This window comes from Cervus elaphus, chromosome 5 (assembly GCF_910594005.1).
Source record: "Cervus elaphus chromosome 5, mCerEla1.1, whole genome shotgun sequence".
Taxonomy (NCBI): Eukaryota; Metazoa; Chordata; class Mammalia; order Artiodactyla; family Cervidae; genus Cervus; species Cervus elaphus.
In genome coordinates, this window is record NC_057819.1 from 16,628,096 (window position 1) to 17,201,493 (window position 573,398).

The window sequence follows — 573,398 nt, forward strand, 5'->3', positions numbered from 1 at the left end:
CTATTTTGCTCCCTTTTATGGCTGAGTACTATTCCATTGTATATATACCACATCTTCTTTATCGATTCCCCTGTTGATGGACATTTAGATTGCTTCCATGTCCTGGCTATTGTAAATAGTGTTGCAATGAACATTGGGGTGCATGGGTCTCTGTGAATTATGGTTTTCTTCAGGTGTATTCCAAGGAGTGGCTTGCTGGGTCATATGGTAGCAGAACTCATGCCTTTTAAAACAACATTTTGCTTTGTATTTCCTCATATTGAGCCCAAACCTTCCCATTCTTTGGGCTCATACAAAACTAGTTGGATTCTTCTTTGCCAAGGCTTTCCCTCAAAGCCATATGAAGACAGCCCTTTGTTCTGCTCAAGGCTGAACGTATTTCTCATTCTATCTTATTTTTCTCATCCCCACCCCATATTCTGAACACAATTCAGTTTATCCTCATCCTTCTGAAAATGTTTGCTGATGGCTTAATGCTGTCTGCAAAGAAGGCAGGAGGACCAAAACTTCCTGTAAAAAGGAAGGTCAGACTCAGTCTTTAGACGATGGCAGGAAAATAATTACTTCCAAGCATCAGCATCTGGAACTATGTGGCTGGGTGTTTTGAATTTTATGGAGAGTCATCTTGTAGCCATGCCTTCTAAAGAGAAGGTGAGGTCATCGTGCGGCTGAGATGATGTCATAATCCTTAGCCGATCAGGGGTTAGAGATAAAAGGAGTCAGATTGATCCAGTGTGAAATAATGCCAAGGATAAAGCATGTAAATCAGAACATGTACAATCAATCTGCAAGCTGGAACCTATCCTATAGGGCTACTGGAAGGATTAAATGAATTAATGTATGTAAAGTGCTCAGTAGAACACCTGGCACTGAGCCTGCAATCAATAAATATTAGTTAGTATTAATATCTGTGTGAAATGAACACGGTACTGCAAAAATGACTAAGTCTTCCTGGGAATGGGGTGTCAGGACATAATACTAGTTGCCATTTAACTAGGCCTCCTCATGTGCTCAGTCTTTACATAATGGTCTATTTTAATCCTTGATACCTGTGGCACAGTTACTTTTCCCATGTGAAAGCGATGGAAGTTAAGCCTCGTCCAAGTCAGGTGTCTTATCCAGGCTCATGTGGCTAAGAGGTTGGATTTTAGAATCAAACAGGTCTGGCTTTGAATTCTAGTTTACACAGTTTCTGTGGGTCCTTAAGCATATCATTCAATCTCTCTGAACCTCAGTTTTCTAGTCTGTAAAACAGGGTAAGGAAATACCTTCCTTAAAGATGTGCTGTGAGGACTGAGTTAATACATATAATAAGAGCGCAACATCTAGCACATTCCAAGCACTTAATTTCATTCACTTCATGGCAACTAGATGGGGAAACAATGGAAACAGTGACAGACTATTTCGGGGGGCTTCAAAATCACTGCAGATGGTTACTGCAGCCATGAAATTAAAAGAGCTTGCTTCTTGGAAGAAAAATTATGACCAACCTAGACAGAATATTAAAAAGCAGAGACATTACTTTGCCAACAAAGGTCCAACAACAAAGCTCATCAAGCAGTCAGGTATGGATGTGAGAGTTGAACTATAAAGAAAGCTGAGCTCAAAGAATTGATGCTTTTGAACTGTGGTGTTGGAGAAGACTCTTAAGAGTCCCTTGGACTGCAAGGAGATCCAACCAGTCCATCCTAAAGGAAATCAGTCCTGAATATTCATTGGAAGGCCTGATGCTGAAACTGAAACTCCAATACTTTGGCCACCTGATGTGAAGAACCGACTCATTGGAAAAGACCCTGATGGTGGGAAAGATTGAAGTCAAGAGGAGAAGGGGACGACAGAGGATGAGATAGTTGGATGGCATCCCAACTCAATGCACTGTGAGTGTAAGCAAGCTCCGGGAGTTGGTGATGGACAGGGAGGCCTGGCGGGCGGCAGTCCATGGGGTCGCAAAGAGTCAGACATGACTGAGCAACTGAATTGAACTGAACGTCATGCACACATAACATATACATGTATACATTTGTGTGTGTGTGTGTGTGTGTATGTGTTGTGTCTATGAGGGATTTGAAGGATGAATAGGAATGGTTGTTAGGTGAATAAAACAGAGAAATCTCATGGTAAAATAATTGAGGGGCTCAAGGCCACATGGATCTACCCAACCCAAGGCACTAGGGAATTGTGGCAGGACAGGGCAGAGTTTGGAAGGAAAGAGACGCTTGTAGTTAGACGAAGAGAAAGGGTCAAGGTCTTCAGGCCTGAAAGGAAAAACCAAAGTTTGGAGAACGTGGCTCCCTGGCTAGCCGCCAGCTGCCAGCCAGGGGCCCAGCGGCCTGGGCGAGCTCGCGACCCCGCCCCTATTGATCCCAGCCAATAGGAAACCCTCCTCGGGGCGCGCCGTTGCCGGGCGACCGCGTGGGCCCGGGGCCTGGCCGTTAGCGGCGGTGGCTTCACCTCCATCTCGGCCGGCGGCTGCAATCCCTAAAATGGATTTCCGGGGGCCCCTCCATGGGCCCCCCTCAGACTTCTTCAGCGAAGTTTTATTTTTTTAGTTTCATATTTTATTTTTGTTTCTAGAAGACAAAGCTGTCCCCTTCCCAAACCGGGGAAAAACTAAAAGTTTGTGACTTTCTTAAAAGTGAGTGCGGGGCTTGCCTGATTTCACCCCTTGGCAGCTTCCTTATCCTGTTGGTAGGAAACCCAGGAAGACTTGCTTTTCCAATTCCTACCCAGTCAGAAACCTGTCTGGAGTCTCATTAGAACCTGTGAGTCAAGGAGAAATTGTTGGAGAGCCCTTGACACCAGTGACTGCTGACGTAGAAGATTCTGGGGGGAAAAAACAAAAACAAAAACCTTCCCTGCTGGACACAGTTTAGCCTGAAGGATTTCCAAGATGACCAAGGTACCAGTCACCAAGAAGACGCAGAGTGCCCCTGCCTCCGGGGCCCTCTTGCCCTTTTTTGCCTCAGCTTTCCTAACACAGGTGAGTCTTTTGTCTCTTTGTGAAAGCAGTCGTGTTTTCAAGACAAAAAATAGGAATTAGCCTCCAGACCAACCAGGGACATCGGGAGAAAGAAGAATCAGGGTGTAATTATATTGTGACACATCCCTGTTGCTATCAGTGGTTGGTTACTCGTGAAGAATGAAAATGCCAGCCAGAACGGGGAGCTGGGCCATCCTATTAGCTAGTAATTCCAAAATGATGGAATAAATCGGCAGTGACACTGTAGAACATCAGGAAAAAATTAGGATGAATTGTAGGTTTGCCATCGCAGAAATTATTTTCAGAGATCCGCTGTGCTCAGGGTACGTACACATCCTCTCTGTTTGTGGAGAGACTACAGAGTGTCAAACTTTGGAGTTTGAAGCCTGACTTGACGTCTCACCAGCTATTGAGATGAGTTGCTTAGCATCTCTGAGGCTTTATTTGCTCCTGTCTATGAAATGAGAACAGGAACATCAAATAGGCAGAAACAGTGTGAGGACTCAGTAAGATATGGAAATTGTTTAGGGTGATGCTAACACTTGATCATGTATGTATGGGACAAGAAATACTGTTGTTGGTTTGAAAGACAAATCAAAAATAAGTATGTGTTTAGTGCTGGGTGTCAAATTGTTTCTGGTTTTTAATGATCAGAACTGGACAGGCCAGTTATGTCTGTGTTAAACATGTCTTTGTTATTGTATCTGCACACCCATGCATAAAAATATGCATGTTTACCCCTACCTTGGCCAAGGTAGGTGAACAGTGGGAGGGGAACAAAGCCTATTACCGGCTCTGTGGTCCACCCACAGTGGTATATCTTGTGGCTCAAGGTGCTGCCCCATGAAGGAAGGCTTTGGGAAAAGTCAAGGCACAGAAGAGAGTTTAAAACTCACCCGCGCTTATGTGGTGATCCAAAGCGTTCCTGAGCTCCTACTTTCTAAGGATTGACACAGCTCTGTGCAGCCTTCATTGCTCAGCCTTCTTATTGAGTGCCCTCTGAAATATGCAGTCTTCACCACTGTCTCCTCTGGTTTCAAAATGCTACACGGAAATGGGTTTTATGCAGAGCAACCCCCTCTGGGAATGAACTTCCCAGCATAGCAATGAGGGAAGGGAAGGAAGTAGATAGATATTTCAGAATCAGCGCTGAGTGTGAACGCATGGCCAGTGGACCCAACTAGCCTGACTTTAACCCCGGATCTGCCTCTTTGCAACCCTGTGACCTTGAGCAAGTTACAGAACTTTTCTGCTCCGGTGTTGCCTGTCTGTAAAATGGGGATATCATAGGACCTCCTCTTGGGATTGCTGTGAGCATGCTCTGATATGTCCAAAGTTGAAGAACAGCATCTGACAGGTCGTTAGCACTTCCTAGATTTTCGTTACATGGTTGTTTCATTCATTTAGTGAACATGTTGCATTTCTCTTGTGTGCTGAATACCTGCTCTTGTAAAATTTAAAACTGTCCTAAAAAATATTCTCAATCTGTAGTGTGTATGTTGGGGCAGGAAGTGAAAGAGATAAGAAACAGTTCATTGTAATGCAATGTGATAAATGGTGTGGCAGGGATGTATCATTGGGTGTAGTGGGAATGCAGAGGACAGGTAATTCAGGCTCGGTGTGTGTGAGAGAAAGAGAGAGAGATTGGAGAGGGAAGGGGTCATGTAACCAAGTTTTCCATCTTGGGTTAGAGGCATTGGGGAAAGTGGAGGAGGACACAGAGGTTGAAAAGAACATCTCTGTCTTGAGAGGAGCATAGATAGGATTCTGGAAGGTCAAGAGCAGGGAAGCAGGCTTCCAGGCATCTGTTGGATAAACAAGACCTCAGGCACAAAGCCACGGAAAGCCTGCTGCCCACACCCCACTGTCTAGGAGATAATGAAGACCCTAGGGTGTCCCTGGCTGACATATGAAGTATCATGCCTTTAGAAATTTCAACTTTTTAGAGCTATTGTAAAGCATTGATTGCTTCCCTGGTGGCTCAGTGGTAAAGAATCACCCTGCCAATATAGGAGACACAGGTTCAATCCCTGGGTCAGGAAGATCCCCTAGAGAAGGAAATGGCAACCCACTCCAGTATTCTTGCCTGGAAAATCCCATGGACAGAGGAGCCTGGCAGGCTATAGTCCATGGGGTTGCAAAGAGTCAGATGTGACCTAGCGACTAGACCACTAAACCACAACAAATGCCAGGCAGCCAGGTGTCCAGTGAGCCGTGATTTGAGGAAGAATCTGGCTTCTCAGGGGAGGAAGGTGAGACCAGCTGGGCTTAATGGGAATGCCACTTCCTGCCGTGTGCTGGTGTAATGGGTGACACCTGGCGGTGACTCCCGAAAGTGTCCTGAAGCCCTCTGGCCATTTTTCTTCTCACGGTATTGGAAGTTGCTTTATCATAACTAATGTTACAATAGGACCTTTCTCTGCACAGCCTCTTCCTGTAGATTTTTCAGCGGAGGGAGGGAGTGTGAATAATGTATGCAAATCCTCTGCTTGAATGTCTTGTTGAGGAAACCTGCTGCTGCTGCTGCTAAGTCACTTCAGTCGTGTCCGACTCTGTGTGACCCCATAGACGGCAGCCCACCAGGTTCCCCCATCCCTGGGACTCTCCAGGCAAGAACACTGGAGTGGGTTGCCATTTCCTTCTCCAATGCGTGAAAGTGAAAAGTGAAAGTGAAGTCGCTCAGTTGTGTCCGACTCAGCGACCCCATGGACCATAGCCCATCGGGCTCCTCCATCCATGGGATTCTCCAGGCAAGAGTACTGGAGTGGGGTGCCACTGCCCTCTCCAGAGGAAGCCTTCTAGCCTGCCCTAAGTCAGGTGCCCTAATCTGTTTCAGGAGTTCCTTGTCCCTTTGTTTCTCAAGGAAGCAAAAGAGAAGTTTAATGGGATTAGCCATGAGGGAGGGAGGGAGCAGAGCATATGTAGATTACCATGGGTCCACATTTTCTTCTTTGGAAGAGACTGAAACAGAGAGGGCACTTCAGACACCCTCTCCATGTTCTGGAATGGAAATGTAGGGAGGGCATTTAGCAAAAACTATATAAAGGCACGGAATCCTTGATAGAAGCTCTGTCTCTGGGTGGCAGAGGGGAAAGAAGCATCCTTAGTTTGGGCAGACCCTGAAACAGGCAGGAGCTAGACTGGGTGCTTCAGTGAATTCTAGCTTTGTGATTAAAAGATCAAATTCTTCAGCAAACGATATGGGTTCAGACCCTAACTCTGACACTCTACTATGTTGTGGGTCCTTGAACAAATCAGTGCCTCTCTGTGCCTCAGTTTCCTCCTCTGTGAAATGGGCACCTTGTATTTGATCTAAGGCGTCTTCCATTTCAAGAGGCATGACCATTTTCTGCATGTGCCAACAAGAAACAAAACTCCACTGACTAAACTATGCCCTACTTTCAATTATAAGAAGTACCCCAGTTTCAGAGATGCTGAAATGAGGAAAGAAAATGCACATCTTAGAATGGAGGAAATCCAGCTAAAAGTGTTCCGGTCTCATAGGGTTTTGTGGGGATTAGATGAATTAATATGGGTAAAGCTCTTAAAACAGGGCCTGGCGCAGAGTAAATACTAGGAAATCTTATCCATTATGACACTGTTGCTTAATCTTTTAATTGACTCTGTGATAGAAGTGTAGTTATTACACCCCCCCCAGCCCCCACCCCCACTTTGCACCTGAATAGTCTGAGGCTTGAAGAGCCCCAGGGTCTAGTTCTCTGCTGAGAGGTAAGTTGGCAGATTCAGGGAGATAGAGGCAAGCTATATACAATCCCATCTAAGAAGAAGACCTTGGCCTGAGCGTCACCGTCCCGCACCCACTACCATCCACTTCAGCGGTAAGGTTGGAGTTGCCCAGGGCAGCTCTCAGAAGTTCAGCCCACCATCCAGTCGGGCTATCTGAAATCAGACAAGCACAGGTTTCCTCCAACAAGAGAAACCTTGACTCCAACATAATACATTTCCACTGCAAACATGAAGCGATTTTCCTCTTTGTTCAGATGAGAGAAATTGTGACGTGAAGTGGTAATGTGGTGAGTCACTGGTCTTTGTTGGAAGTGGGCTTGTCACTAGGTAATTTCTCTAGTCTCTAATCACGGAGACTACGCCCCCTGCCCTGAATCAGTGATTACCCTGAAAAGTAAAATAAATAAGAGATCTGAAGACCACTTGAGATTCAGTTCTAAAAAAATCCCAACCAGCTGCACCTTCATTTTTATCATCACTCATGACTTTTAGGCCAGGAAGATAGCAACAAGTCCTTTTCTCTCCCTAAGGGATTCTTCTGGCTCCATTGTTACTGCATCGACACAGTTGCAGAATTCGAGTAAACAACTCGAATGTTTTCTTTCTGCCCTGAAGCTCTGGACTGGTGACGCTTGCCTCAGTAAATATGGCTGTGTCTAATTGCAGACCCATGTGACAGTCGGCTCCCTCCGTGATAAATCAGGGTGCCGGGAGGGCATGTGTTCATTACCTTCTGACATGGGAAGAACGATAGGCACTTTCTTTATGCTGGACAAAATGAAGTGAGTTCTTGGTCTCATCTGCGAAGAAGCAGCTGCTGAGCATGGAGGGGTGAGGGTGGGGATGGGAGGGGAGCAGTAGAAGAAACACATCAAAGAGTCTAGTTGATATGATGCAAGCTTAGTGACAAGGTAAGTTCTCTGCCTTTGAAATCAGACAAGGTGGGTTCGAATCCGCTCTTTGACCCTCATGTGAGGTTCTGTGAAATGGCCTGAATAATAACAGGGTCTACCATGTAGATCTTTTGAAAGGATTAAATACAATAATGCGTCTGAAGTACTGAGCATGGCACTCGGTACACAGTGAACTCCTTAGCAGGTGATGACACTTGTTATTGTGACTCATGCTCCTTCGTCTTCTCTAACTGGGCACATGTGCCTCCAGCACTATTTTGAAGACAGCCCAGATGTGAAGCCTGAAGGAAGCTGAGAATTAACCGTAAAGTCGCAGACTGGGATCCATCATTAGTGATGCCAAGTCCAAGTTTAAGGGTAGAAGGGAAGAAGCAGGTCTGGGGATATTTTTAAGAACTTGTGTGAGAGTATATTTTTATGGAGATCAAGCCAGTCCTAAAGGAAATCAACCCTGAATATTCACTGAAAGGACTAATGCTAAAGCTTCAATACTTTGTGTGGCCATCTGATGTGAGGAGCCAGCTCACTGGAAAAGACCCTGATGCTGGGAAGGATTGAAGGCAAAGAGAGAAGAGGGCCGCAGAGGGTGAAACGGTTGGATAGCGTCACCGACTAAGTGGACATGAACTTGAGCAAGCTCTGGAAGATAGCAGAGGATGGGAAAGCCTGATATGCTGCAGTCCATGGGGTCACAAAGAGTTGGACACAACTTAGTGACTGAACAGCAATAATATCAGCATAATTTTGTGAAGGATGAGATGCCTTGCAGGAGAGAGTTCATCCTGATGGCAGAAATGCATGACCCAGTTAAAAAATCCTAGTTGTAGGAAAGGGAGTGCCCTTGAGCATGATTTAAATCCCTTGGTTTTAACTTTCAACCCAGTCTCATGATTCATGTTTGAATACTATGGAGAGACAGAAGCAGGTTAAAAAAAAAGAAAACCTTATGTATCAGTTAGGATCATTCTTGGCTGCAAGTAAGAGAAAAACTCAAAAGCAGTGACCTAAACAAATGTGAATTTATTTTTCTTATGTAAGAAGTCTGGAGGTATTTGCCCACTGGCATTGGTTCAAGGAGGAACTTGTTAATGTTAAGACTGACAGGTCCTTTTCCCTCATGGTCATAGAATGGCTGCCTCATCTCCACCCATTACATTCATATTCCAGTAGAAAGAGGATAAAATGAATGGTAAGAACTATTTTTGTCTCTTTAATGAGGCAAACAAAGGCTTTCCAGAAAAATTCCCAGCATGTTTCCTCTTATGTCTCATCTGCTAGGGTACTGTCACCTGTCTTTTATTAACTGCAAGATTGGCTGGGGGTGGGGAAAAAAAAAGAATGGCTGGGAAAGTGTGTATCTATCCTGGGTGTGGAAAAGCAGGAGCAAGAGAGAGGTGAAAGTATTGGAGATGGGGATCAGGTTGACTGATCAGCAATAACTAGCACAAATGACTTCACAAAAAATCAGATATTGGGGGCCCCAAGCAATACAGTAACCTAAAAAAAACAGAGACAGCTCTTAGCCTGTACCACAGCTGTTTAGGGATGTCAAAGGCCTTTGTCCATAGTGGTACTTTAAAAAATAGCACAGAATCCACTGAAGGGCTGAGGGGGTCAGGATAAGGGGGAGGTCACCAAGGGAAACTGATTCTAGGTGTTGAGGATACCTAGTAGTGAAAAAAGACAATCACATGGGACAACCTTCCAGAAATTGAAAAAATACAGGGAGTCAGATGAAAAGAGATCCAAGATAGTGGACTCTCTTTATTCCTTTGACTCCCTTCTGTTTTCATCATTTGGAGAGTGGAGGATGGGGGGGCTTAAAGAATCAATCTCTGGTTAGACAAACCTTTGCACAACCATAGAAAGAGACCTATCCTTGACCCCTTTTCAGCATTCCTGCAGCCTATAAAGACTCAGCCGTCATCTGTTCAGTTCAAAAGGTGCAAAATCCACGTGGGGTTCAGTGGCAAGTAGCACTTACATAAAATCTGACAGAAGCCAATTAAACCTTTCTTGGACTGAACAAATAACATATTTTTCTCAGAGACCTTTCTGACAGTTAAATTCAAAATCATAATCACCAGTAGTGGGATACCTTCTATCATGTGATGGTGGCATTTTCCCTTCTGAAACCCTGTTTTCAAACTCTGCTGAAAAAATTTCTTGCAGGCTCAATTTTGATCAAATGTATTTCTGTCTAAGTTGGAATTTATGCAGTCGGCAGTTGTATTTAATAACTCAAAAGTTAGCTCTGTTTGGAGATCTGCCTGCAAGCGTGGAAGTGCTTTGGGATTTCTGGATTTCACTAAGTGGGAAGATTATACAGTTGGGATTATTTCTGGAATGGGTTCAGTGTTGTCAGGGGCTTCAAGGGGTCCATGGCTGGCTGCAGCTCAGTGGCAGAAAGAATGGAAAGTAATGCCCCATTGTAGCCTGGTACAGGATCAGTGTGACCCTCTGAGATGTCTATTAAATATGTGTGACAGGTGTTTGGGATGCATTAATATGAATCAGTCTTGGGGGCTTCTCTCAGGAAATCCACAGTTCTGTTGGAGAGAAAATGCATAAGTAACCATGAATCAAAATGGCAAATAAGTCAAAAAGAAAGGTGAAATATATATTAGAGTTGGAGATAGAAGCAAGTTCTATCATGGGAAGAAAGGTGCAGTGAAGCCATCTGACCTGCATCTTCATTGTTGGCTAGATGTGGACTTGAGGTGATATAAGACACTGAATCATGGCTGGATTTTCTTATTTTCTGATGCATCAGGGTGAGGTGGAGTTTGTTGCCATTATCCCCCAAGGAACAGGTTCTCTCTTGATGCCCTGTTGGACAAAAGGCTGTTCCACAGAGCTCCGGTAGGTAAATCTTTCCATGCTCTTCTCCACACATGAAGTTACCCAAGTTTCTATCCTGGGGGGTTTTCAAATTAGGGAGGACTTAGCTCCACGAGTTCCCATTAAATCTTTCAATACCTGAAAAGTTCTAATGTTTGACTTCCTTTAAGACTATGAATTTCAGCAGAACAGGGTTTCTCAACCTCGACTCTATTGACACTTGGGGCCGATGTGTTGCCCTGTGCATTGTAGGATGTTGAGCAGCACCCCTGGTCTCTAGCCATTAGATGCCAATTGTGACAACCACAAATGCGTTGATATTACCAAATGTCCTCTGGGGACCAAAGTCATCTTGGGTTGAGAACCATGGCAGCGCAGGACTGCCCCAGTCCTGAGTTCCTTTCCCCAGCTGAATGGTGAAACACCCCCCATTTCAATCAATGATGCCGTTGTGTACCCAGTTGTTCAGACAGAAGCCTGAGCTTCGTCTTTGCTTTCTCCCTCTTCATCGTCTCTTATGTTCAATCAGCTGCCTCAGGGCGGGCACTCTGTGGACACTGCCTCCTTCCCCAAGGCCACTACCTGATCCAGGAAGCCCTCGTCTCCATCTCCAGTCTGGACTATTCCACCAGCCTCCCAGCTGCCCCCTTTACCTTCGATCTGACCTTCCAACCCATCCTCTTTCATTACAAGTGTGATATTGTCATTTCCCTGGTTAAAACAATTAATGGTACTCAAAATGAAGACGATTATCTTTACTAAGGTTTAAAAGGCTCTGCATGATCTGGTCCCCACCGACTTTTCCAGCTCCATCTTTCATTACTTGGTCTACTTGGAAGTCACACTGGGTTTCAAAGGTGCTGTACCTTCCGTCTTCTTCCTCCTTGTAGAACTTTCTCCCCTTCCTCTCCTCCCCACAAAAAACTGTAGTTTTCCACAGCAAGATGTTTCCAGGGTTCTGAACAGTGGTGGAATGGGTGTGGCCCTTGCTGGGAATTAGGAGGTCAGTTTGGAGTATGATCTCTCTTTGCTACATAGCTGTATGACCCTAGGCAAATCACTTCACCTCTGTAGTTTCTTCACATTCATATGCAGAACCAAGAACCCTAACCTCACAGTCTGGGGGTATCCTCCTTGCCATATGACTCCAGAGAGCAAATAATGGCTGCCACTTATTAAACATCTATTATGCCACTGCTGTGTTCTGCATATTTTATTAAAGTTAGCTCCTCAGTCCCATGGGGCAGATGCTATCATTACCCCTATTTGTAGAGATAAGAAAACTGAGGCTTGGAGAAATTTTGTAACTTGCCTAGAGATACCCAGACACGTAGGTGATAGTATTTGAATCCAGGACCAACTAACTAGAGAGATTCTATATTCTTAAGATCAGCCTGGTTGCCTGCAGTAAGAAGGAACAGTGGACAAGTATCTCTCTAAAAGGAGCATCTGTCAGTCGAATTTTTAAAGAATATATTCAGGAAGTCTCCAGCAGAAAAAGGAAAGTGCCAATTTTAGCTGTAGGTGATGTAAACAAGAATGTGACTGTGCCCCGTGACCACAGACAAGGATATTTGCATTTTCTTGAGCTCTTGCTAAAATACGCCAGTGAGCTTTTCTGGAAGAGAAGCACAGCTGGGGACAAGGAGGGGCGAGGGTGGGGGGAACCCCTGTTTGTGGCTTAGATGCATCTTTCTAAATAATGCTCATTTCAATGAAGGTTTATCAGCCATTTCTAATTAGAGTCGCATTTCTAAGAAAGGCATATTTTGATGCTGGGTCAGTACACTGTCAAGACCTGCTAGATAAAACGGCAAGGAAGACAGGCCCAGCTAATGAGGAATGAGGTTCTGGGGTGTGTGTGGCTGAGATGTTGATCACCGTAAGCAGTTTAATTGGTTTGAATAATTTGGATAAATATCTAGTTAAATGGATTTAGTCTAAATCCAAGCTCTGACCTGCTGAATTTTTTATTTTCTACCAAAAGGAAAAAATAACCCCACATCATAATTGCCTGTTAATTTGTCTGGTCCCACCAGTAGACTTGGAGCTCATTGAAGGGAAAGGACCCTGCCTTGCTCACAAGTCTACCCCCAGAGCCTAGCACAGTGCCTGGTGCAGGATTTAACTTCAGTATGAGAATAGTCTGTATTCTCAGGACCAAGGATAGCTCTACATGGCAAGCGAGGCATCACATCCCCCAGGGTAACTGTAAATTTCACTTAGACAAAGGCCATAGGTGTTTTATGCACCGGTACATCCCCAGCACATACCTGGTGCCCCATAAAGAGAGATAACATTCTGACATTTGCTATGTGTATGACTGGGGGCAAGTTGCTCTCTGTGTCTCAGTAACTGTTATCTCACATACAGAAATAATAACAACTCTGGCTTTGTAGGGTTGTTGGGAGGATCAATGAGATAATGCTAAGGAAAGCCCCTGGCAGATAATAGGTGCTCACTGAATGCTCTCTCTTCATATTTCCACTTAGGGATTGAAGCCATTGGCTCCCCAAAATATCAAACATTAAAACATATAAATACTGACATTTCCAGAGATGATGACTCTCGTGCTGATCATTTTTTATACATTCAGGAAATGGCAGCCAAAAGGGTAACATGACTGAAATGTATTGTTTCCAAGGGCCCTTGAAGCAAATGCCCAAGCGGCAATTAGCACATGGTTGTCACCTGTGTTGCTCTTGCTTATTGGCTGATCCCATCCTCTGCTAGTCAAACTGTTTCTCTGGTATTTTTAGACCTTCTTAAAAAGTTCTCTTAAAACTCAGGAAGCAGGCGGATACCAAGGAATCTGAGAACATGAATCTGGCATTCTTGTAGGAAATGAACGTGTTGGTTGTGGAGGAGCATTCTGCAGTTTCATGGGAGCTAGCATGGGCAGCCTGATGATTCTTTAAACCTGACCAGTCTTCTCACCTTTTCCCTCCCTGCCTCAAACCAACAAATAACCCTACTTGTTCCCTTTTTTGTGCAGCTCCAGGGCTTGGGATTTAATTGTCTCAGTAAAAGGATTAATTCTTGAGCTTCCTAGTCTGGCCAGACAAACCCTTGTCAGGGGTGATTGACTTAGCACCTGGGCCACAGATCACTTCAGGGTCTGAGTCCTGCTTCCACTGTTGCTCATCTGCTCTATGACCTTAGGCTACCTGTGTCTCCTCTCTGATGAATTGACCAATCCCATTCACTCCACAACACTGAGAGGTAGGCAATATTTACCGCACTTTGCAGGCGAGGAAACAGAGGCTAAGAGAACTACCCTCCACCTTGCTGCCCTGCCCCAGAAGCACAACCCAGCCTGCTTCTGTCCTCTGGGTTTTCCCCAAGGGTATCAGAGACCAGCTCGCCAGCCCCCACCTGCAGGGGTCACATTTTATGCCCTTGAGCATCACAGCGGCTGGTCTCTCATTTGATTTGAGCTGAAGGATGCAGCCTCCTCCTCCCTTTGGGTTCACGACTCAAAATGTCCCAGCAGCTGCTGTCAAATCACTGCACAAATCTCTTTCCCTCTCCCCTCTCTGTTTTTATATTCTCAGCATGGGGATACAAATGAAGAGTCCCATGTGCTCCTACCGCTACCTCGAAAATGCCTTCCAGGTGGTCTTTCTCACCTTCTTTTGGAGTCTGATGTCTATGGCATCTTGGATCCATACAGGGATCCATACAAGGACAGTCTGTACTGCTGCTGCTGCTAAGTCGCTTCAGTTGTGTCCAACTCTGTGCGACCCCATAGACGGCAGCCCATCAGGCTCCCCTGTCCCTGGGATTCTCCAGGCAAGAACACTGGAGTGGGTTGCATGAAAGTGAAAAGTGAAAGTGAAGTCGCTCAGTCGTGTCAGACTCTTAGCAACCCCATGGACCGCAGCCCACCAGGCTCCTCTGTCCATGCAATTTTCCAGGCAAGAATACTGGAGTGGGGTGCTATTGCCTTCTCTGGTCTGAACTGTCCTACAGCCTATTTTACTTGTTATCCTTCCATTTATTTAGGATTCAGAATGTACCAAGTGATTTATATTTGTAAATTTGTCTTACTTGAGGCTTTATGACAACCCCATGATGAAGGTGTTGTCCCCTCCATTTTATAGCTGAGAAAACTGAGGCTCAGACACAGAAAGGAACTTGTGTGATAGAGAAGCTGAGACTCAAAACCAGGCCAGTCTGGCTCCAAAGTCCCATTTTGTTTTCCCCTCTCTGCATGGGGCCCAGAGCTGCTACTCTTTTATTTGCTGAGATGGAGACTTGGCATCACTTTCAAGCCCCCAAATTTAGGTCTGAACTGTACTCCCCCAGCCCGCATCCTCCCCATTGCAGAAGCCCTTCTGAGCTCATCAGACATTACAGGATCATCCTGGGCGGGAGGAATGTCACGGTGTCCACAGAAGTCTCTTCAAATGCATCCATCTCACAGTTCCTCACAAAACAAAGTGGCCCCTTTTCTTCCTTTTTGTTGTTAGAACCTGGTCCTACTGCAAACCATCTTGAAAGGAAATTAGACCTTGCCTGCCTATGAAGGAATAGAGCCCCTTCAGGCACCTAAAGGACCTGAATTTAGCCCGAGGTAGGGGCCTTAATGAAGTGGGTGGGGAGGTTGGTCAGAGGTCAGACACCCTCTAAGCAACCCCAGCCCTGATTCAGGGAGAGTCAGAACATGTCGCACTCCACAGAGAGCAGTTTTCACTCCACCGCAGGTTTGGAGGCTGTGCGCTGTCCGTCTCCTCTCGCTCCATCCTCCCCCACCCTCCTCCCTCTTCCTCTCCGCTCTCTCCCCACCCGTCTCCCCTTTGCATCGTGAAGCCTAACAGTATTTGCTAGCTCCTCCTGTGCTTCCTTTTAGCTCCTTTAATTATTATAGCAATTTCATCTATTAAAAAAGGAAAAAAACCCAGGACAGCTTGGCCACTTGGACACCGAGGAGAGGGAGCCGTTCAGACCAACTGCCAAGCCATCCAGTCCTGCAGGCTCTTGGTTTCATTAATGTTCTTTCATCTACCCTAGATTGTAATGGGAGGCTGGTCTGTGATTGTGTACTTTAGGTAAATAGATCGTTAGGTAAGATTGATAGCAGAGCAGAGCAGTCCAGGTAATGTTTTAAGCCCAAAGCAAAAGAGCACAAGCGTGTCTCCAGCCGTAAATGACAGGACCACAATTCATGCAGTTTTGGTGAAGGGTGTGTCGGGGGCATTTTCAGCATAAATGGCCACTTTCTGAAGGTTTGTTTTTCCTGCCTTCACAAAGGGAGGCTTGCTTTTTCAGCTAGACACAGAGCCATAAGCCTTCAGGCAAATGAGAGGTTTGTTTTGATAATGAACTTGATATCGAGTTACAACTCATTAATATAGACCACACAATGTTATTGCAGCTAATTTCTTCATTTTACAAAGCCTGGTTCTTAACAAAGCATATTATTGGCCCCAAATGAATTAAAAAAAAAAAAAAGAGTAGATGCCACAAAAGCTCAGCGGGTTCAAGGCAGAAATGGCACAGCTGTGTGCAGAACGTGAATGCACGGCAGCCGCTGCCTCTGACTCTGCCAGGGTCACGAGGCACTCAGACTTGGGCTTTGTATTCAAGGAGAGGTAGACGTCAGAGCCCTGGAACCAAAGCCAAAGCATTCTTCTCTTGTGTTCAGGAGGCAGTATAACCCAGACCAACGCATTTCCCAGAAATTGTGAAGACGGGGACTCGTCACCCAGAATCACAGAGTCTTTGAGAAACCTTGAAGGGCGTTTCAGCAGCTTTCTGCCCACAGCTACAGAACACGATGGTAACATTTTCTGTCGGATGAGCCCTGGTTCTGCTGTTGCCCAGCTGTATGACCTGAGGCACGTCACCACCTTCCATTCTAAGCCTCAGTTTTCTCAAGTGCAAAATGGGAATAAAGATAGTCCCCAGGAGTCTCCCTCTGAGAGAGGTCTGGCCAGACGTAGGTGCCGAACTGAGACGTGGTCTGACCCTCTGCACTCTCTTCCTAGTTGCTGTCAGGCAGTTCTTCCACTCAGGAAGGTTCCTCTGACCTCCCTTGTCTCCTTTCTCCTCAGTTGTGAGGGGTGCCGCAGTCAGAGCCCTCATCACACACCTGCTCACAGGTCTGCACCACCACTAACAGAGAGGGCCACCGACAAGGGACCATCATTAATCTTTGTATTCAGTATATACAACCACTATTTGCAGCACACCTATTATGTGCCAGCCTCACGGAAGGCAGGTGATAAATGTGTGTTGACTGAATTCATACAGCATCTTCTGCAAAGAGAGGACCTGTTGTCTCCTTGTACATCTACTTGCTCTGAACAATACAAATCCTATTTAAAATGTGTTGCTGGAATTCCGTGGCAGTCCAGTGGTTAGGACTCCACGCTTTTACTGCTGAGGGCGTGAGTTTGATCCCTGGTCAGGGAACTAAGATCCTACAAGCCGTGCAACATGGCCAAAATAGCAACAACAACAAAAGTTGCTTTCAGTATTTTTTAAAATTTCCGCTCCTTCTTGCCTTTAGGTTTTCTGTCAATATTCTAGAAGTCTCTTTACTTCTGGGGATATGGTCTCCTTGCCATCTTTGGTGAAATCCTTTTGAATACCTGAGTACACTGAAGCTCTGTGGAGGTCAGGCTTTCGTTAGGGACTGCACCCATTGCTTTCTTATTTGAACTATGCATAGTTATTCATTCTTATTTCATTCATAGTTGCTAATTAATATTCATTTAGTTCATTCATTCCCATTTCCTTCATTTCATTCAATATTTCATTTTCTAGCCTTGCCCACCCTTCTAGCGCCATGTTTCTTTCTAGAGACCTTGGCCATGAGCACATATCACTCTTGCACCAAATCTTTAGAACATTTCTGTTTAAAGTCTAGTGAGGAATGTGACCAGAATTCTCTTCCTTCCCAATACAATGCCAATCTTCAGGTACATACACTGTGGTCACCTTTCCCCAAAGTTTCCTTCAGGGTTTCCTCCTCTGTTGGTTCCTTGTCTGTTTTTCAATGGATTCCTGTATCTGTACAGAGGGTAAATTTTTGGAAATGCAAATGAGAAATACACTTCGGGTTTATAGCAGAGGCCTGAAAACTGGCCTCTCACCACTGAAATACCTTGCATCAGGACAAATTTTGCAATTTCTCACATTTACCTGTGTGTTCTGAAGCCTTTTACACGATAAGATTTTTTTTTCTAAATCATTTTATTCTCACTCAAATGCCTTAAAATATTTTTCTTGAGGTGTACATAGAGAAATGTATATAGATATGTGTACAGTTTGCTGAGTTTTTACGTGGCTGAAAGATCCATTCTTCTTCTTCACCAAAAACAAGATGTAAAGCATTACCAGAATCCCCCAAGCTCCCTCAAGCTCCCCCGTGGTAATCATCTTCCTGACGTCTATCACCATCAGTATGTTTTGCCTGTTTTTCAGTATGTATAAATGCAATCATACAGTCCGTACACTTTGGAGTCTGGCTCCACTTGTCTATTATGAGATTCATTTATGTTTTCATGTGTAATTGTCATTTGCTCATCCTCACTGTTGCTGTATTGTGTTCTTATGTGTGAATATACCGCAGTTTCTTTATCCATTTGCACACTGAAGGACTTTTGGGTTCTGCAGTTTTGGAGGAGAAGGGGATAGAATTATTATGAAAATGCTGTTGTGAATGTTTTCTGTACATGTCTTTTGGGGAACAAATGTTCTTGAATACATACGCGCACACATATATATTCTTGAAGACAGATAAGTAGGTGGGTAGATGTTGTTGTTGATGAATCACTAAGTTGTATCCAACTCTTGTGACCCCATGGGCTACAGCACACTCCTGTGCCCTGCACTGTCTCTCGGAGTTTGCTCAAATTACTGTCCATTGCGTTGGTGATGCTGTCTAACCATCTCATCTTCTGCCTCCTCCTTCTCCTTTTGCCTTCAATTTTTTCAGCATCAAGGTCTTTTCCATGAGTCCGCTCTTCACATCAAGTGGCCAAGGTATTGGAGCTTCAGCATTAGTCCTTCCAATGAATATTCAGGGTTGATTTCCTTTAGAGTTGACTGGTTTGATCTCCTTGCTCCAAGGAGTCTCCAAGGGACTTTCAAGAGTCTTCTCCATCACCACAATTCAACAGCATCAATTCTTAGGCATTCACCCTTCTTTACAGTCCAACTCTCACATCTGTACATGGCTACTGGAAAAACCATAGCTTTAACTACATGGACCTTTGTCAGTAAAGTGATATCTCTGCTTTTTAATATGCTGTCTAGGTTTGTCATAACATTCTTTCCAGGGAGCAAGCATCTTTTAATTTCATGGCTGCAGTCACTGTCTACAGTGATTTTGAAGCCCACGAAAATAAAACCTATCAGTGCTTCCACTTTTTACCCCTTCTATTTGCTGTGAAGTGATGGAACCAGATGCCATGATCTTAGTTTTGTGAATGTTGAGTTTCAAGCTAGCTTCTTCACTGCCCTCTTTCACCTCATCAAAAGGCTCTCGTTCCTCTTCTTGAGGTGGTACTATTAGAGTGATATCATCTGCATATCTGAGGTTGTTGATATTTCTCCCTGGCAATCTTGATTCCAGCTTGTGAGTCTTCCAGCCCAGCATTTCGCATGATATACTCTGCATAGACATTAAATAAGCAGGGTGGTGATATACAGCCTTGTCATACTCCTTTCCCAATTTTGAACCAGTCAGTTGTTCCACGTTCTGCTCTAACTGTTGCTTCTTGACCCACATACAGGTTTGTTTCTCAGGAGACAGGTAAGGTGGTCTGGTATTCCCATCTCTTTGAGAATTTTCCACAGTTTGTCATGATCCACACAGTCAAAAGCTTTAGTGGAGTCAATGAAGCAGAAATAGATCTTTTTCTAGAATTCCCTTGCTTTATTCCATGATCCAGCAAATGTTGACAATTTGATTTCTGGTTCCTCTGCCTTTTACATACTCAGCTGTACATCTGGAATTTCTCGGTTCATATGTCGCTGAGGCCTAGCTTGAAGAATTTTGAACATAACCTTGCTAACATGTGAAATGAGTGCAATCGTATGGTAGTTTGAACATTCTTTGGCATGGCCCTTCTTTGGGATTGGAATGAAAATTGATTTCCAGTCCTGTGGCCATTGCTGAGTTTTCCAAATTTGCTGTAATATTGTGTGCATCACTTTAACAGTGTCATCTTTTAGGAATTGAAATAGCTCAGCTGGAATTCCTCCACTAACTTTATACTTTGTAAGGCCCACTTGACCTCACACTCCAAGATATCTGGCTGTATGTGAATGACCACACCATTGTGGTTATCTGGGTCGTTAAGACCATTTTTGTACAGTTCTGTGTATTCTTGCTACCTTTTAAAAATCTCTTCTGCTTCTGTGAAAAGCCCAACTCTCACATCCATCCTCAGATATGCAGACGACACCACACTTAACGGCAGAAAGCAAAGAACTAAAGAGCCTTTTAATGAAAGTGAAAAAGGAGAGTGAAAAAGTTGGCTTAAAACTCAACATTCAGAAAACTAAGATCATGGTATCGGGTCCCATCAATTCATGGCAAATATATGGGGAAACAATGGAAATAGTGACAGACTTTATTTTGGGGGGCTCCAAAATCACTGCAGATGGTAACTGCAGCCATGAAATTAAAAGACCCTTGCTTCTTGGAAGAAAAGTTATGACCAACCTAGATAGCATGTTAAAAAGCAGAGACATTACTTTGCCAACAAAGATCCGTCTCGTCAAAGCTGTGGTTTTTCCAGTAGTCATGTTTGGGTGTGAGAGTTGGACTATAAAGAAAGCTGAGCACCAAAGAATTGATGCTTTTGAACTGTGGTGTTGGAGAAGACTCTTGAGAGTCCCTTGGCCAGCAAGGAGATCAAACCAGTCAATCTTAAAGGAAATTAACCCTGAATATTCACAAGAAGGACTGATGCTGAAACTGAAACTCCAATACTTTGGCCACCTGATGTGAAGAACTGACTCATTGGAAAAGACTCTGATGCTAGGAAAGATAGAAGGCAGGAGGAGAAGGGGACAACAGAGGATGAGATGGTTGGATGGCATCACCGACTCAATGGACATGTGTTTGAGTAAACTCTGGGAGTTGGTGATGGGCAGGGAGGCCTGGCATACTACAGTCCATGGGGTCGCAAAGAGTCGGACACAACTGAGCAACTGAACTGAACTGAACTCATATCTATGCATGACTACTGGAAAAACCATAGCTTTGACTAGACAGACCTTTGTTGGACCTTTGTTGGCAAAGTAATGTCTCTGTTTTTTAATATGCTGTCTTTTTAATATGCTTCTTTCCTCAGCTATTTGTAAAACCTCCTCAGGTCACCACTATGCCTTCTTGTGTTTCTTTTTCTTTGGAATGGTTTTAGTCACTGCCTCTTGCTCAATATTACCAACCTCTTTCCATAGTTCTTTAGGCACTCCATCTTCTAGATCTAATCCCTTGAATCTATTTATCACCTCCACTGTATAATCATAAGGTCATACCTGATTTATGATTTAGGTCATACCTGAATGGCCTAGTGGTTTTCCCTACTTTCTTCAATTTAAGCCTGAATTTTGCAATAAGGAGCTGATGATGTGAGCCACAGTCAGCTCCAGGTCTTGTTTTTGCTGACTGTATAGAACTTCTCTATCTTTAGCTGCAAAGAACATAATCAGTCTGATTTCAGTATTGACCATCTGGTGATGTCCATGTGCAGAGCTGTCTCTTGTGTTGTTAAGCGAAGGTGTTTGCTATGACCAGTGTGTTCTCTTGGCAAAACTCTGTTAGCCTTTGCCCTGCTCCATTTTGTACTCCTAGACCAACTTGCCTATTTCTCCACGTATCTCTTGACTTTCTACTTTTGCATTCCAGTCTCCTGTGATGAAAAGGGTATCTTTGTGTGTGTGTGTGTGTGTGTGTGTGTGTGTGTGTTAGTCCTAGAAGGTCTTGTAGGTCTTCATAGAACCAATCAACTTCAGATTCTTTGGCATCAGTGGTTGGGACATAGACTTGGATTACTGTGATGTTGAATGATTTGCCTTGGAAACGAATCGAGATCATTCTGTCATTTTTGAGGTTGCACGGAAGTAGTGCATTTTACACTCTTTTTGTTGACTATGAGGGCTACTCCGTTTCTTCTAAGAGATTCTTGCCCACAGTAGTAGATATAATGATTATCTGAATTAAATTTGCCCATTCCCATGCATTTTAGTTCACTGATTCTTAAAATGTTGATGTTCACTCTTGCCACTTCCTGCTTGATCACATGCAGCTTACCTTGATTCATAAACCTAACATTCTGGGTTCCTATGCAATATTGTTCTTTACAGCATTGGACTTTGCTTTCACCACCAGACACATCTACAACTGAGCATCATTTCCACTTTGGCTCAGCTGCTTCATTCTTTCTGTAGCTATGAGTAATTGCCCTCCACTTTTCCCCAGTAGCATATTGGACATTTTACGACCTGGGGGACTCATCTTCCAGTGTCACATCTTTTTTCCTTTTCATACTGTCGATGGGGTTTTCCAGGCAATAATACTGGAGTGGTTTCCCATTTCCTCCTCTGGTGGGCCACATTTTGTCAGGACTCTTCACTAGGCCCATCTGTCTTGGGTGGCCCTATACAACATGGCTCATAGCTTCATTGAATTACCCAAGCCCCTTCACTACAACAAAGCTGTAATCCATAAAGGGGAGGTAGATAGACAGATAGATGCTTATCACAGGTATGATTTGTTAGGAATCTTTCCATTTCTATTGACAGAAACAAACTCATACAAGAGAAAAAGAAAAAGACAAAAAAAGGGATCAGTGGGTCACATTATAGAAGACTCTAGGGCATGTGGCTTTAGTTGTAGCATCCAGGAGCTTAGATAAAGGCATTGGGAATCCACCTGGCTATGTTCATTGTTCCTCTTTACATCTATGGTGGTTCCATCCTAAGGCAAGAAGTCTCCACTGAGTGTAGAGTGGCCATTAGCAGCTCCAGGCTGAAGTTCCTCTGGTTTCATAATAGCAGGGGAAGAAAAGCTTTTCTTTCTCAAATGAACCATCCTGAGTTATCCACTTGGGTATTGCCCACCCCTGGAGCTCAGAGAACCAAAGTCACCCACACCTTAACCACACACACTGAGGAACAGCATTGATCATGTACTTTTTAAAACTTCAGACAACCTAAACTCTTCATCAGCAGCAGTCAAATAATGTCATGTATTGGGTTCGCCAAAAAATTTGTTTGGGTTTTTCCACAAGATGTTACAGAAAGACCTGAATGAACTTTTTGGCCAACCTGATACATGCATCCTATAGAATATTATGTCAGAGAAGGCAATGGCACCCCACTCCAGTACTCTTGCCTGGAAGATCCCATGGACAGAGGAGCCTGGTAGGCTGCAGTCCATGGGGTCGCTGAGTCGGATACAACTGAGCGACTTCACTTTCACTTTTCACTTTCATGCATTGGAGAAGGAAATGGCAACCCACTCCAGTGTTCTTGCCTGGAGAATCCCAGGGACGGGGGAGCCTGGTGGGCTGCTGCCTATGGGGTTGCACAGAGTCGGACACAACTAAAGTGACTTAGTAGCAGCAGCAGTATAGAATATTACATAGCCAGAAAAAGTAAGGTAAATCCACATGTATAGACATAGAAACCTGACTGCTACATATAGTTTGGTGGGGGAAGGGTGAGATGATTGTTTTATGTACAGTACAGAGTGTGATTATGTAATTTATTGTTCACAATAGATACTTATCAGGGTGAAAGGGGATGCTGTAATTATTTACACTGGTACATGTATAAATCAAGATTATCCTGGGCAAACATATATGAAGAATGACTAGAATTATAATTATTTAAATGTCTATATATCTGTGTCTGTCTATCTATCTGCCTATTTATGTATGTTTGTTTTAAGAAAGGCATTGGGGTTGACCCTAGGAAGTGTGAGAAAGAGCAAAAGGGGTCTTTTTTCTTAGTGTTTTTTTTTTTTAGTTGCAGTAGAACTTCATGCACAAACTGTTTTAAATTACAACTCAATTAAGTTTTATATATAGATATAATCTGTATAATCACCCCTTAGTCGATATGGGTGACATGACATCTTGTCATGGAACAATATTCTCTAAAGTTTTTTCCTAATCAATAACTGCCTGACTTTAGCCCAGAAATAACCACTGTTACACCTTTTTTTCATCCCTGGAGAAGGGAAAGGCTACCCACTCCAGTATTCTGGCCTGGAGAATTCCATGGACTCTATAGTCCATGGGGTTGCAAAGAGTCAGACACGACTGAGCAACTTTCACTTCACTTCACTAATTTGCCCTTTCTTGAACTTCATATAGTGAAGTCATTGAGTATGTTCTGTTCTGTGACTTCTTTTGCTCACCATTACACCTGTGTGGGATTTCTGCCTGCAATGCAGGAGACCCCAGTTTGATTCCTGCGTCGGGAAGATCCCCTGGAGAAGGGAAAGGCTACCCTCTCCAGCACTCTGGCCTGGAGAATTCCATGGACTGTATAGACCATGGGGTCACAAAGAGTCGGACACGACCGAGCAACTTTCAGTTCCACACCTGTGCAACTTACCTTATTCTTTTTTATTAGTGTGTAGTATTTCATTGTTTGAATGTATAATTTACCTGTATATAATATAATTTATATAATATAATAATATATTAATATAATATAATATATATTATATATAATATATATATAATATATAATTTACCATGTGTTACCTTTTGATGGACATACAGTGTTTTCAGCTTGGGACTATCATGAATAAAGCTATTTGGACATTCTTTTATATTTTTTGTGTGAATATACATGTACACTAAATTCTCTTAGGAGTTGTGGGGTCATAAAATAGCAGTATAGTTTCATTTTCTCCGAAGCTGCCAGCATTCTACATTGTTGGCCATGGATGGGAGTTCCGGTTACTCCACATCCTCATGAAAACTTAGTCTTTTCAGTTGCAGCCATTCTAGGGGATGCACAGTGATGACTCACTGTGGCTTTAATTTCCAGTTCTCTGATGAACAATACTGTTGAGCATCTTTTCAAATGTTGGTTGGTCATTTGATTTCTTCCTTTGTGAAGTATCTGTTTCAGTTTCCTGTCTTTTTAAAAATTGATTTATTTGCCTTTTTATTACTGATTTGTAAGAACTCTCTATATGTTCTGTATATGAGTCCTTTGTCACATGAGTGTACTCATCCAGGCTCTTCTAGCTCCTTTGCATGGGTGCTCACTCACTCAGTCGTGTCCAGCTCTTTCCACCTCCATGGACTCTAGCCCGCCAGGCTCCTCTGGCCATGGGATTCTCCAGTCAAGAATCCTGGAGTGTGTTGCCATTTCCTGCTCCGGGGGATCTTCCCAACCCAGGGATTGAACACGAGTCTCTTACCTCCTGCACTGGCAGACAGATTCTTTATCACTGCACCACCTGCAAAGCCCCTTTGACTCCTTTAATGATGCTTTTTGATGAGCAGAAGTTCTTTTTTGTTGCTGTTATTTTTCAGTTATTTTTTTTAAGTTGAAGTATAGTTGATTTACAATGTATTAGTTTTTGGTATACAGTAAACTGATTCAGTTTATACACACACACACACACATTTATAAGTTCTTTGTCATTCATTTCCATTATTGTTTGTTGTAGGATATTGAATATAGTTTCCTGTGCTATGCAGTGAGACCTTGTTGTTTATGTCTTTTATAAAAAGTAGTTTGTATCTGCTAATCCCAAATTCCTAATTTTATCCCTCCCTCCTTTCATTTTCACCTTTGGTAACAATAAGTTTGCTTTTCATGTCTGTGAGTCTGTTTCTATCTTGTAAATAAGTTAATTTGTATCATATTTTCAAATGCACATACAGGTGATATCATATGCTATTTGTCTTTCTCTTTCTGACATTTTCCACTTGGTATAATAATCTCTAGTCCATGTTGCTGCACATGGCATTATTTCATTCTTTTTCATACTGAGTAGTATTCCATTCGGGACTTCCCTGGTAGCTCAGCTGGTAAAGAATCTGCCTGCAATGTAGGAAACCTGGGTTCGATCTCTGGGTTGGGAAGATTCCCTGGAGGAGGGCATGGCAACCCACGCCAGTCTTCATGCCTGGAGAATCCCCATGGACAGAGGAGCCTGGTGGGCTACAGTCCATGGGGTTGCAAAAAGTCAGCCATGACTGAGTGACTCAGCACAGCACAGTATTCCATTTTGTGTGTGTGTGTGTGTGTACCACATCTTCTTTTTCCATTCATCTGTTGGTGGACATTTAGGTTGCTTCCATATCTTGGCTGTTGTAAACGGTGCTAGCATAAGTTCTTAAATTTAACAAAATCAAACTTATCAATGCTTTTTATTACTGATTTGTTGCTTTTTTCTATATTTAAGGCCACAAAACAGTTATTAATTTTGATTTAAGCAGTCAATTTTCTACCAGTGTGAATGCATATTTACTCTTCCTGATCTCTTTATTCTTTCTTGTGGGTCCCTATTTCCATCTGGGATCATGTTCCTACAGCCTGGCTGCAGACTTGCTTTAGTGTTTCTGACAGCGCATGACCACTGCTGGCAAACTCCCTCAGCTTCTGTGTGTCTGTAATGTCTGCATTTTGCTGTCATTTTTGAAGGATGTTTTTATTGTATAGGTGGGATTATTTATTGTATAGAACTATGGGTGGGCAGGAGGAGTCTGTTTCTATTTTGTAAACAAGTTTATTAGATGGTTGTTTTTGTTTTTAGCACTTTAAAGATGTCACTCCATGGTCTTACGGCTTTCATAATTTCTAGGAAGGACATTTCTCTCTCTGGAATTCTCACCTAGACTTTTATTTCCATAGCTTTTCAGTGTCTTTGAAATATCATTTTTGTAATTTATCTTTCTAAACCCGATGAAAACAATGAGCTTTCACTAACTGCCACATCCTACTTAGAAGTCTAGCTCCAGCTTGTGGAGAATTCAAGCTAGGAAACTTGCTTCCCTTCTTTCTTTCTTTTTGTTTTGTTTTGTTTTCTTTGCTCATTCATCTTTCCTTCCTTATTTAATTGTTTTTGCTTTTTTTAAATTTAGTTAGTTTTTAATCAACTTTTGGGGTACAACTTACATGCGACAAAATGCAAACATTTTAAGCCTATAGTTGAACAAGATTTGACACATGTACATACCCGCCTAATCAAGACCCCAGTAGACTGAGACTAGTTCAGTCATCTCCCGGAGCTCCCTCCTGGCCCTTTGAATTCAGTGCCTTCCTCCCATCCTCAGCCCCAGGCAACCCCTGGTCTACTTTCTATCACTGTAGATAAGTTTCGCCTGCCTTCAAATTTCCTGTAAATTAAACCATACAGTATATACTCTTCCATCTCTGGTTTCCTTCATTCAGTTTTTCAGACTTCTCCATGTTGTTGGGTATACCAGTAGTTTGTTCCTTTTATCATTGAATTGTTTTCCTTCAGATGAGTATGTCAGAGTTTGTCCATTCATTTGTTGATGGATACTTGGATTGGTTCCAGTTTTTCTTCCTTTTTCAAATCTAAAATGCTATGAGTAATTTGTGGTGTGTTTTATAACTGATGCACAGAGCTCAGTCCCAGACCTGTGTAAGCTTCAGACCAGAGGAGGAGGTGAGTGTTGGACAAGTAATTTCAAGCATAATGAGTATTGCAGAAAGGCAAACACAGGCTGTCCTAGGAGCAAACAGCAAGAACACCTAGTTTACTCCAGGGCTTCAGGAAAAGCTCCCTTGAAAAGCATTCAAGGTAAGAATCTAGGATGACCAGGAGTAAATGAGGAAAGATTGTGGCAGGCCCTGGGGCATAACAGAAAACTCAGTGGAGATGGAAGGCAGGTGAAAAGTAATACATCACTGAACATAAGTGAGAGACACTGTGATGGATATCTTTAAAAATCTTTATTTGTTTCAACTGAGGTGTAATTGACAATACCATATTATACTGATTTGAGGTATACAGTGTAATGGTCCAATGTTCATAGATAGTGTGAAGTGACCAACACAAATAGTCTAGTTAACGTCTGTCACCATACCTAATTACAGAATTTTTTTTCTTGTGATGAAAACTTAAAATCTACTTTCTTAGCAACTTTCAAATATGCAATACTATATTATTAACTATAATTGCTGTGCTGTACATTACACCCCTATGATGTTATTTTATAGCTGGAAGTTTGTACCTTTTGTTTCATTTCACCCACCTCCAGTAACCACTGATCTGTTCTCTGTCTCTGTAAGTTAGGTTTGGGGCTGTTTTTTAGAGTCCACATATTAGTGAGACCATACAATATTTGTCTTTGTCTGATTTATTTCACTTAGCTTAATGCCCTCAGGATCCATCCATGTTGTCACAGATGGCAAGATTTCATTCTTTTTCATGGCTGAATAATATTTCATTGTGTATATCTACCACATTTTCTGTATCCATTCATCCATTAATGGACATCTACACTGTTGTCATATCTTGACTATTGTAAATAATGAACATTTTAAAAATATTTTTCATTTAATATTTCATTTAATGTACTATTTTAAGTGTGAGCATACAATAAGCTCCATTTTTACCAATGAACAGCCTAATATCCAGAAAGATGAGGACTTGTCCTGGGTGACACCAGTCATGGTAAAGCAGGATTTGAACCCCGTTCTGTCTGGCTCCAAAGCTCATGCTTCCCCCCAACCTGAAGTCAACACTGGTTAGACTGATTGCAGTAGAGGTGAAAGAAAAGAGACAGGTTAGAGAAGCATCAGCCTGCCTGTCCTTGGCATGCACTAGACAACAGAATACACACATATCTATTAAATGAATAAGTGTCTAAGAAAAGGAAACACTCTAGCATATGCTTATATTTACTAGTATTTATCTAATTGCTTAAAAAGAAAAATAGAGACAAATGTATCAAATCCTATCCATTCTTCCCTCACAATGTCACATTATACAAATGTAGATTTTGCCTATGTGTGTGGGTGGGTGTGTGTGTTTTGTGGTCAGAGGCAGGCGCTAGAAGAAAGTGGGATCAGAGAAATACCAAGAAGTGTTTACAAACTAAAGGGCAGCGGGATCTATCAGTTAAGCAAAGTGAGATAAATGGAACTGCCAATTAACTTCGTATTCTCAGAAGCAGGGAGCAGAGCACGCGTCTCGAACAATGAAAGCATTGCTGGGAGCTTTCATATTCCGCATTGTCTCCATGTAATTTGTTCCCTTTTACATAGAAATATATGGTATTAACTGGGGGATGTGATTAGAATACAGGCGGAGGCTCACTTTGATGGGAAACACACAGGCAGGCGCCTAACAGCCGCTGGAGATCAGAGACAGTCTCTCTCCAGTAAACTCACAAATTGCAGGGCCCACAGTCTGCCTAATGAGTGAAGAGCACTGGGGCCGAGATTGCAATGTTCCGGAGACCCAAGCCTCCCACTGGGGTCCTGGCCTCACAGTAACAGTAATAGGCTGAGAGGCCCCGCGAGCTCACCTGTTCCTATATGCTGCCTGCACTCAGGTGCTGTCCACAAACTCATCCATTTCATCCTCAAGCAAACATAGGAGGAAGATGATCCAATTGTCCCCACTTTAGAGATAAGAAAACAGAGGGTAAAGAGGCTCAAAGACAGGGTCAACCATGTGGAGCCAGGAGCTCCTTCTTCCTTTTACTGAAGCCCTTGATTTTACCATTTGCTCTATCCTGCATCCACGCCTCATAGGGGACAGGGAGGAGCTGTGGACTGTGGGTTGAGAGCCTCCCTGTGCTGGAAGGCCTGAGAGACCCCACTCCCACATAGACCAAGAGACTGTGCTCTGGAGAGAGCGGGGTGATGATCCCAGAGGAAATCCGAGTAGTCGGAATCTTAACGATCCTAGAATACATGCACCCATTCTCCTAATTTGATGGCTAGGAAAACGGGTCCTGAGCAGGGCCAGTGAGCCTGTGAATGATTCTTCCATCAAACATGGCCTTCAAGGTATACCTGTGGGATCAAGGTGAGCATCCCCGGAAGACCTCTCCGAGGTAATAAGAGAATTAATAGCAAATGTTTGTACTCGCTGTATGCCAGGCACTGTTCCACTTTTACGAAGATGAGCTACTTAGCCTCTGTTTACTCCTAAAGGGTAGGCATGGTTACTGTCTCCCTGTTTTACAGATGAGGAAACTGAGGCACAGAGGGTCTAAGAGGCTTCTTGGAGGTGACTTCCGCCCATGGTCCCACTCTGGAGTATGCCCATCCCTCACTTTTCACACGAGAGCTCTACACCCCTCTAGAAAGAGCCATCAAGTCTCATGCTTCCCCTTGTTCCTCCATGGTCACTCAGAGCTTTCTCTCCCTTCATGATAATCCCCCAAGTTCCCCCAAGTTGTGCACTCGGCTTACAGGAGCTTCACATCGCTCCTCAATAACATGGAACGAGATCTCTGTTTTAGCATTTGTGTGCAGGAGCCAAGGAAACTAGCCTGGGTCTTAACTGTGACCTTCAATAAGCTTATACGATGTGGAGATTGACATGTGAGCTCTACCCAAGAGTCCATCAGCTGAGGAGTGAATAAGAAGGAAGTGGCACATCCACACCATGGAATCCTGTTGTTTAGTCACTAAGTCGTGTCTGACTCTGCAACCCCATGGACTGTAGCCCACCAGGCTCCTCTGTCCATGGGATTTCCCAGGCAAGAATACTGGAGTGGGTTGCCATTTCCTCTTTCAGGGGATCTTCCAAGGATCAAACCCGTTTCTCCTGGATACTTTACCACTGCGTCACCTGGGAAGCCTACAGTGGAATTTTATTTGACCATAAAAAGGAATGAAGGACTGATGCATATGACAATGTGGATGAACCTTCAAAACACGATACTCAGTGAAAGGAGCCAGACACAAAAGGCTACATACTGCAGGATCCATTCATGTGAGATGTTCATTATGGGCAAATCTGTAAAGACAAAAAGCAGATTGGTTAGCGGTTTCCAGGGGCTGAAGAGACTGTAGGATAACGTAGTGATACCTAAGGAGTATCTTTTTGAGCTAGTGAAAATGTTTTAACACTGTGATGTTCACCTATCTGTGAATGTACTAAAAATCATTGACTTGTACACTTTAAATGAGTGAATTGTATAGTATGTGAAATATATCCCATTAAAGCTAAGAAGAAAAAAAAAAGGGAAAAGGGAAGACAGGGAGGAAATTGGAGAGAAGAGGGGAAGGAGGAGAGGGTGTTTTATTACTGTTTTTTTTTTTTTTTGGCTACACTGTGTGATGTGTGGGACCTTAGTTCCCCAACTAGGGGTCAAACCTATGCCCCCTGCAGTGGAAGCCTGGAGTCTTAGCTAGTGGACCACCAGGGAAGTCCCCTAGGAGGGCATTTTAGAGCCTGGATTCCAACTCCAGACCTATCACTTTATAGCCGTGCAGCCTCAAGGTAGTAGCCTCACTTTTCCTGTCCAGTAATAGCTGAAGATGAGAGCAAACACTGTCAAAATGTTGGGCAAGCAGTAATGGCACGGACACCGGATCAGCTGTTAACCCTTCTGTTGCTGGATCATGTGATGGTGCAAGGGGCGTGCAGATGGACTGGGGTGACGAGGGGGCACCAGGCTTTGCCAACCAGTAAAGAATTATGCCTTCAGAGTTCCAAACTCAGAGTGTGCTAACATGAAAGAAACCACCTGAAATTCGATTTGTCATCAGTGGCGACAGAAGCCTTGACTCGCGTGAATTCATCAAGGCGTATGGAGCTTGTTTCCGCCTGCGTTTTCCCGAGCGTGGTTTTCCAGTGCGGAGATTTCCATGTAATTAACATGAGTTCATCAGTGTGCCCAACTTGGGTTTCCATGGAGACTCCCTGCACTTAATTAACGTGGCCAGGGTTGCGTTGCTGTTCCCGGTTCAGGCTAACCTCCACTTGCATACCATTTTATTTTTTAATAATACCCCACGTTTAATCGGTGCTAATTATTGCTCCTCTGCTGGTGTTCACCTGATCACTTGGCAGTTCTTTTTTTCCTTTTTCTTCCTCTGTCTTGCTTTTCCTAATTCATTCCCCTAGAGGATAAAGGGGGTGGGATGGGGATGGGGGTGAGGAATAAAACCTGTTCTCTTTGACAACATAGGTAGAACCCTGGGGGGTGGGGGGTGGGTAAAGTACCAACATCCCACCGCACATCTCGGCTGATGGAACTCGTGGCTGCAGCACTAGGGACATGGGAGATAAAAACCAGGCAGGCAGGTTTGTACAAGGAGATGAAGACTACACAAGCATGACCTTATATGGGGCCTTCCTCGCCTCTGCCAGGGGAGCAGACGCTGAGTCCAGGCCTGAGAAGTCGCCATATTTGGAGAGAAAGAGCTTGCCATGTAGATTTCAAAAAGATATACAGCACACAAAGCTCCCAGGCTTATCTTCCAACAGTCTCCCTTGAAGCCCAGAAAGGGGTGAAAATTGCAAGCAGAGGGCTGACAAATGGCATTCCTCAGGGAGAGGGAGACGCTTTCTAGTTTTATTGGGTTAAAAAACACTTGCATGAAATTGCATTTCTCAAATCTGCAGAGCGGGTGAGCTTCAGAGGGCAGCGGGAGTTTAAAGCCAGATGAATCTCTGAAAGCTAATGTAAGCTCCATGGGAATCAGCCTTACCAGAGAAACAGTGGTGTGTGGTAGTTAAGAACATGGACTCGCCAACTGTGCAACCGCAAGCAAGTTACTTCACCTCTCTGAGCCTCAGTGTCCCCATCCACAAATTGGAGATAATAATTGTATTTACTCAAGGGGCTGTTGTGAGGATAAATGGGTCATGAATTGAAACAGCATCTGGCAAGTGGTAAATCATCAGCGAGCCTTAGTTCCTACTGTTCACTGCCTCCCCGGCACTCCTCCTCAGGGCCTGGCAGAGAGCAGGTGCCAGTGAATGATTGTTGAATGAATGAATGTGATGAAATAGGATGCCAGAGCACTATTGAGGGCAGCAGTAAGTACCTGTGTTACCCAGACCTGTGTCTCTTAACTCATTTCCTAAGAGCAGGGATTTCAAATTTAAATAAATGCCTTCAAGGGCCATTCAGAAAATACAAATGAATAAAGTAGGCTTGGAGATGTGGAAACACACCTCTCTAACACTGGGGGAATCCAGCCAGACCCAGCCTTGAGACCTGGTCAGAATCAGGAGTCACTCGACCTGCCCAGACCTGCGGGGACCTGTAGAAACCTGCCCAGCAATGGGCTCAGTCCCACACCCCATCGATGCATTGAGATGATGGAGAACAAAGTGCAGTCCACCTTTAAAGTTCAGTTTCTCTCCAGCCCGCAGTATCCGTAGTGAATTAAGGGAAGTGTTGTCATTAACTTCTTGGCAAATTTGCCAAATGCCAGGCAGCCGGTGTGCCCTCGCCGCACTCTGCATCTGGGACCAAGGCTTCAGTTGTGAATCGCCCTGCTCGCTTACTGGGGAGTGGATCCAGGGTACCATGTTGGGTTGAGAAAAGAAGTGCGTCACCAAGAAGGACACACCCTGAACCTTGTTCACAAGGCAGCAACCCCAAACACACATAGCCGTGGGATGGGTGAGAGAAGAGTCTTTTCAACACAGCTCTTTAAAACTGTGCCTGAGGGTCTCAAGTTTGTGTGAAGGGGCCACACAGGTGGAGCATTCCGCTCCTCCTTGCTCATCTCAGCAGTGTTTCTGACATCTAGTCTAGGATTCAGAGGCTGAAATGCAGACGCTCAGTAATAACGACGTGGGTATTGGTGGTTGTTTAAACGTGGGGGCATTCGTCAAAAATACTTGCACTCCAGCCATTTGGTTTAAAAGATGTGAGCAGCTTTTTAATCAGCCTGACACCTGGAATCTACATGCCTCAGCCACTGGGCGCTTTGGCTCTCTCTGCATGATTCCATTCCTTGGAACATTCTCATATTTCTTCATTAAGTGACCGACGCTGGGGAAATGATTCCTTCTGTAGGAGAGCAAGATCGTGAGATTGTGTCTACATCAGCAGAATAGATGTTTAAGATAATTAACAAAAAATGCAAGACCCCCAGGTGATGCCTGTGTCCACTGGGGGTAGGGGGTAGTGGGGCTGAAATCCAGGAAATTCCAGGGATTTGTCTCCAGAGCCCAAATCTCAAACATCACTCCTAACTTATTCCCATGGCCTAAAAGCTGTGGAATGAGTGAGTGAATGAGTGAATGAATAAATGAATGACTCAGTGACCTGTGTGTCAGGACAAACAGCTACCTTTACAGTCAGGACTGGGTTAGAACCCCAGGTCTATCACTTAGAGGCTGTTAGGTCTTGGTCAAGATACTTGGTTTTCTGAGCCTCCATATTCTCCCCCATGAGAATCTCAGAAACTCTCCTAAAGCTGCTATGTAGATTTTGTAAAACAAACCCCAGCATTCATCCGTTTCTCTAAGCAGCAGCTGTGCTTTCTAACCCCGAGCTTGTTCATTTCATCAGGAGTAGGCTTTTCTCCAGACCGGAAAAAAAAAAAGTATTGCCTTGGAATTCTATCTTCTCCCTCCTGCACAACCTGGCTGGGTACCTACCCCCACTTTCCCATCTCTGGGGAGACCCCAACATCTTAAGCCTATATCCACTATTAAAAAGCGCTTGTGCCAGTCTCCTGTGACAATCATTCCCCCCAGGGACCCTCCCAGATCTGGCCATCCGAGGTGGGAGATGACAGCAGGACAGGGACCAGGGTGGCGGCCAAGCTTCATGTTTCAGGGTCTGGGTTTTGGAGTTAGGCTAACCTGGGCTCGAAGCTGGCTCCTCCTCTGGTCAGCTGTGCCACTTTGCGTCTCTGAGTTCTCATCTGTCAAGTTGGGGTTTAATGTAAACAGTTCACGAGGCTTGAGGTCTGGAGCTGACGCATAAGGAGTATGGTGACTGAGAACCATCCACCCTCCCTTAGCCTGGCCTCCAGGGTCCTGGCCTTGGTCCTCACTGGCTTCTTGAAAGTGCCGAGTCTCTAAAGTCCACCGGAGAGTCCCCAGTCTCAGAGACATCGTGGTGCTTGGGCAAGCTGCCTTGTCAGGAGACGGGACAGATTTCACACCACGCTCAGGCCATGATGCCTGGAGGCTGCTACAAGCCACCAGTGGTACAAAGGATGAGTTTTATACGTACAGCCACTTTTAATCTTGATAATTATGTGTTAATTTTGATGGTGCGTTAGGAAAACGTTAACAAGCCCTTCAAAGGCACAGTATCATGGATATTATTGCTTAAGAAGAAAAGTAGATTGGGTTTTTTGTTTAATATTAATGTAAAGAAAAGTAATAATAAAAGAAGTGATATGTGGATGCCACAGTAGGTTATGATGATTGTGTGTGAGTGACTCAGTTTCAGAAAACTTGGAATCAGGCAGAGGGGGGCAAATGTCAGGTTTAAGTGGCAGGGCAGGTGGTGGTGTCTTTACAAAGTCCTGAAGTGCAGCCGAGATGGCTGACCTTGACCCAACCCCAGAGCAGCTTTGACTCCCCAGTGTTAAATGGGGTGCTCTGGATAGTCCTCCAGTTCCTTTTTAGTCATGATTGGCCTGGCATATAGCACATACCCGAAAAGCAGTTGTGTTCTTATTGTGGTGCTTAAGAGGAGGTGATTGTGGCCAGCTGACCTAATGGGTTCAGATTCCTGTCAACCCCACCAGCAGCTGTGTGACCCTAAGCAAGTTACTTAACCTCTCTGAGCCTCAGTTCCCTGAACTGTGAATGGAAGTTTTCCTCAGACCAGTCCTGTTTATCAGAGGCAAGTCATTTCCATGAGAAGCTTGCTCCCAAATCACGTACAACATGCCTATTCAGGCTGGACTCTGTGCCTGGCACCATGTCGAGCAATTTCTGCCAGAGTCAAGACAGTGCGGTGGGGCTTAAAACCACACAGCTAAGAGTTTATACCCCAGCTCTGCCGCCAAAAAATCCTGGTAACCTTAGGCAAGGTACTGCCCCCGGGAGTCTTGATTCCCTGATCTGTAAAGTGGAGGGGGTGTCCTTCATTCCTGTGTGGTCTCATTAAGCAAAGCTTGGGTTGGCCCCTTTGCCAGCCATCCAGATGTTTCTAAAATATAGCAGTTCTGACACCGCAGAGACCAAACATGTGGGTGATTATCTGCATTTTTCACATTTCATTTGTCATCTAGACAGGCTTTAAGTACATGGATAATGAACTCAGAATTCCAAATGAACTTCAACCGATTCCTCTCCCATTCTCTGTTTGAGGCGAGAACAGTTTCTTTGAAGGAGATGCGGAGAATTTCATCCTTTTTTTCCTGCTCCCAGCAGAACTCCAGGGCTGGCCCAAGCCTGCATGGTGAGAAACTGACTTGCCAGAGGAAGAAGGCAGATGCTTCAGAGGGAGGTTAAGCTGGCGGTCAGACACACAGGCTCTGGAAATCCAAAAGCCATGTGTTCTAGTCTTGCCTCTGCCACTTAACCACCGCGAGAGTTAAAATCTTAGGGGCCTCCTCAAATGGATAATAATGCTGGTCATTGGATTATTATCCAGCCTGGATAAAGTAAAATAGTAAACATAATGTATTGTGCCAGTCTTCCATGGCAACTGTAAAGACTCTACCCCATGAGGTTTGGTGCTGTTCTTATACCCATTTTACTGATGAGAAACCTGAGACCCAGAGAGGCTGACCAGCTTGCCCAGCTTCAGAGGTAGTGAGTGGTGGAACTAGGAGAGGAAACACTGAGGAAATAATAAACCTGTGGATCGTTACAATTGCAAAGGAAAGGGTGTGAGAAGAAATGCCATGAGGGGATCTGTGGTTTGGGGCAATGCCTCTTAGGAACGGGTCCGTTCTGACAAAAGTTTTTGTCCCGGTGACATGCTGATAAATGTCTAATAGCTCTGCGGGGAAAATAAAACCAACCAAACCATCCAGGTTTGTAGTGTTCGCCGGTTTCTGTGGTGTAAACACTGCTCCCACTGTGGCCAGTTTCAAGCTACTGACGAGGTGTGGCTGAGCACCGAGGAAGGAGACCTTCGCAGTCGGCCCCCACACCGTCACTCTCTCCTCTTTTTTGTCCCTACATGACTTCTGGTCGTCTCTCTTGAAACCACCCTTCAGCTGCCTCTCTGGGCCACTCCACCTGCGCTACTGAACCCTCACAGAAAGTGCTGGTGCAAATGATGTGTATCCGTGGGGCCCCACCTTACCTCCCCAGAGGCAAGCTTCTGATTGTGACCAGACCAGTCAAAGTGATGAGGTGTGGGGTCAGGGAGCGATGTCCTTCCCTGAGCTCAGCGGTCCCTGCACACAGCAAAGACAGTTTTCAGCCAAATGGACAGCAGTGGAGCCATGGAAAGAAGTGGCTCGGATGTTGTTAAAATTTCATGTACTCCTGCTGCACGCAAAATGCAGTGAGGTGGGGGGGAGAGACCCACCAGCCCCCGAGCCAGTTTTCAAAATGAATCAAGTCCACAGCTCCTTCCTGCCACAGCCACCCCCTCCCTCTGAGTTCTTAATGTAAAGTCTGACAAATTTAGAGCCGCCTAATTAACTTGCCTATTGTCTCCTAAAAATACCTCTTCTCCTGGCTTTCCTTTGGCGAAAAGAGCAGAGTGGTAATCAGACAGAAAGGTCACATTATACCAAGAAATGGGACTGTGTTGGACGAGGGCACGCACCCCCCACCCCGCTGCCCGGATGCATGTCTTGGACATGTTTCCTGTCTGCATCTCAATAACCGAGAAAGCAAAGTCGCCTTCAGAGAAACCCACTTGCCGCTGCCCCAGGGAAGCTTAGTGGAGGGACCCCTCTCCTAGCTGAAGGATGGGGTTTTCCCAGCTGCCTTACACAGCAGAGGCTCTTGCTTAGCCACCTTGCTGCCTCCCACCCTGCCCTCCCACGAGCACCTGCAGGGATCCAGTTAACCAGAGTGAAGACACCGGCTCACTCTGGCGGGAGGAACACAGGTGGTCGTTTCCATTGGGGTCCTTTGGGAAGCAGGTACCAAGACAGTTAGAAGGGCGGGGGGATTGTTCCTGGCCATGCCTATGATCATTCAAAAGGAGAGGAAGCAGCATTGAGCAGGGCGAACCTCAGACTGTGATGAGGTCTGACACTGGGGAGAAAGGGGAAGAAGATGGATTGAGGAGGGAACACGTGAGGCTTCCATGCAGCTCTGAGCATCTCGGCCGGCCCCACGCAGAGCTTCGGCGAGCCTGCCCGTGGGAGGAGTCGGGTAGAAATGGCCAGCCCAGGACCCTCCCGTGCTCCGTCCCCATGGGGCTGTCCCGGCAGTGCGTGTCCACAGCGCCGGCGCTTTGCTCTCACATCTCTCAGGGGCTTGTCCCACGTACAAGGCTGAAGTCACCTCAGGATGCTGGCTTTGTCTGGTCCAGCCTCAGGCCTCCCCTCTGTTCCTTTAAGCAGTTTACCCTGTGTTCCCAACAGCGGGCCACATTATAGGCAACCGAGCCCCAGTCGCTAGGAGCGGGGGGTTACATCCCCATTTCGGAATAAGAGGCGGGAGGTGTTCTGTAGCTGCAAGGACCTAGGGCTAGAGAGAGACTTTGCCATGCCCTGGGCTGGAGAGCATTTGCAGGATGGAGGTTCAACCCTCAATGTTCCAACCCAAGTCACAGGAGATGGAGAAGTAGACTAAGAAGGATTTCCCAATTTCCAATTTGACAATTCCAATTTCCAATATGACAATTTCCAATTGTCATAAAGCCTCATCTCTATGGCCCACAAAAATCTGGGAAACTCCAATAGTAACCAGTTCTGTTTCCCTTTATTCTCAGTGTTTGTATACATGAGTAATAGCATAAGCACATTAACCTTTTAAACAGTTATGATACTGTAAATAAGGTTGATGTCATCTTTGACCATCATCCCAAAACAGTTCCTACTGTAGAAGTAACTTGTCAGCTATTTAGAGTGACTCCTGCCATAGCCCTGCCCCCTCCCCCCAACCCTTTCACGCACACCTAGCAATGGGGAAACCGAGTCAAACCCAGGGCAGCTGGTTTCAGTCTTTCCGTTTTACCTCTGTGAGCCCAGGCTCGTAAGTGCTTTGCCAAGGAACACAAAGAAGTACTTACTGCGTACCAGGCTCCGTGCTAAATCCCTCAACTAACCTTTGCAACAGCCCTTCAAGGGGGCCGTGCTATTGGTCCCATTTTACAGACGCAGACCGAGGCTCAAAAAGATTAAGTGGCCATAGAGCTAATGGGTGTGAGATGGGATTTGAACCTAGGTCTGTCTGTGCTCTTGACAAATATGACACCTTCCTCCCAGGAGGGCTTCCCTGATAGCTTAGTTAGTAAAGAATCTTCCTCCAATGCAGGAGACCCCAGTTCAATTCCTGGGTTGGGAAGATCTGCTGGAGAAGGGATAGGCTACCCACTCTAGTATTCTTGGCTTCCCTCATGGCTCAGCTGGTAAAGAATCCACCTGCAATGAAGGAGACCTGGGTTCAATCCCTGGTTTGGGAAGATCCCCTGGAGAAAGGAAAAGCTACCCACTCCGGTATTCTGGCCTGGGGAATTCCATGGACTATACAGTCCATGGGGTCACAAAGGGTTGGCTGTGACTGAGCAGCTTTCACTTCACCCTCCCAGGACTTGGCTGAAATTTGACCTCCCTCCAGCAAGTGGCAAGTGCATTGCTGAAACTGATTTCTTTTGCCAAACTTCTCAAGGCACAAGCCTAGAAAACACCACGGGCAGAGCCCTATGCACAGGTCAAGCTTGACACAGGCTTGTCAAGACAGCAGGCCTGGATGTGCATGGAGATCCAGGCCCACCGATGGAATCCTCCTTCCAAGTACGTGGTGGTCAGCCACTAATTAGTTGGTACATTAATGTTAGTACCAACTGATGTTCAGTTCACAGCCAGCACCTTCTGGGTGGATCTGGGACCAGCGCGCATGGTCATTGGATGACCAGTTTTGTTTAACAGTTCTCTATTCATTCTGGAAATCCCCAGCTCAGCCTGGCTAGGTTATACCAGACAATGGCCAATTCCAGCATTGAAGGGGAAAAGAAAAAAAGAAAAATAGCTCCTGCCAAACCTTTTCTGGGAAGCTAAAAATAGCTGTTGCTGTGATGGCCACAGATCGTGAAACCCATATGCCAACATAATAGCCTTTTGTAAAATCACCCCATGTGGGGCTTCCTCCAAGCCACTCACAATTAAGCTTAAGTGATGATATATAGGACGTCGTTTTTCAGGTGGAGAACACTCAAATGCTTTGTGGCCTGAGTACTCAGAAAGTGTTGGGAAGGCCAGGCTGAACTGAAGAGGAGCCAGGGCTAGCATCTGGAGCTGTTGGCAGTCCCACCACCTTTGCTGAGTGTTGCCGGGGGATCCCCAGGACCCACAGCACTGTTCTGGGCTTCATGGGGGCACAGGAATGAAGAGGAAGCATGGCATAGCATGCCAAAGGTGGGTTAACATCTTGTGTTACAATTCTGTGAAACAGACCCCGACTCCATGGACATTAGTTTGAGCAAACTCCAGGAAATAGTGAAGGACAGGAAGTCTGGCATGCTGTAGTCTGCAGGATCGTAAAGAGTTGGACACAACTGAACAACAACAAATAATCATATAATGCCTGGTGCATAGTGAACCCTCAGTGAAATGTTATTTATACCCAGTTCTTCCTTGAAAGTATCTACGGTGAAATGTGCAAACAGATCAGATGAAGATTTAATCACCACAGCAATGCACAGGAATTCACCTGCATAAAGATGTAGATAGTAATTGACATGTGGGAGATGCTAGACCTTGAAAGGTGATGGCAGGTGTGAACTGACCCAGGGAGGCTACTGAAGGGGGTAATGATCCTCATGCCGTGACTTAAAAGTTGAGCAGGCACGAGTCTGAACACTTTGCTTGGACATGAAGCAAAGCTACAGTTGAGAATATACAGCAGGTAGAATGCAGATGTGAATTAAATATAGATGTGCTGAAAGCAGACAACTTGAAAGTCAAGCCCAACCCTGGTGGTCACTGAGATGTCTGGGGATGCAGGCAGGAGGGTACTTCTGAAGTGGTCATAAATGGAATCTGATCATGGAGTGGAACTGCAGGAAGTCTAGTCCACCCCTCCCACACACACAGGTCCTAGGAGAGGGCCAGGTGTCTCAGAAGCACTTAGATTTCTAAGTACAGGCACACCTCATTTTATTGCTCTTTGCTTTATTGTACTTCACAGGCATTGCAGTTTTTTTACAAAGTGAAGGTTCCTAGCCACCCTGCTTCAAGAAAAGTCTGTTGGCACCATTTTCCAACAACATTTGCTCACTTTGTGTCTCTGTCACATTTTGGCAGTATGTCAAACTTTTTCATCCTTACTGTATTTGTTATGATGATCTGTGATCAGTGACCTTTGGTGTTACTGTTGCAAAAAGATTGCAACTCACTGAAGGTTTAGATGATGGTTAGTGTTTTTTCTTAGCAGTAAAGTAATTTTTAGTTAAGGTATGTACATTGTTTTTTTAAGACATTGCTGTTGCGTACTTGTAGTATAAACACAACTTTCACATGCACTGGGAAACCAAGAAATCATGTGACTTACTTTATTGCAGTGGTCTGGAATGGAACCTGCAATATCTCTGAGGTCTCCTCTATTGGAACTGAATATTTTGGATGTCATTTATTTCATATCCTTAAGAAGACAACCACAGTGGGTGGAAATGGTTGTGTGCTGGCTCCAGCTCATCCAGGCTCCCAGAGCCTATTATCCTCATCTTCTCCCAGAAATCTGCATTCAGTGACATCTTGAAAGTAGCTTGAAATCATCCATGGGGGAAGTATTTACACCATAGGAATGGGCAAAGGCTTCAAGTCAAGGTTTTGTTTTGTTATCTCCCTGGAGAACAGATGTTTAACATTTATCAGCATTACTCAGTGGGAAATTCATATCAAGAAAGGATAATGACATGATGAGCTCATAAAATCTGAGATTTGGGATGGATTTTAGATCTTCTCCTACCCAGCCTCAGATCTGGTGCTGAAACGCTTCTCCTGGAGGTTTCCCTGAGGGTAAGACAGGCGCCAGTAACAGTGAGATGAGTTTTCCATGTTGCAAAGACTACATGAAATGACACAGGGGAAAAGGTCGTCTGTTTTCAATCCTCCTCTGTCCTTTTGTATTATGCAGAAGAGAAAGTCTCCGTTTAGTGCTCAGTTGAGTCTGTAACACCTCTCTAACCCTTGTAACTCTCCCGTTTAACCAGGAGAGGGCAGGCCCCCCCAAACTTAGAGCCTTGCACAGACAACTGTGCAAGCTCTGATTGAATAATGTTATTTTGTTTCATCGTATTTACTTTTATGGTTACTTTCTGTTTGTGATAGGCAGTAGCGACTTTCCACTTACAGGGCTGGTATTAATTTTTCTTTTTACTGTGTTTTTAAATGAGCCCATTTAATTATTCAGTAATTAAGAATGGAGGTGGTGCAGAGAGATGACAAATACCCTGAAGATGGTTTGTGAATGACCGAAGTATGAGGAACCCAGATGTACCCTAGATCAGGCAGATTTTACTTGAATACATCCCGTCAGGGAGGTCACCACTTCACAAGGCATCACTTCTGTTAACTGTCATCAGTGAGATGCCCCATTCAAATAAAACAGGCTTATTTTGTCTTCCTCCCTACCAGCACCATTTTAAAATTAAGTGTGTTTTCTATACTGCTTTCCCATTAGACCAAACCCCATCTACTTCCTCCCTATCCTCAAGATTTCCTGTTTGTACTCTTGCCCTATCTTTAGCTCGACTTTCAATAATTATCATGGACCTTTGAGCCTTGGTGGTGAATTGAGCTGTAATGTCCCTGAAGGTCTAATTCTGCCCTTGATGTGTCAACATTTCTCCTGTTAAAGCTATTTTGCTTATACAGGAGGAACTGAGGTTGCAGGTACCCAGTGAAAGTGGCAGGATGATGGGTTTCTCTGCATATGGTGCCCAGAGTTACATCCTGCAGGTCCCGCTCTGTGCCCTTCAGAAACCAGCTTCTGTGTGTGATGTCCTGACATTCAGACTTGGTGGTAGCTGACATGAGCCGCTGTCGGCCATGGCCCTGCTCGGCACCAGGAACCAGGCACCAGGCACCAGGCTGAGAGCTCTGCGTGCATCCTCTCACCCGCACCTCACAGCAGTCCTGCAAGCATCGGCTATTCCCACCCCGTTCTCCACATAGTTAGCTGCAGCTGAGAGAGGTTAAGTCACTCTCTCAGGGTCACCCAGCCAGTGAGCAACAGAGCCCAGACCTCTGAGCAGATCTGTGAGCCGCACCCTTAGTCGTGACAAGGAGTGCTCCTCTCAAACCCACAGACCTGCAGTGGGAGGTTGAAGCAGGTGACAGGGAAGGCTGTCCACGCTATAACCAGAGAGCCCCTGAGAAAAGGTCTGAGAGACAGTCGGAAGAATGTGCAGCCAGTGAACGCAGAGCAGGCAGGCTGTCCGCAGGCAGCTGGCACCGCCTCATGATCTTCCATCCTTAGCATTAGTCACCAAGTGTGTGTGTGTGAGAGAGACAGACAGAGAGAGGCAGAGACCCTGCTCAACCCTCGTCTAGACAAACTCACACCCCTCGTCCTCCTCAGCAGGCATACAGCCAGTTGGCCGTTACTTTAGCCCAATCCTTTTTCTCTTGCCAATATTCAGTCATTAAGAAATATATCAGTGGACCAGCTCAGTAGCAGTCTGCTGTGTTTGACCACGAGGCAGGGATGTGTATCTTCCAGCCCCCTTTTCAGCATCTACCCATGGAGCAGACGCTGCCCACGGCCCTACTGCGTGCCAGTCGGCACAGTGGTCACCGTGGGTCGGCAGGAAGCAGGACGGCGCCATCTCCGCCCTCTGCGTGCCTCCCATCGAGTGCTCACCACTATGAAGGGTGTGACAGAGGAGGGCGACAAAGGGTGCGCTGACCACTGAGGGGGTAGAGGGAAACGTGTTCTCTGCAAGGGGAATAGAGTCTGTGAAGGCTCTGAGGCCTGAGAAAGGAGGAGGGACTCCAAGAGGTCCAGGAGGGCCTACACGGGAGGACTGGCCCCTCATGTGTATTCAGTAAAGTGTGAATGAGTGAATGAATGAATGAGCAGAGAGGATGAGGGGGAGCACTGGGAGCTGGGCATGGAGAGATGCACTCAGGCGAGCTATGAGGTCTCTGTTACAAAAATTTTAGACTTGACCTTGACAGCAAGGGGAGGCCTTAGAAGCATTCTGAACAACAACAGTATGATCATATTTGTGCTTCTCCAGAAATGCTGGGCCACCGAGCTGTGACTGGCGTACCTCTCACCCTCCAATTCCAAGAGGAAACTTTCTTTCTCCCCTGGGCCATGAGGCAGGTGAAAATGCCCCAGCCCCATGGGAACTGTCTCTCCTCTCCCATGGGCCGTTCCTCTGACCTTCGAGTTCTGCACATGCAGAAACTGCTCCGGGCCAGCCTGTTAGCCATGTTGTCGAAGCTCTTCTTGGAGGCATGGCTCCCGGTGGGGATGGCACTTGACCCTACTCCTAGGTTGGTGAACCAGCTAGCACATTGTGTATGTGCTTTGATTTTGTTTTCTGCAAAAGCAGAGCCTAAGACAAGGACTTGGGTGCAGGGAAATTATTTGGAAGGTGATTCCTGGAGGAAGGAATTGAGGAGTAGGAGGTGAGAAGATGATGACAGACCCATGCAGGGGCCCACCAGTGCAGAGGAAAGGCCAGAGCCTTCATCCACTTGTCTCATCCACCATGGGTTGGGGGTTGTCCCACAGGTGTTAACTCTGAATGTGTTGAATCTAGTCTGAATTTGGTCTGAATCTGCATTGTAGGCTCAGCTGGCTCCTGGAGCTGTGGAGAGAGGACCTGAAGCAGAAATGAGGACAGGCAGGTGCTAGAGGTGGGGCAGTGTCACTGTGCAGGGGACCTGTCCCCACCACAGCAGCTGAAGTTGGAGGAGGGCCCAGAGGATGGAGTAACATTTACTCCAACATTATCCACCAAGTAACATTTACCAGGCGTTTCCCATGTGCAGCTTACATTAACCACGTTCAGACATCCCTTTACTCATTCAGCCCACCCAAAAATACCATGAGGGGAATCTTACGACTCCCATTTGCCAGATGAAGACATGAAGCTTAGAGAAATTATGTAATTATGTAACTTGCTGAAGGCCACGGGTCTGGAGGCAGTTGCACGAATAACAATTTAAATCCAAATCTGCTTTTGCCAGCACAGCATCTCTTTCTGGGAGTTCTGGAGAAGTCATTCTGGCTCCAGCCGCATTCCCTGTTTCTACATACCATGTAGCCCCTCCCTCCACAGCACAGATGATTGGACCAAAGGAAAACATCTGATACAAGTGCACCAATCAGGTTTGGTGGGAATTTGAACTTTAGATACTGATCCAGGTGGCCACAGAGTAAGGAGATGAGAAACTTTGGGGCTGGAAGCACCAGTTTGGCACCGCTATTATGGGCTATATAAAAAGGGAGCAGAGGGAGCCAGGATGCAGAGGAAAAGAATAAAGCAACACACGTGCAGAGAAATAGCACATATGAGGGCCCATGTCTTTTTTGACAAGTTCAAGAGACAGAGCAAGTAGCTGAGCCTTCCCGCTCATTGGATTCCATTCTGCCCGCCCCCACCCCCCACTGGAGTTGGATGAATTTGTTTCTGCTTCTTCCAACCACAGATTCCCCCAATAAAATGCAATCTAAAAATGACAAGAGCTATCAAGAGGGCATGTTTGTGAGATGCGTGAGTATGGTATGGGCAGATGAGAAAATGAGGGGTGTCCATGGGTTTTTGCATCGTATCTTTGTCTGGCCTCTTTAAAGAGACAAAGCAAAGACGGTGTGCAGACAAGCGAGAGAAATTGGAGAAAGGTGTCTGACACGTGGCTGCAGGATGAAGGATGCTTCACTGGGGGTCCAGCATCTGATTCTTACATAAAGGACCGCATCTCGGCCTCCTCTCCAGCTCCTGCTTTACCACTAATAAAAGCAGCTGGTGATGGGTTTCTACATCCAGCAAATCCCACTCTATTTTTCACCCCTCTGTTGGCTTCAGTGTAAGACAGTTCGAGAAGAAATTAATACTCGGAGTCAGTGTCAGTCCCGCCGACAGCAGATCAAGGCTTAAAGACAAATTGCTCATTACAGTTCAGGGAGCCGGAGCTGGGAGGAGACAGCCAAGCCATCCCCTGCCAGCTCCAGGCGGCTCCCACCGGTGACTGACTCCAGCCCAGGACTCACCCTGGCTTCTGCCTGCCTTGTGAGGTTTGTGCAGGGGAGTGCAGGGGGCTGACTCTGGGCAAGCAGCCTGTTAGAACTTCCTTGGGGGCCCCTCATCAGCTCTCTTTGTATCATGTCACCAGCATGACACAAGCCAGAGCTCTAGAGAAGCTGCCTGTCCTGGGCCATCATGGTGGCCCTGGCTGGCAGCAAAGCCAACAGGAAGGCAGAGGGACCTGGGAACAATGAGACATCAAACATAGACACAGTCCCCACTGTCTCCCCTCGCCTCACATGCTCTATCACTCTCCTCTGATTTTATTAATTTATGAAGCTGTAACTGCTCGACATTCAAGGGTATCATGTTTTGTTCACTGAGTCCCACACAAGCCCAGACCCAAAAGGAAAGCTGATACCCAGACAGCGCTGCATGTACTTAACACATCCCCTGGCAAGGGGCTGCATCTGTTCAGAGAGAGGGTGTCTCTGTCTAATTTGCACAAAGGTGCTGCTGCTTGAACATATGAAGGTCCTGGAGACATTATATTTGAGAGCTATTGACTGTCTCCCCAGGTAGAATATAATAAGCTCAATGAGAGGAGGGACTGTGCTGGAAAGAGTCCACTTGCCTCTCCAGGTTCACTGGCCACCACCTCCTCCCTACCTATTATGTGCCCCAGGGTGATGATGCACCATTGGCATCAATGAGCAGCCCTAGTTGGATTCAACCAACAAGAGGCACCATTAGGAGCTCAAAGGGTAGGGGAAGGGACTGGCCAGAGTACTATTCTTGGTCTCCTTCCTGTTCTGCTGACGTGGTGGGTCGTGAATCATTGTATAGCCTCCCTTGGGTTCTGGTCACTGTTCCCTTGCTCTGCCCCTTCTCACATCTCAGAGAGGCTCCCTGCTGCCCCTGCCCTGGTAGGTGTCTTTGCCTCCTGCCCACACCTTTGTAAACAGTCCCTTTATTCACCATTCCTCAAATTCCAATGTGAGTGCACCATCTTTCCTACTGGGAGCCCTGTTAGGATTTGCAACTTTGCTTGGCTTGTTGCTAGGTGTCCCCACTGGTGCCTTGTGCAGAGCAACCATTAATAGTTAATGAATGAATGCTTTTTTTTTCTTTTTTTGGTAGTATATGTGAATTTTATTTCTTTTTTATGGGAATTTGTTTTAACTTTTTATTTTGTATTGGAGTATAGTCAATTAACAATGTTGTGATAGTTTCAGGTGAACATGAATGTATGAATTCTGGACCCCCAAAGTGGGGACAGGCTCTTGGTTTTTCCTGGTGCTTTGTCAAAGGCTCACTGGTATCTTCTTTATTCAGTTATAGCACAGTTGTTGGAAACTGATCACCTGGACTGTCTCTCCCACCTCATCCTTTCCTGCTGAGCAGAACCCCACATCACCCCCACTGCCAACCCTTTATTTCAGAGACAACCGTTAAGACTCTGTCTGAACAGTTTTGCTTTTCTCTCTCACTGGGAATGGAGTGGGGTAGGAAATAAGTGAAACCCTTAGAGAAGCATCCTTTTTGATTTCCAGAAAATCAAATATTTCCTCCACCATTCTTTCCTTTTACACCTGTCAGCCAGACCTCATCTCCTAAGTTAGCACTAGTGGGTGCTACTTAGCCTGAAAAGTGTGGGGCACTCACGGGAGCGACAGCGAGTCAGCCTGGGAGACTTGGTGCAACAGCGGCAGAGGCACGAATCCTCCGGGACCGCCGTTCAGGGGCTGCTGGGCGTGATGACCTGTGGCGGCATTCCAGCCCCGGGGACCATGCAGGATTCTCCCCGCAGCACTGTGTAGGAATGACACTGTCAGATAAGACAGTACCTTCATGGCAGCATGACAGCAACCTTGGGACAAATGATGCCCAACCCAGGAATTGGGGCCGGACCAACATAGGCCACAACGAAAGGCAGTCATGACACAGCCCAGGCCCGCAACTCTGTCATGGCCATCTGAGCATCCCAGGAATCCTCTCCCCTGTGGAAAGTCAAATTCACATGGTGCTAAGTGGCTGCAGGAGAAGGGCTGGTGCAGGGCGACACAGGCTGGATCTTTGTATAGAGAATTCTCCAGAATCATGTGGACAGCAGCCCACCCACTGCCCTTTCTCTCCCTCTCCTCCTCTCTTTCTGTGACACACACACACACACACACACACACACCCCAACACAAATTATGCACACACACACACACACACACACACACCCCAAAACAAATTATGCAGCCCTGGGGCCTTCCCTGGTTGTCCAGTGGTTAAGACTCCATGCTTCCACTGCAGGGACCCTGGGTTCCATCCCTGGTCAGGGAACTAAGATCTCACATATCACACAGCAAGACCAAAAAAAAAAAAAAAATCCTACATACAAATGATGCAGTCCTTCCACCTCCCAAACCCAGTCCCACAGAGCTTTGTTTATACAGGCTAGGGGGAAAGTGGCATTATCCACTGGACAAGCAGCTTCTGATTAAAAACACTGAACTCTGCCCAAGTAATTGTGCTGCATACAAGGGAAACATTTGAGGGCCTGAGGAGAAGTTCCTCTTTGTTCTCAGGAAGACTAAAATCGTGGTTTAAGAAAAAAAAAAAAAGACCTCTGACTGCATGGTCTGAACAAAACTTACATTCGGCCACATTTTTCTATAATGAGCATGTGGGATGTTTTCTGCACGTTATTTTTAATGGCAGAGGTCATAAATAAAATTCACTGATGTTGCCAGAAAAGCATTAAAAAATATAAAAAATAGAAGTCTCCTTTAAGTATCACCTTCTGTCTGTCTCCAGCTGGAGATCAATATTTTTACATATGTGGTGTGACTACCTCCATCCACTTTCTCTGTAGGTCTGACTGTAAATATATATATATATATGAATCTTTACACAGATTTTGTTTTGAGGATTATTTTGCTTGTCATAAATGGGGTTCTCCCATATGTATAGTTTCAGAACTTTTTAAAACTTAAGAATGTATCTTGGAGATCTTTGCATGGTGGATCCAGAGCATAAAGACTAACCTTATTATTTTTATTGGCTTCCTGGAATTCAGTAGTGTTACCAACCCATAATTTATTTCCCTAGGTCCCTGCCAATGCACACTCTGGTTACTCCTAATATGTCATCATGGTACGTGGTGCTAACAATTAAATGCTGGTGCATTGACTATCTGGACATATGAGCCACTATTTCTATATAGAAGAGGCAATCATATCAATTAAGATACTTTGGGCTTCAAGGAAAAGAAGACTCAAATGGCCAAACAACATGGGCTTTATTTTCTGCCAGTGGTACCTGATTACAATTTCTCCACATATTCACCTACTCTAAATTAGATGTTTAAACTTTTGCCAGTATGATGGTCAAAGAGAGTATCTCATCATGGTTTTCCTGCATGTTAATGTTAATGAGAAGTCAGATGAGGGTCAGTTCCAAAGATGGTTAATTCAGGGGTATGAAGCCATCATCGTGGACCCAGGTGCTTTCTCTTCCACCCTTAGTGAGTTGGGAATGCCTCCCTCATAGTCACAGGATGGCTGGAGATGGGCTCGGTGACATGTGCAGCCATATCTTCAGCTCCCTCTGGTCCCACATACACCAGTTACCGGTGAGGGAAATGGAGCCACCATGACTGACCTGGACCATTACGACTTCTCCTCTGGGTCTTGGAAGAAGAAGGGAGAGAAAATGGACTTTATTGATCAATTCCCTGATAGCTCAGTTGGTAAAGAATCCGCCTGCAATGCAGGAGACCCCAGTTCAGTTGCGTGGTCAGGAAGATCCACTGGTGAAGGGATAGGCTACCCACTTACTTCCCTGTGGCTCAGCTGGTAAAGAATCCGCCTGCAATGCAGGAGACCTGGGTTGGGAAGATCCCCTGGAGAAGGGAAAGGCTATCCACTCCAGTATTCTGGCCTGGAGAATTCCATGGACTGTATAGTCCATGGGGTCGCAAAGAGTCGGACATGACTGAGCAGCTTTCACTTTCACGTCCACTCTCCAGAAAACATGTCCCAGCTTGCAGCCTGCCAGTGGTACCTGATTACAATTTCTCCACATATTCACCTACTCTAAATTAGATGTTTAAACTTTTGCCAGTATGATGGTCAAAGAGAGTATCTCATCATGGTTTTCCTGCATTTACCTGATTCCTAATTGATGGTCAGATGTCTGTATACTGTGATCCATTTGTATTTTCTTTTCTAAGGATTACGTTTTTGAATCACTTATTTTCTATGGGATAGTGTGCTGTGTTTTTCTTGATTTGCAGCAGTTCGACATATACATTCTGAACACACACAATCAAGCAATTTTAAAAGGTTGTTAAGAATGAAGAACACTTAGATCATCCATCTCTGTTCTTCCTTGGATTCTCAAGGGTTTCTATAACAGTTCACAAAACAAAGGAAGAAATTCCATTTCAAGGAAAAGGTTATGATGACATGCTTTCCAAACTCTGTGCTTCAGAACAGAAGTGCCTTGACAGATGTTAAAATGTGATTTTTAAACACCACATTAAAAAAAAAAATCCACCTTCAGAGTCTCACAATTCACAGATAGCATAGGGACCAGCTCTGTTTTGACCATGACCGCTTCTGAACTGTGTGACCTGAGGCCCATCACTTCACCTCTCTGAGCCTTGTTTTACTTATGGTCAGAAGGTCTCACATGGCCATTGGGGAGGGTAGCAGGCACATTAGTGTTCTCCATCTCCCCTTGACTCTTCCCAGGCTCACACACATCCCCGACTTCCTACAGCAGCATCTCTTGCTCTCTGTCTTGGGCCTGGGGCAGTTCAAAAGGGGCAGGAAGGTGATGCCCTCCAGAGAAGCCCCTGTCTAGTGGCAGACCAACATCTGTGGATAAGTCCCCAGTTGCACTGCCCTCAGATACAACAACTCCAAGGCCCATTCTGTATCAGGAATTGACAGACAACATCTCTGCAGCTAAATCCAACCCATCACCTGCTATTATGAACACAGTTTTATTGGAAAACAGTGACACCCACTAGTTTACATATGACACATATTGCCTGTGACTACTCTCCTGCATCAGGTCGTGCAGTAGACTGCATACCCTGCAAAACCTAAAGTAGCTACTGTGTGGTCCTTTCCAGACAACTTTGCTGAGTCCTACTCTGTCCTGTCCCCCAGTGGTCCCAGCGGGATGAGCCTGAGTGGACACAGTGGTAACCTGCTTTCTCATTACAGGCTCTCCTCTCCTGGTCTCATCCCTCACTGTGCTTTCTGGGGTCTCCTCCCAAATATGCGACTTGTGCTCATAAAGTGGCAGTGACCTAGGCAGACTTGGAAAACAAGTAGATTAGAATGGAAAAAGGAAGCGTTACAGACAAGAGCGGGTCTGAGATCCAGGGCCAATGCATCTTGGGGGAGTGGAGTCTTCCACCTCTCATCATTTCCATAAACTCTCTCTCTCTCTCTCTCTCTCTCTCTCACACACACACACACACACACAAGCAGGCACACACATACAGTGAGCTTGCTACTTGTTTGGGACAGTGGTGTTGCTCCCATTCGTGTTAGAGCCTGGGGGCTTGCAAACTAAATGGAAAATGTGAATAAAAATGTGAAGATGCTTTTCTCTCCTCTGTACCAAGGAGAACATCCCAATCCCCGCCTGGTAAGTGGCCACATGCACAAATTAGACTCTCCATAGAGAAATGCCTCTGTTTAGTCTGTGACTATACTTTTCATAAGTGTAAGATAAACGGGTCATCAAACACCTCTCCTCGAAGGGAAGGGGGCTCTTGATGTCTCACTGTTACATACACTGTCACAATAATGCCAGTCTCTATTCAAGGGACAAGACTATATTGTCTTAAACACACCCAGCATCCTCCTACCTCCAAGCACCTGCAGAAGCTGCTTCTGCTACTAGAATACTCCCTCACTAAAGACACTTTTATCATTGCTTGGGTCTCAGTTTAAACACCACCTCCCCCAAGGAATCTTCCCTAATTCTCCCTCCAAATGCCCCTCAGTAACACTGTTTGCTGTGCTTACTAGGCTTTTCCATTGTGGTACTTACTTACCATAGTAACTAAACCAATGTTTGTGTAATATCTTCATCTCCTAACAAGACTATAAGCTTCATGGGTATATAAGCTTCTTTTGAGTATCTACCCAGAAGCGGAATTGCAGGATCATGTGGTAATTCTGGATTTAACTTTTTTTTTAGGGAGCCATCATATGTTTTCCACAGCAGCTGTTCCAGTGTGTGTTCTGTCAAGGTACTTTCAGGATTTATAGATATTCTGAGCTATAAACCTGAGTTCCTGGATAGTAACCATCAAATTGTTGGAATGCCACACAACAGATCAGTGCTTCAGGCTTGGAGGAAAGTGCTGGAACTTGGAATCTAGTCTCAGACTGACCTGAGATTGGAATACCAAATCCCAGACCTCATAGCTGTGTGACTTTGGGCAAGTTACTTAACCATTCTGAGCCCTGGTTTCTGCCTCTGTGCCATGACAGCGATAAGAATCCTGACCCGAAAGGCTGTTGTGAGCGTCCTGTTGAAGAGTGAGTGTGAGGCATGTGGTGCGGGCTCCGGCACATAGCACGAGTCAGCACACGAGAGCTGGCATCGTTGTTTCTGTCGTTGCTGTGGTTGATGCCTCTGGAGAAAGCTAAGAGAATGTTGACATGTAGGTGGAAGGGGCTTTTCTGTGTTAGAATAAGTGAAGGTCTGGTGTCTTTTTCTTCCTCCTGAACCCTGGGAAGCTGCTCAGCCTGGGATTGCCATCCCTGGAAGCCTTTGACAGTGAGGTCCCACAACAGTGTGCCGGTGGGTGGCTCAAAACCTGTGTGGTCTCCTACTTCTCCCCACTGCAGGGCACAGCATTGCAAAAGGCAGAGACCAAAGCTCAGGACAGTGCTCTGGAAATACCGAGAAATCTGTGACTTCAGGGACAGCTAACCCAAGCCCTCTTGGTCATCCATGACACAAATGCTCCCAGAGAAACTTGATCAAAACAGGGAATTTATCCTAGAATAGAGATGTCCTGTAGCTCAGTGGCAGAAGGTACAGTGGGGCCTCTTAAGAGTGATCCCAGGACCTAAGTCTCCTCCCAGCCCTTTGAAGGCCTCTCGCCACATCCAGTGTCTGCAGACGAGTATACATGGAGGAAGGTAGCTGCTCCCAGGGACCTCAGTTCTCTGAGAACTACCTTCTGCTGGACTGCATCCAGCTTGCTGTGACATAGTTCCACCATCTTTGTCCAGCTGTGAGCAGGGGTGGACACATGACCCCAGCTGGGCCAATCAGATTCTTCCTTGGGAATTTTGAATCGAGGCTGATTAGTCTTGGCAAAATGGTGATCATAGTGGTTCTACTTACCTTATGGGATGGTGGTAGAACTGGATAGGGAAATCCAGGCCAAGTTCAGCTCAACACAGGGCACATAGCAAGCACTCAGTAAAGTATGACTGATATTATCTTTGTCATCCCTAAAACCAAGCTCTGTAGCACACAACCTGGGACATAATGGTGCTCAGTGAATATTTTTTGGATGAATCAGTCAGTCAACCAGTCAACAAGAGAATGCCACAGACACAGCCACCCATGCTCTTTGATGATGCTCAGTTACAACACATAGACTGCATGTTTGTGCAGAGTTTCTCTCTCCCAGATACTTGACTTTGTCTCCTACAGAAAACCAAGCTGAACACCCCACAAGCCCAGACCTCGTGGTGTGAGATGCAGGTGCTGTGTAAAGGAGTTTTGAGGGTTGCCAGGTGCCAATGATACATTTTATGGGTCATTAAACCTCTAGTTAGACAAACTCAATCACGTGTATTCGTTGAAATGAGATTTGGGCCATTTCAAAGATTAGGCTCATAGTGCAGGAAACATGGTTTATGTTTTCCCTTGACACAGAGGAGGGAGAAATGCGTTCCACAATAGTGTCGCAGATTCCACAGCACATTTCTCACTCTATAGTTCCTGCAGTCATTCTCTCTCCGCCACATGACTCCTTGCTCTGCATGCCCTGCTCCCAAATAGTATTTATTTTATCTGAGTCTCCACCTACACCACGGGCTCAAAAGTGTACATCCTGGAGATTTGTACCTGCATCAAAATCGGGAGAATGTCTATATTTTTAAAACGTAGCTGCAGTAAGAGACTTTGGAAATGTACCTTGAACAAATGCAAACAAACATGGCAAGTCAGTTCACCCTCAGAGAGGCAAGTCATGAGGAAAGTTTTGCAAATGGAATTTTCTCCCGGTGGTTTAGAAAAGAGCCTTCCAAGTGGTGCCTGGGTTCCCACCTGGGCAGATTTCAGAGGGGAGAGAAACGTGAGTCAGGTAGCTCCCTGCTCCTGTGTGGCATTTTCAGCAAAGGGATCCAGCAAGGAAATAATGGCTCATTTCATGGAACTCCCCTCAGAGGTGCAGGCAGGATGACAGAGGGGCAGATGGCCTTTCCGGTCCAGTCAGACTACAATGAAGCCGTCAGACATCAACAAGTACCTTCAGGAAGAGAGTGTTCGCACACCTTCTTTGGTCTCAAAAAACAATGTTTAACAGCCCTGAATGTCTCAAGTTGAAACATTTTTTTAGGCACCAAGATCCTAGAAGGATGACAGACCCTTTATAGGGCCCCAGAAAATATTGTTAAATTAATAATACTCCTTCCAGGAAAAAAAAAAGAGATACCATTCACCAACAGTGCCACATGCCAGGCACTTCATGTACAGTGTCTCATGGCCACAGCCACACTGCAAGGCAGGCCTTCCTCTGAGCTTCTTCACCACGTCAGAGGTGAGGACACAGAGGATAAAAGGCTCATCCAGGCTCACTCCTCCCAGCAGTAGAAGACTGAGGATGTGAAGCCTATGTCAGTCTCTTGCTGATGTCCACACACTCGCCACTTGTCTCCTCCGCTTCTTGTGTCCCCTTTGGCTTCATAAGTGCATCTCCTCTGGTTCAGTCTGTCTGTCATGAAGCAGGGGATGACTCATGATGAGAGGGGTCCATGTTAGCATCCTCCCACCATGTTGTAGTCCATGTAAGGACCACACTCCTTGCTGTTTGCCTGCAGACAATCCCCGCCCCCGATAAAAGCAGAGTTGTACTTTCCAAAGGCACCCAGAATGGGAAGGCTTCTGGCTCTACAGAAAACAGTACTTCTCATGGATGACCACCCATGGTGCACATGGCAACTTGGGCACCTGGCCTCCCCAAGACTGATTGGGAAAAGTTATCATCTTGACCCTTCATGCCCTGGTCATCTTTGCATATATTCTGCCACCTCTCAGCTGTCGCATCTCCTATTCAATGGTATCAGTTCCCTCCATCTTTCATTATCCATACCAAAGAGTCATTAAGTCAATCAACAAACATTTATGAATCCCTTACAAAGCTAAGACCATCTGATCTCAGAGCTCACAACTAGTATAAGCATGGCTGCATCAAACAAAGGGCCTTAGTGTGTGAACTCAGTGTTCGAGGGAGAGAGGCTTGTCCAATATGCTGTGGGAACAAAGAGAAATATAACTAGCTTGGCCAGTGGAAGGAAAATAGAAGAGGGTGTGCTGGGGAAGGCTTCACGGTGGTGGTGATATTTAAATTGGGCCTGGAAGGATGAGCAGGAGTGTTCCAGGTGGGAGAGGAGAGGAAGGGCATCTCCTGCAGGAGACATGACATGTCCCAGGAGTACGCACGTTTCCCAGGTGTTTAGACGGGAGGATGGGGTGTGTGCACCAGCAGATGCAGCCATGAGAGACTCGATGGAGTAACCCCAAAGAATTGGGACTTTGCTTTGAGGCCACTGAGGAGAGTGGTAGAGACGTTTGTTTTATGGAAAAATGGCAAGTCAGTTTCCTAGGGCCACTGTAACAAATTATCACAAACTGGGTGACTTCAAATGATAGAAGTTGGTTCTCTCACAGTTTAGGAATTCAGAAGCTCAAAATCTAGGCCCATTGGGCAGGCTTGGTTCCTTGTAAAGGCTCACTCCTACCAGCTGGTAGGCTCCTTGGTTCCTTGTGAAGGCTCCTCGCTACCAGCTCCTCCTGACCACTGGCAGTCCTCAGCGTCCTCTGGCTTGTAGATGGTTCCCTCCACCCCCACCTCCATCTCCACATGGCCTCCTCTGCTGTCCTCTCCTCTTCTTAGAAGGACACCGGTCATTGGATATAGGGCCCACGCACGTCCAGTATGCATGCATGTGTGTATGTGTGTATGCACACGCGCATGCCAAGTAACTTTAGTCATGTCCAACTCTTTGCAACCCAGTGAACTGTAGCCTGCCAGGCTCCTCTGTCCATGGGATTCTCCAGGCAAGAATATTGTAGTAGGTTGCTTTGCCCTCCTCCAGGGGATCTTCCCTATCCAAGGATCGAACCCACACCTCTCATATCTAACCTGCATTGGCAGGCAGGGTCTTTACCACGAGTGCCGCCTGGGAAGCCCCATCCAGTAAGACTTTATCTTAACTAATTGCGTCTGCAAAGACCCTCTTTCTGAATAAGTTCTTGTTGTGAAGTTTCACATGGGTGTAAATTTTGGGGATGATGCTGTTAAACCCACTGTAGATCATAAAGAGGCAGGACTGTCAGTGGGAGCCTGCAGGACTAGCTGGGAAGCCAGTCCTGCAAAGAGAGCATGGGACCTGGATGTGGCAGCAGCAGAAGGACCCACCGCCACCCAGGGGACTTGCTCACGTGGGTCTGTGGCCAAGGGGAAGGGACACGTAATGACACAGCAAGTCCCGTGGAAGGGACCTTAAAGGCCACATCATCCGCTCTTCCTCTGTTTAAGCTTCCCTGGTGGCTCAGACGGTAAAGCATCTGCCTATAATGCAAGAGACCCAAGTTCAATCCCTGGGTTGGGAAGATCCTCTGGAGAAGGAAATGGCAACCCACTCCAGTACTCTTGCCTGGAAAATCCCATGGACAGAGGAGCCTGTAGGCTACAGTCCATGGGGTCCCAAAGAATTGGGCACGACTGAACGACTTCACTTTTCACTGTCTTCTGTTTGCTGAGAGGCATGGTCACAGATGCCATTACCTGGTGGAACTAGCATCTTAAAGCCAGACAGTTTGTCTCAAGGATCCATCTCTATTCTTAAGGTTGTTTTAATGCACACTTGCTCTTCCTAGTAAGGTCTCATTTAAGACAGGGCCTTGAGCCGAGAAGCTTATTGGCAGAGCTTGTAATCGTCTTAATAGCCAGCATTTACAGAGCACGCGTTAAATGCCAGGTGCTGTGTGAGATGCCTTGAATTCATTAGCTGATTCTCACAACATCTCTAAAAAGAAAAGCCGAATTATGGATGTCCTCCTTTTACATGTGAGGACACTGATTCTCCGAGAGGTTATAACTTGCCCAGGGTCACACAGCGATGAACTGGAATCCAGGGCCATGTGATGCCAAAGGCAGTCTCTAAGCTAATAATAATAATAATTTTAGAGACTTGCCTGGTGGTCCAGTGGTGAAGACTTCGCCTTCCAATGCAGGAGGTGCGGGTTCAATCTGCAGTCAGGGACCTAAGATCATGCATCATGGCCAAAAAGCCAAAACATAACACAGAAGGAATATTGTAACAAATTCAATAAAGACTTAAAAAATGGTCCACATCAAAAAAAAAGTCTTAAAAATGATGATTTTAAAATGCCTCCATTAAAAAGTATTTTTATATATATACATAAAAATCCTATATATATGGGATTGCTGGAATGGGGTATGGAAATTTCAGAATGTAGCCCCAAGTTATCCTACTCCCAGAGAAAGTGTCCATGTCCCTAGCATGGGATAAAGAACCAACCCTGGCCTGGATGACAAACTGGGGTCATCCCCCCAGCCTACAGGGGACTTAAATGAGATGCACACAAGACCCAGAAGGGCATCCGCCTGTCAAGTGAGGGGCCGGGGCTCCAACTTAATTAATGCCCTTCTCCCTGCCAACATTTCTTTTGCCCTCCCATCTGTTCGAAGGAAGCCTTTTCCTCTCTAGGGATTAAGGGACCTTTTCGGTTCCAGCTTATTCAGAATAAAGTTCCTTCGAAGAAGTGCCCAATTTCTTTTTTTCCTTTGAGCCTGACATACAGAGCCAGCTGTTGAATCAGGAAACTCTGCCAAGAGAGCCTGCCGTGCCCAGATCTCATCTGGTATCTGCTTAGGTGGGTTTTTTGCTCCTCCCCACCTTTTTTAAAAAAATTCTTGTAGGGTTTTTCCACTTAATTATTATTATTCTTCAAAGGGAATCTGGAACTTGCAGATCCAGAGATCAAAGCCTCAAGAGAGGCCGTGTTCCTCCCTAAAGACATAAACAAGACTCTAAAGACACAGGACCAAAGACAGGATGGAGGTTGATGCCGTCAGCCTGACCGACCTCAGCGCTCCCTTTTCCCACAGCTTCTGGTGTTCATCTGCCTTCACCCAGGCTGGCTGCCTCTGGGCACCCTGACCCACCAACTGGTCCCCTTTGTGTTGTGGCCAGAGGAGGAGGTTACCTGGTTTGAGGGTGGAATCTGACGATGGAGCAGCTTGGTCTCACCCTAAAACATTCCCCAACACACTAAATCTGGTACATACCTCAAATTATACCACTGGCCAAGCATCCCAGTGGATGGGCCTGCTCCCTGGCCTCAATTTTCAGGGGAAAGTGCTGCTAGGTGCACGCACAGGTTATGCCATTCTACGAGTTGGTTTCCATAGGTCAGAGCAGCCCAAGAATGTTTGGTACCTTGGGGTGGAGGGAAAGGAAGAATTAAAGGGAAGAGTAGCATTTGTATATCAGTAAAGAAAGAAAGAAAAGGAAACCCAAAGTTATTATGTGCCTACTGTATACCGGTCCGTTCCATATGTATTATTTATATTTTCACGACAACCCTAAGGTTGTTCATTATCATCTACATTTTGTAGTTGACTCACCAGTGACCATCCCAGCCGAGTGGTCTAACCCAGTGGTTCTCAGATGTGGGTGTAAGAATGCCCAAGAGTGCCTGATGGGGATTCCTAGGCCCCACCCCACCCCCAGGTCCAGATTCACTTGTATGCGGCCCATGAATTTGCAAGTGTAATACACTCCCAAGTGATGCTAATAGTGTTGGTCCATGGGCCACAGCTTGAGCCTCACAGGTCTAGTCACGGCAATTTTACCTAGCCAGTGATGGGTCTGAATGATGGGCCAGCCTGAGCCCATTTGGGCCAGTGAGACCTGAAAGTAGATTTGCCAGGGGTTTCTGGAAAAGAAGCCTTGACCCTGCTGGCTACCAGCAGTCATTTCACAGGCACATGAGGAGGATGTCTAAGGATGAAGCTGATTCTATGGACAGTTGACTCTATGGGAAGCTCAGTGAAACAACAGAACTTCAAGGCCAGCCCTGGATTCTATTCTGGAATCCCTCTTATGTAAAGTAGGAAATTTCCTTATTGCTTATGCAAGGGAGCATGGAGTTTCCTGTTGCTTTGAGCTCAGAGCATCCTAACAGATATTAGGTCATATTATTGTCATTCTTAGATGAAGAAAGGTAGGTTCGGTCCAAGCCCAAGGTCACTCAGCCAGGGACCCAGGTCTGTGTGATGCCAATTTGTTACTTTCTGTTGTGTACTTCCTTACACTTTCTCTCCAGTACCTGATGTGACTCCACATCTGGCCCAAGTATTTGGGGCCAGACCCACTGAATCTCCCATCACCAAGAGGTTCAGGGCTCCATCCACCCATCTGTCCATCCAGCTTCCCCCCAGTCATCAAGTCAGCCTTCCCTCCACCTAGTGATGATCATGCGCTTGGTGCACATCAAGCTCTGTGCTCAGTACTTGTGATCCTGGGTGACAAGTTTCTTAGCCCTGAAGGAGCGCAAATCCAGAGGGAGAGAGCGCCCCACAATATCTGCATCTGTGCTACATCCCCAAGACTTTGGCGCAGTAGCCAGTCTGCTGAGGCCAGATGCCCGGGCTTGTTGGGTTTCTAACCTGTCAGCAGATCATAAAAACCCAGTCTTCTTTTATTTAACTCAGATTTATTTATACGCCTTTGGAAAGTTGAATTTTTTTTTTGTTCATTTGTTTAATGTCAGTAAAGCAATTCAAGATCTGCAGTAATGGGGATTATATACATATCCAGCCGTCACATTTCTATGTTTATAGAGCATCAAAGAGCACAGCACATTATTAAACTTCTAATTAATGCTCATAATGCTCTGGTGTCATGAGCAAAGGGCGGATAATAACCTTATTTTACCGAGGGGACCAGCGGCCACTGTAATTCATCAACTTGCTCATGGTCCTATGGCAGATCACCTGCATTTTGCACCTTCATTAACAGCACCGCTTATTAATTATAACAGTTACGGGAACAACTAGTATTTACTGAGAAGACCCCATAAACCCGGCCCCGTCCTGAGAACTTGATACACATTAGCACTGAATCTCTGTCGCCACCCTATGAGGTAGGTTCTGTGCATGAGGAACCCAGAGCTCAGGTACCGTATTTGCCAAAGACTCTGTCTGTCACGTTGAGAAGTGACAACTTGTGTATTCTTGTCCTGAGTCTTCTACTGCTTTGCTGTGTGACCTTCGGAAAATTCTCAGCCTTTCTAGATCTTGGGTTGCTCATCTGTTCGTGGAGCAGGGAGAAGGGAGAGTACAGACTTTGGAACTAAACTGCATGTTGGATCCGAACCCCACCTCGGCCCCATGCTTGTCATGCAACTCTGGAAGCACCCTTGACCTCTCTGTAACTCCATTTTCTACATCTGTATAAGGGAGGTGATTAACAGTCCTATCCCACAAATTGTGTCACAAGGGTGAAATGAGTTAACGCACAAAAATGTTTGCAACCGTGCCTGGTACTTAGTAAGCACTTGATAAATGCCAGCCATTTCTTTAAAAATTTATTTTCAATTCGAGGATAGTTGCTTTACCATGCTGTGTTTCTGCCGTACAACAACATAATCGGCCATAAGGAAACACATATCCCCTCCCTCGCACCCCACCCCCAGCCCCACCCCTCGAGGCCGTCACAGGGCACCAAGCTGAGCTCCCTGTGTTACGTGGCAGCTTCCCACAGGCTATCTGCTTGACACATGGTGATGTATGTGTTTCCATGCTTCCCGCTGGGGTTGTCCCTGTCGGCCATTTTAAGTTCATCTGTCATTTTGTGAAAGGATTGTGCTGGGTGGTCTCTCAGCTCTGATACTCCCTGACAATCCTAAAATTAATGACCTCCCATGGGATGTGGTTTGGCCACAGGGTAATAGTATATACAGCTCTCCTTGGGCGTTGTTTGGGGTCATCTAGACAAAATACCTGCCATGTGCTAACAAAAATCATGGTCAAGACCCTTTTCATTGCAAATGACAGGAAAACCCAATTCAAAGTGCCCTGAGAAAATTGCCTCGGGTAAGCAAGAGTCCGCAGGTAAATCTAGCTTCTGCTTATTACACCTGCCTCTCCTTCCTCACTCCTCTGCACCCTCGACCCCACTTCTGTGCTCCACTTGGACTGAACCATCTTCAGTATCGAGTTGTTGGTCACCTCAAGGTTTTTTCATGTGCTGCTACATCTGCCTGGAACACCATTCTCCTCCTTCCCCTTTTAGAGCCTCCTAGTCTTCAAGAGCCGCTTAGACTAAGAAGCCACTTCCGTGCCCTGACTGTCCCTCTGTCCTCAATGAGTCAGACATGCCTGAAGCCCCCAAGCCCACCCTGGCCACAGCCTGCATAGCATGGCATTAGAGATTGCCTAGTTGTATCCCTGCCCCCATGAGACTCTGAAAGGGTGTGTCTGTCCTAGTCCTGGGCTGGCACCCTCAGAGGAGCTCAGTGAGTCTTCTGGATGAAAGAACACCCAGTGTGTCCTACACAGTGGGGATGAGTCATTGATAAGTTCAAAGACCGGAGTGCCAGGAGCAATGCCCAGAGTGTGTAAGGGAGTTAGGAAGCCCTAGACAACTGTCAGGAGACCCCAACGCTGGCAGGAACAGGTAGGTCTGCATGAGGTTAGGCAAATGGGCACCCCTGAATCTCAGCTCTGGCTAGGTTCTCACCCCAGCCCGAACACCACGTCCCAGAAAAACCTGGCAGGTATGCAGCGGGGCCCCTTGGAACAAGGCTCCTCACTGCTTCTCCCCGAAAGGCACATCTGAGGTGGTTTTATTTGTAGGTCCTGTGTCGATCTTGTGAAAACAAAAATAATCTCTCACCCATCTCTGTGGTGTTGGGTTCACTTCCCTCCGTTTGCCCGGCAACCTGCGCCTCCTCTGTGTTGGCCCAGGAAAGTCTGAAAATGAACATTTGACACCATCAAGGGCATCCATGCTGTCGTCTTTTTGGAGAAGCGTTCTTTGTTCAGGCTTTCACATTTGAAAAGCACACGCAGGTTCAGCTTCTGATTTTCTCCACCCCAGGCTGCCAGCCACAGTCTTCGCCCTTCTCGGCTCATCCCCACCCCCGCCCATGTTTGCTAACTCTGAGAAGGAGGATGTTTTGCTTTTTTAAACAAGCCTGAACCCCAATTAGTTTCTCAGTAACTTGATACTCATTGGTGGCGACCATGGTTTCTCATCTAGCGTTGTTATTGATTTGGTCAGAAGTAATTAAGGAGATAATTCTTACTCAATTACATTTCCCTGAATTTCCTGAGGTTGCTAGCTCTGCTCCCTGTCTGTATTTTCTTTTCCAAATTAATTTTGTCTTGACTCCGAAATGAGAACGGATATGACAGGCTTGTTGTGTTGATTTTCATGAGAACAAAGTGGGGCTCTGTATTTTAATTCCAACTAGGGTTCCCACATTCTTTTAAGTTAGATTTTTTTAAATTCTTAATTTTTTTTTAGGCTGTGCTGCGCGGCATGTGGGATCTTAGTTCCCTGGCCAGGGATTGAACCTGTGTCCCTTGAGTTGGGAGCACAGAGTCTTAACCACTGGACCACCAGGGAAGTCCCCTTATGTAATTTTTTTAAGCTAATAAACACAAGTCAAAAAGAAAAAATAGCATGGAACGGCTTTTACCGAAGAGGAACCCGTCTTCCTGGCCCACATCTCTCTCTCGATGCCATTCCCCAGCCAGCCTCGTCTAACACTTGTTTCCAGTGATCTGCACCTCCAAGTGATTTAAGTTTTACCTCTATTTCTTAGTTGATACGTTTAAGGCTGTAATGATTTTCTATGAAAGATGAGGGTCTAATTTCTTTGCACCCCTGTGCACTCACTGCCCACTTCCGAATCCCATCCCCTGGAGGACAGTGCTACTTTTATAGTTCCAGTACTGGTTAATTTTATATCTTTTTAAAGTATGTTATCAGGTCAATGAATCTATTCCACATGATGCTATCATGATAGACACGTGACTTTAGACATCTGTGCAAGCCCATGAACTACACAGCAGGAGCGAATCTTAGTGTAAAGATGGGCTGTGGGTGATGATATATCACTGTAGGTTCATCACTTGTAAGGCATGCACCTCTCTGGTGGGGATGTTGTTAATGATGAAGAATGTGGACGCGTGGGCCTGGTGTGGGGAGGTGATGGTGAGAGGTGGGGGGGTGGTAAGGGAGCTCTCTACACCTTTTGCTCAGTTTTGCTGTAAACTTAAAACTGTTCTTTAAAAAATTACCTTTAAAAGCAGCTGTTACACTTGTAACATAGCTCCATTCACCCTGAAGAATCGAAGAAGAAAAGACCAACTCCTCATTGGGACTTCTCATGTCTTTTACTACTGCTTTTCCATTGTTGAGATTGGTAACACCTACATCCTCTTCAGGACTGATAATTCCCTTTTCCAGGCTTTGTCTGTGAGCTGAGTCTAAAAGTTGAAACTCAACAAATGTTACAGTTGCGTTTTCACCCATTCACCCACTCACTCAACCAAGAAACCTCTCTGTCCTTGTCATGGTGCCAGAGACCAAAGATGCCACGTGATAAGGTCACACACACTCCCTGCACAAACTACAAGGCTGGAATTTAGAGGAGGAGAGAGGAAACATATGATTTACAGTGTAAGCATAATAACCGCTTAAATCAGTGGCTTTTAACTTTATGGTCAAAATACAAATATGAAACCTAACAAAGAGGTAGGCTGAATAGCTAATATCTTAACTAGGAGCCACTTGGCTGTCTTTGTGAGCATAGGCAGAATCTCGGCCCTTCTGCACCCCGCCCCCCCACCCCCACCCCCCGCACTGATCCTCAGGCTGAAGCCACAGCTCTAGAGCGTTCTACACGCTGAGGTCTGAGAGGTGGTGAGGGGCGTCGCAGCTGCAGTTCTGTTTCATGGTTGTAAAGCTCCTTCCCCACCAGGGAACCTGTGCAGCATCGAATGCACTTGTCCAGGACACACTGCTGCGAAGTAGCACCCAGAGGACAGCTGGGGACAAACATCTGCTCATCGTGAGAGGGGCCAGACCCATCCTGACGATGCCTGTGGCCCAGCCCAGGGCACCTGGGGGGATCTCTGGGGCTGTGGAGGGGAATATTCTGACTACCCTTGACACGAGGGTCCCACCCAGGTGGTGCATGTGTGTGGTTGCTTACTGAAGTATGAAATCTGTCTGGAAGGTTACAGAACTTGATAACACTAGTCATCTCCACAGAGGGAAAGGAATGTCTAGAGGACAAGGTGGAAATAATACTTTTTAACTACATACCCTCTTGTATGTTTTAAAATCATTTGAAAATATTACCTATTCAAAAAATTTTAAAAACAGATAAAAAATGAAGTGAAATGAAGTAAAACTCAAGGCTTCATTTTCAGTTCAAAGTGAGGACCCTCATCTCTGAGCTTATTTTGCTGAAGTGGCTTCTCGTGGTTCCTCGGCAGCATTAAAGCTTTAGGCATCTTTCCTCCAACTTGGGGATGTCAAGAGAACCTTCATCAGCATCACACTCTACATTTCGCTTCTCATGGTTCCTTCTGTTTGAGAAACTGTTCCCTCCACTTTCTGTGTTCAGTTCAGTCTGAAACGGGGGTGATAATCTCCCTCCCCACCCCTAAGCTGTGTTTGGTGCCTTCATTTGCCACGTTGTAGTTGAATTGCCTGTGTGATACACGTCTTCCCACTAGACCATGAACTCCTTGAGGGCAGAGATGGTGTCCCATTCTGAGTCGTGTCCCCAGCTGGTTTCTAACCCCGGTAGGTGTTTAAGAAATAGCTGGGCTACTCTTGCCCCTCACCCAGCCTCCTCAATGGGGTTCATGTACCTTGGGATTGAATAGCTCCCAGTGGACAGCACTATAGGACCCATACCATTGCAGCCCTGAAGTCACACACAGCCTCATCCCAAGGGGAGAGGCCCCAACCGAGCTCTTCTGCATCTTGGCTGTTTTCTCTTTCAGCACTGGCTTAGATGCTCTGCTTCTGCTTCTTAAATGGAAGGTGAGCAGATATTAACCAGTGGAAGGCTGGGTTTCCTTAGACCTTCAGGGAGTTTGCCCAGATTTTGCAAAAAATGTTGATGTCATCTTCCAAGTTAAGAAAAAGAACTGAAGCTACATGGGGACTTAATCCCCTCCCCCCACCCAACCCATATGCCCACCTGGCTATTGACAACATGAGGGAGATTTTCTTGGGTCACTACTTGTTTCTTTTCTCCAAGATGAATTGGCAAGGAATTTGTTTCATTTTCTAGAAAGGGATTAAGTTGTGGTGTGATCAGCAATACAGAGAGCCCCACGATCATCTAGATTGGCAGATTCTCACTCCTGTAGCCAAAATCCAGTCTTTGTACCCCTGTACTAAATTGAATCTCAGAGACAGAGTTTATGGTGAAGCAGAAAGGAGGAGCTTTATTGCTTTGCCAGGCAGAGGGGGCCACAGCAGGCTAATGCCCTTAAAACTGTGTGTCCCAACCCGGAGAGCGTAGTGAGGAGTTTTATAGTAATGGTTCGAAGAGGACAGTGTGATTAGTTCGTGGACATTCTTATGATTGTTTGGTGATGAGGCTTCTGGGAGTCAGCATCATCCACCTTTCGGTTCCAACAGGTCTAGGGTCTGCATACTTGGGGGCAGTATGCAGTTAACTTCTTCGGCCTGGAGGGGGTTTCCTTATCTGCGAAACAGCTCAAAGCTATTGTTACATGTATCCCTTGAGGGGGGGCCAGGCCCCTGCCCTAAGGCTGCACTATTGTTTCCTGATTGGTTCTCTCTCTTCTCCCTGATTACCCACTGTTTGAACTGGCCACTGTCACTCAGGGAAGGTCCTGGAGGCAAATGAAACCTATTTCCTGTAATCAAGAAACCAGGGACACAGAAAGACTTTTGTGCCCAGGAGCCCCACAGGGTCTTGCTCGGTTTCACCCCTACCAGCTGGGTGACCTCATACAGGTTATTTAATTAATCTGGTTTCAGTTTCCTCACCCATAACATGGGGCTAATAATAGTTACAGCCCTTAACTTTTGGAGTGGTTGTGAAGACTTCATGTGAAAACATATGTAAAGCGCCTGGTAAAGGAATGGCAGTCACGCATCATGACGCTGATTTTCCTTCCTGGGACCATGGCGGACATTGCTGATCAACCGCAGAACTCCTTTCTGACGAGATCCAACTGCAGGGAGCTACAGGCAGCCACTGCTTCTAATGGGTAGATTGAAGCTAGCATTCACCTTGGAGCCCATTTGCCATCTCTAGCCTAGTATGTTTCCAGACATTTGGGAGGTGCTGAAAATTTAGGCACTGTTATCATTATTAAACAGAAGCACTTTTGGCAAGGTGGCTGTTACATCCTGGGGCCCCTTCCCTGAATCTCCTTCAGGAGGCTGAGTGGCAGACCGTCACATGCATTCCCATTGGCTACTAATGCCCAGCAGCTAGCCTGCTGGCCCCTCCAATTTAGTCTTTCAAAAGAGCTTATGAGATTAATGTATTTAATTTAAATTTTTTATTTTATTTATTTATTTTTTTACGGGGTGGATAGCACATTTGCTGCTAGCAGGCCAGCTCAATCCCAGGGCTGATGGGGGCTCATTGACGGTGGCCTCCAATTTCCATTTCTATCAAGCAAGAGCAGAGAGGCAGAGAAAGATTAGGAGGAACCAGGACTTGATTGCAAGCTATGGCATCTAGCGCCACCTACTGTTATATCCCTGCATTGCTACCATTGCCAACTGTGTTGAAGTTGATAGCCTTACTCTGCCCTTAATGAGTAAATGGGAATATTTTCACAATCTCACTCAAATTACACTTTTTCATTTATAACTTAATTTTGTAGAAATGCCAGATCCTCATGATGTCGTTGCAATGATAGTAACCTTTCCTTGGCGTGTTTGGTTCCAAGGACCTACGTACCGAGTGTGTCTTTTAGTCCCCTCGTGTCTTTTGAATAAAGACCCGGCAGGTGCTTGCCGGGGGAGAGCCCCGGTAACTGGAGGGAGTGACTTGCCTGGGGTCACACAGCTGACGGGCGAGGACTTGGGGCTCTGAATTCACATGCTATTATTCTCCCTCTGTGTCTCTCACTCCTCCACCTCTCTGCTCCCCCCAGGGCCACCTTGGGACCACCTAGCTCAACACCTTGCCAGGCCCCTCAAAGCACAGTTTGCGTTCCCATGGTGCCCGTGCATAATGTGGATCCTGCTGGATGATTTACAAAAGAGAGGAAGGGGAAGGCTGTGTTGCACCGCGTGGAAGGAAAGCCAGTGAAGCAGTTCTTTATACTGGTGCTTTTTTCTGAATGTCAGGTGTGCCCACCGCCGCCCCATGGCTCCCACCTCACCCTCGGTAACACGTCACTCTGCCTTCACTAACTGGAATGCTCATCCCCCCTGTGTGCTGCTCCAGAATCCATCTTCACACTCATCTTCCTCCTCAACGAGACTGGATGTATTAGTCAGAGGTCTTCAGAGAAAGAGAACTAATGGGATACAATTAGATACCTAAATGTATCTATACAGATAAGGATTTGTTGTTGTTGTTCAGTTGCCAAGTCATGTCCGACTCTGAGACCACATGGACTGCAGCACGCCAGGCTTCCCTGTCCCTCATCATGTCCCGCTGTTTGCCCAAGTTCACATCCACTGAAATGGTGATGCTGTCTAGCCATCTCATCCTTTGTTGCCCTCTTCTCCTTCTGTCTTTCTACAGAGATTTATTATAAGGAATTAGTTCATGGACTTGTGGGGGATGATAAGTCCCAAGACCTGCATTTGGCAAACTGAAGACCCAGGAGAGCTGTTGGTGGAGCACCAAAGGCCTAAGAACCGAAAGAGCTGGTGGTGTAAGTTGTAGGTCAAAAACTTCCTGACTCAAGACCCAGGAAGGGCTGACATTTCAGTTTGAGTCCAAAGGCAGAAAAAAACTGATGTCCCAGCTGAAAGGCAGTCAGGCTAAAGGAATTTCCTCTTACTGGGGATGGTCTGCGTTTTATTCTGTGCAGTCCTTCAGATGATTAGATGAGGCTCACCCTCATTAGGGAGGGCAGCCTGCTCTCCTCTGTCTGTCAGGTTAAATCTTCATCCAACAACATCCTCACAGAAAAACCCAGAATAACGTTTGTCCAAGTGTCTGAGCAGTCCATGGCCCCGTCAAGTTGACACACAAAAGGAGCCATCACAGCAGGCGTCTGATCTTGGCTCTGCCAGCTGATGAGCTATGTGAGTGTGAATGATTGCCTCTCTGCCTCCGTTTCTGTCTATATACAGTGGGTGGCACTTTCAGGATCCACCACAGCTTTCACACCAAGACCAGGTCCGTCCAGCAGTCCCCAGTCAGAGAGTCATTTCTGCCCTACGCTTGGCCAGCTTTGCTCTGGAGCTCACGTTGCACGGGCTGAGACTTTAGCAGGTCCCCATCATGGTCTGAGACTCTGTCTGCCCAATCCTGCTCCTCACTCCTTTTCTCTTTCTCACCCTCAATAAGACTCTTGTGCTCCTGTCTCAGTGCCCACTTCCCAGAGGGCCCAGCTGATGTAGATGTTAATATTTTTAAGGAGTTCAGGTCATTTACTCTGCAGAATGATTATACAGGTGACTATAGTTAATAATACTGTATTACGTATTTGAAAGTTGTGAAGGGAGTCCATCTAAAAAGTCCTCATCACACAAAAAAATTTCTGTAACCATGTAAGGTGACATATGTCAACTAGATTTATTGTGGTGGATTTATCTTGTGGTGGATTTTTTGTGGTGTACAATACAAATATCAAATCATTAAGTTGTACACCTGAAACAATGTTCTATGTCAGTGATACCTCAAAAATAACAAATGCTGTCTAAAGGAGGCACCCTGCCTTGAGTGAAGAGAGTCTCTAAAGAATTCAGGAGCTCATTTCGTATTTCAGTTGCAAGGTCTGCATCTGGATGAGGTCACTAGTTCAGGATTATCCATACATTGTAAATGGGTGCCTGCCTTATACCCTTATGGCAAAGAAATTTACTCTCCCCAAAGGCAAGCATCTGTCACCATCATAAAACCACCAGAAGCTTAAATATCCGTGTGCAGGCTGAGTTCCCTGGACTCGTGTACACTCTTCCCATGGACCCTGCCCCCTCTCTGCCTGCTTTGTTCTGGGGACCTTGTCCATAATGAGTCTGCAATTTGCTAGACGTCTTGCCTGTTCCTCAGTGCTCTCTTTTCCACCGTCTCCCCTTCCCCTGCCCCCCCTCACACTTGACGGAGCATCCCCAGCTGTTCCCCTGACGTCTGTACCAACCCAAGTACATTTAGCAGGAATTCATTTCCATCTTAATCTGATTCGAGGAAGTGGATCATATTTTAAGAACTAACGAAGATGGGTTTAGAACATTCTTTCATAAAAGACAAGAAAACAACAGACATTTGAAAGATTGCCTCTCTGGCCTTGACCTTCAACCAATCATTCTGATCTTCTGCCGTATAAAAATTCTTACGACAAAATCTAACAAAAACCCAGTGGGCCAGCTTTGGAGGCAGCATCCATAAATTAATAGCTGTCACTGCTATCCCTTGTCTAGTCCCTGCCATGCAAAATTGGGAGCAGGGTAAAGTAGTGGTTAAGAACACATGCTTTTCAACAACAAACAGCAACAACAAAACCCGATTAAAAACTAGACAGAGGATCTGAGCAGACATTTTTTAAGGAAGATGTATCCCGATGGTCAGCTGATACATGAAAAGACATTTGGCATCTCTATAATCATCAGGGAAATGCAAATCAAAACCACAATGAGATATCACTTCACACCTGTTAGACTGGTTACTATCTAAAATACAAGAATTGGAGAATGTGGAGGAAAAGGAAACCATGTATACTGTTGATGGGACTATAAATTGGTGCAGCCACTCTGGAAAATAGTATGGCGATTCCTCAAAAAATTAAGAATAGAACTGCCATATGAGACCTAAACGTTCCACTTCAATAGCCAAGATATGAAAACAATCTAAGTGGCCATCAATGGGTGAATAAATAAAGAAGATGTGGTGTGTGTGTGTAATACTTCTCAGCCATAAAATGAATGAAATCCAGCCATTTGTCACAACATGGATGGGCCTTAAAGGTACTATGCTAAGTGAAATAAATCAGACAGAGAAAGACAAATACTGTATGATTTCACTCATATGTGGACTCAAAAATCAATAAATGAAACAAAAACAAATATGTAGATACAGAGAGCAGATTAGTGGTTACCGGAAAGGAAGGCGGTTGGGGAGGTGAGTGACACAGGTGATGGAGGTCACCTGTTTGGTGATGGATGGTTTTAGACTGTGGTGGTATCACTTTGTGGTGTATACAGATGTCAAATTATAATGCTGTACGCCTGAAACTTATATGCTAAAAGAGAGAGACAACAACAGAAACCTAAAACAAGACATGTGCTTTGATGTCACTTGAACTGATTTCAGTGCCTGACTTTGCCATTTAATAGTATGTTGTTTTCTCCTTTTGAAGCCTCAATTTGCTCCTCTGTAAAATGGGAAGAATAGTAATGAGGCGAGGACTAAGTGGAATCATGTATTTCAAAGAAGAACGCACTTAGGCTCGTGTATGGCACGTAGGTGAATGATGATGTCATTGGTAGACAGCATTAGGTCCTCTTCACAGAAGAGGTGTGTGACTTGTCCAGTTGCCTGACAGTGAAGTGACAGAATCAGGACCCCAACCTGGGCCTTTTGGACAACAAAGGTCTTTCCATGCATTCCTACCACCTCCACTTGTCAGCTAACAGGTTAAGCCAAATCATTTCCAAATGCTATTGTTCAAAACAATCCCAGCACACGAGTATTAAATGTAAGTGTGTGTGCATGCCCTAAGTCAGTTTAGCCATGTCCAACTCTGCAACCCTATGAACCGTAGCCCGCCAGGCTTCTCTGTCCATGGGATTCTCCAGGCAAGAATACTAGAGTGGGTTTCCATTTCCTCCTCCAGGGTAACTTTCTAACCCAGGGATCAAACCCATGTCTCCTGCATCTCCTGCATTGCAGGCAGATTCTTTACCACTGAGCCACAGGGTAATAAGCCCCTAAATGTGAATGTACCTGCCCCAAAACCATCCCTACCTCAGGCTCCACTATGGGTCTATACAAATGTATCATCTTTCAGCCTGACACATTACAGGATGTCACGTTGTATTTCTCACAGTCCTGCCCTTAAAGACCCATATATAGATGAGAGGTAGGACACATGATGTAGAAGGGGACAGTGCAGAGATTCGCCTTGGTTTTCCAGGCAACAGAGAATGGAGGTACCACCCACACTCTGCAAAGCAGTGGAAGAACTGAAGGATCTTAAGTCCAATGGCACACCCAAGGGAAGCAAAGACAAAATCAAGTCTCCCAGGATAGCTTTTCTGAAAGTCAGCTAGGGACTCTGTGACTACAGAAAGTGAAACAAAGGACATCCAAGGACATGGTGATAGGATTGTACTTGGCTTTTATTTTCTCCAATTATTTGTTTTTTAATCTTTCCCTGGTACCTGTTAGTTCATTTTTTAACCAGATGATAGTCTAAAATGTAGAGTTGTATTACAAACGTGTTACCTCAGTAAGGAGACACCTTAATCAGCGTCTGTAGGGAGGAAATACTTAGCATTAGCTTGTTTTTCAGCAGGAAGGACCTAAAGGGTGTGGTACACAGAACACGGGAGTTTTGACGCAAGCAGAACTGGTCTCCGAGATCTGGAATATACAGTACTTCCTGGGGAAACAAACTGGGAAAGTTGGAGAGTTCTGCATTTTCTCCAAAGGTGGGTTTTGATAATGATCTTGAGAGAGCAAGAATGATCCTGATTTTGGATTTGCATCTTAGCCACAGGAAATTCTGGGGGTGTCAGGCTTAGAATCAAAAGATAAGGGATGTACAAAGTTATCATCTGCAAAGGGCTCCTTGATTAAAGGGAAAACCAGACTTATAGTCCAAAAATAACTGACCAGCACCTGGAGCTAAGGCGTTTGTATGGTAGGGGCTGGGAGGAGTCATTTTCATTTCCTGCTCCCCTGGAAGACTGATCCCTGCAAACTACATTTCCCAGGCACCCTTACCAGCTGGCTCAACTGTAGGTTTGGCCAGTAGGAGGTGGAGCAGGAAAATGGAGGGAGGGAGAAAGAGAGGGAGAGAGAGAAGGAGGAAGTCTACTGTATTTCGCCCCATCTCTCACTCAGCTTCTGGTGGCACCTTCAGCTGAAAATACTCTCTTCCACAAGTGCAGCTTCTGCCAAGTGGCCCAATTCTAGAGCTTCTGAAGTCTACCTTCTCCCTTAGTCCTAGCACCAGAAGTGGTAGAACTTTCATTTTGCTAATCTCTAGCATGACTCATCTTCCCTAATTTGGCTTTTCAGCTCTTCTGACACCTTTGTAACTGCTCCCCTATGTTACAGTCCCTCTCTTGAACTATCTAGCATGATTTCCTGCCTGTACCCCTGCCTGATACTGTGTGTTAAAATATGCTTTAATTTAATTTTTTTTTTTTTTACTAGAGTATAGTTTATTTACATAGGGCTTCCCTGGTGGCTCAGCAGTGAACAGTCTGCAGGGCAGGAGATACAGGAGACACAGGTTTGATCCCTGGGTCAGGAAGATGCCATGCAGGGAGGAACGGCCACTCCAGTATTCTTGCCAGGAAGATCCCATGGACAGAGGAGCCTGGTGGGCTGCAGTGCATGGGGTCTCAGAGTCAGACACGACTTAGAAAATGAACGTGCTGAACACAGTTCATTTACAGTGTTGTGTTAGTTTCTGCTCTACACACACACACACATACACACACACACACACACACACACACACGCACGCGCGCGTGCTATTTTTTTAGCTTCCTCTCCGTAGTGGTCACTACAGAGCATTGAGTAGAGTTCCCTGCACTGCACAATAGGCCCTTATTATCTGATTTATATATAGTGATGTGTATATGTTTATCCCCCCCAATCTTCTAGTTTATACCCCCCCCAGTAACCATAAGTTTGTTTTCTGTTAATACATCTGTAACTCTATTTCTGTTTTATAGATAAGTTCATTTGTGCCCAAAATAGACTTTTAAATTGCATCATTCCAGGCTCTTAGATTACTTGTTTAAAACAACATTAAAAACTTACATTTTGTTTATTTTGATAGTCAGAATTGCATTACAAATAAGAACAACGCTATTATTTTATTATTAGATAGCTGACATAAGTAAACTATTTTAGAATCAGGAAAAAAAATGTAGCCAAAATAAAAATTATTATTTATCTACAATTCAAGCAGTCTAAGATAACATCCCTTTTAACAATATGTTATATTTACTTCCATGGGCTTCACTGGTGGCTCAGATGGTGAAGAGTCCTTCTGCCAACTCAAGAGATCCAGGTTCCATCCCTGGGTCGGAAAATCCCCTGGAGAAAGAAATGGCAACCCACTCCAGTATTCTTACCTGGAGAATTCCCATGGACAGAGGAGCCTGGCAGGCTACAGCCCATGGGGTCACAAAGAGTCAGACATGACTGAGTGACTAATACTTACTACCTGCTTATACCTTGCCATGTATCAATATTTTAAATCATAGTTTGTATCAGTTTATATATTTTTTCAGGAATTTCTATAGATTTTTATGAATGTAAACTTTAAAATTGTGATCTAAGCTCTTAAGTTCTTTGTATTTGTAACATTCATTTTTCCCTTGAAATTATACTCCCTTCCACGTCAGTTGAGTATGCATCTCAGCAACATTAAATAGTAGCACCAAATTCAGATCATCATATACCATTGTCTGGCTCGACCACAATTTATTCGCCCAGTGCCTGTTGCTGGACATTTAAATGTTTTTCACCATTACTCACAGTACTGTGGTAGACATCCTCATGGATAAATCTTTTTTTATCCTTGCTGCATAATTTTCTTGGATAGAAGCAGATTTGCTGGAGCAAAAGCGTATGTAGTTTTAAGACTTGTCATTACCTATGGTGAAATTGCCCTCTAGAAGGGTTGTAGAGATGGCAATTCTTAGATGCTTTGTGAACTCCTCATTGTGCTCACATCAAAGTGTGTTTATAAATATCCTGACAGCCAGCACTCCCTCATTCAATGTCGGTTATTACCAGTGGCTTATTTCACTTGTAATTAAACAATTGTTACAATAAAAATGGTCTCCTAAGAATGTGAGGGTGGGATATTTCAAAAGAACAGCATGTATACTATCTATGGTGAAACAGATCCCCAGCCCAGGTGGGATGCATGAGACAAGTGCTCGGGCCTGGTGCACTGGGAAGACACAGAGGAATCGGGTGGAGAGGGAGGTGGGAGGGGGAATCGGGATGGGGAATACGTGTAAATCTATGGCTGATTCATATCAGTGTATGACAAAACCCACTGAAATGTTGTGAAGTAATTAGCCTCCAACTAATAAAAAATTTAAAAAAAAATGGTCTCCTAAGAATCCTCTGAAATACTGCAATAATTTCAGCACTTGTGGAGCGAATCTTCTCCTGCTAAAGCCTTATGTCAAGCCAAGGACACAGTCTGGCTTTGCGGCTGTGAATTGTTCAGCACCAATCCCAGTCTGTATAAACTCAGTCTTTTACAGTGCTGTGAATTCCTGGTGCACAGGCAACTGTCATTAGGTGAGATTTCAGGGGAAATACTCGAAATTTGGACAGTTATCATAGTTCCTTCATGAAGGGGTGAAACCTGGGATGTTTAGGAGAGTAAAGGGTATACAGCTGACACCAGGAAGCATTTCAGTCATAGATTTTCAAATTATGGCAAGGAAATCTGAATGTGTTCATTTTGTCTTTGTTCATAAATGTGTTCTAATCATAACATCTGTGATGAAAGTTGCTTTGGTTCTGAAAGAAGGAATTAACTGGGTGCTCATAAAAGGGCGGAATTAGAAAAAGTCAACCCTGATTCAAATGTTTGATCTCAAAATAGGGCCAGTCTCATTGCTTTCACTGAAAAATGCACCAGAACAGGGATCATCTGATCTTAATTTTCTAGAGGAGAAAGAGAACTAGTTGAAATAATTATTGATCTGTTGCTGCCCTGACACATCTAAGGGAGGAAGCTGTTTCAGAAATATTGTGGTTGTGAGGGAAAGAAAAGCCAAGTCAAACCGGTTGAAATAATAAAGGAAATGTTCGTGAAAAGTTCAGGTTCTAATGAAGGTTGATCAATTCAGCAAGGTACCATGGAACAGGTTTTTCTTTGACTCTCCTCTCTGCTCTTCCCCACATCTTCTTCAGCTGGAGGGTGGCTCCCTCATGGGCACAAAATGGCTGCCAACACCCCCACAGGTATCTGCTTCTCTGTCCACAGTCTCTGAGGAAATAGAACTTCTCTGCCTGTGGTTCCTTAGACTTAGGAATCATGTTTCTTAGAACCGTGTAACTCATTAGTCCAAACTGGGTCACATGACCATCCCTCCGCCGGCCCACTGAGAGGTGGGCTCTGTGCTGTCCGGCTCCAGCCAGTTAGGACCACCCCTGTTGCTGATACCATGAGTTTTTTCCAAGGCTCAAGTGCTGCATGGGAGAGGGGCAGGAAGTCTTAGCAGGCAAACCCATATCAAGAGGAGAGAAGGGATACCAGGAGTGTGAGAAAAGCCAATGTCCGTGATTTAGAAGTTTTAAGAACTCCTGGAAATTCTTACAGGTCTCCTTGGAAGTCTCCCTCACCACCCACTTCACCATCCCTCAAGATGAAAACTGATAGATTTGCCATCAATTCTCAGCCAAGGGATAGAAACACCCTGGTATATTGGGATAAGCTTGATATATTACCTATAAGTTATTGCTAATGATAGCTAGAAAGATAAACTTTATAAATGACTTCATTGTTTCATGTCTAGCAGAACTTATTCAAGGCTGTCTCAGATACTTTTTTGTATCCTCTATGCTTTATTTGGGCTTCCCAGGTGGTGCCAGTGGTAAAGAATCTTCCTGCCAATGCAGGAGACACGAGAGACATGGGTTCAGTCCCTTTTTACAATATGTTATATTTACTTCCATGGGCTTCCCTGGTGGCTCAGATGGTGAACAGTCATTCTGCCAATGCAAGAGACCCAGGTTCCATCCCTGGGTCAGAAGATCCCCTGGAGAAGGACATGGCTACCCACTCCAGTATTCTTGCCTGGAAAATTGCACAAACAGAGGAGTCTGGCGGGCTGCAGTCCGTGGGGCCGCCAAGAGTCAGACACTGCTGAGCACGCATGCATGCATGCATGCTTTATTTAGCAAACCAGAAGGAGTACCCTGGGGACGTGCAGTAGATTCTCCACCTCTAATCTGAGCTGCGTGGCACAGGACACATACTAGGTAGCCCAGGAAAAAAGTGGTTCAGAATCAGGCAAGCCAGTGACAGCCCCTTCCCTCTACTCCAGACCCCACTCTGCATCTCCTCTACCCCACCGGAAATGTCATTCAATTTTTAAAAAATATTTTACTGGAGTGTAATGTCTTACCATTGTCTTACTTACCATTACTTACTTACACTAGTAATGTCTTCCATGTTGCATTAGTTTCTGCTGTACAGCAAAGTGATTCAGTTACACAGTATACCTGTATCTACTCTTTTCTAGCTTCCTTTTCCATGTAGGTCACAACAGAGTATTGAGTAGAGTTTCCTATACTACACAGTAGGTCCTTATTAGTTATCTATTTTATACATAGCTGTGTGTATATGGCAATCCTAACCTCCAAATCTAACCTCCAATCCTAACCTCCCCCATCCTATGATAACCATAAATTGGTTTGCTAAATCTGTGATGCTGTTTCTGTTTTGTGAATAACTTCATTTGTACCATCTTTTTAGATTCCTCATGTAATCAATAGCGTACAATATCTGTCTTTCTTTGACTTATTCCTCTCAGTATTACAATCTCTGGGTTCATCCACATTCATTCAATTTTGATATGGCTCCATTCCCTTCCTTCTTCATTCCACTCAAAAGGCCCAGAGCAGCAGTCACCATAGCCCGATTTTATTTTTGGAGAAAGTGGGTGATGGTGGCTGCTGAGAAAGCACCGTGCCTCCTCCACGTGTGCACATTACCATGGTTCCTGTTAGTGAGTAGCTGACCCGTCCTCACTGTGCCTTCAGAAACCACTCTCAGTACAGTTCCACCTATCCGCCATGGCCAAATTTCACTTGCCGTTTATTTTTTCTTTAAATCTTTTCTCTTTGTTTATTATATAACTGATTAACATTTACTGCAGAGCAGTGGGAAAATCACATAAGCTAAGAGAACATAATAAAATCTGCCATAATCCCACCCCAGAGAGAATTATCGCATGACAAGGGAGTTTTTTTTCTTTAATATCTTTTGATATGTGTACATCCAAACAGATCATTTTTCCAAAAACAAAGAATCATGCAATACCTATTACTTTGTAATGAATCTTTCTCAGAGAACTCCTCAGAGCATCTCTACATTTTACAGTGTTATACTGTCATTACATTTAATTGCTGCATAGCATTCTGTCCTTACGAGGCACCATGATTGCTGAACCTGTCTTCTATTGTGAACTTGTGATTTCAATGAGTTTGCTGTCACAGGCAGCCTCCTAGCAGTTTTGTGGATGAACCTCTGTGCCCGTGCAAGGATAGTCCCACAGGATGCCTGACAGCAGAAGAATCGTTAGACCCAAGGGCATGCCCACTTTTACAGCATTTAGTATGCACTGATGAGTTGCCCTTCAGAAAAGACAGTACAATGTATTCTCCCACCAGTTTCATCTGAAAGCATCCATTTTCTCATAATTTCTTGGCATTTCCTTTAATTAAAAAAACCTAATATTACAGGAATTAATTTTAAGACAAGATAATCAAGTTAATAGTCTTGTTATTGTTCACCAAATTAGTGGCTGAGAAAAGTGATTTTTATATTAAAATATAGTTAATTGAACTCTCTTCTTTATATTGACCCAGTATCCACCTCTGAGTAATACATTTGTCTTGTGAGGTTTTCCCCAGTGGCTAAGAAAGGCAAATGAATAGCAAAAAGGGAAAGAAAAGCCCATAAACAATTACTTGGATAAATCACTCATAAAATCCTGCTAGGGGAGCAGTGGGAAGGGTACATTTGCATCTTTATATTGACAAAATTCAGCTGTCTAAATCCACTACCTGTGCCACCTACAACAATGATTATCAATATTTAACTTTTTGTTTGAGTATGATGCTTGTAATAGAAGCTTCTGTTTTTCCAAAGCTTGCCATGAGTCAGAAGTTTAGCAACTAATTTGATCATCACAAGGTAGGAAATAACCCCCCATTCTGCTGAAGAAACTAGGACCCAGAGAAGATGAGTAACTTTTCCAAGGTCACACAGGCAGTCACCAGACAGAACGAGGTTCAGAGCTCAGATTCGTCCATCTTCAAAGCTCTTGCTGTTTCCAGCATGCCCGGGGGCCTCTCTTTGGTGGAGACAAGGATGCTGTGACCCCCAAGGGCCCCTCCAACCTGATCAGACGTCTCATGTGAACACATGAGCCTCCTGCAGCCCAGCTCACTGCTAACAGTTGTACTAATGCTTTTCCTCTCATTTCTTGACTTCCCTCAGGTCCCCGAAAAGCCAATGAGAAGCATCAGGTATATGGAGAAGGAAATAATAAACCTCAAGAAAGACCTTAAACGAAGCTGGTGAGTGAGCCCCTCACTGAATGACCTGCAGACAAGCTGATAGGGATGAGCTGATGGGCTACGGGGGGATGCGTGGGGTCTTTGCCCAGTCTCAGTGCCCCTCAGCCTGAGCCATAAGCCAGAGGTTGGCAGGAGGGCAGCCCAGTGAGGACTGGGGACAGACCCATTTCTTGGCTGGACTTTGCAGGGAGTACCTGCATCAGAGTGACACCCCCCCCCCATTCTTGCTTAGGCCAGTTCATTTGCCTTTTCTAAATCCAGCTTGAACATTTGGAAGTTCACAGTTCACATTACTGGTGAAGCCTGGATTGGAGGATTTTGAGCATACTTTGCTAGCATGTGAGATGAGTGCAATTGTGCAGTAGTTTGAACATTCTTTGGCATTGCCTTTCTTTGGGATTAAAATGAAAACTGACCTTTTCCAGTCCTGTGGCCACTGCTGAGTTTTCCAAAGTTGCTGGCATATTGAGTGCAGAACTTTAACAGCATTGTCTTTTATGATTTGAAATAGCTCAACTGGAATTACATCACCTCTACTAGCTTTGTTCGTAGTGATGCTTCCTAAGGCTCACTTGACTTTGCATCCCAGGATGTCTGACTCTAGGTGAGTGATCACACCATCGTGGTTATCTGGGTCATGAAGCTCTTTTTTGTATGGTTCTTCTGTGTATTCTTGTCACCTCTTCTTAATATCTTCTGCTTCTATTAGGTCCATACCATTTCTGTCCTCTATTGTACCCATCTTAGCATGAAATATTCCCTTTGTATCTCTAATTTTCTTGAAGAGATCTCTAGTCTTTCCCATTCTATTGAAAATGTAATTAAAGTTAAATGAGGTCAGATAGGTGGGGCCCTAGTCCAATAGGACTGATGTCCTCATAAGAGGAGGAGAGGATGCCAGGAACATGCACACATAGAGAAAAGGCCAGGTAAGGGCTTAGCTAGTAGATGTCTTCTGAACTGTAGGATATGCACCTTGATCATGGGCTTCTGGCTGCCAGAACTAAGAGAAAATAAACATCTGTTGTTTAGACCTTGTGTTCTGTTCTGACAGCCCCATCAGACTCATGTAATTGTCAGTGTTGCAATTACCCTGCAGAGAATGTCCCAACGCAAGGGGGATGATGGTGCAGTCTCAGAGTTTCAAGCAGAGCCAAGCTCAGAGATGGCCTGTGTACTTGGCCCTCAGAATCAAGGGATGAGATCCACAGGGACCCCTCTGTTAGTTACAGACACATTGCCCTGTACAGTGTGTGAACCCAGGTTAGAGGGCTTTGACTTCCCCTGTGGCTCAGTGGTAAAAAATCTGCCTGCCCTGCAGGAGATATGGGAGATGAGGGTTTAATCCCTGGGTCAGGAAGATCCCCTGGAGGAGGAAATGGCAACCCATTCCAGTATTCTTTCCGGGACAAATCCCATGGGCTGCCATCCAGAGGGTCACAGAGAGTCGGACACATCTGAGTGAATGAGCATAGAAGGCTTTAGAGGTTGATGCTTTGGAAACCCAGGAGCCCCAGGAACCCATGAGAAGTAGAGTTAAGAGGCCAGGAGTTACCTGTGTGGGGACATCCAGGCAGGTGGCAAAGAGAGGGTTGTGCACAGCTGTGGGCGCACCTCCCAGCGGGGATCTGTCCTTTGCTCTGCAGTCATGCCTGGAGGATGTTCCAGGTTTGAGAGGAAATGTTCCAGGCTTCAGAGGAAATGGTACAGCAGGAAAATTGGATCAGAGGTGAGGTTCAAAATACAGGACCATCATGTATGTCATGGGCACTCATCAGTCAGAATAGACACTGGCCATACAGAACCATTATGACCATGTCAGTTCTCACCAGCTGAATGTTAACAGCCTTGAGGTAGATGATTCTCATTCAACATGCAAAGACACACCATAGTCTCTGGAGCCTGGAAATGAGAGTTCCACGGTAATCTATATTGTAGACTAAAGGCTGAACACTGTGCCTTCATCCACAAAAGTTCCAGATACCAGGACTCGACCCAGTCCAAGGAGGGCAACGAGCAGTAGTGAGTCAGCCTGTAACCAGAACTGATTTGCTGAATTTCCAGGAAATCTGCAAACCAGTTATTAGCACAGCTACTGTTAGGAATTAAATTATATAAACTTACATGTTGGGTTGTACGTTTATAAATCATATAAACTTAAATATTGGGTTGGCCACTTTCCCTGGCATGATTCCGTCCTGCGCGGCTGCTTGTTCGAATAGTAGTCGTTTAATTCCGTCCGGCTTCTCTCCCACATAAGTGCGTGCCGCCAACCCATGGAGGATTCAGTGGACATGGACATGAGCCCCTTGAGGCCCCAGAACTATCTTTTCAGTTGTGAACTAAAGGCTGACAGAGATTATCACTTCAAGGTGGATAATGATGAAAATGAGCACCAGTTATCTTTAAGAACGGTCAGTTTAGGGGCTGGAGCAAAGGATGAGTTACACATTGTTGAAGCAGAGGCGATGAATTATGAAGGCAGTCCAATTAAAGTAACACTGGCAACTTTGAAAATGTCTGTACAGCCAACTGTTTCTCTTGGGGGCTTTGGAATTACACCACCTGTGGTCTTACAGTTCAAGTGTGGTTCAGGGCCTGTGCATATCAGTGGACAGCACTTAGTAGCTATGGAGGAAGATGCAGAGTCAGAAGATGAAGAGGAGGAGGATGTGAAACTCTTAAGTATATCTGGAAAGCGTTCTGCCCCTGGAAGTGGTAGCAAGTTTCCCCAGAAAGAAGTAAAGCTTGCTGCTGATGAAGACAACAATGATGATGAAGACAATGATGATGATGATGATTTTGATGAGGAAGTTGAAGAAAAAGCTCCAGTAAAGAAATCTGTATGAGATACTCCAGCCAAAAATGCACAAAAATCGAACCAAGATGGAAAAGACTCAAAACCATCAACACCAAGATCAAAAGGTCAAGAATCCTTCAAAAAACAGGAAAAGACACCTAAAGCACCGAAACGACCTAGCTCTGTAGAAGACATTAAAGCAAAAACGCAAGCAAGTATAGAAAAAGGTGGTTCCCTTCCCAAAGTGGAAGCCAAGTTTATCAGTTATGTGAAGAATTGTTTCCGGATGACTGACCAGGAGGCTATTCAAGATCTCTGGCAGTGGAGGAAGTCTCTTTAAGAAAATAGCTTAGGGAGGAGCCAAGATGGCGGAGGAGTAGGACGGGGAGACCACTTTCTCTCCTACAAATTCATCAAAAGAATAACTGAACGCAGAGCAAACTTCACAAAACAACTTCTGATCGCTAGCTGAGGTCATCAGGCGCCCAGAAAAGCAGCCCATTGTCTTCGAAAGGAGGTAGGACAAAATATAAAAGATAAAAAGTGAGACAAAAGAGCTAAGGACGGAGATCCGTCCCAGGAAGGGAGTCTTAGGCGGCATTGCTTGGGGTAGGGTCCGGGCCTGAGTGCCCTGAGGACAATCGGAGGGAGCTTCTGTGAGTTGCCAACTTGAATTGTGGGAGAGCAAAAGAGAGAGAGAAAATTAACTGGCCCGAACACACTGCCGGCCGTTCGCAGAGCAAAGGGACCAAGAAAGTCCAGAGAAGAGCTCGCAGGCTGCGGACCGGCCCAGCCCCGCCGGAGGCAGGAGGCAGGGGGGAGGGGAAGGTCACGGCAAGACACAGGGCGCAGGCACCCGACTGGCGCGGGCGGGGACTGGGGCTGGGGACGCAGAGGGCAGAAGGCGCACGCACCCGACTGGCGCCAGCGGAAACTGAGACTGGGTCCGCGGAAGGGAGTGGGCTGCGCCACACCTAGGGAGAGTGCGCCCATCAAGCCCCTGGCTGCCTGGACCGCTCTGACGGGGAAGGCACAGAGAGCAGGTGCAGCTTTTTGCTCCGCGCTTTTGTGGAACATCTGAGGGCTGGAACCACGCGCAGCGCGGGGCGCGCTCCATATGGAGCAGCCGGGAGCCTGAGCAGCGCAGACTGAGAAAGCAGCGCCAGCCCTTCCCTGCAGCGCCAGCCCCTCCCCACAGAGCGGCGGAACTAGCTACCTGAATAAGAGTCCGCCTCCGCCCGCCTGTGTCAGGGCGGAAATGAGGCTCTGAAGAGACCGGCAAACAGAAGCCAAATAAACAAAGGGAACCGCTTCAGAAGGGACCGGTGCAACAGATTAAAATCCCTGTAGAAAACACGGACTACACCGGAAGGGGCCTGTAGATATCGAGAAGTGTAAGCTGGATCGAGGAGCTATCTGAAACTGAGCCGAACCCACACTGACCGCAACAGCTCCAGAGAAATTCCTAGATATATTTTTACTTTTTTTTTTTTTTAAGTAAGAAAAAAAAATTTTTTTATTTTTTTTTTAATTTTTTATTTTTTCTCTTTTATTTTCCTTTAAAATTCCCTGTTACTCCCCCATTACTCCTTAACTTTCATTTTCATAGATTTTTATGATTTTTTTAATTAGGGAAAAAAATTTTTTTTCTTTGTTTTTTTTTCTTCTTTTTTTTTCTTTCCTTTTTCTCTTCTATTTTCTATTTTCCTTTTTCTCTTATTTCTTTTAAAGTCCTCTAGTACTCCTCTACTACTCCTTAATTTTCATTTTCAACACACTATAACCTTACAAAAAAAAAGAAGAGAAGCCCTATTTTTAAACCGAAATTCAGTTCCCATTTTTATTCAGGAGTGTGTTGATTATTCTCTCCCAATCTTGACTCTCTGTTTTCTACCTCAGAACACCTCTATTTCCTCCTTTCCCCTTCTCTTCCCAATCCAATTCTGTGAATCTCTGTAGGTGTCTGGGCTACGGAGAACACTCTGGGAACAGACAACTGCGTAGATCTGTCTCTCTCCTCGAGTCCCCCTTTTTCTCCTCCTGCTCATCTCTATCTCCCTCCTCCCTCTCCTCTTCTTCATGTAACTCTGTGAACCTCTCTGGGTGTCCCTAACGGGGGAGAATCTTTTTGCCATTAACCTAGAAGTTTTATTATCAGTGCTGTATAGTTGGAGAAGTCCTGAGACTACAGGAAGAATAAAACTGAAATCCAGAGGCAGGAGACTTAAGCCCAAAACCTGAGAACACCAGAAAACTCCTGACTACATGGAACTTTAAGTAATAAGTGACCGTCCAAAAGCCTCCATACCTACACTGAAACCAACCACCACCCAAGAGCCAATAAGTTCCAGAGCAAGACATACCACGCAAATTCTCCAGCAACGCAGGAACATAGCCCTGAACGTCAACATACAGGCTGCCCAAGGTGACACCTAACACATAGACCCATCTCAAAACTCATTACTGGGCACTCCATTGCTCTCCAAAGAGAGGAAATCAAGTTCCACGCACCAGAACACTGACGCAAGCTTCCCTAACCAGGAAACCTTGACAAGCCAATCGTCTAACCCCACCCACTGGGTAAATCCTCCACAATAAAAAGGAACCACAGATCTCCAGAATACAGAAAGCCCACTCCAGACACAGCAATCTAAACAAGATGAAAAGGCAAAGCAATACCCAACAGGTAAAGGAACATGAAAAATGCCCACCAAGTCAAACAAAAGAGGAGGAGATAAGGAATCTACCTGAAAAAGAATTTAGAATAATGATAATAAAAATGATCCAAAATCTTGAAAACAAGATGGAGTTACAGATAAATAGCCTGGAGACAAAGATTGAAAAGATGCAAGAAATGTTTAATAAAGACCTAGAAGAAATAAAAAAGAGTCAATTAAAAATGAATAATGCAATGAATGAGATCAAAAACACTTTGGAGGGAACCAAGAGTAGAATAACGGAGGCAGAAGATAGGATAAGTGAGGTAGAAGATAAAATGGTGGAAATAAATGAAGCAGAGAGGAAAAAAGAAAAAAGGATCAAAAGAAATGAGGACAACCTCAGGGACCTCTGGGACAATGTGAAACGCCCCAACATTCGAATCATAGGAGTCCCAGAAGAAGAAGACAAAAAGAAAGGCCATGAGAAAATACTCGAGGAGATAATAGCTGAAAACTTCTCTAAAATTGGGAAAGAAATAGCCACCCAAGTCCAAGAAACCCAGAGAGTCCCAAACAGGATAAACCCAAGGTGAACACCCCAAGACACATATTAATCAAATTAACAAAGATCAAACACAAAGAACAAATATTAAAAGCAGCAAGGGAGAAACAACAAATAACACACAAAGGGATTCCCATAAGGATAACAGCTGATCTATCAATAGAAACTCTCCAGGCCAGAAGGGAATGGCAGGACGTACTGAAAGTAATGAAAGAGAATAACCTACAACCTAGATTACTGTACCCAGCAAGGATCTCATTCAGATATGAAGGAGAATTCAAAAGCTTTACAGACAAGCAAAAGCTGAGAGAATTCAGCACCACCAAACCAGCTCTTCAACAAATGCTAAAGGATCTTCTCTAGACAGGAAATGCATAAAGGTTGTATAAACGTGAACCCAAAACAACAAAGTAAATGGCAACGGGACCACACCTATCAATAATTACCTTAAATGTAAATGGGTTGAATGCCCCAACCAAAAGACAAAGATTGGCTGAATGGATACAAAAACAAGACCCCTATATATGCTGTCTACAAGAGACCCACCTCAAAACAAGAGACACATACAGAGTAAAAGTGAAGGGCTGGAAAAAAATATTTCACGCAAACGGAGACCAAAAGAAAGCAGGAGTTGCAATACTCATATCAGATAAAATAGACTTTCAAATAAAGGATGTGAAAAGAGACAAAGAAGGACACTACATAATGATCAAAGGATCAATCCAAGAAGAAGATATAACAATTATAAATATATATGCACCCAATATAGGAGCACCGCAATATGTATGGCAAACACTAACGAGTATGAAAGAGGAAATTAATAGTAACACAACAATAGTGGGAGACTTTAATACCCCACTCACAACTATGGATAGATCAACTAAACAGAAAATTAACAAGGAAACACAAACCTTAAATGATACAATGGACCAGCTAGACCTAATTGATATCTATAGGACATTTCACCTCAAAACAATCAACTTCACCTTTTTCTCAAGTGCACACGGAACCTTCTCCAGAATAGATCACATCCTGGGCCATAAATCTGGTCTTGGAAAATTCAAAAAAATTGAAATCATTCCAGTCATCTTTTCTGACCACAGTGCAGTAAGATTAGATCTCAATTACAGGAAAAAAATTGTTAAAAATTCAAACATATGGAGGCTAAATAACATGCTTCTGAATAATCAACAAATCATAGAAGAAATCAAAATATGCGTAGAAATGAATGAAAATGAAAACACAACAACCCAAAACCTATAGGACACTGTAAAAGCAGTGCTAAGGGGAAGATTCATAGCATTACAGGCTTACATCAAGAAACAAGAAAAAAGCCAAATAAATAACCTAACTCTACACCTAAAGCAATTAGAGAAGGAAGAAATGAAGAACCCCAGGGTTAGCAGAAGGAAAGAAATCTTAAAAATCAGGGCAGAAATAAATGCAATAGAAACTAAAGAGACCATAGCAAAAATCAACAAAGCTAAAAGCTGGTTTTTTGAAAAAATAAACAAAATTGACAAACCATTAGCAAGACTCATTAAGAAACAAAGAGAGAAGAACCAAATTAACAAAATTAGAAATGAAAATGGAGAGATCACAACAGACAACACTGAAATACAAAGGATCATAAGAGACTACTACCAGCAGCTCTATGCCAATAAAATGGACAACTTGGATGAAATGGACAAATTCTTAGAAAAGTATAACTTTCCAAAACTGAACCAGGAAGAAATAGAAGATCTTAACAGACCCATCACAAGCAAGGAAATAGAAACTGTAATCAAAAATCTTCCAGCAAACAAAAGCCCAGGACCAGATGGCTTCACAGCTGAATTCTACCAAAAATTTAGAGAAGAGCTAACACCTATCTTACTCAAACTCTTCCAGAAAATTGCAGGTGAAGGTAAGCTTCCAAACTCATTCTATGAGGCCACCATCACCCTCATTCCAAAACCAGACAAAGATGCCACAAAAAAAGAAAACTACAGGCCAATATCACTGATGAACATAGATGCAAAAATCCTTAACAAAATTCTAGCAAACAGAATCCAACAACATATTAAAAAAATCATACACCATGACCAAGTGGGCTTTATCCCAGGAATGCAAGGATTCTTTAATATCTGCAAATCAATCAATGTAATACACCACATTAACAAATTGAAAGATAAAAACCATATGATTATCTCAATAGATGCAGAGAAAGCCTTTGACAAAATTCAACACTCATTTATGATTGAAACTCTCCAGAAAGCAGGAATAGAAGGAACATACCTCAACATAATAAAAGCTATATATGACAGACCCACAGCAAGCATCACCCTCAATGGTGAAAAATTGAAAGCATTTCCCCTGAAATCAGGAACAAGACAAGGGTGCCCACTCTCACCACTACTATTCAACATAGTGTTGGAAGTTTTGGCCACAGCAATCAGAGCAGAAAAAGAAGTAAAAGGAATCCAGATAGGAAAAGAAGAAGTGAAACTCTTGCTGTTTGCAGATGACATGATCCTCTACATAGAAAACCCTGAAGACTCTTCCAGAAAATTACTAGAGCTAATCAATGAATATAGTAAAGTTGCAGGATATAAAATTAACACACAGAAATCCCTTGCATTCCTATATACTAACAATGAAAAAACAGAACGAGAAATTAAGGAAACAATACCATTCACCATTGCAACAAAAAGAATAAAATACTTAGGAGTATATCTACCTAAAGAAACAAAAGACCTATACATAGAAAACTATAAAACACTGATGAAAGAAATCAAAGAGGACACAAACAGATGGAGAAACATACCATGTTCATGGAGTGGAAGAATCAATATTGTCAAAATGGCTATACTACCCAAAGCAATCTATAGATTCAGTGCAATCCCTATCAAGCTACCAACGGTATTTTTCACAGAACTAGACCAAAGAATTTCACAATTTGTATGGAAATACAAAAAACCTCGAATAGCCAAAGTAATCTTGAGAAAGAAGAATGGAACTGGAGGAATCAACCTGCCTGACTTCAGACTCTACTACAAAGCCACAGTCATCAAGACAGTATGGTACTGGCACAAAGACAGAAATATAGATCAATGGAACAGAATAGAAAGCCCAGAGATAAATACATGAACCTATGGACACCTTATCTTTGACAGAGGAGGCAAGGATATACAATGGAAAAAAGACAACCTCTTTAACAAGTGGTGCTGGGAAAACTGGTCAACCACTTGTAAAAGAATGAAACTAGAACACTTTCTAACACCATACACAAAAATAAACTCAAAATGGATTAAAGATCTAAATGTAAGACCAGAAACTATAAAACTCCTAGAGGAGAACATAGGCAAAACACTCTCTGACATAAATCACAGCAAGATCCTCTATGACCCACCTCCCAGAATATTGGAAATAAAAGCAAAAACTAAACAAATGGGACCTAATGAAACTTAAAAGCTTTTGCACTACAAAGGAAACTATAAGTAAGGTGAAAAGACAGCCCTCAGATTGGGAGAAAATAATAGCAAATGAAGAAACAGACAAAGGACTAATCTCAAAAATATACAAGCAACTCCTGCAGCTCAATTCCAGAAAAATAAATGACCCAATCAAAAAATGGGCCAAAGAACTAAACAGACATTTCTCCAAAGAAGACATACAGATGGCTAACAAACACATGAAAAGATGCTCAACATCACTCATTATCAGAGAAATGCAAATCAAAACCACAATGAGATACCATTACATGCCAGTCAGGATGGCTGCTATCCAAAAGTCTACAAGCAATAAATGCTGGAGAGGGTGTGGAGAAAAGGGAACCCTCTTACACTGTTGGTGGGAATGCAAACTAGTACAGCCGCTATGGAAAACAGTGTGGAGATTTCTTAAAAAACTGGAAATAGAAATGCCATATGACCCAGCAATCCCACTTCTGGGCATACACACTGAGGAAACCAGATCTGAAAGAGACACATGCACCCCAATGTTCATCACAGCACTGTTTATAATAGCCAGGACATGGAAGCAACCTAGATGCCCATCAGCAGATGAATGGATAAGGAAGCTGTGGTACATATACACCATGGAATATTACTCAGCCGTTAAAAAGAATTCATTTGAATCAGTCCTAATGAGATGGATGAAACTGGAGCCCCTTATACAGAGTGAAGTAAGCCAGAAAGATAAAGAATATTACAACATACCAACACATATATATGGAATTTAGAAAGATGGTAATGATAACCCTATATGCAAAACAGAAAAAGAGACACAGAAATACAGAACAGACTTTTGAACTCTGTGGGAGAAGGTGAGGGTGGGATGTTTCAAAAGAACAGCATGTATACTATCTATGGTGAAACAGATCACCAGCCCAGGTGGGATGCATGAGACAAGTGCTCGGGCCTGGTGCACTGGGAAGACCCAGAGGAATCGGGTGGAGAGGGAGGTGGGAGGGGGGATCGGGATGGGGAATACGTGTAAATCTATGGCTGACTCATATCAATGTATGACAAAACCCACTGAAATGTTGTGAAGTAATTAGCCTCCAACTAATAAAAAATAAAAAAAAAATAAATAAATAAATAAAGAAAATAGCTTAAACAGTTTGTTAAAAATTTTCTGTCTTATTTCATTTCTGTAACAGTTGATATCTGGCTGTCCTTTTTATAATGCAGAGTGAGAACTTTCACTACCGTATCTGATAAATGTTGTCCACGTTCCATTGCCAAGAATGTGTTGTCCAAAATGCCTGTTTAGTTTTTAAAGATGGAACTCCACCCTTTGCTTGGTTTTACGTATGTATGGAATGTTTTGATAGGAATAGTAGTAGTGGTGTTCAGACAGATGGAAATGGTGGGGAGACAAAAATATACATGTGAAATAAACTCAGTATTTAAAAAAAAAAAATATTGGGTTGGCCAATAAGTTCATCTGGGTTTGTCCACAAGATATAACAGGAAAACCCCAAATGAACTTTTTTGGCCAATCCAGTACATAATATTAAAACAAACGTGATAAATACTCATAACTCATCACTCCTTAATGATTTCATAGGTTTTTACTGCTGGCTGTGCTCTTGAGATTACCTCTGTTTATAGTATCTGTGTGGTAGACATTACTGTATAATGGGGGTTCCACATTCACTGACTTCATATCAGTAGCTCAGTATCAGCCATAGTGGGAGTACTTGTGCACAGAAATCATCAGAAGCTACAAATCAGGCTCATTGTCCCTCCAGAGAGGTGGCTGTTACACACACACCAGCACCCTCTGTGGACATGCCCCCAGATAACCAAGGTAGAGCTTTCCTCTAAGCCTGTAGAGCAGAGGGGTGAAGGAAAGGTGATAAAGACCGTGGCTTTTCTGCCATCCTTGGTTTGGCAGGCTGCGCTGTCCTTTCTGCCAGACACATCAACCATGGCTAGAATTTAACATCCTCATCAGACAGGCTTTAACATCCTTAGCCAAGTGCTGGACGTGAAGGACAGTGTGGAAAGAGCCAGACAGAAAAGCCACAAAGCAAGAAAACAAGAAACGACAGTAAAACCTTCCCCCTGGACATGCTCCTGGATCCCACTGACACTTAAGGAGCCAGAGGTCCCCCTTCAGAAGCAAACACCTTGTTTTCCAGGGGAAATCACCCTCTAAGAGATGCACACCCCTTGGCCTCATCACACAGTATTAAATGAGGTGAATTATTAGTGGAGAAGATATTGTCTTTTCTACTTACTGTTTTTAATATCCGTTTCACCTCCTGTTAGAATCCAGCCCACCTTGTGCCAAACACCTTCACTGTCTCCTCGATTTTTATTTAATACTTCAGCCCTCTTATAATTCAATTGCACCATCCCTGGTTTCATGGCCAATTTAACATGATGCTAAAAAGAATAAAAATCTAACTGCTTTCCTCCTCGCCTGTTCCACCAGATGTTCAGCGGCACTCAGCAGCCACCATGCGCTCACTTGCCAAATTGCTCTTCCCTCGCGGAAGTTGACACCCAGGGCTTCTGTATGTGCCCAGTTCTAGGTGACTCTTGAAGGCAATGGCACGTCTTCCTCCAAAGCTGCTGACGCTTTTTATTGCACATGTTTTAAGGGAAACAGATATCTCTGCAACTAAAACAACAGACATGTCGAAACTGAAGCTATGATTTACCCACACGAAGTTTAGTCAGGTACCAGCAATTGCAAATAAGCAGTGGCAGCCCACTCTGGTGTTCTTGCCTGGAGAATCCCAGGGACGGGGGAGCCTGGTGGGCTGCCGTCTATGGGATCGCACAGAGTCGGACACGACTGAAGCGACTTAGCAGCAGTAGCAGCAGTGATGAGTTAGGCCTCTCCCCGAGAAGATCCCAGCAGGGTACAAACTATGCAGGTGTTTCCAAGGTCTGAGGCTTTGCTTTCCAGCTGCATTTTGGGAAACAGCCGAAGCAGGGCAATGAGAAATAACAGAGGTGGGATTTGGGCACAGGAAGAAGCTTTTTCTTTTGTATGAAGTTAGACACTTCTTCTTGATACCTCCTTAGTTTTCTGTGGTCGTTCATTTTCTTCAACAAGTATTTATTGAGTACCAGGAATCACCAGGTATACACCAGGCATCATAGTATATACAGGAGACAGGGCAGTGAAATAGACAAAATTCCTGTCCTCAATGAATAACAGACAATGACTTGTATTGAGCAAAAAGACAAACAAGTTAGCAAGTAAATGTACAGGATTGGGGTGGGAACATTGACCATATCCTGTGAGGAGTATAAAAGAAGGTGATGTACAGGCATAACTTGTTTTACCACGCTTCACGGGTACTGCATTTTTTACAAATTGAAAGTTTGTGGCAACACCACAAGTCTGTTATAGGCACATTTTTCCAATAGTGTTTGCTCACTCTGTGTCTCTGTGTCACATTTTGGTAATTCTCTCAATATTTCAGAATTTCCCATTCTTACTATATGTGCGATGGTGATCTGTGATCAGTGATCTGTGATGTGACTGTTGCAAAAACATTAGAATCATTGAAGTTTCAGATGATAGTCTTCTCTAGCAATGAAGTGTTTTTTAATTTAAAGTTATATACATTTTTTTAAGATATAATGCAATTGCATGCTTAGACTACAGTACAGTGTGCATGCTAAGTTGCTTCAGTCATGTCCAACTCTTTGAGATCCTATGGACTGTAGCCCACCAGGCTCCTCTGTCCATGGTGATTCTCCAGGCAAGAATACTGGAGTGGGTAGCCATTTCCTCCTCCGGGGGATCTTCCCAATCCAAGTCTCTTATGTTTCCTGCATTGGCAGGCAGATTCTTTACCAGTACAGTATAAACATAGCTTTTATATACACTGGGAAACCAAAAAAAAAAAAGTGTGAGTTGCTTTATTGCAGTACCCACTTTATTACAATGGCCTGCAACCCAATTCACAATATTCCCGGCGTCTGCCTACATACAGCAGTGGTGCTGATGCGGAACAAGTGCTGCTTTAGTGAGAGGGGTCAGAGGAAGCAGTCTTTTAAAGGGGGCCATGGGCTGACATCTGAACGGTGCCTCCTGAATGGAGTATTTTATGGGACAACAGGTGGATGGGTGCCGAAGCCAGAACAAACCAACAGTATTGGAGAAGCAGAAAGAAAACCAGTGTGACTGGAGCAGATGAGGGAGACGGACACAAACTGGAGCCTACAGGGCCTTCAGCCACACAGGCCATTGGGAAAAGCTTGGGTTTTAGTCTAAGTCCAATGAGAACCCTCAGGAGGGTTCTGAACAAGAGAAGGATATCGTCTGATTTTTAAAAAAAACATTTCATCAGCTGCGTAGAGGTCAGTGGGAAGGCTGTGGTAGGAGATGTCGATGGCTTGGATCAGGCAAATAGCAGTGCTTTGGAGGGAAGTGGGTAAATTTGGGATTTTTTTTTTTTTTCCTGTTTTGGAGGCACAGGACTGGATCCGATGTGGGAAATGAAGAAGGAGGTGCAATCTCTTCCTCCCTCACTGGGATGTAAGATGTGTCCTAACCTAGAATATATCATGTCCACCGTCATGGTCCCTGAGTGTTTACTGATGGGATATTAATTCTGTTGTCCATGCCTGGAATTTAGCAGTTAAAAATAAAGGGGAAGACCTGTGTATTAATTTAGGGGAAGTGAGTGAAGGAGACAGCTTATCTATAAATCTGTGGGATAAATCAGTTGATGAGATGGCAAGTTGATTGCTGTCTCCATCGGGCCAGTCTCTCTCTTCCAGTGCCTTCAAACTGGAGTGTTCACTCCGCCTTTTTTGGGAATGGCCTGTGATTGGGAAGAGAAGGTATTAATGTTGTCCTGCAACATAATCAGTCTGTTCTGCAAATCCCCAGGGTCTAGCTCAGTTCTTAGCATAGAGAAGTCCCTCAATAAATATTTGCTAAAGTTTATATTTGCATCATGTCTTAAAAATCTTCCCTGAGGCAAGCAGGAAAGTTCCTTTTGCTCCATTTCTCAGATGAGAAAACTAAGACTCAGAGAAGCTCAGAGATTTCCTTGCAGTCATTGTGACAGTTAGCTATCACCACATAACAAATCACCTAAAAAAAATCAATGACTTTAAAATAATCACATTTACTAATGACTGTGAGTCTGTAATTCAGCTGGGAGATTCTCTGGTCTCAGCTGGGCTCTCTTGAGCATCGGTCCTCAGCTGAGGGTTGTGTAGGAGGCTTTGCTGATCTTGGCTGGGCTCCCTCCTAGGCTTGGAGGACAGCATCGTAGGTGGGTCTAGGATGACCTTGGCCCTAACAGCACAGTGTCTCATTCTCAAGCGGGTCAGTTGGGTGAGAATAGGATTCTGAGGGAGAATGAAAGTATGTGAGGCCTCTGAAGCTTTAAGATAGGAAACATCACTTTGTAGCCAAAGCAAGTCACATATCCAGCTCAGATTAAAGGTGCGGGAATAAATTCTACTTTTTGATGAGCACAAGGGCAGAGATTTCAGGTCATTTTTTCAGTCAACCACAGTCAGGTAGCCAATTCCGAGCTGGCCTTTGACTCATGAGCTAGTTTCCCCAAAATTAATTTGTACAAATCAGAGTCTCCCTCTTGGGAGTAGAAAGTAGAAACCACATCAAGAGTCAAGCAGGTGACAATGGGGGAAGAAGCTACAAGGTTAGGAGGAAGGGAGGCCAGAGAGGCCATGGAGAACTGAGGGGAGCCAGGCCACGGGGGGCAATGACTGTGTGTGAGCAGGTGCTGCAAAGAGAGGAAGGATGGAGGACCCGAGCGGGAAGTGAGAGGAGAAGACCGCAGCGGAAGAGAAGAGAGTCACGTCAAGACTCAAGCTGAAGACTTTCAGATCCTGCTCCGAGGACCCTGAAACTCTCTTTCTGGAGAAAATCTCCAGTGTCTATCTATAAGTTCCCAATCTTGAATCCCCACAAGATTTTTCAAACCCTTTATCACCCCATGTATACTCTCACATAAACCCCTCTTGAGTGGAACAGCTTGGCAACCAAGGACCCTGATGACTGAAATGGCTTCTTAGTCTATAAAGACAGATAAATCCAGAGGAAATGTGACACTTTTATCATCCCACCCTGTTTCTGGGCTGCCTTATGAGTTAATGGTGTTTAATAAGGGACATTTACTTTGAGTTATGGTTTGTGTCTAAACTGGTAGGTGAACTTCTCTTTCTGAAACAAAAGAGATGAAGCTAATAATTTAACTAATAGTTAAATCTAGATGGGTGGCACATATACTCCCCCACCACCACTTCTTTCTCTTGTGCCCAAGGCAGACATCATTAATAGATCCCAACACTCTTTCCACCTGAGCCCAGACTTGGTCTTGGAAGTCCTCTCAGTCCAGAACTGCAGATAGCCACCACCGTTGATTAGAGTTGTTACACAGAATGTAATTTATTTGTCATCTCTAAATTAGAAGACTCAGAAGGAAATGCTGGTATCTGTAATGACGATTAATCCAAATTGAGGGATGGAGAGTAAGAGACCAGCAGGAGAGCAAACCTTACCCAAATTCCTTCATAAATGAGGCTGATTTAATCAGTGAATTTAAATATGTTGAAAAGCTGTAGTTGACCTCTGACATTCACTGACGGTTCTCAATAGCTTTTATATCCCATCAGTCAACACCCAGGATCTCCATATATACAGCCTGTAGCCCAGAACGTCTTCACTTAGAAATTCAAGCCTGATTCTTCCCACTGCCTTCTCCTCAGACTTGAGACTTGCCTCAAAGCCCTAGAATTGTTCAAGATCATGGATTTATATGCTGGTCGATACCTTGGAATGCAGACAAAGTTAAGGCTTCTGAATTGTACCTTATGAATCATTCAGAGAAGACCTCAGTCCCCCCAACATTACATCATCCCTACACACACACACACATACCCTGCAGCCAGTGGGCGAGCATTAATGAGTCCCCAGCATGTTCCATAAAGGAAAGTACTTGGCCCTGGGTCCTTAGCCCAGAACTGATCAACACAGCCGCACACTGAAGGGTAGGTCACTGCTGCGGGCTGGAGGAACCAGGCTCAAGTTAATTGCATTTTTATCATCTTGAATGTGACCCCGAGGCCCTCCCCATTTCTTCTTTGTTACTGGCATCTTGGTGTGTCTTTGACACCTCTAGTTAACTACAGTTACAGGGCAAGTTTTCTTCTCTGTTTTTCTTGCAACACTCTCCACTGAGGGTGGGTATCTTTCTTTAATTTCTTTCCTTGTGGCTAAGGCTGCCTCAGAGGATCCCACCTTAAAAAAGAACTTACATGTTTTCAGATTTAAGCATCAAAATATCTTGAACCCTTGAACCTTTGTTACATAAAGGTTTGCACAAAAAACTCTGTTTTGTGGAATCCTTTCCCAGATGATAGGCAGTGTTCTCAGGCTGATAGCCAGGCTTGAGGGTGGGGGAAGCAGGGTGGTTCAGACAGTACAGTTGAAAGTGTGCTGACTTTGGAGTCAGCTGTGGATTCAAATCCTGATTCCACCAGTTATTACCTGGGTGGCCATGCATGAATCAGTTCACTTCTGTGGAACTGGTTTCTTTATCTGTGGGATGGGATGTGAGGGTAAGAAGTCTGCTGCACACGGTGGTTGAGATTTGTGGAGGCAGATATGGGTGATGAACGTAGGAACCACTCGAGGAAAGGCGGTCATTGTCGTCTTTGAGCTGCTCTAATGTTATTCTAGGGTTATAACTGCTCTATAGAGTTATTCAAGAACAGTAATGAAGAGTATGAGCTTTGGAGACAAACTTCGTCCTCCCCCTCATCAGCCAAGTGACCTCAGCCGGGTCATTTTACTTCTCTAAACCTCAGTTTTTCACCTGTAGGATGGAATCAGTGCCTTTTTTCAGGGACAGTTTGGTAAGGACCAGGAGACTCACAGTTCCTCCCATCTCTCATGAGCTAGAAGACCTCAGGCTTCTCCCATTTTCTAGACCTCAGTGGTCCTAGACCATGTAAACACATGCTCCCCACCATTGTAGGGGAAGCCTGCATAGTACAGACAATATGTGCTTCTCTCTTGTGGGTTAAAAAAAAAAAACAGATTTAACTCAGTCTTGTGCTGCCCTATCAAACTTTTAGGTAAATAGGTCCTAAAAGGTGAATTTATCCTGTTGATTAAATGTGTGTGTGTGTGTGTCTTTGTGTTCAAAAGAAAGAAAAAGAGATGGTCTGTGATTTAAAATAAAGATCTCACACACTACATTTAACTCCCCCAGAGTTCAAGTCAAAGGTTAGTGAGTGACACTATGTCCTTCACCACTAAAACTGGGTCTTTGGGCCACCAATTGGTACTCATCACCTCCCTCATCACCTTATCTAGAGCCTCCTCACTTTTGCCCAGCACTTTGGCTGGTCTGGGCCATTGCCCTGGTCATTGTGCCTTTCTCAAACCATGGCTGCTGCTCTTGTTCATGGGTGGCCAGAATTGGTCAGGGGAATGCACGAGTGCCCCAGTGACTTTGTTGTTGTTTAATCACTCAATCGTATCCGACTCTTTGTGACCCCATGGATTTTAGCACATCAGGCTCCTCTGTCCTCCACTATATCCCAGAGTTTGCTCAAATTCATGTCCATTGAGTCAGTGATGCCATCCAACCATCTCGTCCTCTGTCATCCCCTTCTTCTCCTGCCCTCAGTCTTTCTCAGCATCAGGGTCTTTTCCAATGAGTCAGCTCTTGGCATCAGGTGGCCAAAGTATTGGAGCTTCAGCTTCAGTATCTGTCTTTCCAGTGAATACTCAAGGTTGATTTCCTTTAGGATTGACTGGTTTGATCGCTTTGCAGTCCAAAGGACCCTCAAGAGTCTTCTCCAGCGTGACAATTTGAAAGCATCAGTTCTTCTGAGCTCAGCCTTCCTTACAGTTTCCACTTTGGTCCAGCCGATTCATTCTTTCCGGAGCTATTTGTAATTGCCCTCTGCTCTTACCCAGTGGCATATTGGACACCTTCTGACCTGAGGGGCTCATCTTCCAGTGTCTTATCTTTTTGCCTTTTCATACTCTCCATGGGGTTCTCCAGGCAAGAATATTAGAGTGGTTTGCCATTTCCTTCTCCAGTGGACCACAGTTTGTCAGAACTCTTCACTATGACCCATCCATCTTGGGTGGCCCTGCGTGCCATGGCTCATAGCTTCATTGAGTTATGCAAGCCCCTTTGCCATGACAAGGCTGTGATCCATGAAGGGGTCTCAGTGGCTACCTGGGGCCAAGTAGGTTAACAGTATACAGCCTTGACATAATCCTTTCCCAATTTGGAATCAGTCTGTTGTTCCATGTCCAGTTCTAACTGTTGCTTCTTGACCTGCATACAGGTTTCTCAGGAGGCAGGTCAGGTGGTCTGGTATTCCCATCTGTTTAAGAATTTTCCACAGTTGGTTGTGATCCACACTGTCAAAGGCTTTAGTGTAGTCAATGAGGCAGAAGAAGATGTTTTTCTAGAATTCTCTTTTTTGATGATCCAACAGGTGTTGGCAATTTGATCTCCAGTTCCTCTGCTTTTTCTAAATCCAGCTTGAACATCTGAAAGTTCTCAGTTCTCTGGGCTTCCCAGGTGGCTCAGTGATAAAGAATTTACCTGCAATGCAGGAGACCTGGGTTTGATCCCTGGGTCAGGAAGATCCCTTGGAGAAGGAAATGGCAATTCACTCCTGTAGAGGAGCCTGGTGGGCCACAGTCCATGGAGTCGCATAAGAGTTGGACACAACTTAGCGACTGAACAATACTGTTCTCCATAGTGGTTGCACCAATTTACATTCCCACCACAGTGGAGGAGGGTTTCCTTTTCAACACACCATCTCCAGCATTTATTATTTATAGACTTTTGGTGATGGCCATTCTGGCCAGTGTGAGACAATATCTCATTCTGGTTTTGATTTGCATTTCTTTAATATTAATAATTAGTGATGTTGAGTGTTTACTTGTGTGCCTGTTAACCATCTGGACGTCTTTTTGGAGACATGTCTGTTTAGGGCTTCTTCCCGTCTTTTTTTTTTTTTCTTTTTTTTTTTTTATTTATTTATTTTTTCAGTGGGTTTTGTCATACATTGACATGAATCAGCAATAGATTTACACGTATTCCCCATCCCGATCCCCCCTCCCACCTCCCTCTCCACCCGATTCCTCTGGGTCTTCCCAGTGCACCAGGCCCGAGCACTTGTCTCATGCATCCCACCTGGGCTGGTGATCTGTTTCACCATAGATAATATACATGCTGTTCTTTCGCAACATCCCACCCTCACCTTCTCCCACAGAGTTCAAAAGTCTGTTCTGTACTTCTGTGTCTCTTTTTCTGTTTTGCATGAAGGGTTGTCGTTACCATCTTTCTAAATTCCATATATATGTGTTAGTATGCTGTAATGTTCTTTATCTTTCTGGCTTACTTCACTCTGTATAATGGGCTCCAGTTTCATCCATCTCATTAGAACTGGTTCAAATTCTTCCCATCTTTGATTGGGTTGTTTGCGTTTAGATGTTGAGTTGTGTAAGCCGTTGGTATATTTTGGAGATTAACCTCTTGTCGGTGGCACTGTCTCCAGGTATTTTCTCCCATTTTGTAAGTTGTCCTTTTGTCAATGGTTTTCTTGGCTGTGCAGAATCTTATAAGTTTGATTGGGTCCCATTTGTTTGTTTTTGCTTTTATTTCTTTTGCCTCGGGAGACTGACCCAAAATCGCATTTTAGAGTCTACTTCTGAGGACCACTCCTGCACCTAACTTCTGTAGGTCAGTTTCCCAGGGACAGACTCTGGGATGGAGATTTGCATGCAGGTTCTTCATTGAGAGGTGCTCTTGGGAGCAACACCTGAAGCAAGTAAGGGCAGCAGGATGGGCAGAGAAGAAGCTGAGCCAAGAAGCAGTCACAGCACAAGCTTCCGATCAGCCCACAGGGAGCTCTGAAGCTGGGAGGGTCGTTCTGAGATATCCCAACTTTTGAGGCAAGAGGACCAGACCTTTGTACTCTTACAGGAACCAGTCCCTGAATGCAGGTTTCCTCCAAGGAGGGGTATATAATTTATGTAAGCAGCTCCTTTTATTTGAGGGCAATTCCTGGGAAAGAACTCAGCTATGAGCCCCTAGCACCTAGAGAAATGGGGGCCTCCATCTAGAAGGAGGATTCTGGGTGGCACACCCCGGCAACTCCTAGAATATGTGTCCAGAAATAAAGCTTGAATAACAAGGAGAGAGAGGTTATGAAAAAACAACCAAACTGACAATGGAATGTTTTATCCTCAGGCACAACCGTCCTAATTTAACATCACACAGAAGGGGTGGTCACTGGAAGTCAGTTTGGGAATTGATCATCTAGTCTAAGGCCTTCTTGTGCCAGATGAGGAACCCACAGGCCAGAAAGAACGGCCTTGTCCAAGGTCACAGAGTGTGTTAATAGCAGGACTGGCACTCACATCTACTCTGGGGCCTTTGTTCCACATCCCACTTTTGCTTAATGTGTATAATTTCACGGTTTTGTTTAGTTATTTGAATAATGGCCATTTCCCACTAGAAATAATGGCCATTTCCCCTGACAACAGGGGCCGTATCTCTTTCTGCTCACTAATTTATTGCCAGTGTCCAGCACAGCGTCTGAAATGTACTTGGTGATTAGAAGTATTTTTGTTGAATGCATGTTTCAGAACTCCTCCATTTTTTGTATTTTTTTTTAAGACATCAAGCTGAGGGGAGATGGGGAGGTGGAAGGTGACTAAGACACACCCCTGAAAAGTTCAGGTGGCCAGGCTGAGCCACGAGGGAACCCAGCTCAGAGTAACAGGCACAGACAGGCTGTCGTGTGAGACTGTGCAGGTTCTGAGCCAGACTGCTTGGGCTCAAATCCCAGTTCTGTGGCTTACAAGCCACGCAGTGATCAGCAGTCTTCCTAGTGTCTCTATTTCCCCAGAGCAGAGATTGCAAAAGTACTGTCTTCCTCTCTGAGGGATCTTGTGAGGACTGAATGAGCTAATACAGGTGACGCACTTAGAGCGGTGCCTGACACACAGTAAGTGCTTGATAAATGGTGGCTGCCTGTGTTCCGTCCTTCCTGCTCCCTGTGTGACTGTCGCTGTTGTGTGACATGACCACAGTCTCATGGATTTCTCCCTGCTCCCAGGCACATGGCCACAGGCAGAGCCCCAACACGATCCAGCCCGTCATACCCCACCCCAGCTCCTGAACCTAAAAGGTCCATGTTGAAGGGACCATAGGAAGAGGGAGACATCAGGACAGATAGTTTATAAGTGGAGGCTGTTAGTGCTGGATTTCCATATTAATTTGAAATCTCTTCCTATTGGGATTGTTCAACAAGCCATTATTCTAATGGATGTAACCACAGGCTGTACAATAAAGCTCTAATCCACCACTTAGCGTAAATGCTGCCTGCATTAAGCCCTGTAATTTTTTTGAACTTTTTATTGAAATATAACATAATACAGGAAAGCACACAAATCATTAAGCCTACAGCTCAATAAAATTTCACAAAGTGAACACACCCATGGAACCCACACCCACATCAAGAAAAGGAGCATTACCGGTCCCCACCCCCACCCCCACCCCCCACCCCCGCAAGAAAACCTTCTCATCCCCCTTGCAGTCACTGCCCTACCCCACAGAAAATCACTCTCCTGGCTGCTTAGACTTACATTAGTGTCTCCTGTCTTGAACACTGTGTAAGTGAAATTATACAGTTGGCACTATTACCGTATATTTTTTTTCCCACTCAACATTGTTTCTGAGATTTATTCACGTTGCCTTACAGAGTCGGGGTTTGCAACCTTTCAGTTTCTAGGCAGTTTCCATCGTGTGGAGGGAGCACAGCGTACCGTTCTGATATTGATGGGCACTCAGGTTGTTTCCGCTCTGACGCTGTTATGAAGAGAGCTGCTACGGACGTTCTTATGCATGTTTTTTGCTGAACATCTGTATGCATTTCTGCTGGGAACATACCTAAGAGTGGACTGGTTGGCTCCCAGAGCTTGCATAGGCTCAGCTGTAGTTGATATTGCTAAGCAGTTTCCCGAGCCCTGTATTTTAAAGAACTTTTAAAAATATACAAACAAGATGATTTATAAAAACTGGAAAATATGGAGAAGTATTAATAGTATAAATGAGTCACAGAACCACACTCAATTACATCACCTAGGAATCATCTCTATTTGTATTTTGGTATGTCAACTTTTATCAATGTTTTTATATATACATGTGTATTTTTTTTTTTACCAAAAATAATAGAACCATTCGGCATATTTGACTTGGTAAACTGATATTTTATTTAGCAATAGATTATGAACATCTTCCATGTCAATAATTGCACATCCACAACTTCATTTTTTAAACTTTTTAGTATGAAAATATTAAAATATCTGTATTTGAATCATATAGATTTGAACAAAAAATATTATAATAAACTTCTATGCATGCATTACTCAGATCAATGATTATCAACTTGCAGTCAGTCTTCTTTCATTTACACACCATCCTCCCCTATTATTTTGAAGCATTTATGATTTTATCTGTAAAAATTTAAGCAACTATCTAGGGAAGGACTCTCTTTAAAACCATAACCTCAGTAATACTATCACATCTAAAACAAATAGCAGTCTCTTTCCTATCAAATATTCACTCAAGTACAACCATCTGGATGGTTGTATAATATTCCACTCTAAGAATGTAGCTAACCATTTCCTGTCATTGGACTTGTTGGTTGTTCTCCTTTGATTTATTCTCCTCTTATATAAACAGTGCTTAGATGGACCTCTTCGGAGTTACATCAGTATGTACTCTAGTTCCTTAAGATAAATGCCTAGGACATGCAGCTTTTAGATTCTTGACTCTTAACTGAAGTCCTCTAGATTCACACTGGGTTTTAGTTGCTGAAAAGTAGCTAGTTCATAAATGCTTGGAACAAATGAGCTTTTCTCATAAGAAATGAGAGCAAAACAACCAAAAAAAAAAAAAATAGAGTGTGAGAGATTGACCATACCTCAGACTTGATTTTTGCCCTTTTCACCTTAGCATTGTCATTGGAAGCAAATGAGCAGTTTATGGAAAGGAAAATTAAAACATAAAGTAGTCATGAAATAACCGCCCACTAAATTTACTGTCCAGCTGAGCGCTAGGCAGACCCAACATGCATCTATGAGACCATTTCTCTTCCTCAGAGTTCTTCACATAAAATTCTTGCCCTACTCAGCACTCCCTTTAATAAGCCCCTTCATAAGTGGTTGTTCTGATGATTTTCACTCAGATGAGCCTGTGCCCAAGACTGTAATCCATTCACCTTTTTCAATGCAAGGGAAAACTTCCATTTGTCCTGAACACACTATCTATAGTTTTTGACCACATCTCTGTCTGGATTTTCTCTGTAATATCAATTGACATTTTGCAGTCATGATTTCACCTGAAAGTAAAATAAAATTATCTTAAAAAGTCAGAAACCTCACAAGTTCGCCAAGCTTATCTCTTGAGCATCTTGCAGCCCACTGTGAGAAAAGTGACACTCTGTCATTTGTCCAACCCACGACCCACAGGAATATAAAGCAATAATAATAATAAAATAAGCGGTTCAAACCCTGTTATTTCAAAATTAGTGCTTGTAAATATATTTTAACAGATTAATTTCCTCAGGGGTCTGTTCCAAAAGTGCATAAGAATAAGAATCACTTTTGAAACCATTTTCCCAGCCACATACCCTGCCTTTGATCTAATGTATTGACAGGCAATAGAATACTGGAGTGGGTTGCCATTTCCTTCTCCAGGGGATCTTCCTCACCCAGGGATCGAACCTGGGCTTCCTGAATTTCAGGCACACTCTTTACTGTCTGAGCCCCCAGGGAAGCCCAGAATATATCATGGCTTTTGGACCCACCTTGAATCCTGGCTCCACCGCTGACAAACTGTTTGAATATGGATAAGCTACCTAATCTTTCTGAATCTCATTGCCCTTATCTGTAAAATGAGAATAATAATAAAACCTGGTTGTGATAGTTAAATGTGTTAAGATGCATGTATCTGGCACTTGGATTGCATGTGTTAAACATACAACTAACACAATCAGTCAGTACTCCTGATGGCTGGTGTTTATACATCATGCTGACTGCTTGACCATGCCACTGGGATTCTGTCCACTCTTGAGCAGAGATTTTCTTGTCACCTGTGTGGGGACCTAGCATTTTCTCATTCCTCTCTGACTGTAAGGAAAGTCAGATGCTGGACAGCATATGGTGAAGAAGCTTAGAGCGCCATAGTCTGTTCTGTGCCTTGAGAGACAAAGAGCTAGGTACTTTCCAGACATTGTTTTTAAGATAAAATTAGTTAGTACAAAGAAAGCATTTAGAATATGAGCAGCTATTTCATAAGCACCATCTCTTTTATAACTTAGCAAAAGTGAAGTCGCTCAGTCGTGTCCGACCCTCTGTGACCACATAGAGCCTACCAGGCTTCTCTGTCCGTGGGATTTTCCAGGCAAGAGTACCGGAGTGGGTTGCCATTTCCTTCTCCAGGGGATCTTCCCAACCCAGGGATCGAACCTAGGTCTCCCACGTTGCAGGCAGACGCTTTACCCTCTGAGCCACCAGAGATGCCCTTTTATAACTTAAAAGAGGTTACAAATTTAAGTCTCTTCTTTTATTTTTAAGTCACTACTTCTTTTATTTTTAAGTCACTACTTCTTTTATTTTTCTAGTTAGCCATATGAGCCATCACATGAATTTTTCTAGTGTCTGCTTCTGGGAGCTTCGCCCCCCGCCCCCCGAACCTTGAATTGTCTAATAAGTAACTTTCTTGGTTACCTTCCAAATCCCAGAGGGGGAGGGAGAAAGTTGATGCTGTGTCCTCTAGCACCATTGCTGCTCACAGCCACAAGGTGTCGCTATCGAGAACAGGTCCTCCATGATCTTACAGACCATACCGGCCGTTCCTCCTGACATCTCAGTGATCCACACCATCGTAGCTCTCAAGTCCCATCGGGTTTGATTAGAAGCCTTCCCCCAGACACTCAGGCTACTTGCCTATGAGAGGTTATCATTAGGGGTTCCCGGATGCCCTTTCCCCACTCGAGGAAAGCTGCCCTGCCCTAGTGTCTAACCATAGAGTTTTTCTGGGCTTTTTCTTATTGAAAAACTTGTAGAGAGAGCACAGTTTTGTGGGGGTTTTTTTCTATTGAGGCACCCAGGTACAGTACTCAAATCATTCTGAGAGACGGATGGTGATATGGAGTGAGACATTTTTCCGAAATCAAACCCCCCAGAGCCAAACCTTGCCATCCCCCCGGGGTTAGATGGATTCCTTATAAACTTACTTGCCTGGGCTTTATCTTCCCCGAATTTTCCATGAAAATGAGAACAAAGTCAGCAAGAATGCTTGCAGAAGCACTTTTCTTCCCTGAACTCCAGAAAAGAAAAAAAAAAAAAATGCAGGACAGTCAAACAGCCTGAGAAGTGCCAAGAATGATGTTTCAGCAAGTTCTCTTAGGTTACATCCGAGGCAGACAGAGTTTGGTGGTCAGGAAATTGCATGTGTTTGATGCTGCTCTGGCAGGCCCATAGACACCATTTACAGAAAACACACGGCCTGGCCCTTCAGCACATGTGTGTGTTTAGCTTTAGGAATTGTTCTGGGTCAGATTAACACCAGACAAGAATTTCTTGGCAGAATGTGGATGCAGAGTTAAAGAAAGAAATTAAAATATCTCTTTGCAAGATAATCTTTAAATCAGAAGAGCTTATTCAGTAACCTGTTGTTGTTCAGTCACTAGGTCATGTCCAACTCTTTGGGACCCCATAAACTGCAGCATGCCAGGTTTCCCTGTCCTTCACTATCTTCCAGAGTTTGCTCAAACTCATGTCCATTGAGTCAGTGATACCATCCAACCATCTCATCCTCTTTCACCCCCTTCTCCTCTTGCCCTTCATCTTTCCCAGCATCAGGGTCTTTTCCAGTGAGTCAGCTCTTCGTGTCAGGTGGCCAGAGTATTGGAGCTTCAGCTTCAGCATCAGTCCTTCCAGTGAATATTCAGGATTGATTTCCTTTAGGATTGACTGGTTTGAATCTCTTAGTAATCCATTAAATAAAACCAGATCCAAACAACTAGTTAAGGGAGGAATCTGAATCTCCAGCCCTGCCCTGAAACAGCCCAAAATGCGCATTGGCTGAAAAGCAACCTTTAGATCCAGTGAACTTTCTCTGAAGGTCTCCTATTACCCATGCGAGGACTGGGGTGGGGAGGGAGCGCTATGTGTTCAGAACAGGGCTGCCCCTTTGCACACTTACAGGGGCTACCGTCCACGGTGTGTGTTTCACCGTGAATGGCACCCCACCACCCCAACTCAGTTCATAGGCTACAATGTTAATAATGGCCCCAAGGTTGTACAATTAAGCAGCCCTTTATTGGTAGTTACACAAAGATAAAAATAAGAACTAAAAGAGCTCTCAGGGCCTGGGGCCTGGAAGCAGGGTGGTGTTAGAGAAGGGGTCACAGGCCAAATTATTGGTATGAGTGCCTATGGTGATTTATAGACTAGATATGAGCCTTTAAAAGTGTGTTTGGACTCATTTACCTTTTCCCTGCAATACCTCTGTGGTTCTGAGTTTACACCCTTTGGAAGTGTTTGATCTAGAAAAGTGAATAAGAAATGACCAGGTAAAAAGGATGCAGGGTTGAGGGAGGGTTCCCTGGCAGAGAAAACAATGTACACAGGATTGCAGTCAGGAAAGGAGCTGGAAAGTTGGGTGACTGTAGACACTGTTTGCTGAGTTTCTGCTCTGTCTCAGGCACTGGGCTAGGGACTGATGTAAGGTCATCTCAGACGGGAGAGGAAGATGAGAGTTTAATCCTGGGGACCAATCAGACAGTTAACCGAGCAGCTTTCAAACCTATGCAGCTCAGCAGACCCTGGGCGAATGGGGGTGGGGCAGCTGGCCATGGTCCTGAGCAGAGATTTTGCATCTCCTGGGATCCTTCTGAATGTCCCATGACAAGGACAAGCTGTGACCGACAAACACCTCCTGTCTAGGAAGCCGTCGACTGAAGCGACTTAGCAGCAGCAGCAGTAGCAGGAAGCCATCAGAAGCTGCTTCTGATGGTGACAGGCAAGACCCAAGTTGTGAATTCAGGAGAGAATCTTTGACCACACACTCCCCACCACCAACTGCTCCACATCTTGTGTGTGTGTGTTTGTTAGTCTCTCAGTCATATCCAACTGTTTGTAACCCCATGGTCTGTAGCCTGCCAAGGTCCTCTCCAGGCAAGAAGACTGGAGTGGGTAGCCATTCCCTTCTCCAGGGTATCTTCCTGACCCAGGGATCGAACCTGGGTCTCCTGCATTGCAGGCAGGCTCTTTACCATCTGAGCCACCAGGGAAGCCCACCTCTGCACCTCAGAGCCCTGCAATTTCCCCTTATACTGAACTCAGTGGAAAAAGCCATTGTGAATTCCTGAGTGGGTTTTGGTCTCTAGCAAGTAATCCCCACCCATCAGTCAAACAGAAGAACATGGATCAGAAGCTCACAGGCCAGTGGTCTTGTGCCTTATTTCATTGTCTGCTTCTAAATTATAAGCCAGGGGTTCTTTGGAGACAATCAGTGCGCTCTAAAAAAAAACCTGCCTCCCTGCTGATGCATATTTTCTGTCCACACTGGCTGGTCCATGAAGAATAATTATTCTATCCCATTTAGTCATTAAGCACAATAGGTAATAATGGGTGCTGCAGGGTGGGGCTTGCATTCTTTAAAAAGCGACAACAACAAAAAATACTCACTTATCTCAGAACCAAAAAACTGACTGCTGAACCACCTCCAAATGCTTTTTTTCCTCAGGTGGGATAAATTTCTGTGTACTGACAGACGGCACAAGAGGGCAGTGGTTAGGAAAACTACAATATATAAAATAAATAAGCTGCAAAGATATATTGTACAGCATAGGGAAATGTAGCCAATATTTTATAATTTCATTTTTTCCCTGTAACTTTTCACTTTTAAATAATCACAGAGGTACAGGAAGGTATAAAGACAGTAGAGGCATTCAGAACCTTCGCCCCGCTCCCTCCAGCAGTTCCATCTTATGTAAATACAGTACAGTGTCGCTCTGTGACCACAGTAAACAAACTGGCAACCAAAATTGCTGAGAAAATGTTTCTACCCAAAAGCTGTCTCTGCGCTGAAGATTCCTGTAAAGATGAAGACTAAGGAGTTGGCTACGACCAAGTGCTTGAACATCTAAACCATGGACCTTAACCATCACCTAGAAAAGGAAACCACAATGTAATGGTGATGAAGAGAGAAATTCTCCAGGCTTCTAATCATAATCTCTGATTTCTATTGCCAAAAACATGGAGAATCTGTTAGTTTCCAATGACTCACATTTTTTTTTTCTTGGGGGAGACTGCATAAGAACCTGAAGCACTGGTTGCATTTACCATTTCAACTGAAATTCAGTATTGTTCGTTTACGATTAGTTCCCCCTGAGAGATATTTACTTAAAAGTTTTACTTTCATTAAGAGCCTTCTTAAAATTGGATGGGTTTCCCAGGTGGTGCTAGTGGTAAAGAACCTGCCTGCCAACGCAAGAGACAAAAGAGACACAGGTTCGATCCCTGGGTCAGGAAGATCCCCTGGAGGAGGGCATGGCAACCCACTCTAGTATTCTTGCCTGGAGAATCCCATAGACAGAGGAGCCTGAAGGGCTACAGTCCATAGGGTCGCAGAGAGTCATACACTGAAGCAACTTAGCAGGCATCTGCATAACAGTTGAATATTCTTTATGATGTAAGAATCACTGCTAAGAAGCTCAATAACATCTTCATTCTTCAGAAATCTTGGGAGGTATAAACTACTACTATATTTATTCTGTAGGAAGAAAACTTAAGCTCAGGGAGTTCAGCGATCTCACTATATTCAGACATTGGTGAGCAGCAGCTTAATGGAGATGGTAACAAGGTAGAGATTCAGCCATCATAATATACTGAAAAAGAACGTTAACTACGTCATTCCAGTAATCTGGATCTATATTTAGCTAGTTTCATAACTTGTCAGCATATTTTAGATTTTGTTATTGTTTATTCACTGAGTCATGTCCGTAGCCTGCCAGGCTCCTCTGTCCATGGGATTCTTGCCCCTGTCCCAGGCAAGAATACTGGGGTGGGTGGCCCTTTCCTTCTCTGTATAGTAATTTTAAATGGGGTATAATCTATAAAACTTTTGAGTCACTGTGTTGACACCTGAGACTAATATAAAATTGTAGATCAACTATACTAAAAAAAAAAATAATGAAAAGACAGTGGCTCCTGGATTCAGACAGACAAGAGTGAAAATCCTGGCTTTGTTACCTTCTCATTGCATGTGACTTTAGGCAGGCAGCTTCAATTCTGTGAACCTCAGTTTCTCCAACTTTGCAACTATAGTACCTGCCTTGCAGGGCTTTTGTAGGGATTAAATGAGATAATACATGTGAGGCCTTGGGGCCCTGCCTAACACTCAGAAAGTGCTCTGTAGGTAATGGCTATCATGAGGATAGTTTTCCAAGTCTAAGTCCTCCCCAGAGTTTTTGTACTCAAGGATAGTTAGCTTCTTCCACACCCCCTCCAAGCTCTAATTTGCTTCTAAATATGTTGGGGTAAATAGACAAAACGAGGGTCAGGGAAGTGAAGGCATTTTGAAGAGCACACTACACCCCTTCACAGGGCCTGCCCACCCATCTTCCCTTCCCTGTGAGGTTCAGGACTCCTGAGAACAGTTGCCTAGAAACCAGATCCGTGGGGGCTCCTGCTCCCTTCCAGAAATCGCCCTAATTGGGATGCATGAAGAACAGTTTGATGACCCTTGGCGGGTTTTTATTCCTCTTCTTCCAGAAGAGTTGCATACATCTCTCATACAAATGCTGACTCACATTAACTGAAGAGTAGCCCTGGGGCAAGGCACCTTTTAACCACGAAGGAGTCAGAGGGATGGTAGCCTTGCTCAGCATCCTCAGACAAAATGGCCTTTAGGTTGCTGTCACTGTGTTTGCATTTCAAGATGTTTATAAGGTCTGAAGTGGATTTGGGGAGAGGATGGTGTGTGAATGTGTGTGTGTGTGTGTGTGTGTGTGTGTGCGTGCGCGCGCACTGTGAGCTCACAAAAGCTTTCAAAGTCCATTAACTTGTGCCATCGACCAGAGCACAATGTGTGCCTACTGTGTAACCTGGTATGAAGGGCTGGACCTGTGTTCCTTTGGGGGGATTCAGCACCTCTTGTAGTCATTGGGCACAGGGTAGGTCAGGGACCACACTGCAAGTTAAAGAAATAACTTTCCTGAGAAGCACATGGATGGATATTTCATTTGATCACTTCTTCCAGAACTCCACTTGCTATATTCTAGTTCCCAGTTGGAAAAAAAAAAACTCAAAGGCATCCATTTATCTCTATCCTGTTTGGATGAATCAGCTTCTGCACAGACGATTCTACACACCTGCTCCATCCAGAGAGAAATGCGAACACCCCACATCAGATAGGGTGGCACCATTGTTACGTGCCCAAAAGGAGGCGTGTGTTTAATTCAGATTTGAGATGCAAGAATTTCAAGTGGTTAGCTATTTAGGCAACAAGCATTTTTCTGAGGACTCCCCATGTGCTGGTTCCAGGGACACAGAAAAGACTTAGAAATTGTCCCTACCTTACAGGCACTCCATCTGGTGGTGGGGGTGGGAGGAGGGTGTATACAACCAGGAATAAGTCAACAGGCCGTTGAGGGCTGCACCCCCCAGAGATGCCCGGGAAAAGCAGGGGCAACTTTGGCACAGGCGGCAAGTCAAAGTCGTTCAGTCACGTCTGACTCTTTGCGACCCCATGAACTATACAGTCCATGGAATTCTCCAGGCCAGAATACTAGAATGGGTAGCCATTCCCTTCTCCAGGGGATCTTCCCAACCCAGAGATGGAAGCCTGGTCTCCTGTATTGCGGGCAAATTCTTTACCAGCTGAGCCACAAGGGAAGCCCAAGAACACTGGAGTGGGTAGCCTATCCCATCTCCAGTGGATCTTCTTGAGCCAGGAATCAAACCGGGGTCTCCTGCATTGTAGGTGGATTCTTTACCAGCTGAGCTGTAGGGAAAGAGGCTCAGAGGGTGAGACAAATCCAGCTCATACAGAGCCCTGGAGGCTGGACTGGGAAACCCAGAGACAATGTGCAACATTGGAAAGCATTGGAGGGGCTGGCAAATGGTCCAAGGTAAGGAGGCCAGTGAAGAGGGAATGACAGGAAAAGATAATGATTTGAGGGCATGGCAGTCAGGATGGAAACCTTTTATTACTTAGCCCCATGGAGGGGGTCCAGCTCTGAAACAAAGCAGGGGAGAGCTAGCCCAGATGGAGGGGAGCTGTGAGAACAGCGGGGGGAGGGGTGCTCTCTTCTCAGGATGTGCATCTTCACATTGAGGAACCTGAGTCTGGTACCTGGTGGAGGACCAGAACATCAGGGGTGTGGGGTCAAGAGGCAGAAATGCTATGGCCGTTACATGGCCAAGACTTTTGGACTCCAAACCCCCAGCTAAACATGTCGTGCCTTTTTCAGTTCCTTGAGTGGTACCTAAGGTGCTTTTTTCAGTTCCTGAGAAAGGTGCAGAGGGTTGAGAAGAGGGAGATTCATAGAGATACAGCTTTTTTTGCATCTTAATTTACTTATCACCAGCTCACCTGTGTGTGTACCCTGCATCCATGAGAAGACTTGATTTTTTTAACTGTGGCCTTGACAATTAGCCATAGTATGGTGGGATAGTGAGGACCAATCCTCCTCTTTATAAGCAGTTTTGAGTATCTAATTTACAACTGTACTTCGTTGTACAAATTGTGCTCTGACTTTTTTTTTAATGCTTTCACATCTACTTCCTCACTTTTCATCTTTCACAGATCAGATAATATTATCTTTAAAAACAGATGAGGAAGACAGGCTCAGGCCTAGATGCTAGTGCAGACTCCACCACACCCCACCTGGGTGACCTCGCATAAGTCAGGGAACCTCTGTACTTCACTTCCTCACTGTGAGGTGGGCTTGAGAATGCAAGTTGCTAATAGCTAGATTAGTAATTGTAAAGCATTTTTCATAGTTACTGGTACATGGTAATTATTCATGTTCTAGTGGTGATGATAGAGGCAATGGTGGTGATGGTTATCCCTAAATTATAGTAATTGAACAGAGTGGTTAATTATTCTGCCTAAATCTCACAGCCAGTTGTCAGTCGAATTAGAACCTGGCTTCCTGAAAGTGTCAAAATGTTAGCCACTCAGTCTTGTCCAACTCTTTGCGACCCCATGGACTATAACCCACCAGGCTCCTCTGTCCATGGGATTCTCCAGGCAAGAATACTGAAGTATGTTGCCATTCCCTTCTCCAAGGGATCTTCCTGACCCAAGGATTGAACACAGGTCTCCAGCATTGTAGGCAGATTCTTTACCATCTGAGCCACTGGCGAAGCATTTCAGCTACACCTGTCAACCTGATTATAATCCACTGTCTTCAGCATCATTTCCCTCTAAAACATCCACGGGGCTGGATGTGGGTTCCTTATACTCTTCTTTCCATCTCTTGCTCCTCCTCGTTTACCTCCTCGTCCTCCTTTCCTGCTTTCTTCATTTTCTGTAGTGAAGGTCTGAGACAGAGATTATGTAAAGAAAGAACCCAGAAGGAAAAAAAAAACACTTGAAGCAATTAGGTCTCTGCATCTCATTTCTTATTCAGTAGAGTGGAGGTTAACTTTGTGGCCCTTTAGCTTAATAAATTTCATCACTTAACATGATAACCTAGCGTTGATCCTACCACTACCACATATGGTAGATTCACAGACCTTTATAAATTACTGCATAATGCAGTTGACCAAATCTCAAAATATTAATAATCGCGGTCTAATTAGACTGTTTTTGCTTCCACTCTTGGAGAAGAGAAACCCCTAAGCTTGACACTTGAACCAAGTGCCACTTTCCAGAAGCCCGTGGGAGCTTGGAGCCAAACCGCCGTCCTGGCTGTGTGCAAAAGCAAAAGAGTTATAACAGCGGTCATTTATAGCTTCACGGAGATAATGATAATGATGGCGATGAAAATGATGGTTGGTACCATTTATTGAGGGGCTTCCCCGGTGGCGCAGCGGTAAAGAATCTGCCTGCAATGCAGGAACCAGAGGAGATGCAGGTTTGATCCCTGAGTGGGGAAGATCCCCTGGAGGAGGGCATGAAAGCCGACTCCTGTGTTCTTGCCTGGAGAATGCCACATACAGAGGAGCCTGGCAGGTACAGTCCAGAGGGTCACAAAGAGTTGGACACGATTGAAGTGACTTAGCACACATGTACTATTCATTGAAGATCTCCTATGTGCCGGGCAATATGCTAAGTGCCTCTCATTTCAGCAGTGTCCTAAGAGGGTATCCATTTATCCCCATGTTAGAGGTGAGCAGAGTGAATCAGACAGAGGAAAAACTGACTCACACAGAGTCACAGACATTGAGTGACAAGGAAGCGATGACCCAATTAAACCCAGAGAGACTTTTGCTAAAAACCGGTGCATTTTCCTCTTGCAACACTTTGAAATCAGGCTACCTGGGTTTAAATTCCAGCTCTACCAGTAACTGATCTCTGGTCAGACTACTGCTTAACCTCTCTGAGCCACGGTTTCCTCGTGAGCAAGATGGAGACAAGAGTACTTCCTTCCTAGGGATGCTGTGTGGGTGCACTGAGGGAACTGCCCACGAGAGCTCAGCCCTCAACCCTCCTTGCGCACTGCCTCCCAGGGCCCCAGGCAGCACCTGCTTCTCCCCAACTGCAGCCGCTCGCTGGGGCCCCCAGCCCTCATTCCTTCCAGCTCAGACCCTCCTGTTACATATTTCCCAGCTGTTCAGACACACTCCGTGGAGACGATCCCAGACCTACCTCTCTTGGCAGTTTCATGCTTCTAAGTTTCTTTGCCTCTTTCCCATGATCCAGAGTAATCCATCCTAATATCACTCTCTAGTCTATGGCCAGTGATTTAGCCAAGATGACAGCATTTTCAATGTGATAATCATGATAGTTTAGTCAAAGAAAGAAAGAGACAGAGAGAGAGAGAGAGAGATTGTTATTTGCAGACTGTATTCAACTGCAGAGCAAACAGAGCCCTAAAATTACCATAACTTAAGTAAGACAAAGTCTTACTTCCATCACATAAAAGAGGTTTTTTGTTTTGGTTTGGTTTATTTTTTATTTTGATTTATTTATTCGTCTGTGCCGGGTCTTAATTGAGGCATGAGGGATCTTCAGCCTTTGTTACAGCAAGCAGGATCTTTCAGTTCTGGCACCTTTCCTTGTGGCATCTGAGCTCTTGGTTCACGTGCTGTGTGGGAGCTAATTCCCTGACCAGGGATAGAACCTGGGCCGCTTGCATTGGGAGGGCAGAGTCTTAGCCACTGGACCCCCAGGGAAGTCCTGAGAGGTTTACCTTGTGGAAGATGCACTGGTCATCCAGGACCCAGAGTCCTTCTGTCTTTTAATCCCCTATCCTTAGTGTTTTCCTCTATCTGCAGGGTTTCCTCATGCTCACACAATGGCTACTGGCACTGCAGCCATTGCAGCTAAGTTCCAGGCAGCAGGAAGGAAGAGAGGAGAAAGGGCCTGAAAGGCAAACACCACCCTGCTGTGTTAACTTCCCTTGTCAGGTTTTCCTAGAAGTTCCTCCCAGTGATCTCCTCTTGTACATCATCGGCTTGTCCTATCTCCAGGAGAGCTGGAAGAGGTAGTTTTATTTGTTGTTGTTTTGTTTTGATGAGTTTTTGTCTAGATATTTGATGTCCAAGATAACTTGATCTGTTTCCAAGGAAGCTCAGGAAACGGATATTGGTACTTCCTGCCTTGGGGGAGAAAGGACAAGAGGAAGGGAAAGAAAATCAGCAAATGCTCACAGCCTACTCTTCATCAGGCACTGTCCTCAAGGAGTCTGCAGTCTAATAGGAAAAGCAGACAAGGAAATAGGCAGTTGAACATATAGCATGACAAGTGCAACAATGAGGAGCACATAGGCATAGGGAGCTGTCAGGGCGCAGAGGAGGCACTTGTCCTGGCCTGGACTTGAAGCAGGGAGGAAGCAGCAGTATTGAATGGTCAACAGCTGACAGTTTCTCCCAGACCTTAGAATCAGCAAGTGAAGAAGGGGAGGAAGTGCTGCAGGAAGGGGCAAAATCATAGAATTCTGAGGGATGGAGAGATACAAATGAATGATTGGGTAAGTGGTCAGAGATAAAACCCAGATCTTTGAGGACCTGATTGCCATAAGGAAGAGTCTGGACTTCATCCTGAGAGCAGTGGGAAGACACTGAAGGGTTTGGAACACTCTGATGGGAATGAATCTGCCTTTCAGAAGAGCCCTGTGACAGCAAGGTGGATAACGGATTGAGGAGGAGAAAGATGAGATAGGAAGCTACTCAGAGGAATAGAGGCAATGAATGATGGCTTCCAGCTGGGGTAGTAGGAAGAGGAAGTCAGTCTAGTGACATTTAGGAAGTAGTTGATATCACTTTGTGATCAATTAATGATGAAGGGGGTGAAGCAGACAAAAGCAGTCACTCCATTTCATAGGTGAAATGAATTGTATTTTGCCACTGTGAGGACTCCTGAATAGCAAGCACACTTATCTGTGTCCAAAGAAAAACTCTAGGCTGCATCTTCTTCCAGCTCAAACAACATCTGCTAGGTGCATGTGCGCTGTTCACCCAGACCTCAGAAATGCCACGTAAATTTCACAAAGGAGCCAGAGAGAACAAAACCCGAAGCAGATAAAGCTACTTCTCTAATTGTGAGTCAGTTCTTCTGTGTCTTTATCACAGCCTCAGTAGCATCTTTCTGCTATCTGATTAAAAGGAACCCTTGAACCGGCTCTCCTTTTTGGGCTGAGTCATTCAGAAAGGAGAGAAATCCATCTGAAACTTCTGATCTCAGAGATGAAATCCTAACTTGGCAAATCTGCCATTGTTAGGCATTAACAATTAGCAAATGACCCAGGGCCAGTAAAGAGATGTTCAGATGTGATTTAATAAGAGCGTGGTTGCAGTAAGCACTCAGAATATGTTTGCAATCAATTTGCTGTATACACAATATGCTACCAGAGCAATCTTTTGTGTATGCAGTTGACCTTTTTTCTGGCAATCTTGTCCAGTAAAGAAGAGTGAAATCCTCCATTGCAAATCACTGGCGCTCAGGAATTGGCTCTAATTTGCATTCTGACAAAGATATTAACTTGAGGGAGGGGGGTGTTGATAATACAACACGTCCTTTTGTGTGAAAGGTAGTTCAAAATCTGTGTTGTGACTACAGTTGACTGAAGTTCAATTACTGTAATAAATGTATTCCAAATTTCATCTCAATTGCATTTGCATTTTAATGAATGATTCTCACCTTCTTGTCAATTTGGCAGCCAGGCTAGATTTATTAAGTTATTGTATAAACAGGGCATTCTAATGCGGGAATTTAAATGCAAAATATTTGCTTGGTCACATTTGAACTGGGGCTGCGTTATTAATTCGCCTGCAGGGGTTGCCTCAAAATTCAAGAATTTAAGGACCATGTTTCAGATCCCTCCATTCCATCATGTTTGCCCTGTCCTCCTCTGAAATCGATCTGTCTGGGTGGGCTGACAAAGCAAGACGTGAGCCAGCCAGATGAAGTGGGCTCTCCAAGCTTTCAGCCTCCACAAGCTGGGAAGAAACTGATTTATTTGCTATTATTTGAAAACAGTAAAATTTGTTAAGTGAAAATTTCCCACGTAGGCAATTCTCTTCTGGGAGAGCAGGACATTCTTGAAATCAGATTGCCAAGAGTGTTTGTTCATCTTAATGTCATTCCGCCTTCCCCGTCGAAGCTCTCCTGGCTTTATAGCCCCATATTTCTTGCAGGCAGAGACAGAAAATGTGAGTGAAAACCAGCTGGATGCAGAGCCATAATACCATTAAAAGTTGTGTTGTGTTTTTTTTTAAGTGCATCTGGACTGTTGATTTTTAACAAAGCGATTTGCAGTGGTTAATCCCATGCCCCCCATAATAGAAAGGTTGAACGTGAGTTTCTGTCCCTGCCTCCTAACTCTCCAGTGCTCCACAGCTTCCTGCCAGGCCCCTGTGAAAAGAACAGAGGCTGTCTGTTTTAGATGACCATCCGTTTCTTCAAGGCCCTGGGGATGGAGGCTGATTCAGGTAATGGGAGACTCAAGAGAGCAGAGTGCCCTCAGAGTGAGAGATGGCTGCCACAGCTATGCTCAAAGAACTTACTGAGATGAATCAGCTGCTAGTGTGGGTCAAAGTTTTATTTCAAACTTGTACCAAGGGAATCAGGCTTCTAATTAAGCCAGTTTGAAGATTTCTTTATGCAAGAGTTTTTTCACTTTTTGGTTTTTTTTTTAATAAAAGGAATAGGACAGCTAAACCAGTGTGCCTAAAACTTCTATGTGTATATGAGTCATCTAGGGCTCCTGTGAAAATGCAGACCCTCATTCAAGAGGTCTGAGGGGGGGACACCCAAGATTCTGCCTTTCTAACAAACTCCTGGGTGTTGCTGATGGTGCTGGTCCAGGGACCACACTTTGAGTAGCAGGAAGCTAGATAGCATCGCTCAAGGGTGGAATGGCTTGGTAAAGATTAACAGTCATGTTACAAGGCTGATGGGCCAGATGTGTGGGTAAATCTAACCACCAGAAAGGACTCTTGACCTCATAGAAAATACCAGAAAATTGCTCAGCTTATCGGATATGCTATCAATAGATACTTCTCTATTAATTACCTTATGCCCCAAGTTCTTTTCCACATCGTCTCTTCTCAGGTCTGAGGCATTATTTTCTCAGTGCCATATTTTGTCATACCTAATAGGCACATTTTTCACATTTTAACATCTCTGTACTGGAAATACAACATATGGTCCTGTCTTGATTGACTTGGCATGGATTTTTCCTTCTTTGTGGTTCATAAAATAATGTCATGTCTTGTAACAAACGATGTATCTGTCAGCTATTTTCACCACAATGCTGGGTAACATGTAATGCTACCCTGAAACTCAGTGATTTTCAGTGAAGTATTTCTTCCTTGCTCATGCATCTGTGGGATAACTGGGATTTGGCTGACTTAGGTTGAGATCAGCTGGTTCAGATATGTTCCATGACTTTTTTTATTCTTCTGGGGTCAACAAAATAGTGGGTTTTGTTCTTGTCATGGACCCAACTGAGCAAGCTTATTTCAAGCTTCTGTCCAAGTCATGCCTGCTAACACCCCATTGGCCAAAGCAGTCACATGGTGAAGCTCAAAATCAGGATGCTGGGTGTACATTCCACCCCTGAATGTAGTGAAGCGGGGAAGTGGGGGCAGAGAGAGTATCCGGTGAATGATGACCTAATCTGCCGCAGGTGGTGACTTGGATTGGCTTGAACATGGCCTAAAGAAGGAACATGTACACCCCCAGTTTCTCTTCTGAGGGCCTAGACGTGAACCCTGTGCAATAAGAACAGCCCAGAGATACATAAACTTGAAGCTTTAAAGCTCCCTACTGAATAGTCTGGTGTTTGCAGCACATGCAGATGGAGAAATTCCAGAATCAGCCCTGGGGCTCCCAGCCCTTGCTTGCTGCTTTCCAGCCACTATGACCCTTGTCGTTCACTTAACCTCTTCCTTCTGTTCTCTTAACTGCAGATCACATCACCCTCTCAGGACTGATCAATGAGTTGACAGTAGTAATCATAGTACCCAATCATTGAGTCCTAAGTACGAGACACTACGCTACGCTCTTTACATCCACTGTCTCATTTAACCTTCCCAGCAGCCCTTGGAGGCAGGAAGGACTTTTTTCCTCATTTGGAGGTGGAGAGACAGTGGTTCAGAGAACTTTTAAATCTGCCTAAGCAGGTAACAGAGACCCTATCCAGAGGCTGCCCCTCCAAGCCTCAGCACCGCATCCGCTGGCTCTCAGGTCAGAAGGTGCTTGAAGGGAAACCCGCCCCTTCAGTCTGACTCAACTGAGACCCAGGAGACTATTCCTATTGTCATACTGCACATTTTTCATTCATCAACTCACACAGACTCCCGTACAGAGAACGTATGTTGCTTAAATGTAAAAACCTTCTCCACTGCATCAGTAAAGAGGAAGTGGCTTTGGGTGGAGGAAACTTTCCATTCTATAACCTGCCTCTTCCTCTGCTTGCCTGATGCAGTTAACTATTTGCCTCCCCATCGCTCCTCTTGCAATGTTAGCCAAGAGAGTTTTACATTGTGGGAGGCAGTGAGCAGGAGGCACCGGGTGAGTGGACTTAAAGGAGGAAACTGCTCTTCCTGCAACTACCTCCCTTCCCGCAAACAGCCTGGTAATCAGCAATAATGATGAAGAAAATAGAGGGAACATGCAAGGGAATTAAACAAGAATTTGATAAAATATTAAGCAGTTTTAAATGGGCTTCCACAGTAGCAGGGGTGCACTTCACAGCACGTGGAATGAACACCCCGCAGTCCTGAAGTTCCCAGAATAGGCTGGTGGGTCTGACCTGAGGGCCCAGACACCCCCCGCCCCCCTCCCCACACACACACACACTGCCCCTGGCCACCTCTGTTCATTTCTCAACCAGTTCTTTCCAGAGGATCTAACAGCTGGGAGTCTGGCTGCCTTGCTTGACAGAAGCTGCAATTCTACCAGAAAACTTGCTAGATTCCTCAAACTGGCCACCACCAACTCCCCTAGTCTCTTCTGTGAGTTCACCAGTAAGACAGGCATTCATCAATTCCCATATCCAGAGGTGTGTCGCAGACTTGGCTTTTCACAATGTCCTCCTTATTTAGATCCTTGAAAGAAATCTCTTCCTCTTCCACCTGGAATGGCTAGGCATTACCCAAACAGCTTTTCAACGTCTCATGGTCATTGGGAATCACATGAGGGATTGTGTTTCCCTCTTTGCATTGGCTTCTAGGATGCTCAGGGCCAAATCTGTGTAATAGCTCGTGTGCCACGAGATTTGATATTTGTCTTACTTGATCTTGTTTTATTTGTCACGTCTCCTGCCCTTCTCACTTTTTAAATTGTCTGCCCCTAATCCTTTTTGGAATAAGGGCATAAACAAGTCAAATAAATTTGTTGCCAAACTCTTAATCTCTACTTTTGTAGAAATAAGGTAACTTAGATATAGAGGTGGAGTCTGTGAATTCTTTGAAGATGTGTCCTTCTTTGAAATGCCAGTGCTTGAACAGAACTTGACACATTGTAACTGCCAAGCGCAGACTCTGTCACAAGATAGGTGTCAGCTCAGGGCTTGGCACATAATACTCAAGCCCCTTTTATTTGCTGTGGCATGGACCATCAGCCTGTCACTTATTATAAAATTTATAAGAATTTTGTTAACCTTCACAGTCAAAGAAAACAGAGTTAGGCTGTTCCACGTGTAGGCTTAAATATTTGATCATACTGTACTTAGTTTGCTAGGGCTACTGTAACAAAGTACTACAAACTGGGTGGGTTAAACAACAGATATGTGTTGTCTCACAGTTCTGGAGGCTAGAAGTGCAAGATCAAGGTACCAGCAGGGTGGGTTTCTTCTGACTCCTGAGAGAGAAACTCTGTTCCATGCCGCTCTCCTAGCTTCTGGTGGCAGGCTGGCCATCTTTGGCATTCCTTGGCCTGCAGAAACATCCAGGCCTTCACTGACCATGAGTTCAGAACGGCACTAGCCCTTCCGCCGTCCCTGTCTCTCACTCCCCCGTGTCCCTGCTTCACGCTCCTCCCAGTGCTTAGCCTGTCACCTACAGTTCACTGCTTGTTTCGTGTCTGTCTCCACCCCCTGGAATAGGAGCTTCGTGAGGACCAGGATGCTGTGAGCTGTTTTATTTGCTGCTGAATCTTAGCACCTAGAGTAGCTCCTGGTACACAGTGGGTATTCAGTACCTCTTTGTTGAATGGTTAATAATGATGCAGCTGTTTAGGCAAACACACACATTTGAAACTGGGTGTGAATTAATGCAATGACGAGTCTGACTTCATTGTTTTAAAATGTATTTCCAATTGAAGGATAATTGCTGTACAATATTGCTTTGGTTTCTCATTCTAAGGAGATTGGCTTGCCTTTTTGGAGGTCTGGGGTCTTCAGCTGTCATTTAGAAGTGGTTCTGTAAAAAAAAAAAAAAAAAGAAGTGGTTCTGTAGGAGTTGTTCCATATTCTGATGAGTTTTTGATGTGTTTGTGGGGAGGCAGGTGATCTCCCCATCTTACTCTCCATCTTCTTCCGTTCTTCTGACTTCATTGTGTGACCATCGACAGCTTTTGAGCTGCCCAACTCCCCTTCCCTCTTCCCCACATCAGGGTGAGCTAATAAGAAACCCAAGGTGCTCCTTGTTTGTTGCTGGAGAGAAGTTCAGTCCCCACACAAACAAAGGACCCCTCACCCCAACCCCACTCCCACAAAACCCTAAGCCACCCCTGCTCTGCCCGGAAAGCCTCACAATGTGAGTTGTGTGATTTTATACCTTTGTGCTATGTGTATGATGACAGTCTTGATCTCTGAACCAAATTCTGAGCAAAGAAGCTCCATGAAGTAACATAATCATGAAATAGTGGTTGCTGTCATGCCAGCCCCAGCTCCCAGATTAGCTCTGCGTTTGCTTTGTGTGCGCAACATCAAGAAAATCCTCTTTTGTGGAATTGAGGGGTTGCACATGGTTACGGTTTTTCTATCAGCTTATCTGGCAATCTCAGGGTGTTCTTTGATGAGTGGATTCAGAAGCTTGAAAGTGAAACAGAGGAGCATTTTTGTTTCAAATACGAATTCCACCTCACATCAACTGCTTGCATCCCTAAACTTAAAAGCCCAAATGGAAAATTCAGGGCCAGTTATGTATAATCTGGCTTCACTGTGTTCCACCAGGTACACAGTCATTTAGTTTTGCATAGTTTTATGCATGAAGAACCTGAGAGATTATTTTGCTGTGACAAGAATGTGGCTGGACAGATGACACCTGATCCTTGCCTTCCAAATTTTTATGAAAATTTCAAATTGTTCCTATGAGATAGATGCTATGATTAACCCCATTTTAGAGATTATCTCAATAGATGCAGAGAAAGCCTTTGACAAAATTCAACACTCATTTATGATTAAAACTCTCCAAAAAGCAGGAATAGAAGGAACATACCTCAACATAATAAAAGCTATATATGACAAACCCACAGCAAGCATCACCCTCAATGGTGAAAAATTGAAAGCATTTCCCCTGAAATCAGGAACAAGACAAGGGTGCCCACTCTCACCACTACTGTTCAACATAGTGTTGGAAGTTTTGGCCACAGCAATCAGAGCAGAAAAAGAAGTAAAAGGAATCCAGATAGGAAAAGAAGAAGTGAAACTCTCACTGTTTGCAGATGACATGATCCTCTATATAGAAAACCCTAAAGACTCTACCAGAAAATTACTAGAACTAATCAATGAATATAGTAAAGTTGCAGGATATAAAATTAACACACAGAAATCCCTTGCATTCCTATATACTAACAATGAAAAAACAGAAAGAGAAATTAAGGAAACAATACCATTCACCATTGCAACAAAAAGAATAAAATACTTAGGAGTATATCTACCTAAAGAAACAAAAGACCTATACATAGAAAACTATAAAACACTGATGAAAGAAATCAAAGAGGACACAAACAGATGGAGAAACATACCGTGTTCATGGATTGGAAGAATCAATATTGTCAAAATGGCTATTCTACCCAAAGCAATCTATAGATTCAATGCAATCCCTATCAAGCTACCAACGGTATTTTTCACAGAACTAGACCAAAGAATTTCACAATTTGTATAGAAATACAAAAAACCTCGAATAGCCAAAGTAATCTTGAAAAAGAAGAATGGAACTGGAGGAATCAACCTGCCTGACTTCAGACTCTACTACAAAGCCACAGTCATCAAAACAGTGTGGTACTGGCACAAAGACAGAAATATAGACCAATGGAACAGAATAGAAAGCCCAGAGATAAATCCACGAACCTATGGACACCTTATCTTTGACAAAGGAGGCAAGGATATACAATGGAAAAAAGACAACCTCTTTAACAAGTGGTGCTGGGAAAACTGGTCAACCACTTGCAAAAGAATGAAACTAGAACACTTTCTAACACCATACACAAAAATAAACTCAAAATGGATTAAAGATCTAAATGTAAGACCAGAAACTATAAAACTCCTAGAGGAGAACATAGGCAAAACACTCTCCGACATAAATCACAGCAAGATCCTCTATGACCCACCTCCCAGAATATTGGAAATAAAAGCAAAACTAAACAAATGGGATCTAATGAAACTTAAAAGCTTTTGCACTACAAAAGAAACTATAAGTAAGGTGAAAAGACAGCCGTCAGATTGGGAGAAAATAATAGCAAATGAAGAAACAGACAAAGGATTAATCTCAAAAATATACAAGCAACTCCTGCAGCTCAATTCCAGAAAAATAAATGACCCAATCAAAAAGTGGGCCAAAGAACTAAACAGACATTTCTCCAAAGAAGACATACAGATGGCTAACAAACACATGAAAAGGTGCTCAACATCACTCATTATTAGAGAAATGCAAATCAAAACCACAATGAGGTACCATTACACACCAGTCAGGATGGCTGCTATCCAAAAGTCTACAAGCAATAAATGCTGGAGAGGGTGTGGAGAAAAGGGAACCCTCTTACACTGTTGGTGGGAATGCAAACTAGTACAGCCACTATGGAAAACAGTGTGGAGATTCCTTAAAAAACTGGAAATAGAACTGCCATATGACCCAGCAATACCACTTCTGGGCATACACACTGAGGAAACCAGATCTGAAAGAGACACATGCACCCCAATGTTCATCGCAGCACTGTTTATAATAGCCAGGACATGGAAGCAACCTAGATGCCCATCAGCAGATGAATGGATAAGGAAGCTGTGGTACATATACACCATGGAATTTTACTCAGCCGTCAAAAAGAATTCATTTGAACCAGTCCTAATGAGATGGATGAAACTGGAGCCCCTTATACAGAGTGAAGTAAGCCAGAAAGATAAAGAACATTACAGCATACTAACACATATATATGGAATTTAGAAAGATGGTAACGATAACCCTATATGCAAAACAGAAAAAGAGACACAGAAATACAGAACAGACTTTTGAACTCTGTGGGAGAAGGTGAGGGTGGGATGTTTCAAAAGAACAGCATGTATACTATCTATGGTGAAACAGATCACCAGCCCAGGTGGGATGCATGAGACAAGTGCTCCGGCCTGATGCACTGGGAAGACCCAGAGGAATCGGGTGGAGAGGGAGGTGGGAGGGGGGATCGGGATGGGGAATAAGTGTAAATCTATGGCTGATTCATATCAATGTATGACAAAACCCACTGAAATGTTGTGAAGTAATTAGCCTCCAACTAATAAAAAAATTAAAAAAAAAAAAAAAAGAATGTGGCACATAGCATAGAAATTCAGAAAAGTTTACAAGCTGAGAAGCAGGGTCTACACTTAGGAAAAGATTGCCAGTGGCCTTCCAGTGACATATGTGTATGGAACTCGAATACCACATGTTGTTGAATGTAAGACAAACCATGACAAACAAAACAAAACAAATAAAAATGCTGCCAATTAAATCGGTCCTCCAGAGTGTGAATTGTTATTCTCATTTCATAGTACCTAGCAGAGTGCCCAGCACATAGCAGTCACTCGGTAAGTATTTGTTGAGTGGTGGGACCCAAACCTGGAGAGGTTAGATAATTTGTTCAAGGTCTTTGGTAGGAGGTGGTCTTTGATAGAATTCAAGCTTAGGGTAAGTAACTCTGTGACTTTGGAATTCTAAAGACAGGAAGTCTCCTGCTACTGGGCCTGAGAGTGTCCTTCAGTTAATTGTTGGTCCCAAGATAGTAAGACATTGCCTTGATAGCCAGCCCATCTTCCTCCCTCTTTCTTTTCTTCAGCACCTTAATTCAGTGGGTGAAGATTGGCCGTGGATACTTCACCATCCTGAAGGAGGAGAGTGCCTTGAAAAAGAAGCAACAACAACTGGAGAAACTAAAAGAGGAAGAAAGAAATAAATTCCAACCAGCCAAAATGCTGTCAGATATCCAGTATGGGGATTTGGTTCTGCCGTAAGTAGACCTCTGTTGCTGCAGCCTAGTGGTCTTGGGAAGGACCATTGAGAAGGAACACTGGCTGGTTGCATTGAGGGGTGGCAGCTGACTCACACTGGAAGCCCCTTCTTAGGATGGTGTCTGATGATTTCTATCAATCTGACTCAACCTACTTCACCAGCCTCACCTTCTGATATTCGGTGATCATCTACTATACCATGTCTATTCTCATATCCAGAGCCAAGAGCCAACCAAGAAATCTTGTAGGTCCCCAGATGTGCTTTTTTCCCTCTTCTTCTTCTAAGTAGGCTTATCCCTACTTCTAGGGATTTTCCTGTCCTGTTCCCTGGGCCTTAAATGCTGTTCCCTACATCCTCTCCCATCTAAAGCCCTACTTATTCATTATCCTTACAAGCTCAGCTTAAATGCCACCCTCTCCTGCAGCTTCTCGGATTTCAGCCCCACCACCTCCAAAACCCATTCTGGACTCTTTTGAGTTCCCATACTGTGTTTGTATGCTACTTTGTTTCATTACAGATTAATATCCCTGTTCTAGACCTTCTCCTGAAACCTGAGATCCTAGTTCAGTGTCCACCCAAAGCAAGTGAACAAAAAAAAAAGTTTGTTGTTGTTTGTTGAATACAGTAGCCTCCCTCTTTTTGTAAAGGTCTCTCCTCTGGTTGGGAGAAGACCATCAACAGATTGGAACATTATGAAATACCCAGTGATGTAACAATAAATCTCAATAATCACAATTTATAATGGGTGTCTGTCTACCATGTGCTTTGTGCACATCTTTCTGTCAAAATTTCAAAATGTTCCTATGAGATAGATGCTCTGATTAGCCCCACTTTAGAGATTAGGAAATGGCAACCCACTCCAGTACTCTTGCCTGGAAAATCCCATGGACAGAGGAGCCTGGTAGGTTACAGTCCATGGGATCGCAAAAAGTCAGACACGACTGAGAGACTTACCTTTCTTTTCACTTTCAGAGATTGGGAATGAGCCTTAGAGATGCTCACATAATTCCCATTATTGAATTATGGAAAGCGTCCCCTAAGTCCCAAACTGAGTGACACCAACATTCATGGATTGTGCCATTCTGCAGAAACAAGCTCTGGGGATACTTCGCCTGGGCAGAGCAAACAAGGCATAAATCAGGGATGGGAAGGAAATGCTACAGCAGGAAGAGAGGAAGTGTTGGGTTGGCCCAAGTTTTCCATAACATGTTATGGGAAAACCTGAATGAACTTTTGACCAACCCAATATATATGGTAGAAATGGCCTGCCACTGCAGCCATTGTCCTGGTAAAGCAATGGGCTCAGCCCTGGCTCCACATTAGAGTCACCTGGGTGCTTCTCAGACCCATTACATCAGACTCTCTGGGGGTGTTACCTGGACATAGCCTTTTTCCAAGCTCCCCTAGAGAATTCCCATGTGGAGCCAACGTTGAGAGTTACTGTGCTAGAGTTGACTTTAGGAACCCAAGTTGCCATGTTGGTGCCTAAGGAGGAAATGGGATCCCCAGCAGATAGTCCCTTTCTTCTGCACCGCTTCCCAGATTCTGTTCTTCACAATCTTTCTGACCCAAAGATCGAGCCCGTATCTCTTATGTCTCCTGCATTGTCACATGGATTCTTTACCCCTCCACTGGAAAGCCCTCTCAACATAAAGAAATATGAATGTGTGCATCTTAAAAGCAGTAGTCCTATCAGTGGAATTGCACAATATGGGACCTTTCTGTGTCTGGCCTCTTTCCCTTATCATAATGTTTTGAGGTTCATCCCAAACAGAAAGCAGACTGGTGGTTACCAGGGGTTGAGGAAGTGGGGCAGATAGAGAGTGACTGCTTAACGGGTGCAGTGTCTCCTTTGGGGCTGATGAAAATATTTTGGCACTAGATTCAGGTGATGGTTGTAAAACCATTGGTTCAAATGCCATTGAATTGCAACCTTTGAAACAGTTAATTTTATGTTATGTAAATTTCAGCTAAAGGGGGAATGAAGGGGGTTCTAGTCTGGGAGGCCCTGGAGTGGGAGTGGGGATCGGGCTGGACACTAGTGGTTGCCAATCCTCTTAAAGCTCAAGGCTCCCTGTGACTGTTGGGAACCCTGAGTGTGGACCCCGAGGGGCTGGTATAGTTCTAGTCACCTTCCCCCTGAAAGTGTGGCCCAGCTTGTTTTAAGGAAGGTCTCTCTCCTCTTTGATTCCTCATTTGTGCAGACTTTGTTTTCCATCCCCCTTGCCCTGTGAAGCTGTCAGAAGGAAAGTTAACCTTTTATAGCTTTACAAACATCCTTAGGACCAAAGCAGCACTCAGGCTGCTTCACCTTTCTAGTGGTCTCCAGTCTTACTCCAGTTTTGGCTAAGAGATTCCCACTTTGTTGTTGGCTCTTTGCCACTTTTTAAAAAAGAATATTTTGTCCAACATTTTTTTGATTATTTATACCCAAAGGGTTGGTCTAAATAAACTAGCCTACCATTTGTGCATTTAAGAGGAGAGAAAATATCTGTGACTTACAGCCCCCACCCACATACCTTCCAGATAGTGACCATCCCAAGGAGAAGCTGCCTTTGGCAAGCAAAGGGTATTCAGGTGAACACACAGATACCAAGGGAGAGCAGAAAGGCTTCCCGGATAGATAGAATGGAGACATTCCGCAGACAGACCAAGGGTGTGAGGAGAAGGGACCCTTCAGAAGAGAGAGGAGCAGAAGGGCAGCCATCACTGGGTAAGAACAGAGATATCTAATGAGGGCTTTTATAAGGCTTTGCCTCAGAGTGTGAGATGTAAGGCCTTCCCTGGTGGCTCAGCAGCCAAGAATCCACCTGCAGTGCAGGAGATTCAGGAGATAATGGGTTCAGTCCCTGGGTCAGGAAGATCCCCTGGAGGAGAGCATGAGAGCTCACTCCAGTATTCTTGCCTGGAGAATCCCATAGACAGAGGAGCCTAGTGGGCTACAGTCCACAGGATCACAAAGAGTGGGACACGACTGAAATGACTAAGCACACATGCATGTGAAATGTAAATCTATTTCTTGGTTTCCCCACAAGACCTTCAGTAAAATATTCATGGCCCCTTAGTGCATTATGGTCTTAGACCTTTATCTTGGCTTCCCAGTGAGTGTAGGGGTGACAAAGGGGGACAATCTCGACCCTGGCCCAGTCTCATTGTACAGCCAGCCATTTATGTATTGAAGACCTACTGTATGCAGGCCTTCTGATGGCACGAAGATGTGAAAAGGGTGTAGGAACAGTCCCTACAACACAACAACACCGTGGGGTACACCCAAAGTTCCCTGAGGTGTGCCTGTGAAAGAATACTCCTCCCATGTGTTTCTCCTTTGCTCTCATGCCATGATCACGCTCAACACTTCTGACACCAGATGTGTGGGGTTTTCCCCCACACCAAGCAAATGTCTGTGACTCCAGTGGGGTGTCCTACCATCCTATTCAGTTCTGATGCTTTCCACGTGGAGTTAGCATCAGAGCCCACAGGTTAAGGGTTCAGTCCCACAAGGTGACCCCCCGACATCAGATGCCAAACATTAGTCCCAGGTTGTCACCTGTACTTCTGATCAGCCAGCTATAAATCAGGGTTCTCATGACCTCCTCTTTGAGTTTCATCATTTTCTAGAGTGGCTCACAGAACTCAGGGAAACACCGACTTACATTTTCCTATTTCAGTTCAGTTCAGTCTCTCAGTTGTATCTGACTCTTTGCGACCCCATGAACTGCAGCATGCCAGGCCCATTTACTATATAATAAAGAGTACAGATGAGCACCCAGATAAAGTACATAGGGTGAGATCTGGGAGGGTCCCAAGCACAGGAACTTCTGTTCCCGTGGAGTTGGAGGGTTTGCCATCCTCCTGTTACTTGGGTGTGGTTACCAACCCAGAAGCTCTCCAAACCCCGTACTTGTGGGATTTTTATGGAGGCTTCATCACATAGGCATGAACTATTGTTAACTCAGTCTCTAGCCCTTCTCCCCTTCCCAGAAAGTTCCCAGCTTCTAGTGGCTCAGTCTTTCTGGTAACCAGTCCCTATCCTAAAGCTATCCAGGAGCCCACTAAGAGTTGCCACATTTGAATAAAAAGACACCCTGGTCACCCAGGAAATCCCAAGAGATTTGGGAACTCTGTGTCATGATCCAGGGTATAACACCAAACATTAGAACAAGAGCTGCTCCTGGTGCTCTTGTATCACTTAGGAAATTCCAAGAGTTTTAGGAGCTCTGTGCCAGGAACTGGGGGCAGAGACTGATATATATATATCTCCATTATTTCGCAGTGTCTAGCCCCTTCAGTTTTGGAGGTAGAAAGGAAATCAGGAAAGAATTCCCCAAAATGTGGCTTTTGAGCAGGACCTTCAGTGCGCAGTGGGAGTTTGTTGGGTGACACAAAAGAGGTGTGGTTATACCCTGCTGTTTCAGTCCACCACAAATCCTGCAGCCAGCATGCTTGCTTAGAAAGGCCAGGGCTGGAGGAGGAAGCTGTGATAGTGTTTATCTTTTGCCAAAAATCAGAAATGTGATTTTCAGAGTGAAAAAAGAAAAGCAAGCAATCCATGGCCTGAGCCACCACCATCCAGCCATTCAGTGGGCCCCAGTGAAGCGTCCTCACAGGACCTTGAAGGGGCACAGGATAGACAAAGCCACTCAATGAATTGAAGGAGTCTCACCCTTTCTGTAAAGGTCCCAAGAGCTCAGAGCAAATCCTGCCCATAGTGTCACCTGAGAGCCCAGTGACACTCTTTGAATCTGGTAGCTCCAGTGACACTAGCCAGCTGGCAGCCTTTCTCTAGAATAAAGAGAAGGAATGAACTTGTGGCTCTTTTCTGGAAGAGCTTTTTTCTCGAATTAACAGGCACACAGACAGGCGCTGGGGAAGGTGGCCTCAGTTAAGGACCCTTCTGTGACCATTTCAATAGTTCAGTTTTAACTTTTGCATATGGTCATTAATCCATGGTTGCAGAACACAATCCTTCCCTCTCCAATCCATGTTTCGTGTGCATGACATGATTTGTTTAAAGTTTAATAAGTTTAAATATGCATGAGATCTTGCCTCTCATAGACATTGGTCTGGTTATGTCTTACCCAGTGGATTTTATAAGCTGTGCAATGCTGGTTATTAAAGTAAAACTGGAGGCTCTTATTGCACATAGCCATCAGATGCAGGTGGGGAGGCAGGTGTTATAAAATAGCACTGGGAGATGATCCATACCAGTACGAAGTAGTGGGTAAGAGCCCAGGACTGAGGTTCAAGTCCCAGCTTTGCACATAACAGCTGTTTAACTTTGGGCAAGTCACTGCGCCACTCTGAGCCTCCTCTCTCTACACCCTTATGGACCTTACCAAGCTCTCAAATTTGTTGTGAGGATTAAATAAAATAATGCTTAACATAGAGCCTGGCATATGAGACATACCTAGTAATTACTAGCTGTTATTACACAGTGAAATGAACTTGATCTCCCTGGGCCTCAATTACCTACAACACTCAGATCTATGGCTAAAAATCTCAATTTCCAGGCAGGCTAGAAAGTATCTCACATCTAAGAGCTATGTTCTATAAATATAATTCCAATCACAGAATTATCAAAAATACAAGTGTTCATTTAGAACTGCTTTTTTAACACAGTATTTGATCCTGTGCATTATAAAAGCAAAAGGGATTAAAAAGAATTATCCCCCCCTCTCCCCATCACCACTCCCCCCCCTGCCCACCAGATCTAAGACCATAAGGTAAGTTCTTTCAGACCAAAGTTTTAAGTCTGACAAACTATGTAGGGAAGAAAGAAAATCAAGCATGTCCCCAAAGATTCCTGCCTGCAAGCAGTCTTTCTCACTGTGTTCAGTGACCTCATTTCTCAGCTGCAAATTCAGCTGAAAAAGGTGAAAAAAACAACGGGTAGAATTTGTCTTATTATTGCAGTTGAGAGGACACATAAAAGAAGAAATTAAGGAATGTAAAAGCTGGGTTAATTTCCACATATTCCAAACTACTGGGGTACTCGGTGGAGCCAGTAAGACTGCAAGCACCAATGTATTGGCTTGTGGTTTCCTCAGCTCTAGGGCTGAATTAGGAGCCTGTGGAAATGGAAATCAGGGGACCTAGATTCTGCTCCTATTTGTTTTTCTGGCATGCCTTGTGACTTGCGAGATCTTAGTTCCCTGCCAAGGGATTGAACCCCTGCCCCCTGCATGTGGAGCATGGAGCCTTAACCACTGGACCATTGGGAAAGTCCCCTTATTCTGGTCCGACTCTTTAGTTAACTCTGTGACCCCAGGATTGTCCTCAAAGTCCCAGGAGGAAGGTAATTTCCTAGTGGGTGCCCCCACTTCACCTCTTCTGCCTCCCTCCATCTCCTTTCCCCATGCTAAGCCAGGGTGATCTTTCCAAATGTAAACTGCTGCCAGTTTAAAATCCTCAACGGCCACCGTTCTTTATAAGATGAGGACTGGAAAAGTCTGAGCCGGGGTTGCGAGGCTCTGGACAGCCTGGCCCTCGGCTTCTCCTCCAGCCACACTTTCCCCCACCTTGCCTCCTCCACAGGGCCTCTCGCCCCACCCTCTGCCTACTTAATTCCCATTCAACCTGCAGCTCTCGGCTCAACATTTACTTTTGTTCCAGTTACTGTTGCTGTGAGCAACCACTCCAAAACCCATTAACTCAAGACAACAAACATCTATTTCACTCACACATCTGCCATTTGAGTGAGGTTCAGGGCGGCAGGATCATCTACAGAACCAGCTGGGGTGGCTCAGAGTGAGTGTCTGTTTCCGAGAGGGCTCATCCATGTGAGTGGCACCTTGGGGCGGCTGTCACTCTGAGCTTGGCCAGGGCTGAGCCCAGCAGCCTTGGTTCTCTGCCCAGGAGGCTCTTCACAGGCTTCCCGCCTCCCTCCACCAGCATGGTGGTGGCTAGGAATTAAGAATGAGCCTTCCAAGACATAGAACAGAAAAGCTGCCAGTTCCTGGAGCCCGAGCCCAGAAATGGGCATCATGCCGCTTCTGACATGTCCTGCCAGCCCAGCCATTCACAGGGCCAAGATTTCAGGGAAATGGGACTATATATTATAAAGCCACCTTCCCACTGAAAGAGACTTGGGGCATATATTTCTAAACTGATACAGCTCCCTTCGGACAGTATTCCCAGACTCAGTTTCAGCCAATTCTGTTTGGGGCTGTCCGAGCACCATTCAGGCTCCCACTGAGTCATCTCACAACTGTGTTTGCATGAAGCCCATCTCCCCCATGAGGCTCTAAGCTCCAGAGGGGAGGGCTGGTTCTGTCTCCTCCATTACTGCACCCACAGCCCCTGGCACAGAGAGGTTTGATAAGTGTAGGTGGACATGAATGAATCAGGGGACCTGTCAATGATTCAGTCAATGTTTAAGTGCTCAGGCTGAGAAACTACAAGGCTCTAAAGGAGCACGCAGGTAGCCTGAATACGCAGGGCAGGCTGGGAGTGAGATGCCAGGGGCTCTTAAGTCTCAAGCAACCCAAGGGGCACCCACCTCCTGCACAGGTGGGCAATGGTCTTGATCTTGGACCCCACCCACCTGTTAGCCAGAGTGGCAAGAACTTTAGTCTTTTAGTCTTTAGTCTCCATCTTTGTGTGACATCTCCCAGTTTTAAAATATAGACAATTGATTCCATTATGCACATAGTAGGCTTATTAAGATGTGGTCTTGGGCAAAAAATATATGCCTTATGACTCAGGCATGCCAAAATTCAGGGGAAAAAATGATTGTTTTCTCTGACTGAAATGACTTGCTCCATAATGGTGTTGGGGAAAAAAAAAAAAAAAACTTAGCTATGTTATTAAAGGTAGCTTAATATTTTTCACTTTTTGAAGCAGTCTTTTTCAGACAAGTGTCTGTCTGGGCTGATTCACTTCTCTGTAAGCATCATGTCCCCTTCCTTCCTGTGATGGTTTTGGCTTCAGAGGAAGCCCCTGTGTTCCCTGTGGGGCAGAGAATGGGCTTTGGAAGAGGTATGCCTGGTCATGGCTGATCTTTGGGGGCACACTTGTGCCCACTTCTGAAGTTCGAGATCCCCACATCTCATGGCCGATTCATCCAGCTGGTGAGTCAGCAGTCTAGAGGGTTGGGAGAAATCCCTTTAAGGAAAAGACCACAACCGAGAACCACTGACTCCAGGCAGCTCCTTCCCTGTGTCCATCCTGCTGTTTTCACTTCTCACCATCCCCACTGATAGGACCCCGGCACAAGCCACCGTGCTCTCTCCAGCTGAAATTATCGCAGCACTTCTGTCTCCTGGCCCTCTTCCCCTGCCATCAGCCATTCTCAAAACAGCAGCCAGAGGGCTCCTTTGTAAGAGGTCACATCATGTCTTGTTTCAGCTCAGAATCCTTTACTGTCATTCACAGAAAAGGCCAGGGTCCTCACACTGGCCTGCAAAGCCCCTGTTCTCTCTGCATCCCTCCCTCTCTCCTCTTTCTGTTGCTCACTCCACTCCAGCCACCGGTGCCTCCTTGCCATCTCTAAAACATACTCCCACCTCAGGACATTTACACCTGTCACTGCCTCTCTCCAGAAGGCTCTGCCCCAGACGGATGAAGGGCTCACTCCCTTCCACTGCAAATTCTTATCAAATGTCACCTTCTCAGTCATGCCTGCCCCAATCATTCCGTTTAAGATTGCAGCCCCTAGCTCTCCCAGCCCTACTGAACTCCCCTCTCTGTTATTCTCCCCATAGCATGTATCACTTACTCGTGGGAGTGAGGGGGTGGGGAATGGGTCAGCAAACTCCAGCCCCTGGGCCCCCAAGCTGGTTTGGTAAATAAAATTTTATTTAAACCCTGCCATTAACTTACTATTTACATCATCAGTGGCTTTTATGCTACTAAGTAGTCAAGATATGGACTGAATGCCCCACAATAGCATAATTGTTTGTCTAGCGGGATAAGAAAACACATCCAACCCCTCATCTAGTATATCAGTGTACCACACAGCTGCCCGACTGGTCTTATGTGTTCTCTCTGCTCGTTCACAAGAATAGATGCTCCATGAGAGAACGGGGTCTTACATGCTGTGATTACTGGCTGCATCTGGGACCTTCACCTTTCCAGCTGAAATTACTGGCTGGTCCATAGTCGGTGCCTAGTGATATTTGCCAAATAACCCCTCGCGAAAGATGTGGGCAATTAAAACCGCTCCTTGTCATTCACTCTGCTCCTGCTTCTGCTTCAGCACATACGGCAGTGAGAAGACGAAGAAGGCAGCGGCTGAAGTCATCCTGCGACCGTTCACCCCCATGCACAGCTGCATCATTTCACCCTCCCTGCCCGAGGCCCGCGTGTAAGTAGGCCCACCTTGGGCTTGTTTGCTTCATGCCTTGTCATTCGCAGCCAAGGTCAAATGACTCAACCAGCTAACAGTCATTGGGAGCTATTCCTTTGTCCTCTTGAAAGGGACAGGGAGCCTGGGGCCAGCAGCACTATGTGGCGTATAAAAATAACAGAAAGCAGACATGGTGGCTTAGAGCTAAATGGCAATCCAGCTGGGACCGAGTCATTCCATTCCTTACCAAGCCATACGCTCTAATGTCAAATAGTTTGCAAAGCCTGATAAAATCTATCTACAGCGCACGCCTGGCGGATTTCTCACCCGAGCCTCTAGGGACACGTTTTCCCCAAGACTCAGGGAGTTATTTCCCAGAGAAGCCCCCACTGCCTTCTGAGCCAACCCCAGGCACAAACTCATCATAGTATGGTGTAACAGGGGCTCAGCAACCCTCCAAGGAATACTCAGGCTTTCCAAAACCTTGAATCTCATTCCCCTCCTATCTATTCCAGAGAATTCTCAGCCCAGCTTTTCCTTTCTCACTAGTTAGCCCTTTTCAACTGGGAGAATTCAGAGACAGAGATTAAGGCAAAACTGCTCAACCTCAGCACTACTGACATTTGAGGACAAATAATTCTTTGTTGAGAAGGACTATCCTGTGTGCTGTAGGATGAAGGATACTGAGCAACATCCATGGCCCCCACCCACCAGATGCCAGTAGCCAACCCCCCCCCCGCCACCCCAGCTCTGACAACCAGAATGTCCCCAGACATTGCCAAATACCCCTGGGGGCACAATCACACACACAGGCACCCCCAGCCCCCTCCTATAAGAACCACAGCTTTAGGTCAATGGGCATGGGGCAGTGGATTCTAGACTTCTCTTTCTGCTCATTTGTCAAATATTTGTTAGGTCCCAAAGGCATGCACAGTAAAATGACACTACTGACTGCTCTGGTGGGCCCTGTTCCACTCAGTCCTCTCAGCAGCACTTTTGTGTAGGTATCTTATTAGCCCGTCCCTGCAGATGAGAGAACAGAAGCTCAGAGAGGTGTAGTAGCCTGCCCAAGGTCACAGAGCTCAGCTTGCCACTGCACTGGGGTGTTAAACCAAGTGTGTCTAACTTCAGAGCCTGATCTCTCACCACCACACACTACACAGAAGTATATCCCAAGGTTTTACCTCTGAGGAGCTCATAATGTATTTGGACTACCAGGTCTCATGTACTTAAAGAGTAAAGTAATAGAAGACTAAAATCCTAGGACAATGTGGCAAGTCATTAATAAGAGCATTTATTTTGTGGGTGGATAATGCCACCATTACCAACACTGTTGACATCATCATCACCGTCATCATCACCAGCACCATTGACCGTATCACCGTCCTCCTCATCACCATCGTTATCACCATCAACACCAACACCATCATCACCACCACCACCTTGTATTTGGACACATTCCTCTCCCTTACTAGTGTTTCCACTTTTCATGAGCCCCACTCCCCACTTTTCTCCTTTCTCCCTTTGATGGATATTATGACTGCTTTCATCACAGAGTTATTTGTTTAGGGACATTCCAACTAGCGCCCTCAATTGGATGTTCTTAAAACATCTCTTTACAAAAGTAAGTTTTGCAGTTTCTCATAATGACCCTTGGAAACACTTACACTTCCATATGTCTCTCCATGGACAAACCTTCTGAACCCAAATGGTGTAAATCAGTGGTTCTTAGGCTTTTACTTGGATCTGAATCATTTGGGGATCAGGACTTGGGTGAGGGGAATGGCAAGGTAAGGAAATGCCTGGAAAAACACATATTTCTAGGTCCCAAAACGCATTTCCTTTTATCTGAGCAAATAGAGGTTTACATCAATTGCAGAAGTCACTGGAGTTTTTTGCTCATCTTCCTTCAGTGCTAGATGGGGAAACTGAAGCCCAGAGAGAAGGCAGAGCCTGCCAAAATTCTCACAACATTCTCACAAAATTCTCCCAACTTTTAACTCAGACTTGGTGTCAGGTTTGTTGATGATGAGGATTGTGGTGGTGATGATCACAGTGGTGGCTGTTATTTGTTATGGCCTCGCAACCTCTTTCCTAGAGGGAAAAGGGACAGGCAATAAATATTTCAGGCTTTGCAGACCAGATGATCTCTCTGGCACCTGCAGACAGATATCTGTGGGGGATTGGTTCCAGGACCTTCCGCACATACCATAATCTGTGATGCTCATGTCTTTTATGAATATAAATGGGAGTAGTATAGTCAGCCCTCTGTATCCACAGATACAGAGGTTCAGCTGTACTTTGTCGCTGCATCATGAACGTTACAGTGAATGGATGATGGGGCCATGTTCCAATAAAGTTTTATTTGCAAACACAGGCACACACTCCTGCAGTAGACTGAAGGCTGACCCTTCTCTTCCTTGGCTATTAAAAGGCTCTGGCTGCATTTGAAGACTGTAACAGTAATATGTTGCTGTATGACAGAGCATCTCAAAGTACAGTAGCGTGAAGCAGCAACCGTTTATTGTTCAAAGTCTGCAGGTCAGCTGGGTGGGTCTGCTTGTCTGGATCAGTTCCGCTGGTCCAGGCTGGGCTTGCATGTGTGTGGGAAGCTGGCGGCAGGCCCATCCAGGGCAGCCTCACACCCAGGTCTGTTGGTTGGTTGGTGGCTGGGGTGACAGGAGGGACCATCACTGTCATCACGCAGCATGCTAGCTGGACTTGTTGCATGGCTCTCAGGAAGGGCTCCAAGGACGGGAGCCTAAGCACTCAAAGCCTCTTAAGGCTGAGGCTCAGAATGGACCCAAGGACCTTTCCTCTGTGTCCTACTGGCCAAACCAGATATCAGCCACGCCCAGAGACAAGGGATGGGGGAAAATAAAGATTCTACCTCCCGATGCGAGAAATGCCAGGTCACACTGTAAAGTACATGGAGGCAGGGAGGCAGGGAGGCAGAATCCAGGCAGTTTTGTCATCATTCTACCACAAAGCACTGGGCAGAGCCTGCTAGGTCAGTTCTCAAATTCCGAGTCTTCACACCAGCCGAGGTGGATTTCAATCCCAATAAGAGTGATCCCAGAACCGGCTGAAAATTCTAAAATGACTACATGGGGATCAGTTCAATGATGCCAAGGAAGACTGGACCTTTATCTTTAAAAAAAAAAAAAGAGAGAGAGAGAAAGAGAGGTGAGATGCTGTCTGCAGGAAAGAGGACATCCCATCCTTTCCTCTCAGAGCTGACTAGACTGTCCTTACAACCCTTCCTAAGCAACTGTGCCTGCAGCCACTGTCCTGGTTTGCCTGACAGTCAGCATGGGGTGCCTTGTATGCATTTTCTGATTTTTCTTAGTAAAAGGACAAAATGTTGTTTTCTTCTCAGGGATGTAGATACCCACTTGTATTCTGGTTGGTATGGCCATTTCAATAGAGTGGGCTGCTTATTCAGGTACACTGACCCCTGGGAGCTCTCCCAGAGTTCTGACCACTAGGATTTTAGAAGCAGGCTTTGTGCACCCTGGTTAGCGTTTCCATCTATTATGCCCCACATTTAAGAAAATAAATGCTTTCTCTTTTAATTTGATAACATTCAAGATATTGTGCTTTGCCCTGACAGACAATCACTATGAAAAAGGAACAATTTCTATCAAGCATGTTTCTGGGGACCCTTTCTTTCTGTCTCTCTGGTTTGCTGCATGTGAGATGAGAGATCATTGGGTTTGAGACACTTTATTTTTTCAGTAAGACCTTATTTTTTTTTTAGAGCAGTTTCAGGTTTAGAGTAAAATTGAGTGGAAAGTGTAGAGATTTCACACTTACCTCCTCCCTCTGCCCAGCCTCTCCATTGTTTCCATCCCCCACCAGAGTGGGCTATTTGCTAGAACTGATGAACCGACAATGACACCTCATAATCACCCACAGCCCCTGGTTTACATTAGGGTTTGCCCTTGGTGGTATACATTCTATGGGTTTAGACAAATGTATAACGACATGTATCCATCCATTCATGTATTATTCAGAGTATTTTCACCGCCCTAAAAATCCTGTGTTTACTCTGCCCATTCTTCCCTCTCCCCATCCCCAGCCCCTGGCAACCACTGATCCTTTTACTTTTCCGTAGTTTTGTGCTTTCCAGAACGTCATGTTGTTGGAGCCACGCAGTATGCAGCCTTTTCAGATTGGCTTCTTTCACTTAGTGATACGCTTTTGAGGTTTCTCCTTGGCTTTTCATGGCTTAATAGCCCATTTCTTTTTAACACTGAATAACAGTCCATTGTCTGGACATACCACAGATAATTTATCCATACGTCTCTAAAGGTTACTTCCAATTTTGAGCAATTATGAACAAAACTGCTGTAAACATTTGTGCACACATTTTTTAAGGCACTTTTTATAAATGGAAAAAAAGGTCCACACCCATTGGATGAAACCCTGTTCTGCTGAAAAGAAAGGGAGGGCTCTGCCCTGTAACAAGAGACATCAACACTGTGTTGATGGCTAGAACACAGATTCAGGAACCAAACTATCTGGGCCCAGGTTCCAGCTTTGCCATTTGCTGCCTTTTTGACCTTGGGTAATTTCCATGACCTCAGTTTCTTCATCTGAAAAATGGGGATACTGATAGTACCTTCCTCAAAGTGTTGTTACAAGAATGACTTTAATTAATGGATGGTAATTAAAAACAGTGTCTGGCACAGAGTAAGTGCTCTGTGGGAAGTGTTTATTATTATTGTCATTTTGCTGGTGTTGCCACTCTCCTCTGTTACCTCTGTGGTTGTACACATAAGAATTGTGCCCAGATTTTCAGCTCCAGAAAATGTCAGATCCAAACCAGTTTATTCCCACCATATCCCATTTAGTAATCAGAAATGTATTGAGCCTACTCTGTGCCTGGCACAGGATTGCCTGTGGTAGACAATACTCTGTAGCTCCATGGCTTGTGGGCTCGGGAGACAAGTAAACAGGTAGTTATGAGACAGCAGGAACACAGTGTGTATGGACAAAGGGACACATTGTAAGGGTAGGGAGGCTTTAGAACCTCCTCAGAGAGAGGAGGCTAGAGAAATCAAGGAAGGCTTCCTGCTGGAGGTGACATCTGAGCTGAGACCCAATCACCGAGAGGCAGAGGAGAAGGAGGAAAGGGAGTGTGTATCAGGAGCACAGAACGGTGCTGAACACCTCATGTCACCTTCACTGGAATGATTCCCACCATTATACAGATGAGAAAACAGAGAGTCAGGAAAATTAAGTACTTTGGCCAAGACCACGTAGCCAGTAGATGGCACAGCGAGGGTTTTAACCCAGTGCAGAGGAGTGTGGCAAGCTTGTGCTACGGAGCAGAACTGCACCAGGCTGCAGATGGCAGCGCGGTGGGGGCAGGGAGACTCCAGCCTGAGAGGGTGGACAGTCTCTCCCATGTGACGGGTGTTGGTTTGCCAAGGCCACCATAACAGCACACCACAGACCAGGTGGCCTAAACATTCCCGCACAGAAATGTATTCTTTCACAGTTCCGGCGGCTGGAAGCTGAAGGTCAAGGTGCCCACGTGTTGGTTTCTTCTGAGTCCTCCCTCCTTGGCCTCAGAGTCTGTCCTCTGTGAGCATGTGCTCTAGTATTCATGTGCCACACCGCCTCTTCTCATGAGGACACCAGTCAGATTGGGTTAGGACCCACCTTAATAGCCTCATTTTAACTTCATCACCTCTTTAAAGGTACAGTCATAGTCTAAGATGCTAGAGGTTAGGACTTCAGCTTGTGAATGGAGGGGGACATTGTTCATTCAGATGGTTTGGGGAGTTTGAAGATTTTAAGCAAGGGAAGGAGCGGGCCAGGTTTGTGCCTATTCCTGTCCCTTGCAGAAGTGAACCGAGACTCACCTGCCCCTTGTCCGCCTGTGATGCAACAAAAAAAGGGATGTCTGCCCAGGGTCAGGCGCATGGCATAGCCACTGCTGCTGTTGGCACCCAGAGCTGCCAGCATGCACTGACCCTGTGGGGATCAAGATGGTATAGGGAGGGAGAGAAAGGGGCAGAGGACTGTGGACTTGCAGTTTCTTTAAAGCAGAAGGGAAACAAAGGAAGGAAGGGGCTTAGCAGAAAAAGAGAGAGCGAGCTGCTGACTCTAGTTTTCCTAACACCTGGTGGACACGTCCACCCCAGAACATGGGGGCTGTGAGTGGGGTGCCTGGAAGCAGCTCCCCTGCATGCTGAGTGACTCTCTGGGATAGCCCTGGGCCAGCTCCACACTTGAGCCCAGGGCTCAGGTTCTACCTCGGGAGCCAGGCCTTCCTGGAAGCTGGAGGGTGGATGCCTGCATGCCCCTCTGAGCACCAGGCCCAGGAACCCTGGGGAGCATCGATCAAGCCAGGAGCAGTTGCAGAGAAGAGCACTTACACAGGTTCTAATGGAGACTCTGGCGCATTAGTGGAAGAGGAGGAACCAGGCAAGGAGGGGGTGGCTAGTTAGGACTCCCCCTCATTTCCAGGAAGAATGCAGGCAGTGAGTTAACCCTGTGCCAGCCTTGCTCAGGGTGGCCACTGCACTGGGCCCAAACCAGCACCTCAAACAGAGCTCAGGTCCACAAAAGAACAGTCTCTGGGATTAAACAGATGTAGGTTCAAACCCTCACCAATCCTAGTGTGACCTCGGGTGGCTCACTTTACTTCCCCAAGTCCCTTGTCTGCAGAAAGGATGGTGTAGAGGCACCCTTTATGGGGCTGTCGGTAGCATTAAATAGGATACTCATCCCGTCTCTGTCAGCAGCACATTGCGTGGCCCAGAGCACGCTGACTGCCCCTCTCTGAGCCTCCGTTTCCTCTTCTCTAATATTCATATGTGATTTATATCCAGCAGGGTTTAGGGAGAATTAAATACCATGTTAGACGGTTAGGTAGCATCACCGACCCAGTCGTCATGAATTTGAGCAAATTCTGGGAGATGGTGAAGGACAGGGAGCCTGGCGTGCTGCAGTCCATGGGGTCGCAAAGAGTCGGACACAACTGAGCAACCGAACAATAACAACAAACCCTGTGGGTCAAGTGTCCTCCTCAGTGTCTCATCATTATAATACAAATTGCCCCCAAGTCACAAAATACAGGTTAAACCTATTTTTAAACAGTGTCTTAGTTACACTTTCAAATAATGTATTCGGTGTGGTTTTCCTCAACATCCAGCTACATCTGGGGCAAAGGATTTATAAATTTAAAGCAGTGAGTCCAGTTGTTAATTGGAGTAGGGGGAAGGGAAGAAGTACAATAAAGACACTAGTTTCCCTGTGTTTCCAGACGTTTCAGACACTGCTAGTATATTTATTGTATTTTTATCGGATGAATAGTTGGATGTCCATTTCCTTCAATCCTCTTGTTTGCCTGAGTCAAGACCTCTGGCTTTAGGACCCCTCCTTTGTTCTTCCCGCTGTGCATGCTGACTCCCAGTAACTGGTGTGGGGTCATCTCATGTCTGATCATAGTTCTGCCGCCTGGCCCAGTGACCTGCACAGGCTCCTCACCTCTGAGCCTCAGATCCCTCACCTGTAAAAACGGACCCAAAACACAGCTCAGGAGCCCATTGCAAAGCTTTACTGCTGTGCACAGGAGATACACACCCAGAGCCCGGCGACAGCCCTCCAGCCAGGAGCCAGCACAAGGCCTGCCTCTGTCGCCCCCGTTGTGAAGAATGTTGCTCTAACAGGATCCCCCTGGGCTCCTGCCCTCTGTCTTCGCAGCGAGCCCATCTTCCGCCAGCTCTGCGTCCTCCACTGGCTCCTGGAGGCCCTGACTATCGACCACAGCCACCACACCATGAAGCCTGTGATCACCTGCTGGAATCCCAAGTAGGTCTCAACCCTTCTACCTGGGCGATCGGCGGGGCAGAAGCTCCTGTGGGTTCCCCCGTCCTTCTCCTGTTTTTGGAGGGGGTAGTAGGTTGCTTTAGGAATTCTATCCTGTTGGGTCCAAACTGCAGCAGTGAGAACCCTCATGTGCATGCTCTCCCAGCATCTCTCCCCAGTTCCACCTGCAGTGACATCACATCGGAAGCTCAAAATCAGTCAGCCAGGGCGAGAGTATTCACACCACAAAAACTGGCTGGCCAGCCATCCCAGCCCAACTCAGCACAGCTAGGTTCTCTCCAGCTCTCTTCCTGGATCCTGTCTCCCCAGCACTGTTCATCATCTGTTTCTCTTCCTTTTTCCCTCCTGTCCCCTCCCCATCTACTCTTCCCACTCTCCATGTTTCCCCCTTTCTCCTAAGGTTTGTTTTCTCTCGCTGTTTTTTTTAGTATGTATTGAAAACTGTTTCTCCACTTGGACCCAAGGGAATATTCTGTGTTCAGGTCCCAAGAGCAGCTGACTTTGCTCAGGCAGAAGCTCCAGCAGCTGTTATCTAAGCCATGAAAAGAGTTAGATGCATCTCCACCAGAGAGCAGGGCTCCTCAGCAGCCTTGAGGCCTCTGTCGTAGGAACTACATGGCACATACAAGGCAGAGCGAGGAACAGGCAGGCGTGTAAGGTGTTGTTTCTCTAAGGAGAGTCAAGTTGTCTGCAAGAACAGAACCAGAAGCGTTCTTGTAAGGATTAAGCAAGATAAAGTATGTGGAACATTCTGCATGATGTCTGAGGACACAGCGAGTGCTCACTAAATGATAGCTATGCCAGATTAAAATCCCGATTTTAAAGAGCGGTTAGGGATGTGACTATCAATACCATTGAGACTTAGGGCAAGGGAAGACATACACCTCTGAGCAGAATTTTACCAATGGCTGAGAGCTATGTTCCCCGGGTGAATGGACAAACATACAAAGAGATGGAGAGGGAGGGGTGGAGAAGCTCCATGAGTTCAAGCCAAATCTGGTTGTGAAGATGGGCAATCCAGGGAATGACCCCACGAGGAAAATAGCAAGTCTTCAGTTCTCCTGACAGATTTTCTGAGTTGCCACTACCAAGCAACAAGTATCTCCTGATACTGAAGTGCTTGAAACATAAACCCTGAGTCCTGACACCCACCATGCATTTTCCAGAAGGAAACATCCATCCTCTGGGACCTGTAGTTCCCAGAGGTTTCGCTTCTGTTAGACGTAATGACGGCTGTAGGTCTAGTCCCTGCCCCCTTACAGATTTTATAGAAAGGAAGTGGGGTGATTCAGTACCTCAGAGTGGACTTTCTACAGGCAGCAAAATTCTACTGACTGGCAGCAGGCGTGCTGCAAACATAATCTTTGTTCATCGCAGGAAGATCCCATATTTGGGTAGATGGGTGGGTGGTTGGGAAAATGGAGAGATGCAGATTTTAGGATGTCCGTCTGAGTTGTGTCTGAGTCTCTGCTTTATTTAGAAAGGAAAAAAAGAAAAAAAGGTCTTCCCGATTTCATCATGTGGCAATAGAAACACATTATCATTTTCTAGTATCTTCATTAATTCTACTTCTAGCAAGAGAGTTTATTTCAGTTGACAAGATGATCAGGTCCAAACAGAGCAGAAACAGAGCCTTCAATAATGAATGCGCTAATTACCCTCCTCTGAGAGATGGAAGCTTCTGTTTAGGCAAAGTAAGACTTGTTTTATACATGAAGGCCCACAGATTTTTATTCAAACCTTTGGGGCCAGCTGCATTTCCAAATTGTGGTGGTGGTTTTTTTTTTTGTTTTTTTGTTTTTTCTTTTTTTGGCATTTTAGAATGGAAATATGGGACAATATACCATATAGAGCATTTTACTCCCAGAGGGAACTAGGACAGCACCCTATCATCAAACATATTTCTGCAGAAAAAAAAATGAATATTTACACTAAAAGGATACTCAAGGTAAACAAAGGTCATCAATAGTCTTCCATCAGTTCAGATCATGTTTTGCTGCCAAGTAATTTATGAGTTTTTGTTTTGTTTGTTTTCAAGACCCTTTGGATTTTGGAATTGAATAAAGGGTTGTGAACTCATATTGGTTTTATTCTTATTAGAGACTCACTTTCCAAGGACTGATTAGAAACGAGTGGACCTTTACAGAGAAGCAGACAAGGCCCGGTGTAAGCAAGCGCTTCAAGCCTTAGTGACACCTCTTCTTAGTCCCGCTCAGTGGGAAAGAACAGGGCAGACCCCAGGTCAAAGAGGGGAGTGAGAAGTTACCAATTTACCTTAAGGCCCAGGGTAGGAGCTGTTCCAGCCGCCCTGAGCCTCCATAGTCAGGTAATCGGTGCTCTGCCCTGGAGCTACGTGGGCAGAACAGTCAGGCTTGTCTTATTGCCTCAGCTGTCCCAGAGACACCATTGGACCCACTCTTTTTTTTCTTCTTCTTCTTTTTTGACTGCATTGTGCAGCTATAGCAGTGAAAGCCTGGAATCCTGACCAGTAGACCACCAAGGAATTCCTGGACCCACTCTTTTTTTTTTTTTAAGATTTATTTACTTATTTTAATTTTGGCCTTAGTGGCTCTTCACTGCTGCATGCAGGCTTTCTCTAGTTGTGGTGAACAGAGGCTACTCTTCATCGCAGTGCATGGGCTTCTCATTGCAGTGACTTCTCTTGTTGCAGAATATAGGCTCTAGGCACATAGGCTACAGTAGTTGCGGCTCAAGGGCTCTAGAGCATGGGCTCAGTAGTTGTGGCTCATGGGCTTAGCTGCTCCATGGCATGTGGGATCTTCCCAGGCCAGGGATCAAACCCATGTTCCTTGCCTTGCAAGGTGAATTCTTAACCACTAGACCACCAGGGGAACCCTGGACCCACTCTTAATTGGAGACTCCAGATGGTTATAATTTTTACTTTCATTAAGAGAGTCCAGACACTCAAGGGCTAGGCTTCTAGGCCCAAAGAACCCACCGCCTCCTTTAGAAAAAGATAGATGCCTTTCTACATATAAAACATTTCAAATATGACACAGGTACCTAATTCTAGCCACTGTGTTATAAGGAAACTAGCTGTCATTTGAGTGCTTTCTATGTCAAGCACTGGTCAGGAGATGTGACCTCATTTGAGCCTAATTCTGACTTAAAAATAAGGAAACTGAAGCAAAGAGAATTAAGTAACTTGCTATAAGTTACACAGCTAGTAAAAGTCAGGATTTGAACCCAGGTAGCCCAGAAAGTGAAGAGGAAATAAAGAGCCTCTTGATGAAGGTGAAAGAAGAGAGTGAAAAAGCTGGCTTAAAACTCAGCATTCAAAAAACTAAGATCATGGCAGCCAGTCCCATCAGTTCATGGCAAATAGATGGGGAAACAATGGAAACCATGACAGACTTTGTTTTCTTGAGCTCCAAAATCACTGCAGATGGTGACTCCAGCCATGAAATTAAAAGGCACTTGCTGCTTGGAAGAAAAGCTATGACCAACCTAGACGGCATATTAAAAAGCAGAGACTTTTTTTTTTTTTTGCCTACTGCCAAGGTCCATCTAGTCAAAGCTATGGTTTTTCCAGCGGTCATGTATGGATGTCTGAGTTGGACCATAAAGAAAGCTGAGTGCTGAAGAATTGATGCTTTTGAACTGTGGTGTTGGAGAAGACTCTTAAGAGTCCCTTGGACTGCAAGAAGATCAAATCAGTCAATCCTAAAGGAAATCAATTCTGAATATACATTAGAAGGACTGATGCTGAAGCTCCAATACTTAGGCCACCTGATGTGAAGAGCTGACTCATTAGGAAAGACCCTGATGCTGGAAAAGATTGAAGGCAGGAGGAGAAGGGGACAACAGAGGATGAGACGGTTAGATGGCATCACTGACTCAATGGACATGAGTTTGAGCAAGCTCCAGGAGGTGGTGAAGGACAGGGAAGCCTGGTGTGCTGCTGTCCATGGGGTCACAAAGAGTTGGACACGACTGAGTGACTAAAGAACAACAACAAACCCCAGATGCAAAGCATCTGCACTTAACCACTAAATGACTGTTTCCTCTGTTTCTAGCTAAAGCCCAATTAATTTAGGAAATAATCCGGTATCAAAAAAATAAAAAAGGATAACTCATTATGAAGTATTATTTGCCAGGATATAAAAAGGGACCATAACTTACTAAGATCATATGACATGTAAATATATAATTTCCTTTAGAAGAAAAAAGCTAGTCTACATTTATTGCTTTGCAACTAAATTTTTGTTGTTTACCTTAATACACGGGGATTATCTCTCAATGTCAAAACTTCTTTTAATAACTGTGGGGTTTATCAACATGCTTAACCAGTTCTCTCAAGATCTTGAGTATTTGCCAGATTGTCACTTAAAAAAAAAAAAATGCAGCATTGTTCTGAACAACACACATAATAGTAATTATTAAACTAAGTCGTTTTCCCCTTGTCATGCATCCCCACCACGCCCACCCTGGAAAGCCTCATTTTCCTCAAACCTACTTTTTTCAGGCACTCCTGGGGATACACCCGTGGGAAAAACAGACATTGTCCCTGCCCTCTGGAGCTTCTATTCCAAGGGAGGTGGTGGGGAGCAGCAGATAATAAACATGTAATAATCAAGATACCTTGAGATAGCAGTGGGCGTCATGAAGAAATTGACAGGGTGATGTGATAGTGACAGGGTAGTGGGGTGACTTTTTTTTTTAGCATCATGTAATTTTATTTTATTTTCCATTTATTTTTATTAGTTGGAGGCTAATTACTTTACAATATTGTAGTGGTTTTTGCCATACATTGACATGAATCAGCCATGGATTTACATGTATTCCCCATCCCGATCCCCCCTCCCACCTCCCTCTCCACCCGATCCCTCTGGGTCTTCCTAGTGCACCAGCCCCGAGCACTTGTCTCATGCATCCAACCTGGGCTGGTGATCTGTTTCATCCTTGATAATATACATGGGGTGACTTTTAAGTTGAGTTGTCAGGGGAAGACTCACACAGAAGGTGATGTCTGAGTGAAGTCTCTGATGTCCCTGCTCTGGTCTAATCTCATCATCCTCCCGCTCCTGTACTCAAGCAGACATCTCTACGGGGGCAGGAGAACATGGCTGGGTGGCCAGAGAGCCTATCACTCCAGAGGTGGGGCAGGCACCCTGGCCAGGGAGAGCCCGGGAACTTTGACCTCCAGCCTCTCCCTGCTACAAAGTCAGCAGGTACCTCCGTCCTCCATCTCAGTCGTGGACTCGTGAACATGTCCTAAACCCACCAGCAGACCCTCTACCCTCAGAAGCAAATGCGTATTCAGAAAGAGTGAGTGAAGCATTTGAGAGAATTACCCAGGTTGCATTGTGGATAGATGTCTTTAAGTAGCAGCTAGAGTTAGAAGAGATGCAACAGTGCTCAACAACCTCTTCCCTTGGTTTCTAGCCAATAGAATCCCCCAGAAAGCTTTAGGAGGGAGAGACTGTGGTCTGAAGATCATAGCAGCTTCTCCCCCATGGATGTGCCTGAGTGCCTCCTACCCACCACCAGCACCTCCTCCATACCACACTGAGATGTCTGTCGAAAAAAGCGCATGTAGTTCATATTCCTAGTTCAGCTGTATTCAGTTCTCCATACAAGGTATCCTGCCAAGCTCTAACAAGCCCATTTCTTTGCATCTTCACTCTAATCATCCTCTGACTCAGCTACTATTTCCCCATTTGACAGATGAAGACACTGAAGCTCAGAGAGGGTCAATATTACAAGAAAATTGCACATCTCAGAAGCAGCAGGACAGGCAGAGGACTCAGACAGCTGGTCCACCAGATTCTTAAACCCACAGTTAACTACCTGGGTATACCCCTTTTCCTGGTTCTGATGCTCAGAGAGACTGGCCTGAGATCACACAGACAATAAATCAGAGCTATCAATTAGGTCAGGTAAATTAAGCTGCCGGGACGATCAACCCCCCCATTTCAGCCACTTAGCACAGTCCAAGCTCACGTCTCGCTCACCCCGTACATGTAACCCACTCGGGACTCCGCTCACCTCCGTCACCTGGGGGCCCAGGCTGATAGGAATCCCATCTCATCATAAGCTTCCCCGTCAGCACAGCAGGAGAGGGAGTCTGACATGAGCTGCTGCTGCTGCTAAGTCGCTTCAGTCGTGTCCGACTCTGTGCGACCCTATAGACGGCAGCCCACCAGGCTCCCCCGTCCTGGGATTCTCCAGGCAAGGACGCTGGAGTGGGTTGCCATTTCCTTCTCCAATGCATGAGAGTGAAAAGTGAAAGTAAAGTCGCTTAGTCGTGTCCAACTCTTCGCGACCCCATGGACTGCAGCCCACCAGGCTCCTCCGTACATGGGATTTTCCAGGCAAGAGTACTGGAGTGGGGTGCCATCTGACTTGAGCACTGGCCCTTAAAGCATCCTCCCTACAAGCCACAGGTCACTGCACTCATTTTTTTTTTTTAACAAAGCAAGTCACAGAGCTACACCCAACTTCAGGGAGCCAGGAAAACCTGGGCCCCCGGTGGTGGAGGGCACTGGCTGTGCCTCCGGGCCTTGGGAAGGGACACCAGCCTGCCTGCCCCCATTGCTTGAGGTGTGTGCAGTCAGCCCACTGTGGACGACAATGCTCAGGTTATTTCCTTTTCTCTTCCTACTGATCCTCCTGTTTGGTTTATTTGCTACTGAAAATGAAACATCAGAGAGACCAATCCTGTCTAACCAGGCCCTTTCTTTATCAATGGCTTTGCAAGAGCGATGCTCAGGGCTTTTGAAGATCCCTGGGAAGCCTGCTGCATTTTTAGGTCATTTAACCTGCTGCCTGAAGTTGCAATAGATTTCTGGTCGTCTTGGAAGTCTGTGTGAACGAAAAACCTCCATCTTCCCAATTGGGTCTGAATATTTAAGATTTTGAAAGCTTGGCCGGTACCAGATTTAATTTTAAAGGGGAAAGAGGGGCTGCTTTTGAACTTCAAGAAGAAGGCTGGAGGCACAGCAGGGGCTGAGTTAGCAAAGGGAAAAGGCAAGAAAAGCCCTGTGGTCTTGAAAGAAAACGCTCCAAAGCGGAAACGCTAAAGCTTCCAGTTGGTGAGCCTTAAACCAGACTTCAAAAGCGCCGCTAGTTTAAATATTGTTTATAGGACTGAAGTATCGCTCCTTTCTCTGGCTGGATTTTGAATATTCCCTGATTTGATTACTCGGGGGAGAGGCAGGCGGCATCAACGTTAAATGAGCTTCACTGTTAATTATTCAGAGGGCTTTTTATTGTGTAATCAAACATAAAGTCTTACAAAAAGCTTGAAGGCACATTCTCACTCCACCCTCCGCAGCCCAACTTTCACCCTGTATACATTCCTCGGGCATCGAGGCTGTGAGCTGGGAGATGCCCAGCAAGGCTCTGCCAACAAAGAGCGCACACATCCCCCTCTCCATTGGGGCTGGTAAAAGCCTTTGATTCTGCTACTCAGGCCCCCATGCCACAAAAACCAGTCAGTAAGTAAGGTTCACCTTGGTCTCCTATCTGAGCATCTCCCCTGACCAGCAGCCCCTGATGAGTATAGATTCCTGTTGGTGCCTCCCTGACAATCAAACTGGTCTGGCTGTCTCATTCTTTCTAGTCCCTCCTCTATGCTGAGTGACAGCCAGCCAAATGATTTGAAGGCTCCCAGACATCTAAAAATCTTTTCTGCAGGGAAAAAGGAGATAAACGGATGGATGGATGAATGGAGAGATCAAGAGATCAGTCAATCAGTTGTTACAAAGGTAGAGGTCGTTACTGAGTCTTCCAGCTTGCTTGTCAGCAGAGGCTCCACCACCCTGTAGCCACAAGTCCAAAATCCAAAAGGCTCTGAAAACTCAGTTTTTTTCCCATAACTCAGTTTGGCAGCAAAATCTGACATGAACCAAACAGATCTGGTGGCAAAACTTGAAGCTATTTGTAGTCTTTATCCCACCTTTATTACACCTAGTGTAAATATTCATATATACTGCTGCAGAAATGTTAACATGTTTAATTAAAAGGTGGTGCTTCAAAGCCCACCACTGGAAGGATTATGTTAATATGTAGTATACATACAGCATATTTCCATTGCAAAATGCCAAAATTCTGAATTTGGCAGCACATCTGGTCCCATGGGTTTCAGACAAAGGGTTCTAGGTAGGTTACTTTCCAGACCTACTGGGGCTTCAGTCTTCTACTCAGAAAGTTACAACCCATGAGGGAAGATCCAGGTTTCCTGGGACCTGAGGTTTATTCAGTTGGGGAGAGGGGCACTTTAAGAAAAAGAATACAAAGTTAAAATGCAAAAATTAGGTACAGGGCCCTGGAGGGACCCACTCAAGGAATGGTCATTAGATCCATTGTAAATATGCGTCTGGGCGAGTGACTGAAGACCCCAAGTTTGTTTTCTCATCTGTAAAATGAGATGATAAATGTCTGCATCACAAGGTGATGTTGAAGTGATTCAGCGAGAATGCCCAGAAACGTCTTACATGTAGGGTTGTATAGAACTTTCACTCAGTAAACTCCAAACCTGTGATTTTCATTGTGCAACTCATCTCACAAGCTTCCCCCAGCACCCCTCCCCATAGCAAGCACACCCAGAAATTCTCTCTGTGTCACTCAGAATTATCCCTGATGTGAGACCCTTAGGCACCAGAGCAGGCAGAGATTCAGAAACAAACATGCTTTTCAGTTCACCCCCAAGAGGAACCACAGACCTGCTCTGGAGTCTGCTAGAGGACCCGAGTCGAAGATGCAGATAGATGCAGAACGTGGACAAATACGCTCCACCTCCCTCAGGCCCTGCCCAGCAGGCTGCGGTCTCTCCTAACCTGGATTCCCACTCACAAGACCCTGGCCATGGAGAACTGCCCCTCCCACTGTTTCCTGACTACAGGAGGGGGAAAAATCACAGCAGAGAAGTGCCACCATCCATCACCGATTTATTGCTTTTCTTAAAAGTACTTGTAATAAACTGAGGCTCTAGAAACGGAAAACTCATTAAGCTGTTTCTCACTCAGGGACCCAGGTGGAAGCAAAAGCACAATAAAAAAAATCAATAAGGACAAGTCCATGGGACAGAGATGGGAGCACTTCGTCACAGCGCCGAAGGTAACCGTTTACTCACCATTCTCCCATCTGGTTACCAACCCCAACTTGGCGGGGAAGCGGTTTCTGCCAGTCTTTTCTCTAATGGGATTTTTTTTTTTTTCTAGTTGGTTCTCTGAGTGAAGGGAAATCAGAACCTCATGCTGTTGGATGGCTTTTGTGAATTTTAATTAAAATGGTTATCTGGGGATTGTAGAAGAAATGTCATTTGGCTAGATACCACTTCACAGAGGAGGGGAGGAGTGGGGGAGTAGCTGCCTATGAAGATGTCACCAGGAGGAAATGGATTCACCTCGCTCTTTAGCTCTATATTTCTAATCAATAACAGTCATTTCTCTTTCTCTCTCTCTTTTAACTCAGAAAACAAGAAATGAGTGATTGAACAGACAGGGCTTTCTACAAACTAGAACGTGGGTCTCTTATTAAGAGAAAATCCAGAGTTCTGTTCTTTTCACTCGAGTATTCCTAACTCCCAAACTCATCCATTTAGCAAACAAGCCCCATAATAATAATAATGGCAGGAGTAGAGCGCTTAAGGCAGTTGAGAGAACACACAATGAGATTTTTGTTGAACCTGTGCCCCAACCCACAGAATGGAAATAATGTTGGTTTCTGCCCATTTCTCAACATTAGCAAAGAACCCCAGGAAACAATACACAGTCTCACTTTGAAAATGTTAAAATGCTGTGCATTATTGTGGTTATATAGTTTTTAGAAGCCACTCTGTAAACAGAATTACAATGGGCCTGGTTCTGTGCTAAAGAAGCTCTTTAGGTGTATTAGCCAGTCCTGTCCTCCTGATAACTCCATAAGACACTATTCTTATTTCCAGGTAGGAGATCATAAAGTTGGGGCTCAGAGAGGTTAAGTAATTTGCATAAGCCATGCAGAGCCAAGAGTTAACTAATCCTGGGTCTGTTTATTAAACCCTGTTTATTAAACACCAAGCTCTTCAAAAGCATGTTCTCTCTGGCATCGTGATTATCATCGCCCCTCAGGAAGTTTCACCGTTTTCTTGCTTTTTCATCAGAGCACTCCTAGATCTGAGAAGTAGAGCCTTTGTTTTTATCATAGAAAGTTGCTATGGAGATACGATGTGCATCTGTATCCAGAGATGCACAGAAAAAGCGGCAGAAGCCACGAACCTTTTTTTTAAAAAAAAATGTCCTTCAGGAATATTTCAACTATAGTTGGAGGAGGGGTGAGCGAATCACTGCACTTGAACTCTGAGTTGAAATCCCTCCTGGGCAAGTTTGTGGGTCACACTCTAGGCTGCAGTGTGCTCTGTCCTGAGGGTGGGGAAGCACTGAATCAGGAGTCAGGAGACCCAGTTTAGCCACTGTGAGCCAGTTCACTGCATGGCATTGGAGAAGTCCTTTCCACTCTCTCGGCCTGTTTCTCCACCTGCAGAATAAGGACTTTGAAAGAGAGGCTCCAGGCAACTTCCACAGCAATCAATATTCTTCTTTAAGTGTAGAGCTCACCAGTGCCAGGGCAGTGATCCTCAAGGACTGGGGAAATTGCCTAAATGAAAAGATGAGGCTGGGTAATGTAGTAGGGAGTGGGGAGGTCTATGGGAAACAAGAATTCTCCTGCACAGCTAAAGGAAACAACCTCTGCCTAACTCTACTCATTTCACCATGTGAAAATGGGATCCAGAGCTTATTTTCAAGAGACCAGTAACCTCAGTACTTCATGTGAAGATATCCCAGTTTGTAGAATTCTGAGCAGTTAAACATGTCTCCCCATGGGCCGCCAGTTTGAAACCCCTGCTTACGAAAGCATAAGGAAACCTTTTCCTTGTTTTGCCAAAAAGCAGCCCCTCCTGGGTAGAGAGACAGCAGCCAATTAACACCACTCTTCGAGTGAAATACCAGACACAGAGAAGAAGCATTTGGGGATTTAAGTCAACTCAGGGAGAGTCAGTTCAATAAAGGGCAAGCAGGATGCCGAATCTGCCTATCACACATCCCCCCACACACATTTTATTCTTCTGCCACTCTCAATTAATCAGAAGTGTCAGCCCTTCACTTTGGATTTCCTGGCTGTGGCTGTTAATTGAATTTTAATTAATGGCAACTTTAGGAGCACAGAATGAAATCCTGTTGCAAGGAAGATGTACACAGAACTCTGTGTGTGGAAATCTCTTCTGTGATCATCCAAGCCCATCCTCTCTGTTGTACAGATGAGGGAGTGGAGGTGGGGGAGTGACCTGCTCCAGGCAAGTCCCCGGGCTGTGGGTCCAATGCTCATTGCAAGACTCCAGGCTGCCCTGGTGACACAATCTGTCCAGTCTTCAAAAATGACATTGATGTAAAAGAGTCTGGTTTCCAGAATCAAGAATTCATGTTGTGCCAGGTGAGACAGGAAGAGCTGACTTCTACAGGCGTTACCCCAGAGCTCTGATATTCTCTCTCCTTAGGGGGGCAGGGAGCAGAGGGGCCCTCGGACGGTCTGGCAAGCTCTTGTCCAGTTGCAATGCTGTGACTAACGGGACACTGCATCAGGCTGCTAATTTATCAAAGGGGGGAGCATGTCAGCTTTGGGCATTTGCTTTTTCTTTATCTCAGTCATTTTGTAACTTCATATACTCCCTTGGAGATCTGGTTAAACCCAGTTTGAACTCCAGGTCCCCAGGCTGTCACATTCTGAAACATTCCATCACTTGTGTGGCATTTCACTGAAGGTTTGTTGGGGGAGGTGGTTTTCACAGGGAGACATCACATCTTAAGACCCACAGCCTTCTCCCATCTCTGTTCCCCGACCTTCTCCTTGCCTGTGTAATGGAGAAATCCCTTCCATATTCCAGAGCAGGGAGGTTCCACCTACACTCAGGGCCCCTGAAGTAGTGATAGCTTACGGTGAACAGTGAAGAAGATTTAGCTTCGGGACCGGGGGCCAGGCTTGATCACTCAAGAGATTTTGTATAGCAGAGTTTTATTAAAGTGTGAAAAGGGACAGAGAAAGCTTCTGACATAGACATCAGAAACAGGACAGAGAGTGCCCCCCTTGCTAGTCTAAGTGAGGAAGTTATATACTTTTTTAATTAGTTATTACACTAAATTAAAAGAATGTCTCAAGGTTGTAAAGATCTTACTAGACCCACTCCCATAATTTATATTTTAAGATAACAGGATTAGCCAAAAGGTTTTCAGCAAGGAGAAACTGTCCTCAAGCAGGATACATTGTTGTTATATAATCCTTAGTACAGAGTTTAAACTGAGTTGTTTGTTGTGTAATCATCAGTTCTGGGCTTAAAGAAAAAAAACATTTTATGTGACTAAGACTAGGAAATGTAGAGGAAAAAGAAAAGATGTTTGTCCTTTCGTCCTCCTTGAGAATTCCAGACCCCTATCTCTGCTTTGAGAGTCCCAGACCCCATTCTCCTCCTCGGGGACCCCAGACTTATCAACCTCCCTAGAAATTGACTCTCTTAGTAGCCAGTCGAAAAATAACTTCTGCTCACACACTGTGGACTCCCTAAGATGAGTCCTGGTGAAAACCATTCTCTCCACCCTGTTAGATGCTTATTATTGTGTGGTCTTCAGGTGTGCCTCTTCTCCTTATCTTCTTCCCTGGGGTATCTCACACTATGAGTTTCAGCCAAAGAAGATCTCAGACTGCCCTCCAAGGGCTTTCATTTCAAGTGTTCTCAAACGAAATTGTTTCTATTTACTTGTAGCCCAGACCTGCATTGAGCTCTTACCCAGAGTAGCTGAGTAAATTGGGACAGATTAGGAAGCCTACGACTTGAATCATGAATTAAATGAGGACATAACCACACAAAGTACATTCTAAAGTGACAACCAGTAATGCGCACGCGCGCGCACACACACACACACACACACACACACACACACACACACACACACACACACACACACACACACACACACACACACACGCATACCGGTAACCTGCCCACTCTGACTCCTTTCAAAAATTCACATTCCTCTCACAGGACTTTCCCTACCTTCCGCCTTTTACCTACTAAGACTTGTCATCTCAGTCTTCCTGCCCACCTCCATCATGGCTCCTCCCCTTCTCCCCAAGAGTGCCACCTCATCAGTCAAATCTGCCTCCCCAACTCCACCTCCCATTTCGTATTCTTCAGAAAACCCCAGCGAATATAAATCTTTATTCTTTGAGGCCCAGGTGTCATCTGGTGAACACAAAGTTGATACCTAGAACTGGGGGAGTGAAAAACAAGATGCAGCTAAAAGAAATTAGACCCATCCTCCCCTTGTTTAAAAAGCAACTCTGATGGTTGTCACAAAAGGAAAGTCAAAAAGTGTTCTGGTTCATGGCAGCATCATTGGATTACATGTTTAGCTTCCTGTGGTGGCTACTGGGCAATCATGGCACTTACTGAATAGAGTAAGTACCATCAAACTTGCTTCTGGTAATACACACGTATAAATGACGTCAGTGTGTGACAGGTTTCCCCAGACCCAAAATATATCTCATGGTGTTTGGAAAGAGTCAAAAAGAATTCACATTCAGAGCCAGAGTTTTGCTTTTTTTCTTCCTTCCCTTCCCTCGCTGCCCACCCCCCCCACCACTTCCTTCATTCTTTCTAAAATCCCCCTTTCTTATTTCTTTTCTTCAGACCAAGAAATTCAAAATTCCTGTAGCACGCCCCACCACCCGCAAACCAAGCCGGCGAGGCTCCACCCTCAGTCTGTCTCGGACAAGTGGAGGGTCATCCCCCCAGAGCAGCATGGTCTCCGTGAACCCGGGCTCGGATGAACCCCCAAGTGTGATCACCCAGGCGACAGGCAGCAAGGACATCGAGGACAATGAATCATCTTCGACCAAGCCTGAAGAAGAGCCTCTCCATATCAGTAAGTCCTGCCTTAGATCTGACCAGTCTGCGCTGACTCTGCCTTGAAGCCAGACATCAAGAGCCCCTCATGCTTCACCTTTACCTCCACTCAGTTAAAGAAGACACACAGGTCCCCTAGCCCTGATCAATTTCCAAAGACCCCTTTGCTTTCCCCCAGTGGAAATCAGAAATAAACTCTAACCTGGGTTACTCTGAACCATTTCTACTTGGGAGACAGCCCATGGTCATCAATTGCTCTTTTTAAAAATTTTAATACTGTATTTTACTTAGCCCAATTTATAAAATATTGTCATTTTAACATGTAATCATATAAAAAATATTGATAAGGTTATTTATGTTTTCATACTATATTTTTGGAATTTAGTACCTGCTTTTTTAAACGGCTTTATTGAGATATAACTTGCATACCATAAAATTCACTTGTTTTAAGTGAATGATTCACTTAAATTCAATGATTCTTTGTAAATTTATAGAGTTGTGTAACCATCACCACCATCTAATTGTAGAACATGTCAATCAACTCCAAAGGAAAGCTCATGTCCATTGACAGCCCTTCTCCTTTCCCACCACAAACTTACTTCCTGTCTCTGGGAAAGTGTCTTTTCTGGATATTTGATACAGGAAGTTCTATCACACTGTGAGCCCCCTTCTAAGACACCTCTGACACTTTCCCAGTGGCCTCCCTCCTCTGAATCTAACCAGTTGCCTACTGCAGCCAGTGGCACTCCCCAAACTCTTTTGGACCCTGCCCTCTTTACTCCTATCTTTTGTCTTAGTTTAGAGATAGAAAGCTAGGGCACATAGGCTAGTTCCTGCCATCCATGTGTTATTTAGCACAGAAGGCTTTGTTTAAAAAAAAAAAAGTAGGAGTGACTTTCTAAGCTTGAGAGTTTCGACATGGAAATCCTGGCTTTAAAAAATGTTACTCTTTGTGGCAACAGAAGCCCAGCAACCTGTATGAGAATATTCAACTGGAGCTGCCCTTCTTAAGGCAGCTCTTCACTGCAAAGTTTTCCCTGACTTTCCTCTCAACTGTTCATATTTTTACTTGCTTGTGTTAAGTTGTTAAGTGCATGCATGCTCAGTGGTATCTGACTCTATACAACCCCAGGCACTGTGCCCGCCAGGCTCCTCTGTCCATGGGATTCTCCAGGCAAGAATACTGGAGTGGGTAGCCATTCTCTTCTTCAAGACACCTTCCCAACCTGGGGATTGAACCCCCAACTCCTGCGTCTTCTGCACTGGCAGGTGGATTCTTTACCACTGAGCCACCTGGGAAGTCCCATTAGGTACTTAATTTTCATTTAATACAATGACATCTCCCTGTTTCAGGTAGGAACTTCTTTTGGCTCGGTATGGAGACCTGAAAAATACTAGTTTAAAAAAGATAAAAATTTATTATCTTTTTCTTTTTTTTTTGCAGGTTAGAGGTAGTCCAAGTTGCTCAGTTGTGTGTGACTCTCTGCAACCCATGGACTATCCAGTCCATGGAATTCTCCAGGCCAGAATGCTGGAGTGGGTAGCCATTCCCTTTTCCAGGGGATCTTCTCAGACCAGGGATTAAACCCAGGTCTCCTCTACTGCAGGCAGATTCGTTACTAGCTGAGCCGCAAGGGAAGCCCAGATTAGAGATAGGATGGTTCCAAAATATCATTAGGGATCCTACTTCCTTCTGTCTTTCTTCTTCACCATGGATCACTTCATGGTCCAAAATGGCTGCTGGAATGCCAGTCATCAGAGTCACATCCTTGGACGGAAGCAGAAGGAAGTAGGTGAAGTAGAAAAGTGCTCACTTCCAATCGAGTTTAAGCAGCCTTCTCAGAAGCTTCATACATTTCTCCTAAAATCTCATGGCTCAGAATTTAGCCACAGGACTTAGTCACAGCATTTAGTCCTTTAGTTGCAAAGGGTGTTGGGAAATTGGGGTAATATATGCTTCCGCCCATGCCCACCCCCTTCCCACACACATACACAGAGTACATATGCATACATATATTTGTGTTACTAAGGAAGAACGGGGAAAGGAGTGTGAGCTCCCTTCAGGCATGGAACAATGTCTTACCTTCAATCTTGGTGCACAGCAATGGCTGGGAGATGCATTCCCGCCAGAGACCAACGTCCAGAGAGAGAGTTCTTCTCCCTCCAGCTCCTCACCTTTCTCTATTCATCCCTTAACCTCGACTGCATTTGTCAGAGCCTTCACAAAAGTAGATTAATTTCCCAGACTTTCATTGCCTTCTAAAACCTCCTCAAATTGATTCTGAATTCATGAATCCTATTCTTAGAGACACACCATCTGACCAAGGTTTAATTTCCAGGGCTGGCTGCATAATGAAGTCTTTGTAGACACAAATCACTGGGGACAGCAGGCCATGGCCTCTGTGTGGACTGGTCTCCTCCCAAGTCAGTGATCAGGGGATTCCAGAGAAACTAAAGCCCGGGCCATTTCTCTTGCCAGTCTTGAAGCTGCTGGTCTTGGAATTGTTAGAGGAAAAACTCACTTAAGTAGTAACTCAAAAAGAAGGGTCCTGTGGCTTCTACTGTTCCCCCAACCCCTTCAACCAACCCCATACAACAAAAGGACTCCCTCTCTTTTCCCCCAAAGAGAGGTTATAGTTGCTCTCAAGTAAGGTTCTTAGGCTGGCTGGGGATGGGCGATGGAGGAGGGAGTTAGAATTTTTTCTTTAGGGGTGTGGCTTGTCATCCAGAACCAGAGGATGCTGTTGTCTCTGAGCACTGGGTAATGGCGTGTCCATAGCCCTGGGGACTAAGAACTAGACAGGTTCCTCCAAGTGTGGGCATCCATCACAGGGCTGTCTTCCTCAGGGAAACTCTATCTCGTGGCGTCTGTACCTTCTGCAAACAAGTCTGTCCTTTCAGGTAGCTTCTGTGGTTAAATGCAGACCTCACAGCCCCAAGGCTTTGTTCCAGTTCATACACATCCAGCCTCAGCTACGGGATGGATGGACCTCGATGTTGGCGGGCACCATTCCTGCCCAGAGGCATTACTGGCTAGCAGGAAAAAAACAAAACAAAACTTCGGTTCCTTAAGTGGCATATGGAGCCATAGAGGGGATTCTTTGGGAGAGCTGCCCAGTGTACCAGGTCCCTGGGGTCATTCTCTGGGATCCACCCACTAGGCTGATTTGTTTAGAAGTAGGGGCTTCCCTGGTGGCTCAGAGGTTAAAGCGTCTGCCTGCAATGCAGGAGTCCAAGGTTCGATCCCTGGGTCGGGAAGATCCCCTGGAGAGGGAAATGGCAACCCACTCCAGTATTCTTGCCTGGAGAATCCCATGGAGGGAGGAGCCTGGTAGGCTACAGTCCACGGGATCGCAAAGAGTCGGACACGACTGAGCAACTTCACTTCACTTTCAGGGGCAGAAATGGGGGGGAAGAGAAGGGAAGAAAGCCAGAGCTCCCTCACTAACAGGCTTCCAGACACACCACAAGGATGCTGGGATGCACAGCAGGAGGGGAGGTGGGCATGACAAGACAAAAATGAAGATCAGATTCAGGTCAAATGGAACCCTGCCCACAGGTTACTAGGAAGGTGAACTGCTTGAGAATGAGGAAGGTGGAGTAGAAAATGGCTAAATGTTGATGATTATCACAGCCTGGATGGCTGAGGGGAGGTTGCTGAGGGGAACACCCTCTTTCTAGCATGCAGTGACTGCGTTCACAAACCAGGCTGGACATGAACGGTCCTGGGAAGCGCTGGCTTCACCCATCCAGGTATGGCTTTTGAGCCTTAACCCTGAGGCAACTCCAGACACCTACTGAAGAAAAGTGTCTACATTGGCATTGTCTTCCTTCATCAATATTCCAAATCTAGCTCAGAGCTTTCCAAACCCTTCCTGTTTTTTTCTCCTTAGTCGTTTACTTATTTATTCTGCAAATATTGACAGTGCCTGGATGACAAGCACAGTGCCAGCTACTTACCCATCTGTATCCGTATAAAGCACTTAGAGCTTCTACTCTCCTACTCACCCTGAAGCATGTAGCCTACTCCAGATATATGTTATTTTCCAGCTTTTAAGAGTGTCCATGTACTAGATTCCTGGAGCTGCCTTAACAAAGCACCGTGTCCTGGGTTAAAGCAGCACTAATTTATTGTTTCACAATTCTGGAGGTTAGACTCCAAGGGGTCAGCAGGGCTTTGTTTCCTCTGAAATCCATGTGGAAGAACCCTTCCCTGCCGTTTTTAGCTTTTAGCAGTTGTTGGCATCCTTGACAGTTTGGTTTGTAGATGCAGCAACAGTCCAGTCTGCCGCTGTCCTCACATGGCCACCTTCTCCACTTACTACAAAGACACCAATCACATTGGATTAAGGGCCCACTCTCCTCCAATGTGGAGCTTCCCAGGTGGTGCTAGTGGTGAAGAACCCGCCTGCCCATGCAGGAGACGTAAGAGACATGGGTTTGATCTCTGGGTCAGGAAGATCCCTTGGAGGAGAGCATGGCAACCCACTCCAGTATTCTTGCCTGAAGAATCCCATGGACACAGGAACCTGGCTAGCTCCAACCCATGGGGTTGCAAAGAGTCGGACTTGACTAAAGAGACAGCACGCACACATGCCACTCCAGTGTATCCTCATCATTACTATACCTGCAGCCACCATATTTCCAAATAAAAACATGAATAACTTATATTCTGAGGTACTGAGGATTAGGACTTGAACATTATCTTTTGAGAGAACTCAAGTCAACGCTCAATAGTCAGACACAGAGAAATATCTCTACATCGTATAAAAAGCAACAATACGAAGTATGGAAATACAAGTCAACTAGTGTGATGACGAGGAGGGGGAGCGATGGTGAGCTGGAGAATGCCCTGAAAGTCTGAAGGCCCCATCAGCACACAACAGTGATGAGCCCCACCTCAGAGTCTTTACAGGGAAGCTGGAGGCCTGGCTGTTTTTATGGGAAAACTGCCAGTTTTAACAAGTTTGGGCATCCCAGTCCAATCCAATCCAGTCAGCCTATGGGGCACCATTTTGGAACCTCAGGCCTATGGGGTAAAAGAAAGTTTTCCCCCACAAGGTGACTTCTTGATTTCTTCTTGGAAGTAGAAGCAGTGCTCTCAGGCTGACAGTAGAATTCCAGGGGGAAGAGGATGTGGCATGAGACAGGAGGGACAAAGAGCAGCCAAGACCCACAAGGCCTCACAGGCCACAGGGAGGAATCTAGATGGCATTCCAAAGGAGATGGCTGGTCACTGGTAGGAGGCAGAGGAGTCATATTCACAACCTGTCAGACTTCTAGACCCTGGTCTTATCCTTCTCCAGCCCCACAGTGCTCCAAAGTTAAGTGAAGTGAAAGTCACTCAGTTGTGTCCGACTCTTTGCAACCCCATGGACTATACAGTCCATGGAATTCTCCAGGCCAGAATACTGGAGTGGGTAGCCTTTCCACTCTCCAGGGGATCTTCCCAACCCAGGGATCGAACACAGATCCCCCCATTGCAGGCAGATTCTTTACCAGCTGAGCCACAATGGAAGCCCAAGAATACTGGAGTGGGTAGCCTATCCCTTCTCCAGTGGATCTTCTTGACCCAGGAATCAAACCAGGGTCTCCTGCATTGCAGGCAGATTCTTTACCAGCTGAGCTATCAGGGGCCAGTGCTCCAAAGCAAAGGTGACATCAGGCTGGGGGCTGGGCCCTGACCTGCTCAGTCCTGTCTCACAGGCACCCTGCAGACAGTGACTTCTTGTGTTCCCATCAGATCTGCAGAAGCTCCTAGAGATGGTTCGGGAAGATGCCCGGAGAGCAATCACCATGGAAAATGAGATGCAAAGACAGGCACCCAGGTATATTTCTTGATACCTAGTCAAATAAAGGATGTCAGCATCAGAGTGATATCGTGCAGGCCAGCAGTGCCCCATGGTTGAGCATTTTCTCTGTGACAAGTGCTGAATCGTGTACTTTGTTCACATATATCACCTCCCTGAGTCCTTCCAACAACCCCACAAGGTAGGTACTGTTGTCTGTATTTTACAAATAAGGAAATGAGGTTCAGAGAGGGTAAGGAACTTGTTTCAGGTCACCCAGCTAACAAATGGCAAGGCAACAACTCAAAGCTGCAACTTTCTTATCCCCAAAACTCTTCCTTTAATGACTCCGCTGCCCTTCTTCCCAGGAACCCAAAGGTTATTCGTTCATTCTCTTAGTGAGTATTTATGAATATGGATGGACCACCCGTACTCATTATTGCAGGAAGGGTTATGAAAGAAATCTCAGACCTGTGAGAGGAAGTCGTAGGAGCATCTAATCTCATCTGGGATGGGGATCAGAGAAGCTCCCTCCAAGGAGGAAACTTCAAGCTGAGATTTTGGATGAAGCATGAAGAAGAGCTAGCTAACCAAAGTTATGAGAGAAGCAGGGAGAGCAGGCAAGGGGAGTGAATATTATAGGCATGCATGTGCAAACATGCTCAGAATGGACCAAAATGCTGCCAGAATGGGATGGGGAGAGATATAAGTCTGCCGGGACCTTGGAAGCCACCTCTAGGATTCTGATTTCTATCCAAGGAGAAAAAAGAATCCCTTTGAAGTTTTGAGCTGACAGGCAACCAATGTAATTGGCTCAGAGAGTCAGGACTTGAACCCGAGGTGTCCTCCTTCGGGCGGAAAGCCCGGGCACTGGACGTCTAAGCCTCTAAAAGCCTCGGAGAGCATGCAGGCTAGAACTGAAGCTCCCTTCCCAAGCGTGGATCCCTCTGAGTAAGGAAATTACTTCCAGAGAATAAATGAGGCACGAGAGAGGTTCATCATTGCCTTCAGCCTACTAGGATGCCGGCTATGACTTATTGGTTATTGTTATTACCATAATTACAGTTCACCAGGCACGCTCACATGCATCACACCCGCCTCTGCTTGTTCATGATGAATTGGCAGCTGCTTCTGCTTCAGCTTGCTTCAGGGCCCCGGAGGGTGGCTCTGAAGGCACGCGGCGACAGTGTTGGCCCTTACGGCCCCAGCCTGTTTGCCTGACTTACCAGCATTAAAGACAGATGACAGTGATGAAGCATCAGCTCCAAGAAGCTCCTTCCTGTGTGAGCACTCACGTCATGAACACTGGCTTTGGAATCAGACTGACTTGGGTTCAAGACCTAGTGCCTTTGAACAAGTCCCTCAGCCTTTCTCTAAACCTCAGTTTTCACATCTGTAGAATGAGATTGTGTATCACCCAAGCATTGGCAGTGGTACCAAGCAGCTCAGGGTTGAGCTGCATTTCCGTGAGTTAATGGCTCTGTGCTGTTGAGCAAGTTGCTTCACCTCTCTGAACCTGATTCCAATTCTGTTAAATGAGGCTCATTAATAACTTATCCCAAAGGGCTGCAATGAGAATTAAATGATAATTTCCTGGTAAAGTGTTTTTATTATTACGGAAATAATGTCTACGTCACCAAGTCACATTAAGCATTTAGTGAGATAATGCATTTAACATATTAGCCTGTGCCTGGCATATTGTAAGCATGTAAAAATTGGTGACAGTGGAGGTGATGGTTACTTTTATTTCATGTGCAGTGTCCTATGGAAACTTTGCAGCACTTTGCTGAGACAGATTGATTAACCAGTACCCTATTCCTTTGTCCCATCTCATAGATGGAGAAGGATGACTCGCTTCAGGCGCTCAAAGACTAAACCACACAAGAACCTGGTTCTCGCAAAACTCCTCACCTGGCCTCTGCATTCACTTTAATGATAAAATAACCATGGTTACAGTGCAAGAACCTGTTGAAGTTTCCCATCTGCTTCCGTTCCTCTAGGAGAAAAGTCTCCCTAATCTGTCACAAAGACAGCAAATATTGGAGTCTTCTCTGCAGAGATGCACAGAGCCAGTTAGGGAAAGCTGCAGGTTTTCTTTTGCCTGCCTCACTTTAAAAATGTAGATTCCTATTTCACTTTAGACACCAAATCTGCTCCCATCAAGACTGACATAGAATTCTGGGCTTTTTAGAAACCCCTGAAAGCCTGCCTTTCCAGCCCCTAGCCTCAAGGGCCAGACTGCCCTCTGGTCCCATGTCTTCATGTGTTCAGGCTGATATAACAAAGAACACCGTAAACAGTGGCTTGTGAACAACATTTATCTCGCACAGTTCTGGAGGCTGGAAAGTCCTGGATCCAGATGCCAGCAGATTCAGTGTCCAGCAGGGACTCTCTTCCTCATAGATAGCTGCCTCCTCACTGTGTCCTCACGTGGTAGAAAGAACAAGCTAGTTCTCCAGGGTCTGTTTTACAAGGGCATCAATTTCAATCATTAGGGCTCCCCCATCATGATCTAATCACCTCCCAAAGGCCACCACCTCCTAACAGCATCCTCTAAAAGGTTAGGATTCAACATATGAATTTGGCGGGTGGATAGGGGGGTAGTAGTAGTAAACCATAAACATTCAGATCATAACATTGTCTAGGAAGATGACCTTTTCTTAAAATCCTCTAGCAGTCTTTCCCAAACATCCCTGAAGATCAGAATCAGCTGGGGCGCTTGAGAAAACTACCGATTTCTGGTCTTCATCCCAGACACACTGAAGCAAAATCCCTAGAGGAAACCATATTTTTTAACAAGTACTTTGAGCAGGCATTGTTTCGTGGTGTGTCAGGAAATTCTAAGGTTTTCAAAGTATGTTCTCTGTGAACCTGAGTCAGAAGACTGCGCGCGCGTGTGTGTGTGTGGTTTTAAACACAGCTTTGGGGTCCCACTCCAGGCCTATGTTTCCAGATCTCTAGGAATGTGACTCAGGAGTCCACACTTGCGTTCTGAGCCACTCCTCCAGGTGACCTATATGCACTCCTATAGAACCTAGGATCCCCGCTGTGGATGAGCACCCTCCGTTCTCCCATGGATGTTCACTGCCTCAGAGCATCATATGTTCAGAACCTTGTTAAGTGACTCATCTTGTTTTGCAGCATCTTGTCAGTGCTCAGACAAAACAAGAGCGATTCTGCCTATAAGGACATGCAGACCACCCACAAATCAAGGTAGGAAGGCCTGGGGCCCTCGCGGGTAAGTCAGGAGGCAACACACAGTTATGGGGGACATTGCAGACACCCTCACCAGACTGTGGGAAGGGGGGCAAGGAGGGGGATCTTCTTCCTTCTTCACTGGAAATAAGTTACTTGACTCCCAGGGCTTGGTGGTGAGTATCCAGCCATTCCTTCCCAGCAATCGTGTGCCATAAAGTTAGTCTTCTCTGGTAGTGGAGGGATGAAGGGGGGATGGTGTGTTTTGGAACTACCCCCTCCCTGTTTACTCAGGTGACTTGTAAATGGGACCGGGGCAGGTCTGCCGCCAATTCATTTGTTCATCTAGAGAATACTTCTCAGTCCCCACTTTGTCCCAGGAGCTGTGCTCAGCTCTTTTGAGATTCAGCAGCAAACAAGACAGATGCAGTCTGCCCTGTGGGTAAAGCCCACTATCTAGTCTGGCGTCATAACTCCTTCTGTGTCTGTGTCAGAGACTCTTTGACCATCCAAGAAAGCTTATGGATGCCTTTCAGCAAAATGCTTCCAAATGTAGACTATAAACTACAGAAGTTTACAAGGAAATCTATAGTAATATTGATTATAATGTTACAACCAGATATGGGATATATAGTCATCTGTGAGCTTTGTCAGCAGTGCCTTATACAACAAGACATAGCAGCAGTTCTGATAACTACTATAATTTTGGATTAGTGTCAAATGTAAATGATTTTTTAAAATATCTCCCATAATTTTAATGTGATGTGTAAAAACCTGTGATTTCCATTTCTGTGAAAGGCTAAAGATGCAACCCGTTGGGTTTTTTTGTTTTGTTTTTTTTCCATCTGCATTCTTGGACTCCTTGAATCCTGCCAATGGTTAAGAGCTGCTTTTCTAATGGGAGAGTCATGCATTTATCAAATAATTCCATAGAGATAGCTATGTCATCATGACCATAGATAGCATTCTGAAGGAGAATTATGGAGGATTAGGTGAATGTTGAGCACCAGGATTCTAACCAAGGCTGAGTCTGACATTTAAGCTAGGACCTGAAGGGAAAAAGAAGAATTAGCTAGCCTATGGCTGGGAACAGTAGGATCTGAAATCTGCATTCATTCTGAGCAGTTTCTCCTGGTGATTCCTGTGCCTTCCCATAGAACCTAGGATCCGTGCTGTGGAGGGAATAGAAGGAATAGCGTTCCAAACAGAGGGAACAGATGTGCACAGGGTTTGAGGCAGGAGGAAGTTTAGAGGCACTGAGCAAAGACCAGTATGGCTGAAATTCAAGGAGGGTCAAGAAAAGGATTGACTGAGACAGGCAGAAGGGTCCTTTGTTGTTTGTTTATTTTTTTAATCACAGCTAATAACACTACTTCCTTCACCTCCTGCCTCCCCCTGAGTCACACTGTCAGCTCTAGAAGAGAGCCATCTATAGGAGGAGGGTCAAAGCCCACTTTCTCCCCCAAAGAATTCATCAGCAGAGGTAGGGGCAGCTGGTTGGAATCCAAATGCAATGCCTTCTGGGTATTATTACCGGGGCTCTACGCCCTAGTAAGATGGGATAAGGGTTTGCTCCATCATCTGCCAGGCCTGAGACCTATGGGTCCAGTCCCATGAGCCTCTGGGTAAAGCAGCAAAGGCTGGGCCCTTTCCTGTGGGGAGGGGTCTGAGAAATGGCTGGCCTCCCTGAAGAAGTCCAACATGTCACAGGGCAGGAAGGGGAGGATTTGCCACACATCACAGGGATAAGAAAAATAGTCTCAGTCTCTGGAATCCCACAGATAAAGCAGTCAGGTCAGGGTCTCAAACGTAAGGAAGGAGCAGAGCAGGGCAGGCTATGAGAGAAGATGCTGGACATGGCGCTGGAGGCCTGGGTCCCTGGGGGAGGACCCAGCAGAAGGTATGGGGGGACGGGGATGAGCAGAGTGCTTCACCCCATCTAGGGACCCCAGCCAGGCAGTCACTGGAGGGAGCAGCCACTTAAGGAAGTCAGTCACCTCCCAACCTAGAAAGGGTCAAATGGCATCAGGAGTTGCCTGATTACAGATGAGGAGACTGACACTCCAGAGCAGAGGCGCTTCTCCACAGCCCAGGAGTGGACAGTGCCAGGGCTGGGCTCTGAACCCAGCTCTGTCTGTCTCCCAAATTGAGTGAAATGGGTGTTCAGCACCAGGGTCCAGTTCAGATAAGAGAATCCTTGAATGAAGAGGCAGCCTGGGGCTGGGACCACCCCAGAGAGCATGACCAGGAGGACTTGCCCCTCCTCAGATCTGCACTCAACCCCAGGAGAGGCACAGACAGAGAGCAGGATGGGAGTGTCCACAGTGAACCTGTCCTCCAGGTGGAGAGGCTGATTTTATACAGAAGCTGGTTCCTGAAAACTTGTCATCCCAACAACATGCAGAGGCAGTAGGCCACCACTGGACTACGAGAGTCAGAGCAGCATTTGCTCTAGGGCATAAGATCAGACAGGATTTGAGCAGCTGGGGAAGAAACACGGAAGACTCTCCAAGCAGAGTGTCCAGTGGGAGCAAAGGTCAAAGTGTGGGGAAAATATGCAGTTCTATCAAATGCCTTGATTAGAACCACCACACTCACCTGAGGCTGGCAGGTGTCATGGGGGCCCTGAAGTCACCCTTTGGGGGCAAATCAGACTCCAGGCAACATGAAACCATTTCTCTGTGTCTCAGTGACAGATCCAGCAGTACAAGTGGAGACAGCCACTCCCAGGTGCTCCAGAAGAAGATTAAAAGGTACGCCAGGTGGGCAATGGAAAGTGCCAGGCAAGAGGGACTGTGGCAGCTGCAGCCTCCATCTTCCCAGGGATGTAGAAATAACCCAGGGCCAACCAGACTCCCTGAAGCCATAGATAAAACTGAAGGACAAAAGACTCCCAAGGCAAGGGGCTTATAGCCAAGATGTGGAGCAACCCATGCAGACAGTGGCAACAGATCTTCCTCCATGCTGGCACTTGTTGTTCAGTCACTCAGTCGTGTCCAACTCTTTGCAACCCCATGGACTGCAGCACGCCAGGCTCCCCTGCTCTTCACTGAATCCCGGAGTTTGCTCAAACTCATGTCCATTGAGTCGATGATACCATCCAACCATCTCGTCCTCTGTCACCCACCTTCTCCCCCTGCCCTCAATCTTTCCCAGCATCAGGGTCTTTTCCAATGTGTCAGCTCTTCATATCAGGCGGCCAAAGTGTTGGAGCTTCAGCTTCAGCATCAGTTCTTGCAAAGAATATTCAGAGTTGATTTCCCTTAGGATTGACTTGTTTTATCCCTTGCTGTTCAAGGGACTCTTAAGAGTCTTCTCCAGCACCACAGTTCAAGAGTGCTGTATTCATTATTGCTTATTCCTCAAAACTAATTTTGTGAGGCAGGGGGACTGTCCCATTCTACAAGGAAACAGTCTGAAACCTGGCCAGATAAAATGTCTCACCAGAGGCCACATAGCTAAAACGTGGTGGTAGGGAGTTTGAACCTGAATCTCCCACCTCCCAGCTCCAGGTTCTATTTTCATCTCACTGTCCTTAGAACTTACTGAGCTAAAGTGACCAGATGTCTCACCATGGGCTCATGTAATAAGGCCTGAGTCACCAGTCCAACATTGTTGGGAAGGTTTGTTATTCCCTACATCCAGGGGGATGCTGAGGGAGATCCCAGGTGAGGACGGAGAACCTGGCTGTGTATTACTGCAAAGCACCTTGGGCCCCAGGAATGCATCTGTCCCTTGGGCTTGGTCCCCTAAGCCCATCTTATCTGTGTCCACAGCCGCGCCAACCGTGACATCATCCAGTGCAAGAGTGGGGTGTGTAACACCATGAGGGCCAAGTTTTACAGTGTGGCCCAGGAGGCTGGCTTCTGTCTACAGGATAAGATGGAGATCCTCATGAAGTAAGAGCGCACATGTGTCCATTCACTCAGAGGACATTCATCTGGCACTTAGCATATAACCACCAGATGCCTGGTGTTGGGACCATAACAGGGAATGAGAAGGACATGTTCCCTGCCCCCAGGGAGCTTATAGTCTCCTGGAAAATCTGGGCAGAGACAAAGCAACTGAACTGATAGATTTATAGGTACAGTTTATAGTCATTGCTCCACAGTAAGGGAAAAGGGTTCTAGGAGAAGGAGGGAAACCATGAGGACCTAATGCAGGCTGGGTAGTCCAGCAAGACCTCTCTCACAAGGTGACGTTAAGGCTGAGCCCTGACAAGTTGGGATTTATCTCAGAGACTTTGTTCACTTGAGCTCAGTTGCTTAGTCATGTTTGATTCTTTGCGGCCCCTTGGACTGTAGCCCACCAGCTTCCTCTGCCTGTGGAATTCTCCAGGCAAGAATATTGGAGTGGAGTGCCATTTCCTTCTGCAGGGGATCTTCCTGACCCAGCTCATGAACCAAACCCTAAAATGCTGGGAGAAAAGGGGTGGAAGGGTAGAGATAAGGCTGGAAGTTGCCATAGGGGTGGAATAATCCAGAGCCTTAGGGGTAAGTCACTCAAAGGACTTTATTCTGAGTAAATGGAAAGCCATAGAAATGCATGAATGATTGAGGACATGGTTATATTTGTAATATAGTCTCTTTGGAGAGAGAAGATACATGCACGAGATGATGAAGGGCATGAGGAGGAGAGGAACCAACGAGTTAAACACCTGCTGTGAGTCAGCACTAAACTCAGCACTATACACACATTATCATTTACTCCTCACCACTGGGATCTAGGAATAATTATTATCCTCCATCTTACCGATGAGAAAACTGTGGAAATACAGTCAAAAGTAGGGGGAGAACGAGGGCTGATTAAAAAGTGACTGGGTTTAGTAAGACATGAGCATTTCAGGACCTTGGAGAGAGCTGTGGCCTCATGCCCAAAGCCCGCTGGTATCTTACAGGGTAGTTGAGAGGGTTAAGAAGGACCTCAAGAAGGAAAAGGTGTTTAACTCAGATCTCTGAGGGCAGCTAGGAAGGTGAAAGAAAAAGAATATCTGATTCATCTTCCTCTTTCTCATACCATCTGTGATGCAGGCGCCAAGAAGAAAGAGGTATCCAGAAGTTCCACTCTTTCAACCTTGTCTCAAATTTCCAAAAGGACATAACCAAAATGAGACACCAAGTCTCCGTGGTAAAAGGCGATGCGGAAGAAATTGCAGACCACTGGTAAAGATCCTGAGAGCCTGATGAGGCAGTGCCTGGAAGGGGTGAAGGGGGTACTGGTGTTACAAAGTTACATTCAATCCCATTATCCTCAAGACAGAGAGGCATCACTCCAAAACTGTCCTCGGCCACCAGGAGGGCCCCGCTCCCAAAACAGGCTATATCCAGAGTATAATCAGGCAAGAAATCCCTCTGTTCCTGAGCCACAGATAATCTACCTAGCTGCACTCTCTATATTTACCTTCTGTTTGCTTCAGCTTGCAAATATAGACTCACTTGCCAACCCCTATAAGAGAAGCAGGAGAGGCAAACCAATCTGAAAATACCTACAGATCCTGGGGTCTGTGGGGGAAGAACTATAGTCCCCAAATAATTTAACTCTTAATGATACAAAGCCAGACAGGCATACCTCAAGAACACTGTGCCCCCAACACAGGGGTGATAATAAATACAGCACAAAATATTGCAAATTGAGTGATTACTGGGTGGCAGACACTCTACTCCTAAGCACTTTTCATGAATTATCTATTTTATTCCACACAAAAATCCTAAAGGGTACATATTACCCCCCACTTTACAAATCAGGAAACTTTAGGATTTAAACCCCTGTCTGACCTGTCTCTACGCTTATCTGCAATATAAAATTGGAGTCTGATTTCCCAAACCTCCATCCTGTCAGGGTGAGTAAATCAAGATCTTAGAGTAAGATAGGAAAGCCTAAAAATGTACCGAGAATCCGTTAAACAATTTTAATAATGCAGAGTGGGAGCTTACAAAGAGATCAGAATAAATATATAAACATACATCACAAATATAAAGCAGTATGAGCAGCCAAAATGTATGATGGATGATCAGGTTTTTCTCAACTTTTTCTACAATCAGGGAAAAAACCCATTTTCCATGAGATAACACCCCTACCTTCACCCACACCTGAACCCCCAGGTTAGAACCTACCTTTTTGCCACTGTCTAAAGGATGCATTCCCAAACTACCTTCACACGCTGTCATAATATTAATTTTTTTTGTTCAGTCACTCAGTCATGTCCAACTCTTTGCAACCCCATGGACTGTAGCATGCCAAGCTTCCCTGTCCTTCACCATCTCCCAGAGTTTGCTCAAACTCATGTCCATTGAGTCCATGATGCCATCCAACCATCTCATCCTCTGTCCCTCCCTTCTCCTCTTGCCTTCAATCTTTCCCAGCATCAGGGTCTTTTCCAGTGAGAAGGCTCTTTGCATCTGGTGGCCAAAGTAGGTTCTTTTTTTTTTTTTTTTTCATTTATTTTTATTAGTTGGAGGCCAACCATTTCACAACATTGCAGTGGGTTTTGTCATACATTGACATGAATCAGCCCAAAGTAGGTTCTTAAAACCCACTGAAACACCAAAATCATGGCCCCTGATTGTTCATTTTCAGGAGCATGGAAAATACACACACACAGAGACACACGTCCTCAGCAGCTGGTGTGTGAGAACCTCTTGCATCCTAGAAGGTATCCCACAAGTGTGTCCATGTCCTCCTTGGCTCGATTAACTCTCGAAGAGTAGCTTCAGAATACTGGTATTTTTCCTTCCTTATAACTTTTCACATTGGCTGCTTGGCAGAAGAATCATCAATGCCTATGTTTAAAGCATGCCTTAATTTTCGTTGTTGTTGTTTATTTTCTAAGACATATCTGACTCTTTGCAACCCCATGGACTGTAACCCACTGGGCTCCTCTGTCCGTGGGATTTCCCAGGCAAGAATACTTGAGTGGGTTGCATTCCCTTCTCCAGGGGATCTTCCCAACCCAGGGATCAAATCTGTGTCTCCTGCATTGCAGGTGGATTCTTTACCACTGAGCCACTGTGCAAATTGTGACTCCGGTTTTTACTATCCCTAAAAACAAAGACTTGCCTGATCTGTGGACACTTTACATTGAGGAGGGAAGAAAGTCCCCCAGATAAAAATTGTTACTATCCTGGAGACATCCCAGGAGTAGTGGAGAGAGAGAGAGAGAGTGGAGATGAGGTCCTTTGGGTGCCCAGACCATCTGCCAGCAGTTTCCTAACTGATCCTCTCCTCTTGGAATCGAAGGTACTTTGACCTGCTGTCCAAACTTCCCGAGGATCTGAAGAATTTCCGCCCTGCGAGGAAGATCCTGGCAAAACTGCAGAAATTTGGGGAAAACCTGGACCTGAGGATCCGACCGCATGTCCTCCTAAAGGTGCTTCAGGAGCTGAGACCCTGGGAACTGTGCTCCCCAGACATCGCAGTGGCCATCGAGGTGACGAGCACTTCCTTTCCCTTCATAACACCCCAGACACACTCATTCTGGCCTGTCAACATCCAGGCACTGTTGAAGTTTTTAAAGTTTTTTAAAAGGCATAAAGGCCTTCATGGAACTCATCATCCAATAGAAAAGGCATTGTCCTGTGACCTTGGTTGTTCAACTCCAGGGGACATTATATTCTGTGTAAATGATGCCCCTGGGAAATTTGGAATCTTTGGAGAAATATAAATGAATGGACATGTGAGTGCAATAACTGACAGTCATAGTGAGCAGCACTCTAAATCTTGCAACTAAAATCGTGCCCTGTGGACCTCACATGGGTGCTTGTTAGAAACGCGGCATCCCAGGCTCTGAACTGTATCTGACCAGCTCAGCATCTGTGTTTCAGTGAGATGCCGGGTGACTGGTACACACAATAAAGTTTGAGGAGCCCTGATTTAAGGTAAATGTAGAAGAGGCTTCTCTTAACGAGAGCCCCCTGAGGAGGATGACTTTTAAGCTGAGATCTGAACAATGAAAAGGCAGCAAGCTGAAGAGAAGGGGAATAAGCAGGTGCCCAGGCCCCGGAGCAGGACACAACTTGAGCTGCTAGAGGGATTCAGCGGCAGTCAGTGGCTCTGGAAGGAAGAGAGCAGGAAGGTGCATGGTTCCCAGGGGACCAGAAAGGTCAGCATGTGCAGGTCTCCAAACATCAAGTTAAGGATTTAGGTCTTTAGCTGAAGGGTGCCGAGGAGCCTCACAAGGGTCTGTAGTAGCAGCCTACCTTCCCCACCCCACCCCCAGAAATTCCTGGTGCCCTATTCCCTTAGGGCATCAAACGTTGTCAGAAGATGGGGGGAGGAGGAAGGGCCCCCCTACTTAGGTATTAACAGATGTCTGTGAAGTCACTTCCTTAATTTCATGTGATGGCAAATGTACATTTTAATGTACATTTTCGGTGTCTCAAGACAAAGAAGTGTTTTCAGTGTCTGAAGGTTTTCAGTGTCCCAAGACAAAGAAGTGATTCAAATGGTGGCTTTTTTGGGCCTCTCAGTGTTTTCATGATGGTCTGGCCTTTCCACAGGCTGACCTGGCTTGTGTATGTGGGCGCACAGTCAGGAGTGGGGGGAGGGAGAAATACCCTGTGCACAAGCTCAAATGTCCAGACTCCACTTCCCACATCTCATGAAGCTCTTTCCTGGGAGAATCTGGCAGGCTAGCCTGAAACTAAGTCTCTAGGGCATCTTTCCAGTTGTCGGGTGTGCATTCCACCTGCCACTTAGAGAAAGATTGAAGGCAGGAGAAGGCGACAACAGAGGACAAGACTGTTGGATGGCATCACCGACTCAATGGACATGAGTTTGAGCAAACTCCAGGAGGTGGTGAAGGACAGGAAAGCCTGAGCTGCAGTCGGTTGCAAACAGTTGGACACGACTCAGTGACAGCTTATGGAAAGGCTGTTTCTGAGTGGGTGAAAGGAGGGGAATATGGATATGGATGCTCCCCTTTCTCTGGGCCGAGTTTTATTAGCCCTACCTCATAAAAGTTAGCATGCTCTTCTCCCAGTAGAACATCACAGAACTTCTGTTAACTTGGATGTGGGGGGTCTCTTAACCTGAAATTCATGTGAAACTCTGTGCTTTGTGTCTTAACCCTTTCCTGGAAGCAAGCCTTTCCTGGAGAAAAGCCTCAAGTGGCTGTTCTCAATTCTCAAGGGAGTCTGTGAACCCAAAAATGTTTATGGACAAATGACTTTTTAAAAAGATATTCAGCAGCAGAAAAGAGAAAAAGATGCAGACAGCTGGGTTTTTCTGCTCTCCCCAGATTTCTTTGGGTCAGTAGTGACAAAAAGGGGCTTAAAATTAGCCTGCTGAACTAGGAAACTGGAAAGAGGCTCTTTTCTTGATTATGAATGCCTGAGGGGTTGGCAGTATCCTGGGGCCACCAGCCTCAATCACGAATCTTCTGGGATCTTCTTGGGGAGGGGAGGGGCACTGAGTCTAGCTTTCAGACCAAATCTGAGGCTGTCGTATGTCTGCCCCCTTAGTTTGTGCGAGAACACATCATCCATATGCCTCAAGAGGATTACATCAGCTGGCTGCAGAACCGAATCAACATCCCCATCCGGTCCCAGAGTGCCCAGACATAGTGGACCTGGGTCAACCAGTGACCCCAGTGGAGGACGGCTGTCTACACCGTGTGCCTGCTCTCATGGAGACTCATTGTGATCTGGTAGGGTCATCTGGAGACCAGATTCTGAAAACATTCTAGGGGGAGCTGCTCCCAGGTGGAAGCCTCCTCCTCCCTCACACACCAGCCTCAGGCTCCTAGCCACTGGTGCTCACTGGTCCAGCCTGACCCTACCTACTCCCTCTCCATGATCCTTCCCTCTAAGCCTTCTCCTCAAATTCTGGATAATAAAATTGAGTTGAATGTTTGCTCTCCGGCTGGGGAAAAGTTGGAGCTGTGGGATCTAGGCGTGGTGTTGAAATCCTGATAGTAACATACAGTTATCACTTACTGATATGCAGCAGGCCCAGTGCTGGGTGATGTTCTTGCCGAATAATCTCACAACTACAGTTAAGTGGGTGCTGATGTTACGCCCATTTCATACCATTAGAGCAAGAGTGCAGTTCTCCACTTTATGTATACTGTCCTAGATAGAGATGAGTGGGTGGGTTAGTGGGTGAATGGATGGAGCACTTCCCAACAAGGCAAGTGATGTGCAAGAAAATTTCATCCTTAAGAGTCCTTGTAATATCTTGTGTTGGGTTTGGTTGTACAAGGAAGCTTAACTTCCAGTCATCTCAAAATTGTGTGGGTTTATTGCCATTTAACCTCTTTTCTCATCTTCGTCTTCTTTTCCCATCTCGGTCTTCTTCCCCCCTACATCTTACTAAGTTACAGGACCTGTAGTCATTTTAACTCTCTCACTGACAGCTAAACTGAATTAACAGTTAAACCACTGGACCTGATTATTGGAATGCTCATATAGGCTGGAGCCCAGCATCTCCGCATGATCCAGAAGGGGTGGAAAGAAGAAAGTCGAACTATTTTTCTCTCTATGCAGCATCTCACCTATTCAGTTATTTACTCTTTTTAGTCAATGAATATTTATCAAGAACTGAATATGCATCAACCAAGTTCTAGGTTCTAAGGGTAGAGCAATGACCAAAGCAAACAAGGTCCCCGATCTCAGATAATTTACCTGGAGACACGGGTCAGCAAAGGATGATGGAGCGAGCAGAGGGACTACATGATACCCACAGCAGTGCTGTTTGTTTAGTGTGATGGCATGACAAGCCACTAGGGCGTAGAGGTGAGACGCGGTCTCTAAGGAGGCCGCTCAGTTAAGAGACTCTAAACTTCTCTCTGTGTGTTCAGTCACTCAGTCGTGTCCGATTCTTTGCAGCCCTGTGGACTGTAGCCTGCCAGGCTCCTCTGTCCTTAGGATTCTCCAGGCAAGAAATACTGGAGTGGGTAGCCATTCCCTTCTCTAGGGAATCTTCCTGACCCAGGGACTGAACCTGGGTCTCCTGCATTGCAGGCAGATTCTTTACCATCTGAGCCACCAGGGAAGCCCCTAAACTTTTCTGTATTAAGTCAGGGTTGGGGTGAGGGGGAGTGGAGAAGAAAGAAGGAGGGCAAAGGCCTAGAGGCAAAAAGAAACTCGATGTCATCTGAGGAACTAAAATAACATATGTGTGTCTGGACTGTAAGGTCAGGTTGGTAGTGAGCACAGGGAAGGAGAGGAGACGGGGGCTGGGGAGGGAGTTTTAGATGCCTCTAGGCCACGCTAATTTTCCCTGGTGGCTCAGACAATAAAGAATCTACCTGCAGTGCAGGAGACCCAGGTTTGATCCCCAGGTTAGGAAGATCCCCTGGGGAAGGGAATGGCAACCCACTCCAGTATTCTTGCCCAGAGAATCTCAAGAACAGAAACAGGCTATACGCCATAGAGTCGCAAAGAGTCAGACACAACTGAGTGACTAACTGTTTTCTTTCTTTCAGGCCATGTTAGAAAGTTTAGGCCAACTTACTGGCCATGAGGAGCCAGGGAAGGATTTTCAGCAGGGGAATAATCATATTTCCATTCAGGAAAAAAAAATAACCACTGTGTGAGTGCAAGGCAGGGAACAGGGTGCTAAGATGAGGCTGCCGTAGCAGTGATTGTAGGGAGCACATGACAGTGGGGCCAGGGAGATCCATTAGAAGGATATTTAAAAGGTGGAATCAGCAGAAGTCGGTTTGGTGTATTACAAGTGGACAGAAGACAAGAACATCGGGAATCATGTCCGATTTTCCAGCTCAGACCACTGGGTGGAAGTTGGTACCTTTAATGTAGCAGAAGGAAAGGAAGAAAAGAACGTTCAGAATGAGAAGGTAAGGAGTTCTATTTTGAGCATACTGAGTGGGAGATGCTTGTGGGGCAGTCAAATGCGGGGATTTAAAACTCAGGAGAGTGGGTGGCAGCGGAGACAGACACAGGTCATCAGCATCCTATGGGTCATGACAGTTAAAGCAGGAAGTGGGAGGAGAGGGCAGAAGAGGAGAAGAGAGAGATGGTCTTGAGGACTGGGCTTGCAAAAAGCTTCAAGCAGCCACTCACAACCTAGCACTGACGGAGGGACCGCTTCCTTCCAGACACTATGCAAAATGCTTGCTATGTGTTATGTCATTTCATCATCATCATCCTGCAAGGTGGGGCTCCCCTGCCTTACAGATGATGAAATGGAGCCCCCAAAAGGTGTTTTGTACCCATGTTCAGCTAACTCTGCATTCCCTCCCTTTTGTTGCTGCCCTCTGACCCTGCCCCCCAGCCCTCATCATATGAGACAAGGAGGTCACTAAAGTTACCTTGCTTTTGGAACCATGCCCCCAGGAGTAGCTCTAGTGATGGAACTTCCTAGCATCCCGTTAACTTACTTTTACTCTATGTTCCACAGTTTGCATCCTACTTGATGGTCACAGCATACCTCTCATGTGAGCACTGTTATAATCCCCATTTCACAAGTAAGGATGCCAGCACTTGAGATCATTTGCCAACAGTCACATAACCGGTAAGCGGCAGAGCCAAGTCTGGAACATGTCTGTCTTTCTATCTTGGGCAGGGGAGATGAGAGACTTACTCCACCCTTCTTCTCATCCTGTTCCCAGCCTATTTCTCAGAGCTGTAGCTCCATCTAGTGGTGTGTATTAGTATTATCCTTCCATCTTGCTCTCCAGGAAAATATTTAAAACCTGCCAAAAAGGAACTGGGCAGGCATTAACAGCTTAGGCAAGGAGTATTTACTCAAAGGAAGATCTTTTATGACTAAAATAGACTAGGGACTGAAAGGAGGCAATACATCACCCCCAACTCCCAAGCTCAAAGAAGAACCTCAGGGAGAAGTATTTTTGCCATGAGCATTTCATCAGAACCATAATTGAGTACCTACTATATGCCAAGCCCGTGTCAGGCGGTCCCCTGTCCCACTGCTCCTCTGACTGAGCCACCTGCATGGTTATCATGAGAGTATTTAAAACCCCATGTGCCCTGGAGAGGCTTTTTCTGTAAAGGAGCAGGAGCAGATACAGCAAATATCTGTTGCATATTCTTTTTATATACATGGCCGTTTAAAAATGTAAAAACCTGAGATTGCAGGTCATATAAAAATAGACCACAGGTCTTATTTGGAGCATGCACCAGAGTAGAACAGAGGGATGGACACGTAAGGTAGTCTGATAAAAGTCAACCCCTGATCTTGTGTTGGAACTGGTGAGAGCAAGGAGCTTTCTGCTGGAATTAATGACAATAAGGATAAAATAAGTCTATAGGTTCCAAGAGCCACCACACAGACACTGCCAACCAGGAGAGGAAAATGAAGTTGAGAAATGCAGTAAGAGAGGTATCAAATCTCGGTTACACTGTGCAGGCACCTGGATCAAGTTGGACCTTTGAACTGGACAAAGCCTGCTTAATAAGACAGATTTGGTTTGGTCTCCTTCACTTGTAACAAAAGGTTTCCTAATTAGAGAAGAGGGATCCGTGTGTAAGTGTGGCTAAATTCCAGACAGCGCTGAGGAAGGGTCCTTCCTCTCACAGGGCTAGTGGCACAGTAGTGGGAGAGACTGTCTTCAGATACATTGTGCAGGTAAAGCAAAGAGAAAAATCGGAGTTAAAGCCACAGCATCAATCAAGAGACAGAGGAAAGACTAGGAACACAGATGTTTTATCACTCAGCTTTGCAAATGTCAATTTTGCTTTAAAAGAGTATAAAATACATGTAAGGTGGGTGTCATTTATCATAGCCAACCCTCCTGTATGTGACAGAACGTACTGGATAGGTGACGTCCCAGCTCCATGGTCTCCAAAGTGGGAGGTGAGGAGGTAAAAGAGGTGGCCCTGCCAAAAAGGATCCATTAGGGAGAAGATGATATTGGAATTTAGAGTTATCTTAACTAAACTAGTAATTTAGATGTGGCTTGACTCTGGAACCTTTGCTCAGTCTATACTGAGAATGGTCCCATGCGTCTGGTATCAGTCAAGCCAGGAAACCCAAGAGGAGAGGAGAGAGTTCCACAATATAAAATGGTTAATCATGGCATCCTTGTCTTCTCACCCTCAGTCTTCCAATAAACTACGATACTTCTTTTTTTTCTATTTTTAATTTTTTTTTAATTGAGATACAGTTAACATATAACATTGTATTGGTTTTAGGTATACAGCATAATGACATGTGTATATATATATATATATATATATATATATATATATATGTAAATTGAGAAAGGATTACCAAGTCTAGATATTATCCATCATCAACTCACACAATTACATTTTTTTTCTCGTGATGAGAATTTCTAAGGTCTACACTCTGAGCCACTTTGTCCAATATGGTAGCCACTACTTGCTTGTAGCTACTGAGCACGTGATATGTGGCAGGCGCAAACTGAGCTGAGCTATAACTGAAAATATACATGGGACTTTGAACCCTTAGTATGAAAAAATGTGGGATATCTCATTAACATTTTTTAACATTGATTGCATGTCAAAATGATAGTATCTGGGGTATATTGGGTTAAATAAAATGTTGTATTAATTTCACTTGCCTTAGCTTTTTAATGTGACCCATAGGAAACTTAAAATTGCATGTGTGGCATGCATTATGATCCTACTGGATTAGAGGGCTTGAGACTGAAGGTGAGAAGACCAATGAGGAGAAATCGGGAGAGGAGGAGGCATCCCCAGGCCGTGGGGTGGGGAGAGAGTATAAAAGGGGAGACACTCAGGCTTCTGTTGCAGGATGTAGCGTAGTGATGGAGTTGCAGTGTTTTACTCTAGAATTAAAAGCTTGGGCTCTGGGACCTGGTGGTCTGGTCCCAGACCTGACTCTGAGACTTACCAGCTCTGTGACCTTGGGAAAGTCACTTAACCTGTCTGTTGTGCACCAGTTTCCTCAACAGTACAGTGTGGGTAACAGTACCCACTTCATAGACTGGCTGGGAGGATTATATGAGGACCTTCACTGAATGTCATCCTTGACTGCACGTTTGAATCACCCAGGGAGTTCTTAAAACTCTTGCTGTCCAGTGATTCTTATGTCATTGGTACAGGGTGTGGCCTGAGCATCAGGACCTTTAGAAATTACCCAGGTGATTCTAGCGCGCAGCAGAGTTTGTGAACCACCAAGTCAGTACACATAGAGGGCTTAAAACCCTGTCTGGGACCAACCATTTTTAGTTGTTTGCCGTTGTTTTACCTTTAATGGCCCGAGTAATTCACAATATATTTATATTATGAGAACAACTGAGAGCCTACTATGTGCCACTAAATGTCCCTGCAGGAGCAGGGCATCTTCCAAGTCAATTCACAGAGCTCACGGCAAACGATTCAACGTGTCCTCCCTGGCGAGTACAGGTGCACCAGTTGGAGACCAAGGTCAGCTCTGGCGGCTCATTCAGCAGTTCCAACTTTCCAGAGCCTCGGTTGGCAGAATAATACAGCCCATTTCCCAAAACACTTAACTCCCAACAACAAGGTTTTAGTGTCTGGCAACATACAAGCAGAATGCAATTAAGCCTTGGAGCTGTGCAGTAGGTGTCTACCAGCTGGAGCCAAATGGAAATGGAATGAGGTGAGGCTCCGTTTGGAGTGTGGGGTAAACCCATCTGTCTCAGGCCCCCATGGTGGGAGCCACTTCCGCCAGAACTGGCTGAAAATGGTGAGAGCCCTTCAGAACTCAGGTTGTCATCAGAGAAGGAGGCGTGGCTGGGTCAAATGAGGACAGAAGGCACTGAAGTCACAACGAATGACCCTTCTCTCATGGACAGAGCTGAAAGAAGAATCAAAACTCTTTTCTGATTCAACAGGCTTGGAAGGAGCACACACATTGTCTGCAGGCACCATGGGTACTGATTTAAATAATAATCATTATTAACAATTATTGGTCACTTATTATATGTCAGGTGCTATCTTGAACACTTTATATGCAACATCTTTAAAATATTCATAACAATTCTATGAAAAAGGGATTATCATCCCTTTTAATGAGAAAACCAAGGCTCAGAGAGTTTGCAGCAAATAGTTTACAAGGGACAGAATTCCAGTTTAGACTAGTTTAGAAATTTGTTGGACTACAATGAAGGGTTGAAACACCAAGCTAAAGGATCAGGATGGACAAAAACACGCCTGGATTTCTGGATGTAGCTGGTGCCAGGGCCCTTTCTATCTGTGTGTCGGCCATATGCTGTCCTGCTACAAGCCTTCCTCTTACACAGATGGCAGTATGGCTTCTGGTCTCCCCCAGGCTCTCCTCCTCTGTTCTGGTTTTTTAAATTCCAGGGGAAAGCTCTAATTGGCCCAGCTTGGTTTAAGTGTCCACCTTGGACCAATCAGCAGTGACCAAGAGAGTGAAATCGCATAGGAACATGGCAGCTCACTCAAGTACATGGGTTGGAGCTGGAGGAAGGAAAAAGGAAAACAATTTCCCCAAAGATGGGTAATATATTTTCCCAGAAGAAAGGCAAAACAGCCTGTCATAGCTGACTGATGAATGATGGAGGTAACAGCAAGGCATAATGGGTTTTCCATATGTGTGCGTGCTCAGTCACGTCTGACTCTTTGCGACCCCATATGGACTGCAGCCCGCCAGGCTCCCCTGTCCATGGGATTCTCCAGGCAATAATACTAGAGTGGGTTGCCATGCCCTTCTCCAGGGGATCTTCCTGACCCAAGGATCAAACCGAAGTCTCCCACATTGCAGGTGGATTCTTTATCATCTGAGTCCCCAGGGAAGCCCATAGCTGACTACCTCCAGAAATGAAAGCCACAAGTCTTTTAAGTATGGAGGAAAGTGACTCCTCCTTAAAGTTACACCACTGTGAAATTCCTCTGAGAGTTTGGGGTTCAGACCACTTATGACATTTCAACTCAGTATAACATTATTTTAACTTTTACCATATATTGGCATATGTACCAGGCTGGTGCACAGTATGGGCTCAATAAATATTTGTTGAATGAATTATGCAAAGCTGAACAGTGCGTCCCTGTGACCAATAGAAAAGGTGGGAAAAACCCAAGTGTCCCTAACAGATAAATAAACAAAATGTGATATATACATACAATGGAATATTATTTAGCCATACATAAGAATATAGTTCTAGCTCATGCTACCACATGGATTATCCACAAAAACATTATAAATCATGTAAGGCATAGTTCCGGCGAGGCAGAAAAGGAAAGACGACCTCAACAGAAGTAGGTTACCTTTATTTAGGCAAGGAGGGGCGACAGTCGGCCTAACGACCAGGCTGAGCGCTGAAAGGGATCAGGGAGGCTTCATACTTATAGGGAGGTTTGTGGAAGCGATAAGGGAAACGTCAATCAGGCAGGATATTTTGAGTATTCTTTTGTTGAGATGACACTTGTAGTTGGGCAGGGGGTGATAAGTCTTCTGGGTGGGTGTAGGGGGTGGTAGGTTTCCGGACAGGGGGTGATAAGTCCCAGATAGATGCAACTGGCCTGGAGCATCAGGATGGAACTAAAGTTATGCTTTGTTTTCTCCGAAGTTAGATGATTCAGCAAGGGGCCTTTGAGACTGTTGTTCTCTTTTCTAGGCCCAAAAGACTCCTTCAAATCAGACACAAAAGGATAAATGTTACATCATTTCACTTATATGAAATATATAAAATAAGCAGTTGGTAGAAGCCCCATATTACAGTCTAATAGGGACTTAAGAAAACAGCCCAAAAGAAATGTATAGAGAATTCCCAAAGCCCAAACAAATTAAACATCACATTGATTTGATTGGAGGGACAATAAGTTAGGAAAGTCATCAAGGAAAGAGGTAGCATTTGAGGTAGGACTTGAAATGGGATTTCAACAGGCAGAAATGTTAGGAAAAACAAAATGTGCACCAAGAAGAACCAACTTTGTGACTAAAAGCACAGAGGTGGGGATGGACAAGCCATCCAGTGTTGTGTGCATGTCTGTGCAGCAAAGTATAACATGGCATAAAATTGGCCACCTTACCCTTTTTAGGCACATAATTCATTCACATTAATCACATTCACACTGCTGTGCAGCCATCACCGCTATGAAAACCTTCTCATCCTCCCAACGGAAACGCTGTACCCATTAAGCAACAGCTCTCCAATCTCTGGAACATGGTCACTTCTAGTCACTTCCGTTTCTATGAATTGCTTATTTTATATATTTCATGTAAGTGAAATGATCTAACATTTATCCTTTTGTGTCTGATTTATATACTTAATTTTTTCGTGGTTAATCCATGTGGTAGCATGAACCTGAACTATATTCTTAAGTATGGCTGAATAATATTCCATGGTGTGTATGTATCACTTTTTGTTTATCTGTTAGGGACACTTGGGCTTTTCCCCACCGTTTTTGTTGTTGTTCAGTTACTAAGTCCCGTCCAACTCTTTGTGATCCGTGGACTGCAGTACGCCAGGCTTCCCTGTCCTTCACTGTCTCCTGGAGTGTGCTCATATTCATGTCCATTGAGTCGGTGATACTATCTAGCCATTTTATCCTCTGTTGCCCTCTTTTCCTGTTGCCGTCAATCTTTCCGAGCATCAGGGTCTTTTCTAATGAGTCGGCTCTTCACATCATGTGGCCAAAGTATTGGAGCTCCACCTTCAGCATCAGTCCTTCTGAAGAATGTTCAGGGTTGATTTCCTTTAGAATTGACTGGTTTGATCTCCTTGCAGTTCAAGCCACTCTCAGGAGTATTCTTCAGCACCACAACTCGAAGGCATCAGTTCTTTGGTACTCAGTCTTCGTTATGGTCCAGCTCTCACATCCATACATGACTACTGGAAAAACCATAGCTTTGACTATACAGACCTTTGTTGGCAAAGTGATGTCTCTGCTTTTTAATATGCTGTCTAGGTTTGTCGTAGCTTTCCTTCCAAGGAGCAAACATCTTTTCATTTCATGGCTGCAGTCACCATCCCCAGTGATTTTGGAGCCCAAGAAAATAAAATCTGTCAGTGCTTCCACTTTTTCCCCATCTATTTGCCATGAAGTGATGGGACCAGATTCCATGATCTTTGTTTTTTGAATGTTAAATTTTAAGCCAGTTTTTTCACTCTCCTCTTTCACCCTCATCAAGAGGCTCTTTAGTTCCTCTTCACTTTTTGCCATTAGAGTGGTGTCATCTGCATATCTGAGCTTGTTGATATTTCTCCTGGGAATCTTGATTCCAGCTTGTGATTCATCCAGCCCAGCATCTCACATGATGTACTCTGCATATAAGTTAAATAAGCAGGATGACAATATGCACCCTTTTCATATGCCTTTTCCAATTTTGAACCAGTCCCTTGTTCCATGTAATGTTCTATCTGTTGCTTCCTGACTTGATTGAGAATACAAGTTTCTCAGGAGACAGGCAAGGTGGTCTGGTATTCCCGTCTCTTTAAGAATTCCAAGTTTGTTGTGATCCACACTGTCAAAGACTTCAGTATAGTCAATGAAGCAGATGTTTTTCTGGAATTCTCTTGTTTTTTCTATGATCCAGTGAATTTTGGCAATTTGATATCTTATTCCTCTGCCTTTTCTAAACGCAGTTTGTACATCTGGAAATTCTCAGCTGATGTACGGTTGAAGCCTAGCTTGGAGAATTTTGAACATTACTTTGCTAGCATGTGAAATGAGTGCAATTGTGTGGTAGTTTGAACATTCTTTGGCATTGTCCTTCTTTGGGATTGGAATGAAAAGTGACTTTTTCCAGTCCTGAGGACACTTCTGAGTTTTCCAAATTTGCTGGCATATTGAGTGCAGTACTGTAACAGCATCAACTTTTAGGATTTGAAATAGCTCAACTGGAATTCCATCATCTCCACTAGTTTTGTTTGTAGTAATGCTTCCTAAGGCCCATTTGACTTCACACTCCAGGATGTCTGACTCTAGGTGAGTGAACACACCATTGTGGTTATCCAGGGCATTACGACCTATTTTGTATAGTTCTTCTGTGTATTCTTGCCACCTCTCCTTAATATCTTCTGCTTCTGTTAGGTCCTTACCATTGCTGTCCTTTATCCTGCCCATCCTTGCCTGAAATGTCCCTTGATATGTCCAGTTTTCTTGAAAAGATCTCTATTTTTTCCCATTGTCTTTCCCATTCTGTTGTTTTCCTCAACTTCTTTGCATTGTTCACTTAAGAAGATCTTCTTATCTCTGCTATTCTTTGGAATTCTGCATTCAGTTGGGCATACCCTTCCCTTTCTTTCTTGCTTTTTGCTTCTCTTCTTTCCTCAGCTATTTGTAAAGCCTCCTCAGACAATCACTTTGCATTCTTGCGTTTCTTTTCTTGGGGATGGTTTTGGTCACTGCTTCCTGTGCAGTGTTAACAAATTTCTATCCGTAGTTCTTAAGGCATTCTGTCTACCAGATCTAATCTCTTGAATCTATTCATCACCTCCACTGTATAACCATAAGGGATTTGATTTAGGTCATACCTTAATGGCCTAGTGTTTTTCCCTACTTTCTTCAATTTGAGCCTGAATTGTGCAGTAAGGAGCTGATGATCTGAGCCATAGTCACCTCCAGGTCTTGTTTTTGCTGACTATTTAGAGCTTCTCCATCTTTGGCTGCAAAGAATATAATCAATCTGATTTTGATATTGATGTCCATGTGTAGAGTTGTTGAATAGTTGTGTTTACTATAACCAGCATGTTCTCTTGACAAAACTCTGTTAAGCCTTTGCCCTGCTTCATTCTGTACTCCAAGGCCAAACTTGCCTGTTACTCCAGGTATCTCTTGATTTCCTAGTTTTGCATTCCAATCCCCTATGATGAAAAGGACATCTTTTGTATGTGTGTGTGTTAGTTCTAGTTCTTGTAGGTCTTCATAGAACCATTCAATTTCAGCTTCTTTGACATCAGTGGTTGGGGCATAGATCTGGATTACTCTGTTGTTGAATGGTTTGCCTTGGAAACCAACTGAGATCATTCTGTCATTATTGAGGTTGTACCCACGTACTGCATTTCAGACTGTTTTGTTGACTTTGAGGGCTACTCCATTTCTTCTAAGGGAGTATTGCCCACAGTAGTTGATATAATGGTCATCTGAATTAAATTCACCCATCCCCATCCATTTTAGTTCATTGATTCCTAAGATGTTCACTCTTTACATCTCCTGTTTGACCATGTCCACTTTACTTTGATTCATGGACCTAACATTCCAAGTTCCTATGTAATATTGTTCTTTACAGCATCAGACTTTACTTTCACCACCAGACACATCCATAACTGAGTATCGTTTCCGCTTTGACCCAACCACTTTATTTTTTCTGGAGCTATTAGTAATTGCCCTCTGCTCTTCCCTATTAGCATATTGTATACCTTCTACCCTGGGGGGGCTCATCTTCCAGTGTCATAGCCTTTTGCCTTTTCATACTGTTCATTGGATTCTCACAGCAAGAATACTGAGTGGTTTGTTGTTCCTTCCTCCAGTGGTCCATGTTTTGTCAGAACTCTCCACTATGACACGTTCATCTTGGGTGGCCCTGCAGGGCATGGCTCATAACTTCAGTTACACAAGCCCATTTGCCATGACAAGGCTGTGATCCATGAAGGGGTTTCCACCTTTTACCTAGTGTGAACAGTGTTACAGTGAACACCAACATACAAGTATCTGTTCATGTTTCTGTTTTAAGTTCTTTTGGGTATGTACCTAAAAGAGGAATTGCTAGGAACCACAGCAATTCTAGTTTAGCTGTCTGAGGAATGGCAAAAATGTTTCCCACAAAGACATTATATTTCCACCAACAATGTTATAAGGGTTCAAGTTTCTCTGCATCCTTATTAATACTTGTTACGTTTCAATACATCACCCCATATATTGAAGTATGTATATATATTTATCCTAGTTAACTGTGATGTGGTACCTCATTGTGGTTTGGTTTGCATTTCCCTAATGCCTAAGAATGTTGTGCACATGCATCTTTTCATGTGTTCAAGCCATCCGGTTTTATTGGTGCACAAACCAAGAGCGATAAAGTTATGGTGTTTAGGCTTTATTGTGTACACAAAGGGAGCCAATGATAGTTTGGAGGCAGAAAAGTGTCATCATCAGCAATATAAAGTCTGCTCAGAAGAGTGTACAATGGAAACAGAGCACCAGTTAGAAGGCTGTTTCAATGGTCCAAGTGAGGGTCAGTGTGAGCCTGAGCCAGGGAGGCGACAGTGATGATGGAAGGAAAAGGACAGACCCCAGAGACACCATCCCTTCAGCACACTGGAAGCAACCCGTGTGCAGTCATAAGGGTCATATAAGTGTGGTACAGCCTGTCTGAATAATTGCCCCACATACATAAAAAAATAAAAGATGCAGATAAATAAGTAATGAAACCAAAAGATGTGTACAATATATCAAGTGAAGAAAAATAAGGTTACAATACAGAATGTACATCATGATCCCATTCTCAGATAGATGATATATAGTTAGCTCAGGAGGGCAGATACTGAGGGGAAAGAGACCCTGAAAAAACACACACATGAAAATGTGATTAGTGGTCATCTAAACTCCCAAGAAGTTACTCTCTGTGCTCTATTTTATTTTCTTCACTGCCCTTAATGCTTTCTGAAAATGCCTTATTCATTTGTTCATCTGTTTTTAAATTCCAGGAAAGAGGAAGTCCTTCATTCTGCCTCTATTCCTAGAATCCAGAAAAAATCATAGGAGAATCTCTATAGATACTGTTTAGTGAAATTGCTCGAGATGAGATCCAACCTTTTTTTTCCTTACTTATTTTTTTAAAATATGCAGTGGTTTTATGACTTTTGCCATAAGAAAAAATGGCAAAGAAGCGAGACATTAAAAGGCACCATTCTCACCACCAGCAATACCCATCACCACCACCCGCTGCCGGCTCCACTGGTTCTTTGATCACCGCTGTGGTCCCCAGAAGGATACAGTCAGAGGCTAACTCCAGACACCAGTAACTGCACAACATCAGAGTGCTTTGCCCAGCCTGTGAACCCACCCAGTGCCTCCCTTGCCTTCCTCCAGCTTCCTGGGTACCTGCTTTGTCCATCTGTGCCCACTTAGCACAGAGGATATTATTAACATCATTACACCCCCACAGACTCAGGAGCCCAGAATAACCTGCCACCACTAGGGCAGGCACTCAGAATATTTCCAGGAAGAGGAAGTCACCAAACTGTACCCACGTCTGTCCTGTCCTCATCCCCTCACCTCCTTTGCCCCCAATCCTGAGGACAATGGAGATCATTATTAAACAGCAGGGCGAGCTGTAGTCAGGGAAGGAACCCAGGCTGTGGGCATGGGAAAGGAAGAACGAAGGCAAGTAGATGACTCGTTCTGTCCTTTTCAAGTCAGGTCCCAGCAAGGTTCCACCTGCCTGGTATTGTTCCAGCCAACAGAAGCAGGCCCAGCTTGGTTCAGAAACAAACGAAAGCTTTAATTCTTTGATCAAAGAATTGTCAATTACCAATTCATTTGCCATTTGCCTCTGAAGGAGTTGAATCCTGTGCTGCTGCAGCTGTTGACCTTCAGCATGCCCTGAGGGAGTTCAGGGTGGAGAATGAGATACTTTATGCTCCAGGAAACTAGTGGAACATATCTTTAGATAGATATTTTCAGGAATTGATCCCAACCCTTGCATCTCCTCATATCTAGAAAAGCAATAAATCTCATGGTGACATCAGCTCCTCGTGACTAGTAGAAAACCTTTTGTAAGACAAGTGCCTGATTGCACCAAACTCCCCCTTCTCCAAAATCATACATGTTGACCTTCTCCCACTGTTAGGAGCAGTTTCTCAGAGCTATATGAGGTGGTGTTTCCTTGGCTGCAATCCTCATTTTGTCCCAAATAGAACTTAACTCACAACTTTCACGTTGTGCATCTTTTTTAGTCCACAGAATGCAGACATGTAAACCCCAGCTCCAGAGGACAGGCACTCAGGACAGGCTCTGGTTGGGAGCCACTTTATAGGGCCCAGGTCGGCAGAAAGGGCGGAGCTCTCACAGGTCAGGCGCACGCGCTGTTCACAGCTCCCCCCGCGCAGTGCCTTGTGGGCAACATCTCTGCAAGTCGCGCGCCATTTTGCACTAGGAGGTCTGGCCTGAAGTGCCTGGAGTAAGGCCTCTGCCGGGCGCCTGCAGCTCCCTCCCTGGAGGAAGTGAAACCAGACCAGGTCCTAAGGAAAAAAGGTTAGACTTATTTCCCTGGAATTGTTCACCGGCTTTGCAGGTGACAAAAGCCTCCGCTTGTCTTTCGTTGTCCTGCTCCTTACTGTCAGGGGGCCCTCAGGGCTTAGAGCATCTTCTGTGGAGATGCAGAGCTCCTCCTGAACGCCCCTAGAATTGTCCTCGCTGCTTTCAGGCCTGTAGGGTGGTCAGTAGGCCTCGGCCCTGACTGTTTATCCCCGGAGCGGCCTCAGTTTGTCTAACTGCTGGGAGACAAAGGACGCCTGACAATTGAGGGTGTGTGGCCCAAAAATTAGCAGGAGCACATGGTCGCAGGTTTTTCCTAAAAGTGAAGATTCTCTCGGTCTTCGGCCTGCAGCCAAGCCTGCTCTGGTGTGGAGGCTTACCGCCGGGGTGGAATCTTCCTGGTCAAGCTTTGGTTGTGTTTTTTGGAGAAGAAGCTTGAAGTCAGAGGTTGGCATAAGTAGTCAACGGGGCTGTGATTCCAGGTTGCCTCACTAGAGGTTTCCCTTGAATGTGTTGCACCCCCAGAGTGACCCCTACAACTTCAGGGCAGATGGGTGGGATGTAAAGTGGGGTCAGTCCACTTGGGGGTGAGCTGGGCCCACGGGCTCCTGGTTTTCCAGGGTTTTAGGTACACCCAGGCCCCACTGCAGGGGAGCACCTGGTAACTACATTCCATGAGAGCTTTTGGAGTTTGTCCCGCCTGGAGGGCACGTTTGAGTTGTTCCATTTCAGGGGGGCTCAGGTGTCCCTTGTCTCAAGCTTGAGGAATGGGTTTACTATCTGTGAGCTCTAACACATTGAACTTTACCTTTCTGTTTGGGGCTAGCTGCTTGTGAGCCGGGCAGTTGGAAGCAGCTGCATCTAATTTTCCCAAGTCTCCTGGCACAGCTCATCTGAGGTTCATTTTCAGGTCTGATTGGCTCCCTCTACTTTCTCGAAAGATTGGAGTCTCCAAGCTGAGTTCAGGGTCCACTTTATGCCCAGGGCACTCATTATTCACTTAGTTACTTGAGACACAAGTGCTGGACCACTATTACTTTCCAGGGATCCTGGAACCCCAGACCAGGGTCGGGGGAGCGAGGTGGATTATTTCTTTTGGTAATGCCTTTAGCTACTTGAGCCGCTGTTTCACTTCTAGCAGGAAACACTTTCCTGTCCCACCCAGAAAATGTGTCTCCCAGCACCAAGAGGTGCCTGAAATTGCCAGGTATTCTGAGCATGACAGTGAAATCTGCCAGTCTTCTCCAGAACATGTTTCTCTGGTCTGAATGGGCCTTATCTGGGGGCCTCCTTACGTGGGGTCTGGTGTTGGGTTGTTTGTGTGCAGATGGAGCTGGTCACAACTCTCCAGACAGATTGTATGTTTCATGCCAGTAGTTACCCTGATCTCAACTAACCAGTTATAAAGGACTTTGCTTCCCTACTGAGTTCCGAGATGAGCCTCCCCAGTGGCTTGACAAGCTGCAGTTGGGGGAAAGAAGTACTGCTCATTTTCATTAACTAGCTACCCAAGGCCTCCCAGACCTCTGCTGAAGCTTCATTCTAGGGCTGTTTCTCATTCTTCCTTTGTATAGATTGGGGGATAATTGGATGGATCTGGACTTTAAGGTATGAAAGGTTAGTTGCCAAGTTACCGGTTCTAGGGCTGCTGTTTTGGCAGTTGCAACCATCTTGTTTTCCTTTATCACCTCCGCACCTGCCCTTGGTGACCCCGATGGTGAATCATTGCCACTTCTTTTGGAGTCTGCATAGCTTCTAAGAGCTTCTGTATGCTGAAGCCACAATTACCTGTTTATTCTCCACAGTAAGTGTATCTCTTTCTTCCCAAAAGCCCTGTGTGCATGTAGAATGGTATATGCATACCAGGAATGTGTGAAAACTTTTAAGATCTTCCCTGTTCCGAGCCCTAAGTATTGGGTTGCAGGCTCTCAGCCTGGCTTTTGGGGTAGAAGTCCCTGGAGATAAGTTTATGCCTCCATGACTTGGGTTTAGGAGGTCACTGTGTATCCCAGCAGCCTTTTTCCTTTTCCCATAAAACCGCTTCTGTCTGTGAACCATTTCCCCTTGACATTCCCCTTCCTGGGTCGCAGTGACAGGAATAGATCATATCTGTGGTTTCTATATAATCATGCTCCAGGGGCCCCATTTCTGTGGTGGGGGGCAGGATTTAGCGTATTTAGATTTTTATGGTAACCGCTGGGTCGTCTGAAAGTATAACCTGAGCTCAAATCGACCTTCTGTAGGAAACCCGTTCTGTTCCCTTAGAACTTGCCAAAGTCTGAACCTGGTGTTGAGTCATACAGTGATTGGTTGATCAAGCGTTAACTGTTCAACTTCCCTTTGAAGGGTTGTAGCAGCTACCATTGCCCAGAAGCAGGCCACCTCTTACAATTTGATCTAATTGTTCGGAGAATTAAGCAAGAGCATCCGGTCCCATTATTTCCTGGCAAATAGAAAGGGAAAAGTGGAAACAGTGACAGAATTTATTTTCTTGGGCTCCAAGATCACTGGGGACAGTGAATGCAGCCATGAAATTAAGACACTTTCTCCTTGGAAGGAAAGTATGACAAACCTAGACAGTGTATTAAAAGGGAGAGACATCACTTTGCCAGCAAAGGTCCAGATAGTCAAAGCTGTGATTTTTCCAGTAGTCATGTACCAATGTGAGAAGGAACCCTAGGTAGCTCACCCTAGTTTGTGGTATTTGATCCTTTTTCTTGGATACTTTCTATCCTTTATTAGCTAAATGGTGTAAAGTGCATATACAACAACTGTATACAAATGTGAAGTTGATTCCAATAGAGATAAGAATCTGTGAACCGTGTCAACAAACTTTTTCTGTAAATGACCAGATGGTACATATGTTAGGTTTTGGGTCCTGTGGTATGTCACAAGTACTCTACTCTGCCATTGTAGTGTGAAAGCAGTCACAGCCAATGCATAAGCAAAACTAGGCATTGTTGAATTCCAGTAAAGCTTTATTTACAGACACCGAAATTTGAATTGCATACAATTTTCACATATCACAGAATACTATTTTTTTAACTAATTTCAGAAATTATTCTTAGCTCACAGGTTATCTAAAAGCAAGTGCCAGGCTGGATTTGGCTTCTGGAATGTAGTGTGACTATCCTGTGTATGTTAGTTGCTCATTCATGCCTGACACTTTGTGACCCCATGGACTGCAGGGTTCCTCTGCCCATGGGACTCACCAGGCAAGAATACTGGAGTGGGTAACCATTTTCTTCTCCAGGGGATCTTCCTGACCCAGGGATCAAACTTGGGTCTTCTGCATTGCAGGTTGACTCTTTACCTTCTCAGTCACCAAGGAAGCCCTTGGCTATTGTAAGTTGTCAGTTAATCTTAAATATAAATAATAATAATTTAAAATAGTAAGTTATTTTAGAGAGAATTAGTTTTGAGAATTTCCTAAGTATCAGGTGCTGTGTTAAATATCTTTCACTATAATAATATTACACTTATATTGGGTTGGCCTAAAAGTTCATTTGGGTTTTTTCCCCCCTGTAAGCTGTAACAGGAAAACCAGAACAAACTTTTTGGCCAACCCAGTAATTAAGCTTTCCAGTGGACTTTCTGAGTGGTAAAGGAGAGAGTGGCATTGTAGCTACTTTTCCAAGAATTGAGCATGTCTGTGGGTGATGTCGGCCTATGAACATCACCCATTATATCTTATCTCTTTTTAGAGAAAGTGTTGAAACAGCTGACCTAATCACCTCCTCTCAAAACTCACCAAATGCCAAATAAGAAGGAATCATAAAGTTCAATCCCTCCACTTTATTAAAGAATATCTTAATCTTAGAGGGACTTACAGAAAAGGCACCTAAACACAGCAGTCATCCTCCATGTCTCCTGGCCCCATTTACCACTGCCTTCCCCTCAATGGTCATCCAGGTTCTGGTCACAAGTTGACAAGTGGGAATCACAGAAAACCAGGTGGCCTTGGGTCAGCAGAGCATCTTGCCCCAACTGGGGAACATCTGGCTAAAAGTGACTCTTTCTGGGTGGGGAGATACAAGTTTAATAGGTATCTAGGCAGGAAATACTGCCCTGTTTATTGATGGAAAACTGTTTGCCAGATTAAGAGCTCTTTGGGGACCTTTGAAGATGTTTGGCAAAACCCAGTCCCGAAATCTGATGTGTGCTGAGAAAAATAATCTGTGGGCCTCTAAACACTGAGCAGCCAAAAGGCTACCTCCCCAGAAGCCTGTTAATGGAGCAGCATGACAAGTTCCACTTCCAAGGAGAATGCATGGGAGGGAGCTACCATGTCTTTAAGAGATGTTCCTTCTCCAAGATTTAGTCAGGCACTCCAGCCTGGCCCTTCAACTTCTTTGGATCAATTTGCACAACTGTAGTTAGTCACTTGTATGTGTTTTATACCCACAAACCTGTTCGCTGTGCTATACTAGCAAAGTGCCAGGTGGTGGTTTAGTTGCTAAGTTGTGTCCAACTCTTGGGACCCCATGGACAGAGGAGCCTGACAGCCTCCAGTCCATGGGATTCTTCAGGCAAGAATACTGGAGTGGGTTGCCATTTCCTTCTCCAGGCAAAGTGCCAGACACATGATAAAAACATTGACCACACAATGAGTTACCACCTCACACCCATTAGGATGACAACTGTCAAAAGAAACAGCAGCTGTTTTGGGATGTTTTTGGTCACATGAGCCAAGAAATCCTCTCAGGCTCATCTTGCACTCCAGGGAGTGTGGGAGTAAGTGAAAAAAGTGGGGTAGAATGTGACTACAAATGGATAACACAAGGAATTTTTTCAGAGTGATAAGATTCGTGGTCATGGTGATTACACAGATCTATGCATATGTTAAAATTCCTAGAGCTGAACCGTCCCCAAAGCCAATTTTTCTGTGTGTTAATTAAAAAAAAAATTATTAACAAAATGTAAGGGGGGAAAAAGAGTGGACAAGAAATACTAACCTGCTTATAATCAGGAAATTCTGGAAAGTAAGGAAATGGAACTAAGAAATTTTTTATTGTAATCTGGTAATTTAAAACCGAGAGGATGGGCTAAAAGGCCATTTAAACCTAGCTAAGTAGAAAATTGATCTAACTAAAAAATTCTAAAGAAATTACCCAGAAAGCCACATGGAGACAGATAAAATATATGAAATAAATATTAAGTGACATAGAAGATAGATAAGAGGGCCAAACAAATACCTAATCAACATTTATGTAAAGGATAGAATAGAAAACATGACATTTGAAGATAGGATGGTTGTGATCTTTCAAAATTAATTTAAAAAATGTGAATCTGGAGATTAAGAAGCCCAGCAAATCCCAACCAGAGCAGATAAAGGTCTTACTTACTATATGTTATACATCATGGTACAATTACAAATAGCAAAACAAAAACCTTAAAAGCAGCCAGGAGGAAAGAAGGTCATTTGTAAAGGAAAGGCAAGTAAACAGACAGCACGTATCTTACCAGTAACAATGAAAGCCAGCTATGAGTGAAATAACAGCTTTAAAATACAAAGCAGAAATAACTGTCAGACTAGTATTGTGCTCTCTGAAAAAGCTGTCTTCCAAGAACGTGGACTACATACAGACATTTTCCAAAAATCAAAAACTGGAATCATTTATTCCCAGTGCTCACTCAGTCGTGTTCAGCCCTTTGTGACCCCGTGGACTACAGCCCACTGAGCTCTTTCCATGAAGTTCTCCAGGCAAGAGTACTGGAGTAGGTTGCCATTTCCTATGCCATTATTCCCAGTAGATCCCACTAATAAAGATCCTGAAAGATATATTCCATAAAGAAGAAAAGTAATCCCATAAGGAAAATCTGAAATGTAAGAAGGTATAATACCAAAGACATTGGTAAATAGTTAAATATATACAAATATTATCTATAAAAATGAACATAATAGTAATACTTGATTTGTGGGGTATAAAAGTGGACTTAAAATATTGTCATGGGAATGTGAGCACTTTCCAAGGCGTTACAAATGAGTATATATATACACACACATATATATATTCCATTGACCCTTGAACAACATGGTTTTGAAGTGTATGGGTTCATTTACAGACAGATTTTTTTCAATCCATACTGCAATACATCACAGTCTGCTGCTTGTTGAATCCACAGACGAACTGCAGATATGGGAGACCCACTCTAAAACTATATGCAAACTTTGACTGCCCCCAGCCCCCACATTTTTCATATATATATATATGTGTGTGTGTGTGTGTGTATAGATAAGTGTGTGTATGAATATAATTCAGCCATAAAAATGGCAGTCCCGCCGCTTGAATTTTTTGACAATATGAATGAAGCTAGATCACATTATGCTATGTGAAATAAGCAAGACAAATTGTGTATAGTCTCACCTATATTTGGAAATCTCAAAGAACCGAACTCACAGAAGTAGAGAGTATGTTGATAATTGCAGGATCTAGGGGTGGGGGAAATGAGATATTGGTCAAAGAATATAGACTTCCAGGCATAAGTTCTGGGGATCTAATGTACAGCATGGTGACAGTAGTTAGGAGTGTTGAACACCTGAAAGTTGCTGAGAAAATAGATCTTAAATGTTCTCACCATAACAAAAAAAAAATGATATTAATAATTCTGTGAGGTGAAGGATGTATTAATAACCTTATTGTGGCAACCACTTCTCAATATATACTTATATTAAATCATCACATGGTACACCTTAAACTGATACAACATAGAATGTCAACAATATCTCAACAGAGCTGGGAGAAAAGCAATAATACAAATTAAAAGTGGTCATCACATTATGAATAGCAAAAAGAGGAAATATTCTTCCAATATTTGAAACTGTTCTCCAATTCAAAAAGTTGCTCATATCATTGACAAAAAGTGAAATTCACACAAGTCTTGATCCTTTCATTTTGGCCTTTCTCATTAACCTAAGCGAAAATGTCAGCTAACATTATTGTCAAAGCTACACTCATTCATCAGTGCAGTCATAGACTAAGAGTACAAGAGTTTGATGAAAATCAACAAAAGGATTCTGTGAGAATTAATTGGGTATTTGGAGTTTACAATAAAGAATACTGTGTTTTTAATTATTTGTAAACTGAATGTTACACATCCTTTATATACTGAAGTTTATAATAAACACGTATAACTTGTATATGTGTAGACAGATAAATGGAGTTTTCCAGAGCAGTCACCACAAAAGCTTTGTGAAGAGAGACATCTAAAAGCGCTAGAAATCAAGATGGAATCTTTAAAAGTATTCAAATAACATATAGGAAGGCAAGAAATGAGAAACAGGGAAGCAAACAGAAACCACATAGTAAATGGAAGACTTATTGTCTTAAATGTTAAATGGTCTGAATATACCAATTAAAAGGCAGAAATTGGCAGCTTGGCAAAGCAACCAACAAAGCAAGATCAAGTATATCCTGCCTTCAAGAAGCTCACTTCAAGTGCAGTGTCATAGGTTAAATTAAAAGGATGAAAAAATATATACTATACAAACATTAATTTTTTAAAGACAGAAATGACTGTAGTATCAGAAAAAGTAGGCCTCAGAGCAAAGAAAATTACTAGAAACAAAGACATTACATAATGAGAAAAGAATTCATTAGGAAGACCTAACAGTTTTAATTATGTACACATCAAACAGTAGAATCTCACGATACATGAGAAGAGAAATAGAAAAAACCACCATTGAAGTTAGGACTTCAACATCCTCCTCTCAGCAATAGAATTACTAAAAGAAAATCAGCAAGGGTACAGAAAATCTGGACCACATGGTCATACAACAGGATTTAATCGACATATTTAAAAGACTCCAACAACAGTAAAATAAGCACATTATTTTCCCAGCACTCATGGAATATTGACCAAGGTAGATTATATTCTGGTCCGTAAGACAAACTCAGCAAAAAATTTAAAATCATAAAAAGGTCAAGGATATAAAAGACAACTGAAGAACTATTCCAGATTGAAGGAGACATGATAACAAAATTCACTGCCTGTTCTAGGTGCAGTCAGGACCCACCTATTGGGACAGGGAGCAGCCTTTGAACAGGATCTGTAGGTGAGATGGTAGTGTTGCATCAAGGTTGATATCCTTACTTGAAGGGTTGTATGGTGATTATGTAGGAGAGTGTTCTTGTTTGGAGAAAATACAGGAGAATTTAGAGGGGATAAAGCAACACATCTGTAGTTTATATTCAGGTGGTTCATAAAAACTAATGATAGTAAGTTTGCGCATGCATACAGACATTATAGAAAGAAAAAGAGAATAATGAATTAATGCAGTGAAATGTTAAGAGGTTGAGAATCTGAGTAAAGGATGTATGGATGTTTTTGCTGTTCCTCTAACTTTCCCATAACTTTGAGATTATTTCAACATAAATTATTTTGAAACAATGAAAGTTAAATATATACATATTAGCAAAAGCTGGAGGAATCCATTCACTAAAAGAAATACAAAGTAGATTCTTTAGACAGAAGACTCATGTAGTTATAGAAATTTCAACAATCCAGTACTTCTGCAAGGAGAAATTAGTAGGCCAACCAGTGGAACAGACCCACGTGTATTTAGATATTTGACTCATGACAGATTATTAACGGTGCTATGTTAATCAGATATTTGCATGGAGAAAGAATATTGACCCCTTCTCACCCCATTCACTGCATATCCCATTTTCACAAAGGATGCTATGAGATTTAGATTCACAGTGAGGAGACAGAAGGCATCCTCCCCACTTCTTTAGCGATCAGAGGTTACCATTGTAGCACTTCAAGCTGTGGGCAGGATTAAGAAATTGCACCTTCGGCATGGAAATCAGGGTTTCAGGGTAGGACCAGCAGCAGTGGGGTACCCCCAAATGGCTGCAGAGCAGAGTACCAGAGCTAATGGGTTTCAGACACAGGAGACTCGACATAGTGACTGAAGCTGGCAGACCTGCCTGCAAGCTTATGTGACACACCGCCAGAGTCTACCACACGGGAATGGAGGATCCCTTGCCATAATCTGGAAGTTCTGGGTATGTGGGTGGAGGCAAGGGCCAGTTGGCTCTTCCTGTTTCAGTGACTCCAGTTGAACTCACAGGAACACAAACCGCTGAGCTCCCCATTGGTCTGGATTAGGTCTTATCTGTTACTACCTCCATGTCCCCGATGCCTGGCATAGGGTAAATGTATTGACTCAGGCTGCTGTAACAAAGTACCATAGACTGAGAGGTTTAAACACAGGAATCTATCCTCTCATAATTCCGGAGGCTGGAGTTCCTTTGTTGGTGGGGTTGGTTTCTTCTGAGGCTTCTCTCCTTGACGTGTAGATGACCATCTTCTTGTGTTTCTACCTGATCTTCCCTCTGTGTGTCTGTGTCCAGATTTCCTCCTTTCATTAGGACACCAGTCATACTGGGCTAGGGCCCGCCCTAATGACATTAATCATGTCTTTGAAGACCCTGTCTCTAAATACCATCCCATTCTGTAGCCCTGGGGGTTAGGACTTTGACATATGAATTTGTTGGGGGCAGGGCACAAAGCAGCCCATAACAGTAGCCATTTGAGACTCTATGATGAGTAAATGAATGAATGAGTGAGTGAATGATAGACGCCTCTGTCTCTTCTGTGAGAGAAGATTTCAAACCCAGATGCCTGAACTGAGAGCATGTGGGCATTTATGACTGTCCTGGACTCCTGCTGTTCAACCAGTGAGACAAAGTAGGGGGTGCAGCCGTCCCCAGTGGGACACCAGGGAGCCAAGCTAACTGCTGATACAATTTACTTGTTAGGGCTACTACCTTGATATCTTCAACTTTGCAGCACTAAACATTGAGGCTAATTTTCTAAGTGCCAAGGAGGCTTCCAGGGGTCAAGTTAAGTCACCTTTTGGAAATTAACCCTTACTAGTCCCCAAATTCTGTAGAAAACATTTAGACACACACAAACACCACCCTAATAAAGACTTTCATTGTCAGGATATGTGGTAGAATAAGCTGACCTATAGCCATTTATTATTTTTTATTTATTTATTTTTTATTGGAGGATAATTTCCATCTTGATACAACCATTATGGCCAGTGTCCTAATTTCAAATACACAATTCAGTTGTCTTCACATATATCCTTGCAGTCATGGGAGCACATGCCCAGATTTTGGTAACTGAGAAAACTATGGGAAGGAGCTGGGATGGTAGAATACTAAACCTGGTCCTACTCACCACCTGTAAATATGCATGCTTTGAAGTTAATCATCTCACTGGTCCCTTCAAGTCTTAAGATTGCTTGTCTCTAGATATGCTGGTTCTTTAATATTAAAAAAAGAAATCGTGGCTTTTATACCCATTTATCACTTCATATTTTACTCATTTATTATTTTGACCAAGATTTATTCATTCAGTATTCTTTCATCTGATCAGTATGTACTGACTGTTTACTATGTGCTAGGAACTGTTCTAGACCTCATGTACAGCAGCAGTGAATGGAAGTTTTTGCTACCATGAAGCTTATGTATTAGTGGGGAAGATAGATGCTAAGTAAATAATAGCAATAATAATTGAAAAAAGGTAATTGAAAACCATGAGGATCAGAGATATAATCCAGCTGAAGGGAACAGAATATGCAAACGCCCTGAGGTAAGAACAAGAGTGAAAGGATATTTGTTCTTGTAAACAAGTAACTTCTCCATTACCGCTTTCATGAGTTTAGACTTAGATCATGGCTTCTCTTAAGCGTCATCCTCTAACTTGAAGCATCCCAATGGTTTTAGGTTATCTTGTGCCACCTCAAGTCCTCTCGATAAAAATAACTTTGTCTTTTTTGAACTCCCAGGACTTAACACTTACCATGTGTCAGGTACCCTGCTAGGCACTTTACTTGCATTTCCTCCTCTAATCCCTATAGCAACCTTGTTAGGGATGGTACGATTTTACAGGCAAGAAAACAGGTTCAGAGAGACGAGATGGCTCATCCGAGCTCACCCAAGAAGGAAGTGGGAGGCAGGGATTTGACTCATTCAGGCATGTGCATGCCACTTTTGGCCACACTCTATTGACTGCAACCATTATCTGCCATCTGACGTACATGACCCTTGACCTAAAACAGTGCCCGAATTCAGGGAGGCTCTCGGGGAGTCCTCAGGCTCTTCTAAGGAACCTTTCAGTTCTGCCAGTTTATTGGTTCCAAATGCCTTTTGGGACCAGAGTCAGGTTGACTTCATCTGCATCTCAAGGGAGGATTTTTTTAAATAGATGTGCTAAGATTTGAACCCCAAGGCTGAAAAATCATTTGCCTCTTTAGGAAATCTCCCTCAGGTAATTCTGGTGAGCAGCCAGGAAGAGGTCAGGTTTATCCAGCCTGACCTTCCTGATGTAAGCAGTCTCTGCCAGATAACTTTCAAAATGTGGAGAATGCATCACATATCATTTTGCTAGTCCTAGTATTGGGGAACCTTCTTTCTTCTTTGCCTGAACTCTGCTCTTCCCAAACTTTGGTCACCTGAAGAAAGTCATCCGGTGTCAACAAATACTATATGGTTGAAAATTCTTGTAGCTGATAATTTCACATCCATTTCCTGGAACCATGAGGCTTTGTCTGGTTTTTGTAAAGGGGGGGGCGGGAAGCACAAGCAGAGCACCTTAGAGTACAAATCATAAAACAAAACTGTTTTATATGTGTGTGTGCCTCGTTATATTCAAAACTCTGTGTGCCTCATTATATTCACTTTGCAAAAAGATTAAAGGCACAGAAAGAGAAAAATGGAAAGAGGAACAGGGGAGGAAGCATCTGATAGAGACAGAAAGAGAAAGAAGAAAGATTAGGTCAAATATGGGCTCTACTGACTGTGGTTCTGAATTTTTAAAACCCACTTTCACTCTTACTCAAAAGAACCATAGAGAAAATTTTCCCTTACCAAGAGCAGTTTGTACCTTCATTGGCCCAAAAGATCCAGGGAAGTTTTAATCCTTAATGCACAAAAATTCCCCAAGAGCCCAAGAAAAGCTTTTTTGCTGGATTGTGATAGAAAACCCCCTCCTTTATGTATAATTGAAGACATTTAGGGCAGCATTATAACCCTTCCTGCTTCTACACAGCCTCCAAACCCTTGCTAAAGTGCAGCTTTCCCAGGAAGCTCTCTTAAGCAATTAAAAATGGTTATTCTACTGCCTAGAAAGAGTCTGAGCTCATCCCAGCCTTTGCAGTTGCAACAACACATTAAGGAGTTATTCACTTCACTTGTACTCATTCTACAAACTTTTCTCAAACTGTGCGTGCTGAACATGTAGGTGAGGCACATTACATTTTTTTTTCAAATATTAAAATGATTATTTTTGATAATAATTTCCTCTTAGTTTCTCCAATTGATTTCTAATTTGCCAAGTGTAGGAGGTAAAATTATGTGTGGTCTCTACCCACCTCAGGAAAAATTTGCTTCTGAAATTTTAATGCTGGAATCTACATCTTCCACATAAGAGACTTAATTTCATTCATAGCAAATGTTGTCCTGAATGGAGTGTTAATTTGCATTTCATCTCTGATAAGCACAATGCTCCAAAAATGGTTAGACAATGGTTAGACTGTGTCGTTCAGAGCAATGTTATTCAATGTGTGATCTACAAACCAGCAGCACCAGAAGGACCTAATATTTTATAGAAATAAAAAAGCAAAAAAAAAAGAAATAAATTAAAAAAAAAAAAAAGAAATAAAAAAGCACTGCTTCAGAGCAGTGATAACCTAGTTGGAGGAATTTTTGCCTCCCAGGAAGCTCTGAAGATATTTCTGGTTGTCACCACTGGAAGTGAGAATGCTATTGGATTCTAGTGGGTAGAAGCCACTAGAATGCTTCTCAACATTCTCTGTGGCACAGGACAGTCCCCACAACTAAAGAATTACCTGACTCAAAATGTCAATAGTGCTGCCCTTGAGAAACTCTTAATTAGGAAAGTAAATTGGAAATAGTGTGGTGGGAGTGAAGACAGTAAAAAGAAAGTCTTTCAAGATGATAAACAATAGAAGTAAAAGAGAAAGAAAAATATTGGCAAGAGAGTCATGGAACTTGGGCTGTGATCCTGGGGACTGCATGCCCATAGGGAAGTCTTTTACCCTCTCTCAGTTTCATTTTACACATTTTATAAATGAAGGGAAAGATTGAACCAAAAGAATGGGATTTTAATCCCTAAGATTCTTTTCAGAATAGATGCATTATAATTTAGGCAGTATTTCTCAGCTTAAGTTATCCAAAGATCTCCTCACTATGTTTGCTGTCTCTGTCATCTTTGCTCTTTAAATTTCTTTAAATTTTTACTTTAATGTATTTTTCTATTTTTAAGATATATTTTTAAAGGCAGTGTTATGTCACTGCCATTAATTTATAGCCACTCCTGCTTGTCTTAACTGGAAGTAGGCATCATTAAAAGAAAACAATTCTGGCAAACTAGAACATCTTTTCACGTTAAGCAGTTGTATTTCTTTTGTGGGTTGTCATATCCTCTGCTCTTATCTATTGGGGTCTGATAAATTTGTATGAGCTTGTTAAAGATATTAAACTGTTTTTTAAAAAAATTAAAAGAAAGCAATGTTATTAAAGTCTAGCTAGACTTAGAGGCTTGAAGCCAGCCCTGGCAGAAGAATAAATGATGTTTAAGAAAAAGAGAGGAAAAGACTACAACCAATGTGACTAACTATAGAGAACATACAAGATAGATAAATTATTAGAGTCAGTAAGAAAGTTCAGCAAGATTATTGTGTAAAATAACAACATACAAATAGCAGTAAAATTTCTACATCCCAAGAGCTACCAGTGAGAAAATGCAGTAGGGAAAAATATATCCTATTCAGATAGCAACAAAAAATGTACTGTGCCTAGAAATAGAAGACCTTTATTTAAAAAATTATAAAATATTGCAAAGATACCCAAAAAGATCCTAGATAAATATAAATTGGGGAAGACTTGGGAATGTTATCATTTTTTGTTCCTGTCCATATATATGTATGTGTTTCAGGAGACATTAAAAGTGATTATGAATTTTCTAAGTCAATTTTGCAAATAAAAATTATGTGGAGGGTTTACCGTATTTCATCACATCATACAAACTCATAGCATTAAAAACCTGAAGTGCTAGTGTAGAAACTGGCTATCAAACAAACCCTTAATCATAAATGATTTGGGGAAACTAGCTCATTATTTGGACCAAAATGAAGGAGGATCCCTACTGACGCTTTTACAAACGTGAGCTCCAAATTCTTTGAGGACCCAAATGTCAGATGTGGAGCCAGAAATCTAGTATAATAAATTGTCAGAGAATATATTTGTAACTTCCAAATGGAAATGAAATTATTAAGTAAAATCCAGAATTTCATGCCCAAAGTGGGAAACTTTTAGTTCTGAGAATATAAAAATTAAGGGCTTCTGTTTTTTTAAAAAAAATAAAAATCACATAGTTAACAGGTAGATGGTAATATGGGATTAAGTCCTGTCTACAAATCCAGTCACACAACTTGATTCTGCAGTGAATGGTATTTACATAACACTTTGGAAACTATCAGTTGATGATTGCAACTTAACTTTGAGACAAAGCCTCAAATAATTAATTTCTCTTTATGATAAAGAACAACATGTGGATGTTATACACATTGATAATGTACATGTATTGGCAGAGAGCAATTAGGAGGTATTTGGGCCCTTATTTCTTTTACAATACATTTTTTAAATTTAACTTTTATTTTCTATTGGAGCAAAGTATTAATTTGCAGCATTGTTAGTTTCAGGTGTACAACTAAGTAATTCAGTTATACATATACATATATTTGTTCTTTCTCAGCTTCTTTTCCACAGGTTATTATAGAATATTGAGTAGAGTTCCCTGTGCTTCACAGTAGGTCCTTGCTGATTTTCTGTTTTATATGTGATAGTGTGTATATGTTAATCCCATATTCCTGATTTATCTCCCTCCTACATTTCTCCTCTGGTAACCATAACTAAGTCTGTGAGTCTGTTTCTATTCTGTAAATAAGTTCATTTGTATCCATTTTTTTAGATTCCACATATAAGTGATATATAATATTTGTCTGACTTACTCCACTTAGTATGATAATCTCTAGATCCATCATGTTTCTACAAATGACATTATTTCATTCTTTTTATGGCTAAGTAGTATCCCATTGTATATAAGTACCACAGCTCTATCTGTTTCAGGCAGACATCTAGATTGCTTCCATGTCTTGGCTATTGTAAATAGAGCTGCAATGAGCATTGGGGTGCATGTATCTTTTGGAATTATGGTTTTCTCTGGATATGTACCCAGGAGTGGGATTGCTGAATCATATAGTAGTTCTGTTTTTCCTTTTTTAAGGAACCTCCATACTGTTCTCCATAGTGGTTATACCAATTTACATTTCCACCAACAGTGTAGGAGGGTTTCCTTTTCTCCATACCCGCTCCAGCATTTATTGTTTGTAGACTTTTTGATGATGGCTATTCTGGTTGGTGTGAGGTAGTACCTCATTGTAGTGTTTTTTGTTCTTTTTGTTCAGGGATTGAACCTGGGCCAGAGCAGTGAAACCACTGGACCACCAAGGAACTCCCTTTCATTGCAGTTTTGATTTGCATTTCTCTGTTAATTAGTGATGTTGACTAATGTGCTTTTTGGCTCTCTGGATGCCTTCTTTGGAGAAATGTCTATTTAGACCTTCTTTCCATTTTTTGATGGGTTGTTTCGGACCTTGCTCTTTAGAAGGGCAGAGGACAGATATGTACCCTCTGATGGGGAAGTTGGTGCTTTAGGGTAAGTGTCTGACTTCATTTCACCCAGTGTCTGGCATCGTGGTACAGAAGCTCAGACGCAAAAAGACAAGAGGGCAAGTAAGAGGCGCTTCAGAGAACCAAAGAACAAAAACATCTAGAAAAGATGAAAAAGCATGAAAAAGCAGCTGCAGGGCAGCAGGGATCCAGCCCACAAGAGTTGCTGTAACTCATGATCCCAAGTTTGGGTACTTTTGCTTTGAAATATTTCAGAAACCACCAGAATGAGTCTGGGAAGAAAAAAGTTGCTTCCATCTTCAAATTTGAAGCTCTTAAAATCAGTTGTGAATAGCTCATTTTTAGGGTTACTGAGATTTGCTCATTCACAAGGCAAGTGAAATACTTTACGGTCAGTCCACTGGAAGCCCTGAAGTAGAGATCGTCACAGTCATTTCCCAAGATACTAGTTGAATTATATCCCTTTGGGGATAGAGTGTCCAGTTCAGTTCCTCCTTTGTCTAAGGCGTGTATGTACGTGTCCCGAAGCACTTTCTCATTTCAGACCTACTCATGCTATTCCTCCTGTATAGTGGGATCATACTTTGCTCCTCACATAGCTTCTGCTTCTCACGTTACAGATCTCTGTTTAAATGTTAACTTCTGAGTGAAGCCTTCCTTGACAATCTACCAAGTAAGTCCTTTGCTATTATCTGTCAGTCCACTCATATATAAAACACCTCTTTTGTGTCAGGCTCTGTTTATTTTCTGGACATATACCTGTGACCAAATAAAGGCCCTGCCATCAAGGAGCATTTTGAAATAGCTTGTTCACTTTTTTTAGAGAGGGGACTCTCTGCCCCTTAGAATAAAATTTCCACGAGGGCATGGACAGTTTTGTTTAGCTCATCATTTTATGCACACCCAGCACAGACAGCAGTACAAGACACCCATTTGACACAATATTTGTGAATGAATCAAGAAATAGGTAACTTCTTCACTTCACTATATTGGCCACCAGTTGGGAACCCTAGACCTGAGGTAAACCAGATCCTCTCTCCCAAGAGTTTGTAATTTGATATATAGACACAGACTAGTTGTTGGGAGCCAGATGAGAAGAAACTAACTCCAGTGGTGAGGTCCCCAGATCTGCCCTAGTTACTGCCTGTCTCAAGGCCTGGTTGTCTAACTCAGCTCATGAACCGCATCTTCCTTTTCCCAAAGTCAATTTTAATCACTCTCGTTATCTAGCAACTCATTAATGTAACTGATAGTGCACAAACACAAAAATTAATCAGCTCACATCAAAATCTGGCTTCAGTAGCTTCCTGTTGTTCCTAGAATAAAATGTATACTCCTTCCCAGTGCTGAAAAGGTCCTCCATGGTCTGGCCCTGCTTACACCTCCTACCCTCACTGGCCTTCTTTGAGTTTCTTGAGTGCCCAGAGTTCTTTTCCACCTCAGGGCCTTTGCATATGCTATTCCCATTGCCTGGATTGTTGTTCCCTCAGCTCTTCAAATGTCTGGCTTCTCCTTAGCTTTCAGCTCTCCCTCAAATGTCACCTCCCCAAGGAGACCTTCTAAGTCAGTTGTGGCCCTAGCACTCCTCAATTGACACATTCACATTAGAACATTAGAGGAAGGACTATTTACAAAGATGTGGGGAACCATAGTACAGTACCCCAGGAGCAAAAGAGGGCTTGGCACCTCTCAAGTCTGAAGGGAAGAAGTCGGGCTACCTGAAATCCAAAGGGAGAGTTCCATGGAGAGGGCTGCCCCCAGAGGACTTGAGACTTTAAATCCAATAATTCATCAGCTCAAGGCAACCAAAGCTCAAGCAGCTAGGGAGCCCTGGAGGAGAGCATCCTAAAATCACTCTCCTCCCTCCTCCTTTTCTCCTGCCAGGATTCCCTGTTGTCCAAACCCATCAGAAACCAGAGGGCAAGGAAGCCTATTGAAAGGAAATAAAAGCTGGCAAACTTTCCCTGTAAGGAGCTAGATGGTAATATTTTCAGCTTTAGAGGCCATACAGTCTGTCACAACTACTCAGTTCTGACATGGTAGCATGAGAAAAGTGATGGCCTATAAATAAATGAATTGGTGTGGTTGTGTTTCAATAAAACTTTATTAAAAAAGTAAGCAGTGAACCATATGTCCTCAGGCTGGATGTAAAACACTCCAGATAATCTACCAGGTCAGAAAATAGGGTGGGAAAATGTGAGGAGGGTCTCTAGGATTCAACAGAATGTATCCAGCATCTCTTATACAGCCACCTCATCGAAAGTATAAAGTACCCCACTCCCCTCAGAGATATAGAGAGGAAGCTAGTGGTTACCAATGGGAAGAGCGGCAAAGTGGAGGTAGGGAATGAAGTACAAAGCACTATCCATAAAATAAATACGCTACAAGGATATATTGTACCAAACAGGAATATAGCCAATATTTATAATAACTCTAAATGGAGTATTATCTGTAAACATTCTGTATCTCTGTTGTACACCTGAAACTAAAATAACATTGATTGTAAATCAACTGTACTTCAATATAATATAGAGGGTAAGAGAGGCAGTGGGAAGGCTCTAGTAAACAAAGAGTCCATGACTTGTCATTGGCTGAGTCCTTGCCAGGAAAGAAGAGGGATCTTTCTTCTTCCTGTTGGGCTCTATTATCTGCACAGGGCTTGAGAGCTACCGCTTCTGGTCTCCCACCTCTGCTGAATTGAAAAGTAAAGGGAAAGTTCTTGTCGCTCAGTCGTGTCTGACTCTTTGCGACTCCATAGACTGTAGCCCACCAGGCTCCTCTGTCCATGGGATTCTCCAGGCAAGAATACTGAAGTGGGTAGAGCCATTCCCTTCTCCAGGGGATTTTCCCAACCCAGGGACCAAACCCAGGGCTCCTGCATTATAGGCAGATGCTTTACCATGAGCCACCAGGGAAGCCCTTATTTTCAGAAACTAATTAAAGTTTCTAATTATTATTTATTACAGCAGGTTCACCCATGAGTTGCAGAGTGTAGTCCAAAACAGTGCATTCTTATATATTATCAGTATATATATGTCATCCAATCAGCAAGGAAAATGATGGGATAGATACAGTTCTTCTCTGGTACAATGGAGGATGAATGGGAAAAGGATTACATTTTAAGTCAGAGAGTTTGTGTTTTATCCCCCTCCATCCTCATGTGGCTTTACAAATTAACAGTCCATAATCTCTCTCCCCCTCATACTCCCTCTCCCACGTTTTGCTCTTTTTTGCCCCCTTGTAAGAAGATCAAAACTGTTGGAAATTTGAAAGGTAAAGGATTTTCTAATCACATTAGCCAAAAAGACACAGTTCTTTTGTAGCAAACTCCTGAGACCACAGCAGTTACTTTATGACTAAAGCCGGGTAGTTGAGACTAATGCAGAATTTGGCAGCAAGCACACTGGACTTCTTACCGTCCCTAAGATCTGGAACCTTTCCCTCGCATTTTCACGGATCAGCAGATCCTCAGTCAACCTCTCTCTCCTTCTTTCTCTCTCTCTCCCCCTCTTATCTCTCCTGTTTCTCCCCTTCTCACCTCCCTCCCTTTCTCTCTCTCTCTTCCTTTTACCTTCCTTCCCTCCTTCTATAATATTATGGAATCCTAGACATAACTAAGTTCATAAAGCTTACATTCAGCACCACCCCCATTGAGTATTGTAGTTCTAGGGATCTATCTAGCATTGAGTTGTTCTTTGAATACATCTCATTTCATCTCATTTGAATCATCTCATTTCTGTAGTCCATTTAATCGGTGATTGTTTCCTTGGGCTAAACTTTAATTTTACCTTTGGTACCTATTTTATACTGTAATTTCTGAACCAGCAAGTCTGAGTTTTCTCTGCCTTTCAAAGACAGGCATCTACCCTATAAGGTCATGAGTCATAAAGAAATGATCACAAGTGCTGGTCACTGGGTACAGAAGATGTCTGTGACAGCATTTTCCATGTTTTGTTTAGTAACAGAAACCCACTAAAAGTAACCTAAATACCTGATTATCAGGGAATGGTTACCTAAGTAGTAATCCATCTAATAGAAAATGATGCAGACTATAAAAAATACCTGCAAAGAATGTTAAGAGTGATATAACATATATGCATGTAGAAGGAGAATTAGAAGGAAATAATCCCTTATTTTCATGGTGGTTAACATTGGATGGTAGGATACAAGTGATATTTCTCTTATTTATGCTTCCATTCATTTCCCAACTTTTCTAGAAAGAATATGTATTACTTTTACATTTGGAAAATAAAACTTTTTTTCTGAATTCAAAAAGGGTGAGTTGCTACATTGGGGTCCAGAAGGCTAGAGTGAGTTTTCTTTCCCTCTTCTAGACTGGCCATTAGGAAATCACTTTCTTCTCTCCTTTTAAAAGAGGGAAGGTATTGCTACATTATTAAGGAATCAGCCAGTAAGGTTAGAGAGCAATAAATTGACCTCTCAAGAGAAAATTAGTGAAGCTCAGGAAATAAGAGCTAGAAACCCCTACCAAGTGGTCTAATGCATCCCTCAAGAATCGAGGCCATATACATTACACTTCCTGGTATGGGCACTTTCTTTTCAATCTAATTGTAAATATTTCAAGTGATTACAGTTTCACTGCTACATTTTAGACCAGTCAACAAGCTATTAATCCATCTTCCCTAACAGCATATTATAACTCTAGCAAACTTCAGAGATGCCCAACTACCTCTCTGACCTGGACAAGCTTGCTGAACAAGTATCCTAGACATGGTTCAAATCCTGGCACCTCCATTCAGCTATAACGCTTTCCACAAGACCCTTTACCCATCTGATCTTAGGTTTCCTCAGCTTTAAGAAAAAGAAACCTCTCCACCTACTTTATAAATGGAGCTGTAGGGATTAAGTGCGATGATGCATCTAGGGAATGCATTGAATGCACACAGTAGGAAATGTTTGGTGATTCCAGTGTTGGACCAGTATTGAGCAGTTGTTTTCCTGACAAAGGAGATGGGCTATTCTGAGTCAACAACCAACAATCTTTTTTTGTGTATTTTCCAGCATGACACAAGTGGGTTGGAGTGGATGGTGCAGTTCATGACCTTGAAGCTACAAAATTCCATGTGGTGCCCAATCCTTGGGCTTTGTTGTTCAGTGGCTAAGTCGTGTCCGACTCTTTTGTGACCCCATGGACTTCAGCAGGGGCTTAGTCACACCTACTAAATTCACCAGCCTCACATCACAAATACAGCTAATACAGCCCCCACTGGAGTTTTTTCATTGTTGATAAGAGCTGTAACTGGAACACTGGCCATGGAGATGGGAAAAGAGGATGGGGTGAAGAGTTGTGTTTGAGATGGCATCAGTAGGGTATGATGAATTGTTCGTGTAGAGGCTGAAGGAAAGAAAAGAATTATGCCTTCAAGTTCCTAATGTGGATGACTGCATGCACAATTTGTTGAGTAAATATCTGTTGAGCACCTACTTAGGGCCAGGAACAAGGCCTAGGAGACACCACGGTGAACCAAATGAAAAAAAAAAAATCTCTGCTCTTGTGAGTTTGCCTTCTACTGGGGGAAACAGACAATAAATAGCAGACAAATAAGATAGTCTCTGGTTGTGATAACTGTGATGAAGGAAATAAACAGGGTAATAGGATGGTGAATAAGACTATGGAAGTCTGCTTTATTTTTTGTTATTGTTGCTATTTGTTATTAATGAAGTATAATTGCTTTATGATGTTGTGTTTCTGCTGTTCAACAAAGTGAAGCAGCTGTATGTATACATATAGCCCCTCCCTCCTGAGCCTGCCTCCCACCCACCCCCATCCCACCCCCTGGGTCATCACAGAGCACTTAACTGAGCTCACTGTGCCGGACGGCAGCTTCCCACTGGCTCTCTGCTCTGCACGTGGTCGTGTGTATGTGTCAGTGCTGCTCTCCCAATCTGTCCCGCACTCCTTCCCACCCTCCCCATGGTCACATGTCCATTCTGTGTGCCTGCGTCTCTGTTCCTGCCTTGTAAATAGGTTCATCTGTACCATTTTCTATATTCCACATATATGCATTGATATATGATATTTGTTTTTCTGACTTACTTCACTCAGTATGACAGATTTAGATCCATCCACATCACTATAGATGATCCAGTCTCATTCATTTTCATGGCTGAGTAATATTCCATTTTATATATGTTCTGCATCTTTTTTATCCATTCATCTGTTTTTGGACATTTAAGTTGTGGAAACATGATATAGATATGATGGTCAGGGAAGGACTCTCTCAGAAGGTAATACATGAAGTGATGGGTCCTGAAAACAAGAAGGAGCCAACAGATACAAGGGAGGAAGGGATGCATTCCTGGAAGAAGGAACAGTTCCAAGACCTTGGGTTAGAAAAAGGCTAGATGTACTCCTTGAGAAGAGGAGGGGGAAAAAGTCCTATGTAACTGGGCATAGAGGAGAAGGTTGACTAGAGAGGAGGTTAGAGAAATGGGCTGGACCCATTAGCCACAGACCAAGCCTTGAGAAGCAGGTTCTTAGGGAGGACACTTTAATCTTTGATATGCTGAATTTGAGGCACCAAAGGGGACCTAAAAAAGAAAGATCCAGGCCTACATCGTGAGAGCTAGAGATGGTATTGGGATTTGAGAAAATGTTCAGTTCCGTCAAAATTACTTGGGATTGTTCTAAAGTTACAGATTTCCCAGGCATTCTAAATATAGTTTTCTGGGGTGCCAGTCTGGGAAGTTCTCATTCAAGTAGATCTTGATCAAGATCTGGAAATCATTTTTCAACACTCATAGGTAATTCTGATCCATTCATTCAAGAACTATTTCTTGCATCCCTAGTATGTGCCAGGACAATTCTAAGTTCTGGAGATACAGCCCTGAACAGATTACAGAGTTTATTAGTCTCAAGAAAGAATAGACAGCAAACAAGTACAGAAATAAATTACAGTAGTGATAAATGTTACCCCCCCCCCAAAAAAAAACTAATAAAATATATAATAATTATGGGGACCTACACTAGATGAATGTAAAGAGAAACTCTCTGTCTCTCTGAGGAAGTGACATTTCAGTTGACAGATAAGAAATAAGGAGGAGCAGCCATGTGACAGTCTCAGGGAAAAGCATTCCAGGCAAAGGTTTGGTTGAGAACTCAGTAGATGAATCTAATTCTCTGGCTTATTCCTACTTGATTAACCATCCAAAATGGGGGAGAAGGCATGGTGGGAAAGATACTGTGGTATTTTCCCTTTTTTTTTAAATCATTTTTAAAAATTGCAGCATCGTTCATTTACAGTGTTGTTTCAGGTGTACACCAAAGTGAATCAGATAGATGCAGACAGTCCTTTTCAGTGTCCGTTATAAGTGAACATGATGCTGAATATAGTTCCCTGTGCTTATGCAGTAGGCTTTTGTTACCTTTATCTGTCTTACATGTAGTAGTTTGTATATGTTAATCCCAAACTCCTGATTTATTTCTCCCCCGACAATGGGATCCCCTGTTATCCCCCTTGGGAACCATATAAGTTTGTTTTCTATGTCTGTGAATCTGTTTCTGTTTCATAAATAAGTTCATTTGTATCTTTTTTTTTTAAGATTCCCCATATAAGTGATGTGTCATCGTCACATGTTCACCCAGAAAGCTATGCTAAGCACATGTTTATTACCAAAATACAGATATGTGCCAAGTGTTGATGAGAAAGCAGTTCCCTCTCTCAGGGAGTTTGCCATCCAGTGAGGGAGGTAGATATTCAGATCAGAGAGGGCTATGCAATGAGTGAGAGCATCCCAGACCATCAATCAGTTCGTGTTCTGAGACTGCAGATGCATATTATTTCCTCACCTCATCTCATTTCTTCATGTGATGGTGTGAGCAACTGCTTTTGAAACTGTGCACACTAAAGTTATTTGCAGTAGGCTTTGTGGTCCTGCCAACTTAGACTAGCTGAATTTTTCATAAATTGTTTACAGCAAGAGATACTGGGTTTGAGATACTGTAGGTTTCTGTGCTAGGTCGCTTCAGTCGTGTTCGACTCTTTGAGACCCCATGAACTGTAGCCCACCAGGCTCCTCTGTCTGTGGGATTCTCCAGGCAAGAATACTGGAGCGGGTTGCCATTTCCTCCTCCAGGGGGTCTTCCCAACCCCAGAGATCGAACCTGTGTCTCCTGCATTGGCAGGTGGGTTCTTTACCACTAGCACCATCTGAAAAGCCCTTTAATAACTATATTTGGGGGAAATATCATCCTAATAATAGGTAAAATTTATTGAACACTTAGAATCTCCTGACTTGACATGCAATCTCATAGTCTTTAACAATATCTGTGATGAGGCAGGGACGCTCATTATTCCACTATTACTATCATTTCTTTTGGATGAAAACATTGGCTGTCAGCAAGGTGAGGGAAGTGTTCTGAGGTCATTCAACTCAGATGTAATGATTGCCCCACTACATCTGGTTTGGAGCCCCAGTTCTGGTCCATACCATCTTTCATGAATTGCTCAGATGCCGATCTATCTCAACTACCCTCACTCCAGTTCCCAAAGTGGACCCCTCTTTCTTCTGTCCATCCCAGGTAACCATCTGGGTTGTCTGCACAAGTTAGATCTACCTGCTTCTCTCTCCTCCAAGGTGAAAAAGTGGAGAGGAGAAGGACTCCTTGACGGCACACTTGGGAGAAAGTAGAGGGTACCGGGACAGGCCCTGCCTGGGCGGTGGCTGCTGCCTGTGGACACACCAGTCTCCAGCGGCCCCCTCGGCGGTGTGTTAGTGCCCCAAACTGAGCGCCTTGCTCCCTGCCCACCTGTTGGGGAAGAGAAATCAGTGAGGCTCAGTGTTCAAACTCTTAAAAGAAGGATCATAGAGCCGGGAAAGCAAATCATTAAAGTCAAGAGGAAGTAGTAAGTCTGCTACCTCCTGGGTAGGGCTGGGTGCCCAACTGGATAGAGTTGGGTCGCCTCCTGTGGTGCTGAATGAATTCAAATTCAACTGCTTTAAAAGAGGAGCTGGTCATCTTCAGCCTGTAGGTCAGTCAGTCTGCCATGTAAAGGGTCTTCCCTTTCCCTTCCCTGTAAGACCCTTAACCTGTAAGTCGCTGTGTCTGCTTGATGGCCCCTGGGTGTGTCCTCAAGGGGTGCCTTTCCCCTGTGTCTCAGGCTGGCTGGCTCCTTCTCTCCTCCCTGCTGCCTCCCCCACGCCCTCGCTCGCTCCCTCCCTCCAGTGCTGGAGGCTCTTGGCCCGGGTCCCTGAGCCCAGGCAGGTGCAAGTGGAGGGCGCAGAAGGGTTGAGATTACGTCTCCCTGGAGTCCCGCACCACTGGCTTTTCAGCGACTCGCCAGGAGCCTGCGGCCAAAGCCCCAGACTGCGCCGACCGTGCGCTCCTGCGCCTCCCGGCACGGCCAACCTCGCCCATGTCTCAGTACGCTCCCAGCTCGGACTTCAAGAGGGCTTTGGACAGCAGTCCTGAGGCCAACACCGACGATGACAAGACCGAGGAGGACGTGCCCAAGCCCCAGAACTACCTGTGGCTTGCCATTGTCGCGTGTTTTTGCCCTGCGTACCCCATCAACATCGTGGCTTTAGTCTTCTCCATCATGGTGAGTAAATTAGAACCTGCAGCAGCCAGGCACAGAAGACCCGAGTGGCAGAACCCCCTCGTGGGGACTCCTCACACTCTCCCCTCTTCACCGCTCCCTTCCTCACTGCCCAGGGCACGGGGCTTTTCTGTCCTCTGCTCACCTTTCTCAGACTCTCCACACTCTTCCTCCAACCATCAGCGCCGCCTTTGTGCTCCCGGTGGTACTCAGAACCCTGACCAAGCCTCACCCGGGCGGCTTTCCACTTCCAGCAGTGCTGTGTATTCTCTCCAACCCGAGCAAGTTCTTCCTTGGACTTCCCGGCTTCCCTCCTGGCCTCCTCCGACATTCTTGGGCGCCCATCCACTTGGGCACTTGGGTGCCTCAAAGCGCACCACTCTTAAAGCAACAGCGCGCCCCATTCTCTGAGCGCGCAGGCTCTGCGCCCTCCTTGCCGCTCCGGGTCTCAAGCGGCAGCACCGTCTCTATTTATTTTAGCACATAGTCTTGTCTTTGCTGCGCCGGGGGTGCCGCCCCGGCCACTCTCTGAGGGTCCCTAAGCGATTCCCAGCGTCTTCTCGACCCCTGGTCCCACACTTCAGCACGCCCTCTCTGGGACACCAGCTCCTTTGCACTTCTTCCTCCGCCAGCCGACCCTTCTTCACCTCTTGGTCCCTCTATTCCAGTGAGCTTGCTCCCTCTCCAGGCATTTCTTTGGCGCCCCCTGTGCCGCTCTCGGCAACAATGTGCGCGCTCTCCCCTCTTTTCCTCTATCCCAGCGCTAGTTGTTCCTCTCACACTTGCTGCACAGGGACCCTATCTGCGCCTCTCTTCAGTTCAGTCGCTCAGTCGCGTCTCTCTGCACCTCTCTTGCCATTCCCCGAAGGCTCCCAGGCGCCCCTTTAGGCCCCGGAATGCACTGGGGACTCCTGCACCTGCAGCTCGCCCTTTGTGCTGACCTCCGCGAACTCTGCGCCTCTCTCTGCAGTAGAAGCTGCTGGTGCTACTTCCTGCCCTCACTTCCACTACCTTCTTCAGCTGCCCAGGTGGGAGCTCTGTGAGAACCCAGGAGGGTGAGGAGCTCTGGTGAGGTCCTAACCTTATAGACTGGGGCAGCTGGCCCAGGACAACCCTTGCAGCGAGCTCCCTCCCCCACCCACCCACCTTGCCAGACCCAGCTCCCCAGCCGCAGATCGGGAGAGTCCCCCGTAAACTCGGTAAAGATTGAGAGCCTCTACCTGCTTCCCCCCTGCAAGTCCAGCCACAGTTGCCCATGGGTGGCACTGTACTGGCTTCCTGGGTGCACACGGAGGCTTCATTTGCACTCACAGCTTGCCCTCTCTCATACCCCATTTGTAGGCTGTCTGCACCAACATTCAAGGGTTCAGCCGCTGAACTTCAGACTACTTGGGTTCAAATCCTAGTTCCATCATGTATTAGCTGTGTGATCTCCGGATATCACTGCATCTCTCTTCACCTCAGCCTCTTGGTCTGTGAAGTGGGGATAATCATAGCCATATTTCTCAGGGTGGTTGTGTTAATGAGATAAAGTGGGAACCTCTTGGAACAGGGCCCAGCATGGTGGTGCTTTTAGATCTTTACTCACATGTCACTTACTGAGAGCCTCTCTGATTACTGTTTTAAAATCAACCTCCCTACCCCCCCCCCCCCCACACACACACACTCGCAAGCTCTATTCTCCTGCAATTTTTTGCTCAGAGTAGTCTCTGTCTGATATATTATTCCATGTATTAATATGCTTATTGTCTGTGTCCCCTCACTAGAATATAAGCTCTATGAGGGCAGGGGTATTTGTTTTTTTGTTGTTGTAACTTCACCTAGAAGAAAATCTGGCTAGTGGTAGTTGCCCAATAAATATTGCAAAGTGAATGAATGAATGATTGTATGAATGGTGTTAATGGGTCACAATGTCTGTTCTCCTGCTACTTTATCCCATGCTGGAACCCTTGAACCACCGTATCAGTTTCCTTAGGACCAACCAGTCAGTTTCCTTTCTTCCTTCCTCTCCTGAGATATCCTGTCTTGGATGGTTTTTTGCAGCCAAGCAGGAAGGGGAGGTGTAGCAGCCACATTCTCTAGGCAGTAGCAGAGAACTGACTGGTATTAGTGCCCACACTCTATCCTGGTTTATTAATGAATCAACAGCCAATTTACTCCTTTTCCAGTGCCAAGTAGAAAACTGCCTGCAGAGGCTCCCCCGCTCCCCCCCATCCCACATTCATCTGAGATGAGCTGGAACTCCAGCTGGTGGTGACAGGTTGAACGCTAATGATGCCACTTGGTGTGTCCTGGGGGATAAGACTTCTATGTGCTTTGAATAGAAACCTTTTTCTGGCCCTCCTATCTCCATTCTCTCCCGCAAGATTTTTTTTTCACTTGATTTACAGCAAGAGACCATCCTATTGTCAGAAAATAGATATTGGAATCAGAAAGTTTACTGACCAAATTTCATACCTTTTTTTTGCTGAAGTATAATTGCTTTATAGTGTTGTGTTAGTTTCTACTGTACAACGAAGTGGATCAGCTTTATGTATACCCTTTTAAAGTGTTGGCTTCTTCATCTAGAAAATGAGAATGTAAAAAGCATTTTAAGAGGTGGCAAAAATGTTGTAAGGATAAAAGAGAATAAAAGTGTGTTAAGCCACCAGCGTTGCACTTGGTACAGGCAATAACTGGCAGACAGATGGATAGATTTGGGGCTTGGATACATCATATGTCGTGTATGAAAACAAACAGAACGTCAAACTAACGTCAAACTAAGCTTCCTACACCCTCCAAATTGTGCTGCCTCTAAGGTACTGGAAGCATTTTCCCTTTGAAACAGTGCAGACCTCAGTTTGACAGGTTTCATAATAAAGACTCTAAAGGATAAAGAGGAAGTGGAAGGGGGCATAGGAGGAGGATGGCTGACCAACTGCCAGGTGTATGCTTTCCCTGGGGAGTCTGGTGATGTTCAGTCCTGGCTATTTTCAAGTCTCAGTCATCTGTAATTTGTGATCAGTCGAGGCACTAAATAGGGGTGCCATTCCCCATGGAGGTGCTTGGAACTATGTGGGAAATATCTGTGTGTATCAGTGATTTGAGGCACTACAGGCATTTGGGGGGGAAGGGCTAAGAATATTAATATCCTACAATGCTGGAGACTGTCCCCACAATGAAGAACTGACCCACCCCAAACATCAGTAGCATTCCAATCAAGAAATACAGGGAGATAATGCAAACTGACATAAATATTGACAAGCCTCAATGTAATTCATTCCCAGAACTGTAAAAAGAGCCAGGAAACTCAAAACAATCAATATCTTTATTTATTAAATCAAGTCTGAGAAGCCTTCTATCAAATCACAAAGTTGAAGTAGGTGCTAGGGAATCATAAAACCTCTTTGAAAAATACACATTTGAGAAGAGTGTTCTTGAAGCTGTTGGCATCTGCAGTCTTTCCACCATCCCAGGCAGAGCTAAGGGAGTCCTGGGGGTTGTGAGGAGTTCACCACTGAAGAGAGTTGGTATAGTATGGCTTGTCGTGTCAGAATATTGGTGGGTCAAACATTGCCAGAAGCAGGGACATGGAAGTCTTTGCTTCCCCAAGTACTAAAAATCTATTTGTTGAAAGTGCATTTAGGGACTTCCCTGGTGGTCCCAGTGGTTTCACCTTCCACTGTAGGGGGTGCAGTTTCCATTTGTGGCCAGGGAGCCTCACAGCCAAAAAAATCAAAACATGAAACAGAAGCAATGTTGTAGCTAATTCAATAAAGACTTTACAAATGGTCCACCTTAAAAAAAAAATGTAAAAAAAAAGTACGCTTAAGCTATACTCAGTTTCAGGGAGACATATCTCATGAATTTCCTGCAGGCTGGATCACTGCTAGCCCGTATTACATATGTAAATTTGAAAATAGCACCCCTCATCCATACAGATGGGGCACACGACTTGGAAAGTGGAGCCCAGAGTGGTTTTCATTCGTTGTACTCCTGCCCATTCCAGGCTATCTGTTTATTCCATATGAAAGATGGAATGTGGAGACTGCCCACATGAATTTTACCCTGGAAAAAGATTGGTTGTTCACTCAACAAATATTTACTGAGCACTATTGCTAAATGCCAGAGTCTTCCACACTTCACTGGGCTTTCCTGGTTTCTCAGAAGGTAAAGCATCTGCCTGCAATGTAGGAGATGTGAGTTCAATCCCTGGGTCAGGACAAAGACCTTGCCTGAAGCTTGTTGGCTTTGTTGGACAGCTTTGTTATTGATACCCATAGATTTTAGATATGCACATGTCCCAGGCTGCCCCTGCCTTGATGGCTACTTTCATAAGTTTTCTCAGTATGTGGCAGAGGGTGGCCACTGACATTTGGAATTTCGGAATATAGATTTTAAACCGCTATTGGGGTCCTTTCAATAGATATTTTCAATAGTCCTAGATTATTAGAGGTACAAGATGTTAATCTGTGTGTTCCTAGAAAAGAAAACACATTTTAAATGTCATTTTAATTTACTGATAAAATTTTATAATGACTTTCTCATAACCTAATATGGGAGATATAGATAAAAACAAGATTGGCCACTAATGAATGGTTGTTGAAGCTGGGTTATGGGAACATGGAGATTTGTATATTGTTCTGTTGCTTTTTAATATGCTTGAAAATTTACATAGTAAAGATGTTTTTGTTGTTGGTTGTTGTTAAAAAGAAAAAAAGAAAGAAAAGTCCCTCCTAGAGTTGTTAAACATCGCCCAGGTAACAAAACAGCAGCTGTTAAATAAGTTGGTGAAACATGCCATGGCTGAGGTGCAGTTTGTCATGAATTTATAAGCAAACTGCATCTGACTTGTAATGAATTTTAATGGTGACTTCGGAGGACACCTTTAAATAGTCCTCAAGAGAAGGCCAGGTAGGAGGACTCACATCCTAGAACAGTGCTTTTCAAAATTTAACCTCTTGAGGAGCTTGTTAAAATGCAGGTTTCACTCCTCTTTCAAAGTTTAGCTGGAAAACTGCCTCCTTTGTGAAGTCCTTGATTACCCTCTTGCCCTCACCCTAGGTTGTGTCCCCTCAACCTACACTTTGAGTAGCTTTCTCTCAGAGTACTTTTCCTTCTTTGCACAGTTTGTGACCGTGAGCCTCTTGAAGCTGCACTGTTGGCTGTAGCACTTAGCACAATGCTGAGCACATGGTTAGTAAGTAACGTATGTCTGATGAATGGATGGATGGATGAATGGCCCCAGAGGCCTAAATGTGTTCCTACCTTTATCTCTGAGGATTGCCCTCTCTTCCCCTCTGTGTTCTGCATTTCTGCCAAAACTTTCTTGAAAAACATCCAGGAAAGTCAGGCTAATGCCAAGGGTTGCTGAGAAGTTAGCCAAGGCTTACTTCTCAAGGATAGTTTCGCTGGCTCATCTGGCACCCACCAACATTCCCACACCACAGGCCAATGGATCCACCTTTGGAAATTGGTTTCTGTTCTCAATTGATTTTCTTCAATTCAAAGCTGCTTTTCCAGAAGTATGATGCTTTCAGTGCAGGAACCTGTATACACCTAGTTTCCATTTTTGCAAGTTCAAGAATTAAACCAGATTTTCTAAAACCATGCTTCTCAAACAACTGGTTCTGCCCAATATTAATGAGTTTATTTTTTTAAAAGGAGTAAGGAATATGGGAGGGGTGGATTGAGAACACAAATACTACGTTAAGCAAAAGTGTACTGTTTCCTTTCCTTGGGAGTCTCCTGAAACCTTGGACCAACCACTGTTTCTTGTGGCTCTTGGTCAGAAAATGTAGCATGGTGCATTTACTAAGCATGTTGCCAAGCATCTTTTGATTCTAAGGCTGATATGCCACAGAACACAAAAATACTGTTCTTAGTGATACATTGGTTCTCCTTTTATTGAGTTGACCCACTGTTGATAGAACAAGAATAGAGTTCCCTCACTAACGTTCGTGTGTGGAGACCCACCTCTCCACCTTTTTCCCAGCAAAATGGGTTTTTTTTTTCCTGATCAGATCATGTCCTTTTATTTTTTTTATTGAGGTATAGTTGATTTATAAAGTTTCAGGTATACAGCAAAGTGATTCAGTTTTATGTATGTGTATATATATGTGTGTGTGTGTCTGTGTGTGTATGTATATATTCTTTTTCAGACTTTTTTCCATTATAGGTTATTACAAGATGTTTAATATAGTTCCTTGTGCAATATAATAGGTCTTTCTTTATCTCATTTATATATAGTTCAGTTCAGTCGCTCAGTTGTTTCCAACTCTTTACAACCCCATGACTGCAGCACGCCAGGCCTCCCTGTCCATCACCAACGCCTGGAGTTTACTCAGACTCATGTCCATCGAGTTGGTGATGCCATCCAACCATCTTATTCTCTGTTGTCCCCTTCTCTTCCTGCTTTCAGTCTTTCCTAGCATCAGGGTCTTTTCCAATGAGTCAGTTCTTCGCATCAAGTAGCCAAAGTATTGGAGTTTCAGCTTCAGTATCAGTCCTTCCAATGAATGTTCAGGTTGATCTCCTTTAGGATTGACTGGTTTGATCTCCTTGCAGTCCAAGGGACTCTCAAGAGTCTTCTGCAACACCACAGTTCAAAAGCATCATTTCTTCGGTGCTCAGCTTTCTTTATAGTCCAACTCTCATATCCATACATGACTACTGGAGACACCATAGCTTTGACTAGAGGGACCTTTGTTGGCAAAGTAGTGTCTCTGCTTTTTAATATGCTGTCTAGGTTGGTCATAGCTTTTCTTGAAAGGAGCAAGCATCTCTTAATTTCATGGCTGCAGTCACCATCTGCAGTGATTTTGGAGCCCCCGAAAATAAAGTCTCTCACTGTTTCCATTGTTTCCCCATCTATTTGCCTTGAAGTGATGGGACCAGATGCCATGATCTTAGTTTTCTGAATGTTGTGTTTTAAGCCAACTTTTTCACTCTCTCTCACTTTCATCAAGAGGCTGTTTCGTTCTTCATTTTCTGCCATAAGGGTAGTGTCATCTGTGTATCTGAGGTTATTGATATTTCTCCCGGCAATCTTGACTCCAGCTTGTACTTCATCCTGCCTGGCATTTCGTGTGATGTACTCTGCATGTAAGTTAAATAAGCAGGGTGACAATATACAGCCTTGATGTACTCCTTTTGCGATTTGGAACCAGCCTGTTGTTCCATGTCCAGTTCTAACTGTTGCTTCTTGACCTGCATACAGGTTTCTCAGGAGGCAGGTCAGGTGGTCTGGTATTCCCATCTCTTTAAGAGTTTTCCACAGTTTGTTGTGATCCACACAGTCAAAGGCTTTGGTGTAGTCCATAAAGCAGAAGTAGATGTTTTTCAGGAACTCTCTTGCCTTTTTGATGATCCAGCAGATGTTGGCAGTTTGATCTCTGGTTCCTCTGCCTTTTCTAAAACTTGAACATCTGGAAGTTCATGGTTCACGTACTGTTGAAGTCTGGCTTGGAGCATTACTTTACTTGCGTGTGAGATGAGTGCAATTGTGTGGTAATTTGAACATCCTTTGCCATTGCCTTTCTTTGGGATTGGAATGAAGACTGATCTTTTCCAGTCCTGTGGGCACTGCTGAGTTTTCCAAATTTTCTGGCATATTGAGTGCAGCACTTTCACAACATCATCATTTAGGATTTGAAATAGCTCAACTGAAATTCTATCACCTCCACTAGCTTTGTAGTGATGCTTCCTAAGGCCCACTTAACTTCGCACTCCAGGATGTCTGGCTCTAGGTGAGTGATCACACCATTGTGTTTATCTGAGTCACGAAGATCTTTTTTGTACAGTTCTTCTGTGTATTATGTTATAGTAGTGTGCATCTGTTAAACCCAGATTCCCAATTTTCCCCTTTCATAGCTATAAGTTTGTTTTCTATGTCTGTGAGTCTCTTTCTATTTTATATATAAGTTCACTTGTATCATTTTTTAAAACTCCTACACATAAGTGATAAATAGTGTTTGTCTTTCTCTGTCTGACTTCAGATACCTAGTGTGATCATCTCTAGGTCCATCCATACTGCTGCAGATGGCATTATTTCGTTCTTTTTATGGCTCAGTAATATTCCATTACATCTGTACATCTCTGTGTGTGTGTATACACACACCACATCTTTACCCATTCATCTGTTGATGGACATTTAGGTTTCTTCCATGCCTTGGCTGTTGTAAGTAGTGCTGCTATGAACATTGAGGTGCATGTATCTTTTTGAATTAGAGTTTTTATCTTTTCCAGATATATGCCCAGGAGTATGATTGCTGGATCATATGTTAGTTCTATTTTTAATTTTTTAAGGAACCTCCGTACTCTTCTCCATAGTGGTTGCACCAGTTTACATTCCCACCAACAGTGTAAGAGGGTTCCCTTTTCTGCACACTGTCCAGCATTTATTATCTGCAGACCTTTTGATGATGGCCATTCTGAGTGGTATGAGATTATACCTCATTGTAGTTTTGATTTACATTTATACAGTAATTAGCAATGTTGAGCAACTTTTCATGTGCCTATTGGCCATTTGTATGTCTCCTTTGAAGAAATATCTATTTAGATCTCATTTTTTGATTTTTTTTTTATATTGTGCTCAACACATATTTGTAATGGATCTCACTAACCAGACTCTGGCTGATGGTCTTGCTCTCTCATTATCTTTTTTCCTACATATGGAATTCAGAAACTTGACTCTCTTGTTTCTTTTATCCCTTATCTCATGCCTTCTATTCCCCAAACTAAAGTACACCCCCTATAGTTACCTCCCTCTTCTGATAATTTCATTTGTTCTTTGTTCTGGATAATTTTGACACTGTGGTATTGCCATTATTATTACATTTGTCCATAAGTATTTACTTCTCAAAGCATTTTCACATGGATACAATTCTACTTGTTTCTCAAAATTCCAGGGAGATACACAAGAAAGCTGTTATTTCCACTTATCCATGAAGAAACAAGGCTTGCAAAGGTGACCCTAGTGGACAGAAGTCAAACATGACGGTCATCACCACCATAAAGTTCACAGTCTGGCCTCTTGAAGCATTAAAATCAGATAGCTAGATTTGCCCTTTGATAGGAACACAGCTTTGATGTCCTGGGAGCTTTTTCTTTGAATAGACTTGCCTCATCCATATAAGAAGCGTTTGTATAATACTCTCAATCAAGCCTGGCAGAATTTCTCTCTAGTTTTATTTTAGTGATAGGCAAAAGGACAATTCTTCACTTGTCCATGAAGATATTTATGAAGAGCAACAGCCCAGAAGCCCAAGAAGATGACAGACCATCTTGAATGGATGAATGGTGATGATGAGGAAACATGCCTTATGATCTGAAAGTCTAGTCTTTGAATCCCCAGCACTACCTTTAGGCAAAGAAACTTAGGAACAAGCAAAACCAAAACAAATTCCAGAGTCCTCTGAAAACTCAAGCATTATTACTAAAAATATTTACTGAGTGCCCGTATCCATCAAACTGTTTTGATGGAACTTACTATCTAGGAGTCTGGGATCTAAGACAGTACTGATCTATGTAAAGTGAATTGTTACACCTGGACATTTAAGTATCTCAGATTATGTTTAGGCATTGATGTTAAGTTTGCACAGGTATGTGAGTGTGTATGTGTGTGTGAGAGAGAAGAGGGAGGGAGGAACAGAGAGAGAGGCTGAAAGGGAGAAAACCTTACTTACTTACCATTGGCCAAATATGTACCAGAGATAAAGGAATAGTGAAGATGAGGCTGGTTTTGAAAGACAGAATAGATGTTTTAAAGAAAAGAAAACACATTCTAAAATTAGGAGTTCAGTATTGGTGACTCAGTAGATCAAAATATGGGCATAGTCACAAATAGCAAATAAAAATGTTAAATACTAGAAATAAACATAGGAAATAAGCAAGAGCTATACAAAGAAAGCTTCACCAAGAGATTAAAATTTTTAAAAATTAAATGGAGAGGAATAACACTATATATTAGATGTTCATCTGAGCATTAGTGATGAAATGAATTATAAAGTGAGTTAATAAACATGAATCATGGTGCCTGGCTCAGAATAATTGCTTAATTAATATTTGTCACTGTTGTGGTTTAAATGTGAAAATTTGAAGATGGAGATAAATAGTGATTCCAACAGAGGAGTGTGACTAAGTAAATTATAATACATTCATTTAAAACATAGAATATTTTATTAGAATCATGTTTGTGAAGAATTTTTATGATACAGGGGAATGTTGAAAGTAAAAGATAAAGTGAGGGGGGCGACTGTAAAGTGGTATACACGATAAGATTGCGCTGTCTTTATCAATTAAAAGTGTTCGCACATCTACATGTATGTGTCTGGCTGTGTCCCTCTGCTGCTCACCTGAAACAACCACAACATTGTTTATCGCTATCTGTTCTCTGTGCTTAGTCGCTCAGTTGTATCCAACTCTTTGCGACCCCATGGACTGTAGCCTGCCAGGCCCTTCTGTCCCTGGAATTTTCCAGGCAAGAATATTGGAATGGGTTGCCATCTCTTCTCCAGGGGATCTTCCCAACCCAAGTCTCCAGCATTGCAGGCAGATTCCTGACCATCTTTTTTTTAATTGGAGGCTAATTACAGTATTGTAGTGGGTTTTGCCATACATTGACATGAATCAGCCGTGGGTGTACATGTGTTCCTGATCCTGAACCCCCCTCCCACATCCCTTCCCCAGATTCTTGACCATCTTGAGCCACCAGGGAAGCCCCAATATTTGCAGGATTCTTGGTAAATCTTGGTAACCTTTGGCTATTATAACTTCAGATTTTACTATAATAAGTTTTTACTTTTTCTATAATAAATGTTTAGACCTTATTTCTAGTCTGAAATAAGTATTTTCCTAAAGATACTGCAAACCTTTAGCAAGGAGGAGGAAGGAGTGATAACAAGAGAATTCTTTTCCACATTGAAAGGTGGTTCTACTTCTAAATCATTTGTTCTTATCAAGCTGAAACTGTCAGCTCTATCGTTCACTTAAGACAAATGTTTTTTTTATTCTGATGTGTTCTAGTCTTGAGAATCTCTAAGGACAGAGAAACCACAGCTTAGCACAGTTCCTGCCCAAAAGAAATGATTGGAAAATATCAGCAGTTTAGTTATTTTGGTTCTGAGTTTTACTGGGTTTTTACCTAAGCAGAAGCTTGCCTGCACTAATATAAGCCTACTTTAAAATATTTTTTTTGAAATCTAGTTGGCATGTAATTTTGTGGAAGTTTGTCGTGCACATCACTCTGGTATGATACATTTCTGTATTGCAATATGATGCCATTGTAGCATTAGTTAACACCTCTATTATGTCACATAATTTTCTTTTCTCATGGTGGGAATAATTAAGATCTGGTCTCTTAGATCTTAGATATTTAGAGTCTGATGTTTATATACAGTATTGTCTATAATCTCTATGCTGTGATTAGGTCCCCAGGACTTACTCTTCTACCAGTTGCAAGTTTGTACACTTAACATCTCTCCTGTTCCCCAGCTCCCAGCCCCTAGTAACCACCACTCTACCCTCTGTTTTTGTGACTTTGCCTTTTTTAGATTCCACATGTAAGTGATATCATAAAGTGTTTGTCTTTTTTTGCTTGACTTATCTCACTTAGCATAATTCCCTCAAGGTCCATCTATATTGTTGCATATGGCAGGATTTCCTTCTTTCTCCAGGCCGAATAGCGTTCCATTGTATGTGTATATGTACCACATCTTCTTTATGCATTCATCAGTTGATGGTCCCTTAGGTTGCTTCCATATGTTGGCTTTTGTGAATAACGCTGCTATGCAGATGAGAGTGCAGATGTCCCTTCAGGATCCTGCTTTCATTCCCTGTGGATGTGTCCCCACAAGTGGAATTGTATCAGGTAGTAGTTCTTTCTCCAAGTATGCTGTGCTGTGTTGTGCTTAATTGCTCAGTCGTGTCCGACTCTTTGCGACCCCATGGACTGTAGCGCACCAGGCCCCTCTGTCCCTGGGAATTCTCCAGGCAAAAGTACTGGAGTGGGTTGCCATGCCCTCCTCCAGGGGATCTTCCCAACCCAGGGGTCGACCCAGGATCTCCTCCATTGTAGGCAAATTCTTTACCAGCTGAACTACCAGGGTGATACAGAATGTTTTAACATTTTTATTTATTTATTTAATAAATAATTTTATTTATTTTTAGCTGTGCTGGATTTTCATTGCTACACGGGCTTTTCTCTAGTTGTGGCAAGCAGAGGCTACTGTCTAGTTGCAGTGTGCAGGCTTCTCATAGTGGTGGCATCTCTTGTGGAGCACAGGCTCTAGGGCGCGTAGGCTTTAGCAGCTCGGTGCGCAGGCCCAGTAGTTGAAGTTTCCTGGCTTTCGAGCATAGGCTCAATAGTTGTGGTATATAGGCTTAGTTGCTCCAAGGCATATGGGGTCTTCCTGGACCAGGGGTAGAGCCTGTGTCTCCTGCATTAGCAGGTGGACTCTTCACCACGGAGCCACCAGGGAAGCCCTCATGTAGTGGTTCTATTTTTAATTTTTTTAAGACCCTCCATACTGGTTTCCATAGCTAAGTCCACCTGTTTGTTCCCTTACCCATGTAGTGAGGGTACCTGATGCTTCTGAGATGAGTCTTTCATGCTTTTGAAGAACATGTGATCCGTAATATTTTTCCACACTGTCTCTTCAGTAAGGATCTACCAAGAGAAGGAAATAGCAGACACCAGAGATGATGGCTCTGTTAGGTAGTTACAATAGGAAACAGGAGTCCAGAATGGCGGTGGCTAAAAGACAAGGAAGGGAAAAGCCCACGAAAATAGAACAAAGGAAGGTCCAAGGACCTGAGTGAGGACCTCAGGTAGAACAAACAGCACTCCTGGCTGGCCCAATTTACATAGGGCAGGCCCAAGGGAAGGAAAAAACATAAAAAGAGGTGCCAAAGGGCCGGGGGTCTCTCAGTTTTCCGCCTGCGCACACTCGCTCGCTCTCTTTGCATCTTTTGGGTCGTCATGCCCTCATGCCTCAAGGATGTATTTTCTTCTTTTTTTCTAAATAAAACTGATCTGTCTGAGAACTATAACATGGACTGTCTGAAAGCTGTGACAGGCCAAGGGCTTTAACGTCCATCGCTTCAAATTTTTGTTGTGATGAGACAGAACCGAGGAGATTACACTCCTCTGACAGCTCCATCCTTTCAGATATCCCATGAGCCCCCAAAAATCTCTTCCATATTTGTGTTTGATTGTGGCAAAGTCTAAGATCCATTATCAAATCAAATGAAAACAGGAGGTAGGAATGTGGCAAATAGATTATCTGCGTGGCCGAAGACAGAGGCAGCCTGGGTCACCAGCCTTCTCTTCTGTTTATGGCTGTTCCTCGCCACCACAGCAGGAAGCCGGATGCATGGCAGTTAGCTCTGAAGTTCATAGAGAAAAGCTGGGAGAAGATGAGGGAGGAGAGCTTTAAGTCAACACAGAGAAACATCACTTGAGTGTGTTTGCTACCCTCAGAGAAGGAGCCATAGGACCTGGGAAATTTTCAGCCATTGCTTCTCAAGGGTAGAACGCAGGGGGCAGGGGTTCTCACAGTTCATTCATTCAACAATTTTTGTACACTTACTATGTGCCAGATACAATGGGGACCAGGTAGATACATGCTAGCTTTATACAGCTGACGTTCTGGACATCTCTGAGCTAATAGGTTCTCAGTGAACACTGTTCTTGTCCTTGAGAATTCTGAACCAGTTAAGAAATAAGACACAGAAAACAGACAAGTTGTATGGAGCATGTCACTTCAAATCCACAGTCAAAGGGGTCTACTCTGCCCCTAAATTGGACAGGATTATCCAGTCTCCATGAGAACCACAGGACAACCACAGCCTTCCCTTGCTTGTCAGATGAGGCGGTCGAGGTCTCAGCTCTCTGGCAACTTAACGTATGATTCGGGGAAGACAGACCATACACAAGTTAGCACATAAACAAAGTCATTTCAGAGTGATAGACACTGAAGAGAATAAACAGGGACGTATGAGAGGAGGATTAGTGGGGGTAGGTGGTGAAGAGAACCTACTTTAGAAAGGGTGATGGGCAAAGGCTAAAAGGGTGATAACTAGCCAGCCATAGAAAGACCTGGACAGAGCCAGAAAGTGCAAAGGCCCTGGGGTGCAATAAGCTTTGTGTGTTCCCGGGATGTATGCTATGACATCTATGTCATCCACTTAAAATGGATTTAACTCCCCGGGGAAGGAACCCCAGAATAGGCCACAAAATAGAAAGGTCAGGCTCTGTTAGCCAGTGGAATGTCAGATGCAAGCTCTTAACAGACCATTACCTTGCTTTGCTCTCAAGCCACCCCGCTCCCAGACTTAGCACCAGTTCCTGGTTTACTCTTCCTTCAGCCCTCATTGCAAACTAGAGCAATTACTCAAAGCTAATTTTGTCCCTGAACTAAGATCTATTTTTGTCTGGATCCCAGTTTTCCTGGGCATAAATGACCTGTGCATTTAAAAGGGGCTTACATTAATGTACAATAGCCCAGGTTTCTCTGGCTTTTTATACCTCCCTGCTAAATCAACTCTCCGCAGAATTCCTGTCTGTATTTTTAGATGTTTTTCACATGCTCACACGAAAGTCTAATCTTCTGTTAACATGTGCAAGCCTGGCTTCTGCTTCCAATGGACTCTAGGATAACTACCAGGCACCCCCATGCTGATTCTCAACCCCACCACCATCTCTTGCCAGATCCCACCAGTTTCTCTAAGCCCCATCATCAATCCACTAGAGCCCTCAATGCACAAAAGCTCTGTCACTAGGTCTTGTTTCTTTAAAAACAATACAGTGTACAACTTAGTGATTTTTAGTATATTCACAACGTTATACAATCATCACCACTATTTAATTCCAATAAATTCTCACCACCCCTAAAAAAAAAATCCCACACCTATTAGCAGTCACTCACCACCCCTTTTCCTCTCAGATCCTGGCAACCACTAACCTGTTTTCTGGGTCTATCAGTTATTGTTGGCAACAGCTAATCTGTTTTCTGGGGCTATCAGTTTCTCTTGGGAAATCTGTATGCAGGTCAGGAAGCAACAGTTAGAACCAGACACAGAACAACAGACTGGTTCCAAATAGGAAAAGGAGTACGTCAAGGCTATATATTGTCACCCTGCTTATTTAACTTATATGCAGAGTACATCATGAGAAACACTGGGCTGGAGGAAGCACAAGCTGGAATCAAGATTGCCATGAGAAATATCAATAACCTCAGATATGCAGATGACACCACCCTCATGGCAGAAAGTGAAGAACTAAAGAGCCTCTTGATGAAAGTGAAAGAGGAGAGTGAAAAAGTTGACTTAAAGCTCACCATTCAGAAAACTAAGATCATGGCATCCACCCTATCACTTCATGGCAAATAGATGGGGAAACAGTGGAAACAATGGCTGACGTTATTTTGGGGGGCTCCAAAATCACTGCAGATGGTGACTGTGGCCATGAAATTAAAAGATGCTTACTCCTTGGCAGGAAAGTTATGACCAACCTAGAAAGCATATTAAAAGGCAGAGACATTACTTTGCCAACAAAGGTTCGTCTAGTCAGGGCTATGGTTTTTCCAGTAGTCATGTATGGATGTGACAGTTGGAATATAAAGAAAGCTGAGCACCGAAGAATTGATGCTTTTGAACTGTGGTGCTGGAGAAGACTCCTGAGAAGCCCTTGGACTGCAAGGAGATCCAACCAGTCCATCCTGAAGGAGATCAGTTCTGTGTTCATTGGAAGGACTGATGCTGAAGCTGAAACTCCATACTTTGGCCACTTGATGTGAAGAACTGACTCATTTGAAAAGACCCTGATGCTGGGAAAGATTGAAGGCGGGAGGAGAAGGGGAAAACAGAGGATGAGATGGTTGATTGGCATCACCGACTCGGTGAACATGAGTTTGGGTAAACTCCAGGAATTGGTGATGGACAGGGAGGCCTGGTGTGCTGCAGTTCATGGGGTCGCAAAGAGTCAGACATGACTGACAACTGAATTGATCAGTTATTGTGGTTATTTCACATAAATGGAATCATACAATATGTGATCTTTCGTGTTTGGCTTTGTCAGGGAATGGAAATTTCCCCCCTCTATCCCTCTTGAGTTCTTGTGGCTGGCCTAATAATAAAATTGACACAAGACAAAATAAAAAGAGACAAATTTTAATTTGTGTGCACAGAGGTCTTTAGAAGAGGACCAAAGAAGTGGCCAAAGCAAGGCAGCTTTTATATCAGACAAACCGTAAATTTGTGAGAATGCAGCAGGACAAAGAAACCGTGGTTTGGGGTGCTCAGTTAGTGAAGAATCTGAACAGGATTTTGGCTTGGGTGGTAAATTTTAAAAGTAGCAGAGTTTGTTTATACAAGCTTCTCAGCCTGAATTCCCTGTATCTGTCAATAAGGGCATCTTTCTACCTCCAGATGGAGAGCCTGCACCTTCCACGTGAGTTTTATTTCCTGCTTACAGGGAGACAGAAAGGGGGGTCAAAGGGTCCCTCTTGCATTGACCATTTCTTTAGTAACTTTAATTCAAAATTAACCATTATGCCATTAAAACATGTTTTAGGCTGGCCTGCCCTGGGCCCCAGCAGCTTCTTTGACTCAGTGCAGTGTTTTCAAGGTTCATTCACACTGTAGCTTATGTCAGCACTTCCTTCTTTTTAATACTGAATATACCACATTTTGGGTTTTATTCACTTTGTTGTTGGACATTTTGGGCTGATTCCGTTTTGGAGGCTGTTGTGAATAATGCTGCTGTGAATATTCACATACACCTTCTATGTGAACATAGGCTTCCTATTTTCTTGGGCATATACCTAAGAGTGGAATTGCTGGGTTGTATAGTAATTCTGTTTAACTTTTTAAGAATCTGCCAGCCTGTTTCTAAAGCCACTGCACCACTTTACTTTCCCACCAGCAGTGTCTGAAGGTTCCAGTTTCTCAGTAATGCTTGCCACTGCCTGTCTTCACCGTTCTGGCCATTCTAGCAGGTATCTTGTTGTGATTTGCATTTCCCTAAAGACTAATGCCTCTTGATGAAAGTGAAAGAGGAGAGTGAAAAAGTTGACTTAAAGCTTAACATTCAGAAAACTAAGATCATGGCATCTGGTCCCATCACCTCATGGGAAATAGATCGGGAGACAGTGGAAACAGTATCAGACTTTATTTGGGGGGGCTCCAAAATCACTGCAGATGGTGACTGCAGCCGTGAAATTAAAAGACGCTCACTTCTTGGAAGGAAAGTTATGAACAACCTAGACAGCACATTAAAAAGCAGAGACATTACTTTGCCAACAAAGGTCCATCTGGTCAAGGCTATGGTTTTTCCAGTGGTCATGTATGGATGTGAGAGTTGGACTGTGAAGAAAGCTGAGCACCGAAAAATTGATGCTTTTGAACTGTGGTGTTGGAGAAGACTGTTGAGAGTCCCTTGGACTGCAAGGAGATCCAACCAGTCCATCCTAAAGGAGATCAGTCCTGAGTGTTCATTGGAAGGACTGATGCTGAAGCTGAAACTCCAATACTTTGGCCACCTCATGCAAAGAGTTGACTCGTTGGAAAAGACTCTGATGCTGGGAGGGATTGGAGGCAGGAGGAGAAGAGGGCGACAGAGGATGAGGTGGCTAGATGGCATCACCGACTCGATGGGCATGAGTTTGAGTAAACTCCAGGAGTTGGTGATGGACAGGGAAGCCTGGCGTGCTGCGATTCATGGAGTCGCAAAGAGTCGGACACGACTGAGCGACTGAACTGACTGAAAGACTAATGAGACTGAGCATCTTTTCTTGTGCTTATTGGCTATTTGTATATCTTATTTGGAGAGCTTTTTATTCACATTCTTTGCCCATTTTAAATTGTCTTTTTCTTGCTGAGTTGTAAGAGTTCTTGGTGTATTCTGCATATGAGTCCCTTATCAGATTTCTAACTTGCAAATCTTTTCTTTGGTGGATAGTCTGGGCCTTGCTTCTTTCACTTGCTTTGTGAAACTTGTTGCAGGGAATTAACTGTGTGTTCCAAAGTTTTTAGGGAAACCCTACCTTTTTTTTTTTTGCTTGTAGCCTCTCTTTCCTTTGGTTTGCCATTTGAACCCTAGGCTGGCAGTAGATTTCAAAGGTAGGCACTGAGTGGGTCCAGGCTCTGCACTCAACTCTGGATTCTAATGTCGGCTCTATTCCTTCAACTAACTTCTCTGGGCCTGGGTTTCCCCACCTCTCCAACAGGAATGTTAATGCAGACCTCTCTACATTGTTCTCAGAATTGCATGAGATGATGCTGGGCCCTTTTATACTCTTCTCAATAAAGCCCCACCAGCAACCTGTGTTGTAGGTACTATCATCCCCATTTTACAGAGGAGGAAAACAGATTCAGATTCATCCCTCCAAAGCTTTATTCTCCTTTGGGTTCATGGCATCCCACTCCAGTATTCTTGCCTGGAGAATTTCATGGACAGAGGAGCCTGGGGGGCTACAGTCCATGGGATCGCAGAGTTGAACACGACTGAGTGACTAACACATACTTAGTTCAGTTCAGTTCAGTCGTGTCCGACTCCCTGCAACCCCATGAACTGCAGCACTCCAGGCCTCCCTGTCCATCACCAGCTCCCAGAGTTTACCCAAACTCATGTCCATTGAGTCGGTGATACCATCCAACCATCTCATCCTCTGTCGTCCCCTTCTCCTCCTGCACTCAATCTTTCCCAGCATCAGGGTCTTTTCCAGTGAGTCAGTTCTTTGCATCAGGTGGCCAAAATATTGGAGTTTCAGCTTCAATATCAGTCCTTCCAGTGAACACCCAGGACTGATCTCCTTTAAGATGGACCTGTTGGATCTCCTGGCAGTCCAAGGGACTCTCAAGAGTCTCCTCCAACACCACAGTTCAAAAGCATCAATTCTTTGGCACTTAGCTTTCGTGATAGTCCAACTCTCACATCCATACATGACCACTGGAAAAATCATAGCCTTGACTAGACAGACCTTTGTTGGCAAAGTAATGTCTCTGCCTTTTAATATGCTGTCTAGGTTGGTCATAACTCTCCTTCCAAGGAGTAAGCATCTTTTACTTATTTACTTACTTACTGCCATATTAAAGATCTGTCTGTCTGTTGTATAACATCTGTAATAAAATCGGGTGGAGCACAGTTCACATACACACATACAAATACTGGGAGGGTGGCCTCCATTTAGGTGAAGAATTGTCAGTGACTCTGACTTATGACGTAAAGGCTAAAGGACTAAAATTCCTTCACAAATGTTGACCTCAAGCTGAAAATTCCTTCTTCTGGTCATTCAGACAGCAAACCTGTGTCTGCCATTCTAGGGCAGAAGCCCACCCTTCAGAACTCTGACACGGAAAGTTAGATGACTCAGTTTACCCTTTGTTCTGCCAGCACCAAAATAACAGGTTGCCTTGGTCAGAAAATTATGCTGGTCGATTGTTTTGTTTTGGTGTCTGTTTTGCTTTGCTGGTGGATTTGTTTGGTTTTTTGACCCCATCAAAGGGAACTAAAGGAGTACTAAGTGTCCTCCTTTAGGCACCTGGAAATGGAGTGGTGAGTAAAGAGAGACATGGTGTCCGCCCTGGTGGAGCTCACAGTTAGAAATACTCAACACGGCCACAAGCAGCAGAGTGAGTAGCCCTGAGCCACACCAAGAGCTGTGTACTAGTAAGAGAAGAATTCATTGTGATGTTGGGAACTGCAATTCAGGTGACACAGATTCAGACAAAACTGGAAGAATGTTCCAGGGAAGAGAAAGACTCAGGGGCTTGTAAAGGGAAAAGCCACAAGGTTGTTAAAGTGGTCTGGAAGGGGTTAGGATTGATTCTGACACAGAAAAGGAAATACCTTTTCCAGGTGGGATGGACTGACATGAATTATTTTAGGGTAAGGGCCTGATAAGTATCCAGAGTTTCTGGAACAGCAGGGAGGTGAAAACAAATGAGCTATTAAATACACTTTGGTAGGGTTCCCATTCCCTTACCCAACTTTTCTCCTTCTTGGTTTTGCCCAGCATTAAGGAAAAAAGACCAGTAAAAATCCAAAGTTCTGCTGTTAAGTCCCCTTCTTCCTTGGTACGGCTCAGAAGGCACATTTCTGTTACTGGGACTGGTAACCAAGTGGGGCCTCAGCTGTCACTGATGCCTCAGTGGGAAGTTGCTCTTCTGGAAAGCTCCTGATGTCTGATAGTGGTCTGTGATCAGAGGGCATAAATCATGTGTGGGGTATGGGACCAGAAGCCCCTGAGTGGCCCCCCATCATTGACGCCCCTTGCCTTCCAAAGGAGAGACTTTGTGGCCTTCTGTGGCCTTCAAGTTCTGGCCCCGACAAGGTTCTCCAGGAGCCCTCCTCCCTGTTCACCTCCCCCACCCTACCCCCCGCCGCCTTTCCTGGCCTCCATCCTCGTCTAGGTCATTTCCTCTGCTGGGAGCCCTCTCCTCTGTCCATCTCATGTGGCCAGTGACTTCTCATTCTTCCTGTCTCAGCTTACATGTCAGCTTCCTCAGGGCAGCCTTCTCAGGTCACCCCATCCTAAGTCTGTCCCCTGACCTAGGCTCTGACTCAGCCCTGGTCTGTTTCCTTCGGGGCTCCAGAAAAGGAAGATCAAAATGGAGTTGATATTGCTAAGAAAGCTCTTGAAAATGAAGCCAGGGGAGCCACTGAGGAAGTGTGACTCCTGCATGTTAGGTCAGGGCCTAGCATAGAATAGGCACTCCATAAATATTAACTATATTTATTTTAGCTATTTAGTTTAATAAAATTAACTACTTTATGTTAACTAATTTATTTTAGCATGATAATTCATATAACTATAGTTAAAGTTATAACTATATATTATTTTATAAATATGTAAATGATAAAATATAAATATATAAATAATAACTATATATTATTATTATTATGTTCATTATTATAACATAATCCCTGGCTTCACCTCCAGCCTTATCTTATACTCCCCTTCCTCTCTCCCCTCGCCCACTTTTCATGCCTACATTTCAGTCACATTGGATTTTCTTTAGTACCTTCAGCAGAAAAATAATTTCCCTCTCACATTTGCTGTTTTCTCTGCTGGGCATCTTCTCCCTTTTTGCAGATCTGGCTCCTTCTCAGGTCTTCAGGTCTTGACACCTGCCCCAACTTGAGGGAGAGCTTCCTCCCACCATCCCATTTTTCTTACCTTAGTAATATTCTGTATTCTTGTTTACTTGCATGTTTTGTTGTTGTTCAGTCACTTAGTCATGCCTGACTCTCTGTGACCCCTGGATTGCAGCATACCAGGGTTCCCTGTCCTTCATTGTCTCCCAGAACTTACTCAAACTCATGTCCATTGAGTTTCTCATCCTCTCATCCTGCTTCTCCTCCTGCCCTCAATCTTCCCAGAATCAGGGTCTTTTCCAATGTGTCAGCTCTTCACATCAGGTAGCCAATGTATTGGAGCTTCAGCATCAGTCCTTCCAATGAATATTCAAGATTGATTTCCTTTAAGATTGACTGGTTTGATCTCCTGGCTGTCCAAGGGACTCTCAAGAGTCTTCTGCAACACCACAGTTCTGAAGCATCAATTCTTTGATGCTCAGCCTTCTTTATGGTCCAACTCTCACATCCATACATGACTCCTAGAAAAACTGTAACTTTGACTATACAGACCTTTGTTGGCAGGATGATTTCTCTGCTTTTTAATATGCTGTGTAGGTTTATCATAGCTTTTCTTCCAAGGAGCAAGTGTCTTTTAACTTTGTGGCTGCAGTCACCATCCACAGTGATTTTGGAGCCCAAGAAAATTCCATGTTTAAGTATTTCATTTTCAGTCTTTACCAAAATGTAAGCTCCATGAGGGCAGGAAATGTGCCTGGCGCATAATTGATGCTTAGTAAATAGTTTTTGAATGAGTGAATGACTGGATGAATGAATGAATGGCTGTCCATCCAGGACAGTGGTTCTCAACTCTTCTCACAGTGACCCAAGAAGCTTTTCAAAAAATACTGATGTTGAAGTCTCATCCCCAGAGATCCTGATTCAGTTGATCTGGGGTGGGGCTTGGGCACAGGAATTTTCATGGGCATTTTGGGAACATAGGTGATTCTAAGATACGGCCACCAGTATAAAGAATGTTAAACATATCCATTTAGAGAGTTTCATCTGAGATCTTCACCTGACAGCCACCCCATAGGTGATGCTGTCTCATCCAATATCATGTGGGATGCAGCAAGAGCTCTGCTCTAAAGACCAGAGGGAATGGACAAAGTACTCTTCATATTTTCCTGGCTCAGGACAGGAGATCAACTTTGTCATTGACATAAAGTGTCACAGAGTCCCAGAACATGGGACCCATTGGTGTTCAATGCCAGTTATTAAAATTTACGGAATTTTTCTGGGTGTCTGCTTCTTGGAAATGTGGCTTCCAGCTATTACCTGTACCTTCTGACAGATGGCCAGGAGGCTTGGCTGCATGGCCTCACAGCATAGTCTTGCTGGTCCCTGCTGCAGCCTTCTTGTGGTTGGGCATAGAGACAATCATCCTCATTTCTGGCTCCCAAACAACTTTCCTGCCAGGGTATTTGCATATCATGTGTCCATCCAGGGAAGGGACGTATAAACAAGCTTGAAATTACCAGATGCAGTGAGCATGACATCACTAGTATTTACTACAGGAGAAAGGAACTTGGCCACTTTTCTGTTCCCAAACGTGACCTTTGCTGGTTCAAGGCAGCTGACCAAGACCTGAAAGCTCTTTTTAGGTTTTGTAATGACTGTTACATTTTGCCAGCATAAGCCCAGCCTCACAGAAAAGGGAAGAACCACTGCTGGGGACTCTTGAGGCCTTATAAAATATTTGAGGACAACCATTTTTTCTACATGCTGACAAATATTCATTTGACTCACAATGGAATGATAAGAGCTGGAAAGAATCTAAAGGTCTTTCTTTTTAACCTACTCTGCATGGTGAACGGAGACTGCAAATTGCTATTTAGCACCTTAAAATAAAGGTACTTGGTTTATGAAATTATGAGGAAGTGTCACAGCCTGGAAGTGAACTCTGGGCAATATCCAAATGCCACAAATCTAAATTAAAAGACAACAGACTTGGACATGAGAAAGGGTGTGACTTACAAAGGGTAACATGAGAGAATTTCTTCTTTTTTAAATTGAAATATAGTTGATTTTAAATGTTATGTTAATTTCTACTGTTCAACACAGTGATTCAGTTACATATATATATATATATATGTACATTCTTTTAAAATATTCTTTTCCATATGGCTTATCATAGGATATTGAATACAGTTCTCTTTGCTATACAGTAGGACCTTGCTGTTTATCCATTTTATATATAAAAGCTTACATCTGCTAACCCCAAACTCCCACCTCATCCCTCCCCCAATGGCCACCCCCTTGGCAACCTGTTCTCTGTTCGTGAGTCTGTTTTTGTTTCATAGAGAGGTTCATTTGTGTCATATTTTAGATTCCACGTATAAGTGATTTACTTTTTGTGACTTACTTCACTTAGTATGATAATCCTGGTTGTACTCTTGTTATTGTGAATGGCATTATTTTGTTTTTTATGGCTGAGGAGTGGTCCATTGGATATAAACGTATGGCATCTTTATCTGTTCCTCTGTTGAGGGACATTTAGGTTGTTTCCATGTCTTGTCTATTGTGACTGGTGCTGCTATGAACATAGGGGTGCATCTATCTTTTTGGAATTATAGTTTTGTCCAGATATATGCCCAGGATTGGGATTGCTGGATGGTATGGCAGTTCCATTTTTAGTTTTCTGAGGAACCTCCATATTGTTTTCCATAGTGGCTTCACCAACTTACATTTCCACCAAAGTGTAGGAGGGTTCCCTTTTCTCTATACCCTTCATGAAAGAATTTCTTTATGGCAATAGTCACTCCAATCTGCAGGCGACAAAATTTCATACAGCTATACACATACCCCAAAACAACAACAACAACAAAGAGTGCATGTGAAAACTGGTAAAATCTGAATAAGGTCTATAACTGAGTTAATAATATCAACCAATGTCAATTTCCTGGTTTTGACCAAGTATTGTGGTTACTTAAGATATCATCATTAGCCAAAGCTTGGTGAAAGGTACAAGGGAACTCCTAGTACTATATTTGTAACTTTTTATGAACCCTAAACTATATCATAATAAAATATATAATTTAGGGGAAAAAGACAATGGGCCAGGAAAAACTGGGAGAGAATTTTGCAACATACATAATACATTATATTATTTTCTGTGCTATTCTTAGAGTGACTGTTGTCATATGTGACTATTGAGTATTTGAAATAGCACCACAGATTTTAATGATAAAAGTTTGGACATGTTGGGTTAAATAAAATATTATTAAAGTTAATTTTACCTCTTTAATGTGGCTACTAGAAAAGATTTTTATTTTTACTGCACTGGGTCTTTGTTGCTGCATGCAGGCTTCCTCCAGTCGTGGAGAGTGGGGGCTACTCTAGTTGCAGTGCCTGGGCTCCTCATTGCAGAGCATGGGCTGTAGGGCACTCAGGCTTCAGCATTTGCAGCCCATGGACCCTGTAGTTGAAGCTCACAGGCTCCAGTACATGGGCTTAGTTGCCTTGCAGCATGTGGAATCTTCCCATACCAGGGATCGAACCCTCATCCCCTGCATTGACAGGTGGATTCTTTACCAGTGGACCACCAAGGATGTCCAGAAAATTTTGAATTAGGTGTGTGGTCCCCATTATGTTTCTATTGCATGGTGCTGACCTGTAATATGTAAAAAGTTTCTGCAAATATATAATTATCAGACAAATTAATAGACAACTAGACAAAAAGTTGTTATAAGTATAAAACTCATTAAGAAGAAATACATTTGGGACTTCCCTGGTGGCTCAGTGGTAAAGAATCCACCTGCCGATGCAGGAGACACAGGTTTGATCCCTGATCTAGGAAGATGTCACATGCCACAGAGCAACTGAGCTTGTGTGCCACAACTATTGAGCCTGTGCTCTAGATCTCAGGAGCTGCAACTCCTGAGCCCACACACTGCAGCTACTGAAACCTGTGTGTCCTAGAGCCCATGCTCCACAAAAAGAGAAGTCATCACAGTGAGAAGCCCATGCACTGCAACGAAGAGTAGCCCTGCTCACCACAACTAGAGAAAAGCCCATGCAACAACAAAGACCCAGCACAGTCAAAATTAAATAAATTCAGTATTAAGTTCAGTTGCTCAGTAGTGTCCAACTCTTTGCAACCCCATGAACCACAGCACCCCAGGCCTCCCTCTCCATCACCAACTCCCTGAATCCACCCAAACCCATGTCCATTGATCGGTGATGCCATCCAACCATTTCATTCTCTGTCGTCCCCTTTTCCTCCTGCCCTCAGTTTTTCCCAGCATCAGGCTCTTTTCCAATGAATCAGCTGTTCACATCAGTTGGCCAAAGTATTGGAGTTTCAGCTTCAACATCAGTCCTTCCAATGAACACCTAGGACTGATCTCCTTTAGGATGGACTGGTTGGATCTCCTTGCAGTCCAAGGGACTCTAAAGAGTCTTCTCCAACACCACAGTTCAAAAGCATCAATTCTTGGGCACTCAGCTTTCTTTATAGTCCAACTCTCACATCCATACATGACCACTGGAAAAACCATAGCCTTGACTAGATGGACCTTTGTTGACAAAATAATGTCTCTGCTTTTTAATATGCTGTCTAGGTTGGTCATAACTTTCCTTCCAAGGAGTAAGCATCTTTTTTTATCTTTTTTTTTTTTTTAGCATCTTTTAATTTCATGACTGCAGTCACCATCCGCAGTGATTTTGAAGCCCAGAAAAATAAAGTCAGCCACTGTTTCCACTGTCCCCCCATCTATTTGCCATGAAGTGATGGGACCGAATGCCATGATCTTACTTTTCTGAATGTGGAGCTTTAGGCCAACTTTTTCACTCTCCTCTTTCACTTTCATCCAGAGGCCCTTTAGTTCTTCTTCACTTTCTGCCATAAGGGTGGTGTCATCTGCATATCTGAGGTTATTGATATTTCTCCTGGCAATCTTGATTCCAGCTTATGCTTCCTCCAGCCCAGCATTTCTCATGATGTACTCTGCATAAAAGTTAAATAAGCAGGGTGACAATATACAGCCTTGATGTACTCCTTTCCCGATTTGGAACCAGCGTGTTGTTCCATGTCCAGTTCTAACTATTGCTTCCTGACCTGCATATAGGTTTCTCAAGAGGCAGGTCAGGTGGTCTGGTATTCCCATCTCTTTCAGAATTTTCCACAGTTTATTGTGATCCACACAGTTGAAGGCTTTGGCATAGTCAATAAAGCAGAAATAGATGTTTTTCTGGAACTCTCTTGCTTTTTCGATGATCCAGTTTATGTTGGCAATTTGATCTCTGGTTCCTCTCCCTTTTCTAAAACCAGCTTGAACATCTGGAAGTTCACAGTTCATGTATTGCTGAAGCCTGGCTTGGAGAATTTTGAGCATTACTTTACTAGCATGTGAGATGAGTGCAATTGTGCAGTAGTTTGAGCATTCTTTGGCATTGCCTTTCTTTGGGACTGGAATGAAAACGGACCTTTTCCAGTCCTGTGGCCACTGCTGAGTTTTCCAAATTTGCTGGCATATTGAATGCATCACTTTCACAGCATCATCTTTCAGGATTTGAAATAGCTCAACTGGAATTCCATCACCTCCACTAGCTTTCCTGGTGTTTGGAAACTTTCTCTATTACGACTCCCTTCCCGGGATGGGTCTCCGTCCCTAGCTCTTTTGTCTCTCTTTTTATCTTTAATATTTTGTCCTACCTCCTTTCGAAGACAGTGGGCTGCTTTTCTGGGCGCCCGATGTCCTCTGCTAGCAATCAGAAGTTGTTTTGTGGAGTTTGCTCAGCGTTCAAATGTTCTTTTGATGAATTTGTAGGGGAGAAAGTGGTCTCCCCATCCTATTCCTCCGCCATCTTAGCTCCTCCCCCCCACCTCCACTAGCTTTGTTCGTAGTGATGCTTTCTAAGGCCCACTTGACTTCACATTCCAGGATGTCTGGCTCTAGGTGAGTGATCACACCATCGTGATTATCTGGGTCATGAAGATCTTTTTTGTACAGTTCTTCCGTGTATTTTTGCCACCTCTTCTTAATATCTCCTGCTTTACATTCCCATTAACAATATTTCTGTGTCCTTTCCTCCACAACCTTGCCAGCACTGTACGTTTGTTAATTCAACAAGTATTTATTGATCTCCAGGCACTGTATTAGTCACTTGGGAAAGTTTTAAATAAACTGATCTGAGAAGGCCTCTCTCAGAAGGTGATGTTTGAGTGGAAATCTGAACATGACTCATCATAATAAAGAAGCGTTACTGTGAGTTTCTTTATCACCTGTTAAAACAGCAAAAATAGATTAATAGCATACAGTGTTGGCAAGGTTGTAGAGGAAAGGACGTAGAAATATTGTTAGTGGGAATGTAAATTTTGTACAGTTTTTCTGCAATGCAGTTTTACTCTATCTCCAAATATAAATATACCCTTTGACTCTGTAATCCCATTCCTAGGAATCCATCCTGAGAAGACACTCAATGTGTACAAAAATATATGAATGAGGGTGTCCGCTGCAGCGTATTATGTAATTGCCACAAACTTTAAATAGCTGAAATGTCTGTTGGTGAGGTGTGACCATTTAAGTGACTAGTACAAAGCCATTAAAAAGAGTGAGACAACTATGCTTGCAACTTTTATGTAAGTTTGAAGTTGTTTGAAAACAGAAAGTTACCCACCAAAAGTGAATCATGACAAACTAAAGTTTTTCCCCAAGAATCAAGGACAGTGCAACATTAGGAAGTTTATCAATGTACTTTAAGTCATGGCTGGAGAAAGAAAACAGCAGTGAAACAGACCCAGAAGCACTCTCGTGGAAAGCCACCCCCACCCTGTAACAAGTGGTAAAAAGCAAGTTACAGAACATGAATAGTATGATACTATTCACATTTTTAACTAAAAGGAAAAGAAAAAAAGAAAAAGCAGAAAACTCTGAGAGAGAGAACCAAACTAGCTGTGTAACTTCAGGCAAATTATTTTAACTTCTCTGACTCAGTTTTCCCATCAGTAAAATGGAAACAAAACATCTGCCTCACAGGGTTGTTATGAGGACTGATGAAATAATCCTTGACAGGTGTCTGTCCCATAGTAAATACTCAGTATATGTTATCTGTTATCATTATGATTTTTGTCAAAGAAAAACTCAGAGGCCAAAACAATTAGAAAAGAAAAAAATTTTACTTGAAAAGAAATACAAGGAAGTCCAGCCTCAAAATGACCAGCCAGCCAAATACAAAGCACAGTAGTTAAAGGAAATGAATACAAAATTTCCAAGATTACCAGGTTTTCCATTCATCTATTTGTGATTTTTTTAAAAAAGGCAAAACAGTATCTTTCTCAAAAGATTGCAGATCCACAAAGGAAGGGACCTGCGTTTAGGTATCCATGTCACAAAAGGCCAAGATGAAAGTGTCTGCAAAGCCTTACGGGAAATACTCAAGGTTTCAGTATTGGAAGGATGCAGGCTAACAGACTAACCTGTTGTTCTTGGTTTGTCTCAGTATACAAATTGCTGTTATTCATGAACTGTGGTGTGTGATGTGCTTAGTCAAATGAAACCAGGAGAAAGTGTCAGTTCTCCTTTCATATTATTCATGGGGGAAAACATCTAGAAGCAAATGTACTACCCTGTTATCTTTGGGAAATGGAATTGAGAGAAGACTTCCTATCTTACTATGTTTCTGTAGCATTCGGATACTTTACATGTTCATGCACTGCATTCAGAATTGATGAAAGAACTGAGACGATCATGTAAATTTAAGTATCAAAGTTATCCCTTGTTTCTTTATAGTTCTTCCATAGCAGATGGAATAGTTTGCTTTTTAAGCCCTTCAGAAAAAGATTTATAAACCATACATTTTCTCTAAAACGCATTCCCCCTGCTTCAATCTGTAGCATCTGCCAACAGACCTATATTAATACGCAATTCCAGTTGGGAGAGAAAAGAACTCCAGCCAATGAACTGAGGAGGGGGGGATTAATTCCTTCCTGCTCTATTGTTGTATGATGACCCTGAAGCCAGAGCCCCTCACCAGTGAAGTCCTTTAAAGTGAAATGTGAGAGTTCTAAAGTACCCCACCTTCATCCCTTCCCCCATATCCTTACATTTACCCAGCAGATTTACCCATGGGAAGCCCCTTCTCCAAGAACCAGAGGAAGAAAGGGATTCATAAGAGGATTCTTGGGAAGAAAAGAGTCTACAACTAATATTGAAAGAGGCTTTTCACCTGTTTTTTCAAGCTAACATGGACTCATTCCTGGGATGACTCAACGTCTCCTTTATGAGTCCCAGAGGGATGGTGAATTGCAAAGAAACGGGTTACATACAAGAGGCCAGACTGCTAACAGGTGATGAAGGTTGAACACGTGCCCCTTAGCCAGGTCACCAGTGTGGCTCTGCTGATCTGCAGCAGATAAGTGACCTGGGGAGCTCCCATCTCCCCTGAGCTCATGGGCAATGCCCAGATGTAGGTGTACCCTTCAACATGGCACACACTGGCTCTTCTTCCCACTTTCATTGTCACTGCTACTGAGAACACGAGACTGGGTTTTCATCCAAATAGCCAGGGGTTGACAATGTTTGGGGAGAGATTGGCAAGGAGTGTCTCATTTTTTTGGTTTTTTCTTTTTTTTTTTCCTGGTTACGGCAGTGCAAGTATATCACCATGACTACTCTCAGAACTGGGTTTTTGAAGGTAGCATGATAGAATAATGATCAATTTAAGAGGGTCTGAATCTATATAATCTTAAACTGATTATGAACTCACAATTTGGGGTTCTAGGATTCTATGCAGTGACTTTAATTGTGAAGCCTCTAAAACAAAGTTTCCCAAACTTAGGTCCCCTGATTCTGTTCTAGCAAGGAATAGAGACTGATCACCTATAATTCTCATAAGTAGCCCAGATGATTCTGTTTCACCCCAAGGACCTCAGCTTTAGAAGAATAAAACAGACAGTGGCAATTCATAGTAAAACTTAATTTATTGAGCATAAATTATGTTCTGAACCAATGCTAACCACTTTGCATGCATTAACTCATTGGCCCCTCCAATATGAAGGAGATGTTATTACTATTGTCCCCAGTTTACAGATGAGGACCCTGAGGCTTAGAAAGCTTGATAGCTTGCTCTAATTCTCACAGCTGATAAGACAGGAAATCTGAACTCATCTCTCTCTGTGTTTTAGAGCCCATGCTCCATGACACATTTTCTTGGGTTAAATCTTAAGATGGTGAACATCTTGACCTTGCACAATGTTAAGGATAGTTGTCTAGACCAAAGGTTTGCGACTTTGAGAAGGCTTTTTAAAAAATACTGTGGCAGCAACCCAAGTATCCATCAATGAATGAGTGGGTAAACAAAATGTGGTCTATCCATAAAATGAAATATTATTCAGCCTCAAAAAGGAAAGAAACTCTGACACATGCTACAACACAGATGAACCTTGAGGACATTATGCTTATTGAGATAAGCCAATCATAGAAGACAACCATTGTATGAGTCAACTCATATAAAATCCCTAGAGCAGTCAAATTCCATAGAGACAGGACACAGAATGGTGATTGCCAGGGGCTGGGGATGGGGAGGGGTGGTGGGAAGAGTGAGGAGTGAGTGTTTAATGAAAACAGTTTCAGTTTGAAATGACTAATAATGGTGATATTTGCACAACGTGAATGTACTTAGTGCCAATGAATTGTACACTCAGCAGTGGCAAATTTTATGTCAGGCACATTTTACCACAATTTCTATTTTGAAAAACTGGTGTCTGGCTTCTACACCAGTTAAATTGGAATCTCTCCAGAATAGGGCCAAGCCTTTGGCATTTGTTTTTAATACTATCCACGTGTTTCTGATGGGCACGCAGGGTTAAGAACTCCAGAATTCAGGATACAAGTTTCTGGAGTTCTCCCTGCCGGCAGTCCCTGGCATCATTTCAAGCTCTCACTCTTCCATTCACACAAGAGGCCCGAAAGCAAGACTAGCCGGGGAGGCAAGTCTCCCAGCCTGTTGCTGACTAAGGTGGCCCAGGTCCAAGAATTGATGGAAGGTTCCGGAAGCAGAAGGCTCTGTGGTTTACTGGGAGTTTCTCTGACTTGTAATTGTCTGTATATGCCTCATTCCCCTTCATAGTTCACGAAGAAGGGTGATTATTACTGAAGTGCTGTGCTTTCAGAGTCAAGAATAGATGTTCCCACAGAAACCTGCAATTCATGGCATGGATCGAATGATTCTGTCCGTAACTTACAAATGCAGATTTCCATTGTTTTTTGGGCTGCAGCACAGCTTTTGGGGGAGAGCTCAACAGTGGGAGTTATGATAAAGAGGGCTTATAAGAGAGAAGGGGGTAGCATCTGACCTTCAGCTCAGCAGCAAGGACTCTCTGAGCATCTCGCCTTTGCCTGGGGCTCTAGGATGCCATCAGTGAACTCATATTCTGGAGGAAAACAGATGTATTCATCACCCATTCAGCCAGTACAGATTTCTTGAGTTCCTACAATGGACCAGACATCTCTCCAAAGGGCACAGAAGATTCTGTGCCTTTGCACAAGGATACCATGTTGAAGCTAGTGATACCCTGGATCATGGGGAGGTCTGGGGAAACTCAGAGGAGAGAGCAGGATGGCTGGGAAATTGGGAAGTGGTAGCTGCTACTCACCAATCAGTACAGAAGTTTTCCAGTATTCTAACAGCTGGGGAAGCTGTATGAATAAGTGCCAGATGAATGACATTTTGGCTTTGACGAAAGGGTGAACAGGTCAGCCAGGGTCCCTGACCTTCTAGCATAAGAAGCAGACAATCTTTTTCTGTCATAGACCAAATAATAATTTTAGGACTTGTAAGTAATATGCTCTCTGTCCCAGCTACTCAGTTCTGTTGTTATAAAAGCAGCTACAGACAGTAGTAAACAAATGATTGTGACTATGTTCCCTACAAACTTTGTTTACAAAAATGGCAGGCTGGATTTGGCCTATGGGCCATAGCTTGCAGAGACCCCTGTTCCAATGGATGAGACAGATGTACCTTTTCATCCTTTCAGCATGCAAATATTTATTTCATACCACTTACATGACAAATATTGCATTGGGCAGTGGTATACTGTGCTGAACAAGATAGATAATGGTCCCTGCTCACATAGCACTTATACTCTAATGGGAGAGGCCAAATCATTCTTTTCAATATGCTATGGTAAATATTAAGATGAAAGTTATCAGGAACTACAGAAGAGGAAGTTAACTCAGACGGGGAGTTCAGGGAAGACTTCCTGGAGGAGGTGGTAACCATGCCACTGGCTCAGATCAGCCTGGGAAGCCATGTCTTTCCTTATGCGTTGTCATCTCCAGCTCTTCCCTTGTGTCCCCCAGGCTCAGAACAGCTATGAGGATGGAGACATCGAAGGATCCAAGCGGCTTGGAAGGAATGCCAAGTGGGTGGCCGTTGCCTCCATCATTATTGGCCTTCTCGTCATTGCTATTTCTTGTACAGTTCACTTCACATGGAAGTAGGTAAGCTTTTTTGGTTTTTTTAATATTTATTTTTATTTGTTTGGCTGTGCCAGGTCTTAGTTGCGGCACATGGAATCCATCTTTGTTGCAGAATGTGGGATCCTTAGTTGCAGCATGCAAGCTCTTAGTTGTGGCATGCAGGATCTTTAGTTGCAGCATGCGAAATCTAGTTGTGACAAGAGGGATCTTTAGTTGTGGCATGTGGAATCTTTAGTTGCAGTGTGTGGGATCTGGTTCCCCGACCAGGGATCAAACTCAGGCTCCCTGTGTTGGGAGTGCAGAGTCTTAGTCACTGGACCTCCAGGGAAGTCCTCTAAGGTGCCTTTTCTTGAAAAGCCCCCTGGAATCTGCTAGGATAGGTTAGATTGTGCTCCAGTAACAAACAGTCTCAAACAAAAGAGTTTTCATTTTTCCTCACTGCTATTCCATAGGCCACGTGGGTTTGTGGAAAGTCTCTCCTCCACACAGTCCCTCAGGGTCCAGACTACACCAACTTGTAGCTGCTCTGTCTGAAACAGGAGTCAACAAACTTCTCCTGTAAAGGGCCAGATGATAAATATTTTAGGCCACTATTAGCATCTCAGTTGCAACTATTTAACTCTGCCATTTTAGCATAGAAGCAGCCATATCCAATCTGTAAATGCGTTAATGTGGCTGTGTGTGATAAAGCTTTATTTATAAAAACAGGGAGCTGGCCCACAGCCCTTTGTTTTCCAGCCTCTGATCTAGAACATGCGGGCTTCTCAGGCTGAGACAGGGAAGAGGAAAAGCCAGAGCATCCCACATGGGTTTTCACTGCCTCAGCCCTGGAGCGGTACTTGTCGCTTACGCTCATAATCGATCAACTAACACCAGTCACACAGTTCCACCTAACTGTGAGAGAGTGGGAGATACATGACAAGAAGTGGAGCTTTACGGTTATCACTTGCTCTGCCTTAGCGTCTAATCTGCTAAATGATTTCCTACATGACACTGCACCCAACTAGCCTAACTGTTCTTAGTTTAAGAGCAGAAGGGTCTCTACCTGTGTCTGGTATTTTCAGCTCTCATCTCACAAAGAGGTGATGTTTCTCTCTGGATCTGAACAAATTTATTCTGATTTCTCCAGCCAGCGGAGGTGGACTCCATCTGCTAGAACCAATGATATTTTCCGTGAGAGTTTTGCCAAAGGGCAAGGTGGTGTGATGGACATCCAGGATCTGGGAATGACAAGCCCAGATTCATCTCTGTCTCACTGTGTAACTCCTGGCCAAACAGATAAGAATTCAGAAATCCTTCCACTCTTCTCTCATAGCAGCACTGTTCCTCCAACACCGTTTCTCTCAAGCTGGGAAGATCAGTCTTTTTGACTGATCTTTTTGACTTGGTTTCAAGAAGGGGCCCATTGAGTGGGTATGGGAGGAAGGGGACACCTTTTAGATCAGCCAAACTCACCTTGGCAACCAAGAGGGTAGTGGATGTCCCAGTGGGTCAACTTCCTATCAGACAAGCCAGATCCATGAGCAATCAGGGGCTGTTGGATGGAGGAGGAGATATCAAAATAGGAAGTGTCATAAAGGAAAAAATTGATGGCTTTGACCAAAAGAGAGGGGAAAAGAACACTAAGATGTCAGAAGAACCTCAAAGTGTCTTGCCTACAAGATGGCAAATTGATGATGTTGGCCTATGAAGAAGACAGTTGAAAGATAGATGAGAACACACCTGACTTTACTCTTTAACGAAAGCATAATGTGCTTGCATGTGTGAGCATGGGGCCAAGGGGTGTAGGGTAACATGTACAGGCTTGGGACCAGACTTCCTGGACACAAGTACCCCCCTTTGCCACTTGTTTACTGTGAGACCTTCAGCCAACTGCTTGCCTCCCTCAACTTCAGTTTCTTCCTCTGTAAACTGGGGTTTATAGTTGTACCCATTTAATAAAACTGTTGTGAAGGTAATTGAGATGATGCCCAGAATGTGTGTAGGTTGGCATCTGTTCCTTATCAGTGCATAAAGAAATACAAACCATTTGTTAATTATTACCATGATTATCAACATGACTGGAGGAAGGACCTCAAAGAGTTTAAGATGCTATTGAACTGAGTTCAGGGCTTTGAATAGATGAGCCAAACCTGAAGGACAGTGTTTCAGGGAAATAAGGCTAAGTCCTGGTGTAACTCCTGGGGACTTGTGAAAATACATACTGCCCAGATCAGTGTTTGAGCTAAGTGGTTATAATAATAATAGCAACTGACGCTGACTTAGAACTCACCATATGCCAGGTACTGTTCCATGCTCTCACATGAATTAAATCTCACTGAGTCCTCACAACAACCCCAGGAAGGTGATATTATCCCTATTTTTTGCAGATGAAGAAATGGAGGCTCGGAGAAATGAGGTGACTTGTCTGATACCTCACAATTAATTAGAAAAGACGGAGGGTAAGCCGAGGATAACCCGGCTCTGGAAAATATTTGTTGTTATTTTTTGCTGTCCTGGCTCTGGAAAATGTTTGTTGTTGTTTTTTTGCTGTCCCTGCAGGCCTTAGCTGAGGCTTGCAGGATCTTTGATCTTTGTTGCAGCATGCAAGATCTTCTTTTAGTTGTGGCATAAGAAATCTAGTTTCCTGACCAGGGATTGAACCCAGGCCCCCTTCATTGGGAGCACAGAGTCTCAGCCACTGGATTGCCAGAGAAGTCCCTGGAAGCTGTTGTTAACCACACCACCTCACAACCTCTAAGCCAGCACATCCTTTCTAGTACACGCACTAACAAAGGCCAGTAGATGGCTCTTACCTTGGTTAACTCTAGAATTATTTCTATAGTGCTGGTGCCTTGAGGTTCCAACCCACCAGAAGAACATGATGAGTTAGGGCCAAGAGTAAGAAAATCAAAGGGCTGCAGGAGTGAGGCAGGGAACATATTATACACGCATGAAGCAGGTTGGTCGGGAACAGTGTGGACTGTGGTGAGAAGAGGAGCACAGTTTAAGGGAGCAGCCACCACTCTGCTCTTGTTGTCACCACTTAGAACACAGACCTCATGGGCCCGTTTTCCAAAAGACATTGGAAAGCCGGGTCTTTATTTAAAGTCTCCTGATTATTTTAGATGTTGACAACCAATTCACACAGTTTAAACACATGATGAGGGCCCCAAACAAAACAAAAACATACAAAAATCACACCGGCAACCTGTAGTTTCTGGTGGACAATTTGGCTTTCAAAGTTCAGTTTGCCTGTTAGGTTCCAGGCAAGAAGTTCCACTGGGGACCCAGAAGTCTTCCTCCATTGAGGAAGTCCTCGTGTGGAGGACATTCTTAATGTTTCTGAATGCAGGTGAAGCAGTGACGTTTGTATACTTGTGGCTGAGGTTTCGTTAGTAGTGGTCATGAGGGGTAGGAGAGGACGTCTCCTCTCCAGTGCTTCTCCCTGATGGGAAGTGTTCACAGTGGTGAGAGCCTGGCCCTCAGCACTCATTTTGCTAGGACTCAAATCCTAGCTCTACTGCCCAAACCACCCTGGCATTTTTTTTTTTAATATTTACTTTAGTCTTACCTATTTATTTGGCTGTACCAAGTCTTAGTCGTGGCACACAGGATCTTCAGTCTTCATTGCTACATGTGGGATATGTAGTTGTGGTGTGCAGGATTTTTTTTTTTTAAGTTGTGGCTAGCAGCATCTTCTAGTTGTGGCCAACGGGATCTTGCATATGAACTCTTAGTTGTGGCACTTCTGTGGTATCAAAAAAAGCAAAAATGTTTTCCAGAGTTAGAATTCCATGGAGAAACTAAAATTTAAAAGCTTTATCATGTGTGTGTGAGCATATGTATAAGAGACAGTAAGAAACTAGACCTCAGTGAATGAAATCAGTTCTGTTTTCCATTAAGACCAAGAACAAGACCTGATTTCTCGGTAATCCTTTGAAATAAAATTTCCCAGCCTGGCTTACTGGAGAAATTGAATCACATTGTGGAATTACTAAAGTAGAGGTTCCCAAACTTTGGGCTGCAGAATACTTACCTGGGGAGTTTTATTATTTATTTATTTTTCTTTTTCTCTAGCCTCATCTTCCATCACTCTCCCGCTTATACATTATTATAGAAGTACACTGGCTCCTCTTTTTTCCCATTTGCTTGAGTGCCCTATATTCTCTCACTCCCCGTGGGGCCTTTGTTGACACCATTTCTTCTGTCAATATTGCTCTTCTCTACACTTCTCTTTTCTAGTTGGCTTGACAGATTTCAGCTTAAGCCACTTCTTAAAGGAAGCCTATTCTGACCTCCCAGAATTGTCAGCACCCCCACCCATTTGAATGATTTGATAGTATCCTATAGCTTTCTAACATGTTTTCTAACTACAATGGAATTAAATTAGAAATCAACAACAGAAAGAAATGTGGGGAAAGGAGACACCTGATTGTATAAGAAAACCAAGAAGAGGTGGTAGGGAATGGTGGTGGTGGTGGTTTAGTCACTAAGTCACATGTTCAACTCTTGTGACCCCATGGACTGTAGCCCACTAGGCTCCTCTGCCCATGGGATTTCTCAGAGAAGAATACTGGAGTGAGTTGCCATTTCCTTCTCCAGGGGATCTTCCCAACTCAGGGATAGAACTTGGATCTCCTGCATTGCAGACAGATTCTTTACATGGTGGTGATGATGGATAGGATGCTTATATCTTATAAATCAAAAGGAAGAGACTAGTTCAAGTAGTAGGGACTTGTCTTGAAAGGTTGTTACTGAACGATGAGACGTGGGATTCTTGGCCTCCGGAGGAGATAAATTCAATCCGGGGCCAGAGACGAGGCTGGATCGCTCAGAGCTTTTGTGTAATAAAGTTTTATTAAAGTATAAAGGAGATAGAGAAAGCTTCTGACATAGGCATCAGAAGGGGGCAAAAGAGTACCCCTACCTGGGGAGTTTTAAAAGAGACATCTGAACCCTACCTCAAAGGATTCCAACTTACTGAGTCAGAAGCGAGGACCAAGAATCTGCATTTTCAAGCTCCCCGCTCCCTCCCAAAGACTCTGCTGCAGGTGATTAGAACACTCTGCCAGACTTCCTTCCTCCCAAATCGAAAAGGAAGAACACATTAATAGCACCAGCCATTAACAGACTGGTCAGTTTTCATTTACATCAGCAAAGTCGTCATCCTAACATGTTATATCAGACTCAAGGCCAAGGACGGGAATCATTTTACCACCCAGAAGGTGTACCCGCAGAGAGACTCTTTTGTAACAATCAAAGCAAGGACCTCCGTGGCAGGGCTGGGAAAATCTGACTTTAGAGAAGGCCTAGCCTAGAGGCACGACCAGAAGCTTTGAGTATGTCAGTTTTCTGTATTTCATTAAAAAAAAAAGTCTGAAATCTCTTACTATCTTTTAAAACTTGTTAAGTCCTGCCTTTAAAAAAAGGGCTTCCCATGTAGCTCAGTGGTAAAGAATCTGCCTGCCAATGCAGGAGACTCAGGTTCAATCCCTAGGTTGGGGCGATCCCCTGGAAGAGGAAATAACAACCCACTCCAGTGTTCCTGTTGGGATAATCCCATAGACAGAGGACCCTGGTGGGCTACAGTCCACGGGGTCACAAAGAGTTGGACAAGACTGAGCACACATGCCTTTATGTGTGTGTATATATGTATATGTGTGTATGTATGTGTGTGTATATATATATTCCTTACCCTTATTAAGAAAACTATAACCAATCTCTTCTCTCTCAAATGACTGAAATCTCTGGTCATGATAGTCTTCACCCAAGCTCATATGAAACTCTCATTCATCCTAATTTTTTTTCCTTCCAGCTTTATCGAGATTTAACTGACATACAGCACTATGTAAGTTTAAGGTGTGCAGCACAATGAGTTGACTTACATACACCATGAAATGATTATCACAGTAAGCTTAGTGAACACCTATCAGCTCATATAGATACAGAAAGAAACAAACTTTTTTCCTTGTGATGAGAATCCTCAGAATTTGTTCTTTTAGACCACTTTCATATATAACACACAGCAGCATTTGTTATATTTATCGCATTATATATTACATCCCTAGTACTTATCTTATAAATAAAGTTTGTACCTTTTGACCCCCACCATCCAGTTATCCCTCCCCTCAGAACCTTCCTCCAGTAACCACAAATATGATCTCTTTTTGTATCACCTATCCTAATTTTACAGAGTATCTCTGTAAGTCATGTGGTGGTTGGAGCAAAGAAAGCTAAGAGTTTGATGACATCAAATCTGTTAGAACTGGGAATTACTGAACTCAAATTTATTCAACAGTTTGAGATAGAATGCTGAGCTGGCAGGAGAGAAGTGCTCTGTTCATATGGAATCAGAAACTTGGAGTCTCTTGGAGTTATCAAATTCCCTGTTCACAGGTTGCTAGGGAAAGTAGAGAAATGAATCACAGAGGTGAAACATTTAAATACTGCAGCCATCTGTTTATTGATCCTGATTTTTCGCATCCTTAGCCAAAAACAACAAGTCTGTAGACTTTTACTTTCTGTTGGCATCTGAGGATTCAAGCAAGATTAGGTTATTCTTGTCATGTTTCACAAAGCACAGGTCTCACCTGTGACAGATCCAGCAGGGATGCTTGTGAAAATGCAGATTCCCAGACCTGCAATCAAAATTCCGAATGGCTCTGAAACATGCATTATCACAGCATTGCTAACCCGCAAAACCTAGTTCTAAGTATTGTCATGTTGTAAAAACTCTGCACTAAAGCTTTGCATCTAATGGTGAACATTCTTTTTTTTTTTTTTTAATTTGACTGTGCCATATCTTAGTTCTGGCATGCAGGATCTTTTCTTCTTTGCAGCAACAGGGCCCTTTAGTTGTGGCATGCAAATTCTTAGTTGCAGCATGTGGGATCTAGTTCCCTGATCAGGAATCAAATCCAGGCCCCCTGCATTGGGAGTATGGAATCTTAACCACTGGACCACCGGGGAAGTCCCTAATGGAGAACAGTCTTATGTATTAATAGGTAGATGTAGGCTGCAATGTAGGACTTTTTCACATTTCTAGGCCAGCTGGGAGAAGCTTCAGTGATTGCTACTTCCCCTGCCCTACCTCCTAGAAAGTTTACACATCTCGCAAGTCTCCTCTTTCTTCTCTCCTTGTGATCATGCTCATGGTCACGTGTCTGATGCTTGGTTGAATTCAGTGGAACTCCTTTAGCACAAAATCAGTTGACCAAACCTGGGTGTGAGGAAGACCAGTGTTGTCTGCCACAAATACAATAAATGACAACCAGTGGAGCTGCTGCTTACTCGGGTGAAGTTATAACATCAGGGCATAAGGTGAGCTTTGAATAATCAAAATTAATCTTGGATATATATATATCAGAGGGTGCCCTATTTGAGAATCACACAGCGTCTCCTGATCAGCCCAATATAGCCAGTGTTCCCTCCAGTGTGGGGACGGATGGTGTTCCTTGGGGCGAACACCAGCTGAGGTGGTTGGCTTTTTAGGGCTCATGTCATATGTTTAAACATTGGAACCACATTCTGAGCTCAACAGGAGTCCTATACCCATTGATACTCATAAGCATCGAGCAGCCTGGTGGCCAATATCTCCATTTCAACAGTTGCTTTTTTTCTCTTTGAAAAATATGAAAGTTTATTTCTGTAAGTTAAATACACATACATTGTACTTCCACTGACTTTACATACCTGGGTGGTCTTGTAGGTACCTAAACAAGCAAGCACACTCCCACCACGTATTAAAAATGCTTGCTTGTCATTCTTAGCAATAAGAGACATCATGTTCCAAAGTTCCATTAAGGAAGAACTTGACTTCTAAGGTTAAGGATCCCATAACTGTCTCCCATTAGCAGGTTCAGAGTTAGCAGATATGAACCCATTCTTTACTGGTAAAGCTTCTACATTATAAGGAGACTGAAAAGAGTTCTTCCTGACCTCAGCATATCCCCACTTTGCATTAGAAGGGAAGTAAGAAGAAACATCATTAGGGATAAGAAGCACGAAGCTGCTCTTACAAAAGCATGAGAGCAAATCTCTCTTATTCTTTGTATTATTGGCTGATGTAAGGCTTCCTTCCTGGCAATTGTTTTGCACAGATGTGTCTTCAGAGAATTTTTATGATTCCATGATGAAAAATGGGAAACATTACCTGTTTGCTGAAGATCAGAAAGCCCTTTCTTTGTTGGTTCAGATAAGTTGAGATACAGATAAGTCAGACCTAAGTCATCAACAGTGGAAGATTTTTGCTTTGAAAAGGATGTAAGATGGTGGGATATTGATGAAGAAGTCAGAATAAACATGAAAAAGATGTTCAAAAAAAAAGAAAAAATTTGAAGGAAGACTGAAGAAGTTTTTTAAAAAGTAAACAAACAAAAAAAAAGATGCTCAATCTCTCCAGTAGCTGGATAACTCAAATTAACAGTGAAATACTAGATGTCCATACATCCACACACACGTGATAATATCAAGGTTGGTGAGAGTGTGGAGACCTGGATACCACATTGTTGGTGGAGCAGTACATTGGGACAGTCTTTCAGAAGGTCATTTTCTAAAATCTGTGTGCCTACTTGCCCAGCAGTCTACTTCTCAGTGTCACAAAAAGGCACCTAAAACAGTAATTCTCCTCCCTACACGTGAAAATCCCCAATGCCCAGGGCCCACCCTGGACCAGTTAAATTAGAATCTCCAGTGATAGGGCAGGGTATCAATAGGTTTTAGGGTCTTCTAGATGTTTCAAATGTGAAGCCCAGGGATGAGAACCAAGGATGTGCAATGATGCTCATGGCAGCTCCACTTGAAAAAGAGGAAACCTTGAACCATCCTAAATGTCCAAGAGCGGGAGAACAGTTAAATACACACTGGTTCATTCATAGGATGAAATACGACACTGCAATTTAAATGTGAAAATACCTCCCTTACTATGGCTTTATAAGGCCCCAAAGGATCTTGTTTCTGCTTCTCCATCCACATCTCCCAGCCCTTACTCCCTCCCTCCTCTGCTTCAACTGCACTGAATTCCTCTTCTTTGAGCAACACAAGCATGCCACCGGGCCTTTGCACTTGCTGGTCCCTCTTCCTGGAATTGTATTCCTCCTTTGGAATTTGCATGGCTTGTTCCCGTCTCTCCTTGAGATGCTCTATCTAACTACAGCTGTGATTTAAATGTAGAGGAAAATGCCTGGAGGGTGCACCCCAAATGTTAACAGTGCTGCTAACCCTTGAGGAGGAGAGTAAGATTCAGAAAGCCTCAGGGGCCATGATTGTGCCTACATCTGTATCAGCTGGATTTTTGCATGTGCAACATGTAAAACATGTTTCCAAGTAATACATTTTTCAAAAAGAAGCCAGTGCTTAGATTCCAAAGTGTGCAGAGCTGCTAGTCCATGTCAGCACTGGGTGAATTAGACTACTAGCCATTGAAGAAGGAAGCCCTTGCTGAAGAGGCTCTCCTCTCTCTCCTCTCTCTCTCTCTCCTCTCTCTCTCTCTCCTCTCTCTCTCTCTCCTCTCTCTCTCTCCCCCGCCCGCCCCGCCATCTGTTGGTCTGTCTCTCTCTCTCACTCACTCTATCTCTTTACACACAGAGCCTGAACAGCCAGCAGTCAGCCACGAGCATGGAGGATGGACCTCATTCACACACACCCCAGAGGAGTTTTTGAGGAATGGATCCTTGACTTCAGACTGAGATCTTTTCCTCCAGGGCTCTCCAGCGGCAGGCCCCTGGCAAATGAACTCAAACCAGAAAGAACAGCAGCAGCAGCAACAAAGTCCGAAATTTAGGAAACCCAGGCAGCAAAGCCAGATCAGCTGAAGCCGTTGATTTTTTTTTTTTCTTAAGAAAATCAAGCCTCACTGTCTCAGTATATCAAAAGCCCTTGTGTCCATGTGTGCATTCCTCTTCTCCAGAGATGAGCCTCAGAAAATCTTCGTTGCTTTTAATAGGGGAAGAAGTCCAGATCTGGGAGGAGAGGGAAGCTTTGGGAAGAGTAAAGGATGCTGGTTTGCAACGTGGAGCACATTTGTAGCATATTTAAAGTCATTGAATAGAGCTGAATTTGTGCCTTGTTTCCTTTCGTTTTCACATGTCATAGCTTCACTTTGGCCTTTGGTAGCTCCTCCTCCATCAGCTCCATTCCGTCATCAAAGGGGGATGAAGGAGCTCTCAGGTCTTTTGCCTTAGTCTCGCCTGACTCCGTCTCCTTGCTTGCATCCCCCGTGGGTCAACTTGACCACAATCTCATTTGTCACCTCAGACAGACTCTGAGAATTTACTTGGTGGTCAGTCCTTAAGTACATGGGCATCCTTCCCATCCCAGTTTTGAGAATATACTGCCTGTGTTTAATGAACTTACTTCAATCTCTCTCTCTCTCTTTAGCAAGTCTCAGGCAAGATCTTTGATTTTCCTGGATGCCACCTGGAAGTGCCACCCACTGTATTTATTTTTCTGTCAAATATAAACCCTGTAGGTGTGACCACTGGTTTAACAATGCCACCATTATTCTGCCTGCCAGAACACGCTAACCCCGTGTGCAAGACATACCACTGGTGGTACACAAAGATAACTTTTAAGTCATTTGCAGCCACAAGATTAAATGTCACTGAATCACAAAGAACATTTGCACTTTTCTTTTTCAATCCTGATTACATTTCAGAGAAAGTCTCTGTTTAGTGCTCATGGGTCCTCAATATCTTTGTGATCCTTTGACTTTTTCCCCTTCTTAATAAAGAGCTGACCTCAGGTTCAAAGTCTTCTGTTTAGACAAAATTTAATTACTTAGTGGGTTTTATTTTCAGTCTGTGTATTTTATTACTTTTCATTTATGAGTCTCCACTTAGGGATATAATTTTCTGTTCAAATGCATTTACTTAAAAAAGGAAGTGGACTCCAAGAAAATATTAAGTGGTTAACACAACAGAGTGATAGGGGGTATATGTTAAAACTAACTTCAAGAACTAGTACTAGAAATCATGAAAATAACCTTCCTAAGCAAAAAAAAAAAAAAAGGCAGCTTATTCTAAGTGAATGAACAAGTGTCTAAATCAAAACACCTGCGTTTCAGTGCCTCCTTTGCCACTATCTATCTATGCAAGCTGATTTTAGGCAAGTTTCTTAGTCTTCTGTGCCTCAGATTTCTTCATCTGGAAAATGGAGATAAGAACACCTGCCTACTTAGCTCAGAGTGGTCAGTGTGAGAATTAATCGCCATGATAGATACGATTGCCCTTGGAGGGAAAATTCTCATTGTTACACAAATACAAAGCATTGTTCTTAGATTATTGTGGATCTCAGGCATTTGGGAAAAACCCTGGACCCTCACAAAAAATAAACACGGGTGGACACCGGATTCCACCTGTCATTTCACCCAGACATCCGTCATGAGCCAGTACTTGTCCCAGGAGGACATGAACCAGGAATACCGATTCTTAGCACACAGAGATCCTAGCATCATTCCAGTAAATGGATCTTGATTTCTGTTCCACACACCTTGTTTTCTGTTTGTTTGTATTCGGCTTCCTGATTTTTTATCCAAATCAAATTAAGTGTTGCTGAGAGGCAGAATAAAAATGGTTTTAAGAAAGCTGGTCTACCATGGTGCATACATTGTGTTTTCTTGCGGTTCCCAACCTTCTTGAGACCTCCCGTAACCATAACAGGCTCATTCATTCCAGCCTCAGGGAAGACCACAGAGAGGCTGAGGGTTGGGCAAAAGAAAGAAGTGAAAGTGAAGTCACTCAGTTGAGTCCGACTCTTTGTGAGTCCATGGACTGTAGCCTACCAGGTTCCTCCGTCCATGGGATTTGCCAAGCAAGAATACTGGAGTGGGGTGCCATTTCCTTCTCTAGATCTTCCTGACCCAGGGATTGAACCCAGGTCTCCCACATTGCAGGCAGTCGCTTTACCATCTGAGCCACCAGGGAAGTCCGAGGGTTGGGCTAGCAAGGTATCAACTCATATCTAGCTTATGGCCTGAAGTGCCCTTCTAGGTGGCATCGAAAGTGTTGGCCCCACTAAAGTCAGAGAGCTCTGGGCTCAAGATGAGGGTCTGATTTTTTTTTCCAGTCCCCCAAGTCCTGACAGAGTTTCAGTGTTGACAGAGTGAGGTGATGGTCTTCTTCTGCAGGACTCAGATCACCCCTGCTTCACTCTAGAAAGCACAGTTAGAAAATGGGTTGGCCAAGAGCCAGGGGACTGTTTCAGCAGACAGTGACCAAAAAAAAAAAAAAAAGTCTATAGCAGAGAGTTTACTTGTTCATATAGTTGAAAATGAAAATTCCAGAGATAACTTCAGGTATGGCTGGGTCTTGGTGTTCAGCATTGTTAAGAATATCTCCCTTATCTACTTCTCAGCTTCCTGAGCACATTTTGGTTTCACAGAGGCACAGCATCTGCCAGCATCTTCAGATTTCTTCCTACCAGCTAAGCAATGTCTATGGAAATAAAGTAACTCTGCCATAATAGTTACAAGGAGAAAAAAAAAGTTTCAATTTGAAGTAATGCATGATTGATCTGGAGCAGGAACCAAACCATTAGGATACCAGCCATTAACACACAGGTGTGGCCCTCCTTTCCAACACAGAGTGACACAGTGTCCAAGGCTGTGTGTTGCCCTCTCTGGCGGGAAATGAGTCACAATTCAGCCAGTGAAACAGAGGGTGAAGTCAACTCCACCCAAACTTTATGGATTGAGAGTGTGAGAAGGGTGGTTTCCCAAAGGAAAACCAAAGTGCTTTTTACCAGAAGAAAGGAGAGACAGATGCTGAACAGGAAAAAAAAAAAAAAAAAACAAACAACCACTGTCTGCTTTAAGCAGGCTGCTTCTTACTATGCCTGTCACAAGCAGGGTAAAAGTCATCTGCTAGCTTTCCAGACAATTTCCCCGTTGTGCTGTCCCTCCCCTCCATTTCCTCATCAGATCTTTATTGACAGAGCACTTGTTCAACCATAGAAACTGTGCTAGACTTTGGAGATTCCAATAGGATAGAGACCCCTGGGAACAGTTATCAGGCTAGTGGGGAACAGGCACATAGAGAAACAGAAGGACATGTGAGAGTGCCAAGGCAGAGGTAAGGAACAGTGTCATGCAGTCCCTTTGCAGAAGGGAGCACTGACTGTCTCCGGGGGCGAAGCCTCAGGGAGGGAATGTCCCTGACCCGATGATCTGTGCTTTGCTAAGGGTGATTTGACTACAGCCTTTGAAGGGGCCCTGTCTTTACCCGCAAGTTACGGGCAGAAGCAGATGCAGACATAAAATTGCTGGCCTCAGCTCCTGAATCTCAAATTATCTCTGGCCCACACTATGACAGCTGCATTCAGCAAAATAGCGTTGTACATGTATCTTGATATGTAACCCTAGATTCAGGCTTCTAAATATAAGGGACTGTCTTGGGTTGCTGATTTTTTTTAAAACATTCTAAGATAGTGTCCACATTCATTGGTTACTGAGTGAGTGAGTGAGTGAGTGAAGTCGCTCAGTCGTGTCCGACTCTTTGTGACCCCATGGACTGTAACCTACCAGGCTCCTCCGTCCATGGAATTTTCCAGGCAAGAGTAACAGAGTGGGTTGCCATTTCCTTCTCCAGGGGATCTTCCTGACCCAGGGATCGAACCCGGGTCTCCTGCATTGCGGGCAGACGCTTTACCATCTGAGCCACCAGGGAAGCCCTCATTGGTTACTACCAATCCTTAAAAAAAATTATTCATGGATGTTGAATGTTTGAGCCTGGAGAGTTACCCTATTAAAAATAGGTCTCTGGATCAAGACACTTTGAATTCCAGTTTGACAAATACAAAGATGCTTGATACCAAGGCATCACCCATCCATCCCTAGAGAAGGCCACAGAAAGAAGGAATTTCCTTTCCAATAGATTGATTGATTGATTGTTTCAACAGATTAATTTATTGAAGGTCAGGAGAGGGAAGTACAGAGTTGACTCAGTGCTTTTGTGTGTGTGTCAGGTAAACCTGCGTTTCATCTTGTGAACCTGTTCTAGACCTTGGATGAGTGGTCGGGTCAGATCTGTGACGGTCCAGTCAAAGCGTATAACCACACGCCGGTTCACCAAGGTGCCCTGCCCTTTAGTTTTCCCGAGCCATCTGCTCCTGGCACCAGCACCAAGTGCAGATTCCACTGGGTGACATGGAATCCCATGTATGGGGACTGCTTGTGCTCTGGAGCGAGGATATTGACAGGAACTCAGGAAAGGCCAAGTCCTGCCTCTGTAAAGGTGACAGAGGGGCAAGGGGCAACTTGACGGCCAGCATGGAAGAGGGCCTAAGGCTGATCCCACCGTTTAGTAGGTAAGGTAGATATTTCTTAAGCCATTACCAAAGCTCATCCAAACAATGACAGTAGTCTTCTTAGAGGTCTTCCTGTGTGTTTCTGATCGATGCTATTACAAAGACTAGAAACTTGGTGACTTGAAAACAATCCACATTTCTTTCTTATTTATTTATTTTTATTTATTTGGCTTCCCTGGTGGCTCAGACATTAAAGAATCTGCCTGTAATGCAGGACACCCAGGTTCGATCCCTGGGTTGGGAAGATGCCCCTGGAGAAGGAAATGGCAACCTACTTCAGTAGTCTTGCCTGGAGAATTCCATGGACAGAAGAGCCTGCTGGGCTCCATAGGGTCGCAAAGAGTCAGACACGACTGAGCAACTAAGCGCACACACACAGTTGGTTCACTGGGTCTTAGTTGTGGTGTGTGGAGTCTTTAGTTGCAGCCTGTGGGCTCTTTTTAAAATTTAATTATTTATTTATTTTTGGCTGCATTGAGTCTTCATTGCTGTGTCCTGGCTGTCTCTAGTTGCGGTGAGCAAGGGCTGCTCTTTGTTGCAGTGCATGGTCTTCTCATTGCAGTGACTTCTCTTGTTGCAGAGCTTGGGCTCTAGGGCACTCAGGCTTCAGTGCTTGTGGTGCACCAGCTTAGTTGCCCCTTGGCAGGTGGGATCCTCCCAGATTAAGGATTAGACCTTAATCTGTCCTGCATTGGCAGGCAGATCCCACCACCAGGGAAGACCTAGCATGTGGGCTTTTAGTTGCAGATCTAGTTTTTGTCAGATCTAGTTCCCTGACCAGGGCTGGAATCCAGGCCCCCTGCATTGGGAGCATGGAGTGTTAACAACTGGACCACCAGGGAAGTCCCAAAGTCCATATTTATTATCTTACTGTTTTGGAGGTTAAACATCTGCAACAGATCTCACTGGGCAAAAATCAAGCTGCTGGCAGGCTTGCATTCCTCCCTACAGGCTCTCAGGGAAAATCCCTTTGCTTGACTTTTCCACCCTCTGGAGGCCACCCTCATTTCTTGCTTCCTGGCCTCCTCGCATCTTCAAAATCAGCAAAGGCCACTAGACTGTTTCGCACATGTCATCTCTCTGGTTCTGACTCCTTTGCCCTCCTCTTCCCCATCTAAGTACCCTTATGATAACATTGGACCCACCCAGATAACCAGGATAATCTCTGTAATTTAAAGGCAGCTGGTTAGCAATCTTAATTCCATCTGCCACTTAAATTCCTTTGTTGTGTTCCTGCATAGCTCAGTCTGTGAAGAGCCTGCCTGCAATACTGGAGACCTGGGTTCAATTCCTGGGTTAGGAAGATCCCCTGGAGAAGGAAATGGCAACCCACTCCAGTATTCTTGCTTGGAGAATCCCATGAACGGAGGAGCCTGGCAGGCTACAGTCCATAGGTTGCAAGAGTTGGACATGACTTAGCATTATCTTTCTTTCTTTTCTGTTGTGTAACCTAATACAAGGGGCTTCCCTGGTAGCTCAGATGGTAAAGCGTCTGCCTGCAATTCGGGAGACCTGGGTTCGATCCCCGGGTTGGGAAGATCCCCTGGAGAAGGAAATGGCAATCCACTCCAGTACTCTTGCCTGGAAAATTCCATGGATGGAGGAGCCTGGTAGGCTACAGTTCAAGGGATTGCAAAGAGTCAGACACGACTGAGCAACTTCACTGACTGAACCTAACACAGGTTCCTGGGATGTCTTTGGGGGTTCTTTATTCTGCCTTCCATACCCTGCTTTCACATTCATCCTCCTCCAGCATCAGCACCTCACTTCAGATCAGAGTGATCTCAAAACCTAAAGGGGACCACGTTCCTCTGCTGAAACCCAACCCATCCACCCAATGGCCTTCCATGCAGTTAAAACCCAAACTTTTACCACGGCCTCCAAAATCAGACCTTTGCTGCCTCTTAGATGTCATCTCCTGTTCGTTCAGTTGCACAGTCATGTCCAACTCTTTGTAACCCCACAGACTGCAGCACACCAGGTTTCCCTGTCCTTCACCATCTCCTGGAGTTTGCTCAAACTCGTGTCCATCGAGTCAGTGATGCCATCCAACCATCTCATCCTCTGTCTTCCCCCTTCTGCTCCTGCCTTCAGTTTTTCCCAGTATCAGGGTCTTTTCCAGTGAGTCAGCTCTTCGCTTCAGATGGCCCAAGTATTGGAGCTTCAACAACAGTCCTTCCAATGAATATTCAAGGTTGATTTCCTTTAGGACTGACTGATTTGATCTCCTTGCAGTCCAAAGGACTCTCAAGAGTCTTCTCCAACGCCGCAGTTCTAAGGGGTTCTCAAGGCAAGAATGCTGAAGTGGTTTACCATTCCCTTCTCCAGTGGACCACATTTTGTCAGAACTCTCAACCATGACCCATCCATCTTGAGTGGCCCTACACAGCATAGCTCATAGTTTCATTGAGTTAGAACAAGGCTGTGATCCATGTCATCGCCTACCACTGCCCATACTTCCCTCTGCTATAGCCACTCACTGGCCCACTGGCTGTTCCCCAAACTTGCCAAGACCATTCCCACTATGGGGCCCTTATATGTGCTGTTTCCTCTGCCCATAACACTGTTTCCCAGATTTTCACAAGACTGGCTCTTCCTCTTCCCCCAGGTCTCAGCTTCTCAGAAAGAGATGAGCTAACCCCTGTCAAAGGCAGCCACCCACTTCTGGTCCCTCATTAGCATATCACTCTTTTAAATTTCCTCCATACCTAGAAAAGGATGTAGCCCACAACAGATAACCTACAAATATTGTTCAGTGAGTAAACCATTCTTCCCAAGTCCCCTTCCTTTATAATGTTCACTCCTTTGCCTCAGGGTCAATTCTTATATTCAAGGAAGCCTCGAATATGCCAATTTTTCAAGAACATTGGGGTCTCCCTTTGCCTGCTCACACAGCCTGCAGTTTTACTTTGAGGTCTTATCACGGTGGTAGATACAATAGTCAATTGTGTAAGGGTCATTTTTTTCAAAAATTGTCTTTCTCAAAGACTATCAGCCCCTAGGAGAGCAGGAACCATGTTAATCTTTTTCACCTCTGCATTCTTGGTGCCTGGCATTTGGAAGGTTTTTCGTAATTATTTGTTGTCTGTAAGAATGAATAAATAAATAATGAATAAGGGAGAAAGGGGGAAAGAGAACAGAACCAAAAGTTACCCCATCATTTTTTACTTTATTATCAGATTTAAATTTGATTTGGGTTGGTTTTTCTTTATTTTATTTATTTATTTGGCTGTATTGGGTCTTAGTTGCAGCACACAGGATCTTTAGTTGCAGCATGTGAACTCTTAGTTGTAGCATATGGTCTAGTTCCCTGACCAGGGATCAAACCCAGACCCCCTGCATCGGGACCATGGAGTCTCAGCCACTGGACCAGGAGGGAAGTCCCCTAAACCTGATTTCAGAAGGAAGATGTGATTCACCAAGGAATTGGTTCAAAGTCCTGTCGTCAAACATTCTCCCTAATTCCTTGATCACTTATTAATGCTGGATTAGAAAACAGAAGTTATGAAAATCCACGTACACCCGGAAGTTACTTCACGAAGTTACGGACCCAAATGAAGCCCGACTTGTGTGGGTGACTTGTGAGGCTTCCTTTGAGTCTGGACTGCCCCCTTGTGGAAGCAATGGACAAGACTGGTTCACCTTTAATGAGTGGCATGTTTCTGTTGCCTTTTATAACCCTATGTGTCTCTGTAATGAGCTTCAGAAACAAGCTGGAGGGAAACTGCACAGCTCCATCAGAAAAGAAGCATCAGGTTCTTGAATAACTGCCTTTCAACCAAACAGAAATGGAGCTGATGCTTTTTAAGGGCTTATTATGCCAGACACTGTTCTAAGCACTCTGTGCCATATATTCATCTCAAGAACCAACTGAGGAAGCCACTATTTATTGTCCACCAACAAGGAAACTGAGGTGTGGGAAGGTTAAGTAACTTGCCTAAGGTCCCATGAGGAGAAAGTGGTAGAGGTAGGATTTGAACTTGCATAGTTGGGGCTTCCCTGGTGCCTCAGACAGTAAAGAATCTGCCTGCCAATGCAGGAGACACAGGTTCGATCCTTGGGTTGGGAAGATCCCCCTGGAGAAGGGAATGACAACCCACTCCAGTATTCTTGCCTGAAGAATCCCATGGAAAGAGGAGCCTGGTAGGCTATAGTCCATGGGGCCACAAAGAGTTGGACACGACTGAGCAATTAACACTTTTCACACTTTTAGTCTGTTTCCAAAGCTCCAGCTCCCAACATGACTACTTGCCACTAGCCACTAGTCCAAAGCACTAAATTACAGTCTGTTGCCTTTGAACAGACTTATTGGCTGATTTCCAGGGTTATTTTCGAGATAACTCACACCAGGACTCAGTTCTGGCCTTAAAGTGCTCAAAAGCAGTGTAGCATCTCTTTTCCTTGGAAACTGCAAAAGTTGTGTGTGTGTGTGTGTGTGTGTGTGTGTATGCATGCACGCTTAGTCATTTCTAACTCTTTGCAATCCCAGAGAAGACAGTAAAACCTCAGTGACTGAGGAAGACAGCATCTGGCTAAATAAGGTTTGTTCTTCAGTCTCTCCATATTCTACAATTCTCAAAATAGCTCTTTTGCCGCCGAAGAAGTTGTTTAACCATTAAAAGAAAAAATGAATAACTATAATAATAATAGTATTATGGCTCACTATCTGCCAAGTCAGATGCCTAGAGCCAGACATCCTGGAGTCCAAAGTCAAGTGGGCCTTAAGAAGCATCTCTTCGAACAAACCTAGTGGAGGTGGTGGACCTCCAGCTGAGCTATTTCAAATCCAAAGAGATGATGCTGTTAAAGTGCTGCACTCAATATGCCAGCAACTTTGGAAAACTCAGCAGTGGCATAGGATTAGAAAAGGTCGGTTTTCATTCCAATCCAAAGAAAGTCAATGCCAGAGAATGTTCGAACTATCACAATTGCACTCATCTCACATGCTAGCAAAGTAATGCTCAAAATTCTCCAGGCAAAGCTTCAACAATCTGTGAACCGAGACCTTCCAGATGTTCAAGCTGGATTTAGAAAAGGCAGAGGAACCAGAGATCAAATTACCAACATCCATTGGATCATAGAAAAAGCAAGAGAGTTCCAGAAAAATATCTACCTCTGCTTTATTGACTGCACCAAAGCCTTTGACTGTGTGGATCACAACAAACTGTGGAAAATTCTTCAAGAGATCGAGTACCAGACCACCTTACCTGCCTCCTTGAAAATCTGTATGCAGGTCAAGAAGCAACAGTTAAAACTGAACATGGAACAATGGACTGGTTCCAAATTGGGAAAGGAGTATGTCAAGGCTGTATACTGTCACCCTGTTTATTTAACTTATATGCAGAGTACATCATGTAAAATGCTGGGCTGGATGAAGCACAAGCTGGAATCAAGATTGTCAGGAGAAATATCAATAACCTCAGATATGCAGATGACACCACCCTTATGGCATAAAGCGAAGAACTAAAGAGCCTCTTGATGAAAGTAAAAGAGGAGAGTGAAAAAGTTGATTTAAAACTCAACATTCAGAAACTAAGATCATGGCATCTGGTCCCATCACTTCATGGCAAGTAGATGGGGTAACAAAACAGTGGCAGACTTTATTTTCTTGGCCTCCACAATCACTGCAGATGGTGACCACAGCCATGAAATTAAAAGATGCTTGCTCCTTGGAAGAAAAGCTATGACCAACCTAGACAGCATATTAAAAAGCAGAAAAAAATAAAAATAAAAAGAGACATTACTTTGCCAACAAAGGTCTGTCTAGTCAAAACTATGGTTTTTCCAGTAGTCATGTATGGATATGAGAGTTGGACTATGAAGAAAGCTAAGCACCGAAGAGTTGATGCTTTTGAACTGTGGTGTTGGAGAAGACTCTTGAGAGTCCCTCCAACTGCAAGAAGATCAAACCAGTCAATCCTAAAGGAAGTCAACCCTGAATATTCACTGGAAGGACTGATGCTAAAGCAGAAGCTCCAGTACTTTGGCCACGTGATGCGAAGGACTGACTTATTTGAGAAGACCCTGATGTTGGGAAAGATTGAAGGTGGGAGGAGAAGGGGACAATGGAGGATGAGATGGTTGGATGGCATCACAGACTCAATGGACATGAGTTTGAGCAAGCTCTGGGAGTTGGTGATGGACAGGGAAACCTGGCATGCTGCCATCCATGGGGTTGCAAAGAGTTCTGACATGACTGAGTGACTGAACTGAACTGATCTGCCAAGTATTCTGCTAAACCCTTAAAATGTACTTTCACTCAGATGCCATTGACAACCCTAAATATAAGTACTAGTATTAATTCATCTTTGCCTTTGTGGGAACTGAGGCTCAGAGAAGTTAAGTAACTTGTTCAAGGTCACACAACTGCAAAGTGTTAGGATTTGAGCCAGCCAGTTTGATTCTGACATGCATATTCTTAATCACATCATTAAACTAACTCCCATAAATCATAAATCGACTCTCATCTTTTAGTTCATAACTAAGAAAAAATAACAAAGCTACTTATTACAGATAACAGAATGAAATGACTTAATTACCTCTTTCCCGTTTTCTCTAATTAGTTGCAAGTTTGACATAAATTTGTGTGGGCTGAACTTTTAGAACAGATTTGTGGTAACTACAACACATTTTTTTTCCTCTTGGATCTTATCAAATATTTAAAAAGCTCTGAGGTCTCACTTTCATGTCTAAAATTTATTTTCTATGTTCAATAATTGATATCCATAGAAGAAAAATCTACTACATTCCTAATGTTTAAAAATAGGGTCTTCCCTAGTGGTCTAAGACTCCATGCTCCCAATGCAGAGGGCCCAGGTTTGATCCCTAATCAGGGAATTAAATCCCACATGCCACAACTAAAGATCCTGACTGCTGCAGTGAAGACTTGAGATCCTGCATGCTGCAATTAAGAATACAGACTTCCCTGGCGGTCCAGTGGTTAAGACTCTGCTTTTCTACTGCAGGGAGCACGACTTTGATTCCTGATTGGGAAACTAAGATCCTGCATGACATGGCCCAGAAAAAAGAATAAGAGCTAAATTGAGTGTATGTTTTAGAATGCTTTTTGGTTGTAAGCAACAGAAAATCCAATTGACTTAAACAGCAAGAGAAGTTACTGGTTTTCATAATGGAGAATTTCAGACAGAGGACAAACGTCAAGGTTAATTTGATTCAGAGTATCAGTGAAGTCAGCAGAGTATGGCTCTGGTTCTCTTTGATTCTCTCAGTTCTTTTCTCTTTTGTGTATAATTCATTGTCCTCAAACTTCCCTTATGAAAGGAGCATCTCGAGCTAAGAAGTTCCTCATCAATGTCCTGAGAGAAGGAAGGCCTCTCTACCCAAACCAGCAGACAAATACCCTGCTCTTCTTTCTCACGGTAACATGTCATAGCGTCATGTGAGAATCCAGGTTAGCATAGTTCTGGCTTACAAGCACATCCCTGAGATAAATGTTTTAGCAAAAGGGGAGGGATTATCTATACGACTTGCCTCTGAAGTTGTTCAATAAATATTAGCTTTTATTAATTTTATTATTTTAATAAAAGATTTTTTTTAACCTAGGTAAAGTATAAGTTGTTGTTGTCATTAAGTCATGTCCAACCTTTTGCACCCCGTGGACCATAGCCTCCCAGGCTCCTCTGTCCGTGGGATTTCTGAGGCAAGAATACTAGAGTGGTTTGCCGTTCCCTTCTCCAGGGGATCTTCCCAACCCAGGGATCAAACCCACATCTCCTGCACTGGCAGATGGATTCTTTACAACTGAGCCACCAGGGAAGCCCCAAAGTATGAGTGACCATTAATGAAAAGTTGGTCTACCTAATTCACAAATCAGCAAATATATAGCAAAACAAGGAAATACCATTTTTACTGATGAGGCTGCGAAAAAAAATTTAATGTGATATTGTTCAGGTTGGGTTTTTTGTTTGTTTTTTAATTTTTGGCTGCGCTGGGTCTTGGTTACTGTGCGGGCTTTTCTCTAGTTGTGGAGAGCAGGGGCTACTCTCTACGTGTGGTGTGCATGCTTCTCATCATGGTGAAAGTGAAGGTCGCTCAATCAGGTCCCACTCTTTGCGACCCCATGGACTATACAGTCCATGGAATTCTCCAGGCTAGAATACTGGAGTGGGTAGTCTTTCCCTTCTCCAGGGGGTCTTCCCAACCCAGGAATGGAGCCCAGGTCTCCCGCATTGCTGGCGGATTCGTTTCCAGCTGAGCCACGGGGCAGCCCCCTCACTGTGGTGGCTTCTCTGTTGCAGAGCGCAGGCTCTCGGACACACAGGCTCAGCGGCTGCCACTCACCAGCTCTGGGATACAGGCTCGGTAGGATGGTGTGCAGGCTTAGTTGTGCCAGAGCATGTGGGATCTTCCTGGCCCAGAGACCAAACCCCCATCTCCTGCATTTGCAGGTGGATTATTTGCCACTGAGCCACCAGGGAGGCCTTGATAATATTCAGTTTTGAGGAGGCTGTGATAAAGTAATCCCAAACATAATTGCTTCAGTCATGTCCAACTCTTTGAGACCCTATGGACTGTAGCCCACCAGGTTCTTCTGTCCATGGGATTCTCCAGGCAAGAATACTGGAATGGGTTGCTATGCCCTCCTCCAGGGGATCTTCCAGACTCAGGGATCAAACCTGTGTCTCCTGAATTGCAGGTGGATTCTTTACCAATGAGCCACTGGGAAAGCTTAAGTTGTATGGGTATATGATAGCAATTTTATTTGTGAAAGTCCAAGATGAAAAACAAAAATGTTAGAACAATTAGATACCCTTGTGCTAAAGAATGAACCTCAACCCATGCCTCATACCATACATATAAGTTGACTGAAAATGGATTAGATCTAGATGTAAAACCTAAAACGATAAAACTTCTGAAGAAAATATAGGAGAATGTGGAGAAATTAGAACTATAGTACATGGTGATAGCAATAGAAACTGGTGCCGGTGCTGCTGCTAAATCACTTCAGTCATGTCCGACCCTGTGCGACCCCACAGACTGCAGCCCATCAGGTTTCCCTGTCCCTGGGATTCTCCAAGCAAGAACACTGGAGTGGATTGCCATTTCCTTCTCCAGTGCATGAAAGTGAGAGTGAAGTCGCTCAGTTGTGTCCGACTCTTAGCGACCCCATGGGCTGCAGCCCACCAGGCTCCTCCGTCCATGGGATTGTCCAGGCCAGAGTACTGGAGTGGGGTGCCAGTGCCTTCTCCAAGAAACTGGCGCAGCCCTTATGAAAGCAGTATGGCAGTTCCTCTGAAATAAATAAATACATAAAAATGGAGCTAACATATGATCCAGCAATCCCACTTCCAGGTATATGCCAAAAAGAATTGAAATCAGGGTCCCAAAAAGATATTTGTAAACCAGTGTTCATTGTAGCATTATTATAATAGCTGAAAGATAGACATAACCCAAGTATCCATCAATGGATGAATAGATAATCAAAATGTAGTATACACCTAATGGAATATTATTCAGCCTCAAAAAGAGAGGAAATTCTGGCACATGCTACAACATGGATGAACCCTGAAGGCATCATGTTTAAGTGAAATAAGCCAGTCACAAAGGATAACTATTGTGATTCCACTCATATGGAGGTACTTAAGTAGTCAAATTCATACAGACAGAAAGTAGAATAGTAGTTGCCAGGGGCTTCAAGAAAGAGGGAACAGGGAGTTCACAGGTACAGAGTTTGTTTTGCAAGACGAAAAGAGTTCTGGAGATGGATGGTTGTGATGATTGCACAACAATGTGAATGTATTTAATGCCACTTAAACAGTTTAATGGAGAAGGGAATGGCAACCCACTCCAGTATTCTTGCCTGGAGAATCCCGTGGACAGAGAAGCCTGATGGGCTACAATCCTTGGGGTCGCAAGAGTTGGATACGACTTAGCGACTAGATCAACATCATCAAAACGGTTTAAATGGTAGGTTTTATTTCTGTATATGTATTAATCATTTTTAATTGTCTACATTTTAGGACATCTTGGGACCAGAGACCAGGGAGAGACTTCCCCTCCCAACTAATTCCTAGTGATGGTAAATGACTTGCCTAGAATATACAAGTGATTTAGGCAAGTTAACTAAATGACTTGCATATTAAACCAACAGTTCAAAAGCCCATATTCTGAACTACTTCCTTTCTCTGGCTTTTATACTCCAGGAGGCAAAATTCCTTTGCCCTGACCATCCCAGGGCCAAGTACAACTAGGGACCAGCCCTATAGCCCAGAGCCCACCAAAATTATTCCAACTGTCCAGTCCTAGACCTGCTCAGCAGCTTACCTTGCCTCACCCATTCCTTCTCTGAGAAATCTCAATAAGGACTTTCTCCACGTGCTTTCCCCTCACTCTCTCTGCCTCTGGCCACCCTCTGGGTTCCCTCTCTTGGCTGTGTGTGGTGTGGCACACCTCCCACCCCTCCTTTTGGGAACTGAGAGTAACAAGCTATCTTTTCCATGGCATTCCTCTCCTGATCTGTTGGCCTCATCAAACATGAATAAAGCCAAGATCCCAGGTACATTTTACAACAGTGTATTTTAGCACAATTTTGAAAAAATTATACTTTTTTAAAGAGCCTTCAGAAAATAAAGATAAAATCAATTATGATATATTTATGCATAGTAGTTTAGCATGGTCATTAAGAGTGTAGACTTGGGAATCAAATTTCCTGCATCTAAATTCTGGCCCCAGAGCTTACTGGCTTTGTGATGTTGGGCAAGTTACTTATCTACTTGTGCCTTAGTTTTCTCATATGTAAAGTAGGGATGATGATAATAGAATGTATCTCTTAGGATTTTGTGAGGATTAAATGGGTTAAAACAAGGATAGTACTTAGGACAGTGCTGGGTATACAGTAAGCACTCTGCAGATGTTAACTATTACTGTTATGGATTCTGCAGCCAAAAGTGAGGGAGCTCGGTATGTGCTGACATGGAAAGATACACTAAGGGGAGAAAGTTCCAAGTGTGTCATTTTTTTTTAATGGAGAGTAATATAAGCAAATACCTTTTCTGGAAAAAAAAAATGCATTTAAAACAAAATAAGCCTCCTAAAAGTAGATAAAAAACCCTCGACCAGTTAATTTTGAGAAGAAAAAAGAAGGGATTTAAGTGAAAGTGTGAGGGGGACTTTTTTTTTTTTTATTCAACACCTCCTGTACTACTTGGAATTTTTATCATGTTCATTCATACTTAAAAATACAGACATGTAATTTTTTTGGAAGACTGGTAACATTTGTCATTGCTCTTTATTGCCACCTAGGAGTTGCTGGAGGTATTGCGTTCATGATCACTGTCATTGGTGTTCTCTTTACTAATTTACTAAGTGATTCACCTTCTTGATTATATCAAGCATTTCATAGCCTCCAACTTTCACATGTTAATGAGTTTGGTAACAGTAAGAAACATGGGCCCAGAGTTATCAGAAGTCAAAGAATAAAACAGAAACAGAAAAGCATCTAGTTTGATCTCCTTCACCGAATGACCATTTCAGCTTTATATTTAAAATTTTGAGTATCCTGACCCATTGGTCCATCTAAGGTGATCTCCTACCCACTGGCCTGTCCATGAGGCCTAAATTTTTATATTGGTCTGGTTACCCATGTCTGATTAAACCACTGGTTCCATGGTTTCCTTGCTCTGTGACCTTAAGCAAGCCACTTGACCTCTCTGAGCTTCAGTTTCTTTATCTATAAAATATAAGTGATAACAGTAGCAGAACCTTCAAAGGACTTTTGGGAGTTATGAGTTGATATAGCAAGCACAATGACAGGCACATAATAGGGTTTGATAGACAATTTTCACTACTAACACCTACAGTGTTCAAATCATGACCTATTTGTCACTTCCTCCAGGAAGCCTTCCTTGAGCTCTTGGCTCAGTCACATCCCTCTCACTAGATCACAGTTGTCCTTCCTAGCATTTGTCACAGACAATGACTGGATGATTATTTGATTAATGTTTCTCTTCCCTACTGGATCGTAAGCTCTGTGAGCATGGAGCCTGGGTCCGGTTTTGTCAATCACTTCATCACCAGCATCTACCCCAGTGACTCGCAGATAATAGTTGTGCCATAAGTGTTACTAATAAATGAATTAATGAAGTTAGAAAGCTGTAGGCCTAGATGTTACCTAGAATGAGTGTCATGATTAGCTTCTGCTATACTGAGCCACCTAAGTTCTGAGAGACAGCAGTAGAGCCTGGGGTGGAGGTGTTATCCTGCAAGATGGTTAAAAAGGATAAACTGTACACCTCTACCATTTGTCCTAGGACCAATCCTAGCTGTTATTTTTCAATTGAGGTGAAAATCACATAACATAAAATTAGCCATTTTAAAGTGTACAATTCAGTGGCATTTAGAACATTTTCAATGTCATGCAGTCTGTCTACACCAAGTTCCAAAATGTTTTCAAAACCCCAAAGGAAAATGCCGTGCATACAAAGGAGTCACTCCCCCGTTCCCTCTACCATCCAGCTCCTGGAAACCGCCAATCTGCCTACTTCTTCTATGGATTTACCTATTCTGGACATTTCCTACCAATGGAATCATACAATATGGAGTCTTTTGTCTCTGACTTCCTGCACTTAGCATGATGTTTTCAACGTTCATCTATCTGTGTTGTGTATATCAGTACTTCATTCCTTTCAGTGGCTGAATAATACTCCATTCCATAGATATACCGTAATGTTTTTATTTATTCATTCCTTGATGGAAACTTGCATTATTTCCACCTTCTGACTATTATGAATGCTATCCAATTTTTTAAAATATTAATTTATTCACTTATTTATTTGGATGTCCTGGGTGTTAGTTGCAGCACGCAGGATCTTTGATCTTCACTGTGGCATGTGAACTCTTTAGTTGCAGCATGTGGGATCTAGTTCCCCAAACAGGGATCAAATCTGGGCCCCTGCATTGGGAGTGTGGAGTCTTAGCCACTGGACCACCAAGGAAGTCCCCAGTTTTGTTTTTCTAAGCATCCATGGTAGCAGTTAAGAACCTACCTGCCAATGCAGGGGACATAAGAGACGTGGGTTCCATCCCTGGGTTGGGAAGATCCCTTGGAGGAGGAAATGGCAACTCTCTCCAGTGTTTTTGCCTGGAGAATCCCACAGACAGAGGAGCTTGGCGGGCTACAGTCCATAGGGTTGCAAAGAGTTGCATGCGACTGAAGCAACTTAGCACACACGCGTGGTATGTCAGTTCATGAAGAGTGAAATATAACATGCCCTGGACCAGAAACCAGGACACAGGGTCCTTAAAATGATGGGCAACCACTAGCTTCTTGTATGACTTGGCAAGCCATTTCACTTCCACAGCTGTAACCTAAGAGGTCAAACTAGGATTTTTGTGTGGGTAGTTTATTTGGAAGGTGATTTCGAGTATTTATTTGGGAGATGATCCTAAGAAGTGATAAAGAAAGGAAGGAAGCCAACAGATTCAGTATATAGTTATGATCAAGTCACTGCTGTCACCATCTAGGATTCAGGTCCATTGGGGGCCTCTGAGACACTGTATGGAATACATCTTAGGTTTGTCCCACTCAAGGAGCAAGGGAACTGGGGTATCTATCTACCAAATCCTTTCTGTCAGTGGCTGAGGGCTGCTTACACACGGTCCACTCTCTGGCCTTCCCTCCTGTAGGCCAGGAATGTTCCAGAGGCTCTCAGACAGAGTCACATGCTCAGTGTAGGAAACTTTGAGCATACACTGGAGGACTCATGTCCATGAAGTATAGTGATCTTCAACTATAGTTAGTGAAAGTGAAAGTCACTCAGTCATGTCTGACTCTTTGCAACCCCATGGACTGTACAATCCATGGAATTCTCCAGGCCAGAATACTGGAGTGGGTAGCCTTTCCTTTCTCCAGGGGATCTTCCCAACCCAGGAATCGAACCTAGGTCTCCCACATTGCAGAGGGATTATCAAACTCTGATCCCCTAGCTCACATTTTAAAGAGACGAGGATATAGATGTCTTTTTATTTTTTTCACCCCTGTTGAATCATTGCCTTAAAACTGCCTTAGTTTGTCAGTCATCCTGTTGGGAGGTGGGAAGGGTGGACTCCTCTCCTCTACTCCTTCACATCTTCTTAAAAGAGCATAGAAATAATTCAGGACCAACTTTATTAAGACAGATGTGTTACCTCAAGCTGGCCACTTGTCCTCTCTAGGCCTCAGTTTACTCTGTAACTGAAGCTTTTTCTTTTTTTTTTAATATGATATTTATTTATTTTTGACTGTGCTGAGTCTTTGTTGCTGTGCGGGCTTTTCTCTAACTGCGAGAAGAGGAGGCTACTCTAGTTGCGGTGCGCAAGCTTGTCACTGCGGTGACTTCTGTTGCAGAGCGTGGGCTCTGGGGCACAGAGGCTTCAGTAGTTGCAGCACATGGGCACAGTAGTTGCGGCTCCAAGGTTCTAGAGCACGTGGGCTCAGTAGCTGTTGCCCACGGGCCCAGCTTCTCTGCTGCATGTGGGATACTCCTGGACCAGGGATCAAACTCTGTCTTCTGCATTGTTAAGTGGATTCTTTATCACTGAGCCACCAGGGAAGTCCTGAAGCTTTTTCTTAAAAAGAAAAAAAAGAAATTCTTTTCATTGAGAGTAAAACAAAGATACAGGAAACCACACAAAAGAAATGTGTGGCTTAGTGAATTATTATAAGGCAAATGCTTTAATAATTTCACCCAGGTCAAGCAGTAGGATTTGCCAGAAGCCCCACAAGTCACAAAATGAGGCTATTTGCCAATCAAGGTCTCTTCCAGGGGAGTGTTGATTCCTGAAATTTAGAAATCTTTTTTTTTATAATGGGCTGACTTCTTAGATTTAGCCAGCCCTCAAAAAATTCTATGATATTGTAAAATGTATATCCATCATCACATGACTCCGATAACATTACTCCCAAATGTAAACTCTTCCATGAAATACCACTGTCCTGGAATAATATCCAGAATGTTCACTGTGACCAGTGAAGTTCAGAAGGATCAAGCTTTTCCTCCTGTTCACCAATACATGCCAAATGAAAGTGAAAGTTGCTCAGTCATGTCTGACTTTTTGCAACTCCATGGACTATACAGTCCACGGAATTCTCCAAGTCAGAATACTGGAGTGGGTGGCCTTTTTCCAGGGGATCTCCCTAACCCAGGGATCAAACTCAGGTCTCCTGCATTGCAGGCAGATTCTTACAAGCTGAGCCACAAGGTTGCCTCTATATTTCTGTAGCATGTAAAGCTCATATCAACCCCCAGGGCCTTTGCACTTGCATTTTTTCCTCTCCTTGAAATGGTCCTCCCAAACTCTTCTCCCATCTGACATTTTCTTGTCATTGAGATCTCAACTGTCACTTCCTCAGGGAGGCCCTCCTTGACCATCTCATTTAAAGTAGTACCCTGTCCTCCCCTCACATTATTCCATTTTGTCTCCTTCATAGTAGCAGTCACTCTGAAATTATCTGGCTTGTTTGCCTGTTTATAAATCTGCCTGCCACCAGGGGCCATTCAGCTTTGCAAAGAGATAAGCATTGTCGGTCCTGTTATTCTTTATCCCAGAACCGAAAACAAAGCCAAGCACATTTTGGTTCTCCATAAATATCTGTGGACTGGATACTGAGCTCCATTTACTTCTCTGCCAATGACTGTCTCTCTTTCACAATGACAGTTGCATCTCAGTGGGGAGAGAATACAGGGATGCCTAGTAAGAAAAGATGGACACATCTGCCAAACATTGTCAGTGTTATTTACATTGCCTAGATGAATTTCAGAAAGCCTAGTGGAAATCCAAGTAGGCCAACTAAAAGCAAGCTTATAATTCTATCCCAACATTTTACGCACATCGTAGTCTGTCTTAGTCAGCTCAGACTGCCACAAAAAAGTATCACAGACTGGGTGGCTGAAACAACAGAAATTTATTTTTCCATAGTTCTGGAGGCTGGAAAGTCCAGGAACAAAGTTCTGTCAGGGTTTGGTTTCTGGTGAGAAGCTCTCTTCTTGGTTTGCATATGGCTACTTTATCCTCACAAAGCCTTTCCTCTGAGTGTGGAGAGGAAGAATGGCCGGGGTGGGGGGCGGGGTGTGAACTGGTATCTTTCCCACTCCTCTTAAGGACACTAATTATATCAGATCAGGGCCCCACCTTTATGGCCTCCCCTAACTTTAGTCACTTCCTAAAGAGCCTCTCCCCCAATACAGTCACAGTGAGGTCATGAATTTGGGGGGAACACAAGCATTCAGTCCATAACAAAAGATGCTTTTCTCCCCTAGGTCTCTTCATCAGCTCTAAACTCCGTACCACCTAGTTGACTGAGTCCAAAACCTCAGACCCCAAATGGCCAATAGTCAAGGGATTGGACTGGAAGTTTCCATAGTTACTAAGTACAGGCCCCTGCCCAGGAGACCTTTGTAAGGTTGTCATCTAGCAGTCATGGCTTGAGCCAGATGTATTTTCCTAGAAGGAATATGAGGGAGGAGAGTGGGGCTCTTATTCTCACAATTGAGGGATTTCAGTCCAGAAATGAGGCAGGGTTCCCTTTTCCAGAGCTAAGCACTGCTCTCTGCTTTTTTCTTTAAATTATATTTATTTCTTAAATAGTTAACATTCACCTGGCACTAAATTCAAAAAGTATAAAATGGAATAAAGTGAAAAGTCTCCCAGAAGCCCAGTTGCCTTCCCTAGAAGCAAATAGTTTCAGTTTCCTATATATTTCCATATATATTCTTCAGATTTCCTGTACTTCTACTGGCAAATGTGTATATTTTTTCCTCCCTCCCCCCTTAAATGTTGCATACTTTGATGCCCTGTTCTGCACCTTACTTGTTTTTCCTTCTTATTGATTGATATACCTTGGATATTGATCCATGTCAACATGTAGCATTTTCTCATTTTTAAGGCTGCATAGCTTGCCATTACATAGATAAGTCATGATTTATTTAACCAGTTTTCTACTGGTGGACACACAGGCTGTGTCCAGTACTTTTCTCTTGCAAATATTCAAATATTGCAATGGATGACTTTGTCCATCATTTTTCAGGTGCACAGGTGTATCTGTAGGATAAATTCCTAGAAGTTCTTATATTGTTTTTATATTAAATGTTCTTATATTGATGTCTGTTTAGATTTATTAAAAGTTTCCACTTCTGTTTTTTAATTAATTATTTATTTATTTAATTTGGGCTGTGCCACATCTTAGTTGCAGCACTCAGGATCTTTAGTTGTGACATGCAAACCCTTACTTGCAGCATGTGGGATCTAGTTCCCTGACCAGGGATTGAACCCAGGCCCCCTGCATTGGAAGCATGGAGTTTTAACCACTGGGCCATCAGGGAAGGCCCTAAAAAATGTTTTTAAATTACAAAAGTAATACATCCTTGCAGTAGAAGTATTTTCAAACAGTAATCTAAAAAGTGAAAATCCATTTCTGTCTGCTCATGTTTCCAATCCAAGTTCTCTCCCAAGAGGGGACCAGTATTAACAGCGTGTTGTAAATCTTCCCAGAACTTTCCATTTGCAAGCATAATGATACTAATAAAAGTGCTAATGTTTACTGGTTGCTTACTAAGAGTCAGGTGCTATGCAGAGCACTTTTCCTGCATGTTCTCAATTAATTCACAAGGCAAACCTGTAAGATAAGGTGTTATTTTTATTCCCCATTTCGCAAAAGAGGAAACCAGATGACAGTTCTTAAGTGGCAAAGCCACATTTCCTTATTCCATCAAATCTAAGATTCCAGGGACTGTAAGACACACCGTTTTAGAGAGATTAAAATGTAAAATAAAATGGGGATCTTGGAATTAATGTTTTATAGCATTAGAAACAATGCTTCAATGAACTTGCTTGCATATAATCTTAACGTGTTTTCCTGTAGAAATTTCCTAGAAGTAAAATTGTGTACCAAAATGAAGGTACATATTTTATTTATTTTTATTATTATTTATTTGATTGCATCAGGTCTTCGTTGTGGCACACAGGATCTTCCTTGTGACTGGCAGGATCTTTTCGTTGTGGCAAACAGACTCTCTAGTTGTGGTGTGCAGGTTCAGTGGTTGTGGCACACGGACACTCTAGTTGTGCACAGGCTCCAAGGTGAGCAAGTTCAATAGTTGCTCCATGGCATGTGGGATCTTAGTTCCCAGACCCAGGGATTGAACCCTAGTCTCCTGCATTGCAAGGCACATTCTTAACTACTGGACCACCAGGGAAGTCCCTTTATTTTTTTTTAGATACTGCCAAATTCCCCATATCTTAGTCATCTGTGTTTCCTATTTACTTCATACAATGTCCGGCACTATGTAGGTACTACATGTTCAATGGGAAAAGTGCATGCTCAGGCCCAGCAAATGCAAAGCACTTTGAGATACTCACATGCAAAAACAATACAACACACACACACACCTACCACCACCACCACCACAAATCCTAACAGTGACTAACAAGCGAGAAGATTAGAATATTTTAGTCCCACATATGTACATTCTTCTTGCTGAAGCACCTGCCATAGTAAAAGACAAACATTAATAAATAAATGCATTTTATGCAGAATGATGTTCAAAGTGATTTTAAAATAGCTTGCAGAATTACCTGTCAAAAGGCTGTGCACTCAATTATTTGAAAACACACTAATAATTCCAAAATTTTACAACTCCCAAGCTACTGGACGTGAAAATTTTCCAGGGAGCTTAACGGTCTGTGATTTTCTCAAACACCTACAAGACTACCTGCATCAGAATCACCTAGAGTGCTTATTGAAATGCAGACCCCACGCCAGAGCTTCCCAATCATAATTTTAGGAGATTAGGGACATGTGAAGATGCATTTTGAACAGGCACTCCACATGATTCTAAGGCACTCAGAGGCATGAGAGCTAGCGCATTAAAGGGCTTTAAGGAGTCTTTTAATTAGATTTACCCTTTAGGACGATCCTTTGGCTGTAAAGTGTAGAATCAACTGGAAGTAAGCAAAGATAACCAAGATAACACTGTCACTCATGCCAGCGCGGGACCGAAGCCCAGATAGCCTGCGCGCTTCTGCGCCCCCTGCCGGCCGTCAGCAGCTTCGTCCAGTGCTGGCCTGAGCGGCCGATTGCGACTGCGCTCTCCGAACCCCGCGGGACTGTTTGGGGAGCTTGCCCGTTCGCAGACCTGGACCGGAAGCGGAAGTGAGGTCGAGTTGGCCTCGCGCGCTTCTCCAGCCTCAGCCAGCCCCGACTCTGTGGGTCGGGTCCCTTTGAGGAAGTGCCGGAAGCGGAAGTTTCTAAGAGGTTGGGGAGTTGTTTGGGGACTGTGGGATTATCTTAGTTGTAGGTGGGTTCGCGTCGCCGGCTGTCTGAGCAGGTGAAGCGCCTTTGTGAGACCTCTTCAATCTTGCCGTCCCGGCTCAGTCAGGATCCCGACCCCGAACCTTAGCCTGCGGGCTCTGGTACCTAGTGATCTGACTCTTCCCTAGGGTCCTGGTGAAGATCCTGGGTGTCCCTTGTCTCTCCCCTGGAGTGAGGCCCCTTCGGCTTCCCAGTGTCCCCGTAGACCCTCGCCATGGGCAACACGAGCAGCGAGCGCGCTGCGCTGGACCGGCAGGGCGGCCACAAGACACCCCGAAGGGACAGCTCGGGGGGCTCCAAGGATGGAGACAGGCCCAAGATCCTGATGGACAGTCCCGAGGACGCCGACCTCTTTCACTCTGAGGAAATCAAGGTAATGGCGAGTGGGACAATCTGATTCCCCTTAACTGTTGTTGAAATCTACTAGATTCCCCCTCCCCCCGCCCTATTCCTTCTAATTAAAAAGTGGAAGAGCCCTCTTAGCTCAGTAACTTATGTCTAATTACTGATATGAGAAAGTCTCCCCCAGGGGGAAGGAATTCACTTCGTTTAACATCATTAAGGAAAAGGCAGCGCTGAGACAGGCTCAAATTCTTGATTAATTAAGATCGTGGCACTAGCAGTAATTGAGCCCCAGTCTCTGCTTTTCTCTTAGGTATAATTAATTTCACAGCTCTCAGGAATCTTCCACCACTTTTAAGTAGGCTGATGGAGCCTTTTGTTGTAGTTTTACAGTTTATTTTCAGTTTTGGAGAACACGTGTAAAGTGAACATAAGAGTTGAATAGCTGACTATGGCTGCCAGAGGTCTTTAGTTATGCAGAAGATTTGTGGTTCACTCTTGAGAGCAGGCACAGAAGAGTAATTTGACTTCTGGAGGTCAGTAAGTGAAACATCAGTCTAAAGGAGTCAGCCAACTGCTACTCAGCTTCTCTCTCCTGTTGTTTATAAATGATTTAATATTTTAAACAGGCCAAAGCAAACATTTTTGCAGGCCAAACTTAGATGTCCTGCTCCTATCTGCTTTAACTCATAATAAACTGAAGATAATTCTCGATTCTTGCTCTAGCTGCTCTCCTGCTAACCACCTCTTGTGGTCTGTTTCTAGGGACAGAGCCCAGTCCAAGAATACTCAGTGATTCTGGCAACTGATATGTATGTGGTATAGCCTAAAGAAATGAACTAAATGCTTAAGGGACAGTCAGTTAAGGAAAGATGACAAATACCCCCTCCTCCCACCAAAGTCCTGTTAGTTTCTAGCTGCCTGTTAATCATCACTGTCCATTAGGCTAATTGTCTGGCAGGTCATTCCGGTTGTGCTCGTGTTTCCTCAGATGTTGGAGTGGGTGACCACGTTATTATCTTATTTCCTCACCTGAAGCTTAGCTTTGAGGCTGACTATGAAGAGTCTGCTTTCCTTGGCCCTCCAGCCTGTCATTTCAACTTCCTTTCTGAGTTTGTTGCATTCCCGAGGGTGTGTGCAAAGTGAACTTTGGAATCCTTTTCCCAGCAGTTTGATATCTCTTCCCCAGGAAATAATTTTGACCCAAAGGTGCCTATTTAAGACTCCATAAGAATCAAACTATCAAACTACTTTCTTTAAGAAGTATCTGTTCTTTTGCCGAATTAAAACTCTTTACAAGAAGTGTTTAACATAACAAGTGATCTGTACAGAGTTATTTTAAATAACTCCCCCTGTCATTTCCATAGAAGTCACTGAAAGATATAGCAGACACATTGGATTAAATGCCTAGATACAAAAAAAAAGTCATGGATTCTTTTTAACTGTACGAGGTCAACGTTTTGACAGTGGTTAGTTATCACACCCTCAGTGGAAAGTGATACCAGTCTCTTATTCTTTAATCTGTAGCAAAGAATGCAATATTTGAAATGAAGGTGCTAGAAGCTTGCTCTAGACCTTTTAAGAGTCTGTCACAGCCTAGAACTCCTACTCTGGCTCCTGACTAGGAAAAACTGTAAGAGATCCAAAACTACCTATCTTTCACTGAGAGTTAATGTGGTTATTTCTCTCATCCCAGAATACCTCCCTTACACAGTGCCGCCCACACAGGAAGTTATCGTTTCATGAGGGTCAGTCTGTGTCTTTTCTCACCTTTTCCTCTGTGGTGCCTGGATGGCACTCAGTGGATAGCTTTTCCCTCCCTCAGCGCCTGGATCTGCCAGTTGTCAAGCTGAAAGCTCTAGAATTGTCCCTGATAAATTTTCATGTATTTTAAATCTTGCTTAATTAAGAGAAGAAAATGACACTTATTAAGCTAGTCTCAAATTCGTTGCTGCCTTCTTCCAAGTGAGTTTTAGCATTTCTCAAGTTTTGATGTAAACCCTTGAATAACAGCAATAACAATAGCTATTAATTATGAAGCACCTACCCTGGATCAGACCCTATGCAGAGCATTTTACATGGACTCTGTCAGCCTTCACAACCTTAAGAATTACTTTTATTCTCTCCATTTTGCAAGTGGGAAAACTGAGGTACAGCTGGTGAGTTAATGGGCTGGAATATAAACCTGGGTAGTAACAGCTGCCTCTTCAGAACGAACTGTCAGTATTAAGGTGACGGTCTCTTACTAATGGCTCCCTGTTCCTGAGTAAACTGCTCTGTTTCTAGGCTCCAGAGAAGGAAGAGTTCCTGGCCTGGCAGCACGATCTGGAAGTGAACGACAAAGCTCCCGCCCAGGCTCGGCCAACTGTTTTTCGATGGACGGGTGGTGGAAAGGAAGTTTACTTGTCTGGGTCCTTTAACAACTGGAGTAAACTTCCCCTCACAAGAAGGTATTCGCCTGGACATGTTCACATATTTGTCTTAACCCAGGGATACTCTGGTTTCCGAATGATCCCTGTGGGTGAACAGAAGAGGATGTTTTTATAAAGTAGATGCTGAATGGAAAAATAGTCATGCTTAATAATTCACAGGGTTAAAATCTCACACCCAAAAAACACACTTAGAAGAAAACATCACTTGGTTATGAGGGTTTCTGTTTCACAGACACCTTTCTGTTTCACACGGAACCAGGCTGGGCCTGATTCTTGACAGGGAACTGCCTGCTTTTCCAGGAGTCCAGATGGTGTAGGAGGGAGCCACTCAGCCCAGTTATAAGTCATGCCCGTCAAGGGAAGAAAACAATCAAATGAGAGAGGTTTTCCTAGAACCTTTTTTTTGTTAGTAGTTGTACAAGTTTCTGTAGGGAACTTTGTACCTCCTGTGAAATTGATCCCCCTGTCCTGCGCTAGGCAAACTGACAAAGGGTAAAACTTGGCAGGCAGCCTGCTGCTTATCTTGTGTTGCTGTCCTCCTTGGCATCCAGACTGCCAGGTGTTACTTTGCACATAGCAGGAGGACAAATGCCTGTTTGTTGAGTTTTTGATGGTAGGAATGTAGATTCCTGTTATTTGGGCAAAGCGAGTTTTCCAGGAAACCTCTTATGTTGCTACTTCGTGGTAGCTTTTCTGTACTGAGATCATTATAATGAATTGTCTGAGTTGGTTAAAAAATGTTTATTTCTTCTGTGGCTGAACTCTTGATTTTACCTGGAAGCTTTGTTTTGTTCCATGGCTGGTTTTGCAAGTCAGCTCAGAGTGCAGCTCACCCTATTGGCACCCTCTGCTTCCTTTTTCTCTTGCAGCCACAATAACTTTGTAGCCATCCTGGATCTGCCGGAAGGAGAGCATCAGTACAAGTTCTTTGTGGATGGTCAGTGGACACACGACCCTTCCGAGGTACTCTTCCTCCCGCCCTTGGTCCTCTGGCTGCCCACACAATTCAAGCTCATGGCCTACCCTCAGAGACAGTTGCCAGGTCCCTCTGTCTTGCTGGTAGAAGTCCCGTGTGTGACTGAGCTAGATAGCAGTACTCATTGTCAGCCTGTTGGCATCCTTGACTTGGATGAGCCGGTCGGCAGGCCAGGAGATGAAGCCTTCCCGCCAGGAATGCTAAATCCTCTAAGGAATACTTTTGGAGACCTTCTGCGTTATGATTTCTACCTGTCTGTCTCTTCCCAGCCAGTCGTCACCAGCCAGCTTGGCACAGTCAACAACATCATTCAAGTGAAGAAAACTGACTTTGAAGTGTTTGATGCTTTAATGGTGGATTCCCAAAAGTGCTCCGACGTTTCTGGTATGAACAGTTATTTTATACCACGTGTGTGCAGGTGGGGGCTGTATCGTTTTGAATTACGCTTGTTTTCCTTGCCTCTCCCTCTTGAGCGGGAGCCACCCAATCAGTGGATGTGAATATCTCCCCAAAGAGCCACAAAACTAATTTCTAACTCTGTGTTTGGCCAACTTGCTGAAATCTTATCTCTGAGGGAGCAGTAAGTCATTTGGGGGTGGGGCGGGGGGGGGGTGGTCATCTCTAGGATTTAGCAGGCCTGCTTGGCCACAGAAAGCAGACACTGGAAATGGAACCAGAGTTTGCTCTTGTGCCAGTGGCAGGCCCATAAGGCCCTAGAGAGTAGCATTGGGTTGGTGAGGGGCCGGCACTGGGGGGCGCCTGTCCACTTGGGGCTCCTAGAGTTTTAGCCTGCCAGGTGATAAATAGACCCCTCAGTGACCTTGGCTGTCACTCGCATATTCCATTCGCACCTTGTCAGAATCCCTTCAGAGGAGGAGGCTCACCACAAAATAGGCCGCACCGCACAGCCTGCTGGGTCAGGGTCCTCGTAAAACGTGCCCTTCTTCCAAGAGTCCTCCAGTCATCAGTCATTCAGTAAGTTGCTTTCCATCCAGACCCACAGGAGGAAACTACTCGGAAACGGCACGTGAAGGCAGGGAGAAGGACGTGTCGGCATGTGCGGTGTCATCCCCAGAGCTCTGCCCCCTCCAGCAGGGCTTTACACAGCTCCAGGACCCCTGTGGGAGGTGGGGCAGAGATCCCCCAGGAGTGTGCCTGACTGTCTAGGAAAACAGGTTCAGTTCAGTTTGAAGGTTGAGTCTTCCCTTACCTGCCTGGGCCCAGAGATTTGCCCCCAGGATCTCTTACTGTTTATCAGCTCAGAACTCTCACCAGCAGGTGGACCACATGGCTGACAAGTCAGGTCATTGAACAGGACTCAGACATCAAAAAATAGCATCCTCCACTATCCATAGCTAAGTGATCTTTGAGAGAAGTCATTTCTTACTCAGATAAGTGGGAATTGGGGGAATGCCCAGATACCTTTACCTGCTGATAAGTGAAATTTTAGGCCACATACCAAAGGTTTTAGTCAAGGTTCTGCAGCAGAGGTCACCTGGGGGGTGGAAAGCTGGTAAACCAGCTTCACACTCTCCATGCTCTTCTCATACTCAGATACTCCCTTACTCAAAATACATATTAATTCCCAATGGCTCAGTTTCCTGCCCTCAGTGCCTTTCTGTTTCCTGCTGTGGTGGGGCTGGGTTGTGTGAAGGGAGTCTGTCCCCTGGAAAGCGACGAGGAAGGAGTTTGCGGAGCCAGGCCATCTCAGCTTTACGTGAACAGCACAAGTCCCAGGTGGCCACGTGCATCCCCAGTGTCCTTTGGATCACAGCTCAGTGCCTGCAAGCTGGCCAGAGATCACTGAGTGAGCGGCTTCTGTTTTCAAAATACCACACTGCTAGAAGCTTAATATATCTGTATAAGTGATATACTCAAGCATGAGTTTGAAAAGAACCTGAGGCTGGTTCATGTCCATGTATGGCAAAAACCACTACAATAAAAAAAAAAAATACTAGCTGGAATGCAAAAAAAAAAAAAAAAAGAACCTGAGAGCGGTAGAAGCAGAGAGCCTTTAGAGGTCAGGTTTTCACCTTCTTGTTTTAGTTTTGAAATGTGCCCTTGCCCCTGTGTCAACAGGTTGCCTGTCTTTGTTTTTATTCTGGCTGGCAGTGCTCCTAACTTGGTCCTAGCCACGTAAGCCTCACTAGAAGCCTTGAGCTTCTTGGAGGTGTTTGCTGGCCCCACCTGCAGCGAGGAGGAAGTGTTACCCTGTGTGGCTGTCGGGTCGGGTCACTGTGACCAGCTTCCTGTGACTCTGACCCAGAACTCCAGTTTCTCAAGTAAATGTCCTGTGGCCATCTCCCCCCAGAGTTGTCCAGTTCCCCGCCGGGACCCTACCATCAGGAGCCCTACGTCTCGAAACCAGAGGAGCGGTTTAAAGCGCCTCCCATCCTCCCACCACATCTCCTCCAAGTCATCCTAAACAAGGACACGGGCATTTCTGTGAGTATTACCCAGACGTTTCCAGACCATCCTCCATGGTTACGTTCCGCCGCTCCTTTCTGGCCACCTCTGGCAAAGCAGCTGGTGAAAATGTTCAGTGTCGCCCATCAGTGTTCATGCCAGGTCCACCTCTGATAGGGAAAGGGCTGCTCACAAAATGCTCCCAGAGCGGACGCCGCCTCCCCGTCCCACGCTGCCTTTTTGAGCTCTTCCTCTTGTGTTCCACCCCCATCTAGCCTGAGCCTCGTTCCTTTTTAATTTCATGACAAAATATGTAACCCCCTCTTCTCAGTAAGCTACGTGATGATGGAATTCTTCCTCTGGCCCTTAAGTTTTAGAATCTTGTTTTAATCACCGAATTGCTTCCAGAAGCGTCATTGCTCCTGGATCAAAATTTGGGGTCTGTGGGTAATGCATATGGCCCCTGGTAATTGATGTTACTGCTGAAAAGAAGCATGCCTTCTCCTGGATCCTGAAGAGCACTTTGTTAAAGTTAAGAGCACCCTAACTTTCCATCCCATTTAACCTGAACTGCCTGGTTTCCCCTCTCTGGACTGAGCAGCGTAGCCATAATTCTTGGGAATCCAGATGTTCTGCTTGGTCCAAGCCGCCACCTAAAACACACACGCCTATTAGGTGAGAAGGTAATCATGCTGCTGTTCTGGGTGCCACACAGAAGAGGGTGCACGTGTGCTAAGGTGCGGGCCTTGGAGGCCTACATGTGCTGGCATCTGCTGCAGCGATCACGGGTATTCCGTGGGGGCTCACTGTCCTTGGGCACCAGGTCCCACCCCACCCCTGTGTGGAGAGCAGTCCCATGCACACATCTGATAGCTGAGTCAGCTTTTGTCAGGTACTTTAGCATTTATAAAACTGGGGAGTGTACGTTGAAAATACTCTGGATTCTGACTTCTCTTTAAAAATAGGAAGATGTGGCAACATTTTGGGTCCAGTATATGAGCTTGTGTGAAGCAACAGCACATCTTCCCCGCCCCCAGTCATCCAGTGCTTTCTTCAGGCTCACCGTCTGAGTCTCAGAGACTTGCAACCCAGTGCTCAGGAGCCTGGAGTGTAGTTTTTATTTTCCAGCTTTCTTTAAAAGCACCTGCAGTGCAGTTTTCTTTCTGCTCCTCCAACAAGAGGGCAGAGCCATGGCCCACGCTCTGGAGACCCAGATGAAGCCTGATCAGAGACGCACACTGGTGTGCCCAGCAGGCACCCCAAGAGCTCCGCTTAGTCTCCCCTCACTCCCCTTTCACTGCCTGACTTAGGAAGAAAGGGGCCTGAGAGCCTACCTCCTTCCCTTTGAAATCCAGTCTCGTGAAACACGGGCGAATCTTCGTGATTTCTAGATCCTAGGTGCACATGTCTGCTTTTGCTCCCCCGCAGTGTGATCCAGCTTTGCTGCCTGAGCCCAACCACGTCATGTTGAACCACCTCTATGCACTCTCTATCAAGGTAAGGACCCGTTTGTTACTATTGTCACTATCTGAGCCGCTGTGTTTCTTGCCCTGAGGGCCCGCTGCCCCCAGTGATGGAATGGCCTGAACTCCTTACCTGGAGGGCAGCTTTTGGGCCCAGGCCCAGGAACTTGTATTTGTGCTGCCCTCTTGATTATTCCCATGTTCCCTAAAATCTGAGCATCCTGACTTAGCCCTGCCTTTGATGATTTCTACCATCTTCCTCAGGATGGAGTGATGGTGCTCAGCGCGACCCACCGGTACAAGAAAAAATACGTCACCACCTTGTTATACAAACCCATATGAAGAGGTGGGAGCCGCCAGGGGCCCAGGCGCAGCGTGCACCTCCAGGCTCCACGTATGCATGCTCTTCGCTAGACGGAACGGACTGTAAATTTCCCATTTCACACTCTTTATAAGGCATTTCATACCCGCCCTACACCTGCCTGAAGGTTTGTTCCAGACACAGCAGCTCCTGAAGCGCCTCGGTCTGTAACAGTGCCCTCAGCACCCAGTGGCTGTGAGCCCCGGGGCTCCTCGAGGCTGAGGGTGGAGTAGGGGGAGCAGAGGTCTGCAGCTCCCACCCTGCAGTGTGAAGGATGGTGCAGGCCTAAATTTAAACCCCATGAATGTGGAGATTTTTCTTAAGCCAAAAATGAACACTAGCTGATGAAAGCTGTGCTAGTGAAAATCTGGGGAGCAGGTCCCGAGGCTGCAGAGAGTCTCTCATCAGTGGTGTGTTGGTGTTGACGCGTCCCTGCCAGGGCCTGGCCGCAGACCCGCCAGCAAGTGGGTGCTGGTCCTGCCTCTCCTGAAATCAAGCAATAGGTCGTCCTCCACTCCCTGCTGCAGGGAGGTGTATTTCTGTAGAAATTAGATCTTGTCTGATTTCCAGATGAAGTTTTACAATTGTTTCTTACGCTTATGTGCATCAAGTGGTTTTTGTTTTTTTTAAACCAGCAGTGGCTGACTATACAGCCTTAGGGCAATTTTTAAATCACCCCAACTAGACTCAATCATGTGACCTGTGCTGAGCAATAATCTGTTCTCAGAACAGACTCAGAAAACCATGGCCGGATTCCTCCTTTAAGCTGGGTGATCCTGCGGACTGACCACTGATAGCCAGAAGGGTGTCTGGCTTTTTCGGCGAACCGTAACGAGGTGGCACCGTCACCCAGAAAATTGTGGAGAGGCACCCTGCCCTACCCTGTGCCACCTTGCTTGGGACCCCTGATGCCTACTCAGCAAAGAGGGCTGCAGCAACTGGTGTTGCTTATTCTGGAAGGAAGTTAGCAGTCGTGGCCGCCTTGTGATTTTGTATCAGGAAGACATCCTTTGGACCAAAGCAAACCTCTCTACACAGCCGGAGATGTGCCTGTGACCGAGGCTCCCGTCCCCGGGTCAGCAGAAGCTGTCGTCCGTCTGTGTCCCTGCTGGGAGACGGAGGAGCCAGCTCCCTGGTGTTCAGGACTCGTGCCCTTCTTTGTCACTGTTTTCAAAGCACTGGACAACTGTCACCCTGATGTACAGGTTCCAATAAAGCTTTGTAAAGATAAAGGACGTGCACTTAAGGGAAGCTCTGATTTCACGCTGTCATCTGGAGGAGACTGGTGCTCTCCCCGAGGTCTATTCAGTGCAGTGCTCTTCAGTCTTTTTCCCACCTTGGCACACATTGAAAATGGTGCCGTCCTTTTGGCATTCTGGGATGAGAAGCCAGGGCAGCTCGGCTCTCTGCAGTGCTGGGGGCCTTTCCCTGACCCACCTGTTCTGCACACAGGTTAGAAGGCTATTAAGAGGCTATAAAATTGAGCCCCTTGGAGCTGCTCGCAGCAGGAGCTGAGGAGAGGCAGTAGTGAAAGTCCCTGGCTTGCCCAAGTTGGCAGCATCCTCAGGTCAGAGGTCTTGCTCATTAGCAAGCACCACGGGGGAGCCTGGGATCGTGACCCTCTGCTTGGAAGACCACAGGATGTTCTGGAGTCGGCTACTCTCACCAGCTAAAAGGGCCTCTGTCCTTCTCCCAAAAAGATGGAAGGTTACAGTGTCTCTTTAATGAGGCTTTTCTTCCCAGCCTCAGGAAACATGGAAGTAAATTTAGGAGATAAGGGAATCCCCGAGGTCACCTGGTCACTTGAGGTGGACAGTAGCTTACAAAACATCCCTACCTGTGTACTTAGCCATCTTACCCTGAATATCCAAGTGATGTGGGAACCCTAGATTTAGGGAATGGAGGGGTTATATAAGTAGACTGAGGAAATAATGCAAAAATCCTCTTTCCAAAACTGGATTTATTTTTTTAATTATTGAAAGTGATAGTTACTCAGTTGTGTCTGACTCTTTGTGACCCCATGGACTGTATATTCCATGGAATTCTCCAGGCCAGAATACTGCAGTGGGTAGCCATTCCCTTCAGGGGATCTTCCCAACCCAGGGATTGAACCCAGGTCTTCTGCATTATGGGCAGATTCTTTACCAGCTGAGCCACAAGAGAAGCCCAAGAATACTGGAGTGGGTAGCCTATCCCTTCTTCAGCAGATCCTCCCGACCCAGGTATCAAACCAGGGTCTCCTGCATTGCACGCGGATTCTTTACCAACTGAGCTATCAGGGAAGCCCCATTTAAGGATTTTATAGGCTTCCCAAGTGGCTCAGCAGTAAAGAATCCTCCTGCCAATATAGGTGACACAAGAGATTTGGGTTCGATCCCTGGGTCGGGAAGATCCCCTGGAATAGGAAAAGGCAACCCACTCCAGTATTCTTCCTGGAGAATCTCATAGAGGAGCCTGGCTAGTTACAGTCCATAGGGTCGCAAAGAGTTGGGCATGACTGAGCACGCATGCACAGTTGCTTTTATAGTGTTGTGTTAATTTTCAGGCATGGTGATTCAGTATTTTTGTGGATTGTGTTTTATTGTATATTATTATAAGACACTGGGTATAGTTCCCTATCCTATGCAGTAAATACCTGTTGCTTATCTATTTTCTGTGCAGTAGTTTGTATCTGTTAATTCTATACCCCTAATTGGTTTGCCCCCTTTCTTTGGTGACCGTAATTTTGTTTTCCGTGTCTGAGTCTGTTTCTGTTGTGTCTATGCGTTCATTTGTATTGATTTTAGATTCCACATAGCCTATAGTACTTGTGTTTCTGACTCATTTCACTAAGCATAAGAATCTCTAGGTCCATCCATGTTGCTGCAAATTACTGTTTCATTTGTTTTTATGTTTTAGTATGTTCCACTGGGGACACACACACACCCCTCGTCTTAAGTCAGTCATCTGTTGGTGGACACTTGGGTTGCTTCCATGTCGTGGCTATTTTAAGTAGTGCTAGTATGAACACAGGTACATGTTCTTTTCTAATTAGTGTTTTCGTCTTTTTCTGGATATATACCCAGGAGTGGAATTGCTGGATCATGTGGTAGCTCTATTTTTTATTTTTTTTTTATGAACCCCCCCATTCTGTTCTCCATACTGGCTGCACCAATTTACATTCCCATCAGCAGTGTTGGAAGGTTCCCATTTCTGCACACCCTCTGGAGCATTTGTTATTTTTACTGATGATGGCCATTCTGACTTGTGCGAGGTGATACCTCGTTATGGTTTGGACTTACATTTCTCTGATAATTAGCAATGTTGAGCATCTTTGCATATGTCATCTTTGGAAAAAAAACATCTATTCAAGTCATCTGCCTGTTTTTTGACTGGGTTGTTTGTTTTTTTGATATATGTTTTATGGGCTGTTTGTATATTTTGGAAATTAACTCATTGGTTATGTCATTTGCAGATATTTTCTCCCATTCTGCCAGCTGTCTTTTTGTTTTGTTGATGGTTTCCTTTGCTGGGCAAAAAGCTTAAGTTTAATTAGGTCCCATTGGTCTATATTTGCTTTTATTTATTTTGCCTTGGGAGACTGACCTAAGGAAATATTGCTATGATTTATGTCAGGATGTTTCCCCTGTGTTCTCTTCTAGTTTTATGGTGTTATGGCTTACATTTGGGTCTTTGAGCCATTTTGAGTTTATTTGTATGGATCACATATCTTCAAAATATAATTGAAAATACATAACTAAGCTTATAGGTATAAAAGGGATATACTGAAGCACCAGAACTGAAGAAACCGTTGCTGTGTTGGTGTGCTGTTGGTGGTGACTGGGGAAGGTGGGTGGCGGGAGGCAGGACCCAGCCACGGGCTTCCAGGCCACCTGGAAAGGAAGCTCACTGCCTGAGATGGACCAGAAAAGCACTGCCTTTTCCGTAAGAAGGGTTAGAGCATCTGGTTGCTACCCTGAGTTAGGGCTCAGAGGGAGCCATCAGCTCCAGGCTGCAGGAGGAAACATCATGTTGAAAAATCTAGCCCACAATCAGCTCTACTCACAAAGTTCAGAAGACGCCAACCTGGAAATCCAATGGAAAAACTAATTCGGAGTCAGTAAACCCAGTAAGACTCCCCTGCAGCCCCAGGGGACCCCCAGAGGAGTTGACTCTTCAGGTTGGGGGAATGGAGGCAAAACTGCAGAACAGTGGGAGATGGGTGTCAGCATTCCCCAGAGCCACTTGTCTAAAACATTCCATTTTCTTTAAAAAGCAACACAAAACGAAGTTCCCCGTGGTCCAGAAGACTGCCCACAGACCTGGATGAAAGTTTGTACACCCAAGAAGCTAAAAGTAATGGAGACTGTTTAATGGAGATGGAACAGGAGACCCTGCTTTATCCAAATCACAGGAGCAAAGCCATATTGAGGTGTCCTATGACCCAGGTAACACTTTCTCTGTTAGGGGTGAGGACTGGTTACATGGTTAAAATTAAAGCGTAACTCCAGTTGCTTTAGAATGAGATACATTTTTCCCACCAGAAATGTATATACAGAGGAAGTTACAGAGCCCAGGGTAAGGTCTTTAAATTCCTAATGTGTAAATGGGTATTTCAAGGTAAACAGAACCAGCCATATGTCAACATACTGAAACCAAAGATCAAAGGATCCAGGCTTGCCTTTTCCTTCCCTCTGGTTCCACTTAAAGGTGTAGATGATAGCTGTAAGACCAGGTCACAGCCTGGCTTCACCTTGGAGTCGGCCATTCCTCCACTGTCCCCTCCCAGAGTGTGGACACTAGACTGAGAATAGGGATGTCGATCCAGTTCACTGCCTGACTAGCTGTGTGACCTTGGGCGATCATATGACCTCTCTCAACCCAGTTTCCTCTCCTGAAAAATGGAAGGAGTTGGACAGACACTAGGTGATCCCTAGGGCTCCTTTCATTTCACACTGGGAGCCACAAAGCCTTTTACAACATAAATGGGTTATGGCCACAAACAGGAAAGAAGTCAGGGGGTCAGAAAAAAAGTACCAGCACCATGAGCTCAATTAGGAAACCTCCAAGATGCCAAGGGCCAAATTGCAAAACCCAGAACATCAAAGTGATTCCATACATGGCTGAGGTCAGAGGCTAAACCATTTTGGAGAAAAGCACAATTTCATTTTGTTTAACTCAATTACTTCTAGATGAGCATGATTTCATTTCTGAGCATGAACTCAGTTCTCCTGAATCATGACCCTCCTCCAGTGTTTACAAACGGTTTGAATGAATTGATGAAGACCCAAGTCTCTGGACCACTCAGCCCTCCATCCAGCTCTACAGCACCTCACTTGATCAGCAGATTAGTGAAGAAAAGAAGCTAGAGCCATCTGCTCTGGAATGCTAGTTATAATTGTCTTCAGGAGGAAATAGGAAGCTCTGAAAATATGTGCAAGTCATCCCAGGTAATGGTGAAAACATCCAGAAGGGCCCTTCTAAGAGTTGTCACCATTGGCTAATCTTCCTTAACCATGGCACTAATTGATATGTTAGGCCTGATCAGTCTTTGTGGAAGGTGGGCATGTGGGCCACCTTGTGCAGTTGTAGGATATTTAGCAGTATCTCTGGCCTCTGCCCACAAGGTCGCCAGAAGTAACCCCAGTTTGCGACAATCAAAAGTCTACAGATCCTGTGAGTCAGAGCCTCGGGGAACCAGTGCCCTGTCTCTGGGATCAGCCGCTGAGCTCAGCTCCCACAGCCACCTCATCTTTTTCTGTCCTGAAGACAGAGGGGGCCCAAGACTGGGTGAGGAAGCCAGCCATCTCTACCTGCTGGGAGTGAATTCACCCATGTCATCTGTGAGACTCAACAGCAAGTGAGAACAAGAGATAGCTCCAGTTGTGTGTACCCCGGATCAACTGTGTATTCCCTTTTTGTGATTCTCTGAAAGCACACGCTGAGTTGTATACAGCAGTAAAGTCATTTCCAGAGTTCTTCCCTCTCACAGTCCCTCCAGGGCCAACAGGAGTTCCATTAATCATTGACAGCCTGGAGAGAAAGTCAAGCCATATGTGCGGTTCCAGATTCCTACTGCTCAGCCCTCCCCCAGCCTCGGAAGATGAAAGCCTTGGCATTTGACTAGGCAAGTGATAAAACATTTTCTCATGTAAACACTGTGCCTAGGGCCACAGTCTCTATGCTTTAGACATCACGAGCAATATTTAAACTGCCAAGAAAGAAATCGGGCCAGAATAGGCTAATCTTCCTCAACCATGGCACTAATTGATATGTTAGGCCTGATCAGTCTTTGTGGAAGGTGGGCATGTGGGCCACCTTGTGCGTTGTAGGATATTTAGCAGCATCTCTGGCCTCTGCCCACAAGGTTGCCAGAAGTAACCCCAGTTGTGACAAAAGTCTACAGATACTGTCATGTGTCCTTGAGGGAAGGGAGCTAAGTCACCCCTAGTTTAGAACTGCTGGAACAGGCTAGTTTGTAAAGCTTAGCCAGTCCCACCCCCGTAGACCTAGCATTATTGCTTTAGACTTAAATCTGCATGAATGTTTGCTAAAGCAAGTCACATTCATGAGGCCCAATTCTAAAGACAAACGCTTGTCTGTCCTGGTAAGTGTATCATTCTCTTTTTCTTTTTTTGGTATCATTCTCTTTTTGGCCTAAGTCTCCAGAGCCTTAAAATTTCATAGAAAATTTGCTTTGCAGGCAGCTTCTTTATTCTCATAAAAATTAAGTTGTAAGAGCAGAAAATATGACGTCCAATTTTGTGTTTAAGCAGGAACCGCAACATGGACAGTTGGGCCTCAGTTCGTGGCGTGGCTGAGTAATTTGTTGGTTGTTTCTTTGAGGTCCTTGCTTAGGGTCCAGAGAACCTTTATGGCACATTTCTTTTGGAACTACACCACATTTACCTTATGTTTCTGAAGTGGTATGTGGCTGCCAAGAATCCTCAGGACAGTGACTAAAATGGCTGTTTGGTATTCAGTGGACTTCTTCTCATTTTATAAGGGAGGATAGGTTCCAACATTTTACTTGTTCATCTTCTGAATTTTCATTCTTAGAAGTGCCAGATTTTTATCCCCAGTGGTAAAACAGAAAGGAGGAATAGAATAGAATTGCAAGTCCAATTCCTGTTGCAGGGCATGTCAGCCACAACCCTGCAAGTCAGAATTTGACTGTGGTCAGATTACCTCATTGGAAAATAAAAGTTGAAGACCAAAAGTAACAGGAACCATGAGAAAAGTACCATTTGCCAAAAGCAATGCTTGTCTAGCTCAACAAATTGTATACCAACAAATTAAAGCATCTTAGAAAAATTTACCTTGCAGACTGTAGAACTTCACAGTTAAAAGAATTTACATTTTAAATTACCTAGATCCGAATTCCTCCCTCCAAGGAAATCCCTGTGACTTTATCGTAATGGATAAGAAGAAATGAAAGGTGACCTGTTGTTGTTGTTTGTTTTTATTAACTGCACTATAGGAGAGCTGGGTAATCCATTCCCCAGTAATCCTTTCAAAGTGGCCTGACTGCCTTAAGGAGCTTTCCAGTTCTGCAGTCCTATACTGTGACCTTAATAGCCAGTTCATGATTCATTGGAAGTAATGCCCAAACACCACCCTTCTGGAAGAGAACTTCGCCTGCGTGTCAATTCCAGGAGTGCGGCCTGCTTTGACCTTGTGTGGCTCTCCACAAACACCACCCCCCAGCCCCTGAAGAAGCATCCTCGAAAGACGGCGCCATGCCATGCTCACAAGCTCAGGCTGATAGCGGCGATGCTTCGGAGTTTTACACACTGTCTTTAAGAAGAGGTCGTGCACTAAAGCCAACATTTTAGATCATTGCTTTATTTGACTATTTATTCAACAGAGTTCATTCCTTTCAAGGTGGATCTTGTGATCTTTTCCTCTTTCTGAATAAAAAAGGTAATGAAGAAAAAGCCTGTACTTTTGGAGACCTAGAATCTTACTTATGCTAATAAGCTTTTGACTGCAGTTTTGTTTTAACGATATTTCCTGCTGGCATCGCGGTGGCCACACGGAGCTCCCCACCCTCCAGTGAAGATGGCTGTCCATACCCACCGCCGTTGAAACCGAAAGTAAGAGTTGAAAAATGCACCTTTTACAATAAAAAAGTAGAAACCAATTCAATTTCCTTTTTTTTTTTTTTTTACGAATATAAAGTTTCTTGTAAATATGTACAGTCTTTGAGCTAGTTCTATAGCAGGAAGCATTTCACAAATGAGACACACGATATACACTTTGAGGGCTAAGAAGCCCATTTCTCATGGAGATCCTAAATGAAATGCCAAGACTGAACACCATTTCCAGTGACCTCTCCAAATACTTGTGGACCAAGAGACAAAAAATCTTCAGCAAACATTCAGTCAGATCTGCCCTGGAAAAGGGAAGGGATGCCATCTGACCCCGAAGACTGAGCGACACACAAAACACGACAGTGTGACACTGGCCGAGGATGCGACGACATGGAGGAAGGGCCGTGGGCATTTCAGACGAGAAAGCACTTCGGTTAAGGGACGAGCAGGAAGGAGCCGGGACTCGGGCCAGGTTGCAATCTGGAAAGTGAGCTGAACCATGGACGGGGGATTGAAACGCGGTCATGTTCACTGGCTGCAGTGGGAACAGGTCTATCTGTCAGCCTACCTAGGATGTGCCTTGGTAGTTCGAGGCGTGGAGAAGCGAGAGGCCTGGTGGGAGATTAAAGGCAGAAATAAGGCCGCTAGTTAGCTTGCCAACAGCGAAGCCTCTGGTTGGTTCTTTAACCAGTTGCCAGGAACCTCACACCGCCAGAGGAGAGAAAGGGGGCACCTAAGGGAGGGTTTCCCCGCCCAGTCGGGGTGGGCGAGTTGAGGGCGGTTTCTTTCTCCAACTTCCTGGTTTTAGTCTAGCCCTAGGGAGAGGCTTGTCTGGGGAGTCACAGTTTTCGTGGGGTAGAACCTGCTGGGTTGTGTGTGAACAGAGTCATCCGCGAGGGAGTCGGCAGGGAGACGTGGAAGTGTGAGGTGTGGTTTGCTGAAATCCTTCTCTGGTCGTAAGGCTTGAGCGTTTGGTTTTCGTTTGTTCAGTGCTACAGACTGCAGCTTGTGGCCGGTGTGTTGGCAAGTCCCAGAGGGTCTCAGTTCGGCGGGAGCTATGGGATGGACCTAGTGCATCGGCAGAGCAATCCAAGGTGGGCAGCCAGGTCGGGGCTGGGGGCAGCGCATGCAGTGAACCGCCATGCAGAGCTCCGGCATCTCTTCCCACCCCAGGGAGGCGGGAACAGCACACCGTCATGGACAGGATGTGAGTGCCCCTGGACCCAGGGCCCTCTTGGGGCTGGGCTCAGAGCAAGTCCAGTACATGCTTTCCTGGCCAAAAAGACATGGAAAGCAGGGATAGCAGGCCAGGGGTGATGCTGAGGGGCAGGGAGGGAAAACTCCTCAAGGTCCCTTGGCCCCAAGTCACTGCCTCCAAGCAAGGCCTGATGACCTCTGTACATTCTCAGCTGGTGGGAGGGCAGGGGGGAAGTCGTCAAGGCCATAAAAGGCAATGAGGACAGTAAACATTTGGCTAAGATGTCGCTCCAGGTGAGACAGGGCCACCTGTGAGGACGGACTGGACGAGGGTGGACTGAGGTGAGCACAGGAGGTTAGCCGACAGCAGGGGCTCGTCTACGTACATTTCAGTAGCAGAGACCTGATGGTGTGACCTCGCTACAAATGACTACAACAGGAAATACGGTGCTATTCAAATCTATTAAGAAGTCTGTTGTCTTAAAAAAAAAAAAAAAAAAAAAAAAGAAACAAAAATAACCAACCCTAAGATCTTAAAGTAGCTATTAATTAGGATTCTAACCACGCTGTAGTTGTAGTTAGCCCCAGGTTGGTTTCCTGTGATGAACTGGTACAGGCTAGAGCTAGGTACAAAAGTTTATGAACGCTCTGAAAGAGTAACAAAGTGCAAAGAGGGCAGCTACAGGGAGGTGCCGGCAGCTCCCAGGAGCCCCAGCCCCCTGCCCCTCCTGGCTGCAGGGAGTCCGTGCTGAGGCGGGCCTGGGTCCAGCTGCGCCAGGGGCTGGCTGAGCAGATGGGCGCTGGGGTCCCCTTCAGCAGAGTTCCATAGTGTTTGGTGTTTTCCTGCAGATCAACATGAGGAGTTGGTTTTTCTGGCTGAGATTTATACTGAAGACTGGTCCCAGACCTGAGAACAAGAGGAGGAGGGGATTTAGCCATCAGAAGCCGGAAATCGCCATGCTCACTTTGTAAACAGGAGGCCCACACTGGGATACTGCAGGAGGACGCAGTCTCTCCTTCCTGTGGTTAACAGTGAGGGAAAGGCAGAGCCTCCCCTCAGAGCTTGGGAAACTCGCTGAGAAGTCCCCAGTGCTGTAGAAGTACTTCTGTGGTTTACACGTACCATTTTATCCAGATATCAGAGGAGGTAAGGCTTCCCTGGTGGCTTAGCTGGTAAAGAATCTGCCTGCAATGCAGGAGACCTGGACTCGATCCCTGGGTTGGGAAGAGTCCCTTGGAGAAGGGAACGGCCACCCACTCCAGCATTCTGTACAGTCCATGGGATGGCAAAGAGTTGGACATGACTAAGCAACTTTCATTTTCAAGGAAAACAGTTAAACAGCATTTCCTCCTCTCTCTAGTGGCTGGGGTGCCAACAGATGGCATTAGGAGAGCGTGGTCCAGAAAGCCAGCACCTGGAACTGGTTGGCCTGCCAAGGCATCCGCAAGCTTTCGCGCCCCGCCCCCACTTGAGGGCCCCTGGTTATCAGCACACCCCTCCAGCGCTTCAGTTGGTAACATGAAAGCTACACAGGTAATAAATGCACATGATTTTAGAATTTCAAAAGGTGCAGAGTTCTTCTAGAAGGCAACCACTGTTACCAGATTTCAATGTAGCCTTGCAGAGAAATTCTTGATGTTTGTATCTTTGTACACATATATATGTTTGAAAAAAAGTAAAGCATGGAACCTTCTGAATGGCTGGCATGTTTTGTGTGTTTAAGAATTTGCTTGTCTGCACAGAAACTGCGAACACTGGTTGCGTTTGGGGAAGGGAATGCTGTATACCCTTGGTGGCTCTTACAGTTTGAGGGCCACACATGATCCATTTGTAGAGGAGGCCCCTTCTCAAGCTATTTTCTTCCTAAACTTCTTACATATCCCACAAAACCCTAATTACAGTTGTGGAGCCTCTTCCCTACGGCCGTGGGGGCTGAGGCGGGTGAGGGGCTGAGAAGGGCACCTCCCTTACCTTGTTGACCTGGGACAGCGGGGTCCTCACGGCCCCCACGGGCAGCCGGCCCCTGCTGCTGTCCTCAAACAGCCGCCCGGGGGAGCGCTCCCTCCGCGTGCTCAGCATCCGGCCGGGGGACTTCTCGCGCTCCAGGGGGCGGCCGGGAGACTTGTCCCTGCGCAGCTCGGTCCGCCCCTCGCGGTAGCGGTGGGGTGTGCTTGGCTCTCGAGGGTGGCTGGGGCCTTCGGGAGGCGCTGGGCTTGAGGCCACGCGCTTGGTGATGTGCTCGTTGTATGTCGGCGGTCCGCGCTTGTTGGGGCTGTGACAACAGGGGAGGGAGGTGAGGAGCTGAGTCACCCCCATGCCCATCTCACCACAGGTTATTAGAAACAGATCCCAGCTGGAGTCCTTCAGGCTTCATGTTTACCTCGAGAGTGAGGACAGAAAGAAGGCAGAGGTAACAGCACAGAAAAATCAAGCTTCCTAGTCTCAGGGCAGGCTTTCTGCTGAGCACCTACCATGTGTCAGGCGCTGTGCTAAGCTCGTCAAATCATCCTAACAGCTCTGTACGCTAGGAACAGATGACCCTCATCGTACAGACAAGAGGATGGAGATGCAGAGAGGCCAGGATTCCAGTACAGGTCAGTTTGACATCATAATTCCCATACGCCACCCCACTGACTTCACAGGAAGTCTTCCTTTAGGGGTTAAGCCTGTACTCATTACTGTCAGTTGCCAAATCTGTCCCACTTTCGGGCCTCTGTTGGTTACCTCTCTGGGTGGCTTTCCAAGAGCCTTTGTGCCAGAGGTGTAGAAATCAAACCTGATCCAATTAGGAGACAGAGCAGGGCCAATGCAAACAGCAGACCAGGCTCAAAAAACATATATATGAGCCATTGAAAGTAGTGGGACCTTTTCTTACAAATGATCTACCCCTCCATCCAGCCCTGGCCTGCCTTGCAGAGAAATTTTCATGTTTCAAATGAAGATTTCACCAGGCATGGCCCTTACCACCCCTCTGAAGAAGCAAGATCCAGAAACACAGAACTGACACACAGCCTTCAAAGTCAGTTCCTTCCCACCCTCGAGCAGAAAAGGTACTGGGGCCCTCGTTATCTGAGCATAATTAGTGCTGGGAAAAGGCAGCCTACTTAAAATGGGAATGCCATTTCACAGAGAATATTACTTGAAGACATATTTTGATTGATTGGGGCTTTATCTTAGAAAAAATAAAAGTAGAAATCAGGAAAATATATTTTATCCTAGATATTTAAAAAATCTAAATTACAATTATAATTACATGCTAAGAATGAACCAAGTATGAATCACTTACTGATTTATTATGCTCTAATTTTCTCAAGAAAATTGTATCCTAACATGCTGGGTGACATCCTCCACCAGTGATGTTGGATTTTGTGCAGTGAAATCGTAAAGTCATTTAAATATTTGACAGTGTCACCAGAGGCCTCTCTTAACCCTTTGATATTTAAATCTTTCCCTTTGGAAGGGATCAAACTTGATTTTCTTTAATTATTGGCCTAACTCTAGGGAACCTCTTCTGTCAATGCCCATTACAGAAAGCAACTGAGCAGCAAAGACACTGACCGGTCCGGGAGAGGAAACTCTCTAGAGCAAGCTTGAGGGCCAAACCCAGACAGACGCCTGTTTTAATAAAGTTTCACTGGAGCATGGCCACGCCCATCTGGTGATGCACTGAGGTTGCTTTCATGGTCTAACAACAAAGTTGAGCAGTTGAGACAGGGACCGTATGGCCTGCAAATCCCAAAATACTATCTAAACAGATTGGTGAACAGAACAGAAATAACTCTAAAGTGGTCAGTCAGTCTATTGTAGTTTCATATTTTCTTCCCTGTGCAGCTCAGACTGTGGCAATTCTAACCACCAGTGCTCAGAAAGCCACACTTTCTTGTGCTGTGTTTGCAGCAGTAAAATTTGGGGTAACTTTTGATTTCAACATCTTGAATTCAAGGTTTCATCTCCAGTCATGTGGCTTTGTGACATGGAAGACAAAAAAATTCAGGAGAATTATATTAAGCCTATTTGTGATGGAAGAAAAATTATAAAATGTGCCCATCATAAAGCAAGTGAGAGGGTGCTCACTGCCCAGAGGAAGAAAAGTGGTTCAAGGAAGGCCATTTGAGAAGTCAGCTGAGATTAATGGGATGAAGAACACACTCATTATTGTAGGCCAAGCTGGCCATCTTCCATCTCCATATCTGTTAATAACCAATGGTCTACCACATCAATTTTATGTTTCTTGCAGAGTTACATTTCTTGCTCTGCTGAAGAGACCAGGGTGGTGTGGCCTGCGGTGAATCAGTCTCCCAGGCTGGCCTTCTACATTCTGGACCTGCCCAAAGCAGTCCAGCAGCAAAAAGATGGTTTTATAAGCCAAGAGACAAAGGCTAGCTGCTGGCTTTCCCGAGAGGCCTGGTGGCAGCAGGCAAGAACAGCAGGAACTGGAACCATTTTTTTTCACCACAGAGTAAGTCACTTCTCACAGACACACCACATCATCTCAAAAGGAAGGTGCCTGACCATCTAACTAGTGAGGCAGTGGAGAAAAAAATTACCTAGTTACAGAACTTGGGTTTTTTCTTGCATGACCTAGAGGCTAAATAAAATCTAGACATTTTCAGGAGGGGACGGACTACAGCCCTTTGAGCAGTCACCCCTGAAGCAGAGGCCAAAAGAGTAAAGAGCAGCTGACTATTTAGCACTTCCAGTTTTCTAGCAAGTTCTGGAATTGAAATCACACAGACAGACATTTCTGACCAACACTTGTATTTTAACAAAAGAGAGACTCTTCATTAGGACATAGCCTCAGAATATTAAGTTGACAACTTTCTTTTCTAAGTATTTTGTAACCTTAGAGGTGTCCACCAAACTGAGTCCCTTGAGGATAAAAACTGTCTTCGTCTGTGTATCCCCAACACCAGGTCCGGCACATGGTAGGGGGCCCACATAACTGTATAGGGTAGTATGTGGGCTTTGTAAACCAGTCCACAAAGTCAAGTCCTCGGTCAATTAGATATTCTTCTAGGTTGAGAAAACTCATCTTCTTTGTGGGCCAACATCTTAAAATTATACGTCTCAAATCCCCACATGGAACTGAATCTGGCTCCTCGCCCTGGGGGTCAAGACAAAGCCAATCCCCCTTCCACCCACTGCTGGTGGGATAACAAAAGAGTACAGCCTCCAGGGAGGAAAACTCAGGGACATCTATCAGAATTCCTTTTCTAGGAATTCAGCCTCCAGGTAGATTCTAAGCATTCTAAGTGAAGATACACCAAGTCCTTTACTACAGCAAGAAACTGGAAACACCCAAACATCCACTGATAAAGGAGCAGTTAAATAAGGTATAGTCATATGAAGGAATGCTATGCAGGCATTAAAAAAAGAGAAATACTTTGTGTACCCACAGGAAGCAGTTTCCAAGATACAGATGAGTGTGCACGGTGTGCTGTCACCTGTATGAAGAAGGGGACGCATGCTTGGGGACCAGCAGGGTAAGAACGCCCAAAGACGGGTTTCTCCCTTAAAAACAAGCACAGTGGTGTCACTATCTGATCTGTCTTGGTCCTCCTGGGAAAAGACGAGAGTTTAAATACTTAGCTTTATTTCATAATAATTTGGGGGGACGGGCCCACAGAGGACCTAAGATTCTTTATTAGTGTCTGAAGAAGAGGTGGCCCCAGCCTTCAAGACAAGGAGAGAAGTGTCTTCCCCAGACTCAATACCAGTAGACTTTCTTGTGTCTCTGAGTCCCCTGTATCCCCAACCATATGTACTTCACTTAGGCAAAAATCCGATAAGGAACTAACAACGTAACTTCCTTTGTGTTGAGAGGTTGTGGGTGTCCAGTTCAGTCTGCTTTCATGGAGGGAACTGACAGCAATCATAACCAGTATGAGCATCCTATCTGTACTGTAGGAAGAAGGGCCAAGAGTCAAATAGGAATCCTCATCCAACCCCGTTGCTTTCCTTTCATTTTCTCTCTCTCCTGCTCTTCCTCTCTTCTCAGGGTTTGTTTTTAATTGACCTGATGCAGGTCTTGCACAACAGAAGTGCCCTATCTCTGGACGGTAAAACAAACAGTGCTGACTGTTTCACATGGCAAGTGTCTGAGGCAGTGAAACTAAGTTGGGAAAAACAAGAGGCTAGCCAGAACATTCAGAAGGACGTCCTCCTGCATGTTCCTAGGGATCTGTAAGGCCACACACACAAGTAAGCCTGTACCCAAACCCAGAAAACACCTAGGAAGGCCTCAGTCTCAGCAGCTGACTCGAGTGCTGAAGGTGTGCCCTAAACCACACACACACACACTCGAGTGCTGAAGGTGTGCCCTAAACCACACACACACACACACACACACACACAGTGCTGAAGGTGTGCCCTAAACCACACACACACACACTCGAGTGCTGAAGGTGTGCCCTAAACCACACACACACACACACACAGAGTGCTGAAGGTGTGCCCTAAACCACACACACACACACACACACACACACACACACACACACACACACACACACACACACACACACACACACACACACACACACACACACACACACACACACACACACACACACACACACACACACACACACACACACACACACACACACACACACACACACCCCCCCCCCCCCCCATTTAAGGAAATCCTCTCTAGTTATTTATCTGCCCACTACCCTAACCAAGCAGAAACTTCAGTGGCCACACATAACAAAGAATGCAGACTATGTAATTAGTCCAGAGAGTCACTCAACAAATAGCAACAGCAGCAACATACCCTGGGAGGGGAAGGGGGATCTGATTTTCAGAGTCATCACGTGGTATTAATTGAAATGTTTGGTTTTCAAGAATAAAGTATAGCCTGTCCTCAAGGCCTCATTTCTTCTGGGAAATCCCTCTTAGCCCCCAAGTCCAAGCTGGGGACCCCCCTCTGAGCTCCCGCAGTGCTTTAAACCACACAAGTATGAGCCCCATTCTCCTTGGCTGTGCTGTTATCACAGGAGTGCTTGTCTTGCCCTCCGGGCCTCCTCAGGGAGGGGCAAGATTCCAACTTACTCACACTTGGTCTCCCTCAGCAAGCCCAGTGAGAGTAGCACACTATTACACTAATGTAATGAATGCATTACAAACACAGCCACGGGAAACGGCCACCAGAGAAAAGGCCAGACATTTCCTTCCACCTTTTCCAAGGAGGCACTAAAAAATTCTCCTATCGCTTATAAAGGACTGTCATTTAAATGCTGTTGTTTTCAAAGAAATAAGTGGCTTGAGCTTGAAGACTGGCAAACTGTCGACCAGTTTAGCAAGATGTCCTGCTTTGCCCCACGTTGATGAGGAACCGGAGAAGGCGCGTTACCTGCGGGAGGTGGACGGGCCGCGGTGGTGGTCAGTGCCGGTCTCCTTCACCAGGTTTCCTTTGCAGCAGATGACCCTTAACTTATCCTGGTATGAGGATGCCAGGTAGATGGCTCCTGAGGAGATGGCAGGGCCCAGGTAGCGTGGGTTGGGGATTTCCAGATATGCACGGGCGGGGGTCCTGTGGGGTTCCAGAGGAGAGTCTGCACAGCTGGTCACCTCCACTGTCAGGACCCGGCCCCGACACCCAGCCGCTGAACTTTTCACAGTTGTTTAGTCGCTAAGTCATGTCCAACTCTGCAACCCCATGGACTATATAGCCCACCAGGCTCCTCTGTCCATCCAGGCAAGAACACTAGAGTGGGTTGCCATGCCCTCCTTCCAGGGGATCTTCCCACCGCAGGGATCAAACCCAGGTCTCCCGCATTGCAGGTGGATTCTTTACCAGCTGAGCCACCAGGGAAGCCCACCAGGATGGAGTGGGTATCCTGTCCCTTCTCCAGGGGGTCTTCCCAACCCAGGGATCAAACCCATGGATGGAGTGGGTATCCTATCCCTTCTCCAGGGGGTCTTCCCAACCCAGGGATCAAACCCACGTTTCCTGCATTGACAGAGAGTTCTTTACTGCTGAGCCACCAAGGAAACCCATTTCTTACCCCAGAGAGGAGCGGGCCTGGATCTCAATTACTTCGAGTGAGTTGAAGTGAGTCACAAACAGATAGGGTTCTCTGTAGGCTGTGTGGCCACCACGGAGGAAAAGCATGGGGCAGGGAAGGGTTAAAAGACAGAAAATCAAAGCCTGGCTGCAGTGCAGCCTTGGACCCAGCAGTCCCACCTCAGTGTATCCTCCACATGCACCCACGTGCCTGCATAACGAGGCATGTTTAAGTTTATCCCCTGCCACTGCTGCTGGGGCAGACGCTGGGAGCCCACTCAGGGAACATCGTGCGGGATCAGTTATATAAATCACGGCGCAACTCTGGGAGCCTGCAGAGCCGTGAGAATGCACGAAGCAGTTCTCTCTACATGCTGACGTGGAAAACACCCAAGGTGCAAAGCTTCAGAATACTGTGTCCGCTGTGCTGCCACACTGGTTTTTTAAAAAGGGAGAGGGATGAGAATAAATTTCTATGTGCCCGTGTCTGCATAAGGCACTGGAAGGATAAGAAATGCAGAACTAAGTTTTTTTTTTTTTTCCCTGAGGGGAGTGGGGATGGAGAAGTTTGGGAGATGAGTAACATGGGTAAGACTTTGATTGTAACCTTTTAGAACCGCTTAATCTGACAGATTGTCCAAAACGTTTAATAGAAAATGACTGGCTTCATAGACAGTCAAGTATTTGTGGTCCTAATACTGTATATTTCTCTATCACAGTGTCAAACTCTAGGATATAATGTGAGCTGGTTTTGGTCTTCAAGGGAAACAGAATATCATTGTTATTCCTTGTGCTGAACTGTTATTTCAGTATTAGTCACACCTCCTACTACTCAGGCCCCCGTGGACTCCCTCCGCCTGAAATCCCAGCTAAGCCGGTAGGATGGGGTAGAAGCAAGAAGGCCTGGGCGCCTCGGCTTTTGCACTCGTAGAGGCAGCCCTGCTGCGAAGGGTGAGACCTCCAGCCGCTGGCCCCTGCTAAGCCCCTGCCCGACAGCCGCTCTAACTGACGGCCACTCTGTGAAGCCACTTTGAACTTTCTGGATGTCCCGGTGCCTCTGTTGACACCACATGAAGCAAAGCTGTCCAGTCAAGCCCCAGAGTCTCAGGCAATAATAAGCAGTTGTTCTAAGTCACTAGATTTTGGAATGTGTTATGGAGCAACAGATAAATGAAATAGCCTTGAAGGGTATTTCAGCCGTAACACTATTTCAGAACATTCACACAGTCATCGTGTATGTGTGTTTACCCTTGACACAGCAGCTCCACTTTTAGAATTTCTGAGCTGGGGATATTACTTAACCAGTGTGCAAATACCGTAAGTTGATCACAGCGTTGTTCACACTTGAGCCTGTTTAGAACTGGTTAAATTGATGGGTGATCAGCTGTGTCGTGAGATGCTATGCAGCCTGGTGACATGATTTAAACAAACTCACAAGGAATGATCTTTCTGTCATGAGAGGCTGGTGGGTTTGGCTTATGCATCACGCCCCAGGAGCTCTGCCCTGGACACTTACATGGGAGATGCTACATGTGGCGCCTGGTGTCTAAGGGAGCCCCCAGTCACAGTGCATAAGCCAAAAGGAATTCCACCAGCAGTTCCTACCAGGGACACCAAGTACTGACCCCCACACCTTGCCTCACCTACCAAAGGCCAGAGGTAAGCGACTCCACTTGAGATCATCTGTGCGGCTGCGTCTTCCGTAAGAATCCACGAACACCCCGAATTCTGGAAGGAGGCAGAGTCCAGGGGTTGAGCATGGCCAAAGACAGGGAGTATCAAAGACACACACTGACAGCAGAGTGAGGAATCCAGCCCGGGGGACCTGGGTCGTGAAAACCCTCAGGAGCTCTGCTGAGCCACATTTCTTGGGGTTTACTAAAGAGGGTTCTAGTGAAAGGGGAGAGACAGGAAGGGGGTGATGGAGGAAGAGTCAGGGAGGAAGGGGAGAAACAGACCCAGAGATTTAGGGAGAGGAAAGGGGGAAAGAGAGGAGTGAGAGACAAAGGACAGAGCGGACCGGTCTGGAAGAAACTATGAATGGACCTGGCTAGAGCCTCGTGGGAGCACCAAGGGCGCTGGTGGAGCAAGACCAATGTCCCCTGTCCTCCAAGAGCAGCACCCCCCCCCCAAGGCCCCTGTCTGGGGCTGTGGGTGCCCTGAGCACCCCCATCAGCCACCGGTGGACTCACCGTGGAAACACAGCAGGAACTCCTCCCGCTGCCCCGCACCGTTCACCTGCATGATGGACACGGGGAAACTGTTGGAAGAGGAGGCAAACACAGCAGGCGCCAAGGAATGGTCATTCTTATCCAGGAATTCTGTAAAGGCAGGCGAGACGCGGGGCCTCAGGACCAAGGAGGAGCCCGACGTGGCGGCAGGGCCAGAAACACACCAGCAGGGGATGCACCCAGGCCCTACCCTCCAGCGTGTACTGCTTCATGTCGATTTCGTAGAATTTATTGGTTCCAATGAGGATACTGTAGTTGGTGAAGTGGATACAGCTGCAGGGCTCCGAGGTCTCGATCTCCTGGGACGGGGGTGCGGGAGGCAGCAGAGAGGAGGATGTGAGCGCTGACTTGGAGCAGCCCCTGCTCTCCAACCAGGCCATGCAGGGTTCGCCACCCAACTTTCCCTGTGGTCTTCACACCAAGCAAGTCCCTTCACATTCCTCATAAGGACCCATGGTCCCTTTGCTACCTTTGGGTTCTTTGCAACCACAGACTAAAAAGGTCAAATTGCAACTGAAAAAGTCAGACACCATTTTAAGGAAAAGGAGTAGCATTCAAAGAGAGCTTAAAAATACAACATTCTAATCAGAAGGAAAAGCCTGGAGAAATACACCATCAGTGGTGGCTGGAGGAAGTGGTTTTAGTTTCCTTCCTTTCCCAAGCTTCTCAGTTTCTATCTTGAATCTGCATTATGTATTTGATTAATATCATCACTGCTGTTCTCATTGTCTGAATTACCTGCTTCCTAATTACTTCCACTTGTTTATGGGCCAATCCTAAGGAAGGGCTGCAAAAAACCTAGTTATGTTTACTCCAAATGGTGGCCAGGAATTATAAATAAACAATGATTTCTGAGACTCTTCCTGAAGCTAACAGTGCAAACTTTAATCAGCATTATCCTCACCATTAAATATTTACTGATCACTGACTAAGTATGAGGAAACTACACAGCAGGGGAAATGTAGTGAGGTGGTAGGAAAGTCAGACTTCAGTTTTGGTCTCAACTCTGTAACCTAGGATCTTGGCCAGCCTCAGTCATCTTACCTGAGAAGTGGGGATGGCATTTTTTCTGCTTCTCACAACTGTTGTGAAAAGTGTGTGAAACAGCCAGTTCAATCTGTTCAGAACACGTGCTCAATTGAAACACTAACAACAGCCCACCCCAGATAAGACAGTTTCTCTAACAGGTGTTGACCCTTATATATTCATCCCTCCTCCTACTTTTTGGACCAACACTAAAAGCACCTGCAATGCATCAGGCTCACAATGGGTGGGACATTCCTGTCTAGGGACATGAGATGGCCTTCTTGGGAAGGAAAGCAAATGCACTGATCCAGCAGATGCCTGTCTGCACCCCAGGCAACATCACAATACACACTGCTCCAAGGAGAACCAGTTCTCAAAACGGGTACCAAAACACAGCCAGCACTGGCTTTTCTAAAGGTTATTATTAGAAACTTCTATGATCTGAGAAGGATTCTGGTAGGGGCCTCCAGGGCTGCTTGCTCCTCAGAGCTTCCTATTTTCTACTGTTTCAGAAGGGGAGTCTCCTCCATCAACCACCTCCCTCTCTCCCTTCACAAAAAGCTGAATTTGCAGGGCTGGCAGGAGAGGCTGCTCACCCCTGGGAGGAGGAAAGGCAGGGAGAAAACTGAAGGCCACTCTGGAGCATCCTCTAGGGAGCAGGGCACCCTTTTGTTCCCTCTCTAAGGAGGTCACCCAGGATGAAGGGGACAGACAGAGGCACCTTCCCACCAGCTCGTCAGGAAAGCAGGGCCAGCGAGGCCCAGGACTTACTTTCCGAATGCAGTACTTGCTGAGGTTTTCATTGTAGCGGAGAATGACAACTTTGCTGGGCATGGCTGCACAGATGCAGAGCCCGCTGTCAATCTGAAAAACAGTTGGGTGGAGGGTGGGAAAAGAAGAGCATCACCAGTGAGTGTACCAGCTCCATGGCAAAGCTGGTTAGGAGCAGGGTCTCTCAAGCTGCCACCATGGACACAAGACCAGGTTGTCCCCCATGGGGAGGGGCCGTGCTGGGCACCGCTGGGTGTTTAGGAACAACCCTGGCTCTGCTCACGTGATGCCAGTGGTACCACTACCAGCTGTGTTGGAAAGAAGCAACAGAAATTTAACCCAGTTTAAGGACAGGGTTTTCAAGGTCAAATTATTACGCAGGGAGCCACAACAACTCCCAGAAGAGTCGTCAGCTGGGGCCCAGAGGACCACTTACCTTGCCAGCAGCAAACAAGTGGCAGCCCTTGACCGCTTCAAAGATGTTGGGCGAGATGTCCGGCTGGGCGGGGAGGTGAGACTGCGCGAGGGACTGCTTCACCTTCTTCACATCCACGAGACACAGGGCCCGCTCCTCTCCTGAGGGGACGGGACAGCAGAGCATAATGGCGGGTCTCATTCTAACCTTGAGTAAAAGCTACTCCAGGCCACACAGATGCATTAATTTCCACAAATCCCCATTAATGCAGTTTAGGTCCAAGTCTTAGATCTAAAAGGAAAACATCTAGCCTCTTGGTCAAGACTGTGGGAGGAAACAAAAATTCCGCAGACAAAAAAATCGGAGAATGTGAACTGAACATTCAAACGTGTTCCCCACCAAAGTCAAGAACATTTGTGCTGGGGACAGTGAGGGGACTTTTATAATATAAAACAGTGGACATGGGAGTTCCGTGGCAGTCCAGTAGTTAGGACTCCGCACTACAACTGCAGAGACAAAGGTTCAATCCCTGGTCAGGGAACTAAGATCCCACATGCCATGTGACAAAAGAAAAGAAAAAAGAAATTACAGTTTTTACTGGGTGCTGTGACACAATTTTATATATATATACAGTTAGAGGAGGCAAGAAAGAGAGCTGAGTGAATCAAGTGCATGGTCCTGGACTGGATCACGAGCCAGGAGAAAAATAAGGGACATTTTTGGAGCCACAGGTAAAAGCCAACTATGAACAGACAGTACATTAGAAAACAAGAGAAGCAACAATCAAATTCCTGGAAATTAAAAAAATGTACTATGTGACACTTTTCTGTATGATGTTACAGTGGCAGATATATTGAATGTATAGGAGTGAACCCGAATGTGAACTGTGGACTTGGGGTGACAGACATATCAGTTCAGGGTCGCTGCACGTCCCACTCGGGTGCCGATGATGGAGGCGGCCGCGCGTGTGTGACGGCAGAAGTATACAGGGATTCTCTCCACCTTCTGCTGTGAACCTAAAACTGCACCCAGGGAAAATGTCAAGATAGAAGTGGGGAAAAAGAAAGGAAAGCAAGCGAGGAGACAAGCCAACCGAGGAAAAGCACCGAGGGGTCAAGGAAAGCTAGTTCCTGACCACATGGACCCAGCTGGCCAAGCCTGAGCTAAGATTTGACTGTGAATGTTTTGAACATGGAGCCAATGCATTATTGTTTTCCTTTAAAAAAAAACTACTACCAATAAAGAGAATAAAGCCTTTCTGCCCTGGGTATGTAAGAGAATGCCCTTGTTCTTAGCTGACTGGCTGAAGAATCTGGAGTCAGAGCTGCAACTGACTGTCATGTGGTTCAGAATAAGTGAGAAAGAGAGAGAGAGAGAGAGTGTGTGTGAGTGTGTGTGTGTGTGTGTGCAAGAGAGAAATAAATATGTGTCAAACTGTTAGTGAGTGCTGTATGCAAAGGAAGGGTCTGAGACCAGGGAGAATGGGCAATGCACACAGCAGGGCGGGCAGGCTGTCAGCGCGCAGGGGCTCGGGCCCCTTCAGAGACCCAGGGGGAAGAGCCACTCCTGCTCCAGCCTGCCCCCGGAGTTTGACAAACATGACATGTGAGTTTCAAATCGTTTCCCTTACAAGTGAAGGCAAAGTGCCATGTCCTTGGCCTCCCACCTGCGATCATGAGGAGCTTCTCCAGGTCCTTGATGATGTAAATCTGGAAGACTGCTCCGATTCCTGGGACGTGGGTGAGGGAGTTCTTCAAGACATTCAGCGCGTACAGCCCTTCCTCGGTGCCCACCAACACCACCTGCCAGGGCGCAAGTCCCCAGGAAGAGCGTGAGCGGGCCATGTCCCCATTACCACCCCTTGACATGGTCCTATAACGCATGCACGGCTATGGCCAGATCCTGGCAGATGTTGCCCAAAAAAAGCATCGTCACCTGGTCGCTGAAGGGCAGCGTGCAGTTCATGTCCAGACGGTCATCACCTTCCAGTTTCAGCAGGGAGTTTCCGAGCAATTTCTTTTCACATGTGAAAGAGAAGAGAGAGAGAAAAGGAGGCCACAGTGAGGCTGAACTGTTCATGACTGGACTGTCCAGAAAGAGTTTAATGCCAAGGAGAAGGGCAAGTTACTCCTGCAGACACTCAAAAGCACACACCTGCTCCTGACTTGCCCCCTACTTTGATCTGAGCTCAAAAGGCGGGACCTGAATGTTATTGGTGTCTCTGGGTGGTGGTTAATTAGCGTCAGGGCCATAACTTGGTTTAGATGCAGAACTAAACAAGCACAGGAGACATAGAAAGATTCTGTCACACAAAACAAGCCAAAGCTGAAGGGTGTCACTGCAAAGAGTTAGTAAGCCACGTGGATGCTCCTGCCCCTCCAGGCGGCGGCACAAGTGCAAAGCCCAGTATCAGCGGCGAACCAACCCGCTCCTGAGTCTCTTTACCTGAGCCCACGCGGACAGTGGCTCGTAGGAGGTACAGTCACGGCCCTATTGTACACACATGGATGGGGCGTTCAGTTAAAGGCTCACGTGGGAGATGGGTCATCAACACAGGGCTTTCTCGTGAGAGGGAGGCTGGTGGCTAAGGACTTCCGACTGCTAACACTTAAAGTGTTTATTAGGAGCTAAGTGTTTAAAAAGAGCTGTTGGGGCTTTGGTGGTGGAAATGCCAGTGCGTGATGAGCACTGTTTGTATCCTGGAATGTTCCAGGAGGAGTGATGCCAATCAAGGCCCACCCACGTCTCTAACATCTTCAGGAGAAGTAGGATTTCAGACCTGCCTTCAGAAGAGCAGATCACGTAAAAGCAATTGAGCAGGTTATGAAAAAGCTTCCTGAGAGAGACATGGCTTTCGGCAGCCCTTTGTGCTGCTTGTAACACAAGCCTTTGAAACACATAAACGCATCCGGGTAAAGAAGAGCGAGCGTTTCCTGGCAGCTGTGCTGCCAGAACTGAGACCTAGTATGCCCTAAAGATCCAGCTAACGGTGCCGACTCCCTCATTCTAGAGGGTTCAGGCGGGGGTACCTGTGAGGCCAGAGCCTGCCTGGAAGCCTGGATCTCTAGGGGCACACAATCCCAGCACCCTTCAGAGGGGGAGGCCGAGGGGACCCCCACCCAGTCAGCCCCCTCTACAAACACACGCTCTGGCCTGCGTGCATACTCACAGCGTCGGCTTCCGCCTTTTCCCTAGACACTCTCCCACCTGCCACAACTGACTCTAAGGCGGTGACCCAGCGCTGCTTGTCGGGAAAGCTGGGAGCCAGCAAGTAGAGGGTCCTCCCGGGCCAGCAGGTGGTGTGGGGGTGAGACTCCATCTTCAGGACATAGGGGACATCTAGGAGATAGGGCAGAGAGCGCAGGGTGGAGTTCGCCCACCCCCACCAGGAGGGAGGGCCAAGCCACCCGAGTCCCAGTTACTTAGCAGAAGCGGAGGCGGGGGCTGGGGGAGCCTCCTTTGCAGGCTGATCCTGCACAGGCCCCCCTCCCACCCGCGCTGAAGGCTGCAGCCCAGCCCACCTCCTCGGGGGGTGGGGAAGGGCCCGCCGCCCCTCACCTGCTTTGGCTGTGTTTGCAAGTTCAGAAGCACCAACGGCGCCATGAATAGACACGTCCCCGTCGGGAAGGCACAGCTCAAATTCTTCCACCGGCCTCTGTCCAGCTTGGTGCAAAGAGGAAGGGCAGAAAGAAAAACAAAAGAACAGGAACAAGAACAAGGGGAGACGAGAGGAAGAGAGAGAGACGAAGTATGCGTGGAAAGAGAGGCGCACGAGAACAGAGAAGGGAGAAGATGTGCGGAGAAGGCAGAGAGGGAAGATAAAAACAAAAGTAAAGTGTGTCAGATGAAGAGCACAGTCAAATTTCGGATGACGATGCAGATTTAGGGGTTAGTTGACTGAGGCGGAAGTTCTCGGAAGGTGTATTAGCAGGTGGAATCTTCAGGGCAGCACCCTGCAGGGTCTTCAGAGGGGAGACCTATAGACGTGAGTATCGTACCAATAACCTTTAACGGAGTCATTTGGGTTTTAATTTTCAAAAATGGAAAATTCGTAGAAGGCTTGCAACGCAGTCCGGAAAACAAGAGCCTTCACGCCAAGACTGGGAGACCTGGGCCAACCGCGTGCAATGAGATTCCCCAACTCATTAATTTACCTTCTCTGGCTTCATTGTCATAAATGAGGACTTTGGAGCCCTCCAGGACGATGTACTTCCTATCCCAGCCTTGCTGTCCTCGCTTGTTATTCCTGGGAAGACAGACGTGGGAAAGAACTGTTTGAACTTGGAAGAATCGGATGGGAGGCAAGAGTGGGGAGGAGAGGAAATCCCAGTAAAGATGCTTCCCTGGAAAACAACAGGAATGACATGCCAGGGTGGGGAGGGAAAGCTTCCTTCTACCCTCTGGCTTGTGGGGCTGGCCCTGAATTCAACTGATGTAAGACACGTGAGCAGGAGAGACGCGCACACACGTTTAATTTTGTTTGTACGTGGGAGTCTCCAACAAGCAAATAAAGCCCCCAAAGCAGATGGGCCCAAGTGCTTATATCCTAAGTCAAACGAAGAACAGTTTACTGTGGAAAAGTAACACGGTCTGTGCGCTTAGGTTTCTCCCTGCCGGCTTTGCCCCTGATCTGAAGATAAGAATGCTTCTTTCATCCTGATGTAGGAAGAACAGCTTTGACATGGGAGTTTTACATCCTACTTTCCAGGAGAAATCGGGGAGGTCAGAGCGTCCCTCTTGCACCCGCCGTTTTCTAAGCGGCTTTAGCTCAAAACAATCCTTTACCCCAAAGTGGCCTTTTCCAGACCGGCACATCCTGCCGCCCTTCATCAGCCACAGCTTCCCCACCCACTGCCAGGCCAAACCTCCCTGCAGCAATACCTGGGCACCTTCATCCACCCTTCCAGGTGCAAGCTGCTGCTGGGTTCCTTGGACTGAAGACCTGGGGAGTTCATCTTGTCACGGCAGAAGGCCTCGGTGAAGTGTGTGGCATATTCGGCTGGCAGGCCACAGGTAGCTGGCAAGCACGTGGAGCACTTGGGATGGCACATGACCTGACATTCTAGGGAAAAGCAGTGAACAACCTGAAAACACACCTGACTGATGCTGGACCATTCCCTGACTCCGCCAGCCAACCCCCAACCCACACCCTGCCTGGCCCTGCCACCCAGGGCCTCCCTAAGCCTTCCCCGGAGCCAGGCCCCGACGGAGACCGCCCAGCTCTCTCAATCCAGTCTTCCTGGCTTCTCCCAGGCTGCCACAGACAGGTGTGCAAAGGACACATCTGCATGTCCTTTGGACACATCTGCACATCTCTCTTGAAGCCAGGACACAGCTTAAAGGCAAGGAGAGACCAGCCTGAGGGAAAGGAGGCTGGAAGTTTACAAAGCCCAAGGCATTTTACACAGGAGATTGGAGACATGGGCTGAAAATACATATAAATTCCCTCCTTGAACATGGGGAAAACAGTGTCCTCCCCCTAAGACTAAACATGTGAAAATGAATGCACTATATGATGGGCTTCCCTGGTAGCTCAGTTGGTAAAGAATCCACCTGCAAAGCAGGAGACCTGGGTTTGATTCCTGGGTTGGGAAGATCCCCTGGAGAAGGGATAGGCTACCCACTCCAGTATTCTTGGGCTTCCCTTATGGTTCAGCTGGTAAAGAAATCACCTGCAATGCAGGAGACCTGGGTTCAATCCCTGGGTTGGGAAGATCCTCCTGGAGAAGGGCAAGGCTACCCACTCCAGTATTCTGGCCTAGAGAATTCCATGGACTGTATAGTCCATGGAGTTGCAAAGAGTCAGACATGACTGAGTGACTATATGATGAGGAATGTTTAAATTAAAAAAAAAAAAAAACACTGTTGGACAGAACTTTAGTGGACATACACAGGTGGCCCACCACAAATGCACAGCGGCTACTCTTACCAAGACACTTGGATGCCTGGCGTCCGAAGTGCACGGTATCCAGACACACGGCACACTTCGTGGCTCGCATGTTCAGTCCCACGTTGAACCGGTGAGGGATGTTGTGGTGCATGCGCTCCTTAAGACGCCGGCTGAATTCTGGAGGGAAATTTTATTTTAAAAAATCAGAGTGCTGCAAAATAATACCATCAAGAAAGTGAAAAGACACCCACAGGATGGGAGAAATATTTGCAAATCATCTCTCTGGCAAGGAGCCTGTAGATAGGATGTAGAAAGAACTCTTATGATGCAATAATAAAAAGACAAAGCAATTAAAAAGTGGGCAAAGAATGTGAACAAATGTCTCTCTGAAGAAGACAAATAAATGGCCAAGATGCACAGGAAAAGATGCTTGACATCATTCTTCATTAGGGAAACGCAGATGAACACCACAGTGAGATGTTAGTTCATGGTCACTGGATTATCTAGACTCAAAAATATGGGAAATGGGTATTGATGAAGATGTGGAGAAATGAAGGTCCTCATACACTGCTGGTGGAAAAGCAAATGGTACAGCCACTGTGGAGTCCAGAATTACCAGATGACCCAGCAATTCTACTCCTAGGTCTATACCCAAGAGAACTAAAAACACATGTAGCCACAAAATTTGTGCACAGACGTTCACGGCAGTTTTATTTATGATAGCCATAAATGGAAACAACCCAAATGACCATCAACGGATTAATACATAAACAAGATGTGATAATCACACCATAGAATGTTATTCTGCCATAAAAAAAGGGAAGAACTGATAAATCCTACAAGATGGATGAATCGGGAAAACATTATGCTCCATGCAAGAAGCCAGACACAGAAAGTTATACAAGGTGCTTCCTTTACGGGAAATGTCCAGGACAGCAAATCCATGGAGACAGAAAGCAGACTGGTGGCTGTCAGAGGTTCCATGAAGGGGGAAATGGCAAGTAACTGCCAATGAGTTTAGGGGGGTTTTTTTTGGTGGTCGAGTGGAGGGACCAAAAATGTTTTAAAAATTCAAATGTGATGATTACACAACCTTGTGAACTTACTTTAAAAAAAAAAATCACTGAATTATACATTTCAAACATGGATTGTATGGTATGTGAATTATATCTCAATAAAGCTGTTAAAAAAAAATAGAGCATCTTAGTGACAGACTGTGAAACTATTTTAACACTAACAGATGTGTCTAGATTTATATGAATCAAATTAAGATCGCCATTATGTGGTTATTAGGAATTAGGTTTTATTTAAAAACGCATTCCCAGTAGGAGATGGTTAATACGATGGCATAGCTGTTTGTGAGCATAAAGAAACATATGCTTCTAAATCAGTTGTTTTTAAATATTTTAGTCATGAAAGGTATGTTTTCCAGATGAGATCATGGAGAGCTTTCCAGAATCCAATTTAAAAATCACCATTGTTGAACATAGTTAAATAATTTTAAAGACTTCATTTTAGCTTCTTGCTTCAGATTATTTCACAGAGAATTTCTGTTCAATACAAGACCAATAATGTGTTATAATATTTTCATAACCAAAGTGTGAGTAAACAAACACGGCAAATGAACTGAAGTAAGTTCCAGATGTACCAACCATGGTTTTGCATTAATTATTAATATAAAACATGAAATCTGCAAGCTTGTAACTGATGAGAATTAAAGTATGTTTATACTATGGTTAAAAAAAAATTACTATTCTGAAATACAGACTTTCTGACTATTAAATACATAGACTGACTGAAGAAGTCCCCCTTCATGCCCAGTTCTTCCATGAATAACATTCTTTTTTAAAAATCCAAGTTTTAAGTCTCAAAGAACTGATTCTTGCATTTAAATTCCAATCAGTTAAAACTAACAAGATTGATTTTTTTCTGTTTAGAAGGCTCCCTTCTCAATAGTGACCTAACTAGGTAAAGGCAACTTTAAATAGAAAAGCTCAGGATCCAAATTTCTAAACCAAACTGAATTCTGCAAACAATATTGTCTTCTTCCTTTAACAGAAAAGTCGTGAGGAATAAATAACATAAATGCACTCTGAACATGCCATGCACACAAAGGAGATATTTGGAGTGTTACAGACTACTCAGGGAGCCGCTCTGTGCAACCTCATGCAAGAACACAGGGGCCAAAATGATTTTCCTCTGTGTTACCAGCACCACTTTGATGACTTTAAGAGTGAAACTCTTTGATTCAAGGTGTTATGTAAACATGGGAAAAAAGATGACATCATTACTAAAGAAGAAAGAAATGACAACAAAATTCATTGAGACTGGCAGCTGAAGTGGGTTGATGGTGATACCCTGATATTAAACCACAGCTACTCTGCTCTCCCTGTGACTTTCCAAACCAATTTCCTTGGCTTTTTTTAAAGTCCATCCCATCTCTAGGTAAACAGAGTACATTTGAAACCACAAAGAAAACTCCTCACACCACGGGTATAAACTGGCACAACCAACCTTCAGAATACACACAACCTTTAACCCAGTGATTCATTTCTCAACAACTTATCTAGAAGTCATAGCACCCATCACTGTGCAGAGTGTTCACTGCAGGGTGCGTATGGAAACAAGCACCTGGAAATAACCTAAGTGCTTGTCAGCTGGGGTCTGGATTCACAGGTGAATTATAAACCCCCACCATGGAATACCACGCAGTCCTCTAAAAAGATGGGGTCAATCCATATGGGTTAATATGAAACCTGCTAAGATGACGTTTTAATTAAAGAAGAAAGATGTTCTGCAGTGTAGAGTACTGTGGGCTGATATTTATGAAAGCAAAGAGGATTATTATTTTCTCATATCCCTTAAATATGATTATATGACACGTAAATAATAGGGACATGCAATTAGTTCATGAGCTATGCCTGGCAGAATACAATGGTTGACTGTGGGTAAGGGAACTGGGGTGGGGAGAAGGCTCACTGCTTATTCTTTAGCCCTCCACATTATGACTTGTCATTTTCACCCTAGGTCTGTATTTCTCAGTTCATTTTTTTAAAAAAATGTCAATGCAGGTCCAGTGGCCCCTTGAGAACGTACCCTCTGGAGTGGAAGACTCCTTCCTGCGGCTGGATGGCGGGGCGAGCAGGCTCAGGGCGCTGGGCTGGTGCTCGGGTGACCGCACAATGGCGGACATGGCGATCTGCTGCCTGGCGGTAGCCGGCGTAGATGGGTGTGGGTGGTCCGCGGCTTTCCGGTGGGCAGCTGGGGAGAGACCAGTCCAGCGCCTTTAGGTTAGTGGGGTCCCCGAGAGGCCCCAACCAAGTGGACTGCCCAGGGGCTGGCTCTCAAAGGCCTGAGACCACAAGGACACTCGGGGTGCCATATGGGCCACGCCGAGGGTGCTGTCACCACCAGGCTGAGCTAGTCTCCGCTCATCTCCTTGAGACGCGCCCTCGGCCTGGCGCACCGCCCTCACTGTCCAGAGCGCCCGTACCTTCCTCCCGGGCGGAGCGGAGCTCGATGCGCGTCTTCTGCAGGGCTTCCTCGAGCTCCGCGCAGCGAGCTTTCTCCTTCTCCAGAGCCACCTTCAGCTCATTGTACTGCAGAGGAACCTGTGTGGGCAAAGCAGGGTCCTCTTTCCGTCGACTAAATAAACCCTAGCAATGGAAACAGAGATATCTCCTAACTCCTGGAAACTGGCACTGGGAACTAACTAAAGGAACTCTGCCTCGGGAAGAGCAGACCATGAGAGCCGGGCGCATACTCACTGCAAGCGGGTTTAGTAAAAATGGCATGTGAAGGGGTGGGGGGACTGAGCCACGGCCCCTCCCAGCTGGCTGGAAAAAAATGGGGCTGCGGAAGTTTTCACCGAGAGGGTTAAAGATGCTTGAATTGCCACCACCTCTTCCTTTAGCAATCCCAAGGAGAGCCATTTCCTGAGACTTTACCCTCAAAAAAAATGGAAGTGGAGGATGGAATCAGGAGAGATGGTTCAGAAATCTTGACTAGAATTTGTCTCATGATGCTTAGTTATATGACACAGAGATGAGTGGTTGCTTTAAAAAAAAAAAAAGGATACTAAAATGATGTCAACACAAGGGGCTTATGCCAAGAAAAAAAATGCAAATGGAATATGTATTGTGTATGGGGGAAAAAAGTAAAACATAGGATAATGAGACTGAAAACAAAATTAACAACCAAAAAACACATGGGAACACCCTGACTACATCAAATGACATAATCAGATAACAGTCCACTGCTAAAATAAAAAAGATTCAACATCCTCAGCACATACAAGCACAGTCACACAGCACACGAGGCCGTCCTCGGCCCACAGCCTCCGCTGCTGTTCTTCCCTCCTGCTGCTCTGTTCTCCGGGAGGAAAGCACCTGCCTCGTAGGACACCCTTCAGCCCATCTCCCGGTAGCCTGTGTTCAGAGGCCTTCCTGTACCATCACCAATGCTATGCTGACATCTGAGTGCCTCGGGAAGTTTCTAGCTCCTTAGAGACCTTCTTGAACTGAGAACACCTGGCCAAAATTACCGTGAAGGCTGCAGTGGTTCAGGGAAGCATGCTTTGGGCTTATTAAAAATCTTCCCATGTGTATCTATCAGCCTGTCCATCTGTGTTTCCTGGTCATTGTTTTAAATTGTTACCATTTTAAAGGGAGGGATGGGGCCAGCAACCCATGCAGGGGCCAGCTATCCAGTCCAACACTTTAGGCAGGTCACAGCAGTACTCTGGGCCCCAGTCTCCTACTGACCCAGTCAGAGGGACTGAGTAGATGATGTCTAGTTTTTCTGGAGTCCCTTGTGCATGACCTGAGGTTCCTTCTCAGGCCCCACACAGATGACCTATGAACACCTCTGGAGTCCCATCCCTGTGACCTAAGAGCCCCTCTCTGTCTAGATCCCATGTGTGTGTGTGCTCAGTCTCTCCAGTCGTGTCTGACTCTGTGTGACCCTGTGGACTGTAGCCTGCCAGGCTCCTCTGTCCATGGGATTCTCCAGGCAAGAATCCTGGAGTGGGTCGCTGTGCCCTCCTCCAGGGGATCTTCCCAATCCAGGGATCAAACCCACTTCTCTGACATCTACCTGCATTGGCAGGTGGGTTCTTAACCACTAGCACCACCTGGGAAGTCCCAGAATGGCACACAAGTGACCTCTAATCTCTAGAGTCCCTTACACACGAGCAGAGAACCCCCTCTGGAATCTGGGATGCCAACCTGAACACTTGGCCTTCCTCTCTGCTGCCTCCTCCTCCCCACCTGCTTGGGGGAAAAAATCTCACTCCTTCACAGAGGAAGGCAGCACAACTTTAAAGGCCATGAACACAGGTAGTGTGTCACAGATTCCAGAGTGACAGCCTCTCTTAAAGAGCCTTTCTGAGGATCTCAAAGCCTCTTTTTTCAACCCAAAACAAAGAAACTGTGCATTTTGTTTCCTCCGATGTTCCTAGGATTATCTACCCCAATGACCTTCACGGAATCATCATGACTAAGCAAAACCGTCCACTCCCTGCTTTACAAACCCTCTGACCCACCTTTTTCTTTTTGGCGGGTTGGTCCATTTTGGCTTGCAGAAAATCGATGAGTTTGGTTTGTTGGGAAATAGTGCCTTCCATTTTCACCTTCTCATGAGAATAGAGAACCTAAGATTTATGAAAACAAAAAGCACCTCAGATGCCGAAAGAAGTATACTTAAATTTTATACTTTAATAAGAAATAAGATCATTACCACACTAACAAATGAAAAATTCAACAAAAGCCACACTGAGCCAATTTTTTTTTTTCACACAAAATATCTTCTTTTATTATTATTGTAAATATTATTAATATCATTCTCTTATTTTTTTCTTGTTTTATCAAATATTTTATTTTTTTCCTTTTTTTTTATTAGTTGGAGGCTAATTACTTTACAATATTGTAGTGGTTTTTGCCATACATTGACATAAGTCAGCCATGGATTTACATGTGTTCCCTATCCCGATCCCCCCTCCTGCCTCCCTCTCCATCCCATCCCTCTGGGTCTTCCCAGTGCACCAGCCCTGAGCACTTGTCTCATGTATCCAACCTGGGCTGGTGATCTGTCTCACCATTGATAGAATACTTGTTTCAATGCTGTTCTCTCTAAACATCCCACCCTCGCCTTCTCCCACAGAGTCTAAAAGTCTCTTCTGTACTTCTGTGTCTTTTTTTGTTTCGCATATAGGGTTATTGTTACCATCTTTCTAAATTCCATATATATGCGTTAGTATACTGTATTGGTGTTTATCTTTCTGACTTACTTCACTCTGTATAATGGGCACACTGAGCCAATTGTTATTTACTTAGTCCTGATCTTACTGCCCACCATCCCCCACCCCCCCCACCCCCCCCGCAACAAAGATAGACTCAAGTACAAAGATACGTGAAAAAGCAAAAATAGCAAATGGTGAGTAGAAGAATCTAGAGGGTGGTCATGATAGAAATTTCCCAGCTTCTCTTAACATTTGAAAAGTTATCGTAATAAAATACTGGTGAAAATACACAACACAAAGAGACTGCTCATCTTGCCAGATGGCTTTGAGCCATCACACTTTGCCTCTGTAGACAGTTTTTCAGTAAGCTCCCAGTGCTGGTTCTCACCTGAATATTTTCCAGCTGATATTCCAGGTCACTCCTTTCTGTCTTCAGCAGATCAGCCCGATCCAGAGCTTCTTGCAGCCCTTGAGTCAGACGGAAAATATGATTCTTCTGCAGGTCCATCTGCTGCTGTAACTTGGCTTGCTGGTGGGGGGAGAGGCCGGAGAGAGAAGCTTCAGACCACACACAATGCAACGCGCTCCCTCACTGTCCCCACTCAGACTCATTTCAGATGTGGCACCAAAATTTCAGCTCATTCCAGGATGACCAATGGTCTGATATTCCACAACGATGCATGAGCAGTTATCTCAACCACTGTTGAGAGAACTCACTTTGTGATTCTCCATGTGGCATACACAAAAGGGAGTCATAGCACCTTTAACTCAAAGGGCACGGCATCAGTGTGAGAGACCAACAAGCGTACCAACAGCCACGGTGGAAGGAGAGGGTGCTCCCATGAGGGGAGGGGGATGATCCCAGGGTCAGTATGAGTGTCAGTAAAACCCATAGAGAACAAAATTCTGTTTAGAATATTGCAAATAGTTCTGTGCGAGAACTCTCTCTCCAATTCTTCTTTTCTACAGTGGAAGTCAACCAGAAAATAGGGCAGGCGATAAAGATACTGGCTTTATGGCTCTCTTACCTAAAATGCTTCTGTTTCTAAAAAGCAGAAGAGAACAGCTATCCTGACAGGATACTGCTTGGTTTCACCCAACCCCTGGCGTCCAGTGTAACCATACTAGCAGTGGCCCAAACACTCCCTTCCCCAGGGGCCTAGACCATCTGCAGACGGAAGGACAGAGAGCGGTAAACAGCTGCTCCCCATCACCATGGGGCTTTCCCAACAGGCAAGGGCAAACCTCAGTGCTCTCTGCCCCAGCAGGATGAGAGCTACAGATGACCTCAGAAATCACAGAAACCTCACCACCATATTTCTCTTCCCTCCACTGACATTTGCGTGTCCATTCCTACTCCTCAATGCCCTTCCTCTTTTTTTTTTTTCATTTATTTTTATTAGTTGGAGGCTAATTACTTTACAATATTGTAGTGGTTTTTGCCATACATTGACATGAATCACCCATGGATTTACATGTGCTCCCCATCCTGAACCCCCCTCCCACCTCCCTCCGAGCACTGGTCTCATGCATCCAACCTGGACTGGCAATCTGTTTCACACTTGATAATATACATGTTTCGATGCTATTCTCTCAGATCATCCCACCCTCACCTTCTCCCATAGAGTCCAAGTCTGTTCTATACATCTGTGTCTCTTTTTCTGTCTTGCATATAGGGTTATCGTTACCATCTTTCTAAATTCCATATATATGCATTAGTATACTGTATTGGTGTTTATCTTTCTGGCTTACTTCACTCTGTATAATGGGCTCCAGTTTCATTCATCTCATTAGAACTGATTCAAATGTATTCTTTTTAATGGCTGAGTAATATTCCATTGTGTATATGTACCACAGCTTTCTTATCCATTCATCTGCTGATGGGCATCTAGGTTGCTTCCATGTCCTGGCTATTAAACAGTGCTGTGATGAACATTGGGGTACATGTGTCTCTTTCATTTCTGGTTTCCTCGGTGTGTGTGCCCAGGAGTGGGATTGCTGAATGCCCTTCCTCTTGAGAGGCAGCTGATTCTGAGGCATCATGGTGTCATGGAAAAGAACCTAGACTTTAGAACATTCCAGACCCTGGTTCAAATCCTGACTTCTTAAAAAAGTATTTATTTGGCTATGCCAGGTCTTAGCTGTGGCAAGTAGGATCCAGTTCTCTGACCAAGGATCAAACTCAAGCCCAGTATTGGGAGCATGGAGTCTTGGCCACTGGACCAACTGGGAAGTCCCCTGACTTTAACTCTTATCAGTCCTATGACCAGGGGTGGCTCACTGCCTCTCAGACCCTCAGTCTCTTCATCTGCAAGTGGGGGTAATAACCCCCTTCTCTGGGTCACACACCAAGCCCAGTGCCCAGCATACAGTAGATGCTTGATGAATTTCAGCGCTGCCTCCTTCATCCTTCTTTCTTCTCTCAATCCAGTCCAGGTGTGCCCCTATCACTTTTCCATCTGCCCTTCCTACCCCAACCTACTCTACCAGCCCCTCTCCATCCATCCTCTGTAAAGCAAGAGGTACTGATACTAACTCAGAATCACCTGCCCTGGGTGCATGACCTAGAATTTCTGAATCAAACCACAGAACACCCTAAAATACAGAGAAAGAAAAGAGAGAAAACAGCTAAGATAATCTCTTCCAGGGAGCTATCCGTCCCCTGTAGCACAAATGATTACTTCTGCAAATTACCCTCTTTAGTTTCCTTCCGCTATTTTAGGACAACACTAATTACTAGGCAGGAAGCAGAGAAACAAGTACTAGGGACAAGAATCTGTTTGGTGACAACCAGGTCCAAAATATTTCTCTAGAATCAACACATCAACTGTCCATTAGCTTTCCAAGAAATAGGCTGCTTATTTACTACAATAGAAAACAAGTAAGAGTGACATTTGTGCTCAATGAAATGTTTTCCAAAACCATTTACCTGCTTCCCAGAGAGCAGTAAATGGAGACTATTCCTGGTTGGTGTTAGACTGAAAGCAGGGCTCCAGCCACGTGATTAGATCTGTCCACCAATTTTATGATGGTGACAGGAAACTGGGAGGAAGCACAGAAGAACTAGACAACAGAACTAGAGTGTGAAACAACCCTGGTAACTGGAAGGATGGACCAAACCAACAAGACAAGGTTTAACAGGATGGTATTTAAAAAAAAAAAAAAAAATTCAAATAAATAAAGATATATTTTAAAAAAACAAAACAAAAACATGTAGAAGGGCTGGTGGTGATCTAACAGATCAATGGGTGTCAGTGGTGTGATAAGCCACCCCAAGAGCCCAGGATGGTGGTGGGGCCAGCCCACTACTCCGTGTTGTTCGAACCCCAAGGACTTCTAGAAACTGTTCGGAAAGATAAACCTACCAGAAAAGGACATCCCAATCATGGTGCAACTTGAAATGTTTCAGTTAGAAAAGAAAAGGTGATATGGAGTCAGGAGAGCTGAAGAGATATCGAATCCACTGTCACAGGGATAATAAAATAAAAAGTAGCTCTCTCACAGAAGTATCACATGGAGTGTATGAGCTAATTCATGGAAAGTACTCAGACATCTGGCACGTGGTATGTGCTAAATTAAACAGGAGTTATTTTTTTAAATAATAAAAAAAAAAGAAAAACGAGTTATTTTTATTATTAATCAAGTAATATGTTCATTAATCAATATCAACTTCCTACTTTGGTTGGAAATATGAGACTACTCTCCGTTTTCAAATGTTTTACTGTAATAGAACCAATGGTTGGAAGTTACAGGCTTTAGTTCAAAACCAGAAAGGACTTTCCAAGAGTTAGAGTTGCCAGAAAAATGAGTTGGGCAATCTTGAGTCACTTTAAGTCTTGAGGCCCAGGTGCCCCAAGGCCCACCTGTGAGGGAGGCTGGGGAAGGGATTCTCTACCCCGGAAGGGGGATTATTTGACAGGATTAGCAAACGGACTTGGAGCTCTGGCATTACTTTCAAGTCGGGACTAGTCATGCCTGTAAACAGCAGTGTCAGAAAAGTTTCGGAGGCCACTTTGGGCCCGAGAGAAAAGATTTGAGAGAAAGCTCTGTCAGTGAAGTCTGCCGGGGAAAGGGTAAAAGAAACAGTGGCGCAAGTGCTAGGAATGTGCACCAAGTGACACACAAGAACACTCTCCGACTCTGAGGCTCTGATTCCGGCCCCGCTCACAAGAGTCTGCACCTGATGGACAGGACGGGCAAGCTGAGCCCTGACCACCTGCCAACACAGGGCCCACCCCAGGCCAGGATGCCAGCCGCATCCTTGGTGGTAAAGATCACTGTGTTTCCTAGTGCTCTCCGCTCTCAATGAGATCTGCCTCCAATCCAGTGCAGCCAGATGTCTGTGTTCAAAAAGCCCTCTGTGAGGTGCAGACGGGGGAACTGGAAATGTTCCCCAGTAGTTTTAGAAGTGAGAACAGGGGACTGAATCAGGATGCCAGCCTTCTATTCCTAGTCTTGCCACTGACTCACCACGTAACCTTGGACCAAAGCAGTGAGTTGTTGGGGCCAACGCTCTTTCCTCGGAAGGAAAAGAGGACAGGCGAGATCACTGATTATTTCTGTGCTTCCTGTTTCCAATGTGTGTCCACAGTGGGGACACTGCCTAGTCATTCCAGATAAAGACCATTCTTTTATCACTCTCTTTTGTCATTCTCTATTTGACAATCAGAGAGATTTAAAAATTTCTATTATAATATTCTGAGAGCCACCTTTGGTGAACTTTCCACCCATGTGTGTGTAATATTGATTTTATTTAAAAACTTTTTTGTTGTGGTAAAATATACATAAAATTTACCATGTTAATCATTTGTGTTATTTTCAGTCACACCATACAGCATGCAGGATCTTAGTTCCCTAACCAGGGATCGAACCCACATCCTCTGCATTGGGGGCATGGAATCTTAACCACTGGACTGCCAGGAAGTCCCCACATCAATCATTTTTAATCCTACAGTTTGGTGGCATTAAGTAGAGTCACATGGTTGTGCATCATCATGGATCCATCTCCAGAACTTTCCCAGCTATATTTTTAAAAGTCATTCTAGAAAACATTTTATGCTCCCCTGCAAAATGTGCACCACATTTTTCAAACTTAATACCATAGTTACAATAGTTCTACCAGCAGAGCCCCTCAGGGGCTACAGGAAGCACACAGTAAAACCTCAATTTACCAGAACAGATAACCTGGTTGATTCAACTGTCAGGCTCATTGTGGCTTAAACAGAACACTCCTGAGTCTAACTTCTCGTGAAGTACCTTTATAAAGTGCATTTGTCCTGACAGGTCAATTCTAATGAACGAAGACAAATTATCAGTGATTCAACCAAACCAAGGCTTTGGTTGGGGGAGTTGTCCTCAATTTAAACAGAGATTTTCAGAATTCTATTCAAAGGTACAGGAAATAACATAAGGATTGGACTGGTTTAGGAGATCAATTTGAGCTTTTTTTTCTGTCTCTCAAAAGCAGGGTGTCATTTTTTTTGCATTGAATTAATTGGATGTTCAAAAGTTTTCATGAGATTGGGCATTCAGCATTACCTGATCAGGTCTCTGTCCCGTGCACGAAGCTAATCAAGCTGCAAACTTAATATACTCTGGATATTAACTCTAAAGAACAATTTAACTCAATATCTATTCGCCCTCATATTTAATAAACTTCCGGTTAGCACATACTCACTATGTGCTTGACACTCCATTAAGCACTATTTGGATCGCTTCTCGGCCTTTTGCCTAAGATCAAGTGCATTAAGCACTATTTGGGAGGACACAATGACAAAGAGGGCCCCAGGGCTTCTTGACATGTTCTTTTAATGTGTTAAACACCTTCCAGAAAATACCCAGTGACCATCTTACTCTTCCTTGAGAATTTCAACCTTGAAATCTGAATTTCTTAATTTGGACCTGCCCAGCTGAGGACAAGTGTTCACTTCTGAGAGTACGCCCAGCTCTATTTACCAGGCATCTTACACCCACCTCTTCCAGAAGCCTTTGTTTGAGCTCTCGTTCCGTCTCCAGCTTCTGTTGTAAACTTCGGGCATTCATTTCAAGCATGGCGTGCTTCTTCTCCAGGTCATTGAGCTGGACATTTGGAAAAATTGGCCGTGTAACCACATTTAGGAACGTTATATGCTAACAACTTTTGCCAATATCCACAAACCTTCACAGCCAAAGAAAAATCAAGTTCTAAGGGTCAGAACATAAACACTGGTTTTTAAAAGTACCACAAACATCCATGTCAGACATAAGCCTTATGTAGGTTATTCTGTTGGGAGAAGATGTTATTTCTAAGGGATGGGTCAAACGTGTAGCTAGCTGTGACTAGCTCTAGAAAGATTACTTCTCTAAAATTTATTTATCTGACATGCTTTGGCTGAATTAAATCATCATATTCCAAATGCTTGCTTACTTGCATGGGATAATATCAGGGACTCTGGGATGAAAAGGGCAGACAAGCTCTCTCAAGGATCTTGTATCAAGTCACAAAGGCAGAGGGTGGCCCTTAAGTAGACATGTACACAAACAGTGACTACTCTGTCAAGTGATGATTTTGATAAGAGGTATGCAGGAGAGAAATTCATCCTGAATGGTCTGTCACTGAGAGAAGATGGGGTCAGAAAGTCTGGAGTCTTAAAGGATGGGTAGGACTTTGCTATAGAATACTTTAGGAACAGTCAGGTAGAAAAAAATGTCCTTCAAGCTAAACACCAAAAATTTCATTTACCTCTAAATAATACATTTACTTTTTTCATGGTTAAATAACATATTTACTTTCCTCATGGTTAAAAAAATTAGTAAGCCAATACCAAGGAACTCAGGAATATTCCTGAGTAGCAAGCTCTAGCTTGAATCTGGTCATTTCTACGAAATTCCGGTAAGAAAATAACCATGGATGCCCATAAAGATTTACATTCATCACAATGTTATTTATGACAGCAAAAAAAAAAAAAAAAAAACTGGAAGAAGTTCAAATTTCTAACACAAGCAGAATGATTAAAATAGGTGTTGCTGTGTAACTGATGTTTCTAGAACTACATGTTCAAAAAATATTCACTAATTCAGGAAAAGCCCCTATTAATGTGATTTCTTTTAAAAAATGATGTAATTCTGTTTATATAAGAACCTAAATTTATCAATATAAATAAATGAATATAAATTCACCAACATAACAGTGGTGACAGATTACCAGCTATTTTTTCTTTACTTTTCTGTGGTTTCTATATCTTCCACAGTGACACCAAATAATCACTTCTATAATCAGGAAATTACAGTTACCCAAAATTCAGAGGTCAGATTATGTGTGTGTGTTTGTGTGTGGGCGCACACGCACACAAAACAGTGTGTATGTGTATATATGAAACAGTCTGTGTATATATATGAAATTTCTCTGACCTTCACTCTTCTCATCTATAACACAGAAGCACCTATTCTAAATCTCTTTTAAGACTATTAAAAATTTTCAAACACCAGTATGTCACTTTGTAAATACAGAGTGCTGTCATGGACAGGACGTGTGTATTTTCAAAGTGGAATATGAGGACCTGCACTGTCCTCAGATCCTGCAGTGTCCTTGGACTCAGAACCCAGAGATGCTGAAGCTTCCTGCCATTGTAGCAATGGAATGAGCAGGAGTCCTAGCCACCCCACACTTCCCAAGTATGTTCAACATTAGATCCATGAAGGCTTTCAGAAATCAAATATCAGAAAAGAGTGCTGTGCACCCAGGTCAAAATCTGGACCTCAGGGGCCCTGATGGGCAGATGTTAGGAAGTCATTGACCAACTCTGATACCCAAGTACCCACCACCCCCACTACTGCCAACCAAGGGTATCCCTCAGGGCAGCACAACAGTGAGACTTGGTTTACGAAACACGCCGACCATGGATCAAGCGCATGTGAATACCTGTTGAAAGAAGGAAGTGTACGTATGTATCTAGAAGGCAGGAGGGACGGGGGCTGACCTTGTCGGAGAGGCTCTCGGCCTTTAGCTTCTGCTCCTTGAGAGCCTGCTGCAAGGCCAGGATCTCGGCCTTGTGCTCCTTCACTGCCAGCTCGACCACCTGGCGCGACTCAGTGATCCGCTGGTCGGCCCTCGCCCTGCGGGGAGACACAGGCACGTTCAGAAACCCCGTCACTGCCACCCTGCAGGGAGGAAGCTGGCCCAGCTTGGACCCGGATAAGCAACCAAACAGGCTGCGGGCTGGAGAGAGCCCAGCCGGATCCCTTGTTCCAAATTACGTGGAGTGAGGATGTGACCCACTTTAGGCCCTGGGTAAAAATACTCTTAGCAGGTAAGGTTCCTGTGAATATAAATGCACTTGGAAGGGCTGAAGGGGACGAGGCATTTTTCCAAATGCAACTGGGCTGAAAATGGCAAGACTGTTACACCCTCCTGCAGAAGCAGGAAGGAATGAGGTCCCACTGAAGGAGCACAGTGCAGAGGACCATGTGGGGCCCCATTCGAGCAAACACTGCCTCTCCTTAAAGCAAGAGCTGAAGTGTTCTGGAAACTGAACCTTGAATCTGCCGGGTATGCCTGTAAATAAGGTGACAGAAGAAAAAAACTTGAAGCACACTAGAAAACATCACTTCCCCTCCCCAACTCAGGTTTTCTGTTTTGCTGCTTCCACACCTGGACTTGCACAGCCTCCTTCACCAGCAGCTCTCCTTCTCGACCCAACAAACCCAGGTCTTACTCAGACTCCTAGGGTAAACTTGCAGGCCCTGTCCTCCACAAAGCCCTTCCCAGTCTTCCTCTCAGAAGTAACCTCTTCTTGTTCTGGACCCAAAGCATAAATGTCCTACTGGCCTGGCACAACCCACTCTCTATTTTAGGTGATAAATAGTTCAACGAGTGGGAGGGGGGATCGGGATGGGGAATACATGTAACTCCATGGCTGATTCATGTCAATGTATGACAAAACCCACTACAATACTGTAAAGTAATTAGCCTCCAACTAATAAAAATAAATGGAAAAAAAAAATAGTTCAACGCATAGTTTATCTCCTGCACTAGACTCTTAGCCTCTAGAAGACAAGAATTAAGAATTATATTTTAGGGACTTCCCTGGTGGTCCAGTGGCTAAGACTTCTCACTCCCAATGCAGGGAGCCAAGGTCAATCCCTGATTAGGGAACTAGATCCCACATGCCAAAACTAACAACAGGCACATCCAAATATATAAATAAATATTTTTTTAAAAATAAGAATTATATTTTACTCATCTCAGATCCCACATAACACCAAAATAGAGGAAGGAGGGAAAAAAATGGGGGGTGGGGGGGGAAAGAGAGCCAAGATCTCTCACAATTGCTCCTGAAAGAAATATATGAAAGATCTCCCTATGTGTGCGCTAAGTTGCTTCAGTGCTGTCCAACTCTTTGAGACCTTACGGACTGTAGCCCACCAGGCTCCTCTGTCCATGGGATTCTCCAGGCAAGAATATTGGAGTGAGCTGCCATGCCCTCCTCCATGGGATCTTCCCCACCCAGGAATGGAACCCAAGTCTCTTAAGTCACCTGCATTGGCAAGTGGGTTCTTTACCACTAGCGCCACCAGAGAACACTTTCACGCATGGTTGTGCATTCTTGATGCTATGGTCAGACTCTGACCCCGAAACGGTCTACAAAGGACTCTAGAAACAGCTAAGCTAGGAGCTGGACCTGCGAGTGGGAGGGAGGGGTGTGTGTGAGAACAGTCAGAACATACAGTGAGGACATGGGAACTCAAGAGTTCAGGGGGAAACAGTAACAGGAAGTCTTAAACCAGCAGCCCTCTCACATTAACAAATACCCTGAAAGGGAAGATGTCCAACAGGAGAATATTTCTACCAGTTTCTCTTGAAACTTATGGGTTCCCTTTGCTTCCAGTCTTTAGCACAAATTATACATCTAAGACAGCCGTTGAGTCTACCATGGTCTACCAAATGTGGGAAATACTGAGACAAGTCTGACAGAATCCAGATAAATGATAAATACTTCCACAAACAGTTAGCTTGCTCAGGGAGTTCAGAGTATTATGGGACAGTAATTTCAGTGAAAGGTGCTATGAGTGAGGCTACGCAGGATGAATAGGATTCTGTTGGGCAGACATGAAGCACAAGGTGGATACCAGCCCACAGGGTACCTCTCTGCAAACTAGGAAAGGCATGTGTTCTTTAAGACCGCGCGCTTCTGCCTGTTGGTAAACTGTCATAATATACTGGTTTTGTTAGAACGAACACTTTCCCACTATGAGCTGGTAGAATGTCATGGTAGATCTTCAAGTCTATTCCCAGCAGCACGCAGTGCAATAACCTGCACACCTGCGGCCCTGGCAGGAGGGAATCCTACGCTGGGAGAACTGGGGAAGTAAAAGAAAGATACTACCTGAACTCAGGATTACTACTGCCTACCAGGAAAGGAAAAAAAATAAAAAATTGTTAACTATTCTTGTAGAGCAGTTGTTCTTAACTGGGGGCAGCTGCCCACCCCCCAGGGGACACCAGGCAATGTCTGGAGACGTTTCTCATGGTCACAACTTGAAGAGGGAGCAGCTACTGGGACTTAGTGGGGCAGGTCCAGAGAAGCTGCTCAGCACCTTACCATGTACAGGACACGCCCCCATCACGAAGGACTGTCCGGCCCCAGCTGTCCATAGTGCCAAAGCTGGTGTAGAGGGTTGATTTGCATCACACATGACAAGGATCAAAACAGTGACGGTCTTGTGACTTCCCTGGAGGTCCAGGGGCTAAGACTCTGTGCTCCCAATGCAGGGGGTCCAGGTTCAATGCCTGGTCAGGAAACTATTAATAGATCCCACATGCCACAATCAAGACCTGGTGCAGCCAAATAAATATTCAAAAAAAAAAAATGCAGAGTGACAGTCTCGCTACACAGTCACAGTGACACAAAATCCGAGGAGAGTTTCTACAAAGGAAGCACTGAGACGTTTTGCCCTGCCGATTCCTAGGGCCCTGTACTACTGGCTGACTGGCCATCATCTCCTGCCACTGGCACCGTCCGTATTTACCTCGAGGATGACTGACCGATCCTGGTTGGGCTGAGTCTCCCAGCTTTAACACTTAAGTCTTATGTCCCAGCACCTGCTCAGTCCTGGTCAAGCGGGGGCACTCGCTGGGAGGTCTCAGGGTGACCCTGCCGCTGCCACCTGCTGCTGGCTCTCTACCCACATGAAGTCCCACCTGCTCTGCTTCTCGGTGTCCAGCATCCTCTGCAACTCTCGAACCCGACACTCAAACTGGGACTTCTCGTCACCAAGGACGCTCCTCCAGGCCTCCCACTGCCGCTCCTTCTCCAGCAGCTCGTCGTTCAGGGCCTCCAGGTCCATGACCTGCTCCTCCAGCATTGTGCAGGTGGTCTTCAGCGCCTCCATCGTCTGCAAATCAGCACCATTGAGTTGTGCCTCACAGCAAATGAGGATTTCCCAGGTAGTACTTTTGTCGGGTCAGTTTCAGAAAAGCATGAGCTTCTAACTACAGTCTGAAAGTCACTATCTTTTTCTCCTACAGGCCAAGGGGATTAGACAAGAACAGATGAAGGGCCATTTCTACCGAGATATTATAGAAAGAACTCAGAGGAGGGCCAGGACTCCCAGCTCTCCCTGCCTAAAGTCCAGGTTCAATCCCTGGGTGAGGAACAAAGATTCCACAAGCCTCACAGCTCGGCCAAAAAAGGTTTTAAAAAAATAAAGTGGCTCACAAAAGCATTCTATTCTATTTTTAATGGCTTTAAAGCAAAATTAAGAACAACTATACATGGAACGTCCCTGATGGTTCAGTGGTTAAGACTGTGATTCCACTGCAAGGGGTACAGGTTTGATCCCTGGTCAGGGAACTAAGATCTTGCAAACCATGTGGGGTGGCCAAAAAAAATGAAACAAAAAAACCCAAACTACACACTTCTAAAAGCTGTTGTTAAAACTCACAAATCTCCAAAGCACTAACATGATTACTTTTACTGACAGGCTCAGTCTGAGAACACTGGGAGAGATGTAACTGGCACTCGCCCCAGAATCTAAAGGGGCTCCAGGTTTACTCCTGGTCCTTACTTGCTTCTGGCTAGTGAGCTGCATCTCCCTCTCGGTGATCTCGCGGCGGAGGTGGTCCACTTCACTTCGCAGCTGCACGATCTCATCGTTGGCACCAGAGGCCTCATCGAGTTGTTTAGACAAGTAGAAGTTTTGGTTGTTGAGCTCGGCGTTGTCCTCTGTCAGCTGGTTTAGCTGCTCCTCCAAGTCTGTGATCACCTAAAAGAGGAAAAAATCCGGTTACACATAGAGCAAGTTGGTTGGAAATGAGAAATTGCTTCTAAAGCCACATATACTCGAACCTACGTGGTAATGACGACCAGTGTGTGCCCGTCCAGCCCCCGAGAGCCAGCCTCCCCAGCTGCCATGACCGCCTCCTTAGCGCCCAAACCCACATATGCTGTGGGAGAACAAGAAATGTCTCGGATACCTTCTGACTCAGGATTCATCAGGAAAACATGGCAAGAGCAAATCAATCAAAAGCGACTGCCATATGGAAGGGGCAGCTTTAAATGAGATCAAGTTCATAATAGAATGTGGAGGATGCAAACTGAGGAAGGAGGAATAGTAGAGAGAGTAGTATCAGAATCAGCTAATTAAGCTGAAATGCCCAAGACATCATCGACAGAACATTATCATGGGAGATGGTCTTAGAAAGCAAAATACAGTTCTTATCAAGGAAGACTGAGTGAAGGACACTTAGAGTTATTTTAATAATATCTCAGGTAATAAATTTAATTTCATGCAACAAAAGAAAAAAAGGAAAACTTAAGGGACGTTCAGAATAATCCCGAAAATATAAGACCGTATGGATGGCATGACTTTAAATGGGTTCTTCTCACACAGCTGGCCATCAGAAAATGGGAAAGCACGCACATGAAATTGTCATTTTACTGAAAGAGATCTAATCTGATTTTGCTAAATTATTTCCCTGCTCAATGGTGGAATGACTTCAATTTCAGCACATTTAGCTGTCCTATTCTCTTTGCTGAAGTTTAGTACCAGTGCTTGCAAAGAGCTTTTACATATAATACTTTCAAAATTTAAGGGCAATTTTCTAATAATAGTTGGAATGAGGCACACAGGCAGTAAATTAAATTTTATATAACAGAAAGGAGTAAATTAAAAGGAAATGCCTCTGGGCCTACAGTTAATTGTTTCCCATTTTCAAACCTAAAGCAGATTTAGTTTCTGAAATGTTGCCACTGTTTTCGTGACTAACTCCCTGTCTTAACCCCTTTTGATTATCAATTAAAAAAAAAAAAAATCTTCCCAGGCATATAGAATTAAAGAATGTCAATTAGGTAGAATTGTTCAGTGTGGTTCAGAAAACACAGCTTTTCATTTTGTTCACTGAGCTGATGAGCTTTTAATGCAGTAAGCGGTCTACTAATTTGTACTTTAATATCGAAAGCCTTGTTAATTCCTACTGTACCGGTTTGAGTAACGCTATCAGCTACAAGAAGGGGAATAAAGGTTATCTGGTCCAATTCTTGGCTAAACCTCCTTCTTTATCAGGATGAGAAAAAAACAGGAAAAAACTGCAAGTCTGTCAGTCCAAGCAGGCATTTGTGCTTCACAAGAATGCTTGTACCACCCTTTGAGTAATATGGTTAAATCTCCCTAAAGCAGAAACAATGAGTAAATGGTGCCTAACAGTTCAACAGGTCTCCTTCCTATACCCAGTAAATCCATTCCTTAAGATGGTTTTTCTCCTAGACTCCAAATGACTTCACTGTGCTTCCTTTTACCTCTGCCCCAAAGGGAAAACAACAAGACTGATGAGGCAAACCGCCCAGAAGTCCCAGATAAGCCATCTTGAGCTTGGTCGTGTTGGTTTCTCCACCTACGATGTGGAGGTAAATACTATATAGACAACCTTCTCTGCTGCTCTGGTTTTAACATTTTGGATTTTTATTGTATGATATTCTCCCTTAACGTATCATGTAAAATACAAGAGACAAAAATGAGTGACCAAGGTGTTAGTGAGGCATCAACGGTGGCCCAGAGGGAGCAAACAGACTACAGAAAATCTACCCATATAAGAATACATATGCTGCCAAAATAATTTGCCATTCAAAGACATATTTAAGCCTTTAGGCACCTATTTGCTTTCTTTGATTTGTTTATTAAAAAAAAGCCATTTATTATATGCCCATTTCTGCCACCTCTTCTCCTCCCCAAATTAGATTATAAAGTGCTAAAGAAAAAATCACTCATATAAATTCAGGGAAGTGCCAAGATTATTACTCTCACTTCAAGTGAAATGGACCCACTGAGTAGGAGGAAGGGGCCTTCTATTTGCTTGTCATCATCCCGTTTTCAAAGGGTCTCCTGTTTCTGATTTCTAGTTACAGTTTGTGGTGGCTAGCTTTGTATTTTGTCATTATCTGTACTGCCTATTTGACAAAAGGAGGATTAAGTGTTTGCAGGAAGCATTCAAGAACTCGTTAGAGTGCGTTAACTGATCAGACGTTGTATGTATTCTTTCTGCCTCGGCCATAATACACTTAACTGCTGGAGTTGCCCACTTAGCTGCTGGTGGTATTAAGGGTTAGACGTTACTTCCACACAGAGATATTGAGCTGATCTGAGACACAGGCAGTAAATTAATGATCTCTATGATTTGGGGAAAAAAATAAAAAAAGGATAATAGGCAATCTGCAATTCTGAACCAGGTTATTTTATATAGGCAAGGAGAATTCTTAGGTCTACTTTGTGGGTATATTCTCTCTACACCAAGGGCAAATGATCTGTGTCCTGTATCAATAAACTGTAAACCGTTCAACCTCAAGGATACAATGCAGGAAAGATAAACTACACAGCTGATTCCATCTCAGTGGTAAAAAAAAGATGAGGGAGATAGCTACACAATGTAGGGGCCAGCAGAGCTTTCTGATATGCTGTTTGTATAGATAAGAGATCTGGGTAAAACTCCCAACAGAAAACAGGAATACAAAAAAATGTATCTACTCTCAATACCCCCCAAAAAAATTTTTTAAGGTCTCTATTTGGGGTTATCTGTTGCTTTTCAAGCAAACCTCGTGGTTCTGCAATATATAGGTTACCTTTCACACCTCTGCTGGGCGACCAGTAGAGAGAATGTTACCTGGTAAACGTCCAAGAACACACCAGGGGTGAAGACACCAGCCAGACAATGAACATCAGGCTGAAAAGACACAGGGCTGACGTCCTATTTTAATGCCTCATTCCTTCTTGAGGGCGGCTATTTGCATATTATTTATTTTTAATCTTATAGCTGACAGATTGATTCATAATTAAAACCATGTCATATGTTTGCCCACCAACTCCTCTCCAAAACAGACTTAGGTAGGGTTTTAGGTGCCAGATTGAATCAAATTCTTTTTTTAAATCTCTTCAAAATATAGAAATGGCCTGAGCCTGAAAAATCTTACTGCTCATGAGCTTTTTAAAAGCTGTTAACTGGGAGCTCCTATCGATCGAGCTATTATAGGAGTTCCCACTGATAATGAAGATGACATTTCCCAGCAGAGATGGTCTTGGACAGCGCCGCCGAGAAAGGAGAATCTGTGTGCTCAAGTGTCTGCAGAGCAGCCTTTGAACTTGTGGAAGGATAACTAAGATCCACTAGTGCTGCCAAGTATTGTTCTAAAGTGGTGGTTTTCAACCTTTTTTTTTTTTTTTTTTAAGGAGCAGAGCTGTTTTCTAAATAAGATTCTGTTCTAAACCCAGTATGAGCAAATAATAATAGTTATCACTGATTAGCACATTCTATGGACCATGCCCTGTACAAATGCTGATGCATCATCTAACTTTTGCAGGAAACTCCATGAGGCAGGTATTATTATCAAGTTTCTGATTCTGTGACTCAGTGTTTCCTAGGTTTTACTGTTCTGGAAATCTGAATGTATATAGGAACTAAACAGCTGTCTCTCTTCCCTCACCCAGTTCCCAAAGAGCAGTAGTTAAATGAACTGTGCATCCTACAATCAATGGTGCACTGGAATTGAGGACATATAATGTCACCCCCATTTTATGGACAAAGAAATGGAGGCTCCAGTGTACAACATCACACAGGTTATTGAGAGGCCAGTTTAGAATCTCAACTGGTCTATCTGACTCCAGAGCACATAGTTTGGACCCCCAAGCCACCCAGCTGGCCTAGCTGAAAGGTGGGTGGAACAGTGGTAGATCCCCAAAGGCTTCAGAAAGCCAAGCAAGGGTAAGTAAACGAGGGATTAGAAGTCATTGTTCCAGGAAAAGCAAATCTGAGGGATAAAGAGAGTATAAAAGTTACCTAAGTTAAGAAAGTAACCAATTTTATCCTATATATTAGCATATCCCATTAAAACTAGATTTTGATTTTAAAAATGGGGTGGGGAAGGGTGGATAACAAAAGTGCACAGGAAACTCTTGAGGGTGATGACTATAGTTGTTATTTTGATTGTTATGCTCGTTTTAAAGATATACACACATCTGAAATCTCATTAGGTTACTGTACTCCAATTATCCCTCAATAAAGCTGTTTTAAAGTAAATAAATAAATGATATTTTTAAAAAGACTAAAAAAGAAGAAAACTCCAGATGAATGGAACAGATTACTGATGTACACATTTAAAATGCATCCAAGATTATTTTAGGAAAAAACAGTAATGCAAAAAAAAAAAAAAACCAATCACAGTGCTAAAACCATCTATATCTTATTCAGTGATCATTTATGAGCATGTATGTATATAAGCAGATAACTCTCATGTAAAAGAAGAAACCAAGACAATTAAGAAACTTTAAAAGTAAAGCAAAAGAGTACAGGAACAGAATGTATCAATTTCTCAAGGAAGGGAGGTGAGAATGGAGGAAATCAACAGATATCCCTAAGGCAGGCTCAGCCCCCATCTGGCCACTGGCATCAGGGAATACAGACCTAAATACCTGTCAGGCACATACCAGAGTTAAGCGGAGGCATGTCCCAAGACCTAGCTCTTCCACTCCTGGGTATATATATATATGCTCATTAGAAACAAACGCTTGTAAGCACCAAAGGACCTGTACAAGAGCGCTTCCTAATAGCTCTGTTCCTACCAGAAACAACTCCAACACCCATCAACAGGAGAACGGATAAACGAACTTCAGATCTAAACATACACTAGAAACATGACACCATAATAAAAAAGAACAAAATCTTGACAGTGCAACATGGATGAACCTCACAGACAATTTAAGTAACAAAAAGGCTAAACCCAAAGACCATATCCTCTAATGGTCCCATTCTTATGAAATTCAAGAACAGGTAAAACTAATGTGTAGTATCAAAGATCAGGCTACTAGTTACCCTTTGGGCAAAGCATGCTGATGGGAAGAGGATAACAGGAGCCTTCCAGGAGCTGAAACATTCTGTATCTTGGTCTTTCTTGTGGTTACACAAGTTGTCTATTCACATACAAATCAACTGAGCTGTACACTTAAGATTAGTTTCACTTCATGCACTTTACTATGCGCATTCCATAGCTAAATGAAGGGAGGCGGGATGCAGGGGGCACATACCATCAAGACTTAATGTCTCATTTATAGTAGGTAAAGAGAAAAGAAGGAGTTTATTACCAGAAAATGAAATATGTATATAGGATGTAGAAGGGTGTTTCTGGAAATTCACAGATGCAAATAATACAAATAGAGACCAGCTCACTGTGAACTAAGGACGGAACAAAGCGATGAAAGGACCAGAGAAGGGAGGCAGATCCATGAACAAAGGACACCATCCCTACCTTCTGAAGGGGGCCTATTTTAGTCCTTCGCTCTGATCAAAAATAGATATTTTACCCTATTACATAACCTATGAATGATGCTTATCTGCTCCTGGAATTGACTTCTCTCAATATAAATAACATCTCCCAAAGAGTCCTAAATTCTGCATTTGCATGTTAGGAAGCCAGATTCTGCCTGTTAGAAAGCTAACACTTCTAGATTCTCCAGGAGAAGAACTTCTTGGTCTTCCCTCTCTGAAGAGGCAGCAGGCTGGAGAAGCCTGACACATCTAACTGCCCCTACCATCTCAGGCCCACCTCAGATAGAAACTTCTAGATTGGAGAAGGAGGGGGAACTCCCTTGGGACTTTTGTTGCAGCTGCTGAGACCCTATTAGTGGTTCTGCAGGGAGAATTATTTTGACCATTCCAACAAGCCTTCTCCAAACATGAAGGATGGTTTAAACTTTTAAAATTGGCAGGAACCCAAGAAACTAAGGTTTTCTGAGGCTTAGAAACTTCCACATCAGTTTGACCACATCAACTGCTTCAAGCTGAAAGTTTATATCAAAAATCAGCCACTGATATTAGAAAGAGACGTTCCCCCTTTCCTTCTCAGTTTTAGTTCCATGTTATTTTCATCATCTTTAGTTAATACTCACAGTACAGCTGTTACGAAGGGCATCAAATTTGCGCTGGATTTCATCTCTATGTGCCTAAAAGGTAAGAAGTTGATTATAAATTTTTCATAGGGTGGAATACAAATTCTACATGCTATGGGTCAAATAAAGAAAATCACAAGCCAAGAACCCTGTTGCAGCTGCCCCACTAACTTTTTTCCCAAAGAATTAGTCAAATCAAGCCCAACATGAGAAGCTACAGAAATACACAATGCCTACTGATAACTATTTAGACCACACATGGGCTTCCCTTGTGTCTCAGCTGGTAAAGAGCTGGGTTTGATCCCTGGGTTGGGAAGATCTCCTGGAGAGGGGAAAGGCTACCCACTCCAGTATTCTGGCTTAGAGAAGTCCATGGACTATATAGTCCATGGGGTTACAAAGGGTCAGACACAACTGAGCGACTTTCACTTCACTTCACTCATACCCTGTACAAATACATATAACAGCTTAAAACTACAGACTAGCAGAACGGAAAAGAACATAGGAGGAAGTTTTATTCTCATTTATTTGTCTTACTCCCCATTCTTAACCTTTCTCTCTTCCCTCCAATTGGCTGCCTGCCCCCTGCCCCAAGCCTTCTCCCAAGAAAGAACACACACACATAAATAAATACAGGACAACAGCTAGGACAAAGTAGGGACTTGCTGTGGAGATTCAGAAATCCTATATAGATCTTGAAGTAAATATACAGGCTTTCACCAAGGTCGGGGTACTCTAAACCAGTAGAATTCATTGATCTGACAAGGATTTTTCGAGTACATACAACATGGCAGACACCGTAGCAAGATACAGCTCATAGGACCTAACCTTCATTCTGGTGTGGGCAGACAGAAAATAAATAAGCACATGATTACATACAGTGGCAAGTGCTATGAAGGAAATAAATGGGTCCTAAGGGGGAAAAAAAATAAGGGGGGGGGGACTTAAATGGAGTAGTCAAGGAGGGCTTCTCTGAAGAGGTGACATTTAAACTGAAATCTGCAGGATGATGAGGGGCCAGCCATGCAAAGAACATAAAAGAGCAGAGGGAAGAGCATCTGTAAAAACCCTAAAGCAAGAAAGGGTTGGGTCCATATGGGAAATAAAAAAGGACAGAGTGGCTAGAACAGTTTTTTATACTTCAAGTTGTGACATGAGAGCAAGGATGTCAAGATGGAGTTTTTTGTCTTGTTTTATCCAATGAAATGGAATAAACAGAATAGATTAAAAAACATCGGCATGCACCTTGGACAGTAAGGGTAAGTACTGTTGTTGGAAACTTGTTTTATTATTATGAACATAATTCATCAAGTGTAAGTTGCTATCAATTGTAAAATTTACCACAGCTTTATGTAACATTAAGAAACAGAAGTATTGCCAATGAAACTATGACATGTTTATGTCCTTATGACTATATATATAGGCTATAAGATACATCCTCATTAGCTACCTTAAAAATTAATGAAATACAGTATATATGTCCTCTTGTAGTAGACTGTAAGATAAAATGTATTCTTCTGTGGGTTGTGCCCAAATGACTTTTGAAAATCACTTGTCTAAGTCACAGCAAAAGAGGGAAAATGTGGCCCAAGTTGATGGTACAGAGGCAGGCCCAGAACCTTGAAGGCCTGGAAAAGAGTTTGGATTTCATTCAAAATGCAATTAACTAAAGGTCAACAGAGGTTTTTAAGATGTGGGATAACACACGGCCTATCGTTTTGTGGATACTGTAGGAAAAACATCAAAATAGGACAAACATAGAAGGAAGTGGAACAACCACTGAGGAGGTTATTGCTGTCATTTAAGGAAGAGAGGGTGGTGGCTTGGAGCAGGATAGTGGCAAAGGATGGAGAGAAATGGATGGAGGTGAGATCTTTTTTGGAAGCAGAGGTAATAAGACCTGCTGATGGACATGGAGGCCAAGGGTACCCTAACAGACTTTTGATTTGGGAGACAAGGTAAATTATGGCACCATTTGCTTAGCTATGAAAGCCCAAAGAAGAATCCAGTTTGAGGCAGAGGAAAAAGTGGTCCTCTTCTTTAAAAAAAAATATTAGCCTCTATCAGAAAATCTAGGCCATCACTCAAAAGTCTACAAATAATAAGTGCTAGAGAGGATATGGAGAAAAGGGAACCCTCCTAAACTGCTGGTGGGAATGTAAACTTGTGCAGCCACTATAGAAAACAGTATGGAAGTTACTTTAAAAATTAAAAATAGAATTACCATATGATCCAGCAATCCTATTCCTGGGCATATATCTGGAGAAAACTCTAACTCAAAAAGATACATGCATACCAATGTTCATATCAGCACTATTTACAAAAACCAAGACATGGAAGCAACCTAAATGTCCATCAACAAAGGAATGAATAAAGAAGATGTAGTACATACATACAATGGGATATTACTCAGCCATAAAAAAGAATGAAATAATGCCATTTGCAGCACCATGGATGAACCTAGAGATTATCTTACTAAGTGAAGGCAGAAAATGACAAATATCATATAATATTACTTATACATGGAATCTAAAATATGGCACAAATGAACTTCTTTACAGAATAGAAACAAACTCACAGGCATAGAAAACAAATTTATAGTTACCAAAGGGGAAGCAGGAGAAAAATTAGGAGTTTTGGATTAGTAGGTACAAACCACTATATATAAAATAAACAAGGTCTTATTGCATAGCACAGGGAACTATAATACCTTGTAATAAACCACAAAGGAAAAGAGTATGAATCACTTTGCTGTTCACCAGAAACTAACACCACATTGTAAATCAACTACATTTCAATTAAAACAAAAAGGTCTATAAGGAAGTCAGAATATTCATCACCTAATTTAGCTGTGATATACTTTATAGTATCTCTATTTAGCCATAAACTAAGATTCCCACATGCTCAGTGGTAAAGAATCAGCCTGCCAATGCAGGAGATGCAAGTTCAAACCCTGGATTGGGAAAATCCCTCAGAGAAGGAAATGGCAACTCACTCCAGTATTCTTGCCTGGGAAATCCCATGGACAGAGAAGACTGGCAGGTTACAGTCCATGGGGTTGCAAAACAGTCAGACATGACTTAGCAACCAAATAACAACAAAAGACTAGATTAGATGCTGCAGAAAAAAAGATTAGTGAACTTTGTAGACAAGGCAAGAGAGACTATCCAAAAAAAAAAACACATAAACGAAAAAAGAAAGACTTAAAAGAAAAATTAATGCAGCATCAATGAGCTGTGAGATAACTCTGATATACATGTACTCAGAATCCCTGAAGGAGTACAGAGGTGAGACCAAAAAAAATATCTGAAGAAATAATGGCCACAAACTTTCCAAAATCAATGAAGAAATAAATCCACGGATGAAAAAGCCTAAATGATCCCTGAGCACAGGAAACATGAAAGGAGTTAAGCTTTCATGAAATGAATAAATGAAAGGAATGGAATAAAAGAAGTAAACATGAAAGGAATAAATCATATCATAATCAAACTGCTTAAAACCAGTAATAAAGAGAAAAAGCTTAAAACCAGAGAAAAAAACAAGTTACTTAATGAGAAACTCAGAGAACAAAGATTTCTCACAGTGAGGTTGGAGAAGTTTGGCAGGAAGGAAGCTAGAAGACAGTGGAACAGCATCTTTACTGAAAGGAAAACAAAAACCTGTCAACCTAGAATTCTATAGCCAGCAAAAATATCTTTCAAAAAATGTCAAAAATGAAGGTGAGGGTTTCCTTGGTGGTTCAGTGGTTAAGAATATTCCTGTCAATGTAAGGGACACAGGTTTGATCTCTGGTCCTGAAGGATCCCACATGCCATGAGGCACTTAAGCTCTTGCACCACAATTACTGAAGCCCATGCACCCGAGACCCCATGCTCCACAACAAACGAAGCCACTGCAGTGAGAAACCCATGCACCGCAACTAGAGAGTAGCCCTCAGCTTGCTGCAACTAGAGAAAGCCCACGGGCAGCAATGAAGACCCAGTGCAGCCAAAAATAAAATAAATAAAAACATATTTTTAAAATGAAGGTGAAATAAAGACCTTTTCAGACATACCAAAGCTAAAGGAATTTGCCACCTGTAAACCTACACTATAAGAAATGTTAAAGGAAATTTAGGCACAAGATGACAACCAGAGTCTTAAATTTACACAAAATAAAAGAGGACTAGAAACACTAGAACAAAAACCAGCAACTGCAGACTTAACACATTTTAAATCAGGAGTTATCACTTAAAATCAACTTCTCAAATAATTATTTTCATCAACTAATTTAAAAGATTATAACCTTTCCCCAAAACTCAGCTTTTTGCCCAGCAACAATACAAGATTTATTAACTTAATAAGGCAAGACTACTATTTATCCAAAGTAGGAACATGGCTATTTGTACTACTTGTGAATTTCATCTGTGGGTATCCTAGAGGAAGAAATATCGTCCTCAAGTTAGTAAACTCTAGAGCAGGAATAAACAACTTTTTTTCTTTTAAGAACCAGATAATAAATACTTCTGGTTTTGAAGGCCATTCAGTCTTTGTCACAACTATTCAACTCTGCTCTCATAGCACAAAAGCACCCACAGACAATATGTACACAAATAGGCATAATTGTGTGTCAATAAAACTTTACTTGCAGAAAACTGGAAGCACACTAAATTTGGCCCACTGGCTGTAGCTTGCCAACTTCCACTCTAAATGACTATTTGCTGTGATATCTCTCAAAGACAGAAACAGGAAGCTAAAGAAAGGTAGAGTTAACTTCTTCAAAGTCTAAGCAGTGATCATTAAAAAAAACCTCTCTGGCCTAGACTGAGGAACAGAAGCCCTGTTCCTGTTCCACTTTTTGACTAATGGCAAAGCTTCCAAATAACACTGCACCATTAAAAACCTGTTTAACTGCTCTACAGTAGTCTGAAATTCTGATCACTAATATTTCTATTATAATTTACCATTATGAGGCCTCTGCATCGTTTTGACACATCAAACAGCAATCTTCTCTGAGGTTATAGTATAGGGAACTACCATCTTTATGACTTTTTGATTTATTATTGACTGAAATATAAACACAAAATGTAGAACCAACACTGTCCTAACTGCTGGAAGTACTGTAACAAACAGCGAACTGATCTGAGTTTAAAAATGCAAGAAACATGTTTTATGTTTCTTTGAAATAAGTTGTAAAATGCATAAAAAAGCAAAAGGTCACACAATAGTATATATGAAGGTAATAAAATACATAAGACAAGCTTTGAATTCTCTCAATAAAATATCCATGTATTAATTAAATATTAGGAGCTATGGGGAATAAGGACTTATACCCTTAAAAACTACTGAGGACCCCAAAGGGCTTTTGTTTATGTGAGTTATACCTATATTTACCACATTAGAAATTAAAACATATCTTTAGTATTTATTTTAAAATAAAAGTACTGACTTTGTACCATTGGTACAAATGTTAACACAATGAAAAATGCCACAATACAGCTTAGTATTATTATGAAAATAATCTGAACTTGAGGACCCCCATGGAGCCACAGACCCCAACTTGAGAACCACTGATCTAGGGGTTGGGTGGCAAGAGGCAGAATGGACAGACTGCAGCCTGGAAATCAGAGAGGTACTTACTTTGGGGAGGGCTTATATCTTCTTTAACTTTAAGGAAAGTTACAAGAGGAATGAAGAAAAGAGAATTATTATGCAGCCTTGAAGAGAGAAAATACCCGCAGAGCTGTGAAAAAGGAAACTCGTGTTTACAGGTCTGACAGTCTTCTGGGATCCACGGTCAGGATCCTACAACACGGGTTTCCACACATCCACCCCGTTCTTTGGGAAGGCAGGTACCAAGCAAGACTGTCACCTTAAGTGACCCAAGCTCACATCTTGCCTTGCCTATCATGCCCATGGCTTACTAATTCAATTCAATGATTGACAGTTATGTAAAAGAGAAAAAGAGCATGCACTGACTAATGGTTTTAAGAAATCAAAGAGGATAATCCTGGGATGCCACCATCACACTCTGTTGGGAGGATCCCTTTCTTGAGTGTCTCTAGCTTTCAACTCTTGATTATTCAGCATAAGTCATGTAACCAAATCAGTAAAAGAACATGAGGACAGAGACATGAAGCATGTTCACTGGGCCATGCTGGTGGACACAGAGCCCATGCTGCTCCTCTGCTCTGCAGACTCATTCAGAGTAACATTCCCATCACATCATATGCCTGCATGCAATGATGTGTGCACACTCAAATTCTCTTCCACAAAGGGATTACATGGAGTCTTACATTTCAAGCCCAGGTGGAAAAATTCTCTCTTCCCCCAATAAGCAATGAAGCATCTTAAAAGCATGGTTTTGTGTATAAATCTGACTCTCCTGTAGGTCTGTAACTTGACTCAATCTTAGCTTTAAATGGCCAGTGAATTTCAATGCAAATACAATTGACAAGGTGGGGAAAAGATAAAAGTGAAAGTTGCTCAGCCATGTCCAGCTTTTTGCGACCCCAGGAACTGTAGCCTGCCAGTCTCCTCTGTCCATGGAATTCTCCAGGCAAGAATACTGGAGTGGGTTGCTATGCCTTCCTCCAAGGGATCTTCCCAACCCAGGAATCAAACAGGGGTCTTCTCCATAGCAGGAAGATTCTTTACTAGCTGAGCTACCAGGGGTGTCTAGGGAAAGGGTGAGTGGGAGAAAAAATAAAATCTAGGACGATGGCTGCCCCACCTGCCAAACTTCATCAACGGAGAGCTTATTCAACTGTGTTCCATCTAACTTGGCCGAGGGACAGAGGCCAAAGTGGGTAACTGCTCCCCTCCCAGGTGAGAAAGTGGCCAGCTCTTAGAACCAAAGCAGTAACAGCCCATATGACTATTCCCTTTTATTGATAAAACAGCCTGCTGTGAAGCACACAAACCACCTAGAAGATCACTTTGAAGCACCTGATTGAATTTGATTGATGCTTAGAATGGGTCTGAACTTGAACCAGAACAATGGGGGGCGGGGGGGTGCTGCATCTGTGATCATTTTCTCTCTCAGAAAATATATACTTCAGGACAAATTCAACAAAGCATTTCAGGCAACAGCCACCTGTGGTCCATAACCAGGTTTATGGGACATAATCAAGAGGAGGGGAGAGAAAAAACCCATAGACTTCAAACTGAACTGAAGTAAACCGATTGGGGGTTTGGATTCCTGCACAATGCATTTACAAATAGCCGCTGGACCAAAGGCACTTTCCTGCCATCACTGTGAACAAGCCCAATTTTCCAAGGGATCTTCATCTGTGAGAACTGTACAGCCCCAGTTTGCAGACTTAGGAAAGTTTTTTTGTTTTTGTTTCTGTTTTATAAAGAAGATGTTCTCAGGCGGTGATCTCATCTGACTAAATTAAGTCGTGACTTGCTGCTGTGCAGGCGTCCTGCAGCCATTAGCCACAGCGCTTTCCAACTGGCAGCAAGGCAGGACTGAAAGACTAATCTCCCCACAGATAAACAATAGCAATGCAAACATACCCTCCTGCTTCCAAACAGGAGGGTAAGACGCACAGCCACCGGATCCTTCCCAGTTCCAACAGAGTAGAGAGATAAACGTGTCCTTCTCCTCTGCTCCTGACTAATAGGATTTGAGGGACTACAGGCCAGTCCCCTGGGGAGAAAAAGCTAAAGACACAGTGCTAAGCACACAGTGGGGGCTCATCAAGTATGGATTAAATGACTGACGTCTCCTCCTTTCAGAGCTAGGGTGGTTCATGGTTGGGGCAGGGGCGGCATATTAATATACAAAGCATTAAATATAAGAGTGGCTAGATTTTAGGTGTCTTGTTTAGCAGCTAAGAAATGCTTTCTGGCTGTCTCTCTTTGCATTCACCCCACTCCAGAAAGCATATAAGCCTTCTTGCCATATATATTCATTTCACTCTTACCTCTTTTTTTTTTCTTCTGTGATTTCCTTTCTCTCAGACTTTTCTTATTCTATCCTGTTATAGTTTTGTATCTTTCCAAACTGTTTCCAATCCATTTTTGAAACAAGGCAGAGTATAAACAGATATTGTAACTAATTTCTTTTTAAAAAAAAAAGCATTGGCGGCATGTGGCATCATTTAATGAGTTTTTTTCATAGAGGGAACAACAGAAACTATAAGGTTGCAACTAATATCTGAACTTGGCTGAAGTCCTGGAAAAGCTAGGATGCTCAAACAACTTCTACAAAGGAGTTACTCTGCATTCCCAAAATCCTGGAAACCCCTGTATCCTGGACCAGTCCATAAGGACCCTGGCACTCTCAGATCATGTTCCCAATTTGGTCCCCAAACCCAACAGTGGGAGATAATGTCTAAGAAGAAAATCACTTAAAAGAAAAAATATATATATATGTATATATATATATTATTTACACACATACACATACATTCTTTTAAACAGGGTAAATCATAAGCAACAAAAGTCTATGATCATCTGCAGAAGTAATCCTACTCTGAAAGATGCTTTAGAGATGCTCACTGACAGAGACGGGGACAGCATCCAAAAATGAATCAGCATGGATAAGATACTCACTTAGGTGTTGAAAAAGGCACTGAACCCAATCAGCTGCATTGTGCCTGGCCCACAGAAGAGGGTATCCTGACCAGCAGGCATGAGTGTGCCCATCCGCTTGGCAAGAACAGTATGTTACCATTAGAAATGTATGCACTTGATTGATACCAGCCATTAAACTCATTCAGCTCTCTATGCCCAGATCCACCAAGCAGCCTTCCAAGAGAAATGGGATTTATGACTAGGTTTTGCTGAAGGGGAAAAGGGTGAACATTAGCCACCCAGAGTATCCTGGTCAACTAGATGGATATATCTCCCTCTGCAAAGCTTGGAAGTTGGCATTTCATATGTAAAATTCTGATCAGTCTTGTTAGCCTAGGTCAGACTCTATGAGAAGGATCAATTGTGGAAAATGGCCAAACAAAGTCACATTTTGAGACCTGCAGAAAGAACTAAGGTCTAAATCCACAGACTACCCACCACCACCAAAGATCTATCTCCTGAGAACCCTCTTCATGTGAGCAAACCAGTCTCTCAGAAAGAGCAGAGAAGCCAGGTCCCTTTTACAGAAACAATTTATCTTTCGTTAGATTCGTTTCCATCCAGAATCTACCAAATGCATAATAAGATTCAAAACAGAATCTAAAGGGCAAGGGAGGAAAAAAAGGAATACAAATGAGGTTAATCAAAACAAAAATAGAAATATGGTAGAAAGACTACTATAATATACAAGCTTTTTTTTTTCTTTAATGACTATTGAAAACTAAATAGAAGACCCAGGTAAACAGACTTTGGTTAAACAGAAATTTAAGATATAGTGATGATGATTTTATAAAGAAGGAAATACAAAAATAAAGGTGGAAACTTTTAAGATCCTTAGGAAAGCTCAGTTGATCTAGTATACCAGTGCCAAAAAAGAAACAGCCTACGTAAGTCAACTTTCTGCCTATTAAGCATTTCTCTGGCTTGTTTTTTCCTCTCTCGGAACTTTTAAAAGTGAGCAACTACCCTCAGCTCCACACACATCCTACCGTAAGTGCCTGGATCTCTTCTTCTGCTTCTGCGGTCGTCTCTTCCAGCTCCGTCTTGGCCTGGCGGAGCTGGCTCTCCAGGGCCGCCCGTGCAGCCTGCAGGGCTGCCAGCTGGGATTCACGCTCCTGCAGGGAGAGCTGCAGCTCTGTGAGCTGGCGCTTGAGCTCCAGTTTCTGCTCTTCATGCTCTAGGCTGACCTGAGACACAGAGAGAGAGACTTGTTGACCTTAACTGAAGAGAAAGCCAAGACACAACCTGCATCTTAAATCTGGTCAGGGAATCAAATTTTCAGCACTCAACTGAAAAGGAAAAAAAAAAATGGAATAAAACCACTCTGATTTCGATAAGTCTCAAAAATCAACAGGAGTGAGAACACGTTAAGAGTATATATAACATATATACAGAGCATCCCTTCCTTTCCTTTATTACAGGGCTTCCTTTCCTTTATTACAGCTTTTAAAAAAATCCACACAGCAAGAATCTCCTATGAAAATTATGATTATCATTAGAAAAATATTTAAAAGTGAACATAAACCAACAGAACTGGACATGGAACAACTGGTTCAAAATTGGGAAAGGAGTACAATAAGGCTATATATTGTCACCCTGCTTATTTAACTTACATGCAGAATACATCATGTGAAATACCAGGCTGGATGATTCACAAGCTGGAATCAAGATTGCCAGGAGAAATATAAACAACCTCAGATATGCAGATAATATCATTCTTAAGGCAGAAAGTGAAGAGGAACTAAAGAGCTTCTTGATGAAGGTGAAAGAGGAGAGTGAAAAAACTGGTTTGAAGCTCAACATTAGAAAATTAAGATCATGGCATATAGTCCCATCACCTCATGACAAATAGAAGGGGAGAAAGTAGAAACAGTGACAGATATTCTTTTTTGGGGCCCCAAAATCACTGTGGACGATGACTGCAGCCAATGAAATTAAGACACTTCCTCCTTGAAAGGAAAACTGTGACAAACATAGACAGCATGTTAAAAAGCAAAAACATCACTTTGCTGACAAAAGTCTGTATAGTCAAAGCTATGGTTTTTCCAGTAGTCATATATGGATGTGAGAGTTGGACCATAAAGAAGGCTGAGCACTGAAAAATTAATGCCTTCAAATTGTGGTGCTGGAGAAGATTTTTGAGAGTTCCTTGGACTGCAAGGAGATCAATTCCAGTCAACCCTAAAGAAAATCAACCTGGAATATTCACTGAAAGGACTGATGTTAAAAAAAAAAAAAAAAAAATGAAAGGACTGATGTTGAAGCTGAAGCTCCAATACTTTGGCCAACTAATGAGAAGAGCCAACTCACTGGAAAAGACCCTGATGTTGGGAAAGACTGAAGGCAAAAGGAGAAGAGAACGACAGAGGAAGAGATGGTTAGATAGCATTACCAATTCAATGGACATGATTTTGAGCAAACTCCAGGAGACAGTGAGGGACAGAGGAGCCTGGCGTGCTGCAGTTAATGGGGTTGCAAAGAGTCAGACACAACTTAGTGACTGAACAACAACAAAAAACATAAATAACATCTTGACAGTAACAAGGACATCCTTACAATGGGATTACAAGTGGAACAACAGACTGCATTCTACTTATTTTAAATATTCTTGTTCTGATTTGTTCTCATCAGGTAACCTGAATTAAGGTCACACTGTGAACAAATCATTCCTCCCTCCATCTACCCATCTATCTACTCAAACTTTCATCTATTCAAGAAATACTTACTTGAATATATATAAAGAAATACAGAGATGAAGCAGTCTCTGCCTTCAAGTTGGGGAGAAAACTAAAAACCAACCATTGCCATACATTGTGATCAAGTGCAATGGTCCAGACATGCAGAAAAGTGGGAACACAGCAGAGGGGAAGAGAAAGTAATTGTGGATCTGTGTACTGAAGAATCCCAGGAGCCAAACAAGCAGATAAGAGGGGAAAGAAAACTCCAAGCAGAGGAAGCAAGACATCAAAGGCATGGAGATGTGGAAGACCCTGGCACATCTGCTGACATAACCAATGTGATAAGCTGTTCTAAGGACCAGACCCTGTGCTGGACATGGGGTCACCAAGCAAATAAGAGATGCCTGCTGCTGTTTGAGAGTTCGCTGTTTAATGAAGACAGCCAAGGGGTACACAGAGAATAAGCTAATCATGAAAGGCCATGGGGATCCAAAGGAGACATTCCATCTAGGTCCAGGGGACTGGAGAAGGCTCCTTGGGAAAGATAACACCCAAGTCTCAGAGGTCATAGGCATGAAGAGGAGAAAGACAAGAGATGTAGCCTAGAGAACCAACAGGATTTTGATGATACAGTCACCATAGGGAACAGTATGGCAGTTCCTTAAAAAACTAAAAACAGAGCTACCATATGACCCCGCATCCCACTCCTCAGCATATATCCAGAGAAAACCATAATTTGAAAAGATACATGCAACCCACTGCAGCACTGTTTACAACAGCCAGGACGTGGAAGCAACCTCAATATCCATCGACAGAGAAATGGACAGAGAAGATGTGGTACATATACACATTGGAATACTAGTCACCCCTAAAAAGGAATGAAATAATGCATCTGCAGCAACATGGAGGGACTTAAGACTGTCATACTGAGTGAAGTCAGACAGAGAAAGACAAATATCATATGATATCACTTACATGTGGAATCTAAAAAAAAAAAGAAAAGGTACAAGTGAACTTATTTACAGAACTGAAAGAGACTCATAGATGTAGAAAACAAACGTATGGTTAACGGGGGGAGTGGGGGGTGGGGTAAGTGGGGAGACTGGGGTTGACATACACACACGGCTACATGTAACCTGAAGGTGCATCAATGTACGTCATCCTTGTGTAACCTGATAAAAGAGCAGCCCTGAGGTTGTCAAACTCCTAAGAAGCGGAGGTGGAATTCTAACCCAGACCCCTGTGGTCCCGACTGCACTCTTCACCACCACCCATGATGGCGTTCATGTATGTATTGATTTGAGCTTGACACCTGGCTGGCTGGGGTCTCTGGTGCTCCAACAAATGCCCTTGGGAGGTCACCTTCACTCTTACCTCCCTCAGCCTGGTCTCCAGCTCCAGCAAACGGTTCTTGTCACTGTGGTCTTGGTGGCTTATTTTTTCCAGCTGCTCCTCCAGCTTCCGGTTCTGGGCCTCCAATTTTCCAGCTTGCGTCTCCAGGTAAAACTTCTGTTGTCTGAGTTCTGAAATCATCTCTTCCTGGGCCTTCCTGGTGGGGGTGGCAGGAGGAGCCAAGCAAAATCACAGTCTCGTTAGAGGTGAGCATGTCCCCCCTTGGAAGGACAGGCAGAAACAGAGAGAGAGGTGTGTCTCAGTTAAGTGGACCACACTTGTTCCCCAGTTAGTGCTGTTCAGACCTGGCCTTGTGTGCATGACTCCAGCAGGGGGACCTGGGGCCCACTTAGTCCCCACTGCTCAGAGTCCCTTGTTGATGAGATTAAGTATGGTCAAGGGATACTATCATTTCACTCTTTTGGTAGACCTTTTTGTTTTTCTAGTCTGTACAGGACAGCAGGAAGGGCCTCCTGAGTACAAGAGCACCCTAATGACTCACTGACAGGGACCCTAGGGAAAAGGGGGTCCTAAGGAAAAAGAACGATACTCCTTCCACTTCTCTGTTAACCACAGGCTGCTCAGAAGCTAGAATGACTCAAAGATCAGACAGCGGCCTACCAAGCAGGTTTAAACTAAGATGGGAATGTTTAAGATGTCTAAAGGGACATATCTAAGCGGGAGGGAAATCCTGGAGATTGTAATTCTTTGGGGGAAAAGATTAAGATCAAAGTGCTCCTGGATCACAGAAGAGTACCTGCTGAATCCCCCAAAACTCACCTCCCAGAGCCCAGCTTCACAACAGAAACTAGATGGCCCAGTCGGGCACACTGGAGATCACCTCCAACTGATTACAGGACGCGAGTCTGGGGAACAAGGATGGCAGCGCTCCAGAAGCCAGCTCTAAATAGCCTCGTTAGAGAGAGCAAAACACTCTGTGATGGGATGGGAATCTGAAGCATTTGAGAAAACCCAGCTCAAAAGAAAGGACAGGGTAGAGAGAGACCACTTCAGAGGAGGCAAAACTTCCTAAGTATACAGAGGTTGGGCCCCAGAATAGGAATCATTAAATCCACTTTGGCTTCACCACACAGAAGAGTGGAGTTTGTGCCCCAGGAGGGAGGACCAGAGTGGAATCAGGCACGCACTTAGAATCAGAACACTTACATGTTCCTCTGGGTAAAAAGACTGCTGTTGGCCGCAAGTTTATTGGCTTCCGACAATTCCACTATCCTCTGTTCCAGGGATCTGATCTTGGAATCCATGGCATTGATCATCTGAAACACACGGTATCTTTTGGAACCTTGCACACAGACGGTGCCACTGGAGGGAGAATGACACAGGCCACATGGGCCAGGGAGGAGGACCGTCTGAAAAGCAGGACCGTCAGACCAGAGATGCAACTAGCCTATACCCTAAGAGGCAGAGAGCTCACAGCCCCAGTGACGGCACTCATTCACTTTATCAACGGAGGCTGCACATCCCCCCAGTAGCTGAGGGACCTGCAGGAAACACCCGCAGGAGGACCTGTTGAGGAACCTGGCATTCCCTGAGTCAACAGGCCTCGTTTAAATCCCTGTGTCGTCCGCATGTGACCCGAGCCTGCAGGAGCCTCTAAACCTTGCATCTGCAAGTTCCTGTTCTTATCACCCACGGGCTTGTCGTTCTCTGAATGACTCCTTCTCACCCAGCCCTTACTGTCCTAGATTCTCTACATCAAAGCTTCCCCAACTTAGTGGATCATAAGAATTGGCCAGGACGGGGCTTGATGGTTAAAAATATCATTTCCCAGGACCCTCCTTTAGAGATTCTGATGTGAAAAATCTCAGTAGGGTCTGAGATAATAAGTAGATTAACAAGCACAACAGGGGAATCTTTTAAGGTGCAGGTTTCTGAAAACATCTGCCTGCAGGGATTAGAAAGGAAATAAGATGCTTGGCGGAGGCCAAGGGCCACCAGGCTTATTATCAGGGGGATGTTTTAAAAGTCACAGTTCTAGTTGATGCAGGTCAGCGTGAGTTCTTAAAGAAGGGTGTGAAAGGCAAAAACTGGCCACAAGCCACCCCCGCCACATTTTTTACCAGAGGAAGGGCTTGCAGACAGAGCTTTCTGTTAGTGACAGACTCCACGAGATAAAACAGACCAAATGGACTCGTCTCCAGCCCATGATTTCTGGCATGGTTCACAAACCCTCCCATGAAAACCAGCTTTGCGATTCCATCTACCTACCGCCTTCTGCTCGCTGAGAATTTTGCCTTTCTCATGGGCCTCCTCTTCGTGTCTTTGCATCAGGTTCTCCAGTGTCTCCTTGTCGGCTAGGTCTTTCTTTATCTGATTGTCCAACACCTGAGGGGAAACAAAAGGAGAAGTTAGTGTCCTGAGCCCAGCGGACTAACAAGAGGTACCGAACAAAAGCAGGAAAGGAGAGGAAAAGCACTGGAGAAGCCACGCTTCCCCAAGCCCAGGGCAGAGATCTATCAGCTGGGATGAGGCGAAGAAGTCAAGTGTGATCATCAAATGGCAAGTAACTGGAGGACCTGAACTAAGAATTTATTTTAAAATTAGCGACCAAAAAGACCAGAGAGGGATAGTCAAAGTGCAGGTGGACACCAGAATGAGGGCGGTGCGGGGGCAGGGGGGGGTGGAATCTCTCTAGAGATCTTATGATTTGCAGCTAGTAGCTAGGGGCAATTTTATAGTAGTCCATGTGCCAGCAGTTTTCAGAACGACGCCTGCTCTTAATTTGTACCGAAATAATCTTGTTATCTTCAGACTGGGAGTGGAGGGATAGAAAGCTGAAGGCTGAGGAAACCTGTGTGACCAAGGAAAGCTGATGTTCAAAAACAACCAGGGACAAGAGGATTCGGCCTACTGATAAAGTAGGTGGGGAGTCAATAGACTGAAGAGACAGCATAAAGTGGGGGGGAAAAGAACTCTTTCTTCCGATCTTTCCTCTGATCCAGCTGGGCGTTAAAAAAAAAAAAAAAAAGTCACTGGAAAGAGAAACTTTTCCCAGGGGAAGAGAAATCATGTGTTCTCAGTGCTGAAAATGCCACTGTAAGCACCTAGTGTTCCCAAGAGGAAAAAATAAAACAGTAATGGTGTCACCATCTACCAGCTTGATCTAATGTTCTGCGAGGGACACACAGAGCACCACCAGTTGCCAAAACAACCCAGCGAAAATGAGAGGAAAAAAGGAAGGCGACATCATGACTTGCCAAGCCTTTGACCCTGTGTTTCTCATCACTGAGCTTCTCTGAATGACACCACATCTGATACTGGGAAGAAAGCCCAAAGAATTGGGGTCACAGATGGGAGCTGAAATCAGCCTTTCCCACACTGTCTATTGTGAAGGGCCCTTCACAGCTCATGGGGACATCGTCCCTAAAAAGAGCCAGTGAGCAGGGAGGGGGTCTGTGTGATAAAGAAAGAAAAGGACAATTTCAAAGAGGGTTTTAAACGAGAACTGACTAATGAAAAAAACAGTGAAAGTTGGTAGAAAAGAATAAGAGGTGGAGGACGGGGTCATGGGAGGAGGGATGAACCTCAAGAGGATAAGCGGCCCATTCTCTTGGACGTCAGGATGCGATTCTAAAATTACGAATAGGGACCGAATCTGGGGTATGATCACAATTATTACCAAAATGGCCTTAGAGGCGATAAAACAGGGCCACAAAGCAGAGCTGACTAAAAAGAAATGGTTTCATAAAGCCAGGAGGGAAGAAAGAAGAAAACAAATCTCTACCTAACATTCTCTAGGATCTATAAAGCCAAGTTCTTGCCACCTAGAAGGTAGCAGAGAACACATAATGCCTACACAAGGAACCTTTTGCTTATGACGTAAAAAGCAATGAAGCCCATTTTCAGAATGACTCTGTTCAAAATAAGACCTCCCCAAGGACTTCCCTGGTGTTCCAGTGTTTAAGACTCCATGCTCCCAATGCAGGGTGCCCAGATTTGATCTCTGGTCAGGGAACTAGATCCCACAGGCCACAACTAAGAGTTTGCATGCCTCAGCTTAAAAGATCCCGAATGCCACAATGAAGACCCTGTGCAGTCAAATAAATAAATAAAAATAAATACTAAATAAATAAGACCTCCATGTTGGCAGCAATGAATACCAACACAAAGAAGTATGAGCCAGAAGGGACAAGCCTTTATCAAGATGGCACACATCCTGGTTTTGATTGGGTTAAACTGGCAGGAGGATGAACAAGATGATGCACGAGAGGGAAGCAAGGAATTTGTTTGAAATCAGAGATTCCACTGTAGACATTTATATCAATTTAAGATAAAACATGGTTTTCTGACAGGAAAGTCAATATACTCACCCAAATTACACAATGAAATTTGCAAAGGTTATTTTCATCATGCAAAGGTGCCAGTGGACAATTGTAAACATTCTCATAATTTTCTGAAAGGTAGTTTATTTCAAAGATAAAAGTCTAGAAGCCAGTAAGAACTAAAACCAAAAATTGGCAGATAAAGTGGAAAATGTTTATGAAAGCAGGCACTCACACTAAAACTAAGGTCCATTCTAGGTTCTTTCCTTGTATTTCTTTCAATGAAAAATAACCAAAAGTAACCCCAGGGGTGAAAGAGAGGATGCCAGAAGAGTGATGGTGAGGATGCTATGTGAGTATGTATACTTGTTGTTCCCCAAAACAGGAATAGCTAACTCTTTGAGGATACCAACCAAACCAGTAATACAATTATCACAAAAATTAAAAGACTCCTTCAATGTCTGACTTGGAAGGGAAAATAACAGTATTTGAGATGTAATGACCAATCAATGTCTGATTCTCAAGAACATAAGACATAATTAAAGGCTTGGTCCAAAATCACAATGAAAATATGGTGTGCTTTTAAAAGCAAATAGGCTGGTGGTCACTTCTGGTCACCGAACTTACTACTAAAAATTGAAATGAAATAATAATGTCAATAAGTAAAATAATTTAATTCACTATTTGATAAAGTGGGCTGGATTACTTAAGCCAGCTCTTCTACAATAAATGATTTAAATGCTAGATAAAATATGAAAAACATTTTCCAAAAGTACCTAAAAACTGGCAAGAGAGTAGAAACTACAGACTAAAATCTAAGTGAAAGCAGAAACCCAGAGAGGTAAGAAGCACAGAAAGCTGTTTTGAACTTGAGGCATTTGCTGAAACAAACTTGAGCTTCATTTTCAATCTCCCCAAAGGGTAAGGAAATAGAGAAGTCAAAGCCCAGGGATGCCCCCAAAGTGGGCACACATTTTCATTCAAGGTCTCAAAGAATCCCCATTACTAATTTTCCAAGGAAAATGAGCAGCTGACCAGGCACACAAAAAGACAGACACCACAAAAAAGAACCAGGACAAACAGCAGCAGAAACAGACCTTCAGAAACTGGAATCATCAGCTGTAGACGGAAAAACAACTATGCTAATGAGTTTAAAGAAGCAGAAGATAAGCTTCAAAAAAAGTTCTTGTCTTAAACAATCTAGTAAACTTGGGAAAGAACCAAACAGACTGACAAGAAACCAATAAATACATTAACTGAAATTTAAAACTCAATGGATGGGTTTAGCAGCAGATTAGACAGGGAAGGATGAGTGCACTGGAAAATCAATTAGAGCTTAACCAGAATGCAGCACCAAAAGACAAGGGATAACCTAACACATGCCCAATCGAATCCCCATAAGGGAAGGAAAGAGAAGAGGAAGAGGAAATATTTGAGACATAATGACCAATAATTTTCAGGAATGTTTTTTAATATAATCCAAAGTCAAGTATATCTCAAGAAGGATAAACAAATAACTCCACATCTGTCTAGATGTAAAGTTTTATCACAGTAAAACTTCAGAAAATTAAAGACAAAACAAAGTTTTAAAAGAAAAAAGAATGACTGCTTTCAAAGAAAGCAACAGACTGACAGTTGACTGTCAACTGCAATAATAAAAGCCAAACACATCAATGGAATGATATTTTCAAAAAGTATCATAAGAAATAACTGCCAACCTAGAAATCTATGCCCTGTCAAAACATCTTTCAAGAACTAGGAAGAAACAGAGACATTTTCAGACACACAAAACATAGAGGCTGGCACCAGCATTACCTCCACTAAAGAAAGTCCTCAAGGATACACTTTATATAAAAGACAAAGATCTAGGTCTAAGATGCAAGAAGGAAATTAAAAGCCAAGAAATGATGAATCTGTCTAAATCTAAATTATCATGGACTGAGTAACAGTGGGTCAAAAAATATTTTAAAGATTTATTTAAAAAATATTTTAAATATTTTAATATATTAAAGATATCTTTAAATAGTTAAAGATACATGATGACCAAATTTTTTGAAATAAACTATTTTTGAACTTCTGATATCCAACCCCCTCCATGGATAAAACCCCCCATCATGGCCTGAGGACAGCGTTTACCCCAGACAGTCCTTTGTTCTAACAAGAAGTGGCTCAAAGCACCTGGGAAGAGAGAGGAGCTACGTGGTGCTCTAGGAGGAAGGGGAGAGAAAACCAGAAGGTGTCTTTACTTTAATTTTTTCTTCATAGTGCTGTTCTTTCTGTTTCAGGTGCACCTCCAGATGCTGGGCTGAGACCTGGGCTTCCCTGTGCTTCTCCTCCAGCTCCTAGACAAAAAAGAGGAGACGGTCAGGTGTGTGAAGCAAGGACAGAGCCAAGGCATGTCAGACATTCAGGGGAAACACGGCTTTGGCACAGGCACCAGAGACAACAGGCATGTGTTTCCTCACAACTAGCCCCTAAGGCTCTTGAGAAGGAAACCACCACTGAGCCTTGGCCCTGGGATTTCCAAGTCCAAGTATTCACACATATACACACACAGCTGGTGGGCTGGGATCAGAAATCAATCAGTGTGACAGGTCAAAGGCAGCTCTTCATCTCTGCTTAGAGAAATGAGAGTAACAAGACAACACAATTTCAAAATTCCATACAGTGCAAAGCCCCTGACCAACTATCTTGAGCCTCAGGCAATTTTTGCTCCAATGACAGCTTTAAATAAGATTGCACAGGAACCCTAGCTAAGAAGGAAAACTAATATGACAATTCAAACACTTTGAGTTTTGAATGATAATTTAACTGACTGGTAATATGGAGAATGTGACTATCTAGAGATGTTCATATGATATCATGTGTTGATGATGTAACACTAATGGGAAGAAGGCAGAACATAAAATTGACTAAAAATGACATAAATATGTGTACACATATATGGAAGATAGGAAGAGAATTTGGAGTAATATAAATAGCTCAAATGTAAAGTCCTCTTTATTCTATTAAGATTTCTGCTTTTAAACAAAATTCATTTGGAAATTATACCAATTCATTTGCAACATATTATAAACTGATCATATAAAAGGCAGAATTCAACTTACTGAAATAGTCTCTAAATGAAACTATCTGCATCTACATTAATTCTTATGAATCTGGACCCATTAGTTAATTACTAATATCAAAAGTCATTACTCCAAGTTCTCATCTCTTCACACTACCTTGAAGATTTGCTTTGAAATGGAAATAATTATGAGAATTTGAAGAATGAGGAAATTATACAGGATATGGCCATAAAATGGAGGAAAAAATACTTTCAGATTCACACACACATGAAATGGTACTGATTAAGCTTTTGAAATCCTGAAGTCTGCAAACACCAACTTTGACTTGGGGGCCAGTAAAGTATTCAATGTTAAAACCAGGTGCACAAGATCTATTGCAATCTAACAGATGTCATCTTGAAAAGTTGAATGTAAATAGGATGTTAAGTAATAAAAACATACTTTAAGGGCTTTAGGTATATTAAAGGATCCCCAGAAACGAGGTCTTTTTATTAAGGCAAAAGACTCTGCTATAATGAGAACCCCAATTATCTATTTTGAAAGTTCTTATCAGAATAGCAAATACTTTAATGCAAATGACATTTGAGATGACCTTCCGAGCATCATCATGATGTCACAGTATTAAGGACCCCTCTTTGCGCCTGTTCCAGATACTTTATTTACAGCCTAAGCACCAGGTTCTTGAACAAAAGATACTTTCTGATAGATGAAGTCATGACCACAAAGGTACTAGGGTAGGTTATAAGACACACTTGGAAAAAGAAATCTGCTACTTTTCCTTTACATTAGAAATCACTTGATAATTGTCTCAGTTTCAGTCCTCCTAAAATGGCACAGGAATGAAAATCAAACTGAAAACAGGCTGAAAACTCAGACATCTGAGATTCACAACATTGAGACCAAATTTCTGATCCATGTATGAATGGGACTTTGCAACATATAATCCAGGAATGCAGAACTCTACACTCCGACGTTTTAATTGCAAATGAATCTTTGGAAAAGCGGACATTCTAAAATCTGACTTCTTGGCATTTTGGCATTTTTTGTTGTTGTTGTCATTTTTTAAAACGTTATCTTTTCTACATGTGTTGGATCAGACTCTTCCGTCCTGTTATGCAAACACTGCTGTTCGCTGCTCTGTTTCCAGTTCCTAGAATAGTGCCTGGCACATAGTAGAAGCTCATTAAATATTTGTTGAATGAATGAATGAACACATCACCATTAAACAGAGAAACACTTTGCAACCACAAGAGACTTAACCACGTCGTTCGCACCAAGCAAGAGGTGGCAGTGGTGGAATCTCGGTGGGAATTCACTTGACTCACGGTAAAATTCACACACTTGACAATCGCCAAGAGAAACTTGGATGACGGAACGAGAGAACAGAGAGTAGACTAACAGTCACATCTGCCTTTGTGTGTAGACGGATCTATGAAGACTGTGTGTCAAAGCAAAACAACTTAACTGATTTCTCTTTTCATCTATTTGTTCAAGAATACCCATATGCTCATGAATACAGACAGAGATGTAAAGATTTGAAACGTTGGGTTTTTATTGGTTTTTGTTTGGTATTTAGTATAGGCCTATAAGTCGGTCATTCTGGAGTTCATATAGTTGCTGGTGACTCATTTCCCAGAAGTGATGCAGAGAGAGAGAGCCAGAGAGAGGGAGGCGGGAAGCACCCTGCTTACCACCTTGCCTTTTTATGGTGGAGAGGAAGGTCGACTATTCCAGAGTCTCTCCCAGGGGCAGGGAAGGAAGGGGCTATGAACAGACTCCCCAAAGTGGCATCAAATTCTTGATTTGGGCACTGAAATTCAAGGAGAGTCCTTTAAAGGTTCACCTGCCTTCCACCCTGGCAGGAGCAAAACTTCCAACACGTTGGCAAGTACCACCCAAGCCTTCCTTGATCAAGTTAATTTGATCAGAGCCAAAAACAGAATCACTGTGATTACAAACCTAAAAAAAAAAAAGATCTGCTACATCTAAGGAAAGTGAAAATAATAATAAGAATAATAACCAACTGTAGCAGAGAAAGTGAGTGGGTGAACATGGATCTATGACAAATACTACTTAGAGAAAAACAATTCTGCGTGACTAACTTCTTTCCTCTACAAAAGCGAGGATCTGAGCGTTAGTCTTAAAGCCCTGAACCCCTACCCCCCCTTTATTTAAATGAGCATTTGCAATATTAACAGCCATACAAAACTCTGCTGATAGGAGCACATAAATCCTCCTGTAGAAATGTATTGGAGATGACAGAGTGTGCACGTTCGTATTTCTAAAGGTCAGCCAGTAGCAAACAGAGAGAAAAAAAAAAACATACTGATGGATCTGTTACCAGTGCTGAAAAGTCCAACCTGTAAGGTTACTCATGCTAGTCTCTGATGTGTCATCCGCTAAGACCACTTCCTCTTAATTCACCTGCTCGGCGACAACCTCCCCTTTGACGGTGGTTGGTTCTTCTTTTGACCCCCTTCCCTCTGTAACCTGTTATCTTTGAACTTGCCAACTTTGGCTCCTGCTCACCAGAATTTTATCAGCCATCTGCTGGATCTGTTGGGACTTTGTCTGGATGTCATCCTTCAGTCTGTTTTCTCTACGCTCCATGGTCTCTAGCCTCTTTACCTTGTTCTCCAGAGAGTGGCGGCGTTCCTGTAGATCGTGAATCAATCAGAGAGTTTTAATGGGGTGACGGCTGCGGGCGCAACGCCTGCGCCGAGGGAGGGGGCCCTCGGGAAGCGGACGCTCGCGGCAGGGAGGAGAGGTCTCAGGCACCCAGAGCCACGGCGAGGAAGACACGGTTCTGGAATCCGAGTAGTACTCGCTTGTGTAGGTTACAAGAGTGCATTCATTCATTCAAATATTTACCAAGCACCTACTATCTGCAAGGTAGCACACTAGGCATCTCGGAAAATGCCCAGAGGAAATCGACAGAATGCCTGCCCTTGGAAGAGGTAAGAGAAAGACAAGTAAACATAAAATGGGTGAAAAGGGGCAGAGCCATGAAGCACACAGGTATGGGGCGCTGCGGGAGGTTGCAGGCAGGAAAGAGGGCTTTGAACTGAGCAGGTGAGGGGAGGAGTCAAGGAGATGTGAGCTGTGCAGGGGGCCGGTGCAGCGGGCTGGAGGGGAGACGGGAGGCCTTTCAAATAAAGACGGGCACAGCAGTAACAGCACAGGGGTGGCCAGCTTAGGCCCCAGGTAGAGCACAGAGGGGCTGCTGCATAAGGTGAGTTTGGAGGGAGCAGGAGAACATGAGAAGGGGAGCATGTGCGGGTCAAATGGCTGACAGTCTCATGTATCTAAGACACAGGGAAGCACTAATGGGTTTGGGATGGTACAAGGGGTGGTGATGAGCCTGGAGCTGGAGGTCCACAAGTCTGACATTTCTGAGCTAGCTGGGAGGAAAGTGAGACTGAAAGCAGAAAGCCGAGAAATGACGACATTTGCTCAGCTAGGAGGAAGAGCACCCGCGCCTGCACTACGAGGAGGCCACAGAAAAGGCCAGCGGGGGGCAGACACTGGGAGGGAGACCATGTGGGTGCATCGACAGGGCTGAAGAATCTGTGGAATGGCAGCGCCCAGGGAGAAGCAGATGATGTCAAGGTTCCAAACCTGGAGTGACCACAAGGATGACGATGGCCCTGACCAGCATGAGGAGACTGAAAAGATGACCCAGCTTGTTGGGGAAGATAGTGAGTTCATTCTAGGTTAGAGGCACTGTCCAGACACCCAGGCAAGATTGTCAGGGGAGCAGTGGGAAATACTGCCTGGATTGTGGGTGAGGGTGGCCCCAGAGAGTCGTGGACAAATAGGTCACCACCAGCACAGTGATAGGGAGAAGCAGAAAGCTCAGGAAAGGGGGATGGTTAAGTCAACTATGGCACAGCTGTTCCACAGAACCGTTCCCAGGCATGGGGGAAGCTGGAGGGGAGTAAGGGGAAACGTCCCTTCTGATTCTAGATTTCTTTAGTTCTGTGCTTTTTTCTTTTTTTAACAATGAGAAGACACTCATGTGTTTCCTGCATAATTATATAATTGGTTTCAACAACAACAACAACAACAAAGAATTGAAGGGAGAGAAGAGGCCCCAAAATACAGATCTGGGAGTTATCGACACACACAGGTCACAGCTGAAGCCTCGAAATTTACTATGTTATTATCACTGCTGGGAGGAAAAGTCAAGGAAAAGCAAGGATACAGAGGGAAGGAAAAGAAGACCTCAGGGACGGCGTCACAGTTCACCTAGATAAACATGAGTCCACCCACACAAGTGAGTGGGTCAGAGGAAAACAAACGGGAAGGAAAGGTTTTTATCAAAACATCTTTCTACTCGCAGCTTCTGTGACAAATGCTTCTCCCCTTTGGGGAAAACGTTCCCAAGCCTCTCGGGTTCAGAGGAATGGGTGGAAAGGAAAAGTGGTTTGAACAAAGGCGAGCGGAGAGAAGGTGGTGCCTGCATTTCGTCCCCACACAGCCAGAGGCCAGGCGCTGCGGGACCCGGGGCTGGAGGTCCCCTGCTCACCTCGGCCTCCACCAGCTTCTTCTTGATGCCCTCGGAGGAGTCCTCGCGGTTGTGCAGCTTCTCCAGCTCACGCTCGGCCCGCTCTTTCGCCTGACGGATGTTCTGTAGCAGCTCGGTAGCCTCTGTGCTGGCTTTCACGGCCTGAAAGGAGAAGAAACGGAGAGGTGGGGGACGGGTGAGATGGCCCAGTTTAGACACAGAAAAATATGAGGATCATCTCCTAAACAGGAAAAAAAAAAAATCGGGTCACACTGAATGGATATTTTTATCCATTCTTTAAAAAACAAACAAACTTTTCATTTTATTCTATATTTCATCTAAGGTGCACTTATATTTTTCAACATCACTACAATTAAAGCTGTTTTGTTTTTTTTTTAATTTCCTGGGGTACAGAAGATAATGGAGTACTGGACAAATTTTAGCATCTTTGATTCAATATTTTGGAATAAATGCAAACAAAAGGTCTTGGATTTATCTGCCCAAGTATTAATGTATTTTCCTCAGAGCATTAATTTTCTCCTTATTTAATCATCTCACTTGCCAACTTCTTTATGGGGAATCTCTACTATTAACTTTTATAACAATACAACATAAAAGCTGTAATTTAAATCTTTAATAATAAGAAATACCTATCAGAGGGCACAACCACCATAGCGTTTGTAGTGACTCAAAATTCATGTTAGGGAAGTCATTTTTTTTTAATTAACCTTTTGAAGTTAATTTTTAATTTTTTATACTGCAGCTCTTCAAGCATCACGATAAAGATCAAACTGTAAACCACCAACCTCACATTCATTCACTTTAAATTATCATTTGAAAAAGTGAAAATGGCAAGGAAACTCTAGAGAGAGGTGCATGCTGGCTAGTGTGGGAGCTGCTTCCCGCAGGTGCCCAGTGAGCACTGGGAATGCGGCTGGTGTGACTAGGAAATCAATTTTAAAGTTTACTAAAGTTTAATTCATTTAAAAACTGGAGCAGTATAAATGTTTTAACATCAATACATGCTGTGATGACATTTTGTATATATTGCATTATGAAAACTGTATCATTCAAAGAGTTTTCACCTTTTTATAATACAGCCACTAGAAAACTTAGAATTAAATCTGTGGCTGACATGTATAGGTTGCTCCCCTCTTCTACAAGGTGGGCAGAGTCCTAGAAGACATGAGTCCTCACACAAACTTCTAGCTGAGAGAGGCTTTCAGAAGTGAGCTCAAGAATAGGCAGGAAGGAGTCAGATGAACGGATACAGAAAAAGTGGATCATCCCGGCTATGGAATACCATGAAGCCTATGAAAAGGAGATCCTGCCACATGCTGCAATGCAGATGACCCTCCCAGACACTGTGCTGAATGAAAAGAGCCAGTCACAAAAAGACAAACACTGTATGAGTCCACCAACAGGAAGTGCCTAAAGCAGTCAGAAGCATACAAGCAAAGTAGATTAGCAGAGGCAAATTATAATATAGAGTGATATATATCATATATATATAGGGTGGATAAACAAGGTCCTACTGAATAGCAGAGGGAACTATATTCAGTATTTTATAATAAGCCATAAAGGAAAAGAATATAAAAAGAATGTGCATATGTGTATAACTGAATCATTCCACTGTGCAGTATAGTGACAAAACATTGTAGATCAACTATATTTCAATAAAATAAACTGACAGGAAGGGAGGGAAGGAAGGAAGGAAGGGCTTGCCAAGGATGGGCATTCACTAAAGGGGTGGTTAGCATCTAACAGATAGTTTAAGTTTTGCGAGACAAAAAAGTTCTCGCGATTTGATGTACAATGGAAATACATCTAACACTAAGGAACTGGACACTCAAAATGATTACAATGGTAAAGTCAATGTTATATGTTTTCAATAACACAACTTTAGAAAGAAGGAGGAGGAAAATCAAAGGGCTCTTTTAAACACATTCACAAACCTTCGTGAAGGCCATATTCATTCTGGCCCTTTCTTTAGCGTTTCCCCTGTTCACCCAAAGGAAGGGCCATTAGCACTCACTGTGTCAGAAGCCATAAACCACACCCACCCTCCTCCCCAACCACTCGAGGACTCCTGGCTTCTCCAGCCTCCCAGTGGACAGGAAGGCTGCCAATGGTCTCTGATGGAAAGCCGTCTGGGTCATGAACAAGATGTGAACCCGGTCCCTTGAAGGAAGAGGAGCCAGCCTCTTGGGATTTGTCATAGTAGAATTTGAACTTTGAATTGACAGTCTCACAGAGCTTGGTGTCTGGTTTGTTTGTTTGTTTAAACAAATACAGTTTGACAGGTCCCAAAAGGAGAAAGTATATTCAGAACTCTGATATTTTCAGGTAATATAGCTCACCACCCCATTTCATCTCCCTCAGTGACGGGTGACTAATTCTCTTTCTTTGATATTTCACCTCTAGGATAAGGCAAGAAAAAGTACTTGGAAATGGGAGGTAAGTTCCCCAAAATATCCCCTTGGGCTTACCTTTTCTAGCTTCTCTTGGAGCTCCTGAATTTTGAGCTGCTGCTCAGCATTGATCTGTAATTAAAATCCCAGGAAATAAAACAAAAGGCACATTGGTATTAAGGTCTTGCTACATTTACTACAGGCCTATTTTCTTGAGGTTTCTGTGGGGGTCTTATTGTTTTCCAGTACCTACTGATGGAGAAGAACAGTAGCCTATGAGAGAAGCCTTTGAATATCTCAGTGTAAACCTCCATGTGGACCGTTACTCTAGAACCAGCGACACACATACAGATGGCAAAAAAGGGAACTGAAATCGCCTGTACTTGAAAACAGTAAATTTTCCCATCTGTTTTACTGAGTATCTGGGTTTGTATGTTACTGTGAGAGGGCATGACAAAAAAAAAAAAAAAAGATGTGTCTTCTCCCCCTTTTAGAACCATAGCTGAAACTAAACCTGGTCATCCAGAGACTGATCATCAAAATAAACCCAGAAGAGAGTTCTTTATTCACTGCAAATATATTCTTAACCAACAAAAGGCCACGGAGAGCAACATTTAAGAGACTGCATGTGTGCATGCTAAGTCACTTCAGTTTTGTCAGACTCTTTGCAACCCCAGGGACTGTGGTCCACCAGGCTCCTCTGTCCATGAGATTCTCCAGGCAGAAATACTGGAGTGGGTTGCCATGCCCTCCTCAGGGGATCTTCCCGACCTAGGGATCCAACCCTTGTCTCTTGTATCTCCTACATTGGCAGGTGGGTTCTTTATCACTAGTGCCACCCGGAAAGCTCATTTAAGAAACCATCTGCCCCAAATCCCAATACCAATAGTGGAAAATACCTTCTCCAGTTTGGCATATTCTCCCACTTCAGGCTTCCCTTGATCTTTAGCCTGTAATTTAAAAGATACAACATATTGGGAACTCTCAAGAACCTAAAAATCTTATAAGACAACACTACAGGCTGTACTTTCTTGGTCTCTGTGGCCAAAACAATTAGGACAATAATAAAAAATTTAGTTACCTTCTCTAATCAACACCAGAACTCTGTATGGCACCCCATGGCTTCTCAAATGTACTCATTAAGCTAGGATCCCCTTTATTATTGCTAAGATCATCCAGGATTCTACCCCCAAAACTCCCTCCCAGAGGGGAGCTAGCTACCTTCATCAGTTTATGCTGACATTCTGTTGCTTTCCGCTTAAACTCTTCAGCAGCCAGCCGAGACTCTCTGAGCTCCGATTCATAGAGGTCACTCCGCCTTCTCGCCGAAACCAGGTCCTCTTCCAACTGATTCATCATCAACCTCATTTCTTCCACTTGAGCCTGGTACTCCTAAAGAGTAGGCAACCAAAGAAAGGTGGACTTTAGAACTCCTGAAAGGGAAGATGGGAAGTGAAGGTGAAAAACCACAGAGAGAAGACACAGTGACGAGATATAAGCAGAAAATGGACCCAGAGAAAAGGTGAAAGATGCGGATGAAGGTGAGGTGTGTGGAGAGTGAGTAGAGAGAAAAGAATATTAAATCTTTAAACTGTTTTCATGTAGATCATGTAGCACTAGTAACACCATTTGGAACACATGTGCTTATATACAGTTAGATCCTTTGAGCAAATAATACCGTACAAGAAGTGCAGAACCTTAAGGCCTTTGTAACACCGGAGAGCAGCAAGGGATGTACTTTAAACAACCATGATAATCTGCTTACGCAAAGCTTCCCCCAAGGGTAATCATTTATATAGATTTGTCCTTTAGAAGTCACATGCACCTAACATAATTAAATATGGTACCTAGTTTTAAAATTAACCTTTCAGATGACACAAGGGGGTAATTGGAAATCTCAATGGAGAGAATCTTGGAAGGTAAAACTCATCATGTCAGTTTCTCACCATTAATTTTTCTGGGGCCCAAACTGCATGAAGAACTTAACAATGCTCTTGAGATGCAAGTCACCCTGAAATTTGGAAGAGTCAGGAAACACTGACTCTGTCAAAGTAACTTGTGAGAAAGACTCCAAGGAAAGAATTACCTTGCTCCCTCGAGCAGAAGCCTTTAAGTAATCCCAACAGCCCAACCTTTCTCAAAGTGAATTTCTAAAATCAGAAAATCTGCATTGAGGTTTTCCAAAACTGATTTACCATGAGAAATAAACAGTGGTTTTGAAAACTTTGGGGCAGAGAACGAAAATATTCTCTATTGGCAAAAGCAAAGACTATACATGTAAGGTTTATGAATGAGCAAAATTTATCCAATCCAAGGTGGTGGGGGTGGAGGATATAAAATGAAAAGAATAAAGAATTGAACTAAGACTGTCTCTGACCTTCACAACATCTAGTAATCATCTCTAAGACCTGTTCTCCCAAGAAATAACTGAAGAGAGATCCACTGAGCAAGGATATGTTTTTAACCAATAAAATGTTTTTCCCCCAGTAACAGTACAGCTTCATCCCACTGTAATAGGCAATTCCCATGTGCACACTAAAGCGAAGATGACATCCTTATGAAAATGGGTAGTTTTCATGTAAACACATCTCTCTGTGTTAGTGGTACGGAGGAAAGCAGAAAAAAAGGGGGGGGGGGGCACAAAACAGAGCACTAAAAGCATACAGTCGTCCCTTGGTATACACAGGGGGTTGGTTCCAGGACCAGATTCGACCTGAGGTTGGTTGATCCATGCATACAGAAATCATGGATACAGAGGGCCAGCTGCATTGTTACTGAGGGTCAATTCTACAAGCCATGGGGCACCAGATTTTCTGCACGAGGCTCACTAAGTGGGTGGTGCTGGGTTACATAACCAAAGGTCTTTATAAACTATTCAACGATTATCTGAATTCACAGAACAGAACACGAGTCAACGATGTGAGATGGCACATCCTCGGCCAGGGCTGTGTGATGACTTATTCTGACTTGCACAGCTCTGGTATTATTAAGCCTTCCTGGACCCCTTCCTCCATTAAAAAAAATTATATATATATAATATAAAGATAAAAACATTATCTATGAAAACACTTTCTTTTACCTAAAAATTCAATTTCTTTTCTCCTGATTTTAAAAAATCCAAAGTACCATCGGAGCTGCACACAAGCTCAACACAAACTGTGGAGGAAGCGGACGGGTGGGAATCAGTCTTGGCCATCTTCTATCCCTAGCTCCCTTGTCTGACTTAAACTTTCAGCAAAAAGGGAATGTGGTCTTTGTGTTTTGTCAAGAGCAAGGACAGAGCACTGTTCCAACACCCCCCACCCCCTGCCCTAAACATCTCTTTGTCCAGAGCTGTCAGCGCCCAAGGGGAGGAAGGCACGAATCAGGCAACACCTCTGTCAGCAATCTGAGCTCCCAGGGCACCCAGCCTGCTACAGACATCAAAAAGGATTCTACTTCACTTATTGAGCCACTGTTATTCTGCCAGCTACTTCAAGGAAATCCTATACATCCAACAGCTGATCAAATCCCTGTTTCAAGAAAAATCTCAGAGATGATGATCAGGTCTGTTTCCAAGGACAGCTGAGAGAGCTGTCCGAATCTCAGCTGGGCTCAGTGCTGGTCATAGTTGAACAGGATCAGAATGAGGAAATGTGGACAACTTTTGAGTCATGCCTCAAGTCACTCTTTGGAATGGAACTTTACAATTTTGGTTGAATAGAATCAATCTGAAGTCTTAAAACTCAAATGCCTTCTATGTTACCCAAATTTCTGATTCTCTTTCCAAGGAGGGGGGTTGGTGGAACCAGCAATTGCTAGTGATGGAGCATGAATCTATCATGTGAGGTATTTAGGTGTTTTCTAAATTCTTTAAATTTTTGGATGTGCCTCATGGCACACAGGATCTTAGTTCCCTGACCAGGGATTGAACCCGTGCCCCTTGCAGTAGAAGTACAGGTTCTAGTCACTGGACCACCAGGAAAGTCCCTAGGTGTTTTTATTTTAAACCAAACCCAAATACTCCATTGGGGTTAGCTAAGTTGTTGATCAGTTGCTAAGTCGTGTCTGACTCTTTGCAACCCCATGGACTGCAGCATGCCAGGCTTCCCTGTCCTTCACTGTCTCTTGGAGTTTGCTCAGATTCAAGTCCACTGAGTCGGTGATGCCATCCAACCATCTCTGTCCTCTGCCACCCCCTTCTCTTTTTTACCTTCAGTCTTTTCCAACATCAGGGTCTTTTCCAATGAGTCAGCTCTTCACAACCGGTGGCCAAAGTACTGAAGCTTCAACTTTAGCATCAGTCCTTCCTATGAATATTCAGTATTGATCTTTTTTTAGGATTGACTGGTTTGATTTCCTTGCAGTCCAAGGGACTCTCTCAACAGTCTTCTCCAGCACCACAATTCAAAAGCATCAATTAATTCCTCAGCACTCAGCCTTCTTTATGATCCAATTCTCACAGCCATACACGACTACTGGAAAAACCACAGCTTTGACTATATGTACCTTTGTCGGCAAAGTGATGTCTCTGCTTTTTAAAGCACTGTCTAGGTTTGTCATAGTTTTCCTTCCAAGAAGCAAGCATCTTTTAATTTCATGGCTGCAGTCACTGTTGCAGTCATTCTGGAGCTCAAGAAAATAAAATCTGTCACTGCTCCCACTTTATCGTCTACTATTGGCCATAAAGTGATGGGACCAGATGCCATGATCTTAGTTTTTATAAATGATGAGTTTCAAGCCAGCTTTTTCACTCTCCTCTTACAACCACATCAAGAGGCTCTTTAGTTCCTCTTCACTTTCTGCCATAAGGGTGGTGTCATCTTCATATCTGAGGTTGTTGATATTTCTCCCGGCAATCTGGAATCCAGCTTGTGATTCATCCAGCCCGGCATTTCACATGATGTACTCTGCATACAAGGTAAAGAAGCAGGGTGATGATATGCGGCCTTATCGTACTCCTTTTCATTTTGATCCAGTCCACTGTTCCATGTCCAGTTCTACTTGTTACTTCTTGACCCACATACAGGTTTCTCAGGAAACAGTAAGGTGGTCTGGTAGTCTCAGCTCTTTAAGAATTTTCCACAGTTTGTTGTGATCCACAAAGATTTTAGCGTAGTCAATGAAGCAGAAGTAGATGTTTTTCTGGAATTCCCTTGCTTTCTCTATGATCTAACAAATGTTGGCCAATTGATCTCTGGTTCCTCTGCCTTTTCTAAACCCAGAATGTACATTTGGAAGTCCTTGGTTCACATACTGCTGAAGTCTAGCTTGAAGGATTTTGAGTACTACCCTTCTAGTATGTGAAATGATTACAATTGTAGGGTAGTTTGAACATTCTTAAATAGCTAAGTAGAAGCAACACTTAAAATAAACAGAGGTATAGAAATTGGCTTTGAGAGGAAGAGAGAAAAATAAATGGCAAATCTGGGAGGAATCAGTGGGCTACAAACCAAATACTAGGCGTTTACTGAAAGTATTATATGTTTCTCCTGGATTGCAAACATTGCACTCTCACCAAGCTTACTGAGGGTCATTTTTTTAGTAAGTCCTCCTTCCGATGAAAAATAAAATCTGAAACGAAGAAGCTTTCTTCCCCCAAAATGGAACACTTAGCAGTCATTAAATCTAAAACTCCACATGGATGCCAACTGTGATATGAATCACAAAGGACATTTCTTTGAACTCAAGCACCAGCATATACCTTTTCAAAATGTCCTGAAAATTCTGTTTCTATTTAATTTCAGGGACACCAGCTGCTCCCTCTGGTGGCCAAGCACAGCTTTCATTTCCCCAGGATACCACCAAAAGCAAATTTCCAAACACATTGAACTAATGGGAGAAAAAGAATCCTACTTCTTGAAACATTTAGGAGGAAAAATGGTGTGGACAAAAGGGCAACAAGTCAACTGTCAAAGTGCACTTTTCCAAGCTGCAGGCACAACCTTCAAGATCTCTAAGTTAGTACTGTTCAGAAACCTGATGACTGGATTGCACCATTTCCTAGGCACGTTTATTTAGAACATTTTTATCAAGCAGGAGGATCTTAACCAATGATTTAAAAAATACTAAAGTGATAATGAGATGATGCAAAAAAAAAAAAAAAAAAACCAAAACAGTAATTCTTTCTTTAAACAACAGTTAATGAATCAAATTATTTGCAAGAGTTTCTTGCATTAGCAACCACCCAGATGGCTAAGTGTGCGCTACCCAGAGACAAAAATGTTCATTTCCATCACTGTTTCCATTAGATTTTCTGAAGTGAATGAGAGTTGCCTGGCAGCTGATAATTCAGCTCTCCAATTGCTCACTGCATTCTCTTCATTAAAGTTTCTATTTACGGTTTCTTCAAAGGACAAAAAAAAAAAATCCATGCTAAAAAGGAAACAATGAAGTAAAATAGAAATGAACCATCTAGAAAGAAAACTGTTTTAGAAAAGGAAAGGGGAAAAAAAAAAGAGAGTAGGCTTTTTAAAGGTCTGGATTTTCTTTTCTGAACACGAAGGGGAGGGCTTTATGTAGTCAAGATTTGCTGTGTTAATTGTGACGCGGCCTTAATGGCTCAAACACCCCTCCTAGGATACATCTTTAGATAAGCAAAACTATGAATTATCCTGGCTTCTCTCAAAAACATAAAGTGCATCTAAAAAGCTATGAAAACATCTTTAAAAACTATTTCAATGGTCTTAAAAGCAGAAGTCGGCACTCTTTTGGTAGAAAGTTAGATGGGAAGCCATTTCAGCTTTGCAGGCCATGTGGTCTCTTGTCACAGCTACTCACCTCTGCCAGTGAAGCATGATCAGCAGCCACAGACAGTACCTAAGCGAATGGGTGTGTCTGTGTTCCAATGAAACTTTATTTGTATAAATGTTGAAATCTGAACCGCACAGCATGAACTATTCTTTTGAATTCCTCCCCCCAACTATTTAAAAATGCAAAAATCATTCTCAGCTTGTGGTCATGGAAAACAGGTTGGTTGGCCAGATTCACCCCCACAGGCTGTAGTCTGCCCACCACCACTGCTTTAAACCTACACCTTTGATTGAAAAAGAGTAGTCATTGTGGGGTCCAGACTTCAAAAGGAGCTAGAACATTTATATAAACCATGTGGAATCTAAAAAAGTTCCATTTGGAATCTGAAAGTTCCAAATGACCTACATACCTCTTTCTCCCCCTCCTCCCCCCATTTCTCTGCCCCTCAAACATGCCTCCCCTGAAATGAGAGGTCTGAGCTGGTGCCCTGCTCCCAGGTAGCAAGTCATACCTGCTCTTTGATTTCTTGGAGCTTCCGGCTCTGCTCTCTGATATCATGGAGGAGCTGCAGTGCTTTGTCGTCCTCTTGGGACACCTCCATCCGTGCTTGCTCCAAACTTCGCTTTAAGCTCTGCGGAAAGCAAAAATTTTTAATAGGGATGCCCCATAGATCCTGCTCTAGTTGAAAGACTCATTAAGGGAGCTGCAGGCTGCTTCGCAGACACCAAGACGGTTTCGGGTGACGGACCCACGACGACAGCTTCCAGTGGGTTGCTGAATTCCAAGTTTCATCCTGCAAAATCCCCTGGTTCAAGAAATCATCATCTCAAACACCTTGAGACCTATGGATCCAGCCTGAAAGTGCAGCCACCTGTCTCCTACCTGGCCTAGCAGATACTTACTTGTATGTTCAGGACTGAAAACTAGTAAGATCCCCTAGCCATGAAACCACCACTGGGGTGGATACAAAATCTCTTCTGGAATATCAGTGATTCGAGGACTATCAAGTATATCACCCTTTTTCAAAGTAGCAATGACTTCATTCTCTGCCCGGGTATCATTTAGGACTCCAAGCAATCTATTTCCACCTCCTGGCTTACGTTTCCTGGACACCTTTCATCCATAAGGTTCCCTTAATGCTTCAGTAGCACTGAAATATATATCTGAAATACAGAGCTGAATAACTTCACCCACCACTGAAAGGCAGCCAAATCTGGAATGGAAACATAGCAGTTATTCTTAATCAGCCACGTTCTATAGATTTCCTCTCCCTTGTGGAAAAAACACTTGAAAAATGTGCGATTCAACTTCTTAAGACTGTACATTAAGAAACACCTGAATGAAAATTTTTAACGAGACAATGGAGAAGACAGTCTACTCTTGTGAAGGAAAGAAAAAAAAGTCACATGGTAAAAAATGACAAGAGGGTCTGGGTTTTAAAGCCTGAGTTTTCTTGTTGATATGCCGGTTCTAGGCGATAGTTGATTTGGGGCAAATTCAAAACATATTGTCTTGCCCTTATTTGGGAACTTGGTTCCTGAGGCTGATCATGTAGGACACAAGGTAGACCACAGAGGTTGGGATGGGAGATGTGAGACCCTCTGCAAGGCCATCTACGCTTGTCTCCAGGCTCCTACCTGGACTCTCTGAGCCTGACCTCCTGTCTCCAGGCCCTCACACCTGGCGCACGCTACTCTGCACATCACAGGTCCTGCTCGTGCGTCCTCCCTCTCTATTCTCTGCCCCTGGCTGTGACGTGCCTCATGATGCTGTCATGAAACAGGATGAGACACACACAACAGGTAGTGCCACCTCCGAGGGAAGGGGGCTTTGGGGGGAAGGCTCACACTGCATTCTGTGATGTAGGTAGCAAGGTCCTGCTCCAGGAGGGATCTCTGAGTCTCAGAGGCCTTCAGCTCCACCTCCTTCTGACTAAGCACAGCCTCCACCTCTGACACTCTCCGATGTAACCGGGTCATTTCCTGCTCCATCTGAAATAGACACAGCAACACGTTAAAAAAGGCCCGTGGGGGGTTCATTAGGAGTAATCACGTCTCAAGCCACCTCCGAAACCACCTGGTGGTCCCGGTTGGCACTAACTCGCCAAAATGTTGGGATGGAAATACCATGGTTTCTTCGCCTGGGAGCACACCGGTCTTCGCAAGGACAGTCACCAATGCTAAGTCACTCCTCTCATGCAAGGCTGGGTTCACACTCGATCACTTCTCTAACCCAGTAAGCGAGGAGGCCACAATCACCATTTTTTTCACCTGTTTGTTTTTTGGGTTGGGTTTGGTTTTTTTTTTTGCAGATGTCAGTTTAATTTTATCCCAAATCCATCTTGATCCCCCCCATCTCCTTGCAAAGATCTAGAGGACAAATCCAGGACAGGGCAAGGAGATATGGACTCGTCTGCACTCTTGGGAGTCCCAGGCAAGAAGTGACTCTTACGAGCTTCCAGAGAACTGCCTCTGGGCAGGAACAGTGAGCGTTAAGAGACGTTGAGCATAATCAACAGTGGCCGCAGTTACATAGGCAGGAGTTTCTAAGGACTAGGAAGAGAGACTTCGCATCACTCAAAGCAGATGGGATGCATCTCGGCCACAGGTGAGGACCCGAGCCACCTGCCGGAAGACGCAGACATCTGGGTGGGTCATGCTGAGGAACGGGCCGCTTTATATCCAGGGCCTCCTCTGGTTAAGATTTAAAGGATTTACGGCAGCGTCAAGGCCCGAATTCATCTCCCTCTGAGCTGCCGGAGGCGCGACTTCGGCGCGGGAAGGATCAGGTGGCTCTGCGCCAGCGGCGGCCCCGGGCAGGTCCCTCGGCATATATTGACGGGAGGATCCTGCAGCAAGGAGGGAGGCCGGCTGTGGAAATAAATACCTTGTGACACTTGTCCTGGGAGTCTTGCAGCTCTTTGCTTTTGATAAGAAGTTTCTTTTCCATGGAGCTAGTCTTGGCAGGGGAGTCCAGACTTGACACAACAGACCTGGATGGAAGAAAACCAATGTCAAGGTGAGGGGTGGGGATGGGCCAAAAATAATAATAAAAACTTTTAAAAATGAAACTACAGCAGAATTTGGGATTAGCAGATGCAAACTATTACGTACAGAATGGAAGAACAGTAAGGTCTTACTGTAAAGCACAAGGAACAGGATATATTCAATATCCTGTGATAAACTATGATGGAAAAGAATATGTGTGTATATATATATATATATATGTATGTATGTATGTATCACTGAGTTACTTTGCTGTACTGCAGAGATTAACACAAACTGTAAATCAACAACACTTCAATAAAATAAATGTTATAAGAAAAGAAACTATAGTAGAGACCAAGACCTGCCAGTATCCTTGGGCATCAAAAGAGCTGGCTCAAGCAGCTTCTAATGACATCATAACCATGAGGCAGAGAGGTAGACAGGACCAAGAACACTGGAAGCAGGAGGATCCAAGTGTAAATTTAGCTGCCACTGACCTGAGGCAATAATTTGGCCTCCCTGAGCCTCCGTTTCCATTTCTAGGAGGTAGAATGATAATAAAAGGCCCTGCCATGACAGGAGAGAATGAATATTAAACACATAGCATTGTGCCTGCACGGCTTCGTTTGCTCTTTCAACCAACGGATATGTGCTGTGCACCTACTCTGTTCCAGAAACCTTTCCAGGCACTGGAACGGCAGCAGTCAAGACAGACACAGTCCTTGCCCTCCTGGAGCTGACACTCATGGAGGGCATGCAGAGTACGTCGGGCAGACACACGAACTAAAAGGTTAACAGATGATGCCAGAGAATGAAACTGGGTGACGTGCTATGACAGAGGAAATGGATCAGGGGCCTGTTTCTCTGAAAACTTGAAAAATGAGAAGGTGCTGGCCTTCCAAAGCTCTGGAAGGAAACAAACTCCAGGGAACAGGGATAAAGGATGCAGAGGTCCTGACACAGGACAGAGTTAACACAGCAAGTGGCCACTGTTGTCAGTTAACTATATTGACCAAACTGTTGTTTATTCCATCCCTAAGCCAGCCAGCTTGATTCTGCTTTATTTTATACAAACAGGTAACACTTATTGGTGCTTCCCTGGTGGCTCAGCAGTAAAGAATCTGCCTGCAATGCAGGAGACCCAGGTTTGATCCCTAGATGAGGAAGATCCCCGTGGAGGAAGTCATGGCAACCCACTCCAGTATTCTTGCCTGGAGAATCCCTTGGACAGAGGAGCCTGGTGGGCTACAGTCTATAGGGTCGCAAGGAGTTGGACATGACTGAAATGACTGAGCATGCACGAACACTTACTATGTTGGGCTAAATAAAGTCCCTCCACCAAGGTGTCCATGTCCTAATCTCTGGAACCTGTGGATCTGTTACCCGATGTGGCAAAGGGGGCTTTGCAGATGTGATGTTAAAAATTTTGATGGCAAGGATATCCTGGATTATCGGATATCCTTGTGGGTATCCTTGTGGGTATATCCTTGTGGATATACATTGTGGGCCCAATGTAACCACAAGGGTCTTTTCAGTATGGAAGCAGAGGGAGACTTCCCTGGTGGTCCAGTGGTTAAGACTCTGCCCTTCTACTGTGGAGGGCACAGCTTCGAACACTGGTTGGGGAACTAAGATGCTGCATACTGCACAGTGAGGCCAAAAAAAAATTTTTTTAAAGATGGAAGCACAGGAAGGGAGGAGATGTGATGACAGAAATAGGGTCAGAGTCAGCAAGAGACTGGAAGATGCTACATCATCAGCTGTGAAGACAGAGGAAGGGGCCACGAGCCAAGGAAACTGGACAGCCTCTAGAAGCTGGGAAAAGCAAGGAAACTGATTCTCTCCTAGAGGATATCCAAACAGTATAGTCTCATAAACCCTGCTTCTAGTCCAGTAAAACCCATCTTGGACTTCTGACCTCCAAAAATATAAGGTAATACATTTGCATTGTTGTGAGCCTCTAAATTTGTGGTCACTTGTTACAGCAGCCATAGGCAGCTCATACACTTACTAAGTGCTGACTCGACGTGCACAGTTCTGTCCTAAAGCGTTTTAACTCTTTAGTTTTAACTCTTTAGTCTCCCTAGCAACTGTATAAGACAATCTATTATCCTCATTTTATAGATGAGGAAACTGAATTTAAGTAACCTGCCACATGAGCAGGGAACCTAAGTAATCTGCCAGCTAATAAACTGTTTCTGTTGGTCCCAAGAGAGAACTGGGGTAGAGACTGAGGACGTACTGAACGTATCTCTCAGCATTTTATCACAAAAATAATGTAGTGTGGCCTCCTGAGAACAGACTAGAACAGACTCTCCACAAGGACACACTTTCCCACACACATACACAGAATTCACACACCCTGCCTCATACCTAAAAGCAGTTAATTTTTGTGGGTGGAGGTGACAGTTCTTATTTGGGGAGGTTTCCCTCAGTGTTCGGCACCCTAGGCACAAACGCTGAGACTGGTGAAGTGCAGGGCCAGAGCAGGAGCCAACAAAGGTTCTCATGCTCTGAGGGATGTGTGGCAGAGGCCACCACTGCTCTGCTGTCCCATCTACGTCGCCTTGGTAACAGGGCTGCAGCAGCTGGTTGTCAATGAGCACTGGCATCTCGCCAGCAGGTCAAAGTTCTGCTCTCCGGTGCACCACGCCCTACTTCCCAAGTAAAAGTGGTCAGCTTCCTGCAGCAACGCAGCAGCGCTCTCTCCCTGCAGCTCCTGGCCGGATGACAAGGGCTGGCATAATGGTGCTGGCTCACTAAACCCCAATGACAGCTCCCAGTACACACTCTGGGGCAGCCAAGGGAGTTGACACCCAGAGTCATGCAGCTCTGTTCAAAATCTGACTTTGTAACTCACTCACCATGTGAGCTCTCTGAACCTCAGTTTCCTCATCTGAATAATGAGAAAAATTCTCAACCTAATTTCAAGAGTTCTCATGAGTCTTAAGTGAGATAACCCATTGGGAGGTCCTTATCACTGTGCCTTACATCTCATGGAGGCTCAATAAATGTCAACTATTCTACTATCATTGTGGTTTTATCATTACTACCCCTGCAATGGCGTGAACTGCACATGCCTCACAGGCCTAAAACCCTTGCTTGAAACAGTGAAACTCAGCAGGCTGAATTTGCCCCATGCTATCATCCACATTAGAACAAATGTTCATTATTCACACAAATGGGCAATGGGAACTGAAATCCAGAAATAAATTTTTTTTTTTTTTAAATCTCACTCTGGGCTAAAAATTTTAACCAAGTTCTACTCCTCTCACTGGCCTATTGTCTATCTAAATCCAGTCAAAACACAAACTTACTTTTTTTTAAAATCTGAGATGAAATGGGTTGCTTGAAGGTATGGCCTTGAGCTGACTTTGCTATTTCTTCCTGATGTTATTCTGGTGGGTGGGCTGGAGAAGACGCAGACTACCAAAGGAGGGAAGGATGACCCACAGACAGGGCCCTTCTTAGTCCTTCGGTCATCAGGAGTCACCCACATGTCACTAAGTCACCTGCACTGACATGAGTCAGGGATGATGAGAGGGGTCACAGCTCTCTAGACCCGAGCACCGAACCAGCACCCTTGGAGAAAAACAATAGCGTGGGTGCACGATGATGGGAGGGAAGGTGGCTCTCAAGACTTGATGACAAGTGGAGGGCAGGCTCCAGAGGACTATGAAGTGCACCCCTGTGGATACAAAGCTCATTGTTATTCACCCAAAAAAAAGTGTTTCTAGGCCACTTGTTAATGGGGCCCAGAATCAGGGAGATGCTTAGGCCCTCCCCCTGCCAGCAACCACGGGAGACGACACGCCGGGGGGAGATGACACGCCAGCCTCTCCCCACCACCCGAGGTCTGACTCCTTCATCCGGCTATTTTGATGCTTGACAAATGTTCACTGTTGAGCCATTCTAAGTACAGCAATTAAGGACTCTTCAGAATAAAGGTGCTAAAAGAAAATTTTTTTTTTTAGAATAAAAATTACATTAAAAAAAAAAAAAAGCTACGGTAAGTCCGCTGTGACTCAACTCAGCTTGTAGCAACAATCCCATAAACAGTCGTGCAATTGGAGGATGACGCTGGGGTGAGGACAGAAGGGGGAAAGGTCACTGCAGCTTTCTACAATGCCCCTGGTCTTCAGCTCAGCTACAAATTAGAATCACCTGAAGAGCTTTTTAAAAATTACTGATGTCGGGACATCCCTGGCGGTCCAATGGCTAAGACTCTGGGCTCCTAAAGCAGGTTCGATCCCTAGTTAAGGAACTAGATCCCACATGCCACAACTAAGACCAAGAACAACCCAATAAATAGATAAAATTATTGATGTCAGGCAGTAAAAACATTTCGTGTGACGCTATAGTGGTGGATACATGTTATTATGTGTGTATGTGCTCAGTCTTGACTGATTCTTTATAACCCCATGGACTGTAGTCCACTAGCCTACTCTGTCCACTGGATTTCCCAGGCAAGAATACTGGAGTGGGTTGCCATTTCCTCCTCCAGGTGATCTTCCCGACCCATAGAACGTACACCACCAAGAGTGAACCCTAAGGTACACAGGGACTCTGGGTGATAATGACATCTCATTGTAGGTTCATTCTGGTGGGGGATGTTGATAATGGGGAGGCTCTGCATATGTGGGGGTAGGGGGTGAATGGGAAACCTCTGTACCTCTTGTTAATATTGCTATGAACCTAAAACTGTTCTTAAAAAAAAAAAAAAAAAGATATCCAGGGCCCAACTAGACCACTTAAATCAGAGACAGAGAGACTGGGAGTGGGGCCCAGGCAACGCCATTTTTATTAAGCTCCCAGGTGAGTCCAATGTACAGACAGGCTTAAGAACCATGGTGCTAATTAGAACAAAGTGTGTGTGATTTAAGGTCCAGGTATTTAAAGCTCACAGCTTGACCACCCCCAGTATTTGGTTCCCGGTGACACTTTGGCCAGGAAATTTATTACTGGTGCATTTTGGTCATTCTTTGAGTAAAAACACAGTTTTGAAATTAATCATGGTGAGCAATGAATTTCAAGAAAATGTACAGATTTCAGACAATGATGAAAGACCACTCCTATCCCCTCATTCTTAATAAGTCAACTAAAATATACCATTTCCATGAATTTCTAAGAAAGAACTATACTAGAGAGAGGTATGGCTTAACTTAACATATTTGCATTCTATTTATTTTTCATGTAGACACTTAAGCCAATTAAATGACAGGTGTTAATGGTAAGTAAGCTCTCAATATGTATTTCTTTCTCTGCTGGTCTAAAATCATCCTGAAAAGTACCATTTCATGAAAGGTGGTAATACTTAAAGAGCTGATGCTACTCTTGCTTTAAGAGAAGGAAAGTACAAAAAGTCCTGTAATTGGCTGTAACTCTAAAGCTATGAGAGATGCAGACAGAATTGCTATAAAGAAATTATATATTTCCGTTGACTATGAAATGGGACACGATCTACCTGCTAACTTAATTGCCAGAATTCTCCTCTGTTCTCAAAATTCTCAAACTTCGACACAGGCATACCTTGTTTTCTTGTGGTTTTTTTTTTTTTTTTTTTTTGCTTGATTAAACTTCACAGTTTAATACTACATACTGAGATTTAATCTCTACATACTGAGATTTTTTACAAAGAGAAAGTCTGTGGCAACCCTATGTTAAGCAAGTTTATTGGCATTTTTCCAAGAGCATTTGCTCACTTTCTGTCTCTGTCACATTTTGGTAACTCTCACAGTTTTCCAACATTTTCACTAAATTATTTTATTTGTTATAGTGATCTATGATCAGCGATCTTTGATGTTACAATTGTAACTCGTTTGGGTCACCACAAATCATACCCATGTAAGACAGTGAACTTAATAAATGTTGTGTGCGTTCTGACTGCTCCCCCTACTGGCCTTTCCCAGTCTTTCTCTCTCTCCTCAGTTCAGTTCAGTTGCTCAGTCGTGTCCGACTCTGTGACCCCATGAATCGCAGCACGCCAGGCCTCCCTGTCCATCACCAACTCCCAGAGTTTACTCAAACTCATGCCCATCGAGTCGGTGATGCCATCCAGCCATCTCATCCTCTGTCGTCCCCTTCTCCTCCTGCCCCCAATCCCTCCCAGCATCAGGGTCTTTTCCAATGAGTCAACTCTTCGCATGAGGTGGCCAAAGTATTGGAGTTTCAGCTTCAGCATCAGTCCTTCCAATGAACACCCAGGACTGATCTCCTTCAGGATGGACTGGATGGATCTCCTTGCAGTCCAAGGAACTCTCAAGGGCCTCCCTATTCCCTGAGTCACAACAATACTAAAATTAGGCCAATGAATAACCCTACAATGGCCTTTAAGTGGTCAAGTGAGAGGAAGCAACACAGCTCTCTCACTTGGAGATGCAGACGTAAAGAACATACTTTTGGACACAGTCGGGGAAGTAGAGGGTGGGATGATTGAGAGAATAGCATTGAAACATATATATTACCATATGTAAAACTGATAGACAGTGGGAATTTGCTATATGACATGGGGATCCCAAAGCCGGTGCTCTGTGACAACCTAGAGGGGTGGGATGGGGACGGAGGTGGGAGGTAGGTTCAAGAGGGAGGGGACATATGTATACCTACAGCAGATTCATGTTGATGTACGGCAAAAACCATCACAATATTGTAAAGCAATTATCCTCCAATTAAAAAAACTTTTTTAAAGCTAGAAATGATTAAGCTCCACGAGAAAGGCATGTTAAAAGCCGAGACTGGCTGAAAGCTAAGCTTCTTGAACACAGTTAGCCAAGTAGTGAATGCAAAGGAAAAGTTTTTGAAGGAAATTAAAAGTGCTCCTTCAATGAACACATGAATGATAAGAAAGCAAAATAGCCTTCTTGCTGATGTGAAGAAAGTTTTAACAGTCCAGATAGATTAAACCAGCCACAGCACTCCCTTAATTAAGTCCAAGCCTAATCCAGAGCAAGGCCCTAACTCTCTTCAATTCTGTGAAGCTAAGAGAGGTGAGGAAGCTGCAGATGAAAAGTCTAAAGCTAAGAGAAGTTGGTTCATGAGGTTTAAGGAAAAAAGTTGTGTCTCCATAACAAAATTACAAGCTGAAGCCACAAAGGCTGATACAGAAGTCACAGCAAATTATCCAGAAGATCTAGCTAAAATAATTAACTTAAAATAATAACCAACAACAGATTTTCAATGTAGACAAGCAGCCTTATATTGAAAGAAAATACCATCTAGGACTTTCATAGCCAGAAAGGAGAAGTCAATGCCTGGCTCCAAAGGATGGGCCAGCTCTCTTGTTAGGGTTTAAAGTAGCTGGTGACTTAAAGTTGAAGCCAATGCTCATTTCTCATTCCAAAAATCCCAGAGCCCTTAAGAATTATGCTGAATTTACTCTTTGCTGATACTATGTATATAATAAATAACTAATTAGAACATACTGTATAGCACAGGGAACTCTACTCAAAGCTCTGCGGTGACCTAAATGGAAAGGAAATCCAAAAAAGAGGGGATATGTGTATACCTAGAGCTGATTCACTCTGCTGTACAGTAGAAAGTAACACAACATTGTAAAGCAGCTATACGCCAATAACAATTTTAAAAATTAAAAAATAAATCTACTCTGCCTGTGCTCTCTAGAACAATAAAGTGGGAATGATAGCACATCTGTTTACACATGATTTTAGATAGTGATTCTGTATCTGTTCCATAGATACCGATGCCTCTGATGGGTCTGGGCAAAGTGAACTGAAAATCTTCTGGAAAGGATTCACCATTCTATTAATAGACGCCATTAAGAACATTTGTGATTCACGGGAAGAAATCAAAATATCAACATGAGCAATCGGTTTCATGAGCTGATTCCAATCCTCATGAATGACGTTGAGAGGTTCAAGACTCCAGTGGAGGAAATAACTGCGGATGTGATGGAAACAGCAAGAGAACTAGAATTAGAAGTAGAGACTGAAGAGGTGTCTGAATTGCTAGAATCTCACAATAAAACTTTAACAGATTAGGAGTAGCTTCTTATGGATGAGCAAAGAAAGTGATTTCTTGAGATGGAATCTACTCCTGGTGAAGATGCTGTGAAGCCTGTTGAAATGACAACACAGGATTTAGAATATTACATAAACTTAGTTGAAAAAGCAGCAGCAGGGTTTCAGAGGATTAACTCCAAGTTTGGAAGAAGTTCTACCATGGGTAAAATGCTATCAAACAGCATTGCATGCTACACAGAAAGCATTTGTGAAAGGAAGAGTCAATCAATGTAGCAAACTTCACTGTCATCTTACTTTAAAAAACTGCCTTCAGCAAATATGACCCTGATCAGTCAAGCCATCAGCATGGAGGCAAGACCCTGCACCAGCAAGAAGGTTATGACCCACTTAAGGTTTACATGATGGTTAGCATTTTTTAGTAATAAAGTATTTTTAAATTAAGGGATGTAGACTGTTTAGACATAATGCTATTGCACACTTAAAAGACTATGGTATACCATAACATAACTTTTTATATGCACCGGGAAACCAAAAATTTGTGTGACTTGTTTTATTGCAATATTCACCTTACTGCAGGTAATACTGCCATATCTCCAAGGTATGCCTGTATTTTCTGACCACCTTATACAAGTGTAAAATAGATAGAAAGGATATATATACACACACACATATCCTTTATATATATATAAGGAAGAATATAAAAGCCCTGTGATCCCATGGGAGTATGTGCAGACCAGTGGTTCTCAACTGGGCAATTTTGCCTCCAACAGGACACATGCTAATGTCTGGAGACTTTTTTGATTTTCATGACTAGGGATGGGAGTGCTATTAACATCGAGTGGGTAGAGGCCAGAGATGCTGCTCAACCATTCTACCACACACATGACAACCCCCCACAAAAAGAATTATCTGGCCCAACATGTCAATAGTGCCAAGTTGCAAAACTCTTCTGTGAAGGCTATCCAGTTAAGAAGTCACAATTCCTGTCCTCAAAGAAGTAGGAGTGTAGGAGAAAGAATTAATGCCACCACTTCTGTCATCAATAATAATGCCCATCTACTGAGCCCTATATCAGGCACTGTGTTTGGTTCTTTAGGGTGACCAAACTGAATCCTCCCAACAATCCTCTAAGGAGGGTATTATTAGTATCCTGTGGCACTGAGGCCAAGGAATAGCTAACCCTGTGGCCTCTAGGTTCTCCTACTAAGCACATTCTGATGATAGGGGTGCAGATGAATGTCAGAAGAGCTGGATGTTGGTTCAAAATTGGGTTCTACAAATCATGGGAATCCCAACTCTGCTACTTGTTGGCTGGATGGCCTTGGACAAACTAAAGAAAACGGCCACAGAGACCCAGAGGAGTGAAGTCAAAGAAGACAGGGAAATGGACCAGGCAAGGGAAGGTAACCTCTACCCATGACTAGCTTCGTGCAATGCTGGGAGGGTGACTCCAGGCCCAAGAAAGCTTAGGTACCCAAGAACATCCATAAGCCAGCTCAGTCCACAGCCACCTCCCAGAAATAGTTCATTTCACGTACAAGAACAACTCTTTCTCCATCATTTGGTGGCTCGGGGGTGGGGGTGGGGTAATTAAACAGGAGACAGTACAGATTTCAGAGGCCCAGGTTGGTTCATGCTCTGGGCTCGATGCTAATAAAAGAACATGCATCCTGCCCACACATTGCTTGCCTACTCCTCCTGGCCACATCTCTGATACACAGCCAGTTATCCCCATGGAGAGAAAAGGCACTTCTGAGCAGAGGGTGCATGCAGCCACCCACCCACACACAGCAGTGCTGTCTCTTCAAGCACAAAGCCAAGTTTGGGTTTTCCTTTTTTTTCCAGCTTCTATTTTCTAGAAAAATTTACTCTGAAATCAACATCTCTTCCCAATATACACATCTGCTTTATAATTATAGAGACCCAAAGAGTACTAATAGAGGTAATGGTGTATGACACAGAGGGAAGGTTGGGCTTGGTCATTATTGCTGCAGCAGAGAGAATATTTTCTTAAGATGTATTTGATGTGACCTAAAAATTGCTTTTACATGTAACCTCAACATTTAAGGAAAATGACAAAATGCAGTTTTCTTGATGTCTATAAATAACTCCCATAACGCAAAAAAAATACATTTTTTCTTAATAAACTATCAAAAGAAAACTTCATATCAAAAAACACAATCTGTACTTCCAACCTAAAAAGAAGTATATGTGTTGAGTTCTCTCTAATCACTGCAGTAATAATTAAGATCATGTTTAAACACCAAGCCATCCATTTATTTCCTTGGGAAGATGACCTCAAGTCTACAAGACTGCCTCCAAATCACAGATCACAAATCACAGATATCCTCAAGATAAACAAGAATGGATAGTGGAGGCTAAAACGAGGGAATCAAAATTAGCTCAGCCACGGGCTCTACCTTCATTGTGGCCAAAGGCACTAAAAATACATGTGAGCGCAAGATGCAATATGGTGCAAAAAATAAAACACTCATCGGCATTCTGTTCCAAAAATGTATTGGCTTTTAAGATTGAGCATTCTGAAATTTATGAACTAACTTTATAAGCTCATTTTAAAATACACACTGGTGTCCATCATGAACACTTAGAAATACAACAGTCCCTGCCTCAACCCAATCCACGGTTTCAGTTACCCATGGTCAACTGTGGCCCAAAAATATTAAGTGGAAAATTCTAGAAATAAACAGTTTATAAACTTTCAACCGAGCACTGAGATGAGCAGTGTGATGCAATCTCCCACCGCCCTGCTCTGTCCTGCCCAGGATGTGATTCATCCCTTTATCCAGTCAATCTACACTATATACTACCCGCTAGCTGACTTGGCTATGGGATCAACTGCCGAAACACCACACTACTTGAGTGCAAGTAAACCTTATTATACTTAGTAATGGCCCCAAAGCCCAAGAGTAGTGATGCAGCAATTCTGATATTCTCTTAGTGTGCCTAATTTATAAAGTAAACTTTATCATAGGTATGTATGTATATACAGGGGGAAAAGTATATAAATAGTGTTCAATACTATATGCTGTTTCAAGCACCTACTGGGGGTCTTGGAATGTATTCCCAGCAGATAAGGGGGAACTGCTACCCCCAAAATACCACTCTCCTAAAAAGCTGCTTCTGAATCTAGCTAGCTTTGGGGCTTACCAAACCCCCTGTGCCAACCCACACACACACCACATACACACACACACACACACACACAGAGCAGTGGTCTCCAGCTGAATTACAGCATACGCTTTGGAATCATTTATTAAAATTTGTGTCATTAATAAAAGCATAGTTACATGATTTCTAATATGGTCCCCATCTCTAAGCCAGGGCCTAGCTCTGCAGGTTAATTTCACTGGCATGCTACCACCTCTTGCCTGGATGGCTGCAGTAATCTAACTCTTCTCCCTGAAGCCAACCCTGCTCATCTTCTTATCCACAAAATAATGATCAGAGGACCCCTCTGCACAATGAGAACCAGACTCTCCATATACCGACTCAAAGTCCTGAAAAGGCTTCCTGCTCATCACAAATACAGCAAGATCCAAAATCAGAGACCCTGCCTGTCTCCTCTCGGACCACATCTCCCACGCATGCTGAAGCTCTGACTGCTCCAGCAAGCTTGCTGTTCACTGGACAGCCACAAGCTTGTCCCGGCCTCGGGGACAAAAGTGCTGGTTCCCAGCCATTCCCCACCCAGGTTCAGATTTCTTCACAGCACTTCCCACCATCTGAAAACTTTCTTATCCATGAACTTACTTATCCTCTCTCTGTCTCCCTGCACAGAATGTTAGCTTTGTGAAGGCAGGGACCTTATCTATCTTGCTCAGCCATGCCACAGGCTTAGAACTATGTATTTGCTCAATGAACAAATAAACAAATGAATGAATGATGTGCCAAGCAATTCTGTGCCCTGGACAGTCTCAGTTTAAAGGTATCAGTGGGACAAAGAAATCCAAAATAAGAAGTGCATCAGATCAACGCTGGCTTGGGAAAGCTCTCTGGTCCTTGCACGGGAGGTGCTCAGCATTGGTTCTGGGACAACAACGTCATGAGGATACATGCTCTGTCCCATCCAGGGGACGCTCTAGCACAGTGCTGGAGTGGGAGTGTGTGACCCCCAGGCTGGACACAGTGCACGTCCGTCTCCCCCAGCACCTAGTTCCAGACCCCAAGGGAAGTATGTCCTATCAGGAGCCTGGGGTGTGTTTTACAAAGGGTACAGGTTTAACTAATACATCACAGGCTCCATTCTGAGTAAAAACTTGGATGGAGATATCAGGACATCTGTCAGGCACCCCCATGGAGCCTGATTGTCTCAATGGGCAGAAACCAGCAAGATGACTTTGTTAAGAGGAGCGAGGAAGAGAAGAGAATCCAAAGCACCCATGGGCCCATCTTCACCCCTAAATAACAGCAGCAAACATGAAATGAACAGTCACTGTGCTCCTGGCACCAACACTATATGCTCTGAGTGACCCCACAACAAACCCAGCACACAGCCAAGAATAACCTCCACTTTCTACAGAAGGAAACTGAAGCTAAGAGGTTAAATACCTTGTTCACACAGCTAGCGGGGGGCGGGCAGAGTCTATATCCACCTGAGCCCAAAGCCTAGACTTGCAACGAGTGTGCAACGGTCCATCCTGCAAAACAAAGAATGCTAGGCTTCCCTGGTGGCTCAATAGTAAAGAATACACCTGCCAACGCAGGTGACACGGGTTCCATCCTTGGTCCAGGAAGATCCCACATGCCTCAGAGCAACTAAGCCTGCGCTCCCCAACAAAAGAAGCAACAGCAATGAGAAGCCTAAGCACTGCAACTACAGAGTAGACCAACTAGAGAAAAGCCCAGGCAGCAACAAAAAACCAGTGCAGCCAAAACAAATAAATAAACAAACAATGCTTATATTAGCTCTAAAGTTAAAGCTGGAAGAGATGGCCATCCTCTGCCACATGCATGGCGAGTGAACTTAAGTAGTAATCCAAGCTTCCTGGTCAGTTTCTTTCTCTGTAAGACTATGGGTTACCGCTGGAATTAAATGAAAATGTTTGTTAATCCCTTAGAAGAATGTCTGGTACAGTGAATTCTCAGTAAAGTCAGCTCTTTCACCTTTATTATTAGGCTAATCCATCGATCCCACATGCTCTATCAGGGCCAGGGTTGTTGGAAGCTGGGCAGTGTAGTGGTACAGCCTATGGGTCTGAGTCTCAGATCTGTAACTACCTACAAAATCTTGCTGAGCCTCGGTGTCCTCCTCTGTAGGATGGGAATAATATAGCCTCCTCACACAGTTACAGTGAGATAGTGAGGACTTAATGAAATACATGTGAAGAGCCATTCAGCACAGTTCTGGGTGCACAACAGTTGACAGCTTCCATGAGCAGCTGTATAAACTGTGCAGAAGAACTGGCATAATCCTTGACCACTTTTAATTCCATTTGACAAATGTTCATTGAAGGCCTGCCAGAGGCAAGGTCCTATTTCATGCAAAGGGTAGAAGACATGGTCCCCATCCTCAATGAGGGCTGAGGAGCTTCGCCAAACATAGGGCACAAGAAGGGGTGAGTGAGAAGGCAGGCTGGGGTCTTGGCACACCAGGCATGAATGCCAAGCTCGGGAGTGGTCATTAATTCTGTGCACATCGTGATGCTACAAGGTCTGAGCTGGAGAATGACATCATCCAACTTGTGCTTCGGGAGAATTCCACCCTCTGGAGAGGGTAGATTAGATCAGGGAAAACCAGAGGCAGATGAATCAGTCAGGAGGCTACTGCAATGGTCCAAGCAAAACTCAATGAGTGGTGGCGGTGAGGACAGAAAAAAGGGCATAGACGCAAAAGGCACAACTTAGAAAACTTGGCGACGGAGGAGATGAGAGGGGATGAAACCCCGTTTAAGATGACTCAGTTTTCTTGCCTAGAAAGGTAGGAAAAAGTGGTAGTTCCTTAAATGAGATGAGGAAAACAAAACTGCTGCCAAGTGGCTTACTGAGTGAGCAAGTGAGTCTGTTGGTGACAGGGATGTTGAGATGCTAGTAGGACATCCTGGTGGTGATGAACAGGGGAGGAAGTCCATGGGCAGGTGAGAGTTACAGACAAAGGACTGAATGAGATCATCCAGAACAGGGGAAAAAGACAATGAAGGTGGAGTTGAGGGGACAATGCAACATCTCAAAGGCCTGAAACAGCCATGGAAGAGTGAGAAGGGCAGTGAAGTGGAAGGAAGGGAAAACCAAGTTCTCATAATGAGAAAGAGAAGAAAGTTTCAGACACATCTGGCAACTAATGGCATCACGTGGGGAGGGGGCAGAAACCACTAAATTCAGTGATTTCCATAAAGTTGGAGAGGTTGGAAAAGAGGCATTGAGCGTAGGCTATTCTTTCAGGAAGCCTGTCAGAGAAAGGAAGGTGAGAGAGGTCAGGAGACGCAAGACAAATAAAACAGAGAGAAGCAAGAGAAATTCACTTAGGAGAAGGGACAGTTGCCAAACTGGCACTGGGACTGGGAACATACAGCACCATTTAGTCAATTACTGTCTTCTTAAGGGATCCGAGGCAACCATGCAAATCAGCATGTGTAGGCCAGCAAAAAAATGCATTCAACACATCTTCTGGAGTCTAATCTTCAGGACTGGGCTGGGATCGTTTGGATTGGATTTCCTAAAGGTATCTTTAAGACAAATGAGAAGGCGGCAGAATGGTCCTGCCAGGCTTGCGAGGCAGGCACGCACAGTCTAAATAGAGAACAGAATAAGGCAAGAACAAGATGTGCTTGACTAAGAGAGAGAAGAAATTAAGCAAGAGGAGAAAACCCAACACAATAACATGGAGGCAAGGGTTAGGCAGCTGGTTGAGGGGACAGAGGAGTGGAAACAGCACGGAGCACTCAATGGCAGTGTCCATGGGGGGAAGCTAGGGCGGGTTCTGTAACCGATTTGGGAGGTACAGATGATGCAAACCTTCACGAACCAGAGCAGATTCTGCTACTGTTCAAACAAATTGAAACACAGGTAAGGCTGTCCGCCATGGGGAGGCAGCAAGCGCAATGACAGAAAGGTCTGGGCTGGAGGTGGGAAGGAATAAAGTTTTTTAGTATTTTAGTAAAAAGTAAGTAGGACAGACTGGAGAGCCCAGGCCGTCTTTGGCTGGTAAATAAGTCTTCCCAAAATGGATAGCAGGAGGCAGTGAAATACAAAACATAGATGTGAATAGGCATGGATCACAGAGTCATCAACAAACTGAGAGCGGTGACCCTAAAAATGATTTGGATCGACTCTCCCACAATGCCTACTGAGCAGCTTGTCTGTGATCCACCTTAAGGGAGAGTGGAGGACAAGGTCGAACCAGTACCTCGTCCTCACCAAGCTTACACTCAAGCAAATAAGAACTCTCAGGGAGAAAGTGTGTGTGCATATGTTCATGTACACACAGACACAAGCCAGGCGAGAGCCTCTAAATGAAGAGGCAGAAGTCATCAACCCCAAGAGCTATGCAGCCTACCTACTTGACAAACTCTCAGAAACGGAGAACAAAACCTAACCTTTCTACAGCCCATCAGCCCTTCTCCCCCCCCGTCCCACCCCCACTGTTCAGTCACCACCCACGACAGGCATCTGCTTCTGACAAGCATGGGAACCTGGGGACCCCTTACCTATGTCCCTATTTCTCATGTATTGCATTTATCTGGCAGCCTAGCACAGTGGCTAAGAGACCCTAGAGCCACCCTGCCTGGGTTCAAGTCTCAGCAGAGCCACTAGGAGCTACATGACCTTCAGTGAGTTGCTCACTCTCTCTCCATGTCTCAGTTTCCTCACCTGTAAAATGGAAATGATGATGGTGCCTTCCTTGGGAGCTGTTGTATAGTTTAAGTGAGTTAGCCTATGCAAAGTGATTGGAGCAGAGCCTGGCACAGAGTCGGTACCCTGCAAGGACGGGTGACTCTTATCTCCCTGACCACCGGAAATTCTCTCCATGTGCCTCCCCACTCCCCCAAATCCACTGTCTTTTAAGAAGCTGAGGCAAATACTCGACCTTCCATTAGTCTGCTTGTAAAGTCAATTCCAACACACCTATTTTCTGAGAGTTTATATTATCTTGTGCTCCAGGAAAACCAGGATGAATAAGCCCCAGCCTTGCCTTTCAGATCACAGCCCATGTGGGGAAACAGACATTCCAACAAAGATCATCACTGGACTTTGGCAAAAACTGGGAATCGGCATTACCCGTTAAGTGGCTTCCACATTAAGACTTTTTGCCTTACCGTCCTAATACTCCTAAAGTACTTCAACATCCAGTGATATTCTCAGTCAAGGTGTTTGCCTTGTGTCCCATGAAGTATTCCATACATATATGCTCTGACTTGTTCAAATGGATGGGAAGGAACCCATTCTGGGGCTGGGCCTTCAAATTCTGGCCCCCACCACTCCACCCCAAAAGCCATCTCTAACCTGCAGGGATGTGGGAGCTGCATATCAACTTGCGATGGATCAGGGTGTTCAAGCATCTCTAGCAGGAAATTCCCAGGGCCTGGGAAGCTGGGTTTCTGGTCTGGCATGACTTTGGACTATGATATTTATTGCTTACTATTTATTATGATATTTATTGTTTCACATATACAGTATACAGAAGGACATCTTTCATATAGAGACTAGTGTAGAAGTAATAAAAATAACTTAAGTGGACATTCAGTATGACTTATCCATGTGCCAGAGACTAGATTAAGTACTTTACCTATTTCATACCATCCTCCCAACAGCCCTAAGAGGCAGGTATCTCACTTTCAGTTGAAGAAAGTGACATGAAAGAGGCCCCAGTAGAGCAAGGAAGAGGCACCCCAAACTGGCTCTCTGAAAATCCAGAAAGGCACTGGTGGAAGCCATTTTTCACCCTTCCACAGTATTTGAATGGCTGGTTCCAAGAATAAATTTTCAGATCCACTCAAAAGGAAAGGAAAAAGCCCTGAATCAAAAGAGAAAGCCCCCATCCTAAAAATAGCCTCTTCAGACACTGTCATCCCACGGATTCCAGTCTCTTCTAGATCCCATTGGTCCTCTAAGATTTCCAACTTCTCTAAAAGCATAAAACCAGCATGTGGAAAAACTAACACAAAATGTAAAATCAACTGGCTTTTTCCTTCTAGAGTTTATACTGAAGGTTTGCAGAAATGCATTGATTCTAGGAAGGAGGAGAGGGACCTAAAAAAAAAAAAAAACATAACCCATGCTGACAGAGGAGGGAGGAGAGCTGAGATCCATTATATTTTTAAACCCTTAACACACTGATTTCTGTTACTATCCCTCCACTGTCAAATCCAAGCAAACAGAGGCTCAGAGGAACACCCAGGCACTCAGAGCTTCGGGGTTTGGTTTGGGTTACTGTTGGTTAAAAAGAAAGATGCACCAGACACACACTCTCCAGCATGAACTTTGCCATCATTCCACCCCAGAGACAACCAGAACTAGTTTGTAGGATCTCTCTCACTCCCTCCAACTCAAGTGCAAGGAACTACCACTACAGCTCAGACTCAGAATGCTGAGATCAAGATTTTCAGTAAACCTCAGGGCTTCCCTGGTGGTCCAGTGGTTAAGAATCCTCCTCGCAATGCAAGAGACACAGGTTCAATTCCTGGTCCGGGAAGATGCCACATGCTGTGGAGCAACTAAGCCTGTGTGCCACAACTACTGAGCCAGCACTCCAGAGTCCACAAGCCACAACTACGCAACCAGAGAAGACACCACAATGAGAAGCCCACACACGACAATGAAGAACAGCCCCCATTCACCTCAACCAGAGAAAGCCCGAGTGCAGCAACAAAGGCCCCACCATAGCCAAAAATAAATGAATAAATCTTAGAGGAAAAAAAAGATTCTTGTTAAACCTAAAATGATGCATTCAATGGCTGGCTTAAAAATAGTTTGGGGTCCCAAAAAAGGATCCTAAAAAGTGATGAGCGATCACAATAATTAAAATCATTCTGACTGTGAGAGTCTCTGTGAAAATTCCTCTTTCATTCAGCTCCACCTCTGAACATTTCATTCAGTTTAGTGGCAAGAGATCTGGGGTCAATTCTTTCCAACACAGTACAGCAGCATCTGCAATTTCCTCAGTGGTGTGAAGAGTGAGTAACAGCATAGGTAATCAATGTGTGTAAACAAAAACCTGTGATGCTGAAACAGGGAGGGGGAGGAGAAGAAAATCTCGGAGAAACCCCAGGTCTCTGGTGGCAATGGTGGCCTCTCCAGAAAATGTCCCCCTCCTACCTCCAAATGAATTTTGTAACGATTATAAGTTATCAAAACTGCAGGGGCTTCTAAGTAATGTCAGCACTGCATCTTTTCTGAATTTCTAATGATGATGATCCAATATATCCAGGGTTACCTGTGCCCAACAGGTGGGGTGAATTTCTAAAATGATGTTGTAGGTTTCACCCATAGTATCCCAGGCTGAATGAATAAGTCCAACAGCAAGACCACATTATAAGATGAAAGGAAATCTTTCTGATTCCATTCCCAAATCACCATGGAAAGGGCACTGATCCATACCACCCACCCACCGACAGGAATACTTCAATTACATCGTCCAGATAAGTAATACACAGTTTTGTTTGCATGGACACTTTAATGAGGATCTTGTTAAGCATCTGTTACGGGCATGGACGGAAGCTCATTTTATGCTCTAGAGATATATTTTGAACTATCAAAGGTGAAACAGCATTATCTTCAAATACAGTGAGCAATATAAACACAATCTGAGAGAAAGGATCATGAGTAAATTAAATCCACAAATATTTATCGAGTGCCTGGGCCTTAATACTGAGATGCCCCTGTCGGAAAGCTCCCTTAACTGAGTCTTCTGTGAGAAGCAAAAAGATGCAATCACAGTCTTCCTGAAAAATAGGCAATTAATCACACACTGCTTCAGATTAACTGCAACGCCTGAGAGCCCCCACATCATTTTGCCTTTGCCCCTGAAATCTCATTCCCTCAAGTCCTTCCCAGTTTTTCAGATCACTGGTTAGCACCCCAAGCAAGCTTTCTTTCTGATCCGCCTAGCCCACTGGTGACCAGAACTAGAACTCTCCACGCACCTCTGTCCAGTCCAACGGGTGACCTTCAGTGCGCTGTGTATGTCAAGGTTAAGCTGCCCACTAACTATGTATCCTTTAACAGCAGGCCTCCAATTCTGCCCCGCTCTTCGATGCCAGTGCAAAACCTCCCAGCCCTGCTGGGCCGTTTCAAACCATCTGATGGCACATTCAACAGCTAGTGAGCTTTCTGCCTCTTCTCCCATGATCCAGATTGCTTCAGGGCTGCAGAGCAAATTAGCCAGCAAGGTACAGCCACCACTACTGAAAACCCTGAGTTTTAATGCAAGCCCCCAGGGAGGGAGGAAAAAAGGGTCACCTCGGTCTCTTTCAACCCAAACAGCTCTTCAAATTCTACTGCAGCCCACAGTACTGCAGCCCTTACGTCTCATCAAGTGCCCAGTTACCCCCCAGATGTCTGAAATCTTTTCAGGAACGTTACTGTCAAAATAGCACCCATGGGGAGACACCATCCAAGAACCCACATGACATCCCTTCAAATCGATATCGGAGCTACAAGCACAACAAATCGGGAATAAATGCTGCCAAGATAAAATCAAATTCTGCTTGTTTTCTAAGTGGGCAGCCACTGATCACCCAACATTACTCCAAGAGCCTCCAAGTGAGGGAGCTGGGGCTTCAGGGCGCATAACACAATCTGGTTCAAGACCTTCCAGGGGAACTCACACCCCTGAACACAAAATGTCATCAGATCATGAGAACGAAGCAAGACATTGAGCTCTGACATCCACAGAAGCTACTGTATTTCTGACAAATATCCAGGAGGCTGGAAGCCAGGGACCCCCGCCCGCTGTCTCCAACTGCCAAGCGCTGGACTAACACATTTTTCATTAGCTTTTTCAAGAATGGAGAAAGAGCAATCGTGTCAAGAGGCTGACAGTGATATTTATACTTCCATTTCCTAGTCTCCTGGTCTGTTTTCTCCCCGGTGAAGCCCAGCTTCTGTGAATCAATGACTCGGCTACATCACACGCCCGCCCGGTGGCTCACGGTAACGGGGCTCCCTCTGGCCACCAGTGCTTTGCTGGCTCAGAGGCTCAGCTGGCAGATCCTGGATCTTGCAGCAGACTTTGAGCCGAGCTGAGCACCATCCCTCCGTCAGGGCTTTCGTACAGCCACTTGCAGCTCAGCTAACCCTTACCTCATGAGAAACAGATTTTAGGATTCTTTCAACCCTGCCAAGATAGCAACCTCCATCTACCCACCTGAGAGACAGAGGGATACACAGATGGATAAACAGACAGCTCAGCTCAGCCCTGTACATTTCTCCCTTCACCGAGGATCTGCACTGCTAGGTATCTCCCACTGCCTCCTCCCCTCTAAAGAAGACCAAAGACTGAAAAACTAACCCAAAGTACCCAATTGACAATTACGATGCTATGAACAGGAAGAGGTACCTTTAAACGCAGGAAAATGAGAATATGAACGGTCTATCCCACCAAAGCCCAACCAGGTAAATTGCTCTTCAAATGCAGGTTGATTAACAGTTTTCCTCCACCACACTCCCCCCACCCTGCCGCCACCACCACCACCTTTGGGCTCTATGCCTTGTATCAATGCAGGTCCCTTAGAAAAGTCAAAATTTCACTTACTCAGATCTACCAAGAATTCCCAGTGCCTTGCTATACGAAAACCCCACAAATGGCAGTTCTTCACCCGAGAAACCTGAGGGGTTCAGCTGGCACGGAGAGGATGAAACCCACGAATTCTTCTCTGGTTCATCAAAATTGGAGGTGTCATCATCAGACTTGAGGGTGGGAACGAAGGGGGGAGGAGCTGGTTAAAGAAAAAACAAGAAGAAGGGGTTGGGGGGGGAGAAAAATTCAGACGGATTCAACACTGTTGCGGAGAAGAAAATCGTCTCACTCCTTCGGCGATCCTGATGGCACTGCAGCGCCTGCTTTCAATCTCGCTCACACACAGGCAGACCCAGCCTCTGCTCCGCTTTACAGCAACAAGAGCTTAACCCCTTCCCTGCCAACATGGCCACCAACCCGCAGACGGGCTGCCTTCCTGCCGGGAGAAACTGAAGGGTGAACTCAAACAGGTCACTTGGTAGAACGGGAAGAAAGCACTTCTTGGGGAACTCGTTGCTGATATTTCCAGAAGGCTGCTACGGAGCATCAGCTGGCTGGTGCTGGCATGCCAGATGAACCTAAACCTATTTATTCCCTCTTCCAGATAGATCTAAATCGTTCACACTTAGTGCTAATCACTGGGATAAGGTAGAGTTTCTACATTTTATGGATTAGCCAGAGTGAGAGGAAGGAGGGGCAGGAGAGGGGGTTTGAGAGGTATGTAACTAGTGTGAGGAGAGCACTGCAGTCTAGCCCATTCATATCCGGATGAGTATACTCGCAGCTCTTATGGACCACTTTTTTTTTTTTTAAGTTCATTATCCCTCCTTCCCAACTCGATCACACCCCATGAATCCACCGCAGTTTAATCAGCATAATGAAATGCCAGCCAAATAAAGTTCTTCCCAGTGATGTACAGCACCCCTGCGTGCTGACAGTGTGGATGGACAGCTGCGTCCTACCTCGTTAAGGCATGACTCCCAGCTAGGAACGTCCTACATCTTCTCCGCTTCCTGCGGACCTACTAAGCTCTCTCAGTCGGGGAGGTGGACACTGGTCCATCAGTCACCAGGAGGCTGCCCATTGTGGTGGGCTCCTGGGGGTACAGCCAGCCAGAAGCGTTACCATGGCTGCAGGCTGAAGCGTCTGTGGTAGGCAGGCTGGGTGAGCAGGCGAGCTGGGCATCACATCCCCCGCAGTGCAGGCTTCATGCTCCCCGCTCTGCCTGCTCTGGCGGTAACCCCACCTGGCTGCCTGCGTGGCAGGGGCCAATGCTGATCTGAGTGACAGAGCAGCATGAGTCACGGCCAGAGCTCTCGAGAGCGCCCCCTAGGACAGTTGTCACAGCCCTTCCCTGGACCAGGCTTCTTTTTTAACTCCTTGTTTTCTAGACAAAGCTCAGTGCCAGATAGGAGCAGCAGTCTGTTTTCCACTTACAGACTCCAAAGAATCTGGCTGTTTCCAAAGTTCCCCAGTGACAACAACAACATCAGAAGCAGCAGGCAGCATCGGGAAGGAGATGGAGTAGTGAAGGGATGTGGAGTGGGGAGGAGATGAAGACAGAATGAGGAGGTCTGGCAGCTCCCAGGAAATGCAAAAAGAACATTCTCAGAGCTTCAGGTGCACTGAGATGTGGTAGGAGACTGAAAACGTAATATGTGCACTTCCAGAAAATTATTTAACACCACCAAGCTCTTAGAGAATTTAAATCTTCCCTGTTAATGTCAGAACCTACTTGCTTAATACTTTAAAAATTAGGTGATGGAAAGAAAAATCATTGAATGCTTCAGCCCCCTCCCATATGTACTTTCCATCAACATGGGCTCAAATCCAATTGGATTTCCATTACCCAATATCTTTTATTGAAGGAGAAAAAAAAAAACAAAAAACACATACAAAACACTTTTTAATGGAAATTATATTTCATGAGGACAAAAAAGTGTCCCATCCCAAAATAAGGAAACTCAGATAAAGACTGAGGAAATATATGGAGAGAGATTTGTAGATGATATTAATATGGAGGCATCATGGTTGGTGGCACATACTTTGACTCAGTCAGTTCAGTTGCTCAGTCGTGTCCGACTCTTTGCGACCCCATGAATCACAGCACGCCAGGCCTCCCTGTCCATCACCAACTCCCGGAGTTTACTCAAACTCATGCCCATCGAGTCAGTGATGCCATCCAGCCATCTCATCCTCTGTCATCCCCTTCTCCTCCTGCCCCCAATCCCTCCCAGCATCAGGGTCTTTTCCAATGAGTCAACTCTTCGCATGAGGTGGCCAAAGTATTGGAGTTTCAGCATACTTTGACTAAGTGGGTTCAAACCCCAGCTCTACCACTTACCAGCACTGTGACCTTGGGAAACAAAGTCCCTTAACCTCTCTGACCCTCAGTTTCAACATAGAGAAAACTCCCTCAAAGGGCTGCTAGGAGGTTTAAGTGAAAGAAATCTATATAAAGTGTTACTGACACAGTTTTTTGTATGTAATAAACACTCCATACAGACTACCTGCTGTTATTATTGCCCACATGACACAGATGTTTGTGACAGACCCCATGGTTACAAGGCTAGTGGGAAACAGCAGAATCTGTGTTGAGTATGCTTCTCTCTGCCCAAGGCACGGACACACTCACACATGTTTGTGTTCATCATTTCATCTCATTCTTAGCAGAAGTTTAATTCCCTTTCTACTATATACTAATTTATCTTTGAGAGACTGAAATAGAATTTCTGAGTGAGGAGTATGATTAATATAGGGGCAGGAGTCACCCTCTGTGAAACAATTACAACTGAGAAATTCTGTACTATGAAATAAGATCCCTCTTTAAACTCCACCAGGCTCAAGGCTAGTCTGTGTAGTTAAGATTAGATCAAGGGCCAGGGAAGCTTCAATATGAGGGAGAAGTCAACATGAAATACCCCCTCTGGTAACAGGTGAGAAATTCACAGGACAGATGAAAAGCCAAGAACGTCAGCCTTTAGACAGGTAGTCAGTTGGCTAAAACGGGAAATGCTGAAAAGAGGGGCTTCTGGGAGCCACATTTGGACAGGGAAAAGTATCATAGCCTCAAGCCAAAGAGAAGTGGGAGAAATGGAAATTCTCAACACACCAGAAAATGATGGATGTTCACCCTTGTCCAGAGCCCTTTAGGGGGAAAGAAACAGCATAGCTATTAAAACCGTAGCCCCAGGGAGGGTGTCTGTATTTACAGTACCCTACATGGTGTGGGAACTGTAAGCCAAGACATTATCACCAGTATTGGTCCATGATCCCTTAGGGTACTGGCAGATTACATGGAGAAATATTTGAAGGGCCACATTCACAACCCAGGACACAACCCAGAAGGCAAGATTCCTCCTCTCTCTCTTTCATTCCCATACATACATACACACACACACACACCACATACTCTCTCAACTAGAAATGAATCCACAATAAAAAAGTAAATATCAGTAACTACACATAACAAGGAAAAAGAAACCACCCAAAATACCATGAAGGAGCATCAGCAGATACAAGAAATGGGAGAATTAACCCCCCAAAAACTGAAGATAAGAGAACAATCTAAAATGGACCATAAAATAAATTTTCATTCATTACCAAGATAAATGAGCAAAAATTCTAAAAAAAGAACAAGATATGCTAAAGAAAAGACAAAGCACATTTTTGAAACTTCTAAAAATGAAAAATATGATTGCTGAATTTAAGGTTTGAAACTCACTGTTAAACAGACACAGCTAAAGAGAAAATTAGTGAACTAGCAGTAGGACCTGAGGAAATCACAAGGAACCATGTTTCATAGGTGTGATCTGTAGACTGACAGCATCATCAGGGAGTTAGTTAGAAATAAAGAATCACAGGGCTTACACCATGACTCATGAATGAACACTTGCATTCTAACAAGATCCCCAAGTGATCTGCAAGAACACGACAGTTGGAAAAGTGCTCATATAGAATGCAATACACAGAGACAAAGAGACAGGAGAAGAAGAACGAGAAGGTTCAATGCACCTCTAATATGAGCATCAGAAAGAACAGAGAACTAGCTCAATATCTGGATGACAGATTTTAAGACACTGTATACACTGAAGACTACCAAGTATATGACCACATCTATATCAGACTTCCCTGGTGGCTCAGTGGTAAAAAATCCACCTGCAAAGCGGGAGACCTGGGTTCGATCCCTGGGTGGGGAAGAGCCCCTGGAGAAGAGAATGGCAACCCACTCCAGTATTCTTGCCTGGGGAATCCACATGGACAGAGGAGCCTGGCAAGCTGCAGTCCACGGAGTCGCAAAGAGTCAGACACATACATATTGCGGGGAGGGGCTAATTCTCCTCTTTCCTATACCTATTGGAAAAAGTCCCTTTTTTTTGATCCTCATACAAAATGATTTTGTTGCTTTAAAAAGGTATTCATTGGTCAGTGAAATCACTGGATTTGTATCTACATTGATGGAAGTATACAATGTACCTAAGAACACAGCACAGTGCCAGGCACTGAGCAGATACACAATAAATACATGTTGAATAGATACATAATTAAACAATTAGAAAATAACTCTTTCAAAGAGAGCACCTGGCATAATACAGGCCGTGAAGAAGCTACTGTATGTTTGAGTTAAATGAAGAGGCTTTAAAAGTAGAGATTGTTCTGTCTGAAAAATATGTTAATGAGTACTTATATTAATATTTCCTGACAGAGCAATCATCAATTCACCCCCACTGCCCATGCTCACTACATTTAATAATGGCCAATAAGAAGTCCTATATTAAGATCTGTTTGTTGGTAAGAGCCACTAAAAAAACAGGATGAAGTTTTCCCTATATATTTTTTAAATAAGTCAGCCTATGCTTGAGGTCACATCAGGGCACATTCTCTTTAGTGGCAGGGGCTACACAAGTACGTTCTGGAGGGCCCCCCTCCCACCGCCACCCAGTTATAAGATGGCAGAACAAGGCTTTCAGAAACAAAGAGCTATTTTAAGAACTGTAGTTAATCTCTCTCCTATAAATCCTCTTTTTAAAAACTTGACATTCATTAGAAGCTGGGGGCGGGGTGTATTACCTTCAAAAACATTCACGAATTAAAAAAAAAAAAAACATGAAAAGGTAAATGGATTCATCCCCTTGACCCTACTTCTTTCTAACATATCCCACTGAGCTCCATTTATCCCATTTAAACTTTTAACTTCCAGCATACCAAAATAAAACATTAATATTAAAAATGCAAAAGATTTTTCTCATTTCGGTTTAGTGTTGATCATCTGCTTTTCCCACTGGACACAAGCTCCATGAGGGGAAAGAAGACACCATTACACACCAACCACCTAGAACAGTTACCTGTCTGTCCCAATTCAAGGTTTCATATCTATATTGTGAAAGTAATGAATGACTAAGAACCTTAGATGTGGGATAATTTCTTAGACCTAATAGGCTATTTCATGCCATATGCCACTACAGGAAACTATAGAATACTCAATTTAGTCATGAAGAATTGGCACATTAAAAACAAAAACCTGAATTTAGTTAGATATAGCTCATGTAACTTCCATGACTTTTACTTATCACTATGGGTTAGACACTGGTGCTAAGTTGTGTGTGGCAAAGTTAGAAGAGGAATAACAGACAACATAAATGTCAGGACAAAGGCACATAAATAAATATCATGTGATGGTATAATGAATCAGAACTGGGCCTGGGACACAGTGGACATTCAATGATAGTAAATCAAAGACATTTTCAACTTCATTCTATCTAGCATGGTGTCACACATCTTAAAAAAAGTATTCAATTGATTAATTAGATGCTACATTTAAATTTAAAAGGAAGACTATCCCCAAATCAGCTGTCTTCTAGTTCGTTAAAATCTGAGGCACCAGTGTGATCGTATTTATCTTCATGATGAAGACAGAACTGCAAGATAAGTGGAGAGGAGGCTATTTGTGTCATTCAGAGGTCAAGATGAGGCTGTGAAAAGTGGACAGTGCGTAAACAGAGTGATGGCCACCATGTATTGCCAAAGTGGGTACAGTGAATTTTGTGTGTTCCTGCAGGAGTGCGTCATGGAGGTGATTATTTCTCTAGAGTTAGTTAAAAGGTGTCTTCACGGGCTGGAGTGGAGATGAGTGCTTCTTTAGAAAAGCCAGGGAACAGTAGCCCAAGAAAGCTGTGGGTAATGAGGCCAGGAAGTAAATACAAGTGAAATCCTGGCTGGACCTTGAAGGGGGGAAAATCCTAGACTGGATTGACAGAAGAGATTATTAGAAAGAGTTTGAGAGTGCTGGGCTGGTGTCAGCACCTGAGACTGATATGATCGTTTTAACAGTGATGGTTGGTAGAGGTCGATGCTAGGAACCTCTAAAGGACAAGTCTACAATAGTTAATATGACAAATTCTACACTAAGGAAGTGATAACAGAAACAGAGGAGACATGGATTAACAGAAGGCATGGCAAAAATGTGACAACCGATGCAAGAGCAGAGATTTTTAAGAATATCAATGAGTGACTCTTACAAAGGGAACAACTCCAAGAGAAAAAGGTTGCAATAGAAAGAAGAGCAAGATTTCCAGTATCAGAAATCGCATAGGAATGAACCAAGAGAATAAATTAGAGGACAGGTAAGAAGAGCTAGCTACTATATACATATAAGTAATTTAGCCCATGAAAACATCTCCTGGAGCCTCAGGCAAGCCCCCTCACTGTCACCCCTCTGAGTAGAAAATGGTCAGATGTAACTTGTCCAGACAGCACAACTGTATACAAAATTCAAAAAGAAGAAAAACTGGATCTAGCTTCCAACAGACTTGAGTAGATAAAGAATTATCTGACATGTTTGGCTCCCCAGTTATAAAGAGACTTTTAGTAATGTTGACTTGGCTGGTGATCAGTTTTTAATATGGCATCTTCAAAGAAAACGAATATGGAAGTTTTAGCATCACTGAAGTATGCTTTAATCTGCTAAGAACAGATACTACATTTGATCCTAGCCAAAAGGCCAAGAAGTGATGAAGTATGCTTTAATTGATCAGTCTCAAGGATGCTAGGGCTGGGCTGCCCGCAGCTAAGCAGGTTTCCTCTCTGGGGGCAGATATAAGATCTCAATGGAGTTGTGCACTCTGTCTGAATCTCGCCTTTCTCAAGGGTCATGCTCCTATAGGCTGCTTACTATCAAGCAGCAACTTACGTTTTCCCACAAGACTACACTTTTAGAGATGCTTTCTCTCAATTCTGGATCACACTTCAACCAGCCTTCTAACACTTCTCCTCTCCCTCCTAGTCTAGGTATAGAGCAACCCTGTGAAACACCTACATAGGATGGAAACACTCAAAGAGAATCTTTTCAGAGTGTAACTAGTCAAGACTATAATTCTCTGGGTGTGGATACATCCAGTTTAGGGCACAGATGGAGGCACCCAGAACATACCTGAACAATAATTCATGGGTTTCCATTTCCTGGAACCTCCATGCTCTAGACCCCAACAACTTTCCCTTCCAGCGCCTTTCCCCTTGAATTACCTAGACCTAATGACACAGCCAATCAGATTCATTCTTTGCTGTCCTCAAGACCTCTGTAGTTACCTTTTTCTCCAACATTTGGGGGGTAGGGGGAGAGTTCTCCAACATTTTTAATGATCTAATCATTTTATTTATTTAGTTTTGGCTGTGCTGGGTCTTCACTGCCGCGTGGGTTTTTCGCTAGCTGTGGCGAGCAGGGGCTACTCTCTGGTTGTGGTGCACGGGCTTCTTATTGTGGTGGCCTCTCTTGTTGCAGAGCACAGGCTCTAGAGTGTGTAGGCTTCAGTAACTGCAGCATGAGGGCCCAGTAGTTGTGGTTCCCAGGCGTTAGTTACTCTATGGCACGTGGGATCTTCCCGGACCAAGGGTCGAACACATGTCTCCTGCATTGGCAGGCAAATTCTTTACCACTGAGCCACCAGAGAAGCCCTATTTTTAAATTTTCATATGTGCAGAAGTGGTACAGAAGTACAACGAACTCCTGCACACCTTCAAAAACGTACAATATTCTCATTTCACTTCATTTCACCTACTCTGGTCCCTATTTTAATTTGCACGTCTGCTGATTATTAAAAGCAAACCCCAGACATCATACGATTTTGAGACAGGCTGAAACCTGGGACCCTTTGCTGCAGTGCTTGCACCCAGACAAAAGTCTCAAGTAATAAAATACAAAGAAATTGTAAAGGACTACAAATAACTGCATGCATGCACAGTTGGAGGAAATTATGGACAAAAAGATACAAAAAGACCCCAAACCCAGCAGCCACTTCTGAAGAGCCAGGAACAAAAGCAGGGTACTGCACATGCAACTTGCACACACCACCACGGAAGAGGTGGGCAAACCACCTAAGCCACTCCGCCAGCCTGAACCCTGGTCACACCCCTTCCCTCACGCTATACAAGGCACCAGCTCACTTCCCATCACCCTCAGGGAGAAAGCAAGGGAACCTGCTACTTGTTATCACTCCCTGCTGCAGGAGCCCCACTAAAGCCTTGCCTGAATTTCTTATCTGGCCTCTTCATCAATTTCTGTTGATTGAGGAGGCGAAAAACACTGGTTGGTAATAATTTCACCTATAATTACAGTAGCAAATATCCCTAACTCAGGGTTTCTCAACTGTGGCACTACTGACATTGAGATTGGCAAATGCTTTGTTGCAGGGGACTGACACGTGATCACAGGGTGTTTAGCAGTGTCTCTGACCTCTACTCACTAGATGCCAATACCACCACAAGTTGTGACAACTGAAAATGCCTCCAGACATTGCTAAATGTTCCCTAGGGGGAGAAGCATGACTCTCTGACAGATGAGGACTTAAAAAAAAAAAAAAAACCATGACCATAATACCTTCATCACACCCAACAAAATTTACATTAACTCCTTAACATTATCTAATACCATGTTTGTGCTCAATTTTTTCCAGCTGTCCCCAAAGTATCTCTTTACATTTGATTTGTTTGAATCAGGGTCCAACCAAGGTTCACACACTGATTTGGTGGGTATGCCTCAATCTATAAACACTGACCTTATTTTTTTCTTTAATGGTATTTATTGGTTTAAGAAACTGAATCACAAGATCCCTGTAGAAATCTCACCATCTGGACTCGGTCGGTTGTACCCTTGTGACATCATTTGACATGTTTCTCTGTGCCCATGTTTCCTAGAGTGTTGAAAAAGTATTACTGCTCAGTTATATCTGACTCTTTGCAACCCCATGGACTGTATCCTGCCAGGCTCCTCTGTCCATGGAATTCTCCAGGCAAGAATACCAGCGTGGGTTGCCATTCCCTTCTCCAGGGAATCGTTCCAACCCAGGATCTAAGCCGAGTTTCCAGCATTGCAGGCAGATTCTTTACTATCTAAGCCACCAGGGAAGCCCCTTCCATTTCCTAGAAACTGGAAGTTAAATCCAGGGCCACATGCACATTCATACTCAATTTCGCTTGGAGAGAATATTTCCCAGGATGTGTTGTCTACTTACTAGCCCATGACATTAAAGGGCACACAATGTCTGCTTATCTTTCTTTGTGTGATGTTAAGAATGATCCATGTGATCCAGTGAGATCAGCCTGGTCCCTCCCCATGACCTTCTCTCTCATCTTTCACTTCATGTCTCAGCAGCCATGGATGATCTTTACCTAGAATCATTAATTCATTAAGAGTTGAAAAATGGTGTTTTTCTAAGTTCATCATTCCTTCTACATTTACTAGCACATCAACAATTTGGTAATTCTGGAATACAGTTCAAACAGGAAGGCAGGATAAACGCTTGGTTCATTCTCTATGTGTGTGTTCAGTTGCTCGGTGGTGTCCAACTCCTTGTGACCTCATGGACTGTACCCTGCCAGGCTCCTCTGTCCACAGGATTTTCCAGGCAAGAATACTGGAGTGGGTTGCCATTTCCTACTCCAAGGAATCTTCCCAACCCAGGGATCAAACCTGAGTCTCTTGCGTCTCCTGCACTGGCAGGCAGATTCCTTCCACTGCGCCACCTGGGAAGCCCATCTTTCCCTACACTTAGCAACATTCAGAGTTGGGGTGAGAGGAGGGGTGTGCCTTAGCAACTGCCAGAAGTGACCAATGAGATTTCTTTTTTCAGTTGCCAGTATGAACTCATGATTGGATGTGTTTCAAGCCACTGTAGTCTTTTTGATACTTATTATTATCCCATTTTAAGCCAGGAGAAGCCCATCTACCAGATATTCTTGCCAAAAAAGTCCGCTACTTTCCAGTTTATGGGCGATGGAAAAACACCACCCACCATCAGCCCTATAGAAGAAGCAAAGAAACAAATGTGTTCCTTTATTTTGGTTTCTGTGTGGCTATCAGTTCTTTGTGTGTATCCTTTGTTAGTCAGAATTTTGAAGGACATCCCCAGGAACCAAAGAGTCAGTCATACTTCTTTTCTGAAGTGAAGACACTGAAAATTATTTCCAAACCCTCAGACATCATGAGCCACCTGGACCTCCTACTCTGTGTCCTTCAGTTCTGATCTCTTTTGACTCCTGCCAACCCCCCTCTTTAGTGCTATCTGAACTTTGCCCTTGGAAAATGAGCGTAAATGCAATTGCTGCACTTCATAGAACTGACTGCAAAGTTGACTGATGAGTAGAGTCCCAGATGTTTAATATAATTTTGAATCTTTGGCCAAAATCATTTCCATGTTTCCTGGAAAATCTTCCAAGCAAGTAAGAAATTAATAAGAGTTCAGTACTCCAATTTACGGGCTCTCTAACAAATCTATTTCCCTTTTCTCATCTTCTCCCAGGAAAGGCATGAATTTGCCTCATTTAGAAATGACTTTCTGAAGTGAGATTCAGCACTGCAGCACTGGCTTACACTAAGAGGCACCATAAGAAGCGATCCCAGGGAAATCCCCAGCGCCACCACATCACAAGGGGTCTCATTTTGGGGAACCCCATATTGAAACTCCTCAGGACTCAGTACCAGAAAACTGAGTCTTCTCTGAACATATTCTGGATTTTTTTTCTCACAGGACTGAGCCTCTTAAAACTGTCCATATTCTCCATTTTAATTTGGCCACTAGGAGGCTAAGGATCCCAAATCCACCCCTGGCTGGCAATTTAACCAGAGCTTATTGGTTTTTACTATTAACCCTGCCTCTATTTCCCTACTTTGATACTCACTTCATCCAGATTTCTCATTTATTTTTATCATTTTAGTATTGCAATCATCTCTAAAGTAAGCCATCTCAATTTATCTTGAAATAAAGTAGAATATTACATACATATTTTTAACATCTCTAGAGGTAGCTTCTAAATTCAAACTAGAGGGGGAAGACCCTATGACCTTAATCCATATGAGTTTAGTTTTTTCTTTTTTGGCCACAAAGAATGGTTTGCAGGATCTTAGTGTCTTGACCAGGGATTAAACACAGGACCCAGCAGTGAAAGTAGAGTCCTAACCACTGGACGATCAGCAAATTCCCTGCACTTAGCTCTTTTTACCCTATTTTCTCCTACGAATAATTTATTCTTAAAAAAAAAAAAATCCCCAAGACATATAAATACTCACCTGTAAGAGCCACTGACCACATGTCTCAATTACTCCTTTTTGAAGTTTTAGCAGGTGTTGCCCATGTACTCTTGTCTAGAAGGCTGAGCTCCTGCCATCACTATACCATCTCCCTGCCATTCTCCTCTCTTCTCCCTCATGCTGATCAGCTAAACACCCCCCAGCTCCCCTTCCTCATTTCCTCCAGCCCCCAAGTGACTGCATGGGTATCTAACAGGGAGACACACTTAAAGGCCAACCAAGGCTAATGGAGAAACACACAGCTACTGTCCTCCACAAATTAGCTGAAAAAAACAAAATCTGGCCAGATACCTGCTTAAAATGATAGAAAACTCCAAACAAGCAAACCTTTAAAACACACACACAAACGGACAAGTTACTGAGATAATGTTATTCTAAAAGCAGAAAACCAAAATAAATAAATGAAATATTCATGTCAAAATCATAAGGGGTGTTCTTTTGAGAAGAGAGAACTGCTCATCAGAAATCAATGTCAGGACAGCTTGAATTCAAAGCATCAACACGGTGGGATTGTACAAAGCCTTCTTCATTTTTTTCAACGATGCAGGAAAACAGCCTAACAATAAAAATTCCTGAATTCTTAGGAGGCGGTACAACAATGCCGTTAAGAGTGCAGACTATATTGGTGTTTGTATTAGCATACAGAATATTCTGGAAAGTTATACAAGAAACTGATAATAATGGTTCACTTTAGAGAGAGGCACTGGGCATGGGGAGGGTAGGTGACTTTTTTTTTTTTAATTGTTTAACCTTCTGCATTGCTTGAATTTTTTTTTTTATCATGGACTTTTTCAAATAAATTTTTAAAAAGTAAAGTGAATCTGGAGTCAGGGAAACCCAAGTTAGGCTCTTGTCACTGCCAACTACTAGTTCCATGACCTTTACCAAGAGGCTTCGTCTCTTCAGGCCTCAGTATTCTCATCTGTACTGTGGGACCAAACATAGCACCGGGCCTCACAGAGATTTTAGGAGGACAATATGCACAGTGTGCCTTGCAGGGCCCCCAGGTACATAGTAGGTGCTCAATAAAGGGTCATAATACACACCTAAAAAGTATTGAAAAAGGAAAAGTCCATCCTTAATAAATATAGTTATGCCCATTATCTTGTAAATAACCTATAATGGAATACAATCTGCAAAAATACTGAATCACTATGTTGTACACCTGAAACCAACACAATATAATGCAAACCAACTACACTTCAATTAAGGAAAAAAAGTAAATATAAGACAACAGTAATGCAGAGAGTGGTGGGGGGATATAGAAGGCATACAAATGCCTTTATTACAACTATCTATTTGCCATCAGCAGGAAGAGATTACGTTAAACCACCATCTTGAAAAATATGAAAGATATAAAGTCCATCTGAAAGAAAAGCTTTAAATTCCTCAAAAGCAGAGCCTAAAATCCTGCGTTTCCAAGCAGTTCCATCCGCCTGGGAAAGTTCTTAGCCAAAAAGCAGCCTCCCCTTACCCTCAGCCCAGAGGACAAAGCAAGGAGGACTCTGCCAAGATGAGCAAGAAACTAAGGCTGACAGATCTCATTTTCTCCTCTCGCAGAGCTTCACAGATGCTACACACAGGAATCTTATTTCTCAGGATCTTATTGAAGTGCAGTTTCTGACTCAGCAGGTCTGGGGTGGAGGGGAGTCTGAGCCTCTGCAACTCTAACAAGCTCCCAGATGATGTTGGCGATGATGATGATGATGCTACTGGTCCGTGGACCACACTCGACACAGCAGGGTCCCCCTGACCCCAGGCTACGGTTCCACTGCCGGTTAGCAATGGCAGTCTTGAATGACTCTATTTACTGTGATGTTCTCTCCCCTGGTAACAATCTGACCAATTCTTCTAAAACAATGGTTCTCTACTGGGACGCTTGTACTGCTCCCCCACCCCCCAACAAGGGACACTGGCAAATGTCTGGAGACATGTTGGGTTATCAAAAGACACAGAGTCCTACTGGAATCTGCGGGTAAACGCCAGGGGTGCTGCTAAACATTCTGCAATTCACGTAACAGTCCCCAAACAAATAATTATCTGCTCCTAAACATGAACAATGCTGAGGTTGAGAAACCACATAACCTCAAATAAACAGAAAACATGAATCAAGTGCTCTCAATTCACCTGGAGACTACAAATCATAATTTTAGAAGTGGGTCATCGATCCAACACGGTCCTTTCCCAGGCTAGATCTGAGGCAAGGGGTGGGGCAGTGGTGGTAATAAATTCACAGAAACAACAGGATGCTCTATGTGGGCAAGGGGTCACCGGGTCACAGTCTACATTTTGTTTAAGACCAAGTACACGTGGTTCAGTAAGCCAGTGGGTGACCTACTAAGCATTAAAAGCATTCTACCCTTTTTTTTTTTGGCCACGCCATGCAGCTTGTAGGGTCTTAGTTCCCCCACTAGGGACTGAACCCAGGTCCTCAGCAGTGAAAGCACAGAGTCCTAACCACTGGACTGCCAGGAAATTCCCAAACTCTACCATTTTGAGGAATGGCAATTTAAACAAGACTACAGCTCTATTTAAGCAAGGGACGTATAATGTAGACTGTAAGCTCACTGAAGGCTGGGCTGTATCGAGATTTATTCATCCACAGAGCTACAGCACCTAACATACAGCACACAGCACTCAAATATCAGGATGAATCCTGTAGATTCAAAACGACTACAAATTCCAAATGTGCTTGAACAGACACAGAGACTACAGAGTGGTACTATTTGTCATCACCATAAACATCATTAATAACAACTATCTATCATAAAGCATGCATGGTATTGCAGAAAGTAGAAAGGGCTCTAGAATCACCTAGACCTCAACCCAAATCCAGACCCTCTCTCTCACTTGCTATATGATCTGGGACAAGTTACCACTGTGTCCATACCTGTAGAATGGGTACAATAATCCTTTTCTTTGAACTGTTTTAAAGTAACATAGTGTAATATATACTTAAATACTTGGTAGTTGGCACAGAACACTTGCTACTTAACCAGTATTTCCTATCAGACTGCAGGACTGGGGTAAAATACCCAGTGAAGTCTCGTGGTGCTGATTTCTATACACAAAAACACGTAAGAATTTCACCCAAGGATAGGAAGTCTTAGAATACTTTTCCTTTAAACCAAAGGCCTTCATCCCTTAGGCTTATGGAGTAATCAAAGGATTGTACACCTGCACATTCTGTGATGGCCATTAGGTGCCAGGTAGTGAATAATGATCAACAACGGAGACCTCTTTGTCAGGGGACTATCTCAGGGCTGATCAGCACTGGACCACCACTGAGTCACTACTGGATAGAAATGAAATGTACTTTCTGTGACAAACGCTAAGAACCTGGAAACTCAAAAGTAATTCTACAAGAACTGTGCCTTTCTGAGAAGAGTAAAATGAAGATGACTCAAAAAAAGAAGCCTGTGTCATAAGCAACAGATAAAAACAAGTTCTCTAGAGCATTAGCTTTAGAGGTTCTAAGAAACGATCCAGAGTCAACACTCTCATTATGCATTTCTCACTGTTGAGACGTGGTGGGTTTGGACGAAAGGTGTAAGTGTGCTGGTTCTGTTTACATCACTATGTCTCTGGGGGAAGATATTAAAAACACGTAAGGAGAAGGGCACACACGACAGTACAACTCTGCCATTGACAGAGCAGGTGCCTGATGTCAGGAAAGGCAAGCATAACCCCAAAGGCAGGAAGGAGGCGGACTGATTGGCTTCCGCATTCCGGAAGCCCAGAAAATCAGGCAGAGGGCACAATCAGACTCCTGCCCAATACCTGAAACATCACTGGAATTGCACAGCCCAGGGCAGCTAGCATCCTTAAGAAGCCCAATCCTGAAACTTGGAAAGTAGCCTTGAAATAAGAAGCAGCAGCTAGAAACTCAACTTTATATCTGATCATGTGCGGCGCGGAATGAAACATCAAGGTAGGAGGTGCACAGTGACCCATGAGTGTGGCAGAGCGCTCTTGACTTGCCAGGAGAACAAATATCCCTGAACTAGGTCAGATTCTTGGTTCGCACATCGTTGCCCACAACAAGTCCAAGAGGTAGGACCTAAATGCTCCAAATGACGAAATGCTCCATCTAACCTCAGGGGTCACAGATAGGGCATGTCCTAGTTTCTCCCAGTAACCACTCCCAATTCTGTCACTCATCCATTTTCCCAGACCCTTCTGAAACTGCATTTATATATCCTGCCCGGACCACCTCTTGAGATAATGAGTTTTAGAAGATTATTACCTGCTGTGTTAAGCATTACTTCCTTTCCTTGGTTATAACAAGAAAAAGAAGAATTGAGGGTGAACTAGCAGAAAGGCTAATGTTTCTTTCATCAAAGGACAATCTCCTGTGTAGAAAGTGGAAATATTCAACAGCCTGGAATCACGAAGCATTTGAGCAGCAATCAGGAACTCAGGAAACCTAACTTCAAGTGCTTTGGTTGACGAGAGTCACTCAATGTGTGTTTATGAAAAATGGGACTGGACAAAGACATAATTTGTGTTAGAACCACCTAGTTAGAAAATAGCTCAAATGTCATGGAGTCCAGCAATGTTTTCAGTCACAAACCCTCAGTTGATTCCAAATACACAGGGATCGAAGGTGGGTGAAAAATAGGAAAATCTGCTAGGAGACACTGCAATTAATACCACAGCTCTCTGCATAGTCAGGGATGCCTGAGAACCACCAGGAAAAGGCCCTATCAATCCTCAGAGGGCATGGAGATCCCACTCACTGGCTGAGTTACATTAAGTGCCTCAGCCAGGATAAAGTGCCATCAGCCACAAGCACTCTAATTGCAATATAGTGCCCTGGACAGATTTCTGGAACAGAAAAAGGGGCATGAGTGAGGAAGCCGGTGAAACTGGAGTAAGTCTAAAGTTTAATTAATTGTATAATCTTATTTTGACAAATGTGACGTTGTTATGTAGGATGCTATCATTAGGGGAAACTGGAAGAAGGGTATGTGGGAACTCTACTATCTTTGCAAATTTTCTATAAATGTGACATTATTCCAAAGTAAAAGGGCTGTTAAAATTACTAGAAGTTCCTTTAAGACAAATGTGTTTTATGACTCTTCAGAACCACTATGCTGGGAGTTAGAAAATAAAAACCATCAAGAGTTTCTGTCAGAATTTTAGAATCGGGATTCAGGGCAAAGGACATCAAAATACATCTCTCTGAAGAAGACATATACCAATAACCAACAGGTGTCTGAAAAGGTGCTCAGTATCACTAATCATCGGGGAAAGGCAAATCAGAACCACAATGAGCTATCATTTCATGCCTGTTAGATTGGCTATCATCATAAAGATAAGAGGTAATCAGCAATGGTGGGCATGTGGAGGAAAGGGACTCCTTGTACACGGTTGGTAGGAAGATAAACTGGTGCAGCCACTATGAAAACAGTATAAAGGATGCTCAAAAAAAATTAAAAATAGAAATTCTTGTGATCCAGGAATCCCTCTTCTGGGTATACAGAAGAAAATAAAATCAGTACCTCAAAGAGCTATCTGTGCTCCCACATTCATGGCAGCATTATCCATAGGAGCCAAAATAATGGGAATAACCTAAGTGTCCATCAATGGACGAATGGATATTTAAATAGGTGTGAAGGAATATTGCTCAGCCTTTAAAAATAAAAAGAAGAAAATCCTGCCATTTTCAACAACATGGATGAACCTGGAAGTCATGATGCAAAGGGAACTATGACAGGCACAAAAAGAAAAAAACTACATGATCTTACTCATATGTGGAAACTAAAAAAGTTGAATACACAGAAGCATGGAGTAGAAAAACGGTCACCAGAAGTGGGGAGTTGGGGGAAATGAGAACATGTACAAAGTTGGAGTAATGTAGGATGAACAAGTCCCAGAGACCTAATGTATTAATATAGTGTGATGCCCATACTTAAGAATACTGTATTGAATACTGAAACTTTGTTAAGAGAGTAGATTTTAGATGTTCTCATGAAAGGAAGGAAGGGACAGAGAGACAGAAGGAAGAAAGGAAAGAAGAGGAAGAGGGAGGCAGGAAAGGAGGAAGGAAACTCTGAGGAGACGAATGTGTTAACTAGCTTGACTGTAGTAACCATTCCACTGTGTCTATGTAAATCAAATTTTTACACTGTATGTCTCACATATATACAATTTTTATTTTTAAAAATATATTTAAGAAAAGAATCAGGATTCAGCTGGGTGAGAATTCTCTCATATGAACTCAGTATGGGAAAGTGAGAAACATGTTAAAGATGAGGAAAAACTAAGCAGATATTTATCAGGATATGGAAACATTACGTACAGTCACAGAAGACACAGTGAGTCTCCTCACGTGAAGAGGAGGCAACAAGTGCAAAGACGGTCAGGTGTACAGTGACCCATCCCAGAATCATCTCATCCCAACGACAACCATTACTTCCCACAAGACAGACCTTGTGATGCCCAGTAGGGGCCACGCTCTCTCCCAACACGTATCCTCTCTGGGCACTGTGTAATTTACAGAATGTTACTTAGCCTCAGAAGCCCAACAAGCCTAAAACCTATAAACAGCTGGAGAAGAAAAGACTAGAACAAAATATGGGAATTCTAACACAACACCAAAACATCAGCAAGGTTTACCAGAATACAAAATAAAGTTACCTGGGTAATTAATCACCATTTGCTGACTTACTTGGGTGGAGACAACTGGCAAAGACAAGAATAAGAAAATGAGCTGCTTATTTAAGAAGTGAAGTTGCTCAGTCGTGTCTGACTCTTTGCAACCCCATGGACTGTAGCCTACCAGGTTCCTCCATCTATGGGATTTTCCAGGCAAGAATACTGGAGTGGGTTGCCATTTCCTTCTCCAGGAGATCTTCCCAACCCAGGGATTGAACCCGGGTCTCCCGCATTGTAGGCAGACGCTTTACCATCTGAGCTACCAGGGAAGCTCTCTATTTAAGAAGACTGGAGATAAAAAAGGTAAGGCAAGAAAAGATTAAGTATTTGGGTGGCAATAAGAACCAACTGTATCAAATCTTTCCAAAAGCAAAAAAGAAAGACTGCACTGAAAATGTACTTCTGATTAAAAGCCCTGAATCATGGAGATTTGGGGGTTGATCCCTAAAAGACTTGAAAAATATAGTAATGTGGCTACCAGAAGAGAAAAAAAAGTTGCCACAAGAGATCTACAGAAAATTCGCAGAGGGTTAGAGAAACCATCGAAATGGCTTTCAACTGGACAATAATGGCTCTTAACCCAACTCCTATATGTCAGCTAAAGGTTCAAGAGGTTACAGTTACAACACAGCTCCAACTAGAAGCCTGGTTTTGACACCTAGAAATGGATTCCATTTCCCTGCCTCCCCTCATCACCAAAAATCAGACACACACTCAACCGGGCCAATGGCTTTCCTACAGGCTCTGATCTGTGCTAATCACTGAGTCAGGTTATAGATCTCATTCAATCAACACATCCAAGCATAAAAAGGTTGAAAAAAAATGACCAATTTGTAAAACATCAAGCATTTTGGACTTGTAGATAATAAATCAGGTCTTTGTTCTTAATGAATTCAGTTTGCAGTAATTGATAACAAAGTGATGTATGAATGAATCCATTCTGCATATGCATTATACGTGCTTGTGAGCAAAGACAAATATTTTAGAGGGAAACAAGCAAACACAGCAAGGCATTTATGGCTTTAGGGCAGGACTGGCCATTAGCAGAGCAATGCTGGCACTCTGCCTAATCTCTGAGTCTTTTTCCTAATCTTGTGAACAAAACAGCTAGGTCCACTCTTCCTCTGGGAAGAAATTCTGCCAAACCAAGTGACAACCTTCAGATTCCATCAATCTGTACCTCTAATGTACTGAGGGATAATACTCTAAAGGCCACATAAACAGAGTTTGATAAATGATCCAGTTCTCTGCAAACAATGTTAAAGTAGAAATATTACTCAAGACAGCTACATCATTACCCTTTTCCATTCCTATAGATAATTAAAACCCTTACTTTTATAATTTATACCAACTTCTGGGAGGCAGAATAATTTCAGATCACTCTTAAGTGTTTCTTAATCCCAACACCAGAACTGAAGGAATACAACTCTACTTACAGTTACGAATGTTACTCCAGTCGATTTTGGAGAAGAAAGGATGACAGCAAAGGCCTTCAAACTTCAGTCTCTCTTTCTGGCCACACAACAAACTCTGGATTAGATCAAGCAATTCACTGCTAACTTTGGGGTCATCTGGAAACTTCAAGAACCGCTATTTCAAAAAAAAATTAAAAATAATAAAATATTCCCTTAGCAAGCCAGCTTCTCGTGTCTCAAAGTTAAAAAAGTAGTTCTCAAATAAATAAAACAAAAAAGTAGTTCTCATATATTCAAGTTTTTTTTTTAAGAAGGAAGTTTTATGTCCTCTTAACTTTGGACCAAAGGCATGTTCCCACAGTAAATGTTCTCTTCACATCAATAGGCCTAGGTCCCTTGCAAGGGTTCAATACCCTTCATGATTTGATCTCTGTACCCTCTTCCGTGTCACCTAGCTACACTCCCCGCCTCGCTCTTTGCCATCCAACAATGATGTGCTATTTAAAGCTGCCCAAACAAATCACTCTGCTTTCTCTGCCCAGAGGCCTACCCCAATCCGAGCCCCTCCTTCCCTGCCTACCTCCCCCTCCCTCTCCCACTCCATCACTCCCTCCTGCGTGCTCCCCCTGTACGCTGCTTGTGCACATACACACTGTATTTTGATTTCCATGTGATAATGGAGAAAGAAGGCCAAGAGGGCCTTTCTCCTTGCCCATCACTGCAAACTTGGTACCTAACAGTGCCGAGTACGAGTTACTCGTTACTGAATGAATGGATGGAAATGAAGGAAACAGGTGAGACTCAAGCATCATCTCAGGGGAAATTTTAACTCAGGAGGAGACAAAAGAATAGCAAAAAATGTATGTATGAATTAAGCATACAAAAAGTATATTTTCTATAGAAAAATATGTACGAAGCATCCCAGGAAGAAATTGGATACACAAAAATCTGTGAAATAAATTCTTTTTCCTTTTTGTTGAAACTAAAACATGGATATTTATCATATCCTTAAGAAACAGGCTAATATAATGACAAATACAGTTTCTAGACGATAGCTTTAATTCTACTTTATGTGTCTCTTAGTATTTCTATCCATGTCTCTGAATTTTAACCATATTTGACAGCTAGTGGCACTAAGAAACTGTAGCATATCAAGAGCAGATATTTCAAAGCTAGACTGCCTGTGCTATTTTGGGCAAGTTATTTACCCACACTGTGCTTTGGTTTCCTCATCTGTAAAATGAAAATAACAACAACAATATCATCTCACACGACTGCCTGAGGATTAGCCAAATTAATGAACTATATTCCACAAATCCTATGACCCCCATTTTACTCACATTTAACATCACTGTAATCAAAGCATTTTATAATCAATAAAATATACTACATTAATTGGCAGCAGTTTTTCCTTTTTAATGATACCTAAAAAGATGGCATAGACTTAACAATTACTGGCACCTGAGAGTCAATATAATACAATTAATAAAGCATTTAGAATTCCTTTTGGCACAGAGTAAGTGCTATATAAAGTATTTGCTGTTGTTATTATCCGGAACTTCTGGTTTACATTATAAATGTTCATTCGCACCATTTTAAAATGACCTTTCTCAATATTACCTCAGAATCCAATAAGGGCTCTTTACCTGGAAATTCATGATGTTATTGAAGGTTTTGGCTGAGGTTCCTTCAGTGAATGGGCATCTTCCATAAACCATCTCATAAGCAATAACTCCCACTGACCACCAGTCACAGTCTAGGCTATAGGCACCTTTTCCATCCCCATTCATCACAGTCAACACTTCAGGGGCCATGTAATCTGGAGTCCCAACCGGGAGTTTGGCATTTACCTGGAAACCCGCAAATAAAATGAACACAGCAAATTTTCAATTATCCTCAAATAGATTGCCAGCAGCCACAATTCAGACATAAGCTGATTTGCCTCTGATTACTATTCTCCCAGGCACTTGAACCTTCTGTCAAGTGGCACAGCATCAGGAAATGCAAATGAGTCACTCACTTAAAAAAAAAAAAAAAAAAAAAAGCACATAATGTAATCCAAAGGCAAAGGGGCCAGGATTGCTGATGATATACACTGTTTGGTTACACAAATGAGAGTTGGGTACATACCTGGAAAGGAAGATATCTTTCCTGATACTTCTTACTGATACAACAGAACTTCTCTTACTGAGGGAAACTGTAAAATGATAACGTCTAAAGATGAATCTAAAAGATCAATCTACCCTTTATTGGAAAACTGGCAGCTTGCTGGCAACACAATATTGTAAACATGTGTTGTATCTCAAGTTTAAATATTTGAAATCAATATTCCTATTCGGCCCACCCACAAGGCAAGACATGATAAATAACTTCCACCAGAGGTCAAATGTTATTAATGAGTTCATTTTCTTCACTCCAACTCCTGCTCCTCTGATTCTCTCCCCACTGTTCAGAAACACAGAGCCCTCCAATCCTTGGTGCTCAAGCACATGACCTTGACAAAGAAATATCAGGGCAATGTAGCTTTGTCTCTTTATAAAGCTAAACACAATCCATTTAAGGAACTGTCCTTATTTCTTAGAATTTGTCCTTCTGACTGATTTAGTGTTTAAACATCCTTTGTTTCCAGAAATGATGCTGATGAAAAGGTATGTTTTCTACCCCTCACTCCCACTCCTTCCTAGGCACCCTAGTAAGCTGGCAACCTTTGGGTCTTCAAAACTGTCTTGAAGCTTTATTGAGCCATGAAATCTGAAGTTGAAAGATCACCTCTCTAACCTTCTTTCCTGTCGAAACAAAGAGGGCCTGATACTGATCGCACACTGGGTTGACCAGCTGCCAAATAACCCTATATCTAAAAAGGATTCTCTCATATCAGTAGTTACAAGGTGCAAAAGAACTCTCCCCCATTAAAGGGTATTAAGTGCCCCTATCTGAGCTAAGAGATTCTATAGGTGTGACCACACATCTTTAAGGCTGGGCTTTATATAAAGAAAATCAATTTGCTTTGCTTTGATTTGAATAGAGATTGAGAGGAAATCCATGTTTAGAGAAGATGTTAGGAGTCTCCTTTACCCAGTGAAGAAGGCCAAGCTCTTCCAGCCTAAAACTTTAATCTTGCCCATTCCCAAAGACCCATTGTTAAAGAAAACAAATTCATTCTTCCTACTCCCTCTCTTTTCACCCCTTCCCTCAGGCCCACCACAGGTTTGTTTCAAACCCTAAACCCAGAGAATAGTGTGATATTGTTGTTCTTGAACCATTCAGCCATTGGGCAACAGCACTTCCATTACAAATACATATTTAGGAAAACTAAAGGGTCACACCACCCAAGAAATTCACAGGCCTGTGCTGACAGACTAAAGTGAGGAGAAAGGAGAAAACATTTGGTCTAAAACAGGACAACTTAACCTTGCGGAACTGAAAGTAGCTTCAGTCAAAAGGCAACTTTGATGTCAGGAAGCCTGAGCCAAGACTTCTGTCTTTTAATGTGTGTGTAACAAACAGAATGATCTCTGTTCGTTTCCAAGGCAAACCATTCAATATCACAGTAATCCAAGACTATCCCCCACCCAGTAACGCTGAAGAAGCTGAACAGTTCTATGAAGACCTACAAGACCTTCTAGAACTAACACCCAAAAGAGATGTCCTTTTCATTACAGGGAACTGGAATGCAAAAGGAGGAGGTCAAGAAACACCTGGAGTAACAGGCAAATTTGGCCTTGGAGTACAGAATGAAGCAGGGCAAAAGCTAACAGAGTTCTGCCAAGAGAACGCACTGGTCATAGCAAACACCCTCTTCCAACAACACAAGAGAAGACTCTACACATGGACATCACCAGATGGTTGACACCGAAATCAGACTGATTTATATATTTTGCAGCAAAAGATGGAGAAGCTCTATACAGTCAGTAAAAACAAGACCGGGAGCTGACTGTGGCTCAGATCATCAACTCCTTATTGCCAAATTCAGACTTAAATTGAAGAAAGTGGAGAAAACCACTAGACCATTCAGGTATGACCTAAATCAAATCCCTTATGACTATACAGTGGAAGTAAGAAACAGATTTAAGGGACTAGATCTGATAGACAGAGTGCCTGATGAACTATGGACGGAGGTTCGTGACATTGTACAGGAGACAAGAATCAAGACCATCCCCAAGAAAAAGAAAGGCAAAAAAGCAAAATGGCTGTCTGAGGAGGCCTTACAAATAGCTGTGAAAAGAAGGGACGTGAAAAGCAAAGGAGAAGGAAAGATATACCCATGTGAATGCAGAGTTCCAAAGAATAGCAAGGAGAGATAAGAAAGCCTTCCTCAGCAATCAATCCAAAGAAATAGAGGAAAACAATAGAATGGGAAAGACTAGAGATCTCTTCAAGAAAATTAGAGATTCCAAGGGAACATTTCATGCAAAGATGGACTCAATAAAGGACAGAAATAGTAGGGACCTAACAGAAGTAGAAAATATTAAGAAGAGGTGGCAAGAATACACAGAAGAACTGTACAAAAAAAGATCTTCATGACCCAGATAATCACGATGGTGTGATCACTCACCTAGAGCCAGACATCCTGGAATGTGAATTCAAGTGGGCCTTAGGAAGCATCACTACAAACAAAGCTAGTGGAGGTGATGGAATTCCAGTTGAGCTATTTCAAATCCTAAAAGATGATGCTGTGAAAGTGCTGCACTCAATATGCCAGCAAATTTGGAAAACTCAGCAGTGGCCACAGGACTGGAAAAGGTAGTTTTCATTCCAATCCCAAAGAAAGGCAATGCCAAAGAATGTTCAAACTACCACACAATTGCACTCATCTCACACGCTAGTAAAGTGATGCTCAAAATTCTCCAAGCCAGGCTTCAGCAATACGTGAACCATGAACTTGCAGATGTTCAAGCTGTATTTAGAAAAGGTAGAGGAACCAGAGATCAAATTGCCACCATCCGTTGGATCATCAAAAAAGCAAGAGAGTTCCAGGAAAACATCTACTTCTGCTTTACTGACTATGCCAAAGCCTTTGACTGTGTGGATCACAACAAACTGTGGAAAATTCTTCAAGAGATGGGAATACCAGACCACCTGACCTGCCTCTTGAGAAACCTGTATGCAGGTCAGGAAACAACAGTTAGAACTGGACATGAAACAACAGACTGGTTCCAAATAGGAAAAGGAGTACATCAAGGCTGTATATTTTCACCCTGCTTATTTAACTTATATGCAGAGTACATCATGAGAAACGCTGGGCTGGAGGAAGCACAAGCTGGAATCAAGATTGCCGGGAGAAATATCAATAACCTCAGATATGCAGATGACACCACCCTTATGGCAGAAAGTGAAGAACTAAAGAGCCTCTGGATGAAAGTGAAAGAGGAGAGTGAAAAAGCTGGCTTAAAGCTCAACATTCACAAAACTAAGATCATGGCATCTGGTCCCATCACTTCATGGCAGATAGATGGGGAAACAGTGGAAACAGTGACTGACTTTATTTTTCTGGGCTCCAAAATCACTGCAAATGGTGATTGCAGCCATGAAATTACAAGACGCTTACTCCTTGGAAGGAAAGTTATGACCAACCTAGACAGCATATTAAAAAGCAGAGACATTACTTTGTCAACAAAGGTCTGGGCTATGGTTTTTCCAGTGGTCATGTATGGATGTGAAAGTTGGACTGTAAAGAAAGCAGAGTGCCGAAGAATTGATGCTTTTGATCTGTGGTGTTGGAAAAGACTCTTGAGAGTCCCTTGGACTGCAAGGAGATCCAACCAGTCCATCCTAAAGGAGATCGGTCCTGGGTGTTCATTGGAAGGACTGATGCTGAAGTTGAAACTCCAACACTTTGGCATCTGATGTGAAGAACTGACTCATTTGAAAAGACCCTGATGCTGGGGAAGACTGAAGGTGGGAGGAAAAGGGGATGGACAGAGGATGAGATGGTTGGATGGCATCACCAACTCGATGGACATGAGTTTTAGTAAACTCCGGGAGTTGGTGACGGACAGGGAGGCCTGGCATGCTGTAGTCCATGGGGTCACAAAGAGTCAGATACGACTGAGTGACTGAACTGGAACTGGAAATAACCAATTTTTTTTTAAAGTACTATAAAAAACACATTAAAAAACAAGAGATGGAAACTGTAACATCCTGGTTTGACTAGGTATTGGTAATTCCACTATATCGTTGATTACATGCTTACCCTTTATGCCTAATTATTCTGCAGAACCATTAAAACACAATCTTCAAATATTTATCATTTCTACATATCAGGGTATATTTTATCATCACATTGGATTGTTTGGGAATATTCAGTTCTCCTTGCTGACAGCTCCCAGGGCTCGGTCACTTGTTCACAACCAGAGTTGAAAGAAAGTTGACTATGTCATGTTTATCAGCATGACCCATCAAGAGGTATAAACTGTGAATGCCTCATTTTCAAACAAATGGTTAGAGTTATCAGAGAGCCAGATCACTCTGCAATTGATTTCTGCTCCGTAATAGGTAAGTGATTGTATACATTTTATGTCCAATACTTTTGCAAATTTCCAAAAGTTTAAGAAAAATAATCCCTAGCTTGTTTTCTGTACATCTCCTACTACAGTAATTACCATTAACAAAGACTTTTAATGACAATTACTTGCATTTCCCTGATAGCTCAGTTGGTAAAGAATCCACTTGCAATGCAGGAGACCCTGGGTCGGAAGATCCCCTGGAGAAGGGAAAGGCTACCCACTCCAGTATCCTGGACTGGAGAATTCCAAGGACTGTATAGTCCATGGGGTCAAAAAGAGCTGGACATGACTGAGCAACTTTCACCTTCAAGGACTACTAAGTTTCCATTTGTTACTGACCTCCAAGTACATTAAACCTGTTCAACAGGTAATCTCACAATTCCTGATAGGGATTTTGCAAGATCCTTTCACTCTTCTCTGGTGGGAATTCACACCCAGCCAACCTGGGTGATACTGGACCAATCTGGGACCACGTACTAGGAACCCAGCCTGCCTGCAGTACATCATCTAACAAGATCCGAGTTTTACTGAACTTTGATTTTCTCCGTACTGACAGGGAAGAAAGTATACCAGTTCAGGAGGAGACAATAATCAGATGACTAGGAGACAGAAAAGTCTGTCATATTTTGGAGAGAGAGAGGGGAAAGAAAGGGAGGCAAGGGGAAGGAGGGGGAAGAAAAGAAAAGAGAGGATTAACCCAGCAGATTGTTTTTACAAAACTAGCAGATTCTTTAACAAGCAAAAAGCAGACAGAGAGGAAGGTAAGAAAACCCATCTTCTTCCTCCCAATCCCCTTCTCTGAAAATGCTTATACAGAAAACTGAACCTAACTTTCCTCCTCTAGCTGCCCAGGGCATAGGTACACACCTGCAGAAGCAGGGGAGAAAATATTCTCACTATGTTGTTCTTCTCATGGAAAAGTAATAAAATCTTTTCACTACTCCATAAATCTCAAAAAGGGTTATCTCCTATGGGTTTCCAACTGCTAAATGGTAGTGATTATCACTTAACATGCTATAATGCTCTTTATTTATAATCTCCTTACAATTGTTTTCATGAGAACTGAGACAGGTTGGAACTGTTAGCTATCTGCCATTCTCTGAGGTTCTAATAAGGGGAAGTGGGTGACATCTCTGCTCAGGCAATATGGTCCACCTGTGTTCACTAACAAAAATACCCTCAAGCAACACTCTGACTAAAAAGCTTAAATAAAGACAATGGAAGGTGAGAAACTCAACAGAGCTAAGATTCACAAGTACCCAAAATACAGAGACAATATGTGGCAGTGGCAAGGAAAATGATAAATGGATTTGGGATAACATACAATAATTCCAATGAGTGTGTGTGTGTGTTTGTGTGTATTTAGGAGCAGGGCATGCCATGAGGCATGCGGGATCTTAGTTCCCTGACCAGGGATCAAACTCATAGCCCCCTACGGTGGAAGCACACAGTCCTAACCACTGGACTGCCAGGAAATTTCCAAATTATATTTTATATAGTAAATTTTGAATATAAAAAAAAACTTTTAAAACCTATTTTAGATCTATAAAACATCCTATTTAAAGGAAACATGTATTTTACCCACCACCACTGATCAAAAATACCAAAAAAGTTTTAATTCTATATCCATACTTGACTTGATCTAGATTGCAAATTACTGACTGTTTATAACAAAAAGGACTTTTCACTTAAAACAATGCCAAAAATTCCTCCTCAACTGCTTTACACATTTGAGCTCTAAGAGCACAAAGCTCTGGGGAGAAGATTCTCTAAGAGAAGAAGAGCTACAGCATTCTCAAGTGAGTAGAACTGAGGGCCATTATCTCCTTGACCAAAAAAATCAGGGCTGAACCACTGAGCAGCAAATAAACCTGAGTTATTTGCTCCTGGGCTTCCCTGGTGGCTCAGAGGTTAAAGTGTCCGCCCGCAGTGCGGGAGACCCGGGTTCAACCCCTGGGTCAGGAAGATCCCCTGGAGAAGGAAATGGCAACCCACTCCTGTATTCTTGCCTGGGAAAACCATGGACGGAGGAGCCTGGTGGCCTACAGTCCACGGGGTCACAAAGAGTCGGACATGACTGAGCGATTTCACTTTCACTTCACTTATTTGCTCCTAGGCTCACTGCCTGAAGGGAATGTTGCTACCGTCTGAAGAACTGAAAAAGGCAGTTTGCAGCACTGGAAAACAGAAATCTGAAATGAAAAGCAGTCCCATCTCCACCAAGGGCTCTGAAGAGAGTAACTCCAGATGCAGAGACCTTACGCTTTTTCTTGTTTGTACTGTGTCTTCACTGTGATGCGGGGCCTCTATTTTCTCTAGTTGCGGCACACGGGCTTCTCTTGCTGTGGTGCACCGGCTCAATTGCCCTACAGAATGTGGGATCTTATATCCCCCACCAAGGATGGAACCGCTGTGTCCCCTGCACTGGAAGATGGATTCTTGACCACTGGACCACCAGGGAAATCCCAGGACCTTACTCTTTATTCCCATTTATTTTCCAAGCAATGACTCTGGATCATGATCCAGTTCTCCAAACAGGCTTTCTAATCACAAACACATATTGCCAGCTCTATTAAGCCTTCTGATGCTTCTCCATCAATGGCAGAGGTCCTCCACCAAGGGTGATTCTGTCCCCCAGGGAACACTGGGCAATGTCTGGAGTTACTCTAGGTTGTCACAACTGGAGGGGAGGCTACTTGGCATCTAGAGGGTAGAGACCAGGGATGCAGCTAAACATCCCACAACACAAAGGACAGCCCCCACCACAGAGAATTCTCTAGACTAAAATGCTAGTGGCTCTGACTACCTACCTATGCTTCATTTTATTTCTAGATGCCTGAATTTATTAAGATCACTAATGCAAGACATGGGTTTTTGAATCCCAGATGGTAAAATTTTGTATAATTTAACTTTTTTTCCTGTACTTTAATCTACTAAATCCAATACCTAAGTTTTCATGCCTGTATCCTAATTGTAAATAATTTTTAGTGGCTCAGACAGTAAAGAATCTACCTGCAATGCAGAAGACCCAGGTTCAATCCCTGGGTCAAGAAGATCTGTTAGAGAAGGAAATGGCAACCCACTCTAGTACTCTTGTCTGGAGAATTCCATGGAGAGAGGAGCCTGGTGGGCTACAGTCCACAGGGTCAGAAAGAGTCAGACACAACTGAACAACTAACACTTTCACTTTAAAACATAAAATTCTTTGATACTCTCATTATTAATGTAATGATCAAGTAGAAGAGATTATAAACACCTAATCTGAGGGGAGGACAACCAATGCTGAGGCTGAAAAACCCTGACCTCACACAACATAAACAGCCTGTTTTCCCAAGAGCCTGAACCTGAAAGAAGTTATGTCAAATAGGCCTCAAGTCTATGGAACAGAGAGGTGAAACTCTGGCATGCAAAGAGTTAACACAACCTTGAGCCTTTTCCAAATATAATAATACCCACCTTTCCCCCAAGGAACATGAGAAGGAAAAAGAAAGGCAATTTTATATGTTGCCCTTTATAAGGACTAAACTCTCAGAGCTGGGGGTATTTTGAAGAGCAGGCCCTCCCCTTAATTTCTGCATTTTAACTAGAATCAGTAATATTCTAGAGGAAGAATAAAAGCCCAAGTTCCTGAGGATTTGTACAGGTCACCAAGTAATTCAGTTGGGAAATAAGTCTTAAAATCTAAGTCGATTTTCTCTTAGACTCACCCTTTTTTGCATAGTTGACTTGAAAATTTACATTTTAGCATGTGCCAACTTGATGAAGTTTTTAAAATCTAATTTTCTTTTACTTTGTCATCTTTTTTCTAAAGTATTCTCATTCTTGACCTCAATAGCTACCCTCTTGCCTTGCTATTAGCACATGGGATACAGCTTAATAATAATTAACATGTGGAATACAGCTTACTTTTTACCAAAAGTCCAGGACTTAGAATTGACATTTTGAGCACTTGGTTCTTAATGCTTAATGCTTGGTTCAAATGCTCTAGTGATTAATTTTCATTGCACTGCATATGAAGTAAAGGAATGAGATAAATAAGGTTTCATTTCATCAAAATATTTAAGATGAAAAAGAGAATGTAACAGAAGACAATCAATTAATAAGCAAGGAAAATGAAGGGAAAAACAAAGTAAGTATTTTCCCCTTTTTTTTAACCAAACTACAAGAATGTTCCTTAAAATGTTTTGTACAGTATTAACAAGTATTTTACATAAAAGGGTCCCAGGTCAAGTAAGTCTGGAAAATAGCTCTGTGACCCATCCCCACCCACCCTGCAGAGAAATAATTTCACAGCTGGCAGATAAAGGTTTCAGAGTGTCACTCAACTTTATCCCATATTGTCCAAACTTATGAGGACCTCAGAACACTTTGTAGTATAAGTTCAATTAAGTTATCTTATTCTATTTTGTTACCATCTTATTTGAGTTCATTTTAGCAGCTGATCCAAAATCCACCAGCTTGATGTGTCCAGTTCGGTCAATAAGGATGTTCTCGGGCTTGATGTCTCTGTATGGAAATTAAGGCCATAAATTAGTATTGTCTTCTCCATGCCAATCATCAAGCAACTGCAGACCTAGGATCATGATTCAGCCAAGAATCTTAGTGTCTATGGTTTTGCCATACAGACCTCCCTACTGATGGACATATGTAATAAGCATTTTACAAAATAAATTTAAGCAAAAGAAAGAGAAAGAATAGAGGGAGGGAGGGAGGGGAAGGGAAGCAGAAAAGGAAAGGGAACAAATACATGTTATTAGATGGATTAGTTCTCCTCAATATACACATTTTATATTAGAAAAACTAAGGCCACAAGAAGCTAGGGGGTTTGCTCATGGTCATATGGCTAGTAAATGGAAAAAAAACCAAACTCTATTCAGGATTTTGTGGTTCCTGGTCTAACCAGCATTCCATTCCCACAACATTCTCAGATGCTCATAAAATTTACATTTTAGTGAAGATGTAAAGAAACACTTTCCAATTGAGGATTTGGGAGAACACCTTTGTCTATTACTAACGGGCAAGGTCAGAAGTACAACTATATTGTCTTCTGTTTCTGTGTGGTAGGCTGCTTCCCTGTGCAAATTAAATTTGGTTTTCCTACCATAGCACCCAAAAAATCCATGCAAGAGCTCCTCTTATTAGCCACATTAACAGATCTTACTAGCAAATGTAAGAAGACTACAATTTTAGATCTATTTCATTGTTGAATGGGTAAGCAGAAACGCCTGCCATTTTGCACAATTTGCCTTAAGCCAATTATTGGTGAAGACTGGCTAAAAATTGGATGAAGAATTATTTTGATGCTGAAATCACTCACTCCATTTTAGGAAGTCTTAGGTGATACAGATAAATTCTCAGTAGACTACCAGAGTCTCACTTACCGATGTACATATCCCATCTGATGAACGCTGTGGACAGCCAAAATCAGTTCAGCTAGGTAAAACTGAATCATATTTTCATCTAATTGGTCTTCATATCTATTCAAAAGTGACAGCAAATCCCCTCCAGGCTGATATTCCATGACCTGTACAGAATGCCAAAGTTATTCATTCTTCATACACCCTCCCCCCCAAAAAAAAGGAAATGTTCTCAATTAGATCCTCGAATACTGCCTGACATGTTATAATTACAATGTCTTCACAAAACTATGAAGATGTGTGAGACACGCTGTAAGTCTCATGTAGGATGAGGTCCCTGCCCTAAGGAAATTACAGCCGTTACCCAAGAGAATCAATACAATAAAAGACAACTCCTAAACACAGTGTTTGCAAGGCAAGTTTGAAAAGCTGAATTAAATCCACCCACTCACCCACCCACCCAGGTCGACACCCCAGACAGTCCCTAGGATTGATTAGATGCACAGCATAGATGGAGACTCCTGGAGGGCAACAAACCCTTTTGCATCCTTTCTGCATTCCTCTTGGTACCAGGCAGAATATAGGAGGTAGACAATAAACATGATACAATCTTTTCCTTAAACAGTTTGGAAGGTAATCTGATGGTTTCTGTTAAAAATTTAACTCTCAAACAAGGGCTCTGTGACAAGCTAGAAGAGTGGGATGGGGAGAGGTTGGGGAGGGAGGGGACATGGGCATACATATGGCTGAATCTTGTTGTATGACAGAAAACCACAAAATTCTGTAAAGCAATTATCCAATTTAAGAATTTTTTTTAATTTTTAAATGTAAACATATACCCTTTGAACCAGTAATTCTACTTCTGACCATTTATATCATAGGAATTTGCAATAGTTTGTCAATAAAGAGATTCACTGCAGAATTGTTTGTAATATGTGAAAAAGAAACCCTGGAAATCAAATAGCCATCACTAACAGACTGCTAAAATATGATATATCTAAACAATAGGTTAAGATGCAGGTATAAAAAATGAATGAATGTGACTTCCCTAGAGGTCTAGTGGTTAAGACTTCACGTTCCAGTGCAGGGGGTGCAAGTCTGATCCCTGGTTGGGGAGCTTAGATCCCACATGCCTTGCAGCCGAAAAAACAAAACGATATTGTAGCAAATTCAATAAAGACTTTAAAAATGGTCCACATACCCCCAAAAAGGAAATCTTAAAAAAAAAAAAAAAACAGTGAATGGATTTGATCTAGTCATTCTGCCATGGAAAGCTACCCATGATAAGTGATGCCTTAAAGAGGATACCCTGATGCTGGGAGGGATTGAGGGAAGGAGGAGAAGGGGACGAGAAGATGAGATGTTTGGATGGCATCACCGACTAGATGGACATGAGCCTGAGTAAACTCCAGGAGTTGGTGATGGACAGCGAGGCCTGGCGTGCTGCGATTCATGGGGTCGCAGAGTCAGACACGACTTAGCGACTGAACTGAACTGAAACAGGATACAGTAAAACTTTTTATGATTGAAAAAGTATTTATTACACTTGTTTTTACATATATAGGGAAAAAAAACTGGAAGAATATAAAGTACAGCCTTAGAGAAAATGTTTCATTAGCAAAAAATGTCTTCCACCCAAAGAAACCAAAATTCTTCCACCTCCTGATAACAGATTGACATTCCAGAGGTAACCTGAGGCTTCAAGACTCGTCCCCAGCAGGTTTCAAGTCTCAGCCTAGTGACTCTCTGCCTTTCAGTTTTTTGGGGTTTTTTTTTGCCTTTCAGTTTTGTCCTCTGTAAAATGGGGATAAGACTGTGCCTAGCACCCACAAGATCCTCCACTACCGTTCAAGTCCTTTCCTTGCCCTGAATTCATGGCACCATCCTTTCCACTCTGGCTAAGAGAAACTGGGACCCATTTCGACCATCTCTGCAATCATGCCAACCCTTCCTAAGAGCTTAGGAAGCTGTCCTTTGCTCCTTCTGTCCTTTGCTCTGATTCCCCATTTTATCTATATATCTATATAAATGTGTGGGTGTGTGTGTCTCTCAAGTTGACTCAAACCCTTTCTGGAAAGAGGCAAGTTCTTAAAAACTTTGAAAAAACACTATATTTCTCAAAGGCTTCCCAGGTGGCACTAGTGGTAAAGAACCTGCCTGCCAATTCAGGAGACCTAGGAGATGCGGGTTTGATCCCTGTATCAGGAAGATTCCCCGGAGAAGGGCATGGCAACCTACTCCAGTATTCTTGCCTGGAGAACCCCATGGACAGAGGAACCTGTCAGGTTATAGTCCACATGGTCGCAAAGAATCAGACATGACTGAAGCAACTTAGCACACACGCACACAAATCTCTCAAACCACTGCATTATAGAAGCCAACTACAGGATGTGAATTCTCTCCATCCTCCTCCAAATTCCTGTTTGCTTTCAGTCCAGAATTAGAAGAAGGCTCTAGTCAAGTCAGACATGGAGCAGCTGCATATGTCCCCAGAGGCCTCAGGCTGGTCAGTACAGTCTCTGCCCAACACCAGGTCAACTGACACTGGGGACCTCAGGAAGAGCCAGAAACTTGCATGTCCTCCCCAAGGGCCCCTCATCACCTGGCATCTTACACGTAGCAGATACTCAACCAGATACTGGACAACTTGAAGATGAGATTTCCATTATGAACTAATAAAGACAACAATGCTGAGAATGAGCATCAGCTAAAATGCAGACTTTATTTCCCCCAAATTCTAGGCAGATGTAAAGCTGCTCATCCCAGTCCTTGAAGAGCCCACAGAGGCACCTGGCTGCCTACTGCTCACCCACACATCCCAACCTGGTTCTCCACACGCTCTGGGCATGTGGGGGAATGTTAATTTTTAACGTCTGTTTTAAAAATATGTACTGCCATTAAAAAGGTCTTAAATATCCACACGCAAAAAAAAAAAATATTGCAGATAATAACAGAAGTACTCATGCTTTTAGAACCAAAATGTCTTAAAATAAGAACAATGCGTATTTATGACGACATGGTGCACTTACAAATTTTCTGATCTGGCTCTATTAAAGATGTGAAGAAAATAGAATGGCTTGCTAGTTTAAGACTGGGAAAGTCAAACACAGAGCAGCTGCTGGCCACTAAGATTCTATCTGCGGAACTTCCCTGGTGATCCAGTGGCTAAGACTCCACACTCCCATTGCAAGGGGCCCAGGTATGATCCCTGGTCAGGGAACTAGATCCCACATGCACTAATTAAGAGCTCAAGTGCTGCAACTAAAGATCCTACATGCTGCAACTAAGGTCTGACACAGCCAAATAAATATTTAAAAAAAAAAAATTCTATCTGTAATGACAATGAAAAGTAGTTCAGACAATCAGAACCATCTCTTAGAAAGGCAAAAACAAATATAAGCTTTGCTTCTATTCAGAAAATCCAAATTCCTGAGCTGAAAATCCCTGCCCAAACTAGATTAGTCTTTTCTACTGGTCAAACAACTTTCCATTTCTTGAAAAGGGCTCATTAAGAAAATAGGCAACAAAAATGACAACAGGTACTAGGCAGGAGGCTCTGCAACATGAGGTCAAGAAAGATACACTAAACAACAAAACTCCTTATCAAAGAACCTAATCAAATTTGACCCTCCAAAGATTCTGGACTGCCAGAAAATTACTGAACATCCCAACCATACACCATCAGAAGAACTTAGTTTAGGCACTTACTGGCTAAATTTGGCTACCCACAATGTTACCCCCATCCCCAAACTATCCTATTGAGGTATAGTCACTCATCCTGGGATGAGTGGAGGCCAAGGGAAGACAGCTTGTGTGTGGTGATACGAAACTTCATCAATCTTGCTCTTGAGTCTAAAGAAATGATAAAGAACCAGGACTTGGACACTTTCAGAAAACACTTTTAGACTTTCAAGTCAGTTCAGTCACTCAGTCATGTCTGACTCTTTGTGACCCCATGGACTGCAGCACGCCAGGCCTCTCTGTCCATCGCCAACTCCCGGAGCTTGCTCAAACTCATGTCCATCAAGTCGGTGATGCCATCCAATCATTTCATCCTCTGTTGTCCCCTTCTTGTCCTGCCTTCAATCTTTCCCAGCATCAGGGTCTTTTCCAATCAGTCAGTTCTTCACATCAGGTGGCCAAAGTATTGTATTCAGCATCAGTCCTTCCAATGAATATTCAGGGACTCATTTCCTTTAGGATTGACTGGTTTGATCTCCTTGCAGTCCAAGGGACTCTCGAGAGTCTTCTCCAACACCACAGTTCAAAAGCATCAATTCTTGAGCGCTCAGCTTTCTTTATGGTCCAACTCTGACATCCATACATGACTACTGGAAAAACCATAGCTTTAACTAGATGGACCTTTGTCAGCAAAGTAATGTCTTGCTTTTTAATATGCTGTCTAGGTTTGTCATAGCTTTTCTTGCAAGGAGTGAGTGTGTGGATCACAATAAACTATGGAAAATTCTGAAAGAGATGGGAAAACCAGACCACCTGACCTGCCTCTTGAGAAACCTGTATGCAGGTCAGGAAACAACAGTTAGAACTGGACATGAAACAACAGACTGGTTCCAAATAGGAAAAGGAGTACGTCAAGACTGAATATTGTCACCCTGCTTATCTAACTTATATGCAGAGTACATCATGAGAAACGCTGGGCTGAAGGAAGCACAAGCTGGAATCAAGATTGCCGGGAGAAATATCAATAACCTCAGATATGCAGATGACACCACCCTTATGGCAGAAAGTGAAGAACTAAAGAGCCTCTGGATGAAAGTGAAAGAGGAGAGTGAAAAAGCTGGCTTAAAGCTCAACATTCACAAAACTAAGATCATGGCATCTGGTCCCATCACTTCATGGCAGATAGATGGGGAAACAGTGGAAACAGTGACTGACTTTATTTTTCTGGGCTCCAAAATCACTGCAGATGGTGATTGCAGCCATGAAATTACAAGACGCTTACTCCTTGGAAGGAAAGTTATGACCAACCTAGACAGCATATTAAAAAGCAGAGACATTATTTTGTCAACAAAGGTCCATCTAGTTAAGGCTATGCTTTTTCCAGTGGTCATGTGTGGATGTGAGAGTTGGACTATGAAGAAAGCAGAGTGCCGAAGAACTGATGCTTTTTTTTTTTTTTTTTTAATTAGTTGGAGGCTAATTACTTCACAACATTTCAGTGGGTTTTGTCATACATTGACATGAATCAGCCATAGAGTTACACGTATTCCCCATCCCGATCCCCCCTCCCACCTCCCCCTCCACCCGATTCCTCTGGGTCTTCCCAGTGCACCAGGCCCGAGCACTTGTCTCATGCATCCCACCTGGGCTGGTGATCTGTTTCACCATAGATAATATACATGCTGTTCTTTCGAAACATCCCACCCTCACCTTCTCCCACAGAGTTCAAAAGTCTGTTCTGTACTTCTGTGTCTCTTTTTCTGTTTTGCATATAGGGTTATCGTTACCATCTTTCTAAGTTCCATATATATGTGTTAGTATGCTGTAATGTTCTTTATCTTTCTGGCTTACTTCACTCTGTATAACGGGCTCCAGTTTCATCCATCTCATTAGAACTGATTCAAATGAATTCTTTTTAACAGCTGAGTAATATTCCATGGTGTACATGTACCACAGCTTCCTTATCCATTCATCTGCTGATGGGCATCTAGGTTGCTTCCATGTCCTGGCTATTATAAACAGTGCTGCGATGAACATTGGGGTGCACGTGTCTCTTTCAGATCTGGTTTCCTCAGTGTGTATGCCCAGAAGTGGGATTGCTGGGTCATATGGCAGTTCTATTTCCAGTTTTTTAAGAAATCTCCACACTGGTTTCCATAGTGGCTGTACTAGTTTGCATTTCCACCAACAGTGTAAGAGGGTTCCCTTTTCTCCACACCCTCTCCAGCATTTATTGCTTGTAGACTTTTGGATAGCAGCCATCCTGACTGGCGTGTAATGGTATCTCATTGTGGTTTTTATTTGCATTTCTCTAATAATGAGTGATGTTGAGCACCTTTTCATGTGTTTGTTAGCCATCTGTATGTCTTCTTTGGAGAAATGTCTGTTTAGTTCTTTGGCCCATTTTTTGATTGGGTCATTTATTTTTCTGGAATTGAGCTTCAGGAGTTGCTTGTATATTTTTGAGATTAATCCTTTGTCTGTTGCTTCATTTGCTATTATTTTCTCCCAATCTGAGGGCTGTCTTTTCACCTTACTTATAGTTTCCTTTGTAGTGCAAAAGCTTTTAAGTTTCATTAGGCCCCATTTGTTTAGTTTTGCTTTTATTTCCAATATTCTGGGAGGTGGGTCATAGAGGATCTTGCTGTGATTTATGTCGGAGAGTGTTTTGCCTATGTTCTCCTCTAGGAGTTTTATAGTTTCTGGTCTTACATTTAGATCTTTAATCCATTTTGAGTTTATTTTTGTGTATGGTGTTAGAAAGCGTTCTAGTTTCATTCTTTTACAAGTGGTTGACCAGTTTTCCCAGCACCACTTGTTAAAGAGGTTGTCTTTTTTCCATTGTATATCCTTGCCTCCTTTGTCAAAGATAAGGTGTCCATAGGTTCGTGGATTTATCTCTGGGCTTTCTATTCTGTTCCATTGGTCTATATTTCTGTCTTTGTGCCAGTACCATACTGTCTTGATGACTGTGGCTTTGTAGTAGAGTCTGAAGTCAGGCAGGTTGATTCCTCCAGTTCCATTCTTCTTTCTCAAGATTACTTTGGCTATTCGAGGTTTTTTGTATTTCCATACAAATTGAGAAATTATTTGTTCTAGTTCTGTGAAAAAAACCCATTGGTAGCTTGATAGGGATTGCATTGAATCTATAGATTGCTTTGGGTAGAATAGCCATTTTGACAATATTGATTCTTCCAATCCATGAACACAGTATGTTTCTCCATCTGTTTGTGTCCTCTCTGATTTCTTTCATCAGTGTTTTATAGTTTTCTATGTATAGATCTTTTGTTTCTTTAGGTAGATATACTCCTAAGTATTTTATTCTTTTTGTTGCAATGGTGAATGGTATTGTTTCCTTAATTTCTCTTTCTGTTTTTTCATTGTTAGTATATAGGAATGCAAGGGATTTCTGTGTGTTAATTTTATATCCTGCAACTTTACTATATTCATTGATTAGCTCTAGTAATTTTCTGGAAGAGTCTTTAGGGTTTTCTATGTAGAGGATCATGTCATCTGCAAACAGCGAGAGTTTCACTTCTTCTTTTCCTATCTGGATTCCTTTTACTTCTTTTTCTGCTCTGATTGCTGTGGCCAAAACTTCCAACACTATGTTGAATAGTAGTGGTGAGAGTGGGCACCCTTGTGAATTGATGCTTTTGAACTGTGGTGTTGGAGAAGACTCTCGAGAGTCCGTTGGATTGCAAGGAGATCCAACCAGTCCATCCTAAAGGAGATCAGTCCTGGGTGTTCATTGGAAGGACTGATGAAGCTGAAACTCCAATACTTTGGCCACCTGATGCGAAGAGCTGACTCACTGGAAAAGACCCTGATGCTGGGAAAGATTGAGGGCAGGAGGAGAAGGGGACGACAGAGGATGAGATGGTTGGATGGCATCATTGACTCGATGGACATGGGTTTGGGTGGACTCTGGGAGTTGGTGATGGACAGGGAGGCCTGGCGTGCTGCGGTTCATGGGGTTGTAAAGAGTCAGACACGACTGAGCGACTGAACTGAACTGAACTCAATTTCATGGCTGCAATCACCATCTGGCAAATTCTTTACCAGCTAAGGCACCAGGGAAGCCCAAGAACAGTGGAGTGGGTAGCCTATCCCTTCTCCAGCAGACCTTCCCAACCCAGGAATCAAACAGGGGTCTCCTGCATTGCAGGCGGATTCTTCACCAACTGAGCTACCAGGGAAGCCAAATACCAATACAGTATATTAATGCATATATATGGAATTTAGAAAGATGTGACGATGACCCTATACGCAACAGCAAAAGAGACACAGATGTAAAGAACAGACTTTTGGACTCTGTGGGAGAAGGCAAGAGTTGGATGATTTGAGAGAATAGCATTGAAACATGTATATTACCATATGTGAAATAGATGGCCAGGCCAGGTTCGATGCATGAGACAGGGCGCTCAGGGCCAGTGCACTGGGATGACCTTAAGAAATGGAATGGAGAGGGAGGTGGGGGGGGGGTTTAGGATGGGGGACACATGTACACCCATGGCTGATTCATGAGAATGTATGGCAAAAACCACTACAATACTGTAAAGTAATTAGTCTTCAATTAAAATAAATAAATTAATTTACAAAAAAAAAAAAAAGATACCAAATCAAGAGTATCCAGAAAGGGGAACCCTTCTACACTGTTGGTGGGAACATAAGTTAGTGCAGCTACTATCGAAAACGGTATGGAGGTTCCTCAGAAAACTAAAAATAGAGTTGCCATATGATCCAGCAATCCCATTCCTTGGCATATATCCAGACAAAAGATACATGCACCCCTATGCCCACAGCAGCACTATTCACAACAATCAAGACGTGGAAACAACCTAAATTCCTGTTGAGAGATAACTGGATAAAGAAGATATAGTGTGTGTGTATACACACACACACACACACACAATGGAGTACTACCCACCCATAAAAAAGAATGAAATAATGCCATTTGCAGCAACACACTAGAGATTATCATACTAACTGAAGAAGTAAGTCAGACAAAGATGAATACCATATGATATCACTTATATGTGGAATCTAAACTATGACACAACTAAACCTATCTATGAAACAAATACAGAATCATATTACATAAAGAACAGAATGGTGGTTGACATGCGATGGGGGAAGGGATGGGGTTAGCAGATGTAGGCTGTTATATATAGAATGGATAAGTAACAAGATCCTATTATATAACACAGAGAACTATAGTCAATCCTATGATAAACCATAATGGAAAAGAATATTATAAAAACGTACTCTATATGTATGTATAACTGAATCAGCAGAAATTAACACAACATTGTAAATCAACTACACTTCAATTAAAAAAAAAAAAAAAAGGAGCTCCAAAAGCACCATCAAGTCTCAAACCAAGAGTTTTCAAGTCTTCATACCAGATGACATACTATAAACCAACGACCAAGGTCAGCAGAACAGAACACAATGAATAGGTTAGACCAAAGTTACCACCCAGGTTGTACCAAACAGATCATTCACAGCATCCAGACTTGTCCCCTAAAAGGACTCCATCCCTGACTTTTACTATTCAGAGATGCCCAGAGAGACAGGGATCCTCCCCAGAAAAGTGACTTCTAACCCAAGAAAAAAACTGGCAAGTCCTCTAGGACAGGGCTTCTCAAGCCTGTCCATACACCAGAATACCTAGAGAAACACTTTTTTAAAAAAGGATAAAACACATTCATCCACATAAATATCTGAGTGCCTACTATGTGCCAGGCACTATTCTAGATATTATTAATAGAAAAATAGCAGCAACTAAAACTGACAAAAATCCTTCCCTTCATGGAACTGGAATGCAGGTAGAGTGAAAAAGAACTGGAAAAAAAATTCAGTAATACTAAAGGGTTTATTATAAAGTATGTCTCTTTCTCATCCCAACCATTGAGGGAGCTTGCCAAAAAATGTGGATTCCATGGATCAGTTTCTTCATGGATCAAGCTCCATAGGAGGGGGCCAAGAATCTGCATTTCAAGGAGCTTCTGGGGTGACTGCAACGCAGCCAACCCAGCACTGTATTGAGACCCAACACTGATGAGGCTGCAGGGGCAACATGGGTCACTACTCCAACCAAGTGAGAAGATTCTACAAAAGAGACGCCCTGGTATGAAACCTGGCTTGAATATAGCCTTCATTTCTGCTGCTTACAATTTTCCAGCGGTTACCTGGAGCCATTCCGCATATTAGGACAAGATCACTCAGAGCAAAGGGCTGAAACATGACCAGTCCAGAAACACTGAAGCAACCATCCTGTGTCCTTGCAAAAACAGGAGATCTCCCTGCAGGTCACCTCAACAGTGATCACTAAGGCATGGTCATAGAGGCCAGGGAGCCGGCAGGACACAAAAAAGCCCTACAGTAAAGCAGCCCTGAACAATGTGACAGGCCTGCGGATGGCAGAGAAAGCGCAGCAGCTGACAGACCAGCCTGGCTTGGAGCTATAATGGACTTGCTCTTTTAAGGCAAAGACGTCCTGGCCGACAGAGACAGACCTTTCTGATGGCAGCAGCTGCAGATGCTAATTAAAGGGCAGATCTTACATGTGTTTAGTTTGGAATGAGCGGCAGCTTCTCTGTTGGTGTTTGCATCTCTACCCCAAGTGCTGGGATGGCGATTCCCATCAGTCGTGTTGTATTTGAAACAAAAGACAAATGTGTATGTGTGTGTGCGTGTGTGTTGTGCATGCGCACATGTGCATACACACACATACGCTTCCATGTATGTGTGTACATATGGGGGTAGATTTATAATAGTTCTTTGCATTCTATCCCGATTTGCATATTGGTGTCGTTAGAGGCATACTCTGCTGGCCGCTTCTTAGAATCATGTCCTTGAAATGCCTGCATTACAATCAGCATGACTGAAAGTGCCATGAAAATGTTAAGGTTGCTACTGGCATCGTCACCCGCCTTGCCCAGTGTTCCTGATCTTTGGCTCAGGGGAGAACAGGATGGATACTCTAAGGAGAGAGGCCCCTGGAACAAACCCTAAATTCTTCTTGAAGGGCAAGGTGACCAAGAGAAAAAGAGAGAAGGCCCTTTAATTCAGAAAGTATGAATCCCAGCCTGAGTCATCCTTCTATTCAAAAAATCCTCATTGAGCATCAAATCATCCAGAGTCTTGGCCAGAAGCTGACCCCATACTCAAACTAGATGACTGAGGTCATGAACTGAGGAAAGGGCTATGTGTAGAAGTGTGGGAAAGGTTAAAGGAAATGAACACCAGATGCTGAACACCCCAGGGCGAGCAACAGCAGGGGAGTAGGTACCGTTCGTTGGCCTGAGAGGGCAAGGAAAGGGGTCTCGGATGTGCACACTATGACTAAAGAAGCAGAAGGAAGAAGCAGTAACCAGAAACTAGCTAGGCTGTAGGTCAATGGTTCTCAAAGTGGGGTCTGGGACCCGTGAGAAATATGACTTCTTGGGCCCCACCCCGCAAGACCTACTGGATCAGCAATGCTGAAGACTGGGGCCAGGCAAATCAGGACAACATAACTACAGTCCCCAAAATGGTGAAACTCTAAATGCACTCCTCTGAAATATGCCTCAAAAGACCAAGGCACAGAGCCACTACTTCAAAGGCACTGAGAACTCAAAGAACCCCCTGAGGCAATAACACACTCAGCAATCGAATTGGAGTCAATAAGACGTATTAATATCTCATTTCGCCAATGAGAAAATTGAAGCTGAAAAGGCCAATGACTCCGGAGAGACCAAGCAAGGAACAGAATAAAATAGGAACCTATATTCTAAGTAACAGCTTCCTTCTGATGGGCAGCTGGCTTGTAAAGCGGCAGCACTGGTGAGTTTTGAGACATGCCTAAAACTGGATCATTTTACCCAAGAGATCAAAACAGCACATGTCTCACTGTGGAAACGATCCTAAGCTGCCGAATTTCACTCAAATAAAATAAACAAAAAAGCAGTATTCATTAACCCTCTCCCACCCCCAATGATGGCAGAGGCTGGTGATCAGACAGTCCCTGGGGCCACTGCCTAGAACAGTCCCCCTTCAAATGACTCCTATGTAGGGAGGGAAGTATCCGTGAAATGGTATCCCTGTGGGTTAAAAGCAAGACAAGAAATGTAAAGAACTAAACCCAAGCAGGATATCTGAACACAGTTGTGTTAGAAACAGTTTTGGATGTGACAGTATAAATATAATAAGGAAGACCACGGGAGGTGGAGCTCGGGGGCCTCATGTCTAACCCCATCTGTTAACCTACAAAAGGAGCTGTTTTAACCTCAGGGCCAGACTGTAACTGATCCCCCAAATCCATTCTTCCCTTCTCCCACAGCAGTAAGAGGCCACGCAGTGAGACAGTACAGATGTGTACACGCACGATGAACTTCTGGTCAACAAGACGTGAGAGGAAGTGATGCGTCCCACTTCTGCATCATCCTGTGTAGAAGGAATTTGCTTGCTCTGCCTATCTGCTCTTTTCTCCTCCCAGCCACATGGAACATATATACATGAAATGGTCCAACTTTAAGTATGTCAAAGAGGACAACATCCTAAGGCACAGGAAGCCACAGGAAAGAATCATCATGTACAACAGGCTGCCCACTAGTCTGGACTATATTTAAGGGTTTCTTTGTTACATGACCTTAGCCTATACCTTAACTAATAAATCCCTGTGTGCAACTAGGGGGAAGAAAACTTTGGGAATGAACAGAAGGAAGCTCATGTAAGGTCACAAAAGGGAAAATAGATCCGTGAGTCAGTAATAGGCTCAGAGCATGGGCAGCCTGAAAAGACCTACAGTATGAAAAATAACAGCACAAGTTAGGAAGCTTTACGAATCGCACAAAGAATTTAGATACAACACTACAAGTGATGAGTTGCAGAACAATGTTTTCTTTGTGGAGACTGGCAGCTCCTTCATGGAAGGACATTGGGGAAGGCATCTGTTAAACGGAACAGAACAGATTTCATCATAAACCAGATCAACAAAGTACAGCTTCTGTGGGCCACCTGCCAGAATACGCGACTCGCCTTGTTATATGGAACCAGACGTTAAGACGGACTTTGCTAGGATTTTCTACAGTAAAACCTGGTAAGCCATGCTCACTAGTGTGTAACTATGAATGGGAAATTTTTAACCATCAAAACTCAAAAGGATCCAAGTTCAGTTTCCTTGCACTGCGAATCAAATTTTAAAAAATTTCAGTGGACCAGTCTTCAACTGCATACCTCAGAGAAAAAAACTCATACTATTAATTTAACAGGTTTCCTAAGTGACTTAGGGGTAAAGAATCCACCTGCCAATACAGGAGACACAGGTGTGATCCCTGGGTCAGGAAGAGTCCCCTGGAGAAAGAAATGGCAACCCACTCTAGTATTCTTGCCTAGGATATATCCCATAGATGGAGGAGCCTGGCAGACTACAGTCCCTGGGGTCGAAAAAGAGTCAGACCTGACTTAGGGACTGAGCTGTGTTTAGTTGCTCAGTTGTGTCCGACTCTCTGTGGTCCCATGGACTGTAAGCTATCAGGCTCCTCCATCCATGTAATTTTCCAGGCAAGAATACTGTTGATCAGGGAGCCACTTCCTACTCCAGGGGATCTTCCTGCCCAGGGACTGAACCCAAGTCTCCTGCATCTCCTGCATTGGCAGGTGGATTCTTTACTGCTAGTGCCACCTGGGAGGTGACTAAACAACATTAACATAATACAATTCCCATAATGCTGTAAGTATACTGTCTGTAAATCAAATTTCTATGAAATTAATCATGCATCCAACCAATAAATATTTCTGAAGCAACAACCTGGGGAAGCTCTACTGGAAGCCAGAGAGATATTATCACTCTGATGGAAGCTGAAGCCTGATGGAGGCAACCGCCACCCACTCACCAAGAGCTCAGGCTGCTCTGAGCACACAGCAGAGGGGGGTCCCTCCCACAGGTCCAGGAAGGGTTTCTGGAGGAAGTAACATCTGACTCGAGCCCAGAAGGAGAAATAAGAGTTAACCAGGTAAATAGGGAAAGAGATGTGAGAGTGGAGAAAGTATACGTATTTTTTCAGACCCTTTTTCATTATAGGTTATTACAAGATATTGAATATAATTCCTTATGCTATACAGTAGGTCCTTGATGACTATATATTTTATACATAGTAGTATGTATCTGTTAAATCCAAATTCTCAGTTTATCCCTCCTCTTCCCCTCTCTTGATAACCATAAGTTTATTTTCTATGTCCGTGAGTCTAATTTTGTTTTTTAAATATGTTCATTTGTACCATGTTTTTAGATTCTACTTAGAAGCCGTAGCATACAATATTTGTCTTTCTCTGACTTACGTCACTTAGTACGATAATCTCTAGGTCCATCCATATTGCTGCAAATGACATTATTTCATTCTTTTTCACGGCTGGGTAGTATTCCACTGTATATACATACCACATCTTTGTCCATTGATCTGTTGGTGGACATTTACATTATTTCCATGTCTCAGCTATTGTAAATAGTGCTGCTATGTCACTGATTTTAAATGTATCTTCAATTAAACTCCAATTGCATTATACATTAATATTTAACTGCCAAGGGAGTTGACTGCAATTTGTATGTCTCCCCAAACGTCAAAGGTTTAATGATCTATAGGCACAGGGGAATTTCAGTGCTTTACAAAGCAAATACAGATCTATAGTCCCCTTAACTTACCATAGGCAGAACGTGTCTCCAGATTCAGAAATGTTCAAATTTCAGGAGGGTAAAATGTTGCATGTACTTTATGTAACACCCTCAGCTAGGACCTGGGATAGCACCCTGTAATCACACAGATTCATAATTTGCAGCAAAATGGATGAACAGCTGCACTAAAGGGAATAAATAGGAGTTTGGGTCAAGGTTTGCTACAGAGTTCAAGTCAGGTCTTGCTGCCAAATAAGCCATAAAATAACTTGAGGTTACTCAGAGCACTGGGTATTTCAGAATTGCAGATAAGAGATGGTGGATCTATCATATCTTAAGTCCTATGATAAGCTTGGATTTCTCATATGAAAACTGTATGCTTAGCAAGCATTTTATTTCAAAGTACCAAAGTGCTGGAAAAATAAATGCAGGCAAGGAAATAATTATCAGATTACCAAATACTCAGCAATAATTATACCTAATGGAGCTGCTTAAGAATGGCATAAAAACATTCCTGCAGCCAGGTATTGAGGGCTGAGGCAACCAGAACTTCAGAAAACAGTCACTTTGAGATCAGTCCCATCTTGCAAGATGGCAGGCAGAAAAACTGAGAAGACCATCTTCAGCTAAGAATGTCAATGCTGGTGTCAAGATCCAGAGGGAAGCGCCACAACCTGAAGACCCCCACTGATGGAAGGCTGTCCCAGCAGAGGAATGGCAGATATTCCCAATCCACAAGGTATTCCAGAAAAGCTATATCCAAACAGAATCCACAGCAATTAAATCCACAATTAAGGAAAAAATGGGAAGGTTCTCACTACTGTGACAGAGCCAATTAGTAAGGACAAAAAGGGTGAAACCAAAGAGTTTAAAATTCTCAAAATGCCCAAATGTTACCCTCTTAAAGATGTGCTATATAAAAAAAAAAAAAAAAAAAAGATGTGCTATAAAAACTGTTGAGCGGTGGGGAAAGAAAAAAAAACAACTATAATCAACGTGAAGAAAACTACGAGTGTTACTCCCAGATCCTCTCTGATCGTCCTCACCGACCATCCCAGAGACAAGCAGAAGGTGGCTTCCCTCAAGTACCTGCGCAGGGACTTGCCATTTGGGGCTGAACCACTAGTCCTCACTCACCTGAGTTCCTTCACCTAGAACACGCAGAATCTGTCATCACCTCTACCAAAACTTACCATAATAGTGTGAAAGTTCCGAAGTATCTCAACAGTGATTACTTTTTAACAGTGATTACTATTAAGAAGTTGCATGAGACTGGAAATCAAAAAGGCTGAGCTCCAAGAGAAGCCACCACAGTGAGAAGCAGGCACACTGCAGCTAGAAAGCAGCCCCCGCTCACCACAAATGGAGAAAAGCCTGCGCAGCAATGAAGACCCAGCACAGTCAAAAAATTAAATAAATAAAATTTAAAAAAAAAAAAAAGGTTGAGCTCTTCGACTCAGAGGAAGAGAATGGTAAGTTTTTGGAGCAGTGCAAGACAGACCAGAAAATTGTGGAGTCTCAACTTTCGCCAAAAATCAGAGCCCTTCCCAGCTCTGGGACAGCCCGTGTGGCCTCAGAAATAAACCTTATACTCCTGAGTTGATGTTCTGTATGATTTGCAGAGCTCTAGTTAAAAATATCCAAAACAACGATAAAGAACAAAGAACCTACTGTGTCAAAGGAATTGCCTTTCTAAAAGATAATGAGTAAATCTGTTAATACATCCAAATACAAGGGGCTCCACAAGACACGCATAGCACAGGACAAATACTACCATGTGCTACAGACGTCCTAGGACACAACCAGTGAGCCTAGGTCACTTGTAAAGGTTAGGGCTTCAAGCTCCAGGTTTCAAGGAAGGGAAGCTTCCACGACAATATTCAAGAAAAGGAAGTTTCAGGACATAGAGACCAGAGGCATGGTGATGGCTCTGAAGGATCGCACGGTGAGCACAAGGCCAGTCTCCCAGCATATCCATGTGAGAATACCCTTGCTCAGAAGGCAGGGTGGGACCAGAAGGAGCCTCCCCACCGGTACTGATTCCCAATTAAGATGAAACCAAGGCAAATAAACTGTTTATTCCAGATCAGAAATAAAGGTAGTGAGTTTTCCTAGTGTTAGTCGCTCAGTGGTATCTGACTCTCGCAACCCCATGGACTGTAGCCTGCCAAGCTCCTCTGTCTATAGGATTCTCCAGGCAAAAATACTGGAGTGGGTTGCCATTCCCTTCTCCAGGGGATCTTCCTGACTCAGGGATCAAACCCGGGTCTCCTGCACCACAGGCAGATTCTTTACCATCTGGGCCACCAGGGAGGTCCCCCCAAAATGCCCAGTGAAGATTCAAAACAAATAGGCATCCGTCTCTTACCCTCTTCTCTGACGTGAGCTCTATAAAAGTTTATCTCCATTCAACGTAACAGGACAGTCTTGTTTTAAGAGCTGAATCAGGAACAAAAATTGCTTCTAAGATACCTTTAACTTTAGGAATCTAAATCCCTAAGAACCTAAACAAGGCCCCAAAATGAATTTTAGCATTCTGCAAGTTATACTACATGCATGTCAGTGAAAACCATGGTGCTGCTCAAAAGAACAATGCAGATCTGCATGTACTGACATGAAAAGATGTCAGGGAGAAATTACTGAAAGGCAAAAAGCAAGTTGAAGAGCAGAGTAGACAGTAACACACCATTTTTGTGAAACAAACTATATACATGTGTGATAGGCACAGGCACAGAAATATTCTTTCCACAACTCACAGTGAAGAGCCAGAACGAATGTACATAACCCTTAACATGTGTTTCCCAGGGGAGAGCGATTAGAGAGAAAGGTCGAGCATGTTCTCTTTTATTTCATACATTTCCACAGTGTTTGCATTTTCTTATAATAACCATGCTTTATCTCAATTTTTAAAATTTAAAGTAAGATTTTGTTAAAGGTACTATCAGACTATTGCCAATAAATGACTTCTCTTTATTGTCCTTTGAGCCATAGCTACAATATCCAGCAATAAATGGGGCTGTTTCTAAATGGATTAGGTCTTCATCTTTAGGACAAGAACAAGAAGACACCTGAAAGGTGTCTCCTGAGCATGAGAATGAATGAAAAGTGTCATGGGCCACATGGCCAAGAACCACATTCAATTACATAGCCGTGGTATCTGATTATTGCAACACTAGGCTAATTCTACAGAGATGGATGGAAAGACTCACCAAATAAAGGTTATTTTTGTCCTGAAAGGCGTACTGCAACTGGGGGATCCAAGGACTTGTACTCCGAGATAATATGTTCTGTTCTTCCTCGAAATATGAGACCTAGGAGGAACAGAAACTATTAAGACAATTATGAAGAACTAAGTGTGATGGGGGAAATGCTCTTTATTCTCCCTTTAAGCTTAAACTGATACCCAGTTTTGTTTCTTTTTTAAAAAGCCATCACATAGCCCAACATTCCACAAATCTCATTCTTATGCCTACTTTGCTCAATTTTTGCCAGACCCATATAATATTGTCCAGTTATTTACTTAATGTCTTTCTTCAAGGTCGACCCACTTCTTTTAAATTTAAATCTTCCTCTTCACCTTCCCTTACTGAGCAATTCAGTCCTAAAACCATTAGATGGAGAATAACCAGATAAACATCCATGACAGGTGATGAGGAAAGCCACGGTGGCGCAGAACAGGGTGACAGGTCCGAGCAGGGTGAGGAGTGAAGCAACCACATGTGGAGTGGACCAATGTGGGCATCAAAGGCTCACGTGTGAGCAGGAAGTCAGCCTAGGTCTAGATGACCTGGAGCATCTGAGCCCGTCAAGGTAGACTGGATGGATGGACACAGCTGCATAAAATAAGTAAAAAATACTGAAGGTAATATCAGAGGAGTTACAAACATGGAAAGGGTGAAAATCAGAACAAACCTTGTGAAGCTAGACAGGACTTGGAGATGTTGGTGTAAATACATGGTTTTCAACATACACAGGTAGATACAGAAATAAACACAGATGGTAATGTTCGTGTGTATGAGGTAGGTATACTGCATACATGAACATATATTTCCTGGCCTTGTCCATTGAATGGAGTCTGGCAGCAATGACATCCTGATAGCAAAGAGAACACCTCGTGCCCAGACCTTGGCCTCTAAATACTGTTTTCCACTTAAAAAAATAAAAAAATAAAGGGTTCCCAGAGAAATGACTGACTGTGGGGCTGGGGCAGGTAAAGTGAGTTTAAGAGCCCAAACATCTTGTTGTATCAGAAAGTAACACAGAATTCAAAGATAGAGAATATGTCAAAAGGATATACAAAAGCCAACCTAAAGAGATTCTCATTGGCCAACTTGGGAACAATTTGAGTATAAAAACATATACTGACAGGAATGGATTGTAACTCATTGACAGGCAAACACAAGTTCAAACAGATATAAATAAACGGATGGATTCAAAGTTTTATCAGAAACAGGTATTTCCACAGTTTGAAAGTACCTCCTTCCGAAATACCTATGCAATTACAAAGAGGAAAGGAGTAACTCCGCAGTGGAGAAGGGTGGCAGATACCAACGTGACATCCTCAGGAATGGGACAAATCACAACTGAGACTCCCCTGTTGGGATGCAATGAGAGGAACAGAGCATTCTGTCTGTGATAGTCCTGTGTGGCTCAGGTAATGAACAGGTGGGTGGCTTTAATTAGCTCCTGGGTATGTGAGATTTTTTTAATCCCCCAGAATACACCTCACATGGGGTGACTCGAGTCATTGACCCAGAGGAGCACAGCTGGGCAAGGCTCCCCATCCCTCACCTGCAGTGTGGGATGTGCTGGGCGAGGCTCCCCATCCCTCACCTGCAGTGCAGGATGTGCTGGGTGAGGGTCCCTATCCCCCACCTGCAGTGTGGGATGTGCTGGATTTGTTTCCTTTTCTATGCACCATTGCCCATATGAAATAGAAGGAGCACAAGGCTACATCTAAGGCCTCTTCCAAGGACCTAGGACACACCAGACCCAACAGGTGCTTAGTAGGTGTGGCCTGATGACAGGTGGTTCTTAGGTGCTGGGAGGCTCAGTGAGCATCTTCCACACCTCTCTTCCAAATGATCTGCCACGTCCTGTCATGTATCCTTTCTATGAAGTTGCCCACATTTCATTCCTGAACAAAGGCCGCAGCATTCTCGGATTCTGACAAGCAGCTTCCTGCCCTCTGCTGTGTCTCTGACCAGAAGTCACACAGTCACTGAAGTGCTGAAACCCTGATCCCAACCTCCTGCTTCCAAAAGCCTACATCAATCCCAACCGTCTCACAAATTAAATTCCAACTCCAAAAAGCAGTTCTTTGGGGAGATGATGAGTTACTGTTTAATGGGTACAGAGCTTCAGTTTAGGATGATGAAAAAGTTCTAAAGGTGGACAGTAGTAATGGTAATGCAACACTGCCAAAATACTTAATGCCACAGAACTGTACACTTAAAAATAGTTAAAGTGGCATATTTTATCACAGCAGCCAGAACAGAGTTCTTAAGGTTTCCCACCAATCACCTCCTCCCAACTCCAATGTCCTTACTTCTCCTCATTTTCCAGTCTATTTGTTCTAAAACTTCTAAACACACACAAACACATACATCTGCATAGCATTCTCGTACTTACACCTCCAGAGCGGCACACATACCACACTTCTACCCAGTACATTCTCGTCACTTCTCCCTGCCCAGAGCCCATGTTCCCTCTCAGCAGTGTGAACCTCCCCTGTCTCTGGCTCACCCACATCTTTCCTCATCCCGTCATTTGTGAATTTGCTAACTGCTCCCTCTTTTGTGATGCTTTAGCTCCTAAGTGCCTGGTTTATGGATCTGCCATTTTTCCTCAACTTCCCAAGGCTGTGCTAAAACCCTGAAACTAACAGCCACAGAGCTTTGATTCCTTTTGCAGACTTCCCACGGAGCTGGGTCCATTATCGGACACATGATGTGCTCTCGAACGTGGGTAACTAATAAATTGCTCTCTGAACACCAAGGCTGATGGCCGTCTCTCTAGAAACACGGCAAATGAATCAATAAAGTCTGGGAGCAGCAGCCTTGTTTAAAAAGAGAGAAAAACACCACAACCAGAAAGATAACTTCTCACCTCCTCTCAGACTGGCAACTCCCTAGCCACAGAACAATTTAATTTCTTCAGAGGCCTGTTTTAAAACCTAATACAAAAAAAAAAAAAAATAATCAAGTACAGATGCCCCCAACACAAATATATAAGATGTGTACAAAAGCAAAGGCCATCTGACTCACCCCATGATACACACATCTCTGAATCCCCAGTGGATGGTCACAAAAGATCATCTCAAATTCATTAGTGAAAAGGCCAAGTTGGTTCTGAATAATATGCAACTATAAAAACATGATCAAGCAACCCAGGGGAGCCTGTCAATCTTCAAAATTAGTCAATATCAGTTCAAGAAAGCAGGCTCAGACCTTCCTGGCTGTGCCACAGTAATTAAAACTAGGGATGCAGAGGAAAACTGGCTCCATCCCAGGTGTCAATTCAGCAGATTCTCATCTCTGCAATGAACCTGCTGATGGAGAAAGGGGAGGCTGGATGTTAAATGCTCGTACCTGCTCCTGGGCCAACAAGGCCTTCTTCTTCATGACTTTCATGGCATAGACATCCCCAGTCGCTTTCTCTCTGACCACCTGTACTTCGGCAAAGTGACCACAGCCTACGACACTTCTCACTTCAAAGTCCTTCACTGAAGGTTGGAGCTCTTGCAACTCGGCTATGATCTCAGAATCTGCAAAAGACGGAAGAGTGACTCCTGGATCCATAACGTCCTTCAAATACTCGTATCTTTATGAAAGCAAGAAGAAAGGAAGAAAGAAGAAAGCGTTGCTGTATCTTCCCTCACTGTCAGGAGACATTTAGTCACTTTCTCCTTGTCGTGAATAATTATAAAATCAGCACAAAAGTGTTTTTTCTATGCTAAGTTAAAATTAAGGGCTCCAGAAATTCCAACGCACAGTTTCCATGGCAGCTATGATCTGAATCCTGTAGATGAAGAAAACAGGGGAAGGAGAACAGAAATCATGCTTTTCCTCCCCCTCTCTGGGGGCTGCAGGGCAGTGAGTGTGGTCAAACGTGTTATTGGTGTCTGGACTGGTTTATAATGGGATATGAGCAATGTGATCCCCATCCTCAGTCGACTTTGGGGTTGACTTCCAGATAATTCCATCCTGATTCCATATGTTCTGCTCAGTTTTACTCCATTAGCCCAGGTCTTATCTCCCTTGCATCATGTCAGTAAATACCCTCCTTGCCATACATAGTATGTAGCAGCACTACCAAGGGAGAAAAAGCCTGAGCCTGAGGAACCAAGCAGAGGCCTGACCTTGGCGCTGCAGCGCTGATGTGTCACACAGCTTGATGGGTTTGCAACTGCCTCTTTTCTTAGCATAGTCTTACTCCTTTTCTGAATGCAATCTCTCAGCCCATGTCTTCCTCGACCCTGAAAGCCTTAACGAAAGCATCAGACCCACAGACGAAGCGCTTTAAACAACAGACATTAATTTCTCAAAGTTCCTGAGGCTGTGAGGGCCAGCAGGCTGAGAGTCTGTTGAGAACCCACTTCCTGGCTGACAGGCAGCCCCTGTATTCCTCATGTGGTAGAAGGAAAAGGAGCCCTCATCTCTCTTCCTCTTCTTCTAGGGACACGAATTCCATCATGGGGCCCACCTTGATGAATTCATCTACATCTAATTATCTCCCAAAGGCTCCACTTTGAGGGGGTCAGAGCCTCAACATATGAATTTGGGAAACCAGAGAAGGAAGCAGGAAAAGTCATTAAAACATTCAGCCCATAACAGTCAGAGATTCTCCATATTTAAAGTACGGACTAAACAGGTAGCAGATATGGAATCTAACATACATTTACTAACAACATTAAATTGGGGCATCACAGGATAGATATATAGTGATTCTAACGATCTAAAGAATAGAATGGAACATAAATATTAGAGAAATGCAAATCAAAACTATAATGAGGTACCATCTCACACTGGTCAGAATGACCATCATTGAAAAGTCGACAAATAACAAATGCTGGGGAGGGTGTACAGAAAAGAAAAGCCTCTTACACTGTTGGTGGGAATGTAAACTGGTATAGCCACTATGAAAAACAGTATAGAGGTTCCTCAAAACACAACAAATAGAGCATAGAGCTAACATACAATACGGCAATTCCACTCCTAGGCATATACCCAGACAAAATTGTAATTTGAAAAGATACATGCACTCCCATGTTCACAGCAACACTATTTACAACAGCCAAGACATGGAAGCAACCTACATGTCCTCTAACAGATGAACAAAGAAGATGAGGTATATACATACGGTGGAATACTACTCAGTCACAAAAAAGGATGAATACCATTTGCAGCAACATGGACGACCTCGAAACTATCATACTAAGCAAAGTAAGTCTGGCTTCCCTGGTGGCTCCAACAGTAAATAATCCACCTGCAATGCAGGAGACCTGGGTTCACTCCCTGGGTTGGGAAGATCCCCTGGAGGAAGGCATGGCAACCCACTCCAGTGTTCTTGCCTGGAGAACCCCATGGGCAGAGGAGCCTGGCAGGCTACAGTCCACAGGGTCACACAGAGTCACATAGAGTCAGACACAACTGAGTGACTAAACAACAGCAACATACACACACAAGCAAAGTAAGTCAGAAATAGAAAAACAAAATATCATATAATATCACTTACATATGGAACCTAAAATACAATCGAACATAGCTATGAAACAGAATCACAGACATAGAGAAAAGACTTGTGGTTGCCAAGGGGATTGGGTGGGGGAAAGGACTGGGAGCTTGGGATTAGCAGATATTAACTGTTATTTATAGGATGAATAAACAACAAGGTCCTACTGTATAGCACAGGGAACTATATTCAATATTCTGTGATAAACCATAATGGGAAAGAATATGAAAAAGAATATATATATATATTATATAACTGTATTGCTGTATAGCAGAAATTAACATAACATTAGTAAATCAACTATACTTCAATAAAATATTTTTTAAAAAAGGAATAGAGCGGAACAGCTGTGACTGACCAAATCCTTCAGTCCCGTCCATTACAGGGAAACTGCATCATATACAGGGTTACACTCCAAAGGAAGACAAGAGTAACATGTCATCAAAATTATCCTGGAGAATCCCTCAGAAAGGTGTCATGGTGAAGACCAAGGGGCTCTTGAAATCCCACAGGTACACTGGAGCCATTTCTGTGGAAGGGCACCAGATACAGCTGGGAGCTACATTCACTCGGCAAGTTGTTCACACAGGGAAAGGAACAGAGTCCAACAAAGGGAAGAGCCATTTCATAACCACAGTCATTTGGCAGCACAATGATGAATTAGCCAATGCAATTTTAATTGTTGTTACCCACTCCCTTCCTTTGTTGCATGGGTGGAGTTGAATTCACTTGGATCAAAGGCACATGTGATGAGCACCACTGCACTAACAACACCTCTTACTTGTTACCCTAAATACGTCTTCTCTTGTTCCCTTGAGGAATCAGGCAAGAGGGGTGAGCAGATTTGTTTCAATTCATCGTGACCATTGTAAAACAAAAAAATAAATCTAGAGTGCCTTTGGGGAGAATTCCATGCAGAAGCTGAACTGAATGCTGCACAATATTCTCCTTTTGCCTTTACATCACTGTGTCAAGCCCTGTCTTTCTTCCCTGTCTTCTTCCAAGTTTCTCTCAGACCTAGTACTTGAGTTTTTGAATTATTAATTTCCCAAATATGCTGGCTTGCAACTTTCTGACTTGAACCTGATTTCATTACTGCCTGCACACAAGGCCAGCCTCTCCTGATTCTTCTGTAAGGCCTTGGGCCCCCGCGTTGCTTACAGCACTGTCCAACTTAATAACTCTGGGTCTGTCTCCAGCAACCGCCAGGCATCTCAATCACCCCAGCAGACAAAACTGCTTGCAGGCAAAACCACGACGCTCTCAGAATTCTGAGAAACCACTCCAAGTCGTAATGTTGTTATTCAAACACTTTGGGATTATCAAGGTGAACAGGCGAGATGCTAAACTCGTGTCTATGACTGTGAAAAATAACCCTGCACAACTTCTCTTCCCACCAACTTCTGTGACTACAAAACCACATCAACCTTCATCCCCACCCACTATGAACACGGTGGGAACTGACATTGAGATAGAGACCCAAAGCATGAAATGAAGATGCAGTCAGAGAACGATCTTCCCAGATACATATATAGATCCAGGGAGCAAAAGCCACCACAGCTGAATGCTGCTTCCTTTTTTGAAACTCAGTATTGCAACACTTCAATCTCTAGGAATGCATCCTTCACAGAAATGTTCAAAAGACACACATATCAAGATACTTATGATGGGCACTGCTTGTTACAGAAAAATCAGAAACAATGTAGAGGTCTACAATTAATAGGAAAGTGGAAATAGCATAAGAGTTCACACACAGAAAAGAATACTAGACACATATTTAAAAGAATTAAGTAGCTCAACCTCCACTGGAGTCTATATTCTTCAAGGACAAGGATTTGCTTCTGTTCTGATCACTACTGTAAACCCAGTACTCAAAACAGCAGCAGGCACATAGCGAGTGCTCCACAAATATTTGTTGAGTAAATATATTGCTAGGTGAGCAAAGCTAGTGGCAAAACATTATCAACATACAACCCATTTTGCATAAAATTAAACCAGAGTAATGTTAGAGCCTCTTGATGAAGGTGAAAGAGGAGAGTGATAAAGCTGGCTTAAAACTCAACATTCAAAAAACTAAGATCATGGCATCCAGTCCCATCACTTCATGGCAAATAAATAGGGGAAAAAATGGAAACAGTGACAAGCTTTATTTTCTTGGGCTCCAAAATCACTGCAGATGGCGACTGCAGCCACGAAATTAAAAGATGCTTGCTCCTTGGAAGAAAATCTATGACAAACATAGACAGTATATTAAAAAACAGAGACATCACTTTGCCAACAAAGGTCCATATAGTCAAAGCTATGGATTTTTCAGTAGTCATGTACGGAAGTGAGTGTTGTATCATAAAGAAGACTGAGCACCAAAGAACTGATACTTTCAAACTGTAGTGCTGGAGAAGACTCTTGAGAGTCCCTTGGACAACAAAAGAGATTAAACCAGTCAATCCAAAAGGAAATCAACCCTAAATATTCATTGGAAGGACTGATGCTGAAGCTCTAATACTTTGGCCACCTGGTACAAAGAATCGACTCAGTAGAAAAGACCCTGATGCCAGGAAAGACTGCACACAGGAGAAGGGGGTGACACAGGATAAGATGGTTGGATGGCATCACCAACTCAAAGGACATGAGGTCTGAGCAAACTCCAGGAGATAGTGAAGGACAAAGAAGCCTGGTGTGCTGCAGTCCATGGGGTCACAAAGAGTTGGACATCACTGAGCAACTGAACAACAAAAAAATGTTAGAACACACATGGTAAACAGTTCATTGTTCAAGCTACTTGATTGGTATGTGGGGGTTTATGACACTTGTCTCTTTACTGTTAAGATATGTTTGAACAATTCCACAATAAATATCTTATAAGGACAAAAGAAAAGTTGCAATACTATGCACTGAACCATTAACAGTGGTTATCTTAGGTAAGATTTTGAGGGATTTTCTTCCATTCTGATCTTTTATATTTAACTTTGTATTTTTTTAAATTTTTATTGAAATATAGTTGATTTACAATGTTGTGTTTTCAGGTATACAGCAAAGTGATCAGCTACATATTTTTTTTTTTAGATTCTTTTCCATTATAGGTTATTACAAGATATTGAATATAGTTCCCTGTGCTATAGGTCCTTGTTGGTTACCTATTTTATGTACAGTAGTGTGTATATGTTAATCCCAACTCCTAAATTATCCCTTCCCCACCTTACACTTTGGTAACTATAGGTTTGTTTTCTATGTCTCTAAGTCTCATTTCTATTTTGTAAATAAGTTTACTTGTATCAGTTGTTAGGATTCCACATATAAGTGATATCACATGATATTTGTCTTTCTCTTAGTATGATAATCTCTGGGTCCATCCATGTTGCTACAAGTAACTTTGTAATACGCTTACAATGGCGGCGGAGGGGGGGAGGGGGCAGGGGTGCGGGGAGGAACTTAAAAGTAGTATTTTGCCCAAAGTACTAAGGTTGTGAACATATAGAAGAGTTTGCTTGCAGTGAATGTAGCTGAAAGAAGGTAAAATTTCAGCCATTGTCAAATCACCGAGAAAAGTCCAACTTTAACAATTATCAACACTTTTTTTGTCTGTATGTTTTAACATCACACTTGTTTATTTTTTACATAAAATATGTGATACACTTTTGCTACTTATTCTGTTCATTGGCAATAGTCAACCAATATTTACTAAACACCTTGTGTGTGTCCATGTATACTTGGTCATATCTGACACTTTGCGATCTCATGGACTGTAGCCTGCCAGGCTCCTCCATCCATGGAATCTTCCAGGCAAGAATATTGGTGTGGGTTGCCACTTCTTTCTCCAGGGTGGTCTTCCCGACTCAGGGATCAAACCCATGTCTCTTGCATCTCCTGCACTGGCAGGAGGATTCTTCACCACTGTGCCACCTAGGAAGCCCCACCTTCTGTGTATCAGACCCGGTTTTAGGCAAAAAGGCTAGCTTAGCAATTAAGAAACAAGGAACTCCTCCCTGATTCCCAAATGCCAGCTCCCTGACCTCCCTTGGCCCAAACTAGGGGCAGTGCTTCAGGGCTGTATTATTCTGCCTCACTTCCTCCAACAGTCCCAGAGGAAATTTTCCATCTCTATGGCAAGCCTCAAGAAACTTATGTGTTAACAGCTGTTGGACCCTTCTTCCCACAGAAAAATGAAGCTTACATTCCAAAACAGAAACTCAAAGAGGGGTGAAAAAAAAAAACATACTAATGCAATCACCCTTTTCCAATCATACTCTCTCAACCATCCTCTCCAGGAAGCCTCTTTAAAAATATGAAACAGTTTCCTGAAAGAGAAATCTATTAGAAAAATCTACATTTCACAAGTCTAGCCTCCTGATTACTGAATGAGTCTAGAAGATCCACTGCTTTAAAGGAGGATCCTAACTGGAGGGCAATCTCAAGAAGGTACATGTTGAAAACTCAGTAAATTAGTCTTGTCACAAGCTTCTCCTTCCCCTCCCACTCCCTATTTGAGAGTTTAAATACTCAACAAAATAAGGTGGGAGCTTATTCAAACAAATACAGAATCATGAACAAATATGCCAAGTGCATTTTAAAGTTAAAGGTACACAGTGTGTTAAATATTGAGGTTTACGGTTATCATTATTGGGCAACATTTACTGAGTGTCTCTACGTGCCAGGCAACATAAGCCTGGACTGTGAACTATTTCATTCAATCGCTATATCAGATATGCCTTTTCCCCCACCGTTCAGATGAGAAGACTGAGAACAGACAAGTTACATGTAAATACCGATGTCACTTACTAGACATACATTGGTTTTATCCATTCAAAACTCCCAGGTCCTTTAGGCAATAGCACATCCCCCATTCCATGAGGTCCCAGTGATCATGGTGCCCTGGACCCCTGGGCACCTACATGAGGCCAATCACAGCACTTCACACCCTGGCCCAGTGACTGGTCAAGGGATGGGCAAGTGACCCAAAGCAGAGCCAATGAGAATCTTCCCTGAGATTGCATGAATAGAGACAGTAGACAATACATGTTGGGTACAGTTGGGGTAGCCAACATCCAAAGACAGTGCCCAATGCATGTGCTTTGTTGTTCCCTGGCACAAGAAATCTGGGTGGCCTTACTGCCTCACTGCAAACCATGGAATATAGCCAAAGAGATTCTATGTCCCTTCCAGACCTAAGGCCTGAGAAGGCCTGGCAGCTTCCACTTTTGTATTTGGAAACCCTGAGTTGCCATGGAGGACGTCTAGATATCTCTGCTAGAGTGACAGCATAGACCATGGGTCAGTAGCTTTGTCTCAAAGGGTCAGACAGTAAACATTTTGGGCGTTGTAGGCCATATGGTCACACCTACTCAAACGCCTTGTGATGTGACAGCAGCCATAGGGAACAGGTAAAGCTGCGTTCCAGGAGAACTTTGTTTACAAAGCAGGCATCCCAGGCTGTAGTTGGCTGACCCATCATGGAGAGACCACACAGAACAGCCATATGGAGGGCAAGACGCTCTGAAACTTCAGAGACAGAGAGACACGTCTACTAGTCTCAGAGTCCTGGGGGAGCCCAGCCTTCTAGGCAACATGCCAGACAATGGGCGGGTCATCCATTCCAGCCCAGATGCCCGCAATACTGACCCATATCACATGGAATGGAAGAATTCTCAGCTAAGTCTAGTCAACCCACAGAATCATTCTTGTTTTAAGCCACTGAACTTTAGGGTGGTTGGTTACACCGAAAAGTCATGTGAGACGTGATTTCTTTCAGACTTGGCCCTGTCCACCTTTGAGGCCAGATAATTCTGTGTGGTAGGGGCCATCCTGTGCATCTATCAGAGTCTCTGAGCTCCACTCATTAGCTACCAAGAGCACCCCCCTGCCAGCTGTGACAACCAAAACTGTCTCCAGATACTGCCACATGTCCCTGGCGGTGGCAAAATCGCCACTGGTCAAGAAACACTGGTGTCAGGTGAAAAAATATAAAACTAGGAACCAGCAAGCAGCCAACTTCCCCACCACGCGCAAGTTAAGTAGAGTCAAGAACAGGGTGCAGGCAGGGCCAGTTTATGACTTTCATAGTCCCTAGGCACCTTGCCTTCATCAGCCCCTTGCTCCATTAAAAAAAAAAAAATTTATATAAATATATATTTTTTGTGACCACATTGATATAAAGATGACTATAATCCAGAATCATTATAGATTATTATACCCATATTTTTTATGATTTTAAAATAAAGTAAAATTAAACTAATTACAATAATTTTGAATACTGTAGATGCTAAGCACTGTATTCACAATGCCTAATGAATAATCAGTCTTGAGTGAGTATAATGAAGGAGCCAGAGACATTATTTAAGTCCTTGGAACCAGCCATGCCTAAAATTTGACCCATCCCTGGACTCTCAGTTTCATGAGCCAAAAAAATTTACTTTTGGGGATAAACAACAAGGTTCTACTCTATAGCATAGGGAACTATATTGAATATCCCATGGTAAACCATAATGGAAAGGAATATGAAAAAGAATATATATATATATAACTGAATCACTTCACTGTACAGTAGCAATTAACACAACATTATATATCAACTATACTTCAATAATTTTTTTTTTAATTCACTTTTGGCCTAAGCTAGTTTGAGTTGAGTTTCTATCACTCGCAATCAAGAGGCCTGATTTATCCAGTCTCCTAGCAACAGAAGGTGGAAGCTGACCTTGAAGCTGGGTCCATCTAAAGCAGAAATTCCCACCCACTCCCTCCGACCACAAACGCATCCCACCTCCGGTATCCTTTTAATTCTCACTAAGCAGGACAATTTTCAAGAAAAAGTTCTCCCCACACTTACACTTCTGGACAAAGTTGCTCACGTGCTTAATCTTCATCAGAGCCGGCTGACTGCATTCTTTAAAGAGAACAAAGAGGGCATCTAATATCGCTTCTCGGGAAAGAAGAGCCATCTGCTGTTGAGTCATGGAGGGTGGTTTCCCCTAAAAACAGCAAAAAGCAGATGGAGACACTGTCAATAATGAAAAGCTTTGATCAATAACATCCACGCAGAGTAAATTGCAAGCCACCAGTTCAACTAACTGCTCACGACACACGCTAGCAGCAGAATTTGGCGGCCTCATCCTTTAAAGTGACGTCCACTGACAGTCATTAAGTTATCACTTGTATGTGGGCTTCTTCCTCCTGCACCTGGGGAGGAAAACTTCATCAGCATGCCATGAATAAGAAACAGTCCTTCTGTCTTAGCAGTCTGAGGCTCATGGGGACATTCACCCCGGACCCTGCTGGTCCTGTCACATCTCTGTGCCTCTTCAGGAGGACATAATGAATGCCTCTTCCTCCCTGTGCTCCTACAGGTTTGTTTAACATAACTTCAGTTTCTTTAATTCACTTGAACAATAAAGGGTCCTGTAAATGGAGTGACTGCGCTAAAGCTGAATTTATTCATGATCTCAGGCAACAGTTGCAAACTGGCAGACTGCATCTAGCCCACAGACATGTTTTGTTTGGCCTGTTATACTTAAAATAATTTATCTGCCAATATTGAAAAATCAGGAGATTTCACACCAAAAGAAAAGGGGTGGGGGGAGGAGAGGATTTCTGGCTTCTTATGAGACACAGGCAGATCTGGCAACACTGTACCACATTCCTGCCTGGGGAGGCTGAGCTGCAGCTGAGGAGCACTACCCCTCTAGAAAGTGGATGTGTTTGGCATTTCACTGCAGACTCAACTCACAGCTCTTCCATCTGGCCCATTTGACTCCTTTACACTCACTGTCTGGCCACCCAAGACATGAATTCACACCCCTGGTCCAAAGCAATGAATCCCATGTGCCACGGACTATATGTAGTTCTCTCTGTAAAGCTGCTGCTGCTGCTGCTGCTAAGTCACTTCAGTCGTGTCCGACTCTGTGCGACCCCACAGGCTCTCCCGTATCTGGGATTCTCCAGGCAAGAATACTAGAGTGGGTTGCCATTTCCTTCTCCAATGAGTGAAAGTGAAAAGTCAAAGTGAAGTCGCTCAGTCATATCTGACTCCTAGCGACCCCAAGGACTGCAGCCTACCAGGCTCCTCCATCCATGGGGTTTTCCAGGCAAGAGTACTGGAGTGGGTTGCCATTGCCTTCTCCGTCTGCAAAGCTGGCCACCAACAATTCTTCTAACTCTAAAAGCACTTGCCACTGCATCCATCAAGCGTCAGAGTCTATTTCTTCTCCCCATGAATCTGTGCTGTCGCCATGACTCATGTGAACCAACAGAATGTAACACAAGTGACCCACTGCCAGTTCAAGATGTAGCCCTTAAGAAGTCTGGCAGTTTCTACTTTTGTTTTTTTGGGGAAGCCAGCTGCCACGTTGAGAAGCTTGGGCTAGACCAGGTGACAGTCAAATCTCACCCACTGTCTGTTTTTATAAATAAAGCTTTATTGGAACACAGCCATGCCTATTAATTTACACATTATCTATGGCTCTGTGTGTGTGTTAGCTGTTCAGCTCATCCAGCTCATCCAGCTTTTTGCGACCCTATGGGCTATAGCCTGCCAGGCTCCTCTGTCCATGGAATTCTCCAGGCAAGAATACTGGAATGGGTTGTCATTTGCTTCTCCAGGGGATCTTCCAAACCCAGGGATTGAACTCAGGTCTCCTGCATTGCAGGCAGATTCTTTACTGTCTGAGCTTCTGTGCTATAAATAGAATGGCAGAGTTCAGTAGTTGCAGCAGAGACCTTAGGGCCAACGTACTATTCACAGAAAAAAATTATAAGCCCCAGGTTAGACTGAGTGAGTAACAAAAGACCTTTAGAGAAGAGGTCACTGGACGAACTGAGGCACCCCAGGCAGCAGTCGGCAACCAGAGGTTTTAGTCCCAGCCAAGCTCCCAACTCAATACAACCCATGAGTGACCCCAGCAGAAGAATCACCTAGTTGCATGCAGCCAACCCACAGAATTGTAAAAAAAAAAAAAAAAAAAGTAAATCATTGTTGCTTTAAACTTTGTGAGTGCTTTGTTACACAGCCCTGGATGACAGAAACAAACTGTAACAGTCCAACAGCAGCCTCCTCAGCCAGAACCAGAAGTATGATGGGCCCTTTCCTGCCCGCTCCCTGGCACTGGCCAGCACACACCATTAAAGCAGGGGCCACTCCACTGCACCCCTCTGCACGCGGCTGAACCCAGCCCACCAGGTCGGTCCACACCACCACTAACCCACCGCCCAAGTGGCAGACGGGAGCTCCGCTCCCAGGATGCCAGCTTCTGAGCCACCTCATCAGTCACAAACTGACCAGTGAAGCCAGCTGAGGCCACAGCGTCTGCCGCCTCAGACAACCAGGCTCTACCGAGAGCTGGAGGATGATTCCAGAGCAGCCCGGACTTCCTCAGACCCTGCCGCTTTCTGGTGCCGTGTGGCACCTTCCTAATCTGGGTGCAATAGCTGCAAGGCAGGCACAAGCTATAGCGGCCCCCTCAGCACAACAGTGGACCTGCCCCCAAGCAAGCAACCGTTAGTGAGCAACTGTCAACCAGCCACTTTTGGTGGTCCTGCTCAGCCATTGGTCAGTGCCACCGTGGGCCCCACCCCCAAGCAAGCAACCGTTAGTGAGCAACTGTCAACCACCCACTTTCGGTGGTCCTGCTCAGCCATTGGTCAGTGCCACCGTGGGCCCCACCCCCAAGCAAGCAACCGTTAGTGAGCAACTGTCAACCACCCACTTTCGGTGGTCCTGCTCAGTCATTGGTCAATGCCACCGTGGGCCCCTCCCCCAAGCAAGCAACCGTTAGTGAGCAACTGTCAACCACCCACTTTCGGTGGTCCTGCTCAGCCATTGGTCAGTGCCACCGTGGGCCCCTCCCCCAAGCAAGCAACCGTTAGTGAGCGACTGTCAACCAGCCACTTTCGGTGGTCCTGCTCAGCCATTGGTTGGTGCCACAGTGAGCCCCTCCCCCTCTTGTATATAAACGGAGCCAGCCCTCCAACTGAGGGAAGATGGCTTTCTGAGATGCCAGGCTGCCATCTTCTCCATCTGCTAGCTTTCCAATACAAGTAGTCATTCCTTGTTCCAACAACTCATCTCCTGATTTATTGACCTGTCCTGTGGCAAGCAGAACAAGCTTGGGCTCAGTAACATGACTTTGAATCACCTGGAGAACTTTATTAAAAACCAGATTCTCAGGTACCATTACCAGTCTGTAGCTAAGAATATCGGAGAAGGCAATGGCACCCCACTCCAGTACTCTTACCTGGAAAATCCCGTGGATGGAGGAGCCTGGTAGGCTGCAGTCCATGGGGTCGCTAAGAGTCGGACACGACTAAGCGACTTCACTTTCATGCATTGGAGAAGGAAATGGCAACCCACTCCAGTGTTCTTGCCTGGAGAATCCCAGGACGGGGGAGCCTGGTGGGCTGACATCTATGGGGTCGCAGAGTCGGACACGAATGAAGTGACTCAGCAGCAGCAGCTGAGAATATATTTCAGTAAGACGTCCTACCAAGACAGTCAGACCTCAGCCAGGTTTGTGAAGCACTGAGTCAGACCACACTATCTGTCACTTTTGAGTTCTGCCACTTCCTAGGAAAACAAGATTCCTAGTTTTTCTCTCCTTTGATGAGTTTAGACTAACTAAGCAGCAGTTCCCAAATACCGTACTGAGTCTTAAAAAAGTTTTCAAGTCTGTCATAAAGTAAGAAAAAGTGAACACTGCATGATGACTCTTTTATAAAGCTAAGTGTATTCAAATTGTAAAATGGTCCTTTATTCTGAAACAACATCCTTCCCCTGGTGGTGTTTTTTAAAATGTCCTCTCTTTATGAAATAAAAGGACCAGAAGAGAATAGTGTTTTCTTTTTTGTGTTTTTTTACATCCCTTACTTAGCAAAATACAAAGTTGGCAAACCTCAGTCAGCCTAGCAAACTTGTAAAATTTTGCTAGCTCAAAAATCTAAAAGCCTACCAACCACTGACCTGGAACTCTTGGGGCGGTACTTACTGTTAAGTAGAAACTGAGACCCTGTCTAAATGGAAAACAAAACCACTACTCTCTATCCAAACCTCATTAAAAGGACACTGGGATAGGGATAAAGTGAGATAATCAGTTAGTTTAGAAATCCCACAGGGATTAAAGACAAGAGGGAATTTTAAGGGCATTTGGGAGACTGCTGTAAGCTAATGACCACTCTAGAAAAGAACCCAGTAACCTAGCAACAATCTCCTCTGATGGCTCAGACGGTAAAGAATCCGCCTGCAATGCGGGAGACCTGGGTTCAGTCCCTGGGTTGAGAAGCTCCCCCTGGAGAAGGGAATGGCTACCCACTCCAGTATTCTTGCCTGGGGAATTCTACGGACAGAGGAACCTGGCAGGCTACAGTCCATGAATGGGGTCACAAAGAGTCGGACACAAAGGAGCGACTGACACTTTCACCTCAGTAACAATCTACACTACCCTGAAGGAAGACCAGATGCATCCAATTGCCAGGCACACTCAAGCCACAGGTGCCAATAGTTTAAACACAAGACAATAGATATCAGGTCTGAATCTTGTTACGTGAAGTCAGGGAGTTAATGGTCCTTGAAGAATAGCATTTCTGCAGGTAGTCAAGACAGGAATAGAGGGGGAAAGGGAAAGAAACTAGGTGAAAGGGGTCATAATATCAAAACCTGAGACGAATTACCATATTTTAGTATATACTACCTTTCTTCTGTTAATATACATATGATTTAAATAACACCATGAGAGTCCTCATTAACCATACAAGGTCAAAGGAGAACTAAAGACCTAAGCCTTGAACATCTACCCCAAAATGAGGAAGGTGGTCTACTCCACTCCCCACTTGTTCTTTGACTATGAAAATGTAGCCCTCTTTGTTCTCGGTGCTGAGCTCCCCTGCCAGACCATTTGTATCTCTCACAAGCATCCTCTGCTAACAAACTCACTCTGACATTTCTGTGCTGAAAAGAACCTGAGCTTCAGTAAGTTCTGACACAAGGTGAGCAGTTTCAATTAAAAGACAGTGAGTTTGACCCACACGCTGCAACAGAAGACCCAGTGCAGCCAAAATAAAAAATTTTTTAAAAAACAACAAAAGTGGGTTCAAGTCCCCTCCTAACTCAGGAATGATGGACTCAAGTCCCAATCTGAGTTTTGGCTGGGTTCAAGTCCCACCCAAGAAGGAGTGGGTTTCATCTGAATGGGGGGCAAAAACAGTATCCTTATCCTGCTTATATTAAAGCAAGTGCTGGGGTTATGCTATGCTTGCAAATAACAGCTTTTCAGGGCACAGGGGGAACTTGTTAAAAAAAAAAAAAAAAGGATGAATTGAGGATTTACACACAATCTTTGCTGGTATAATGACATTTAAGTACAAGATATACTTACTAAACTCTGATATACACTGGCAATGTTGCCCAGCAGTTACACACCCACACCAAAATGGGGTATGGCTTTGTCATTTAAAAGCTGCGTGATTCTGAACAAGTCTCTGTCCCTCTCCATATCTGCACATTATAAGAATTTTGTCGTAAGTTGGAAGTTTTGGAGTAAAACGATTAATGGGTTAAAAAGTGGTAGCTCTCCAGTCAGCTGAGGTTAAAAATAGACCATTCATAAGAGAAAAATACCTCATGACCTAAATGGTGACCCACAGAACAACCTAAGATTTCACTCTGTCCTCATTCTGATCTGTTTAAACATTCCCCAATACCAATGTCTTGGTGAAAATGTCCTCAAGAACATATTAATAGTGAAACTAATATAACATTGTAAATCACCTTAGATTTATCATCATACAGATAATCCTACAAAATGCCTTATTTAGTAGTGAACATAAATTTATTATTACTGTAGCTAATACTATTTCTACACTCATCATTAATAATAGTTATCATTTATAAAGGGCTTACCAAGAGCTGGGCAAACACTAAGTACATGAATTATCTCATTTAATCCTCATAACTTTGTAAATTAGGTGCTATAACTTCTATTATAATACAAATAATGGAAAATGGATCTGGAGAAGGCAACTGACTCACCCAAGGTAACACAGCTAACACATTCTGGGGCCAGGATTCAAACCTAAATCTTCACCACTATCTATATTTTCTCTTTGACTTATCAAACAAGGATTTCTACAACAAACAAAAGAATTAGAAATCTACTTGGGAAAAAAATCTCACAACATTAAGTTTTAATCTTTTGGGGGGTGATGGAAATGGTCTATATCTTGAGAGGGATGTGGGTTGTTCAGGTTTGGTATTTATCAAAACTTTTTTAAAACATAAACATCCCTTGAATGAAAAAGATTTCTATATTTCTATAGGGTTACACCTATAGAAATTCCAGTCAAAAGAGTGTCTTTGTTCATTTACTTTTCCTTCTTTAATAAAAGGGCAAACTTTAGTGCAAAAGTGTAACATGTGTGAAATCCTCAAAAACGTCCCCCTTCCAGGGCAAGTTCAGCTACTTACTCCTGGCACAATGGCTCCTTTTCCCACAACTTTCAGCATATATAAAACACCAAATGGGATTTCTCCTAGATTCACCTCAGTCCTCCAACAAATTCCTATAACCTCTGAATCACAAAGAGGTTCCAAGAAAACACACACAGGTGAGCAAAATTGACAAGCCAGTCTGTTACCTGGAAGAAAAGATTCAGCCTGGAGGCCCGGCTGGCAATGGATTCAACAGCACCAGCGTCCAGCAGATTCCGTGCTCCATACTTGAACTTCAACATCTCCCCACTGGGGATGACAGGAGACAGGAGGAGGTTAGTGTGTTCCGCAGATTTGAACGGGAAAGGTTTGAGAGATCCTGAGCTTTCCCTCAAGATATCATGGGTAGGGAGGTGAAAAATCAGCCACCACTGGGTCTTGGGAAGCTCAGTCTGGTGACACAGATAAAAATCAGACTTTTATTCAGTGTTAACAGGAGTAACACTGGAACACTTATCTGACATACTCACTTACTTAAAATTTGTTTTATAACTGCAGACAGTGACTGCAGCCATGAAATTAAAAGATGCTTGCTCCTAGGAAGAAAAGCTATATGACAAATCTAGACAGCATATTAAAAAGGAGAGAGACCACTTTGCCAACAAAGGACTGTATAGTCAAAGTGATGGTTTTTCCAATAGTCATATACGGATGTGAGAGCTGGACCATAAAGAAGGCTGAGCACCCAAGAATTGATGCATTTGAATTGTGGTGATGGAGAAGACACTTGAGGGTGCTTTGGACAGCAAGGAAATCAAACCAGTCAATCCTAAAAAAAATAAACCCTAAATATTCATTCGAAGGACTGGTGCTGAATTGCCAACACTTTGACCACCTGACGCAAAGAGCTGACTCACTGGAAAAGACTCTGATGCTGAGAAAAACTGAGGGCAGGAGGAGAAGGGGTGACAGAGGATGAGATGGTTGAATGGCATCACACTCAATCGACATGAGTTTGAGCAAACTCTGGGAGAAAATGAAGGCCAGGGAAGCTTGGCAAGCTGCAGTCCATGTGATCACAAAGAGTCAGATATGACTTAACCACGGAACAACAACAACAACAACCCCCCTTAGAATATAAGCTCCACCAGGTCAGGGACTTTGATCCTAATATAATGGGGACATATATAGCCTAGCACATAAATGCTAATAAACAGTTATTGAACAAATGATTGAAAATAAGTAAATTACATAATACAGATATGTTGGAAGCTATGGGGTTAAAAAAAAATAAGAAAAAACAAATGGAGGAATTGGGGCATGGTAGTGTGTGTATAACAGTGTAGTCAGAGTAACTTCACCGTTCAGTTCAGTCTTGTCCGACTCTGTGCGACCCCATTGACTGCAGCACACCAGGCTTCCCTGTCCATTACCAGTTCAGGGAACTTGTTCGAATTCACGTCCATCAAGTTAGTGATGCCATCTAACCATATCATCCTCTGTCGTCCCCTTCTCCTCCTGCCTTCAATCTTTCCCAGCATCAAGATCTTTTCTAAGGAGTCAATTCTTCACATGAGGTGGCCAAAATATTGGAGCTTCAGCTTCAGCATCAGTCTTTTCAAAGAATGTTCAGGATTGATTTAAGAATTGAGTGGTTTCATCTCCTTGCAGTCCAAGGGACTCTCAAGAGTCTTCTCCAACACCACGTCACTGAACAGGTAACATTTGAGCCAAGATCTGAAGGGAGTAGCAGCAAGCCTTGCTGATATTTGGGTAAAGAAAAGTATCCTGGGGTCAGAGGGAACAGCCAGAGCTAAGGTTCTGAGGCAAGCCCTGGGCTTCTCTAACAGTAGCTGGGAAACCACGTAGGACTGGAACAGTGAAAGAGGCAGGAAGTAGGCGGTGACGGGTTGGGGCGAAGAGTATGAAGACACCAAAGTAAGTTAGGGTCACACATTCTAAGGCGCTGCCGGCCCCGACTAGCAATGCCGACAGGAGGCAGGGCAGAAGAAACACAGGACTCCACCCCGCTGGAGAAAGGAAATTCCTCCAGCCGCAGCACAGCCTAGCCAACCCCTCGACTGCGACGGTGGATAAGCCCTTGCACCGCCAGCCTGGAAAGACCTTCCCGACCCCCTGCCGCCCTCCCTGCTGCGAGAAGCAAAGCCGGGGTTGGTGTGGTGGAGGAGGCCCTTCCCTTGGTCTTGCAAAGTGGGGTGAGGGAGAATTGGGCTTGGGGAGACCAGACTCACCGTTCAGCCTACCGCGCTATTTGTGCGCCGCTCTACCCCGTGCCTCCCGCGGTAGCGTTTGAACACTGGGAACGGCGTGGGTGGGGCCAGTCACATCTGGACCAATCAGTGTTCCCGCTCGTATGATGGACAGTTCTATCTCAACCAGGCCCTGCCCAAGTCCTTAAAGGGACCGAGGAAGTGAAAGAGAGGGCCAATGAAATTGTTTCTTCCGACCCGGTAGGGCAGGTCTTGGAAGTTTGAAATTGGCGGTTAAGCAGAAGGATGCAAGGTTTGAGGACGCGTCTGTTTATGTCTGGGATGTCTGAGGAGAATGCTGGGGCAGTGGCCCTTGCTCTCATGGCCACCTGCAAGGAGGAAGGCAGCCCGGCCGCTCTGATTGGTGATCTTGTTCATCAATCCTGGCTAAGGTAAAAGTACTTGTTACTTTGTTAAATAAACCAGCTGGTTCTCTGCTAACAGGCTACAGCTGAGGCTTTGAGTTTGCGATTCCACCTATCTCAATGACTGCTTGTCGACTGCAACAAGATGATATTGAAACTGTCTCATAGAACATTTTAAAATAAAGACAAGAGACTTAAACAGTCGAAATCCAAAAGGCCAACAAATATATGAAAAGGTACTCAACGTCATTTATCATCAGGAAATAAGAGAACTAAAACCACAAAGAGATACAATAACAGGCAGCCAGATTGGGGCGGATTGGTGGGGAGGAGATCTGACAGTGTTGGCAAGACTTGGCGGTACACAGCTGATGGGAGTATAACAGTACTGTTTGTTTGAAAAAGAGTTTGCCATTTTCTGCTAAAGTTGATGACATGCACAGTCTATGACTCACGCCTGGGTATACCTTAGAAAAACTCTTAACTGTGTACACCAGGAGACGTGTACAAGAATGTACAGATAGTACCTGCACAGCATCCTGAAAAAAAAAACTGGGAAGCAACCCAAATATCCATCAGCAACAGAAAGGATCATTTTTTATATTGCAGTGTTCTCATACAGCAATAAAAAGGAACAACTACAGCTGAACACAACGACATAATGCGTTTCAAAACAATGCTGAGTGAAGGAAGCATAACAGTAGAAAAAAGTATGTTTTCTTTTTCTTATTGAAGCATATAGTTCATTTAAATGTTGTGTTTCAGGTATCCTGCAAAGTGATTCAGCTATACTATATTCTTTTTCAGTTTCTTTTCCCTTATAGGTTATTAAAGTATGTTTTCATTAATATAAATTTCAAAAGCAAAACAAAATAAAATATTTAGTGAAGGATGTACCTACAGGTGATAAAATCAGAAAGTAAAGCAGAACTCGGGATAGTTATCAAGGGGATGGTGTCCTTTCAGGGAGTCAGGATGCTGCCTGCTAAGTTGCTTCAGTCGTGTCTGACTCTGCATGACCCTATAGGCTACAACCCGCTAGGCTCCTCTGTCCGTAGGATTTTCCAGGCAAGAATACTGGAGTGGGTTGCCATGCCCTCCTCCAGGGGATCTTCCCCACCCAGGAATTGAAGCTGTGTCTCTTACATCTCCAGCATTGGCAGGCAGGTTCTTTACCACTAGCGCCACCTGGGAAGCCCCAGTCAGGATGATCCTATGATCTAATTCTTAGAATGACTATAGTAATAAAATAGATTATTGTTTTATAATTAGTAAGTTGTGTGTATATATGTTCTATTTTGGAGAAGAAAACGGCAACCCACTCCAGAATTCTTGCCTGGAGAATCCCATGGACAGAAGAGCCTGGTAGGTTACAGTCCATGGGTTGCAAAGCGTCAGACACAACTGAGTGACTAAAGACACACACATGTTCTATTTATGTATATTTTTTAAATGTGAAAGGGAGGCAGTCCTTTCGGTACTTTTATAATCCCTACACTACTAGAACTAGAAACATGTTATCATATGCAGGCCCACACACTCATACGCACATCAGTACAAAACAAAGTACAGACTTGCTTAATACGCTTTTTTTCCCCCAGAAACATAATTTGCTATTCATCCCTGGGACAATAATGACAGCTACAATTTATCAAGCCCCTTCTCCCTTTATGTCTTTATCAAGTACATCTCATTTAATCTTTACTATAACCTAATACTGAGAGGGAGGAATTATAATCCACATTTTATAGATGGGGAAACTGAGTCTGAAAGATACACAGTGACTAATCTGGAGTTGATCGGCTCTAGGTGGTGAAGCTAGGTTTGGAACTCCTGGACTATCTGACCTCTAATCCTTTTCTCTATACAAAACCTGCTTCTCAGAAGATGTTAGAAATTTTCCCATGTTCTGCTTTTGTCATGTTGCAAGGGCTGACCCCGTCCAGAAAAATGTATGAAAATAAGAATTACTTCTAGGGACTTCCCTGGTAGTCCAGTGGTTATGACTCTACTCTTTCACTGCCAAGGGCCTGGGTTCAATCCATGCTGGGGGAACTAAGATCCTGCAAGTTGAGTGGCTTGGTCACATTTAAAAAGGAAAGCAGGAGGGGAAGAGGGAGGGAGAGAAAGAAAAAACAAAGACTTCTAATGATATAAGAAGGTTAGCAAAAGTTCAGGGATGGTAAGATGAGGAGAAATGCAAAGTGGGTCTTAGCCACTGTTGACTTGACATAAAGAATCTCAGAAAGATGTGAATGTGGATCTAGTCAATGCTTCTGGTTTTTCTAATGTTGCTGGTTTTTCTAATCCAGGCAAAACTGTTAGTTTTCAAGTGTCAGAAGTAGGCTTTACCAGGATCATGGGACTTGTTTATCCTAAATTAGAATACAATGTTAACAGCCTGATTTTTTTATTGCCCTGAATCCTGCCTATTAGAATATCCTATTAGAACAATTGCTGGTCTTAGCAAAACCTTTGTGAAGCAGAACAAAGAATACACAATAAATAAGAAGAATAAAGAAACATAAAGCAAAAACCACAGGAACTCCAATTGGAGAAAGGAAATTCTTTCAAAAGTAGTAACTAACTGCACAGGAAGCGTATGAGGAAAGAAAATTAGGAAGGACCAAGAATGGTGCGCCAATACTAAAAGGATAAGACACTGCCAAATAGAATTAATCATCATTAAAACTAGACTGACAGGAAAGCTGACACCTTCTCTTTGTTCTTGCATAAAATGAAACAACTACTAGTTCTATGCAGAATGTGAATCCGTGACGAATACTATGATGGAGATTCTGGAAGAACATCATGACAGAGTCATAATGAAGGACATTATGATGTTTTTACATTCAATCTTTCATTTGTTTTATTTTTTAAAAAGCAATTATGGTGCCCAGCACCAGGGATACCAAAAGGAAACAGATACCCTCCTTGTCAGTTTTTGAAAAGTCAGTTACAGTGGGGAGATGGAGCTATGGGCAAACGATTGTGAAACTCTGTGATAAGTTCCTGTAACAGTGGAGATGCCAGAAGACTGTGGCAATAAGAGAGGGGATGGCAGGTGGTATATCACAGCAAATACCCAAAACATGAAGACCAAAGAAACGTGGTTGCCCTCAGAGCATTCAGCTGGACGATAAGCAGAGATACTCCAAGGCACCTTAAAGAGACAAGAGGAATGACCGCAAGACTCAAACTAGACTTAGTGGAACATTGAGAATTGTATTCTATTTGTAAAGCAGAAATAGAGACACAGGCATAGAGAACAGAAGTATGGATACCAAGGGGGCTGGTGGGGTGGGTGGGAAAAACTGGGAGATTGGCATCGACATATATACACTATTGATACTATGTATAAAATAGATAACTAACAAGAACCTACTCTAAATAGCACATGAAACTCTACTCAAAGCTCTGCTACTGCTGCTAAGTCACTTCAGTCGTGTCCGACTCTCTGCGACCCCATCCCTGGGATTCTCCAGGCAAGAACACTGGAGTGGGTTGCCATTTCCTTCTCCAATGCATGAAAGTGAAAAGTGAAAGTGAAGTCACTCAGCCATGTCTGACTCTTCCCTACCCCATGGGCTGCAGCCTACCAGGCTCCTCCATCCATGGGATTTTCCAGGCAAGAGTACTGGAGTGGGGTGCCACTGCCTTCTCCAACTCAAAGCTCAAAGCTCTATGGTGACCTAAATGGGAAGGCAATCCAAAAGAGATGGGATACGTGTATATGTATAACTGATTCACTTTGCTGTACAGCAAAAATTAATATAACATTGTAAAGCAACCGTACTCCACTAAAAATTAATTTAAAAAAAAAACAAACAGATTTGTACACACCATCCCCCCAAGGGACAGAAAAAGTATCTGACAAGCTAACCCCATTCTAGTTATGAAGAGATAAGTTATTCTGGTCCCTTTGGCAAGAGTTCCTCAAGCTACTTTGGCAGTGGGTAACTACTAACTCAAGCTTCTGGAAAGCACCATCAGCTGAGTGCTTTCTCAGAGCAAGCCATATCCCAGGTAGGACCTGTTTTCCCCACCGCTGATTTGAAAGACGCTTTCAGGTCATATACGAATGTCATTTATTTTTTAAATTATACATGTTACTGAATGTTAGGAAAAAGAATAGCTAGTCCACCAAACTGGGTATTTAGGCTGTTTAACAGTATCCTGGTTTTCACCCTATCTACTAGCATACATTCCCAGAGGTTACAGTCAAAAATGTCTCCAGATGTTGCCAAATGTCCTCTGGAGGGCAAAATTGCCCTGAATTGAGATGTTTGACATGAAAGCTTCCGATGAATACATTCAACATTTTTTAAATTATTTTACTTATTTATTTATTACGGGGCTTTCTCCAGTTGCACCAGGTGGGGCTGCCCTTCCTTGCGGTGCGTGGGCTCCTGGCTGGTGGCGCCTCTTGCTGCAGAGAACAGGCTGGAAGGCGCGCAGCCTTCAGAGTGTGGCTCACAGTCGCAGTAGCTGTGGTCCATCAGCTTAGCTGCTCCAAGACATGTGGGCTCTTCCCAGACCAGGGATCAAACCCGCGCAGCGCAGGAGCAGGATTGGACTCTCATGTCCCCTGCACTGCGCCACCAGGGAAGTCCAGCTTTTCTTTTTTTTTTTTACCTTTTGGCATGTGGGATCTCAGTTCTTCTACCGCAGATAACCCACACCCCTTGCATTGGAAGTCAGTCTTAATCACTGGACTCCAACAGAACTCCCAAACAAAACAAAATACATTTTAAATGTTTTGAAATTTTTTTTTTTATTAGTTGGAGGCTAATTACTTCACAACATTTCAGTGGGTTTTGTTTTGAAATTTTTAACTGATTGTTAGAACTTCATTCTGACACCTTCATTTTCCAAATGTTTTCTGCAAGTCTGCATGAGTTCCATCTATGTTTTTGTGGTGTTTTTCTTTCTTTCTTTTTTTTTGCCTTCTTTGACCTTAGACACAGTGTCTAACAAGGAAGAATGAATTTTCAAAATTCAATTGAATAACAATTAGCCTTTCTGCCATTTAATCCTAGACATTTTTTCTATAACACTGGGGCTTATCAGTTAATTGTGTTGCTTCAAAAATGTCATAAACTGTAAAACATACCTCTAATCCTTCAGCCCACTGATTTCAGGAGTGTTTATAACTTCCAATCCATTTATAATACAAGAAATTTAGGCCCCTGACTCACAACAACTCCTTTCCAAGGACAACTAGAAAAAAAAAATGGCATCAAATCCCTACACTGTTCAAGAGAATTAAAATAGAAACCACAGACTGGGAGGAAAAAGATATACCCAATAAAAGACTGCTATTCAAAATATACAAAGAACTCTTAAAACCCAACAATAGGAAAACAAGAAATTCGATTTAAAAATGGGCCAAAGAGCTTAATAAACACCTCCTCAAAGAAGATACACAAATGGCAAATAAATACATGAAAAGATGCTCCCCATCATATGTCATTATTGAAATGTGAATTAAAACGAGATATCACTATAGTCCATGGGGTCGCAAAGAGTCGGACACAACTGAGTGACTAACACACACACACACACACACCACTGCATACCTATTCAAATGTCAAAATCCAGACACAGACAAAAGCAAACGCTGGTGAGAATGTAGAGAAACAGGAACTCTGCTTTGTTGCTGGTGGCAATGCAAAATGGGATGGCCACTTTGGAAAGACAGTTGGGCAGTTTCTTACAAAAATAAACATTCTCTTACCATATAATCTAGCAGTCTCACACTCCTCAGTATTGGCCCAAAGGAGCTGAACACTGTGGTGCATACAACAACCTGCACACAAATGTTTATAGCAGCTTCATTCATAATTGCTGAAACTTGGAAGCAACCAAAATGCCCTTCAGTAGATAGATGAATATAAACTATGGTACATTCCAGGCAATGGAATATTATTTGGCACTAAAAATAAATGAGCTATCAAAGCATTGAGGAAACTTCAATGCATATTGCTAAGTGAAAGATGTCAGTCTGAAAAGGCCAAATGATACTGTTCTCTTTATTTCTCAACTTCTATTAAAGTTAAAATACTAGGGGAGATGGCACTATAAATCCTCTCAACTCTTCATGTGGGGGAAGATACTATCCAGCCCTGTATAGCTCTTTTATTTTTCACTTATTTTTACTTGTGGTTAAGCTCAAAATTCTCCAAGCCAGGCTTTAGCAATACATGAACCGTGAACTTCCAGATGTTCAAGCGGGATTTAGAAAAGGCAGAGGAACCAGAGATCAAATTGCCAACATCTGCTGGATCATTGAAAAAGCAAGAGAGTTTGAGAAAAACATCTATTTCTGCTTTATTGACTATGCCAAAGCCTTTGATTGTGTGGATCACAATAAACTGTGGAAAATTCTGAAAGAGATGGGAATACCAGACCACCTGACCTGCCTCTTGAGAAACCCATATGCAGGTCAGGAAGCAACAGTTAGAATTGGACATGGAACAACAGACTGGTTCCAAATAGGAAAAGGAGTATGTCAAGGCTGTATATTGTCACCCTGCTTATTTAACTTATATGCAGAGTACCTCATGAGAAACACTGGGCTGGAAGAAGCACAAGCTGGAATCAAGATTGCGGGAGAAATATCAATAACCTCAGATATGCAGATGACACCACCCTTGTGGCAGAAAGTGAAGAGGAAATAAAAAGCCTCCTGATGAAAGTGAAAGAGGAGAGTGAAAAAACTGACTTAAAGTTCAACATTCAGAAAACTAAGATCATGGCATCTAGTCCCATCACTTCATGGGAAGTAGATGGGGAAACAGTGGAAACAGTGTCAGATTTTATTTTGGGGGGGCTCCAAAATCACTGCAGATGGTGACTGCAGCCGTGAAATTAAAAGACACTTACTCCTTGGAAGGAAAGTTATGACCAACCTAGATAGCATAATAAAAAGCAGAGACATTACTTTGCCAACAAATGTCCATCTAGTCAAGGCTATGGTTTTTCCAGTGGTCATGTATGGATATGAGAGTTGGACTATGAAGAAAGCTGAGTGCCAAAAAATTGGTGCTTTTGAACTGTGGTGTTGGAGAAGACTCTTGAGAGTCCCTGGGACTGCAAGGAGATCCAACCAGTCTATCCTAGAGGAGATCAGTCCTGGGTGTTCATTGGAAGGACTGATGTTGAAGCTGAAACTCCAGTACTTTGGCCACCTCATGCAAAGAGTTGACTCATTGGAAAAGACCCTGATGCTGGGAGGGATTGGGGGCAGGAGGAGAAGGGGACGACAGAGGATTAGATGGCTGGATGACATCACCGACTCAATGGACATGAGTTTGAGTGGACTCTGGGAGTTGGTGATGGACAGGGAAGCCTGGCTTGTTGCAATTCATGGGGTCGCAAAGAGTCGGACATGACTGAGCAACTGAACTGAACTGAAGTATACATAACATAAAAGTTACCATCTTAACCATTTTAAAATTTACAATTTGACAGCATTAAGCATATTCATATTGTTATGCAAACATTACCACTATCCATCTCCAGAGCTCTTTTCTTCTTGCAGAACTGAAACTCTGTGTCCATTACATAGTAGCTCCCCATTCCCTCTTCCTCTGAGCTTCCTGATAACTTCAATTCTTTCTGTCATTATGAATTTGCCTGCTCTAGATACCTCAAATAAGTGAAATCATGCATTATGTATCCTTTTGTGTCTGGTTTATTTCACTTAGCATATTGTCTTCAAGGCTCATACATGTCATAATATGTGTCAGTACTTCATTCCTTTTTATGGCTGAATAATATTCCATTGAATGGATATACCACATTTTGTTCATCCATTCATCTATTGATGGACACTTGAGTTATTTCCCAGTTTTTGGCTATCATGAACAATACTGCTATGAACACTGGTGTACACATATCTCTTTGAGTCCCTGCTTTCAGTTCTTCTGGGTATATATCTAGGAGTGGAATTGTTGGATCATACAGTAATTCTATACTATTTGAAAAAGTGACAAACTGTTTTCCACAGGAGTTTCATCATTTTACATTCCCACTTACAAGGCATCAGGGCTCCAATTTCTGCATGTCTTCATCAATGCTTGTTATTCTCTTGTTTGTTTGTTTGTTTGTTTGTTTTTAATAAAAACAACTCATAGGGAATTCCCTGGCAATACAGTGGTTAGGACTTTGTGCTCTCTCTGACAAGAGCATGGGTTTAATCCCTGGTTGGGGAACTAAGATCCCATAAGTTTTGTGGTGCAGCCAAAATAAAAGGAGTGGGGAATATAAACCTGCCTTAGGAATGAGCAATACCATCTGATATGTGTTTACTAAGGAGAAATAAAAGCATGTCCACAAAAAGATTTTAAAATAATAATAGTAACCACTCCTAGTGGGCATGAAGTGATTATTTAGATTTCAGTTCACTTCAGTTCAGTCATTCAGTCGTGTCTGACTCTTTGCAACCCCATGAACCACAGCACGCCAGGCCTCCCTGTCCATCACCAACTCCCAGAGTCCACTCAAACCCATGTCCATTGAGTCAGTGATGCCATCCAACCATTTCATCCTCTGTCATCCCCTTCTCCTCCTGCCCCCAATCCCTCCCAGCATCAGGGTCTTTTCCAATGAGTCAGCTCTTCGCATCAGGTAGCCAAAGTATTGGAGTTTCAGCTTCAACATCAGTCCTTCCAATGAACACCAGGACTGATCTCCTCTAGGATGGACTGGTTGGATCTCCTTGCAGTCCCAGGGACTCTCAAGAGTCTTCTCCAACACCACAGTACAAAAGCTTCGATTCTTCATTGCTCAGCTTTCTTCATAGTCCAACTCTCATATCCATACATGACCACTGGAAAAACCATAGCCTTGACTAGACGGACCTTTGTTGGCAAAGTAATGTCTCTGCTTTTTAATATGCTGTCTAAGTTGGTCATAACTTTCCTTCCAAGGAGTAAGCATTACTTTGTTTAGCAATAGAAGATTTTTATATGAAATGCAGGCATCTCTCTAGATCACATTCATTCCACACTGTCTAATAAATCCTATATTTCATTTCTAATAATCTTTAGTCTGGGCTTCCATTATGGCTCAACCGGTAAAGCATCTGCCCACAATGTGGGAGACCTGGGTTCAATCCCTAGGTTGGGAAGATTCCCAGGAGAAGGGAAAGGCTACCAGTATTCTGGCCTAGAGAATTCCACGGACGGTATAGTCAGACACGACTGAACGACTTTCACTTTCACTTTGAAGACTACTATCTACTTCCACCCGTGGCTTCCTCCTCTCTAAAGTAGCTAAGGCACCACTGCTTACTCTCTATTTGCCGCACCAAAGCAGTAGCGCCATCTAGTGGTCCAGAGCGGTATTTGCAGGAGCAGCTCCCAATATTTCACTAAGACTTTATTATTATATACCTGGTGATGCCCACCTGGTATTACCATGAAAAGCGAAATCCGATTCGAAAAATTGTGACTTTTACAAAAATTATATAGATGGGCTTTTCCCCAAATGACAAAGCCTTCTCCAGTGTCCTTTTAATTACACCCTTTCCTAAAATAGGAACAATAGGAATGCAGCTGACATTTTAAATGCAACTGGCTTGTTGAAAAATCTGTCCAAAAAAGAAACAATTTTATCTCTTTTCAATCTCTTCTATCAATCATCTTCTATCGAACCTCCCTTTTCAACCTTTTAAAGACATCTCTTGGAAATTGTCTAACTTTCAGGTTTTTTCAAGTTTTCACAATTTCTGACACCTCACCCTACTCCTCCTTAGAATAGGAGCTTTGGAGTGGGGTGGGAGAGTGGTCTTGTCTTTATGCTGTTCCTTCCCCTCCTCTCTTTAACATTTCTCTGATGTTTAAAACAGAGACTAGAAATTATGGGGAAGGCCCCACCCTACGCAGTTTTCTAACGTAAGAAATGGGTCCCTTTTCCAGCTACTCTCCCCCCAGCTCACACCCCTGACTAAGTTATAAGGTATCTACTAATTTCATTTGTGCACTACCCAACATCAAGAGTTCAGGCTGCTTCATTTATTTTATTATTATTATTTTGGCCGTACCACGTGGCTTGTGGGATCGTAGTTCCCTGACCAGGAATTGAACCCAGGCCCTCAGCAGTGAAAGCACAGGGTTCTAACCATTTGACCACCAGAGAATTCCCAGGCTGCTTCATTTTGACCCTCCCTCTGCCTCTCCACCTTCACACCCAAGCTATCTTCCTCCCATTTTCCTCCCTTTCCCTGGAGATCGCAGGAATAAGAATGAGAAATAAGTATCACTCTTAGAAAACGAGATGTTATTATTAGACAGGACTGTAAACCTGAAAAAAACCCAAGAGGCTCAACTAAGAAACTATTAGAGCCAACAAGAATTCTAAAAGATAGCCCACTATAAGATGAATGTTCAGAAAAATCAATAGCTTTCCACTATACCAGCAGCAACCATTGAGCTAAGGTTAAGGGAAAAAAAATTCTATTCCAGTAACAACAAAATATCAAGTTCCTAGAAATAAATTCAGTAAGAGCAGAGGCCACATAAAGAAAACTACAAAGCTGACTACAGACGTAACAACAAGATCTGAGTTAAAAAAAAAAATGAAGAGGCATAACTTGTTCCTAATTAGGAAGCATCAACATTGTAAGAATTTCTTTTCTTCTCAAATTAACATAAACATAAAATACAGGATAAATAAATTGCAGCCTATCCAAACAATGGAATCCTACCCAGCAACAAGAATGAAAGAACTAAAAAAAAAAAAAAAAAAAGAATGAAAGAACTATTGATATATGTAACAACATGGATAAATCCCCAAATCTTTAGGCTGAGTAAAGGAAACCAGATACAAAAGAGTACATACTGTATGATTACATGTATGTAAAATTCTAATAAGGGGAAAAAATGATAGCAGATGGAATTGGTAGTGGAAGTGAGGATTAAATGCAAAAGGGCATGAGGGACTTTTCCAAGGCTGTTGAGAATGTTCAATGTCTTGATTGCATTGATGGTTACATGGTGTATTCAGCTGTCAAAACTCATCTAAATGTATCCCTAAAATAGTATTTTATTGTATATGAATGATATCCCAGTAAAGCTGAAAAAATTAAATGCAATTCCAACTAAAATGCAACTCAAAAAAACCCGACTTTAGGGTTTGGGGGAAAGGTGTGGCAGAGACTTAAGGCACTGAAAATAAAATCTGGGGGGAAGAATAAATGCATGAGGCCAGCTAAGAAGAAAAAAAGCATGAATGCAGAGAGTCCTTCAGCAAGTCCACTGACCATCCTGGTCACTCTGGGAACAAGATGCCTTCAGCTCCTCCGTAGTCCCTTCCATCACTAAGAAAGTTTCTGCCATGGGAAGGAGAAGGAACAGCCTCACCCCTTGCCTTATCTCCACCCTATACAGCCTAGCATCAGGCTGCAGCTAGCAAAGGAGTTTGGTTCCTTTTTACAGAAGAGGAGGACCTCAGTTGTTTTCTTTTCTTTGGAATGTGGGGTCCATGAAGCTATTTTCATTCTCAGCTTTGAATCCTGGATGCCCTTTCCAGAGTTGTCCTATTACCAAAAGGCCAACAAGAGGTTTAAATTCCTTTAGGATCCCCCCTTTATCACAGAGCGCTCCAAGAATATATAATTTCATGGCATAAAAAACAGAGCCACCTGTAAACCAAAATACATTCTAGGGTTTTAAGAGGATAAATGTGCAAACATCAGATGGTGGATTCCACCACACAGTAAGCAAGAGAGAAGAGAACAGGCATGAATTGGTTTTGCAAACTCCCAAGGTTGGCTGTGATTTAGGATGAAGCACTTGAGAAGAGAGAATGATGGCTTGATGCATCAGTGTCCTTTGTGTTGGCTGCAGACAAAAGTATGACAGCGTTTTAATATACCTAGTTTTTCTGGGCATGAAAATTTTCCATGACCATTAAGACATTTCTCTTTCAATTGGTGTGCTTGGGGGTTTATTTTTAGAAATGAAATTTCTCATTAAGGAGTGATGTGGTTTGAAGATGATCACTCTTCCAAGCTAGTTTTCTCTCCGCTCCCCATTAGCAGGGTCCAAAAAACCACCTTTGTGGGGGGGAAGGCTTTCTGCCTTCAGGAGCACGATTTCTAGCTCACTTTTCTTTGCCAAGTAACAATAAGGTAATCTAAGATCCTCTGCCAGTTTTTCGCTCTGCGTATAAGATTCTGCAAAGAATAAGAAATCATTAAGATCTGAGATCTATTGAAAATATTCGTGGTAGCCAATCAATGACAAAAATCGGGGCCTATCTCTCCATGGTAACTGATGGAGATAGTTTTCTGTTTTCTGAGCCACTGGCATATCTCTTTATTCACTGTTGGTCAATGAAATGAGAACAACCCTATAACGTGCTTTCTACACCTGTTGCAAACTAAATGGACCCTATCACTCAGGTCCGTCTATATTAGTTACCTAGTGCAATATTACCACAAACGTAGAGGTTTATCACCTCGCAGTTTATAAGTCAGGAGTCCAGGCTCACTAATGCAGAACCTCTGCAAAGCTGCAATCGAGGTTTCAGTCGTATTCAGTGGTATCATATCAAGGTTTGACTGGGGAAGGGCTTGTATTTAACCACATGTGGTTGCTGACAGCATTTGGTTCCTTGAAAGCTTCTGGTTCCTTGAAAGTCAGTGAAGGTCACCCTGTTACCTGTCATGTGGTCTTGTTCATGGAGAAGCTCACCAAGCTTACTTCCTCAAAGCTAGTACAGACATTACAGTCTAACATAATTTAATCACAGGTGTGACAGCCCATCACTTTTTTATTAATTAATTAGCTAAGTTCTTAAGTTTTTGGTTGCACGGGGTCTTTGTTGCTGAGCACCGGCTTTCTTCAGTTGCAAAGAACAGGGTCAACTCTCTAGCGGCAGTGCAGGGGCTTCTCATTGAGGTGGCTTCTCTTGTTGTGGGGACAGGCTCTAGGGCACATGGGCTTCAGTAGCTGCAGCACTCAGACTCAGTAGTTGTGACCCATGGGTCCTAGAGCACTGGGACTTCAATAATTGTGGCTTATGGGCTTAGTTGCTCCATGGCATGTGGAACCAGAACAAGTGATGGAACCTGTGTCCCCTGTGTTGGCAGGCAGATTCTTATTCCACTGTACCACCAGGGAAGCCCAGCCCATCACTTTTGCCATATTCGAGTCACAGGTCCCATCCACACTCAAAGAGGAGGTCACACAAGGACAAGAACATCAGGAAGCCTAGGTGTTGGGAGTGGCCTTAGAGTCTGCCCTCCACATTGTCCAGACTGGCTGCCAATATCACCTTAATTTAAGTGAGGCTGACTTGGATTAAATGGGGATTACTCCATCCCCAGTGACTGACAGATGGACCACCATAACTCCTTCAAGAACAGCATCCACCACACAAGTAAGGGCAATCTCGGGTGAGTCTCCCATCCCCTTACCTGCTCCTTCTTGTCCTTCTCTTGTCTAGCTCCCCGCCAAATACTGAGAGCCCACACTGCTACTCTCCTGGAGGGCGCAGCTTGGATTCCCACCCCACCCCCCCAGCGGGACACGCTTGGCTCTGAGAATGCACCTATGTGTATATGGAGGTCTCCACCACCACCACTGTCATCGGGACAGTTGCTCAGTGCCAGGCAAAGCAGAGCGTCAGCCATGAAAGCCAATGCAAAGAGTAGGAGGCATGACCTCAAGACGTTCACAATCCAGATGACCACTGATCTACAGTCTTACCCAAAACGTGTAAGAAAAGAGTCTTAGTGCACCACTCCTGTCCACTGAGTTTGAATTTTTAAATTATGAGCATGCAGTATTTGTGTAATCAACAGCAAAAAATGTATAAATTGTCTCCAACTCAGAGCATAGTTAGGAGTTGAGAGTCAGCATCTCTTACCCTATCTCTGCAAACAGAATTGCAAGTATCCTTTGTGAACCCCACCACTCTCTCACACATCTTCTCAAACAGATGCTTTAGACAAAAGTGATCTAAGCCTTCCTCCAGAGGTGGATCTGTATATGGCATCAGTCAATCAGTTTATCACATACTTTTCCGCTACAGTGACTGGTAGGGGCAACCCAACCAAAGCCAATGAGACATAAGGAGAGGTTTACAGTGATCTCTGGGATAGAAAAAGCCCCATCTTTAGGGCATTTCCAGGAATCTCTTCCCTTGTACCAGTGCTAGTCAAAAGGAATATAAGGTAAGTTTTACATATGATTTTTTTTTCTCTAAGCCCTTTATTTTTTTTTTTCTCTCTAAGCCCTTTAATATCACTTAAACAGTTGAGGCACAAGCAATAATAAAACTCCATTTTTTATGTTACAAAAAAGAAAATTTTGTATATCTGCATGATAGACCAATTTTCTCAAAAATCTCTTCTGCAGTCAAATAAACAAACACTCTGGTCCACAGGTTGATTCAACAAGGTCTGAAAGGCAGACGAGATGATAAACTCCCAAACTTACTGAGAAGTTAGAGGACTCAGATGTTTACTGACTGCCCATCACACACTGCATCGGGTTTTGCACACTTTACCTAAGTAAGATGTGAACCTAAATTCCATTTATCTATTAACAGAACAGCACTGATACCGCCAGATAAGGCCTTATTTTAAATGCATTTCCAGGACAAATAATTCTTAATGTTCTAGTAGCTATATATTTTGTTTTTTAATTTTCTTTTTTAAAACTTATTTTTATTTTATTTTTTGGCCATGTTGTGCAGCATGTGGGATCTTAGTTCCCCAACCAGGGATTTAACTCCAGCCCCCTGCTTTGAGAGCACAGAGTCTTAGCCACTGGACCACCAGAGAAGTCCCTAAAATTTATTTTTGTTTATTTTTTACCTTTCGCCTTACCACACACCTTATAGGATCTCTCAGTTCTCTGACCAGGGATTGAACCCAGGCCATGACAGTGAAAGTCCAGAATTCTAATCACTAGACCACCAAGGGACTCCCCTTGGTATGTTATTCACTCAGTCGTGTTGGACCGTTTGCGACCCCATGGACCGTAGCCCGCCAGGCTCCTCTGTCCATGAAGTTCTCCCAGCAAGACTACTGGAGTGGGTTGCCATTCCCTTCTCCAGGGAATCTTCCCAACCCAAGGACCGAACCCAAGTCTCCTGCACTGCAGGCAGATTCCTTATCATCTGAGCCACCAGGGAAGCCTAGTAGCCAAATTTTTAAAAGAAAAAAATGAAATTAGTTTTAATAATATATTTCCATTTAACTCAGCATATCATAAATGTTCTCATTTCAAGATGTAGTAAGTATTAAAATTGTTATTTTTTTTCATTCTAGGTCTTTAAAACTGTGTGTGTTGATTCAGACTAGGCACCATTCTCAAGAGCCACAAGGGCCTAATGGCTACTGTCTTGGACAGTGCAGCCCTGGACAGGACAATATAAGGATGTGAAACTGGATCTGTACCTGTCTTAACATCACAAGTATGTGTGGGAAGGGGAGCTTGTGCTAAAACTGACCGCATCTAGGGAAGTGAATTGGAAATTAACTGGGACCTTGGTGATATCATTTGAGTCACCGGCGGAAGCATCGCTTGAAATGAGCATTACCTCAGGATATTTCGGTTTTGTGAGTCAATAAGTTTCCTTTAGTATTGAAACTAATTCAAGCTGAAATTTCTGTCATTTCCCATCAAATGAATCTCAACAGAGGGTAATTAATAAAATCAAGCAATCTATATTGTGCCAGCACTAGAAGCATGGACAGTAAGCATAAGGATTTCAGAAGTTTCTCCCTAGAAGGCAACTTGACAATAGCAGGGTTTCTCAACCTTGACATTTTGACCTGTGGGGTTAGATTGTTTGCTGCTGTTGTTAATATTTATTTATTCAGCTGCACTAGCACTCAGGATCTTCAGTGGCACAGTGCCAGGTCTCTCGTTGTGGCATGTGGAATCTAGTTCCCTAGCCAGGGATCAAACCCGGGCCCCTTGCATTGGAAGTGCAGTCTTAGCCACTGGACCACCAGAGAAGTCCCGGATAATTCTTTATTGTGAGGCTCTGCCTTGTGCATTATAGGATGCTTACCCGCTAGATGCCAGTACACCGTTTACCTCCAGCTGTGACAAATGAAAGTATCTCTGGATATGGCCAAATGCCCCCAATTGAGAGCTACTGAATTAGAGAGGGGATTTGGCAATAAATCTGAAAGAAGAGGTGGGAGGTATTTATGTGGGGAAAGCATTTCCGTTTGAGGTAATGACATGAATAAAGGAACCGGGGAGAGAAAAAACAAAAGGCTCAAGAAGAAATCAATCAAGACGTCACTGCTGAGTCCCAGCTGTGGCTGCCAACAACCAGCAGAGCATTCAACTTTATCTGGGAAATCATTTTTTAAAAAATTCTATCAGACATTGTTAGTAGAAGCCTAAATCAGCACAAACCTTTTTGGAGGGCAATTTGGCAATATCTATAAAAATGAAAAATGTTTTTACCCTTTGTCCCAGTAATTCTTCCTCTAGGAATTTACAGAAAAAAAAAGAAAGAAAGAAAAAACTTTACCTATCAGAAAATGACAAAAATAATAATAACTGAAAAAGACAAATGATCATTAATTGGGACATGACTAAGTTAAGTGTGGTAAAGCCACACAACTGAATACTACGTATCCAGTTAAAAAATCTGATTCTGTGTGCACGAAGAAAAATGTCTAAGTTATCTTGTTAGATTAAAAACAAAGATTAAAAACAGGATGTACAGCATAATCCCATACAAATATAATAAGAATATCTGAGATGCTTGGAAAAAATAAAGTATATATAAAACTTTTTTTGAGAGAAAATATTTTTTTAATCTATTGTGGCGTAATTGCTTTACAATGTTGTGTGAGTTTCTGCCATACAACAAAGTGAATCAGCTGTATGTGCACATATATCCCCTCCGTCTTGGACCTCCCTCCCACCCCAATCCCCAGCCTACCCATCTAGGTCATCACAGAGCAACAAGCTGAGCTATAGAGTTATCTTGGGGAGAATGCATGATTGAGAGGGAAAAGAAATAACAGTTATACTTTCTATATTGTTAGAAAAAAATTCAACCAAATAAATGCGAAGATCTAATTAGCTGGTTTCAACAACTCAGGAAATCAGGCAGCATGCCATCTGGCAACTAGAAGGGCACTCCTAGAGATTGTACAAAATGGGAGGATTTTAGTAGGAAGAAGGAGGGGGAAGGGAGCGATTAGCAGGAAACAAATAAAGGATCACTGTATTTTCAGGCTAGTATATCTTTTTGGTCAGGTTATCATGCAGATTACCTTCTCATCCTCTGGGATGGGGGGAGTGGGGGGAATGGAGAGGATCCACATAACGGATTACCTCGTTGGTGCTAATTAGAAAATCCCGAACTGGTTAATTAAAAGGTTGCACTTCTAGGGCTTCCCTGGTGGCTTAGTACTAAAGAATCTGCCTGCCAGTGCAGGAGACATGGGTTCAATCCATGGCCCTAGAAGATCCCACATGCCTTGGGGAGCTAAGCCTGTGCACATCTACTGAGCGCGTGCTCTAGAGCCCTGGAGCCACAACTACTGAGCCCACAGGCCACAACTAGTGAAGCTGTCGCAGCCTAGAGCCTGTGCTCTGCAACGACAGAAGCCACCACAGCAAGAAGCCCGAGCCTGGCAGCTGGAGGATGGCCCCCACTTGCCGCAACTAGAGAAAAACCCAAGCAGCAATGAAGACCCAGCACGGCCAAAAATAAATACATACATACATTTATTTTTAAAAGTTTAAAAAGACTGCATTTCTATGGAACTCCCTGGCAGTCCAATGGTTAGAACTCAGCACTTCCAGTACTTTGGGCTCAGGTTCAATCCCTGGTCCGGAAAATAAGACCCCACAAACTACTTCCCAGGTGGCTCGGTGGTAAAGAATTTGCCTGCTAAGTGGAAGACCTGGGTTGGATCCCTGGGTCAGCAAGATCTCCTGAAGGAGGAAATGGCAACCCACTCCAGTGTTCTTGCCTGGAGAATCCCATGAATAGAGGAACCTGGCGGGCTACAGTCCATGGGGTCACAAAGGGTCGGAGATGACTTGGCGACTAAAGAGCAGCAGCAGAAGAAAGTTGCAGGACACGACAGAGAGACTGCATTTCTGGTGAGGGTCAAAACTGCAACTAAATTAGGTATTAAAGCTAGGTTTGCTGTCATGAACTTTAGCACAAGTAATGCCATTCGGGGCCAGTGGTTTTTCTCTTAAATAACGTATATTATGTGTGTGTGTGTTAGTCACTCATTTGTGTCCAACTCTTTGTGACTACAGCCTGCCAGGCTCCTTTGTCCGTGGAATTCTCTAGGCAAGAATACTGGAGTGGGTAGCCATTCCCTTCTCCAGGGGATCTTCCCGACCCAGGAATCGAACCCGGGTCTCACTCATTGCAGGCAGATTCTCTACTGTCTGAGCCACCAGGGAAGCCCCAGCAATGTATATTATATATGCACCAATATGGAGAAACCTGTTTTATTTAAAGATTTATTTTATGTTTATAAACATTTTTAAAGTTTTTACTGTGTTTGTTACAATATTGCTTCTGTTTTATGTTTTGGTTTTTTGGCCACAAGTCCTGTGGAATCTTAGCTCCCCAACCAGGGATTGAACCCAAACCCCCTGCATTGGAAGGGTAAGTCTTAAGCACTAGACCACCAGTGAAGTTCCTCTTATTTTCTTGACATCAAAAATTATCTTCCACCCCAACCCAAACCCATGGCACTGCCTTCCACTAGCCTACAAAGGAGCTTGGCTGGGTGGGTTGGGCGTGATTTATAGTATTAGCAAATTTCTGTTGGGTAAATGCTACAACCACAGCTACCACCATGATTTCACGGACTGGGAAACTGGAAAGAAAAACACACTATTGGGTCTTTCAAGCGAGAAAAACCCAACTCCAGTGCCCATTCCTAGCCATTCTTGACAAATAACTGAAGAGTGAGCTGATTTCTTTTTTAAAGGGGTTGGATGCCATCAACAAACTACTGAGCTTTTCTCTTTTTGAGTGGGATAGACAAGTTGAGAGCCAGAACTGAGTTATTCCAGACCATTGAGAGGAATTTATGCTGTGATAGGGAACCAAGACAGAAAAAAGGAAAGAGGAGGAGGAGCCGGGAGAGGAGGCTGATATTTAGAGAAGAAATTCTGGCGGAATGAACATGTTTAAAGGGAATCGCTGTGACGTTTGCTATGTGGTATGCAATATCATCCTTTTTCCACACCTTCTCCAAAAGATCTTCAGTAAAACTTTATCACTCCATCATGTACAGTGGATTGGAACTGATTTTCTAGCACTGCATTTAAGCCCGGAATGCAACCTCAAAGTGGACCGAGGGTGAGAGCTTGTGGTTACTGTCAGGAGCCTTGCCACATCTAGGTTATACATTTTCAAACATGACCATGTTTGATGAATTTTAATAATGAGCATGCATTATTCAAGTTGTCAGTAAAAAAATTTTTTTAAGTTACCTGCACTTAAGGACGTGGTAACTTGAAACTCCAGTACTTTGGCCACCTGATGTGAAAAGCTGATTCGTTTGAAAAGACCCTGATGCTGGGAAAGATTGAGGGCAGGAGGAGAAGGAGACGACAGAGGATGAGATGGTTGGATGGCATCACCGACTCAACGGACATGAGTTTGGGTAAAGTCTGGGAGTTGGTGATGGACAGGAAGGCCTGGCGTGCTGCAGTTCATGGGGTCCCAAAGAGTCGGACATGACTGAGCAACTGAACTGAACTGAAGGACATGGAGTTGAAAGTTATTTTCTTACCTGACTCAGTAGAACAAGGCATAGAGACCTTTGCCCTTGTATAAGGGAATCAAGTCCTGGAATAGAATCTTAAACCACTGGGTCTATTTAGAAGAATGTTTTGTTACAGAAAAGAATCTCCCTAAAATGTATGTGCTTGCATTGTGTTATTATTACAAACCTCTGGCAGAACTTCAAACATGCTAATAAGCCTCTCAAACGGCTATATAAAGAGAAGACATCTGTGCAGAATTGCCCTGCGATTCAAGTTCCTGAGATCATGGTGATCCTGTGGACGAGAAACCTGGAAGGAAAGCATTTGAGTCTCTGGCGTGTTCTCCAGCGAAATGCAAATATGGATTCCTATTATTGACAAGGCCTAGGAATTCAACCCTGAATGCTCATTGGAAGGTCTGATGCTGAAGGTGAAGCTTTATGTCAGTGGTATCTCTCAAGCTCACCGTCTTAGCTGCTCCCAGTAGTGCATACTCCTGGGGCTGACACCCATCAAACCAGTCTGGGAGAGAGATGCCCAGGTTTGCTGCAAAAGCACAGACTTGATGCTGTCTGCCTCCATCTAGCTGTCTGCTGTCTAGCTTCCAGTCAGCCACCCAGGCTTCACCACTTCCCTTCTTTTCGCCTTCTAAAGTTTCTGCCTTTATAGTCTCTGCATGCCAGACTAGATTGACACACAGCCTTGCCTGGGTCCCCTGCTGCAGCTGCAGGGTTCCATCTCAAGCTTGCGGCCTGGTCCCCACCCCCTGCCTAAGCTCCTGGCTGTGGATGACTTCCAAGACTACAGATCCTCAGCGCAGCCCTGATGGCTAATGTCACACTATTTTGCTAAGTCAAATCACTTCCAAGGGCTAAGTCATTATTCTGTATCCTCTATCTCTCAAATTGGCCTGATTAGTGCATCCAGAAGTGGCATGTGGAGTCAGTACAGAATAATGAGTAAAAAACCACAAGCTTGGACAGCATGTGCATGTAGAATGCAATGTGAATTGCGCCGCCTGGAGGAAAGTTCCAGCGCTGCAGTCCACGTGAGCAATTTCCCCTCCATTTGCCCAGGCTTGTGCAATGGTGGGATCTTGCAAGCTGCAGGGCTCTGAACAAATCAATTCATCTCCCAGTGCCTCAGTTTCATCACATATAAAATGGAGCTAATATAGAGTACCTACCTCACAGGATTGTTGTAGGGAGAAAACAAAATGCTAGGCAAACACAGCATAGTGCCTGGTACATTAAAAATGTTCTATATGCATTAGTGAAGCACAAGCTGGAATCAAGATTGCCGGGAGAAATCTCATTAACCTCAGATATGCAGATGACACCATCCTTATGCCAGAAAACAAAGAAGAACTAAAGAGCCTCTTGATGAAAGTGAAAGAGGAGAGTAAAAAAGTTGGCTTAAAACTCAACATTCAGAAAACTAAGATCATGGCATCTGGTCCCATCACTTCATGGTAAATAGATGGGGAAATAGTGGAAACAGTGACAGGTTTTATTTTGGGGGGGCTCCAAAATCACTGCAGATGGTGACTGCAGTCAGGAAATTAAAAGACGCTTTCTCCTTGGAAGAAAAGTTATGACCAACCTAGCCAGCATATTAAAAAGCAGAGACATTACTTTGCTAACAAAGGTCCATCTAGTCAAAGCTATGGTTTTTCCAGTAGTCATGTATGGATGTGAGAGCTGGACTATAAAGAAAGCTGAGCACTGAAGAATTGATGCTTTTGAACTGTGGTGTTGGAGAAGACTCTTGAGAGTCCCTTAAACTGCAAGGAGATCCAACCAGTCCATCCTAAAGGAGATCAGTCCTAGTGTTCATTGGAAGGACTGATGCTGAAGCTGAAACTCCAATACTTTGGCCACCTGATGCGAAGAACTGACTGATTGGAAAGACCCTGATGCTGGGAAAGATTGAAGGCAGGAGAAGAAGGGGATGACAGAGGATGAGATGGTTGGATGACATTACCTACTTAATGCACATGAGTTTGAGTAAACTCTGGGAGTTGGTGATGGATGGGGAAGCCTGGTGTGCTGCAGTCCATGGGGTCGCAAAGAGTCAGACATGACTGAGTGACTAAACTGAATTGAACTGATATGCATTAGTAGGGCTTCCCTGGTGGCTCAGTGGTAAAGAACCTGCCTGCCAATGCAGGAGACACAGGAGATGTAGGAGGCATGGATTTGATCCCTGGGTCAGGAAGATCACCTGGAAAAAGGAATGGCAATCCACTCCAGTGTTCCTGCCTGGAACACTCCATGGACAGAGAAGCCTGGCAGGCTAGAGTCCATAGAGTAGCAAAAGAATCAGACATGACTTTGAGACTAAACAACAACAAATATGCATTAATAGCTGTTATTTTCCAAGTATAAACCCAATGGCCAATCTTCTTTAAGATTAAGTGGAATCTGAGATGCTGTCTTTCTACATATTGTTGGGACTGGCAAGCAATACTGCTAGGTCTGTCAGTATATGTGTAGCTGAAAGGGGGATCCGGCTGCTCACTGCTCAAAAGTCAACAAAGAGGCAAGGTTGGAAAGGAAAATTTGCTTTATTTTGGGTACTGGCAACCAGGGAGGGGGGTGCACGGGGGGGAGGGAAGAGGGCAGATGCCTGTACAAGGTCTTACTCCCCACCTCCACTGACAATTGGTGGGCAAGAGATTTTACAGACTGAAGGAGGAGGTGACATATAGATACAGTACAGTAAGCTCTGAGAGTCAACTTGAAATTGGTCATCGGTGGTCTGACCACTATCATTTTGATTGTTTTAATTACAGTTCATCTTAGTTCCAATGTCGGTTTGTTCCCATTTCCTTGAGGCCATTTCTCAGAATTGAGGTAGCTTATGTCATGGCTGCAGCCATGAAATTAAAAGACGAATACTCCTTGGAAGGAAACTTATGACCAACCTAGACAGCATATTAAAAAGCAGAGACATTACTTTGCCAACAAAGGTCTGTCTGGTCTGTCTGTATGGTTTTTCCAGTGGTCATGTATGGATGTGAGTTGGACTGTGAAGAAAACTGAGTGCTGAAAAATTGACGCTTTTGAACTATGGTGTTGGAGAAGACTCTTGAGAGTCCCTTGGACTGCAAGGAGATCCAACCAGTCCATCCTAAAAGAGATAAGTCCTGGTTGTTCATTGGAAGGACTGATGCTGAAGCTGAAACTCCAGTACTTTGGCCACCTCATGCGAAGAGTTGACTCATTGGAAAAGACCCTGATGCTGGGAGGGATTGGGGGCAGGAGGAGAAGGGGACGACAGAGGATGAGATGGCTGGATGGCATCACCGACTCGATGGGCATGAGTCTGAGTAAACTCTGGGAGCTGGTAATGGACAGGGAGGCCTAGTGTGCTGCAATTCATGGGGTCGCAAAGAGTTGGATATGACTGAGCAACTGAACTGAACTGAACTGAATGTCATGGCTGCAGTCCGGGTATCATGTAGTTAACTTCTATATTAAGTTAAGGAGTTTTGGTATCTATAAGGCAGCTTACAGGATATGGGGACTTCTCAAGTGACTCAGTGGTAAAGAATCTGCCTACCTATTCAGGAGACGCAGTTTTGATCCCTGGGTCGGGAAGATCCCTTGGAGAAGGAAATGGCTACTCCAGTGTTCTTGCCTGTGAAATCCCATGAACAGAGGAGCCTGGCAGGCTACAGTCCATGGGGTCACAAAGAATTGGACACAACTTTGCAACTGAGCATGCCCACATAGGTTATGGCTCAGAATATGACCTATAGCACTTGAAAAGGAACTAAAAGTCCTAGACTTTGCTTAACAACTACACTTATTATTTGGTCTCCTTTGACTGTTTTTCTTTGTTTCTGCATTTTCTTACTGCTCTGATTAAACTTATTCTTCGGCTAAAGCTTTTCACAGACAAAAGGCAGGCAGAGGACATGTGTGTTGCGGGGTGCGGGTGGGCAAGGACTATAGGGTCCTGCTCCATTTCATGTGGACTGGAGCCTTTTTTTTTATAAATTTATTTTTTTGGCCCAAAGTTATACTTGGATAGGTTGGGTTCTGCACATTTTGGCCAAGTCCCAGTGTAAAAGCAGTACTTCTTAAAGTTTAATATGTGTATCAGTCATGTAGGGGTCTTAAAAATGTAGACTCTGAATCAGCAGGTGTGGTCTGAGACCTAAGACTTTGCTTTTCTAAGGAGCTGATGCCAAGTAATGCCGATGCTGCTGGTTCACAGACACATTGTGAATAGCAAGATTTTATTGAGGTATGATTACAGATCATAAAATTCACCTGTTTTGAGTGTACGGTTCAATACTTTTTGGTAAGTTTATCATTCTGGGCCACCATCCTTATAACCCAGTTTAGGAATGTTTTCATCACCCCAACAATATCACTCCTTTTACAGATAATTCCCATTCCTACCCCCGGCCCCAGGTAACTGATCTACTTTCTGCTTTTATAATATGCCTTTTCTGGGTATTTCCTATAAATGAAATGCTACAGAACATGGCCTTTTGTGTCTGGCTTCTTTCAGAGAACATAATGATTTGGGGGTTCACCCAGGTTGTAACAAGTGTCATTACTCCATTTCTTTGTATTGCTAAGTAGTATGAGCAGACCATATTTTGTTTATCCATTCACCAGTTTGGGGGTTGCTTCCACATTTTGGCTATTACGAATAATGCTGCTCTAAACACTCATGTGCAAGTCTCTTTGTGAAGGTATGTTTTCATTTCTCTTGAGTAAATGCCTAGGAGTGAGTTTGCTGGTGAGAAGTAAGGCTTTAGAGCATCGTAAGATGTCAGACAGTTCTATGTTAAATAACAGGGCTTTGTTGATATTTGTGACTATTCTCAGGCCCAGGGAGGTGCTTACAACTCTTGGACTATCTAGTAATTCTATTTTCCTTAAATCGGGGTTTCTCAACCTCAGCACCTTTGGGAATTCCCTGGCAGGCCAGTGATTAAGACTCCTTGCTTTCACTGCCTGGGTTTGATCCCTAGTCCGAAAACTAAGATGCCGCAAGCCATATGATCCAGCCAAAAAAAACACACCAAAAACAGAACCTCGGCACTGTTGATATTTTAGGCCAGGTGATTCTTTGTTGGGCTGGAGGGAGGGTGTCCCGTGCACTGTGGGATGTTGAACAACAGCCCTGGTCTCCACCCGCTCGAGGCCACTAGCATGCCCCCAGCTGTGATCGCTAAAGTTGTCTCCAGCCATTGCCAGGAGTCCCCTAGAAGGCAATATTGCCCTGGATAAGAGTCACTGTATTAGGGTTTACTTAATAAATTTGTTCCAATCGTGCTTCTGACCTAGAGGTATTTAGTGGTCGAGTACATGGTCAGTCCTGTCTTCCTTACTCGGAGAAGGTATGTGGGTCCTGTCTTGGAGCTCTCAGCGTTGACATCCTACACGTTCCTTTATTTAATTTGTTCTAAATCAGTAGTTCTCCTGTGGTTCTGTGTGTATGCATTTGTTCTCAAATTGGGCCAAGAGAAGAAATAAAGGATTGCAGATGGCGCAGGCTGTAGTCTCTGTCTATTTAATTCAGATGTGTCCAGCCTGATGGGATTTATTCCAAAACATGTGCTTGAGGCATACCTAATACACATGTATTGGTATTTTGAGTTATACAGCTCTGCTTATAAGAAACACAAAGGAAAATAGAGTGGATGTTTGTTGTTTTTTGACTGCCAGGTATACATTTCTTGCTTCCAAACAGCTCCCTGCTTGCATTTTGAAGAATTACTTCTCCCTGACTGTAGGCGCTTGGTGAGACAGAAAATTCAGGATGCAATTGAGGAAGACAAAGGGCTTCCTGGAGCCCTCCCCCACCTCCTGACAGATCCTTCCTCTCCAGCTCTGGGAGGGGGAGTGTTTCAGTTTTTCTATTGCTATGAAACAAACAACTACAACCTTAGAGGTTTAAAACCACAGTGATTTATAGTTTCTCATAATTATTCTGTGAGTTAGTTACCTGGACAGATCTGCTGGTCTCATCTGGGCTCACCCACGTGGTTACCTTCAGCTAGAAAGTTGGCTAGGCTTGGATAGAAGACTCAAGATGGTTTCACTCAATATTTGGTAGTGAGTGGGCTGACTGTCATCTGAGGAGTCTCGGCGCTCCTCCACGTGACCTGTCATCCTCCAGTTGCCAAGCCCTACAACAAGACTCACGTAAGATCTATTTTCCTCTTCCCTGAATGGTGTGGCATAAAAATATGAGATGTAGTAAAAGCAGCAGAATTCAGAACATCCATAGGACTACTGGGAAGACTGGAAATGATGACTGTAGGAGTTAGAATGGAGATGCAGAAAGAAAGACATGACATTCTTGGTGACATTCTGTAAGCCACCGGATCAAGCCTTACCTGAAGCTGAAGACCTACATATAGGCTTCAGTTATGTGAGCAAATAGATAATACATTTTCTGTGTTTTTTAAGCCATCTGGAGTTAGGTTGCAATCAAAAGCATCCTCACCAACAACTATCTCTTATAAGAATAACTTTCTACTTCTTTAGAGGGTAACAGATGGAGGAACTTCAAGCTGCGTGTCATTGAAGAGGACCCAACTCCCAAAGCAAGCTCTACAGGCTCTCTTGGCACTTTAAGGGGTATTCACAGATCCTCCTTGAGCCCCTTCAGTTATAGATGTTACCATATGTCTGCATCCTCCAATAGAATCTTTTAGAGTGTCCTATGTAAGTAAGAAAAGCAATTTGCAATTGAATGGAAATTTTCCTTGCAATTTAGTCTTTGAAAATTTTTCCTGTAGTCTAGGTCTCTAAGTGTGAAGACTTTGGCAAGAACAAACGGAGCAAGTGTCTTGGGGCTCATTCTGGGCTGTTAAAACCCATATTAAGCTCAGAAGATCATTTATTTTCCACCTCTGGCCATCTCAACCTGCAGGATTCAGAAATAATTTGATACTTCCAAAAGTGACCAAAGGAACAGCTGAGCTTGTGGGAGCCAAGCAGATAATTCGTTTTATTCTCTCACTGCTGCTAACATATGAAAAGGAAGTGTGAGCTCCATTTTACAGATAAAGCAAATTGAAGCATGTGGTGGGGATTGACTCAGCTATGGCTTAAACAAGCACTATTAAGGGTGCTTACATTTGATGCTGGCAGAGCTCCTAAATAACCTTTGTAAACCACATGTTATCCACCTACCTGTGTGTGTGTGCTAAGTCACTTCAGTTGTGTCTGACTCTTTGCGACCCCATGTAGCCCACCAGGCTCCTCTGTCCATGGGATTCTCCAGGCAAGAATACTGGAGTGGGTTGCCATTCCCTTCTCCAGGGGATCTTCCTGACCCAGGGATTGAACGCGCATCTCTTATGTCTCCTGCATTGGCAGGCATGTTTTTTTACCATTAGTGTCACTTGAGAAGCCTAGACACCTAAAAATAGAACCAGAATTCTGAGGGAGCAGCCCCCCCCCAAAAAAATAAGAAAAAGAAAAGGCCAGAAGCATTTCAAAATTATAAATCTAGTTTAAATGAGCAGGACATGCATTACAGTGACACAGTGCAAGGACCTCATTAGTGACTGACTTTTAAGGAGTTATGAGAATTGTCCAAAAATGAATACTGATCCTTCCACAGTTCCATGGGTAGAATCAAATGCCATGAGTAAGTATGCAAATGAGCCGATGCCCACATGCCCAGAGTCTAAAGAAAATAAATCAAGAAGTTATCCGAAGAAACACATTCTTCCCCTTTATTAGCATTTGGTTCAGTTGAGTTCAACAAGCATTTATTGAATGCCTACTCCATGCCCAGCACTGGTCATTTCATTTCCATTCATATGATGGTCAGCTGTCATTTTCTCATTTTCCTCATCAAGTTCTTCCAAATAGAACACTGTGTTAGTCTCCTAAGGCTGTGTCGACTAAAAAATATAGTCACAACCTGAAAGTAGAGAGTTATTTTATTTGGTGGGAATGTTTAGGAGTCTGAGCCTGGGAGAAGGCATCTCAGTAGTTCTGAGAAAACTGCTCCAAGAAAGCAGGAGGGGAAGTCAGGCTATATATAAGTTTGCAATAAAGGGAACAGGCACCCTGAACATCAAAGATCAGCTATCAAGTTAAGGAATTTAACACACTATGTGGGAAGATGCAAGCTTCTGGGCTCACTGAATTCATTCCCTTCACCTCAGCTATCTGGGGCCAATCCTGTCTCCTTGTTCACCTTGCTTCTTATATTCCCCCAGCTCCTTAGCAACCACTGTGGGGGATGACAGCATCCACTGGATTGGAGTGTTGGGAACCCTCTTTCACATTTGGAGGCCAGAAATCACTGATTGACTGTGACATTTCTTGTTTACCTATATGGCAGGAGATATTTTCATTTCACAGCTGCCATAACAAAGTACCACAATCTGAGGAGTTTAAACGATAGAATTTAATTCTGTCACAGTCCTGGAGGCTGCAAGTCTCAAATAGAGGTGTGTGCTGAGCCATCTTCTCTCTGAAGGCTCCAGGGGAGGACTCTTCCTGCCTCTTGCAGCCTCTGGTGGTGCCAGACTTTCCTTGGCTGGTGGCCACATCACCCCGATCTCAGTCTCTGTCTTCATATGGCCTTCTTCTGTGTGTGGGCCTCTCCGTATCTTCTCCTCACCCTATAAAGATGCCAGTCTGTGGATTTAGGGTCCAGTCTAAATCCAGGATGATTCCCTGTTGAGATCATTAACTAGTGAGATCTGCAAAGACTCTATTTCCAAATAAGGTCATATTCTGAGGTTCCAGGTAGGCATGAATTTCGAGGGGTAGGGGTACACCATTTAACCCACTATAAATGCTGTCTCACTAAAGCCTGAGGGAGAAATGCTGATTTCACCAGAGCTTTTGAAAGGGAGGAGGAGAAGGTTCAGATTACTCACCCCCCAGCCAACACCATGAAATCCCCTGTTGCAGATTGAATAGCTGGGAAGCAGACTCAGGTGAAGTTTAGCTTGAAGGGTGTTTATTAAACAGTGCCTTGGGACTTCCCTGGTGTCCCAGATGGTTAACAATCTGCCTGTATTGCAGGAGATGTGGGTTTGATTCCTGGGTTGGGAAGATCCCCTGGAGAAGGGAAAGGCTACCTACTTGCCTGGAGGATTCCTTGGACAGAAGGGCCTGGCAGGCTACAGTCCATGGTGTCACAAAGAGTCCAACATGATTGGGTGACTAACCCTTTCACTTTTGGGATCCTAACCCTTGGGGAGGGAGGGAAAGAAAGCAAGACTGGGGAAACTTGAGCTATGATGCAGTCAGCCCAAAGTCTGACACCCGCCATGAAGAACTCTGGAGCTGGGATGTCCTTCAGAGCTTTTCTGTCCCCATCCATTACTGGGTGTAGGATTCCCAGGGGTGGGTGTGACCTTGGGTGAAGCGGGTATCTTTCGGAAAGGCAGTCCCCATAGTGGACTGAGAGCTGGGGACTGCTAGCCAGTAAAATGCCCAGCAGCTGGGGGATTAAGTCCTTTATCCTTGAAGGGGGATTTGGGCAGTGCATCACAGTATCTACAGCACTGCCTTAGTCACTGCTCTCTTTCTGCAGCTACCATGGAGGACGTTTTCCTTTTTATCCTGTCTCCACGAAGTGCTGAGGACCCCTCACATTCCTGGCCCCCACTGAAGCTTCCTTCTCCAAACTTGTAAAGTTTGGAGTTTCCATCCACAAAAAAAGGAGTCTGAGAATTACGCCTAAGGGTTACCTCCTTAAAAAAAATATTGAAGCGGTATTAAAGAGCAAACAATGTGTTTGTCAGTGTTGCATCATGGACTATGTACTGGATTTTGAGTAAGAAGACATAGATTCAATAGCTAGTTCCACCACTATCTGTGTTGCTGCTGCTGCTGCTAAGTCGCTTCAGTCGTGTCCGACTCTGTGCGACCCCATAGACGGCAGCCCACCAGGCTCCCCCCGTCCTTGGGATTCTCCAGGCAAGAATACTGAAGTGGGTTGCCATTTCCTCCTCCAATGCATGAAAGTGAAAAGTGAAAGTGAAGTCGCTCAGTCGTGTCCGACTCGTAGCGACCCCATAGACTGTAGCCCACCAGGCTCCTCCATTCATGGGATTTTCCAGGCAAGAGTACTGGAGTGGGGTGCCATTGCCTTCTCCGCCACTATCTGTGTAACCTTGAGCAAATTACTAGTTTTTTAGAAAACAGGGCGAGGAGTGTGTCTGCTTTGTTTGTGACTGATGATGCAGAACCTAGGGTAGTACTTTACAGTTTGCAGGTTTAGTAAATATTCCCCGTGTACATGAAGGAATGAACAAGCTTTGCCCGGGCTTTGGTTTCTCTGGGATGATGTTGATTTGGTAAGGAGAAGCTAGGTCATGATTCCCCAAGTGTGGTGCCTGCACTAGCAGCAGCAGCAGCAGGGCATCCCCTGGGAACTTGTTAGAAATGCAAATTATCAGGCTCCACCCCAGCTGCGCTGAATCAGCGAACCTAAAGGAGGGGCCCGCATTTTGTGCTTTAATAAGCTCTTCCGTTGATTCTGCTGCCTGCTCAAGTTCAAGAACCACTGGGCTAGGTTACACCAAGGCAACAAACTCAAAATCTCAATGGCTTAATATAGCAAAGGCTTATCTCTTGCTCACACTAAATGCCCACCTTCTGTTGACAAGGGGATCCGTTCATCACGGTCACCCAGGGATTCAGGCTGATGGAGCAGCCAGCATCTAGAAAGCCACTGGTGGTCATGGCCAAGGAAAAAGATGTGGGGAATCATGAACTGGGTCTTCGAAGCCCCACCAACGTGTGCTGTCATTTCTGCTCACAATCCATTATCCGAAGCAAGTCACAGGGGCGCATCCAACTGGAAAGGGTAGAGAAGGGCTTCACCCATCGTGGGATTGTTGGGAGGATCAAGTTAAGTAGCAGATAAGGAAGCCTTTGGAGACCTGTTAAAAGCTATATCACTTGAAGAGATTATTTCTATTACTTCTGCTCTTGGTATAAAAGTTTTGACCCCCTGGCTGTTTTGCTCCTTGTCACTGTTATTAAGTGATGGCTGAGAATGGGGGCGCGATGATGTGGAATTCTAAAACAGGAAGTCACAACTTTATAAGGTTATGTGCAAAATGAGTTTATCAGATATTTTTTCGAGATGCTGGCTTTGAGGAGACAAAATGATAGAAACGTATAAAAAACACAATGCATGCTTCACATGGCACGTAGAATGTATTTGATATTTTGTTAGGCAAGCGATTTTTTCCTACGTCTAGATGAATTATTGTGACGATCTCACAGTTACAAAGACTGGATTGGTTTGGAACAAGCTTTTTGTTTACTGGTCACATTAGATGTAGGGTTCATACAGTGGTTCACAGGATAGTTTATAGAGGTAGGAGTCCACCCAGAGTTCAAATCTCAGCTCAGCTACTTATTACCTGTGTAACCTGAAGTCAGTTATTTAAGCTCTCTGTGACTCTGTTTTCTTCTGGGGAAAAAATGAGGCTCATCATAATTGATACCTCACAGGGTTATTGTAATGATTACATGAAATAATACCTATAAAATGCTTAAAACAGTACCTGCAACATAGCAGGTACATAATACATACATGAAGCTATTGTACTGTTGTTGGTTTTTACATTTTTAATTTTAAAATCCAACCTCTTCAATAAATTTCAAGATTCTGCTTGAACTCTGTCTACCTTCTCCACCTCACCTGCTCCTATACTCCTCACTGACTTACCTCTTAAAGACCACATTGGCCTTTTCATTTCTCGAATATGTCAGGTTTGTCCCTGCCCCAGGACCTTTGTCGGGAAGCTTCCCTGTAGCTCAGATGGTAAAGAATCTGCCTGCGATGCAGAAGATCCGGGTTCGATCCCTGGGTCAGGAAGATCTGCTAGAGAAGGAAATGGCAGCCCACTCCAGTGTTCTTACCTGGAGAATCCCATGGACAGAGGAGCCTAGCGGGGTACAGTCCATGGGGTTACAAAGAGTTGGACATGACTGAGCAACTAACACTTCTACAAGGGCCTTTGTACTTGCCATTCCCTCCGGCTTGGCTCTATCAGCAGCTCTGCAGATGGCTAGCTCCACCTTATAGTTTATTTCTTGGTTCCAATGTTGTTAGGGAAATTAAATAGTCTTGTTTAGGCTCAGAGATGAAGCATTGCAGGCCTCTGACCTTACTTCTAACCTGCCTGGACACTGCCCTGACTATGAGTGACTGTGAGTGACTACCTGCTATTCGGCCCCATAGATGAGATAGGGGATGAATCATGAGATAGTTGAACCCCTGGAAGGGGGTCTGGCCAACCAAGCCCTGGGCGTAACAACATTCCAAGTCTTATAAGACAAAACAAATAGCATTAACATGAAGCCAGAGCTGCAACTTGCTCACGGATTGATGATGATATCAGTTTGCATTCTGGGATTATAAGCGGGAACCCAAGATGCAATTTTTGAAGTCTCACCCATGGAGCTGACGTGCTGCCTGGGAGCTTTTCCCAAAAGGGACTCCAGATGTGCCATGTCACAGGACTCCCCCAGTGCTAAGTCTGGATGTTTGTCAAAAGCCAATTTAGTGATGTGTCCTCTGCTGTTTCTATTTCTCTTTTAATGTAAGTATATTGAAAGTAAGCTAGATAATTGTCTAATAAATACTGGTATTATTTGTTTGTTTAGAATGAGTGGGTTATTTTCTTAACAAATCCTTTGAACCTGAGACGAAAATGAGAACTTACTGTGAAACAAATGTACTCTTCTACGTGGGTGACCACAAAATCCAAAATTAGCCACCCTTACAGGCTGATTTAGTTTTTCTCCCCCACCATCCTGGCATTTTTACTCTCCGTAACCATCTTGTTCATCTGTTTACCAGCTATATGTCATCTTTTTACCAGCTATATGTCATCTTTTTAAGAGCAGGGACCTTGAATATCTCCTTTATCCCTGGGACTCAAACTTCTAAAACAACGCCCAAGACATAAGTCAGCACCCTATGAATTGTTGAAAGAAGGGTTCGGGTGGCTATATCTGCACTCTACCCCATGAGAAGAAACTATCTTCTCTTGAAACTTGAGATGACAATGATTTTCTGCAGCAGAAATGTTTTTCATGTTGAATGGATCCAAAAATGAAGTGCTTCTGGAGCCATGTGGGAAGGAAATGCCTTTTTTAACAAAGGACTGACAGGGTCACCATGCCAGCTGATCTACTTTGCCGCCTCACCATGGATGAGGCAAAATATTGTACTCACGGCCAAATGAGTTCTGTACATTACTACACTAGAGCTATGTGCGATGTCCTAGCAGTTGGGTGTACACATACTTTGGGGGAGAAAAATAACATGTATTGCAGGCTTTAAAAAAAAATCTAATTTCAGAAGAATCACAAGCTCAGTGTAGAAATTTTGGAAAACACAGGAAAGCAGGAAGCACAAAGAAAAACGTGAGACTTCAATCAGCAAAACATTTTGATGTGTTAGCTTTCCAGTCTTTTTTCTGTGAATGTTTTAAAAATGAGTCGGCATCACATAAACTGTTTTAGAGTTGAACTTTTCATAGTGGCATATCATGGGTATGATTATTTATTTAACATTCTCCTACAAAAATGTTTATTAGTTATAATAGATTTAAATAAATTTGAATATCTAAAATATACACCTATGGTTAAAAAAAAAAAAAAACCACTCAGATAGTACAGGGGACTAGGAAAGAAAAAAAGCTTCTCCTATTGCTAAAGGTATCTTGCAATTCCTTCCAGAATATTTTATGTCTATATATACATAAATGGAATCATTACATTATGGTTTAACAACTTATTATTTAATAATATAACAATATGCTTTAGATATCTTTCTATAATTGCATGGTGTTCTGCATTGTTTGTTGCATAAATATGTGGTAGTTTTTTTAACTACCTCTACTTGGACACTTTTGTAATACTTAGTACTTTGATGTTCTACACAATGATTAAATTCTCTCTCTTTCTGTCTCCCTCTCTATCTATCTCTTTTCCTTCTCTCAATAGATACATAGATAGATGGGTACGTAGCCAGGTACACAGACAGATAGATTAAATAGATAGATAGATAGAGACACATAGATATAACTGCTTAGAGTCGTGCCCACATATGTGTGTGAGTGTATCCATTGCTCCTTTGACTTATAAATTCTGTATACATTGCAAATCTATAAATTTTCAGGATCAATAACATATTTTAAATTTTGTAAGATACTACCAAGTTGCCCTCCAAAGGGATGTAACAACTTCCAATTTCACTGAGAGTTTTTGACAGTATTTTTCTACCCTTTCTCTACCCTTTGGCCAACATTGTTGTTGTGTTAGTTACCCAGCCATGTCCGACTCTCTGCGACCTGCCAGGATCCTCTGCCAGGATCCTCTGTCCGTGGGATTCTCCAGGCAAGAATACTGGAGTGGGTTGCCATTTCCTTCTCCAGGGAATCTTCCCAACCCAGGGATTAAACCGGGGTCTCCGTGTTGCAGGCAGACTCTTTACTATCTGAAACACTAGGGAAGCCTTTTGCCAGTATTAGATAGCATCATTTTTTTTTTAATTTGTTAAACTGTTAAATGAAAAATTATACTTCATGGTTGTTTTTAATTTGCATTTCTCTAATTGTTAGTGAACTTGCTCTATCTTTCTATGTGCTGCTGCTAAGTCACTTCAGTCGTGTCTGACTGTGCGACCCCACAGACAGCAGCCCACCAGGCTCCCCCATCCCTGGGATTCTCCAGGCAAGAACACTGCAGTGGGTTGCCATTTCCTTCTCCAATGCAGGAAAGTGAAAAGTGAAAGTGAAGTCTCTCAGTTGTGTCTGCCTCTTAGCGACCCCATGGACTGCAGCCTACCAGGCTCCTCCGTCCAAGAGATTTTCCAGGCAAGAGTACTGGAGTGGGTTGTTATTGCCTTCTCCCTATCTTTCTATGTATCTATCTGCCCGAGTTTGATTCCTATGTCAGGAAGATCTCCTGGAGAAGGGATAGGCCACCCACTCCAGTAGTCTTGTCCTTCCCTGATGGCTCAGCCAATAAAGACCTGCCTGCCATGCGGGAGACCTGGGTTCAATCCCTGGGTTGGGAAGATCCCCTGGAGGAGGGCATGGCAACCTACTGCAGTATTCTTGCCTGGAGAATCCCCATGGACAGAGGAGCCTGGCGGGCTGCAGCCTATGGGGTCACAAACATGACTAGGTGACTAAGCACAGCACATATGTATATAGAGAGACATAGATGTATAGATATTTATTGCTTGTTTGTTTATTTTCCTGAGAATTGCCTTTCATGTCCTTTGTGCAGTTTTCTATCATTCCTCTTTTTCTCATTGATGTCTAATCTCATATGTTGTTAGGAAGGAAATCGTATGTTGCTAGGAAGGAGCCAAATTCATGTAACTAGTGTCTTGGTATTAATTATATGTTGTTTTCAATTTTCTGAAAACATTGGAGGTTGTCAGCTCTGTTTGCTCAGTTGCATCACCTGAGAGGTTGTTGGTTTTGCTTAAATACTGATGTTCTCCCTCAAGAGATCTTGATATAATCGGTCTGAAGTGGGGCCCAGACATCAGTGTCCCACAGGGTTTCTTAATCTCAGCACTACTGACTTGCTGGACTAGACAAATCTTTGTTGCAGGGACATACTCTGTCCTCTGTTGGGTGTTTACCAGCATCCTGGCCTCTACCCCTTAGATGCCATTCCTCCACAGTTGTAACAATCAAAAATATTTCCAGGGAATGCCACCTGTCTCCTGCATGCAAAGTGCTCTTCTGCTTCTCTAATAGCCTTCCCCTGCAACCCCACACTTGGTTGAGAACCACTAATATATTGGCTTTAACTCCCGAGTGAATCTAAAATGCAAGCAGAGTTGAGAAATTCTGGTGTAAATAATGCTGCAGTGAACATTTTCAAGCATATGATGTTGCCTACATCTTTAATCCTTTCTATGGGTCATGGACTTGTGAAGGGGCTTGAGTCACTCAATGAAGCTATGAGCCATGCCTTGCAGGGTCACCCAATATAGAGGGATCATAGTGGAGGCTTCTGACAAAATGTGGTCCTTGGAGGATGAAATGGCAAAACAGTATTCTTTCCATGAGAACCCCATGAACTGTATAAAAAGGCCAAAAGATATGACACCTGCCGGGAGCCAACACACGAGACCCTACCCATGACAAGGTCATGAGGGAGAAAACCTGACAGGCAAGGCGGATCAGGTTTTCAGGGGTTTCAAAAAGGCCAGCTCACGAGATCCCACCCATGACAAGGTCACGAGGAGAAAGTCTGACAGGCAAGGCAGATCAGGTTTTCAGGGATTTCGAAAAGCTGCCGCCGGCGCTCATCTTAAAGATGATATCTGTCTTTCTGATGCCTGCCTCAATAGGCTACTCCCTAATTTCTGTGACACAGGCAGAAGGCCTTCCCCGATCTCTTCCCAAATAAGAATCAATTTAGAACTTTAATCAATAACTTTCCCAGGTGGTGGTATTTTATGAGATCATCCAGGGTCAAAGGAGTGTTTTAATTTAAACTCCTTTGCTGGTATTTTAGTTTGTTTGGCAAATGCTTTTATGCCCTTGGTACTAATATGCATGATTGCTTATAATACCCTAATCATAAAATAACATAAAGAATCTGATCATATAAAGGCCCTAATAGACATAGAGCCCTTCGAGGGGTGAGGAAGTCCTATTAGAAAACACAAGAAAAATTATTCTAAAAGTAGCTATCGGGTTAACATTTGCTTGCTGTGTTTTTGCTCTTAATGTGCTAAGGTTGTGTTGTAGAAACCATTGTTAATATAGTTATAGATCTAGAAAAATAAGAGCTTAGCCCTAGTGTGGTAACAATGAGATGGTTGCTAATTGTCAGCCAGGAGTGCTAGGCAGAGGCTGCCTCATTGAAGCCACAGAGTCTGTGTGGGGTAAACTTCTCAGATAAATGCAACTGACAACTTCTGCAGAAGGATTAATTTTTGTGTTAACAAGGTTATACTTCTACTCTGTACTGTTGCCCTATGAGACTGCTACCTTTCAGTTAAGGTCACCATAGAAACAGAAAATAGGTTTACATTCACCTGACCTGCATAAAATGTTAATAGGCCCCAAGGCCAGAAGATAATGTACAAGACCCTCATAAACAAAGAAGTATGCAGAAAACACCCTGGTTTCGTGAAGAACAAGCTGATGTAATGTTAAACTATCTTCCCCTTAGAAATGTACTTATTTAGGGTATAAAATCCACAGTAAAAAATAAAGCATGGCCAGACTCTGCCAGACCCTGCTGCACCCGCCGTCTGGTCACTCTCTCTCTCTGTCTTTCTCTCTTTCTCTCTCTCTCCCTCGCAGACTTGGCCCTATCAAGGCTGGTCTCACGTGTCTTCTCTCGCCGACACCGTTCATCCTAAGGGTACCCCCTGGATCCTGCTGGGGCTGGACCCCGGCAGACACCAAAAGATGAGTCCCTCAGGTCAAACGGTGTCCAATATGCTACTGGGGACGAGCAGAGGACAATTGCTAATAGCTCCAGTAAGAAAGAAGCAGCTGGGCCAAAGCAGAAATGATGCTCAGTAGTGGATGTGTCTGGTGATGGAAGTAAAATCTGACACTGTAAGGAACAGTATTGCCTAGGAACCTGGAATGTTAAGTCCATGAATCAAGGTAAATTGGCACCAATTCAATGGACATGAATTTGGGCAAACTCTGGGAGATTGTGAGGGACAGGGAGGCCTGGCGTGCTGCAGTCCATGGGGCTGCAAAGAGTCAGACATGACTGAACAACTGAAAAACAACAACAACAACATCTTTATTTCCTTAGCATAACCTCAGAAAGTTGGCACATCTTAGGGCTTTGGACAGAGTTTGGCCAGTTGCCCTTCAAAAAGATTGTAATAGGTATCGACTGTCTCATTACCAGTGCCTGAGAGCATCCTATCCCCCTCACCTTTGCCAGTTCTGAATATTATCAGCATCCTTCTCATCCAGTGTGATATGTAAGAAATATTATCCCATGTTGAAGCTGATGTTTTGTAGGCTGCCTTCAAAACTGATTTTCACCTAATGAAGAATGTGCCAAAGGTGACCTTAAAATCAATCTTTTTCATCATGTTGGTCAGTTGATTCCACCACTTGTGAAAGCCTGAAGGTTTTGGATAAGTTTTGATGTTCATCTAGCCGTGGTGTCTTTGTAAATGTTTAACAACTGGCTCTCTAGAGGTTAAAAATAACAAACAGACCCCCTCAAAAAAAAAAAAAAAATTCTGATTTGTTCCGTTTGCCAGTTTCTGTGATGTAAATACACCCATTGTGGTCAGTTTCAAGTTATCAGTGTGAAGCCATTGAATACACAGATGGGAAGAGATGTACACAATTGGCTGTTGGTGGCTGGTTGTGCCTGGTTTCAGCTCACCACAGCCTCGTATGAAGGTCAAAATAACGGTATAATTCAGTTCTGGGTCCTATATCTCATAGTAAGAATTTAACCTATTCCTGTTAGATTAGGTGTAAGTTAGCAAAGTGGACAAAGGAATAAGTGACAAATCTGGCCCATGAGTTCAGCTTGCATAATGAAAAATTTGAGAGAAAACAAGGATAGTAGGTGAAGACAAGGGTCTGTGTCATCCAGGATTTATTCTAAATACCCAGTGGGCCTAAATATCATCAGCTTGCCACTCTATGTAGTATAACCTGACTTCAGAGGGTCTATCCTTGGCTTTGACACTTGCAAGATATCCAGCCTTGAGCAGCTCCCTTAAATTTCTGTGCCTTATTTTTATCCCATGAATTGAGGAGGAGGAGAAGTATATCATTTCAGTAGAGGACTGTGCACAGCATCACCAGGGATGCAGTAAGGCCATCGCCCCGCTGATTAACATGAAGCCACAAAATGACAAGTCAGCTGACTTCAGCTCTGTGCTCTCAAGACAGTTTCAGAGCTTAATAATCATCATGTCCAGCACAGAATCAAAATGCATGACCTGACTTGCTAAGCAGTTTCCCAGTGACAGCAGTCAAAATAAGAATGAGTTTCCCTTCTTCCCAACATAAAAAACAGCAACATATAGGGTCAGATTCCAGAGAGAAAATGACCTATTAACTTCAGTAAACATTCAGCTCCACTGTTCAAGGACTATTTTAGCAGTTTAAGAATTTCTTAAACTAGTAGTTCACAATTCTGACTGCAAATCAGACTCACCAAGGGAAGTTTTAAAAATTATGAATGCCTAGGCCCCACCCACAGGAATTCTAGTTTAAGTGGTTTGAAGCAGGCTGTAGTACCCTGAGTTTTTTAAACTCTCCAGGTCACTCAGCTGGTAAAGAATCTGCCTCAATGCAAGAGACCCCAGGTCGATTCCTGGGTTGAAAAGATCACCTGGAGAAGGGATGGGCTACCCACTCCAGTATTCATGGCTACCCTGGTGCCTCAGACAGTAAAGAATCCACCTGCAATGGGGGAGACCTGGGTTCCATCCCTGGGTTGGGAAGATCCCCTGGAGGAGGGCTTGGCAACCCACTGCAGTATTCTTGCCTGGAGAATCCCCATGGACAGAGGAGCCTGGTGGGCTACAGTCCATGGGGTCACAGAGTCAGACATGACTGACTAAGCACAACATAGCACAGGTGATTGTAATGTGCAGCCAGATCTGAAAACCACTGACCTAAACCAGTGGTTCCTAAGCTTGAATCTGTATCAGAATCGTTTGGGAGAAACTTTTAGGCAGACAGGGACCTGGGCAGGAACTTGGTAGGAATCTGCAGAGATTTGATTTGGTGAACTTTGTCTCTGCAGTGTGACCCTTCCCTGGAGATCCAGTGGTTAAGACTCTGCTTCATCTGCAAGGGGTGAGGGTTTGATCCCTGGTCAAGAAACTAAGATCTCACATGCTGCTCTGTGTGGCCAGAAAAAAATTAACGTATACTTTCAACAAACTCCTCACCTCAAGACTCACTGTTAATTTAGACAGTGGGGAATGCTCCAAGGATTGGGCAGTGATGGGATATGATCAGATCAGATCAGGATATCAGTAAGATGACTGGAGAGAGGAGATACAGGATGACTCCTTAGGGAGCTGTGAGAAAATTCCAGGCAAGTGATTCTGGTCTGAAGTAAGTCAAGGCCATGGGGAATGGAGGGCAGGCACTGGACCTTGGACAGACTTGGGAGGTGGTGGTATTAGCAGGGTTTGGTGATTGACTGGATGTGGAGAATGAAGGGAGAGGAAAAAGTCACAGATGACCACCAGGTTTCTCCATTCATAATCGGTTGGATGATGGTGCAAATAAGAACATAGGAGTCATAGTAAATTTGGAGAGAAAAGCAATGTGTTCAGTTTGGGACCTGATACATTTGAGATACCTCTGGGACAGACAGTGCAGATATTCAGTGACTGACTAGAAAGTCATTGCTGCCATCAAGAAAGATAATGGGGAAGTTCCCTGATGGTCCAGTGGTTAGGACTCCACACTTCCACTGCCAAGGGCTGTGGTTCAATCCCTGGTCCAGGAACTAAGATCCCTCAAGCTACATGGCCAAAAAAAAAAAAAAAAAAAGAAAGAAAGAAAGATGATGGGCTGGTGATTGAAACCCAAGTGTTGTTGATGAAGACATGGAAATGAATGAACAAGTTTCCATTTCTTCAACTGTCAACAGTTGAATGGATGCATTCACTCAGGGCCAACTTCTCCATTAGGAGTAGCAGGCTCAGGGCCTAATGCCCATAAAAATGTTTTAATTGCTTTTAAAAGCAGAAGAAAGCAAATAAATCTAATAATAATAGTGAACCTAGTCTGGATTATTTGCATCTTTATATGCACACAGTCATAAAATATAATTTTTAATATCTTATATGGTCAAAGCTATGGTTTTGCCAGTGGTCATGTACGGATGTGAGAGTTGGACCATAACGAAGGCTGAGCACTGAAGAAATTGATGCTTTCGAACAGCAATGCTGGAGAAGACTCTTGAGAGTCCCTTGGACAGCAAGGAGATTAAGCCAGTCAATCCTAAAGGAAATCAACCCTGAATATTCATTGGAAGGACTGATGCTGAAGCTCCAATACTTTGGCCACCTGATGTGAAGAGCCGACTCATTGGAAAAGACCCTGATGCTGTGAAAGACTGAAGTCAGGAGGAGAAGGGGACAACAGTGGATGAGATGGTTGGATGGCATCACCGACTCAATGGACATGAGTTTGAGCAAACTCTGGGAGATAGTGAAGGACAGGAAAGCCTGGTGTGCTGTAGTCCATGGGATAGAAAAGGGTCAGACATGACTTAGCAACTGAATGGCAAATGGAGGGGGCCCTCTGTGAACAAAAGTACGTTGGGCCCACAGAAGTCATCATGTGGCCGCGAGTCTACCAGGGAGAAGAGAGCTGAGGCCAGGCTGAAGGAACTCGTGGGTTTCGCAGAGATTTCTCCCCTCTCCTGTGGGTGGAGTCCCTTGGGCAGTCTTGTGAAGCTGAGGGACCTTCCTTAGGTTTTTAAATGTCTAAGATAAAACACAAGGTTACCAGGGAACCAATTATGTTGAAAAGTGAAGTGAAGTGAAGTGAAAGTCGCTCAGTCATGTCCAACTCTTTGCGACCCCATGGGGAGTCCATGGATTTCTTCAGGCCAGAATACTGGAGTGGGTAGCCTTTCCCTTCTCTAGGGGATCTGCCCAACCCAGGGATCAAACCCAGGTCTCCCACATTGCAGGTGGATTCTTTACCAGCTGAGACACAAGGGAAGCCCAAGAATACTAGAGTGGGTAGCCTATCCCTTCTCCAGGGGATCTTCCCGACCCAGGGACTGAACTGGGGTCTCCTGCATTACAGGTGGATTCTTTACCACTGAGCTACCAGGGAAACTCTAAAGAGAGTCATCAAAACATTTTAAGAAACCAATTTGGGAAAAAAAAAAAAAGAAACCAATTTGGGATATAGTAATATGTTTGTGTGTCTTTACTGAGGCATTGAATAAGATTCAGCAGCAAACCTAAAAACTCCCGTCATTTCAAAGTAGTAATAAGCATTAACTTTGAAATAACAGCAACAGCTATAGATGTAAAATGCAGATGTCCATGACTTGTCCTGGTGACAAGGTCACAGGCACCGCTGACACTCCTGTGTTTTGTTGCTTACATCCATAACGGAAGGAAAAATGCTGACTCTCATTCAGAAATGGATGAAAATAAAGTGATTTTCTCCCAGTCAAATTCATGGATGCCTGAATTCTATCCACAGTCTCCCTGAGGGTCTGTAGATTACAGTTAGGAACTCCTAGTCTACAGGGAGAGATCAGAGGAATATGAACAGATCCAAGTAAAACATGACCCAAATGTGGAGTGTTTAATAAGAGCTGCCCTGAAGTGTTAAGACAAAAGGTTGGTCTGGGGCTGGGGGTGGGGGTGAAGACAAATAAACTATCAGCGCCTCGAGGACAGAGATTGTAGCCTGTATTATGCAGGAGTCGGAGGGTTGTGGAGTTATCATGGGGATCTGTGAAATTAATGTAACCCATCATCAGCTACAGACTGAAGAAATGTTGCCTCCTACATACATGTTAAATACAAGAGAAGTTTTCAATTATGTAAAAGTGATGCTGCAATAAATAAAATAGAAATCTGTTAAATGTCCTTGAATGCTGGTTTCTTTGAGTCTGTATGTATTTCCTCCATGAGAATGCTCTAAAATTATATGGACATCATTGAGCCATCAACTACACTGTTTTCTCTGCTGAGAGGGCTCTTATCCACTCTCTCCCCTCCTTTGCCAAGACAGCTCTTACTCCTCCTTGGGTCTCAGCTGAAGCATCACTTTCCCAGGGAGGCCTCTGCTGCCCCCTCCAAAAATGAACTCATCCCATTACTCATCTCCAGGGTTCCTAGGTGACTAATTAATAGCTCCCATCACATGTGTCTCAAAGAATTGGACAAGATTTAGAGACTGTACAACAATCACATGCATAATTAGTTGTCCAATATTTGTCTCCGCTTTCTCCATGAGGATTGGGATTGCACCTGAATTCTCAAACCGGGAATAAATATTTGTCAACTAGATGGTGGGTGAGTGGATGGCCCATGGGGGATAGGAACTTAGAGAACAAGGAGTATGTTTTAATATTTTCCTTTTTCCCATTGCCTCATCAGTTTTCACCGATTTTGCCTGCCATTTATATCATAACTCCCCTAGGTTTAATCTCATTTTTAAAAATTTATTATTTTTTAAAAATATTTATTTATTTATTTGACTACAACAGGTCTTCATTGTAGATGCAGCTTCTTTAGTTGTGACATGCAACTTCTTGGTTGCAGTATTTGGAGTCTAGTTCCCTGACCAGGGATCAAACTCTGGCCTCCTGCATTGAGGGCATGGAGTCTTAGCCACTGGACCACCAGGGAAGTCCAGTATAATCTCATTTTAACTTTGGAGTCTGAACTCAAAGACTTCTGTTTACTTCTTAATGGATTTAAGGGGCAAGGGAAAGAGGCAGGAAGTTACTATTCCCATGATAGAAAGAAAAAAAGACAGATGGGTGTTTTGGGAGTAGGGAAAGTTTGAGGAGGCAGAAAATGAATGAAAGAAGGTATCAACTTGGTAGAAATCAGGGAGAACCATCAGCTGCCTCACTCCCCCCAGAAACTGACCAAAGGAGCCTCTGAGGGGAAACTTGCATTTTGCTGCCATCTGGTGGCTGATATTGGAGCAGTTCCCACAGGAAACAAATCTACCCTACAATTATGAGGCATCTATTGTGTTCAATACGCCAGGGAATCTATAAGCAATTCCTTACTTTTTTATTCTCCTTTACCAATGACAGAGCATTTTTATAACAGGGAAGAGCAAAATCTGACTCCATGTTGGATCTGTTTCTTTTAGTTTATCCTTTGCTTTTCATTGATTTGTTATTATAATCACTAAAAGGATGCTGTCTATAGCTGTAAGCATACGTAATGGAGCCCTGCCCCCCTGCTTGAATGTTAAACTAAAGAGCCTTTGTTCAGCTCACAGGAAGACATTCTGACCCTGCTCACCTGTGAATGGCTGCAGTAAAGAATAAATTAACATATCTCCTCGGTGGTGCTGACCAAGTTGGGAGATATTTTGCAAGATTTACAGCCTTTTTGCTTTACATCCTCACCCTCTCCCCCTCTTTATTCTATAAAACAAATTGACATCTAGACCCCAATAAGATGATCTCTAAGGCACTAGTTTGTCATCTTCTCTTACGCTCAGCTTTCCAAATAAAGTCACTATTCCCCACCTCAATACCCCAATTATTGGCCTGTGGTGTGGTGAGTAGACCCCGCTTGGATTTGGTAATTGCATACAGTATTGCAACTTTTTCTCATAGCAAGCCCAAGAAGGAGGCCATAAGCAAGTGAAATTACTCCCATTCCCATTTTGCAGATAAGGAAACTGAGCCCCAGCTTGCACAGGCCCTTGCCGCTGGTCAAGAGCAGAGTTCAGATGAGCCCAGAACCCATCTTATTGACTCTTATTTCACTGACTACAACCACATCAATACTACTTCTTTAGTTCTATTCTGGGTGGAAGACAAAAAATGAAACAATAACAACAAAAAACTAAGTTCTCCTGCAGTGAAAGTGCATAAACCTGGAAAGAGAAAAGGAAAATGAACCAAGAAGAGAGAGAAGGAAAAAATGGCTTCTCTAAAATTTTTTCCAGCTCTTAATTTATTAATTTCAAGTAATACCCCCAAAGTTTAAGGCTTCAGATCACTGAAAGACAGATAAGAAACAACAAAAAATAACAATACAGTATTGTATAAATGAAAGTTGCTAACAGAGTAGATCTTAACAGTTCTTATCACAAGAAAAAGAACATAATTATGGGAGGTGATGATTATTAACTAAATTTCTTGTGATCATTTCACAATTTATACATATATCAAACCGTTATGTTGTACACCTAAAACTAATACAATTTCATATGCCAATAATATCTCAATTTAAAATAACTTTAAAAGAGTAAAAAGGAATCAATTAAGATCTTCCCTTGAAGTCTGGCATTAGAAGGAACCTTGAAAGTCACATAAATTACTCTTCCTTGCAAAGCAAGTGTTCTCTGCACAGTAGCCTCCAACCTTACAGTGCATGCAAACTCCCTGGGGATTGTGCTAAAATGCAGTTTCTGAGGCAGTCGGTCTGGGATAGGGCCTGAGACTATGCATTTCAAACCGGCCCCCGGTTGATGCTAATGCTGCAGGTCTGCAAACTGCTACTTTGAGCTGCAAGGATCTAGAGCAAAGGCTGGCACACTTGCTCTGTGAAGGATGAGACATTTGAGGCTTTGCAAGTCATATAGCCTCTCTTGTAACTACTCAATCCTGCCATTGCAGATTCTCCATTCTGCACAATAGCACAACCTTAGATAATGCAAAAAAAATGGGTGTGGCTGTACTCCAAAATAACGCTTTATAAAAACAAAAGGTTTACTGGATTTGGCCTGCTGGCTATAGTTTGCTCACTCCTGCTCTACATATTTCTATTCCTGGATGAGTTTTATCTATGTATGGAAAATGTGTTGGTGGGGTTATGGGTGGGTTACTGTCCCTGGTGACTCAGCAATAAAGAATCCGCCTGCAATGCAGGAGACATGGGTTCAATCCCCAGGTTGAGAAGATTCCCTGGAGAAGGAAATGGCAACCCACTCTGGTATTCCTGTCTGGAAAATCCCATGGACAGAGGAGCCTGGCGGGTTAAAGTCCATGGGGTCACAAAAGAGTCGTTCACAACTTAGCGACTAAACAACAACAAACTGTCCAGCAGTCGAGATTTCAGGTTCTTAAACTCAAGGACTGTCACCACCGCTCCTTAAGCTGTTCCCGTTCATTTGAACCTTCATGCTGGGTGTTGGTCTGACATCAGGTTTCCATAAAGGAGTAGAGAATGGAAGGTAATATTACTGACACTTACATAGGGCTTGTTACATTCCAGACACTGTTCTAAGTTCTTTGTGTATATTAACTATTTAACCCTCACAACAACCTTGTTAGGAAGCACAATTATCATCTCCGCTTTACAGATGGAAAAACTAAGTTCGGTTAAGTAATTTGTCAGAAGTTGCACCAATAGTAATTAACAGAGTTGGGCTTTGAATTGAGGCAGGCCAATGCCAGACTCCCTACTCTTTTTTTTTTTTTTAATTGACAGACTTTTTTAAAGTCTTTATTAAACTTGTTACAATATTGCTTATGTTTTGATTTTTTTTTTTTTTTTTTTTTTTGGCTGTGATGCATGTGGGATCTCAGTTCCCCAACCAGGGATCGAACCCACACTCCCTGCATTGGCAGGCAAAGTCTTAACCACTGGACTGCCAGGGAAGTCCCTAGACTCCCTATTCTTTATTGCCTCATTATACTACTTCTGAAGAGAAGCAGCAGGTGGTTTACCATAGTTGCGATAAATGGGTGGAGGGAGACTGAGTTACATGGAGAAACATGCAAAATAAAGAAGTTGAAATAGAAATAGAAATGATTTTCTGTTGCCTAATTTGCTGTTAGGAGTTTTCTTATGCTCTATTTTGCCATGCATTAAATTCCTTTAATGATGGTATATAGCTATTATTTTCCAAGAGTCGGAATAGAAATGGTCATTTTCACATTCAGCTGTAATCCCAACTACCCTTCTCTTGCCAACGTGCTTTAAATACATGCTATCCTTACAACAAAGGGTCAGGCAGAGTTTGAGAGAGTGAATTTTCCAAGGAGGTTAGCTGGGCACTTTGAAAACTTTTACCTGCTATGTTCAATGGCCTCCTCCCAAACTGGGAAAAGAGGACTTCAAGGGCACCTCACTATGCCAAGACCAGCCTTATAGGGTGATGTCAAAGTTTTCTGTCGAGGCAAGTCTTCTTGTTGAGACTTCTTTAGATGCAAGAGTAAAAACCAGACCATATCTGTTGGCACAGATTAGAGATTCTCAACCACAGCATTATTGAGATTTTGGACCAGATAATTCTTTGTTGTGGGGGAGCTGCTATCTGTGCATTGCAGGAAGTCTAGCAGCATCCTGTCCTCCCCACCATGAGAAGCCAGCAGCATCACCCTAGTTTGTGACAATCAAAAATGTCTCCAGGCATTGCCGCCATCCCCTGGGAAGTCACAGTCACCCTCAGTTGAAAACCACCAGTACAGATCAATGACAGTTTACAATTCAAAAGTGCCCACCACCATCTGTGTGGGGGAGTAAATATTGGCACAAACTTTTTGAAGAGTGATTTTGAAAGTCGCTTAGGAAAGCAATCATTAAAATATTCAAAATATTTGCATTTGGAAGGAAATAGAAAGGATTTACTATTTATAGACCTGGAAATGTAAAAGAGTCATTAGGAATAAAGATTTGACAATCTACAAGATTTTCTTTTCCTTGAATGATAGGCACAGATCTGGAGGCTGCCAGCTTCCAAAAATCCCTAAAGCAACTGGGTGCATGATAAACCCTTGGATAATTGATTGGAGGTGTGGGCATCTGGCTTAACGTGCTTAGTCTACACACTTCCCGGACAACTGTGATTGGTCCAAGGCTGAGCCAAACAGAGTACTTCCTCAGGTGCTCCTTACCAATGTGATGGGGCAGCAGGGGGCAAAAGGGTTTCTCTCTAAGATCACAAAGAGGTAAAGATGGGAGCCCGGCGTTCAACAGCCATGCCCCCACCTAGTGAAGTGGCTGTTGTGAGAAAATGAAGTTAGAGAGAAGTACAGGGGAGAGGCACAGACAATGCTAGCGATATTCTACTCTCAGGTTCTGGCCATCCCCATGACCAACTCCAACCAGGGCATTCCGGTGACTTCATGATGTGAAACAACTTATTCCAGCTAATTCATACTGGAGTTTTGTCTCTTGCAACCACTCGGTTTTTACTGAGGTACCTTAACAAAGATGTTAAGAGAATCCATACAATGACCAGAAACATGTATGAAGTGTTGACTCACAAATCTCTTAAGGCAAAAAAAATCCCTGTGCAAACCAGATGGGTGCACATGCACCTATTTTGTAAATTCTGGCATGGCTCTGGAAAATTCTCAGCAGATATGGCTGCTTCTTGTCACATACAGATAATCACAATGGCTTCCATTGGCTCAAAGGATTTATGCTTCCCACAGCTTTCACATTCATTATCTCCTTTGCCTTCCACAATAATGCAATCAGACAGGGAAGGAGATTTTAGCATCCCTGTTTCCAGGTGAGAAAATGGAGACACCATGTGGCTAAATGACTTTTTTATGTAATGTAAGGATTTGGAACAAGATCAGCTCCTTTCAAATTCAATCAGTCACGAACTGTGTCATGACTGATTTGATGCTAATGGTTAAAGTACCAGAGCTGGAGAATGATTCATCTCTTTTAAAATAACACATTATCCCTGTAACAACCTAATTCTCGCCAGCATTCAATATGCTTTCCCAAGTAGGAGAAAAGCAGTGGAGTTACACCTGGCATACTGGGAATTCCCATGGGAGTGTTATTCATGTGACTAACCAACCACATTCTTCGCAACAGAAAAAAACAAGGTTGAGAGTCAGTGGATTAGCCAGCCCTGGAAGTTGTTTCCAGCTCTAAAACTGGATGATTCACCTAAAATAAATTAGTTAATAGTACTTGAGATTAAAAAAAAAAACAAAAAAACACTTTTCCTTGCCCATGGATCTTAATCCACGACTTAGCAACTGAAGAGCATTTCAAATAGTGGCACGTTGATCATAAAATGTATCATCCAAACCAGGGTAGTTTTAAGAGACAAAGGAGCATCTATGGAATGGAACATCAGGGCAATAGATTAAACAGGAATTGCATTGAACAAACCAGAACTTGAATCACTCTGACTATGTATAACTCAAGACAAGTACATTTATATAACTGGAAACCACGAGACACGGCCCAAGGAACATCACTCTGAAGGTGAGTTGGATGTGTCTTGGTTTCAGTTCCCCCAAAAGCAGACTTTAAAGCAAGGATTTTTTGGTGTGAGTAGTTTACTGAGGAAGTTCAGGAGAGTGGGGAAGTGAGACAAGGAAAGAAAGACAGCCAATAAGAGTGTGCTGGACTTCCCTGGCTGTCCAGTGGTTAAGACTACCAGCTTCTGATGCAGGGGACATGGGTTCAATCCCTGGTCAGGGAACTAAGATCCCACATGCCATGAGGTGCTGCCAAATAATAATTAAAAAGAATTTTTTAATGCCACATGGGAAGACATTAAAAAAAAGACAGTGTTCTCAAGCCAGCAACTGCTGAAGCCAACTGGAATGGGACCCCCTGAGGTGGTCAGAGAGATGTGCCACCCACATTTCCCCTCAAGGAAGGATTTGCTGTCCAGCTGCAGGCAGTGGGGTCTGCAGACCTCACCCCCCTCCACCCTGGCCCCACTCTTCAGGATCTGCCTTAGGAGCAACGAGCTGCCTCACTCAAAGTCGTGCTCTTCCCAGAGAAGCCTGTACTGTTGACCAAGCAAGGCAAAGCTAGAAAGGCTACCCGTTTCCTCCAGCTGTGGGACACTCTGATGGGCAGTCCTCGCTCCAGAGTTTCCCTTGTATTGGCCAAGTGTTGGTCCAGCTGGTGTTGCAACCAGACTTTTCCTTTCCTTTCAGAGGGGTTGATCCCTAATAAGCATTTTGTATCCCAAGCCGCATACAAGCATCTGCTTCCAAAGAAGCTAGCCCCAAACCATCCCTCTGGGGAAACTCAGTGTATTGATTATGTTTTTGGTTTTCTGTATCTTATGATATTTTGACACTTTGAGGGACCTTTCAGACTTGAGTAGAAACTGCACCTACAGGGCCATCTAGTTCCTGAAGATGGTGGACTGTTTGCCTGGAACATGTCTAGTCATGAGCAGACCCCTTAATCTGGTGCCATGTCCCCATCCACCTGTTTATCTAAATCAAACACCAAGCCAAATATTTCCTCTGCCCTAATCACCCCAGAATCAGATGCCTATGCCCCAGAGCCTACTTGAATTATTCATAGGTACCCATCCTAAACTATTTACAGTCTCTTCTTCTGCAGAAGCTTAGGCTTTCCCCTATTACTGATTCTGTTTCCTTATCAAAATCTGATGCCTCCCTTGTGGCCCCGAGTGGCATGCTATGTCCCTGTCTCTTGGGAATGTAAGTAATAAACAGTTGTTCAATGGCCTTAGATTCTTCATGCCATCACTCAAACAGAGAATGCCTATAGCACCTTTATTTATAACTGCCCAAATCTGAAAGCAACCAAGATGTCCTTCAAAAGATGAACAAGCAAATGAAAGCAGCCACTCTGAAAAGGCTAAATACTGTATGATTCCAACTACATGACAATCTGGAAAAGACAAAAAACTAAGTCAAAAGTAAAAGAGGATGCTAATAAAAAGAGACAGGAAGAGATGGGTGGTTTCCACACTTTGGGGGAGGCAGAGAGAGATGAAGATGTAAAGCAAAGAGGATCTTCAGGGCAGTGAAGCTGCTTTGTATGATATTATAATGATAGATATAGGACATTACATATTTTGTCGAAACGCATACCACTGTACAGAGCTTCCCAAGTGGGTTCATGATCCCTGGGTTAGGAACTCTCCTGAAGGAGGAAATGGCAAGCCATTTCAGTGTTCTTGCTGGGATAATCCCATGGACAGAGGAGCCTGGTGGGCTACAATCTATGGGCACAACCGAGCAACAAAGCACACATGCACACATGCCATCATCATGCGCACACACAGCATCGAGAACGGACCCTAATGTAAAATGGGGACTTTAGTTAATAATGATATATTGGCATTGCTTCACTGATTGTAACAAAGATATCATACTAATGTAGGTTTTACCAAAAATGTTACTAAGAGGGAAAACTATGGGCAGAAGAAAAGAGTATACGGCAACTCTGTACTCTCTGCTCAATTTTCTGGAAACCTAAAGATGTTATAAAACCAAGCCAAAACAAAAAACTATGTGAAAGAAGAAAGATGGGGAGGGAAATGGATGGATGCTCCAGATAGATATGTCTGGGTTCAGCTAGGACAGGGTGAAATTTAAACTTTTCAAAAAATAACAGATATAAGCCACAAGATACCACTTCACACCCATTAGGGTGGCTATAATTAAACACACACAGAATAACAAGTGTTAGTGAGGAAGTGGAGAAACTGGAACTCTCATATATGCCAGTGGAACATAAAACAGTGTAACCACTTTGGGAATCAGGTGACTCTCATATGACCTAGCAATTCCACTCCTCTGTATATACCCAAAGGGACTAAAAATAAGGACTTGAACAGAGCTGAGTATGCCAGTGTTCACTGCAATGTTATCACAGTAGCCAAAAAGTAGAAACAGCTAAATGTCTATTCCTGGATAAAAGGATGAACAGAATGTGGTGTATCCATATACCAATGTAACATTCTTCAGCCATGACAAAGGAAGTTCTGATACATGTTACAACGTGGATGAAATTTAAAATCATCCTGGTAAGTGAAAGCAGCCAGATGGGAAAGGTCACATATACAGTATGACTCTCTTTATATGAAATATCAACAATATGTAAATCCATTGAGACAGAAAGTAGATTAGTGGTTGCCAGAAGCTGGGAAGAGGGGTAAATAGGAAGTGACTACTAAAGGATATAGGGTTCTTTCTGGGGTGATGGAATAGTTCTGGAGCTAGATAGTGGTGATGGTTTCATAACACAGTGAACATACTGAACACCACTGGATGGTTCACTTTAAAGGATGAATTTTATGTTATGCAAATTATATCTTAATTTAAACACACATAAATAACACAAGTGCCAAACTATTTCTTGCTCCTCCTTTGCTAAGATCTACATGAAAACAGAACTTCCTAGAAGTAACCTACTTATGGCTAATGCTGAGTGGCAAGAATTTGTTTTTCAAAGGCTAGATTTTTTCATTTCTAGTTACTGCTTTATTAAGTAAACCTATTGTGCTTGCCACTTCAGGGGAAAATATTACAACAACAAAAAAAAACCCCATAAAAACGCAGATACCTTCATGCCTGTGACCCACCACCTACACAGTAATTTTTTTCTGATTCGTGGGATGTAAGGCAGTCACTCAATTTCCAGCATCTGAGATTCCTGGGGAACCCAGTTTCCAACATTGCTGGTAATTCTTTTCTCAATAGGGGTGTTATTGAGAACAGTTTTCCAGGACACCTACAAGCAAAGATTAGGCTTATAAACAGGCTGCATTTGAACTACCATTGGGTGTTCTGAGATGCACGTAGCCTGCTGGGTATACATTTTAAAATGCCATCTCTGGAGCTATCTTTAGTCTTTGCCTCCCAGCTTGTGCTCATGAAAATAAGAACATCCACAAGACAGTGGTTTCAGGAGCAAATTTGACCTTACGAAACACAGTTGTAGTGTGGTGGTAGATCTCTTTGTGATCTGCGGGAACCATTATGGACGGAGGTCCTCTGAGTTTTGTTCTTTCCTTTAACAAATATTTACTGAGCACCTGCTATTAATATGTGCAGGCACTGTTCTAAGCACTGGGTTCAAGAAAGATGGGTCCAGAGAGTCCTCTGCCTCTGTACCTGCTTCTAGTCACAGAGTTGGTTTATAAACCAACTGAATATCTCTGCATATCTTTGTTCTGTATTATTCTACAGAGCAATAATCAAATGCCTTCAATGTGCCCAGCACAGTGCTAGAGGCAGGTGAATGAGGCTCTGGTCCAAGAAGCTCACAGAAGGGAAAAAAAAAAAATTCATCAATAAATAAAGGAAAAATGTTAAAACTTGCTAGTGTTTATTTATTTATGGGTTGCTGTGTTCCAAAAAAAGATTCAAGGCTGCTTACAAGGATACATAAAACCCAGCCAGATTGCATAAATTTTAAATAGGAGAGAAGGGAGGAAAAGAAAAACAAGAATGAGGAATGAAATGGGGCCAGAAATGAGACAAACACAAAGATAAATATGAGAACTTCCTCTATGCTTGACACCTGCTTGTAGTCCCTTGTGTGGTAGACGCTGCCGGGGCCCTGCCCAGTGTCCCTCAATACTCTGCTCTGTACACGCAAGGGTGCTCATTGCTACACTTGTGACTTTCTGAATAAGGGCTTTGCTCTGGTTGTGGAAGCACACCTGGCCAGCAAGCAGGATGGTCTGGAAGTCCCAAAGAGTTTGTGTCTCTAGAAACAGCCCCACCCAGTGATGGATGGGAGGTGGTAGACGAACATCCCTCCTTCCACTGAGATAATGTGAGGCGTGTTCTCCACAACCTCCCAGTGCCCCCTGGGGATGCTGAGATCCACTTGCCCATAGCAATAACTCACTTGCCACATGCCCTTTATTGGCCATCTTCCTTTCTGTGTCTCCCTTTCCCTCTGCCCACGCTGTTATTTCCCGGGATCATCTCCTAAATAAACTACCTGCCCTTGAATCCTTGTCTCAGAATTAACTTCTTGGGGAATCCAACCAAAGATAACTCACCAGACCCTCATCTACTATTTTTTGTAGAACTCCAGGTTCCTGCAAGTAGCATTCCCAGAATCTCCTGGGATGCCCAGGAAGGAGTTGCATATGCTCAGAAACAAGTCTAGTCATGTTTGTAAATTTTTCCTCTTTTTCTACTTTTTTTGACACCTCTGCATCAACCAGGCATGTTGATATTTTTGCTGCTTATGACTACTCTTTATCCAAGAGTCATCTCCACTTTGCATCACTGGGTACCACCTTTTGTACCAGCCACTGCTGCCTCCTATTGGGTACCAACTAACAGTAGGGTACCAACTAAGGTACCAGGGGCCAAAGTAGCTTGGTGTCCAATGGTGATGTTCAGTAGAGGAGAATGCCTTCCCACCACACTGTGTTCGTCATTGTGGATGAGATATCAGAACAAAATTGTTTGAGAGCCAAAAAGAGGTTTTCATTAGACAATCTCCTCAGTTTTTACTTATAACCATAGCCACATAAAACTCAGGCATGGTAAGTCCATAAGGACTGGTCATTAGAACAAATCTAAGTGAAACGTACACCACTATCCTCAAGAATCACCCATCCAAACCCTAGCCAAACATAAACCTTGTTTTGAGGCTATCTTGTTTGATCTTGTCTTCCCTCTTGATGAGTTATCTCCTGGGAGGTCGTTGGGCCCCTGGTGCAAATAAGATACATGCAAAAAGTACAAGGTGTCTTGGTATCTGGAATTATTAACTAAAATACTACTGAATATTGGAGGACATAGACTCAAACCAATAAGTTCTTAGTTCTTCTTTCTGGCAATTGTAGAACAGAGTCACCTATTTATTGAAGGATCATTTGTGTATATCTATACATATATACACATACATATTTTAGCATCTGGTTACTCGTGTACTCTGAAACCACCATTGGCTCCCCATTGCCCTTAAAATAAAATGTAGACTTCTTAACATAATCTATTGGCTCCTGTTTGCCAACTCCATCTCCTATCCCTTTCCCTTTTGCATACCACATTCTAGTCATATGACTTCCTTTCTGTTGTTCCTCAAGCACATCAAACTGTCAACTCAAGTCCTTTGCATCTGCTATGCCTTCTGTCTGGACTGCTCTTCCCGTGGCTCTTTGTATGGCTGACTCCTTTTTCTTCAAATGTCAATTCAGATGTCACCTTCTCAGAGACTGCCAGTTACCTAATTACCTAAATTAGAGGCCCCATACACACATTCCCCACCATTTGATAAAATTACTCTTTACCAAATCATTATATTAATTTTTTTCATAGAACTTGTCAGAATCTATGATTATCTTATTCAATGGTTTTCTGTCTCCTTCCACTGAAATATAACCTCCATGAGGACAGGTACCTTATTTGGCTTTTTCTCCTAAATGCTCAGTACCAACCACAGTGCACCTAATATTCACCCAATATGTTGATGAATGAATATATGTAAATAAGTGCTCATTTTCTGTTCTCAGTAGCAGAAAGGTGCATACTTTGGGTTTATCCAAAATTAATGGCACATCATTGAAGTATGACTTAAAAAGCAGGGAGGCCAGCAAGCATCCCTTACTTTCCCTCAAGACATTTCCTAGTGACTTTGATTCTGTATGAGCATCAGTGTCTGGCAGGAGAGAAGGAAAGCTTCGTCAAACTCCCACAATTTAACCCATAACCAATTTCTGATCCAAGTTAAAGTCTAAGGAAAGGTTGTTAAAATTGATAAACATTAAACTTTTCACATGACAGCAAAATATATATATACTTATATACATATAAAAGTTCATGGTAGGTGCTCAAAAATAAAAACAAACAGTTGAAATTAATTTTAGTAGTACATTTTATTAAATTTAATGTTTCCAAAATGGTATCATTTCAATGTGTAATGAGTATTTTTTTAAAAGATAAAGCAGATCTTTTACATCCTTATTTTTCCTACTAAGGCTTTGAAATCTGCTGTAAATATAATTTCATACTTACAGCACATCTCAGTTGGGATGAGAAATTTGAATTGCAAATTATGGCTCTGGATTTAGATTTCGAAAGTGTAGAGCTGAAAAAGTAGATTCATATACCCAAGGAATCCCAAACATGTTTAAGAGTTTTTCCAATAATGGAGTCAAGAATCAGTTTTTAAAAGTTAACATGAAGATTGATGACTTTATGCTAAGTAAAAGAAACCAGACACAAAAGGTCACATATTATACGATTCCATTTATATGAAATGTCCAGAGTAGGTAAATCCATAGAGACAGAAAAACTAGTGGTTGCCAGGAGCTTGGGGGAGGGGAGAGTGAGGATAATTGCTTAATAGGTACCAAGGTCTTTTGTGGGGTGATAAAAATGTTTTGGAATTAGATAGAGACGGTTATTGCACAACACTGTGAATATATTAAATTCCATGGAATTGTTCATTTTAAGATGTTTAATTTTGCATTGAGTTTCACCTCGATTTTTAAAAACTGAAATTAATCAAATTTTATTCAAGTTACAACTTCAGTTCCTCCATCACACTAACATGTACTTCACAGTCCATGTACTCAACAGCCCTAGACCACGACACTGTACAACACATGACCAAACTACTCCTTTGCAGAGGCCTGAGCTTCTTAAATCATTTACTTCTGATTTTACAGGACATGGCTTCCCTGCACTTAGTGAAAGCTTTCAAGGTGAAGTGTCCCAGTTTATTGAAACACCACCTGGCAGCCACTGAAGTGTCACGTTTCTATTTCATGAGAGCCAGCCATGAATCTGATTGCTACAGTTCCACATGATTAGCACGTTTGGGGTGACAGGTTGTTAAGGGCTGTCACCTTTTTGAGCATGTTGTGATTCTTTCATAGTTTTTCTGAAGGGCACCAGGCAGCATTCAGAAGTTTGTGGTCTGTGATAATGGTTTCCAGCAGCCCTTACCTCCAGGAAGCTGGAGGGGAGCGAGGAGGAGATGAGTCACAGGGAGCAGGCACTGTGCCGGTCAGGACACATGTGAAGGGGCAGTTTAAATGATTAAGGGCATAAAACCTTCAGAAACCTGAGGGTGACTCATAAGACTGAAGGATCTGATGAGTTCACCTTGTCCATCCCAAATGAATACAAGCAACTTGCTCTTTTCTTTCAACTCCCCGGAGGTCCACAACCATTCCTGTTTTCTCATTGAGCTGAATCATACCTCTCTGGTATTAAGACATGTTCCTCTAAGTCTTTCTTATCAAAATCTCTCCTATTAGTTTATCTTTTAAATCTCCCAGTTAAGCCTTATATCATTCAGTGATGGCTGTCCCCTGAATATCAAGACCTTTACCTGGAACTATTTTCTCCTTATATTTCCTCATTTTTTTAAAGTATTTTTATTCATTTATTTAGCCTCACTGTGTGGCATGCAGGATCTTAGTTCCCCAACCAGGGATTGAACCCATGCGCCTGCATTGCAAGGTGGGTTCGTAACCACTGGATCACCAGGGAAATTCTGTGCTTTCTCACTTTTGATGCTTCTACATTCCGGTATGATTATTCAGTTTTTAGATTGCCTGGACTTTTTCTTCTCTCTGTGTCTTCTTGCTGCCCAGTGCTTTTTTCTTTCTTTCTTTCTCCTTTATTGTAGTGAAGAGAAAAGTAAATAAAATTTTCACTGATCAGTTTTTTCTTGGCCAGTCCAGTAGTGGAAATATATTCAAATTCTATCTTTCTAATACTGAAGTGACAGCTATCACCATAAATCTATGCCTCTTATTTATTTATAGCACTGTGGCCTCTTATTTATTTATATATAAGACTGTGGTTAGTTTCTCTCAATAGCAACAACGACAATAAAATATATACCATGGTGACACTTTCAGTCATATTGCTGACAAAAGTGATAGCTTTCATGGATGTCTCAGAAGAAATGAGAGATATTCCCCCAAAGAGTTGCTGTCTATTATATCCCTTCCAAGGTTAAACTTGGCTGAATGCAATGTCTTGTTCACAAAATTTTGATTGCAATGAATGGAAGTGTCCTATGGTTAGCATAAACCAAAAAATATAAACAGGGGTGAGAGAGAAGAGGAAGTTAATGAAAGGAGGCTGGGGATGTTTTGTGGCATCAAAATAGGAGCTGAACATGGGACTTCCTTGGTGGTCCAGTGGTTAAGAATCTGCATTCTGTTGCAGGGGTGTGTGGTTTCAGTCCCTGATCAGGAACTAAGATCCCACATTGCCAAGGGGTAACTAAGCTTGTGTGCTGCAATGAAGACCTAGCACAGCCAACAAAAAAAGAAAAGATAATGGCAAAACTATTTTAAAAAAAGAACTAACACCTAAGGCTTAGAAAAAGAAGAAACGAAGGATGAGTTTTGAGAATTCAGTAGCAGCTCACAAACTTTTTCTCCAGAGCACTGCCATCAACATCACTTTGTTCCAGGTCTCCTCCTACCTCTTTCTTTTCTCTTTCCAATTTCAGATTCTTGGGAGAGAGCCCAGGGTGGGTCAGGTGACCTTCAAGATACTTGGTGCAAGTGAAAGATGAAACTTATGTTTAAAAGAATGAGCTCAAATGAGATAACACACATAAGGTGAATTATGTTTTCCAAAGATGACCAGAGCCATATCTCCCATCCCACACACTCTTCTGCAACGTGACCTTGTCACTCCCTCATCAAGAGATGTTCGAATCTGGGTTGCCTTAATGGCTCATCTGTAACCAATGCAGAAAGACAACAACAGTAACAAACATGACAAAACTCCTTGTGCCCCATCATTAGTGTTGACAGACAAAATACAGGACACATGGTTAGCTTTGAAATGCAGATACCCAACAAATAATTTTCAGATAAACAGTGGATATGTACAAATGGAACATATACTATTAACAAAAATGATTATCTGAAGTTCAAAATTAACTGCGATTACTATGTGCTAATTCTAGCAATCTTATCCAGTTTCTATTCTCCCTTTTAGAAATAAGAACACCCCACCCCAGCAATTTTAGCCCAGTTAGAGACTGTTGCCATGCCTCCCTTGCACTAGGAGTGGTCATGTGAGTGGTTCTTGTCAGTAGAATGAATGGAAGTAAAAATGTGCCACTTCAACCCACAAACTTTCTCCCTTTCCCTCCTTCCCATAGGCTCAAATGCTGATGCAGTGCTCGAGAGTTGGCTTGCACTGTGTAGATAAGGATAGTACCCAGCTGGTACAGCAGAGCAACAACCCAGAAGGAACCTGGGGCCCCTTTCAGTGTCTTGGAGCAGGGCTGCCTAATCTCCTTAGACCAACTCCTACCTAAGGCTTCCCAGGTGGTGCTAGTGGTAAAGATTTTGCCTGCCAATGCAGGAGACATAAGAGATGTAGGTTCAGTCCCTGGCTCAGGAAGATCCCCTTGAGGATGGCATGGCAACTCACTCCAGGGTTCCTACCTAGAGGATCCCATTGATAAAGAACCCTGGGGGGCTACATTCCATAAGGTTGCAAAGAATCAGACATGAATGAAGTGACTGGGCACAGCACAGCATAACTTCTACCTATGGACAAGAGCGTGAGAAAGAAGAAAAGTCTAACTTGATTAAATTCCTGTATTTTGGGGTCTGTTACAATAGCTCATTCATGAAATAATAGAGCTGGGATTATAGCACTGGATCTGAAGGACTTTCCAGTTCCTGCCTACAATCTAATCACCGCGAAACCCAACAAGATCCCGTTTCCATACATTTAGGAAGGCTGAATTGTATGCTTTTATCTGGATTCCCATGAGTCCTGGCAGCCTTTTGAGATCTCTGCCTTCCTCATTTCCATTCATATGTTCATAGTAATAAGAGACCATCTGTTTCTTAATACCAAATCTCCTAGGGAAATTTCTCCCCTTTGATGCTGCAATTTTCATTTATATGTGTCCTTTCTGTCTTCTCTGATAAATGTGGGCTCCATGAGAACAAGGATCATCATCCCTCTGTCCACTGCTGTTTCCTCAGTGCTTAATGTGGTACCCAGCCCATAGGAGGTGCTCAATTGAAGATGGATGGATAAAAAAAGTAGACTGTAGTTAATAGGAAGGAAGACTTCATGGAATTTTCCCCTAAAGCTCTGAATTCCTCCTGTCTTGACATTCTCTGTGTCACTGTGACATTTGAGTAAGCCACATTCCCTTTTTATCTCCAATTGTAGAGGCTTGCCTCAACAGAAGTGTTAAGTCAGGAGAGTATGCCTTTATGACCTTTCTTTTTAGTGTTTTCTATGATCTTACCACCTTCTTCCTAAGCACCCAGAGGCCTGATATTAAGGACCTTCCCCTTCATCATAATAAAAGATTCCTTTCTTTCATTTGTCTAGAAAAGAGACTGAGACCAGGATTAAAGGACTAACATCTTATTTAGGAGGTAAAAGCCTACAGAGGTGAAGATGTGGGGGGAAAAGAAAGAGAGAGAGAAAGAGGAGGTGAGGAAAGATGTGAAGCAGCATGGTGCAGTTCCACTGTTTGCTTGACAGTCTTTTCGGAGAGACCACAGCTAACAGTGGGTCTGCAAAGGGGAGAAAAGAAATGGGTCATATCTGGTCAGCTCTCTCTCATCTCCCACTTTCTAGTGGTCAAGACCCATCGGTTGGGAAACTAACTTCCCTTCACTTCTTGGTCGTGTCACCTGGCACCTTGCAGCCACCCAGGCTGAAAAATTCCCATGGTGTGGTATTGCATCAAGACCAGAAGTAGAAAGACAAGTCAGTGTGGATGGACAGCTGATCAGGAGAGAAGAAAGAAGGTGGTAATAGAGGAATCTGGAAAGTTGTATAAGGTGCAAGTCTGGAGACTTCTCTGGTCATCCAGTGACTGAGACGCTGCGCTCCCAGTGCAAGGGCCCTGGGCTCAATTCCTGGACAGGGAACTAGATTCCACATGCTGAAACTAAAAGATCCAAACTGCAAATAAGGCCAGTGCAGTCACATAAATAAATAACATTTTAAAGTATTTTTTAAAAGATAAAGTGTAAATCCCTTGCATAACTCATGTCTACTCATGTCCTTCCCTAGGATAATATTGGGCCACCACTGGGTCTGTAAGAACCACATTTTTGAAAGCACTTACTTTCCCAAAGAGGGAAACAAATTCAGCCAGTTATAGAGCTTGTCTCAGGGAGGTGGCAGTCACTAATTCCAGGAAGGCTAAGACAAAGGCCTCAGTGACACAACCTACAGTTTGTGGTAGAAGGAATAATGTCCCATCTCCCAAAGATATCCATGCCCTAAACCCTGGAACCTGTCAATATTTATCTTACAAGGCAAAAGAGCTTTTGCATGTGATAAAGTTGAGGACTTGGAGATAGAAATCACACCCTGAATTATCTAATCACATGAACTCTTAAAATCAGAGAACCTGTCCTAGCTGTGGTTAAAGAGAAACACAACAGCAGAAAGATGAGAGTGATGCTACATTGCTGGCTCTGCAGTGGAGAAAGGGGGCCACCAGCCAAGGAATGTGGGCAATCACAGGTGAGGCTGACCCTCAAGGAGCTGACATCTGGAGCCCATCTGCTTGCTGACTGCACTCTTCACAGCTGGGCAGCAAGCTCTTCCTTGAAGAGGAACTGGGATAGGACATCTCTGTGTCTACCAGAGTCCACCTCTTGCTCTGCTGGGATCCTGTCTTCATGTTCTCTCCTCATGTACACTCTCCATGGCCCCCTGGGTCTCTTTCTGAGTGAGAACTTGGGAAAGGGAATTAGTCAGCTGAGCCATTAGCCCCTGCTGCTGCAGTTGGTCTCAAGGCTACAACTGACACTCCTTCACTTCCTCCTCCACTACCCAGGCTGGAGTCACCTCCACCTCAGCTACCACCTCAGCAGGCTTTGGTGTCTTAGCTGGTGATGTGATTCAGACCCTTATCGCTAGAGCTTGGCAGGCAGGAAGTTTACTAAAGAAGGCTCTCAGCATCAACACCTGGGGGGCAAGTGAAGGAAGCGAGAATGGATGCAGAGAGAAGTTGTGACGCAGTCACAGCAAGATTCCAGCTGACCCCACAGGGAGCTCTGTACCTGGGCTCACTCTTCAGAGAGCCATCCCCAACTGGGGGCAAGAAGACTGGGCCTTTTCTGCTCCTGCCTTGACCTCTGCTTGAATGGGAACTGCCCCAGGAAAGTGGTTGTGACCAGGTAGGATGGCTTCCTTCTGCAGAGGGTGATACCCACAAAAGGCTGGCAGCTGAGGCCTGGTAACTGGAGTGTGTAGTTGCAACAAGTGTCCGTCAGCCCTGAGGGGAATGGGGTGGTGCTAACAATGATAGCTCCATCTGCGTCCGTCTCTCCCTATCACAGTATCAAACTTGGCATCAGAGTTGTTTCTCACTGACTCCTCTTTCTAGGATTTGTTATCATAGTAAAAATATCCATAACAGAAAATTACAAATGCACTTAATGTTAGTTACACTTAACTATTTTTAAGTGTACATTCAGTATTGTCAAGTATATTCACAGTACTGTGTAACCAATCTCCAGAACTTTTTCATCTTGCAAGACAAACTCAATAGCCAACCATGAAGTAATTCCTCCTTCTTCCTCCTCCCCAGACCCTGGAAACTCAACTGCCATTCGACTTTCTGTGTCTAGAAATGTGACCATTCTAAGTATCTTACATAACAGCCTTTTGAGACTGGCCTATTTCACTTAGCATAATGCCCTCAAGATTCATCCATGTTGAAGCAAAAAACAAAACTTCCTTCCTTGATAAGGCCGAATAATACTCCATTACGTGTATATACCACATTTCATTTAACCATTCAACCGTCAATAGATCCTTAGATTGCTTCCTCTTTTTGGCTATTGTGAATCATGCTGCTATGGACCTGGATATACAGATAACTCTTCAAGATCCTACTTTAAATTCTTTTGGATACAAAGCCAGATCGAAGATGTTTCTGTCAAAGATATTTTTAACCTCTCATGGCCTTAACTCCTTCTAGACCAAGACAGAGGTGAGGGTGAATCACCTATTGTCTTCCTAGGGAGGCAAATTTTATAAATCAGAGCACATCCAAGGTTAGTTAATCACAAGCAGGATTTTGAGAAACAGCCTCTCTGATGAAAGAAAATAAGGCTAAGAGGCAGGCACAGAGCCAGCTCATTACCATGCTGAAGCTGGTGAGGATGTCTTTGTGATGAGGAGGGGAAAGCAGGGGCTGACCTGGGAGAGGTAGACACTGTCGAGGTGGGGGGCTCATGGGAGGTTGGATGAAGTTTGAAAGACTTTTTTGCCCAGGAACCTATCAGTACATCAATTCGTTGGCCTGGTTATTTTAGTCTAAGCAATACCTGAGATTTCAAATAGCAAAAAGGACAAGTGCATTTTTTAATAAATTATTAAAAATAACTCAAGCTTCTCATCTCAGACCTATAAATTTGAATGAACACACACACTCAGAGTTTATTTCCTCTGTTTTCATTAAAGTTAAATCCAATCTGCATGACTCAAGCCAAAAGTTAAATGTAGCATCAGATGTCTTTTGCGCTTTTCTTCACCCCAGGTAGCCAGCTAAAGTGAGAAAGTGATAAAAGAAAACTTAAAATTTGGAGTTCATTTTCTTAAGAAAATTCTCAATACTGAAACACACCCACTCAGAGCTGTGTGCAAGCAGATAATTGATACTGAATACATTAATGGCAAAAATAATATGTCGCTTCCTAAAATAAGTAGAACTGTTCCATGGTGGTTGGGAAGGAGATTTAAAAAATAAATAACAGTAAGAACTTCCTACCACAAAAGACTTATTTTTAATCATCATTTGAAATAATACCTGTTGGCTATGTTGCTGCTGCTGCTGCTAAGTCGCTTCAGTAGACAATCCCAAAAATGTGCTCTGAAAAGACCAATCAAACCTAAAAGTTACATTGTTATGGTGCAATGTTTAGTGAGCTTTAGGATAAAGTTGGTAATTTTATCCTCTTGGGACATGCCCATCTTTATGAGGGCAGTTATATGTAATACTGTATATGTTCTCAGTTGTGTATTAATACAATGATTCTTTATCTTAAATAACTTCCCTGGTCATTTCAAGGAGGAAAAAAAAATGGCAAAAAAAATCCAGCACCTCTCCAACTTTTCTCCATAATTCTTCTTTTAATTGGCAGAACCACGAACTAATCTAAAACCCCCCTTTCCCTTATTCCCTTTAGCAAGATGAGATTATCTATAATTTCCTAAAGAAGCTTCACTAGAAAACACAGAAAGTACCAAAAAACAAAAGAAAAAAGCCAAGTGGAAAAACATAGGTTTCTGATTTTCTGATTGTATAAAAGCTTACTGAGACAGCTAGCTCTGATCTGACACCCTGATCAAACAATTTCCATGCTTAATTTTTCCATCCTTTTTCCTCTGGCTTCCTCCTCTCTCTCCTATATTTTCACCCACCCAAAAGGGGGTCCCAGTTACTCAAAATTTCAAGGGAAAAGTGAATGGAAGGTAAATGAGGTTAGTGACCCAAACCTGTGTGAACAATGGACTTTCCACTCTTCTCTAGGTGGCTTTGACACAGAAGGGTGTCCCATCACCTGAAAATGGTCATGAATTCATTTCTTAGAGTAACAGCCTATGGTTACACCTAATTTGTAATATCTATTCCACAAGAATCTAATGAGCTGCCTTAACCCAACTTCAGGCCTGGAGACTTAATCTTAGCTCTAAAGTCAAATTCCATTTATGGAAAAGAAAAGTAATTTTTATCATGGAAGTCACAGCTGTCTTTGATATAGAACGGTATCCTTCTCTTATTACTGTCAAAACTGTCCACAGCTGAAACAAACCATCCTGATCTATCTGTAGACATCTCAAAGAAGTCCAGTTACCATAATAACCTAAGTGTTAAATTAAGGGCAAGAAATTTCTGGAAATATTGTCACAAGTTGACATATATGACCAACATAGTGGGTTTAGGTTTAGTTTAGGTCAGCACACACTAATTTCTGTTTTTATGGTTAATAGAACAGAGTAATAAGACAGAAGAATAAGTGCCGGTGAATTGATGCTTTTGAGCTGTGGTGTTGGAGAAGACTCTAGAGAGTCCCTTGGACTGCAAAGAGATCAAACCATTCAATCCTAAAGGAAATCGGTCCTGAACATTCATTGGAAGGACTGATGCTGAAGCTGAAACTCCAATAGCTTGGCCACTTGATGTGAAGAACTGACTCATTGGAAAAGACCCTGATGCTGGGAAAGATTAAAGGCAGGAGGAGAAGGGGATGACAGAGGATGAGTTGGTCGGATGGCATCACTGACTTGATGGACATGAGTTTGAGCAAGTTCTGGGAGTTGGTGATGGACAGGGAAGCCTGGTGTGCTGCAGTCGATGGAGTCGCAAAAAATCGGTCACAACTGAGTGACTCAACTGAATAAGATAGAATAGACAAAGAAAAGCTCACTTGTGTATCATTTATTCATCTTTGCATGTTCACCATGGCCACCTCCAAGCCATCTTAGCTCACCTACCCAGTTTTTCAAAGCATTCCAGAGTCTGTAAATTTAATAAATGACCCCAGAGTCAGGCAACCAGCATTTTCTGAAAGTCTTCTTTGATACTCACATAAAATTCTCAGTGCAATTAGCAGGCAATTGATCCCCACTATGATGGTTAATTTTATGCATCAATTTGACTGGGCTGAGATGCCCAGGTAGCTCGTGAAACATTGTTTCTGGGTGTGTCTGTGAGGTGTTTCTGGAAGAGACTAGCCATTTGAATCAATAGACTGATAAAGAAGTTTGTCCTCACCAGTGCAAGCAGGCATCATCCAATCCACTGAGGGCCTGAACGGAATAAAAAGGCAGAGTAAGGCTCTATTTGTTTTTTTTTCACTTGAGCAGCTGGAACACTGACCTTTTTTTTCTTTTTGTGGCCACTTCATGCACCCCGACCAGGGATCGAACCCGTGCCCACCTGCAGTGGAAGTGCAGAGTCTTAACCACTGGACTGCTAGGAAAGTCCAGGCTCTTAGACTTGGAATGAGACTTAAACCAGCAGCTTTCCTAATTCGTGGGCCTTTAGACTTGGACTGAATTACACCACTAGCTTTCCTGGTTTGCCAGCTTGCAGACGGCAGACCGCAGAACTTCTCAAGTCTCCACATTCATGTTAGCCAGTTCCTGTAATAAATCTTCATATCTCTGGCTAAATAATTTTATTCACTCATATTTTTCTTTGTTAGTTTTATTTACTAATTGTTTGACTATATTTTGTGATTCTCTGAACCATCCGCTGGTCTTGGTTGCATCCTGACTTAGAAAGCAGCATTGGGAATGGTGGCTAGTCCATCTCTTTGCTTCAGGTCGCCTGGACCAGGACTAGTTCTCTCCACAGGAAGCAATGTCTGTCCTAGGCTCAGACCAGCTCTATTTCATGGTATTATTCTGCACTTGCCTCCAAACTAAATTATACTTACTATTGTGCAGCTCACCCACACCTGGAAGCTCCTATTTCAGCACAAGAATTTCCCCAGCCTCATCCACAGTCCTTCAAATCTCATAAACCCCTGGCAAATTAGAAGTCTGATTTGCTAGCACATCAAGAGCAGGTCCATATTTTAGACTTACATTAATTAAGATTACTAAGTCCAGTGTTCAAAGCCAGGACACCAAAGTATTGATTTATGATGAGAAGAAATGTAAACTCTCAAACACCACAATGCTGAGGTTCACATAACTAGAAGCATTTTCCCCTTATAGGCAGAGAAACCAAATTGCAATCAGAACACAGATTAAGGAGTTTATAATTAGAACAAAGAGAATTAGATGCATGAGCTAAAGGAACATCCCTCGGGTTAGAAGTACTTTGCCCTTTCTTGCCAATGAGTCAGTAATACTAGAAGTCCCTTGCTGAGCCATATTTGAATAGGACTCTTGATATTTACCCCTGCGATGCTCCTTTTTCTAGCTCATCAAATAGACAAACTTCTCTTCTGATGGACAAAATTTTTTGAAATTGTGTTAAAAAACCCTTAATTTGAAGCCTAACTCTGGCTTAGGGATAACTGTGTCTCTCTATTCTGTTACATTGTGTATTTATTTTATAGATCTCTTCTGTACCACCAAACAAGTCTTATTTATAAACTTCACAGAGCCTAGCATAGTCATTATAAAAGGCAAGTCCTCAGTTTGTTGAAAGGAGAGTGAAGGAATGAATGAATAAGTGTATTTCAATGACAGATGACTTTAAAATAGCTCTCCTATCACTGTGGGAAACAGAATGTCAGTTTCTCAGGAAATTAAAAATAGGATTACCATAAGATCTGGCAGTTCCACTTCTGGGTACAAACTCAAAAGAATCAAAAAACAGGGACTCAAAGAGAGATTTGACCACTCATGTCCATAGCAGTATTATTCACAATAGCCAAAATGTGGAAGCAATCCAAACTTACATCAACTGATGAATAACTAAACAAAATGTGATGTATACCTGCAGTGGAATATTATTTGGTCTTTAAAAAGAAGGAAATTCTGACACTGCTGTGATATGTATTAAGCTTGAAGACATTATGCTAAGTGAAAGATGCCAGTCACAAAAGGATGTATACTATATGATTGCATAAGTTACCTTGAATAGTCAAATTCATAGAGACAGAAGGTACAATGGGAGTTGCCAGGGGCTGAGGACAGAGGGGTTAGGAGTTAGTTTTTAATGGGTACAGAGTTTTAGTTTTACAAAAAGAGTTCTATGGTTAGATGGTGGTCAGTGTTGCACAACCATATGAAGTACTTAATGCCTTTGAACCATACACTTAAAATGGTTAAACTGGTAAATGTTATGTGAATTTTACCACAACTGAAAACTAATGGCTCATCTACGCTGACTCATGGCTTATGTTTTAAACCTGAGCTCTGTCTCCACAAAACCAATATATCAGTTCCATTTCACTCTGTTTGGGGCTCCCCATTATATAGCATCACTGTATTATTCATGCCATAGAGTTTTACAACATAAAACACAGTATTTCCAAGTAAAACTATAAACCATATTGTCACTCTTATCAAATTAAAAGAACAGACTTTCAATCAAAAGGATAAACACATTATTTGTGGTAGATCAGACAATTTGATATTGGGTTTACATCAACTTAGACAATATTATACTTGTTTTTTAAGATCTGCAAGAAGCAAACGCATGAGCTGAATGCAGTTGAACAAAATCATTGTAGGATTAGCAGTTTTCTGACCCACTTACTTAAAAAAAAAAGCTGAATCACTCAGTTGAGACCCCAGGGAAATGCAGATTTATTCCTTTGAAATATTGCTTGGTTTTTCCTTCAGTTAAATTCAATTCTGCAACCAGTTTTTGAGTCCCTGCCATCTTCTTTTCTTTCAACTGGTTGATTTCCTTTGCCTTCTGGAACACAAGCCTTTGCAAACTCTTGATTTTTGTAAATGCAAATATACAATAAAACCCCAGACAGCTTTCCTCTATGCAATTATTTTCTAAACCCATCAGGAGGGCTGCTGGTCTCCCTAATCTTTTCCTTCACTAGACTGGGGCTGAATGGGTGGGGTGAGTTGCCAGGAAGAGAAGTTCAATGCTCTTTGCTTGCACATGGGAATGAGGGAAGATGGGGAAAATGTTCACTCCACCTGTGGCCACAGTGGCCCTTAAAAGAGAGGTGCTTCCATTCCCACAGGCATGGAGCCATGGTCAGCTGTTTCCTGTCTCCTGGCCTCGATTAATGCTCTCCCAAACAAGAAAACCACCTTTGTCCTCTCGTCAAGTACTCGAGCCCATTCCATCCAGTGCAGCTTTCTTTAGGAAGGTTTCTTTCATATGAAGAGACTCCTTCCAAGTCAAGTGATAGGATTCCTGACCAATATCTCATCAACAGTTCACTCTTAGAATTGCTATGTTTATAGTGATTAGATGCTTGTCTTAGTTCCCCATACAGGCCAGATGTCCTTGGCAATGGCCAAATCAAAGGGCCTAATTGTGTGATTCTCTTTTTTTCTGGTTTTTTGTTTCTGGCAATAATAGTACCATCATTCTGTTGCCCAGATTAGTAACCTCAGAGGCGTCCCTCCATCCTCCTTTTCCCTCACTCCCACTCCCTGATCAGTCTCTAAATCCTAGTGATTCTGTATTTTCAACTCCTCAGACATCTTTACTCAGCTTCCATTATCTCTTTCATCTAGACCAGCAGTCCCCAACCTTTTTGGCACTAGGGACCAGTGTTGTGGAAGGCAATTTTCCCACAGACTGGAGGGTAGGGGATGGTTTGTGGATGATTTAAGTGTATTACATTTATTGTTCACTTTATTTCACTTGCTTGCCCTCTGGTCACTTCCTGCTGTGCCGCCTGGTTCCTAACAGGACACAGATGAGTACCCTGATGGGATCCCTGATCTAGACTCTTCCATCAGCATCATTACTGGCCTCCCTGATTCCCAATTCCCACCGCGAGCTCATCCTTCAGAGCCAGATGCATCCTTCTGAACTACAGCTTTATTCAGATCATGATTTTTAAAAATCTCTGATGGCTCCCCATTGATTCAAGGCTATCATAGGTGGAAAGACCACAGGTTTTATAAGTAATCTGATCTCTGCTCAAATACCAACTCTGCCCTTTACTAGTTGCAGGCTTTAGGGCAAGACCCTGATCCTCTCAGAATCTCAGTTTCCACATCTATAAAATGGCAGTCTTAACCCATCTGGAAAGATTATTAAAAGGCTTAAGCAAGTTAACATAAACCAATCCTTTGACTGCCCATGTTATTGTTGTTCCATTGCTCGGTCATATCTGACTCTGTGACCCCATGGACTGCAGCATGCCAATCTTCCCTGTCCTTCACCGTCTCCTGGGGCTTGCTCAAACTCATGTCCATTGAGTCGGTGATGCCATCCAACCATCTCATCCTCTGTCATCCCCTTCTCCTCCTGCCTTCAATTTTTCCCAGCATCAGGGTCTTTTCAATGAATCGGCTCTTCACATCAGGTGGGCAGAGTACTGGAGCTTCAGCTTCTGCATCAGACCCTCTAAAGAATATTCAGGATTGATTTCCTTTAGGACCAACTGGTTTGATCTCCTTGCAGTCCAAGGGACTCTCAAGAGTCCTCTCCAACACCACAGTTCAAAAGATGCTTACTCCTTGGAAGAAAAGCTGTGACAAACCTAGACAGCATATGGAAAAGCAGAGACATCACTTTGCCAACAAAGGTCCATATAGTTAAAGCTATGGTTTTTCCAGTCGTCATGTATGCATATGAGTGTGGGACCATAAAGGCTCAGTGCCAAAGAATTGATGCTTTTGGCTGCCCATAGTAGGTATTCAATAAATGGCATCTTTCCTTCTTCTGCAAGCCCATGCCAAACTATCTTTACTTTTACAACTTTATTCTCCTTCCTTGATTGTTCTCCAAACACAACTTCCTGCCCTCTGTGTCTTTGGAGAAGTTGTCCTCTCTACTCGCCTTCCATCTTTGCCTATGGAATCCCCAATGCCCTGTAAGAGCAAAAGTCATGTCAGAAAGTGTTCCTTGATCAGTTCTGTCAAGTGTTGTCAGTGGCAAAGCAAGGGGGAAAGCGAGAATATGTTGTCATTGACAGTATTTAGAACTGCCAGCTCAGAGTGATAATAAAAAGCACACAGACTTTTTATTATTTTTTTAATTGAAATACAGTTGTCCAAGCACCTCGACTTTTAGTTTTATGCCACTATATCTAATATCTTCCTTCTCTGAATTCCAGAAAAACATACGGCATAATTTATCGGGTATTTAATGTACTGCTTAATATAAGTCAATATGGTTATAATTATAGTTTTTATCTGTTCATGTTTTCTGTTTATTTATTAAATTATAAAATTTTTGAGGGCAAGTATCATAATATATACACCTTTATTTCCCCTACATAATATCCATCACTATGATTTCTTACAACAGATGTTCTGGATAAATTAAGAGGTTAGTGAACTAAAAGTCGCTCAGTTGTGTCTGACTCTTTGTGACCCCATGGACTATACAGTCCATGAAATTCTCCAGGTCAGAATACTGGAGTGGGTAGTCTTTCTTTTCTCCTGGGGATCTTCCCAACCCAGGGATCAAACCCAGGTCTCCCTCATTGCAGGCAGATTCTTCACCAGCTGAGCCACAAGGGAAGCCCAAGAATACTGGAATGGGTAGCCTATTCCTTCTCTAGCTGATCTTCCCAACCCAGGAATCGAACTGGAGTCTCCTGCATTGCAGGCGGATTCTTTACCAACTGAGCTATCAGGGAAGCCCAAATTAAGGGGTTAATACAAAGTTAATACATAACACATCTGGCATTCTGAGATCAAGGTTTTTTTTTTTTTCAGTATCTTGAGTGAGCACTGACTATGTGGTAGGCAGTGTGCTCAGTGCTTTATATACATCATTCATTATTTTTTAAAATATTTATTTGGCTGCACCAGGTGGTAGTTGCAACAGGTCGAATCTTTAGTGGAATCTTGATTGCAGTCCATGGGATCTAGTTCCCTGACCAGGGATGAAACCAGCCCTCTGCCTTGGGAAGCAAATCCTTAACCACTGGACCATTAGGGAAGCCCTACATCATTCATTATTAAATTATATCAAATTCCTACTGTACCCTATGCATTGTGTTAGGCCTTAAGAACGCATTAGTGAACAAAATTAATTACTTACACAATGCCTGGTCAGAGAGATTAACTAACTTATCAGGGTTATTTAGCTAGTAACTGGGGGAGCCTCAACTTGAAACTGGTTTACTCTAGAAACAATGTGGTCGATCACTATATTACATTTCCTCTGATGTGAGCTATAGTGAAGTCATAGGAGACTGGTGATTGCCCAGTTTGACCATATTCTTTTTTTAAAAAAATTTTAATTGGAGGCTAATTACAATATTGTAGCGATTTTTGCCGTACACTGACATGAATCAGCCATGGGTGTACATCCTGAATCCCCTCCCACCTCCCTTCCCATCCCATCCCTCAGGGTTGTCCCAGTATACTGGTTTTGAGTTCCCTATTTCATGCATCGAACTTGGATTGGTGATCCATTTCACATATGGTAATATACATGTTTCAAAGCTATTCTCTCAAACCATTCCATCCTCACCTTCTCGCACAGAGTCCAAAAGTCTGCTCTTTATATCTGTGTCTCTTTTGCTGTCTCGCATATAGGGTCATTGTTACTGTCTTTCTAAATTCCATATATATGTGTTAATGTCCATCTTTCTAAATTCCATATACATGTGTTAATGTCCTGTATTGGTGTTTTTCTTTTTGATTTTCTTCACTCTGTATAATAGGCTCCAGTTTCATCCACCTCATTAGAACTGTTCAAATATGTTCTTTTTAATAGCTGAGTAATATTCCGTTGTGTATATGTACTACAACTTTCTCATCCATTCGTCTGCTGATGGACATCTAGGTTGCCTCCGTGTCCTAGCTATTGCAAACAGTGCTATGATGAACATTGGGGTACACATTTGACCACACTCTTTTACACAGGCAGTGATAGAAATCTTCTCAAGGGTAGCAATTTGTGTTTTCCTAAATCCTAAATGACCCTTACGATGTTAATTCTAAATCCATACCAACTTCTGATGGAAACGTAATAAATACTCACCAGCCAAGGCCTTGATAACTATACAATTCATTATGCTTCTTTACAACTTGAGAATTAAAAAAAAAAATTAATTCTCCCATAAAAATTTAATCACCAGTGGAGCTTATTTCTCCCAGACACTGTCAAGGATAAATTAAATTACCAATATTAACTCGTGCATTATTCCATCTATCTTTCCAGAACACTTAACATGCCCACATATACACCCATAACTACACTGTGCAACACATGCAGTTAAACCTTGACTCTTCGGAAAATGATGAGTCCTCCTATGACAGAAAGGCACCAAGAAGCCCATATAGGTTTTTTACCAAGAGCAGGAAATGAAGTAGTAGCAATGACAACACAAAATATGAAAAATAGGCTAAAAGCATGTTACCTAACCACCAGCAGAAGTTTTCAGGTGTCCTGGAAACTGGATGATATACTACTTCCTCAATCAGTTTACTCTGAAATTAACAAAGAAATATAAAGAAAAAATGGGGGAGATTCACTTAAGAAACCAGTGCTACCATGTGCAAAATAGATAACTAGTGGAAACCTGCTATAAGGCACAGGAAGCTCAACTTGGCGCTCTGTGATGACCTAGATGGGTGATAAGGGCATGGGATGGGAGGGAGGTCCAAGAGGGAGTGCATGTATGTATCCAGATAGCTGATTCATTTTGTGGTACAGCAGAGACTAACACAACACTGTAAAGCAATTATAATCCAATTTAAAAAAAAGTGTTACTATGAGCAGTTATCAATAGATATAAATAACTTGCCTGCCAACAGATTAAATAAGAGTGTGATGCAGAAAGAATAAGACAAAACAAATGTTTGGCAAATTCTTGAAATAATAAAACTAGGAAATGTCTAAAAATAGCATCAGATGAATGATGTATGTACAAAACACATCAGTAGTGAGTTTAGGGCCAAGATCATTGAAAAGAAGCAGGAAAATGTGAACACAGAAAATTGAATCACAAATCTGTCTAGATTTGGGCTTTGGAAGAACCCAAAATAGCCAACTCTTGAACATAAATTTAGCAGTTGTTTTCTGATGAGTTTGAGCAGTGGAGACCGCCAAATCACTCAAAGAGGGAGTGGGGAGGAGGGAGTGAGTTAGTCAATGTTGGAAGCCAGTCAGCCTGAAACAGAAGGGTTTTGTTATTGTTATCTATTTGTTTGTTTGTGTAAGTGGTGTATGGCTCTTTTATGAGCTGGCTTCCAGATGGGAATTCCTAAGAGCAAGTACCGTTGGACTCACATCACAGCTTCTCTTGTGTATAACACATTCATACATTTCTCAGGCAACAAATCCCATTGTCAAGTTGTAGAAGCCTACTGTTTTACATCAGGGTTTCTCAAGCTTGTCACTACTGGCATTTAGGGACAGATGATCCTTGTTGTGGGAGGCTGTGCTATGCATTGTAGAGTATTTAGCAGCATCTCTGACCTCTACCACTTAGATGCCCATAGCAACCTTCATTCCCAGTTGCGAAAACCCATAATGTCTCCAAATATTGCCCAATGTCCTCAGCGGGCAAAAATCAGCATCAGTTGAGAACTGCTGATTTAGAGAATAAAGGCTTATCCAGCCCAACCGTGTACCATACAGATGAGGAAACCAAAGCTCAAACACACTGAATGCCTTGTTCAAGTGTATACAGCTGGTTAAAGGCGAATCTAATCCAAGAACCCCAGATCATCACTCTCAATAACTCCACTATCTGCCAACTTTAGTCTTTTGCATACAACCATCATGGTTTTGCTATATCCAATACCACTTATATTATTATTTATTATTTTTTAGTTGATCCCTTTTTTAACATAGTAAATTTTATTTTAAAGGGAAACAGACATCTAAAGGAAAAGAAGTCAGACATAAAAGCTTTGAAATATCATGGTGTTAAGAGGAGAAATCTGTGCTCAGTTATTTTATGTATTTATTGATTTATCAAGCACCCACACTGTGCCTACCATGTGCCAGGCATCATTTTAACTACCATACATACATGAAATCTTTTTTAAAATTTATCTTGTTTTACTTTTATTTTGGCTGTGCTGGGTCTTCGTTGTGGCGCAGGGGCTTCTCTTGCTGTGGCTCACAGGCTCTAGAGCCCAGTAGGTGCGGTGCTCAGGCTTAGCAGGATTTTAGTTCCCCAACTAGGGATTCTGAATCTGAGTCTCCTGCATTGGGAAGCGGATTCTTAACCACTGGACCACCAGAGAAGTCCTAAGAGATTTTTTTTATCTTAAAAACAACTGAAGGGGAAAGGGGAGTGAAGGGTGGGGTTGAGGTCCAGGAGAGGACCCTGGAAGGGTGAAGGGAAAGGCATGAGGGGGCTGCCAAGGTAAGAACCTAGAGATGGGAGGGGCTGGGAAAGAGGTCCCAGCAGGATGAGCTGGGGCACTAGTGACAGGTAGCAGAGAAAGCTCATTCCTACACCAGACAGGGCAAGGTATACGCTAAAGAGCATGAGCCACAGAAGTTAATGTTTTTACCTTAAAAACCAAGTTAAGGATCACTGGAGGTATACACATCACATTTCACAAAAATGTGATGTTGACTCAGTTCATCTCCAAAAAATATAAAATGTTTTTGGGTAATATTTTAGGAATTTTTGAGACTTTTATGTTCCTATGACTAGTTCATAAATAAAATATAAAATTAAAAACATACACACGTATAATTGCTGGATGAAAATACCAAATGTGGAACTGCTTTATCACATGCTTTGCCAGCTCCTCATGCTTCGTCAACACGAGTTTTCAAAAACAAATTTTCTGGAAAATATTTTGTCTTTTACACTTACCAGTTTTCACAGACCAAGATGCTAATAAAAATAAACAACTTGAGGATATTCAATGAGTGTTATCATGTTTGGAACTATCAGGATTTCTAAGAAAGAAGATTTCATGCTTTGCCCTTAAAGACGTGACAGCACTTATGTGGAAATCTATCCATGTTAAGATGGGTCATACCTAAAGTCTCCAAAATATCAAGGTACCCAAATCAATATTGATGCAAATGTATTTTAAAGGAATAAAAATGATAAAAATATGATGCTTAGTAACTAAAGCAAGCACTTTAGAGTTAGGTAGCATCATAGTATTATGTCATAGTACATACTATTGTTATATACGAGCATCATAAGGTTACTATGGGGATTAAATGAGATGTTACATATAGGATTTAAGGAATGAAATGATACATATTTTAGCCACTATTATTTTAGCATGAAGCAGAATAAACTAAATAATATATTTCTAAGAAGTCTTCATATCTTTGCTTTGTGTTTTGAATCCTGGCACTAATTTCCATAACAAACCTAGTGTATATATGCATGCACTAGGTTGCTTCAGTGTCTGACTGTTTATGACCCTACAGACTGTAGCCAGCCAGGCTCCTCTGTCCACGGGACTCTCCAGGCAAGAATACTAGAGCGGGTTGCCATGCCCTCCTCCAGGGGATCTTCCCAACCCAGGGATCAAACTCCACCTCTCTTATGTCTCCTGCATTGGCTGGCGGTTCTTTACCACGAGTGCCACCTTGGAAGCCCGACAAGCCTAGACAGCATATTAAAAAGCAGAGACATCACTTTGCCAACAAAGGTCTGTATAGTCAATGTTATGGTTTTTCCAGTAGTCATGTATGGATATGAGAGCTGGACCATTAAAAAGACTGAATGATGAACAATTAATGCTTTTAAATTATGGTGCTGGAGAAGATTCTTGAGAGTCCCTTGGACAGCAAGGAGATCAAACCAGTCAATCCTAAAGGAAATCAACCCTTTAGGAAGGACTGATGCTGAAACTGAAGCTCCAATACTTTGGCCACCTAATGCAAAGGGCCAGCTCATTGGAAAAGACCCTGATGCTGGGAAAGATTGAGGGCAGGAGGAGAAGGGGCAAAAAGAGGATAAGATAGTTAGATAGCATCACTAACTCAATGGACAAGAATTTGAGCAAACTCCAGGAGACAGTGAAGGACAAGGAAGCCTGGCATGCTGTAGTCTATGAGGTCTCAAAGAGTTGGACACAGCTTAGTGACTGAACAACAACAGCAGCTAAGTGCCATGTGGGAAGGTACTTTTTCATTCTTCTTAGTTTAAGGTTGACTTGTCTTGAATGGTTCTAAATCAGCAGTGCTCAGCATGGTTCATCAACTCCTGAGGTTCTAAAGACCTTTTCAGAGGGTCAGCAAAGTAAGCGCTATTTTCATAATAATTGCATTGATAGTAATTCTAACAGTATTAACAACAGTAAAGTTAATTTCATAATCTCATATTTTATTTCATAATTTCATGTTAGTAAACATAATAATATATAATATTGTGTAATTGTATAATACTATTTTTGTTTTTCACTATGTTGGTCTTGGTGGTGTGAAGAGAATAGTGTGGATAACATTACTGATACCTTAGCATGATTCATGGCAGTGGTACCAAAGTGTACTCATAGACATGTTATTCCTCACTACTATTTGTTCACAAGAAGAAGAAAGAAGAAAGAAGCTAGTTTCATTCAAGAATGTGCCTGATGAAACATTACTTTTATTAAATCCCATTCCTTGAGTAAATATCTTTTTAATACTTCATGTGATGAAACTGAAGTACCCATAAAGCATTTCTTTTGTATACCTAAGTACGTTGTTGTTTTGAAATAAAACCTTTGTACCACTGTTTGTCTTAGGGGTTGAACTAATCATGTTTTGGGGGGAACATCATTTTTCCTTAAATGAATGACAGATAGACTGTGGTATTCAAATTTGGCTATTTGGCAGATATTTTCTCAAAAATGAGCATAGCAAGACTGTCACTTCAGGGAAAACAATAGAAACTATGGTTACCAATGATAAAATTGGAGCTTTCCAGTGAAAATAAGAATTTTGGAAAACTCATATCAACTCCAGTGAGCTTGATAGCTTGCCAATACTTAAAGACTTTTCTGATGAGATCAGTGGTGATATTAATGAATGGAATTTTGAAATACATAAAGACATATAACAGTATTTGGAAGATCTGCATCATTCAGTGAACCATTATTTTCCAAATACTGATACATACTATTAAAGAATCAATCACACACACATACACACACACAAAGAATCAGTCACATATGGGTAAAAAAGCCATTTGTGGAAGAAAGATGAGTGGATTTCCTTCAGGTTTTAGACTCCACATTGCAACTAATCTGTAAGAAGCTATCTCTTGTTGAATTTCAGTATATTATCAAAGAAAAATACCCTTGACAATCATAAAATCATAAATCATAAAATCATAAAATATGAGAATATTCCCTCATTTTCCCAACCAAATCCTTGGGATTTTCTTCACATATTTCAATCAAAACAAAACATCACTACACTGAATGGAGAGGCAGATATAAAAGTCCATTTTCTCCTGTTAAGCTAAACATTAAAGAGATTTGCCAAAATAAAAAAGAATGCCTTTCCTCTTGTTCACTTTTTTTTTGGTTTGGGAATATTTAGTTATTTTTCATTAAATACATTATGTTAACACATGATAGATTTATTAGAAGTATTTTTAAAAAACATTTAATTTTTAATACAGTGAATGTTGATATCTAAACCTATATAAACTAAAGGTTTTTAAGAACTTTATTTTTTAAGAGTGTAAAGAGGCTCTGGGACCACAAATATACGAACATTTATTCTAAATAGTTCTCCAAACTTGGGCTGGTCTCCTTTGACTATTCACAGGAAAATAGCACCTGGGGCCAAACCTGCAGCAGAAAATGATCGCTTCCTAGTCAGGTTAGGCAAAGGAACATTGTGAGGAAGGATCTTCAGAAATCAGAGTTATTATTAGCATTGTAATAGTTCATTTTCACAGTACCAGGCAAGTCTAATAGAGTAGGACCACTGAGTTTAAGGAAGGCAAGACAAAGACCTTCGGGGAAAGATAGGCTACAAGTCTGCACTAAGGAAAAATAAATCGCTGAAACCTCTTTTGATTAAGAATTCTATTTGCTCTTGTCCCTAATCTACTTTTAGGAGTAACTTCTCCTTTCCTGATCAAAAAAGACAAAAGGGATTTGTAGTTGGGTTTCACCATGGGCCATGATTTCTGCTCAAGGGAATATAATAAAAAGTGTTAGAACAGAGCTTTGTTGGAATGGTACCATGGTAGACTCTCAAAGCTTACTCTCAGATTGATGTGGGAAACCCTCTATTGTCTGTCTCCTTTTCAGTCCACAAGAGAACAAAGACAGCTCTGAGGCTCAGGACCTTTGGGATTCTCTCCTTCAGTCTGAGGGTAGAAAGTGATGCATATACCTGAGTATTGTTAGGCTCTGAATTTAACAAGGAGAAGAAGTTAGGAGAAATCATTTGACTCATTTCAGCTGAAATTTCCATCTCATTGTGATAAAAAGAAACAAAGTGTGATCTAACTTAAAAATGCGTTGTCCAAGAGAAAAGGAACCAATTCTAGCTTCAGATGAGACTGTTTCTGAAGATAGAAGACAGAGCATCACCAATGAGGTCAAAGCCAGAACTGACTGGAATCACCTAGTAGACTCTTCAGTCCTTGGTTTGGTTATTGCAGGAAGCTTTCCAGATATCACCTTGAATATCAACCCAGGCCATCTTGCTCACAATTACCATTTATCTTCCTCAAGATTTATATGTGAGGAAAGTAGAGAATAACAATATATGCGAACCCTGGAGTCAGTCTGCCTGGATCCGATCCTAACTCTCAAGCCCTCAGCTTCCTTCTCTGTAAAATGGGAAGAGTGATAGTACTGACTTTGTAAGATTCTTGTGAAGATAATGCGTATTTAGCACTTAAAACAAGACATAGCACATAGTAAGTGTCTAATAAACAGAAGTTATTATTGGGCAGAATATTTGCTTCGTATTTCCCACCTGTGAGCGGTTTTTTTTCCCCTTATTTCTAAATAGAACCCCTTTCTTTCGGGGTTGCTGGTCTCCAAAGCATCTGATCCCTTGCATTCCTGCGTCATCATCAAGATGCTGGGATACTGAAGTTATCTCTTCTATTGCTCTCTAGCGCTCCCTCTCCTGACTGCTTAACTCTCACGGGGAATCAGACCCAAAATCGTGGCTGGAGAAATGTTCTCAGTTCCCTTGGAGACCACCTAAGACTGAGCCCCACTGAACACACAGAAACTCCTAAGCTCGAAATAGGAGTGAGGCGCCCAGAGGTGAGAACGAGACTGGAGGCGGGGCCGTGCTCCGAGGTGCTCGCGAGGCCACACCCCGAAGTGAACGTGCTAGGGGCGGGGCCATACCGAGAGGTGGGTGTGAGGCCGGGGGCGGGGCCGCACCCGGGAAGCGCCGAGACAGTTAGGAAGGCAACAGCGGTCTCTACAGGTGGCGCGCGCAGGGGTTCAGGCCGCCAGCGTCGCCTGGGCGCGGCTGAGGAAATCCGTGAACCGGCGAATCGCTCGCGGACGCGGTGAACAGGTACCCGCGCGCGTCAGGCGCCGGCAAGGGGCGGGGAGAGGGGGTGCGGCCGGCCGGGAGAACTGGAGGAGCTGAGGCAGGCAGAGAGGAGCTCGCGGGGCTGTGCTGCGCGCGACCTGGTACCGCCGTCGCTGCTGCTGCCGCCGAGCCAAGGAACGAGGAACTCGGCTCCATCGAGCGTCGCAGCGACAGCATAGCGCCCCGCGAAGCGTTGCCCGGGCGACCGCCGCAGCTCCACCTAGCAGCAACAGGGCGACTGAAAAGCCGGCGGTCCCCCTCGCAACCTTCCTCCTGCTTCCTGTCCCCTCAGTCTCCCCTTCCTCGTCCTTTGTCACCCCCCTCCTCCCCAGCAAACGCCGACCCCCTGAGCGCGGGATCGGCGGAGGGGCGCGGCTGGCCGGCGCTGCGAGGCCCCTCCACCCTGCCGCCTGGCGCGGGCCGGCCAGCCGCACCGCTGAGGGCTCCGCGCGGGCCAAGTCCGCCCGCCTCCTGGGCCTGGCGGCCGCGCTTCAACACCAGCCAAGCTGAAGAGCGCCTGCTGCGCTTGGCTGCCCGCCGCGGCCGAGGTCGCAATCCGTCGTGCTGTCGCCGCCCTCAACTCCTTTCCCGAGGGCCCCGCGGAGCTGGAACTGGCGCTAGAGGAGGAACTGGAGCTGCTGGCGGCCGGGGAACGGCCTTCCAAACCCGGGGAGCATCCCCAGGACAAGCCCAGGGAGGGTCGGACTGCCGCCACCGCGCCCGCCCAGAATTCGGCAGAAGGACCTGGTGTTAGCGACCCGAGGGGGCAAGGCATTGCTGGAGAGGAACCAAGACAAGAGTCGGCAGGATGAGCAGATGCACAAGGAACTGACAGATAAGCTGGAGGTGAGGACGTCCCTCCGGCAATGAGTGAGACCGAGTGGGGACGCCTGGGGAGGCACCTGCCCGCTGGGTAGCTTTGGGAGCCACTCACTCATCCATCCCCCGCCTTCCCTCCTCATCCTACTGTTACCAAATCGCAAGTGCACGTGCCCCAGGCACAGTGAGGCCAATCAATACTAAAACATTATAGAGTTTGAAACAGAGAAAGGCTTATTATATGTTCATACAAGGAGAGGGTGGCTCATACCCTAAAAACCCCAAGGTTACTGAAAGCTTTCAGCAAGCCCCTTCAAAAGCAAAAGGTGAGGGTGGGGTTGGTTAGTTGTTGCAAACTTCTTGGTGTCAGATCCTTTGTTCTTCAGGTCAGGTCATGGTCAGGTAGCGATGTTCCTGTAAATCTCTACCAGATGAATGTTATTCTCTGTCCTGACAAGAAAGAGCAAGGTCCCAAGGCACAACTTTCACTCTCCAAGGTCCCAGTCCTGGCTAAGAGGAGGCAGATCTCAGGTTGCAGCTCCCTCAGGGCCAGGTTCCCACACCCTGCCCAGCTGTCATCCCCGAGGGAATCAGGCACCCAACCCAACTGGCCCTCAGTCTTCTCAGTCCACCCAAATAGGGGAGACCAGGTCTCACAGACTGTGACCCACACAGTCAGCCACTGCTAGTAGGTCACAGAGACAGGGATGGGGGAGAGGTTCACTACTGCCTCAAGGCCTGGGCCACGGCTGGTGGAGGGCCTTAATCAGGGCTCTGGAGCAGGACATAGTCCCCAATCTGTTCCCTGGGCCCTCCAGCTCACCTGCTGGCCAGATGCTGGGTGGGCTTGAGGGCCTCCAGGAGAAGGCCTGAATCTGCCTCTTGCTTCACTATCTACCTGATGATCTCTGCACCACTAACCCTTAGCTGAATCACTTACCTAATGGTCCCTCATTGACTGTTACCTGTGGGCAGGGTCCACTGTGGCACTGACCAATAGCTGAGCAGGACAACTACCGGTTGCTCATTGACAGTTTGTGGCTTATGGGCAGGGCCCACTGAGGAACCGGACCAATGGCTGAGCAAGACCTGTTGCCTAGTAACGGGTGTGGAGTAATGAGGCCCAGCAGCGGCTGCCTGCTGAGGGACGTGCCCATCCTGCTCTGTTACACTACCTCACGGAAAACTGCCTGGAAGGGGGGTGGAATGGATCGTTTGGGATCATCAGAGAAGGTCATTCATTGAATCCACTTGACTTCCCCACGCTGCTCACAACAAATGGGTCCATGCAGGGTTTCAAACACTGTGGGCCGTTCTTGATATGTACTGTTCACAGCATCTAAAATAGAGCATACCTATGGCTAAGCAACCCACTCCAGTATTCTTGCCTGGGAAATCCCACGGACAGAGGAGCCTGGTGGGCTATAGTTCATGGGGTTGCAATAGGTCCACGACTAAGGGACTAACACTTTCACTTTCATGCATACTTTACAATGGGGCTTCCCTCAGCAGTAAAGAATCCTCCTGCCAATACCAGAGATGCAGGTTCAGCCCTGTGTTGGGAAGATCCCTTGTAGAAGGAAATGGCAACTCACTCCAGTATTCTTACCTGGGCAATCTCATAGACAGAAGAGCCTGGCAGGCTACAGTCCATGAAGTCGCAAGGGTTGGACATGACTTAGTGACTAAACCATCCCCACCCACCATGGCTGCTTTACGCAGCACTGAAGTGATGTTTGCATACAGAGTAATTAAAAAGCAGGGAAACATTTAAAATATGTTCCAGGTTTTCAGAGAAGTAGCGAATCACTAATCAGCATGTTATCCTAAAGCTTTTCAGCTGTGTTAAGGCCTCCAGGTAGCCATGTTTTAACTTCCCACTTGGAGGGAAACAGCTGCCTTAAGAGAGCTTCATATAACCTTCAAATACTCAAGAATTAGGAAATATGGTTCCATTGCAGAAATAAGGTGAGCTTGGGCTCATCATGTGACCATTGGTTAAGGATTTAATTTGGACTGCAGTATATTTATATGTATTTAAACAGTACTTTCTGTTTCTGTTCTCGGTCTCACACATGCAATTGGTTGGCCAAATGCAACCTTTGAGAACCATATAACTTGTCCTTTTCTGCCTATACATTTACTATTGTTACCCAATTTGATTGCAGCTTTCTTTTTACTCACAAGAGAATAATACAGTCCTGAATAAAGTCTGAAATTGACCCTAGTCTGGTCCCATATTACTACTGCTGGTTGAACAGTTAGAATACAGATTCAGAAACTTTTCTGTAATAAGAAGTGTGTTTGTAGTTCAATGACGTATCAAATCAGAGAGAAAAAAAGGAAACCACTGAATGCCCTATAGTTCAGTTAACTGCCTAGTTGTAGTTAACTAGCTAAGCCAGTTGATGAACTCCTGAGATACCACTCTGAAAAGTGGTTTGTGAAACCTATAGGTAGACTGCCAAAAAACAACTCCGTGAATTGAATTTTTTTAATTTTCACTTGAAGGCAGGCAACAAGAAATAAAAGGATGTCTTTAAAAAGATTTAAAAATTAGAAAGAGATTTGATTATGATTATATAGAAGTATTACTGCAGAGATGTATGCTTGTGATTTGAAATTCCTTCAGTGAGGGATTTGATTAAAGAGACAGCTAACCTGAAAGAAACATCCAATCAGTCAGTTTGATTGGTGATAGAGTTCAGGGTAATCCTCTATGTGCAGTTACACACATTCTGGGTTCCATTTGGAACCCACCTTTGTACATGTCTTCAACAAAAGAAAATGATTTTCAATTTCTATAATGAGAAAGGTTCTGGCATTTTGTTTGTGAAACCAACCTTCCCTTCTCTGGAAGAAGGGAATATTTTTGCAGTTGTGAAATGGGCAACTTTTCCTATATGGCAGAGTGTTTTGTTTTGACTGACAAGAGAAAAGAAAAGAGAAAATAAAGGCTTTGGAATTTTTAGACCCTGATGCTGGGAAAGATTGAAGGCAGGAAGAGAAGGGGACAACAGAGGATGAGATGGTTGGATAGCATCACCGATTCAATGGACATGAGTTTAAGTAAACTTGGGGAGTTGGTGACAGACAGGGAGGCCTGGTGTGCTGCAGTCCATGGGGTTGCAAAGAGTCGGACATGACTGAACAACTGAACTGAACTGAAATTAAATTAAATCCTTTTCACCCAGCAATTAGAACAAGAGAAATGTGAGAGATGATTTGAGAACCAAGAAGGGGAGGACATGTGTCTGAGCTGGAGACTGGTGTGAAACAGCTTCAGTTTGAGTTGGAGAGTCAGCCAGTAAGGAAGCAGATTAAGAAGAAACACAGACTGTCCAAAAATTATCAGAACAGAACCAAAGGTTATTGGATCAACTCAGCAGGGTGAGTCACAAGTTAAGAATTTGTGGAATAAAATTATAAAAGTTAAAACAGAGCTTTGGTATAATGTCTGTCGTGTATATGGTAAGAATAGTTCAGATTTTTGTTGCCTTTGTACTGATATCAACAAATGAAGTGTTCTTCACCTGTAAGAATTCCAGCTTTAAGGTGTCAGGAGCAAAGACCCTTGCCTGTCATTAGCCAGCTGTGAGATTTTGGCAATCACTTAACTTGGGAGTTTTCTCACCTTAAAAACGAAAGGGTTTGCTTAATGATTTCTGGTGTTTCTTATAGCTCTTGTTGTTCTTCAGTGGCTAAGTCGTGTCGGACTCTTTGCAACCCCATGAACTGCAGCATGCCAGGCTTCCCCGTCCTTCACTATCTCCTGGAGTTTGCTCAAACTCATGTCCATTGAGTCAGTGATGCCATCCAACCATCTCATCCTCTGTTAGCCCCTTCTCCTCCTGCCCTCAATCTTTCCCAGCATTAGGATCTTTTCCAGTGAGGCGGCTCTTCACATCAGGTAGCCAAAGTATTGGAGTTTCAGTTTCACCATCAATCTTTCCAGTGAATATTCAGGATTGATTTCCTTTAGGATTGTCTGGTTTGATCTCCTTGTAGTCCAAGGGGCTCTCAAGAGTCTTCTCCAGCACTACAATTCAAAAGCATCAGTCCTTCAGCACTTAGCCTTCTTTATATTTCAATTCTCGCATCCATACATGACTACTGGAAAAACCATAGCTTTGATTATCCGGACCTTTGCTGGCAAAGTTATGTCTCTGCTATTTAACATGCTGTCTAGGTTTGTCATGGCTTTTCTTGCAAGGAGCAAGTGTCTTTTAATTTTACGGCTGCAGTCCCTGTCCACGGTGATTTTGGAGCTTAAGATCTTAAAGTCACTGTTTCCACTTTTTCCCCATCTATTAGCCATAAAGTGATGACACCAGATGCCATAATCTTAGTTTTTTTTTCTTTTTTTAAAAAGTTATTTATTTTTTAATTGAAGGATAATTGCTTTACAGAATTTTGTTGTTTTCTGTCAAACCTCAACATGGATCAGCCATAGATCTTAGTTTTTTGAATGTTGAGTTTAAATCAGCTTTTTCACTCTCCTCTTTCACCCTCATCAAGAGGTTTTTTAGTTCCTCTTGACTTTCTGCCATTAGAGTGGTATCATTTGCATATCTTTAAAAGTACATGATTCATCAAAATAAATAAATAAATAAAAGTACATGATTCTTTTACCTAGAGAAAATCTTTCACTGATAAATTTCTGTTAATGCTTTTAGCTCAAATGTTAAAACAGTGCCATCTTTAAAAGGAAAAGCTTGGGGGAAAATTTCTAGAGCAAATGATTTTCATTGATGTTACATTTTTGACTGTATCAATACATTTCTTCATATTATTTAAACATGAAAGGAGGTATGTATATCTATATTTAAATTTTGTTCTCATTATTGCCACATTAAGTAAAAGTTCTTTTTTGTAGCTTTTTAAGGTGGTGTCATGGAAGTATTAATTAACCAAAGTCAAGACTGTAAAATCATTGCAGAGAAGGAGTTTGAGGGTTGAGTAGGTGGAAATCTAGTTTAAATACAGAACATACCTTTTACAAATGCAGAAACTTTATTCATGCCCTGGTCTCTAAATCTACTTACTTTTGAAAATTAAGAACTGGATTTATTATTGTACCTCAGCCCTTCTTATGTGTTGAAAATGAGTTTAGTTACCAGAGGAAAAAAGAACATCTACTCTGATCTCATCCCTAAGCACAAACGATCTCAGGAGAGCACTGCTCTTGTCTGCATGGTTAGTGTTTGGTGCTTAGGTCTCTGGGAAAGGCTTAGCTACAGCAGCTTGTGAAGTTATTTCACTATGTTGTGTCCCAGTTGCTTCCTATAGGAGCCCTGAGACGGGTCAGAACCGTCGTGCCTTACCAGGAAGTGCGAAGTAAATGCTCCCACTAGAGAAAAGAAGAGGAAGAAGGAGATGTATAGGAGAGAGTAGAACCAGGGGGCCAGGGGAGATGAGGGGCAGTGGAGAGACAGGAGAGAGATGGGAAAAACTTGAAAAATAGCTAGTTGCAGGAGGTATTGAATGTATGTGAAGGTGAGAATTCAGTTGGTAGGTGGAGCTAAAGATCTCCGGTTTCTCTCTCCTCTGGGGAATCAAATCACCATTTGATTGGCTGGAAAGGAGAAGCTGGACAGTTCTTCAAGAAGTCATTACAGGGCCAGCTCAGTAGCCTTTCTGACTCAATTCTGAAACCTTTTTTCAGCAGTTGGGAAGGATATATTTATCCTTGTAAGACTTCATAGATTTTTGAGTCTTTGTTCACCATTCATGAAAGATTAACCAGATAGGCCTGGCTAGGTTGACTTATTTGCTCAAGAACACTTATTTAATACTTTATTTTTATTATTACAACAGTCTTTTTGTCTTTTTAAAAAACTTTTTAAAGGCTCAGACAGGCTCCTCTGTCCATGGGATTCTCCAGGCAAGAATACTGGAGTGGATAGCCATGCCCTCCTCCAGGGGATCTTCTTGACTGAGGAATCAAACCCTACTCTCCTGTATCTACTGTAGGCAGCTTCTTTACCACTGAGCCACCGGGGAAGCCCAGTTCTCCTCCATTTAATACCTATTCTGAATAAGTGTTTCTTATGGAAGCTTATGAAAGGAATACAACCAACCAGAACAATTTAGGAGGAAATTATTTCTTGGGAGTTAAGTGTCTGTTACAAAATGATGTAAGCAGAAGCTGACTCAACTCTGCTTTCTGATCTGGTGAAATATAAGTGGCCTAGAGAGATGGAGTAAGAAAACAAATACTAGCGTGACATAGCAAAAGCACACTCTGGAATGGAAGTAGTGGTATTTATTCTTTGTTTGACACATGGGGAAACTGAGCATCAGAAGTTTAGTGACATTGCCCAAGGCTTTGCACAGGTTACAGGTTAACCACTGATTCAAGAGTGGTTTTTGTATATTTTCAAGAATGGGTGGTCAGTCAGAAATAAGAAGCTCACATTTATTTCCATCTTATTGGCTTATTTTTTAGTTGCTTTTGCTGAATGTTATTGTTTTGGATACTCTTTAACTTCCAAGTCACTGAGTAAAGTGAATCTAGAGGTTTGGAGTCCACTTTCAGCAGTTTGTTATATCAGGGGTGTGCTGGGAAGACAAAGAAGGATTTGTTGAGAGGCTCACTTCAGCTAGAAAAGAAAAGTAGCTTTTGAATATTGGAGTGCCCTTCTGTGAAGACAGCATTTCCAGCTTTTTCCAGATTGGTACTATTGCTCCTTAGTAGGTTAAAAACATTATTTGAACCTGCTCTTAATTATTGAGGGGCTTCCCTAGTGGCTCAGATGGTAAAGCATCTGCCTGCAATGCTGGAAACCCAGGTTTGATCCCTGGGCTGGGAAGATCCCCTGGAGAAGGAAATGGCAACCCACTCCAGTACTCTTGCCTGGAAAATCACATGGATGAAGGAGCCTGGTAGGCTACAGTCCATGGGTCTCAAACAGTCAGACACGACTGAGCAACTTCACTTACTCTCTTTAATTATTTACCCAGAGAGAGCCATGCGTGATTCAGGAGTCCTCAGGTTGGTTCTGTTAGTATCGTGTTCTGATTATCTTTTTCAAAAGAGGAGAGCTTGAGGTTCTAACATATTAGGTCTAAATTTGGGGAATTGCAAGGTCCAAGATTCAGATGAGTCACTGTGGGAGTAGATCTTCTTAATGCTACTAGATTTGACTTAATACAATGGCAGTGGGCTTTTTTTTTTTTTTTTTTACATTGAAATCTGAATGCCATTGGTCCCTGTAGGCAGCTTAGTATATTGCATTGGAGTAATGAAAACAAAATTAAATGAGTTGCCTTTGCCTGGTGTGGGGTGAGGCCTCTAATTTTTATACCTGCCACGTGGATTGCAGGTGATAGGTTGGGATTTACTGGCATAGAAAAAAAATTGACTGCAAATTACACACTCTTTTGTTTTTATGCTGCCTGACCCATAGTTCTGGTCCCTGAATATTGTTGCCTTGAAAAATAAAGTATTTGTAACCAGTGAGTAAACATAATCAGCAGAAAAGCTGGTAATACTTGTTTTGACTCTGATAGCATCTCTCCATTGCTCTTCATTGGTGTTCAGGACAGTGATACAGTACTATCATGTATTTTTAGAACTGAAAAATAATCTCTAGTCTAGCTGGACCAGGCCAGAAAATGTTGGTAAAGTGTTTTTCAGAGGTTCTGCAAATTTTATTGTGTTTTTAAATATTTGTTACACTTTGAAGAGCCATTACCAAAAATCATCCTATGTTCTCTTGAGATGAACACTAGTTTAAACAGGTGAAAGACCATTGGTGCCTCAGGTTGTACTGCCAGTTCACCTTGCCTTTGTGCCCTCTCTGTTAACTAAATAGTATGATGCTGTTGTAAGCTGAGCTGTGCAAAATCTGGTGACATTTGTAACTTCTTCACTGGGTGAATTTAAAAATTTGTGTTCAGTATTTTAAAATTAGGGCTATCCAATTAAAATAAATAAATTTGTATTAAAAAAATAAAATCAGAGCTAAGCTAAATCCACAAATACATCAATACTGAGTAAAGTTACCACTATCATCCTTGTTCTTCAATTTCAAATTATTTTTAGAAGGCCTAAAATTGAGGGCGGGAGGAGAAGGGGACGACAGAGGATGAGATGGTTGGATGGCACCACCGACTCAATGGATATGAGTTTGGGTAAACTCCGGGAGTTGGTGATGGACAGGGAGGCCTGGTGTGCTGCGGTTCATGGGGTCGCAAAGAGTCGGACACGACTGAGCGATTGAGCTGAATTATTTTTAATGAGTTTATTAATCTTATATAGTTAAACTTATAAATATTTAATATTAATAAAAGATAACCTTTATCTATATCTGTTTATTGAGACTTCTTATAAGATTACACATGTAAAAGTATATGAGTTGGGAAAAAACCTCACCAGACATAAATTGGAAAGCCATTAGTTTAGATCAGTAGTTCTCGAACTATAGTCTGAGGAGCCATAGGTCTCCAAGAGGTGCCTCAGAATAGTTATAAAGTAGTACAATTCAATTATTCTTAGCAAATTTATAGAATTGTGCCACCATCACTGTGAACCACTTTAAAAAATTTTCTATACTCCTGCCCTCCCTGCAAAGATTCCCTGGTGACCTTTTGCAGTCAGTTTTTAATCCCCACCCTCAGCCCCAGACAAACATTGATCTGCTTTTGATCTGTATTTATGTCTTTCTTTGATATTTTGTATAAGTAGAATTGGACAACACATAGTTTTTTGTGTGCCTGACTTCTTTAGCATAATGTTTGTGAGGTTCACTTACATTGTAGCATATATCAATATATCATATATCAATAGTTCCTTTTTATTGCTGAATGTATCCTGATGTGTGGATGTAGTGCATCTTGTTTATCATTTCACCAGTTGATGGATTATCTAGTTTTCGACTATTATGAATTGTGCTGCTATGAACATGAACTTGATTCATGTACAAGTCTTTGTGTGGACATGTGTAACTTTTTAAGAAACTGCCAAACTGCTTTTCAAAGAACCATGTATCATTTTGCATTTCCATGAGCAATGTCTGAGAGTTCCAGTTTCAACAAAAAAGGACCCTTTTTAATATTAAAAAAATATGGTGTATTCTCACATGATGATAGATGTCATTCTAGTATCTGCAGGATGATAAAAAAGAACAAAAATGACAGGGCATTATAATATTCCTAGAAGGATTTATATTCTGTAATCACAACAGCATTTAATGACTTGATGCAGTTAGTCTATAGGCTGTACTTTGTGTGCACTCTTATAGCAATTCAGTGGCCCACAAGGATCATGGTTGGAAGCTACTAGTTCAGATGATGTCTTTATAAATAAATATAAGCCATCTTTTAATCATCTTCTATAAAATAGAGACCTACTTCATAAAGTTGTTTAGAAACCAAAGCATTTGGCCCATACTAGGTGCTCAATTATTGACAGCTGTTACTACTAGGAATTAGTGTGACTTTAAATAGCAGGAGACCTGGGTTCAATCCCTGGGTTGGGAAGATCCCCTGGAGAAGGGAAAGGCTACCCACACCAGTATTCTGGCCTGGAGAATGCCATGGACTGTATAGTCCATGGGGTTGCAAAGATTCGGACTTGACTGAGTGACTCAGTTTCACTCTTGGAGCCATACAGGTGAGAATTCTAACTTTTATGAACCAGGTTAAACTAATAGCAGTCTCTTCTTTATTCAAACTGACTTGGAATAGAGACTAATTGGATTTTTGGAAACACCTCTTTTCCATACTTCTTGCTGACTTCAAAATGTTAACTTGTATCTATCCAGTTCGTTTGATTTCATCTTTTTTGAATTGGAAGCCCCTCTTCCCCACCCTCAAATTTATCAAAGCCCCTTAGCAAATGTTGTTCCTGTTTTCTACAGCTGTAGTTCTCATCTCTGATGTACACAAGAATCACCTGGGTAGTTCTTGCACTGAATACTGATTCCTGGGTCCCACCCCCAGAGATTCTCATCTAACTGCTCTGTGACCTGAACGTCAGCATCTTTTTTTAAAAGGCAGGTGATTATAATGTATGGCCAAGGATGAGAATTATTATTCTAATATGAAACAGGATTGGTGACAGTGTTCTTGCCTACTTGAGTATCAACAGTCAGTGTTAACAAGTATCTTAATTCCTTCATCGTAAAGGCATTAAGCAAAACAGAGTCTCTGGGACACCCTGTTAGAATGACACAAAGCCTCTGGAGGAATCCCTCAGGTAAGCCTTTCTCCCACCTAAGTGGTACAGTCAGTATCTGAAAGGAGTTTGTGTGTAATGAAAACAAAAACTTTAAGCTGTGCTGAAGTCAGGGCATGTTTCATTCATCATCACTTTTTCTAGGAGGCAACGTGACATAGTGAAATGGATTCAGGTTTTGGTACTATATGACTCTGGGTTTATTTTGTATCTGTAGATTATTATGTTGAGTGAGATACAGAGTTTGCAATTGCACATTTTTCTCATGTGGAAAAAAATAGGGATTATGAAAAACACAACAGGAATCATACTATACACCGTACAGGGTTGTTAGCATTGTAGACTATATATAAAATCCTTAGCAAATTTTCTGGCTTAGTAAGTGGCAGTTGTGTTGTATACACCATCCCTCCTCATTCTAAAGACTGTCTTTGACTCGTTTGTATCTCCAGTGCCAATCACAGTGCCCTAACGCTCAGAAGGTTATAAAATTTGATGATGATATAGAAAATCTGCTTTCTTTTTTTTTAATCAGTTACTCATAGGTAAATAATAGAGTTGTGGCATTATAAAATTAGAGCTCAGCAAGTAAGTGTTGCTACACATTATTTAGTAGCAGTATCCATTCATTTTTGTTTAATGAGATTCATGATCAAAGTCATGCCGTGTCATACAATCCAGGGAAAAAATAGTAGCACCACAGTATTTAGCAAGTGATGCTTTAGTGGCTATAGTAAGTATGATATAAACAAGAGATATAGTTGCAAGGGAAAGTACAATTGTAAAAATAGACAAGAACTTAATGTCAGAAAAATCAAGAGTTAAAAAGGTTAGGACAAAAAGAAAAAAAAAAAGGTTAGGACAGATACACAAGCCAGAATCAGAACATATTAGACAAATGCAGTTCATCGTGTATTTTTTTCCTAGCTCTGACTTCAGAAGGCCTAGAAGCAATGAAATACTAGTAGTAATAAGTACCCCTAATGCACAGAGTTTTACTTCCTAAATATCATTCTTGACTAAAAGGGACCAGGGCTCCTTGGAGAAATTACTAATTCCAAGTTTGTAGTAGGAACTTAGGCTGAGTCTGAAACATCATTTTGTGCTAGAAGCAAGAAAGTTTTCAAAACTTACTGGAATAATTATATGTGTACATCAGTTTAGCAGCAAGATCTTTCTTGACCCACCCTTTCATTTAATGAAAATGAAAACAAAAACAAATAGGACGTAATTAAACTTCAAAGCTTTTGCACACCAAAGGAAACCATAAGCAAGACGAAAAGACATAAGGAAACCATAGGCAAGACAATCCTTAGAATGGGAGAAAGTATTTTCAAATGAAGCAGCTGTCAATGGATTCATCTCCAAAATACACAAACAGCTCATATAGCTCAATATAAAAAAAAAAAAACCAATCAAAAAAAAATAAGCAGAGACATAAATAGACACTTCTTCAAAGAAGACGTACAGATGGCCAACAAACACATGAAAAGATGCTCAACATCACTAATTATGAGAGAACTTCAAATCAAAACAACAATGAGGTATCTATCACCTTATGCCCGTTGAAATGGCCATTATTAAAGAATCTACAAACAGTAAATTCTGGAGAGGGTGTGGAGAAAAGGGAACCCTCTTGCACTTTTTGTGGGAATGTAAATTGATTACAGCTACTATGGAGAGAAGTATGAAGGTTCCTTTAAAAACTAAAAATAGAACTACCATATGAGCCAACAATCTTGCTACTGGGCATATATCCAGAGAAAACCATAATTCCAAAAGACACATGCAACCCAATGTTCATTGCAGCACTACTCACAATAGCCAAAACATGGAAGCAACCTAAATGTCCATCAACAGATGAATGGATGAAGAAGATGTGGTACATATATACAATGGAGTATTCAGTTCAGTTCAGTTCAGTCACTCAGTCATGTGCGACTCTTTGCGACCCCATGAATCGCAGCACGCCAGGCCTCCCTGTCCATCACCAACTCCCGGAGTTTACTCAAACTCATGCCCATTGAGTCAGTGATGCCATCCAGCCATCTCATCCTCTGTCGTCCCCTTCTCCTCCTGCCCCCAAATCCTCCCAGCATCAGGGTCTTTTCCAAAGAGTCAACTCTTCGCATGAGGTGGCCAAAGTATTGGGAGTTTCAGCTTCAGCATCAGTCCTTCCAATGAACACCCAGGACTGAACTCCTTTAGGATGGACTGGTTGCATCCATGGATGCAGTCCATGGACTGCAGTCCAAGGGACTCTCAAGAGTCTTCTCCAACACCACAGTTCAAAAGCATCAATTTTTCAGCACTCAGCTTTCTTCACAGTCCAACTCTCACATCCATACATGACCAATGGAAAAAACATAGCCTTGACTAGACAGACCTTTGTTGGCAAAGTAATGTCTCTGCTTTTTAATATGCTATCTAGGTTGGTCATAACTCTCCTTCCAAGGAGTAAGAGTCTTTTAATTTCATGGCTGCAGTCACCATCTGCAGTGATTTTGGAGCCCAAAAAAATAAAGTCTGACACTGTTTCCACTGTCTCCCCATCTATTTCCCATGAGGTGGGACCAGATGCCATGATCTTAGTTTTCTGAATGTTGAGCTTTAAGCCAACTTTTTCACTCTCCTCTTTCACTTTCATCAAGAGGCTTTTTAGTTCCTCTTCACTCTCTGTCATAAGAGTGATGTCATCTGCATATCTGAGGTTATTGATATTTCTCCTGGCAATCTTGATTCCAGCTTGTGCTTCTTCCAGCCCAGCGTTTCTCATGATGTACTCTGCATATAAGTTAAATAAGCAGGGTGACAATATACAGCCTTGACATACTCCTTTTCCTATTTGGAACCAGTCTGTTGTTCCATGTCCAGTTCTAACTGTTGCTTCCTGACCTGCATATAGGTTTCAATGGAGTATTACTCAGCTATAAAAAAAAAGAATAAAATTGGGTCATTTGTAGAGACATACAGACTGTAGGATGGACCTAGAGACTGTCATTATGAGTGAAATAAGTCAGAGAAAAACAAATACTGTATATTAACACATATATGTGGAATCTAGAATTGTACAGATGATCTTATTTGCAAAGCCCGAATAAATACACACAGACTGGACACCAAGAGGGGAAGGGGAAGGGGTAGGAGTGGGATGAATCAGGAAATTGGGATTGACATATACACACTATTGATACAATGTAAAAATACTATATATAGGATCATTCCAAGCTGGAATCAAGATTGCTGGGAGAAATATCAATAACCTCAGATGTGCAGATGACACCACCCTTGTGGCCGAAAGTGAAGAGGAACTGAAGAACTTCTTGATGAACGTGAAAGAGGAGAGTGAAAAACTGACTTAAAACTCAGCATTCAAAAAACTAAGATCATGGCATCTGGTCCTATCACTTCATGGCAAGTAGATGGAGAAACAATAGAAACAGTGACAGACTTTATTTTCTTGGGCTCGCTCTAAAATCACTGCAGGTGGTGACTGCAGCCACGAAATTAAAAGATGCTTGTTCCTTGGAAGAAAAGCTATGACAAACCTAGACAGTGTATTAAAAAGCAGAGACACTACTTTGCCGACAAAGGTCCATCTAGTTAAAACTATGGTTTTTCCAGTAGTCATGTATGGATGTGAGAGTTAGACCATAAAGAAGGCTGAGTGCTGAAGAATTGATGCTTTTGAACTGTGGTGTTGGAGAAGACTCTTGAGAGTCCCTTGGACAGCAAGGAGATCAAATCAGTCCATCCTAAAGGAAATCAACCCTGAATGTTCATTGGAAGGACTGATGGAGCAGCTCTAATACTTTGGCTACCTGATGCAAAAAGTTGACTCACTGGAAAAAACCCTGATGCTGGGAAAGATTGAAGGCAGGAAGAGAAGGGGATGACAGAGGACAAGATGGTTGGATGTCATCACTGACTAAATGGACATGAGTATGAGCAAGCTCTGGGAGATAGTGAAGAACAGGGAAGCCTGGTGTGCTGCAGTCCTTGGGGTCACAAAGAGTCAGACATGACTGAGCAACTGAACAACAACAATAATAAAATAGATAACTAATGAGAACCTACTGTATAGTTCAGCACTGAACCTACTCAGTGCTCTGTGACAAACTAAATGGGAAGGAAATCTACAGAAGAGGAGATATATGTATACATATAGTTGATTCACTTTGCTTTACAGTAGAAACTAATACAACATTGTAAAGCAACTATACTTTGGTAAAAATTTTTAAATAAAATAGATTTCTCTTTCTGGTAATTCATTATTAGTGTACAGAACTTCAACTGATTCCTGTTTATTGATTTCATATCCTTCAACTTTTCAGAATTGATTTATTCTAATCATTTTTTGGTGGAGGCTTTAGGGTTTTCTATATATAATATGTCATCTGCAAATAGTGACAGCAAACCCCCTCCTTCCAGAGGAACCACTATCCAGACTTTTTATGATACTCATTCCTTTCCTTTGCTTTCTGTGAGTTTTACTTGCTAAGTGTGTATCTGTAAATAATACCATTTTGTTTGCTTGTTTTTTAATTTTGCATCAATGGAATCATACAATGTGAATTATTTTGTGTCTGACTTCTTTTCACTTAGCATTTTGTTTTTGTAGTTCATCCATGTTGATACTTATAGCTTAGGTAATTCATTTGCTTTGATGTATTATATTCCATTGTGTGAATATATGACATACCTGAGTCATGTCCTGGTACCTTGACTGCTGTGGGGGTAGAAAGTATTATAGGGTAGGGCCCTTCCATATGGGCTGGAGACCTTGGGGACGCCCAACTCCAGTCCAGGGTCCCAGGAGGTTGACCTGCCTCGACCTGCCTAGGGATCTGGTCCTTGAAAGGTTCTCATGCCTCAACCTGCTCAGGGATCCACCAGTCAAGGGGTCCCAGGAGGTCGACATGCCTTGACTTGCCCTGGGACCCAATTCTCAGGAGGCTGAGCTGCCTTGATCTGCCCGGGGATTTGATCTCCAGGAGGCTGTCATTCCTCAGCTTGCCTGGGGATCTGCACCCTAACCCAGGGACGCCTGGCTCTCAGGTTGCAACAGTACTGTGTAGGATAAGTTGCAAAAAGACTCACCACCCATGGAAATTGAAGGCGGCCTATTAGTTTTTTCTTTTCCTTCCTGTCATCACTGTCTTTCAGATGGGAAATAACCAGTCCACTTCCTGACAGACATCCTTGAGATGCATCCTTGATAACTGGAAGCTGTTCGATTCTCTAACTCTAAGGAGAAGTCGCTTAAAATTCTTTTGTGTCACTGTGTGGCCATGGTATCCTCTGGGGGACAAGGAACACTAGCCTGAGGACTGGAGTTTAAATTTCAATGCCATCCTGCAGCTAGACTTATTCTGCAAAAGACAAGGGAAATGGACAGAGATTCCTTATGTACAAATTTTCTTCCAACTAAGAGATATGAAGGAACTCTGTCCTAAGTATGGGATTGTTGTATGCCCTAAAAGTGAGCCTACTAGGCAAATGGTGTTAGGCACAGACAACCAAGAGAAGGTACCCGCCTGTGAAGGCTCACCTCCCACGGCTCCCAAGTTGCCTGGTGCTCCTTCCTTGTATCCAAACATGCCTCCATATCTGGGAGCACCCCCTCCACAACAGTGAACTCGAGTATGTCCCTTAGTCAAAACTGGAGGAGTATTTGGACCAACCTGGGTCCATAAGCCCTTCACCCTCTTAGAGCTAAGACAGATCAAATAAGACCTGGGAAACTATACAGATGAGCCAGGCAAATATATAGATACATTCCAACACATTGCCTTGGCCTTTGACTTAATGTGGAAGGACATCATGGTCATATTTAGTCAAACTTTATCTGACCCTGAGCATGCTAGGGTCTTAAAGGAAGCCCAAAGGTATGCTATGGGGCTTCACATGTCAAGTGATAATTACCCATTAGGGGAAACTGCAGTCCCCTCCTCAGGTCCTAATTGGAATTATAATGACCCTGAGCACATCTTGGAAAAGGATCATTTTCTGATATGTGTGAAGGCAGGACTGAAAGCAGCCCAGCAAAAAGTAATCAGCAATGCTGGGGCCTCAGCAGTAACTCAGGAGCCCAGTGAGAACCCCACTGCCTTGCTGGAAGGGCTAAAAGAGGCCCTCCAATGATTACTAGAAAGATCCTGCAGAGGAACAGGCCTCCAAACGACTATAAGGCAAGTGGTCTCCTCTTGTCCCACTTGCCAGTTAAACAACCCCCAAGGAGCTCGAAGACCTCAGCCTGTCCAACGATGTGGGATCTACCCAGGAGAGGATTGGCAGATGGACTTCACCCAGATGCCAGTTTCTCAAGGGTAAAAATACCTATTAGTCATGATAGGTACATTCACAGGATGGATTGAAAGCTTTCCCTCCCAGACTGAGAAGGCTGAGGAGGTGGTAAAAAAACAAAAAACAAAAAACACTGTTCCATGAAATCATTCCGAGATTTGGTCTGCCCAGGTCATTACAAAGTGACAGTGGGACATCATTTACGTCTAAGGTCACCCAAGGGGTCGCTGAAGCATTGGGCGTTACTTATTATCTCCATTGTGCCTGGAGGCCTCAGTCTTCAGGAAAAGTAGAAAGAGCCAACCAGTTCTTAAAATCAGTGATAAAAACAGATAACCCAGGAGACCTCCCTGGGATGGAAGGAGGCTTTACCAATAGCTCTCCTCTGCACCCATATTGCCCCTAGGGAACATGTTGGTCTTAGTCCTTATGAGATGCTATATGGGAGACCTTTTGTTTGTGTCAATGACCTCTTCCTAGACCCAGAGGCTCAGACCCGCTGGTCTTATATCATGGGCATTGGGCAACTCCAACAGGATGTATGCTTGTGGAGTGTCAACCAGGACCCAAAAGATTCTAAAGAGTCACCCATTATATGCTCCAGGGACTCAGTTCAGTTCAGTTCAGCCACTCAGTCATGTCCGACTCTTTGCGACCCCATGAATTGCAGCACGCCAGGCCTTCCTGTCCATCACCAACTCCCGGAGTTTACTCAAACTCATGCCCATCGAGTCAGTGATGCCATCCAGCCATCTCATCCTCTGTCGTCCCCTTCTCCTCCTGCCCCCAAATCCTCCCAGCATCAGGGTCTTTTCCAATGAGTCAACTCTTTGCATGAGATGGCCAAAGTATTGGGAGTTTCAGCTTCAGCATCAGTCCTTCCAATGAACACCCAGGACTGAACTCCTTTAGGATGGACTGGTTGCATCCATGGATGCAGTCCATGGACTGCAGTCCAAGGGACTCTCAAGAGTCTTCTCCAACACCACAGTTCAAAAGCATCAATTTTTCAGCACTCAGCCTTCTTCACAGTCCAACTCTCACATCCATACATGACCAATGGAAAAACCATAGCCTTGACCAGATGGACCTTTGTTGGCAAAATAATGTCTCTGCTTTTTAATATGCTGTCTAGGGTGGTCATAACTTTCCTTCCAAGGAGTAAGCGTCTTTTAATTTCATGGCTGCAGTCACCATCTGCAGTGATTTTGGAGCCCAAGAAAATAAAGTCTGACACTGTTTCCACTGTCTCCCCATCTATTTCCCATGAGGTGATGGGACCAGATGCCGTGATCTTAGTTTTCTGAATGTTAAGCTTTAAGCCAACTTTTTCACTCTCCTCTTTCACTTTCATCAAGAGGCTTTTTAGTTCCTCTTCACTCTCTGTCATAAGAGTGATGTCATCTGCATATCTGAGGTTATTGATATTTCTCCTGGCAATCTTGATTCCAGCTTGTGCTTCTTCCAGCCCAGCGTTTCTCATGATGTACTCTGCATATAAGTTAAATAAGCAGGGTGACGATATACAGCCTTGACGTACTCCTTTTCCTATTTGGAACCAGTCTGTTGTTCCATGTCCAGTTCTAACTGTTGCTTCCTGACCTGCATACAGGTTTCTCAAGAGGCAGGGCAGGTGGTCTGGTGTTTCCATCTCTTTCAGAATTTTTCACAGTTTATTGTGATCCACACAGTTGAAGGCTTTGGTGTAGTCAATAAAGCAGAAATAGATGTTTTTCTGGAACTCTCTTGCTTTTTCGATGATCCAGCGGATATTGGCAATTTGATCTCTGGTTCCTCGGCCTTTTCTAAAACCAGCTTGAACATCTGGAAGTTCTTGGTTCACGTATTGCTGAAGCCTGGCTTGGAGAATTTTGAGCATTACTTTACTAGCGTGTGAGATGAGTGCAATTGTGTGGTAGTTTGAGCATTCTTTGGGATTGCCTTTCTTAAGGGATTGGAATGAAAACTGACCTTTTCCAGTCCTTTGGCCACTGCTGAGTTTTCCAAATTTGCTGGCATATTGAGTGCAGCACTTCCACAGCATCATCTTTCAGGATTTGAAATAGCTCAACTGGAATTCCATCACATCCACTAGCTTTGTTCGTAGTGATGCTTTCTAAGGCCCACTTGACTTCACATTCCAGGATGTCTGGCTGTAGGTCAGTGATCACACCATTGTGATTATCTGGGTCTGTACAGTTCTTCTGTGTATTCTTGCCACCTCTTCTTAATATCTTCTGCTTCTGTTAGGTCCATACCATTTCGGTCCTTTATCAAATACATCTTTGCCTGAAATGTTCGCTTGATATCTCTAATTTTCTTGAAGAGATCTTTAGTCTTTCCCATTCTGTTGTTTCCCTCTATTTCTTTGCATTGATTGCTGAGGAAGGCTTTCTTATCTCTCCTGGCTATTCTTTGGAACTCTGCATTCAAATGGGAATATCTTTCCTTTTCTCCTTTGCTTTTCACGTCTCTTCTTTTCACAGCTATTTGTAAGGCCTCCTCAGACAACCATTTTGCCTTTTTGCATTTCTTTTCCATGGGGATGGTCTTGATCCCTGTCTTCTGTACAATGTCATGAACCTGAGTCCAGGGACTCAAGTCCTAATTAAAGTCTCAAAAGATGGGTCCCCAAAGGCTGAACTCCAGCTCACATGGAAGGGCCCCTATCCTGTAATACTTTCTACCCCCATAGCAGTCAAGATACCAGGACATGACTCCTGGATTCACTACTCATGAGTCAAGCCGTGGAAGAAAACAGAAGAGGACACTCAATACACCTGTGAGCCCCTGTGAGATCTCAGATACCTATTCAGAACTACAAATGAGTGCCATTCTAATGAACACCCCAAAAATTAAGTTTCTGGGGATAAGATTTCTCAGGACAGCTCTAAAGAGCCAGCACAGCTTGGCAGAGGTTGTGCTCCACAATAGACACGAGATAGATCTCCTGACCCCTTGACAAGGAGGGACTTGAGTCATCTTCAAAGAGACATGTTGTTTCTAGGTTAATACCTCCAGCGAAGTTAAATAAAGTCTCACAGTCCTCAAGAAAAACATTCAGACCCTACAGGATCTCAAATAACAAGCTGGAGAGTTCTCGGGGTGGCTACAATCTCTCTTTGGGGGATCCTCCTGGTGATGGGAAATTTGGAGTTGGCTAATGCCCCACGTCCAAGGGCAGAGAAGCCCCAGCAAGACCGTAGGCGCTGGAGCAGCAGCTGTGAGGTGCTGGAGACTGTGAGGAGATACTCCACATCCAAGGGCAAAGGAGAGGCCCCAAGACAAGGGCAGACAGACTGAAAACCACAATCACAGAAAACAATCAATCTGATCACATGGATCACAGCACATGGATCACATGCAGTCACCATCTGCAGTGATTTTGGAGCCCCCCAAAATAAAGTCTGTCACTGTTTGCATTGTTTCCCCAGATATTTGCCATCAAGTGATGGGACTGAAGCCATGATCTTAGTTTTTTGAACGTTGAGTTTTAAGCCGGCTTTTTCACTCTTCTCTTTCACTTTTATCAAGAGGCTCTTTAGTTCCTCTCCACTTTCTGTCATAAGAGTGGTGTCATCTGCATATCTGAGGTTATTGATATTTCTCCCAGAAATCTTGATTCCAGCTTGTGCTTCATCTAGCCCGGCATTTCACATGATGTACTCTGCATATAAGTTAAATAAGCAGGGTGACAATATACAGCCTTGACGTTCTCCTTTCCTGACTTGGAACCAGTATGTTTTTCCATGTCCAGTCCTGTTGCTTCTTGACCTGCATACAGATTTCTCAAGAGGCAGGTCAGGTGATCTGGTATTACCATCTCTTTAAGAATTTTCCACAGTTTGTTGTGATCCACACAATCAAAGGCTTTGGTGTAGTCAATAAAGCAGAAGTAGATGTTTTTTTTTTGAACTCTCGTGCTTTTTTGATGATCCAACAGATGTTGGCAATTTGATCTCTGGTTCCTCTCATGCCATTACATTCCCATTCCATTACAGTCTATGGGGTCATAAAGAGTTGGACATGACTGAGTGCACATATACACACCACGTTATTTGAAATTGTTGCCTTTTTGTATTTTTGCTCTTCCTTAGTATGTTAAGTGTATTAATGATTATGATCATTTGACTTTACAAAGCACCTGCTCGTCCCCTTAGGAGCTGTGAGGTGACAGGTTATTTTGACTCTTTTGGATTTGGAATAATTATTTTGACATTTAAATGAGCCTCTGTCTGAATGTGCCCAAATTTTCATTTCTATCTTTTTAAACTTTCCTGCTCCTGAGAATTTTCAGGCTTATAAAACTCAGGTAATTAATAATCTCCATCACTGCATCCCAGATAGACATGGGAGTTGCCAGAAAGGAAGCAGAAACAAGTTTAAATAGAATAACGCTTAGCAGTGAGATAACATGTTATACCTGAAAGCCTTCGCAGACATTAACTAATCGATTTTCCAACACATTGGAGAGGTAGGAAATGGGTTTTTATTATATTTTAATGGCTGAGAAAGTGAGATATGCTTTTAATCTCTTAACTCTTCCTGAGAAGTGGACATTCACAACTTTCTTTGTTTAAAATCATAAAGATATTTTTTTGCAGCCAGGTTTACATGATAGATTTCTGTCTTTTTAAGAGGAATCTTTTAAGAGACTCATCCCTTGACCTTCTGTTTTTCTCAGAAGGAGGCAGGTGAGTCAACTTCAAAGCTTATAGATTTCATTTTCACAAAGCCAACATTCTAGGCAGTTTCCAGAAGCAGTAAGCTCCTTTTGCTCCTTCACCAGCCTTGGAGAAACAAGAAAATAAGAACAGATGCCAACTCAGAACACAAAGTAACATCTAATTCCCCCTGAAGGATGGTCTGGTGGTGGGTAGAGTTAGTTTGTCCCATGTGTTTGAGGGCCTGAGGAGACAAAAGGCCAGATTGCTTACATGAATTGCTTATGTTCACCCAGTTAGGAAAGGAGTCTAGTGATAGGTGATCCCTTTCCCAATATTTTTTGGTTCTTAACCTTTTTTCCTTCAAGACATATGTTTATTTTGCCCAGAGGTCTAGCTCTAATACCTTTCTCTTCTAGTCAAGAAAATATAGTGAGTAAATATTTTTAATTTTGTTACTACTTAAATTTTTTGAAGAAATGAAATATTTACTTCATTACTTTATTAATAATAACAAATGATTTGCAACATATCTCACAACTAATTATGACCAATTTTACATAAGATTTTTTTAATTAATTTTTTTTCAAAATAGTAAGTGGACATTGTTATATTTTTCAGTATATTTGATTTCTTCAACAAAAACAAACAAACCCAACAGTCTTCCTCTCACTTGCTTACATCAGGTATAGTTCTCTTTATTTTTTTCACTGTTGATTTTCTTTAAATCATTTTTGTCTATTGTGAGACAAACCCTTTCTGAATCCTAGAGAAGCGGCAAGAGGTGAGCTACCCTTACATCAAATAGCCTACAGTCAAGCACAAGTGATTGTTTTGAGGAAATAACTTGTACTGGGAAAATCACGTAACCTCTCTAAAGTTCAGTTTCCTCATCTAAATAGTGGGTTAATAATACCTGCTTAACAGGTATCATTATGAGGACTTAGAAATAATTCACATGATAGCACTTAATACTGGTGCAAGGTAGGCACTCAGAGACTATTCAGTTTACTTCTGGAGAACCATGCAAGACACTATCATTAGATTATTAAATTACAATATGAAGACTATTTAAAAAATATGAATTGAGAGACAGAAGCAAGAACTGAGAACTAGAATTTATTAGGAAAGGATCTATGGAGGATGTGAGGTTTAAAGAGGCTCAGAGCTTAAATGATGAAGCTGTAGGTATTATCAGGGTAAGGAATGGATAGGCTCTGATTTGGAGAAAGAGTTTGGACTCCCCTACTTAAGCCTCATCAGCTTTTTATCCCAACATGGTATCTGCATTGATTCCCAAGTGATTTCACAGAAAATAATGCTGTACCCTGTGGTAAAACCCTGAGCTAATCCTTGTTAGCATTACTGCTATTTTCATGGCAACCATCAGATGATATATAATCTTAGTGAGGCAAGATGTGAGAAGTATTTTCATCAACAAATGCCCAAATTTACTGGTGGAATGTCCCATGGGAGATATCACTTAGCTGCTGTCCCCCAAATCTAAACCCTGCTCTTCTACATTTCTGTGTTTGAACATTTAGTAGGAGATATTTTTAAGAAAAAAAAAAAACCTTGCCATGGATTTTCTCCCGTAAGGGAATATCATTATGCTTGAATTCTGTTTGAATAGTTTTTGGAAAATGAATATAAGTGATAAGATAAATCTGAGAGGTGGGAAAGGCTTTATATTTCATTTATAAATATTTTTGTAACTATTGATAAAGTTTTGTAACTACTGGTAATTAGGTATGAAGGTAAAATTGACTTGATCATTTTTTGTTGATTTTACTGAAAGATTTAAAACTAAAATTCTTAATATTTAAATATAAAAATTTCCTGCTGAAAACTGAACTCACTGTAATATGGGGGATTTTATAGAGCTTATTTTGTTTTCTGTGACATTTAAGGAATATGTTATAGAGGATTTGTAAATAGACTTGATGTGGGTAGAAGGAGAAAAAGGAGAAATCTGGGATAATTCCTTTGTGTGGGGCTAAAACTCCTAAAAATGGAAGTGCCATTTCCTAAAGAAAGGAAGAGGCAGGAGAAACATGTTTGGGTGGAGGTCCCAGAACCAAGAGTTCAGCTTTTGTACATGTTGAGATGCACATCAGCTATCCACCTGGACTTGTTGAGTAGGTAGTTGGAGGAGCCAGAAGTCAGAGCTGGAGATAAATTACAAAAGCGGTCTGAAAGCATTCAGGAAGAAGTGCCCACTGGAGACCTGGTTGTTACTGGTAAACCTAACCAAGGTAGTTATGAGGAGTCTTTTCCCATGGGTGTGGTTTTAGAGTGGCATTTTCATTGGCTTTTGGATCAGACCTATATTTGAATACTAGCTCTATCATTTACTAATTAAGTGACCTCAACCATGTGAGTTAATCTCATTTAGCTTCACTTTCTTCACCTATAAAACAGGTTAACAGGACATATCCCATAGCATTGTAGAGATAAAATGAAATAACGTATGTTTCTTAGAGCAGTGGTTGGACGTGGTAAGTGCTTTAAAAACATTCATTATCTTCTTTTTCTTCAGATTTAGTTTGTTGCATTCAGTCCAAACTAACAAAACATGTGCTTCTCTTCCAAAATAAAATAAACCTAAAGTCTACTCTCACATATACTTTTGGAGGTGCCTACTTAATGATAAGCTCCAAAAAGGATTTGATTCAAATCTATTTCCTATCAGTCAATAATGATCTTATAAAATAAAGGACTTTTGTGCAGATCCTCTGCAACTTGGCCTCAGTTAGGGCTGCCATTCTCTCCATCAATCTCTGTGCCAAATTTTCTTGGCTCTTTAAAATCAACCTGCCTTCTTTTACATTTAATCTTTTGGGCTTTCTCTGCCAATGACTTGAACATCAGATCTTCAATTCAGTTGATCTTTGAGGTTATTAGAGCTATGATAGTGATGGAGACAGCAAAGCAGCAGAACAGTTAGCACATACAATACCTAACTGTGCACCAGACGCTCTTCTCAGTACTTTATATAGATTAGTTTATTTCACCCGCAGAGCAGGCTTTTGAGGTAGCTACCACTTTATCTTCATTTTACAGTGAGGAAACTAAGGCACAAAGAGTTGTGTAGTTTTGCCTGAGGTTACACAATGCAGTAACTGGGAGAGAAGAAAGACTGTGCTCTTTTCAAAGGCTGAGTTTGGAAGACAGTTTTCCCACAAGAACGGAGTCTTTTTCATCTCTGTATCCTTAATTAAAAGTATAGAAAGCAAATGTTCCATCCATGCTGGAGTTAGTGCAAAGTGCCAGCACATCAAATGAACACAGAGGATTGTGTAATTTTTTTTTTTTTAAAGGAGTGGGGAGACGAAGTGAATCAAAAGCTCTGATTGTGAATACAGTATACTGGCAACATCTGGGGCCTGTTTTATTTTATGAGTCCTCATAGGACATTTAAAAATAACAATTACAAAATCTATTCTGACTTCTGAAATATTTTTTTATTTAACTAGCCGTAGGGATCTGACATTGAATAATGATCCTACTCCAGAAACAAAAGCAGATTAACATTTGTCCTTTTTTTTTCAATTAAAAGTCTGTGCTGCCAGGTTTGCTGGTCTTTGATGCTGAAGGATTACTGTTTGTGACGTGATTAAAAGATGATAATAAAACTAGTATTGTGCTCTAATTTTAAAGTTAGCTCAAATAAAATTAGACATGACCCCTAAGGGCAGTTTTTCACAGATCCATATAAACAGCCATTCCCTTCCATGAATAATAAACATTGTTAATGACATCGGACTTTCCTCATTCCAGGGGATGAGTTTTTAGCATATCTGAAAGTCATCCACTATGTGGCTTTTTGTCTAAAAGAAGAAAAATAGTATTAAAATGGAAGGAAACTGAAAATGGGAGTCAAGCCGGGTGATCTTAGATAGGACCTTACCTTCACTCATTCAAATGATATTGGAGGCCTATACAAGGTCATGCTTGGGTTCCCACTGGTGTGCACAGTTGTGTATCAGTTTAGCACACATGTTAGGTCATAGGTTCTTTTATTCTGGTTTGTTCGTCTGTGGTGCTCACCATACCCCACTAGCAGTTTTCTCACCCTGGCCACCTAGTTTTAGGGGCCCTTCTTCCCCAGGCCCATCCAACTATCTCTGCTTAAGGAAATCTTTCCTACTAAGATTCAACCCAAACCCCATCTTCTGGGGAAGTCTTCAATAATCACACTAGCTTCTCTTAGCTGCTTTCACCAATTTTCAGTTCAAGGTCAACCATACACTGCAGCCCAAGATTAACTGCATGTGCTGAAACCCTAATATATTTGTGACTCCATGTGACTCAGTCTGTCC

At 43.5% G+C, this 573,398-nt stretch overlaps 4 protein-coding genes, 1 long non-coding RNA gene and 2 pseudogenes across 18 annotated transcripts; 5 read left to right on the forward strand and 2 right to left on the reverse strand.

Annotated features, from left to right (window-relative positions):
- The first annotated feature begins 2,438 nt into the window (after positions 1-2,438).
- Positions 2,439-174,156, forward strand: CCDC60 (coiled-coil domain containing 60). 2 transcript variants are annotated; one of them, XM_043901806.1, is made up of 14 exons: positions 2,439-2,980; positions 78,601-78,680; positions 124,118-124,288; positions 133,487-133,594; positions 141,296-141,403; positions 150,412-150,502; positions 155,109-155,343; positions 161,068-161,152; positions 164,255-164,326; positions 166,999-167,061; positions 168,085-168,207; positions 169,339-169,470; positions 171,545-171,734; positions 173,767-174,156. In XM_043901806.1, the coding sequence occupies exons 1-14, from the start codon at positions 2,891-2,893 to the stop codon at positions 173,866-173,868; spliced, it is 1,650 nt and encodes a 549-aa protein (XP_043757741.1). In that variant the 5' UTR covers positions 2,439-2,890; the 3' UTR covers positions 173,869-174,156. The 2 variants fall into 2 exon arrangements, with proteins under 2 accessions (XP_043757741.1, XP_043757742.1); XM_043901807.1 differs by lacking the exon at positions 168,085-168,207.
- Positions 80,853-81,820, forward strand: LOC122693878 (annotated as a pseudogene). The gene has a single exon (XR_006341048.1). The product of XR_006341048.1 is annotated as a nucleophosmin-like (transcript).
- A 39,191-nt stretch (positions 174,157-213,347) lies between the features above and the next one.
- On the forward strand, positions 213,348-257,791 carry TMEM233 (transmembrane protein 233). 2 transcript variants are annotated; one of them, XM_043901808.1, is made up of 3 exons: positions 213,348-213,694; positions 246,110-246,246; positions 255,797-257,791. In XM_043901808.1, the coding sequence occupies exons 1-3, from the start codon at positions 213,509-213,511 to the stop codon at positions 255,801-255,803; spliced, it is 330 nt and encodes a 109-aa protein (XP_043757743.1). In that variant the 5' UTR covers positions 213,348-213,508; the 3' UTR covers positions 255,804-257,791. The 2 variants fall into 2 exon arrangements, with proteins under 2 accessions (XP_043757743.1, XP_043757744.1); XM_043901809.1 differs by having other exon boundaries at positions 213,359-213,694; positions 246,110-246,250.
- A 21,887-nt stretch (positions 257,792-279,678) lies between these two features.
- On the forward strand, positions 279,679-289,030 carry PRKAB1 (protein kinase AMP-activated non-catalytic subunit beta 1). The gene is made up of 7 exons (XM_043901810.1): positions 279,679-280,191; positions 282,447-282,610; positions 283,462-283,555; positions 283,838-283,952; positions 285,880-286,013; positions 287,403-287,471; positions 287,702-289,030. Exons 1-7 carry the CDS (start codon positions 280,033-280,035, stop codon positions 287,777-287,779), a joined length of 813 nt encoding a protein of 270 aa, XP_043757745.1. The 5' UTR covers positions 279,679-280,032; the 3' UTR covers positions 287,780-289,030.
- Positions 289,031-291,368: 2,338 nt separating this feature from the next.
- LOC122693883 lies at positions 291,369-303,286 on the forward strand. 4 transcript variants are annotated; one of them, XR_006341049.1, is made up of 8 exons: positions 291,369-292,225; positions 292,970-293,227; positions 293,405-298,214; positions 298,429-298,601; positions 299,401-299,662; positions 301,306-301,527; positions 302,467-302,551; positions 303,067-303,286. It is a non-coding gene; the product is annotated as an uncharacterized LOC122693883 (long non-coding RNA). The 4 variants fall into 4 exon arrangements; XR_006341052.1 differs by having other exon boundaries at positions 291,370-292,225; positions 299,584-299,662; XR_006341050.1 differs by having other exon boundaries at positions 291,371-292,225; positions 293,770-298,214.
- On the reverse strand, positions 295,603-467,657 carry CIT (citron rho-interacting serine/threonine kinase). Of its 8 annotated transcripts, none has more exons than XM_043901814.1 (49): positions 467,598-467,657; positions 465,552-465,654; positions 458,761-458,902; positions 449,795-449,970; positions 446,414-446,515; positions 428,891-429,033; positions 427,922-428,015; positions 418,650-418,853; positions 417,025-417,178; positions 397,363-397,546; positions 376,574-376,679; positions 375,535-375,678; positions 374,199-374,318; positions 368,177-368,347; positions 367,855-367,905; positions 367,034-367,087; positions 364,566-364,706; positions 362,567-362,692; positions 359,216-359,311; positions 354,916-355,032; positions 353,854-353,963; positions 352,669-352,843; positions 349,606-349,803; positions 340,056-340,109; positions 333,693-333,890; positions 332,827-333,020; positions 329,606-329,741; positions 327,621-327,725; positions 322,036-322,176; positions 320,952-321,059; positions 318,903-319,020; positions 318,506-318,670; positions 315,449-315,586; positions 314,401-314,581; positions 313,674-313,765; positions 313,078-313,182; positions 312,689-312,858; positions 311,965-312,009; positions 311,455-311,535; positions 311,186-311,321; positions 309,541-309,680; positions 309,105-309,197; positions 307,498-307,606; positions 307,269-307,397; positions 306,724-306,804; positions 305,078-305,156; positions 304,423-304,602; positions 299,040-299,340; positions 295,603-297,974 (listed from the first exon to the last, which is right to left on the reverse strand). In XM_043901814.1, exons 2-49 carry the CDS (start codon positions 465,645-465,647, stop codon positions 297,951-297,953), a joined length of 6,207 nt encoding a protein of 2,068 aa, XP_043757749.1. In that variant the 5' UTR covers positions 465,648-465,654; positions 467,598-467,657; the 3' UTR covers positions 295,603-297,950. The 8 variants fall into 8 exon arrangements, with proteins under 8 accessions (XP_043757749.1, XP_043757746.1, XP_043757750.1 ...); XM_043901811.1 differs by having other exon boundaries at positions 318,903-319,065; XM_043901815.1 differs by lacking the exon at positions 340,056-340,109 and having other exon boundaries at positions 318,903-319,065.
- Positions 404,216-404,359, reverse strand: LOC122695688 (annotated as a pseudogene).
- Positions 467,658-573,398: the final 105,741 nt, after the last annotated feature.

What these genes read in the sequence shown, in the direction of transcription:
- PRKAB1 (XM_043901810.1), top strand. Translation starts at nt 280,033, where the DNA reads ATGGGCAACACGAGCAGCGAGCGCGCTGCGCTGGACCGGCAGGGCGGC. An exon ending in AAACTTCCCCTCACAAGAAG is followed by an intron (nt 282,611 to 283,461) that starts GTATTCGCCTGG and finishes TTTCTCTTGCAG; the next exon opens with CCACAATAACTTTGTAGCCA. An exon ending in GGACACACGACCCTTCCGAG is followed by an intron (nt 283,556 to 283,837) that starts GTACTCTTCCTC and finishes GTCTCTTCCCAG; the next exon opens with CCAGTCGTCACCAGCCAGCT.
- CCDC60 (XM_043901806.1), top strand. Translation starts at nt 2,891, where the DNA reads ATGACCAAGGTACCAGTCACCAAGAAGACGCAGAGTGCCCCTGCCTCC. An exon ending in TCCCTGCCCGAGGCCCGCGT is followed by an intron (nt 133,595 to 141,295) that starts GTAAGTAGGCCC and finishes CTGTCTTCGCAG; the next exon opens with CGAGCCCATCTTCCGCCAGC. An exon ending in AGAAGAGCCTCTCCATATCA is followed by an intron (nt 155,344 to 161,067) that starts GTAAGTCCTGCC and finishes TGTTCCCATCAG; the next exon opens with ATCTGCAGAAGCTCCTAGAG.
- CIT (XM_043901811.1), bottom strand. Translation starts at nt 465,647, where the DNA reads ATGTTGAAGTTCAAGTATGGAGCACGGAATCTGCTGGACGCTGGTGCT. An exon ending in ACAAAAATAACCTTTATTTG is followed by an intron (nt 429,034 to 446,413) that starts GTGAGTCTTTCC and finishes CATTCTGTACAG; the next exon opens with GTCATGGAATATCAGCCTGG. An exon ending in CACTGTCCGCGTGGGCTCAG is followed by an intron (nt 311,536 to 311,964) that starts GTAAAGAGACTC and finishes ACATGTGAAAAG; the next exon opens with AAATTGCTCGGAAACTCCCT.
- TMEM233 (XM_043901808.1), top strand. Translation starts at nt 213,509, where the DNA reads ATGTCTCAGTACGCTCCCAGCTCGGACTTCAAGAGGGCTTTGGACAGC. An exon ending in CTTTAGTCTTCTCCATCATG is followed by an intron (nt 213,695 to 246,109) that starts GTGAGTAAATTA and finishes TGTGTCCCCCAG; the next exon opens with GCTCAGAACAGCTATGAGGA.